This window comes from Pinus tabuliformis, chromosome J (genome assembly GCF_031772625.1).
Source record: "Pinus tabuliformis cultivar Carrire ecotype Pingquan chromosome J, CPIR1, whole genome shotgun sequence".
NCBI lineage: Eukaryota > Viridiplantae > Streptophyta > Pinopsida > Pinales > Pinaceae > Pinus > Pinus tabuliformis.
The window spans coordinates 183,235,545-183,812,260 of record NC_142295.1 but is presented as its reverse complement, the minus strand read 5'-3'; the positions used below and the strand labels follow the sequence as shown (position 1 = coordinate 183,812,260).

Genomic DNA, 576,716 nt, shown 5'->3' with positions numbered 1-576,716 from the left:
TCTTGATTGTTTTTTCAGTTTGGCAAGGTCTTCCACACCCTTATCAACATTCTTCTACCCTGTTCCAACATTTATTTTCCTTAGGACTGCCTCCTGTAGGATTTCTAGGTCATTGTAGTTCCTACAGGATCATCCTGTAGAAAACACAGTCCCTTTGTAAACTAAAGTAAAGGAGTGGAAAAATGACATAATTGGTGAAGGAATGAATGCTAATGAGTGGTAAAATAAAGATTTGAGTGACAGGGGTCTCTTTGTGATCCTCCTTTGCTCTTTGACCTCCCTTCTTGCTGACCTGCAAATGGGAATTTCATGAAAATGGAGAGGATTCTCTCTTTGTTTTTTTTCAAGAATGAAATGGGATGGATTAATGATGAATAGATAGTGAATATGAAGTGGATGGAGGGTTTGGAGTGTTGTAGTGACCTTGACCATTGCAAAAATTTCTTCTTTTAACTGTTGTCCTCATTTCTCGAAATCATCCCCCTTCATAATTTGACTTTTCAACATTGCATGAGTGAAGGAGTGAGCTGCAATCAACTAGTTGAAGGCGGTTGAGACTGCTGACCCATCCTTAGCTTATTAAACCTCATCTTTCATGCATTGACAACAAATTTCTAACTATAATATGCTCAAGAGAAGAGGTCAAGAATATTGCATACTTGTACCTACCTAATGGTTGTTTGAGAGATATGCATGTTGTTGCTAAGTTGATGTTGATGATCCTGACGCTGCTACTAAGCTCTAGAGGAGTTTCTTTGACCTTTGGATCTCCTTTAAAATTGCTAACTACCAATCTTGTAGGTGATGTTCTATATACTGTAGGTTTACAGGACAACGACTTGTTTTGTCCATATCTCCCAAACGGTAAATTAGATTGAGCCGAAATGTTTGGAGCATGTTGCCATCATCATTATGCACCTCCCCATAGAAATATTGACAGTCAATGGATGCACAGATCTCAAGAAAAACTAAAAATGTTTGAAGGTGATGGAGGTCGATTTCTTGGAAATCGCGCACTAAAATTTTCTAAAATTCCTTGGGCATGTTACCATAATCCATATGAATCTCCCCATGAAACATCCTTCTAAATGGATGCATGAATATTAAGAAAATGAAAAAATGGATGAAGGTGATGGAGGCTAATTTCTTGGAAGCCATGCACTGGAATTTGATGAAATTGCTTGAGCATGTTACCATCATCCATATGAATCACCCCTTGAAACAGATTGGCAAATGGATGCACGATTTTCATGTTATTGCAAAAACAAATTTCTGCTCTATGTATTTTTGTATCTTGTAGTAAAACAGAGCATCCTGTAGTTTTTTAGGACAACAAGTAAATTGAATGGTAGAAGCTTGAGAATGATGGATGGATGGTGGAAATAGATGAGGGTGATGGATTTGCATGGCCTTGGCCTTATTGGAGCATTTGAGCGAAGTAGGAGAAAGTCACAATTTGACTTCTTTTGACTAGGCATGACCAATTTTCCTTTTGGTACCAACTTGTTATTTTTGCTTGCAGATGTTGGAGAGTACAGGCATGCATGGAGCAAGGAATTTTTTTTTTCTCTTTTTTTCTTCTAGGCCTACTAGCTACCTCAATGAAGCTTTCAACTAGTAGGTCTGCCTAGGCGCCTCAAACGAGGTTTTCACCGAGGATATTTTATTCTCTCTTTTTTCTTTTTATCCAACCCATTGACTGCCTCACAGAAGTTTTCAATCAATTAGCGAATCTGAGGTGCCCCCAAGGAGGTTCTCACCTTAGATTTTCTTTTTTCCCTCTTATTTTTCATTTTTTTCTTCTACCCTACCCTACTTGAAAAGCAAAATCACTTTCAAGTATAGGAATACTTCCAATGGAGCCATGTGCACATCAGGATGATAGAAAAAAGGATGTGGAGGCTTGAAATGTATGCTTTGACATGTACCTGGATTTGAGAGATCAAATGATTTGACTTTGAAGATCTTAGGCACATTTGAAGAAGAGGGTATTGTTGCAACTTAATGACTGTCTAGAACCATATTTCAATATAGTTTTGATGCCCCTGGTCCACTTGCTAATTTGGATCATCTTGGATGTCTTCTTCTGCCAGGACCTTCAAATATTCCTCTTTTTGTTGATTGTTCTCTTGACCACATGGAGGATTTGATGGTAACCATGAGGGAGATTTCTCAATCTCTAATTTTGTTGTATGCTCTTCATCAAATGCAGCCCATGATCCTTTGGTATTCTCATTCGAATCTTCTTTTTCTGGATGTGGCCCTTCATTAATATCAATATTATCTCTTTTTTGCAATACTCTTCCTAAGGTATGGTGAATACCATTGATCCCAAGAGGAGATGTTTGGAAGTGTTGTACCTCAACATTGTAAGTGGGTTGAGCTACTTGAATGTGTGGGACTGGAAATGGTGGTACAAGTAGATGAGTGGTCCGAGTGTATATTTGAGATGGATGTGAGTGGGGTTGTGGTTGTGGTGGAGGTGAGTGGTAAGGATAACACAGAGTTTGGTATGGAGGATATTGAGGAAAATACGGAGGATATTGTGACTGGATCCCATAAGTTCCTTACCAACCTTGTTGCCAAGATTGGTTTTGGGGTTGAGATGGCCAATGTTCCCAAGGAAAGGGTGTGTTCCAATTACTTTTAGGTGGATGTGCATAAGCTTGAAATTGTGAATTAGGCTCTTGCATCATATCAAGTTGAATAGGCTGCCATTGTCCTCTCGGTGAACTTCCTTCGACCTTGGTAATATGGAGCAACATTTAACATCATGTGATTATGCATGGACAACATAGACATCTTCTTTTTTCTCATTTTTTATTCCTAACATTTCTACTTGTTTGGTTAAATTGCTAAGAATTTTTGCTTTAAAGTCATCAAACAAATTTCCAAGGTTAGCTTGACTTACCAATCTTTATGTTGATTTACCTACTCTTTATTTTCCTCTTGATATGTGTTGACATGTTTCACAAACTTCCTTGAATGATAACTGATATACATCACCTCTACTTATGAGATTAAGGATATCAATCCACTCATCCCTAATTGTTCTATGTAAGAGGGTTTTTAGTGTGTCAGATCCTAAATGATGTAGTTTTTCCATCTTAAGATTATACATGAACCTCTCTATTAGATCCTCTAGACTCTCATCTTCTCTTTGATTCATTCTAAAGATTTCTTATTTAAGATCATGATCTTTATATTTTTCTAAAATATCTTTTGCATATCATTCCATGATCTTATTGAATTATTCCCTAAACTCATGAACCATTTAAGAGCTCTATCCTTCAATGTTGCCGGAAACAATCTCAATTTTTGAGTTTTTAATAAGTAACCATAAGATCTACAAGCAATCTCAAATTCAAAGAGAAAGGTTTCTAGATTTTTTGAACCTAAACCATGAAATTTTGGAAGAAAATATGGAGGGATGTTCTTCATGTGCACACTTCCATCAGTATCTTGAATGGGAAATCTGATAGAATCTTCCTCATTTTCATCATCGCCATCAATTTCTTCTCCATTCTTTGCTATATTCTTCTTCTATCTATAAAAGTTAATGGTGATATGGCTCTTACTGCACCATGTGATCAAATGGGGGGGTGGGTTGGTGTTGGATAATTTTGTTTTTGTTTTTATGATTGAATGAAAACTATAATGCAATTCAATTTTCTAATTTTGAAATTAAATATGCATAATGCAATTATTTTTTTGTTTTTTCAAAAAGTAAAAAGAAATGAATCAGCTAGGGAAGAAAACAATGCATACTTTAACACCTCCCTAGCAACGACACCAAAAAGTGATGGGCCTTGATATTGCAACAAGAATGTTGCAACTCCCAAAGCTACCAACTTTACTTATCAACCTGGGGTTCATACAAACTTAAGAGGTATCGGCACTATATGTGAAGCATAAAATGTGTCCTTCTTTTGTTTTCATAATGTAATGGATTGTATGTACTGAATTCAAATCCTAAACTAATTGAAGAAAATGAAATGCTCGAAATGGAACCTTAACGTATTGCAAGAAATAAAGTACGAGGAAAGAGAATGAAATCAAATGCTAAAACACGCCATTTTCTAACTAACTCCTAAGAGGCTTTGCTTCAAAAGAATGCTACATTAACATGTATTCAATCCTACTATCCTAAGCATGTAGTTTCAAACCATCAAACCGTCTACTTCTGTGCATGTAAATGAATAAAATAAATTTGTTTTTCTTTCTGTGTTTTTCCCATGTGAGAGTGTGAAAGCTAATATCTTTTGGTGATGTGGAAGGCGGCTTGGAGTTGATGGTGAATGGTCATAAGGTTTGGGAGATAAGTGGGGACCCTTTTCTATCTTCTTAGAGGATTTTTCATCAATTTGGCCTCAAAACATGCTTTCCTACAGGATGCTATAGTGATTTCCTACAGGATCCCTTGGTTTTCCTACAGGATGTATAGATTTAATATAATTCATCGAATGTCCAAGAAATTAAAATCCAAATTGGATGGGACATATTTTGGTATTAACTAGGATGTCTTAGGTCCCCATTCCAAGTGGAATCACTCAAAAATACCTCTATTAACTAATACAAAAAAATAAAAAATCATTACTAGTCGAAAATTTAGAAATTCGAGAACTAGTGAGCTAGTAAATCTAAAAAATGCCTAACCAAATCAAGTGAAAATGAAATAGAGTAATTTTTTCTATGAACTATAATGTTTTTATGATCTAATGAAAATGGAATAAATTCAGTTGAATCTCGTTAGCATGCTCTAAAAAATAGCAAAAATTTATTGTTCTTTGCTAAAAAGGAGGTACAACAATCTAGATTTGGGAATAAGAAGACTAATCCAAGAAACTCAATGATTATTATGAAATTCCAAAGCTTTTCCAAGGATGAAATAATGCTTGTGATCTTGAAAAATAAGTTACATCAACCATTTAACTCAATCCTACAACAAGAAATCATTAATACTAAGTGCAGAAATTGAAAGAAATAAAAACTAGAGATGCATGTGAATAAGCAACGAAAAGAAGGAAAGAAAATGATACAAAAGGACTCTGATGCTCTTGGGGTGGCCAAACCCAAGGAAACTCATTACCTATGGATGAGAACAATATTTATAAGCTTAACATGACACCAATCTTCATTATTTTCATCAAAAGAATTACATCCCTGCAAGAAAATGCAATGGAGCTGCAAAAATACAAGCTCTCTCCACAATAACAGTCATGGAAATCTATCCCTAGAGGAAAATTCGACTTCGTACTTATAAAAAATGATTAGGAATCATTTCCCATGAATGTAGGAAGATTTCCCCACCAAAATACCTTAATTAGTGGATGTAGTCCCTAATACTAGGAATTTGCATTAAATGGCAAGGAACACATTCCTAGATTTTCTCAATCATTCCCTAGAGGAAAATTCAACTTGGTACTTATATAAAATTATTAAGAATCATTTCCCATGGATGGAGGAAGCTTTCCCCACAGAAATCCATTGATTAGTGGATATGCTCCCTTTATTGGTCGATCTTCTGCCTTAATTAGTGGAACACATTCCTAGATTTTCTCAATCATTGAAGTTCCACAATTTGTGCCATAATTCCATAATATCTTGTTGACTTATTATTTATTATTGATCCTCCATTAGTAGGGAACACGTCCCCAAATTATCTCCTCCTCCAACTCTTTATAATTTGCCCAATATTGTCATAATATTCCACAAAAAATGAATAATATTAGGCACAAATATTCAATTATTCATAAACCTTCCTAATGAACATATTAAAGCTAAAAATAAATTATCTAATGCAAAAAGAGAGGTTTAATGTGTTGAAAGATGGTCATAGGCGTTAATTTATGTTTTAAATTAGAGGCATGGGCCTTAATTTATGTCTAATTTAGAGGCCCATCAATATTCTACCAAGGTATGGCACTAACAAGTTGATCATGCAAGAGGTCTCATATCACCTCTCCACAGGGTTGTCAACAAGACTACATAGGAAGAAGAAAGTGCCATGCCTCACTCTTCCTTTGTGGATCAGATTGTATGAGATTAAGATCTTGAAGGATGTATATGTGGAGGCTAAGGAGATAGTGGGATTCAAGTTCAGTACCAAAGAATTTAATCATATGATCCCCACGTTATTTGTAAGGACCACTTTGTGAAAGTGTACTTTTCATGGATCCAAGGGACATTTCATTGGGTGAAGGAGGACCCTTGGAGGTATTGTTATGATGCCTCCAAATTCAATGAGCCGGTTAGTATAACAAGATCTTGGAAATCAACTCTGCAGACAACAATATCACAAGAAACAAAAATAACAACAACAATAGGCAATAATCCAGTGTAGGACAATGGAAAGTGGAAGATTGCTTAGAATCAAGATGTAGAGCAAAGCTACAAAATGAAGGCAGATCCTCTCTTGGAGAAAGAAACTTTGGAAGAGGAACCAAAGAGGGAGAAATGAAGAAAGAGAGTAAAGAGAAGGAAGAGAGAAAAGAAGGGGATGTAGGAAGCAGAACTGAAGCTGTAGGAGATGGAGAAGAAGTTGAAGGAAGAACAAGATCTGAGGAGGAGAGAAAGGGAAGAGAAGGAGAAGAAGGAAGAAGAACAAGGGTAAGGCACAATGACAGAGTAAACAACGCCCATACAGGTTGATGAGTCAGAACAACAAACAACTAAAGAAGAGGGTTAACAAATGCAGGATCGGGAGCTTGGTCACTAGATTAAGCAACTAATTGAAGTGACAGACATGGAGTTGGAGCAAGAGACATTGAATGAAGACACTGACCTTATGCCGAGAGCACCAATGGCCATCCCTCAGTCTCCACCACCTCCAGTGTCACAACCAGGCCTAAGCGAGCGAGGACAAGTTGTTCTCCTTGATGATGATCTGGTCATGGACATGTACAATCTATCATTTGATGAGTTGTAGAAGTGGATTGTACAGGCGTGGAGGAAGAATTTTTCAGATGATAACACATCACCTGCAATCATTAAGGAAAGAATTGTAGTGCTAGACATCAGGAAGCATCCAGTTTCCCTTGCCAATGCCAGCTTGGGCTATGCAAGAGAAACAAGCTCAAATGTTAAGTTCCTACTGGCCGAGAATGAAAAACTAGAAAAGAACTTGTAGGTTTCCAGGCAAGAGGAAGAACAATTTCAAGAGAAAAATGAAATTTCCACAATGGGAGAGATGAGTAGAGCAGTACTTGATGAAGTATTAACACTTGAGAGTACCATGTGAAAGCTCTATGACATATTTTTCACCATGCTTAAGCAATTATCCGTGTGCATGGCTTACAACAGTTGAGCAAAGAGTTTGTCCAAACTATAAAGAATGTACATTCTTCCATTGCCCATGTACAGGAGTGCACAATGTGGTACAAAGGTTCCCCACTTCACTTAGAAAAGAAGATCAAGATGTAGGTAGATCTAGATAAAGAAAAGGTCTATATGTTGATCTAGAACTATGAGCAGCTGACCCCATTTTTCAATAGCATACATGCCTCATATGCATGTCTGTACAATAGTTTTGATGTTATGGTGAGAATGCATATGATCCCATCAATCGGTTCCCTCACTGAGGCTAGACCCAAGAACCAAGTCCGATTAGATATCGTTGAGTACATGGAGCAACTAATCCTAAGAGGCCACCAGGGATGACTTAGAGTTGAGTGCACATAACATGAGGAAGTACATTGGTGGTCCTATCATGGTCAAAACCATGTTACACATGCTTCAGAACGAGTTGGACACAAGTTCCAAGACTATATACTTAGATGCCATGGAGGTAAGAGTCCACTATCAAAAATATACCATCAAACAGTTTGGGGACATCATCACACAATACCAAGATTAGCATCAATATGTGACTGAGAATCACCAAGTGGAGGTTGTCAATTTGGTCTTTCCCCAAACTTCAGAATCATAGTGTTTTGTCTTCTTAGGTTGTCTCTAGCCTATTTTTTCTTACATGGGTACATGTGGAAATCGTAATATTATTTTTGAATATGTTGTAATTGAAAGTCCAAGTGTCATTAGTGGAATGTGAAAGGTCATCATGTTATGTAATGAATTATTTGTAAAGAAGTTAAAGAGACATGAATATATCAAAGAGTCACAAAGGGGAATGTCAAGGGTCACACCTTTTGTTATAAATAGAACCTCATAACTCATAGATAGGGCTTTTCGAAGCCAAGCTTTTGGATAGGGTTAGGCTTAGAAAAGGCTTGGGAGTATTGTGAAGAGCCTTGGCTTCTCCATAGCATAGAGCGAGTATACTTCTTTGGAGGAGCAGGAGTTCTTGACTGTAATGTTTCACTATTGGGGCTAGTGGTCGTCAGTGGTGTATGGATGGATGAGACTTTTGTTTATAATAATAATATCAAAGCCAACAAGCCTTCATGCATATATTGTTAATGTAGTTGGACTGTTATGGTTGCTTTAGCTATGTATGTAGTTTAACTTACACATTTTCTTATGAAATACTTTGTATGCAATTGTACAAATCTTATTGAATGCGTGTTTTTGGATTAACTCATCACTTTAATTAGTGGACTATTCAACATTTTATCTTTTGATGTCCTTCTGCTCATGTGTTCCTTTCAAGTTGCGTACTGTTACAGGCTTCTAAGGGGTGCACTTCCTTTCCCCCCTTCATGTGTTAGAACCTTCATGCATTGAACTTGACTCTCCGCAAGGTCACACACTTTCTCTCACCCAAAGTTATCCCTTTCGCACTACCACGGTTAAGGCATTACACTACCACCCACTGCTAGGACTCCTACTCCAAATGGTTTTAGGTATAGTTGGGACTTCATATCGGGGACATCCCCTCAATGTTGGCAGGTCCAACACATCAACAATGTGTTAGCAACTTAAATCAATTCATGATTGAGTTTATAATCATATCCTATGAAATCTTTATATTCAACCATATGTTTATCTTTAATCATCAACAACACAAAATTCTTACTAGAATTTATAAACCTTTTCATCTAACAAACACTTACAAGAGAAAATTTCATCTTCTTGCGATGTGCTCTAAAAATATACTCAACTCCATTTTTAAAAAGATGATATTCATTCTCATGACAATAGAATATGGCTTCTCGATCATACAAGTATGGACTCCCTAAAACAATCCTGTAAATATCAAGTGGTACAACATCAAGCTCTACCTCATCTATAAAATTTGCATTGATGGTGAATTTGAGTTTACACTTTCATGTCACCTGTAATTTGGTATCATCACATACCCAACCCAAAGGGTAAGGTTTAGTATGAGGTGAAGTTTCTAGATTTAGCTTCTTGACAGTTACTTCATAAATAAGATTGACTTGGGATCCACTATCAAACAATGTATCAACTTTTGTATCTTTTGTAATGACCCTGATATGAAAAAGCTCACTTCTTTCTTTATGATTTTGAGATTCAATAGGATTACTAGTAGAACTAGTACTTTCATTAGAAGCTATACATTTCATTTCCATGGCTGTGATTTTGGTTTCATTGCTTGAATTAGATCCTAGATCTTGTTGAGTTGTAGCAATAGTCTTTTGTTTCCCCTTGTTATTGAACTTCTTTGGTCTCATTTCTAGATGTAGTTTCCAACAGTGGTCTTCATAATAGACTTCTATTGTACAATTTTTATAGGTAATTTTCTCTCCTTTCCTAAATTTAGAATTCTTTTTTCCTTTTCCTTTAAACTTCCCCTTCCCTTTGTCTCCAAATTTGAAGGGTGTCTTTCTTGTCTCTTGAGGAACATTCTTAACTCTTGGTTCTAAATAAGTTTCTTGAAAACATAATTCATCTGGATTGGTTGGATTAAACATAAGTATAATATGTATCATATGTAATCCACCTGTGTATCTAAGGAGAGTATATTGTGAAGACAAATCAACACTTAAGATTAAAGCTCTTCTAAACTCTTGTGTGTAACTTTGGACACTCTGACCTTTAGCTTGTCTAAACTTTTGCCAATCCATAATTCATTTTTTCATGTAAGCTTATGGATAAAATTTCCTTCTTAATGCACCTATAAAATAATTCCAAGAAGAGATAATTTTACCAGTTTTCTTCAAATATCCTTGACATATGGCCTCCCATCAAATTAGGGTTTCACTTTCTAAATGGAGAGAAGCAAGCCAGATCTTAGTAACATCATCATCAATATTTTTTTATCATGCAATAACCTTCAATTTGATGAACCCAATTGCTATACAGGATTTAAGATTGTAGATAAAAGTATCTCCCCTAGGTCGGTGGCTAACCTAGAACAACAAAGAGACAAGGAACACAATGCTTTTCCTTAAAGTAAATAGATGAAAAAGTGAGGCCTACCTGGAATCCTTCATGTACTTTGATCCTTATTTAGCTTGGAAGCTCCAATTCCAACTCCGAATTCCAAAATTAGAACCTACACAGTTGAATAACGCAAGCCAAGAAATTGCATGATCTATGCAGTATCATCTAAGTACTTCATTCAATAGATCAACATGGTATTGAAATATACGAAATAACAACATCACATATAGGAAAACAATGAATTCTTTGCATTAGTATAAACGAAAGGAGATTATAACCATAAGTAGTAGTTGATCTTGTAGAAGAGATCGTCCATGTTGTTGACTTGTCCTTTCCATGTCACAATATGCACCTCCAACCACCCTAAATAGATTAGATCATGACGACCACTCAATAAAGTAGCATAAGGGTAGAATCACTCTCTGAAAGCCAACCCCCAACCACATAGAAGTTTGTGAATAAATAGAGAAGTATGGTAAGTTGGGGATTTCTTATCCAATTACCAATATAGTGTAAGAGATCTACCTTTGCTGGAGCGATAGGATCAAAGTATAAGTGGTGAAAACTCCAATATAGGGAAGGATAGGATCTGAATGTTTTATCCAAGGTAAGTAGTTGAAAAAACTTCTGGAAACTCCTAGAAGAGGAAGCTTCTGAGACCTCGATCATTCTTTTGTATTTCTAGAACCAACACATGTGCAAAGGGGAGTAACTTGCTAGTCACCAACACATGACATAGTGGAGCAACCTGCTGATGATGTTATGAAACTAGCTCAAGAAAAGATAGAAAAGATAGATTAACACCTTATAATTCAACCTCTTTGAGGGGGCAACCTCCTTTACATTACATAAATAAACAATTCTTTGATGATACAAATGACAAAACCTCCTTTCTATATATAGGAGTCTAAGGAGTCACAATATAATCGTGCCGACCTAACAATAATAATATAAAGCCACAAAAATAACAATAGAGGGATTCTATGGGACATAGAAATAACAACATGGGGGTAATAGGGGCACAACAATATAAATAAGGGGTATAACTACAATAGTAATAGGGTAATCACTAGTTTTATAGGGACCCAACATGCCCTCTCCTTCAAAAAAGTGTTGTCCTCAACGCTTGAGTAGTTCTGGATACTTCTGCATAAAATTCTCATCCTCCCATGTGGAATCTTCAATGGATAAGTTCTTCCACTTGATAAGATACTCTGAAATTGATCGATTTCGTAGTTGTCGAGTTCTTGTTTCTGTGACTGCTTCCGGTTCCAATATAATTTTTCCTTCCTCATCAAGTTCTGGCAATATTGTTTGAACTGGGAGCTTGTCGCCTACAACCTTCTTTAAATACGAAACATGGAAAACTGGGTGCAATCGAGAAGCTGCAGGAAGCTCTAATTTGTATGCCATAGTACCAATCTTTTGCAACACCTTGTACGGACCATAATACTTTGGTGATAATTTATTATCCTTCTTAGCTTGCTTTAGGGACATTTTCTTATATGGTTGTAGCCGTAGGAATACCCAATCACCTACATCAAAACTTCTTTCACTGCGATGTTGATCTGCCTGTTGTTTCATTCTATTTTGTGCCAACACGAGGTTATCCTTTAAGAGTTGGAGGACTTGTCATTGATGTTCGATGTGATGTTCCACTGCCTGAACCTTAGAATTTTCTCTTAAATATGATGTGATGGATGGTGGTTGATACCCATAAAGTGCCATAAATGGGGTCATTTTTGTTGCTGTATGGGAGGAAGTGTTATACCACCATTCAGCCAGAGGCAACCATTTGACCCATTGAGTCTATTTATCAGAAACAAAGCAACGAAGATATCCTTCCAAACATTTGTTTACTATCTCAGTTTGTCCATCAGATTGAGGATGATAAGATGAGCTATGAGCTAACTGAGTACCAAGACAAGAAAATAGTTCTGTCCAAAAATTTCCAGTGAAAATGGGATCTCTGTCACTTACAATAATCTTTGGGTTTCCATGTAGCTTTTGAATTGTTTCCATAAATGCAGTAGAAACTGTACTGGCTCTAAATGGATGTGATAATGCACAAAAGTGTGCATACTTGGTAAGTCTGTCAACTACCACCATGATTACACTCTTTCTCCCAGACTTGGGTCAACCTGTGATAACATCCATTGAAACCTCCTCCCAACATTGGCTTGGAATGGATAAAGGTTGTAATAGACTCGGTGTCTTAATTGTTTCAAGTTTATTTTGTTGGCAAACCAAACATTCCACCACAAACTTTTGAATATCTGATTTAAGGCCATCCCAAAAAAAATCCTTCTTAACCCTATGGTAAGTTTTTAAAAATCCTGAGTGCCCTCCTAAGGGAGAAGTGTGCAATTCCATAAGAATCTTTTGTTTTAGCTGGGAATTCTTACAGAGGTATAAGCGATCTTTGTACCATAACAAATCATTTTGCCAGCTAAATGTATTAGACGTACTAGAATCTTGTTGTAGCTTTCGAATAAGTGCCCACACTTCTTCATCATTCTTCCATTCCTCCCTTGCTTCATTTATCCAATCTGGTTGGATAATAGAAATGGTGCACAACAATGCTTCCACATCCTCATCCTTTCTTGAGAGTGCATCTGCCACCACATTTTGCTTCCCTTTTTTGTAGATGATTTCAAAGTCATAACCCAACATCTTTGTGACCCACTTTTGTTGCTCTTCAGAGGATAATCTTTGTTCTAAAAAGTATTTAAGGCTATCATGATCTGTTTTTACCTTGAAGTGTCTTCCCATTAGGTAGGGTCGCCATTTCTTAAGTGCATGGAGTATTGCCAACATTTCCTTCTCATAAATAGCTTTGCTTAAAAACTTTCCCTTGATTGGACGACTTTCAAAAGCAATGGGTCTTTCATCTTGCATTAAAACAGCACCAATTCCATTTCCTAAAGCATCACATTCCACAATAAAGGTTTTTGTGAAGTCCGGTGTAGCTAAGACCGGTGCTTGGCACATTGCCTCTTTAAGATGTTAAAAGGCCTTTGTTGCTTCCAGAGTCCATGAAAATGCATCTTTCTTCAATAATGTTGTTAGAGGTGCTGCTATTCTCCCATAATTCTTAACAAACTTGCGATAATACCCTGTCAACCCAAGAAATCCTTGCAGATTCTTTATGGATGTGGGGATTTTCCATTCCTTAATGGCTTTAATTTTGCTAGGGTCTACCTTAACTCCTTCATGAGATACAATATGACCCAAATATTCAACCTCCTGGACTCCAAAGAAACATTTGGATCTTTTTGCATATAATTGTTTCTCCTCCAATAGTTGTAGCACCTTGTCAACATGTTCAACATGATCCTTCCAAGACTTGCTGTAGAATAGTATATCATCAAAAAATACTAACACAAATTTTCTAAGGAATGGTTTGAAAATTGAATTCATCAAACCTTGAAATGTTGAAGGTGCATTGGTAAGGCCAAAAGGCATGACCAAAAATTCATAATGACCCTCATGAGTTCTAAATGCTGTTTTTGGAATGTCTTCAATATTCTTTCTGATTTGATGATATCCTGAACGAAGATCCAACTTGGTGAAGTAAATTGATCCATGCAATGCATCCAGTAATTCATCAATGACAGGAATGGGGAACTTATCTTTAATAGTGAGCTTGTTGAGCTCCCTATAATCCAGACACATACGCCATGATCCATCCTTCTTGTGCACCAATACTACTGGAGCAGAGAAAGAACTTTGACTTGGTTGAATTATACCAGCCTCTAACATTTCTGCAACCATACGTTCAATTTCACTTTTTTGGACATAGGGATATCTGTACGGCTTGATGTTTGGAGGAACACTTCCTGGAATCAGATGAATAGCATGATCATGATCATGCATAGGTGGGAGACCCTTGGGAGTCTCAAATACCTTGGAATGATTGTCCAGGACATTTTGGAGATCTGGAGAAATAGATGATTCCAATGTGGAAACATCTAGCGAGCATAATTGTGCAATTACACCTCTTTGCTCCTTTTTTAGAAGCTTTGTCATACCATGAGAGCTGATTATCTTTCCTGGTTTCCCTGCAATACCCCTTAATTCAACTTCCTTTCCTTCCGTAGAAAATTTGATGAAAAGTTCTTGAAAATTAAAAGCTATTGTACCCAAGGATTGTAGCCATTGGACTCCTAGTACAACATCAGCACCTCCCATTGGAATGGAAAGCATTGGGCTAGTCAATACATATTCTCCCATGGATAGCTTGATATTATGGCACCTTCCAGAGAAATTTATTGTTCCTCCATTTGCAATCATCACTTGACACTCTGGTGCTGGATATAGGAAGCAATTCAATTCTTTTGCTACCCTACAATGAATAAAATTGTGGGTGCTTCCTGAATCAATCAACACTATTACCTTTTTCTTCTTGATTTGTCCTTCTATCTTGATGGTTTGAGGAGTGGTAATTCCCGCCAATGCATTACAAGATATGGTCAGATTTATTTGTTCTTCATCTAGGCTTTGTTCCTGGAGTATATCTTCTTCTTTTGACCTTTTTGCTCCTTTTCTTCTTCCTCTTCATAATCTATGTAGAATAATTTCTTCTCAGCACACTTATGACCTTTAGTGTATTTGCTATCACAACTGTAACAAAGCCCTTTTGCTCTTTTTTCTTCCAATTGTTGTGGTGTCAACCTTATATGTTGTGGAAGACTAGGGGCAACAACACTTCCGTCTTTATAGTTGTGAGTGGTATGCTTCCTGGTTGCCATAATTTTGCTTTCCATTTTTCTTGCTAACCTGAATGCCTTCTCTAATGAATCAGGTTCCCAAAGGCGAACATCATGTTGGATATTATCCTTTAAAGACCCTATGAACACATCAATCCTATGCTCCTCTGGAATATATTTTACCCTTATGTTCAATTTTTGGAACTCCTCAATGTGCTCCATTACTGAACCCTTTTGTTTGAGACTTATCAATTGGCTAAAAAAAGTGTTGCCTTTTGTATCTTCATAATGTGCTATCAATTCTTCCGTAAAAATTGCCCAAGTGATAAATTTTTTACGAGAGCAAAGCCATTGATACCATACAAACTGATTTGGTTCCAAATATACAGTTGCCATACGTACCTTTAGTGCGTTTTGCACATTATTGAGATCGAAGAACTGCTCCATCTTTAATATCCATGTGGCGGGATCCTTGCCATCAAACTTCCTCATATCGATTTTTGGAATATGGTGGGTCTTCGATCCAACATTAGAGTCTATGGAATCATGATTAACATTACTTTTGTTCACATCATGAGTTTCCTTTACAACCTTTTCACCATTAGTAAGTATTTCTTGTAGAAAATTTGTCAAATCTGTCTTCAAATCTGCCATGTCTGTCTTCAAATCTGTCTTCAAATCTGCCATGTCTCTCTTCAAATCTATCTTTGAATCATCCATCTTAGCTTCCATGCCCTTTATCTTAGATTCCATGCCATTTATCTTAGATTCCATGCCATTTATCTTAGATTCCACGCCATTTATCTTAGCTTTTGTTAGCTTTTGTGAGCGTGACATTTGTTGCACTTGTTCTTGTAATTTTGATATATCATGTAGCATTTCTTCCTCTTCTTCATGAGTCATGCTAGAGATTTCAGGTTCCTTACTAGGTGTTTGCATTTTCTTTCGTCAGGGCATTAGTTACTGATAATAATTCTTTACTATGCCCTTTGAATTCCTTCAAACCCAGCTTACACAAAAATTTAAAAAAAACTACACACCTTTTTTCACTTTGTAGAAGCATGATATTGAATCTAATGTATCTCTGTAATTCCAGATCCTCCAATTCTGAAATTGCGACCTATAGTAGCCTTCTGTGTCCTCTTTCCAATGCCACAAGTCTGACCCAATTTGGATTCTCCAAGGAAGAGTTATGCGAAATCTCCCACAGTGACTTGATTAAAGACTAGTTCAGTAGAGCGAACTTGTACAACGTGCCACGAGTCACTGTTTCGACCTATGGATATGAAAAATGCATACATAAAACTATAATCCATGCTCTTTCTGTACCTTCTTATGAAATTTCAATCCGATCCCCAGAGAGAAAGTTATGACAATTTTCCCCAGGTCACATGTTTTGAATGTAATTCAGGAGTCTGCAAAAAGACCAACTTCCTCAGATCATATCTCCGCAAATATCATGCAAAACGCTCTGAAATTTGGACCCAAGGTTTAGTGCAATTTCTTCTCAAATGGGTTTTTTTTTGCGACTTCTGAAACATCACAGAAAAAAAGTTATAGTGAAAATACCACGATGACCTGTTTGGAGCAGCGAAACCCTAGAATCTAAAGCTCTGATACCAAATGTTATGAAACTAGCTCAAGAAAAGATAGAAAAGATAGATTAACACCTTAGAATTCAGCCTCTTCGAGGGGGAAACCTCCTTTACATTACATAAATGAACAATTCTTGGATGATACAAATGACAAAACCTCCTTTCTATATATAGGAGTCTAAGGAGTCACAATATAATCCAACCGACCTAACAATAATAATATAAAGCCACAAAAATAACAATAGAGGGATTCTATGGGGCACAGAAATAACAACATGGGGGTAATAGGGGCACAAAAATATAAATAAGGGGTATAACTACAATAGTAATGGGGTAATCACTAGTATTATAGGGACCGAATAGATGAACACAACCCAATAGGCTTACAAGAAGAATTGCTCCTCAAATTGGCTGAGATGAAGAAGTTTAGGGCTGAAACTCTAGGAAATGAAAGGTACATGCTTAAAGATTTATGCAAGATGGTGACAAGGGAGAATATGATGGTGATTGATCCTATTAGGAGGCTCATTGATTTGATGTGACAAAATGGCCTATAAAATAACTCCCCCTAAAGTGAAAATTCAGAGATGATGTCTGATGACTGAAGTGTTTTACCTTTTGACAAGTAGAGATCAAGGACAATCATCAAGCTTCATTTGTTACAATACATTTACATCAACATATATTTGTTTGCTAAGGGAGGCATACCCATACTCATCTCATAAGCTAACATAACATGTATAATGATCAAAATACACGTCCATAGATAAAATAGGTGGGCCCATGACTGGATGACTATCTATATGATTGTTGCCATCATACATTTTGATCTTTGTATAATCCTAAAATCACAACCCGAATGATGGAAACTAGATTCATGGTCTTCTATCTCATTCACATGACCAAGCAATGTACAAGTCTTACCATGTGAATCAATGAGTTGGAGTCAAAATTTGTAGACATCATTTGATTATCGGCCAATGATGTAAGCCATTAACAGATGTGAGAAAACCCACGGATGATGTTAATGGTTCTCAAGGTACTATGGTACAATACATTTGGTGTGAATGAATGATTTGATGTTGAACACTGCACCGAATCTTTCGGTGGAAGGCCATTAATGTAAATCTATCACCACGAGAGAGAGGAAAATTACAATTGATGTATGCAAGCACTAAGGTACCAAGGGGTGTTTCTAAGTCAACTTCCAGGATGATGTTATGAAACCAGCTCAAGAAAAGATAGAAAAGATAGATCAACGTCTTAGAATTCAGCCTCTTCGAGGGGGCAACCTCCTTTACATTACACAAATGAACAATTCTTGGATGATACAAATGACAAAACCTCCTTTCTATATATAGGAGTCTAAGGAGTCACAATATAATCCAGCCGACCTAACAATATTAATATAAAGCCACAAAAATAGCAATAGAGGGATTTGATGGGGCACAGAAATAACAATATGGGGGTAATAGGGGCACAACAATATAAATAAGGTGTATAACTACAATAGTAATGGGGTAATCACTAGTATTATAGGGACCCATGTTATAGCTCCAAATCTCACTCTTATGGTTTGTGATGCTGCACTTATGGCCTAGGGCAACCCCTCCTTCCAGACCTGGTCCAAAAATTTAAAAAACAGTGTTTTATTCCCTGTACACGACTTTGCCCTGTGTTAAACGCGTGTACACGCGGGTCTGTCATACCCAACCCGCGTGTATCTATTAAAACACTTAAAAAAATATAATTTCCTCTTTTTCGGGCGGTGATCGCGGGTTTACCTGCTGGATCACCTGTTAGTGCCCGTGGCCCAACTGTTCCCAACCAACTCCTAACTAAAAAACTACTTTGGAGAGGGTATAAAAAGACATCAAAGGGAAGGCCAAGGGGAGAGAGAAAGGAGAGCAAGATTATTATGCTGAGATTTTTCCCTTAGACCAGGTCTGAAGTCCTTGGTGCATCCTGCACTTCCCCCATTTTGCATAGGAAACCCTTGTTTCCATGTGTATTGGTGATCATTCATCCTTGACATCATCATTGAGTAAGACTTGGAAGGAGCTCTTGTTGAAGGCTGGAGGCTGGAACGAATCCGGGAGGAAGCTTGCTTGGAGCCTGCTGAAGGTGTTCAGGTGATATCTTTCCGATATATGTACTTTATTTGCCTTTATATATAAAGAAACACGTCTTTGTTCCTGAATAATCTTTCTTTATGCTTATGAGATTCTTGTGTTGAATTCTTATGAAAGTGGTTACTTAAAGATTTTTTTTATAACTAACTTTATAGCATGAAGATGATTTATACATAAACTTCTATACATGTACTGTTGTGTTCTTTGATTTGTTTGTCTTGCAGGTCAGAGAAAGAAGAAGGGAACTCCAAGAAGGGTTTGCACCCTAACGGTCTTCTCGGACGTAGGACCTTAGGTATGTACCCTAAACATTAGAATTTGCTTAAAAGTAAAAAAGATGGCTGTGTGTGTGTGTTTCTTTGTATAAGCAATTTTCAGTCTGGTAGAGTCTCAGCCCAAAGGACTCTAGGGGTACTTTCCCTTCAACCAGAATTGGCGACTCCGCTGGGGACAACACTCTTGTTGTTCCTAGTTTGGGTAGTCCTCAAGCCAATCAAGGCTCAGTCCCTCTGTTTGTTGGTTCTGACTGTCTGATATTTTCTTGAACTCCAAGCTTTTCCAGTTTTTCAGTTTGTGTTTTTTATTTTTCTTGAAACACTTCATATACGCACTTTTTCTGGATTACAGAAGCGTATATACGCAAGTTGCACTAAGTAAACCCGCGTATACGCAGGTTTCCTTAGTTACAGTCGCGTGTACACGCATTCTGCAAATAATTGCAGGTGCGTATATCACATAATTTTCAAGATTTATAATTTTTCTTTTGCTGAATGTCTGTCTGGTGGTTTGGGTCAGTTTAAAGCAGTCAAGTCCCAGTGACAGTTCTCTGTTTAACAGGGGGCATCTTGTTTCGAACTCTCTCTAGGAGTGCTAGTCTTGTTTTTCGTTGATTGCAAGCGTCATTGATTTTTGACACACAAGGTTTCTGTTTAAGAATCTTGATTGCTCTGTTTCGGCAGAGTGGGAAGATTGTCTTAAAATCTTTGTGTCCATTTTGTTTTCATGACATTTGTGTTTGCTTAACGAAATCATTTTTATGACCATTTGCTCCTTCGTTTCGGGAAAGTTGTTTGTTACCATTTCCTTGAAACTTGTCTTTTGATTTCTTGGACTTTCATTGCTGCTTTTGATTGTCAAAAGCGATTTCGAACACATTTTATTTTTGTTGAGTTCTCATCATTTGGAAGGTGTCAATTCACAAAAGTGTTTGGTGGCTTGTTTATCAATCATTAGTGTCAGTTTTTTTTGAGAGTTTTCCTTTGAAAAAGACTTTTTGGTTTGATTGAAAGAAAATCTTTTGAAAGTTTTTGAGTTTCGCTTTCTTAAACTTGCTTCTCATCTGATTTCCTTTTTTGCGAAGTGAAAGTGCTTTGTTTTTTATCTTAAAACTTGTTTTTATTGTTTGGACGAAATGATTAGTAACAAATCATCTTCTATCTAAGCATTTCAGTGGCAAGACAAAATTTGGTAAAGCAGCAACTTTCCTTCTTTGTTTTTAGAGTAGTCTTTGAATCGTGCATCCACATTTAGTTCTTGCATTAGGGAAAGATTTGCATCTCTTTTTAGGCATGTTTAGTTTTGTTAGTTTTTGTGAGTGTGGAGTCTGAAAAGAAAAAGAAAATTTTTTTTGTTTATATTACAAGTGCCTTCTGAACCTCATAGAAATTGCTATTCATCGAAAACAAAAGTGCATGTGCATGTAGCTAGGTTTTATTAATTTCTTTTGCGTCCATAAAACACCACAAGTTTCACCTCCATTACCTTTGACTTAAAGAACAGCCTAATAAAATCAAGCGCTTAATTAAAATCCACTAGAACTTTTTGTTTTAGTTATTACACCAACAAGTTTAGGATTTTAGGGCCTTGGATTAGGCGAGTGGAGAGTTAACTCTCCAAGGCCACACAAAACGTCAAACATAAGAGTCTGATTAAAGAGAGTAAATCCAATAGCGTTAGGGAGACCAGGAAAGCTCCGGATCTGGGAGTTAAGCACGAGGGTCTGTGAAGACAGGGAAGAGAGATACCCCCTCTCCTACTTGTCCGAACTTACCTCACGACTGTTCCGCCTGGCTTCTGCGACGAGTTGGTACCCATAGTTGCCTCTCATAGGGATCTGCATAGGTGGCTGCGGAGGGGAATCCCGTGGCACCTGAGGTCGACGTTGTATCACTCTCGACAGTACTTCCGGAGGGCACCCTTGCGAAGCTTGGGGGCTTGCACCGGCGCAGACTGTTGTTAGGAGGTCAGCGTAACTTCCTCTGATACCTTCGCTGATAGGACTGGGCCCTCATCATCCCAGACTATCCTCGGAAGGCCCTTTGATTCACTTTCTCGTAGTTTGGTGTCCGGTCTCAATCACCCGGAGCGGAAATACTTGAAAGTTGTTTGACTGGCTGTATCTTTAGGAACTTTTTAGTGTGTGCTCTGTGCTCCTAGTTGGCCTAGCTTTTAATTTTTTGAGTCTTTAGATAAGATCATAACAAAAAATTCAAAGTGGCTGACCGGTCTCCAAGACGGTCTCGAAGACTTCGTGGTCTCTCGCCACCTAGTTTAGAGCCTTCTCCTAGAAGGCGCAGAGGGAATACTACCGGTGGGGTCCGTCCCACGCCGGCTGACGCATCGGGGATTGATCCTCCTCTCGGGGATATTAGCGGCCAAGCAAGGCCTGGTACTTTTGAACAAGAGAGGGACGCTCCAGTCTTTTCTCAAGTTCGCTTTCAAGCGGAGGATAACGTAGAGGTAGAAGAACTTTCAGAATCATTAGTGATTCCAAATTCTCCACTACCATCTAGTTACCCAGACGTATTGCAATACGTTGGGCCTCCATTATATAGACCAGCGAGTCTAGGTTACGCTACGCGCTTACCATTTATGATCACTACTGGAAGCATGGCTTCCACGAGTGCTGCGACTATGCAAACCCCAACATCGGTGCAAGGGTGAGGAACCATTTCCATCCCCTCCGCTTCCTTGTTCGGATTGTTTGCTAGCACATCTTTGGTTGGGTCTACCTCCATTCCGTCCACGAGTGGAAATGCCCAAACCAATGCTTTTAGTACTGGTTCCTTCCTTTTTGGCACCCAATCACAGGGTATTCCGTCAGTTCCGTTCAATGCCGCTACGTCCATGATGGGCGGATCGGCTTCATTTCAGGGTTTTCCTTTTGGAAGTGGTCATATTCCACATTCCAACCCAATGGTAGGATCCATGCCTTTTTCTTCAATAGGACAAAGCAGCAATCCTTTCCAAGGTTGGAATAACCCTGGGGCTAGTAACGCAGGAACTGCGAATCCATTCATTGGCCAACAAGGAAGTAGGCCGTACTCCACGGTTAGCATGTTTCAAAGTATTCCTCCCCTCGCTTCGGCTTGGAACCCATATCAGGGGTTATCGACTCCTTACAATTCTTTAGGAGGAAACTTTGCAAGCTATGGAGCTTATACGGCAGGAGTTGGTCAAACTCCGAATTTTGCTGGACCACAAGGCTTGCCCTTTGGTTCAGCTGGTTCTACTGGTCACTTGGGCAGCCTGGTGCCTCTCAAATCCCAGGACAATCTTTTCAGAACTTGGGGAGTTCTGCCCAGTCTGGGTGGAATCCCCTAGGTCCTCCTAGGCTTCCATTTCTGGCAACGTTAAACTTGCCAGATCTCACTAAGCTAACGAACGACCCTATCAGATACAATCCAGCCTGGCCTCCGGTCCCAACCAAACTCCCTTCGGACATCCCAAAATTCGAAGGGAAGAGTGGTGAAGATCCGGGCGATCATGTAACCACATTCCATTTGTGGTGCTCATCTAACTCCCTCATCGAAGATTCGGTTAGGTTGAGACTTTTTCAGCGCACCTTGACTGGTAATGCGGCTAAATGGTACATAGAGTTGCCAGGGGGCAGCTTTACATCGTTCGCAGACTTAGCTAATATCTTCTTGAATCACTTTCAGTTGCCTGTCCGCTATGATGCCGGAACTGAACTTCTGGCTACCTTTCGTCAGGATAAGGCAACCCACATTTCTGATCACATACAGGAATGGAGACGGAGAAAAAGGCTCATTAAAGCCGAAATCCCTCCGGAGTACCGTCTAGAGTGGTTTTTGAAGTCTTTTCAACCTGAGATCTCCAAGGATGTCTCCATGTCTGGGGTCTATTCTGAGGAGCAAGCCATTTTCAGGGCCCAACAGTTAGAACTGATCTACTCTCAGTCTGGGATCCTCCAAAAGTACTTGCCAGATGCTCCTGGATCTAAGGTTGATTTAGCTAAGCCAAAGCCAGGTCCGGATGCGGATGGTATCGTGGGGTCTGTAGACTCGACTACAGTGAACTTGTTGAATCAATTGCAGCAGTTGTCATTACAAACTGCTCCTAACAACCAAGTCACAATGTCTAATCCTCCTGCTTCCCAAAATTCTTCCATTAACGCCGTCCAATCCGATAACCCCAAAGGAAATCAAAATTCCAATGGGAAAAAGAAAGGACGTGGTAAAAAGAAGAACTCGGATGGGAAGCCCGATGCAAATAAATCCGGCAACAACGCTGGTGGTGGTAAGGGTGAGTCGAGAAAGAAAGTCAAGTTTCCTTGCAAGTTATGCAGTGGGGACCATCTAACTCATCTTTGCCCTAGAATCGAAGACGCTCAGCGCTTGTTAGCACAGCAAGGGACTTCTAGTTCGCAAGCTGTGTTGACTAACCCGTTTCCCCAAGGGCAGCAACTTCTTGCTGGCGCAAATTCGAATCCTGGGACCTCCTCGGGGGGCAACCAGGAAGGGGAAAAAGCATCAAATGTTTTTATGATGGGTTCAAACGTTAACGTGACTACTCGGTCACGTGATTATGGTGAAGCCGAAACATCTAAGGATAAAACGGTTCCCGGAAGTAATGACCTTCATATTGAGCGACCTCCTGTTGAGACTGTACCTAGGATACCGAAAGGTTCCGCCAAACGCGCGACAATTAACCCCAATGCTAGAGCTGCTCAAAATTACTCCATTGTGGAGGATTTGGCTCAAAGCCCATGTGCTATGTCCGCTTTGGAAGTTCTCCAGTCGTGTCCGTCTCAGAGAAGTGCTTTACTCTCCGCCATTGGAGCAGTCGATTCAGCTAACTCTCTAGTGCTCTCTTTTGACATGTCAAATGTCAAAAAGAGACTCCCTCATCATATGGCTTTTCAAGTAAAGTCAACATACCGGAAAATCAATATTTTTCGCACCGTTATAGATGAAGGAGCTTCCACATGCGTCATGTCCATGTCTTGTTGGAAGGCTATTGGTTCACCTTCGGCTGTTCCTTCACCAACCGTCTTAACTGCATTTGATGGCCATTCTCACAAGCCGCATGGGATTATCCCGGCCTTTCCTATATGTGTTGGAGGGAAGGTCGTTAATATCGAAGTTGAAGTCGTAGATGCTAACCTAGACTATAATCTCCTATTAGGAAGGAACTGGGTGTACGAGATGGAAGCCGTTGTTTCGACTTTGTTTCGTGTCATTTGCTTTCCTCATGAGGGGAAAATCGTTAAGGTTGATCAATTGGACTATGCTCCAATCGATCCTCAAGCAACCTCCGACTCTACTGTTCCTTTGGTGGATAACCCTCGCCCGCCGACTGAGAATTTAGGAGTAGGGATGTATTCCTCATTGATGGGTACGTTTGATCTTCCCTCTCCTTTTGCAAGAATCAATGCTATTTCATCATCCAAGGAATCTTCTCGAGAGGGGTTCTTCCGAACTCATCATTTTTCCGACCCTTGGACCTTGCCTTCACCTACGACCACATTAGTTGAAGGGCAAGTTAATGGAATGGCGTTTCCTATATCTGCAGCTGAGCTTAGATATCAGGCTATCGTAGACTCTGCAGATAACCATTCTACTCCCTTTTCCGAAGAGGAGCTAGATGGTCATGTGGCCCCCGCTTGGAGCTTTGATTCTAACTCTGCCTTGGACTGCTTAGATTCGGTTCTACCTTCTGAAGAAGCAATCCTCGAAATTATGATGGGTATAGATCGACCTTGGGAAGACTTACACCATCGCTCATATTTTCTTCCTCCATTGCAGGAAGTAGAATCTAGATTCTCCGAGCTCGTTGGTAGTGATGTTTGTACGGTATCGAACCCTTTGGCTCCAACACACACACGTGCTGAAGGTAATATGTCGGTAATCTCAAAAACGATACCTATAAACATCTCTAAAAATCCTAACATCATCGAGAATATCTTCATCGGAAGTGAGTGTTCCCCTGAAGAAATTCAAATTTACACCGACCTATTCAAGGAATATCGTGATGTATTTGCTTGGTCTTATGAGGAAATGCCCGGCATTGATCCTTCTATAGTCCAACATGAGATCAAGACGTACGAAAACGCAAAACCGATTCGTCAAAGGCTTCGGCCGGTTAACCCTAGGAAAGCAGCGGCTATCAAAGCTGAGGTTGAGAAGCTGCTAAGGGCGAGTTTTATATACCCTGTTCCTCTTACGGATTGGGTTTCGAATCCAGTCCCTGTGGACAAAAAGCAAGGAACAATCCGCGTATGCATCGATTTTAGGGACTTAAACAAGGCTTGTCCAAAAGACAATTACCCCACGCCATTTATTGATCAAATTATTGACGAGTGTGCGGGTAATGCGATTTTCTCCTTTATGGATGGTTTCTCAGGTTATAATCAAATCTCTATTCGTCCTGAGGATCAGCATAAGACTGCCTTCATATGTCCCTGGGGTACCTTTGCATATCGAAAGATGCCCTTCGGTCTTAAAAATGCTGGAGCCACCTTTTAGCGGGCCATGTCTTACGCTTTCCACGACATCAAACATATCATCGAGGCATACTTAGATGATCTCGCTGCTCGTTCTCGAAAGAGAACTGATCATCCTAGTCATCTTCGATTAGTCTTTGAGCGATGTCGTTTTTACAAAATCCGGTTGAATCCTAATAAGTGCGTTTTCGCGGTTACATCAGGTCGGTTGTTAGGGTTTATAGTTTCCAATGAAGGGATTCGGGTTGATCCCTTCAAGGTTGAGGCAATAGTTCAGTTGCCTCCCCCGTCTTCAATTCGTCAACTTCAAAGTCTTCAAGGGAAGGCCAATTTCTTAAGAAGGTTTATAGCAAACTATGCCGAGATCACTAAAGGGTTCATGCGTTTGCTACGGAAAGGAGTTCCATTCCTGTGGGACGACTTTGCGCAGCGGTCGTTTGATGCTTTGAAAAAGGCATTAGTCTCTGCCCCGCTTTTGAGTCCACCGGATTACGGTAGAGACTTCCTTTTATATCTCGCTGCAGCAGAATCTACCATTGGTATGGTTCTAGTTCAGGAAGACGATGCTCTTGTCGAGCACGTGATTTATTATTTGAGCCGAGGCTTGATAGGCCCTGAACTCCGCTATTCTCCTGTTGAGAAGTTGGCCTTGGCAGCAGTCCATGCTGTCCAGAGGCTCCGTCATTACATTTTGCTAAGCAAAACTTTTGTCTTAGCGGCGGTCAATCCATTCCAATTTGTCCTCAGTAGGCGAGTGATTGGGGGCAAATATAATAGATGGATAGTCATTTTACAAGAATTCGACCTCGAGTTCTTGTCCGCCAAGTCTAAGAAATCTATGGTCTTCGCGGAGCTAATTTCTGAGCTTCCTTGTGGAGAGGATGTTGTTTATGAGGAAAGTTTACCCGACGAACATATATTCCTCATCTCTTCACAAGACCCTTGGTATGGAGATATCATTGTTTATCTCCAGACTTCGAAGTTTCCCTCTACTTCCTCCAAGGATGAACGTCGCAAGTTACGTCACCTGGCTAAAAACTATGTTATCATTGGTGACACTTTATACCGTCGAGGGGTTGATTCAATTCTTCGACGTTGTTTAACCTTAGAGGAAGCAGAGTCTGTTCTTAATGATTGCCACAGTGGAGCTTGTGGTGGTCATCTATCCGGGCTTGCTACAGCCCAGCGCATCTTACGTGCCGGCTACTTTTGGCCTTCACTCTTTAAGGACTGTGTGGAAGCGGTAAAACGCTGTCACCCGTGTCAAATTTTTACTCGCAAGATGCGCGCGCATCCAGCTCCCCTTTTTCCCGTTGTCACCGTCGGTCCCTTTACTAAGTGGGGTATTGATTTTACGACTTGTAATCCGCCTTCAGCGGCAAATCACAAGTACATTATCGTGGCTGTAGACTACTTCACGAAGTGGGCTGAAGCCATGCCTACTTATAAGAACGACAGTGACACGGCAGCTTTGTTTCTTTTCAATCAAGTTATCTCAAGATTCGGTATCCCAAGAGAGATTGTCACTGACCATGGCAGTCATTTCCAAAATCAGCTAATGTCCGAATTGGCTTTTAAATTAGGTTTCCGTCAAGAGCATTCGTCTCCTTACTATCCTCAGGCCAATGGACAGGTCGAGGCGGTCAATAAAACTCTTAAGACGATACTCCAATGGACAATCGATAAAAATCGGTCCAATTGGCACATTATGTTGTATCCGGCTCTTTGGGCATACCGAACCTCCGTTAAAACGGCTACTGGTTTTACTCCTTTTCAGTTAGTTTACGGGGTGGAATCTATCTTTCCGGTCGAATGTGAAATTCCATCTCTGAAATTGGCTGTCGAGCTTCTTCCTGAGACTTCGAGTCTCGAGGAGCGCCTAGTTCATCTGGAACATCTCGATGAGCAGCGTCGAGATGCCGCCACGACGAATGAGGCCCATAAGAAAAGGGTCAAAACTCAGTATGATAAGTCTGTCAGACCTCGTGTTTTTTCTGAAGGTGACCTTGTCTTGGTCTATGACCAAGATAAGGACGCCTTGGGGGCAGGCAAATTCAAGCCTATGTGGTACGGTCCTTTCATTATCAAACGAGTCTTAGAAAAAGGATCGTATGAGTTAATTGATTTCGAAGGAAACAAGCTGGCGGAGCCCCGAAATGGGCTCTATTTAAAGAAGTATTTTGCTTAGTTTTACCAGGCAATGGCTTCTTTGTATTTTATGTATATTTGTACATATCTTATCGAGCGTTTTTCTGATATCAGCACTTTTGGTCTGCTTTGGCAGGTGTTGATGGATGATTTGGTTTATTTTGGATTCGCCGATGGTGCTAGTCGGCACACTCGGAATCTTGCTTCCGCAGCTTGGGTACTTTATTACCCAACTGGTCAGTTGATGACATCGAGAGGCGTGTGTATCGGTCCTGCTTCAAACAATATGGCCGAGTATACAGCTGTTATCAATTTATTATCCGAGGCAATCTCTCATGGGATCGACTCGTTGGTAGTGTATCTTGATTCTCAATTGATAGTGTCTCAGTTAAATAACATTTATCGGGTTAGAGATCCATCATTATATCGCCAATATTTAAGGGTGAGGTTGTTGCAAAGATCATTTATTTACATTAATTATTTGCACATTCCAAGATCTCAAAATTGGTTAGCTGATTCTATCGCTAATCAAGCATTAGACTGGCATATCAATCATTCATCATCATAAAATCATGCATCAAAAAGTCAAACTGTATATATATATATATCGCAAAGCGTCTCGAGTGTACATATGTGTGTCCAAAAATATACAAAATTGGGACTCAAATGCCCATAATCATGTCAGGCATATCTAATGCCTCGGCTCTGGATGAGCAGCTAAATAACTAACTATAGCATTGGCCACGCGCCGAAAAACGCGAACCCAGTCACGTGGCATCCCAACCACATGACGCTGCATATCTGGAGGAAGGTCCTCTATCTCGGCCATCGGTACTTGATAGCTCAATCTCGCCAAGTGTCGCTGGACGTTGGCGAGGGTCCTTTTCGCATCCGCAGCCGCCTCTTCGGCTCCTCGGCCGCGCCGTCCGTGCCGTGGGAATCCATCTGGTCGCACAGGCCCAATGTCTGGAACATGATCATCATATCAGTCATTTGAATCTCATCAAAAAAAAATATATATTTTTCAAAGTTCATCATTATGCTTGAAAAATCCTAAAAATCCTAAAATCATAAAAATCAAAAAAATCTTACCGATCTCGCCCCATGCTGCATCTGGTGGCAGCACTAGGTCAGGATCTCCTCGGAAATCCAGTCCAGCATAGGGGTAGTCGTCTATGGCGATGATCTGTTGCTCCCACCAAGCAAAAAAGTCGTCGTCGAATGCATTCCTGGGCACTTCCCCACCCCCCAGACGTTTCATCAAGTCAGCCCACCGGCCCATACGTGGATCACGTGGACTACTGATGGGAACAGCTACCCTGGGGCGGAGTGCAGGAACCTTCTCGAAGAAAAACGTGCATAAAATGGTTCCGTACCCAAAGTTCTTGGTCTGTCCCTTCCTGATAGAAGCAAGCTGCTCCTTCATGTTGGCAAGTAGAGGAGTACACCAGTCAAACACCGTGGTGAGACAGTCCACTGCTACGCTCATGTTTACCCGTGATGCCTGATGTAGCGAAGATGACCCGTTCACTCGAGCTATGGTGAACAGGATTATCCGCAGTGACAAACTCGCCACGTGTGGGATCGAGATCTGACTCCCGACCTTCCGATGACCTGGGCAGTAAAGTTGTACATAGTCGTCTACGCTGAGACTATTCCGGGTCCTGCCCCGGGAGTGGACTACCTCTCCCCTTCGGGAAAGGCCCGTGATGAAATATATATCTTCCACTTCTATCCTGAGTGGCATTTGATCAATCATAAAAGCTTCTTCCTCGACATCCCAATAATCAATAAGTCTCTCGAGCAGACGCACATTTGCTTTCATATTCGGCAACTTGAAGAATTTTAACAATCCGCATCCCCGTAAGGCATCTAATGCCTCATCATTGTCCATAACTTCATTATCTACAGCTGAGTGCTCTCTTTCACGCCATGTGAGAGTCATCCTGGAAGAAAAAATCATTTTCATCCATTAGTTTTTTGTATAAAAAATTTTCGCTGCGCACACGCGGTTTACCCTATACATAGTCGCGTGTAGGGCCGTCGTATACACGATTTATATACATCCAACCCGCGTGTACGCCGCAGAGCAATTTTTTGCAAAAATCTAACGGTGAAACATTAATTAAACTTCCTAAAAACTATCACAATTGATTGCAAGACAAGTTTAGTGCTTACCTGGAAGTTTTCGGCAAGTTTGAACGGTTGAATAAGTCACGGGGAAAGTTTGCTCCTTTTGCTCCACAATTTGCTCTCCAAGTCAAACGGTGAAAATGGTAAGTCCAAAATTTCTTTTTATAAGTTTTGAAAATGCAAAATTTTTTCAAAATTTTATTTTGTTTGGTTTCATGTCACTTTTAACTTGGGAGCTTGGAATGTCGAGATTGAGTTGTTTTTCAGGACATTTTGGACATTTTTCGACGGTTCGAGACGGTTCCATGACTGCTGACCCGTCATGGCAGGTATCGTGTTCTCACTGGCATATAGGTTAGGGACACCATTTTTCCGTTGCATTATGCATACTAGCCTCCATTTGACCGATACATCTGCCGTAGGGTCGACCCCATCATGTTATGGTTCGCAAGCCATTTTCACTCGCCGATTCTTTAAATCATGACATGATGGTAGAGCCATCCTTTTACATGGGCATCCTAGTTAGCACCTCACTGACATTTGTTGCCCATGCTGCTTCGTTTTGAGTAGGCTCGGGAGTCCTCTGTAGTCCCGCCATGACTTATGCGTTGAAGACTCATTCTTCTTTGCTTCTTCGCTTCGTTCTGGCCTTATACCCTAGAGGCTCCTATGTGTGTTGAGTTGTACTTCTGCATTGCATGTTGACCATTTGCACCTTTTGGCCTATAGCCGGCCTCACTTGGACTCGTGTTTAAGCCCACTTTTGACCATGACGTCTGCAAAAATCAACCTTGCATACCCTTGACCTCTGCAGCTTGGCATACCCAGATCCGTGGAAGGGACATACCTCTGAGTGTCACTGACCAGTTTTTCACCTCCCTGCATTGAGCATAGGAACGTTCCTTTCCCAGGAACTAGAGCATCTGTTTCACCGACACTCGTTCTTTCCACTGTACCATAGCATTCTTTTATTCTTTTTCCGGCTTATCAGAAAAAGACAAAAAAATTAAATATTCCAAAAAGAGCGGGAACAGGGACATTACTTCCATTTATTGTTGGCAGCTAGAGTCAGTCATGTCGCCCTTGAACAAAGCACTCAAAACAAAGTCTCCTCCGCATGGGTGGGATTTAGTTTGACTTAGGTAAGCCATAACCTTGTTATCGAGTCAGTTCTCCCCCGATTGGTTATCTCTTCCAATCATATGGAGGGTTCGTTCGTGCCTCCTGCATGACGAACTTATACAGATTCATTATATGCTGCCACATAGTCACATTGAGTCGTGCTTTTGTTCAAGGGAAGTTAGCCTGAGTCGGCCTTTCTGCGGTGTCTCTTGACTCATTTTTCAGTCGGCCATCCCTGGTTGTCAGTGTCATGTCTATCATCACATCAGTTATATTGGTCCTTCACTCGTGCCGGTTTGAGAAGGTCCCCATTGACTTCTTGCTGGCGGGTCTTGTCCTTATCGACGACGACACATTGCTCTGAGGGCAGACCTAGAGACCGCACCCTGGCCCTATTTTCATTATTGATAGGTCACCTTGTGCTCAACATCGATCAGTATCATGGGTCTTTGACTGAGTGGTTTCCCTTGTGTTCGACATCAGCATACATTATCACACATTGGGATTCGTGCAGTACCTTGGTTTCCATTTGACCCTATTGGTGGATACCTCGCCTCTGTGTCAGCTTTCATTATTGGTTGGTTCAGAGGGTTTCTGCCGTGCGCTAGCCATATCTTGTGTACGCCGGAAACGTACTTCGGTTGGGTTACTACATCTTTTTCGTCCGATTCCTTCCACATTATTGGCCTACGGGTTACACTCGCGCTAGATTGATGGAGGATGCCTTAATGCCTTCCTTCTAGCGGATCTTTCCCTATCGACTCCGACTCATTGCTCTGGGGCAAAGATCTAGAGTCCATTTGGCAGTACCTTGGGGTTTGCAGTCATTAGTGGCAGATTCCTCGCTATCGACAGTGGGAAACCATCATTGTCTCCTGATTGATAGATTCTTACAGGTGTTCGACTTCAGCTCATCTATTCACACTTGTTAGATTGTACTGGGTACCTTGACGCTCATTATCATTATCGGTGGGTAGTCTCGCGTTTGTTAACGGTATACATCAATGACCGGTAATCAAACGATTTCTCACATGGTCGACTTCAGATCATTTATTCCCATGGTGTAGAAATGTACCACGGCGGTCGGTGAAGACCTCAGGTTGTATCAGCATTCATTGGTTCACTTGACAGTTGCTCCTGTTGCTGCTAGTTGATACCATTCCACCTTATATGTTGCAGTCAGTCATGGCGACATTCTATATGCTGGCACCTGAGTTTGCAGTGTAGTGCCATCCTATTCCATCATGTTCAGTTGGTACCTTATGGGATCAGTCTTTGATTTCAGTGATCCGTTGCATCTTTCAGCATCATTGACAGTTTTATATGTGATATTCAGACATGTACTTACTCATTATGATCAGATGATCCATTATGTATTTTTACAGTCCTTTATACTTGTATACTTAGTGGATCCGCTTGTACTTGATATGCGGACATGCTTTACTTTTCCTGAGCATGGGTATGCCCGCCTCAGACAGTGTTTCTTTCTGATCTCCTTTCGGTGGCTTGGCAGGCTGAATTCTGGTGAAGTCCTCCTCGGTTTTTCGGCAGAGTTCCTTTCCTTGTACTTAATGTATTTCGGCCATCATGTTCCCCTTCTGACCTCATACATTAGGGGGCATCTGTTATAGCTCCAAATCTCACTCTTATGGTTTGTGATGCTGCACTTATGGCCTAGGGCAACCCCTCCTTCCAGACCTGGTCCAAAAATTTAAAAAACAGTGTTTTATTCCCTGTACGCGACTTTGCCCTGTGTTAAACGCGTGTACACGCGGGTCTGTCATACCCAACCCGCGTGTATCTATTAAAACACTTAAAAAAATATAATTTCCTCTTTTTCGGGCAGTGATCGCGGGTTTACCTGCTGGATCACCTGTTAGTGCCCGTGGCCCAACTGTTCCCAACCAACTCCTAACTAAAAAACTACTTTGGAGAGGGTATAAAAAGACATCAAAGGGAAGGCCAAGGGGAGAGAGAAAGGAGAGCAAGATTATTATGCTGATATTTTTCCCTTAGACCAGGTCTGAAGTCCTTGGTGCATCCTGCACTTCCCCATTTTGCATAGGAAACCCTTGTTTCCATGTGTATTGGTGATCATTCATCCTTGACATCATCATTGAGTAAGACTTGGAAGGAGCTCTTGTTGAAGGCTGGAGGCTGGAACGAATCCGGGAGGAAGCTTGCTTGGAGCCTGCTGAAGGTGTTCAGGTGATATCTTTCCGATATATGTACTTTATTTGCCTTTATATATAAAGAAACACGTCTTTGTTCCTGAATAATCTTTCTTTATGCTTATGAGATTCTTGTGTTGAATTCTTATGAAAGTGGTTACTTAAAGATTTTTTTTATAACTAACTTTATAGCATGAAGATGATTTATACATAAACTTCTATACATGTACTGTTGTGTTCTTTGATTTGTTTGTCTTGCAGGTCAGAGAAAGAAGAAGGGAACTCCAAGAAGGGTTTGCACCCTAACGGTCTTCTCGGACGTAGGACCTTAGGTATGTACCCTAAACATTAGAATTTGCTTAAAAGTAAAAAAGATGGCTGTGTGTGTGTGTTTCTTTGTATAAGCAATTTTCAGTCTGGTAGAGTCTCAGCCCAAAGGACTCTAGGGGTACTTTCCCTTCAACCAACCCAACATGCCCGTCTCCTTCAAAAAAGTGTTGTCCTCAACGCTTGAGTAGTTCTAGATACTTCTGCATAAAATTTTCATCCTCCCATGTGGAATCTTCAGCGGATAAGTTCTTCCACTTGATAAGATACTCTGAAATTGATCGATTTCGTAGCTGTCAAGTTCTTGTTTCTGTGACTGCTTCCGGTTCCAATATAATTTTTCCTTCCTCATCAAGTTCTGGCAATATTGTTTGAATTGGGAGCTTGTCACCTATAACCTTCTTTAAACATGAAACATGGAAGACTGGGTGCAATCGAGAAGCTGCAGGAAGCTCCAATTTGTATGCCATAGTACCAATCTTTTGCAACACTTTGTATGGACCATAATACTTTGGTGATAATTTATTATCCTTCCTAGCTTGCTTAAGGGACATTTGCTTATATGGTTGTAGCCGTAGGAATACCCAATCACCTACATCAAAACTTCTTTCACTGCGATGTTGATCTGCCTGTTGTTTCATTCTATTTTGTGCCAACACGAGGTTATCCTTTAAGAGTTGGAGGACTTGTTGTTGATGTTCGATGTGATGTTCCACTGCCTGAACCTTAGAATTTTCTCTTAAATATGATGTGATGGATGGTGGTTGATACCCATAAAGTGCCATAAATGGGGTCATTTTTGTTGCTGTATGGAAGGAAGTGTTATACCACCATTCAGCCAGAGGCAACCATTTGACCCATTGTGTCTGTTTATCAGATACAAAGCAACGAAGATATCCTTCCAAACATTTGTTTACTATCTCAGTTTGTCCATCAGATTGAGGATGATAAGATGAGCTATGAGCTAACTGAGTACCAAGACAAGAAAATAATTATGTCCAAAAATTTCCAGTGAAAATGGGATCTCTGTCACTTACAATAATCTTTGGGTTTCCATGTAGCTTTTGAACTGTTTCCATAAATGCAGTAGAAATTGTACTGGCTTTAAATGGATGTGATAATGCACAAAAGTGTGCATACTTGGTAAGTCTGTCAACTACCACCACGATGACACTCTTTCCCTCAGACTTCGGTAAACCTGTGATAAAATCCATTGAAACCTCCTCCCAACGTTGGCTTGGAATGGATAAAGGTTGTAATAGACCCGGTGTCTTAATTGTTTCAAGTTTATTTTGCTGGCAAACCAAACATTCCGCCACAAACTTTTGAATATCTGATTTAAGGCCATCCCAAAAAAATTCCTTCTTAACCCTGTGGTAAGTTTTTAAAAATCCTGAGTGCCCTCCTAAGGGAGAAGTGTGTAATTCCATAAGAATCTTTTGTTTTAGCTGGGAATTCTTACAGAGGTATAAGCGATCTTTGTACCATAACGAATCATTTTGCCAGCTAAATGTATCAGAAGTACTGGAATCTTGTTGTAGCTTTCGAATAAGTGCCCACACTTCTTCGTCATTCTTCCATTCCTCCCTTGCTTTGTTTATCCAATCTGGTTGGATAATAGAAATGGCACACAACAATGCTTCCACATCCTCATCCTTTCTTGAGAGTGCATCTGCCACCACATTTTGCTTCCCTTTTTTGTAGATGATTTCAAAGTCATAACCCAACATCTTTGTGACCCACTTTTGTTGCTCTTCAGAGGATAATCTTTGTTCTAAAAAGTATTTAAGGCTATCATGATCCGTTTTTACCTTGAAGTGTCTTCCCATTAGGTAGGGTTGCCATTTCTTAAGTGCATGGAGTATTGCCAACATTTCCTTCTCATAAATAGCTTTGCTTAAAAACTTTCCCTTGATTGGACGACTTTCAAAAGCAATGGGTCTTTCATCTTGCATTAGAACAGCACCAATTCCATTTCCTGAAGCATCACATTCCACAATAAAGGTTTTTGTGAAGTCTGGTGTAGCTAAGACCGGTGCTTGGCAAATTGCCTCTTTAAGATGTTCGAAGGCCTTTGTTGCTTTCGGAGTCCATGAAAATGAATCTTTCTTCAATAATGTTGTTAGAGGTGCTGCTATTCTCCCATAATTCTTAACAAACTTGCGATAATACCCTGTCAACCCAAGAAATCCTCGCAGATGCTTTATGGATGTGGGGATTTTCCATTCCTTAATGGCTTTAATTTTGCTAGGGTCTACCTTAACTCCTTCATGAGATACAATATGACCCAAATATTCCACCTCCTGGACTCCAAAGAAATATTTGGATCTTTTTACATATAATTGTTTCTCCTCCAATAGTTGTAGCACCCTGTCAACATGTTCAACATGATCCTTCCAAGACTTGCTGTAGATTAGTATATCATAAAAAAATACTAACACAAATTTTCTAAGGAATGGTTTGAAAATTGAATTCATCAAACCTTGAAATGTTGAAGGTGCATTGGTAAGGCCAAAAGGCATGACCAAAAATTCATAATGACCCTCATGAGTTCTAAATGCCATTTTTGGAATGTCTTCAATCTTCATTCTGATTTGATGATATCCGGAACGAAGATCCAACTTGGTGAAGTAAATTGATCCATGCAATTCATCCAGTAATTCATCAATAACAGGAGTGGGGAACTTATCTTTAATAGTGAGCTTGGTGAGCTCCCTATAATCTGGACACATGCGCCATGATCCATCCTTCTTGTGCACCAATACTACTGAAGCTGAGAAAGAACTTTGACTCAGTTGAATTATACCAGCCTCTAGCATTTCTGCAACCATACTTTCAGTTTCACTTTTTTGGACATAGGGATATCTGTACGGCCTGATGTTTGGAGGAACACTTCCTGGAATCAGATGAATAGCATGATCATGATCACGCATATGTGGGAGACCCTTGGGAGTCTCAAATACCTTGGAATGATTGTCCAAGACTTTTTGGAGATCTAGAGAAATAGATGATTCCAATGTGGAAACATCTAGTGAGCATAATTGTGCAATTACACCTCTTTGCTCCTTTTTTAGAAGCTTTGTCATACCATGAGAGCTGATTATCTTTCCTGGTTTCCCTGCAATACCCCTTAATTCAACTTCCTTTCCTTCCGTAGAAAATTTGATGAAAAGTTCTTGAAAATTAAAAGCTATTGTACCCAAGGATTGTAGCCATTGGACTCCTAGTACAACATCCGCACCTCCCATTGGAATGGAAAGCATTGGGCTAGTCAATACATATTCTCCCATGGATAGCTTGATATTTTGGCACTTTCCAGAGCAATTTATTGTTCCTCCATTTGCAATCATCACTTGACACTCTGGTGCTGGATATAGGAAGCAATTCAATTCTTTTGCTACCCTACAATGAATAAAATTGTGGGTGCTTCCTGAATCAATCAACACTATTACCTTTTTCTTCTTGATTTGTCCTTCTATCTTGATGGTTTGAGGAGTGGTAATTCCCGCCAATGCATTACAAGATATGGTCGGATTTATTTGTTCTTCATCTAGGCTTTGTTCCTGGAGTATATATTCTTCTTTTGACATTTCTTGCTCCTTTTCTTCTTCCTCTTCACAATCTATGTAGAATAATTTCTTCTCAGCACACTTATGACCTTTAGTGTATTTGCTATCACAACTGTAACAAATCCCTTTTGTGCTTTTTTCTTCCAATTTTTGTGGTGTCAACCTTATAGGTTGTGGAAGACTAGGGGCAACAACACTTCCGTCTTTATAGTTGTGAGTGGTATGCTTCCTGGTTGCCATAATTTTGCTTTCCATTTTTCTTGCTAACCTGAATGCCTTCTCTAATGAATCCGGTTCCCAAAGGCGAACATCATGTTGGATATTATCCTTTAAAGACCCTATGAACACATCAATCCTATGCTCCTCTGGAATATCTTTTACCCTTATGTTCAATTTTTGGAACTCCTCAATGTGCTCCATTACTGAACCCTTTTGTTTGAGACTTATCAATTGGCTAAAAAAAGTGTTGCTTTTTGTATCTTCATAATGTGCTATCAATTCTTCCGTAAAAATTGCCCAAGTGATAAATTGTTTACGAGAGCAAAGCCATTGATACCATACAAACTGATTTGGTTCCAAATATACAGTTGCCATACGTACCTTTTGTGCGTTTTGCACATTATTGAGATCAAATAATTGCTCCATCTGTAATATCCATGTAGCGGGATCCTTGCCATCAAACTTCCTCATATCGATTTTTGGAATATGGTGATTCTTCGATCCAACATTAGCGTCTATGGTATCATGATTAACATTTCTTTTGTTCTCATCATGAGTTTCCTTTACTACCTTTTCACCATTAGTGACCCTTTCTTGTAGCAACTTCTTCAATTCTTCCATATCTGTCTTCAAATCTATCTTCAAATCTGCCATGTCTCTCTTCAAATATGTCTTCGAATCATCCATCTTAGCTTCCATGCCCTTTATCTTAGATTCCACTCCACTTATCTTAGCTTCTGTTAGCTTTTGTTAGCTTTTGTTGCACTTGTTCTTGTAATTTTGATATATCATGTAGCATTTCTTCTTCTTCTTCATGAGTCATGCTAGAGCTTTCAGGTTCCTTACTAGGTGTTTGCATTTTCTTTCCTCGGGGCATCAGTTACCGATAATAATGCTTTATTATGCCCTTTCAATTCCGTTAAACCAAGCTTACACAAAAATTTAAAAAAAAAACTACACACCTTTTTTCACTTTATAGAAGCCTAATATTGAATCTGATGTATCTCTGTAATTTCGGATCATCCAGTTCTAAAATTGCTATTTGTAGTAGCCTTCTGCGTCCTCTTTCCAATGCCACAAGTCTGAGCCAAATTGGATTCTCCAAGGAAGAGTTATGTGAAATCTCCCACAGTGACTTTCTTTTCGACTGGTTCAGTAGAGCGAACTTGTACGACGTGCCATGAGTCACTGTTTCAACCTTTAAATCTGAAACACACATACAAGAAACTATAGTCCGTCCTCTTTCTGTACCTTTTTACGAAATTTCAATCTGATCCTCAGAGAGAGAGTTATGACGATTTTCCCCAGGTCACCTGTTTTGAATGTAATTCAGGAGTCTGCAAAAATGCCAACTTCCTCAGATCATATCTCCGAAAATATCATGCAAAAAGCTCTAAAATTCGGACCCAAGGTTCAGTGCCAATTCTTCTCAAATGGGTTTTTTTTGCGACTTCTGAAATGTCACAGAAAAAGGTTATAGCGAAAATGCCACGATGACCTATTTGGAGCAGCGAAACCCTAGAATCCAAAGCTCTGATACCAAATGTTATGAAACTAGCTCAAGAAAAGATAGAAAAGATAGATCAACGCCTTAGAATTCAGCCTCTTCGAGGGGGAAACCTCCTTTACATTACATAAATGAACAATTCTTGGATGATACAAATGACAAAACCTCCTTTCTATATATAGGAGTCTAAGGAGTCACAATATAATCCAGCCGACCTAACAATATTAATATAAAGCCACAAAAATAACAATAGAGGGATTCGATGGGGCACAGAAATAAAAATATGGGGGTAATAGGGGCACAACAATATAAATAAGGGGTATAACTACAATAGTAATGGGGTAATCACTAGTATTATAGGGACCCAACAGATGATGTGTTGATGTTGACAAGAAGTGACCTGTCACAAGAGAACCTTGATGTATCCCCCATCAACGACATGAAATAGGTATGATGATTGAGATGGAATGATTAGAATGATGCTGACATGGAACTGAATCAGGAAAGGTAGACATGAAATGAAGGCTTAAGTGTATTTTAGCAAAGATCAACTAAATGAATTCTCTTGAAGACACTGACAACACTGAATGGAGTTGGAAGCATTGACCCAAAACCAAAATGAAGGCTTTGAAAGATGGTATGATAGCCAAAGACAAGAAAATTACCCAACCCAACAACCATGGAGATGAAGTAAAAGAGTGTCGTGTTCAAGAGTGACTCGTTGCCATTAGCAAAATGGAATCCCTTGTTTTCCCAATTTCACCAACCATAACGGTCAGTACCTCTTTATTTTTTAACAAGATTGAGTAGGATAACCTATGATTAATATGTAATTTCATCCTTTGGATGAATCCCTTCGAGTACGAACCCTGAGAGTTTGGCCTTGTCATGTTCGACAAGTCCATCACTGTTTGATGTTTTAACGAGTCCAGTTAAGGTAAAACTCGACATCTTTTCCATGCTTAGAGAGTTTGAAAGAGAGGAAAAAAATAAAATTCAAAATGTCGCTTTTTGTAAGTAGTCCCTTAGGTCCAAAAATGTGGAAAAAAATACCTAAGAGAGCGTCTTAGCCATTTTCGACTAAGGTATTCCTTTCTCGTAGCTAGTCTATCTCAGTTGGAAAAAGGGTTAAACTTATACAAAGTAGACATATTTTAATTTAATTTTACGAGTTCGAAAATACAAGTGCTCAACAATTTTTTCATATTTTGGGTGTTTGAAAAGAGATGAAAGAGGACTCCTCCTGGAGGAACAAGTGGTATAAAGGGTAGAAACTGGTTCCAGTCATGATGGAATTGCTCAAAAACATGAAAATATTATGAGGCTAGCTAATAATACCACTCATTGCAGTCATTCCTCAGAGGTAAAAACCAAGTGAAAGCGTATGTTCAGCTAAGGAGATGGAATGAGAAAACCAAGGCTCATATGGAAAAAATAGGTTGATAAAAATGGCAGTCATAAGGGATAAAATGGGAATGGTTTCATTTTTACTTAAGCTTGAAACATGGGAAACTATGCTTGAAAGTGATTTCAATTTTACACAATCTTGAAACAGAGAAAAAACTATGCTTGAAAAAAGTTTGCATGCCCCCAGCATAATCACCCAATTCGACGTACATTCCCCCCAAGCTTCATTTCATGCAACTAAGTAAACTACTAGGTACTAACAAGTGGATGGAATGAAGGTTCATTTACTTAATCAAGTGAAAGACTCGACTGGGAATTTACATGATCTAATCAAAGGCTCTAACTGAAAGGGGATTTGTTTCATTTTTTAATGAGCTTGAATTATGTTCGGAGGAACCTATTTCATTTTTAACGAGGTTGACATTGTAAAAAACTGTCCTCATAAGAGGTTGTTTCATTTTTTAACGAGCTTGAAACAAGAAAAGGAACTCTGCTCTGACACCTTGTTTCATTTTTTAAGGAGCTTGACACAAGAAAAGGAACTCTGCTCCAAGGGGTTTGTTTCATTTTTTAAGGAGCTTGACACAAGAAAAACAACTCTACTCTGGGGACCTTGTTTAATTTTTTAAGTAGCTTGACACAAGAAAAGGAATGCTACTCTGAAATAAGATCATGGCCTCCAAGGGACCATGGCTTCCAAGAGGTTCTCATCAGATGCGAGAATAACACTCTGGAAGGGACCAAAGGATACAATGGAAATATCGGGCTGCAATGCCACCAATACATGATGCACTACATCACCAACTAGATCATCAATAGAGGCAAAAATGGAACAAGTTACCAAATAATTAATATGTGGTGGGGGAGATACCGCTTGCATATAAGGACCATTTAGGGAAGTTGGTTGATTGGGAGTCAAATTAGGACCAATGAATGAAAGTTGGTCAATAGTCACGATTCTTCCTTCATGTGGGAAACACATCACACGAAAGAGTGAAGAGACTAGAGCTCCCCTAACATAAACATAGTCATGCCTATTGAGTCCCAAACTTGCATCTTCCCTATACACCTTTTCAGCCTTCTTTTCTAGTTACTTGACCCACCAAGCTGTCAAATCATTGCATATTAGTTTAAAAAGAGCTTATAAAATGGTTTCCTAGCTATGTCTTGTGACTGTTGTTTGATTTAGATTTTTGTTCAATCAGCTGCGGAAACTTGTCACTCTCCGCAGCCAGCTCAAGTTTCCGCAGCCATTTTGTTGAAGTCCATGTTACAGGTGTCCACTGGAGAATCTAGCCACATGGGCAAGCTGCAAATGATGTGTACATGGAGCGTGTCCCCTTGGTTCAGCCGAATCACTCACAAACAGCCATGGTCAAGGATAGTCAAAGCAGTGGTCAACCTAAGAGTTTTGTGGTGGCACGACTTTGTTTTTACCACGTGAAGATTTACGTGGCAAGTTCCTCAATCTCCGGAGGTGTGCTAACACCCGTGGATCAATCCGTGAACCAAATCGAACAACCACCACTCCATAGATTTAATTGTCACGGCGACCATACTGTTAGATCTCAGGACGTGGATATTCACGTGTCTATTTGGCAGCGCAGAAATTAGGAATTAGTTGTAGCATCCTCAGTTATAAATAATGCATTATCATATGCTTGATAGCTAGCTTTTAATATGTAATCTTGACTATTTTTACGAGCCCACTATGCCGTGCTCTATCTTTACCTTATGACTGCATTTTAATATATGAGAAGATAGTGTTCTTAAGTTCAATTCGTGATTGAGTATTGATTGGCTGAGGTTGCAGAGGGCCCCTGTACACCAAGGCTCCGTAAATACTGTATAGTTTCTTGCTTTCTTTCATTATGTTACTGCTTCCATTATCATTTGCTTGTATATATTACACTGTTTTGATATTCATGTTAACTTCTGTCCATATTTTCTTTTATGCTTCCTCATGATTGTTAACTGATCAGTGTTTTTCTTTCAGGTTCTTGTAGACAGCCCGGGAAATTTACATAGTTTTTGATGACTAATGACATGAAATCATCTTGTCCTTCTGCTAATTTATGTTCCGAGTTTTAATTCCAGCATTGTCATTTCTTTCAGTTCTATTTTTCTCATTTACTTTCATGCAATTTAGATATCATATTACTCCATTTGTTTATGATTACCTCCTATAGCCAAGCGACTCAAATAGTGAGGAATCAAAATATTAGTCGATGTAGTATGATTTAGTTTCCTTTTCTACATGTTAGTGATTAGATTACTTATGTCATTTTCAAGGATTGAAATATGAATGCGTAGTTTAATCTTAGTTTCATTTTATGCAATTTCATTTCATGAAATTTAAATATCAGATTACTCAATTTGTTTATGATTACCTCCTATAGCTAGAGCGAGTCGAATGGTGAGGGGTCAGAATATGAGTTGAAGTAGTGTGATTTAGTTTTCTTTGCTTACAGTCTTTGAATTTCTTTGAGTTCAAATTTTTTTCTCTTTTTATACAGCAGCAAGGATACTGGGCTTCATTGTCACTAGCTCACTGTTTTGGTACATTTTTATTTTCTCGTAGGAATTGATTTCATCACAACAAGTTTTAAAACCTTTTTGAGAACTTTAAAGTTTGGAAAATCATTATAGAAGTCACCATTGCCATCCATACTTGACTTTCAATTCTGCCATCTCACATTAGGGAATCAATAGAGGATAAACCCAAAAACAAATCAAAAACTCAAAAACAACAAAGAAATAAGAAATCAGTTATCTTGCATATACAGTGCACTTCACTTCAGCAGTTTACGACTCTCGGATTGACATTTTAAAATAGCAATTTAGGATACACTAAATTGACCAAACAATGCCCAAGGAGTAAATTAAAATCCAAAGGGCCTTGGACTACCATCACATAGATATAGGCATTCTTTCCTCCCAAATTAATAGGCAACTTAGAAATTATCCCTAATGGTTGACTGGTTCCTCTGTTAAAAGCCAACAGATTTTGGGTGATGGGCACAAGCTGTGGCGAACATAAATATTGCCAAGTAGTTGAGGAAAAAATACTAAAAGATGTGCCTTCATCTATGATGGTTCTAGGTACAACCACATTGTAATCCTATATTATGATCTAGAAGGGCATGTAAGGAGGAAGACGATATCCTATCAGTTGACTCCAATCAAAGGAAGTGATCATACTACTTGGAGGGGGGACATAGGAACATGATAAATTCCCCGTTGTGTCATGGGAATGGGAGGATTGCCATCATGTGTCATTGGAATGGGAGGATTTCCCCCGAATTGATTGGAATCTAAAGAAGTGAGAAGAACCTGAGTGGTATGACCCTTACTCTCTAAGGGGAAAGTATGATCGACTAAAGGAGGAATTAGGTCAACAATTTTCTCAATTGATGATTGGTCGAGAATAGACTCATGGGATTCTCGTTCAGAGAGAGCAGGATTGATTGGATTCAGATTCTAATCAATCGCTGCATCATCTAGTGGAGGATTGGGAGAAAGATTTTGGTAACTAGCCGGAAGTTGTGGATGAGAAGTTGTAAGGTTTTCCAACACTTTTGAGGCTTCATCCATATAAGGAAAAAGGTGAATATGATGATTCCCTTCAAATAACATACAGGGAAATTTGACTTTACCCTTTTTCCCATGGACCTTACTATCACTAGTTAAGGGTTTCTCACCAACATGATCTCTAGAAGCTAATGCCAAAGGTCACTATGAGCCTATGGACCACACTTATAATACCTTGGGAATACCAGGAAAATCTCTAAGAAGGTTATCACCCTTACATAACATGCAAGGGAATTTAACTTTAAGAGGTTGATTGGAAGATTTGTCCATACTAGTTGCATTCGTAGCAATGGTTGCTTGGTTGCCCCCTTGCTTATTCTGCTTCTGCTTCTTCATCCTTTTCTTCTTCTTCTTAGCTTCTTGGTTAATAGAATCAAGATTTTCACTAGATGAAGAGGAAGAAAGGGATGAAGAAATAATAGGTGAAGAAGTCAAAGGGTCAACTTTAGGATCAACACTAGGTTGATGTTGTTCAGGTGGAGGAGAACCTGGTTGAGAAACAGTTTGGATATTCAAAACCATAGGGGTTGAAAACAACCAAACTTTCAAACCAATGGTAAATATGGGAAGAGACAATGTTCCCATATAAGGAGCACCAATATTTCCAAAAGGAGGAAAAGGACAGGGATTCTCGTCAAAGGGGTTCCCTTGATTGGTAATTCTGGAACTATTGCCATTAGTCTCATCTTAATATCCACTAAGCATTTTTCCATAAGGAGGATGTTTTTCCGTGGTCAATTATTTGATTATAGAAATTAAAGAAACAAAAAAAACAAAGGAGTAACTAGGCATAAAGGTTTAAAAAGTAACTTTGAACTGCAATATTCATCTTGGAGAACCGAGGACTTAATGTACGTGCAGGCAATCTCCCTAAATGGTGTGTGCAGTTTATCATGGTATACAAGGTGGAAAACACAGTTACCTATGGATGGATAGCAACTTATAGGGGACTCCCAAAATATACTCGACGGTACGTGGGAGTGCAATTCATAGTAATGCTATCTAATGCATAACCATTCGATGAGAGAGATCCCAAATAATTATCATGCATGGAGCGCCATCCGCTATACTTGAAGGTACGTGTAGAACGATCCTATACACTTACATACATGGAACGAGATTTCACCCCCATGATGCAACATTGGAAAACAATGACTTCTCCTACGTTTAATGACGATGGAGCATGTCTCTAGCCTAGACTTCTAAATGCTTGCGTTAGTGTCACAAGTGCTCCTTAGATTAATTGAGATGAATTTTAAAGTTGATCTTGAATTATATTTTAGTTTCAATACTCAAAAATTGATGTCACCTAAAGACACCTCTGATGCAACTAATATGACAAAAATAACTCATTTCAATTTCGATGAAAGTTGTCTAGTGTAGGGAAGAGGTGCAAAAAATGATGCAATAATCAAATATGGATTTAACAAGAGCTTCCTAACTGGATCTTTCAATTTTGCTATTCCAATTCAATTCAAAGGATTAAAAGATGCCAAACCATGCAATATAATCTATGCACAATTCCCTTGAAAACTATGCAAATGTAATCTATGCACAATTTTCTTTCCATCTATGAAAATGAGAATTCTAACTATCAAAATGTGATCTATGCAAGAGAATTCTTCAAAACAAACACAAGAGGAATCCAATGAAATAAAACATAATATGGGATTTCATGAACTCAAATTGAAATTGGGTGAAAATTCAAAAATCAAAAGAGATGACACTCAAAGGCGATTAACACTCATACACAATTGAACCCCCCCTTCCCCGACGATTAAGGGTGGATTCTTTTGGAAAAAATGAAAGAAAAAACATGCAATTTTGCACTAGGGAATTCAAATTTCACACCCTAGATGAAAATAAGAATATTTTTATTTTCACCACACTTAATTTTAGAAATTCAGAAAAATAAGATGTAAATGTTCAATTACTCATTCAATTACACTTTTCAGAATGAGGACTAGAACAACAATTCATCTAAGTGATCAGTGATCAAATGAAATGAGTTTCAAAGCAACCAAATGATAAGAAAAAATAAAAATAAAAACCAATTCTTACCAATGGCAAACAACACAAATGGAAACTAAATGGAGGCTTTAGAGGGACTAAAAGACACTCAAGACTAAGGGAAGTTCAACTGGAAATAGGTTGACCAAAGAGAGGCTCAAGAACCAAGGAAAAATTTGTGAAAAATAGGGACCAATGCTAGGGAAAAAGAGGCACTAGTGTGTTTCAATGCTGGTACAAAGTGAGCCTGGGTGAGATGCAATGCTCTGCCAAAGGCACAGGGGGAGCGTTGGGCCTTGGAAAGAGGATTCCAACACAAAAATTACAAAAAAGGCTCAATGAAATCACTTCCTGGGTCTATTCTTGGTTGGATGATACAAAAAAGCTTCGTCAAGGAGGTAATAAAACACAATGGACAAGGAAATCACCAAGGGAATACTCCATTCCATAGTATGGTCACCAATTTGTTATACGGGATTTACGATTGTGGAAAAAAGTATCTCCCCTAAGTTGGTGGCTAACCTAGAACAATAGAGAGACAAGGAAAAAACATTTTTCCTTAAATTAAAAAGATGACAGAGTGAGGCCTACCTAGAATCCTTCATGCACTTTGTTCCTATTTTAGCTTGGAATCTCCAATTCTAGCTCTAAATGTCAAAACTAGAACCTACACAGTTAGATAACACAATCTAAGGAACTACGAGATCTATGCAGTATCATCTAAGTACTTCATTCAATAGATCAACATGGTATTGAAATATATGAAATAACAACATCACATATAGTAAAACATTGAATTATTTGCATTAATATAAATGGAAGGAGATTACAACCATAAGTAGTAGTTGATCTTGTAGAAAAGCTCCTCCAAGTTGTTGACTTGTCCTTTCCTTGTCACAATATGCACCTCCAATCACCCTAAATGCATGAGATGATGACCACTCACTATAGCAGCATAAGGGCATAATCACTCTCCAAAAGCCAACCCACAACCACATAGAACGTTGGGAATATATAGAGAAGTATGGTAAGTTGGGAGTTCTTATCCAATTACCAATCTAGTGCAAGAGGTCCAGCTTTGGTGGAGGGATAGGATCAAAGGATAAGTGGTGAAAGCTCCAATGTGGGGAAGGATATGATCCAAATGTCTTTTCTAAGGTAAGTAGTTGAAACAACTTTTGGAAACTCCTAGAAGAGGAAGCGTCCAAAATCTCAATGATTCTAGGAACCACCAAAGGAATACTTCATTCCCCAATATGGTCACCATTTTGTTATATGGTATTTACGGTTGCAGACAAAAGTATCTCCCCTAGGTCGATGGCTAACATAGAAAAACAAAGAGACAAGCAACACAAAGCTTTTCCTTAAACTAAATAGATGATGGAGTGAGGCCTACCTAGAATCCTTCACGCACTTTTCTCCTTCTTTAGCTTGGAAGCTCCAATTCCATCTCTGAATGCCAGAATTAGAACCTGTAGAGTTAGATAACAAAAGCCAAGAAACTATGATATCTATGTAGTATCATCCAAGTACTTCATTCAATAGATCAACATGGTATTGAAATATATGAAATAACAACATCACATATAGGAAAACATGAATTCTTTGCATTAATATAAATGGAAGGATGTTACAACCATAAGTCACAGTTGATCTTGTAGAAGAGCTCCTCCAAGTTGTTGAATTTTCCTTTCCTTGTCACAATATGAACCACAAATCACCTTAAATGCATGAGATGATCACCACTCACTACAACAACATAGGGGCATAATCACTCTCCAAAAGCCAACCCCCAACCACATAAATAGCTAGGAATATATAAAGAAGTATGGTAAGTTGGGAGTTCTTATCCATTTACTGATCTAGGGTAAGAGATCCACCTTTGATGGAGGGATAGGAACAAAGGATAAGTGGTGAAAAATCCAATGTAGGCAAGGATAGGATCCAAATGTTTTATCCAAGGTAAGTAGTTGAAACAACTTCTAGAAACTCCTAGAAGAGGAAGCTTTTGGAATCCTTATCATTCTCCCAGATGTCTAGAATCAATGCAGGTGCAAAGGGGAGAAACCTTCTGGTGACCAACGCAGGCCATACTGGAGCAACCTATCGATGAACGCACCCCACTAGGTTGATAGGAATCATTGGTCCTTAAAATAGCTCATATGAAGTAGTTTAGGGCTAAAACTCTGGGAAATCAAAGGTACATGCTTAAGGATTTGTACAAGATGGTGACAAGGGGAAATAGGATGTTGATTGATCCTGTTAGGAGGCTCAATGTTGAGATGTGACAAAATGGTCTATAACACCAATTATCCAACTTTTCAGCATTTGTTTCCCCGTTGTACATAAGCAATTCAAACTTGACATCAAGCTTAATCAAAGGAAACTTAGCATGTATTTTGGAGATGGAGGAGGGGTAGGTCTATGAGATGAAGGAGGTGAATAAGGAGGTGGGGATGGAGGCATGGATGGAGGTGAAGGAGGAGGTGAAGGTGGAGGCTCACTCCCATCACCACCATTACCTCTTGGATGATTTGAACATTCCCCTTGCAACCTTGCTATCCTTTCATTGTACAAAATATTCATCATCTCAGACATATGATAGGAAGCCTTTCTAAAATCTCTCTCATCCTTAGACATCAACTCCTGTCCTTCTTCATGTGCCACCACTCGTGTAGTTTGTGGAGTTTGAGACCTCCTTGAACCAATTTGAGGATTTTGTTCTTCAAGCACTCTTGCTCCTCTTCTCAATTTAGACCTTGTAATCATTCAATAAAGCACTTGAAAAAACTTTCAAAACTTCACAAAAACCATGCTATGGTACCAAACTAATTTTAAATTAAAATTGAAGGTTTTATGTCAAATTTTGCAAGCTAGTTTATGTCTTATGGGAAATGGATTGAAATTGAAAAACAACATAAAATTAGTAACCTTAATTAAGTTTTTCATATTTTAACAATGAAAAATAGACAACATGCAACATCACAAAACAATAATTTGATGAAGGAGTTCACCCCTTCTGGGCTACATCTCCAAGTCCAACTTCCAATGTTGATCCTTTATATTCTATGCTCAAATTTGAAATTGCATCAACATACAATTCTCAAATTGCAAAAATAAGACTACCATTGTGTCTAGAACACCCAAAAGCACCTGTGTAGGTTGTTCTTGGGCTTAAAAAAGATGAACATGGCCAACTTAGGCCTCCTTCTTCATTTCCCTGATAATTCTTCTGCAAAATTGACCCTCTGTCAAAATTGACAATGAATTTGGTCTTTGGTGACCTTGCACAATGATAATTTCACACAAGTTCAGCCACAATTATGCCAATAAAGGTGAAAATTGTCGAATAGTTAACTAACCCCCGCGCCCCAAGTTTCTTCCCTTCAGTGGGTTGTATGGTTCCAATGTGACCAGGGAGCAAGGGTTAGAAGCCATGCGCCTCGTCGACCCTACTCCTGGTCATGTGAGGTGTTAATATGGCTGCGGGCAAGGTGCCAAATTCCTACCCCTCCTGTCTTGTCCATCATCGGTTACGTAGATACCATAGAGCTTGGGTTGGGCGTTACTCCCTGCCCCTTTCGCCAATCACCACAGTTACATGTTATACCATATGAATAGGGATGGGTTGGTTGGGAAAGCCCATCGGCCCAACCCTCCCCCCAATGAGCCATTTGGTACTCATTAAATAAAACTCACCCACTTTATATACTAAGAAACATTGTGTGTCCTAGTGGTAAAGTGGACATCTGTGTTGCGATAGTCACAGGGTCAAATCCCACCAAGGTTGGTCGGTCCATAAACCATAATTTTGGCGCCAAAACTAAATCGGCATGGAGGCCTCCCATAGAGTCACGTGGCGGCCTGTGGTTGGCCCAACCACAATCACCACAACCAATAAAAATGTGTAACTTATCCTCACAAGATTGGCTCATTTGACCACCGTACAACCCAGTTAGTTTGCTGGCGTCAGTGCCACATTAGTGTATGGTTTGCCAAGTCAACCCTGCAAGTTGAGTTTTTTGTTATTTGTCAAAAACTTCAGAAGGTGATAGCTTTCTCATATGATGTCAGATTGAGGCAATTCATATGTCATTGGAATCAGAACAAAGAGATCTACGATTTGGCACTAGCTTTAGGAGAATTTGAGTAGTTTGATTTGAGCATATTTTTGATCCCCTCGATTAATACTACACAAAAAATCAACAAGTCAGGGTTCCCATGAGGTAATAGTACCACATGCATAGACCTATTAGGAATGTAATTGTTAACATTTTAATAAGATAGTTCTAAGGGACATGTTCTCAATAAGTTGGCCCCATTGGCTCTTAAAAGGTGGCACTTGTGTAATGCACATAATTTTGGATGAGTTGTCACTACATCATGCGGGTGGAGTGGTCCCATTGTTTTCAAAATAAGAGGACTCTTGTTTTGAAGTGCCAAATTTTCAACGTATTTGTAGGCTTTCCAGATGTCTTCACACATGTACCTTTGATAATTGTACACCTTGATGACTATACACCTATAAATAAAAACCATTTTGAAACCCTAATAAGTCCACTTATTGCACATATATTTTTCTAGACTTGATAACTCTTTAAAACACACCTTAATTTCAATCCAAACAAGAAAATGAAAATAAATATAACAAGTATTTTACCTTGAGTTTGGAGATCAGAAAAGACATATTCTATGGATTCAAAATCGAGGAGGTATGAACCAAGGGAAAAAATGAATAGTTTAGTGGAAAGAAGAAAGTTGATTTTGCAGCTCATCAACTTCAACGAGATGTGGGATATGATTAGTACACTTCACCCATATGGGCTATCAACCCTCATAGTTCACATACCTTTTGAATATTGAGTTTCCTTCAGATGAGGCCATCTTGGAATTCATGGATATGGTTGAAAAACCATGGAAAAACATGGATCTCTAATAATATTTTCTTCCTAATTTGAAACAATTAGACATTGATTAGAAATGTGTTAATTCAATATAGCGGTATTTTCTACATCATCCAACGAAATGTTAAGTTTTGACTAGATTGAGTCTGGGTTTCCTTTTTCAGAACTTGCTAAGGATAACATAGCTCCTTCATGATATATTTCAAGACTACTCAAGCTATTTTTATAATCAAGGAGAAAAATATCTTGATGATTTCTTTTAGAACTAAATTGAGAAATTCATCTTTGGCATGGATTGAAGAGGACAATTTGGTGGTAAGTTCTGAAAGATATCATAGCTCCTTGATGATATCTTTCAAGACTACTCAGGCTATATTTCCTTAAGTTGTTCTTCATAGTGACTTGGTTCTAGTTCATCACTGGAATCATGATAGTCTAGGAATGTGGAAATTTGAAATCATATCATAGCTCCTAGATGATATCTTTCAAGACTACTCAGGCTATTTTTTCTTGAGTTGTTCTTCATAGTGGCTTGGTTCTAGTTCATGACTGGAATCATGATAGTCTACGAATGTGGAAATTTGAAATTATATCAAGATAGTCTAGGAATGTGTGCAATATGTTCTTGATAGATGCCATGAGTTCATGGATTATGAAAGCAATTTCTAGCCTAATAATTACAACAAGATCTACATGAAAAAGTATTATGCACACGCCATCGAGTGCATACCCCTTTGTATGATATTGTGTTTTACAGTTTTTGTTTCAACATTTTGTATTATAGGTCAATTTGTTATTAGACGCTTATACTAGATTTATTTTCTATCTTAGTATTGTTGATCATGTATAGGGGACTTTGGAGACATTTTGTTTAGTAATTTTATATGGTGGTTGTCATTGAGGTGTGATGTATGTACTCTACACTAGCATATAGAAACACATTTTTCCTTGCATTTTGAATTAGCATTATTAACCAATACTTTTGTTGAGATTAAGCCTTAGTTTTGACCTTACTGAGTTGTAACATTATCCTCTCTTTGTATTTCATGTTGTAACTTCTGTATAGTGACTACCCTTCATGCATTGCCTTAATTATCATTCCCTTTGTTAATTGGCCATGTTATAATTATTTGTAGGCACATGAACCTATATTTAGCCACATCATGAAAAAAATTAGAACCTCATTCTTCTCTCTTAATATTTTTCTAGCCATGTCTTGAAAGGGTCCCTATGATTTCTATTACTTAATGATTGCATAAAGTTATTTCTACTAATGTTAAAGTGCTCATTACTATGCTATTGTTGCTTTTATCTTGCTTACCACTATTACAATCACTCTTGAACGGTCACTATTTGCATCAATTTACCTCCATTTTATGACCTTCACATTTGGAAAAAACCACTGCACATCACTTTGTATATATTTTTTCATTTTTTGTATAAATCTATTGCATACACTTGAATATAGTAACATGCGAGTGAGCCACATTTTTTTTCCAATATAGCCTCATTTGTCTCTTTTTCACCTTCCTTAAAAAAAATTTCAATTGCATTGTTTATTAATACAAAACAATGTATGGAACGACATCATGTCAAATAAAGTTTCAAAAAATACATAAAACTTCCCCTAATGAAAAAGTTTGATGCTGCTGAAGTAGTTTTTCTGATAAGGTAAAGATATTTAGGCATCAATCAAATTGTACAGTACTCAATTTCAATGGAATAACTGCACCTCACATCGTCTCGATAACAGTTTGTTAAATTTCACTCTCAGATTAATGGAACATTCTCCAAGATCTCCATTTACTTGAACAAGTAAATTCCAAACTGTTAGCGTTTGTCGAATCAAAACAAGTCACGAAACCTCAAATTCTTCGCATTCCAACTGAACGGGTTTCTCGTATGGTGAGAAAAACAAAGTAATATTTTTATGCCCATTGTAATATTTTTATGCCCATTGAAAATGGAGCAAAGTCAATGTTTATTGTGATAATGTATGGCATAAGCTACCTAAATTCAATTAATTAGAATAAAACAAAATTATTATATAATGCTAGAATATATAATTTAGATAACTCAAACGAAATCATAAAATGTAAAATATATATTACAAAATATCATTTTTAATATGTTATTATAAAATAATTAAATATTAAATATTTTAATTTAACGATCATATTTTAATTAAATATTAATACATAATATATTTGTACTGTTTAAAGCAATAGATAAATAGGGTTTTTTATTTATATATTAAGGATAAATTACATTAAATGATTCATGCTTTCCAGACCAAACAATTAATAATAATGTGATTAATCAGAGAAATATTTTCAGAAACAATATAGATTAAAAAATTTAAAATAAGAAAATATTTATTTAAAAACGTTTTTTTAATATATATTTAAATGATATAAACTTAACTAAAAATTTAAATTATCTATCATTATTTATTGTGGTAACATGAATTTAAATTATGTTAAAAGTTTAGTGTGTATAATTCGTATCAAATTTATAGAAAAGAGATCGTTTTCTTATAAGAGTAGCTTTTTGTTGAAGTAAATGATAAAAATCTTAGTTCCAAGCAACGTCAAACGATAAAAAGTAGGGAAACAAGAAAACATACTCCACGCTATCAACTAAATTCAAATAGTAATTGAATTCCGTTACTCCAAAGTCACACCAGGTATTGATTGGTATTTGGCTTTGTGAAGGAATCCTACGAAGTAATGATTTATATTTGGGTTCGGGGAGGAACATTCCTACAAGAGCTCTCTTTTGCATGCAGAAAATTGATTTTTCTTCAGGTTTGCTTGATCTTGGAAGTATTTTGAAATCTGAAATTCATATATATCTGAGATTTTTTTTTGAAGTTGCAGACATTGTTGCAGATTTTGATTGCTGAAAATTTAGCAAAAAGAAGAAGAAAAAAAACATAGGATTATTGAAGAAAAACAAGTTTGATTATTGCAGATATTGAATTATTTTTTAAAAAGCTCTGGGTGAAGCCAGAAAGCCTAGAATTGGCTCAATTTGGGCGCCCCTATATAGATTTTGGGGAGTGGGGTCATTGGTATTTTGATAAAGAAGCATCGCAGAAAGTTCTGGTCATGGATGGGATTAATTCGATGATGGGCAGTATTAAAACCATGGTGAATTATCACATGTGCAAGCTCTTTGGGCTTCAGCAGTCTGGAAACATTGAGAACTCTGAGAGGATGGAAGAGTTTAATGAGGAGGATATATGGGGTAGTATTGATGCAGAGACCTCCGAGCATGTTGGTTTTGAGGAAAATGTTTGTAATGATGTTGAAGTATGCAGATCGATGGGAAATGAAGAGCAGTATAACAATATCAGGAGATCAGTAAAGAGTCACAGGATGGAATCATGTCATGATGAGAGTAATAATACGAGGAGATTAGGTCATCAGTCTTCTGCACCTGTCAATATCCCCAACTGGTCTAATATGGTATGGGAGGAGAAGAGGGAGGAGACTGGGTGGGGAAGAGCTCATGAGAAACTTCAAGATGGTAACAGTGATGATGAAGAAGGTGGGGATTTAGAGATCGATATGATGATCCCACCTCACGAGGTCATTGCCAGACAACTTGCCCGGAGCGAAATGGCACCGTTTTCTCTATATGAAGGCACTGGGAGAACTCTCAGAGGCAGAGATGCAATCTGGACAATTACTGGGTTTATTGAATGAAATTCAATTTGTTTCTAACAGGTGTTCGGGAAAGCTGGTTATAAGATATATTTTTTCCATTTGAATTGAAATTCCAAATTCTTGGGTGTCGAATTTCTTAAAGGCGAGAAAATTACATTTGTTTATATGTGTTGTGTAATTATATTTTGCTGCTTGCTTTGATAAGTGCATTTCAAAACTCTTGAAACTTACTATATATGTATATGCATTTTCTTTTAATGGTATGATTATGTTTATGATTTATACACATTTATAGTTTAATTAATAAATAAAATGTGTTTTTTTTTTTAATTATTTTTAAAAATTAAATTTAAGTTGTTTAATTATACAATTTAAGTGTTCCAGGGTTTTTTATTTTGCTAAATTTATTTATGTTTTCAAAAATGTATTTTAAAAAATAAAGAATTCACCATATTGCTTGAATGTGTATCACACCATTTTTTTTATAAGTTAGAGTTGTTATATATATATATATATATATATATATATAATAGGAGATTACTCATAAAAATAATATAAATATAGATCACATTGTATATGATATGGTTGTGTAAATTTATGTATTTAAAATTTATTTTTTACAGTGGAATATGAAAAATTGTAATATCTATTTGGATTGTAATATATGTCTTTTTTATTTTTTTTATTTTTAAAGAAACTGGTAGAGATTTGTATTATTAAAAAAAAATATAGATTAGAAGGCCAAAAACTTTACATATTCCAATATGTTTGGCAAGTTTGAAATTGAGCATAGAGGCTCAATCCAAATCCTCAAGCAAGTTCCCCATTCCACAAAAATTTTAGTTTTTTTCCAACTTTCTTTTTTTTCCATAAAACCTCCAATATCCAAACGGATTTACATTACATTATGCAATATTTTTGTTTTGATTTAGCTAGAATTTTTGTTTTTATCAGATAAATACTTTTTCCTTTTTCTCCAATGGTATTTTATGCAGATTTCCACTGGTCATTCTTCAACAAGTGCACATTGTTCTTCTTGAAGTCTTCTTCATTTGCCTAATTTGCCCAACATTGTTCCTTGTGGTTTTTTGAGGGGGTCCATTTTCAACGAGGGTTGGTTGTTTTTCCACTTTCGCTAAATGTAGAGAATCTTCGATGGCATGTTATTTTTCTTCATTTACTTTTGTTGGGTCTAATTCATCTTGTTTGGTAGTATCAATTTCTGAATTATCTTATGGTTCTTTCTTATTATCGGATTCTTCCCCTTTGTAAATCCTATAATGATTGCCCTGACCTCTTTCCCGCCAATTAAACCTTCTGTCTTTTATCGTTGTTTCTCTAAAACTTAGCATTTATTTTTATGACATACCGCATTTAACCCCATACATATATATAAAATCATATAAAATTATTTATAAAAAAAATTAATCTAAACTATTTTGCATTTTTATATTTTTATTTTAATTTTTTAAAATTAAAATTTTTAATTATTAATATTATATAAATCATAAATCCAACATAGATTAAATCTACAATATATTTTAAAAATATAATTTAATACAAGGAAGGCTGCGATGCAGCGAGTCCCTGCACTAAGTTGAGCCTGCATAATACGTGATGTGTCATAGTTATGCTGGCAAGCTCTTAGTTCAAGCTAAGACAGGAGAAACAAATGCGAAACAAATTAACAATACAGCTCTGTTACTGAAAAGCTACAGCGCTGAAATTGGAACACTGAGATAGCCAATAGCCACTATGCAACACAAAACTGAACTCTAAAATCAGTGGTCGGCACCCTCACTGCACCGGTTTCTTCACCAAGAAGGCCATACCTTTATAATTCCTGAACTGAGCAACGACCACGCAGAAAAGCCAAACCACTGACCAAGATCCCAAAACAGTAATATAGCCATTGGAAATAGCATCGTTGACTATATAACAATGAAACTATATAACAATGAAACAAAGTTAGGTGCATGAACGATGGTAAAAACCGCAAAATCAAGTAATTTAATGGTCAGCCAAACCACTGACCGAGATCCCAAAACAATAATATAGCCATTGGAAATAGCATCGTTACTATATAACAATGAAACAAAGTTAGGTGCATGAACGACGGTAAAAACCGCAAAATCAAGTAATTTAATGGTCACACTGTGCATTAGATTTTTATTGCGGATTCCACAAATGAAAATGTGGAAAGGTAAATACATTTTTAGATGGTCCTGTAAATATCATAAACCGAAAATGAGATTCATCAAGTATATCACAAATATTCGGAACCGCTTTTAAATTCCCCAATTCCCCAGATATGATAGTTTTTACTAATATGAACATGTTTGGATCAGGGATGAGTGAAATTGCCGTAACTTTTCACTCTTATGTAAATAAGTAAACAGTGTCTATACCTTCAATGTTTACGTTATCCTATGGTCAAATGTGTTTTCTTTTAACACCAAAGGGTTTTGGTCATTACAATGAACTTTTTGGTGATCACAACTTCATATTTCCTATGTATGACATATGTTGGAAATATTTACAAGGGCACGTTGTTTTTTTATGTTGTCGGACTATTGGGTAAAGTTTGTATTTTGCATGATATATGTTACAATGTATGCTTAAATGCGTGAGTAGGATATGCATTTAAATGAAATGTTAAAGGTTTGGATGGCAATGTTTATAGTTTATGAGGTTGGTGTAAGCGAGTAAAATTAAATGAAATACGCTTATGTTTTGAATTATTAATATAAAGTGATAACACGATATTTATTATGTATTAGTCATAAGACTGCCTATGAGAACATAATCGAAGACATGGTTTATTACATGCCTACTAATAACAAGAGCTGAGAAGAATAAATAAGCGTGAAATCCAAAGCCATAATTAAAACATGAGAAAAACAGCCAGGCACAACAATAGGTTTTCACGGGCCGATGGGAGGTGTAACTTTCACGACGAGGCGACACGTTACACAGGAGACATGTGATCGACATGCATGCAACGACGTGTTAGTACGCAGAAACGTGTTTGTACGGAACGTGGGAAACAAGGCGAAGTAAAGGATGAACGATTTTGCAAATTGATCTATGAAGGAGGGAGCCGCAACATACTGCGAGAACCACCATGGCTCTCCAGACCTGCAAAACACTGCCAGAACCATGCTACAAATAATAAGAATCTAGTCTTACTACGCTATGCATTGTTGAAATACTAAATTCTGAAGCAAATCGCAAAGAAATGCTTTGGATTTCATTATAGATTCCTACTTTTTCTGGATAATAAAGGTCAAATTTTAGGCAAAAGTCACCTGGAAATTTTATTGAATGGGACAGATCTCTCTGATTTAATTTGCCGGGAAAAGATGTGTAACTGGACACCGGATTATTTAGTCACAGATGAAAACTGGCGGAAATTGTAATGAATCGAGGCAGTTTAAATCACAGCTTGAATGTTAGAGAAATGCGGTCATGGCTTTATGCAGGCAGGGGAGCGAACCTTTGCAGGATTGGACTAATTCATCCGGTGGACCTACATTCAGGTCACATGATTATGGTAACAACATGCAGCAAGGGGAGCTAGGGAATGGTTTCAGCAGAGGCCATGGTAAGTTCAATAGAGGCACAAAGTTGGGTCGCATGGCGAAGAATGGACAATGTTCCGTCGGAGTTTTTCTGGTGCTTTTCTTCGGGTTTGTTGGCTTCACATTACTGGGAGGTCATTACGGTATTAGCGATAAAGGTAGACCTCCTGGATCCCTGGTTAATTAAGAAGTCTGAATTTAATGCATGTGTGAATGTTTGCTTAAAATATGAAGGACTGCAATTTTGTTCTTTCTATTGTTTGTTTAAATATATTTTGAAATAAAATGCTTTCATCTAACTATTAACAGAACAAAATGTACCTGGTATCTTATATCTAGAAAATTTAAATTAAAAAAAGACGGCATTCATTACCAAACAGTCATAGGCTTAAGGCTGATAACATCTGCCAAACCTAAAATTAACAATGTTTACACTAGGGATACAAACAGTAGAGAACCTAAGTTGGGGGCCCAAAATGGAGTTAGCTTCAGTAGAATTTGCATTATCCTTAGCTTCAGTAGAATTTCTCCCTGGAATATTCAGGTGGTAAGCTAGCAGCAACCAACTGTACAAAATATAAATGTAAGAACCTTTGAACAAATAATTGAAAGTAAACTACTTAGCAGATAGAAGCTGATGGAGAATCTGAGAGAGATCATACCTGTTCAACCTTCATAGCTTCTTGGAAGTTCTTTCTGGGCAAGCTTTGCACTTTTCAGTCAGCAGTATCGAATCTTTTAAGCCAAAGGAAAGGGAAATCCCATATTAGAAACTCTTAAGCTAGCCAGTATCAATTTGAACATCTTTATTAAGAAAGCGCTTGCTGTCACTGCCAGATAAGAGATACATTTTTTTTTGATTTCATAATTCACTCTTGGGGAGGGCTATCTTTCCTTTGCATCTATTGGGATAAGTGTCTTATTACGCAAGAAAGCTATTTCCAGTTTTTCTGTACGCTTTTCTGACCTTAAGAATATAAAATAGATTACAGGATTGGATCTATAGTGCCTAAAGCTAGTGATAGTGGATTAGAGAATTCATTTCTTTCTAGTCATGAGTCCTCCCATTTATACTCTTAATAGGATTACCTGGAATGTTGAGCTACCAAACAAGCCAACGAGCGAGTTTGAGTGCTTCTGCCTCTGCTTGTGAGCCTGTCCTAAGATAATAACTTATCCCCGAAAGATAGAGTTCCTTGCCAGAGCTATTGGGAGTTCTCTTGTGAGTTCCCCGCCATCCCGACCAGAGCTATTAAGTTAGATGACTTAATCCAGTACCAGTAAGTAAGGAAGCCCCTTTGAAAGCATTATTCCCTGGCTTCAATCAGAAAGAGACAAAATAAGCACGACTAACTCGAAATTTCTATGGAAATATGTACAGTGTAGATGCATGTAAATTAAGTATTCATAGGTTATTATCTCTAAGCCCTAAAGAAAGCTCATCATACGATCCTTTTGATTTGAATTTTGCAGAAATATTTTCCAAATTTGAAGATGAAAGGGAAAAGCTACTCATTCGATAGGAACAACAGCGTGAGAGCGTCCTTCAGCTTTCTCAGCCCCGCCTGAATTTATTTCGCTCATCCTTGCAGGAAAGAAAGAAAAGGGCGCCCTTGCAGAATTGCAGAAAGCTTAACATTTTGAGGCGACCCGGCTTTGGCAATTCTGGACAGCCTATTTCCCTCTTGGCAAATCATTACAGGGTTCGGTTTCAGAACTTCATGTCAAAGACGTGTCATGTAAACAGAAGAACAGTGCGACACCTAACAGTTGTGGCAGTTGTGGTGGCATCAGTGCGGTGGTGCTTCTCTACCATAAGATGGTTGTCTATTATACGAAACATATTTTGATTAACATAAAATGCCTCAGATTTAATGCTGGCATTAGTCCAGCATTAACATGAGACCGTTGACGGTCAGCCATAATGAACTGGGCCTAAATAGCAATTTAGCCTATGCTCGGGCCTCTTCCGCCTCGGGAAGAGGCCAAATAAGATGGCAAAGCTTCAGCGCAGAATAAAACTTTGGCTATCTGCGCACATCACCGCACAGCACATTTCCGAACTTTATACTAATCACCGAATAACACACTAATAAAACTGCAAACTAATGCTAATTCGAAGCTGTTCGATTACTATAGTCCCTACCGATTGCCAGATGGCAGGGACTAATAAAATAATAAATGTGCGAACAATTACATTTCCTTTTTGTATAGTCATTTGAAAAAAAAACCATATAATATTGATTATATTATGATGAATAACTTACATTGGTCTTGTTTGAAATTCTCAATATAATAACTTTAGATTAGGTTTGAAATTTTGACATTGAATATTTTAATGGTTAACACATTTGGATTAATGGAGAAATTTAGTTTTTTTTGGGATTAATGTCTTTGGTTGTTTGTTGTAGTATTTTAAGATTGAATTTTTTTATTTAGCTTATAGATTTTATTATTTACGAAGTGGGTTAAACTACTTAAGTAATATATGATTTTATAAGTAAAAGATTTTGATGGAATGAAGTGCATTGAATGGTTAAACATTTTCTAAGAGAAAATTAATTTATTTGGAAAGTCTTTTGATTTTATCTTATACTTTGTCTCATTTAATTTTATCTGGGTATGAAAGCATGTGATGAGAGAACTATGTGTTATTTGTCAAGGGAGTGTTCTCCATTGGGTGGAGGTTTTGTGTGGAGTCTATTGAAAAGACTCAGAAGTCAGTGTAGAGGTTTCTGATGTTGGAAATAATTATTCCAACCACTGGTTTAAATGCACTCACAACCATCATGTTTGCCTAGTCAACCACAAACGTACCCACAACCATCATGTTTGCCTAGTAAACCACTACACAGTTGTGATTTTGTTTGTAGGTAGAATGACAGAAGTCAGAATAGAAGTTCAAAGTGGACCATTCTGCAACAGGTCACAGAGGTTAAAGCATTTAATGAAGTTTAATAAATAGATATGGGAAAACATTCATTCTGGGATTGTTGCCCACACTTCACAACACCTACAAGTTCAGAAAATCATTTACTATGTAAAATCGCCCATGTCGCGTATTAAATATTTTCTTTGTCATGTAATTAACGTCAAATTCATATGTTAGGATAAATATTCAAGTAAAAGACATTTGCAATGTTGGGCATGTTGGACAAGTTAAGGTAGTGAGGAGAAGAATGTGGAGGAAGTTTTGGTGGGCGTGTGAAAACCATTTTTATGGAGTTTTATAGAAGTTTACTCCACAACCCAGGAATGTGTAAATGACATTAAGTTTGTTCTGTTTTTCACTTGGAGCTGCAGCCTCCATTTATCATGCAAATGTAATTTCTTTATGTTTTGACATATAATATAAAGTGTGTTCAGTTGCGTTATGGTTTTAATGTTACACAAGTAAATTTCCTCAACCTCTTTTATTTTACTCTATTTTTCCATGAGCGAGCTCTGTGTTTTAATTAAGTCCCTATGTGGTTGCGATATCTTCATTGCACCTAAGATTTACCTTTCTGCAACTGAAGTTGACCTTTCCTACTTTGCTGCAACCGATTTCTGAGTTCTTGTGCCTTTGTAAAATTGTTTTTCTAACATGGTTAAATATTGTTAGTGTAGAAACAAGTGTTTTTACTAGCAATTAAATTTTTTTTGAAGGCAAATTGTTTTTTCCTTTGGAGCGAACTTACTAGCAGGCAGAATTTTTTTTTACACTCAGAAATGGCAACATCAAGCACAAGTTTGACTAATCCTCAAATACTTCATTTTAATGGAAAAAATTATGATTATTGGACTATTACAATGAAGGTCATGCTTTCTTCTCAAAACATTTGGGATTTGGTGAGTAGATGCAGCAGCATACAATGCCTTATCTGAAGTAGAAAGAGATTTTTAAGGGACAACAGGAAGAAGGATTCAAAAGCCATGTTCTATATTTTCCAAGTAGTTCATAAAAGTATTTTCCCAAGGGTTGCAATAGCGACAAAGTCCAAGCAAGCGTGGGACACCCTCTAGACAACTTACCAAGGCATGGCAAAAGTCAAGACAACAAAACTACAAATGTTGAGAAGAGATTTTGAAGCACTTTATATGAAAGAGTATGAGAATGTAGACTCATTTTTTACACATGTAATTGGGTTGGTTACTCAAATCAAGTCTCATGGTGAGACATTTCAAAAAATAAGAATAGTTGAGAAAGTTTTGAAAAGTTTGCTAACAAGGTTTGATGCCATTGTTGTGGCCATAGAAGAGAAAAAAGATCTCTGACAGTTCTCAGTGGATGAGCTTCATGCATCACTGATTTCTCATGAACATAGACTTAATAGAGAAACAAGATCCTCATAGGATCATGCCTTCAAGACATAAGTTTCTTTTGGTCAAGGGCGAGGAAGAGGAAGATCATATGCTAGAGGAAGAGGAAGAAGCCCACACAGAGGTGGAAGAAGCAGCCCTTCAAGCTTAAGTGGAAGGGGCAACAATCAAAATCGAAGTCAAGGCCCAAGCCAGAATCAAGCACAAGGTCAAAGGTATGATAAATCTCAAGTTCAATGTCATTAGTGTAAGAAGTATGGTCATTATGCAAATGAATGTAGAAAGAAGAAATATGACACGAGTAACAAACGCAGTATAAATTTCAAAAAAGAAAATCAGAACCATGATAACATGTTTTTAGCTTGTAATGAAGCACAAGAAAAACAAAGTGATATATGGTATCTAGATTCAGGGTGTAGCAACCACATGTCAGGGAACATAGAAATGTTTTCCAATCTAGACGAAAGTGTGAAATTTGAAGTGATATTAGGGACTGATAGCAAAGCCTCTGTCATGGGAAAAGGAAGAGTTAATATATTAACAAAGAAGGGAGAGAAGAAGTACATCTCAAATTTTTACTTTGTCCCCAGTCTGAAGCATAACCTCATAAGCGTTGGACAACTCATGCAAAAAAGGTACACTGTCTTTTTCAAGAATGATGTATGCACAATTTTGGAAAGGCCTCCAAGTAGACAGTTGATTGCAAAGGTTCAAATAACAAAAAATATAATGTTTCCCCTAAAATTAAGATCAGATTTGAAGGAAGAAGGTGCATAAGCACAACTATCAATGAACTCACAAGAGAATGGAAGAAAAGATGCAGTTTTCACACAAGTGAACTATCAAGCAAAGGTCAAAGATGAAAACTGGTTATGGCATTTGAGGTTTGGACATCTCAACTTTGGAGGTTTGAATATGCTGCATAGGAAAGACATGGTGAAGGGTTTTCCACTCATAGAAAAATTGGACAGCATATGTGTAGGATGTATCTTGGGCAAGCAACATAGAGAGACATTTCCAGCAGGAAAGTCAGTAAGGGTAAAGGCACCTTAGGATATTGTCCACTCATATGTATGTGGACCAATGTAGACACCATTAATTGGTGGCAACCACTATGTATTAACATTCATAGATGACTACACAAGGAAGACATGGGTCTATCTCCTAAAATAGAAAAGTCAAGTGTTTGGGTGCTTTTGCTAATACAAAGCTCTTTTTGAGAAGTAAAGTGGACACAACATCAATGTCCTCAGCACTGATAGATGTGGACAAATACATCTCAAATGACTTCCTTCGATTTTGCAAGGAGCATGGAATTCACAAGCAATTTACAGCAAGATATACACTTCAGCAAAATGGTGTGGCGAAAAGGAAGAATATAACCATTGTGGAAGTGGAAAGGATTATGTTGAAGGCAAAGCATTTGCCAAATGATTATTGGGCTAAAGCTGTCACTTGTGTAACATATATGTTGAATAGATGTCCAACCAAAAGCATTCAGAACATAGTTCCTGAAGAGGCATGGAGTGGAAGAAATCATAGTGTCACTCATATGAGAGTCTTTAATTGTGTGTCATATGCACATGTCCCAGATGAGTTGAGGAAGAAGTTGGACAAAAAGGGGGAGAAATGTATATTTGTTGGATATAGTGATGAATGAAAGGCATACAAGCTCTACAATCCATCAACCAAGAAGGTCATAATCAGCAGAGATGTGCAGTTCATAGAACAAGAAGCATGGGATGGAAGTTTAGAGATGACAATCAATGTGAAAGCATGTATACCACATGAGGACAGAGGAATTAACAACAACGAGCAATTCCTCAATAGTGACTCTCTCTACTCCTATTCAAGTGCAACAAAACAGGCAGCAAACAACACGATCAACAAATAATAGGACAATGTCATGCAATCAAACAAGTGCTTATCCAAGCAAGCCGCAAAGCGCAACACCAAGTGACATATCAAGCCCATCTTCAACAAGCATAAGAAGACCAAAATTCAGAAATTTGAATGAAATATATGAGCAAGATGAAGTTTATAGCAACGCTGGTGTGAATTCATTATTTGCTCTGTTTTGTCATGTGGATGACCCAATTCACTTTGAAGATGCAATCAAAGATGAAAAATGGGTTGTGGAAATGGAGGAAGAAATAGAAGCAATAGAAAGGAACGAAACATGGGAGTTAGTGAACCTTCCGCAAGGAAAAGAAGTCATTTGAGTGAAGTGGGTCTATAAGACCAAGAGCAATGTCGATGGGAAGATTGAAGGCACAAAGCAAGGCTAGTTGTCAAAGGATACAAGCAGCGACATGGAAGAGACTATGAGGAGACGTTCGCACCAGTTGCAAGGATGGAGATGGTGCGTACAGTTGTGGTGATTGTCGCGCAACATAAATGGAAAGTGTATCAAATGGATGTAAAGTTAGCATTCTTGAATGGAGTGCTAAAAGAGGAAGTGTATGTTGCACAGCCGCCTAGTTATGAGGTAGAAGGCAAAGAATACAAAGTGCATCGTTTGAGGAAAGCTCTTTATGGGGTGAAGCAAGCACCGCATGCATGGTACAACAGGATAGATGCCTACTTGTTGGACAATGGTTTCGACAAATGTGACAGTGAGCCTGCTCTCTACATCAAAGAGAATGATGGTAAGATTCCCATTGTTGTCTTATATGTAGATGATTTAATTTTTACAGGTAGTGATGATTTCTTCATTGTGAATTTCAAACAAGTCATGAAGAATGAATTTGAAATGATTGACTTGGGGTTAAGATATTTTTTTTGCATAAAATTAAAGAAAATAGAAAATGGCATTTTTATCTCTATGTAGCAAATATTTTGGAGAGGTTTAAAATGCAGAACAACAAGCCCACACCAACTCCAACTATCATGGGGTTGAAGTTGAGCAAAGAAAATTGTAGCAGCAATGTTAATCCGGCATTATACAAGAGCATGATAGGTAGCTTGATGTATTTGACCACCACTAGGCCGGATATAATGTATGCAGTGAGTTTAGTGTCAAGGTTCATAGAGACACCCAAGGAGACACATTGGCAAGCAACGAAAAGAATTCTAAGGTATGTTAATGGGAAAAAACAATATGGCATTTTGTACACTACAACAGAGGATTTCAGGTTGGTTAGTTACACCGCACTGATTGGACAAGAAGTGTCGATGACAAAAAGAGCACTTTAGGATATGTTTTTCATTTGGGTTCCAGAGCCATTTCATGGGCTTCCAACAAGCAGCGAATAGTGTCATTGTCAACAACAGAAAATGAATATGTGCATCGTGTTAGGCAATTTGGATGAGATGGATGTTGATAGATATTCACCACAACCAAGAGGGAGCGACAACTATTTTATGCGATAACACATTTGCAATTGCATTGTCAAAGAATTCAGTCTTTCACAAGAGGACCAAGCATATTCATGCGAAATATCATTTTATTAGAGAGTTGATTAACAATAATGAAATTGTGTTGCAGCATTGCAGGTCACAGGAACAGTTTGTTGATATTTTCTCAAAGCCATTGGCACGTAAAAAATTTGTTTATCTCAAAGATTGTTTGGGAATCGTCAATGGCGACAGTTGCAATTAAAGTGGAGTGTTTGAAATACTAATCCCAACCACCATCTTAAAGACACTGACAACCATCATGTTTGCCCAGTCACGCACTACGCGGTTGCAATTTTGTTTGCAAGCAGAATAACAGAAGTCAAAACAGAAGTTCAGAGCGGACCATTCTGCAACACATCACACAGGTTAAAGAATTTAATAAAATTTAATAAATAGATATGAGCAAACATTCATTCCGCGACTATTACCCACACTCCACAACACCTACAAGTTCAAAAAATCATTTACTATGTAAAATCGCCCATGTTGGGTATTAAATATGTTCTCTGTCATGCAATTAATGTCAAATTGGTATGTTAGGATAAATATGCAAGTAAAAGTCATTTGTAATGTTGGGCATGTTCAGCAAGTTAGGAAGCAAGAGTTTGTGAGGTAGTGAAGAGAAAATCGTGGAGGAAATTTTTGTGGGCATGTGAAAACCATTTTTAAGGAGTTTTACAGAAGCTTACTCCGCAACCGAGTAGTGCATAAATCACAGGAAGTTTGTTGTGTTTTTCACTTGGAGCTGCAACCTCAATTTATCACGGAACGTAATTTCTTTATATTTTGACATATAATATAATCTTACACAAGTAAATTTGCACAACCTCTTTTATTTTACTCTGTTTTTTCTTTTCTGTGAGTGAACTCTGTGTTTTAATTAATTCCTTGTATGACATATAGTGAGTGAACTCTGTGTTTTAATTAAGTCCTTGTATGATTGCGATATCCTCGCCGCAACGTAACATTTAGTTTCCGCAATTGAAATTGACCTTGCCTACTTTGCCTTAACAATTTCTGAGTTCCTGTGTCCTCGTAAAATTATTTTCTGAGTTCCTCTGCCCTCGTAAAATTATTTTTCTAACATGTGATTCCATGTTGCGTGAATTTGCACCTGAGCATTTGCATGACGCCCACGGTGCCTAAACTCGAGTTAACGTGGAATTATGGGGCAGTAACGTGGAATAATAGGGCAGTGTGCATGATTTGCATAGAGGTCAAGGTTGTTTATTTGGTGGCACCGGGCAGAAACGAAGGTTTTTCTATAACTGCATTCATTTTCTGAGAGAACTGGTTTGTGTGGCCATTGTGTTGAAGATCGAGAGTTGATCTGCCCCCACCTCTTTGCCATTTGGATGCTCCGATCTCGTTGTGTAGAGCCATTGTCTGACAGATTTGGCCAACCCTTATTTCTTATTGATGCACTTCTACATTTGATGCCAAGGAAGCTACCGGAGCAATCAAAGGAAGCTGTCAGAGCGATATGCAGCAAGAAGCCGAAAGCGGGCCTGTAGCTGTAAAGCGACTGCAGATATGCCTGTTCAACTATGAAGATACTAGCAACGTGAACATGTATTGGTGAAGTGAGTTGATCTACCGAACAGTGCAGAAACTAGAGGTGCTGCATTGAACGAGCCCTGAAGCTACGGAGTGGAAGAAAATCCGTGCAGCTAATTTGGTGCACTGGTTGTGGTGGCGTGGTCTGCTGCGAATAGCTAATCTGCAAAGGTGGAGAGTTGCAATGAATTTGACTCGGGTACTGCATTGCTCGGCCAAAGGAGAATACGTTGGATACTGCAATCCTGCCTCGTTTTGTTGCGCTCTACTCGGCACTCAGAAGAGTTTCATTTCATGGAGATCGCTTAGCTAATATGCACAGAGGTCGTACTCTGGGATGAGAGATGTTTTGTTGCCTTCATTGGAGCAAAACCATATTATTTTTTTCAAAAATAGAGAGGAGAGGCCGACGGTGGTTGATTTGGAGCATTCCATTTGAAATCCAATATTCAAAGTTTGTTTAAAAGAGGCTCTCACATTTGTTTTAAGGGGAGCACTAATTCGTGTAGATTCAAAGCGTAACATCGTGACCAGTTAGGGTGGACCTCATTTGTTTTAAGGGGAGCACTAATTTGTGTAGATCCCATGTGTAACCTAGTGACCAGTCAGGTTCGAGCTGTTTTATTTTGTGTTATTGTCTGCCATCATTGCGTCTAAACAAAGTGGGTATGTGTGCTAGCGTGAACGTGGAGGCGAGGAGTTGTAGGACAACTGTGTGAGTTGTGTGGCATATTTTTATTTGAGCAAAATTGATGTCGCATCAGGTGTGTGTGGAGTCTCGAAAAGGAATTTGGAGTGAGATGAGTGGGGTGCTGTCAATATGTCTATAGTTTTAGACGTTTTTGACATTGATTTTTTTTTGGGGATGTGTGTGGAGTCTCGAAAAGGAATTTGGAGTGAGATAAGTGGGTTGTTGTCAATATGTCTATAGTTTTAGACATTTTTGACATTGATTTTTTTATGATATTTTTTTCATGAGTTTATTTCGAAATATTTTTGGTTTGGGTAGTATTTTTGAGTTTGAAGAATTTTTAGATCAACAATGTGGTTTTATTGATGACCTTGCAATATGTTCAACAAGACCTTGCAACAGAAGAGCTATCATTTGTTTATGAGGAAAGGCATAAATACTTGAGTCATGAAGATATTCTTAAATCTACTTGAGTTGTGAAGATATTGTTGAAGATCCAGATGATAATAAGGGAAACATAGAACTAAGAGCACAATAGAGATAGAGAGGAAACATAAGTGCCTTCAATGGAACTAATAATTCTTATGTAAGCCAATCATCATCTCCATCTTTTCCATCTCAAAGCTCCAAAGTGAGCTATGGAGGACAAAATAGATCATATTATATATTCTTGCTAATGAGAATTAACTTTAATGGGGCAATTCACAAGGAGCACATGGAATCAATAAAACCTTGTGTGGGTAGAAAAAATATCAAGCTAACATGATTGATAATGGAAGTATTGCTTCAAGTAAGCTTGCACTCCCTGGAGCGTTATTTGACGTTATCTATCACCAATGATGAAGACAAACCACATCAAGTGGCCTATGTTAAGCCCAGGAAGGAAAAACATGAATTTGGATGAATTTCTCCATTAAGAGGGGAACTTTGATTAATGAGTGTTATCTATCACCAATGATGAAGACAAACCACATCAAGTGGCCTATGTTAAGCCAAGGATGGAAAAACATGAATTTGGATGAATTTAACCATTAAGAGGGGAACTTGGATTAATCAAGAAATCTAGTCTTTTCTAGATTAATGTATTTGGTTGTTTGTTTTTGTACTTTAGGATTGAGATCCACTATTTCTATTCGAGATCCTATTATTTAGGGAGTGGTTCAAACCACCCAACTAATGTATGATTTTATATGTACGAGAGTTTGATTTAATGAAGTGTAATGAATGCTTGGGTATTCTCAAGGTGAAGATTGACTCACTTGAGAGCCTCTTGATTTTATTTCATACTTTGTCTCCATTAATTTTATTCGACACTCCATAATTTTAATATTCAAAAATGTAATTTAAAGATATAAAATTTTGATTTTACACTTTTCCATATAATTCTAAAAGAAAAAAAATAAACATAAAATATAGCCTTTGAGGAAGCTTCTCCAAATAATTTTTTTCCAAAAAAGTTGGCCTCTCTCTATCAGCAAGTGAATTTAAACCTAACTCAATATAATTATAAAAAAAATAAAAGAAAACATAAACATTTGAAGAAGATTCTTGAAATATCTTTTTTTCCAGAAAAGTTTGTCTTTCCCTATCAACAAGTGAAATTTAAAACTAAAACAATTATATTATTATGATTAGCGTAATTTTCACTCGTAAGCTTGGTTTGTAATTAAATATATCAATCTCCTACTAAGGCATACATGCTCTACCTCTTTGAATTTGAACATGTGACATTTTAAGAGAAAGCACATATTCTTAACCATTGAACCCAACACACTCAATTTATAAGACAACAATAATTTATTTTAGTTATTGATTATATCAACTCATTTTGATTAAAATATAGTAGATAAAATTCAAAATTTAACTTTATTCCATAAAAAAACTCTCATAAAATTGCTTTACATTATGAACTTAATGATCTCATTCTTTTTTAGTATAACATGCAAGATTTCTTCTTTTTTCTTATAGTTTTCCCTCAATAAAATTTGCTCTTCTCAAAACTGATAATTATTCTAGAGTGATTAATAATAAGTTTATAAACAATTCTTGTAATACCCCCAGAATATTGTAAATATTTTATTTACCATAGTTAAAAAGAAAAACAAGTTGAAGGATGATGGTTATTATCTGTTGTATATATTAACATTTTCTTATTAGTGAATAAAAATGAAAAATGATTTCCTAGTAATAGGGATATCATGTAATTTCTGAGGAGGGAAGTTAATGTTAAAAAAAAATAGTTGCAAACCCTAACTACCCCACCCAATCGTGGATGGCTTCCAGGAAAAGGAAGGGAAGGGCGGGGGGCGGAACTATGCTGTAGAGGACAGACAGTAAGGAAGGGGAAAGAGCTTACCATGTCTGGTGATGATCAGATGGTAAGGGCGCAGAGCGCGAGCAACTTGTAAAGATTGTTTGTCTTTGAGTAAGCTAGGGGGGAGAGTTGGTCTTGAAGGACAATCTCATGGTCGGGTGGATGGCTAGCTGCAGAAAGCAGAGGTGACTTTTTTCTTGGAGTTACTTATTGGAAGAAAACACAAGTATGAAGCATTAACCAAGACTGCATCAATACCTGAATTGAAATAGAAGAATTTATTTCTATGAGCCTCAATTTTCTTAGGATTATATTCAAAATGGAGACGCAGTGAACCCGATGACTCTATATAATTAGGATCTTTAGACTCTGGAAGGGTAATAGTAGGGGCAAGTCGCTAAGAAGAGGGTTTATCTTAGTGTAGAGTTTAAATATAACTTTCTTTGTTTTCTATACTTATTTTGGATTGGAAAATGTGACTCGCATTAGCCAACATTAGTGTTATCAACAATTGTTAGGAAGCAGGAAGAATGATTCTATGACAAAAGGAGAGTATACAGCTATTTAAAATAGTACCATGCAATGGGAACAAACGAAATAAGACTGTTTGAATTAATAAACTATAATAAAACAATGTTGTAGGAAAACTGTGCACATTACAGACAGACCTGTGAAAATAGAAACTACTCTTGCTTTAAAATTCATTCAATTGTTAATACTAAATGGCACTTGCTGCATTCCATGACTAAACAATTAATAGAAATAAAGCAAACAAAGTTTACTACTAAGCATTCCTTTCTTAATGTTAACAAAAATAGGGATAGAGCCACTACCGTGCACTGTAGCCGTCGACAGAACTGAAGTGCAGTAGGTAGGTTGTCCCATGAGCAGGGTTTGAGCCTCGAATAGGCAAGACTGTAACCCTCGGTTGGGTCCAGACAGAAAACCCTCCCGTATTGCAACCCTCCATTGTTAAAGAAAACAAATAAAGAAATAAATAGAGCCTGAGGGTTGTCGGGAGAAGATTTATGGTTTCATTCTGAGGGCAACGTCACGGACCTTCCCCATCACAATGCATGCGACAGTGGAAACATGTCCAAACCCAAGTGCGAACATGTAGTGTACCCAAACAAAAGACTTTCCATTTATATAAATGGTAAATAAATTACATTACAGAGTCAAGCGCTGGCCGTGACCAAGTCTCCATGGAAGAGAAACTACATATAAATATCCATCACAGGCAAGTCCGTGGAGTGAACAGTCTGAAGACATAAATTAAATAAAATGATTGTTTCTTATTTTACCAGCAAACCCTTAGAGTAGCACATTTCAACAGTAAAGATAGAATGATGTCACAACATAAATAAGCACAGCAGTGCTATAAGATAAACCCACCACAATGGCCGAGAAATGTAATAAGATCTCGGGCTAGACGCCCAAACTCCATTACCATAAATAAATAAAGTTATACATGTAAATCAAAAGAAACTCAGAGCTCATGCCCCCCACTCAAATCTCAACAGAGTACAAAGCCTGGAAGGACTACCCTTCGATGGGTACTGGAGGACCTTCGAATCTATAATTAAAAACTCTTCAGTCGAGGGCCTCGGCCGGAAGACATTCATACCTGGAACCCTTGACCATGCTCCAGGAGGGTTTCCTTAGGTAAGGGATAGGTGCCCAACCTGTATGAAAATCAAGCCAAGAAATGCATAGTTAGGTATCAGTGGTATGAATGCAAACTGCAGTAGAATAGTAGGAGAAAACAACTGCAAATGGATGTAGGTCTTACCTGAAGTGAGTTGAGCCACCAAATGTAAGAACAATTCATTCTCGCGCTGCAAGAAGCTCTAGGATACCAAACCAAACCTATGGGTAGCGTGAAGCCATGAACGAGTCAAGAGTTCACGCAGTGGAAAGGAGTCATGCTCAGTTAAAGAAATCAGAACGAAATCTCGGCAACAATTCCTTACCTGTAGAAATTGTAGACCCAAATACGCTAGCAAATGAGCCAAGAACTGATAGGTCAGCTCTAAGTGCTGCAATGCATGGACTGAACCAGAGCAGGCTCCTCAAGGAGCTGCCCATCCAAATGAGCACCATAACCATAGAACCCAGTAGTATAGGTTGGAAACCGCGAAATTGTTGCCACTGTTGGATGACGAGGGACGATCCTCACTGTAGATTGAAGCAGGATTACCAAGCAAGCGATGGGACGTGGTCAGTCTGCCTGGCCTCATATAGAACAGGCGGACGGTGTTAATGACACCCGTAACCAAGCCATGTGATGACGGAAAATAAAAGGAAAGTTACCATATGTTTCAAATGCCGCATGGACAAAACATGCATGTCACCCAAGCTGCGAATTAAATGAACTTCATAGCTAGTATGTTGGAAACATAAAAATCCAATGCCGCATGAAAATGTGTGCAATTGGTGAATTATTAAGGTTTCCAATCATTGTATATATTGATGTAAATGTATTGTGTAAATTCCAGTAATGTCAATACCATAAAAAAAAATATTTTGGTCTAGAGTCATTACAATTGGTATCAGAGCCAAGTTTCAAAAACTGTGGCCTCTGGAGAAAAAGAAAAGAAAAGACAAATAAAAGTGAAATCATTTTATTCCTGGTTCAATTATCACTTTTCCTTAGGTTAAGTACAGGGAAAATAGAAGACTACCAAATGAGAAGAGCAGACAGTGTCTCACATAGGTTTATGGTGGGTCAGGGACCTGTAACAGGTCCTGAAAATAACCCAGAATTATGGGTACAACTTGGAGAAGAGGCTCGCAATACGAATCTCGCAATACTAGAGACTGTGCAGGAGTTGAAAAATGAAATGGCCCGACTGTGGGAAGATAATGCAAGGTTAACTCTGGAGCAGGAAAGGATTATAAAGAGCCTATCTGACAAGCAAAACCAGCAACCACTGAATCCCAGTGCTGAGCAGCAAAGGGAGTCTGAGGAGCGAAATCACCATACAGGACCCGAGGAGACAGAAGGAAGGGAGGAGGAACAGGAGGAACGATCTGATAATGCTTCCGAGCAGCACACCTCAAAAAGGCAATGGATAGAGTTGCAAGGGGAATTCCGCAAGATCAAACCACCACATTTTGATGGGGAATTGGAGGAAGCCGCTGAGGCATGGTTGATTAATATGAATAAATATTTCCAGCTATATGAGTATGATCACAACCTCAAGGCATGGTTGGCCATTTTCCAATTGCAGGGAAAAGCCACCCTATGGTGGGAAGAAGTTAAAATTGTAAGAGGAGTAAGCGAACAGAACATAACTTGGGAAAAATTTCAGAGGTACTTTAAGGAAAGATACTTGACCGAGCATTTCTATGATGAGAAGGCTAGGGAATTCCATGACTTGCGGTTGGGACAGCAAACCATGGATGAATTTATTACTCATTTTACTTCATTACTGCGTTACGTGCCTTATATTCGAGAGGAAAAGGCAAAAGTACAGAGGTTCGTCAGTAGTTTACCTTTGAGCATGAGGGAAAGAATCGAGTTTGACAATCCAAAGACCATGGATGAAGTAATACGTAAAGCCAGGATTTGTTACCAGCAAAGCAAACAAAAGGGAGAAATTTCGGGTAAAAAATGGAATGATAAGAGAAGTAGCAAAATGACTGTAAACAATAAAGGGAATCATGGTAGTGGTAACAAGAGTTTCACCAAGGGACAGAACAACAGAAATTTACAGAAGAATTCACTCAGATCAAAGCCTACTAATGAGTCCAGAATCAGCGAACAACCGGGAAAGATGGACAGTGAAGGGACAGCAAGACCTCCGGTGCAATGTTGGGGCTGCGGTGGGCCTCATTACGTTAAAAACTACCCTCAACGAAAGGGAACCGAACAGGTTTCCCAGATCCATGAAGCATCTACAGTCGGCGACGTAGGATGGAGTTTACCAAGGATTAATGCTGCTTTGGAAGATCGTTAGGTGGAGTACCAGCCGACCATGGTGGAATTTGAAGGTAAGATCTCAGACCTTGCTGTAACAATTTTAATTGATCCTGGAGCTACATTAAGTTATATTAGTCCTAAGGTTGTGGAGCAATGTGGATTGCAACCCGTTAAATTTAAGGACCCTTGGCTAGTACAGCTGGCTACAGGGGCAAAGAGACGAGTGCTTGCTAAAGTTAATGGTTGCCCTTTAAGGATAGCTGGATAGCCAGTGATGGCAGATTTAAATGTGCTTCCTCTTGGATCATATGATGTACTAATTGGTATGGACTAGTTAGAAAAACACTGGTCCATAGTTAACTGTAAAACAAAAACCATTTGCTTCAGGGATGAGCTTGGGGCAAGGCAGGAGTTGCAAGGAATTAGGCGACCCATATAGATTCGGCCAATAACCACCTCTCAGTTAGCGAAATGCATTAGGAAGGGATGTCAGATTTATGCCATCCAAGTGGGTTATGCTGACTCGAAAAATAAAACAACCCTATTGGAAAACATTCCGGTGATTCAAGAATTTGTTGATGTGTTTTCGGAAGAGATTCTCGGGCTGCCACCTAAAAGGGACATAGACTTCACTATCGAATTAATGTCAGGGGTAGCCCCGTGTTGTGGTAAAAACACAACCCCCCCATTTTTGACTTGGTCAACTCAAATAATGGGGACCCTTCCTATAAAAATTCTAGCTAAACACCTTTTTGGATTTTTATTTAGTTGATTGCCTTACGCTTTTGTTAATTTTTCATTTTCTTTGGATTCTTGTTTGGATTGCTTTGTTAAAATCGATTTTTTATAAGCTTCCTATTGACGCTCGTTTCGCCTCATTTGGTCAACTGTTTTGAAAATAGCACTCCTTTGAAAGTCTGATCATTTATCTAGTCTGGGTTAAAGATGCTATTTTTATTATTTTTATTTTCGCAGTGGCTGTAGTTTAGAGAATAAATAACTAACTTCATTAAAAAAAAAACCAACATAAAAAATTGATGTTCAATATTAAATTTTAAATTAATTAAATTAATTAATATTAAATATAATTAATTTAATTAAATTAAAATTTAAAACATAAAATATATATAAAATAAATAAATAAAATATAACATAAAAAATCATTTTTATCGCATCGGGGGATTGGGTTGGAAGTTTTGATCAGACATAGTTTAAACAACCCCGATACCTACCATACCTCGATGCCGATTACCGACACACCTCGACCACTCAATCCTCCCGATCATTAAATGACATAAAGTATTAAACCAACTTTCGTTATAAGCTTTGATCGCATAAGAGGTTTCATGTGTGACAAGTTTAACGAACCCCTAAGGACCTCCTTTCCCCGATCGCGGATGTGCTGTGGTTAAAAAGGGCTTAAAGCATTAAGCTTAGTTTTCATATGACTTGTTTTTAAGTTTTAAAGCTTTCCATCTGACGTGTGAGTGAAATGAATAAGAATGAGTTAAAATGTAATATGAAGTAAAGTATGAGTGAAGGTAGGGTAGGGGTATTTAATATTAAAATTAATATTTTATAATAATAATAATTTTTATATTAATTAATATTAAAATTTAATTAAGTTAATTAAATTAAAATTTGATTATTATTTAGATTAATTAGTTTATAAATAGTTAATCATATTTTAATTAGTTAGATTTATATTAATTAATGACAGTTTATTAAATAATTAGTTTAGTTTATAATTAACAATAAATTTAGAATTAATTAGAATCCTAATTTAGGATTAGATTTTTAGCCCAGCAACAAAATTTCTAGATTTCTGCCATATTTGACTCATGAACTTTGGAAGCTCATAGATTGAGTTACACTTGGGCAAATGAGGCCTAGGACAGCTCATTGGAAAGATAAAATCAAGGAGAATATTTCTGAAGAGGTTTCACTAACAGACTCAATCATTAATTGGGTCAAAAGTCATGCAGAAGATCAAGCTCTGAATTTCTAAAATAAAATCAATTTTTTGAGTTATTTTCTGCATTTTCATTTGTCCAGAGCCTCTTCTAATTGCAAATCCATTGGTTAATAATATTCTTGGCCAATTAAACCATCTTGAACATCAATAGAGAGCTTATATTTTATTTTCAATTATTTATTTAATTGAATTTGATTTGATTTATTTTATTGCCAGAAATGATACTTTGATTTTATTGCTGCATCTTAATTCATTTTGATTTCTTTTGCAGGAAAACAATAGAAGAAATATGGAGAAAAGGATGTCAATCAATGAGAAGGCTCCAGCAATTAAATATTGGAATTTTGAGCAAATAAAATTGTATTTGACATATTTCTTTTCAACAAACTTTCATCTCAAGAATTCCTTCACAAATATTATGAATAGCAGATTGCAGAATATAAGAAGGGGCTGCTCTCCTCTGCAATTCTAGACTTCTAAAAGCACTATTGTAATAGGAATTTAGAGTTGTAGGAGGGAGGAGAAAAAATCTCAGATCTGGGGATTATTGAGGATTTTTCTTTTGTATCTTGAATTATGTATGAGAGGCAGAGTTTGGACTATTGTGGCTTTAGTTTTGAAAGCAGAAGTTCGAGCAATGTAAAGGATTGTTGGAGACCGAGGTCAGAGAAATGGATGCAATAAATTGGTATTTCTAATACTATTGTTTTAAATATCAGTTTTATTTTTATGATAATAGGATTCTCTCATTTTATTCATGTTTGTGCACTTTTGTCAATATGAGTAATTTGTCTCAATGATGTTATTATGTATCTCTATTCTTATGGATTAAATTATTATTTCTGAGTAACTACTTGCTCATAAATCTGTCTTATAAAACTGATTTATTGAATGGTAATATGTTGTGAACTATTTTCACATACTATTTTTTAATCATTGGATTTACTGATTTAATAATCAATATCATTTTTGTGAACTACTTCCTGAGTGTTGTTGGTTTATTATTTCAGTTAAGAGGTCTCAATAGAATGTGTTTTGATATCCATAATATCAGTTAATTGAACTACTTCATTAACTTGATATTCATTATAAACAAGACATATTTAAATCCCAATACTTTAATTATCTTGCTCTTAGTTGGGTTAGATCTATATCTGCCTAATTAAGATAGGATTTAGATTAGTTTCTTTTACATGCATCATAGAATAAGCTTGCATTTACAGTAAATTCTACATTCTTTTAAGTCCTCTCCTCAAAGAGGCAAAATTTTAGTTGTGGCTTGGCAGAACCCAAATCAGCTTAAGGGTCATTCTCTTGCTTGATCAACAAGAAGAAGTGATCTGATATGCTTGTCTATTGGTAGGTAAAGATACATCATAAACCAATAGTAATAGGGAGAAGGTAACTAGACCTAGTTAAACCAGTCGGAGCCACCACAGCAAATGGAAAAGGAGCTGCTTTAAGGTCCGGACCGAGTGGTTATCCCCCATTATTGTTGCAGCGATTTTCCAGGCATCAACATTTTTGACACTAGAAGGATGGCCTGATATTTTTGTCTATTGGAGTCCTTTAAATTTTAATATTTTATTTAAACATGATGGCTCCTCTTAAACTTCCAATTTGGAGTTGTATCTATGGACATGCATCTTCCAATACTCCACCCAAAGTGGTAAGACTCTTGTCTCAGGCAAAGTTTAATGGTAAGAGAAATTCTTCTGCTTTTAATCATGTCCTTCAATTTATTCAAAATGTTTCAAATTATGATTTTCAAGGAATTGAAGAAGGAATTTTATGCAAGATTTTTACTCTCACATTTGCGGCAAAAGCCAGAAACTGGTGTAGAACTCTTCCAGTTGATTCAACTCACAGCTGGGATCAATTTGTTACAATTTTCATTTCTAAATTTGATGGCTACGATTATGAACAAGTATATGATGAAATTGAATATTTACGAAGATTTGAAAATGAGTCTGTTAAAGATTTTAATATTCGATTTCATTTGAATTGTTTAAGATTTAAAGTTGAAGATAAACCTACGAAAGAAGAATCATTAGATTGGTTTGAATATATTTGTTCTCTTCCACCCATTCCCAATCCATATGAAATTAATTCAAGCTTTGTTCCATCCCCTTACAATATAAATGAGAATTCCAATATGGATGTGCAAATAAATTGTGATAAAGAGGTTTCACGAAGCTTGGAAAATATTTCTAATCAAATACAAGAAGACAATAGCAGCAATTTTGGAGAAGGAGCTACATTGAAATCTGAAAGCTACTTTGAGGTAAATTTAGAAAATCAAATTGGAAATCAGCAAATGCAATCAGCAATCAAAGTAAATAATAAAATGCAAACTGCTGTACAAATTTCTGAATTTTTCCATGATGAGCAAATGCCGAAATCAAAACAGCAAAGCAACCTTCTTTAAGAAAGTATGAGTACACAAAGGAATGATTTAGAATCTGAAATTTAATGAGCATAATGCACAAGAGTTCTCAAACAGAGACAATTTTAAATGCATTGTTTTAGGTTCACATTTTTCCCTTTATCCTGATATTTTTAATGATGGTAATTTTCCCCTCTTAGTATTAATGATATTTCAGAAATTAAAGAGGATGATTTAAATGAATTACCAATAAATTTTTATCAAGATAAAGAAACAATTGTTGATCATTCTTTTACTATTAATGAACATGAAATTCTTGTTCCTCGTTTTGATATATTGGATGAGATCGAAGGGAATTCTAGAGAATCTTGTGAAGTCATTTATGATAATTACTCTGACATCGAGGATGTTGATTTCTATTCTTCTCAAGAGAATCCTCATGATAAAATTCAAATAACATCTGAGAATGAGGAACACTTCAATTTAGAAATTATCCCAACCAATCCTCATTTTAGAGCAGCAAATTATCTTCATGATTTCATTATTCGAGAAAACTTTCCAATTTATGATTCGTATCATGATCAAGCTCTCATTCCTACTCATAATCATAATTCGTTTTCTAATTCACAAGTTGGAATTCAAAATTACTCAAATTCCATAATTCTGGCCAATCCTTGTGAAAAAGAAATTATTTCAAAACGATCCCAATTATGTTGTAACATTAGTTGTAAAAATAGTGATTTCATTTTATTTTGGTTTCCTTACTTCTCTTGTTTGAAATCAGATTTTATTTCTAATGTTATTTTTAAGATTTTTGATACTTTACACTGGCATATTGAACACTTTACTATCAAACATTCAATTGATGCATTGTCCTATTGGAAAATTGAAATTTCATATTATAATCATGAGCATCAAAAGCTATTTCAACTTCAATTTCAATCAATGCTAATGTTTTATCGAAAGCTTCTATCTTCTCAAAGGAACTATCAACAAGAGAATGTATTTTTAGAAATCTGCGAGCAATCCAATTTAATTAATAATTTTCCATTTCATTTGAAAGATTTCCATCCATTTTTCATTAACTCATTTGAAAAATATTTGGAAAGTTTTCCTTCATGGAAGATTGTCGCTAATTTAATATTTGTACATAACATTAACAATTTTTTCCAGGCCTTTGAATTTAAAAGCTCATATCCACAATCTGGCCTGTTATTTCCTCTTTTGAATATTTCCCAATCATTAATAGAAATCTATCCAGATTTTTATGATCCAATTGGTATTCAATTGGAAAGAAAATTTCAAGAGAAGGAAATTTTAATTAAGCTTCTAACAATAATTGTACATTCTGATTTCAGATTTCTTTTCCTCAGTTTATTTAGATTTGTATTACTAACATTTGAACTGTACATATATGCGGAAATAAAAATGAGAGAATGGTTACACTGGAAATATGACTATACCTAGTCATTTTCATGTATATAGTTAGAATAGGAGTAGAATTAAATTAGTTAATTTTTTTTATATAGTTAATTTGTTTTCAACAGTTTTGTAGATGAAAAAATAAAACAAAACAATCAGTCGTTCTCATACATGTTCAGTGAAAACATTTTCTTCCTATCAGAAAATTTTAATTCTTTCTCTCATTTTTAAAATTTCTTACAGCGATATCTTTACTCTACCTATTTTGAATAATGTCTTGATTAAATTCAATTGAGATTGCACTTGGCATCAATCACCTCAAGGCCACTTTTCTTCATTTCGGGATTTCCTTGTAAGATTTTCTTTTGAAATTTATATGATAAAAGTTTTAAGGATATAAAAGCTTCATGATCCCATTATCCCATGAAATGTATGACTGTCTATGATAAACTTAATTCTAATTCAATCATTATAGTCAGTCTAACCTTTCATGGCAATCATATGAAGTTCATATTATCTTCCTTGAAATTTGCTAAGGATGTCCATTCTGCTGTGTGCACACATTTAAATCTGTGTTGATATTTTTCCACAATTAGTGGCTTTATCCCATTTTGATCTTTAGTTTATTATTTGATGCTACAATACGCATCATATTCATTTACTAAAGGAATTATTGAACAGTCACTATAACAATACAGATTCTTCTCAAGTTATTCAGAATAAACAGACGTAATAAATTGTTGTTTCAATTCAAAGGGGAAGCCTATTTTTATATGTATTTCTGGTAAATTTTATATTTCCTGAACATGAATAAATAGATTGTATTTAGGCTGATTGCACATTCTGATTTAGAATAAATGATGAGATGATTTTGAACAAAGTCAAAATTTTGATAAATTCAAGGAAGAATTTGAAGATTCATAAGGTAAAATCTGCAGACAATTTCCTTCCAGGTACGCATTTACAAGTTCGTTCTCATCTATTATTAGTTTCTCTTTTCCTTAGTTTATTTTTTATTTTTGTTCTGTTTTATTTACAGGTTTTCATTTGTTGAAGTAAGCAGCAAACCAACTTCAATTTGCAACAGGTTCAGGGAAATTTTGTTTGTGTTTCATTAGAATTTGAGCATTTTTAACTTTGCTTTCAACCATCAAAAAATCCAATTGAAATTTCAAGCAATATCATAGGATTCAACTTGATTTTCATATTGCTGATACTTCAGTGAAAATATTCACAATACTACCATCCCGCTCATCTTCGTCAATAATTTCATTCCGATATCACATCATCCACTTCACAACCATTTCTAGCGAAATATTTCATCGGAAGTAGCTTTTAGCATTTTTGATAACAAATTATTTATAAAAGATCTCTGATCTATTATTGTGCTTATATGTCATATCGCATTTCGCATATTGGAGGTTTGCAGTTGAATATACTTCCACTATCATGAATCACTGATCTCCGATAAACGACTTGACCAATATTGTGATGACCACATAATTTTGGACCCGATATGAAATTCTAGTCAAGTTTATAAAATATCGCGTCCATTCAATCATAATAAAAGTAGCGCAAAATTTTAAAGGGCCGAGGTCTTAGATTCAATATGTTATTAAAATCCCATCATAAAGTTATCGGGTCCACTCTTCATCGCATATCGGCGTATCAAATATTGTTACATCATGTGCTTAATATTTCCGATTGCCGATTAGCCACGTCATTCATCGCATATCGGCATCGCAAAAATCATATTGTGTTATATCGGGTACCAAAATTTCACCAAACGCCGATTAGAAATCACTGATATCGCAATCGCTTCATTGCATTTTTATTTATGCTCACATCACATCTCTGAATCTACGATGCGCGATGTGCAAAGAACAAATCGCAAGATACGGTGTGCGATGTGAAATTTGTGACATAACTGTCCCCGATCCCTAATACAATATTTCTTTAATAATGCGATCACCTCATTTCATTGCACATGTTCTCATCGCATGTTCTTAATCGGGAATTTGCCATTGCAATCTCTGATACGATAGCTTCCAATGCATGCCCCTAAGCCATTAAGATTTAATCAATATATGGCATAGCAACAAAGGTGAAGTCTTGCAAATTAAACTTGAAGCATGGTGAAGACACATGTGATGCGACTTATCTGATACAGTGATGTTTTATTTTAAAAGAAAGCTTGGGTAACCACTATGGTAGAAAGCAGTTAATGACCAATTCGCAGCATAATTAAATTATTTTGATTTCTCAAATATTTCAGTTTTAAATATATAATTCAATAATTAAAAATGGAATTCAAGACCTCTCTATCTTCATATTTAAATTTTATCATCTTAGATTTGGTCTTAATTCTGGACAATTTATAAAATCATGGAGTTTATATGAAACTTATAATATTTTGAGAAATAATCATTATTGCAAATTCTCATTCTCATTTCTGATGCATTGGTTTTAATTTCAATTCCCTTGAACACAAAGCATTCATTTTTACATTTTACTGCTTTCTTTAGTTTAAATAAAATAAATAATGATTGTGGGTTACAGGATTTTGGTTAGTTTGACTTCTTCATGTTTTTAATTTTAATTAAAATAAGAAGTCAGCGAGTTTGGAGAAATTGATAAATTTCAAGGTAAGATCACAAGCAATTATCCAATGGTAAGATTCATGTACCTACTTTCATTAAATTTCCATTTCATTACTTTAGTTTTAGTTTTGTTTTTCAGATATATAAATCTGTTTTGCAGCGCTTCATAAAATGTTTGAATCTTCTGCCAGATCAGATTTTCAAAGTCCTATACTCTTCTCTTGGCTTTATTTCAAGAAGCAGCGATAATCTTTATTGAAACAGCTACACTAGGAAGTTTCTGAACCTTTAGTTTGTTTCTTCAAGCATTCCTTTCATTAGAAAACAATTAATATGATGATTTGAAACAAGAAGATTGGCATTAGACATAGATTTTTCATTGTGGCTGAATTTTACAATCACTGCTATCTAAAGCCTAAAACGTTCACAAACCTGCAAGGTATGATTTTTCTAAATCTCGACATAAGAAGAAATTATTACATGATTATTTTCCTTTTCTTCATATTGTTGAGACGTTGGTATAAACATTCTTGTTTGAGTTTATCTTTTGAAACTTGGATTTTCCTTTCCACTTTTAAAATTTCTTCATTTTTGTTTTGTTTGTTGATTTCTTTTCTCACTTTAGCATAAGAATTCTTTTCTTTTGGTTTTCAGTTTTGATTTTGGTGACTTTGCCATGATTTATATGGAAGGCCTACTTGTTACATAACAATGGTCAACATTCATGGAGAAAAATTGTTAATAGTCGCCTATTAGCGTTTTCTTAAATCTCTTAGTAAAGTTTGATTTTCTTACTATAAAGGTAGACATAATTAAGGAAGAGATTACCAATGAAGAAAAATTGACAAAGTATCATGCAATCTGGAGGAATTTATTTTTCATCAAAATTGTAATCATTTTGAGATTTCAAAATTTTATTAGGATCTTTCAAAGTTCTATTATCAGTCAAGAAAAGTTATTTTCAACCAAGTAAAGACACTTTACAGCAAAGAAACTTTAACTCTGAAATTGTCATTCTTAACTCTTAAGGAGTCAATGATTCTCTCCATCCCAAAGAGTTTTATTTTTCTAGAGTGTAATCCAAAAATATATTTAAACTTAAAAGATAAGAGGTCTCGTCATGAGCTTGCTTACCATGATCATAGGGGAAAAATAAGCTGACATTACCAACACTGCTAAACAAACCAAGGTAATGGCTTATGATTGCCAAAAATTATAAGACAAGGGGTCTCATCACGAGCCAGCTTGTTCACTCCAATTATAACCAGTGAATGGCATTGTCAATTATCTGGCTACCAAACGAGGACAATGGCTTTTAAGAATAATAAAAAATAAAAATTCAAAGAAAATAGACATATATAAATGGGTTTATCTCTAGGTCAATAATTTTTAATGAGATGGGATTCTAAATCATTCATGATTAAAAGGTAACCCTGTCGAGACTATAGATGTTTACTGGCAGCAGTGACTCTACCTGTGGCAAATGAGTATATTTTAAAAAGCTAAGATCTAAAGTGACCCCTGCTTTATCTCTACAGCTAATTAAGGACTGATATAGAGTTTTGAAATATTTTAATTTATGAGGAATTTTAAAAAGATTACAGTTAGATGATTCTTGCTCTTATTCAGACTAATGAACCTAGTCGAGCATTTCGAACGTAATTTTCTCTTCTTTAATTATTTTTACTTGAATTTTGGAGAGACATGATTCATATTAATAGAGATAACTGGTTCTTCTCCCGTGTGTCGCCATTGTTGTGGTAAAAACACAACCCCCCCATTTTTGACTTGGTCAACTCAAATGATGGGGATCCTTCCTATAAAAATTTTGGCTAAACAACTTTTTGGATTTTTATTTAGTTGATTGCCTTACGCTTTTGTTAATTTTTCATTTTCTTTGGATTCTTGTTTGGATTGCTTTGTTAAAATCGATTTTTTAAAAGCTTCCCATTGACGCTTGTTTTGCCTCATTTGGTCAACTGGTTTGAAAATGGCACTCCTTTGAAGGTCTGATCATTTATCTAGTCTCGGTTAAAAATTCTATTTTTATTATTTTTATTTTCGGAGTGGCTATAGTTTAGATAATAAATAACTAACTTCATTAAAAAAAAACCAACATAAAAAATTGATGTTCAATATTAAATTTTAAATTAATTAAATTAATTAATATTAAATATAATTAATTTAATTAAATTAAAATTTAAAACATAATATATATATATAAAATAAATAAAAAAAATATAATATAAAAATTAATTTTTATCGCATTGTGGGATCGGGTCAGAAGTTTTGATCGGGCATAGTTTAAACAATCCTGATACCTACCATACCCCGATGCCGATTACCGACACACCTCGACCACTCAATCCTCCCAATCATTAAATGATATAAAGTATTAAACCAACTTTCATTATAAGCTTTGATCGCATCAGAGGATTCATGTGTGACAAGTTTAACGAACCCCCGAGGACCTCCTTTCCCCGATCACCGATGTGTGGTGGTTAAAAAGGACTTAAAGCATTAATCTTAGTTTTCATATGACTTGTTTTTAAGTTTTAAAGCTTTCCATCTGACGTGTGAGTGAAATGAATAAGAATGAGTTAAAATGTAATATGAAGTAAAGTAGGAGTGAAGGTAGGGTAGCGGTATTTAATATTAAAATTAATAATTTATAATAATAAATTTTATATTAATTAATTTAATTAATATTAAAATTTAATTAAGTTAATTAAATTAAAATTTATTATTATTTAGATTAATTAGTTTATAAATAGTTAATTATATTTTAATTAGTTAGATTTATATTAATTAATGATAGCTTATTAAATAATTAGTTTAGCTTATAATTAACAATTAATTTAGAATTAATTAGAATCTTAGTTTAGGATTAGATTTTTAACCCAGCGACAGAATTTCCAGATTTATGCCATATTTGACTCATCAACTTTGGAAACTCATAGATTGAGTTATACTTGGCCAAATGAGGCCTAGGACGGCTTATTGTAAAGATAAAATCAAGGAGAATATTTCTGAGGAGGTTTCACTAACATACTTGACCATTAATTGGGTCAAAAATCATGCAAAAGATCAAGCTCCGAATTTCTAAAATAAAATCAAATTTCTGAGTTATTTTCTGCATTTTCATTTGTCTAGAGCCTCTTCTAATTGCAGATCCATTGGTTAATAATATTCTTGGCCAATTAAGCCATCTCAAACATCAATATAGAGCTTGTATTTTATTTTCAATTATTTATTTAATTGAATTTGATTGGATTTATTTTATTTCCAGAAAAGATATTTTGATTTTATTGCTGCATGTTAATTCATTTTGATTTGTTTTGCAGAAAAACAGTAGAAGAAATATGGAGAAAAGGATCTCAATCAATGAGAAGGCTCCAGCAATTAAAGATTGGAATTTTGAGCAAATAAAATTAGATTTGAAAAATTTCTTTTCAACAAACTTTCCTCTCAAGAATTCCTTCACAAATATTATAAATAGCAGATTGCAAAATGTAAGAAGGGGCTTCTCTTCTCTGCAATTCTAGACTTCTAAAAGCACTACTATAATGGGAATTTAGAGTTGTAGGAGGGAGGAGAGAAAATCTCAGATCTGGAGATTATTGAGGATTTTTACTTTGTATCTTGAATTATGTATGAGAGGTAGAGTTTGCACTATTGTGGCTTTCGTTTTGAAAGTAGAAGTTCGAGCAATGTAAAGGACTGTTGGAGACCGAGGTAAGAGAAATGGATGCAATAAATTGATATTTCTAATACTATTGTTTTAAATATCAGTTTTATTTTTATGATAACAGGATTGTCTCATTTTATTCATGTTTGTGCACTTTTGTCAATATGGGTAATTTGTCTCAATGCTGTTATTATGTATCTATGTTCTTATGGATTAAATTCTGATTTCTGAGTAACTACTTGCTCATAAATCTGTCTTATAAAACTGATTTATTGAATGGTAATATGTTGTGAACTATTTTCACATATTATTGTTTAATCATTGGATTTATTGAATTAATAATTAATATCATTTTTGTGAACTACTTCCTGAGTGTTGTTGGTTTATTATTTCAGTTAAGAAGTCTCAATAGAATGTGTTTTGATATCCATAATATCAGTTAATTGAACTACATCATTAACTTGATATTCATTATAAACAAGACAATTTAAATCCCAATACTTTAATTATCTTGCTCTTAGTTGGGTTAGATCTATATTTGCCTAATTAAGATAGGATTTAGATTAGTTTCTTTTACTTGCATCATAGAATAAGCTTGCATTTAGAGTAAATTCTACATTCTTTTAAGTCCTCTCCTCAAAGAGGCAAAATTTTAGTTGTGGCTTGGCTGAACCCAAATCAGCTTAAGGGTCATTCTCTTGCCTGATTAGCAAGAAGAAGTGATATGATATCCCTATCTATTGGTAGGTAAAGATACATCATAAACCAATAGCAATAGGGAGAAGATAACTAGACCTAGTTAAACCAGTCGGAGCCACCACACCAAACAAAAAAGGAGCTGCTTTAAGGTCTGGATTGGGTGGTTATCCCCCATTGTTGTTGCAGCGATTTCACAACCCCCCCATTTTTTACTTTGTCAACTCAAATAATGGGGACTCTTCCTATAAAATTTTTGGCTAAACACCTTTTTGGATTTTTATTTAGTTTATTGCTTTACACTTTTGTTAATTTTTCATTTTCTTTGGATTCTTGTTTGGATTGCTTTGCTAAAATCAATTTTTTATAAGCTTCCCATTGACGCTCGTTTTGCCTCATTTGGTCAACTAGTTTGAAAATGGCACTCCTTTGAAAGTCTGATCATTTATCTAGTCTGGGTTAAAAATGCTATTTTTATTACTTTTATTTTCGGAGTGGTTGTAGTTTAGATAATAAATAACTAACTTCATTAAAAAAAAAACCAACATAAAAAATTGATGTTCAATATTAAATTTTAAATTAATTAAATTAGTTAATATTAAATATAATTAATTTAATTAAATTAAAATTTAAAACATAAAATATATATAAAATAAATAAAAAAAATATAATATAAAAATAATTTTTATCGCATCGGGGGATCGGGTTGGAAGTTTTGATCGAACATAGTTTAAACAACCCCGATACCTACCATACCCCGATGCCGATTACCGACACACCTCGACCACTCAATCCTCCCGATCACTAAATGACATAAGGTATTAGACCAACTTTTGTTATAAGCTTTGATCGCATCGGAGGTTTCATGTGTGACAAGTTTAACGAACCCCCGAGGACCTCCTTTCCCCTATCGCCAATGTGCAGTGGTTAAAAGGGACTTAAAGCATTAAGCTTAGTTTTCATATGACTTGTTTTTAAGTTTTGAAGCCTTCCATCTGACGTGTGAGTGAAATGAATATGAATGAGTTAAAATGTAATATGAAGTAAAGTAGGAGTGAAGGTAGGGTAGGGGTATTTAATATTAAAATTAATATTTTATAATAATAAATTTTATATTAATTAATTTAATTAATATTAAAATTTAATTAAGTTAATTAAATAAAAATTTAATTATTATTTAGATTAATTTGTTTATAAATAGTTAATTATATTTTAATTAGTTAGATTTATATTAATTAATGACAGTTTATTAAATAATTAGTTTAGTTTATAATTAAAAATTAATTTAGAATTAATTAGAATTCTAATTTAGGATTAGATTTTTAACCCAACAATAGAATTTCCAGATTTATGCCATATTTGACTCATCAACTTTGGAAGCTCATAGATTGAGTTATATTTGGCCAAATGAGGCCTAGGATGGCTCATTGGAAAGATAAAATCAAGGAGAATATTTCTGAGGAGGTTTCACTAATAGACTTGATCATTAATTGGGTCAAAAATCATGCAGAATATCTAGCTACGAATTTCTAAAATAAAATCAATTTTCTGAGTTATTTTCTGCATTTTCTTTTGTCCAGAGCCTCTTCTATTTGTAGATCCATTGGTTAATAATATTCTTGGCCAATTAAACCATCTCGAACATCAATAGAGAGCTTATATCTTATTTTCAATTATTTATTTAATTGGATTTGATTGGATTTATTTTATTGCCAGAAATGATATTTTGATTTTATTGCTGCATCTTAATTCATTTTGATTTCTTTTGTAGGAAAACAGTAGAAGAAATATGGAGAAAAGGATCTAAATCAATGAGAAGGCTCCAACAATTAAATATTGGAATTTTGAGCAAATAAAATTGGATTTGATAGATTTCTTTTCAACAAACTTTCCTCTCAAGAATTCCTTCACAGATATTATAAATAGCAGATTGCGAAATGTAATAAGGGGCTGCACTCCTCTGCAATTCTAGACTTCTAAAAGCACTACTGTAATAGGAATTTAGAGTTGTAGGAGGGAGGAGAGAAAATCTCAGATCTAGAGATTATTGAGGATTTTTCCTTTGTATCTTGAATTATGTATGAGAGGCAGAGTTTGCACTATTGTGGCTTTAATTTTGAAAATAGAAGTTCGAGCAATGTAAGGGACTATTGGAGACCGAGGTCAGAGAAATGGATGCAATAAATTGGTATTTCTAATACTATTGTTTTAAATATCAGTTTTATTTTTATGATAACAGGATTATCTCATTTTATTCATGTTTGTGCGCTTTTGTCAATATGAGTAATTTGTCTCAATGCTGTTATTATGTATATCTGTTCTTATGGATTAAATTCTGATTTCTGAGTAACTACTTGCTCATAATCTGTCTTATAAAACTGATTTATTGAATGGTAATATGTTGTGAACTATTTTCTCATATTATTGTTTAATCATTGGATTTACTGATTTAATAATCAATATCATTTTTGTGAACCACTTCCTGAGTGTTGTTGGTTTATTATTTCAGTTAAGAGGTCTCAACAGAATGTGTTTTAATATCCATAATATCAGTTAATTGAAATACTTTATTAACTTGATATTCATTATAAACAAGACATATTTAAATCCCAATACTTTAATTATCTTGCTCTTAGTTGAGTTAGATCTATATCTACCTAATTAAGATAGGATTTAGATTAGTTTCTTTTACTTGCATCATAGAATAAGCTTGCATTTAGAGTAAATTCTACATTCTTTTAAGTCCTCTCCTCAAAGAGACAAAATTTTAGTTGTGGCTTGGCTGAACCCAAATCAGCTTAAGGGTCATTCTCTTGCCTGATCAGCAAGAAGAAGTGATCTGATATCCCTATCTATTGGTAGGTAAAGATACATCATAAACCAATAGCAATAGGGAGAAGGTAACTGGACCTAGTTAAACCAGTCAGAGCCACCACACCAAACGGAAAAGGAGATGCTTTAAGGTTCGAATCGGGTGGTTATCCCCCATTGTTGTTGCAGCGATTTTCGAGGCATCAACACCTCGATATTCTGAGGACCCTACAAAATGAGCACACCAGAATTGATGGATCCAAAGATGCAGTTACAAGAGCTGTTGGACAAAAACTACATTCGCCGCAGTGTGTCTCCCTGGGGAGCCCTGGTATTGTTCGTTAAAAAAAGATAGGACCCTTCGCATGTGTATGGACTATCGTCAATTGAACAAATTGACAATCAAGAATAAGTATCCTCTACCCCATATTGATGAACTTTTTGATCAGGTAAAAGGGGCAGCGGTATTCTCTAAGATTGATTTGCAATTAGGCTATCACCAAATTAGGATCAAAGAAGAAGACATAGCTAAAACTACTTTTAGAACACGATATGGTCATTATGAGTTTGTGGTGTTACCCTTTGGGTTAACTAATGCCCCCGCAACCTTTATGTGTTTAATGAACAACATATTCCATCAGTATCTGGATAAATTTGTGCTAATTTTCATTGATGATATACTGATCTATTCCCGAACTATGGAAGAACATAAGGAGCATCTCAGATTGGTACTGCAAACCCTCTGAGAACACTAGTTATATGCCAAGTTCAGCAAGTGTGAGTTCTTTAAGGAACAAATACAATATTTGGGACATATAATCACTAAAGAAGGGATCACGGTGGATCCTGAAAAGATAAGGACAATAATGGAGTGGCCAGTACCTAAGGATGTGGCGGACATCAGATCATTCATGGGATTAGCCATTACTACAGACAGTTTGTAGAAGGATTCTCGAGAGTAGCTTATCCTATCACAACTTTACAGAAGAAGGGTAGAACTTTTAAATGGACCCCAGAATGCCAAAAGAGTTTTGAGCAACTTAAGCATCTGCTCACCACCGCACCTGTTCTAAGCATAGTTGATCCTAGTAAGGAATATGTGGTGTGCACGGATGCAAGAAAGGAAGGGGTAGGAGGTGTGTTGATGCAAGAAGGGAAGGTAATTGCTTACGAGTCAAGGAAATTAAAAGAACATGAACAGAAATATTCCGCTTACGATCTGGAGTTGGCAGCTGTCATCCACGCCTTAAAAATATGGCGACATTATCTTATGGGAAGAAAATTTTATTGTTGACAGATCACCATAGTCTGACCAACTATTTTAGCTAGCCCACCTTAAACGCTAGGCAAGCACGATGGGTGGATTTCCTAAGTGGTTTTGATTTCGAGATCAAGCATTTGAAAGGGAAAGAGAACCAGGTGGTGGATGCTCTAAGTCGAAAAATACAATGTCTATACGAGATCTCTTGTAGTGAGGGAAAAAGCACCTTCGAAGGTATGATTAAAAAGGCAGCAGAAGAAGACATCACATATCAGCAATTAAAACAGCAAGTACAACAGTCAACTAGCAAGGAAAACCAGCAAGGTTATACTGTGGATGTTGCTGGAATGTTGTATTACAAGAAAAGGCTGTATGTGCCTAACCAAAACAGCATTAAGAATCTGATTTTGGATGAATTTCATAGAAGTCATTATGCTGGGCACCCGGGGTATCAGAAAATGATCACTGCACTTCGAAAAGAATATTACTGGCCGGGTATGAAGAAGGATGTGGCTGAGTATTTGGCACGGTGTTTGGAGTGCCAACAAATTAAGGCAGAACATCAACACCCGGTAGGGTTATTGCAACCATTACCCATTCTGGAATGGAAGTGGGAAACCATTTCTATGGACTTCATAACAGGGTTGCCTAAGACAAGGAAAAATAATGACTCCATCATGGTGGTGGTAGACAAATTGAGTAAAGCAACACATTTTATACCTGTGCAATCCACTTACAGAGCTGTATAGATTGCCCATATTTTTATGCAGAACGTATTTAGATTGCATGGGCTACCAAGGACAATAATTTCAGACCGTGATGTGAAATTCACATCGGTCTTTTGGAAAACATTATTTGCAGAGTTGGGGACACAGCTGAATTTCAGTACAGCGTATCACCCCCAGACTGACGGACAAACAGAACAGGTAAACCAGGTGGTGGAAGACATGTTAAGGGCATATGTAATGCAACAACCAACTAAGTGGGAGGAGTATCTGCACTTGGTTGAGTTTTCATACAATAACGACTATCATACTTCATTGCAAATGAGCCCTTTTGAAGTTTTGTATGGGCGGAAGTGTCGCACACCCTCAAGCTGGGGTGGACCAGAAGACAAATTGATGTTAGGGCCGAAAATGCTTAAGGAAATGGAGGAAATGGTTAAGAAAGTATGGTTTAATTTAAAAGCCGCTCAGGATAGGCAAAAGAACTTTGCTGACCAGAAGAGGAGGTTTAAAGAGTACCAAGTCGGTGATCATGTGTATGTGAGAATTCAAGAAAAAAGGAGCACATTGCAATGGAGCGGGTGCACCAAGTTGGCACCTCAATATTGTGGACCATTCTAGGTCTTAGCAAGAATTGGGCCGGTGGCTTACCAGCTCGCCCTGCCAAGTCACATATGAGTCCACAATGTCTTCCATGTCTCCGTATTAAAAAAATATGTTTATGATCCTAAACATGTAATCAGATGGCAGGATATACAGGTCGAACCGCAAGGAGAAATCTTGGTTGAATCGCTGAACATTCTTGACCGTAGAGAAGTACTGCTATGGAAGTGAGCTATTACCCAAGTTAAAGTGTAGTGGCAGCACTTTGGGCCTGATGAGGCCACTTGGGAGGATGAAGAATTCATGAAACAGGCTTACCCAAGGTTGTTCATAACTAAAGGACATCGGGACGATGTCTAATTTCAGGAGGGGGAGATGTAATACCCCCAGAATATTGTAAATATTTTATTTACCATAGTTAAAAGGAAAAACAAACTGAAGGATGATGGTTATTATCTGTTGTATAAATTAACATTTTGTTATTAGTGAATAAAAATGAGAAATGATTTCCTAGTAATAGGGATATCATGTAACTTCTGAGGAGGGAAGTTAATGTAAAAAAAAAAAAGGTTGCAAACCCTAACTTCCCCCCCCCCCCCCCAAAATTTTCGATGGCTTCTAGGAAAAGGAAGGGAAGGGGGGGGGGGGGGGGGAATCTACGCTATAGAGGATAGACAGTAAGGAAGGGGAAAGAGCTTACCATGTCTGGTGATGATCAGATGGTAAGGGTGCAGAGCACAAGCAACTTGTAAAGACTGATTGTCTTTGAGTAAGCCAGGGGGAGATTTGGTCTCGAAGGACAATCTCATGGTCGGGTGGATGGCTAGCTGCAGAAAGTAGAGGTGAATTTTTTCTTGGAGTTACTTATTGGAAGAAAACACAGGTATGAAGCATTAACCGAGACTGCATCAATACCTGAATTGAAATAGAAGAATTTATTTCTGTGAGCCTCAGTTTTCTTAGGATTATATTCAAATTGGAGACGCAGTGAACCCAATGACTCTATATAATTAGGATATTTAGACTCTGGAAGGGTAATAGTAGGGGAAAGTCGCTAAGAAGAGGGTTTATCTCAGTGTAGAGTTTAAATATAACTTTCTCTGTTTTCTATACTTATTTTGGATTGGAAAACGAGACTCGCATTAGCCAACATTTGTGTTATCAACAATTGTTAGGAAGCAGGCAGAATGATTCTGTGACAAAAGGAGAGTATACAACTATTTAAAATAGTACCATGCAATGGGGAACAAATGAAATAAGACTGTCTGAATTAATAAACTATAATAAAACAATGTTGTAGGAAAACTGTGCACATTACAGACAGACCTGTGAAAATAGAAACTACTCTTGCTTTAAAATTCATTCAATTGCTAATACTGGATGGCACTTGCCACATTCCACGACTAAACAATTAATAGAAATAAAGCAAATAGAGTTTATTGCCAAGCATGCCTTTCTTAATGTTAACAAAAATAGGGATAGAGCCACTACCATGCGCTGTAGCCATTGATAGAACTGAAGTGCAGTAGGTAGGCTGTCCCATGAGTAGGGTTTGAGCCTCGAATAGGCAAGACTGTAACCCTTGGTTGGGTCCAGACCGAAAACCCTCCCGTATTGCAACCCTCCATTGTTAAAAAAAACAAATAAAGAAATAAATAGAGCATCAGGGCTGTCGGGAGAAGATTTAAGGTTGCATTCCGAGGGCAAGGTCATAGACCTTCCCCATCAGAATGCGCGCGACAGTGGAAACAGGTCCAAACCCAAGTGCCGAACACGTAGTGTACCCAAACAAAAGACTGTGCATTTATATAAATGGTAAATAAATTACATTACAGAGTCAAGCGCTGGCCGTGACCAAGGCTCCATGGAAGAGAAACTACATATAAATATCCATCACAGGCAAGTCTGCAGAGCGAACAGTCTAAAGACATAAATTAAATAAAATGATTGTTTCTAATTTTACCACCAAACCCTCACAGTAGCACATTTCAACAGTAAAGAGAGAATGATGCCGCAACATAAATAAGCACAACAGTGCTATAAGATAAACCCACCACAATGGTCGAGCAATGTAATAAGATCTCGGGCTGGATGCCCAAACTCCATTACCATAAATAAATAAAGTTATACATGTAAATCAAAGAAACTTGGAGCTCATGCCCCCCACTCAAATCTCAACAAAGTATAATGCCTGGAAGGACTACCCTTTGATGGGTACTGGAGGACCTTCGAATCTATAATTAAAATCTCTTCAATCGAGGGCCTCGGCCAGAAGGCATTCATACCTGGGACCCTTGACCATGATCCAAGAGGGTTTCCTTAGGTAAGGGATAGGCGCCTAGGCTGTATGAAAACCAAGCCAAGAAATGCATAGTTAGGTATCAGTGGTATGAATGCAAACCGCGATAGAATAGTAGGAGAAAACAACGGCAAATGGACGTAGGTCTTACCTAAAGTGAGTTGAGCCACCAAATGTAAGAACAATTCATTCTGGTGCTACAAGAAGCTCTAGGATACCAAACCAAACCTGCGGGTAGCATGAAGCCATGAACAAGTCAAGAGTTCACGCAGTGGAAAGGAGTCGCGCTCAGTTAAAGAAATCATAACGAAATCTCGACAACGATTGCTTACCTGTAGAAATTGTAGACCCAAATACACCAGCAAATGAGCCAAGAACTGATAGGTCGGCTCTTAGAGCTGCAATGCATGGACCAAACCAGAGCAGGCTCCTCAAGGAGCTGCCCATCCAAATGAGCACCGTCACCCTAGAACCCGGTAGTATAGGTTGGAAACCGCGAAACTGTTGCCACCATTGGATGGCGAGGGACGATCCTCACCGTAGATTGAAGCGGGATTACCAAGCGAGCGATGGGACCTGGTCAGTCTGCTCAGCCTCATACAGAATGGGCGGATGGTGTTAATGACACCCGTAACCAAGCCATGTGATGACGGAAAACAAAAGGAAAGTTACCATATGTTTCAAATGCCGCGTGGACAAAACATGCATGTCACCCAAGCTACGAATTAAATGAACTTCATAGCTAGTACGTTGGAAACATAAAAATCCAATGCCGCATGCAAATGTGTGCAATTGGTGAATTATTAAGGTTTCCAATCATTGTATATATTGATGTAAATGTATCGTGTAAATTTCGTTAATGTCAATACCATAAAAAAAAAGTTATTCGGGTCTGGAGCCATTACAATTCTTTTATTTCATTATTGATACTAAAGCATTAACATCAATGTAAGAGCATTTACATTTAAATATAATGACTCTTAAGAATTTCAATTGAAGGATGAAATGATTTAGAATATGGATGAATTTTCTTTCCACTTATGTCTCGATGAAATATAACATAAAATTGAGGAAATTCCAAAGAGAAATAAATCAAAGAAATTAGTTATAAAACGAATATGTGAACGGAAATGTTAAAATATATATAAAAGAAATTGGATATTGTAGACATTGATATAGCAAGGGAAATGAAAAAAGTTGTATTGCCGATTTAGATTAAAGAGAGTGTATTTGCAGTCAGAAAGGAAAATTAACTTCCATTTTGATCACCAAATTGGTAGGAACTCCAAATTCCAAAAAAGAAGAAGGAAGATATACCTTCTCTTAGCTGAGACGGGTTAATAAAAGTGGTTTTCTTAGTTTAAAGAATAAGGTATTTAGTTTGGACAGGATTTATGAGGGAATCATAAAATAGATAGTCAAGGAATTCGATAGTTTAGTTTAGATAAGATGAATCTCAGTAATAATAATCTGAAAGAAAGAAAGCCCCAAGGGTTAGCCCAACTGGTCAAATCAGTGCCTCGCCGTTCGGGAGGTCACAGGGTCAATTCTCTCCGAAGCCCTTGGGGTCATGTTTGCGACGGCCGAGGGGTAGGATCCTAGAGATCAGCTCAGTTGCGACGGTTGAGGGGCAGGATCCTAGAGATTAGCTAAGTTCATACCGTGGACATAGAGTCAGGATCCTAGAGATCAACTCAGTTGCGATGGTCGAGGGGTAGGATCCTAGACATCAACTCAATTCTTATCGTGGATGTAGTGGCAGGATCCTAGAGATCAGGTTAGTTGTCACAGTCGAGGGGCAGGATCCTAGAGATCAACTCAGTTCTTACCGTGGACATAGTAGCCACCCACTGACCATGGGTGTCTGTGAACCACACAGAAGAAGAAAAAAAAGAAAAGAAGAAAAAGGAAAGAAAGAAAAAAAACAAACAAACTATTCTATATGATAGGGAAGAGCTAGAGGAGAGCATGAAGAAAAAATAGCTAATTAAAGAAAATTAATTCAAAAGAAAAAATAATTATATGAAGAATATCAAAATACAGAAAAAAGAAACTAGAGAAATAAACAAAATAAATTTGGTGGAGCATAAATTTAGGAAGAATAATTTATTAGAGGACATGAATTCATGGATAATAATTCAAGAGACTATAAAGATTCCAACCATCTAAAATTACTTTGTACTAATACCCATGAATCTATCAATTTGATGATTAACAAAATTTTCCTCAATTATTGTTTTTATGCGTAATGAGGTGTTTATATAATAATGTGGGGTGACTTCATATGGTATTATAGGAGGAAAAAAAGAAAAAAAACAATGTTGAGGGGTTAATTTTAGTGTGAAGAGTGATAAATATAGTTCTTAAAGGAAAAAGCATGTTCCAACAAAAAAAAAGTTGAATAGAGTTGAAGAAAGAAATGACTCTAACATGATGATTAGATATATTTTTCAAATATTTTTTTTTTCATACTTTATATATACATTTATTTTTTTTCAAACAACTACTAGCATCCTCATACTCAATGTGATTTTATTTATATCATAAACGTGATCTTCACACTTAAATTATATATTTCAATATCATAACATCATCATGCTCATTATAATTTTCTTTAAACTTTTCACCTTTACAACTACACTATCTAATTTACTATTTGATAACATTCATACTTTTTTTATATGTATTTATATTTCTTATATTTTTTTATTATTGTAAATTAACATTTTTTCATACTTTCTTAAATTCTAATCACTTGTTAAACAATCATACATAAAACTATATTAAATGTTTTTTACATCAAAATTATATTATTTATTTAATTTTCTTTCTCACAATTATACCCAACCCTTCTCCATATCTTATAACAATATAATTTTATAACATTGATATCATAACAATTTTAAATTTATTCAAATTTCTTTCTCACAATTATATCCCAGCCCTACCACTATTTTACATTGTGACGTTGCTGATTTAATATCTTATAACAATATAATTTTATAACATTGATATCATAACAATTTTAAATTTATTCAAATTTCTTTCTCACAATTATATCCCAGCCCTACCACTATTTTACATTGTGACGTTGCTGATTTAATGGAACTCTAATCAGTGTTATTGCATACTAACAAATTCTCACAATTTTGACTTGTGCTTCATTGCATTCATGAAGCATTATCTTAATTTTGATACTATTAAATTGAAAATTCTAAAATTTTTATGGTTCAATTTACATTATCAAAACTTCAAATTATAACTTGTTAAGAATTTAATAATTAAAAAAATGTTATTATAAATTTAGCTGGTTTTGAACACTAAAGAATGATTGTGATTTTTTTTATAATTTTAAAGAAGATGTAGATTGAAAATTTTAAATTTTTTATGATTCCATTTATATTATCAAAAATTTAAATTACAATATTTTATTTTTTAGGAATTTAATAATTGAAAAAATATTATTATAAATTTAGATGGTTTCGAAGAGTAAAGAGGGATTGCAATTTATTTTAGTCTTTAAATGTGGAAAATGAAAGGTAAAGTAAATAATAATGGTTTAAATATTTTTTTCACTATAAATATGTGTCTTATATATACGAGTGGTAATGCTTATTTGTTGTATGGTAATTTTTTGTGATATACAATTGAATTAATGTTTAAGTTTAAAATATAAATATGTAAGTGTGAAAAAGACAATGTTAAATAATTAATTTATTCAAAATGATTAAAAATAAATACAATTCTATGTTTATGGAAGAGATTTGCATAATTTTATGTCTTTGAGAAAAAAATTATATTGGCTAAATTCATAGATCTAACATATAGCTAATACTTTACACAATTGCCTTTCCAAATTAAAGATAACAAAACATTCTCACAAATCCAAACATCACATTTACTTAAAAAAAAACTAAAATCTTTCTTTCAACTCATTTTCACTCTACTTGTGTCATTCTAAAAATGTTAGAAATTAAAAAAAACCATAACTTACGCCCATAAAATTTTACCTTTCCCAAAAAAAAATACAAACATTTTCACAAATCATTTTTTAATTAAATTCTATATATAATTTCTCATTCATATATATATATATATAATTTAAATTTAAATAAACATAAAATTAATTTTTAAGAAAAAAAGTTATGTTCAGGCTATGTTTTCTCCATTGCATAACTCATTTTGTTTTACATGATAACTAACTTTACATTTTTAAAATACACCATCCTTTTATATATATATATATATATATACTTTGAAATTTAATAATATTTAATTCAAAGTTACATAAAATACACCATCCTTTTATATATATATATATATATATATATATATATATATATTATATATAATATATTATTCAAAGTTACATAAATATCAATTACTTATGATCGTTATATTCACTTAAAAACCATATTTAGGGCAAAAGTTTTTTCACATACAATATTCCACCTTCAATATAGTATGCGCACTATTTACACACTGAAATGAAATGTTATGCGTTTTATGTATTTTAAGAAGTGTTTTTAATAAGCCTTTTCTTTAAACCAATCCTCTTAAATTAAGACTTCGCAATATTATAATTAATAAAAAAAAAATCATTAATAAAATCAAAATCAAACCAATAGATGAAGGAATTAATAAAACTTAATTATTTAAAATTAATTTATATAATAATATTTTTAAAATACCTTATATAATTTTAAATTGAATATTACATCACTGTGACCAAGACCATGTCACTTCAGGATTGCAATATAATTTCGAAATCGTTGTTTTGATGAATGTAAAGAGATTTGGACATCAATTAAATATAACAATACTCAATTTCAACGGAGTAACTACATCGTATCGATAACAGTTTGTTAAATTTCATTCTCAAATTAAAATGGAACATTCCCGAACATCTCCATTCACTTGAACAAGTAACTCCCAAATTGTTAGAATGATATTTTTATGAGTTTGGTTGAGGTAGAATTGATTGAAATTCCAAAAAATTTAGATTACGGTGAAACTTTGCTACGTATCAAAATTCCTATAAAATTATTTTCAAATTTATAGAGAAAAAGAAGGTTCTTTTCTTATATGAGTAACTTTCTGTTAAACTAACGAATAAAAACCTTAGCTGCAAGAAACATCAAACGATAAAGAGTTGGGAAAAGGACAAACATACTCCACGCTAGCAACTAAATTCAATTATTATTTGAATTCCGTTAGAAGTATCAAGTATTGGTTTATATTGGGATTCCGGGAGGAACTTTCTCACAGGAATTCTCTTTACAAGTATCAAGTATTGGCATGCAGGTGTAATTACAATTTCTAATACTGCCCCTTAATTACAAGCGTATGACTCAACATAACTCAAACATGACTTGACTTGACTTAACTATGCCTATTATGTTTACAATAGAAATTGATTGTAATTACAATTTCTAATATTGCCTCTTAATTACAACCGTATGACTCAACATAACTCAAACATGACTTGACTTGACTTAACTATGCCTATTATGTTTACAATAGAAATTGATTCAATTATCACTGAGACATGCCTTGTTGGTCTATGTCTCAATTAGGCGTACAATGACTAAAATTTTTGATAATTTTGGATTTTTGTTTTCTCTGCTTCCAGATTCTATATCCTCAAAACTGCTTCATTCTTAGTTGTGTTTTCTTGTTGTAAGCTTCATATTTATTTACTTGTTACTGCTACAATTTTTCTTTGACTTTTATCAAATTTGCACTGAAACACGATCTGATCTTGTGTTCTTCACCTTCTTCTTCAAATATTCATTCAACTATAGAATGCTACCACAACTCTCCATCTTCAAACTATCTTCTTCACTTTGCTTCTTGTGCTTCATATTCTTGACTTTCTTTCTACCATATTTCTTGATAGTAGAATCTTATCTCTTCTTGACTTCATTGCTGAAAAATGGTTTCAATGCATTCATATTTTTCTTCAAAAGCATCCATATCATTCTTTTCACTTTCATCATCAAGTATTGCTTTTGTTTTCTTGTAATCTACACACTCAAGATCATTATTCACCATTTCATTCAATTCTTTTATTCGAAATGTTGTTTTAAGACTCACATTAATTTGTTCTATAGGTTTCTGAATCCATTCTTCAATGAGCTTCAAATCTGCATCAAATTTATTAAGAACTTTGTTTTCAACTTGTGCTCCCATGTTGTTTTGAGCAATTGCATATTAAAAAAAAATGTTAAAAACATATTTATTATGCTCTTTAGTGAGAGCTTTCTACTCTAACTTATTTTCCACTGCATTAAGATTATTTTCCATTATTATGCAATTAGTGGATATTCTCATAAAAAACTCTTCAGTCACTTTATCCTCTTCTTCATCATCAATTGTTGTTAGATCATGTATTGTTTTATGAACAATTCCAACTACTTCATATATTGTTGTTACGAATAAAATTTCAACCTTCAATGCTTCATCAAAAATGGAACTTTCCATATTTCTACAATCAATTCTTGTTTAAAAAAAAAGCCACACATATCATTGACATAATGTTCATCCACCCTATAATGGGGTATCCTAGAATGCATGTGCTCATTGTCAATTTCATTGATAATCTCAACTTCATCAAATCCATCAGTTGTGGCTAGATGCATCAATTCACTTCTCACATTGCAGTCATCATCCACATGTTTTGTCACAATGAGATTCACCATCATTTTCTCCATCCACATTACAGTGGATTCCTTGAGCATTTATATGCTCTTTCTTTGCTTCACATAAAGAGGCTACTGCTTCTCTCTCTACAATATTTGTTTCATCTTCTTCATCCATATACATGCTTTCATAATGCATTTCAATTTTATGGTAAAACAATCATCATCCACTTTTGAGTGGGATTATCCAAGCTCTATTTTCCTCTTAGAGTATTTCTCACATACTCTCGGAGCTACGACTCACTTCTTTGCTTGTGACATAACCTGCTGCTTCACGTCACTCTCCTTTCTGCTAAATTCTTATTCCAAGATTTTCCATGCTTCCTTGGAAGTAGCAAATTTTTCTATCTTACACATAAATTTCTCATCCAATGCTTGTTTTATAAAATTCAATGCTAAAACATTGCATAGTTCATCATATGGGTTATTAGACTTGTACTCAACTAATCTTTAGCTCGAAGAAAAGGTAACAACTTGATAGCCCAATGATCGAAATATTTACCTGTAAACATATGAGGTGGTTGCAGATTAAAGCTACACTAATCACCCTCAATTTCTTCTTTTTCTTCTATTAGACTTCTTAGTTCCTCGGCTACAGCCTGAACCTATCTAACCATGGCAGTGATATTTGCCTTTTCTTTTCGATTTATTTTCTTAATATGCTCCAGTCACGCTCTGCAACCCATGACTATGGTATTTCGTCTGTTTTATAGATTCTTTCCTGATTACATGAGCCTATTTTCCGTATCACCCCAAAAGAAAATATCATTTTCAATATTCGCCCCGCTACAACACAATATTCACCCAAAACACTTTCATTCTTCACAAAAAACCAAATAATTTTGTAGACTAATGGACTTTACAAAGCCCTAAATTCCCTTGCCAATAAAAACCTTGTTTGAAAAAACCTTAAAATTTCACCTTTGTAATAAACCAGAAGTTTTGTTATCTTTTTGATAAAAAAATTTAAAAACTTTTTCAAAAACACTTTCCTTTTATAAGGTTTTCAAAGCCTTTGTAAAAAAAAACTTTTAATAAAAACCCTTTATTTGAATATACTCCCTATTAATAAAAGAGTTGTAATAAATCTCAACTTCGTGTATTTTACAAAATACACTCGATGGATACAAGAGTTGGTGGTCACGAATTCAAACAATCCTCTCTCATTTAAACCTTCACGTTATACAAAAACTTGAATTCGCACCTTTTTAAAAAATATGTTCTTTGCTCTATTAACATGGCTCATCTTATGATGGGCTGCGTGCTAACTCTTAGAGAATAGATGCACAAGAATGAGACTAAATCTTATAGATCAAACTGTTTGGAGAACTAGTACATTATATAGGCACACATAGACAACCTCTAGGACAATCTAGATCCAAATAATTCAGATCACAAACTCACAACACAAACTACGATGACACAATTCATGACAGATAGACTCAAACACTAAATACGAGAACACAACTCAAAAACTCTATCTGGACTCACCATTTCGAAATTATTCCAACATCCCCCTTAATGGAGAAATGGATTTTCAACAATTCCTAGCTGTTATCTACATATTTCAAAGTTCATCTTTCCAAGAGCCTTGATAAAGAAACACAAAAATTAACACACACAAACAATATGAGTTGTTGCTCTTCTCTATTAATAACACAAACTTGATTTGACTTTACTTAGAATAAATCGAGTTAGGGGTATTTAAATATTTTCCAGCTAGCGACTCACCTAAAATAAATTGACATGCACACACACTCTAAATTCGACATTTCCCATACTATAACTTAAATCGAACTCTCTCAACTTGACTCAGTTAACTGACTCTCCTAAATTTAGTTAACTCTGTCATGCGGGAGTAATTAAAATTTCTAACAAAAGCTATGGTGAATTATGATATCTACATGCTCTATAGGCTTTAGCAATCTCGAAGCATTGAGAATCTGAGAGGATGGAAGAGTTTCATGAGGAGGATATATGGAGTAGTATTGATGCAGAGACCTCTAAGCAGGTTGGTTTTCACGATACCAGTTGCAATGGTGTTAAGGTATTCAAATCTATGGGAAATGAAGGGAAGTATAACAACACCACAATATCAACAAAGAGTTATGGAAATGGGAGGAGAATGGGGCATCAATTTTCTGCACCTGTAAATATGTCTGACCGGTCTAAGAGGCTTGGGAGGAGAAGAGAAACAAGAATGAGTGGAGTAGAGGTAAAGGAAAATTGGAGGATGATAACAGTGACAGTGAAGGAGGTGGGGACTTAGAGATGAATATGATGATCCCATCTCATGAGATCATTCCCAGACAACTTGTCCAGAGTGAAATTGCATCTTTTTCTCTATATGAAGGCATTGGGAGGACTCTAAAAGGCGAAGATGCAATCTGGACAATTACTAGTTTCATTGAATGAAATTCAATTTGTTTCTTACATTTGTTCATGTAAAATGGTTATAAGATATTTTTTACATTTGAATTGAAATTCCAAATTCTCCGGTGTCAAAATTGAAGATTCTAGAAACTCACTCAAAATCTTTACACAAAAGATCAATATAATTTCACAACAAATAAAATCACTTAAAATCTTTTTATTATTTCACCATTAAATGCTCCAAAGGAATAATATTCTATTATTATTTCTCTCTTTTCGAATGTTTCTACATGATTTATTCTCTTTACAATTAGCCATTAAAAACTCTTTGGTGGTTAAAAACTCACCTGTGGTTAAAAAAATCAATACAAATTTTATAGCAAACTTTATGTAAACTAAAATTAAATAACAATAAAATAATATTAAAATAATTGTTGTTTTGTACTAAATTTTCATGAATCGATTACCGACATACTCCCCTTTGAGGTTGATAGGGCTCACAATATAATCTCGACATGTTAAAAACTAGGCCTTTGCAGCAACCTTAGTAAATATATCTCGAGGTGTTCTTGAGTTTTGATATATTTCAAATCAAAATGCTTTGTTCTACTATGATGGACTCGATATCCACTTTTGATCATCCAAACTACTTCCCCAATGATAATCATTAAAATAAACAAGTTCAAACCTTTTAGAGGTATAGTGATGAAAAATAATTTGTGTTTATGTTGTTTCAATTTTTAAGTGGTGTCGATCTTACACTTGTGGGTTATTGCCCTCAAAAATCTGATATTTTCTCCATGCTTATGCTCACAATGTGATTACTCTTCATTTAAATTCGCAAATCAATGCTCTATCCTCTGTTCAACCTTATGTTCATTATACATGTCGGCAGATCAACTTCTACAGGCTGCAGATCAAGGTCAAACATGTTGACCTTCCATAGGTGTATTCACATCTTCCATTATGCCGTCAGTCAACTCTTTTGACTACGCTGAATTAACTCCAACATGGACCATTTACATGTCATTCTTCTCCACTTTAGATACTTGGTACCTTCAACACACTCTATTTCACTTCTTATGACACTGATTCTGATAGCAATTCAATGACAACCCTTTGTGCTTCCAACCAGCGAGGAAACATTATCAATTTACAATTATGATCGTAGCTTGCTTACGTCGGCTGACACATGTAGTGTTAACTCCACAATGCAGTCCATACATTACATGCAAGGCCATTAGCATACATTGAATCATAACCAAAACAATTCAATACAGTCAATCTCAAAATACGTAGAGGTAATTTTATTAAAAACACATTATTACATTTTGTTCAAACTCAACTACAAAATGCATGACCTTTACGGTCGTCATGGGCCTGCTCTTCATGTAATGGTCGCTTCTTCTAATTTTTGAAGGCTACATTTATAAAAATAACCACAATGAGGATCAGATGACTGAAATGATCCATTCTAATCCCTAAAATCCCTCATGATATGTAGAAACTAGGAAAAAACAATGCATTTCATTAAACTTTATCCTCATCATCATGTATGCTTTCTATAAATTTATATTTTTGTTGATTTTATGGAGGTGGGTTGACTCTTATGCATCATACTCCCAAGGTACAAAATTTCTGACCTCTAGTTATATGCATCTAGTCTTCTTGTAACAGCTTTAACTCATGATCTACAACACACCTCTATAGTAACAAGTCTCTCTTCTTGCTACATGACACCTCACCAAACATTCTCTTGAGTTTGGATTTTTAGCATATTCCTAGTTCTATTCTCTATAACCCTACAAGGACTCCTGGCTCTAGGCTATTGAAAATCTTCTCACCTTCCTATGCTATCACTGGCACAAAGAAAACAGATCTCTTACTAGATATTCAAACAAATGTACTATATTCTATTGCTTCTCCTCCACACTACGCACATCAATCTTCTGTGCTCGGATACTTCTTGATTAAAATGATTTTGGGGCTCTGTTGTTTTCAATCTTTTACTGGTCTCGGTCTTCGATCAGCGGGTTATTACCGAAAAAAAACTGATATTTTCTCCATTATTGGGCTCACAATGTGGTTACTCTCTATTTAAATTCCCAACCAAATGCTCTATCCTTTGGTCAATGTTCAGGTCATTCTACATGTAAGAAGATCAAATTCTACACACTACATATCAATGTCACACATGTTGACCCTCCATAGGCGTATTGGCATCCTCCACTATGTCATCAATCAACTCCTTTAACTGTGTGAATTAACTCCAATGTGGACCATTTACACGATGTTATGCTCCACTTAAGATGCTTAGTACCTTCAACACACTCTATTTTTCTTCTTATGACAATGATTTCAATTGAAATTTTATCATGACCCTTTGTGCTTCCAAACAACGAGGCAACATTATTAGTTTACAATTACAATCACAATTCACTTATGTCGGTTGTTACATGCAAGGTCATCACTATGCATTGACTCATAACCATGACAATTGAATACACTCCATCTCAAAATACACAGAGGTAATTTTATTAAAAAAGCACTATTACATTTCATTAGAGCTTGGCTACAAAATGCATGGCCTCTATGGACTTGATGGGCTTTCTCTTCATGTAATGGTTGTTTCTTCCCATGAACGAGGGCTACATTTATAAAAATAACCACAATGAGGATTAGATCACTAAAACGATCCGATTTAATCCCTAAAACTGCTCATGATCCCTAGAAACTAGGAAAAATCAATGCATTCGAGGAAACTTTATCCGCATGGTCACATATGCTTTCTAGAAGCTCATCTTTTTTGTTGATTTTCAAGAGGTGGGTCAATTCTCCTACATCATATAGTAATTAATACCAAAATTAATAGTGCCTTTCACATACGTCAATATTGTCGTGGTTTCTTTCATATGAATTTTAGATGGCTAGTCCATATACATTGATACAAGAGAAACTGAATCAACAATATCAAGTCTTGTGTGTAGTGTTAACTAATCCTTGGGGATTGTTATTGTATATTGTATAATATGTAATTAGTTTTACATGCTTTTTTGATGGTTAATAAGTTACTGAGACACAAATGTCTCGTACCTAGATTGCACATGTATAAATAAGTAATACATGTATAAATAAGTAATTTTATCATTAATATGACACTCTTTCATTGTGATCTGTCATTGTGTTCTTTCATTGTGGATTTTATTTGGGCTTGTATAGTGTATTAGAGCCTTGATTAAGTTTTTCATAAACTCCATGTATTTGAAGTCTGTGGCATAAAGGAGACACGGAGCATGAAGACTGTGAAGATTGAGTGCAACACAAGGTTAATCCAGTGGAGCAATGTAGTGGGATGCCCAAACAATTGACTCTCTGTAAGTTTCATATCTTTCAGTCATAATGAAAGATGATTGGAGAAATTGAGTGGCATAATTTTTTTCTTAACATATTCTTAGAAGTTAGAATACAAATTTCCAATACTGAGTCTAGTACCAATAATTGTTGGATTGTTTGCTAAAAGTCTAAGTTCCAAGCATCTAAGGGTCACTTGTTATTTTAATTTTGGGAGCCTTTATTTTCATTTACTACATCAAACGGGAGTTTACTTACAACGAAATTTTTGAAAGATAATATTTTCATTTACAATAGTAAACAAGAGTTTAATCACAGCAAAATTTTTGAAAGATAGTATTTTCATTTACGGCATTAAACAACAGTTTAATCAAATTAAAATTTTTGAAAGATAGTATTTGCATTTACCGCAGTAAACAGGAGTTTACTGAGAGTAAAATTTTTGAAGGATAGTAACAAGATTTGAACCTAGCTTTTTTCTAGACTATTTTTGAAACCTACCACTAAACCACAAAGCTGACTTTGTTAAAAAAGAGGAGAAATGAATGTATATCTTTTCAAAAGTATTGCATATCTTTTGAATTTGAAAGGCTTTGAAGATTACTTGGTTACATAACAATTATGACTTCAATGGTTTCCATAGTTGGAGCTCTTCTTAATGGAAAGGAAAATTATCAAGAGTGGTTTAGAAAGCTTAAAAGTTCCCTTGTTTTTAACGTGGAAATTTTGTCAAGGCAATAAGGATAGTGATGGAAAAGAAATTGCACCAGAGCCACTTGATAATGGGAAGAAATGTGCAATTTGGTAGACAAAAGACAACAAGGCATAAGCATTAATGATTGCATCGGTGACAGAAGAGGTAAGCAGATATACTACTTCCTGTGGTACTTCATTCGAAGCATTAAAGAAGTTGAAAGAATTGTATGATTCACACTCAGAACTCTAAATTATTTAGTTATTTTTAAAGTTGTTTAATTTGGAGATGAAGGACAATGATCCTTTGAAGAGTGCCTCTGAAATAAAAGCCATTTTTCATGATATAGAAGCCGCTAGAAGGAAAGTAGATTTACAACTTACAAATTTTATAAAAGTCCTTCACCCTATCTATTCAAACTATTTGGAATCTCTCCAAGCTAGTGGGCAGCTAAAAGACATTACATTTAGCAAACTAGTAAGAAAAATAATTGAGAGAGAAAAAACCTTTGGGAAGAAAGAGGCTCCACCTAACTCTAATGTATAAACTTTTTTCCTTGCACAGAAGGTTCAGAAGTCTCATGCTGAAACTTCTAGAGGTAATAAAAATAGTAGAGGTCATGGTAGGAGAAATTATAGAGGTAGTGGGGACAAAAATAATCAGGGAGACAGAAAACAAAATGATAGAAAACAAAGCAATTTTAATGATAGACCGACTATCAAATGTTTTAGATGTGGTAAAATTGGTCATACTGCTACTAACTATAAAATCCCTTCGAAGAAAATTAGTTAAAGGAGAGAACAGTTGAATGAAAATAAAGATCAGCCACCACGAGATAAGGGAAAATCATCAGAGTCTGCACACTACGTTTTTTGTCACTGTAATTTTAATATTAATGATGTTTTCAACAGTACATTTTCTTCATGGTGAGATAGTTGGATTTTAGATTCAGGAGCCACTTGTCATATGACATTTAGCCGAGATTTTTTCGAAACATTCGGTCTTGATGGTGTTATTTACTTTGCTAACAAGTCTCAAATTAAACCTTCTGGTATTGGGTATATTCGTTTAAAGATACTAAATTTTAGAGATTATGTTGTACAACATGTACTTTATATTCCACAGTTTCAGAGAAATTTGATGTCTATTATCCATATTCACTAGCAAGGGCATTCTATTCATATATTTGAGGACATCATCGAGATAAGAAGAGAATTTGATCATGCAATTGTTATGACCAGTGTGGAAGAAGGCACTCTTTTAAAATTAAATGGTACTTAATATACTATTTCTCATGAAAATTCAGTTCTTTTGGCACAACAAAGTGATATCATGTCTCCGAGCTTGTTGTGGCATGTTCGATTTGGTCACATCAATTATGGAAACATGAAAATTATGAAAAATAAAGGTATTAAAGGTATTCTAATAGTTCCAAGAAATATTATACCTTGTGATGCTTGTATTATAGGAAAGCATTGTAAACAACCTTTTCATAGTTCCTCTTTCCGATATTCATGAAAATTAGGTCTCATACATTCATATTTATGTGGACCTATGCCTATTGCAACTGCAAATGGAAATAAATATGTGTTGACATTGATTGATGATTACTCGAGAATGTGTTGGGTGTATTTGTTGAAGAATAAGTCACAAGTGTCTGATGTTTTTAAAAATTTTCATCTCATGGTTAAACATGAAACTCAACAGAATATAGGCATTATCAGAATTGCTAATGGTGGTGAGTACACTTCTCATGTTTTTGAACAATATTTGAAGGAAAATGGAATCAAACATCAGATTACCACACCTTATAATCCACAACAGAATGACGTCACAGAACGTATGAATAAAACTTTTCTTAATATGGTTAGATCTATGATGTTTTTAAGAATGTCAAGTTGATGTTTTGGGGAGAAGTAGTGCTTTATGCAACCTATATTCACAATCATTTTCCTTATTATTTCATCAATAATAAATCTCCTTATGGAATGTGGTATAATCGTCTTCCTGTTGTTCAATGTTTTAGAGTCTTTGGTTCTCTATGCTATGCATTAGTTCCTAAACATCAACACAATGAATTGTTTGTTAGGAGTCAGAAATGTATTTTCTTGGGATATTCTGCTACTTCCAAAGCTTATAGATTATATGTTGAGGAGAACAAGAAGTTCATTCTTCCAGTTATGTTATTTTCCCTGAATTAGATAAAAGTAATTCCACTATTGATAAGAAACTGGCTCATTTGGAGAAATTTTCATCTAAGAATTTCTATTTTGAATGTGATAATGTCGTTCCACACATTGAAGGGGAGTTCCCATTCTAGATCAGTTTGTGGTTCTTCCATCTTTGACTCATGAGAATGTTATTGCTAAAGAAAATTTGGATGATAGTAATGTTTCTGCAGGACCATAAATTGTTGTTGAAGAGCCTGTTCTTGAGCCTGATTTTCAAGATGAGCAACCATCACAACCACTTCAGCAACCTTTAGAAAGATCTACACATGCTCGAAAAGTTCCAAGCAAGTCTGATGATTTTGAAACAGGAATGTCTTTTAAAGGTGATTCAAGTAATGTTTCTCATAACTGTGAATTCAATCATTGTATAATTAACGAACCTAATTGTTTTGAAGAAATTGTTAATTGTGATGAATGGAAGGATGCAATGCAAAAGGAATATGATGCACTTACTAAGAATGGAACGTAGAGGATAGTGGATCCTCTTGTAGGTGTCAAACCCATTGGTTGAAAATGGGTGTATAAGATCAAATACAAAGCAGATGGTTCTATTGATAAATACAAAGCAAGACTTGAAGCAAAAGACTACACTTAGAAGGAATGCATTGACTACACAGAGACATTCGCTCCTACAAAAAATGGGCCACCATTAGAATTTTTTTTTCTCTTGCAGCTTAGAATAGCTGGAAGATACACCTTATGGATGTTAAAAAAACTTTTTTGAATGGAAATTTGAAGGAGGATGCTTATATGTTTCAGCCTGAAGGTTTTTCTATTAAAGGAAAGAGACAAACGTATGACAATTGGTTAAGGCTTTGTCTGGACTGAAGCAAGAATCTCTTGCATGGTATGAAAAGTTAACTAAAAACCTTCTCAATTTGAATTATAAGTTATTTGATCTGGATGATGAAACTCTTTTTGTTAAGAAAATTGGAAAGTCAGTTGTATATTTGGTTGTGTATGTAGATGATTTGATGATCACAAGAAACAATGGTGACTATATAGTTCCTGTTAAAAGAGAACCATTGAAAGTTTTTGACATGACATATTTGGGTTTATTACATTATTATTTAGGGATTGAAGTTGATAAAAAACCCAACTATATTTTCATTTCTCAGAAAAATTATATTGGAAAACCATTGGACAAATTTGGGAATCAAGATTGTAATCGTATCACTACTCCTATGGAGAATAATTTGAAGCTTACTTCCATTGAAAGAAGTATGTTTGAAGAACCAACAAAGTACAGGCAACTTGTTGGAAGTTTGAATTTCTAACTACTACTCGACCCGACATAGGTTTTGTTGTAGGGATACTTTCTAGGTTGATGCATAAGCCATGTGAAGGTCATTGCAATGCAGCAAATCGAGTGCTCAAGTATTTGAAAGGCACTCGAACATATGGCATCAAATATTTCAAAGTTGTATATTTCCATCTCACCAACTATTCAAATTTTGATTTTGATGGAGATAAGGAGAATGGAGCCTCTACTTTTGGTTATTCGATGAGTCTTGGATCAGCAACCATCAGTTGGATCTCATGAAAGTGTTATGTTCTTGTTGATTCTACCATTGAAGCTGAATATGTAGCATCAGCACAAGCTACAAAAGAAATCATTCAGATTCACAAAATACTTGAAGAATTGTAGGAGAAATAAAAGGCTTCAACTCCACTACTCGTCGAAAATTCTTCTGCAATTCAATTGGCCAAGAATCCCAAGTTTCATGATCAAAGCAAGCATATTAACACCAAACATCACTTGATTCGACATTATGTATAGGCCAAAGTTATTTATCTGACACATTGTCCTACTTTAGAGCAGATTGAAAACATATTTAGAAAGCTACTCAGATGTGGAAAGTTTGAAAAGTTTAGAACGTTACTTGGCATGTTAGACATCCCTTCGGATTTTGGTGTGAATGTTAACTAATCCTTCTACATTGTTAATGTATATTGTACAATATGTAATCAATTTTACGTTTCATTTTTACGGTTAATAGGTTACTAAGACACAATTGTCTCATACCTATATTGCACATGTATAAATAAGTAATTTTATCATTAATATGACACTCTTTCATTGTGCTCTTTCATTGTGTTATTTCATTGTGGAGTCTATTTGGACTTGTACATGTGGTAGAAACATCAAGCTGCCAACAATGCTTTTATAATTTGTTTCATAATTAGTTTTAGCACCATCATCTTTATACAACACAACTCCATGAGCAATTGGAGTAGAGGTTAGCTTACAATCAACTACATCAAATTTCTTCAGCATATCTTTTGCATAGTTTTGTTGAGAAACGAAAATTTCATCCTTAGCTTGATAAGCTTCCATTCATAAAAAAAATATTGCATGAAACCTAAATCTTTCATGTCAAATTCATTCATCATAGCAATTTGAAATTCATTCTCCATCTTAGAATTGTTACAATTACCATGACATATAATAAACAATCAACATGGCTTGTAAAATAAACACACACAAATTCAAACATACCCATGATATAAGGACAAATGAAATGCATGGATTAAATTCAAAAGGATTACATGTTACGACCTCTCACGCCTGATTGTTGTTTGACCTAATTTACATTGTATTGCTCGTTGTCCTTGACATGCTCACATGATGCCCATATAAAAGAAGACAAAACCCTAACATAATAAGAAAAATCACTTCCTTTGCCACCTCACACCTTCTAAAGACTTGCATATATTACAAAAGTGAGAAGAAATCATGTCCTCCTTTTACAATTACCACATTGCTCCCTCCAAAAACTTCCAGATATCGGATTTGATTTTGGATAGGCATGGGAGATTGTACCCCTACATCACAAAATATTCTCATTAAGTTGTTTCAACTCCTTTTCTCTCCACTTATGTCATTCTAAAAGTGTTTGAAATTAAAAAACACCATAAGTAACATGAGCACAACTACCTCTCCAAATCAAAGATTACAAAAGGATCTCACGAAACAATTTTTAATTAAAATCTATAAATAATTTTTAAAAGATTAAATAAATATAAAATAATAAAATTAAATAAATTTTATATAAATATTAAATATAAACAACTATGTGAAATTTAAATATATAAATAAATGATTTTTTAAAGGGAAAAATAATTATGGTTAGTTTATGTTTTTTACATTTATAATTTATTTTATTTTTACATGGTATCTCAACCTAAATTTTTTAATATACATCATTTTTTATATATAATTGTCAATCCCAAAGAACTTTAATATTTAATTGAGCATTCTACAGCCTAGTATGAGGCCACGTTTGTCCATCTTTTGTTCCCTTTAAAATAAAAGTAAAAATAAAAAATAAAAATTATGTTTTAAATTAAAAATATGCTCATAAATAAAAACAATGTGAGTCAAATGATTAAATCTTATACTTTTCAAAAATATTTCAACAGGATATTTAAATAAACTATTTGAAGATTTATGTTAACTAATTTATGTAGATATCAACTTGATATGTGTCTATATATATATATATATATATATATATATATATATATATATATATATAAAAAATATATCGTAAATATATTCAATATAGGTTATCAATAAAATATTTTAATACAAATTAATATTGACATATATTTAAAAATACATTAATAATAATAAAAACCATTTTAATTTGGATATACATGTTATTTAAAGTATTTAAATATATTTTAATGTCAATTATTATATATTATATATTATTTTTAAAAAATTATATATGATGATAAAAAAAATATTCAATGTAGGTTATCAATAAAATATTTTAATACAAATTAATATTGACATATATTTAAAAATACATTAATAATAATAAAAACCATTTTAATTTGGATATACATGTTATTTAAAGTATTTTAATATATTTTAATGTCAATTATTATTATTATATGTCATTTTAAAAAAATTATATATATGATGAAAAAATTAAGTTTTTATGGTTAAAATGTTTATTCAATCATATATACTTTAATTAACATTTAAAAATATAATTTACATGATGAAAAATAACATTGTTTTTTTGGGTTTAAAAAATTTTACACTAAAAAATTTGATATATTTCTACTCATATTAAGTCAATACTTGAAATAAACCTTTGCTAATAATATCTAACTCAAATTAAAATAGATATATACTAATAATATCTATTAATACCTATATATTTTATATTATAATAATATCTCATCTAACTCAAATTACATAAATATCAATTACTTATAATCATCATATTCGAAGGACAAAGTTTTTTTCACATACAATATTGAAGATCCATTTTCAATATAGTATATACGCTATTTAAACACTATGAAATGAGGCAAGTCCTATAAATTTTGGCAAGGGCTTTTAAGATAAGAAGCTTTTTAAACATAAAAACTCTAAAAACAGATATCCAATATAGTGTATACAATATTTATACACTTTGAAATGAGGTGAGTTTTATGTATTTTAAGAAGTGCTTTTAGTGGGCCTTTTGAATATAAAAACATTCTTTAAACCAATGGACTTTTCAATATTATAATTTTATTTTTATGGTAAATTAATAAAATCAAAATCAAATTAATGGATTAGTTATTCAAAATTAATCGTTTAAAATTTATTTATATAATATTAATATTAATTTAAGATTTTGTTTATTTCAGAAATATTAATCTGTTTTTTTGTTTTTTTTTTTTTTAATCTGATAATTTGAGTGTTTGAATACTGTTTTTATGGTGGTGGAAATAGATTCAGCACCATCAAAAATTCTTAAAACTTGATAACTATAATCTAGATTTCCCAAAAATTTTACAAAATTTTATCAAATTCTTAAAAAAAAAAATTCCATTATTTTCTAAACAAATTTAAAACCTTATTAAACTACACTTTATTTTAAGAATACATTATATAATATTATTTTTAAATTGAATATTACATCAATCTGAGCAAGACCATGTAACTTCAGGAATGCACTAAAATTTTGAAAACATACAGATGACTTCGTAATAAAAATGATGTGGACGTCGAAATCGTTCTTCTTGATGAAAGGAAAACATCAATCAAATAGTACAGTGCTCAATTTCAATGGAATAACTACACCTCACATCGTATTGATAACAGTTTGTTAAATTTCATTCTCAAATTAAAATGGAATATTCCCCAACATCTCCAATCGCTTGAACCGGTTGATGCAGAATTGATTGAAATTCTAAAATAGTTCTCACTATACATCGCATGAATTTATAGAGAAATTAAGGTTATAAAATTGTTTTCAAATTTATAGAGAAATTAAGGTTATTTTCTTATACGAGTAACCTTCTCTAGGACTAACCAATAAAAATCTAACATCAAAAGATAAAAAGTTGGGAAAACCCTAAAAACATCAAACGATAAAAACTTGGGAAAAGAACACACATACTCCTAAGAATTGGTTCATATTGGGAGGTCTCTTTTGCATATCATTGCAGAAAACAAGTTGAGAGCCCATAGATTAATTCACTTTGCTGATGTTTGTCTGATCCTCAAAAACTTTGGAATCTTATGTTTATCTATTGGAACATTGCCAGGCAACTTGCACGGGGAGGAATCTCAGAGGCGAAGATGCAATCTGGACAATTACTGGTTTTATTGAATGAAATTCAATTCGTTTCTCAAAAAAAATATTTTATAACTTAAATATAACAGAGATATAACATTGATATTAAAATTATTAAAATTAAACTTTAATCAATATTGTTTAACTTAATGTCTTCATGAAAGTCAATTTAGAAGCAGCCATATCAATTTAGAAGTCAAGTTGTACATTTGGAAATTTTAAAATGGAATAAGTGTAAGTTGTACATTTGGAAATTTTAAGATGCGAGATGGGATAAAGTATAGATCACAGTTTATATTATATTGTTATATAGATTTATTATGTAATATTTATTTTAATGGTAATATTTTAATTTAATATTAATAAAAAAAATTAAATATATATATATATATATATATATTTATGAAAATTGTGAATAAAAATGTAGATTTATTTAATTTTAAAGCTTTTAAAGATTGACACAAAATCAATTTATCCTAAATGTTTTATATTTCCATTTTTATGGAATAACTTTTAAAGATGAATTTTACTTAAACATTAAGTTGTAATTCAAAAATTGTAAATTTTAATTATCGAGACTGCATATTTCTAATACTCTAGAAATATTTCAAACTCCTTGAAGCAACTATTGGACTCTTTATGAGATATTGTTAAAACTATTAATTTATTATTTTTTTTAGAGTTGTGATATAATGTGAGATATTTTTTCACTTTTGTTGTTTAAATAATAATGATAAAAAAATAAGTGATTGTTGATTTATTCATCTGTAAGATGTAGTCATATATTATCTAATAGACCAAGAAAAACTAATATAATATCAATCTACCTATGACTAGATATATACAAAATATCAGCGAAAATTAATATTGTTTTGTATATAATCACAAAAAAATTGTCATAAAATGTTTGCCATCATAAAGTCATCATTTGTGCATGTATAAAGGTACCCATATATCCAAAAAAAGGAGCAAAAATAAGTCACTCATGAGCTGCATCTGGCTATAGTGGATGGTCAAAAGGACTGTGATAATAATGATAATATTCCTAACAAATTTTTTAAGCTATCTACAGAGTCTCGCGTGCCTGATGCACACCCTCTTTGGATAGTTGATCAGAAAGTGAGTTCATTTCCCTATAACTGTGTTGACAAGAAATATTATCAAACTGAGCTTTTAACATCACAATCTCATCCAATATGTTTTTGAGTGTGTGCATGTGACAAATAGTATGTTGGTTGAACCAATCAATAACCACTCTAGAATCACAAAATACCTATAGTTGTTGACGCCATTTTTCAATTGCAAAGAGAAGAAGTAATTTTAGAGTGAATAGTTTTGCAAAGTAGTTTGAACAAGAGCCCAAACCAGAATTTGATTTGAAGAAATGGTCATTGTTTAAGAAAAGAATATCCCCACAACACCTACCATTTTGTGTCGAATCATCAAAATATGCCCATGGATTTGATTGATCAATGGATTCTGCAATAATGATATGAGGAGTGTTACATTGATCCTCCTACGGAAGGAAGTTATAAATTGCAATCAGTGGGGCACTAATAAGATATCATGAAAACAAAAATTGGTTCCTCCCAATCCAAATACCCCAATAAATGAGCAATGAAATATTCCAAAGTTTTTTTTGATAGGTCTCACTCCCCCATTTCTTCCACACTTCATTAAATGTTTCTCCCTACCATCTGATACAAAAAGCTAGAGCTTGATAAATTAATTTCCAAACCTGTGTAGCTAATAGATAGGATATAAACAAATGATCTATTGTTTCCCTACTTCTTTACATAAAGGACACCATGATGGACCTTGAAAATACCTCTTTTTAACTTGATCTCTAGGAGGTATTTTATTTTCCAGCTAACATCATAATAATACTCTTGTTTTTATAGGTCTCTTCAATTTCCATATGAGCTTCCACCACCATAACAATACCTCTACCTCTTTTCCAGCGTAAACATATAAATATCCTTCTTTTTGTGTCTAAGTCCCCTTCTTTAAATGTACCCACAAAAGTTCATCCTCCTTATCCTATATCTTGACATGTGAGGTTGAAAGGGAGTTGGTGTAGCCATCCCATGTTTGGTACCATTGGGATGGTAAATTTAAAGTCTGTGTCGACAACCAACATTGACCCCATATGGATGAATTATCCTAATCCGCCACTTGATTTAATGTTCTCACTCCATGCTCAGCTAGGAATGTCACCAAATCAAGAGGAAGGACATGTTGATCACCACATCTAGTCCATATCCATACATGTTCATCTGATCCTATTCTCCATGCAAGGCCTAAGCCAATGATATTGAAAGAGTACAGTACGACTTTACAAATTGTCTAAATATTGGTTCTACTCTTATTTTGGATCCAAATCCAGTCTTCCACTCTAAGAAGGTAAATATATTTTTATTGTAACCACCTCTATCCATAGACTTACAATGGTTAATAATATCCATCCCAACTTTTTTGCAATTTCTTGTGAAAAACATAATATATTTTTTAAACCCCATCCTCCCCACTTTTTAAGCAACACTATCCAACCCAATCAAACCCATGCAAACTTTCTACCTTCTTTAGATCTCCGTCACCAAAATCCGCAACAACTTCTTTGGATAAGGTTCAAAATACCCTTCGGTATCCAGGATAAAGACATACGAAAAACGAGAATGCCTTCTAGAAAAAATTTGATGAGAACAAGCCTTCTTACATGTGATAGCAACCTGTGACTCAAAACTTTAAGTCTTTTCTCAATTTTCACCAATCTCAACATCCAATATGCTTTTTTTGTAATTATTCGGTTTTGGATGAAATCCAAAATACTTAAGCCACTTGCCAAAATTTATTAACTGAAACGAGAACTATACTTGAGCAAAAGTCATCTCTTCCTAGAGCATCCAATGGTAGACAGGGTGGATTTTTTATGATTTGTCTCCATGCCAGTAGCTTTGAAAAATAAACTAAGGGCATTTTGAAAGCTACAACATCCCTACATGAAATTTCAAGAAAAATGAGTACATCATCGAGAAATAGTAAATGAGTCAGGTTAATATTAGTTGCCACTAGAGCACTCTTCAATATACCCCTTCACTTTTCCTCATTGAATAGTCTATTTAAACCTTCCAAGATCAATAAGAAGAGTAGAGGGGAAAATGGGCACCCTTGATGAAGCCCCCTTTCGGCATGAAAAACATTTGTCGATGAACCATTGATTAATACAACAAAAGATGTAGACAATATACATCACTTAATCCAATTTATAAAACTAATGTGGCTTAGTCATATGCTTTTGAATGATTGATTTTGAGAATCATACCTTTCAATTTTTTTTTCTTCATACTGTGTTAACCTTCTTACACAACACTAACGGCTTCATGGATTTAACGATCCTCTACAAAGGTGAACTTTTCCTTGGAAATATGTTACGATAAAATAAGCTTTATTTTGTTGGTGATGTTTTTTGCAATAATTTTGTATATATAGTTACAAAGAGATATAGGTTTGTAATCATTAAAATACCTTGGATCATCAAACTTAAGGATGAGTGCAATAAATGTGGAATTTAAGGCCTCATACATCGTCCAAAAGGTTATACATTCCTCTATTACCTTTAGCATATATGTCCCTATAATTTCATAGAAATCAAGAAAAAATTATGTTGGCAATCCATCTAGCCCTGTAATGTTGTCTTTTTTAAACCACCGCAAGATCACCTCCATTTCACCAGTAGATATCGAGGCCATACATCCCTATTACTTTTTTCATCAACAAATATAGGAAATAAATGGGCTACCGAAATAACCTATGCCAAGGAGGCTTCCCCTTAAGCTGAGAAAAGGGATTGAAAGTACTGAGAACCCATCCTAGCCAAATCCCTAAAATTTGTGGCCCTATCTCCAACATCATTTTCCAAAGACCAGATTGTATTGATGGCTCTCCTTTCCTTGACATATTGCTGAAAAAACTTTGTATTGTCATCCCCTTCTTGTAACTAAATAGCTCTACTTTTAATCCTCCATGTTTCTTCTCTTTTCTCCAACAACCTTCTTCTGCCTGACTCTAACTAAATAACATGCATTTTTACTTCAATAGATTCATAAAAAACTCCTTGAGGATTCTCTCTGTTGGGTAAAGAAAAAGGTATGTTTTCTCCTTGGTAATAGCTTTATTTAGCTCTCATCCTCATATGATTGTCTTTGTTTATGAATAAAAGTAGAGGAAATAATAGCTAAAGTTAGGTAAAAGTAATTAGTAACAAATTAGATGAATCTAAGAATGAAAAATGGATTTTTACTATCTTTATGTGCAGAAGAAGTGAATTGGTCGATATTTACTCAATCGACAAAACATTAGCATCTCATAAGGGAAAGAGACAGCGTTAGAGTCAAGGCCGGACAACAAAAGACCAGGCAAACCAATGATTATTTTATGACAGACTCAGATCAAGTATAGTGAAATCCTCAGTATCCCCTAATCCTGAGGATTCGATTTTATATATTTAACTCTAAATGTAATATATAATGTCCAAAGGCAAAACTGCACGGGAGTTCAGAATTTCACAGTTTGTAATTATTCTTTTGGACATATAATACTATTATCTTGGATGTTGTAACTTCCTTACTTATTTTAATGAAGAAAGACTGCGTTTAACTCATACCTATATTCTAAGTATCTCTTAGTGGAGACTTCTGGCGACTCTGGGCCCAGTTAATAGAAGATCTACTGCTTCACATGCGTCATAATCTTTTCTATTTTATTCTTTAGTTCTTGTTAATGTTAAGTTAATATCGCTTTTCATTATCGTAAGGATTGTCGATTCAATTTTCTTTTGTTGTTCATTTGAGATTCAGATGATCCATGTGTTATATATGACTAATGCTTTTGATTGAATTGGTTATGCTAGTTCCAGGTCTGATCACTGTTCATTTCAAGTAATGTTATTATAGATTTTAGAGATAGAATTGATCTCTTCCTATAATATGCTTATACAGTCATTTGCTATTCAGATATCGTTTGTTATTCTAGTATCGTTTGTTGTTCAATTAGGATTTTTTGTTCAATTATCATTGTCATCAATTATTACAGTTATCTTTCATGAGTGAGAGAGTTGGGTTCAATTCCATTCAAGATTGCCAAGCGTGATTCTTTATAAGTTGTATTCAGATCCATTCGCTTTCATGATATGTTAAGTAGAATTGCAAATTATGTTATGAATTTCTTTCAGAATTGTTTGAGTTGAGTTTGAAGAAGATAGTCATTAACAATTGCAACAATTTTTTATTAGTTAACCTCTGAATTCACTGCATATATAGTGCTCACAGTCTTGAAGAAAAAGACTTGCCTTGGGTTGACAATTAATTTAGGAATTGAGATTTCCTGTAATAAGACATTTTAGTGCACCAACATTTTGGCGTTGTTGCTGAGGAGAGTGTTTTAAAGTGATTTCTTTTTTATCTTGCTGCAAAAGAATTGGGTTTTAAAAATGGGAGGTAAGAACCTTCATACCTAGCAAGTAAAGTGCTTGCTTACCAGCCTGCTTGTCAGCAAAATCTTAGAGGTTAAATAGGAATTGGTTTTTATGAATGACTAGGAATAGAAAGATAGAAAAAGAACATAACCCCCCTCCTAAATCCACAAAACCCAAGGGATCGGTGAGAACTTTGTGAACCTGTGGAGAACGACCTTTATAGATGAAATTGTAAGAAAAGCAGAATCTCAAGCATCAGTAGGATTCTGGACTGTATTTGGAAAAATTCCTACTGTAATCTCTCAAGCAGCAGGCTCACCATCTGTAGCTCATGCTGAGATTCAAAGCCAAATTGGAGGATATGAATAGAGTCTTCAAGCTACAACAAGTTTAGATTTTGATCCTCTACAAGAGGGAAAATCATGTAACTTAAGAGAAGGAGAAGGAAAAACCAATGGCACTACTAAGGTAGGACCTCAGTTGTCTAAATAAGGGTCTCCTATGGTCCTAGATCTAGGCAGTGCTGAAAAGCCATCTAGGGTTGCTAATCCTCCACTTACTCGAAAATCACCTGACCAAATGAAAAATCAACCACCTCAAAGTCAAACCTTGACATTGGAATAACCCATAGTCAACCAAGTGGCCAATTCCCACATGAAGGATATTCCTTTATAGAGCATCCCAACTTTTCATGGGATGATCATAGAGGATCCTGATGCCTTCTTGTTTGAATTTGATGTCCTCTACAGAGGGTATGACTACAACACTAACCCCCAAAAGCTAAAACTATTCCCTTCTACTCTGAAAGGAGAAAACTTAAGATGGTTCATGGATCTGGGTGGATGTATTATTAATTCTTGGGATGCTATGAAAACTTCCTTCCTCACAAGATATCAATACTTTTGGAAAGCTAGGGAGCTAAAAGATGAAATCTTTAAAATGTCTACAACGGATAATGAAACTCTAGAAGAATATGTCAAATGGTTTCATTATAACTTGCAGATATCTCCACATACCACCCAAACAAAATAAGTCCTAAGAGGTATCTTAATTAAAGAAATGAAAGAGAAGTGGTTAGAAACACTAAATTTAATGGGGAAAGGAGATATTTCTTCGGAATATTATGATGAGATCGTTGCTTGTGTATCAGGTGTTCACGAGGAAGCACATGCATAAGAGAAACAAACCGAGATCCCATGAACAGGGGAAGCAAACCACACAGTGGAGCAAGGAAACTTTTAAGGATGGAAAATTTCCTTGAAGTGTAAAAACATTGGCGAATCTCACTAATCCCTAATATGCAAACTATAAAATGTTTATTGATATATTTGTAAAATTATTCAAATTTATAATGATTTTATATATAGTCTCTATATAATGTTGGCAATTTTTAAGGTAAAATAATTTTATATTCTAAAATTTGGGCGAATTGTCTTTTATAAAATTGGAAATTGGCTAATGTTTTTTGTGAAAAAATCATGGAAAATTAGCCCCTAAAATTCTCCATGCAGTGCAGGTGTAACACGAATGGAAATTGTTAACCTCTTGGAAGATTTCAAAACAGACATCCTCGACACCCTCACAATGCATCTAGACGTCCTACAAGCTAAACAAAAACAAGATTCAGCAAAACAAAACTTTGTCATCTTCTGCCCACGCTGTTGGAAGAAGCACAACAAATGGGAGTGTCCATCAGACATGGTTTAGACATGCACTATCTGTACCAAGGATCACGCCACTAAACAATTTCCATCACTCCGACGGCTGAAATCAGTGTTCAAGGAAGCAGAAGAAGAGAGAGAGGTAGTATATCTAATGAACCAGCGTCAACAATGGTAGTCCAAACCTATAGGTATGTCACAAGATTCATCCCAGTTCTTTCCCTCTTCACAGTTTAATTAGCAACAGAACCCTGGGATAGCATGGCAAGGCCAATCACACTACTCGAATTGGAAACCTCACCCATTCCCTATGACGCCATGGTCAACTCAATCCTTTCTAGGTAATGGTTGGTCAAATTCTCCTTTTACTCATGTTTAGCAAGGTAATCCCTATTAATCCCAGTGGCCTGCCTCCACTTCTCAAAATCTGAACTTGTTTACAAATTAACAGTGACCTTTAGGAATATCCAACACTCCTATGGGAACAGGTCATCAACCTCAACCTCAATTGTCAGCTCCTTATCCATTACAACAAAATCCTCAGCCTCTTCTACGCCCTCAATTACCAGCCCAACCGAATCCGAATCCCAATAACAGACTGATCAGTTGGTGAAAATTGTAGAAAGCTTAGATTATGAGATTGAGCAAAAAGAATGTAATGATCATAGGTTGAGGTTAGGGCGTATCATAACCCCTGAGGAAAATAGGGATCAACCATTAGTTGAGATTGAAACACCACGTGTACATATACCACCACCTATAATTGATATTGAAATGAAACAAGGAGAAGAGACAGATTAGCATAAAGATCCAGAGGAACTCATAGTCACTTCTCCCCCATTCCTTGAAAGCTTAACGATACCTAAGACGATTTTTTACCTAGATTTTGATCTCGTATGGGAATTAAAAAATATTTGTATATAAATTCCACTCCTCCATGCCATCCAGGACATTCCCATCTATGCTAAAACAATTAAAGAGTTATGTGTAAAGAATCCTGTGAGGAAAGCAAAACTTCACCCCCCATTCATGTTGTAGGAACCTTATATGATTTACTCTTGGGAGGGGAAACACTGGTAAAGTATGAAGTTATTGGGAATCCCATAGTGATAGTTCAGATATATGGCTGAACTTTTCCCAATATGCCAGTTGATCTGGGTGCAGTCATTAACATTTTAACAGCATAAACCTGTCAAGCACTTGGTATTACGGCCTTGGAACCAACCACCACCTTACTAGAACATGTTGATCGTTCGGTAGTACGGCTAGAAGGAATGCTACAACATATTATGGTTTCTGTGGACTCATGGGAATATCGAGTAGATTTTCTTGTTATAAACCCAAAGATTTGATTGGATGGGCATCCTCTGGTACTGGGCCGACCTTGGCTAGCAACAACTGATGCATATATAAGACTGCTAGTAGGGCAACATGACTATTGCGAAGGGGGATGTTGTAAAAAACCTTGTTTTATACCCCCTTGCCAAACAAAGTTTTCCCATTGTAAAAATATGTCAACAACCACCAGCATACCTGGAAGAAACCATCCGTTCACCACTCACAGTAGCAGAGGCACTGGAATTCAAAGATCAAACTGAAGATGACATTATCAATAATTTCATCAATCAGCCAGCTAATGTGAGCAATGTAAAGTGTCAAATGCGGAAAGAAATTCTTGATAATGAAGCCATGGAAGATCCCTTCAAGGATTCCAATGATCAGCACATCCATACGACTAATGGTCATGACAGCCAGCCTGTGGAAATTGAACAAGGAAAAGCCTTAAATATTAATGATAGCTTGGATAGTGATCAGAAGCAAAAGCTCATTCAGGTCCTGCAAAAATATAAAGGGGCTTTTGCCTAGGATTATCTCGATATGAAGGGTATAGATCCACAACTGTGTACACATCACATCTGTACTGAAAAGGATGCTCAACCTATCTGGCAACCTCAGTGGAGATTGAATTTGCACCTTAAGGACATTGTAAAAGAAGGATTACAGAAGCTGTTGGATGTGAATTTCATTTATCCTATTTCAGATAGCAAATGGGTTCCCCATTGGTGGTTGTCCCCAAGAAAAATGGGAAGTTGCGTATCTATGTAGATTACCAAGAATTGAACAAGGCAACACAAAAAAATCACTTCTCTCTCCCATTTATCAATCAAGTCCTTGATACCTTTGCAGGGAAGCTTTTCTTTTCCTTCCTAGACGGCTTCATCAGCTACAATCAGATTGAGATTTCCCCTGAAGACCAAGATAAAACAACCTTCACCTATCCCTCGGGTACATTCACTTACATAGTATTACCATTTGGGTTGTGCAATACCCCAGCCATGTTTCAAAGAGCTATACTCAACATTTTTGTTGACCTGATAAATGAAGGACTTGACATATATATGGATGATTTTAATCCATATGGGGATGACTTTGATCAAGCACTGCAAACATTAGAAAGGTTTTAGAATGATGCATTGCTACCAGGTTATGTTTAGGCAATGTCAAGTGTCACATGATGATGACCGAAGGTGTAATATTGGGACACTATATTTCTGCAGTAGGGACATGGTAGATCCAAGAAAAATACAACTAATTCTTTTACTATTGTTGGCTACTTAGGGCTTGACCCAGGTCCAGTAGTGAGTTTAGCCAAGAAGTATGGGAAGGTGGTAGAAGCAGGTTTCCGCACCCTCAGAATGCTTGGATGAAGTCTGGGAAGTTCACAAAGTGATCCTGCGTGCTTGCGCCGCTTTGACCAGCCATCCATCCTTTGTGACTTGTGCAACTGCTTTCGCATAGCTCTGTAAAGGGCATGAAGAGACGCTATCTAGACCCTTTATCCTTACTTTGCCTTTATTATAGATCTTAACTTAATTATGTGGGCCCAACATTCTTATTAATCATTCAAGCTTTATAACTAGTGCGCACAATCATAAACTATAAAGAGATGCATAAATATCACAGAAACAATGACACATAGTATTCGAGAATCAACTTATTTTTTTTAATCTTCTTTTCTAGTACAATCTCAACTCCGTCCTATGCACTCAGCTGCAGGGGTCTACGCACATAGCTGCATACTCTACCAGGTCTCTGCACACTCAGCTATAGAGCTTCTTACTACCACTACAACCCAAGACTCAGACTTACAGACTGAGAGTGAATTCCTTATTCAAAAACCCATAATACTTCTCGCTCTATTTATACAATCCCATGGTTCGTGGACCAAGGGTAGGCCGACTCATTCTATATTAATTTACATTATTTTAGGGTAGAGAACCCTAGACTCTCGCACCCTGTGCCCGCATTTTGCGGGGTCTTTATATTATATTGACCAAAACTCGGGCTTTAAGCCCCAAAATGTGCTATGGGGGGATCCGCTGCCCAACAGGCCCCAACACAATCATCGTGACTCATCCCGAGTCACTCAGTTGGTGAGTTGATCTTTGCACAGAGTTCATCTAGCAACTTCTGCACTTCGCTCATGTCTGCAACACACTCTTCTACTATCTACTGTATCAGTTGTGCGCGTATCTCCGATGCATTTTTGTCAGGTGCAATTCCCTGCCTAAGTGCATATATGCTTTGCATTTGTGCCAGCTTTCCCTCGATCTTGGTGGTGACTGTGAATGCTTCATCGAGCCAAGGCTGGATGCATGCTTTAAGCACTGCTTCTTTCTGACATGTGGTGTCCACCTATTCGTTTAGAGTCAGGGCCTCCCCCATCATGGCTAGTTGCTGAGTAAGGGCGACCGTCTGTGCGGTCCCCCGAACATTGTCATAGGCCTGTTGCAACTCCTGCGCCTCTATCTCTAAACGTTGTAGCATTGGGTCTTCCTACAGTGTCGTGAGAGTGAAAAGTGACTGACCTAACAAGCCCGTGCGATCCTGTATAATGTGCTCTATTGCTGCCAACTACTCTCTAACTTCTGGGGTGTAGAGGGCTACGCCTTCAGACGCAGTTCTGCAATCTGTAGGTTGAGGTCTAGCTGGATCCTCGTTGCTTCCTCCTTTGCTTCGCAGAATCCACTGGCCAATTTGTGGATCTGTATGCCTACTGGTAAGTCTATTGCAATCTCTAGCTCGGGGACACGGTGACATGCTTCCTCGATGATTTTCTCCAACTGTTGAGTTTGTATTATAGCTTCATCTTGTTGGAGGCTCAAGTGCTTGATGTTGAGCAATGAAATATTCAATATAGTGTATACAATATTTATACACTTTGAAATGAGGTGAGTTTTATGTATTTTAAGAAGTGTTTTTAGTGGGCCTTTTGAATATAAAAATATTCTTTAAACCAATGGACTTTTCAATATTATAATTAATAAAATAATTTTATTTTTATGGCAAATTAATAAAATCAAAATCAAATTAATGGATTAGTTATAAAAATTAATTATTTAAATTTATTTATATAATATTAATTTAAGATTTTGTTTATTCTAGAAATATTAATCACTTTTTTCCTCCTTTTTTTTTTTCTTCTTTTTTTGAATCTCATAATTTGAGTGTTTGAATACTGATTTTGATAGTGGTGGAAATAGATTCAGCGCCATCGAAAATTCTTAAAACTTGATAACTATAATCTAGATTTCCCAAAAATTTTAAGATTTTATCAAATTCTTTAAAAAAAAATTCCATTATTTTCTAAACAAAATTAAAACCTAATTAAACTACACTTTATTTTAAAAATACATTATATAACATTATTTTTAAATTGAATGTTACATCAATCTGAGCAAGACTAAAATTTTGAAAACATACATATAACTTCGTAATAAAAATTATGCGGACGTCGAAATCGTTAAAGGAAAAGAGATTTGGACATCAATTTTTTAAATTGAATATTACATCAATCTGAGCAAGACCATGTAACTTCAGGAATGCACTAAAATTTTGAAAACATACATATAACTTCGTAATAAAAATGATGCGGACGTCGAAATCGTTCCTTTTGATGAAAGGAAAAGAGATTTGGACATCAATCAAATAGTACAGTGCTCAATTTCAATGGAATAACTGCACCTCACATCGTATTGATAACAGTTTGTTAAATTTCGTTCTCAAATTAAAATGGAATATTCCTCAACATCTCCAATCGCTTGAACAAGTAACTCCCAAATTGTTATAATTATTTTAATTATGAGCTCGGTTGATGCAGAATTGATTGAAATTGTACATATACATCGCATGAATTTAGATTACGTTGAAACTTTCCTATGTATCAAATTATTTTCAAATTTATATGTAAAGAAATTAAGGTTCTTTTCTTATACGAGTAACCTTCTCTAGGAGTAACCAATAAAAATCTAACATCAAACGATAAAAAATTGGGAAAACCCTAAAAACATCAAACGCTAAAAACTTGGGAAAAGAACACACATACTCCAAAGTCATACCAGGTATTGATTGACATTTGGCTTTGTGAGGAACACTACTAAGAATTGGTTTATATTGGGAGGTCTCTTTTGCATATCATTGCAGAAAACAAGTTGAGAGCCCATAAATTAATTCACTTTGCTGATGTTTGTCTGATCCTCAAAAATTTTGGAATTTGTACAATCGAGATCATTGCCAGGCAACTTGCACGGGGAGGAATCTCAGAGGCGAAGATGCAATCTGGACAATTACTGGTTTTATTGAATGAAATTCAATTCGTTTCTCAAAAAAAATTATTTTATAACTTAAATATAATAGAGATATAACATTAATATTAAAAATTAAAATTATTAAAATTAAACTTTAAATCAATATTGTTTAACTTAATGTCTTCATGAAAGTCAATTTATAAGCAGCCATATCAATTTAGAAGTCAAGTTGTACATTTGGAAATTTTAAGATGGGAGATGGGATAAAGTATAGATCACAGTTTATATTATATTGTTAATGTAATATTTATTTTAATGCTAATATTTTTATTTAATATTAATAAAAAAGTATATATATATATATATATGAAAATTGTAAATAAAAATTAGATTTATTTAATTTTAAAACTTTTAGAGATTGATAATGAAACAAAATCAATTTATTTTAAATGTTTTATATTTACATTTTTATAGAACAACTTTTATAGATGAGTTTTACTTAAACATTAAGTTGTAATTCCAAAATTGTAAATTTTAATCAGTGAGACTGCATATTTCTAATACTCTAGACATATTTCAAACCCCTTGAAGCAACTATTGGACTCTTTATGAGATATTGTTAAAACTATTCATTTTTCTTTTTGGAGTTGTGATATAATGTGTGTGATATTTTTCCCTTTTGTTTTTTAAATAATAATGATAAAAATATTAAATAATTTGTTTATTATTTTTTTTAGAGTTGTGATATAATATGTGTAATTATTTATTTGAAGTTTACAAAAATTTATAAATAATAAGTTAAAAAAAAAATAAAAAAGTTCTATTAACAAAATAGTGAAAGTTACATGTTGCAGATGTTATAAAGTATATAAAAAAATAAGTGATTGTTGATTTATTTAACAATTATCTATAAGATGTAGTCATATGTTATCTAATAGACCAGGAAAAACTAATATAATATCAATCTACTTATGACTAGATATATACAAAATATCAACCAAAATTAATATTATTTTGTGTATAATCATAAAAAAAATTGTTATAAAATGTTTGCCATCATAAAGTTGTCATTTGTGCATGTATAAAGGTACCCATATATCCAAAAAAGGAGCAAAAAGAAGTCACTTATGAGTTGCATCTGGTTGTAGTGGATCGTGAAAAGCACTGTGATAATACTGATTATATTCTTGACAAATTTGTTAAGTTATCTGCCAAGTCCCGCATGCCTGATGCGCACCCTCTTTGGATAGTTGATCGGAAAGTGAGTTCATTTCCCTATAAATGTGTTGACAAGAAATATTATCAAACTATGCTTTTAACATCACAATCTCATCCAATATGTTTTTGAGTGTGTGCATGTGACAAATAGTATGCTCGTTGAACCAATCAATAACCACTCTAGAATCACAAAAGACCTATAGCTACTGACACCCTTTTTCAATTGCAAAGAGAAGAAGTAATTTTATAGTGAATAGTTTTGCAAAGTAGTTTGAACAAAAGCACAAACTAGAATTTGATTTGAAGAAATGGTCATTGTTTAAGAAACGAATATCTCCCCCACAACACCTACCATTTTGTGTCGAACCATCAAAATATGCCCATGGATTTTACTGATCAATGGATTCTGCAATAATCATACGAGAAATGTTACATTGGTCCTCCTACGGAAGGAAGTTATAAATTGCAATCACTTGTGCACTAATAAGATATCATGAAAACAAAAATTGGTTCCTCCCAATCCAAATACCCCAATAAATGAGAAATGGAATATTCCAAAGTTTTTTTTTGATAGGCCTCACTCCCCCATTTCTTCCACACTTCATTAAATGTTTCTCCTTACCATCTGATACAAATAGCTAGAGCTTGATAGATCAGATTCCAAACCTGTGTAGCTGATATATAAGATATAAACAAATGATCTATTGTTTCCTCTACTTCTTTACATAAAGCACACCATGATGGTCCCTGAAAAGACCTCTTTTTAACTTTATCTCTAGTAGGTATTTTATTTTCTATCTAACATCATTATAATAATCTTGATTTTATAGGTCTCTTCAATTTCCATATGAGCTTCCACCACCATAACAATACCTCTGCCTCTTTTGCAGTGTAAACATATAAGTATCCTTCTTTTGGTGAGTAAGTCCCCTTCTTTGAATGTACCCACAAAAGTTCAACCTCCTTATCCTATATCGTGACATGTGAGGTTGAAAGCGAGTTGGTGTAGCCATCCCATGTTTGTTGCCATTGGGATGGTAAATTTAAAGTCTGTGTCGACAACCAAAGTTGACCCCATATCGATGAATTATGCTAATCCACCACTCGATTTAATGTTCTCACTCCATGCTCAACTAGGAATGTCACCAAATCAAGAGGAAGGACATGTTGATCACCACATCCAATCCATATCCATACATGCTCACCTGATCCTATTCTACATGCAAAGCCTAAGCCAATGATATTGAAAGAGTATAGTACAACTTTCTAAATTGAATAAATATTGGTTCTACTCTTATTTTGGATCCAAATCCAGTCTTCCACTCTAAGAAGGTAAATATATTTTTAATGTAACCACCTCTATCCATAGACTTACAATGGTTAATAATATCCATCCCACCTTTTCTGCAATTGCTTGTGAAAAACATAATAAATTTTTTAAACCCCATCCTTCCCTCTTTTTAGGCAACACTATCCAACCCCATCTAACCCATGCAAACTTTCTACCCTCTTTAGATCTCCGTCACCAAAATCTACAACAACTTCTTTGGATAAGGTTCAAAATACCCTTGGGTATCCAGGATAAAGACATATGAAAAATGAGAATGGCTTCTAGAATAAATTTGATGAGAACAAGCCTTCCTACATGTGATAATCACCTGTGACTCCAAACTTTAATTCTTTTCTCAATTTTCACCAATCTCAACATCAAATATGTTTTTTTTTTGTAATTATTCGGTTTTTGATGAAATCCCAAATACTTAAGCCCCTTGCCAAAATTTATTAACTGAAATGAGAATTATACTTGAGCAAAACTCATCTCTTCCCTAGAGCATCCAATTCTAGATAGGGTGGATTTTTTATGGTTTGTCTCCATGCCAGTAGCTTTGCGAAATAAACTAAGGGCATTTTTTAAATCTACAATATCCGTACATGAAACATCAAGAAAAATGAGTACATAATCCAGAAATAGTAAACGAGTCACATTAATATTAGCTACCACTAGAGCACTCTTCAATATAGCCCTTCACTTTTGCTCGTTAACTAGTCTATTTAAACCTTCCATGATCAGTGGGAAGAGTAGAGGGTGTAATGGGCACACTTGATGAAGCCCCGTTTCGGCATGAAAAACATTGGTCGATGAACCATTGATTAATACAACAAAATATGTAGACGATATACATCACATTATCCGATTTATAAAACTAATGTGCCTCAATCGTATGCTTTTGACTGATTGATTTTGAGAATCATACCTTTCAATTTTTTTTGTCTTCATACTGTGTAAACCTTCTTGCGCTAACTAATGGCTTCATGGATTTAACGATCCTCTAGAAAGGTGAAATTTTCCTTGGAAATATGTTATGATAAAATAGGATTTATTTTGTTGGTGATACTTTTTGCAATAATTTTGTATATATAGTTACAAAGAGATATAGTTTTGTAATAATTAAAATTCCTTGGAGCATCAGACTTAGGGATGAGTGCAATACATGTGGAATTTAAGGCCTCATACATCCTCCAAGAGGTTCTACATTCCTCTATTACCTTTAGCATATATGTCCCTATAAGTTCATAGAAATTGAGAAAAAATTATACTCGTGATCCATCTAGCCTTGTAATGTTGTCTTTTCTAAACCACTGCAAGATCACCTCCATTTCACTAGTAGAGATCGAGGCCATTAAATCCCTATTATTTTATTCAACGACAAATATAGGAAATAAATGGGATATCTTAATAATCTATGCCAAGGAGGCCTCCCCTTAAGTTGAGAAGAGGGATCAAAAGTACTAAGAACCCATCCTAGCCAAATCCGTAAGATTTATGGCCCTGTCTCCAACATCATTTTCTAGGGACTAGATTGTATTGATGGCTCTCCTTTCCTTAACATATTGCTGAAAAAACTTTGTATTGTCATCCCCTGCTTGTAACTAAATAGCTCTACTTTTAATCCTCCATGTTTCTTCTCTTTCCTCCAACAACCTTCTTCTGGCTGTCTCTAACTAAATAACATGAATTTTCACTTCAATAGAGTCATAACACCCTCCTTTAGGATGCTCTCTGTTGGGTCAAGAAAAAGATATGTTTTATCCTTGGTAATAGCTTTATTTAGCACTCATCCTCATATGCTTATCTTTGTTTATGAATACAAGTAGAGGAAATAATAGCTAAAGTAGGGTAAACATAATCACTAACAAATTAGAAGAATATAAGAAGGAAAAAATGTTTTTTACTATCTTTATGAGTAGAAGACGTGAATTGGTTGATAGCTACTCAATCAATAGAACAACAACATCTCATAAGTGAAAGAGACAACGTTAGAGGCAAGGCAGGACAACAGAAGACCGAGGAAACCAATGACTATTTTATGACAGAATCAGATCAAGTATAGCGAAATCCTCAGTATCCCCTAATCTTGAGGATCCGATTTTATCTATTTACTTTCTAAATGTAATATATAATACCGAAAGGAAAAACTGCATGGGAGTTGAGAATTTCATAGTTTGTAATTATTCTCTTGGATGTTGTAACTTGGTTACTTATTTTAATGAAGAAAGACTATGTTTAACTCATACCTAGATTATGAGTATCTCTTAGTGGAGAATTTTGGTGACTTTTGGGCCTAGTCAAGAGAAGATCTACTGCTTCACCTGTGTCATAATCTTTTCTATTTTATTCTTTACTTCTTGTTAATGTTAAGTTAATATTACTTTTGATTATCGTAAGGGTTGTCAATTCAATTTTCTTTTGCTGTTCATTTGAGATTCAGATTGATCCATGTGTTATATATGAGTAATGCTTTTCATTGAATTGGTTATGCTAGTTTTAGGTCAGGTCACTGTTCATTTCAAGTAATTTTATCATAGATTTCAGAGATATAATTGATCGCTTCCCGTAATATGCTTATAAAGTCATTTTCTATCTAGATATCGTTTGTTATTCTAGTATCATTTGTTGTTCAATTATCATTGTTTTCAATTGTTATAGTTCTCTTTCATGAGTGAGTGAGTTAGGTTCAATTCCATTCAATGCTGCAAAGCATGATTCTTTATAACTTGTATTCATATCCGTTCATTTTCATGATAGGTTAAGTAGAATTGCAATGTATGTTATGAATTTATTTCAGAGTTACTTCTTTCAGAATTGTTTGGATTGAGTTTGAAGAAGATATTCATTAGCATTTGCAATGATTTATCATTAGTTAACCTCTGAATTCACTGCATATATAGTGCTGACACTCTTGAAATAAAAAGACTTGCCTTGGGTTGACAATTAATGTAGGACTTAATATTTCTTGTAGAAAGACATCTTAGTGCACCAACATTTTGGTGTTGTTGTCGGGGAGAGTGTTTCAAAGTGATTTCCTTTTTATCTTGTTGCAAAATAATTGGGTTTTAAAAACAGGAGGTAAAAACCTTCAAACCTAGCAAGTAAAGTGCTTGCTTACTAGCTCTCTTTTCAGCAAAATCTTAGAGGTTAAATAGGAATTGGTTTTTATGAATGACTAGAAATAAAAAGATAGAAAAAGAACAGAACCCCCCTCCTAAATCCACAAAACCCAAGGGATCGGTGAACCTTGGGAGAATGACCTTTATAGATGAAATTGTAAGAAAATCACAGTCTCAAGCGTCAGTAGGATTCCATGCTGTATCTTGAAAAATTCCTACTGTAATCCCTCAAGCAGCAGGCTCACCATCTGCAGCTAATGCTGAGATTCAAAGCCAAATTGGAGGTTTTGAACAGAGTCTTCAAGCACAACAAGTTTAGATCTTGATCCTCTACGGGAAGGAAAATCATGTAGCTTAAGAGAAGGAGAAGGAGAAACCAGTGGAACTGCTAAGGAAGGACCTCAACTGTCTAAACAAGGGTCTCCTATGGTCCAAGATCTAGGCAATGTTGCAAAGCCATCTCGGGTTTCTAATCCTCCGCTTACTCGAAAAGCACCCTGTGAAATCCCTGAAGGGTATTGCCACATCTTTGACCAAATGGAAAATAAACCACCTCAAGGTCAAACCCCAACATTGGAACACCCCATATTTAACCAAGTGGCCAATTCCGCCATGAAGCATATTCCTCTGTAGAGCATCCCAACATTTCATGGGATGATCACAAAGGATCCTGATGCCTTCCTGTTTGAATTTGCTGTCCTCTGCAAAGGGTATGACTACACCACTGACCCCAAAAAGCTAAAACTATTCCGTTCTACTCTGAAAGGAGAAAATTTTAGATGGTTCATGGGTCTTGGTGGATCTACTATTAATTCTTGGGACGATATGAAAACTTCCTTCCTCACAAGATACCGGGACTTTTGCAAGACTAGTGAGCTAAAACATGAAATCTTTAAGATGGCTGCAAAGTATAATGAAACTCTAGAAGAATACGTCGAAAGATTTCATTATAACTTGTAGAGATCTCCACATACCACCCTACCAAAATAAGTCCTAAGAGGTATCTTAATTAAAGGAATGAAAGAGGAGTGGTTAGAAATGCTAAATCTAATGAGGAAAGGAGGTATTTGTCAGGAAGATTATGATGAAATCATTCGCTTGTTTATCAGGTGTTCACGAGGAAGCACATGCACTGGAGCAGCAAGCCGAGATCCCATGAGTAGGGGAAGAAAACCACACAGTGGAGCAAGGAAAATTTTAAGGAGGGAAAATTTTCTTGAAGTTTAAAAACATCGGTGAATCTCGCTAATCCCTAATATGCAAACTATAAAATGTTTATTGATATATTTGTAAAATTATTAAAATTTATAATGATTTTATATATAGTCTCTATATAATGTTGGCGATTTTTAAGGTAAAATAATTTTATATTCTAAATTTGGGTGAATTCTTTTATAAAATTGGAAATTGGCTAATGTTTTTTGTGGAAAAATCATGGAAAATTAGCCCATTGGGCGAACATTAGCCCCTAAAATTTTCCATGCAGTGGAGGTGTAACACCAATGGAAATCGGTAACCTCCTGGAAGATTTCAAAATGAACATCCTAGGCACCCTCACAATGCATCTAGACATCCTATAGGCTAAAAAAAAACAAGCTTTAGCAGAACAAAACTTTACTGTTTTCTGCCAACACTATCGGAAGAAGCACAACCAATGGGAGTGTCCATTAGACATGGTTCAGACATGCATTGTTTGTACCAAGGATCACGCCATTGAACAATATCCATCACTCCTGGGGCTGAAAGAAGTGTTCAAGGAAGGAGAAGAAGAGACAGAGCTAGTATATCTAATGAACCAATGTCGACAGTGGTAGTCCAAACCTACAGGTATGTCACAAGATTCATCCTAGTTCCTTCCTTCTTCATAGTTTAATTTGCAATAGAACCCTTGGACAGCATGGCAAGGCCAATCACACTACTCGAATTGGAAACCTCAGCCATTCCCTATGACACCATGGTCAACTCAATCCTTTCTGAGTAACGGCTGGCCAAATTCTCCTTTTACTCCTATTTGGCAAGGTAATCCCTATCAATCCTAGTGGCCTCCCTCCACTTCTCAAAATTCAAACTGGTCTACAAATTGGTAGTGACCTTTGGGAATATCCAACACTCCTATGGAGATAGGTCCTTAACCTCAACCTCCATTGTCATTTCCTTATCCATTACAAGAAAATCCTTAGCCTCTTTTGCGCCCTCAATTACCAGCCTAACTGAATTTGAATCCTAATAACAGACTAATCCAGTTGGTACAAATTGTAGAAAGCTTAGACTATGAGACAGAGAAAAAAGAATGTAATGAGATTAGATTGAGGTCAGGATGTATCATCACCCCTGAGGAAAATAGGGATCAACCATCAATTGAGATTGAAACACCACCTGTACATATGCCGCTAACTGTAATTGATGCTGAAATGAAACAAGGAGAAGAGGCAGATCAGCATAATGATTTGGAGGAACTCATAGTCACTTCTCCCCCATTCCTCAAAAGGTTAATGATACGTAAGCCAATTGTTTACCCAGATTTTGATCTCGTAGGGAAACTAAAAAATCTTTGTATAGAAATTCTGCTCCTCCAGGCCATCCAAGACATTCCCATCTATGCTAAAACAATTAAAGAGTGATGTGTAAAGAAGCATGTGAGGAAAGAAAAAACTTCACCCACCATTCATGTTGTAGGAACCTTATATGATTTACTCTTGGGAGGGGAAACTCTGGTAAAGTATGAAGATCTTGGGAATCCCATAGTGACATTTCAGATATATGGCTGCTCTTTTCCCAATACGCTAGTTGATCTGGGTGCAACCATTAACATTTTAACAACATAAACATGCCAAGCACTTCGTATTACAACCTTGGAACCAACCACCACCTTACCAGAACTTGTTGATCATTCGGTAGTAAGGCTAGAAGGAACACTACAAGATATTACGGTTTCTATTGACTCATGGGAATATCTAATAGATTTTCTTGTTATAAGCGTAAAGAGTTGATTGGATGGGAATCCTCTGATACTGGGCTGACCTTGGCTGGCGACAACTGATGCATATATCAGCTGCCAGGAGGGCAACATGACTATTCCAAAGGAGGATGCTGTAAAAAACCTTGTTTTATACCTCTTTCCAAACCAAGTATGCCCATTGTAAAAACATGTAAACAACCACCAGCATACCTGGAAGAAAGCATCTGTTCACCACTCACAGTAGCATAGGCACTAGAATTCAAAGATCAAACTAAAGATGACGTTTCCAACAATTTCATCAATCATCCAGCTAATGTGAGCAATGTAAAGTGTCAAATGCTGAAAGCAATTATTGATAATGAAGCCTTGGAAGATCCCTTGAAGGATACCGATGATCAACACATCCAGATGACTATTGTTCATAACAGCCAGCCTATGGAAATTGAACCAATAAAAGTCTTAAATATTAATGATAGCTTGGATGGTGATCAAAAGCAAAATCTCATTCTAGTCCTGCAAAAATATAAAGGGGATTTTTCCTGGGATCATCCCGATATGAAGGGTATAGATCCACAACTTTGTACACATCACATCTATACTGAAAAGGATGATCGACCTGAATGTGAATTTCATTTTTGCTATTTTGGATAGCAAATGGATTTCCCCATTGGTGGTCATCCCCAAGGAAAATGGGAAGTGGCATATTTGTGTAGATTACCGGGAATTGAACAAGGCAACATAGAAAAACCACTTCCCTCCCCCATTTATCGATCAAGTCCTTGATACCTTAGTAGGGAAGCAGTTCTTCTCCTTCCTACTTGGCTTCAACAGCTACAATTAGATTCAGATCACCCTGAAGACCAAGACAAAACAACCTTCACGTATCCCTGGGGTATGTTCACTTATAGAGTATTACCATTTGGCTTGTGCAATGCCCTAGCCACATTTCAAAGAGCTATACTCAGCATTTTTACCGACCTGATAAATCAAGGACTTAAGGTATATATGGATGACTTTACTCCATATGGGGATGACTTTGATCAAGCACTGCAAACATTATAAAAGGTTTTAGAATAATGCATTGCTACTAGGTTATGTTTAGGTAATGTCAAGTGCCACATAATGATGAGTGAAGGTTTAATCTTGGGACACTTTATTTATGCAGCAGGGATACAGGTAGATCCAGCAAAAATATAGGTAATTCTCTTACTACCTACACACTGTACTTAGACAAAGGTACCTAGTTTCCTGGAACATGAAGGCTATTATTACATGTTTATTAAAAAAAATCACAAATTTTTGTGCATTTATATGCTTTAACTGGAAATGTTGATTTCAAATGGCCTAACAAATGTGACACGAATTTTACAGGTTTAAAGAAGCTAGTCTCGATGGCACTAGTATTATGTGGACCAAACTAGGAATTTCCTTGTCACATATCCATGGGTGCATCAGATGCAGCTATAGGTGCTGTCCTCATCTAGGAAGAGGACAGGAAGCCTTATGCTATATATTATATCAGCAAAAATCTTACTCCTGTAGAACATAATTATACAGTAACAGAAAAATAATTTTTAGTTGTTATTTATGCAATAAACAAATTTAGACATTACATAACTGACTACTAAGTTTTTCTCTATACTGATCACTCTACCAATTGGTATTTAGCTAACAAACCTATCACAAATGGTCGAATGACTCATTGGCTATTTATTTTGCAGGAATTTGACATTATTATCAAGGATCTTTCAGGGAAGGAAAACCCAATCACTGATTTTCTGTGACGAATCCCAAAGGTAAATGATCCACTGGATGTAGATAAACAATTTCAAGATGAACATTTTTTTGCTGTGACAGTCAAAACGCCATGGTACGTAGATGTGGCAAATTATCTTGCAGTGGGGAAGTTGCATAGGCATTTGACAACAAGGGAGAGGAAATAGATCATTCAGTGCAGCGCCTGATTCTCTTTCATTGGCATATATCTCTTTCACACAGGGTCCAATATGTGTATATGCAGATGCATTCTCAAGGATGAGATTTATGATATCTTGAAAGCTTGCCATGATCAACCCTACAGAGGACACTTTGCATATCAAAGGATAGGGCATAAGGTACTACAAATTCACTATTATTGGTCCATTATTTTTAAAGATGCTAAGAAATATGCCCAGGCTTGTGATAGCTACCAAAGGATACACCGACCCATCCAATCTGATGAAATGTTGTTGCAACCCCAACCAGTCATAGAACCCTTCAAACGATGGGAATTGGACTTTGTTGGCCCATTCCATCTTCCATCGAATCAGAAAGCCTACATATTGGTTGCCATATATTATGTGATGAAATGGGTGGAAACAATAGATTTACCAAGAGCTACAGAGGAAGTCGTGATTAAATTCCTCTTTGGGCTATTCGTGTGGTATGGTTTACCATGGGAAGTGACAACAGATGGGGGAGGGCAATTCGTAGGACATAAGATGTCTACCACTCTTAGAAACCATCACATTACACACAGGATCACTTCCCCGTATCACCCATAGGCGAATGGGTAGGTAGAAAGCACCAATAAGGTCATTGAAATGATTCTGGCCAAAACATACTCAACACGTTGGCAAGACTGGACTGCTAGACTGCTAGAGGCCTTGTGGGCTTATCACATGACTTGGAGGAATACTACTAGATACTCTCCATACCAACTCGTGTTTGGCAAAGAACCTATTTCTCTGATTGAATTCAAAATAAAGACTCTAAGAACAGCTCAGGAAAAGTGGTTGGATTTAATAGAAACCCAAACCAAGCAACTTCAACAAATCAATGAACTAGATGAAGCTCGACTGCTAGCTTTGCAATGGATTGTAGTTATTCAGTAGAAAAGGGCAAAGTGGCACGACAGCCTTATAAAAAAGAATATGTTTCAAAAATGGGATTGGGAACTCCTTTACGACTCTAGATTCTAGGATTTCTGGGAAAGTTGCAAACAAGATGGCTCGGCCCTTATGATATTCGAGAAGTACATAACAACAGAACTCTTACTTTCACTACCATTGATAGGTCTGGGCATTATTTTAAGGTGAATGGGCATTGGGTGTGTCTCTACCACAAACCACTCACCAAGGAGTCTTTTTGCTAGTAGGTACGCAAGGACCCTTCCATGCAAATCTTAGCTGTAGAGAGTGAAGACCCCGCAACTTTTCTTTCAAAAAAATGAGATTTTTTATAAATTGTAAATAATGTACGTATTCTTATCGATTGATTGCAATTCAGTTAGGTATCACCATGTAAATATGAAGATTTTTCTTGTTTTAGGTGCTTGGTAAGTGTTATTCAATCGATTGAACGATTGCTGTTCAATTGATTGAACAACACTTTTGCGCCTTTTATTTTTCAATTTCGATTGTTAAAATGATAGAATGATTGTTCAATCAATTGAACATCACTTTTGTGATTTTATTTTTCAATTTTCACTGTTCAAATGATTGAACGATTGCTGTTCAATCAATTGAACAACACTTTTTCATTTTTCTTTGTTGATAATTATTGTTCAAACGATTGAACGATTGTTTTTCAATCGATTGAACAACACTTTTGCACTTTTTATTTTTCAATTTCGTTGTTCAAACGATTGAAGGATTGTTGTTCAATCAATTGAACAACACTTTTGCCCTTACTTTTTCAATTTTCATTGGTCAAACAATTGAACAATTGTTCTTCAATCGATTGAACAACACTTTTGCAATTATATTTTTCAATTTTTGTTGTTCAAACAATTGAATGATTGTTGTTCAATTGATTTAATGACACTTTTGTGTTTTTCTTTGTTGATATTTGTTGTTGAAATGATTGAACGATTGTTGTTCAATCGACAACACTTTTGTGCTTTTTCAATTTTTGTTGCTCAAATGATTGAAGGATTGTTGTTCGATCGATTGAACAACACTTTTGAGTTTTTATCTTAAATTTTCATTATTCACACGATTGAACGATTGTTGTTCAATCGATTGAACAACACTCTTGCATGATTTTCTTTTCGATTTTACTGTTCAAACGATTGAACGATTTTTGTTCAATTGATTGAACATCACTCTTGTGTGATTTCCTTTTCAATTTTGTTGTTCAATCAATTGAATGATTATTGTTCAATCAATTGAACAACAGTTTTGTTTTCTTTTTGATTTTGTTGTTCAATCGATTGAACGATCGCTGTTCAATCAATTGAACAACAATTTTGTTTTCTTTTCAATTTTTCTGTTCAAATGATTGAATGATCACTGTTCAATCAATTGAACAATACTTTTGTGCTTATTATAGGAAAATCTGTGATTTCTTTTATTGATTCATTGCCAATCATTGTGCCATATTTCTCTTTTTTTCTTTTATGTTTTGAATAAACACCATCTGAGTGGATTTGTGCCTAACATAAAGAAAAATAGTAATGTCAATACCATTATGACCTATGAAGCCTCTTGATGGTTATCTTTATTCAAAAGCTGATATGGTGGATCTCTATAATGACTGGCTAAACATCTTTTCTTTGGACACATCATAAAATGATTTATTATTTTCAAACCATGCTGACTTATTTTCCACACTTTCAAATGGACAAATCCCTTTGATATGATGAGATGGGGGTAAAAGTATAAACTTCCCTTGGCATATTTTTACTTCTTACACCATCCCTAACTCTTAAGGAGCAAATGAGCCTCTCTCTTTTTATAAAAGCATCAAAAGATAAAAAATGAAAATAAAGAAATATGAAAATGAAACAAACATTGTCTTAAAGAGGATAGGGGTTCTCATCATGAGCCAGCCTACCATGATCATAAGGATGTAATAAGTGACACTCCATTTTTGGCCAAAAAATCAAGGTAATGACCTTCTTAATGATTAGAACTTTTAGAAGGACAACGGGTCTCATTACGAGCCAACCTAATCACTTTTTCATGTATTGGTGAATGGAACTATGATCATCTGGTCACCATGCCAACATAGTGGTCTCTCTATGCCAGGAAAAGAAGAATCCTCTACATACTAAAAGGAGGACTCTGGCTCATTTGTGGGGTTAAAACACAATCCTATCGAGGCTATAAACACCTGCTAGGAGCAGTGCCTCTGCTTGTGGTATTGGAGTATTATCTCACACTGCCAAATGCTCTCTATTCTATTACCACCTATGGATTCATTTCTAAGGAAATTTCCCATTGAACAACACTCTTACAAGCCAACATGCATTGTAACCTATGTTATATATTCATTATATTATATTTGTCCAATCACTTTATGAAAGTTATTACTACCTACCACCAATTATGCATTTATTAATAATACCACTCAAGGTGAATTTTTTTTCACATAATGATTTAAATATCTATTTTTATTTTTTTGACCATTTTTACCTCTAATACGTGTATTGCTTTAATTTCTTTGTCATAAATTGTGCCGCTTTTATGGATTGTTTGCCTGCATTTATGAATTATCAATTCATGTACTTGTTTTTCACATGCTTAGCGGACATAGACATCATTTTCCCATTGGAGGGGGGATGGTATACATATGAACAGCATGTGTGACAGTTATGGATAATTTAATGATAATTAGTAAATTGGTTTCTAGGTAAAGACTACATGATGATTATATATGCATAATAATTATCAAGGTATTTCTGATTAGAGAAAAGATGACGACCATTATAGATGGCATGCAGATTGATTATGATCCTATGTCAAATATGGTTGACAAGACAAATGACTTGACTGTATATGTTTTTAGTTCCCAAATCAACGTAATTTTCCTGTTAATTACTCTAACATTCTTTATTGTTGTTCTAAGTTGTGAAAGAGCAGGATAAGTCCATACAAGTGAACTAGTCATAGGAACACAATAACCATGGGAGGTAGAGCTATTCGAAATGAACCCACAGTGCTCATGGTATTGGACCAACCTTGTGAAATTCTCAAGTGTGTTGGTTGGCTGCAATATCTGAATAAATTGCATGGATTTCACAAAGAAATGACATTCAAATTCTTGCAGAATTTAAAGAATGGAAGACCAAAGTAAGGCAGGGCCATAACGGTCTTTGAAATGGTCATAGCTAAAGTAACTGGACTTCTAGTTGAGGGAATAAAGTGGACAGACAAGCACATCCTTCTGCACAATGTGATCGCAGTGTTTCAGGACCTAGGTGAGCAATTAGCATGAACAAGGAAAGGGATTCACCCTTCAGCGTTAAGATAGCCATGGCAAGAATTGGCAGTCATTGTGCAATGGTACATCACATGCGATGGTCACCAGGATGTGGTAAAGCCCCACCAACTCAAATTGTTAGCCATCCTAAAATAGAAAATTTTAGTTAATTTATCATTTTATTTGAATTCTCTATTGCATGATGTCACTCGACAAGTTAGGAAAGCTAAGGACCCATGCACCATCATCAGTCATCATAGATTGATCAAATTGATTATCATGCATGGACTGGCCCAGCAGCAGTTAACTTGCAAAAATATTGTAAATCCTACTCTAGCCCCACCTCTTGAAAACCCAGTAACAGAATAGCGAGGGCCTAGAACCCCAAGTTCGAAAAGGACACTGAAAAGGAAAAATTCTTTTATTCCCTTGAACCTAACAAAATGTAGGCACTTTGTGCAGGTGAAGTCCCACTGACATACCCCAATTCAAACAAATGAGGCTGGGCCATCGCACAAACCACTTCCACTTCCACAGAATACCCCTTTCCAAGGCCATGAGGAAGAGGTGGCCAGGGTATTGGAAAACATGGGGATGTTTGGCCAGGGAAGAGAACAATATGAGAATGTTAAGATCAAACCCTGGTTGTGATCAAACCCTACCATTTACTGATTTCTTGAAAGAACAGAGGGAACTGGTCCTTTCTGTGGAAAAACCCCTTAAAGCCAAGGTGCATGAAGAAGAAGACATTAGAGAAGAAAATCAGACAACAGATATCGGTCCAGTAGACCCAAAGCTGAAGAAAATCCTGCATATGAAACCCATGGAGATGAAAATCAACCAGGCAATATTATTTTTTCTATGTCCCCTGACGATAAGGCCTACCAAGAAGAAAATCCAGAGAATGATAATTGCTCAAGAGACACCATTTTAATGGGGTCTCTTGAGAGAAAAATTCATGACGAAGAAAAATGAGAAGGTGAAGCTCCATCAGGAGATACGGTTCCAGTTGAAATGCTCCCTGATGCTAATGCAATATCACCCAAGCATGAACCTGAGGAAAATGTAGTTGCACCACCGCTGGTTGGAAGTCCTAGAATAAAGAAGTCCTACAAGGACAAGCTCAGAAAAATTCTTAAAAAATATAGAAAACAGAAGCGAATAATTGGGTAGCTAAGAAAGTGGTTAAAAGAGGCAATCAGAGCTAGAAAATTGAAAGTGGAAATGGAGACCACCGGAACACATAGAGAACATTATTTTGGAGAGGATGCTGAAACCCAAGCTGAAATTCTTTTGGTTTGTTCAAAGGAAACTTAGATAGAGTTGTGTCTTGTAGAGGACACTAAAATGCAGACAGTTGACCCTTTTGTTTGTTCACAGGAGACCCAAACATACTACCCTACTGTGAATGTTTCCGTTCAAAGTAATGCTGAAGAAAGCATCCTAATTGATTATTGGATAACTCGAGAAGCGACCGAGTCTACTTTCCAAACTGAGCCTATGGAGACACAACATAATGAAGCCCAAATAGAGCAGACACCTGCTTACATTCCCTTAGTAAGGGAGGAATTTATTAAGAGACTGCAGAATGAACTACTGAAGGTTTAGTAGGAATTAACTCAGCATAAGGAGGAGGTAGTGCCCCTATGTATACATCAAGAATTAAGGAAAACGTTTGAGGCACTCACAGTGACTAAGGATGAGACCTTCACTCAGTACAAGGCTTAACAGAAAAAGGTTGAGAAAGTGCAGGACAAATTACAAAAGGCTAAAGAGCAGTTGGAGACTGTCTACTCTCTTTATTCAGACACCTTGTCATGTAGAGCCCTTGCTACAAATTATGAATTATTCCTCATGGAAAGATACCTCTTGCTGAAAATCAAATCTGCTAAGGCTCGGAAGTCTATGGAAATAAAAGATACCCTGGACTTTTTCAAGTGCTTCAGAGAGTAGAACGAGTAGGTACAACACCTCCTCTGTGAACTTTATATGCACAATTTCTTTTTGGAAGATGACAGAGACAAAAACCCTGGCCCCTTTATAGGGGATGTCCAATTCTAGGCATTCCTCTCTTTTGCTACTAACCAACTCAAGTGGGCCAAAGCTCACAACACTTTTAGAATGCATGAATATGGAATCAACCTATGGGTTAGAGGGAAACCTACAAAACCCCTACATCTCTCTGTCAAGCACAAGAAATTTATGAAGCAAGCTAGTGTTGTGGGCCAATTGGGGCTATTTCACATAGATATTATACAAACTGGAAAGGAGTACTTCTAAGAGATCAAGGAGAAAGCCTTGTATGTAGCCAGACAAAGGTGGGAAGTCTCCAACACTATTATTAGAAACCGATAACGATTTCGATACAAAAACTTTAAATTTGCCTCCTCTTGTTTCCATAAGTACAGTAATGTGGTCTTAACCATGGGGCCTAAACAGGTAGAATGTCGGTATAGAAATCCAATCATACGATATCCTCTAGATAAGTATTGCAGTGACTACAACTTGAAGGATCAAGAAGTTAACCAGGATTTTGTTGTACTTAAGAAGCAAAATGGCTTCAGAATTTATAGGGAGGAGGTATATCATGCCTATTCCCTAACTCAGCTACACCTAAACCATTTAATTGCATGAGGTCATGCAACAAGGTAAGCTGGGAATTATGTTGGGTCAAGAAAAAGGCATGCTTTCTCCTTGGTAATAACTTTATTTAGCACACATCCTCATATCATTATCTTTGTTTATGAATAAAAGAAGAGGAAGTAATAGCTAAAGTCAGGTAATAGTAATCAATAACAAAGTAGACAAATCTAAGAAGGAAAAATTGATTTTTACTATCTTTATGTGTAGAAGACACGAATTGGTTGATAGCTTCTCAATCAACAGAACATCAACATTTCATAAGGGAAAGAGACAGCATCAGAGGCAAGGCAGGACAATGGAAGACTGAGAAAACCAATGACTATTTTATGAGAGAATCAGATCAAGTATAGCGAAATCCTCAGGATCCCATGATCCTAAGGATTTGATTTTATCTATTTACTTTCTAAATGTAATATATAAGGCCGAAAGGCAAAAATGCATGGGAGTTCAGAATTTCATAGTTTGTAATTATTCTTTTGGACATATAATACTGTTATCTTGGATGTTGTAACTTGGTTACTTATTTTAATGAAGAAAGATTGTGTTTAACTCATACTTATATTATAAGTATATCTTAGTGGAGACTTTTGGCGACTCTGGGCCCAGTCTAGAGAAGATCTACTACTTCAACTGTGTCATAATATTTTCTATTTTATTCTTTACTAGTTAATTTTAAGTTAATATTACTTTTGATTATCGTAAGGATTGTTGATTCAATTTGCTTTGGTTGTTCATTTGAGATTTAGATTGATTTGTGTGTTATATATGAGTAATGCTTTTGATTGAATTTTTCATGCTAGTTCTAGGTCAGATCGTTGTTCATCTCAAGTAATGTTATCATAGATTTCAGAGATAGAATTTATCGTTTCCCGTAATATGCTTATATAGTCATTTGATATTCAGATATCATTTGTTGTTCAAGTATCGTTTGTTGTTCAATTATGATTTTTTGTTCAATTGTCATTGCTATCAATTGTTGCAGCTCTCTTTCATGAGTGAGCCTCTAAATTCATTGCATATATAGTGTTGACACTCTTGAAATTAAAAGACTTGCCTTGGGTTGACAATTAATGTAGGAATTAAGATTGCTTGTAAAAAGACATCTTAGTGTGCCAACACTCTCAATGTTCCAATTCACACTATCTTTTCCAATGACTCATCATCTCTCTTCCTTTTTTATTTCACCCATTCAATAGTCTTTCTCTTTAGTCTATTTAAAATTTCTACAAATTGACTTGTAACTGTTTGGTTCTCCTCTAAACTACATGGGTGCCAAATCTCTCAGACCATGGATATGAAATCCTCCTCTTTCATCCATTTCGCATTAAAATTAAAAGCGGATTTTGGTTTTGTGGATTTTCCAACCAATGCCATATAAATAAGATGGTGATTATATGACCCTGCCGAACCCACCCATTGTCTCAAGAGGGAGATTTTATCCAATAGGGAACCATGAATAAAAAATCTGTGCAGTCTTCTACCTACCATGGCATCACCAACTCTTTGCTTCCTCCCTGTAGGCTATTTATCCATGTCAACATCCACTAATTTGTAAGTGTCGAGAAGATGTGAAAACATTTAGACAATGAATCAATGTGGGCATGATCTCTCGAGATTTTTGAAATGCTCAGTGTGAAATTTAAATCACGCCACCAGGATCAAATTGTCCACCGTCATAAAAGATCACATCAACAAATTATTCCAAAAATATAGTCTCCCCTAACATGGACCGTATACATTAATCACCCAAATTTCCATACCAAATTCTTTAACAAAGATGTATGTTGCAATAACCCCTTCACACCCCCAAATATTTAAAATTTTTACAGATCTATAGTTTATGCCCAATGCAAAGCCCCTAGATCTCCTACGAACATCAATTGCATAAAAACCACATCCATTAATAATCCCTTCTAGAATATTTACAACATCATCGCTAGTCCCCAATGTATCCTATAAAAATATGATATCTAGTTTGTCTAATAGAATCAAATTATTTAATGTTAGTTTCTTAAAGGTACTAGCTAACCCTCGATAGTTAAAATAAAAACACCTCATAAGGGACCTGAACCTGAGGTATCCATTTCTTTAAGAACCCCATCCAAAGATAATTGTCTGCCAGCAGCAATGTCTTGACTATCTTGATGAATAGATTTTGAAATGTGAGATTAACGAACACGAGGGACCTTGGGAATCCTAGAAGGGGATAGGGGACCTAAACGTTTCCAATAATCATCCATATAATTTGATTTGCAATATAGCTTTCATAGAGATACAAGTTTATATCTATATCTCCTACTCATATCAAAGGACTCATTGTTCGAGATGAGGAAACAAGGTAAGGGAGTTGGGCATCGTACAAGAATAGATTCAACTGAACAAGGATCAACCCCCAAAACATAATTGGAATCCATAGCCCCAACGCTAGATGTAATCCTAGATGAAGGCATATCCTTAGAGATCAAATATTCACATAGACAAGGAGAGGGTGAAGGAGGGAAAAAGGTACCCGATAGAGAGGCAGTTGCAGTTGGGCTAGACCATGAGACCTTCATGATCAGAGCCTCCTATTGCATCAACAATGTCTCTAGAGTTATGCTCATAGACCTGAACCCTCCTTGTTGATCTATATCTTGCTGAGGAGACAAATTTGCATTTCCCCCATTTTCTACACAACATAGAGATTGTATTCCTTCCCTTGCACTTCCATATCCTTTGATACCCTAAAGAATCAGCGGGTAGTCTCTATATATATGTCTAACTTTGCAAAAATGGAAACATCAAAAAGGCACACCCTCATAATCCAATTTTTGGAGATGTACATAACCCTTATAGCAGAAAACCATACTAGCCACCATAATCTCTCTCATGTCTAGATGAAATAGGACCCTAGCATATGACATTTTTCCTGTCTCCAAATATGACCTGTCGTGATCTAGATATTGTACCAAATCATCTGCAATTCTATGAAAAATATCCTCTGACCATAATTGAAGCAGAAACCCTAATAATCTAAGCCATATTGTCCTTGCACCTAACTCTTCTCTTTCATGATATAAAGGTGGAGACCAATGCTTCAAAAAAAATGGGGTCTGTTCTATGTTCTAGTATCTCGAAAGAGCCCAACCCACATGCTCTTCCTTTCTAAACTTAAAGGAAAACCAACTCCTAAACATTGTACATATCATTGGAAGAACATCTACAACCTAACCCAAAACCTCCTGAACCCAAACTTTTAGACACAAGGGAAGTAATTCCTTCTTCACACCCTCCCAACCAAAACCTTGTTCACGTTTTCCATGATATCATCAAATTTGAGGCCATCCCCAAGTATTAAAGCCCGATCCCTCTCCCTCACCTTCGTACATTTCATCTTCTTTCCATTTTTCTTCAATCCATCACCTTCTAAACTTCCTACAGGCAGGGCTCTGGAAGATGAGGACGGAATTCCAGTCAATACCCCTCCATTTTGCATTCCAATACAACATGGTGTATTCACAGGTACCTCTCCCAAAATAAACCCTAGTAACAGAGAAGGCCCCTCACTCTGAATTGGTTATGTGGCTCCACATGAAAGCCTTACCTCCTATTTCACATCATCCACACCATAATTTCCATTTTTGGGTATGAAAGAGACTGTCAAGCCAAACCTATGATAAGAAGGGAGACCCAAATACCTGACTCCCTCCTATGAGTTCAACCCTGCCAACGAATTCACCAATATATGATATGGGTTGTTAGGGTTTATACAACTATCAACAAGATTTAGATCCTCTAATGAAACCCTAACCACAATGATGTTCATGTCCAAAGACACTAGCCATCCTTACACTGCAACCTCTGATAACCCCACATCACCCAGAATTTTTTTTTCTAGACCAAGCATCTTAAAATCCTGAAATGGATAAAGTTGGACACCTTCAGCTATATTAGAAATATTTGAAAAAATCCCAAAATCCAGAGAGCCAATTTTCAAACCCCTTACCATTCCATTTCTCCACTCTAATGTGGAGACTCCTTCTAGATGGGAAAATTTTTATAGGGGTCTACTAAATAATCAACAATCTCTTCTTCCATCTTAGTGAATATCTACCATGTCAAAAGAAAATACCAAAAGAAAATACTGAAAACACTCTTTGAGATATATGCAAGCCCAGTAAAGGCTACAAACCATCAACTAACCTCTAGGAAAACTAAGAGGGCTCTGTTACCCACGTAATCCATTGGTGATAATGAGAAACCCTAGCCATGTCATGCACCGAAAAAACCCATAGAGTATCAAAAGTGGGATAGGGGAGAAACATTGTGACCTTTGTAGCTGATAAAAAGTTAGAACATACCCCCACCGAAAAACCCTATCTGAAACCCTGCAGTGACTTCAATCATGAAAGTCCCTAAATAATAATAATAAAAGTCTTAATTAATTTTTTTATGAAAGGAATAACACATGTATTATTGTCTTAATAGATAGTGTCTTATATAAACTAAATACATCTACTGCATATTGTATAGAAGTCTTATATTGTCGTTAGTTATGATGTACACTTACAAAGATTTTTAATATCCATAAATTACAAATTCCCAATGGAAAACATTATGGAAGTATTGTGTGTTATTTAGAAGTTGGAGACATTCAACTTGTTGATATGGAATTGTCTAGTTCCCATTACTACTAAATGTATATTTTTGAAATATAAGATAACTTAATAACATTATGTTATTATTGGATTTTGTTAGATCATATACTAATTTATTAATGTTGGCTATTGTATCATATTTCACAATGATTTAAAGGAAAATATGTTCATGTTTTGACATTTTGGGAAAGATTGAAGGCTTGAACATTTTAATTTTAGAAAAGAATTTAATTTCGAAACGATGTTTGATCTCATATTTAATTTTGATGTAGAGTTAATAAAAATAAAAGTCTGGGGAGGGTTGAATGTCAAGTACCTATTTTCCCTTTGATATGTTATAGAATGGAAAAGAAAACAAGAGGGAATAAGAACCCCCTAATTGTATTAATTTTCTATTAAATAGAACAACATAAAAGGTTGTCACTTTTGGTCATGTGATGATAATTCTACTACTTTATGGATCGATGTTTTATTCCCTTCAGATCCTCGACTTCCTTATTGTATTCATTCTCTTAACACCAACTTCACATGTGAACCTTAATCTTTCTAGACCTTAGCTCCTCACACCAAGCGCTCGATTTCAGGTGTCGATGCTTTCTTGGATGTTTTGGAACCGATGCACGATCTTTGATGCACCTGTTTTTCAAAGTTGCTGAGCCAATTTTAGTATAATGACATATATAATGCAAGCTTAGAATTCTTATCAGATATTGATTTTATCAATTGCCTGCCAGATTCGGACCAGGCCAGAACTTTATATAGTTATAGTTCCAATTGATGGTATCCCGATTCGGGTGGTTATCTTTCTCCAAATGAAATAGATTGAGTTCAACAGATAGAGAACTGAATGCTGCTACTGTTGCTGGCCCGAAGGAGGAGCGGCCAGGGGTAAGTAGGTGAGGTGTAGCGCCCATTCCCCAAACTCACACACATTGCAGACAAGGTGCCAACAGATTTTATATAGTGAAATTATATGACTAAGCACTCATGATCGTGCATTACCTTGTAAGGCTTATATATAAATATCATATCAAGGGTTATATAAGAATATCTAACATTATAAACAATAGTTCAACCCACTCGATAGGTGATAGAGGGATGTGGTGTGGGCCCAATAGAATGAATTTTTTTAATTGCAAAGAATCCATTGATTGGAGTCATTTACTAACAGGTGTGGGGTATCAAGTATCAAAAACAAAATGTACTTACAAGGAAGGTTTATATATGATGGTGTCGAATATGATGGCTAGTAATTGTTAGTTGTGTTATGCCCCTATACCATTAGGTGTCATATATCATGATTCACTTGGTTTAGCTTTGAAATATGTCCATACCTTTACTTGTTGCAAAGGTTTTCCACATTTGCAAAAAATAAAAAAAAATAAAAAAAATGTAAAGAGGGTATACCCTAGAAAAAGAATAAAAGGGTAAAAAGAATAAGAAGAGGTCAAAAAAAATGAAAGAAAATGAACCTCGACAAAAATAAAAGACCATAAAGTGTGCAAGTTAAATTCCACTACCATTTACTTTTATGTATAATAAAGATTGTGTGCAACTTGTCACCTATGCCACAATCCATGGTAACCAAATAGCTTAATCTTGGTTATTTCATGTTTTAGATATAGAGAACAAAGATCTGACCAAATAGTTTAATCTTGGCAGGTAAGTAGATAGGTAGAGTGAATAAAATGAGCTCAATAGTTTAATATGAGCCCTTGGATGTAATAAGTGTAGACTTAGATAGGCATCACTATGTAAAAGAAAATAATGTTTGAAAAGGGTTTTCCAGTCTAAGTGCACCCTAATAAAGAAGTGAAAATGCTAGGGTGTAGTAGGTAGGGTAAGTAGATGATGGTTGCAGAATAAATGTGTGGTGAATGTTAAGTTTAAATGCTTAAATCTTTTACTTTCATCACTAGGCAAAGGCATGTATCAAATGGAAAGCACATCAATATTCAAAATCACAATAATTAACCTCCCCATTCATTTCCCCTAAATTTTCACTAATTCCCTAAGTGCTAAAGGTAATTGCCAGAGTTGGAGGGGCTCAGAGCATTTCTTTGACTTTTGGAGGGACCGGACCCTCGGCCCAATAATTGGAAATGCCTAAATTACTTAAGTCCCTTTCATCAACATTACCCCTCCCCACTCCCCCCCATAAGATCACTCATTCCTTTGATAAATTTTTTTGGGAAATTGAAATAAATCTTCGTAAAAACCCTTTTATACACTTTAACCTAAGTCAATATGTGATATGATGAAATACTTTCGGAAAACATTGGACTTAGTGCTTTCCCATTCATTTGGTCATATTAACCATTAATGTTTTATTATATAATTCCCAAATAAAAGAAGATTACCCACACCTATATTATTATATTATTCAAAACCCCAAATTATTACATATCCTACCCTGATGGTTAAATATAACCGTAAAACAAATAATAAATGGTATTAATTAACTAATCTGTAGTTGATTAAGAACTCGACCCTGCCACCATTTAACGAGGATTAATTTAGTCATCCGGACTAATTAATAACTCTCCCAACCAATCAAATCACCCCAATATGATTAAGTCTTTTAATTATTATCAGGCCCACCCTCTGTTATCCATCAATCACCTCAACACCCCGACCACCGTCTGATCAGATCCCTCAGATCTGACGGCCATCGCACATATCATGTAGGCCTTTGGGTCGACCTTTAGTGTGCGATGTGAGTGGTTTCATGAACAATCCTGATGCTACGTGTCGAAAGATTGTACGGAGTCACACTGCTCCCCCAAATACCACTTATCCTCCAAAAGTGGTGCGATGAAATCTACTTACCACCTCCCGTTAACAAAAAAATGTCAAGTTGCCTCCCCGCTAATGCCACCTTTCCATATCACAAAACCCACCAAAAAATTTGACTTCGCATAAAAAACAAAGTTAATCTATTTTCCGTCCTTATTCTAAAAACTCAATGCATGCAACTAGAATGTGAAATTGACCAACTCGTACTCCAACCATCAACTACCCTGAAAATTGCAGTCCGACACTGCTCTAGTCCACCATTTACACCCAATAAACTAGTACTCCATTGCCAACCACTCCATAAATAGGTATTTACCAGTTTCCTTCCAGAAACCCTATAAATACTTAATTTCCTTTGTGATTATGTTGAAAACCCCAAACTTCGGTGTAGTTTAGTTGTGGAACTTAAAATTAAAGACTCTCATGACCCTCTGTTTTCACCAACTTTACTCAAAAACCCCATCCATCTCTGAATCCACAAGATCTAGAAATGGAAACCCCCGTGGCCCTCAACGTAGTTTCAGTTACCACTCCTCACCGAGATTTGGAATACCTTCGCTTAGCTGATAGGGATTTCCAAATCAAATACCTCAAATTTGATGATTCCCCCTTGAGACTGCATTTTAAATATCGAGACCTTTACCTCAATAAGTTGACAATATTGGTTTATGGGAATCAAATCTCCCATAGTACCAATTCCCTTCTATGCACATTTTCCCAGACATTGTTCACCAGTGCCATGCCAATTATAACCCTAGTCTCAGAGCTGTAATGTCCCCCGACTAGCAAGTCCTTTTTACCATTACAACAGACTCCATTAATGAAATATTGCAGTTCCAATGTCAGAACATTACCCCTCTATCTATTGCTGATTTACTTGACAAATCTTCTAAACTATCCAGCTCATAGATCACTAGAGTTTGCCAAATGTTCATGTTAGAACAACACATTTCAGAAAACCCTCCACCCTACATGACAGGTGCTTTTACAAGTTTAGGGAGGGATATTATAACCATGATTGCCTGTATTCTTGGTTTCACAACCAATTAATATGTAGATGAAATGACCTTTGCTTATATGACTATCTTCACCCCTCGCTAGCCTCCTACTACCAAGTATGATTATGCTGCATTCATAGCTGACAAAATCCTTGATTAGTTCATGAGATTGGAAAATGAGAGAGTATTCAAGTATTCCATAGTCCTATATCACCTTTTCCTGCATTACGAAACTAACAAATTCCCATTCTCTGTGAATAATATTGATACCAGAGGTAATCCCAGATCAGTCATTTTCTGGACTTCCATCTTCCACTACTCATACACTTCTCCCTATTCATACAATGAATTCATAAATCAATTTATCTATCCTGTAACCACCATACTGACAGGATATTCTCCCCCAAGAATTAGTGATGATATCAAGAGAATCCTGCAACTATCAAAGTAGTACAATATAGGTGATTGGTACTTGTACCAAAATCACACTAAGATCCAAATCTATGGTTGTGAGCTCCCTCCTTTCAAGCTGCCTAAATATGCACCTATGAGATTGTTTGCCTTGTAATATTATAGGAAAATGATAAACTCTAACCAAATTCATTTTACCAAGGCAAAGAAAAAAGCCCAATTGAGGATCAAAGACCACTTAGGCCCATTTGTGTGCAACAATAGAGAAGCAAGGAAAAGAGAAGAAGAAATCATAGAAACAGTAATGAAACTAAAGAAAATCTTTGCTTGGACATATGATCCTCACAATTTCAATTGTGTCAGGAGAATGAAACATAAATTGTCACCCTATATACATCACAGAATCCCTAAGATAGAACAGTATGGAAATTTGAATGAATGGAAGGAAGGGATGTTGATTGAATAGGATAGTGATCAGGTTGAGGTTGACAATATGATGAAATATTTGGAGAAGAGACTTGACCTAGATTCTTTTGAATAGGTGGTAGTAGAATCTTCCCGAAGGCCAGCCTGGAAACTGGTGCTCCCACAGGAGAGCCTTTGCAGAAGGAAACTCAGGAACCAAGTTCCTCAACAACTAAACAACTAGAAACAATAGAACAAACTGAGAAATTAGAGCAGCCTGAGATATCAGTAGAGTTAGATCCACCACAACCACATCTAACTCATACCAACATGGGAAATCCCCCAGTAGTGTAGACTCCTCTGAATGAGGAAAAGAACTTGAAAAGAGATAGGGAAGTTGCTATCGCTTGTAGCAGACCTATAGATCAAACCTTTGCTAAGAGGCAAAGGTTGAATCCTTATTCAGAGGAAGAGTTCATTGGAAAAACTACAGAGAGCATGCAAAATGAAGGAACAGATAGTTTACACAAAGGTGGGACACCCTCAAGTTCACAGAGGCAAGAAGTAGAAAGACAACAGAGCATAGATATTTAATCCCTGAGGTCTTCTTCTGAGAAGGTTATAGATATAAGGGAAAATTTAAAGAAGTCAAGACAAAGAATGAGAAACTGAAGGCCCAAGCCTATGCTCAGCATTTAAAGATGGCCCCTACAAATCAAACCAGATTGATGTCAGCCTTTGACATCAAAGAGGGAAAAATGAAAATGAGCTTTCTAAATCCCACAATGTTGCAGCCAAAATCTTTGGTAGATTATCTCAAGACTAACTTTGAAGTCATGGCTAAAAACATTGACCCCATAGACCAGATAGAACTGCACAAACAAATACAGAAGATGGTATATTCTACACTAACTAGCAAGGCAATGATGGCACATAGGTTGCAAAATTCACTGAGGAACACTACTGCCCAATTGCAACTAGAAAAGCCCTCCTCACAGGCAAAAGACAATAGAATCAAATCATTGGAGGAGTTTATTATTAAGTTGGGCCATGACCCAAAGGATGTCAAGGTAGAAGAGAGCCTAATAAAAAAGAATAATGAAGATATAGCTACACTTAGGAAACAATTGAAATTGCCACCACTCATTCACCCTCACACTGCTAAAGTGATTGAGAAGAAAAATGAAGAAGAGATTATGGACTTGGTATTTAAGCTAAATGAGCAGTTAAAAGAAATAAAGCAAGAATTAGAGAAAGCAGTACAGTCAAGGTAGAGTGAGTCAACCACACAGCCCCAGACTATAGTACCTATAGTTTCAACAGCAGTCCCTTCTACATTGGCATCAACTTTAGCACCAAATATTCCTTTCGCAATAGCTGCGCCCATGTAAGTAACAGGTACATCACAGACAGGTACACCAACACAGAGTACAGAAGACTTAATCAAATCTATGGAGGAGATGAAACTCCAAGTCATAGAACTGTAGAAAGTGAAAGAGAAATTCATTATTTTGGAGAAGAAATATGATATATCAAAAATCAATTTTGCAGAAGAGATGAGGAAAAACAAAGGCTTGACCGAACAGATTAAAGCACTAGAGAAAGACATTACATTTGAAAAGCCTTTGACAGACATTAGGAAGATATTGTGGACCAATATCATTGATTCCATCAATGATATTTGGTCATCAATTCAAATTATTTTTGAACAAATTGATTTGGTTAAACCTACTCTTGAAGAAGTTCAAAACACCAGACAAGAATTGTGTAGAAAGCCTGAAGAGGCAATACAGTTAATCAATTTTCTAAACAGTAGAAACAGGAAATAGTTGGAGAAATTAAACATTGAGGATAGGACTACTACCATCCTCAAAATAAAGAAAGTGTTGACCAAAAGGAATCTAATTCAAGGCCTAGAATGTAGATGTCAAAGTATGCAAGAAGACATAGATGAGTTCGTAAGGAAGTTTGACATCTTACAAAGTAAAGGGTTCCCAAGTCCTTTGTTCATCAATGATAATCTAATGGTTTAGATTGATTACATCAACAAATTACATCAGCAAGCTCACAATCAGGCCAATTCATTTGTAGTCAAGTCATTGCCCACAGGGAAAGTTCTCTATGATGGTTTGGATAACCTTTTTTACATTGAACATGAAGTGAAGCACTTATTCCTATTGCAACCCAATTTTGTGAAATATACTGAAGCATATGAAATCTACAGGAAGCTGACAAGGACAAGAATACCAAAAGATGATTGGTGGTCGCATGTATAACATCCTATAGATTACCATGACTTAAGTGAGGTAAAGAGAAATAATTACCACAATAAATTTTAGTAAAAAGGGTGAACAATGGTGAACAGGTAAAGAGTATCAGATACAGGTGAAAGAGTATCAGTGAAAAGATAAAATCAGATGTCCAGCACAGAGTTACTAGCACTACAGCAAGATGCACATTCATAGGACCTACCTCTAGCTCCTTCAACAAAAACAGGGACAGCAATAATCAGTTCACATTCTGTTTCTACATTCAAGACCATCTGTATCTATATTCATTTAAAAGATATTTAGTTTTCCTAGAATATATCTCTCTTAGTTAGGAGATATTTTGATGTAAACATTTGTATAAAAAATTCCTCATTCGAAGTATTGAGTGTGGATTCTTAAACATTTATGTAGACAATTTACTTTTGGAATTGAAGTGCTGTTGAACAGATTTTGTATTGCTGGTTGGAACAAAGTAATAAAGCAAAGGACTTTTACAAGATACCTGTGTCAAACGAGAAACAAATAAGTATTCTATATCTTGTGTTTTTATAGTTTTCCTGGTTTAATCCTTATTCATATGTGTTTCATATCTGAACGATAAACAAAAAGTTATATTTCAGAAAGAGCTTTACTGCATTCCATCTTCAAATCGTTTATTTTTCTTAATGTTTTCTTCTAGGCTATTATAAGTAGGGAATTCTTAATTGATCCCTTCTTTCATAGCTTATCACTGTGACCATTTAACAAAGAATACTTAATTGCTTTCTATTAATGAGCACCTCCTTTCCATCATCTTGAACCCTGTTGAAGGATTCTTTGTTTCCCTTCCTCCCTGTTCAGGACTGCTTCACCCATTTAAAACTATCATTCGTCTTTTGTTTAGATATCTTTCCCTATGAATTTCTCCTTTGTTAAATCAACTTGATCTAGTTAAGCCATCTTTAGTTGACTCCATAGCCCAATGGCCTGAAATACCTTGTTCTATCCATCTGCTCCTGAATTCCACCACCAAACAAAATCACAACCCCCCAAGCTGTTATAACTAAGCTAATATCCCAAAAACAAAGTTAAATCATAAAGAGAGAGCCCTCTGTAAGTATAGGTTGGCTAGAACCTGTACTTAAAAGATTGGTTTGTGGTTACCTCGGACCCCTTTCCTTCTTCCAACAACTTCAAGGAAAATCTGAGTGATAACATAGTGGTGACCATTCTAGGGAATGAACAATTCCTTAGTTAAAACAAATCTTTAATAAATTTAAACCTTAACTCCAAAATCATCTTAAAGAATTCATAAAATTTGTTTTGATATCTGTTAAGAAACAAAAACAAAACCTGAAATCTAGCTTCAGAAAGAACTCGCTACATTAGGGCTAATCCTGACCCTAATCCACCCCAAGTGTTTGAGAACCCCAATCTGATCCCCAAAATTCTTAGAAGACAAGAAAGTTCTGTTAGCCCTCAACCCATCTTTAGATCTCAATCTTGTCCTGCTAAGTGGCTTTACCTAGAAGACCTACCCTTTGACAAGTAATTTGAAACCTCTCTATTTCGGACTTCATCTGACTCTGAATTAATAGACCTAGTCCAAGACCCAGAGTTTATCAGAGAACTCGAGATCCAAAGAGATAATTTTTTAATTGACCAACATTTGCAGAACTCACCTCAATCTGATCTTACCACTGAAGAAGCCTCTAATCCTTCCATAGTCACTTCTGTTTTTGCAAGTTCATCATCTTTCCCTCATCCCTCTCAACTTGAAACCACTCCACATTTGATCATTACTTCGAGCCCTCCATCCACAACTCAAACATCCACTATTACCCCAACTCCATCCTTTGTTTCACCACTACCAACAACAATGGCCAACAGATATGCTCCCCTAGTACTACCATCCAATTTAGGTGCAATGCCCCATGACTACCAAAGTAAGATTACTACTTTTGATGGCACCAGAACCTATACAGCCCAGCAACACAACAAGAAGATGACTGATTATTTTGAAATTTATGAAATAGACACTACTGATGTGCAAATGAGGATATTTGTTCAAAGTTTATTCGGGGAAGTTTGAACTTGGTTCAAAGCCTTAACACCAAATAGTATAGGTATCATAAGAACTCTCTATCAGTAATTCTTGAATAGGTGCGAGAAAAGAAAAGACCCCCTTCAAATTTTATCTGAATACGAAAACCTAAGAAGAGGACCTCATGAAACTGTCCAAGACTATTGCACTAGATTTAACAATGTGTATAATGCCATTCCACTAGATCTCAGGCCCCCACCTGGTTTAGCCTTAAACAAATTCCCAGATGGATTTGACTCTGATATGGCTTTCCAGCTGAGAGAACGAAACTCCCTACTTTGGAAGATATGCAAAGCATAGCAGTTAGCGTTGAAGCCAACCTGCTATCCAAAAGAGCCAAGGCCAGGAGTGAAAGGAGGATACCATTAAAAGAAGAAATCTCACCCTTTGAACAAAATCTAGATGCCATAATTAAAGGAATGGATAGACTAGGAGACAAAGTGGAGACAATTGAGAGGAAATCTCCTTGGGATAGCCAGCAAGCTAATGCAGGGAAAAATCCTAATTTTTTGAAAAATCAAAACCAGAACGCTGGAAAGAATGCTCTTGACCAAAAAAATATACCCCCTTTCCAGGAGAACTTTGCAGAAGCTTCTCACTCTGAGGCCCAGAAGAAGATACTCAGATCAATTTGATGGGGCTTGACGATGAAGGAGAAGTTTTCTTATCCCAGGATGATCAAGAGGCCCACATACTTAAACAGTGTTAAACCTGATCAGGAGAATCCTTTGACTTTAGGCAGGGATATGACTCAACCATCTTTGAGGTGCATAAGCAATACAATCTAAGAAGTAGGAGAATTGATGTCCCTAAAACAAACAAGAAAACAGTCTCAAATCAACCCAAAAAAGGTAAGACAGTAACTAAAATTTTGCAAATTCTTTCTAGACCGAACACTAATCCTTCCAACCCCATAACTGAAGATGTCTATAATAATCAACCAAATAATGAACAGATTTCCACTTCCCTTCCTTCCAAGGAAACTGTGGAAGAACCTCGAAAGGCTGACCTAGGAAAATTAGCAAATGATGATTCTGATCCTAAAAAGGAGAAAGACAAAGAAAACACTGCTACTTGAAATCCAAAAGCCCAAATAAAAAACCCTTCAATCTGGAAATAGAAGTGGGCAAGTTAAAAAAATTTGTCACATTATCTGAACTAGTTAAACATGATGCCTACCGAACTCAAATCAATAGATCACTGAAAATTATTGGAACTGAAGACTTAGTTAATCTTTTTGATGATCAACCAGAATTAATCTTTGACCCAGAAGTGAATGGGAAACCATCGGAAGGAGGAATTCCTCCCTTCTATGTTAGCCTAAACATACATGATAAGATTATTCACAATTCCATGTTTGACTCTGGTGCATCTCATAATCTCATGCCCAAGTCTGTCATGGAAAAGCTAGACCTAGACATCACTAGACCATACAAAGATTTGTTTTCTTTTGACTCTATTCAAGTGAGATGTTTAGGATTGATAAAAGACTTGTGTGTTTCATTGGTTCAATACCCTGCAAAAACAATTTTAATGGACATAGTGGTAGCAGATATACCTCCCAAATATGGCATGTTGTTGTCTAGATCCTGGGGTGCTAAGCTTCAGGGATCTCTTCAACTGGATATGTCATATGCCACTATATCGGTTTTTGGACAACCCAAGAAACTATACAGAGAAACATTGATGAAATATGTAGTAAGTAGTCAGGAAAGACCCTAGAATTTCCCCATCTACTCAGTACACTCGGATATGGATTCGTTTATTCTTTACAATGAAGAAACTAGTCCTTCAAATATTTTAGATGTTTTAGTAGCATAACCAAAAGATATTGAAAAAGAAAAATCAACTGTTCATATTCAGGAAATATCAAATAACAAATAAAAATCAAATGACAATGAAAACCCAAATGCTATGGTTAAAAAAGTTCCTACTACCCTAGATACAAATTATGAACATGAAATCCTTTGGCATTTAGAATTTTATGGCTCAGTAAATAAACTGGGAGTAGGAGCAGGAGTGTGGGTGTACAATTTAGAAAATGATCATGCTGAAGGCCATGCCTACAGATTACATTTTAGATTCACCAATAATATGGAAGAATATGAGGTTCTCTTGTTAGGTCTTAAACTTGTTAAAAGATTAGGAGCTATCAGGGTGTCCATCATGGGAGATTCAAAATTAATAATTAAATAGATTAAAGGGACTTACTCAACCAAGGATTCTAGACTATGATATTATAGAGGAACTGTCATAGAAATTCTCAACACTTTTTTGGAAACCCAGCTTGCAACTATTCCTAGAAAACACAACATGCAAGCCCACAGCTTGGCCATGTTTGCCATCACCTGCAAATTAGCTTTTCAACATAATCATTAGTATACTATTGAGATTAGGCATAGGCCAGCCATCCCTAATAATCTTAGGAACTGGCAGGTCTTTGATAGTGACAAGAAGATCAATAATTTTCTAACTTTAGATGAAGAATTTTCTAACATTAACATAGATGTTGATATAGTAACTAGATCTAATCAAATAAATGAGGTAGAAATTAACATTTTAGAGGAAGATTCAATAAATATGCTTCATCCTACCAAATTCACACAAAAAGAAATTCAAAACCTGAAACAAATGGACCCAGATGAAATAATTGAAGAAGAAACAGAGGTTATCAACCTAAAGGACAATCATTTACCCAAAGGATTGACTCCTTAGAAGATTTGTTTGACTCTAATGATATTCCGAACATCAAAGAGTATAACCTAGGGACACAGGACAATCCCAAATTGATAAAATTGTCAAAATCTTTGCCTCCTGATCAGAAGCTAAAGTTTGTTGAAATTATGAGGGAATTCCAAGTTGTCTTTGCCTGGAGTTATGAAGATTTTAAATCCTATTACACCTCTATCATTCAGCATACTATACCTCTGAACAAAAAACAAAAGCCCTTTAAAGAAAAACTCGGAAGAATTAACCCCGTGTTATTACCATCAATTGAGAAAGAAATCAAACGCATGTACGAAGCAAGAATTATTGCCCCTATTAGATTTTTTGAATGGGTGACTAACTTGGTACCTACTAGGAAGAAAACAGGGGAAATAAGGTTATCTGTGGACCTGAGAAATGTAAATAAGGTCTCTCTTAAAGATAACTATCCTTTACCCCAAATGGATCATAATTTGCAAAGGGTAGTGGGTTCTTCTAGAATTTCACTTTTATATGGATTTTCGGGTTATAACCAAATATTGGTTCATCTTGATGACCAAGAGAAAACTACTTTTACAAACCCATGGGGTACTTTCATGTACATTAAAATGCCATTTGGACTAAAAAACACAGGAGCTACTTTTCAAAGGGAAATGGACATTTCCTTTGCAAAAGAAATTCATGACTTTCTTGTCATATATCTTGATGATCTAACTGTTTTTTCCAAATCAGATCAACACTTGGAGCATCTCAGGCAAGTCTTTTTAAAGTGCAGAAAGTATGGCATTTCCTTGAATCCAAAGAAGTCTTTGTTCAGTCTAGAGGAAGGTAAACTATTAGGTCACATCATTTCCAAGGATGGCATTCGAATTGACCCTTCCAGGATTGAAGCTATTTTACAAATACCCCATCCAAGAAATATTAGAGAGATTAAGGCTTTCCTAGGGAAGATTAATTTTTTAAGGAGATTAATTTTTAACTTAGCTGAACTCATCAGATCATTAAATAACATGCTAAAAGAGGATTCAAGTATCAAATTGATAGTAGAGGCCAGAAATCATTTGAAGAAATGAAAATGGCCTTAACCAGAACACCAGTCCCCACGAGCCCATAGTTTGATAGAGACTTCATCATTTTTTCTTTTACATCAGAACACACTATACCTGTAGTTTTACTACAAAAGGATGATTAGGGATGTGAAAAACCTATAGCCTTTTTTAGTAAAGCACTTAGAGATGGATCATTAAAATAAAAAATAATGGAGAAACAAGCCTTTGCACAGGTAAAAGCTATTAAAGATTTCAGAGTCTATATATTATACTCTCATGTAATAGCTTATGTTCCTAATGCAGTAGTCAAAGACATCCTAGCTCAGGATGGAGTTGATGGTAAAAGAGGAAAATGGATAGCTACTATCTTAGAATATGATATAGAGATAAAACCTACCAAGCTAATTAATGGTCAGGGATTGGCTAAACTCATCGCAGAAACTAATTTCCAAGCCCTAGAAATAAACCTTGTTGTAAAGCTGGATAATGAGCAGCAGATGGCAACTCCACAGATCAGTCAGAAATTTTCAGATTCACCCTAGTATGCTGATATAATTTATGTTTTACAAAACTTGCAGGATCCTCCAGGGTTATCCAAAACCAAGAACAAATTTTTGAAAATGAAAGCTTCAAATTTTTTCATCTTAGATAATACTCTTTTTTGGAAAAACCATGAAGAAATTTTGTTAAATTGTTTGTTAAAATATGAAGCTAACAAGGCTCTACAAGAATTTCATGCAGGGGACTATGGTGGACATCTATATTGGAAGTCAACTGCTGATAAAATCCTAAGGGCTGGATTCTATTGGCCAACCTTGTTTGTAGATGTGATGAAATTTGTAACTTCTTGCCATAAATGCCAAATATTTGAAGGCAAAAGAAAATTGTTACCTTTACCCTTGAAGCCTATTTATACAGAGAAGCCTTTTCAACAATGGGGTCTTGACTTCATTGGAGAAATTCATCCACCCTCTTCCAGTCAACATAAATGGATACTCATTGCAACTGATTACTTTACTAAACGGATAAAAGCCATTCCATCTAGACAAGCCACATATAGTACCATTATAGCATTTCTAGAGGCCAATATTTTGTCCAGATTTGGTTATCCCACCAAAATCATTACTGATAATGCTGCAGCCGTTAAATCAAAGAAAATGATTAATTTCTATAATAAGTATAACATTACAATGGGTCAATCCACAACCTACTACCCCCAAGCGAATGAACTGGCAGAATATTTCAACAAGAGTCTAATTAATATCATCAAAAAATTGTTGGAGCAAAATAAGAAAACCTGGAACAAAAAATTGATTAATGCTTTATGGGCAGAGAGGCTTACAACCAAGAAATCCATTGGAACCAATCCCTATGAACTTGTTTATGGGATGGAGGCGGTTTTTCCCTCATATTTAGGAATTCCTGTTATGAAATTACTGCAAGAAGCTCAAGTGGAACCTAATGATATACAAAGAAGGATAAACCAGACCATCAATCTGTAGCAAACCAAGGAAGAGGTGTACCAAAGATCCCAAGTATTACGGCAGAAACTCAAGAAGATATTTGACAGAAGAACCAAGGCAGAAGATTTCTACCTTGGAGATAAAGTGTTGAGATGGGATTCAAGAAGAGAGGACAAAGGGAAACATGGGAAGCTTGACTTCCTATGGAAAGGACCATATATCATATATGCTTTCAGAGGAAACAATGCATATTTTCTTAAAGAGTTAGATGGTACAAAAATTGAAGGAGGACCAATCAATGGTCAAATGTTAAAGCATTACTTTGATCCTAGCTACTAATATTACCATGTTCCTAACTATACATACTATATCCTTTGTAATGTCCAGTGTTGATTTGATGGTAAGATTGTGGAGTTGAAGCCCGAAGAGAAGGCCCTAAGCTTCAGAAGCATTACTGTCATACATATACATAAAGCAGCAGGCAAAAAGAAGAATGCAGAGCATAGTCAAAGTCATTAAAAGGCCACTGATCTACTATTCTTGACTTCCCACTAGGGAAAGCCATCACCAAGTGGAGCCATTGTTATTCCCCAATACCAATAGGTGTCATATATCATGATTGACTTGGTTTAGGTTTGAAATATGTTCATACCTTTACTTTTTGCAAAGGTTTTCCATATTTGAAAAAAATAAAAAATAAAAAAATGTAAAGAGGGTATACCCTAGAAAAAGAATAAAAGGGTAAAAAGAATAAAGAAGAGGTCAAAAAATGAAAGAAAATGAACCCCAACAAAAATAAAAGACCAGAAAGTGTGCAAGTCTAAATGCCACTACCATTTACTTTTATGTATAATAAAGATTGTGTGCAACTTGTCACCTATGCCACAATCCATGGTAACCAAATAGCTTAATCTTGGTTATTCCATGTTTTCAATTTCATGTTTTAGATATAGAGAATAAAGATCTGACCAAACAGTTTAATCTTGGCAGATAAGTAGATAGGTAGAGTGAATAAAAGGAGCTCAACAGTTTAATCTGAGCCCTTGGATGTAATAAGTGTAGACTTAGATAGGCATCACTATGTAAAAGAAAAGAAAGTTTGAAAAGGGTTTGCCAGTCTAAGCGCACCCTAATATAAAAGTGAAAATGCTAGGGTAAAGTAGGTAGGGTATGTAGATGATGGTTGCAGAATAAATGTGTAGTGAATGTTAAGTTTAAATGCTTAAACCTTTTACTTTCATCACTAGGAAAAGGCATGTATCACATGGAAAGCACATCAATATTCAAAGTTACAATAATTAACCTCCCCATTCATTTCCCCTAAATTTTCACTAATTTCCTAAGTGCTAAACGTAATTGCCAGAGTTAGAGGAGCTTAGAGCACTTCTCTAACCTTTGGGGGGACCGGACCCTCGGCCCAATAATTGGAAATGCCTAAAGTACTTAAGTCCCTTTCATCAACATTAACCCCCCCCACCCCCACCATAAGATCATTCATTCCTTTGATAAAAAATTTCCTAAGTAAAATCCTATTTTACTTAGGGAAATTGAAATAAATCTTCATAAAAACCTTTTTATACACATTAGCCTAAGTCAATATGTGATATGATGAAATACCTTTAGAAAACATTGGACTTAGTGCTTTCCCATTCATTTGGTCATATTAACTATTAATGTTTTATTATATAATTCCCAAATAAAAGAAAATTTCCCATGCCTATATTATTATATTAGGAAAAACCCCAAATTATTACATATCCCACCCTGATGGTTAAATATAACCATAAAACAAATAATAAATGGGATTAATTAACTAATTTGTAGTTGATTAAGAACCCGACCCCACCACCATTTAATGAGGATTAATTTAGTCATCCAGACTAATTAATAACTCTCCCACCCAATCAAATCACCCCGATATGATTAACTCCTTTAATTATTATTGGGCTCGCCCTCTGTTATCCATCAGTCACCTCAGCATCACAACCACCATTCGATCGGATCCCTCAGATCTGATGACCATCACACATATCACGTGGGCCTTTGGGTTGACCTTTAGCGAGCGTTGTGAGCGGTTTCATGAGTAGTGCCAATGCTACGTGTCGAAAGATTGTATGGAATCACACTGCCGCCCCCAAATACCACTTACCCTCCAAAAGCGGTGTGATGAAACCTACTTACCACCCCCACTAACGACAAAATGTCAAGTTGCATCCCCCCTGACGCCACGTGTCCATATCATGAAACCCACCAAAAACTTTGACTTCGCATAAAAGAAGAAGTTAATCTATTTTGTCTTCCTTATTCTAAAAACTGATGCATGCAACTAGAACGTGAAATCAACTAGCTAGTACTCCAACCATCAAATACACTGAAAAATGTAGTTCGACGTCGCTCCAGTCAACTATTTACACCCAATGAACCAGTACTACACTGCCAACCACTCCATAAATAGGTATTTACCAATTTCCTTCCAGAAACCCTATAAATACTTAATTTCCTCCATGATTATGTTGAAAACCCCAAAATTTAGTGTAATTCAGCTGCGGAACTTAAAATTAAAGACTCCCAGGATCATCTGTTTTCACCAACTTTACTAAAAAACCCCATTTCCATCTTTGAATCCACAAGAACCATAAATGGAAACCCCCATGGCCCTCAACGTAGTTCCAATTACCACTCCTCATCGGGATTTGGACTACCATCCCTTAGCTGATAGGGATTTCCAAATCAAAGACCTCACATTTGATGATTCCCCCTTGAGACTGCATTGTAAATATTGGGACCTTTACCTCAATAATGTTGACAATATTGGTTTATGGGAATCAAATCTCCCAAAGTACCAATTCCCTTCTCTACACATTTTCCCACACATTGTTCAACAGTGCCATGCCAATTATAACCCTAATCTCAGAGCTGTAATGTCCCCTAAAAAGCAAATCCCTTTTACGATTACAGCAGACTCCATCATTGAAATATTGTAGTTACAACCTAGTCACAACCTTACCCCTCTATCTATTGTTGATTTACTTGAAAAATATTCTAAACTATCCAGCTCAGAGATCACCAAAGTTTGCCAAATGTTCATGTTAGATGAATACAATTTAGAAAACCCTCCACCCTACATGATAGGTTCTTTTACAAGTTTAGGAAGGGATATTGTTATCATGATTGCCTGTATTCTTGGTTTCACAACCAATCAATAAGTAGATGAAATAACCTTTGCTTATATGACTATCTCCACCCCTGGCTAGCCTCCTACTGCCATGTATGATTATGCTTCATTCATAGCTGACAAAATCCATGATCAATTCATGAGATTGGAAAATGAGAGAGTATTCAAGTATCCCACAGTCCTGTGTCACTTTTTCCTGTATTACCAAACTGACAAATTCCCATTCTCTGTGAATGAGCTTGATACCAAAGGTAATCCCAGATCAGTCATTTTCTGGACTTCCATCTTCCACTACTCATACACTTCTCCCTATTCATACAATGAATTCATATATCAATTTATCTATCCTGTAACCACCATGCTGACAGGACATTCTCCCCCAAGAATCAGTGATGATATCAAGAGAATCTTGCAACTATCAAAGCAGTACAAGATAGGTGATTGGTACTTGTACCAGAATCACACTGAGATCTCAATCTATGGTTTTGAGCTCCCTCCTTTCAAGCTTTCTAAATATGTCCCTATGAGATTGTTTGCCTTGGAATATTAAAGGCAAATGATAAACTCTGACCAAATTCATTTCACCGAGGCAAAAAAAAAGCTCAATTGAGGATCAAAGACCACTTAGGCCCATTTGTGTGCAACAATAGAGAAGCAGGGAAAAGAGCAGAAGAAATCATAGAAACAACAGTGAAACTAAAGAAAAGCTTTCCTTGGACATATAATCCTCACAGTTTCATTTGTTACAAGAGAATGAAAAATAAATTGTCACCCTATATCCATCACATAATCCCTGAGATAGAAAAATATGCAAATTTGAATGAATGGAGGGAAGGGACTTTGATAGAACAGGATAGTGATCAGGTTGAGGTTAACAATGTGATGAAAGATGTGGAGAAGAGACTTGACCTAGATTCTCTTGAACAGGTGGCAGTAGAGTCTTCCCAAAGGCTAGCCTAGGAAACCGATGCTCCCATAGCAGAGCCTTCGTAGAAGGAAACTTAGGAACCAAGTTTCTCAATAGCAGAACAGCCAGAAACAACAGAACAACCAGAGAAATTATAGTAGCCTGAGATATCATTAGAGTTAGATCCACCATAGCCACATCTAACTCAGACCAACATGGGAAATCCCCCAGTAGTGCAGACTCCTCTGAATGAGGAAAAGAACTTGAAAAGTGATAGGGAAGTTGCCACCCCTTCTAGCAGACCTACAAATCAAACCTTTGTTAAGAGGCAAAGGCTGAATGCTTATCCAGAGGAAGAGTTCATTGGAGAAATTATAGAGAGAATGAGAAAGGAAGGAACAGATAGTTTACACATAGGTGGGACACCCTTAAGTTCACGAAGGCAAGAACTAGAAAGACAACAGAGCATAGAAGTTTCATCCCTGAGGTCTTCTTCTGAGAAGGTTATAGACATAAAGGGAAAACTTATAGAAATCAAGACAAAGAATGAGCAACTGAAGGTCCAAGCCTATGCTCAGTATTTAAAGATGCCCCCTACAAATCAAACCAGATTGATGCCAGCCTTTGACATCAAAGAGGGAAAAATGCAAATGTGTTTCTGAAGCCCACAATGTTGCAGCCAAAATCTTTGGCAGATTATCTCAAGACTAACTTTGATGTCATGGCTAAAGACATCCACCCCATAGACCAGATATAACTACACAAACAAATAGGGGAGATGGTCTATTCTACACTGACTAACAAGGCAATGATGGCACATAGATTGCAAAATTCACAACACTACTGCCTAATTGCAACTAGAAAAGGCCTCCTCACAGGAAAAAGACAATAGAATCAAATCATTGGAGGAGTTGATTATTCAGTTGGGCCATGACCCCAAGGATGTCAAGGTAGCAGAGAGCCTAATAAAAAAGAAAACTGAAGATATAGCTGCACTTAGGAAACAATTGAAATTGCCACCACTCATTCACCCTCATACTGCTAAAGTGATTGAGAAGAGGAATGAAGAAGAGCTTATGGACTTTGTCCTTAAGCTAAATGAGCAATTAAAAGAAACAAAGCGGGAATTAGAGAAAGCAATACAGTCAAGGCAGAGTGAGTCAACCACACAGCCCCAGACTGTAGTACCTATAGTTTCAACAATAGTCCCTTCTACATTGGCATCAGCTTTAGCACCAAATATTCCTTTTGTAACAGCTACACCCATAGAAGTAATATGTACATCACAGACATGTAGACCAACACAGAGTACATAAGGCTTAATCAAATCCATGGAGGAGATGAAACTCCAAGTCACAGAACTACAGAAAGTGAAGGAGAATTCACTACTTTGGAGCAGAAATATGTTATATCAAAAATCAATTTTGTAGAAGAGATGAGGAAAAACAAAGGCTTGACCCAGTAGATTAAAGCACTGGAGAAAGACATTACTTTTGAAAAGCCTTTGATAGAAATTAGGAAGATATTGTGGACCAATATCATTGATTCCATCAATGATATTTGGTCATATTTTCAAATTATTTTTTAACAAATTGATTTGGTTAAACCTACTCTTGAAGAAGTTAAATTGACTAGATAGGAATTGGGTAGAAAGCCTGAAGAGGCAATCCAGTTAATCAATTTTCTAAACAGTAGAAATAGGCAACAGTTGGAGCAATTAAACATTAAGTATGGGACTGCTACCATCCTCGAAATAAAGAAAGTGTCGACCAAAAGGAATCTAATACAAGGCCTAGAACGTAGATGTCAAAGTATGCAAGAAGACATAGATGAGTTCATGAGGAATTTTGACATCTTACAAAGTAAAGGGCTCCCAAGTCCTTTGGTCATCAATGATAAGCTAATGGTTCATATTGATTACATCAGCAAGCTCACAGTCAAGCCAGTTCATCTGCACTCAAAGCATTGCCCACAGGGAAAGTTCTTTGTGATGTTTTGGAGAACCTTTTTTACATTGAACATGAAGTGAAGCACTTATTCTTAGTGCAACCCAATTTTGTAAAATATACTGAAGCAGATGAAATCTACAGGAAGCTGACAAGGACAAGAATATCAAAATATGATTGGTGGTCCAGCATGACTGACATCTTGTAAATTACCATGACTTAAGTGAGGTAAAAAGAAATAATTACCATAGTAACTTTTGCTAAAAAGGGTGAACAATGGTGAACAGGTAAAGAGTATCAGATACAAGTGAAAGAGTATTAGTGAAAAGATAAAATTAGATGTCTAGCACAGAGTTACTAGCACGACAGCAAGATGCACATTCATAGGACCTGCCTCTAGCTCCTTCAATAATAACAGGGACAACAACAATCAGTTCACATTCTGTTTCTACATTCAAGACGATCTGTCTCTATATTCATGTAAAACATATTTAGTTCTCCTATAATATATCTCTCTTAGTTAGGAGATATTTTTATGTAAAAATTTGTATAAATACTTCCTCATTCGAAGTATTGAGTGTGGATTCTTAGACATTTCTATAGACAATTTACTTTTGGAATTGAAGTGTTGTTGAACAACTTTTGTATGGCTGGCTGGAACAAAGTAATAAAGCAAAGGACTTTTACAGGATACCTGTGTCAAACGAGAAACAAATAAGTATTCTATATCTTTTGTTTTTATAGTTTTTCTGGTTTAGTCCTTATTCATATGTGTTTCATATCTGAACGATAAACGAAAAGTTATATTTCAGAAAGAGCTTTACTGCATTCTGTCTTCAAATCGTTTATTTTTCTTAATGTTTACTTCTAGGCTATTATAAGTAGGGAATTCTTAATTGATCCCTGCTTTCATAGCTTATCATTGTGACCATTTAACAAAGAATACTTAATTGCTTTTTGTTAATGAGCACCCACTTTCCATCATCTTGAACCCTGTTGAACGATTCTCAGTTGCCCTTCCTCCCTGTTCAGGACCACTTCACCCATTTGAAACTATCATTTGTCTTTTGTTTATCTATCTTTCTCTGTGAATTTCTCCTTTGTTAAATCAACTTGATCCAGCTAAGCCATCTTCAGTTGACTCCATAGCCCAATGGCCTAAGATACCTTGTTCTATCCATCTGCTCCTGAATTCCACCACCAAACAAAATCACAACCCCCCAAGTTGTCATAACTAGCCTAATATCCCAAAAAACTAAGCTAAATCATAAAGAGAGAGCCCTCTTTGAGTATAGGTTGGTTAGAACCTGTACTTAAAAGATTGGTTTGTGGTTACGTCGGACACCTTTCCTTCTTCCAACAACTTCAAGGAAACCTTTTTCTCTCATACTTCTTCTCTCCCTTAACTATAGAATTTTTCTCAATTATAGAAGAAAATGCTTTCGTATTAATCATAACAATTGAATCCCAATACTTTTCTAAATTTACAAATATTTCCTATTACATAGCAACCAAATGACACTCATCATCTCCTCCTAACTATATAGATACCTTCTATATATTACAACTTAGGAAGTTTAAATATTAAAAATTAAATGAAAATTAAGGAAACCAACTTCCTTTAGTAAATTTATTGACCTATGAAGGTAAATCATGGGTTTGACTAGTAGATTCTCTTACATAAGACTCCTAGAGAAGAAAATAATTGTTCATAAGCTTTTCAATACTTGTGCCATACTTCGATGTTTTCTTTTTATGTCATCCAAGTGATATTTTGTTGGCTAATTCTTCCACTTAACTAAATATTGGAAATATTCCTTGCCTCTAGTTCTGTTGGCTATCGTTTTGATCCAATATTGCTTCAATCTCTTTCTGAACTAATTTTGGTAGTTGTTGATTCCATCCATTGGTTTAATCTTTATCACTAATAAGTTCATTTTCTAAAATATTTCTCATTTCCTTGAAGGCATACAAATTCACAACATTGAAGATAAAAGATATCTCAATGTCACAAGATAATTGTAATTCATAGGCGTTAGAAGGAAATTATCTTAAAAGCATACATGGACCAATATTTTTAAGTTTTAATTTATTTTATGTACATGTATGAAATATTTCCTTTTATATATGTGTAGTAACTAAGTCACTCATTTAAAATTTTAATTGTATTCTTCTCATATTCTCTCTCTATTTATATTTATTATTGTTTTCATGCAATTATTGTTTGAACCTGTCTTGTAACTCCAACATGCTTGCTACAAAATCTTCACCATCAAAACTCCTCCATTCTTCGTTCCCTAAATTCCTTAATTCATAAATTCCTCTTGCATGCATCCCATACAATATTTCAAATTGATTCATCCCCGTGCTTCTATTAGGTGAATCATTATATGGAAACTCTACCCTGAGCATGTACTTGAACCCATTACTAGGGATTCTCACTTACCCAAACATAGAATATTCCTTAAGCTTATGTTTACCATCTCTATCTTCCCATCAGTATGTGGGTGATATGATAATTTGAAATTCAATTTAGTGCTTAGTTTATTCCACAAAATTTTCAAAAATTGACATATAAATATTCTATCTCCATTAGAAACTATAGTTTTAGATAATCCATGCAACCTTACAATTTATTTAAAGAATAATTTAGTAATATTGGTTGCATCAATAGTTTTTGTGCAAGCTATGAAATTTTCCATTTCTGAAAATAGTTCCACACCAACATAAGATGATTTGTTACCCCTATGTGTTTGAAGTAACCCCCACACAAAATCCATACTTACAAAGGCCCATGGTCTACTTGGAATTGGAAATGGTTGATATATACGTGCATTCTAACTCCTTCCTTTAGAATTCTAAGATATTTACATATTTCAACGAACACTTTCACAACATATTGCATACTTGGCCAAAAGTAGAAAGAATTTAGCTGAGCAAATCCTTTATCTTGTCCAAAATGTATTGAAAATCCTCAACAATGTTTTTCCTTTATTAGATTTTCTTCCATTAAACATTTCAATATTCAAAGTTTACCATCCTCAAACAACATTCCCTTTTGAATCATATAGTTCAATCATTAAGGACTATTTATGCTAACTAGATTTTCATAGGTCACATATGTATCTTTAAAAAAAATATGCATAATCTTTATTCCCATCCCTCATGTCATCAAATCCCAAACTATTAACTATGAATTCATTCAAAATTAAATTAGTTCTACTCAATGCATCAGCTGACTTGTTCAATGTACCACTCGTGTATATTAACTAATGTTAAATTTTGTAAAAATTTCACCCATTTAGCATGTCTTTTGATTTAAGTAAGGTTTATTACTGATAAACTCCAGAGCATGATTATTAGTATACAAAATAAATTCCTTGGGCATAAGATAATGTATCCATTCTTTTAATAGTTGAACAATGACATATAAATCCTCATCATAAGAGGAATATTTCTATTTCATTTCATTCAAATTTTCACTAAAATAGGCAATCGGTCTTCTTTCCTAGGTTAAGACAACTCCAATTACAGTTCCACTTGCATTTGTATCTACTTGGAAAAAAATATTAAAATATGGTAAGGCTAACATAGGATGTTTGATAATATTTTGCATCCACAATATGACATTACTACTAGCTTCTACTCTCCAATTAAATGGTTATTCTCTTTCTTTAACACTCACTACAATAGGAGCACAAATGTTACTAGAGTTTTTAATAAATTTTATATAAAAAATTGCTAAGCCATGAAAGTTTCTTACCTCGAAGAAATTCTTTGGAGCATGATGATTTATGATTTATTTAACCTCTTCCTATATCCATCTTCAAACCATATTTAGAAATCACTATTGGAATTGTGGCATGTTGGCATTGATTTCAACCCGATTATGTCCTGATGTTGTAGGTGTTTTATGATGTGGCTTCCGTTGAATTTTGAGTGTATCAAAAGCTATGTTGATTGTCTTGTAGGTGGTTGCAATCCAAAGTAAATAGTTTTTAGTTTTCCATGTGTTAGGGGACAAAAACTAATTGGCCATTGAAAATCTGTGGAGATAGCGCATATTTGAATTTCATAATCTGTGTCCATAGACCTATAAGTGAAGAATCCATATATGTGGAGTTGAGCAACTAAAAGGAAAAATAACATGGGATTTTCCCATGGAAGTTTCTCAAGGTTTTTGAGGCAATGAAGGTGTTTTCTTTTGTCACGGTTGATTATTTGATTGAATCTCCAAAGGCATAATGTTTGTCATTAATGTTTGATTTGGTCATAAGAAATAGTTTGATTTGGTCAATTCTATTTAACTTGGTTGTGTTGATTTGGTAAATACCACCATTGAGAATGTATGTTATAGGGAGGATTTTTTGTTTTGAGGATCATATGGGGACTCATTAAATGTAACTTGTGATCTATACAATGGTGCATTTTGCATAATATTGAGTTTTATTGTTTAGATTGGAGATCGCTATAATTACTACCAATGAATGAGAGAGATGTAAAGTGAAGGTTTAATCTACAATGTGAAACCAATTTTTCATTTGGAAAAGGCTTCATCGAGTTGTTATTGTAAATTTTCCGCTAAGTTAAGAATGTTTTGAAAAACTTACTTTGCAAATTCTTGTAACATGTCCATGATAACTAATTAGGGTTATAATCTTGCTTATGTGGACCACGTTTTAAGTACTACTATTACACAAGTATGGAGCTACTATAGTTGTTGATGTTTGAAGTATGTTTCTTATTTGATACATTCCTAGGCTGCTAATTGAATCTGTTGATTGTTGAGATCCAATTAGGATTTTAGTATCATTGTTTTTATTGGAGAAGAATTTTTTACACGATTAATTGTTTTTATTGAGTTGTGGATACTTCATTGAGTGAATGATGTTGTATTGATTCATATGTTATTGTAGGGTTTTGGTAGTAAGACATGTGGATGAATTAGAGTTTGTATTGATGCTTTGGCTTGATAGAATAATTGAGGAAATCATATGCTACTATTGAATCATATGATATTAGTGTCGATATCTGAGTATGTATTGATGATGAAGAGTGATGTTGTGTTTTACTGCTGGCTGACTTATTATCCAAAGCTAAGGTTTGTGCTACATGAATATGAAGCCTTAAGAAGGACTATTGTTGTATGTTTTTGAGCCTCACATTGATAATAAATTGCTACTATTGATCATGGTTTGTATTGAAAAGTCATTATTGTGGCTAAAGATGACGGAAATGAATGTTGTACACACTATTACTAAAGTTTGTATGTATACAAGGATGTATTGCTAAGTAGGAGATTGATATGTTGATGACAATATATGGATGGGATAACATGATTGTATATGAAATAGTTGGTGTACTATTAGAATTTTATATATGGGCCTTGTATTTTCATGTTACTACTGTAGTTTCCATTATTTTGTATCATTGTGTCTTTAATAGCAAAGTTGAGTGTGAGTGAATGCATTGGTGGGATGTTTTTGGTAAGATAATATAAGATTACATTGGCATTGACATGAGTTTTCCCCCTCTAAAGTTGAAAGTGAGATCCATTTTGGAGTCGAGAGAGGGAAAGTGTTAACCATGTGTGGAAGATTGATGGTTGAGTATATTGTTGGCATTAATATTAAAAAACAATGGTTTTTGGAGGAAATGTTGGCATGTTTGGTCTAACTCACAGAGTGTTTCCCTTTGCCATTGCTATCAAAGGGGCAGAGAGAAAGATTAGATGGTTTGGTATTTGTAGGAGGTTTCCATCAATGCCAAAGGGGGAGATTGCTGGCATTGATTTCAACTTGAAGTCTTGATGTTGTAGGTGTTTTATGATGTGGCTATCATTGAATGTTGAGTGTGTCAAAATCTATTTTGATGGTGTTGCAGGTGGACGGCATGGTTCTTGAAGATGTGTTTATGTAGGGGTTGTAGATCTGGGAAAATAATTTTAGTTTCCCCCAAATTAACTAATAGACATAGATTACGTATGGGAAATTAATGTTTGCATATTTGGGAGCCTAAATTGTGAGTTGCAAAACTCCGTTGGTATCCCATATTTAGTATGGAGAAACAATGTCTGCGGTCCTGTGCTTAGAGAAAGAAAACTTAGGCTATACCACAGAAAATTCCCTTGGTATTTCTTCTCAAGCAATTTGAATTGGAACTCAGCCAACTAGAACATGATTAATGATTTGATTTGGTCCTTAATGAACTGGAACATGATTAATGTTTGATTTGGGCTAGTGCAAAAGGTCGATCTAGTGGATATACTTCAACTCCAATTGAAATGATTAATTTTTGATTGTTAGATGGAGCATGGAAATGTTGTATTTAATTGATCTAGTTAATTACTGTGTGTTTATCTGGTTAAAGTGAAGTTGAATGTATTAAATGCATAGATCTCACAAATGAACCTTTAATTAGCTATGTTGTGTTCTTGATAGATGTTGGATTGTTATGCAATGAGCATAAATGTTTGGACAAAAGTGAAGCCTATACCAATGCATTGAAGGTTTCAAGTGTAATTGGTGCTTGAATTTTTGGTATAGAAGTTATAATTAATGCATTTTGTAGGGATCTTATCTAAGATGGTTGTAATCACATTGTAAGTTGCTGCAATATAGAAAAATCATTGAATAAAATGGGTGTGGTATGTGTATGGCAGGTTCAAATGTCAATAAGTGTGTGGTTGAGTATGAAAGTTTGAATTGAAGGCTAAGGTTCATCTATTGCAGGCAGTTAATCCTCTATAGTGGACCAGGAAAATGAGGATCTATATAATGTAGTACATTTTTTCTCTAAATTCTATCCACCTATGTTTGGAGTAATGGATCATGTGGAAAACTAGTACATGGATTTAATCTAATGTTGTATGTGAAAGTCTTAGTAATGCATTTTGTTAATGCTTTAATCAATAAAATGTTTATCTTGTGCCATGTTGAATGCATGAGGAATTGTTATGAGGCAATGTTGGTGGATCAATGCGTGGATGTACACGAGTGAAAAATTCTTGTGCATTGATATGATTGGGATCGAAAATGATTACTATGCGAGTTATCAATCATATCATGTTGAGTAGAGACTCTAGTTTATGCGGGGTTGAGATCATAGGCAAAGCACTGACACATTCAAATTATTGTTATTGATTATATTGCTGAGTACACATAGTCTTTTACTTATATACTATATTGTTGGCAATGTATGCTGATTTTATATGTTGTATTGTTGAAAGGCCCTTATATATGAATTTTGTTGGAGGGCATGATATCAAAACATGTTTATGCTGAGACGGAAAAAGTATTTAGGGTTTATGACTGTATATTGTTGGTCATTTCATGTGAGCCCATTAGAGCATTATTTTTGTTGTTATAGATGTTAGAGGCTTTGTCATGTTTTTTTGTTAAAATCATGTATGCTACTGGGGTATGGCTGAGTGAGTTTCATATCGTTGATTTAAAATATATGATGGTGTTGCTTATAGTGTTCACTTTGTTGATGAGTTTGTATGAAACCTAAATTGGTTGTGATAATTTTATGTTGATGTTGTGTTTGGTCCCATTGTGAAAATGAATGCAATGTTGGTCCATAGTTTTTATGGAGGTTGGGGACTTCGGCAAATGGTGGCTTTCCGAAACAGGGAGTTGGGGCTTCCTAGCTAGTAGAGGCCAACAAACTGATGTAGAGGTAGCTTGGGCTTCCTGGTTAGTGTGATCCAACAAACCAATGTAATATATTGAAGAATAAATAATTATAGAAAGAATCAAAGTAGGATAATGGGTTTTCTCCTAGAAATGTTTCCATATTAGAATCAGTGTCTCATGTGTATGATTGTCAGGTGAATTTATATTTCTTTATTTTGTTTCTTTCATGAACTGATGATGTGTGTTTAAAGGAGTTTAAATTGGTAAAATTGTGTAATAGGCCTCAATATTGATTCACGCCACTCCCCCTCTTAATAGTGATCTCATTACCAACAAACACAAATCCCAAGTATACATATTCCTTCTTCATAAAACTACATTACTTCAAATTAATTAATATTTTTTCTCTCTACAAAGTATTCAAGACAAACATAATATGTCTCAAACTTTTCTTCCTTGTTTGACTATATATCAATACGTTTTCTAGATGTACTTAAACAAATTTTCCAATAATATTTTTCAAAACCTCATTCATAAGTCTCATGAAAGTGCTAGGGTATTTTGTGAGACAAAAAGGCATCACAAACCATTCATATAATCCATGGTTTGCTTTTAAAGCTATTTTACATTCATCTCACTCTTTAATTTTATTTTGATGGTATCCACTCTTCAACTCAATTTTGGAGAAATACTTGGCATCACTCAAATAGGCTATCAAACCATCAATGGGTGGAAGTGGGAATATATACCTGATTTTAATTTTATTGATGGCTCTCGAATCAATACACATTGACCATCCCCCATTTTTATTTCGGATGAGAACTATAGGAACAACACATGGACTCAAAATCTCCATAACGAAAATATTATCCAACAATTTTGGCACTTGACTTTTTACTTCTTCATTCTCTTATGGATTCATCTTGTACATTGCTTTATTTGGAAGACTTACTCTTGGAATCAAGTCTACATTGTGACTAATGCTCCTAATAGGATGTAATCTACTTGGTATATCATCAACGATAATGTCATCAAGCTCATATATTAACATACCTTTATCTTTTGCAGGTAAATCATCAAAAATTTTACTACTAAGTATTAGCTATGGATTACTAATAAAAGAAAAGTGTACATATTCCTTATTAAGTTCTTTTAGCAACTCCTTTCCACTCATTATCAGTAAAATAAAACCATCTTTTTCCTTTAATCCCTCATGTTCCAAGCGTATAAATACATCTATTTGACCATTCTTTTCAATTGTATAAGTGTTTATTATATCATCATATATAGCTTTTTTGTTATACTGCCATTGTCTTGCCAGCAAAATATGGAAAACATCCGTGGGAATTATGTCACATAATACCTCATCCTTATAGTCACCAATTTGAAATTACATCTTGCACTATTCATTTACCACAATTTGATGTCCTTTTTGCAAGCATGGTACTTTCTAAAGTGTATGGTGTGTTATTATTTTCAATTCTAATTTTTGTACCATCCTAGTAGAAACCAAATTATTTGTACTGCCACTATTAGTCACAACTTTACAACACTTACCCTTTGACTTGCATATAGTTCTAAATAAGCTTTTCCTCTTGGATGTCTCCTTAGCTTCCTTCTCTGATTTCAATGAAAATGTATTTCATTAACAATTATTCTCCTTATTTAGGAGTCTCTTCTATTGCTATTGAATTCACACTCTCTTCTTTTTCCTCCACCACATGTGCACTTCTTTAACTTGTGGGATGGTTCTCTAGACATTCCCATGACGTATGTCCCAACTGATCACATTTGTAACATCTGGTTTGATAATCTCTACCTCTACATCTTCCTTTTGAAAAAAACTTCTCCCTCTAATTCATCTCCTCTTAATGAATGACTACTTAATCTTCCACCTTCTTTTCTTGAGGATTGAAATCTTCCTCTACCATTTTGTTGTAATTTTCCTCTTAAAAGATTTCTTCCTCTACTTTTCTATTTTTATTTGTCTTCTCTTATACTTTCAAATCATATTGATATGCATATTTTAGTGTCCTCAGGGACAAGATACTAATATCATCCCGAATTTCATACCTCGCCCATTGATGTACCTAGAAACCTTTTTAGCATTCTCTTCAATATGACCAATTCTAATGTTTAATTTATAAAATTCCTCAGTGCACTCCCTCACTGACATATATTTCTACCTAATATTATAAAATTTCTTAAAAATATTTAAATATTAATCTTTAGGCATGAATTTACCTTTGAACTTAGCAGCCATTCTTCCCCAACTCTTAATCTTGGACCTTTTTTTTTTTTTTTCTGCTTACATGATCTTTCAACATTTTCATTGCATATTTCATTGTCTTATGTTCATCCACATATTCATAATCAAAATATTTATCCATGGATTGATCTAATCCATCAATTCCTTAGCATTTACATTACCATCATACAAGAGTACCTTCATCTTTGCTTTGGAACTCACCCTAGAAGTCATCTTCATCATTTTCTCCTCTATTGATACTTCACCTTCTTGTTCACTAGAAGATTCTTATTCTTCTCTTTGATTGACATATCTTGCCTCATCTCCTCATCTTTGTGCAGTCTCCATGGCCTCCAACCTCACCTGCATATGCCTCATTGAACTTGCAAAGCAACATTTGGTACATGTCTTCCTCAAACTTCTCTTGATCCTCTTTCTCTCTTTACCATTTCTTTAAAGAGAACACATCATTATAATACTAATATGATGATGATAATACTAATTTGTGGATTGGTCCTATGTTCCTTTTAGATCCTCAGGTTCTTGATCATACTTGGCCACTTAACACCAACTTCACATCGAAGCATAATTTTTTTTAACCCTTAGCTCTCGTCACCAAGATGCATCAAATAATATGACCAAGCACTTGTGACCATGTGATACCTAGTAATTCTTATACTGACATATTAGATCAAGGTTTATACTAGGATACTAGACATGAAGTTTATTGGGCTATTGAGCATGGAGTGTATCGGGATATCGGGCATTACAAAAAGTAGTCTAACCCACCCAATAGGTGATAGAGTGATATGGTGTGGGACTGATACATTGATGTTTATTTATGGGAATGAATCCGTTGATCAAAGCCATTAAATGATTGGAGTTGGTAGTTTGGTGTTGCAAGTTTTAAATAGAAAGTACTTGCAAGGGAGGACGATATGATGATGTCTGATATGATGGTTGGAAAGTGTCAATTGAACATCCATTTATATAAATTTATAAAACTCCCTTAGCTTGTTGTATTATTACTTATTAATTGGATTTCTCTAATACAAAATATTTCCTCTCTTACAAGGAAATTCTCTACATCAAACGGATTTCTCCCCTTAAACCTTGAATCACATCTCAACCCAGTAACCACAAATGGTTCTCCTATAATTCAACTACTTCTAATGCAATGAAATGTATAGAAAGACGATATGGTTCAAAATCAATCAATACAACTATTACATAGTTAAAATGAACATAGAGGAATTCAACTATGATGCATTAAATAAATGAGGTATGATTACAAAATATGAATTAATGGATGCATAATCATCCTCTTGGTATTATTAGACTTATTCACTCTCTCTCTCCCTCTCTTGTTCTCACCCTTATTCTCTCTCTTAACTATCCAATTTTTCTCTATTGCATAAGAAAATAATTTTCTATCAATCCTAACAACTCAATCCAAATAATTTTCCAAATTTAAAAAAAATCCCTATTATATAACAACCAAATGACACTCATAACAACCTTCGAACTATATAAATACATTCTAGATATTACAACTTCGGAAATTTAAATATTACATGTTGTAACATGTTTTATTTTTGATAAGTTAGTTTTTATTTATAAAAGCAGGTATGAAAAAATAAAGAATAAAAAAGAAATATGAAAAAAATAGAAAATAAAAAAAAGAGACGAAATAAAACCCCATCAGATGAAAATCTAAATTTGTATAAGTGTGCATGTTTAAATGCCACTTCATAGAAATAAATTGCATTTTAATAAATCAAGGTTTTGTGTGTAGCTTGTTTACATGCCACAACCTTTTCTTCTCATTTGAATCATACAGTTTAATCTTTATCAAATTATTTAAATTTGTGTTTTAGATTAGATAATAAGTTCACCAAATTGTTTAATCTTGGTTGAACACTAGAAGATAGGATAGAATAGGATCAATTGATGGCCTAATATACTCAAAGATTGGCCAAAGTTGTATTAGAATAGGATTACAACTAAATTAGGAAAATAATGGTTGCTAGTCTAAAAGCGTCAAAGCTTGATTAAGTTTTAATTAGGATTAATTTTGTGTAAATAAACATTGATATTTGTTTAGTCAATGTCAATAAATGACAAAAGTGATTTGTCGTGAAGCGCTAAACTTCAAGCACAAATCAACGATGATCTGCTTTCTCGCTTAGATCAATGATGAGGAATCCATTTCACACCCCCTCGATGTGATATGTGATAAAGGAAGGGGGTGCAAAAAGACGTTTTATCTACGCAGGCCACCCACTAGGTGTGATCACCTCCATGCTTCACACCCCCTCACCCATTACAACTTACCTGCAGCCCCCCACGAAATCTTCCTAACTGGTTTCCCGCGCCTCCGGATACCCCATCAATGGAAACATCTTCCCGCGCATTCTACTTCCAACCATTGCATGCCACATGTCCCTATCTGTTGCCACTGATCCATTGTTGCTATCCATTTCCTCCCATTATTGTTCCTCTACATTAAATGCCCATTTTCCTGATTAGTAACAGCTTTCCCGTAATAGTAAAATCAGTCCCGACTATAAATAATCCCTTCGCCCCATTACACCTTTTTTTCGTAAGTTTCTCTTTTCACTGTTTGATTGAGTTCATTGTTCTTGTTTTAAGTTCTACGCCACTAGAAAACTTACAACTAGTATGTGTCATCTTAAGGTATTTGTGCTCCTTTTTCTGTTATCCTTCATTACAATTCTGTAATCATGGCTCCTAAGAGAAAAGATAAGCCATCTACCAGTTCTTCTTCATTACAGGAAAACCTAAAAGCCTCTAATGCCTTAGACCTAGATCACATTCCCTTGGCTGACTAGTTTTTCAAAATCACAGACACAGTGTGAATTCGACATGTTCGAATTAAAAAATTAGCTTAAATAGACCTATCTTGACTCTGAAGATGAAATAAATCTACGGGAATCCCTTTTTCCCATGTACATGTTTCCTTAAACCCATTCTTTTCTTGATCTAGTCATGTGGTGCCAAGATAAGTATAACCCTTTTCAGAGAACCATGGTAGCTCATAACGGAGACATTTTGATATCTATCACCCCATAGATTATCGACAAAATGCTTATGATCCCTGAAAATGATTCCCTTACGTCTTTCTCCACTTCAGTATTAATGGATGTATATCATAAGCTCACCGTCCCTCAAAGAGCTTAGATTTTTGAGATCTTTCTCCCAGAAGATGTTGAACTCCCTAAAAAGGATCCTCCTTATCTAGCATCCATGTTCCCTGAGAGAGATAAGCACATCATTTCCCTAGTTTCTTGATTGTTAGGCTACCAAACATATTAATGGGTAGATGAAGCTATCCTAGGTTATCTATCCATTTTCTCTAAAGAAAACAAACCTGCCTTCATGTATAATTACAGTCAATCCTTGGCCGAAACTATGTATGAGAAATTGATGAATATTACTATTGAAGGAGTGTTTAAGTACTCCTATGTGCTAGTACATATAATTATTTTTCAGCAGGGAGACAAGTTACCTATTGTTCTATACAAGAAGGATGATCAACAAGTGAATCAAGCATTCACGCAGTGGACCTCATTGGTTAGGAAGAACTCAATTGAGTTCAAATTTTCAGAGTTCATTGATTGTTCCATTCCCCTAGTTGCACAACTTCTCAATAGCCAGAGTGAACCTAGGATCAGTAAAGAAATCAAAAGGATCCTTCATCTCAGTGGTCAAGCTAGAGCAGGAGATTGGTATATTTACGAGAACTATATAGAAATTAGACTATATGGCTACAAATTGGCTCCATATAAATTGCGCAAATATTTTCCAATGAGAATTTTCTCTTTGCAATATATTAGAAAAATGATTAATATGGATGAACTTCATTTTATTTCAGGGAAGAAGAAATCTTAGTTTAATATAAAGTCATAAGTAGGATCATTCATTTGTAATACTAGATCAATAGTTTTAGAAGGAGATGCAATCCTCAAATAAATGGGTTTTCAACCAAGATTCACCTAGTCCTATGACCCATTGAGTATTATTTCAAACTTAAGGGTGGAACTCAAAACCACACCTTACAATCATACACTAAGACCAGAGATTAAGAAGTACAGAAATCAATAATAGTGGGAGGATAATGCACTTCAATAAGTAGAAGAACAGGTTTTACCTCCTTCTACTCTTCAGACTCCTACTTCTCATACCAAGAAGGATAAGAGGCCCAAAGAAGGATCTTCGTCATCAGTAGTTGGAGAAAAGGAATTTGTTCATTATCAAAAGAAATCAATGATTGATTCCAAAGTCCCTACTACTACTCAAGGTCAGAAGGAGCCTATAATCATCAATTTGGATGATTCACAGGTTTCTATAGGGACAAAAGAAGTTGTAATCACTACTCCATCTTCTTCTTTAGCTTCACAGAATTTGTTAGAAATCACCCAATTTGCAGGAGCAAGTGAAACAAAGGAGCCAAACATCTTCACTAATTTCCTTGAAATTAAGTTGAAGAATGAAGCTTTAAAGGCAAATGTTTATGCACAGTTTTGGAATTAGATTTCTACTTCACAACATACGTTGTTGACAACTTTTGATAGCGAAAAGGTTAGAATGCAAATGGCATTTCTATAGGCTCAAGTGCCTTTTCCCAAGGCTTCTTCTGATTACAAGAAGACTATATTTAATTTTGATGCTAATTAGATACACCCAATTGATCAAATGGACATGCACAGGTAGGCTGGTGAGATTATTTTCTCTACCATGACCAATACTACTATGGAATTGTCAAAACTCATAACTGCTCTGTCAAGTGTTAAGTCACAATTAAATATTGAAAAGATATCATCTTTAGCAAAGGATAACAGGGTCAAGTCACTACAAGACTTAGTGATTAAAATTGGATATGACCCTACTAATGTTAAAGTTGTAGAAGATATTATCAAAAAGGAAAATGTAGATATTACAGCATTGAGGAAGCAACTCAAACTACCTTATACAGAGGACCCTCAGACCAAGGGGATAGCAGAAAGTGAACAACACAAAGAAGAAATACTGAAGATGATCATTGAGAAGAATTTATAGATAAATACCATGGAAGTGAAAATTGATAAATTGCTTAACGAAAAGGAACAAGATTCTCAGTTAGCTATAGTTCCCATTATAGCTATTCCTATTATAGTGTCCAAAACAATAGGGGAATTGAAACTAGCCATAGCAGAACCTACATCAACAACAAGAGATTTGAATAAAGTCTTATAGGAGCTGACTCACCGGAAACAAGAAAATGAAAGGCTTCACAACAAATTTAAGAATATGGAGGTTCAAAAGCTAAAAAATGACACTTTGTATGTTGAAGAAATGCAGAAGACGCACATGTTGACCAGAAGGATAGAAGAGTTGTAAAGTAAGGCATTAATGGCTCAAACATTGGCCCAAGCCAAGAAAAGTATTTGGGAAGACATTAGTCAGGCCATAACTGAAGTATGGCCCTCTATTTAGATCATTTTTTAGCAAGAGGAAGCTATAAACAGATGTCAGATAGTTATTGATGAAGTTAAAGAACTTCTTGAGAACAAACCAAGTGAAGCTATAGGCATGATCAAAGCTCTTAATTAAAAAACCAAGGCCGAGTTGGAGCTGATTGAGATTTTGAATAGAATAAAGACCATTTTGGAGATCAATAAGGTTTTACAAAAAAAGAACTTTATGAGTGAGCTAGAAACTAAGTGCCAAACCTTGAAGACTTTTGTTCAAAGCTTTCATTTTAAGTTTAATTTAATCAATCAAAGAGGACTGTAAGGATTAGTGGCCCCAAATGACAGGTTGATCAGTTTGGAGGATTGTTGCCAAAAGCTTTATATGATAGCAACTCATAAACAATTTTTGTAGTTATAAAGGGTCATATTATAGGAAAACAAATGTTAGAGGCATTAGATTTTGACTTAAAAATTAAGCATGAGATTAAACACAATTTTCTAAATAAGCTCACTTTTGAAAAGTACACCGATGTTGATGAAGTTTACAAGAAATTGGTAAATATTTTTATACCAATGCAGACAGATGGGATCACTTGTGTGAAGTTATTGAGTAACTTCCATCAACAACTGATAGAGAGTTGGGCAACACTTTTTGGGGACCACATCATCAACAAATTCCTAAATGATAGTGCCAGCACTTAGAAGTTTTAAAATTCCTATAGTTTTGTACTATTTTTGTATAATTGTTTTAAAAAATATCTTGAAGAACTTTTATTTGGTATAAATAACTCCTCCTTCGAGTTATTAATGGTTGAACCCTTGGATGGGATTTCAAAACATAATTGTAACCAAGCTGGAGATTTGCTTCAAGTTAATGAAAGGATTCTGAATTTTCCTTCTATAGTTTGTCTCCTAGTAAGTTTTTCTTATGTGCTTATTTCATTATGTCTTTTCTCATGTATTTAAGTCTTTATGCAGAGATCTGGGTAAGATCATACTGAGTGTCAGTCAGTCTTAAATCCTTAATGAAGTTATAAACAATAATTAGGGACTAGTTTATAAGACTATCTATTATTATAAACTCATCTATATCAGTTAATTGTCACACCCATCTGCATTCGATTAAATATATTTTGTTCTACAAGAAACATTGTTTTCGTGTATTCTTTTCTAATATCCATTCAAATATTATGTCTGAATATTTAGCAAGTTATATTTCATCAATACTCTACTATTCACCCATTTTAAATCAATTAACTATTTTTAGACAAATAACAACCCTTTCATCCAATCTAGAAATTATTAAGGCTTAAGCACCTATTTTCAAATTGTTTATAACATTGGTCATCCAAAAGCTTTAAAAACAAACAAAATATTTTAGATGCTCTGGAATGAATAATTGACCTAGAGTTATCTGAGAGGACAACATTACAAATTAAATGAAAATTAAGGAAACCAAATTACTTTAGTAAAATTATTGGCTATGAAGGTCAATAAATGAATGAAGGTTTGTAATGCAAATAAGCTACTGATCATGCGGGGATGATGGGTAGAATGAGAATGTGGGAATATAATTTTTATATAAAAAAATACATAATAAAAATAATACGTCTGAGGGGATGGGTAAACATAATAATGAGAAAGAAGACTAAGGTGAATTATCTAATATGCAAATGATCATAATCTCCTCATGGAGGATGAAGAGTTAATTTTACACTCCTCTATGTTGTTTCAATTACTTTAGCCCAATTCAATTCCTCAATTAGCAATCTTTCAGTAGAAATTAATTATTCTCATCAACAATAGTAATTGAAGATAGAATAATAATGCAATGACAATAGGAGACAATCAACACATCAACAAGAGACACCATATTTGATCAATGACTAGGGAAAACCCCCACAATGGGGAAACCCTTTGTAATTCTTCTTTTATTAAATTGTCATAATGTTCAATAAAGAGTACAATGAGCCAATACAAAACTATCCATCAAAAAATACATCAAACAATATTCAGAAATATGATCCCAACAATAATATTGATTAGAGTTAACTTTCCCAATTTGTGGTCAACTATGGTCAATTGCGATCACCAATAAAAATGAAACCTTAAGTTCCAACCACATAGAGGTAGATTTATGTGTTTGATAGAGATGCTCTAACCACATGGATGAGCATGCATGCTTGTGGTTATAACAAAATATTCCTTGAGACAACCATACAGCTAGAAACCAAAAGTGATAATCACCTATGCAAGCTTCAGAGCCTACAATTTTGGACTTGTACGAACCAAATTCCATAAAATCACTTCAAACCTATGTGAACCAATCCAAAGGAGAGAGAAGAAGAAGATTCTTGATTATGATGTCCAAATGTGGTTCACTTGACTTGTATTTATAGGCTTCCAACGATGTCCAATTTCACTTTAGGGTCGACCTGATAAAATGTGACATTTTGGGATTTTCTTCATAAATACACTTTCCCTTGTCTAAATCCAGTGCTTCAAAGGTAAAAATTGGTCCTCTCAAAAAGAGGAATCTAGTCCCATCATCAGAATTTGTCATTGAGCTTCCAAATTAACACTCCCTCTAAGCTAGGGAGAAATTCCAATTGCATCATGTAATTATCATAGGTATCCCCTCATCATATAATGTCCAATCTCTGCTCAACTCTATCTGCTGAAACATTCTTGAATCTAAAGAAGAAGAATCATAGGAGAGCTTCAACTACCACCCTCTCAGGACAATGAGGAAGGTCTTATGGGATAGTCTCACCTAATCTCATCGAGAAATAGCCAATATATAACTTACCAAGCAAGGATCACAACCATCCCAATATGAAATCAATGGGAAAGGTACAACTTACTATGCATAACCAGTAAGGATCACATCAATATTATTTCCTGTCGACCTTCCCAGCAACGACCCTCATGAATTGTGTGGTAGAGCACCTACATCATAATCAATCTTGGGTGAGATACCTGACTTACCAAAGGTAAGGATCACATACCCCCAAGTCTCCTCAACTTATTGTCTAGACGGTTAGGGACAATCCCAACAAGCCCGGCTTGTGGGTGTAATCCCAACTGGGGTATACTTTGCTAGACCAAGATAGGGGGGGATACTCAACTTGTAAAAATTAATAAGGAACACACACACCTTATGGGTGACAATAGAGGAGATACTCAACCTACTACAATATTAGGGATCATGCACACCTATTTTCAAGAGTTCCCTCAACCCCGGGAGCCCTTAATGCTCCATTTCCTCCTTGAGGAACTTAAACAAGGGGGAAGAGCTATGCTCATTGTTCTCGATTAGCGACGCCCCTTATCACGAGGGGTCACATCCATCAGTCCAAGTTCTTCATTTAATACCAAGAACTTCCCTTTCGGTACATCCTTGGTAAGAATATATGCAATCTTCTCATCTATAGATATGTGATGGAGTCTAACCACTCCTCTCTACACCATGTCTCAAATTTAATTATATCGAATATCTATCTGCTTGGACTTGTCATGAAACATGAGATTCTATGCCAATCAGATCCCACTCTTGTTGTCACAATATATCATTGTATTTTCTAGAACATGATTAAAAAACTCTCCAAATAGCTTTATCAACGAAATGCTTCGTAGTTAGCCATGACAACTGAAATTTATTCTACCTTAGTGCTATTCAATGCTGCAGACTTTTGTTTGCTACTCATCCAAGATATCATGGTAGATCCAATGTTAAAACAACATGCATATGTGTTTTTCTTATCAACAACATTTCCTGCCTAGTTAGCATCAGTATATCCATGTAGTCGAATGTCTCTGGTAGAATATATCAGACCAAGGGTGATCATCCAATGCAAATATCTCAAATTGTGTTTGGCATCAACCCAATTTGCATGGCTTGGTCATGAATTAAATTAACATGTTCACTGCATAGCATATTTTTGGACAAGTATTCACTAAGAACATCAAAGCCCTAATCAACTATCTGTACTTTGATTGATTTTCCAAATAAGGTCTTGCAGCTTCTCCATGTAGCATCTTGAAATTCATTTCCATCAGTGTGGCTAAGGACTTTCATTCTTTCATTCCAAATCTCTTCAATAGCTTCACGACATAATTTTCTTGTGAAAGGAAGACCTCATCGAGCCTTTGCCACACCTCAAGGCCTAGGAAGTAGTGCGTGAGTCCAAGGTCCTTCATCTCAAATTAAGAAGCTAGCTCCCTCTTACACTCGATCATCAGGGGTTCACTACTTGTCATAAATAGATAGTTAATGTATAAAACCAAAATAAATGTATACCTTGGACTACCTTGAAGTAGAGGTTATGATCACCATTTCTTCTTTTGAATCCAAGCTTCATCAAGTAACTATCTATGCAGGTGTCCCATGCTCTGGGGGCTTGCTTCAAACCATACAATGCCTTCTTTAACCTACAAACATGTGTCTTTTCATCCTCTACTTCAAATCCATGTGTCTACTCAACATACACTTTGTTTTGTAACATGCCATGAAGGAATTTTGTTTTCACGCCCATCTGATGAAGGGTCCATCCTTGACTTGTAGTAAGAGAAACTATTGAACAAATTGTGGTGTATTGAGCCATAGGATAAGATATATCATTGTAATCTTCTCCCTCTTTCTAGGAGAATCCTCGGGCCATGAACCTTGCCTTATATTTCTCAATATTTCCATCAACTCCATGTTTTATCTTGAATAGCCATTTTGAAGTCATGACAGATTTCCCCTTCGGTCTCGGCACAACATCCCATATGTCATTCTTCAAAACTGATTCATATCCTTCGGCCATAATATCCTTCCATAGTTGTTCTTTCATGGATTTTTCAACGGTGTGAGGCTCAACTTGAATCATATTTCTCATAGCTACAACATATCCCTAATATCTGCATGCATTCTTTCTTTCTCTAAATGATCTTCTGACAGGAATGTGTCTCTCAACATCATGTAATGTTTCATGAAGCCAAAAATCACCTCTTCATGGAAAGGGGATCACATGGAGGAAGATCCAAGGGGCTCATGGGTTGCATGGTATCATCAACAATGTCTCTATTAGATTAAGACATAGAAGGACCTTATAAAATATCCATATCATCATTCTCTTTTTCAGGAGGAGGAGGCGGAGAAAGGTCCCTTTCTTTCCAAAGGGAAACATCCTCATCAAACATTACACCACTGTTAATGTCAGCCTTCCTTTAACTAGGAATATATATTCTAAATGTTTTATAATATTCACAATATCCAACAAACATACCTTTTCTTCCCATGGCTACAAGCTTGTTTCTCTTGTCCTTTGGAACATGGAAATATATAGGGCAACCAAATATATGGAGTTGACCAACGTTGGGCTTGGCACCTGTGAATACTTCTTCAAGAGTCTTTTTGTCTAATAATTGATGAGGAACCCTCTTATGAACATATACAACTACTTTAAGAGCTTCTCCCCAAATAAACTTAGAAAATTTTTGATCATGGAGCATGGCACAGGAAGCTTCCATAATAGACCTATTTTGCTACTACATTTTGCTAGGGAATATAGGGAAAAATCATCTCCTTCTTGATACCTTCCTTCTTTCAAAAGTCAATGAACTTATTTGAAATGTACTCTCCACCATTTTTGGACCTAAAGATCTTAATTTTATTTCCACTTTATTTTCGACCAAAGCCTCGAAGTCCTTGAACAAATCGAAGGCCTCCTTATGCTTTAAGTAATATATCCAAGCCTTCCTTGATAAATCATCAATCAAGGTTATGTGGTAGAGACGGCCATCGAGTGAATTTATGGGCATCAAACCACGTATATCGAAATGAATGATATGGAGTATGTATTTTTTTGTGTTCTTACTAGAGGGGAATCATCCCCTTGTCTTCTTTCCACAGGCACATCAAGGACATACTCCATCATGTTGGGCTTGAACATTGAGAATTTTAGAGACCAATTTCTTCAATTTTGGAAGAGAATCATAATGTAGATGAGCAAATATTTGGTGCCATTTCTCACTTTGATGATTAGTATCATGGACCAATCGTAGAAGAGGTATTCTAGTGACTCTATAGAGTCCTTTGAATCTATATACCAATGTGAATGCATCTCTCATAGGGGATCCAACTAGCCAAGTAAGTAATTTTTCCTTGATGAAGGAAACCCTCATCCATTTGTCTTCCAAACTAAATATATATACCAAATTCTTATTCAACCCAAGCACATAAATCACATCATTAAGCAAAACAATTCCCTAGAGTCCAAATAAAATTTAACTGGCCCAAAACCTTTAACAGGATGAGTGGAGTTGTCTCCAAGAATAATTTTCAAAAATTGACTCTCTCTCTACCAAATTATATAAGACTTCCTTATACCCAGAGAAATTATGAGAGGCCCCACTATCAACCAACGAAATATCTGAAGTATCTAGAGGAGAGGGACTAGAAAGTGCAGAAACGTGAATATATTCAGATTGATTTGCAACATTACTTTCATACCTAGTATTTATTGACTTCTTTGAGGATGGTGGTCTTCTTCTTGATCACCCAGATCATCCCTTATTCTTATTTCATCTCTTCCATTATTATCATTTCTTTGATCCTTCTCATTTCTTCAATTATTAAACCTATTATTCTTGCTTCTAGTGTTGTAATGAGGACCATTATTCTTCTCAGAGAAATCTCGAGCATAGTGACCTTTCTTGTGACAATTGTAGATTCAATGTACGATGATTCCTTCACTCTTCCAAACCTTCTATCTGAATTTTGAGGATTAGGCTTTCTTGAACTTGATGGAGCTCCTTTTTCTTTCTTCTTCTTGTTATGAGTGATGAAAGAAGTGGGCTCTCCTTCATGCTTTTGGATCATGCCTCTTGAAATTATACTTGATTCTTCTTGAGTGATCTTTCCAACAATCTCATCAAATGAAGGAAATATATTTGTATTACTTATAGTTGAAATTAATATTACCCAAATATAAGGGAGACTTTTGAGGGTTATAATTATAAATTCCTTGTTAGGCACTATTTCCCCAACTCTCTACAATTGATCTCTAGGACGAGATATCCTCGTAATATAGGATTACACAAACTCTCCCTTGTTCATCTTCATATATTTGAGTTGATCTTTCAAGGATATGATCTGATTCAAATTGTTTACTTCATACATTCCATCCAACTTATCATACATATCCTTAGACTTATTCAAATTCCCAACGTAAGTAAATTCACGTTATGTTATTATCATAATGTGAAGGTATTATAATAATGTGAAAATACCTTGGATTTTACATGTTCTTCATCTTATCATATTTCATTGTAAGAGAATGGGCCTTGGATATATTGAATCTCCCCATATGAATGATCATATTTTTCTCATGAATAGGTGAATCTATGAAGTCATCCGTAAAAGGAATATTCCAAACTTTCCCATATAAAGTGTAGTAGTGTTGAAAGAAGAAACGAAAATTGAATACTTAGGTCCTAACTTTGAAAGAAGTAAGATGATGAAATAATCCTCCTTTCTATCAATGCTGCTAGCTTTAGCTTGTTGAAGTAAAGTATTAACCATATACAATTTTTTTTGTAAGGCTTTGAATTTTCTTGGGCTCAAATATATGATCTCATTCTCCATTTTTTTTCCTCTGAACACATCCGACTTGTTATCTCTCGAATTTAGTTCATAGTTCATGGGGAGTTGTAAAGAATCAAGATGACATGAAAGTATATAGAAATGGACAAGCATAGAATCCCATAAGCCTCATTCATTTTGTTAAAGTACCATTCCTTGTCTGCAACTAGATTGGGATATACTTCATTCCCCATAGTGATTATATAGACTTCCTTACTATGCAATAGAAGTTTAATCTTGGGATTCCACTAAAAGTAGTTTAATGGAGTAAAAATCACACTAATAGTGATATCATCCATCCTCTTTTAGATTTTCAATCACATATGACCTAAAATAATATGAACATATTCCTCACAAACTCCTCATATTCTATGATCCCATGTAGGATTTTAAGCACAAGCACAATATCTGATTATGATAAAATACTACACTAGTAATTGCAAGACAGAGATAGAGGAGTGAAATAACACTAAAATAGACCTAGTATATGAAGGAACAATTCGAATTCACTTGTATTAAATTACTTGACATGAGTAAAATTAAATAACACTCCCATAGAGAGGACTAATGTGGACTTACTATGGTTCCTTATGCATGCACAATGAATAGAAACACATCTCTCCCTTAAATGTAGTTTTATGGTCTAAAATAGAGTTAGAGTCAATAATAGAGCTTACTAAGACTAGGATGAGAAAAAATAAGTAATAATTGAAGAAATAACTCACAGATTCCACTCCTTACTCCAAAAATAGGACTAGAAAACAAAGGATAACGTTTCCTAAATAAAGGGATAAGAAAATATGATTTTGGATAAGGTTTGTCTCTAGAAGTAGGAGGGAAGTGTGCACCTGTGTATAAGGAGGATATTGAAGAGGAAGTGTGAGTTAGTGGATAATAAATATCAATTTCGTGGCACTATTAACACCTAGTCATTGCTACATGCGATCCTAAATGGAATCCTCTACTAAAAATAAATATATTATCAATGGTAACTACTAAAAATATTTGGATTGTCTGAGGGTAGGAAATGTAGGGAGGGTAATGTTCATGTAAACCAACACTCCAGACACTTATGTTAGGCCTTAGAAGTGTTATTTGGGTGTTGAAGGGTGACCTATTGTTTTCAATTTTTGATGAAGTGTGCGATTTTGTAAGTGAGGAGGGTAAAAATTGTTTCAAATTAGGTTTTCTAAATCAAAGAACTAGAACTAGAACTAAAAAATAAGTGAATTAGAGTTAACCACCCTATATGAATATTTTTCAATTTATATATGAAATTTTTTGATTAGGTAATTTTTTTTTTATAATGATATGTGAAAAAAATACAAGAGCCTCATATCCTATTAGACCTCAAGTCCTTTGACTCAAAAATTAACTAGGCATTCCAAGAGAATTAAACAATGAGGAATGAATTCACTAATAGAAAGCTAGTGGAGGTTGACCTTTGGATGATTATTTGTTGTTGCTTGGAGTAAACACAGTCCTCAAGGGATGCCACTCTCCCACTGTTATAGTTTGTGATTTCAACTTCAAAGCTAATTGGTGTGTACCATATCAACTATTGTTATTAGTGTGGCTAGGTTAGGAGTACAAAACTTACCATCATGATTACTTCCTCCTTATAATATTATCTTCTCTAGTTTCTAGAGTGCCTCAAATTGATCTTTCCTATTTCACTCTTCTTCTTTCTAAGGGGTGTCTTCCCATTCTTTTTTCCCTTTTTCTTCTCCAACCATTTACCAAACTATTTCTTCTTTCTTCTTCTTCTCCTTAGACTTCATTTTATTTTCTTCATTTGTTACCTTGGCCTAATCAGTGGCCACAACTTCTTCTCTCTTCTTTTATTCCATTTTAGCTTGGGCCCTTTAGTGTTCATCTTATTCTTGAGCTTTCTATTCATGCTCTAGTCTTATGTGTTCAACAAATTTCTCTTTACTTCATTCACTATCATTTGTATCTTAGCTTTCAAGGTTTCATTATTGATGTTGTTGACATTCTAGAGTGTGGTATATTCTCTCTATATTCTCTCCTTAATTTACTTGATGGATTAGGTTCCTTTACAAAAATATTTCTCCAACAATGCTTCATGACGATAAGACCAATTAACCTTGATGTCAATGAAGTGACCCTTGACTATATCCTTGGGATCATATCTCTAGATCCTTTGTTCAAAGAGATAAAATTACTCAATTTGATAAGATTATTTCTTAGCATGTTGGTGGTTTTACTACAGATAGACCCTCAACATTGGGTACAACAATTAAGAATGCTTGCTTCCAAGGGAAGCATTGATACTAGGCATGATAATTTGATAAGAAATTTCTTAGATTACAACCTTATCCAGGTTGAATTTTAGTAGTAGATGGTGAGGTTTGGTGATCCCATAGATGTGGATGTAAGTATGTTTCTCTTCTATGAAATTATAGCCAATGGGCCTAATTTCTTCCTAGTATACTTCTAAAATTCAAGGAGCATGATTGTTAAGAATCAATTGGTATAGTGGGCCCATAAAGTCAATACATATATTAAGAAAGTGTCACCATAATTTATTGACCTAAACATCAATACAATAAATGTAGACTAAGATTTCAACATGAGTCCACCTCCAATCCATGAGTGTAACCTAAAACACACATTATCGACTATGTAGGGTGACATGTAAAATACATATTTGTGTGAGTTCCCCTTTGATGTAGTGAATGGACCTATTGTAGTTCTTAGATAGGATTGCTACCAAATTAAACATCATGTGTTTAACTATCATTTTTATATTAGTGTCAACCATTCCAGCTTGATGTGAGTGGTATCCCTTTCTCCATAAAGCCAAATAACTAGTGCTGCAATGATTCTATAAGTTCAACATGCCTACATTGTCAGATAATCTCTTGAGCCCTTTTTGGTGAACTCCCTTGGATCACTCTAGAATTATTCGAGTACATCTTCTATAGAGGGATTCTCTTTAATATATGCATATAGGAATTCCTTGTCTAGTAGTTGTTGCAGTAGGTAGAGTTCATATATTTTGAAGATTTCAAGAAATTTATAGTTACCTAGTTCCTACTTTCTTTTGCTAATAATGGTGCAGGTTTTAGTCTATGAGTGCTTGAGTTTCCAATTAAACATTTCTTTGAATGGGAGGATTCTTGGTCTAGTATCTAGGCACTTGATCATTGACCTTCTGACTTTCTCGTAGGCCTCATCATTTACTTCACACTTTGAGATGTTTTGTTTTTTTGATTCACCTTCTAAGTTATTGATTTTGTTGACTTCCCTTTTCTTTAGATACTTAACTCTTTAGAGCATATAGTCAATTGAAGACCAAAGTAGGAAATGTGTATCTTTATTGGTTTGAGATGTATATAAAAGCATTTGGACATTTGGCTTCTTATTCTCTTTTGACATTATGCCTTATAAGTTATGATGATGCTTTTTTTGGAGCTTTTCCTTTCTTGGAAGGAGATTTAGGCATGTGTCTTATGAATTCCCGAACACCGTGCAAATACAAGCAATTAGGGTAAATACATCATAATGATGTTAAGTGGTTAAATCTAGTAAAGGCATAAGTGAACAAATTCAATAGGGATGATTTAAAGTCCAATACAAATGACTAAACCTACAATACTTTCCTCCACTTAGCTTTGCACAAAATATTAGAGAAATTTTGAGGTCTAAAAATGGGCCTCAGAACAAAAATGTAGAACCAAAATAAAATTTATAAGAACCAATATGATTCAATATGATGTCAACCATGAGAGATGATTCACCATTTTTGGAGTAAAAAAGTAAAAATATTAAAAAGTAAAAAAGTAAAACTACTTTTTGAACTCATATTTTCAATTTATCTCTCCACGGTTTTACTCGAATTTTGAGCAAGAGCACTCGTTGGATGAAAAAATTAATTCCTCGCCTAAGGAGTACCCATGTTGTATACGTTCGATGGACCCTCTATAGGAAAAATGAGAAATACATGAAAAAAATGATTGCAATCACCTTTTTTCATGTGTCTCTAATTGTTTATGTAGAAGGGTCCCTCGAAAGTATGTAACATGAGTACTCCTTGGATGAGGAATTAAATTCTACATTCAACAAGTTCTCCCACTTGAAATTTGAGTAAAACTGTAGGGAGATAAGTTGAAATAAGAGTTGAAAAAGTAGTTTTTTCTTTTTTGCCTCTAAAATTTTATGATGTAATCTAATCTTATTTTTCTTATTTCCACAATTATTTTATAATAGTCCTTAGAAATTCCATGTTAGACCTCAAAATTTCTCTGATGAGGATGAATTTTCTACTTTAAAATGCTTAGGGACGATATTTAAATGGTTTAGGAATGGGAAGTGCTTCAAAAGTGTTTCTCATTCATGCTTTGTTACTAAAGTTAGATCAGAGAAGAAGTCCCAATTTAATTTTGCTTTCGCGGTGTGGTAATGGCATGTGCGAGAAGATTAAGTTCATTATTTAGTACGATTAAATGACATTTCTCTACATGAATAAAAACCTTATAATTTTTTAGTAGCATAATCTACATGTAGACCATTTGGTTATGACTACAAGCACGCAGGGCAATGGAATAATGCTCAGCTTGTGATTAACACTTATCACATATGAAGTAGAGCAAGACAATGAGGTATTAGGATATTGGGGAGCCATTTATCCTTAATAGTGCCTATATCACCTTTGATCTCACACATTTATGCATATGTCAAGAAATGTGAGGGGTGATGTATATCAATTGCTCATGGCATCAAAACACAATATTAATTAGGTAAAGATCATTATGAAATGACTAGACATGGGTAGGATGTTGGTCAATCATACGTGTTGTACACTTATCACATCAATCATAGTAATTAGAAAATATATCGCATGTAAGCGGTTAGTGACATTTCTTATGTTATACAACCCATCAAGGAGATATGTCCAAACAACACACATTTCCATATCGGTGAGTCTAGGATTGGGTAATTGACAAGGGGATGATTATGATAATGGGATCGTACTCAATGTTGGAACCTTGTAGGACCCACATGTGGATGGTCAACATGATAGAAAGAGGGCATGGGCTTTAGTAGCTAATGGGAAATAATTGTGAGGGGTTGATAGTAGAGGGAATGACAATGTTCCACCTACCAAGGACACCTATCAATATGATGATGAATCATGAGTTAGGGTATTGGGATGAAATAATGTGTGCTCTATTGAAAATTCTTGATAATTAGGAGGCTACGAACCATACACATGGACAATTGGCGGAGATTTGGAGAAAAAATTGTTGGAAAAACTTAATTGGGGAAGCAACAAACCACTGAATAGCAAAATTCAAATAACCATACACATGGACAATTAGTGGAGAGTCATAGAAATGAGTCTTGGATGATAATCACTAGGGACAATAGTGGACTACTCGATAATGGAATTCCAATGACCATACATGTGGATGACCAACAAAAAGTCAAGGAAATGCATAGCAAAACATTGAATCTAAGAGTTATAAAAAAACCTAACATTGGGAACCCACTAGCCATACATGTGGATGACCAATGAAGAGCATATTGTCGTGGCATCACGATGAAGTTTGTTGAAAGTTTCTGGAGTAGGCTCAATAATAGAGTTCCACCACTACACATGGACAAATATTAAATAGGTGGGGAAGTGTGGTGTAAAGAGACTGACAAGCCGTAATATTTTATTGTTGAAGTATTGAAAACCAAGGTTAGGAGAAAATAAAGGAGTTGATAACATTTTAGGGAGTTTAAATAACAAAAAAATGCTTGCAATTATGATTCAACAAACAAACAATGAGCAAGTGGTACCTGAGAATATTAGAAATGCTGGAAAATTTCCTTGGGCCTATTGAAGCTTCAACAAAACATTAAGCTAATACTCTAATAAAACTTAAAGCAAAAGAGTAATTGGTTTCCTATGTGCTAGTCACCCAATAACTCTATACATATATTTATCCTCTTATTGATATATATATATATATATATATATATATATATATATATATATATATATATATTAAAATTAAAATTAAAATTATTTAGAAACAATATCCATTTTTAATTTAAAAACAAATGTCGTATCTAAAAAAATGAGAAAATTGAAAAGCTGTAGTTTAAATTTTCTACATTTTCACTCTTGGTTAGACATATTTTCGAATAAATTTTACAAAAAACTTTCTCAAACTTTGTTAAAATTAAATTAGAAAATCTATATAATCTGAGTACTTAAATATTTTTCATGAAATTAAATCTATTTAAACATTCAAAACTACCAACCGAAAAAACCACAATTTCACTCTAAATTATATTACCAAATATTTAATAAAAAATAAATAAAAATGGTTCCCATTGAAAACAAAACACAAAAAGTAATTGTATCCCCAATTACTTGTTGGAAACGCCATGGTATATTGGACGACCGGGGGTGTCATGTGCCGCCCTTATTCATGCGAATGCAACGCTGCCCGCCAAAGATTCATTATACGGAATTTTGAATCTGTTTTTGGGAGTGTGGTTTCATATATATATATGAGGGCGTGTGGAGAAAAATTTCTAAACTCTCAAATACTTTCCATCCCAACACTACTATTATTTGAATAATTTAGGTTTAAAAAAAACAAATATTATTATTTTTACAACATATTTATTAAAAAAAAATAACAAATATATTTTAATTCTTAAATTTCTTTTTCTCTAATAAATTTTAAATGTTTTCACAGCTTTAATATTGGAAAAATGGTTACATCTCATTATTAATAATTATTTAATTTTTTTTTTTAATTATTAGAATTAAAAATATTTAAAAAATAAAAATAACATTAAAGGATGACAATCATTTTAAATATGCCATTATAAAAAGTAAAGGTTTTAGCTTTAATTATTTTTATTATTTTGTATTAAAATTTTATAAAAATCTTGTATTTTAGATTAGTGATAATTAGTGTAATTATATAGATTAAATGGCTGGTAAACATTTATAGGTATCAATTCGTGATAAAAATCAAAATACTTACTACATCTTATATTGCTAAAATTAGAAAAATCATTAAGAAAACTAAATTATATCTTTATTTTAAATGATTATTATTATTAATTATAAAAAGAAGTTATATATATATATATAAAACAAGATTACTAACTATGGAGATTCATCTCTACTTTTCCATGGAGATTTTTAATTTGTAAATAGACTTTGTTACAATACCATAACTTATCAATACCATATCCCCAAAAAACCATAACTCATTACATATGACACTTGTTCATATAACATTTTTTTAGTTGAATTGAGGCTTCTATGATCCATAATATTTATAAGTAGAACTTCGGCGTAAATCACATAAAGAGAGACATTTTTCGACGCGTTTCGAACCAACCAGTGTGGCTCATCGTCAGGACAAGTTGACCATTGGTAGTCCGACATATCTTTTGGCTAAGTTCCTTGCCCTTAAACTTAAGCCCCTGGTTGGCCGCACTGAGTCCTTCATGAAAGACTCTGCTTCCTACATTAAGGAGCTTAAAGATATTAAGCTTAGCCCCGAGGACATTCTTGTCAACTTTGATGTGGTCTCCCTTTATGCTTGCATCCCTATAAAGGAGGCCTTGGAAGTGATCTTTCGCCTAACAGATCCCGATACCGCGCATCTGGTGGAGATCTGTCTCACTTCCACTTTCTTCTGTTTCGAGGGTGAGTTCTATGAGCAGACATGTGGTGTTGCCATGGGTTCCCCTCTTTCCCCTATTGTTGCGAATCTTTTTATGGAAGATTTCGAAGCCAAAGCTTTAGCATCATCTCGTCTCCTTCCCAAGCTTTGGAAAAGGTATGTAGATGACACTAATGTCATCTGGCCCCATGGTCCAGAGGAGCTGGATCACTTCTTTAATCACCTCAATAGCCAGTCCTCGGCCATCAAGTTCACCATGGAAAAAGAGGTCAACGGTTGCCTCCCTTTCCTGGACATTCTTTTATCCAAGAATAAGGATGGCTATCTCTCTCACTCTGTGTTCCGAAAGAAAACGCACACTGAGCAGTATCTTCATGCCGATTCCCATCATTTCCCTGCTCAGAAGATGGGTATTCTTAACACCCTCGCTACTCGTGCCCTTAGGATTTCTGATAGTGAGAGCTTTGATAAGGAAAGATCCCATCTCCTTGATGTCTTTGTGGAAAACGGATATAGTAGGCGCCTAGGTCAGAAGGCTTTCCGTAAAGCCTCTAAAAATGAGTTAATTAAGAAAGAGCCTAAAGAGCGCCGTCTAGGTGTCCATCTTCCCTTCGTCTAGGGGACCATGGACAAGATTGCTCGGATCCTTAAGAGGTATGTGATTCCCTCAACCTTTAGGCACCTCAACACCATTTGCAATTCCCTTCGATCGGTGAAAGATCCCATTAACCCTAAGGACATGAAGGGTGTCTACTTGATCCCTTGTTCTTGTGGGAGCCCCTATATTGGGGAAACAGGGCGGTCCATCCATCAGAGGATTAGCGAACATGCTGCCGACCTAAGACATGGGAGATCCAAGTCCTCAGCATTGGCGGAGCATGTGGAAAATACCAAGCATCAGGTATGTATTGAGGAGGCCAAGGTTGTTGCCAAAGTTGCTCAGTTCCATCATCGAAAATTCAGGGAAGCTATTGAGATTGAAAGAAGGCCAAACAATCTCAATAGAGATGACAGTTAGAAGATCAGTAGATGTTGGATCCCTGCCCTTTCATCCTAGTCTTCCTCCTTTTTCCCCCCCTCCCCCCTTGTCGTCTTCTTTGCTTTCATTAGGGTTGTGTCCTTGTTTTTTACTTTCTCGGGTCCTTCTCCTTCTTTGTCGTTAGGCATTCTTTCCTTTAGTTCTTCCTGCTGGTTATTAATGAATATAATCGTAACTATTATTATTATTTTTATTATTATTTATTTATTTATTGATTATTATTATTATTTTATTATTATTATTATTATTATTATTATTATTATTATTTTAACTGGTATTAATATTTAATTACTATAACCATAATGTTACCTTATATACATAAATATATTTATCTTTTATATAACTAATGTCCTTTGAATTTATATTTTTATTAGTAATCACCATATAAAATTAGTTCATTTTAACTAACTAACCTACTTTATATATTTTTATATATATTAGTCTTTAATTCCCTCTTTATTGAATTTTTAGATTATACCTTTCCCTAACTTGTATTATTTTTATTTTTATATATATTTTTTAATCTATTTAAGTTGATCTTTCTAGGAATATATAGTTATTATAACTACTATTTTCTTGAAATTACCTCACAATTTTATATATATAGATGTCAGGTCCTTAAATTAAGTAATTCCCATATAAGTTACGGTCTCTAATAAACTATTAACGTAGTAAACTTCTAGAATTATTTCTTTTATATTATCTATAACTAACTCCCATTAAATGATCTTTTTGCCTTTTTGACTACCGTCCCTTAGTCAAAATTAGCCATTAATGAAGATAGCCGTCGGAGGCTTTGCTAAGACTATTTAACATGCATAGCTGGATCTGTTTCTTCAACTTGCCCTGACGATGAGCCACACTGATTGGTTCAAAACGCGTCGAAAAATATCTCTCTTTATGTGATTTACGTCGAAGTTCTACTTATAAACATTTTTTTAATTAATCAATTTAATTAAAATGGAAAAAAGGGTATAACTATTTTGGATATAAATTTCAACTTTGTTTTGTGAATACTACGAAGAATATTCTAGAGTATTACATGGAGGTTAAATTCCTACCATCTTCCTTATAATTGTTCATTATTAAATTAAAATTCTGTAATCCCTATTCAAAAATAGACATGTCTATTAGTGTAATTAATATGGTGTACCATGGTTTGAGAGTGCAGTATTTATATATAATCATGGAGAAAGATAGAACAAATCCAAAAACAATTTATAACTTATGATCTCATAATTAATGGAAATACACCCTATCCTATCCTCTCCATGCTAGCAAAAGTTTCCCCATTGAGAGAATGACTATCACTAGGTATTTAATATATAAGAAGAGGTTGAAAAAATGGAAGACAAGAGGCTTGCTACAATTCGTTCAAACTCTATACAAAACCACCTTTGGGTCAAGTGGAGATGGCATAAGGATGCCTGATTTTGGATCAACCATTGGGGGACAAAGTAAGAGATCATTTTGTAGAATAAGGATACTATTAAAAATATTATTACCTCAAAGTTTAAGGAGAAATTGTGGTGTGAAACTTGGAATTAGAGGGAAAAGGAAATTAAGATATTATAAGAGGTGATCAACACAAATATCAAAATAAAAAGTATTTCTCTATCTTAACTAGTGTAAAGAAGAAAATAAGCATTGCTAAAATAACAACAACTTCTCATGAGCTCCACAATGAAACTAGGCATTGGTCAATTCCCAAAACCCCATTAGGAGGAAAGAGTCTCATCACCTTCATGACACTAAGAAGGTTGAAGACGGAAAGTCTATCAGTCTATTATGTTCTTTGCTAAAATCATGGGATAGTCGAATCATGGATATTGTGAGTAATATGACCAGACTAACACTTGATGATATGGTGGAAAATCTATTTTTATAGGAGATTAGGCAAAGGAACATGGAAGGATAAGCCAAACAAGGTTTCTTGGTGATAAGTAGACTAATGGACAAAGGTAAAGGTAAATTCCCCAAAGGAAGATCTACATCAAAAGGAAGATTTAAGTCTCCTACTAAGTCGACAAGAAGATGTTGGAAATGTCATAAAGCATGAATTTATAAAATATATTTAAATTCAACACTTTATAAACAAATAAAATTATTTGATGAGCAATTAAGTAAGGGAAAACTTCTTCAGATGAAGGAGGAAATGTGTATTTATCTTCAACAAGTGCACAATCAAATCATGAGGCATGGTTGATCAAGTTAGGCGAATCCTTTCATATGACACCCCAGAGGAAGTGGTTTTGTGAGTATGAAGAATATGATGGACGGGATGTATATATTGGGTATGACTAGAAAATCAAGATATTCAATTGAGGTTGATTTTGACTAGTGTTGAAGGACAATCATAGCATAATTTTTTTTGAGGTACTACATATTCCACGTTTGGTGAGAAACTTGATATCTATCAGTTGAATGGGTGATGCAAGTGTGCATAGTATATTTGAGAAGGAATTGTGAAAAATGGTTTGTGGATTGATGGTATTAATGAGAAGAATTTGGAATGGGACATTATAAAACTTGTTGGGGTATATCAACCCAAGTGGATGTAGTGGTGTAGTCTTCTCTAAAACTGATGGATTAATCTCTTGTCGAGTTGATGAAACCATGTTTTGGCATCAAATGTTGTGACACATTGGAGGGAAATGAATTTAAGCTATTTAAAGCAAAGGTATTATTGAAGTTCTACATGATAACTCTTTGGAAGTATATTTCTTTGAACATTGTATTTATGGGAAATCAAATAACATTGGATTCCCTTCAAGTTTTAGAAAGGAAAAACAAATTTTGGGGCTAATTGAAAGTGATGTACTTGGGGAAATTTCAATATAGTCACCAGGTGACTACATATATTATATATATCATTCATACATGATTTCTCTAGGATGACATGGATATATTTTCTAAATAAAAAAATTATTGTTTTTTTAGAAGTTTCAAGAGTTCAAATTTGTTTTGGAGAACTAGATAGATAGGAAGATAGGGTGTTGATAACTGAAAATGGAGGTGAATTCCATGGATAAGAGTTTGAGCAATTCTATAAACATTAAGAGATAGTATATCAAGTGACTACTCCATACTCTCCTCAGCAAAATATCGTTTTAAAAAGGATTAACATGACATTGATGGGCAAGATGAGGAGTAGAATCAACCATGTTGAATTGCTACAAAAGTTTTCGGTAAGTAGTTAACAGTTCATGTTACACACTAAATAGGTCTCCATTACTAACGTGTTGGGAATCAATAATTATTGGGGGAAATATGGAATTAACAATTTCTTTTTCTTAATGTTAAACACATAAACTTTCAATTGCATACAATCAAACAACACATAAGACACCAACATTCACATACATTCAAACACAATGATTTATGTGGAAAATCTTTGGGGAGAAAAATCACCAAAGGTTGTTTTATTATTATGATGATAATCAAGGGACCAACTCTCATTGCATGATATGTTTGTGGGAACCTACTCACGAGAGGTCTCAACACCCTTCAAATTAGTAGGCCACAACCTGCCTAGAGGATACAACCTCTTACAATTGCAGACCCCTACCTAGTTCACTCAAGTGTTGTACTTTTCATACAATTTTGAAACTGAGGCTCTTATTTGTGACTCATAAATTAAATTGTGACTGTTATTTGTTATCTCTCTGTAGGTCCTTCTCCTTTCCTGTGCACATATACTTACTATCTCTTCCTCAACTACTTTTGTTCTACTACACTCTCCACACTTCACTCAACATACACAATATTGGTACATATCCATACAAATTATTCTATGTAGCTTACTCTATTGTTCCACTTTGTTTCAACTCAAAAATTACTTGCTCATGCACACAACACATAGACACATGCTATTCTCTTTTCGCCTTATTGAGTTTTCTTACTATGACATTATACATAGAGTTTCCTCCCACTCTGTCATGTAGTTCGAGAACCAAATTAAATGAATTAGATCTTGCAGGAAAGTAAACAATGGAGCACAAAACCAATAATCATAATTATACACATTATTTTTCTTGCATGATACAATTGATCCTTAAATTCTTAGTATCGCTTTCATTTCCAATTAAATGACCACAATACCTGATAAAAGTTTTTATACATAAAATGTATTCTTAATCTAAATTGTTTGAAACTTGTCCTCCAATATCATCTTTCAAAGAACATAGGAATACCATTACTGAAACAAATGTGCTTCACTAATGGCATTAATTGAGATATGTTTCCTTCAATTAATGCAACTCAATTGGATGTCATGTTTTTTGTTGTGGCATCGAAATCTAATAATCCTGCTTAGTTTATCAATTCAAGTGTATCACAAGTTTTTAGCAGTGTCTGTAGCTATATATCCAAAATTGTCTAACAGTAAGATTCAACAAATGTACCAAACATGCCATTCTACACTACTTAAAGACTTGGCGTCATACACCTACAGGGATAAAACTAACAGCCTAATCCCAAAGTGCTTAAAAACACAACTCGCAGGTCAAGAGATCTCTTAGAGGGTAGATAGTCTAATTTCCATATCATAGACTGACCAACTTAACACACATTTTGAGTCTTTCTGTACTGGGTCATACATAGGTGGGGAGGTCGAGGAGTTAACACTAACAATTTTTCCCTTGACTAGCTCAAAAGCCTCGACTACTCTGAACTGCTCGACTATGAGCCTTTTCTTTTATTTTCAAGCACACAACTTGTTGAACATTGAAGCTCAAGGAAATAAAATACAAATGGAAAACTTCAATAGAAAGACCTATTGGCATGATATTCATGGTATCTATCATATCATTATGTTGATGTCATATATGCAATTTGTCCCTTGTTGGTAGTGCCATTTGTCACCCGAAAATAGGCCACTTTGGCACCTGAAAGATTAAAATATACATTCCACATGTCCCAATCGTTGGGTGTCACATCATTCTATGCTGACATCATCTTGCCATTGTGGCTTCCACATCATCGACCAATCAAAGTGCTCCATGTATCCTACTATAGTCCCTTGTTGGTAGTGCCATTTGTCACCCGAAAATAGGCCACTTTGGCACCTGAAAGATTAAAATATACATTTCACATGTCCCAATCGTTGGGTGTCACATCATTCTATGCTGACATCATCTTGCCATTGTGGCTTCCACATCATCGACCAATCAAAGTGCTCCATGTATCCTACTATATTTGGTCCATGTTGTCTTGCACCATGTTCTGGCACTTCCCTCTCGAAATGACTATCTCCCCACTCAACCATCTTATCAACTAGGCCAAAGTCCTCACTAGCTTGACTTCTTCAAGAATCCACCTAAGTCCAAAATTTCTTTAACAAAGAAATTTATTATCATAACATCTTCAGGAAGAAATCACATAAGAGAGATTCTCGTCGACGCGTTTCATACCAGCCAGTGTGGTTCATATTCAGGACAAGTTGAGGAATTTGATCTAGGCATTTAGATAAATAGATGTAGGGAGTTGCTAACTAGCCATTAGGGATAAAAACTAGTTTGCCTGAGGGTAGGAAATAGAAAAGGTTAATGACCAAAAAGGAAGGGAAAGAAATAAAATGGTTATTATTATTATTTTTTGGATAAATTAATGATGTAAAAAGTTATAATTTAGGAAAATAATAACACTTTACAACTAAATTAATTAATATATATTAAAAATAATTTTAAGAGTCATAAATTGGGTACTATCAATCAATGATATTCTAAAAGGAATTAATATTTTAATCTTATTCATATAATTATTAATTAATATTCGATAGTCAACCTTATAAAACTATATAATATAATCATATTGAATAGGGAAAAATAGAAATGTGTTTATCATTTTTATATATTAAAATAAATTTAAACTCTTTTTTTTTTTTTGTTAACCTCTTTTTTATATGGTAATTTATTCTCCTTAATTAGTTTCCCTTAACCTTGTGGTAATATCCCTTTCTATTTTTTCCCTATTCAATATGATTATATTATATAGTTTTATAAGGTTGACTATCGAATATTAATTAATAATTATATGAATAAGATTAAAATATTAATTCCTTTTAGAATATCATTTATTGATAGTACCCAATTTATGACTCTTAAAATTATTTTTAATATATATTAATTAATTTAGTTATAAAGGGTTATTATTTTTCTAAATTATAACTTTTTACATCATTAATTTATCCAAAAAATAATAATAATAACCATTTTATTTCTTTCCCTTCCTTTTTGGTCATTAACCTTTTCTATTTCCTACCCTCAGTCAAACTAGCTGTTATCCCTAATGGCTAGTTAGCAGCTCTCTACATCTATTTATCTAAATGCCTAGATCAGATTCCTCATCTTGTCTTGAAGATGATCCAGACTGGCTGGTTTGAAACACATTGACGAGAATCTCTCTTATGCGATTTCTTCCAAAATACGTTATGATAATTATTATGGATCACAGAAGTCTAAGTTCAAAAAAGAAATTTATTGTGAAACATAAGGTCTATGACATGGAACCTTGAGGCCTATAACACTTTTAAACTTCAATTAACCATAACTCTATCATCCTTTGTATTTTTTCATGTTTCCTTATACCATTGGAAAGGTATTTCCAATATTTATCCATCTGACCACATTGTAAAGGGAATTGAGCATGTCTCCTTAGACATAAGAAAGACTAGGCCACCAACCCAGAATAGTTAGAATATTTTTAGCTTCCTTAACTTGCTACTATGATGGTTCTCTACTAAAAGTTGCAACCATGAACTATCCAACTTACATATGTTCTTCGGGAACATCTCCCCCTTTGTATTTTGTCATCTCATAATTTTTGGGCAACAACACCAAACAATTTATCTCTCCCTTTGACATCAATGGTAATGGGTAGTACCATATCCCCCTTAAGCCATGCCCAAATCTATTTGCCTTATCTTGCAACCTACTTATTAAATTAATCACTATTATAAGTTGTTGCATACCATTTATTGAGTTGAGTTTCTTCCTGAGATATTCAAATCGCTCCCATGATAGAGGCTTAGTAAATAAATTTACAAGCTACTCATTAGTGGCCACATAATCAAGATGAACAACATTAGTAGCAACATGTTCTCTCAAGGAATGATATTTGATTGGAATAGGTTTTTCCTTTGAATGCGTAACATGATTCTTGGAGATTCCTTTATAACTAGCATTGTCACAAAATATTGGGATAGGTTCATTTAAGTCAACCTTGATGTCTTTGAGGGTCTTATTCATCCATAGAATTTGAGTGTAGTAAGTGGCTGCAACTATATATTCACCTTCAGCTATAGATAGAGAGATCGAGTCCTACGTTTTTCTCACCCATGATACAAGATAGTCCCCTAAGAAAAATGTTGCTCCAAAAGTGCATTTCTTGTCATGAATTCTACCGTCTCAATCAACATCAATATAATATTTTAAATTGAAATCTTTTCCTCTAGCATACCACACGTCAAAGTATATTGTGCCTTGCAAATATTTGAAATTTATCTTAACTTAATTTACATGCCTTTCATTGGGATTTAATTTTAATCTGGCCACAGAGCTCATTGCTTGCATTATATTTGGTTGTTAAGTGATTAGATGTAGAAATCATCCAATCGTTGATCTCTAGGTTGTCTGATTCACAGGAAGAGATCCATACGCTTTACTTACCTTACACCTAGTCACCATGGTGGTGCAAAATGGTTTGCAATCTTCCATCCCAAATTCCTTCAATGTTTACTTTAGATACCTGGATTGAGAAATGAAGATGCCCCATTATAATTGGGTAATTTTCAATCCGAGGAAGAGGGACAACTCCCTTATCATTAACATTTCAAATTCTCTTTGCATTACCTCAACAAATTGTTGTCCCATTTGTTCCAAATCACTTCTAAAGATAATATCATCTACATAAACCACTATAATTAGCAAGTGATCATCTTTAGATTTAATGTACAAATTACTATAAATGGTCCCTCATTTAAAACCTTGGAACTGGAGAGATTTTCCTAGTTTGGCATACCATGATCTTGGAGCTTATTTAAGCCCATACATAGCATTTCTCAATATGAAAACATAATCTTGATTCTTTGAGAGTAAGAAACCACAAATTTTTTCTATATACACTTCTTATTCTAAATATCCATTAAGGAAGGATGATTTTACATCTTTTTGATATACTTTAATGTTCTCATGACCGGAAAAAGCTAGAAACATTATAATGGCTTCTAGTCTTGTTACTGGTGTAAATGTCTCCTCAAAGTCTATTCCCTCTATTTGTGCATATCCTTTGCAGACTAGTATTTCTTTGTTTCTTACAACTTGTCCTTTCGCATCCGTCATATTCTTGAAAACCCATTTGGTACCAATAAATTGTTTATCTATTGGCCTAAGGACAAGCTCCCAAGTGTCATTTTTCTCAGTTTGGTCCAACTCTTCATTTATTTCTTTCATCCAAAACTTGTATTTACTAGCCTGACTGAGATTTTTGGGCTCAATTTATGAGAGCAAGGAAAGAGTTGCATGGCTAGAACCTCCAATGAATTTCCTTCTTGTTTGTACACCAAGTATTCAATCACCAAGTATTTTACTTTATGGGTGTTTCTTTTTTACATACATGGATGGAGTCTTATGCCTTTGTATCATATCTTCTTCTTCATCTTCTTCCTCTACTTATTCTTCTTCTTGATCTTCATACATGAGGGTCAAATCCTCCTCATCATTTGACTTATCATTTTATTTAGAATTCACTAGATGAGGAAACATTTCATCAATGACAACATCAACGCAATATTGAACCCTCTTTGTCCTCTTGTTGAAACCTTTGTATCCTTTTCTCTTGATTGAATATCCAAGAAATATACCCTCATATGCTCAAGAGTCAAAACTTTCCAAGGTATTTATTATTATCTTGATATAATATTTACTCTTGAATACCTTGAAGTGTTTTACATATCTTGGTCTTCCTTTGCATAGCTCATAAGGGGTCTTATCAATATTAGGCCTTAGTTGTGTTCTGTTTGCTAAGAAAACAATTACTTTAGGTGATTCTCTTGAAAAGGTTCGTGCAACCTTCCCTTCATCCATTCTTTCTCTCTACATCTTCTTAATGTTTATGTTTTTCATTTCAACCACTCCATTACATTGTGGTGTTCTTACTACTGAGTATTGTCTCATGCCATGTTTTTCATGGAAATATTTGAACTCTTTTTATATGAATTCTCCTCTCCTTTCAAATATCAAGCATTTAATATTAAGTTCCTTCTCATTCTCAGCCTGAGCCTTGAATATTTTAAACTTGGTTAGGGCTTCTGACTTTTCTTTCAACAACATTATCCATGTAGCCTTAGTAAAATCATCAATCAATAAATAAAAACTACCTTTATCCTCTTGGGCTATTAGTTCTTGTGGGACCACAAATATTAGTGTGGATCAAACCCATATGTTCAAAAGATGAGAACTCCTTAGTTTTGAACTGTGTCCTTATCTGTTTTCCAAATTGACAAGACTTGCATATTGGACTGTCAGGATTTGATAGTCTTGGTAAGCCTCTAACTACTACCTTTATTTACTAATCTTGACTAAATTGTTGAAATTTACATGCCACAACCACATTTGATTTGTTTCTCTCAAGTAGCAATTCATTCTAGAATCATCAAACACATACACATTGTTTTTTTTTTCTTTCCTACCAACTTTCCATTCTCAAATTTTTGTATCTCATAGTCCTTAGAGTGAAAGGTCACATCATAAATGTTGTCACACATTTGAGTTACACTCAATAGGTTTTTCTTGAGAGCATCCACATATAGAAATTTTGTGCCTTAGCCTTTTCATCCATACTGACTATACCCATTCATTTAATTTGTGATATTGCCTTTGCTATTATCTTTTAGAAACAGGAAAATCATTTTATTCCTAGTGATGTGCTTGGAGAAACCACTCTCTACATACTATTTTCCTTCCTGATCATCTGAAGATAAAGAAAGTCCACACTCCTAAGTCTTCTGCTTACAGCTCTTCATGTCTCTTAGATGTAGTGTCTGTTCAAACATATTCTGTTTAGATGGAAAGCAAAAATTTCTTCTTTCGCTTTAAACACTCAATTTCATTCAATAATGGAGAGAAATAATTTATATTCCCTGAAAACGCTTTTCTAGACCTAGGATTATGATATTATATGGATATGAAATTTTCATCTCTTTTAACTTTGAAATTTCTATAGCTAATGGATTATGTACGAAAATATGACATGAATAATAATGTCCATAGAAAATTGTTGGGTACTTTATATTTGAGATTTGATAGGCTTGACTAGATTGATCATACATAGATTGCTTTATTGGCGGATTCAGATATCTGTGTGGGGGAGTATTCGAAAATTTAACAAACTTGTTCCATTGTTGAGTGTTTTCTTTACTTTTCTTTCATTTATCATAACTACCTCTTCCTTGAAATGCCTTTTCATATCTTTGTATACCTACGAGTCGTATGGATTTGATACTTTCCTTTCATTTAAAAGGATTTTGTGGCTAAAAGTATCGCAAAACTACCTTGTTTGTTGGAGATATTTCACTACTCAGAATAGGGTTTAGTTTTTTTATTCCTTCAGAATTTTTTTTGCCAACTCTATATAATGTTTGGATTACCCAAGGTTTGGTCTCAGAGATACTATATTTTCTTCTAAATTGTGGTAGTATTTTTCCCATTCAGTGATTAATTCATTCAAAACCTCTTCTTTCCTTTTTTCTTCCTCGAGCTTGAGTTTTAGAGACAATTTTTCCTCTTTATATGTTTCTGGAATCGTTTCTTTTATTTCTTGGTCATGTATTGTTTCAAAAGTTTATTCTCATCCTCTAACTTATTACAATTATTTTCTTTTCATCTAAACAATGTGCTAGCCATGTCCTTGTTCTTAATATCTTCTTCTAGTTTTTCATTTTGATCAACAAACTCTTCATTATAAAAGTTGTACATAGATTCATAAGCTTGCAACAGTTTCTCTTTTAGATACTTATTCTTCCTTATCGACTTCTTTAGTTTATCAAGAGAACTAATAAATATCTACTTCAATATGTTCTACGCCTTCTTCTTCTTCCTCGAGGTATGAATAGTTCTTCGACCTAGATTCAGATTCAAATTCCATGAGTAAACATTCATCATGCTCATATTTCAAATAATCTTCATTATTTAATTTTGAAGCACAACCATCCTCTTTGGAGCAGAGCCCCCTTTTGAAGGATTTTTCTTCTAATATTTTTGATGTTTATCTCTAGGATTTTTATCCTTTTTCTTTTCTAGCTTCTCTTTATATGTGAATTTGGAGAAAAAGTGCCCAACTCTTTCACAGTCAAAGCATTTGAAGGGTAATTTATCCTTATACTTACCTAAACCGCATTTTAGCTTTCTAAAAAATTGAGCCAACTACTAATCAAATTCAAAACTGGAACATTTTTGGTGATCTTTACTTTCCTTAGTCTTCTTTGACACTTTAAATGTTACCTCCTTTGGCTCAACCTTCTCTTTTCCTATTCTCATATCATAAGAGATGGTTATGGTTCTGTGTAGCTACTCCATTTTAAAGAGACTTCAAATTTGGCATCTCTTCTATGGCTGGTATTTTAGCATTGAATCTCATAAGCAGGGATCTCAATAACTTCTAGACAACTAATTCATTTTTTAGGTCTTCGCCAAGTCCTCTAATCATATATGCTACCTCGTCAACTCTAAGAAAATATTAAGCTATATTTTCTTCTTCATTCATTCTTAAGCTCTCAAACCTCATTTTGAAGGCTTAAATCTTGTCTTGCTTAAATTTTTCATCTCCTTCATAACAATTCTTAAGCTTGTTCCATACTTCCTTGGTAGAGTGACATTGCATTACATTTACTAGTTCAGAGAGATTAAGACCAAAGAGAATGGAATTCCTAGCCTTTTCATTATTTCCACAAATATTTTTACCATCTACATCTATAGGAGGGGTTTCTGGGACAATATAGTCAACTAATATAGAGCTCCAAACATCTACACCTAGGGACATGAGATAAGATTCCATTCTGACTTTTGAGAATACATCATTTGTGCAACTAAATAATGGTATCTTACTTGAATAAGCATCCTAAATTTCTTGTCTAGACATGATTCCCTATCAATCTACCTTCCAATGGTTAAGTTTTTCCTAAGGGAACTTGACTTTGATACCAGTTGTTGCGAATAAATAATTATTGGGGGGTTGCATCAACAATTAATTTTTCTTTCTTTCTTTGATGCCCAACAATTAAATTTTCAATTTCATAAAATATACAAAAAACACAAGAGAGAACAACATTTAGATACATTTGAAAATTATCTCTACTCCAATGTTCAAATGTAAAATCTCAAGGAAATAAAATATAAAGGGAAAAAATCAATGAAATGATCTCTTATCACTATCTTCAAGGTCTCTTCTACATCATCATGTTGATGTCATCTGTCCAACGTGTCCCCTGCTGACAGTGCCACGTGTTGCCTGAAATAAGGCCACTTTGACACCCAAAAGATCCAAATCTGCATGTCATGTGTCTCAATCCTTGGGTGTCACACTAGCATGTGCTGACATCATCTTGCCATTGTGGCTGCCACATAATCGACCAATCGAGGTGCACCATGTGTCCTGCTATCTTTGGTCCACACTATCTTGTGCATGTTCTAGCACCTTCCCCCCAATGTGACTACCTCCCCACTAAACCATCATATTGACTACACCAAAGTCTCAACTATGCCAACTTCTTCATGAATTAGCCTAAGTCTGAAATTTTTTTAACAAAAAAAAATCAATTAGAAGATAACGTCTATGCGGATCCTTGAGACCTAGAATGCTGCTAAAATTCAACTGACCATAAATCCATGGTCCTTCGGAGTTTTTCATGTTTCCTTATACCATTGAAAAGGCATTTTCAAGATCTATCATGATGAGCACATTGTAAAGGAAAATGAGCATATCTAGTAAGACATAAGTTCCTTTAAATACTGGGCCACCCAACCATCATAGTTATAATATTTTTAGATTCCTTACTTGACCTGCTACTGTCATGGTTTTCTACTAAAAGTTGCAACTACCAAAGGACTCCCCCTCAATTTAACATTCCTTGGATAGCTCCGTGGAACCCACATATTTGACATTAAGGAAAACATTTTGACATCAACGACAATAACTTTTCCAACATGACATTTATCAACAAAAATCTATATGAAGTATGGCTTGCTATGAAGCGATTACTCGCACATCTTGGAGCATTTCCTTGTAAGGATTTTGTACATATCCCAAACAAAAGGGTATTGTTGGATAACAACAGAGTCAAGTGTATTTTCATTGGATACAAGGAACAAATAAAAGGATATAAGTTACGGGATCTAGTTGTAGAAGTTCTCTAATTCTCTACAAATCTCGCTCTCAGACCATATAGAAAATCTGACTCTAGGTTAACACGATAATGCAATATAAATCAAATTAGAATACTATAACCTAATTCTAATATCAATTTTCAGAAGCTTAAGGATCGAGCTGAACAATATAACCAGAAGAAGAAGAATCAGTGCATAATACACATGAAAATACTTTGGGGAAATCCTCAGCTAAAAACCCCACTATTTGTATTATCATACAAGGTGGAAATACATAGAGATTATACAAAGCCTTAGCTCTCAGAGCTAGCCAACTCTCAGTACAATCCTAACAGATGCTCACAGGAAATATTGGCTGCTCTCTAGCCTTCGTCTCTGCCCTCCAATCTCCTATTTCCTTGTGTAGTTCCTCTGGGATGATCTCCTCTTACCAAGTGGAAAACTGATCTCACACACTCATCTCACACCCTGTCAGAACTACACAATCCTCAAGGAATTATTCCTTCTGCATGCATGAGTTTTATTTATATGAAAAAACATGCAACTGATAGTACACTATCCTTGACATTTAACTTAACTGTGTCTTTCTCAGAATAGACATGCATGAGTTTCTAATGAGGGAATCTTGAGTTAACTGGAGTACTCTAGTTCAGTGCATGCATGCATCAACTGATTATTAACTCTCTATTATTTCCTCAAACAGTTTGGAACTAATTTAACTGGACTTACCTCAGTAAACTAAGCTAACTAATTACAACTCAAATATAACTCAATCTTATCTCCTTAATTAAAGGGATAACTCTTGCATGACTTCAGAAAGACTTCTAACTTGAATTTCTCCAACTAATTAAGTCAAAAATAACTTAATTAATTATTTCCAAGTAGTTGTTAAGACTAAATTTGATTTTTATTCACAATTTAATTCAAGGACAAATTAAATTGGAATATTCTTGTTGCCACATTTCAACACTCCCTCTCAACAAGAAAGGGATTATCTTCCACCCTGATCATGTCTCTATGGAACTCGAATTTACACTTTGATGATGCCTTTGTCAAAATGTCAACATCTTGCTCCTATGTTGAAATATATTTGTGGAGCGATAAAAAGGTGTCTTGTGAACTCCTAATTACCTCACATTAATTATCAACCCAGGGACGACTTTTTATTTCAAGAGTGTACTCTGTCTGAGGCGGCTATTTACTAAGAGTAATGTTTCGCAGTATAGTGCTTAAAACCCACAAGTAAATGAATGCTTGAAACAAAATCTAATTGGAACAGCAAGAAACTAAATCATTCGTTCAAACAACCATCAATCGAGGATATAGTAGCAATAACTCAGTCCTCTAGAAATTGATGAAGGAAAAGGAATTAGAGTATGGATCATGGTTCTGGGAGCATAATAGCGTCTGCTGTGTCTCACGACAGCCTTGATCCTCCTCCCACACCAAAGCAACAAAGACAAGTAAATAAATCAGCAGAAAGTAAAATGGAACAGCGAAATGCAAATAGAACAGCAGCAAATGAAACAGCAATCAAAAGAACTAAATCTCGCGAGTCAAAAGTAAACTTGAACCAAACTCACATTTTGCAATGAAATAACAATCTTCAAAAGAAATTTACTTTATGAGGCGATATTCACAAATGAATTATGGAACAACAGTTATCATATATACAAAACACACTAATAGAACAACAATCATCAACCGTATGTACACGTTCTACAGCAATATGAGAGTAATGGATGATATGACTATGTTTCTGAACGAAGTAATATTGCTTTCAAGTCTTACAAATATTATTTCACATAGATCTGATAATAATAGCATTCATACCAACATTCCGCTACAAAAATAGTTGAAAGATGCAATTCGAATAAATGCAGAGACATGAGACAAGGAACTCGTTCAGATTCAGATATCAATTATGAAGCATAGCATATCACATAAAAGATATATCATATTACTATGTAAGAAAGATAAACAATCCACACGCAATTTACCATATAACAATACAACGGCAAGTGTCCGTCGGAGCTGGGCCCTTGGCTACCGATGGTACACTGCCGTAAGTTACTCCAGATGCAACAACAGAATGAACGCTAAGTCTTTATATTAATCGCATCAGCAAAAGTATAACAAAGTCAGGTCTTCAGTAAGACTCTACGATCACCATTGGTTCTGAAACTAGAATTATAAAAACAGTCGTTCTCCATCTCCCGTCTCTGATCTTGGGTTTCATTTAAATATAGAAGATCAGAGCATGGATAATTACAATCATGATTTCTCTTACAAATTTAGGTTGATTCTAACCCATTGATCAACAAGAACAAGGCGGATTTAGGTTTGCAGCTAAGATTTGGAGGGCGGCCGCAACAACAAATCTCAGAAAATCGTGCTCAAAGAACCCTGCGTTTCTCCCTGTACAAGCCGAATTTGGGCAAACTGTTCTACATGGAGATAATTGGGCTCGTTATGGACAAAACCCATGTTCCGGATTTTCCAAATTCGTCTTCATTTGCTCAGAATCGTAACCGCAAAACTGTCACTCCTTAAACCAGCGAATTTCTGAGTTGGCTGATTTAAAAATCAAATCTTCAATCTGGAAGTTACTTTGGAGGCTAAGAATGGCGAATGATATTACAACCAACTTATTATAACTATCATTGATAAATTAATGCATAATAATCAATTTATTAAAAATAAAAGAGAATAAATAACATTCATCCATGAGAGCATAAATTATTTATCAAATGGATTTAAATGATAAATTATAATAAATGACATGATGAAGAATGGTGGAAATGGGTGGAATAAACGTTCACAAATGACAATAATCATGGCATATTAACGACTCTACACACCCCCACACTCAATATGTTGCATGTCCTCATGCAACGAAAACTGAATATATTGCATGTCCTCATGCAACCCAAAGACAAAAACCATGTGTTAACCAAACAATAAGAATTTGAGAATAACTGAATGCTTCCTTAATTAATAAATATTCAATTTTAGCAATCTCGATGAAGGCATAACAATTTTTACATTGACATTCAACTATATGTATGAAGTTGCAGCAAAATATGATATAGATAACAGCAAACTTCATTAAGCATTTTCTCAAAACTACAAACCAGATTGTGTTGAAATGTTGCAAGTAAAGTTACAATACATGAATGTCTCTATGATCCAAAAATCAGATCGTTTTGATGCATGGATCATGAGATATAAATAAAATGGTTGTAGGTGAGAGTACATGATTTCCGAAATTGTATGAACCAATTTAACTTGAAATGATCTAGGTTTGTATATTTTAATAGTATGTCTGTGTTTCCTAGAGATCACAAGAATTGAGTTCATAGTTTTAAAAATATTATGGAAATCAATTTCTACACTGAAATTGTATGACTGAAATTGCATGCCTTAAATGAGAAAGAAAATAGGAAACATCCATCATGCGTAGCGATTCCTCCCCCTCTCTGAAAAATTAGCATGTCCTCATGCGATGCTAGAAAACAAATAGAGGTGGTTGCTACCAGCTGTTGAATTGTACGCTTGGTGTAAAACAACATGAAATAAGGGAGGTGTTGAGAATGAATAATAATAGAAATGGATGATAAATAATATGAATGATGTGGTTAAAAGAAAGAAATGAAGGAACACTCCCCCACACTCGAAAATGACATGCTACTGAAAAAGGGGAAGTGGTAAAGATGTGGAATGAAGGATGACAAATAATGCTCAAAATGGATTTGCATTAGATTCTCCTAAATTTATAATAAATTAGAAAACTATGCAATTTTACCTCAAGTTTTACCTCCAAAAATGTGGAATGACATATATGGACTGGCAGTTGTTGAAGCTGATGTAGGCAAAGTTGGTGCTGAAAGCGATGCAAAAAGGTAGAATCCAGGGAAGCACATCATGTCTGAAGAATTGTTCACGTTCACGAGCCTCTACTGTGAAGTGCAATAGTGTGGTCATGCTACGAATAGAATTCTGCCCATACTTGTTGTTCTCCTGTAAACAAAGCACTATTTTGCATACAATGTTCTTGAATCCATAGTGTTAGCTTTGAATAGCAACAGAGAAAATGCATGCAAAATTGCAATTAGAAAAACTTATGTATACATGCAATACTACTATGTTGTCAAATCAACAAGGTATGGCAAAGTGTAGTAATCATATCGCATGCAATCCCATAATGCATACATTCCCCCCTCCAATTGGAAAATGGGTTCCATAACCATAAAGCTTATGAAAGGGGTGGTGCTGACGGCAAGGCAATGGAGTGAACAATATATCAGTAAGTAAAGCAGAGTACACTTATCAATGATAGGACGGTGAAAATTATGGTTATGTTGAGAGCAAAGTGTGTAAAGATAGTTATGAATAAGAGATAGGATGCTTTGGATTGATGATAGTTTATACAAAACGAAAAAGGACAACAATATGCTAAAAAGATGCTTTGCTGACGGTATTCTAGCTGAAAATGATGTGATTGATCATAAAACACTTTCTCATGCATAAAGGTTCAAACAGGGAAAAAGTTAAGGAAATAACTTCTCTGATAAAAAGAAAATAAGAAAAGGGTATTATAATAATAATTGACGATAAGATATAACTTCAATACCATAAGCAGAGCCGCTGCTGCCAGCAGGCGTCCATAGCCTCGGCAGGGTTGCTTTTTAACCCATATGAGCCAGGATCCTCAATTTATAAATGGAGAGTTTTAGTGTTGTTCTACAGAAGAGATCAGTGTGTTGGCGTGGTAACCAGATAACCACACTGCCATTCACTAGGATGTAGCAAAAGTGATCAGGCCGGCTCGTGATGAGACCTCCTGTTCCAAGGATAATTTGGCTATCCAATGGATCATAACCCTGGTGTGGTGGCCATAATGGGAATGTCACTTTGTTACAGCCTTATGAACATGGTAGGCTGGCTCGTAATGAGACCCCCTATCCTCCATCTGCGAACAAAATTTTGTTATTATTACACATTTTTATGATAAAAAGAGGGAGGCTCAGTACTCCTTAAGAGCAGGGATGGCGGAAGAAGTTGAACATGTCAATATAAAAAATATACTCATAATCTCATTTATTACAGACAGAGAAGATTATAACCAGGAAGGGTGGAACCAGCATGGTATTAAGATGATCAATCAGTATCATGTACAACAGAGAACAATGCAGTAAAGGAATACATAAATAATTGTGTCCCTTTTTAAAAAGAATCTATCATCAAGGAGCTGTCCTTTTAAAGATCATAATATGAATAATATTAACTTCGCTTCAAAAGAATCCATAATTCCTGTCCTCATAAAAGTAGTGTACTTCATGTCATGAAAGAGAATCAGGAGAATGTGATTGAGCTGAACTATGAATAATCCCACAAGAGAGAGGAAAGGGTTGCCCTCAAAAATATTCCCAAAGTGTTGCTCTTTTGAATGAACAGCAAAAACACTCAAAAAGTGGTGTTCCGTGTAGGGAACATCAAAGAAAATGCACACCAAAAAACAAAAATACACACAGAAAACGCGAAAATGCAAATGTCGTTCCTTTTGAAAGAGAAGAATCCATGCAAGAAAAAACTCGAACAACAAAAACTCAAACTGCTGTTCCTTTTGAAAAAGGAACAGCAAAAAACTCAAACTGCTGTTCCTTTTGAAAAAGGAACAGCAAAAAACCTCAAGCTGCTGTTCCTTTTGAAAAATGAACAGCAAAAAACTCAAACTGCTGTTCCTTTTGAAAAAGGAATAGCAAAAATACTCAAACTATTGTTCCTTTTAAAAAAGGAACAGCAAAAACACGCACTACTATTCCTTTTGAAAAAGGAACAGCAAAAACTCAAACTGTTGTTCCTTTTGAAGAAGGAACAGCAGAAACACACCAAATGTTGTTCCTTTTGAAAAAGGAACAGCAAAAACACACCCAACGTGAAAGTGTAGAAGTGCTGTTCCATTTCGAAAAGGAACAGCAAAATATAAAAGTGCAAAAAGTGCTGTTCCATTTCGAAAAGGAACAGCAAAAATGTGAAAGTGCCAAAAAGTGCTGTTCCATTTCGAAAAGGAACAGCAAAATGGAAAAGTGCCAAAAAGTGCTGTTCCATTTCGAAAAGGAACAGCAAAATGGAAAAATGCAAAAAGTGTTGTTCCATTTCGAAAAGAAACAGCAAAATGGAAAAGTGCAAAAAGTGCTGTTCCATTTCGAAAAGAAACAGCAAAATGTGAAAGTGCAAAAAGTGTTGTTCCATTTCAAAAAGGAACAGCAAAATGAACTGTGAAAAAGGAACAGCAAAATGAATGGTTGAACCAAAAAGTGCTATTCCTTTAGAAAATAAATAGCAAAACGAAAATGATGTCCCTTTGAAAGAGGAACAGCAGGAACGATAAAAATGCACACAAATGCTGTTCCTTCAGAAAAGGAACAGCAAAATATACAACCATAAAATGCAAGCATGCAAAGAATGAATTAGCTGTTCACTGCAGTGATGCTGAGGATGAGTTGCACTTCGAATGAAGCAACACCTGAAACACAAAGTATAAGAAAAATTTAGAAAAGAAACAACAAAAAGCAGTATGTAAATAAATAAATTGAGTTGCAACAGCTATGATGTTATGTCAAAAAAATGATCTATTTGAAAAATGTTTTGGCAGCAGTGACAAGACATGAATCTTGAAATTGAAATCAATTCTTCATTTGTTCTATTATGAATCCGTTGGGTAATGATTTGGATAAAATTCCTTTGTTCTATAAAAATTTCTTTGAAAAATCACTCGTCCATAAGTTGACCTTCTTTATTTTCCCAGGACCTGCAAAAAAACGAGTGTCTACCTGCAATAAAACATTCAATCGTGGAGAAAGAGAGGTGCGCGGGCTCCCCTAATCCAAGAATTATGCAAAAAACAATAAGTAGTTACTCTGTATAACAAATCCATAGAGAAAATAACAAAGTAAAATTTATTTGTTACCTGCGGGAGAGCAGTGGTCGACCATACTAACCAGCAGTGTTTTAATCACAACTTCTTTGTTTTTCATCCAAATTGAGTGATTCCAAAGCCAAATGAGAGCTAATTCAAAGGTGTATCTCCAATAGAAACAGGTTTTAAAAACGCAATGATATGATATGTCAAATTTGTTTAGAACAACCTGCATAATAGACTCATTTCCGATTACCCGGCTTAGACCAACAGTTGATATTTCAAGCATAACCTTTTCGTTTGATGTCGGATTCAAATGATTCAAATTGGAAATGAAAGTAGATTCATTTATTTATCTCCAATAGAAACAGGTTTTTAAGACAAGAAGAATTGATAGGTCAAATATTGTAAGGAACAGCCGGAAAAACATAGTTTTAAGGGTGCTGATTTACGATAGACAGTCAGTATTTTGATCATAACTTCCCCATACGATATCGAAAATGAGTGATTCAAATTACATTGTAAACTAGATTCATAGGGGAATCTACCATAGAAACAGGTTTTAAAAATTCATCCATTTAGGCCTCCAAAAAGTGACTGTCCCAACTCTGTTCCTGAGCTGCCCGCTAGACATCCGGTCAATGTTTTGGCTCTAACTTTTTCGTTTCAAATCCAAATTGAGTGATTCAAATTGGATTGGAAAGTAGACATCAAGGGATACCTAGGGTAGAAACAGGTTTTAAAAATATTTATTTTTGGTCCCTCAAAACATGACTGTCCCGACTGTTTTTTCAGAAATCTCATCAAGCCCGCAAGCCAAAAAAATGAAATTCAAGCATTTTTTCAAATTGGTGATAAAAATGAAAATGAGTGTTTGTAGCACTTATTATTTCCATTATGATTCATCTACATACACAAATTATAAAAAGAATTATCACCGATGTTAATTTGCATAGCATGTTGCAACAAAAACCCTAGTTTTACAAAAGAGCAAAATGCACTTATTTATGTCTTTATTTTATTTTATTTTCTACACTAACCTATTTTGATTTGAAAAATGAATATAACTACGTGTATGAATACTTCCAGTGAAGCCATTTTCGAAATACGGCTTCACGTATGCACATACCCAAATTTGAAAAATGCATGTTAATGGATATTAGGGTATGAGAAGGTGGCTTCCCTTGAAAAAATGATATCAAAAATTGTTGAAGCATGGAGTGATGTTGCAAATAAATGATGGAGTGAAACCAATCTTCAATGTATGCGTTACTTTTTTGATCTTGCATAGCCATCATATCATGAAGTCCTTGGTCTTTTAAAATAACTTGTTGATGCATCCTACAAGAAACCCTAGCTTCTACAATTTTTGCATTTGAAACATTCTGACTCTCATTGTAAGTTTTCTCCATTGGTGCATGTGAGATAGAATGGGTGGGAAGGGTGGGTAAATTTTCCAGCTCAACATTGTAAGCATGTTGTACTGGTTTATTATGGTGGGGGTGTGGAATTAGTTGAGCAGGAAAATGTGTAAAGAATGGAGCATTGTGATGATGTGGTTGGTTGGGTTGAGTGAATGAATTTGGTAGGCAAGCAAGGTGTTGTGAAAGAGCTGGAGGAGAATATGGAGAATGTGCTTGTGCTACAAGATGAGGGAGAGTAGTCATGCCATCATAAGATGAACCATGCCCAACTTGTAAACAAGATAGGTGGTTATATTGAAATTGACATGGCTGCCCTAACACATTAGCATTCCATAATGGATTATGCAAGTATGACAATGAAGAAAGAGTGTTTTGAACCATACCTATGGGCCTTGTTGCAGCTTTCTTACCTCTTTGATATGCTACTTCCATCCTAGATAAGGAAGAGTGAATATCTATAAGATGCTCCTTTCGGTCATGAGAACAAAACATTTCATCACATTCTTCATTTTTATGAACCTGCAAAACATCCAATTTTTCTTTTAAAGAGCTAATAAAATCCAATTTAAAATTTTCAAATAAAGCATTGATTTCAGCTCTTATGTCTCCTATTCTTGTAGCAGATTTGGAAAACAAAGAAAAAACATCTCTAGGATTCTTACCAGCCTTGGAGATTCCTCTTGAATACCTTATGCACAACTCACAAACATCATCATATGATAACTGAAAAACATCACCTTTTCCTATCAGATTTAAAAGTTCTAAAAATTCATCTTTGATTCCTTTAAGAAGGCGTGTTTTTAAGATCTCTTTTTCCAAATGCTTATATTTTGATTTTTGAAGGTTATAATGAAATCGATCTACATAATCCTCCAAACTTTCATCTTCCCCTTGTATCATATCGAAAATATCTTCATTGGCTTTGCAATAGTCTTGGTACATTTTCAAGAATATGTTCTTCGTGTCCTCCCATGATTGGATGCAATTCCCACCTAGGCTCATGAACCATCGGAGAGCTGCTCCTTTTAGAGTAAGAGGAAACACTTTCAATCTTTGATCGTCAGTACAATAATCATATCCTCTACAAAGTATTTCAAACTCAAATAAAAATGTATCTGGATCTTCATTTGCTAAACCATGAAAATTTGGTAAAGATGGGGGAATTATGTGCATTGTGTCACTCCTCCTAGATCTTTGATAGGAAATTCAAAAGTAGAAACGTGAGCCATTTCTTACCATAGTTTAAGATGTTCTTCATGTGTTTCTTCGAGGCTCCTTCTTCAAATGTTCCTGTCAATCGGTTAGTGGAATGGGTGGTGCTTACATCACCATTTGTGTGAGATCATGTGATTCATTTTTTAAAAATTTCTATCTTTTTCCTAATCATTCACACAAAAGTTCAAACATCTATTTCCACTCTAGGTTCTTTAACAGTCCTGCTGGAAAGCGGACGGGGGAGCAGGGCTTTTACATGCTCCGTACGCAGGTTCTTACCTTCCGTTTTTAAGATCCAACTCTTCCCTAGCAGGCAATCATCAAATTCACACTACTCTTTAGAAATGGCTACACTCTCCCCGGCAACGGCGCCAAAATGTGGAGCGATAAAAAGGTGTCTTGTGAACTCCTAATTACCTCACATTAATTATCAACCCAGGGACGACTTTTTATTTCAAGAGTGTACTCTGTCTGAGGCGGCTATTTACTAAGAGTAATGTTTCGCAGTATAGTGCTTAAAACCCACAAGTAAATGAATGCTTGAAACAAAATCTAATTGGAACAGCAAGAAACTAAATCATTCGTTCAAACAACCATCAATCGAGGATATAGTAGCAATAACTCAGTCCTCTAGAAATTGATGAAGGAAAAGGAATTAGAGTATGGATCATGGTTCTGGGAGCATAATAGCGTCTGCTGTGTCTCACGACAGCCTTGATCCTCCTCCCACACCAAAGCAACAAAGGCAAGTAAATAAATCAGCAGAAAGTAAAATGGAACAGCGAAATGCAAATAGAACAGCAGCAAATGAAACAGCAATCAAAAGAACTAAATCTCGCGAGTCAAAAGTAAACTTGAACCAAACTCACATTTTGCAATGAAATAACAATCTTCAAAAGCAATTTACTTTATGAGGCGATATTCACAAATGAATTATGGAACAGCAGTTATCATATATACAAAACACACTAATAGAACAACAATCATCAACCGTATGTACACGTTCTACAGCAATATGAGAGTAATGGATGATATGACTATGTTTCTGAACGAAGTAATATTGCTTTCAAGTCTTACAAATATTATTTCACATAGATCTAATAACAATAGCATTCATACCAACATTCCGCTACAAAAAATAGTTGAAAGATGCAATTCGAATAAATGCAGAGACATGAGACAAGGAACTCGTTCAGATTCAGATATCAATTATGAAGCATAGCATATCACATAAAAGATATATCAGATTACTATGTAAGAAAGATAAACAATCCACACGCAATTTACCATATAACAATACAACGGCAAGTGTCCGTCGGAGCTGGGCCCTTGGCTACCGATGGTACACTGCCGTAAGTTACTCCAGATGCAACAACGGAATGAACGCTAAGTCTTTATATTAATCGCATCAGCAAAAGTATAACAAAGTCAGGTCTTCAGCAAGACTCTACGATCACCATTGGTTCTGAAACTAGAATTATAAAAACAGTCGTTCTCCATCTCCCGTCTCTGATCTTGGGTTTCATTTAAATAAAGAAGATCAGAGCATGGATAATTACAATCATGATTTCTCTTACAAATTTAGGTTGATTCTAACCCATTGATCAACAAGAACAAGGCGGATTTAGGTTTGCAGCTAAGATTTGGAGGGCGGCCGCAACAGCAAATCTCAGAAAATCGTGCTCAAAGAACCCTGCGTTTCTCCCTATACAAGCCGAATTTGGGCAAACTGTTCTTTGGGAAGATAATTGGGCTCGTTCTGGACAAAACCCATGTTCCAGATTTTCCAAATTCGTCTTCATTTGCTCAGAATCTTAACCGTAAAATTGTCACTCCTTAAACCAGCGAATTTCTGAGTTGGCTGATTTAAAAATCAAATCTTCAATCTGGAAGTTACTTTGGAGGATAAGAATGGCGAATGATGTTACAACCAACTTATTATAACTATCATTGATAAATTAATGCATAATAATCAATTTATTAAAAATAAAAGAGAATAAATAACATTCATCCATGACAGCATAAATTATTTATCAAATGGATTTAAATGATAAATTATAATAAATGACATGATGAAGAATGGTGGAAATGGGTGGAATAAACGTTCACAAATGACAATAATCATGGCATATTAACGACTCTACAATATTGTAGCAACATGATCCTCCCATCATCAACAGCTTGCTTTACCTTGTAAAGCCAATGGGAACTCACAACTGATTTGTTCTCCAGTCTTAGAACCTCATCCCAAACACCGTTACAAACTATGGAGTCATACTCCTCCACCATATCATCAACCCAAATTGGATGTTGCACTGCTTCCTCAGAGGAATATGGCTCGGTCTCAACACAGTCCCTAGCAAGGGCCATGTATCCAGTGTACCTCTCAGGTGACCTCCTCTGTTTGCGCTAAGAAAACGGTGCTCCCACATTCTTTCTCGCATCCTCCAACAATTTGTCAGCTTCTCTTGTATGCTTTTGTCCATCTCTAGAAGACTCTTCTTGAGTGGATGTCTCCACTCCTTGAACCTCTACATGCGACTTCTTCGCATCAGTCTGAGGCTCCTCCTCCGTAGGAACCAACAGTTCCTCCACAGCCTGTAGTTGGAGCTCCCTCTCAAGGGAAACTTGCATGGCCTTATACTCATTAAACTTGAGATCTATGCGAACCACTATCCTCTGACTGGTAGGCAAATACACCCGATAGTTGTGAGGTGTATTAGTGTACCCCATAAGTATTCCCAACTTTGTTGTTAGCTCAAGCTTCTTTTGCACATCCTTTGTCACATGGGAATATACCGATGAACCAAAGATCCTGAAGTGATCCACATCTAGTCTCTTATTGGAGAAAGCTTCCTTTGGTGTCTTTATCCCAAGTATGCGATGTAGGCCTCTATTATGCAAATAGACCGTTGTGTTGCATGCTTCAGCCCACAAGTGAAGTGGTAGGCCTTGGTCATGCAGCATTGCCCATGTTTTACCTATAATAGTTCTATTCTTCCTCTCGGCCACCCCATTCTGTTGTGGTTTATAAGGTGCCATCAAGTCTCGTTTAATATCTTCCACTGTATATAAGTCCTTAATCTCTTGGGAGACATATTCTCCACCATTGTCACTTCTCAAGGCCTTGATCTTCCTCCCTAACAATTTCTCGACCAAAGCTTTGAACTCACAAAACTTTGAGAAGGTTTGGTCCTTTTTCTGCATGAAATAAATCTAGCATTTACGAGAATAATCATCAATGAAAATCACACAATACCTTTGCTTCACAGTGGATTCTGTTGAGAATGGTCCACAAACATCAATATGAACTCGCTCTAAGAGAGCCTTTGCTCGACTGTCTCGATCATGAAAGGAAGACTTGGTGTACTTTCCCAAGGTACAACCTTTGCATGTGTCAACTTGCTCAAGTTTACCTTTGGGAAGTCCTGTAGATATCTGCTGCATTATCTTCAAAGCCCCATGATGCAAATGGCCCAACCTCCTATGTCACAAGTTGCCAATACCTTGGCTTTGCACCAATTCTACTTTCGTACTCAATGCTACACAATCATCTAGCTTTAGTTTATAGATATTCTTCACCCGAATCCCTATCCTCTTGGTCTAACCGATGGCTATGTGTCTTAGGAACACCTTTCTTTTACTGAAGACAACATTGTAGCCTTTGTCCTCCAACATCACGACCGATACCAAGTTCTTCTTCAGTCCAGGCACATACACCACATCTTTCAAGGTGATAGGAGGTCCATGGTCCCTCTTAAAAGCATCCGTTCCCACTCCTGAAACACTATACCTTCCATCATCACCCATCTTGAGGTTTTTCTCCTCAAAGGCACTGAATAAACTTTCATCATCGGTCATGTGGAATGAGGCTCCACTATCAAGATACCAAACACAACCCATCATCGATGACACCATGCATGCGATGAGGGTAAAGTCCATATTGAACTGAGAGGCTAATGCCTCACCTTCCAATCCTTCTGAGGATCCCTTCTTAGACTTCTTCGATGGGCAATTAGTCACATAATGTCCCATCTCGTGACAATTAAGGCATCTCACTTTAGACTTTTCACCCTTCTTCCCTCCATGAGAAGAATTTGATTTGGAATGGGAAGCCTCCCCCTCTCCTTTCCTTGCCTTACTCGCTAAGGCCAGATTTTCTTCATTATCATTCTTTGATGAAGAACAATCTCGTGTGCTCCTCCTGATCTCCTCCTGCATTAGATCTGACCACAGTCGTTCCCAATCTAGTAGTTTCTCCCTTCCATTCACAAATTACTAGTAGTTATTCCAGCTCTTAGGAAGGCCAAGGAAAGCGAGGCTCACAATATCATCATCGAAAATAGTTATTCTCACACTACTAAGCTCATCTCTACAAGTGGTGAGCTTGTTTAGATATGTGGAAATAGTATCACCCTTCTCCATCTTGATTCTTCGAAGCTTATCCTTGAGTACCAATTTCCTCTGGTCGATACTATTTTGGTAGAGGTCATTCAATGTCTTCCACATTGAAAATGGAGTATCCTTCGCATGGAGACTCGAGACAATATGGTCTCGAACTCCCTCAGGGATGATCTATCTCGCCTTCGCTACACACTTCTTCCACTCATCCAACTCTTGTGTATTTGTTGAAGTTGGCTTTTGGATTTCTTGATCAATGAATTCCTTCAAGCCATTGTCTTCTAATACAACCTCCATTCTATCCTTCCAATCTATGTAATTCGAGCTACCTTCCAAGGCATACTCGAGTCTCAAGCCATAGAATGCCATTGGCCAACCTTGAAGTATGATATGAATTTGATTTGAACCTGCAACCCCAAACTTTAGACATTGAATTCTCTTCTCAGTACACTGTTCACAGCTCCGATAAACTTGCCTCTGATAACATGTAGAAATTTTGCAAATTCTCTACAAATCTCGCTCTGATACCATGTAGAAATTCTAGAAATGTCGCTCTGATACCATGTAGAAAATATGTTATCTAGGTTAACCCGATAATGCAATACAAATCAAAGCAGAATACTATAACCTACTCCTACTATCAATTTGCGAAAGCTTAAGGATCGAGTTGAACAATATATCCAGAAGAAGAAGAATCAGTGGACAATACACATGAAAAGACTTTGGGGAAAGCCTCAGCTAAAAACCCCACTATCTATATTATCATACAAGGTGGAAATACATAAAGATCATACAAAGCCTTATCTCTCACAACTAGCTAGCTCTCAATACAATCCTCACAGATTCTCATAGGAAATCTTGGCTGCTCTCTAGCCTTCCTCTCTACCCTCCAAGCTCATATTTCCTTGTGTAATTCCTCTGGGATGATCTCCTCTTACCAAGTGGAAAAATGATCTCACACACTAATCTCACACCCTGTTAGAACTATGCAATCCTTAAGGAATTATTCCTTCTGCATAAATGAGTTTTCTTTATAGGAGAACACATGCAACTGATAGTAGACTATCCTTGACATTTAACTTAACTGGGTCTTTCTCAGAATACACATGCATGAGTTTCTGATGAGGGAATCTTCAGTTAACTAGAGTACACTAGTTGAGTGCATGCATGCATCAACTGACCCTTAACTCTCTATTAGTTCCTCAAACAGTTTGGAACTAATTTAACTGGACTAAACTTAGTAAACTGAACTAACTAATTAGAACTCAAATATAACTCAATATTATCTCCTTAACTTAAGGCTTAACTCCTTAATTTAAGGGATAACTCTTGCATGACTTCAGAAAGACTTCTATCTTGAATTTCTCCAACTAATTAAGTCAAAATAACTTAATTAATTATTTCCAAGCAGTTGTTAAGACTAAACTGGATTTTAATTCACAATTTAATTCAAGGACAAATTAAATTGGAGTATTCTTGTTGTCACATTTCAACACTAGTGATAAGGAAAATAGTTTATAGTTGAGATGTAATCTTCAAGTAAGTTAGGTGTACTTCTAAGAGTAAAGAGAGTCTAGAAAAGGAGAAAGGGAAACAAAAGTTGGTGTTCCACTTGAAAATGGAAGAGAGTGACTCAGATGAGTAGACTGGGTTGAATGAAGAGTTGGAATAATAGACTCTGGTTTTGAGGAGGTCTATTCAAGTAAGAAAATAACCTAAAAGGTATACTCCACCTAAACTTTAGTTTTCCTTTGTACTGTCTACTATTAAAAATGAACCTAGGTTAGTTGATGAGGAAGCCATTCATAAAGGCTAAACTATGGTTGAAATCCATGAGGGAATAAATGGATTGTTGTAAGCTTGAAAATATATTAAAATATTTGAAAAAATAAATCTAAGAGAAATCCAATAATAACATAGAATGCTTCCTCTTTGTTAATATAAAACCTTTGAGGTATGGTATGACCATACAACTACTCCTCAAGGAAGGAGAACACTCGATAAGCCATGTGTTTGTCAATACAAAACAATACTTGACAAATCTCCAATGGAGAGTCTCTAGCCTCTATATAGGATTTATACATACAATACCATGGGTAATACCATTTGTAATACCATGAGCCCTCAATACCATACATTCAATAACATGGGCTTATCACATTATTCCCTAACTACTTGTGGTCTCTTGAATAACATGGGTTAACCACTTTATTTATTAACTACGGTCCATTTATTCATCAACCTTAACTAAACTAACTAATTGTGGTCTCGTTTTATAATGAGCGTCAACCACTTATAATAATCATTAATGTAGGTAACCAATTACGAGCTTTATTTGCTACACTAACTAATAATGGTCCCCTTTTACATCACATTATCTCCTTGGGTACACCCCTAGGTGCCGCATATTATGCACCCATAGGTATACTACATTTGATCTCCCTTATAGCATGTTTTGTCCCTAAAACATGAGAATAACACAAATAATAAGATCTGCTCAAAATAGTAGTTCATTGGTACCAGGCACATGCATAACATAGTTATCGATCAAACGTGAACTGTACCAAGCACCTTTTTTTGAGGTAGCAAAAAATCATCCGATTTTGAAAAGTTTTGATTTGTAATCCACCATTTTTTTACTGTATTTTTGGCACTTTAAATTTTCTTATGTATCAAGTATGAACATGTTTTTAAAATGTTAGTAATTTTCATGCCGATTTTGAAAATTGTTGATGCAATATCAACCCCCTTTTTTAGAACGCTTATTTTTAACACTTTAAATTTTCTAATGTATTAAGAATGGAGATATTTTTTTAAATGTCAAAGATTTTCATGCGGATTTTGAAAAACGTCAACATTTTTTTAAGGCATATATTTGACACTTTAAATATTCTTATGGCCTAAGTATGCACATTTTTTTAAAATGTTGATTATTTAACCATTTTTCAAGTTGTCTTATTCCTCTTATTATTTTTCATCCTAAGATGTTTGATTTTTAAGGGTTTTCCAAACATGTGTTTTTGTTTTTCCTTGCAATGTTTTTTTATAATGATTTTTTATTTTTAAAGTTTAAAACAAATAATAACATTAATATTTTGAGATTAGGATTTTCCATATATTTATATATCGTTAATTAATATTTCAATACACATAAAATAAGTGTCACAAAAAAATAATAATTTTAAGAACTTGACAAAAGTACACATTTTGCATAAAACAAATATGTATTTTAGGACCTTTTTACTAAAAATGACCTTTCAAATAAAAGAATTTTATGAATAAATTGAATAAAAAAGGTTGAAATTTTTTTTTTTTTTTATGATTTTTTTATGAATTTTGTATTAAAACATGATGATATTTTAAGTTTTTTTTTTTTTTTCCAAAAATAAAGTTTCAGATAAGACTTAAATTAAAAATCACAAAAAAAATGTTAAAAAAATAAAACATACAATTTAAAAAAAACATAATTTTTTTTTTTTAAATAAAAAATAAAAATAAAAAAAATAAAAAGCATTAAAATAAATAATAATAATAATAATAATAATAATAATAATAAATAAAACATTTAAAAATTGAATTAAAAATAATAAATAAAAACCCGACACCCCTCGGGACTTTGGCGAGGCAATGCTCATTCCAAAAATTAGACTTACCCGCTATAGGCCCTTGGGACCTCGGGTCGGGGCGGGTTGGGGTGGGGAGATGCAGGTAGCTCCTCTCCTACCCAAGCCTAAGGCCTCGTGGGCCCTCGATGAGCAACGCCAAGCCATCGAGGGCCTACGAGGGCTTGGGCCTAAATAAGCAGGGAGCTGCATCTAACGCTAAGGATCGAGGGGCTTCAGAGTTTAATTTTCTTATGATTTTAATTTATTTATTTTATTTTCGTTTATTATTTTCGTTATTTCTTTTAATTTTTCTAAATGCTTTTCCTGTGTTTTTTTAATGTTTTTTTTCCTTTTATATATATATATATATATATATATATATATATATATATTTATATAAAATATATATATATATATATTTATATATTAATAATTTTTTATGTTTTAATGTTTTTATTTTTATTTTAATGTTTTATGTTTTAATGTTTTTAATTTTATTTTAATGTATTATTTTTCTATTTTAATCATTTCTTTTTAACTATCCAATCCATATTATTTATTTATTTTTTTTTTTTCTGTTTTTTGTTAAATTTTTTAATTTTTTTTCTTAAATTATGTTTTTTTTTGAAATATTTTCTTGTTTATTAATTTTGTTTAAACTTTCGTGTTTTTTTTCAATATTTTAATTTTTTTTCTTTTGTAGTTTATTTATTTATATCTTGTTTTTTTTCATGGTATGTGTCAATCATCGACTAGCAATCCGATCTCATTACGTGTCAATTTAATAGTTGATTTTAAAATTTTTGTTATAATGGATTGGGTCTGCCCCCACAATATGTCAATTCCATGGTTGGTCTATAAGTTTTCATTACAATGGGTCAAGTTCACCTACAGTTCATGTCAATTTGATGGTTGATTTTTATTTTTTTTACAATGTGTCAAGTTGTCTTAGGCTAAGATTTTATAATCAATATACTTTTAACATTTAAAAAATAAATTACTCTTGCTATAATGACTCTTTCATTTAGTTGTTCATTTTAAAGTTTTTTTTGTCATAAAATTTTGTCATAATGTCATAGCTGAAATATGTTGAAAACTTAAGGTTTTTTGTAGTCATGACCTTGGGTTTTAATTCCCATAGCTGAAAAATTGTCAAAATTTTGAGGTTTTTCTAAGTCATGATATTTCTCCTTTAATGTTATGGTTGAAAATAATTATAAGCATTTTTTCTTTAATACAATGGCTAAAAATTTTTGGAATTTTAAAGATTTTTAGCGATGTGATATTTTATCTTTAATGTAATGTTTGAAAATCATTAGAATTTTTAGGTTTTCCAGAGACATGATATTTTATCTTTAATGTGATATATGAAAATTGATGGAATTTTAAAGATTTTCATGACGTAATATTTTATTTTTAATGTCATACCTAAAAATCGTAGAAATTTTAAGGTTTTTTAGAGTCATGATATTTTATTTTTAACATCATCATTAAAAATTGTTGAAAATTTACACCTAAAAAAGTACGTTATTCCAGCATCAACATTTTTCGTTTTCAGGGTGTTTTTTACACAATTTCTTTTGGATTTTATTGGCTTTTACTGTGTTTTTAAAAAAATGTTGAAAACTTTACCCTAATTATATATATATCCAACATCATTGTTAATTGAAGTGGCTCCTGAAACACTCGATGGTTAAAGAAAGCTCAGGAAAGGCTATTTTTTTTAATTGGCATCAATATAGGGTGAGAACAAGAGCTCATCACAAGCATTTCAACGGTGCAAATGACACCTCAATTTGACATCGTATGTAAACATTATGGCCAGTGAAAGTTTTGGTGAACTAAGGCCCTTGGCTAAAGTTAGTGGAGCGATATCTAAATTTGGAAGTCCGACTAAATTTGGTAGAGCCACTAGATTTGGCAAAAATTAACAAGGTAACAATTTAGTATTTTGCAACGCTAGTTTCTGGTGGCTAGAACTGGTGAAATTGTTGCCTACTTAATTTTTCCTGTGACCCTAAAATTTCAACTAATAAATTTTATCCATATTTTTTAAAATTAAAAAAAAAAATAAAAACCAAAAAATTTAAATTGGTTAATGACCCAACAAATTAATGCTGCCAACCATTCTGCCGAGAGACAACCTTAAAAATTAACACCAATTTTTTATTTAAACTCATAATTACCACAAGGGAACAAGGGCATGACACCGAATGCAAAGGTGGGACCCTGAGTGAAAACCGAGGAGCAGAACCCCGACGAAAGGGAAATATGCAAGGAATCTAAATTATGTTTTTTCTTAAACATTTTCTTGTTTATATATATATTCTTAATCCTTTATAAGTAATTATTTTTTATTATATATATATATATATATATATATATATATATATATATATATATATATTATTGGTCATGTTTTTTAGTTTTAGTTTTATATTTCATTATATATTTTTATTTATTTCTTATTTTTTAAACTTTTGTGTTTTTTTTTATATTTTAATTTTTATTTTCTTTTGTATTTTTCATTTTATTTATTTATATGTTGTACTTTTATTATTATTAATTTTTTTTCTTGCAGAATCTAATCATCAACTAGCAACCTGATTTCATTATGTGTCAATTTGGTAGTTGATTTTTAATTTTTTCTTGAGATGTGTCAAGTTGTATTATGCTAAGATTTGAAAATCATTATACTTTTAACATTCAAAAAATAAATTACTTTTGGTATAATGAGTCTTTCATTTAGCATTTCATTTTTTAAGTTTTTTTAATCATAATTTTTTTTCATAATTTAATAACTGAAATATTTTGAAAACTTAAGGTTTTTTTGTAGTCATGACCATTGGTTTTAATTCCATAGTTGAAAAATTGTCAAAATTTAAGGTTTTTCTAAGTCATGATATTTCTTTTTTAATGTTACGGTTGAAAACAATTACAAGTAATTTTTCTTTAACATCGTGGCTAAAAATTGTTGGAATTTTAAGCATTTTCGGCGATGTGATATTTTATATTTAATGCAATACTCAAAATCATTAGAATTTTAAGGCTTTTCAGAGACATGATATTTTATCTTTAAAGTCATATCTGAAAATTGTTGGAATTTAAGGCTTTTCAGAGACGTAATATTTTATGTTTAATGTCATACCTAAAAATCGTTGGAATTTTAAGGTTTTTCATAGTCTTGATATTTTATTTTTAATATTATTATTAAAAATTATTGAAAATTTACCCCACAAAAACAAGACGTTATTCTAGCATCAACAATTTTCATTCTTAGTGTGTTTTTTGCACATATATATATATATATATATATATATATATATATATATATATATATATATATATATATATCCGCCCTCATTATTAATCCAGGTGGCTTATGGAATACTTAGTGATTAAAGAGGGCTCAAGAAAGGCTCAAAATTAAAAAAGATTTGATTGCATCAATTTAGGGTCAGATAGAAGAGTTTGTCACAAGATTTTTTATGGTGAAAACAACACCTCAATCCGACATCATATGCAAAAGTTATGTCCGGTTAAATTTTTTGTCAACTAAGGCCTTTGGCTAAAGTTAGTGGAGTGACACTAAATTTGGAAGTTCAGCTAAATTTGGTGAAAATTAATGAGGTAACATTTTATCACTTTGCGGCAACAGTTTCCGGTGGCCAGAATTGACAAAATTGCTACCTACTTAATTTTTTCAGTGACTCCAAAATTTTGGCCAACAAATCTGGTCCATATTTTTTAAAAATAAAATAAATAAAATTGCCCAACTACCCAACAAATTAACAGTGTCAACCATTCTTTGAGGGAGGCGAACTTAAAAATTAAAGCCAATGTGTTTTATTTAAACAAATATTTTCCACAAGGGAAGAGGGGGCATGAAACCTAATGCAAAAGTGGAAATTTGAGCAAACACAAAAACCAAGGAAAAGAACCTTGATGTAGGGGGAATATGTAAGGAATCTAAATTATGTTTTTTTTAATATTATCTTGTTTATTAATTTATTTATTTTTGTATCTTTTTTGTTTTTGTTGATTTTTAATCTTTTATAGGTTAATTTTGTTTTTATTTTTATTTTTTTGTTATATATATATATATATATATATATATATATTATTTATTTATTTATTTTTATTAGTCATGTTTTTTATCTTTAGTTTTATATTTTTATATATATTTTTATTTACTTCTTATATTTTTAAGCTTCGGTGTTTTTTTTTTTTTTTTTTCAATATTTTAAATTTTGTTTTCTTTTGTATTTTTCATTTTTATTTATTTATATGTGCAGGGTCTGTGTCAATCATCGACTAGCAACTTGTTCCCATTATATGTCAATTTGATAGTTGATTTTAAAGTTTTCATTATAATGGATCGAGTCCGCCCCCACAATGTGTCAATTTCATGGTTGGTCAATAAGTTTTCATTACAATGGGTTGAGTTTGCCTACACTACGTGTCAATTTGATGGTTCATTTTAAAAAATTTCTTGCAATGTGTCAAGTTGTCTTAGGCTAAGATTTTAAAACCGCTATACTTTTAACATTTAAAAAATACATTACTCCTGGTATAATGACTATTTCATTTAGTTGTTCATTTTTAAAGTTTTTTTAGTCATGAATTTTTTTCATAATGTGAGCGCTGAAATATGTTGGAAACTTAAGATTTTTTTGTAGTCATGACCTTTGGTTTTAATTCCATATTTGAAAAATTGTCAAAATTTTAAGGTTTTTCTAAGCCATGAATTTCTTATTTAATGCTACGTTTGAAAACAATTATAAATACTTTTTCTTCAACGACATGGCTGAAAATTGTTGGAATTTTAAGGATTTTCAGTGGTGTGATATTTTATCTTTAATGCAATGCCTCAAAATCATTATAATTTTAAAGTTTTTAAGAGACATGATATTTTATCATTAATGTCATAGCTAAAAATTGTTGGAATTTTAAGGCTTTTCAGAGAAATAATATTTTACCTTGAATTTCATACCTAAAAATCATTGGAATTTTAATGTTTTTCACGGTCATCATATTTTATTTTTAATATCATTATTAAAAACTGTTCAAAATTTACCCCGAAAAAAAATACGTTATTCCAGCATCAATAATTTTCAATTTTAGAGTATGTTTTGCACAAAAAAATTAGCTTTTATTGACTTTTATTATCATTTAAAAAAAATGTAAAATTTAACCCGAAATGTATATATATCTTTCATTACTAATCCAAGTGTCTCTTGAAATTCTCAATGATTAAAGAGGGCTAAGGAAAGGCTCAAAAATAAAACTTTTTGGATTAGCATGAATCTAGGGTCAGATTAAAGAGCTAGTCACAAGTTTTCTGAAGGCACAATCGATACCTCAATCGAACATCGTATGCAAAAGTTATGGCTAGTTAAAATTTTGGTCAACTAAGGCACTTGGCTAAAGTTAGTGGAGTAGCAAGTAAATTTGCAAGTCTGGAAAAATCTAGCGAAGCTGCTAAATTTGGTAGAAATTAACGAGGTAACAATTTGACACTTAGTAGCGACAATTTTTTTTCGGTCAGAATTGGTGAATTGTTGGTTACTTAAGTTTTTTGGTGGCCCAAAAATTTTGGCCAACATTTCATATTAAAAAAAAAAAAAAAAATCTAAGCAAAAGAAATTAAAATTGGCTAACGACCCAACATATTAACATTGTCAACCATTTTGCTAGGGAGGCATGCTTAAAAATTAACGCCAAGTTTTTTATATAAACTCATATTTTCCACAAGGGAACAGGGGCATGGAATCTAGTTCAAAGATGGAACCTTGAGCAGACAGGAAAACTGAGAAGCAGAACTCTTACGCAGGGGGAATGTGTAAGGAATCTAAAAGATTCCCTAAGGGCCAAATTTTGACAGTTTCATAAGCAGGCCGAATTTATACTCATTTTACTCAATTTTTCACAGGGATTATAGTGGTGAAGTCACGTTTTTCGTATGAGTAGAAAATATTTAGTCAACTTGTAGAGAGGAATCTTTGTGGAATCATGAGGAATTTAAAAGATTCCTAAGCGCCAAATTTTGACAGTTTTAGAACCAAGTTGAATTTATAGTCATTTTACTCAGTTTTTTTGAAGGAGCATAGTAGTGAAGTCAGATTTGTCAGTTGAGCAACAGATCTACAATCAACTTGCATTGAAAAATCTTTTTGGAATCATGAGGAATCTAAAAGATTCCCTAAGGGCAAAATTTTGATAGTTTCAGGACGAGACCAACTTTATACCCATTTTACTTAGTTTTTCGCAATGAACATATTGGGGAAATTAAATTTTTCATCTGAATAGTTGTTATTCAGTAAAATTGTAGAGAGGAATCTTTGTGGAATCATGAAGAATCTAAAAGATTCCCTAAAAGGGAAAATTTTGACAGTTTCAGAACCAAACCAAATTTATACTCATTTTACTTGGTTTTTGGTAAGGAGTGCAGTGGTGAAGTCATATTTGTCATCTGAGTAGAAAAATTCCAATCAACCATTGGTAAACAATCTTTAGGGAATCTTTGAGATTCCTGAGGGTCCAAATTTTGATAGTGTCAGAAATGGGTTGAGTTTATAGTCATTTGACACAATTTCATGCTACAAATTCAACGGTGTAGTCCATTTCTTAAGAAGTGTTGTGCGTTTTCAGGTCATCCCCAGAAGTTGAGATATATGATACATTGATGCCATGTCTTTCTTTTGATTTTTTGAGATGATGATTTTGATGTTGAGATCCACGTTTACCATTCTTTTGGAGGATACTTGTATGCCAATTCATGTGACAATTTGATATCTTTTCATGCTAAGGAGAACATTGAAAATTCCTCAATGAGAACGTCCCGTGGAGAAACATGTCACTCTAGTTGAGGGAGTTTATTATTGTAATGAAAAATACTACATCCTGTACTCATCATCATCTTACAAAATTTAATGAAGTGACCTCTGCACTCTTGACATCGGACCCAAAGATGTAACCCACTCTAGGTGAACTTCGTTATCACATTATGTGTGTTCTTTGATTTGATGGTTGTCATTATGTTTCATCTTCTTTAAAATATGCACATGTGGTTTATCATACTCTTTCACATGCAATTCTACTAACATCTCCTCAGTAAAAGATCCTGGTTGATTTCACTAGCTAAGAGAATCTAGTTCAATTACCTTTCATTTTTAGACTATTTTCTTCATGTTTTTTTGGGGTCTTTTGGTTACAGTTCTCGTTTTGAGGTGATAGTTCTTATTTCATTGGTAACTTTGTTACATCCATCCATCGAAGAGAAGGTGAACACTTGGTCTGGAAGTTGTGTCACTTGCTTGAGATGGAAACTAGTTCTCATGGTTCCCATATGTTGAAGTGTTGTGGCTCGATTGCCATGCCTCTTTGTGTGTCCTCCAGGTGCCTCCATCCTTATTGCTAATCCAGTGCCATCTTATTGGTTATTAACTTGCCAATTGGAGTCTTTCTAGGTGATGTGGGTGGTGATATGTCAAAGCCCTAATTGGTGGTGTTTCCTTCTTCAGTTCTTGAACTAATGGTGCTTGAGTGGTGTATGGTTCCTTTTATGGTGTTAGCTTGTCTTCCATTATTGCTTCTGCCAAGGACTCATCATCTGATGTGTTAGTTTCTATATAACTTTATGTTGGTGCCTCCTTGGTCTCTTCTTGTTTACTAATGGAAATATCATGCATGGTAATTTCATTCTTTTTGTACCATAGCTTCAGAAATTTCTTTTGTACATTAATATTGACAATGCCAACTTAGTCCATCCAAGGATATCCCAAAAGAACATCCTCCTCATCCATATCTAAAGCATAATGTTAAAGTGTAATACATGTTTATCCATGGTAACCTTCAAGTCTTGAAATATTTGAATTTGTGTACCATCAACCTATGTGTTGTCAATATGTTGAGTTGGAACTTGAAATATTTTGGCCAATTTGAGGTTGACGAGATTATGCTTGCAACTAGGGTTAATAAAAAAAATGGCCTTCTCCTTTGTGAATACATCCATGAACATCTAACATGGAGAAATCAGAAAATAGGTCTTTATTGGCTCTTTTTTTGCTTCTTTCTAGCATGAGATCACTTGTCCAAAATGAATTTTTTGAATTCTTCGTCAGAAAGTGCCCACATCTTGTCATGGATAAGTGATATACACATATGTCAGCCTCATCATTGAAACCAATCCCTAGTTCATATCTCCATGTTACTGGGCATAATGACTTATTATATTTTAGCTATTCTTCAATGGTAGGATCATCATCTTTTCCTGTAAAAAATCATCTTCCTAAAACCCCTAAACTAGAATGAGGGTTTTGAAGAAAATCACATACCTTGGGGCGCAAAATTCGAAATGGTCACAACTTGGCCAATATAGCTCAAAATTCTTGTTATAACCTTATTTTGGAAATATAATGGCCACTATGCACCTTCCCCTATGACTAGAATCACAAAATGGGCACTTTGTGAACTATGATTTTCACTGCAACTTTCCTTTCATCAAAATTTTTTATGAAAGAATGATTGATTTTAAATCAACGAGATCTCCTTCAGAGGATTTGTTTTTTGAATTTCGGTTTTTTCTTTGGAGAAATTCAAATTTGCAATTCGTTTCTAAAAATTATACACCAAAAAATTCAGATTTGCTTTGCAAACTTGTGTGCCATCACAAAAAATCCTGAAAAATAACTGATTTTAAAGTACCCAGATCTACTCTATCGGACTCCTATTTAGACAATTTTTTGCTTTTGAAATTGGTTATTTTCTTGTGAGGAATTTAGATCTGCAATTATTTTCTAAAAATTTTTCATTAAAATTTTTAGAAATTGACTTGAAAGTCGTTGCCCACTATTTTTACCCAAAAAAAAATTTGTAAAAAGAAAAAAATTCTCCCCGCTTTGCTGAAGAAAGAGATTTGATACAAATTTTCATAAACTTGCAAATATATTAAAATATTTGATAAAATAAATTCATGAGCCAATACAAGAATAAGATATAAATTCTTCTCTTTATTACTATAAAACCCTTGAGGTAGGGCAACATCATACAACTACTCCTTATGGAAGGTGTTAGCACTTCGTAATTCATCTAGGTTGAGGACAGGAACTTGGAGGTAACCACAAACCTATTTGGGTTGAGAGACTAGTCTTTTTCAATGGACGGGGCTCTCTCACTAAGAAAACTTAGAGCTAAAACTTTGGAATATAATCTTTAACAAAGGCTAGTTCTGAAAATGTTCAATTTTTGGTATGGGGATGCTAGAGGATTTTAGGAAAACTAGTGTAGGTGAACATGACCTCCCTGGTCCCTCATGAAGCATTTTGCAAATAGTTTCATGTACAGAGTTTCAACTAGTACAACTTAGGAATGAAAAAACAATTTGTAGTATAGTGGAAATAGGGGTATGAAGACATTCATCTAAAATAACAAAATAAATGACATTTCATTACTGCAATTTCGATAAATGTTTATCAAGAAGAAAAAGACAAAACATTCAAAGGTAGAAATATTCCATTTGCAACTGAAATATCTTGGCACAACTACACAAGAGCATGTAAAATGAATTCAAGCATAATTGTTCCATACACCTTCAAATCAGTTTAACAAGATAACACTAAGAGGATAACATATAAACTAAAGAAGAAACATTTTTTTAAACATTCATACCACAAATATCTCTGCAACTCAACTAGAATCTCTTCATCATCCAAGCAAATTCATTAACATAGATCACAACAACAAACTCCAATAGTATCCCACCAATAATGAAACCAACAACAACCATTTCACATTGTATTAACTGGTTTAAATAGACTAAAAGATAATATGATAAAGTTCTAGATTTGCTACATGGTTGATCCAACAGTGGATCAAAATAAAACTTAAAAAGAGGAAAGCTTTTTGTTGTTCCAAGTATTTTTCCTCCTTTGATAAAAAACAAAAAACATAAAGCATGATGACTTCAACTAAATATAAAAAGCTAAATTTTTAAATAAAACAAGTTTAAATTCCGAAGATCATATCTTCATGAACCAAATGAAAATAGCAAAAGCTCAAAATCTGAATGTTGACTATGCTAAGGTTGCGTAGCAGCTACGCAGAGATTGGTTCTTTTTTATTTGAAAACTGGTAGGCGGCTGATAGCTGAAGGCTTGATCTAGCTGCCACATCTACTCCATGTTGACCCCTTTAAACCCTGACAAGTGGCTTCCTTTCAAGATACGTGTAAGAGTGTGAGCATGGTATGCGCAGCAGTTGTGCAGCGCCTGCGTAGCAAATTCTCAAAACTGCTTCTTGAATGTTGTCCAGCCTTAACAAAATGCCACTGTGCTACTGAATTCCACTGTAAAACACCAAATTCATACTACTTTTCTGAATAAAACAACATCAAAAACCTTTGAAATTAAAAGTAAATTTTAAACTTGTAGTGACGCCTGATTACCTCCTCTTCCTTTTGCTTGAAGTATTGCTACTGGAGACTTATGTCTTTGAGGTTGGAATATTGGGGTCATTATGTTAAATGGGTGATGACAAAATAGGTATAACTTCATTCATAATCTTAGACCTCAGTTTAGGCACCCTTTCAGGAGAAGATGTTCTAGCTTCTTCTTTATACTTATTTACTAATCCCCATGCCTTATGTAAACTTTGCTTCATGCTCCTTAACTTTGCATCCAACACAAAATTCCTGACATACATATTTTTACACTGCCTCCTCATTGGAATGGACCATTTTACAAAATTCTTACCTCTGTCAAGGGCCTTGGATGCCTCACAAACTTCATTGTCACAATTCTCAAGAATATGTTGCACAAACCTCTTGTAACTCTGATTTGCTTGTCTGAACCTCTTGACCTATTCTTGACTCTCCTCCAGCTCTTCTAGGCATCTCTAATATTCTTTCCACTGATCGAAAGGTGGCTTGCCAGGTTCTTGAGCCACCTTTTCAACTATTGTAAATAGCTGAATTTTGATTTGGATGCTCTTGTTGAGGGTCCACTGGATTCCATTACAATCTCCTTGGCTTGTTCAACAAATGAGACATGTTTCCCTTTGTATTTATTAAGATATTTAGGAGGTGTTTCAATATTTCCAACTGTTGGTTGACCTGTTTGCTTCAAATCTCTATTTTTCTTTTCAAGAAATGTTATCATCATTTGGTATTTTTAAAGGGCTTCTTTCATTATGACCATCTTGGGGTCCTTTTCTTCATATTGTATAACAACTTGTTCAGATTGCGCTATATCTTCCTTTTGCTCTGGCTACAATATTTCAGCTCCTTTTACTTCTTCCTCTTTGATATCTTCTTGCTTATCTCCCTTTCTATCTTCAAAGATTTCTACCACTACTTGAGGGGTTGCCTCTTCCTCACTATTTTTTGCCCTTGACCTTGTCCTAGTTCTCATTACAAACTCCTCCTGGATTGTATCTTCAACCTTCACCTTAAGCTTGGTAGGCTGTGCTGATGTCATCTGCACTTTTGCTTCTTCAATTGTCTTCTTACCCTTTATGCCTTGTTTCTTAGCATTCTCACCAAGTTTTCTTATGAGTTTCATGCTTGGATTTTCATCCTCCTTTTTAACTGATTTTGTCTCCTTGACTAGGTGGATAACTTCATTCTTAGGTTTTTCTTGCACTTTATGTCAATCCTCATGCATTTTCACTAATGAGGACCCAACTTAAGGCAACAAATCAATACTGGAAAGGAAATTTGACCAATGCATTTTCTTCTTTTCAACTGCAAACTTGACTAAATTTCTGATAAAAGACAAATGAAATAAATTGTAAACATGATTATCCTTCTGATTCTGAACACTGGCTGGCATTATCTCTAAGATTTTGAGTAAGAAATAGAGTAAATTCATGGGTTTTCTCTCTGTAAGATGCCACAACAGCCTCAAATGATACTGATATACCATACTAAATCTGCCATCATAGGTGAAGTACTGCTGAATGACTTTCAAAAGTTCAATATACTACACCTAAAGGTATATAGTGTGAAAATCTGTAGAAAACTTATCCAAGAATCCTGGCTTAACAAACTGTTTGAAAGCTAGGATGTCCATTTCATTCCTTTAAAACCATTCTAGCCCCCCTATTGTAGGGAGATTGGTGGCATCAATAATGAACTTTTCAATCATGAAAATTTCTAGGTTTCCTAGCTTAACTTTTCCATCATGACAATTCAAGGAAAACATACTGGTGAGCCTTGTATTGTGACCTACCTTTTGGATCTTCTAGCAAAAAGGGATACAACCTGCATTTTCAAAAGATACCCTAATAGCAGGTGAGGAATTTATTAGGTTAAGGGTGTTGGGCACAGTGCGCACTAGATCCCCACCTTTCTTGCTAACAACAAGAGCCATTTAATCTTGATACTTGGCAGGTCAAACTCAAATTTGAAAGAGGCTACGTATATAGGTCAAGGGGGTACAAGAATAGGCAATGGAGACAACACAATTTCACTTAAATAGTTGTATTAGGAAACGATGACAGAGCATGTTTCTAATGTTGAAGGTGAGCAGGAAAAATTCAAATCCACTTTACAGTTTAGTTCAACCTTTTAGCATCATAAAATGACTACAATTCCCATTTATGAAACACGACAGAAAAGTTGCAAATGTGACTAAAGGCTTTATGAACAAACAGAGTGTGCGTAGCGATTTTTCCTTTAATAGAGAATGTCACAAAGCATGATAGAATTGGATCAGAATATAAAATAGTGAATACACAGGAAAGTCCACTGAGTCCTACCTATCACAACACTGAGAATGAACTGCGCGCTGCTGAGAACTCTGCTCAACACTGCATGACCTTAGTATTCTCTATGCAGAAAGTGTGCAACACAATGTCTGTATTTTTCTACAACCTCCTTCAATACATGACCAATTCTCAAATTCCTTGCATGAAGAACCAATTCATTTGCCTATGATCAGTGGTAATGGAAATGGTGGCCTTCTATAATGATTTTGAAAATGATTCAAAATTCTACTGACGCAATTGAACTTGATGTTTAATCAGCGCTCCATATGGATAGAAGTAGCATTCAAAATAAATGAAACAGTCAAAAAACACATTAAAACACAATAGATGGATACCCCGAAAGGTAATCCAACTATGTTACTGCCTATCCATGTTCAATGAAAGTTCTTCCATCAATCCTCTCACGAAGCACACCTTTGTTGTTAGCCTCCATTGCCCTAAATCCAATCAGTTGTTGTCAACCTCCATTACTCCACTTCTTGAAGAACCCATCGACAGCATAAAGACAAATCCCTAATCCTTTACCTTTTTTACTAGAACCTTGTATTGAAAAATTTAAGACAAAATTAAATTTCAACACACAAGATTTATTTTCTCTTAGAAAATTGTGTTAAAATCCGCCTCTATGTAGTAGTTCTGAATGGAATGACAGATAAGTTGTCTCTAATTGTATCAGCAGAGATTGAAGGGAAAGGAGAGGAATTGATGTCTGAAAAATCTTGGCAGGAAAAGTTGTCATGCTCTTAAGAGTCGGCTACCTCCACAAAATGAAGAGCCCAACAAATCGTGATCTTTATATAAGATAACGTGAATGGTAAGTGAAATAGAAGTCTCAGTGTAGGAACAAGACAATAGTAGCCTGCAAGCTAGTGGACTTAGGGTGCACTGTCAGAGTCAATTTTGCAGTTGTTAGATAGTATTGTCTTAAATTGATATGAATTTTCTTGATTGTTAGTTGTCTTAAATGTCTTTCGTGTTAAGTGGCCATTGCCTTAAATATAAAGTTTTGTCTTAAATATAAGGTTTTGTCTTAAAATATTTTTGTCTCAAATTGTTTTTGTCTTGAATATAAAGTCGCGTCTTAAAACATTTTTGTCAAAAAATGTTTTTGTCTTAAATATAAAGTTTTGTCTTAAAATATTTTTGTCCTAAACTATTTTTGTCCTAAATATAAAGTTTTGTCTTAAAATATTTTTGTCTCAAACTGTTTTTGTCTTAAATTTGGAGTTTTGTCTTAAGATATTTTTGCCTTAAATATAAAGTTTTGTCTTAAAATATTTTTGTCTCAAAGTGTTTTTGTCCTAAATTTCATATTTAAGAGAATTGAATTGATATTAAATTTTAATGTAAAAGACTAAAACAAAAAGTGACTTTTTAATACCAAAGATTTCTTTTGTCTTAATAAAATGTCTTAAAAGTGCCGTTGGTGTAGTAATGACACAAGCAAAAAAATCAATTTTAATAATAATGACATCACTTGTATGAAATTAATGTAAACCTTTCCATTAAAGAAGTCAGTATATATTTTTACGGCGATAGTATGAACTTACCTAGAAATGATGATCGAAACGAATTTTCTTTTTATATTTACTTCCTTGTGCGATGATGAGACATTGACTCCTATGTATTAATAAAATTTGTGCACACTCAACTGTTGGCATTATGACACAGGTTTGGCACTATGACACAGGTGTTTTCCTTGATGGCAACTCACTCAGATGGAAAATCATTATTCAGGATCTTATAATGAAAGAAAAAGAGGTATACGCAGGTTCCCTTTGACGAAGTCGTGTATACACGTGGGATTGCCGACCAAAAGTCGCGTATGCATATGCACGCACTCTCATGGACGAAAAAGCGCGTACGTGTGGGAAAACTTATTTTTGGTCGATGGTATTTAGTCCTTGGTAGTTGAACCTATGATTTTGGACTATGGTATCTTGTTTGAAGTGTTGAACCCAAGTATTTGGTCCAAGGTACTGATTCTTTATGGTTTTGGACCATGGTATTGTGTAAGGCCTAAGACTATAAAAGGGGAAGGAGATCATTAGGCAAAGGCATTGACTCAAGCATTGAATATCTTATGAAGAACTGGATCTAGAATACTGGTCATTGGGTTATGGTGCATAGCTGGATCTGAATCAAGGAGGAACCTGAGCGCAAGAAGAAGGATAAGTACTATTGATGGATTAAGATCTTAAGGCTTGAATAGTAGCATCCTTGTGTGATTTTGATCTGTTATTTTGGCACATGAATTGATCTATAAATCTGATAATGTGGGTATAACTAATGTCTGAATAAATGAAAAGGATAAATTATATTTTATAGATCTGTATACAGGTTCAACGAAGAGAAGGTGCGTATACACGCTGGTTCTGTAATGCAGAATAGCATATATGGTGGTTGGCCTTAATTCATAAGCGTATGCATGTAGGTTGTACACATTGAAGTAGCATACATCTCTTGAAATATGTTTTAGCTACTTCTGTTTATTGCTGTAGTATTCTGGGTTCAGAATTGGTGTTTGGTTACTATTACTGTTTTCTGGGTACAACATTTAGAGAAGTGACTATTTGAATCAGTTTTGTTTGGTGCAAAGGAGATTGGTTGATGAAGATATACTTGATGTTTGATTAATGTTATTCATGGATCCAGTCTAAAAATTCATGAAACGTGGTCCCTGAAATGAAAGAGAAGGTTGTAGCCCTCTGTAGGTCAGCACCTACGTACTAGTACCTCAGCTAGTACAAGAGCTAAGGGGGTTGTATCTCCCTTCCAGAAGAAGCTGGAGAACAAGAGAAGGCTATAGCCTTCTATAGGTAGTAGCCTGCGTACTGGTATAAGACTACACCAGTACAAAATCATTGTAAAAAGAAGTTTCTAATTAAAAGAAGATAGAGACGAATTGCAGTAGGTGGTTTTCACCCACATTGGGTTTCCCCCTTATATCTTTGTGACCATGTGTGTGATGATCTGTTATGTATTACTACTCCTGTTTACTGTTCTTATGATTAATGAAGTTCTGATGCACTGATTAAAGATCAACAATTAATGAATCTTAAGTTTTCTAATATACGCTAGTTACTTTAGACACAGTAGTGTATATACACAGTTTCCCATAGCTGAAGTAGCATATACAAATCTGATTGTGAAATGAAAAATAATTGATTTAATAATAATGATTCACCCCCCCTCTCAGTATTATTTCCAACAATTGAAATCAAATCAGGTCCTTTAGAAGAGGCTTGATCACTTGAAGGAACATCTATCATCATGAGCAACTACGAAAAGGAGGCATCTATTAGGCCACCAATCTTTGATGGAAGCAACTTCGTCTATTGGAAGGTAAGAATCACAGCCTATCTTCAATCTCTTGGTACAAAAGTTTTGGATATCATGGAAAAAAGATACACATTTCCATCAGCAATTCCTATAGATACGGCTGGTAAGAAGTAGTATGAAACAAATGCAAAGGTTGTCAATACTCTATTAGGGAGTTTATCTCAATCAGAATTCGTCAAGGTTATGTTTCTCAAAACCACAAAAGAAATATGGGACAAGATCATTCTGAGCTATGAAGGAGATGATCATGTAAAACGTGCAAAACTACAGACTCTCAGAATCCAATATGAAAATCTTAGAATGCACAACAATGAAAGTGTGGCTAATCACTTCTTACGTATAGATGAGATTGTTAATTGTATGAAAAAACTTGGGTGAAGAGATAAAAGAAGCTACTTTGGTTGAAAAGGTTCTAAGATCCTTGTCTTCTAAGTTTGAACCAAAATTTCCGGCCATAGAAGAAAAGTAGAATCTTCAAAGCATTACCATGTCACAGCTGCACGGAATCCTAACTACTTTTGAAATGAGAAAAGGGGGACCATCACACATGAGAGAATCTACATTCAAAGCCTTAAGAAAAGGAGAATACAATGAGTCAAGACATATGTCAGAAGGGGAGGAAGAATCAAACTCTGTCAAGAACCTTCAACGGGGTTCTAGAAGATTCAGATGTAAGCTACCTTTTAAATGCTTTTCTTGTGGAAGAGTCGGTCACTATGTAGCAAAATGTCCTCATAAAGATAAGATTGACGAAGGTAAGGAACCAGTTAGATGGAACATAAAACAGAATGTAAGTAATAAGAGTTATTATACACATGAAGACAGTGATGGATTTTCAAATAGTGATGACGATGAACAAGGTAATGATTATAGACTTTTGATGGCTTTTGAAGATGATGATTGCTTGGATGCTATAGATGAAGAAGGTCTTTATGAAGAAATTTCTAAACTTAAAATTTGTTTAGAAGAAAAGAATATGATTATAGATACTCTGACATTCCAACTTGGTGAAAGGGAAAAACACAATTAAAAGTTAGAATGTGAAATTGTGGGACTTAGAAAAGATATTGAGAAAACAAAGGCTCTTAATCTTAGATTTGCTAAATGATCTGAAACTTTAGATGAGATTATCAAAGTGCAGTGTTCTCCTCTAATTAAGACAGGTCTTGGGTATATTGAAGAAGCACCTCAAGCACAGAAGCCATCTACCTCCAAAAGTTATCTTGAAGCAGCAAGGAGAAGTGAACAAGTTGACAATCGACAGCAAAGGCACAATGTAGATCATCAGGTCAAACAGGGACAATTTACTTCAAAGATGAATAGAGATCACCAAGTAAATCAAGGGAAATCTACTTCAAGGATGAACAGAATCTACAACCAACCACAGGTAAATCATTCTCAATTTGCCTTAAGAATGAATGGCTATGGAAATTACAATCACTTGGACGGAAGGTTTGATAATTGCAGGAATTTCTTCAATGGCCAATGTTTCTCTTGTCATAACTTTGGACACAAAGCAGCTCAATGTGTTGCCTACAAGACCATCATGACTAGAGAAGCACAAAATCAAGGGAGTGTGACTGGAATCATGAAAAGGACCTATAATAGCTTTTCTGCTTTTGAAAATGAAATAGAATGTTATATTTGTAACAAATTCAGTCATGAAGATTCTGAATGTAGGAGTAGGTTTCGACAAACAACTCAGAAGGAGCAAGCTTCATTGAGTCCCAAAATATGGAGAAAGAAAGAACCGCAACTAGAAAGATGTGGTATAGCCTTATATGTGGAAGGAGAAGAAAATTAGTGGTACATTGACAGTGGATGCTCAAAACATATGACAAGTGATAAAGAAAAACTTCAGTCATATAGTTCCTTAGAAAAGGAAAAGAAGGTCTCATTTGGAAATGACACCCATGCATTCATAAAAGGTAAAGGTTCTGTTCTTTTGAAAGAAAAGGCCAAAGCTGGAAATGTTATGTATGTTGATGGCTTAAAGCATAATCTATTGAGTGTCAGTCAAATGTGTGATCAAGGAAATGAGGTAATATTTCGATCAAATGGATGTATTGTTCATGAGCTTGATACAGGAGAAATAGTGATCAAAGGCATAAGAACTCCAAATAATTTATACATACTCAAGGGAGGATAACAACAGTGCCATCTAAGAAAGAATGATGAACATTGGCTATGGCATAGAAGGTTGGGGCATCTAAGCTTCTCTCAGATAAGGAAAGCATGCAAATATCAGGCGGTTCGTGAGCTCCCTGACATCAGAATTCCAGACAATACAATATGCAAATCATGTCAGTTTGGTAAGCAAACTAGAACTAATCTCCCTAAGAAGGAAGGATCAGCTAGTAGGCCACTTGAACTTTTCCATACTGATGTATGTGGTCCAACTAGGAAAAGGTCACCTCGAGGAGAATACTTCATATTGTTCATTGACGACTTTTCCAGGATGTGTTGGATAGGACTTCTAAAGCATAAAGATGAAGCTTTCGAAAAGTTCAAAGCATTCAAAGCCTTGGTGGAAAACGAATCAGATCGTAGAATAAAATGCCTCAGTTCTGATTGAGGAGGGGAATTTACCTCGGATGCATTTTTTGATTTTTGTGAAGAACATGGAATAAGAAGGGAATTCTCTACTGCAAGGACTCCTAAGCAAAATGGAGTAGTAGAAATGATGAACAGAATGATTCAACAAATGGCTTGTGCTATTATTGATGAGTTTGGAACTCCCGCAACCTTCTGGGGTGAAGCTACATTTGCTGCCATTACTATTCTCAATAAGACAAATGTTCAGGTAAATAGCACTTAGACTCCTCATGAACTTTGGTATGGTAAGAATCCTATGGTAAAATACTTCAAAACTTTTGGAAGAAAATGTTATATCAAAAGGACTAATGAAAACCTTGGCAAGTTTGAACCTAGAGCAGATGAAGGCATCCTCCTTGGTTACTCTCCCTATAGCAAAGGATATAAGTGTTACAATAAAATACTTGGAAAAATTGTTGAAAGTATTGATGTAGTGATTGATGAAGAAGGAAACATTCCTAGGCAGGTAAAATCTGAAGATTTCGTAGATGATGATGACTATCCTTCAACTTCAAATCAGACTTATGATGAAGAAGAGACCCATGAGGCACCAGAAGAATAGATAACGATAGAAGAAAAGACTCCATCCAGGTACGTTCAGAAGAATCATCCAGAAACTCAAATTTTGGGGCAGAAAGAGGTGGGTGTACAAACAAGAAGAACTTTTTCAGAAGTCTCAAGCTATCTAGCATTACTCTCCTCCACTGAACCACAAAATGTAAGAGAAGCATGCAAAGATGAATGCTGGGTTAAGGCCATGAATGAAGAACTTGAGCAGATTGAAAAAAATAACACTTGGGAGTTGGTTCCTAGACCAAACGATAAGAATGTCATAGGGAAACAATGGATATTCAAAAACAAGCTGAATGAAAATGGAGATGTTATTAGAAACAAGGCCAGACTTGTTTGTAAAGGGTATGCTCAACAAGAAGGTATAGAATTTGAAGAAACATTTGCACTGGTTGCTAGAATTGAAGCCATAAGAATGTTCCTTCCTCTTTCTAGCTTTCAAAAGTTCAAAGTTTTTCAAATGGATGTGAAATCTGCTTTTTAAATGGAGACTTGGAAGAAGAAGTGTATATTGAGCAACCAGATGGATTCATCATTGGAAATGATCCAAAATTTGCATGCAGACTTAAGAAGGCACTCTATGGTCTTAAGCAGGTCCAAGGGCTTGGTATTATTTTATGGACAAATACCTCCATCATCAAGGTTTTTCAAAAGGATTAGCAGATCGCAATCTATATGTAAAAATTGATAATGATAAATTGCTAATACTTGTCGTGTACATTGATGATATCATCTTTGGTAGCAATGAAGAAGCCATGAGTCAAAACATTGCTTTGGTGATGCAGAAAGAATTTGAAATGTCCTTGCTTGGTGAGGTGACATATTTTCTTGGTTTACAAGTCCAACAAAATAAAGACAGTATCTTTTTATCACAAACCAAGTCCCTCAAGGGGATATTGAAGAAATATGGCACGGAAGATTCAAAACTAGTATGTACCCATATTGTAACAGGATGCATCCTCAGCGCAAATGATCATTCAACAGCAGTTCATCAACCAACCTATAGGTCCATGATTGGTAGTCTGCCCTACCTGACTGGTACCCGACCAAACATCATGCATGCAGTGGGAATAGTTGGAAGATTCCAGGCAAATCCAAAAGAAGCACATCTTCAGGCGGTTAAAAGAACTTTCAAATATCTTCAAGGGACACAAAACTATGGCCTATGGTATCCTAGAGATACAAATCTCACACTTCATGAATATACAAATGCAGATTGGGCAGGAAGCGTGGATGACAGAAAAATCACTAGTGGTGGTGCATTCTTTATGGGTTTCAGATTAGTATCTTGGTTCAACAAGAAACAAAGTTCATTTGCTTTATCTACAGCTGAAGTGGAATATGTGGCTGCTACATCTTGTTGCACACAACTCCTTTGGATGATGCAAATTTTGCAAGATTTTCAAATCACTTGTACTCTATATATCTCCATTTTATGTGATAATACAAGAGCAATCAGTATTTCAAAAAATCCAGTCATGCATTCAAAGACCAAGCACATACCTATCAAGTATCATTTTCTCTGTGAACAAGTGCTTGAACAAAAGGTCAAATTGGAGTATGTTCCCTCCAAGGAATAGGTTGCTGATATACTCACCAAACCACTGCCCAGGGAGACATTTGAATACCTCAAACAGAGGCTGGGATTAGTTGATGCATCATCTTACTGTTGAAACTTGTTTGTTTCAGAGAAAAGTGGTTGTACGCGAGTTTAATGAGGAGAATCCACGTACACACATCGGTTTATGTAGATACAGTCGTGTATATGTTGGTTTGAAGATAAACAGTGGGCTAGGCTCAGGATGAAAGGAGTCTGATATGGGTCTAACAGAGACCATCTAGCTCAAGTTCAGGGGGAGCATACATATTTTTCTAATAATGCATTGTTGGCATTATCCTAGAAGATCTTGGTTCAAGTTCACAGTGTTTTGGTTTCAGGGGGAACAAGTGCAGAAGGAGAACATGGTTGCTGGTCTGAATGATAATTGACAAATGCTGCTGATGATAGTTGTTGATCACTATCATAGTCTGGTTGTAGATATTTCATCTCTATGTCATGTATTTCTTTTCTTATCAAGGTAATGTAGTGGCCTACTTTGATTTCCCCACTATGCCTGGGATGGTTAATGTAATGTTCTTGTTTTATCTTGTGTAAACTTTTGGTGTATCCCCACTTGGTTGGGTGGATGAGTCAATCCCCATTTGGTTGGTAGATGGATGTATGTATGAGTCTTTGATGGTTGGAAGGTCATTTATGATGTACAAAGTTATGTGTCTTCTTGTAGAACATCTTCTTGCAGACCTTGCCTATAGTCAGGGGGAGCATGGACAACACAGCAGAGCAGGGATTTCAGCATGAACTTAGGGGGAGCATAACCGTTTTCCCTTGATGTCAAAGGGGGAGAATGACTTTGAGTGACTTGGGGTTGCCATCAAGTCCAAAGGGGGAGATTGTTGGCATTATGACACAGGTTTGGCACTTTGACACAGGTGTTGTCCTTGATGGCAACTCACTTAGATGGCAGATCACTGTTCAGGCTCTCAGAATGAAAGAAAAAGAGGTATACGTAGGTTCCCTTTGACGAGGTCACGTATAAACGTGGGATTACCGACCAAAAGTCGCATATGCGTATGCACGCACTTTCATGGACGAAAAAGCGCGTACGTGTGGGAAAACTTATTTTTGGTCTATGGTATTTAGTCCTTGGTATTTGGACCTATGGTTTTGGACCATGGTATCTCGTCTGAAGTGTTGAACCTAGGTATTTGGTCCAAGGTATTGATTCTTTATGGTTTTGGACCATGGTATTGTTTAAGGCCTAAGACTATAAAAGGGGAAGGAGATCATTAGGCAAAGTCATTAACTCAAGCATTGAATATCTTATGAAGAACTAGATCTGGAATACTGGTCATTGTGTTATGGTGCATAGCTGGATCTAAATCAAGGAGGAACCTGAGCGCAAGAAGAAGGATAAGTACTATTGATGGATTAAGATCTTAAGGCTTGAATAGTAGTATCTTTGTGTGATTTTGATTTGTTATTTTGGTGCATGAATTGATCTATAAATCTGATAATCTTGGTATAACTGATGTCTAAATAAGTGAAAAGGATAAATTATCTTTTATAGATCTGTACTTAGGTTCAGCGAGGAAAAGGTGCGTATACATGCTGGTTCTGTAATGCAGAATAGCGTATACACTGGTTGGCCTTAATTCATAAGCGTATGCACACAGGTTGTACACATTGAAGTAGCGTATGTCTCTTGAAATATGTTTTAGCTACTTTTGTTTATTGCTATAGTATTCTAAGTTAAGAATTGGTGTCTGGTTACTGTTACTATTTTCTAGGTACAACATTCAGAGAAGTGACTGTTTGAATCAGTTTTGTTTGGTGCAAAGGAGATTGGTTGATGAAGATATACTTGATGTTTGATTTATGTTACTCATGGATCCAGTCTGAAAATTCATGAAATGTGGTCCCTGAAAGAAAAGAGAAGGTTGTAGCCTTCTGTAGGTCAGCACCTACGTACTAGTACCTCAGCTAGTATAAGAGCTAAGGGGGTTGTAGCTCCCTTCCAAAAGAAGCTGGAGAATGAGACAAGGTTGTAGCCTTCTGCAGGTAACAGCCTGCGTACTCGTATAAGACTGCACGAGTACAAAATCATTGTAAAAAGAAGTTTCTAATTAAAAGAAGATAGAGACGAATTGCAGCAGGTGGTTTTCACCCACATTGGGTTTCCACCTTATATATTTGTGTCCATGTGTGTGATGATCTATTCTGTATTACTGCTCCTGTTTATTGTTCTTATGATTAATGAAGTCTTCATGCATTGATTAAAGATCAACAATTAATGAATCTTAAGTTTTCCGATATACGCTGGTTTCTTTAGACATAGTAGCGTATATACATAGTTTCCCATAGCTGAAGTAGCATATACAAATCTGGTTGTGAAATGAAAAATAGTTTATTTAATAATACCGATTCACCCCTCCTCTCAGTATTATTTCCAACATCAACACCTTTTGTTTAGAGGGTAGTGGCATAGTTTGTATCAATAAAATTCCTACACTCTCAAAACTTTTTATTTAGATAGTGTTTAAATACCAAAATCATAATTGACTATTCAATATAAAACACTAAGCTCAAGCTTTGTAATGGTAGCTTCTTTGATAGATATACATGTACAAACATATAAAACTATTACCACACCAAAATAAACATAGTTAAATTGTGCATTTATGAGCTTTAACAAACAATGACTTCAAAAAGATCTTTCTATCAATGGAGTAAGCAAGATTGTGTATAAGGAGTGGTGGTGTGGGAAGGAGTTTTCAATACTTTGAATATCATTCTAGTTGGACATAATCAATGTTTAAGGTCTTGTATTCTTTCTTGGTTCAAATCTCATAAAAGATTTAGAACCCTCAAATTATACATCATGTGGTTTATCTGACACAGTAGAAATGCATTTATTTTTAATAAAAAAGGAGTGGTGATATGGGAAAATGTTATTAATACTCTTGCATATTATAATGAAATAGGATAGACGAAGAAGAATTTCAGCAATAGATTATGCAAGTACAAAGACATATGGCAAAAATTCCCTGTGGATTTTTTTGATGGTGCATGTTCTAGGAGAGAGTGTGGGTGCAGTGCTTTCATTGTCATTGAACTAGGAAAAATCTTCCATTTCTGGTGTGAAGGTGGACAAACTACAAACCTCAAAGCATAGGTCATCGCTTTATGGGGTGTTCTTATAGCGGAAAAATGGCTTAGGCTCGAGAGATTATAGGTATATGGAGGTGCTAAGGGCATCATAGATAGAGTGAAGGACTACACTCGTGTCAACCTACCCATTCTATCGAACTGGATGAAGCGCATTCAAAACATGGTAAGCACCTTCCAGAACAATCAGTTTGACCACATATACATGAAACAAAATATGATTGCAAATCTACTTTCCAAGAGAGGTGTCGTTAAGGAACATGGTCAGTTCTATTTTTTAGCTTTTGAATAAGATATTTTAGTTAATGCTAGCAACATTAACTACTCATAGGAGATATATTTTGGATTCACTTCGTGAGTACTTTGTTATAATTTTCAGAGCATATGTAAAATAAACTTTGATGTAAGGATGCAATGCTAAAACTGAATAGTTGTTAGAAAATATGAAAGTAGGCTTCTATTTGCAGATATTATTAGGTCTAACTTAATATGTGATAACATCTTAGATACTTTTGAAAAAGATGAGATGTTAAAAAAAAGCGATTATAAGCATATCTGCTATCTTTTTTATTTTAATATAAAGAAGAAGCATTTTTTTCCTTTGAAAAAAAGAGAGTAAGATTATGTATATTTATTCAACGCTTTGATAGATCGTTTGGGAAAAAGGTACATTGCAGTGGAAATTTCGGTGATTTTTCGGAGCTAACGAGTTTCCAAGCTATGTTGCTATAGGGATCTAAGGCTTTCGAGTATTTACACATTCATAATGCCTTTGAAGAAAATAGAATGATCGTTAATGGTAGTAATAGTTTGGAATTTAGATCTATAAAACACCAAGCAAAGTCAAGATGTATGCTTTCTCTTGCAAACACTTTGAATCTTTCTTGTTGCTATGTTTTCAGATTCATCAGTGCAATATACCTTCTCTCAATAAGTTTCTATTCCATTTGTGTTTTGAAGCAATTCTTTTGCTGATATTGTATCTATTTTTCATCAAAACAGTCATGCAAAATTTGTAGCAGATAAAACCGCGGATGATACTAAACTGATAATTTTAGATCTTTAATTTTTTGAACTAATCACGTATACAATTGTATTATTGGTGACTCTGTTGTGCACTTTCTAATATCACTACACATAGAGTTTCCTCATATTCAATTATACCAACTGTATTAAAGCATATTCTTCGAGAGCGTTCAACAAGACATTCCAACATATATCTAAAATAGTACATGGTTACTTTTGTAATAAAGCACATAAATGGTTTGACACTCACTAAGTTAACTTCTTAATATGAATATCGGTGACATTTTTAAGGAGTAGACGCATTAAAATAATAACTATATCTTTGAAAAGTGTGATTGCAATCATGTTTTTGATGTATTTCTCATTTTTTGTGTAACAGGGTCCATCGAAAGTATGCAACATGGGTACTCCTCGGATGAGGAATTAAATTTTGCATCCAACAAGAACTCCCGCTCGAAATTTGAGTAAAAACTTAGGGAGATAAGTTGAAAATAAAAATTGAAAAAGTAGTTTTATTATTTGATTATTTTTTAATCTTTTTTATTTTTACTCCAAAAATGGTGAATCATCCCCCATGATTGACATCATCATCTTGAATCCTATTGGTTCTTATAAAGTTTATTTTGGTTCTACAATTTTCTTGGGGGGGGGGCATTTTAGACCTCAAAATTCCCCTAATGTGACGTCGACACATTATTTACACAATTAATTTTTATTTACTCTTTCATTATATTGATTTATAGCAAACATATTTTAGAAAAGAAAAAAAACTCCGCAAATGCAATATAAATTTGAGCACGCAATGTATGAATGTTTCACACACCCCCCCCCCCCCCCCCCCCCAACCCCTCACAATTGCTTTTTATTTACTACTTTCTTTATCTTAATTTATAGAAAACATAGTTCAGAAAAAAAAAAAAAAACTTTTAGCATGCAATGTATCAACGTTTTGGCCCCCCTCACCCAGATAAGGGACCAAAGAGTAGTAGTAGTGTCAAGCACAATAGTGTCAGTGTCAGAGCACTCACACGGAATAACCACTCAGAAAATTATTTTTTATTTTATTTTATTTTATTTTTATTTTAAAAAGAAGTGACTAACCAATGCCAAAAAGAAAATACCCTCACTAAGAGAATTATGTCCCATGAAACCTCTCTTAGCCAATGGAAAATAAGAAATAAGATTTTTAGGAAATTGAAAAATTAATTTATAATTTATAGAAAATAAAAATATTTAACATTTTCATGAAATTTTGATTAAAATTGCAAAAAAATAACAAAATATTGCAGAGTCAATGTATTTTTAAGCAATAATTAATAACCAGACATAGACTAATAACTAATTTAATGATAACCAATCATAAACCAATAATTGATTTAATGATAATAATGTGGAAATTAATTTGATGACACTAATATGGAAAGTTATCATTTAAGTTTGAAAGTATCAACATTCTTTAAGCAATGTTTTAAATTTGATATAGCAATATTCTTTAAGCTTATGCAGAGTGAGTTTTTCTTTAAGAGGTAAATTATCTATAATACTATAGTGATAAGACTTTTCTATTCTTGTTTTTTCATTATTATTTTTTATTTCACTAATAAAATTGAACTTAATGAAATCTATATTATAGATAAATCCTAATTATTTGTTTTTATTTTTTATTACATTATTGAAATTGGCCTTTTTGGATGTATACTCCTTGATGTTTCGAGATTCTAAAATTTGAAATTCCTTAATACGGATTATTCAGGATCATTGTGTAATGTTATTCTATATTTGATTTTACTAGTTCTCTAATAAACGACCCAACTCTATCCTATATTTATCTAAGTTATAAATTTATTTTCAAAAAATTCATATTTAAAATTTAGGGGTTAATTTATAAAGCCCTTTGAAAGTAAAGAAAAACGAAAAGACCTCATTCCCCTCTATAATACTAGCAGGAACTTGTATCAACCATTTTAGCTTGAACTTTCCGAAGCTTCTCTTCCTTGTTACAATGGTTGGGGATGTAAAATTTTCATAATTGATATAAGAAAAACGAAAAGACTCCATTCCCCTCTAGCATGAACTTGTAACAACCATTTTAGCTTAAACTTTCCTAAGCTTCTCTTCCTTGTGACAATGGTTAGGGATGTAAAATTTTAATAATTGGTATTCTATTTTTTAGTTTCAAAATGGATGGTTTAGATTTATCTTATAGTCTTATCTCGTTTTCATTTTATGATGTTAGTTATGGAAATGAAAAGACCTCATTCCCATCTCTAATCTCTAAAGGAATTTGTATCAATTAATCTAGTTTCAATTTTTGAAAGCATCTCTTTTTATGAAGTTAGTTATGGAAATGAAAAGACCTCATTTCCATCTCTAAAGGAATTTGTATCAATTATTCTAGTTTTAATTTTTCCAAACATCTCCTTTTTATTGTAATGGTTAGGATGTAAAACTTTAATAATTGATATTTTCTTTTTAGTTTCAAAATGGATTGTTTAAATCTATTTTCATATGTTCATTTTTATTTTTAGTATTAGTTGTAGTTTCCCATTTTCTTTAATTTAATGTTTTAGTTAATGTAATGTTTTAGTTACTTTTAAAGAATTGTTACATTATGTTGTTATGCTTATCATTATATTATATTTATCATGTGTATCTTATAAATGTAAGAGGTGTAGATCAATTAATTTGTATGGGGTTTAATTTCCATCAGGTCTCAGGTTCAAATCTCATAAAGAGGGGTTGAGGGTGAGAGTCAATTGTAGGAGTTACTTTATCCCAAGGGATGTCCAAGTATGTGAGAAAATCTTAGGGATGTCCAAGTATGTGAGAAAATCTTATGGGGAGGGGTTGAGGGTAGGTTCAAATCTCATAAAGAGCAGTTGAGGGTGAAAGTCAATTGTAGGAGTTACTTTGTCCCAAGGGATTTCCAAGTATGTGAGGAAATCTTATGGGGAGGGGTTGAGGGTGGGAGCTAAACATGGGGGTTATACTGTCACAAGATGCATCTAGGTATGCAAGAAATCTACCTAGATTTGCATTGATACACTTTTTATTTCCCACAATTGGCTTCTACCGAGATACCCCTTGACACAATTTTTATTCCCTATAATTGGCTCTCACCTTTAACCTCTCCCCATAAAATTTAAACATGAGATCTCATAGAGACTAAACCGCACACAAACCCAATATACTACATGTCATAAGTACTCCATGAATGAATACCTACCGTCAACCCGTCCCCATGAAGTTTGAACCTAAGATCTCGTGAAGACTAAACCCATACAATCCTAATAGTCTAGGCCTCATATGTATCCCACAAATAAATACCCACCGAGAACCTTGCCCCATAAAGTTTGCCCAATCTCATGAAGACTAAACCCCACACAATTCCAGTAGTCTACACCAAATAAGTATGTTATGAATAAAAATATCCAAATTTTGTGTTATGATTTTGTAGCTTCGAGATTATACTATAATTTTCTTAGGAGACATTAAGAAGTGTAATCCATTTCCCAAAATAAAGATTGTTGTTTCTTTATTCTACTTTAAGTTTTGGCCTTTTTAATTGAAATCCCTAAATATTGTAATTTTCAAAGACTTAAATACGATTGCGATAATTTCAGGATCCAATTCCTTTAGAGATTGATATTTTCAGCTAGTTAAATTGCATTTTTGAATGCATAAGTGAATCCAGAACCTTCAAAAACACCCAAATTTATTATATTCAAATTTTCTATTAAGATTTTGTAGCTTTCATATTATACTATAATTTCCTTAAAAAAATATTAAAAAGTGCCATCATTTTTGCAAAATACAAAAAGTCATTGTCTAACTATTTTACTTTAGATTTTGCCCTTTTAAACAAAATAAAAAAATATTGTAATTTTTAACATAAATAGTTCCAAGCCTTAAAAAGTCCCGAAAAACTCATGATATAGACTAAACAACTCAAATCTGAAAATCCCAACAAAAAAAAAGAAAACGAAAAAGAAAAAGAAAGAGTAGAGTGAGATTACGCCAATTTAAAAATAACTTCCCAAATTTAGCATGGCAGTGCTCATGAGAGACTTGAATATTCAGATACTTGAGTATATTTAATTACGTCAGCGAACCCCAGGCGGCGTATTTTCCGAAGCATGATTGGAATCCAGGTTCTCCACAGTACCACGTGGGGCCACTGGTAAATGATCTTAATTGCACACGTCTATGGACAAACCACAGACGGTACTACAGATGGCAGTGATTGATTATTTCAAATTTATTTTTCTAGTCATCAGCTTCACTAAAAAGATCGCACAAATCGCACTCAATATTGTGTTTGGCCGTGTATAATCAATCTTGAATAATGAGGCTATCATATTTTTAATACTTATTTAGATTGGAGTAGTTTACTAAAGTGGATGGAATCTAAAAAATCGTACAAATCGCATTCAATATTGTGTTTGGCCATGTATAATCAATCTTGAATAAGGAGACTATAATTTTTTTATATTCATTCAGATTGGAGTAACCTACAAAAGTGGTTGGAATATGATAAAGATTGTTTGAATCAATGGAAATAGATTCAGCACTATCAAAAACTTTTAAGGCACTTAAAATTATAATTTTTTACAGTTTTTACTTAGATTTACAAAAGGGAGGCCTCGTTAAAGGAATTACCTGGATGGCCAAAAGTGGCTGAAATCCGGGCAAAAAAAATTCAAAAAATCTTGTAAAGGCAGTGTTTGAATCATGTTTTTGATAGTGGAAATGGATTCAGCACCATCAAAAAAGTCTAAGACACCTAAAATTTTGAAGTTTAATAACTATAACTTAGATTTACAAAAATACTTACCGGATTTTCTCTAAAAATAAATGGAATAAAATCCTTACCAGATTTTCTCTAAAAATAATAGAATTTCCATAACTTTCTGAACAACTTTTCCTCTACGTTTACAAAAATCACTATCAATTTCTTTTTAAAAGATGACAAGAATTTCGATAACTTTAAAAACAAAAAACATAATCATGAGACTACAACCACAATCATTAGACTAAGGCATTCAAATAAGTGTCCACAATAGAATCCTCTATTTTCGCAAACGTATTGTTAAAGGCCTAATTTTTTTATTTTTATTTTTATCTTAAATACGGTTGGTTTTTATTACATAGATTTCAACATCAAGAAGGTGGATGAATCGTCTCGCCCACTATTTATTACATGTCTTTAAAGTTGGCGTCCAAATCTTTCTCTATCAGCGGTTTCATTTTTTTCAATGCCCAACTTGATAATAAAGAATTACTTGCACGTCTCGGAAATTTTCTTCCCATTCACAATTGGTGCACAGAGTCCAAAATATGCATTCTCTTCAGAGACTAGTCACAGATTTTAAAATTTGTGCAGCCATGCTGATTGGTCCAACAAATCGAAATTCCAAACGAAACGTCACCAGAATTTCATCTGATTGATTATTTTTTTGGGATTTTTAAAAGCTTCAGGTAGATTCAAATTCAATTCACCTTTTAATTCGTCAAAATTTTAGTCTAAAATATATATTTTTAAGAAAAATACAAATGTTTGCTGTGAACTTTATCCACATCATTGTATCTAGAAATTAAAAAAGTAGAGTGGATAACGTGACATATACAAAAAGCATCTTACAGATAACCGAATGAAATCATAATGATAATGAAAGATGGTATAAAATAAAAGATTAAGCGCAGTGTATGTGATATTCTTTTTTATCTACATATATTGTGATTATTTGCAATGGTAAGTTTGAGTATGTAATTTATATAATTTTAGTATATTATATGTTAATAGAGTGTTGAATTTTTTTATATGAGGAATTGTCTTGGAAGTTATGGAAATTCAGGTTATTCAGGTTATATTAAGAGAAAATCCGACAAGGATTTTTGTAAATTCAAGTTATAGTTGTTAAACTTCAAAATTTTAGGTGTCTTAGTAGTTTTTGATGGTGCTGAATCCATTTCGATCATCAAAAACACGATTCAAACACTGCTTCTATAAGATTTTTTGAATTTTTTTTGCTTGGCCACTTTTCGTTGTCTAGGCAATTCCTCAACTTTTGTAGACTATCCCTATTTATATATTATAAAATATATTTTACATTGTTATATTAATTTTTTTATTTTTCAAATCTAAACCATAGATAAAAATTTCTCGTAATAATAACTACAAAATTTGTGTTGTATAATTTACACAATTCTAACACTTCAAAAATTTATAGAGTATTGAATCTATGTATGTATTCTAAAACATATTTTTACCATTTTAATAGAAAATCTTCACTCTTACAAAGTTCTTGTTAAAAGATAAAAACATCTAATAATTAATTTATTGAAAGATAACGTTATGCAATAATATGCTATGTTGATGCCTTTGTCTGGCATTTTCCTTTGATACGACAACTTCCACGCGTGGGGTTTGAATTTTAACCACTGAAATGGACGTGCAAAAAAGAAACCAATATTGACAGATAGGTTATCTTGCAGTGTTGAATTTAACTTCAGTTTTTTGGTAAACAATTGTGAGGATGATCCCTCGAACCTATAAAAGGGGAGGGGCTGCTGGTGTTGGACAGGGAGTAGTGGATAAGGCAATATTGAAATTAGATTAATCTGAGGAGTTTGGGTCGGCTCATATCCTGTGATTAGGAGTTGGGTTCTTGTATTGTTTATGTGGAGGCCAGAAAGAACTTTCAATTGGTTCAATCTTAGTAGCTGTATATAGGATCCGAGTGGGATTATTGGGAATCGAAGAAAAACATTGCAGAAAGCTCTTGGGTGGGGAGAAAATCCATGCTGAGGAGGCCTAAATCTGAGAATCATCATATGTACCAGCTCTTTGGGATTCAGCAAACCGGAAGGGTTGAGAAATCTGAGAGGATGGAAGAGTTTAATGAGGAGGATATATGGGGTAGTATTGATGTAGAGACCTCCGAGCAGGTTGGTTTTGAAGAAAATGTTTGTAATGGTGTTTCCGTGTGCAGATCCATGGGAAAGGAGGGGAATACTAACAATAGCACAAGATCAGTGAAGATTCATAGGAAGGAATCATACCAGGAAGAGAATGACAAGAGGAGAATGAGGTACCGCTCCTCTGCACCTGTGAATATCCCGGATTGGTCTCAGATGTCATGGGAGGAGAAGAAAAATGAGAATTTCTGGAGCAGAAGTCATGGGTTAGTTGACGATGATAGCAGTGATGATGATGGAGGGTGGGATTGTGAGAGAAATATGATCCCACCTCATGAGCTCATTGCCAGACAGCTTGCCCGGACCGAAATGTCTTCGTTCTCTGTAAATGAAGGCGTTGGTAGGACTCTCAAAGGCAGAAATGCGGTCTGGACGATAACTGGTTTTATTGACTAAATTATCTTCAATCAACCTCAGTCAAGAAGGGTTTTGATCTATGATGTATGGTGACAGGAAATTTCTGAAACTTGGAATCAAATTCCAAGTTTTTAGATGTTACAATTGCAGATCACTGTGCAATTGACATCAGTAAAAGTTTCATTTTTCGTAATGGTTTTGTAAGATATCAATTCTGTGGGTTTGAAAATCTCATTGTAATGAGCAAAATAGCTATCTCCTCTCATTTTTCCTCTTTAACGTGCATGTTAAACAAACTGATACAGAAAATCTTTGTACATCATAACTGTCCAAAAATGTATCTGAACAGGCAAAATATGAAGTAATTGTTGGAGTGCACTGCTCCAGAGTATTGATTTCTACAAATATTTCACAAAAGGATAATCCCAATCAATGCTGAATCTGATTCTTAATTGAATTGGAGTGTGCTAAATCTGATACTTCTTTGAATTATAAAGCTTTAATAAATATACAAATCAAAATGTTCAGGGGTTTCAATCTCAGATGTTAATTTTTTAAATTTAGACCATGTGAATCATTTTAAAATGGCCAAAGCACACATTTTTTTGAGAAAGAGATTGAGTTTATCCATATTAAGTTGGTCAATCAATTTTATGTATTTTTGAAAAGGTGATCCCCATAATCTAAAATTTAGGAAAACGCCTGCATGAAAAAATTTTGAAAGAAGCAAATTTTTTCCTTACAAACCACTGATACCCATCCTGAAATTTGGGGAGAAGCAGACTCGCACAGTATGAATTTCTGTAAACAGGCAACTTCCGAGTGTACATATTTTGCTTTCTGTGTCCAGGTTCAATTTGACAGTTTTAGGAAGAATGACTCCGGCAACATTTGAAACTACATTGGTAGATCTTTAGAAAATTTTCAAAAAGTTAAACGTATAAATTGAATCATCTATATCTATATTTGCAATTTTTTTTACAATGCAATAAGCAAGAAAATGGTGATTTAATTACAATGAAACCAGCCATAAAAAAAAATTGACTCGTATATTAATTTTTTATTTTTTTTCTAAGGATTCTTCTGATGTAATAACAATACTGAAATGAAATCCATTATTGTTAATTTTTTGTTTTTGTTTTTAAGGATTCTTCTGATTTAATAACAATACTCAAATCCATTACAACAAGAACTTGGGAGCATATCGCTTTTGTTGTTAGAGTTCTTAAATTATTCATATTTTATATGTAGTATTAAAGAAAAGAATTGTTGTAATCCTTTGGGATTTGTTTGTATATAGTTATAGATTAGTTATTTTTCAGTTATGGAGACATAAGTGTATTTTTCAAGTATAAATGTAACTTTCATTGAATTAATAAGAAATATAGATCATAGCATTCATATTATGGAATTTTCCAGACTTTATAACAGAGGTATCGGGGCCTTGATCAAACTCCATTGACCCTGATAAGACTCAGTGTACGGGTTGAACAAGATCGAGGCATCAAAGCGTGAAGGGTTGAACGTAGTGTGAGGGACTGGTGACTGTGTGGAGGTTTGTGTTTTTCTTTAAATCATCGTGGAGTAATTTGAATGTCGAGCGTTTGATTGCGGTGAACTGTTGTGTCTGCGGTGTTGTCTTTGTGCTGCGTTTGGAATGGAGAACCCCTGCTACATTCGGAACATTTGATTCCAGTGAGTTGCTGCGTCTGCGGTGCAGAGGTGAAGACCCTTGGTGTGATCGACGAGGAGGCCGGTGCAGTGCCGCAGTGTTGTGTTGTAGAGGTAACTGCCTACATCTGTGGTGGAGAGGTGAAGCCCACGGTAAGGCGAGACAAAAGATGAATTCCTTGGTATCTTTGATTGGGATTATTTTTTCTAGAAAGGAAAATTAGCACGAATGATTCAAGAAGGTTAAAAATATGTTATTTTTAATCATATGTGGGATGGAGTCTTTTTAGGAAAAGAAGGGAATGCACCAGATCAACCTGATGAGGAAAAACAATTAGTGGTCTGGAACATTACCAAGAATGGTTTAAGAAGGCTAAAAATACACTTATTTTTAATGATGTGTGGGATGGAGTTTTTTCAAAAAAAGAAGGGAATGCATGAGTTTAACTTGATGAAGAGAAACAATTAGCGGTCTCAAAAGGTAAGGATAAGAAAGCCTATCCCTTAAATTTCACTTCTCAGAAGATGTAAGAATATATATTGTTCAAAGTAAAACAACATATGATGCCATAACAAAATTAAAAGATCTTTATTATTCACATTATGAATTGGATATGAGGAGAAACAATTAGCAGTCTCAAAAAGTAACGATAAGAAATCCTATGCCTTAATTTCCACTTCAATGTCAGAGGATGTAAGAAGATAAAAGTAAGGATAAGCAAGCATATGTCTTAATTTCCACTTCAGTCTCAAAAGAAAAGATGTAAGAAGATAATTGTTCAAAGTAAGGATAAGCAAGCATATGTCTTAATTTCCACTTCAGTCTCAAAAGATGTAAGAAGATAATTGTTCAAAGTAAAACAAAGTATGATGCCATAACAAAATTAAAAGAGATTTATGATTCACATTATGAATTGGAGATAATACAGTTATTGTTGCCGTTATTTAATCTAGAAGATAATTGTTCAAAGTAAAACAAAGTATGATGCCATAACAAAATTAAAAGAGATTTATGATTCACATTATGAATTGGAGATAATACAGTTATTGTTGCGGTTATTTAATCTAGAAATGAAAGATGATGATCCATTAAAAATTGCTTCTAAAATTAAATCGATCAATCATGAAAATGAATCTACTAGAGTTAAAGTTGATCTACATCTTACTGCCTTTATAAAATATCTTTACCCTAGTTATTCACACTACTTGGAATCTCTCCAAGCCACCAGGCAATTAAAAGATTTAGATTTTGACAAATTAGTAGGGAAAATTGCAGAAGGAGAGAAGACTTTTGGCAAGAAAGGAAAATTACATTATTCTAATACTGAAACGTTATGTCTTGCACAAAAAGACCATAATACTAAAAACCTTATGTCTTGGTGGAAAAGACCAAAAACCAATACTGAAACCTTATGTCTTGCTCAAAAAGTCCATAATACTGAAATCTTATGTCTTGCTGAAAAGGACCAAAAACCTTCAGAAGAATCTATCAGAAATTCTAAGGGTAATAGAGGATGAGTTAGGAAGAATTATAGAGAAGGGGGCAGAAATATTCAGGGAGATAAACAACATATTTGTTGGGTTGCATTATATTCTTTCCATGACTAGCTCCCATAGTTCAATCGGGGGTTAGAGGGGAGGCAGAGACCCCCCCTTCATTGCGCCGATGCGTAGCGGGGTGTTTGAGGGTGGTGGTTAGCCCCCTTCTATGGGGTCCATCGCAGTGCCCTCGGGAAAATTTTTTGGACCCTATATTAGGTGGGCAAACCTACCTATGGTTTTGTGCACAGTTTTCACACATGGTTTTGGACGCAATGGTTTTTGGTCTATGCTATTGGATGCTTCGGCATGTATATATGTATTGTAACATTAAAATGAACATAATGAAAAATCAAGTTAGTAGTCCCAGTTTTGAGATCCACGGGAAAATCTTTGTGTCTATGTATTTTACGTTTTGAGATCCACGGGAAAATCTTTGTGTCTATTTGTTTTATGTGTTATGCTCTCGCATTGCTTATTTTTTGTGTTTTAGAATTCATATGTAGGTAATTTCTATATGGGGTTAAAACCTACAATAATGATCTGATAAAAAAAGAGATTTTTTCTTATGAAACAAATGTGAAATGTTTTAGATGTGGTTAAATTGGATATATTGTTGTAAATTGTAGAATTCCCTCGAAGATTCCAGAAAAAGGACAAACAATGTTTTGAGAATTCACATTATGTTGTTTCTCATTGTAATTTTCATGTGGAAGATATATTTAGTACCTATTTTTCTTCATATAGATACAGGTGTCACTTGTTAGAAAAGATTTGTTTGAACAATTCAGTGATAATATTGATGGAATCAAACCATTGGAGATTGGTTCTATTCAATTAAAAATTCTCGGATTTTCTAATTATACTTTGAATGATGTTATTTACATTCCTCGATTCCAAAGGAATTTATTATCTCTTCTACAAATAAGACAAGAGGGGCATTCCATTCACATATTTGATGGTAAAGTAGAAACTTGAAGAGAAACTCACAATAAAACTATAATGACCAGTGTGGAAGAAGATAAATTGTTGAATTTGAAAGGTATGTTGTGTGCTGCATTGAACACTAATTATTTCGTTCAACAAAATGATACTATGTCATCATCTTTATTCATGGAAAATTTTAGGGGCGAATATTCACCCTTTGGCCCTTTGGCGAAATTAAGGGGTTTTAAATTTTTAGTGGGCGAATATTTTGTATCATAGTATATTTTTACAAAACACCTCAAATAGCCCACCTTATTTTAAGGGAGAGGGTAAAAAAAGTAAATTTAGCCCTTGAAATTAGAAGTTACAACCTTCCATTCTCCCTAATTTTCAAGAATAGGTTTTATTTAAGTGAATCCTATGAGCCAAATACCATATTTATAAAAGAGGTATGGTAAATTAATAAAAATATAAATAAATGAGAGGTATGGTAAATAAATAAACCATTTTTTATATTTACTCCATAAGTCACCTTATATACATGCAAGGGTGTAAACAAATAAAAATATAAATAAAGTGGAGGTATGGTAAATAAATAAAACCTCTTTTTATATTTAGTCCATAACCCTCTTTCTATTTATTAAGGCTCAAAAAAGAGGTTTTATTTAAGTGAATCCTATGGGCCAAATACCATATTTGTAAAAGAGGTATGGTAAATTAATAAAAATATAAATAAACGAGAGGTATAATAAACAAATAAAACATTTCTTATATTTACTCCATAAGTCACCTTATATTTATGAACACTCAAAAAATGTGTTATATTTAGGTGAAACCTATGGGCAAAATACTATGAGCCAAATACCATGGGCTAGATTATTATTAATACCATGCAAAAAAACATTATTAACCCTAATATTAGTATTAATAAAAATAAAAATGGCACATGGTATTGACCCATGGTATTCACATGGAATGTAGCCTATTTAAATGGGGAATTAAACCAACATAGATCCATATTTATGGATCTACTAAGCCTCGAGAATGATCAAATATCGTGATATGCAAACTAGCATAGAGTGAAAAAATATTTGATCCCTCTCGGGGCTTGGTGGATCAAGATTAAAAATGGATGTTGTAATTTAATATATGTTAAACATTAACTTGTTTAAAATAAAAATCAATTATTAATTTTATTAATTTTTATAAATTACTAATAATAACTTTTAAGCTTCACGTTTATGATAACCCATGGTAATACCATGGTATTCATGTGAGCATAGACTATTTAAAGGAGAAATTCTATCATCTTAGATCCATCTTAATTCTGGGTCTACCAAGTGCTCAGACGGATAAATAGATTTCATCCCCCTAAGAGTCGTAGATGTGCAGTTAAGATGGATATAGGTTGGTTTTTATGATAATGAAGATATTAAATAGTCTTAGGAAATTATATTATAAAAACATCTTAAGGTGAATGGTTAAAGCTACATTTAGTCACTTCACAAAATTCAATAAAAAATACCAATATCACCATTAATATTGGTTTTTAACTCTTTCTAATTTAACAAAAAAATTCAAAACAATGAAACCTTATCACTCTTTCAGCATCACCCTCGTAGAATATTTCTCACCATTTTTCAAACATTCTCAACATGATATCTTCATGAAACAGTTTAGGTAAGCTCGTTTGTACAACCTTTTATTTATTGTGCTATTCTTAGTTTGTCATAATGATCTGTAGCAGTTGGAGCCACTACACCATATTTTCCTAAAAGGTGGAGATTGTTCACCAAAAAGGAAATTAATCTACATGTTACGACCTGTTAAAAAATGCGAGACCTATGAGGGTACTGAATTATGCGAATAAGCAATTTATATTGGGAGAGGTGTAATTAAATTTTATTATTTAATTGAAGATTTCTAATTAAAATAATAATAAATCTACATTTATATATTCATATATTGATTGGAAGGATTCTCACAATGGTCACTTCTTTCAATTAGATCCCCTTCAAGCCTTTGGGATACCTAATACTTTCTTATATAATATAGTTGGGTCTTGCTACTTGTTGGTGTCTTGGGGTAAGAAAACTTGATGTGTTTTTTTTATCTCGCAATTTGTGTCTATGGATTAAGAAAGAAATTTGATAACTTGAAAAAAGTGGTAGCTTGAAAAAAATTATAGAGAAAAGATTAATCTCTCCTTCCTTGATAGAACTCGTTGTCAATATCAAGAGCTACAAGAACTTTGTTGTGGAATATTATCAAAACTAATAGAAGCATATGAAAGAGTGTATTGTAAGAACCTTGACAAACACAGCCATTGAAACTTGGAACATTTTTAGTAGGAAGAGAAAATTATGTTTCTTTTTTCCAAACATGTATGTTGTCAATATTAACACCTATAAGAATTTTGTTGTGGAATATTATCAAAACTAATAGAAGCATATGAAAGAGTGTATTGTAAGAACCTTGACAAACACGACCACTGAAACTTGGAACATTATTTGCAGGAAGAGAAAATTATGTTTATTTTTTCCAAACATGTATGTTAGTATATTATAGTTTAATGAATATGTTTTCTTATTATCATATATGGTTTCATACTTTAACAAAACATTCGGCAAAACTTCATAATGTTTTATTATTCAATAAAAGATTTGCCAAGTTCTTACAGGATTTTATAATTTAGTGAAAGGTTCTCCATCATTGTACAAGATAATATAATCTCGTGAGAGATTCACCAAAAAAATTATATATACATATTATATTATTGATAAAATCACCTCCCATTTTTCCTATGTATCATGGGGATTAGCCCATTTATTATACATATAAATTTAGGGTGGTTCTTAAAATTTTCCCTGTCTTTATTGTGGCGTACATGCTTCGGTCATATTAATTATGAAAGTATTAGAATTATGAGACAACAAAGGATTAAAGGACTTCCAACAGTTCCAAGAAAATTCACCACATCTAATGCCTGTATATTGGGAAAGTGTCACAAACAATCTTTTCAGAATTCTACTTCTAGAGCTACAAGGAAATTAAGTCTCATACACTCTCATTTATGTGGACCTATTTCTGTACCAACTGCGAATGGAAATAAATACATACTAACTTTATTGATGATTATTCGAGGATTTGTTGAGTTTACCTACTTAAAGAAAAATCACAAGCTTTTGATGTCTTTAAACAATTTCATCTCTTGATTACAAACGAAGCTCAACTTAATATTGGTACTATAAGAACTGCTAATGGGGGACAATATACTTCACATGTTTTGAAAAATATTTGCAAGAGAATGGAATCAAACACCAGACCACAATACCATATAATGCGGAACAAACCAGTGTTGCAGAACTAATGGACATAACATTGCTTAATATGATAAGGTCAACGATGTTTTCTAAGAATGTAAAATTGATGTTTTGGGGAGAGGCAGTGCTCTGTGCATCATATATTAGAATCAATTTCTTTCTTCTGTGATAAACAACATATCTCCATATGAAATGTGATATAATTGTCTTCCTGCTGTTAACATTTTATAATTTTTGGTTCTCAATGTTATGCTTTGATTATGCTTTGATTGCTAAACAACAAAGAAATAAGTTGAGTGAAATAAGTAGAGAAGGTATATTTTTGGGGTACTCTATGACTTTTAAGGAATACCGAATGCATGATGAAGAGAACAAGAAGTTTATTTTGTCAGGAGAAATATTTGATAAAGATTCCCTCACTGTTCATAGACAACTTAATCAGATAGAAAAGTTTGTGCATCAATAGTTTTATTATGTATCAGATAATATTCTTCCACAACCTAAAGGGGGGATTCCTATATTAGATCAGTCTGTGGATTTTCCTTCTCTCAATAATGATAATTTTTCTTCTGAAGAGAAATTGGTTGATGCAAGTGTTTCAACAGAGATGACATGGATAGAGATGGCAAGAACTGAGATAGATGAAGAAGATGAGAACTTCATACACAAACATTGTGAAGATCAACTCATATTCGAACATTTCCAAAGAAATATGATGAGTTTAAGACATGAAGTTCCTCAGGTAACTATTTGCATTGTGAATTTTTGTGGATTGTGAACCCACTTCTTTTGAAGAAGCTGCTAGTTATGACTAGTGGAAAGATGGAATGCAAAAGGAATGTGATGCTCTCATAAAAAACGGCACATGGAGGCTGGTGTATCCTCCTGTTGGAATCAAACCTATTGGTTACAAATGGATTTATAAAACTAATTAAAAAACTAATGGTTGACTTGATAAGCACAAGGCAAGACTTGTAGCAAAGGGATACACACAAAAAGAGGGTATTGGCTATCTAGAGACATTTTCTCCTACAACTAAATCTGGCACTATTAGATCTATGTTTGCTATTGTAGCTCAGAAAGAATGGAAAATTTATCATATGAATGTCAAAACTGCCTTTTTAAAGGGAGATTTGAAAGAAGATGTTTACATGTTTTAGCCAGAAAGTTTCTCCATTAAAGGGAAAGAACAAAATGTTTTAAAACTAATAAAGTCTTTGTATGACTTGAAACAAGTTCCACGAGCATGGTATGAGAAACTAACAAAACATCTTCTTAAGTTAAATTATAAACATTTTGACCTAGATGATGAAATTCTTTTCGTTAAGAAAGTTGGAAGATCAGTTCTATATCTATTTGTATATGTTGGTGATTTGATTATCACGAGAAACAATGATGAATATATATCATCTATTAAGAAGGAATTGAAAAAGGTTTTTGATATGACAAATTTAGGCCAGGGAAAATTTTAGGGGCTAATATTCATAGGCGGGCTAAGTTTCCATGTTTTTTCCAAAAAACAAATTCTCCAATTTCCATTTTTTCTAAAAATTATTCACCCTAATTTTACAGTACAAAATTATTTTACCTTAAAAATCACCAATATTTTATATAAAATAATATAAAATCATTATATATATATATATAAATATTTCTACAAAAATATCACTAAACATTTTACATTTGCATATTAGGGAACAGTAAGATTCGCCAAGGTTTCTAAACGTTAAGATAAACTTCCATCCTTAAAATTTTCCTTGATTTAGGTTTACTTCATTATTATCTTGCGATTGAAGTTGATAAACAAACCACAACATATTTTCATCTCTCAGAATAAAGATTCCGGTAAGTTATTGAACAGATATCGTATGATGGATTGTAATATTTTTTCTACACCAATGTAGTAAAATTTGAAATTCACTTAAGAAGAAGGAAAACTGCTTGAAGATCCAACAAAGTACAGACAACTTGTTGGAAGTTTGATTTATTTATCTATTACTTGTCCTGATATAACCTTTGCTGGCAGAATACTTTCTAGATTTATGCATCATCCTTGTGAGGGGCATTGGGTAGCAGCGAAAAGAGTACTAAAATATTTAAAAGGAACCCAAACTTACGACATCAAATATACCAAAGTTTTAGACTTCCATCTTGTTGGTTATTCATATTCCGATTTTGATGGAGATAAAGAGAATAGAGTCTCTACTTATGGTTATTTGATGAATCTTGGATCAACAACCATGAGCTGGAGATCACACAAGCAATCTATTCTTGTTGATTCTACCACCAAACACAAATATGTTGCAGTAGCTCAAGCCACTAAGGAAATCATTTAGCTTGAGAAAATTCTTTAAGATTTGTAGGAGAAACGAAAAGCTTCAACTCCTCTATTTGTCGACAACTCTTCTGGAGTACAATTGGACAAGAATACAAAGTTTTATGATTGAACCAAACATATCAACACCAAGTATCTTTCATTCGACATCATATATATGTAGAAATAATTCATTTAACACATTTTCCAACTTCAGAACAAATTGAAAATATCTTTACCAAATCATTGGGGCATGAAAAGTTTGAAAAATTTAGATCTTTAATTGGGATGTCAGATGTCTCTTTGGATTAAGGTTGGAAATGTTGTAATCCTTCGGGATTATTTTGTATATATTTAGGAATATAGTTATAGATTAGGTATTTCTCAGTTATGGAGACATAAGTGTATTTTTCAATTATAAATGTAGCCTTCGTTGAATTAATAAGACATATAGATCACAACATTCGTATCATGGAATTCTCGAGACTCTATAATAAGAATTAGTTTTAAAAGGTGTTTAAATATTATATTTGTTTTTTAATGAAGTGATAATTTTAATTAGATTACAATATTTAAAGGAAAAACTTATTTATAATTTTTATTATATACATTTATAAAAAAATTATAAATTAAATACAAAACTAACTTAATATTCGAGTTTTAAGAAAAAAACACAATGATGAAGAAGAATGGTATGGACACAATTTACTATGTTATTAGCGAGAATGTTTTCTTTGAGTTATGTTTTTGTGGTTCAATCCTATGCAGAACTATTTACGTCTGAGAAGTTGCTCTAAGCACGATTTCTTTAGTTGAAAAGAAAGTAAATACAAATCAATAACAATATTTCAAATTAAAGTAGTTCAATGAATTGAAGATGGGAGCTTCAAAGGGTATGGGTAAAACATGTATATTGTTTTGTATTGGAAGGATAATTGGCTTTTAGGAACATTATTTTTCTTAGTAAGGAGATTTTTTTTATATAGTTAAAGTAATATTTTAAAAAATGATGTTGGAATTTTAAGTGATTTTGAATGATAATTTTGTTTTCCTTAAGTGTTTCTAATAGTATTTTATAATAGTGATAAGGGATGATATGAAAAATCAAACTAGTAGAATCATTGGAAATTAGATTTTAAGAATGAGAAATCCAAATGAATAATAAAAAGGTCAATGTTTTTACGATTGAGAAAATGACTTATCACACCAAAATGTATAAAATTTGTTACTAAATTAGTGAAGATAACCATCTCAATGTAATTCCTTTTTATATGGATTTAGATAACACTATAACAATAATTTTTCTTGTGGATGTTCATACTTGTATTTCGGTGAAAGTAAATATTAAAGTAAGAGAGAGTGAGAGGCGCTTGTGGGATATTTATTTTTACACTTATTTGTATCATTCTATGGGTGAAAATATGAAGATGAGTTACAGTTTTGGGCCAAATGTGGCTAAGAAATTTCAAGTTTTTCATCTTTAATTGAATTGAAGCCCTCAAAATTCATATAAGTACTGTGAATTTTGATTCTGAGTAAAAATACAAATTGTGAAGAATTATGTTGTTGTCCTAATGATAATTTTTGCAAAAATATTTAGTGTTGTATAATATGTTAGTTTTCCATTAAATGAAATGCTTGTCCTTGCAAATTTTCACACACCTTAAGAGGTATGCATGTGTTCAAATTAAATGGCATGCGTGTGTATTTAAATTTTTTTTTTATGCAAAAAGATATTTTTTATTATTTTTTAAAGTTGGCGAAGTAATATTTCAATTCCATTTTAGAAATACATGTGTTCACCTAAGGTTTTTTCAACTATTTAAATAAAGTGAAAAAAAAAGTACCCTTTCGAAGATGACTCGTAAACGATGACAGTGGTATTTTTTCAATTTCTTTCATCTTGTATATTTATGATAATCATTTTTTATTCAACCTCTTTAAAACAATTCAAAAAAATTTCAAACATTACAATTAAAAGAAATTAGATGGAAAATATCTTACGAATTCAAAAATGTCAAACTCATATTCCATTGGATAGAATATTCCTTCATGAATCCAACATGATAAAATCTGCCACCTAAGGACAAATTTAGCCATAAGTCTGCTAGGGTACAAAATAGAATTGCAATTTTTTTTTGCAGAAGGCATGCTGAAATTGTTGATTTTATGACTGAAGAGACTCGATCGAGTGCCTAAAGATCTCGACCAATGATTTAAATTTAAAATTTAAATAGCTTGATCGAGTGTTTCGTAAACCCTAGATCAAGCCATATTCATGGTTAACGGAGGCTTGATTGAGCGTTATGGCTCGATCGAGCCTCTATAATTTTTTTTGAATGATCTAAACATAAACTTTTACCTCATTTTAAAATTCCAAATGTTATTAGAATATTAGAATTTTTGTTATAATGTGACATAAAAACCTTATTAAATTTAATATTAACATTAAAAGATTATTATTATTATTATTATTATTATCAAATTAAATGATGAAATGATATTAATACAAAAAAATTAATATTAATATATTTTTATGTTAATATTAAATTTATTAATTTTGGATTAATATGATATTATTAACTTCAATATAATATAAAATTTCTTATATTATAATATATACTAGCAACCCTACATTAATAAATGTGGTTGATATAAACTATAGGCTTCAACAAAAGAGTGATTAACACAAAAATATTCATACAAGCTGAATCAATATATGTTAATTTTATTTAACCTAATTTTATTATAAATCTAACATAATAAAATATATAATATTTTTAAAATATCGAAGTAATCATAAGCTAAAGCTACATTTAAAGAAATAAAACCTAAACAATTTCAATTAGAAGACATAAAGCACTCTATGTATCCTTCATGGAGGTAGCTAGAACATTAATATTTTGGAAAAAATTAGATAATATTTCCATGGAAAATTATCGTTTTCCTTCCAAGTGATTGTATAACACACGTTTGAAATCTTGCATTTTAAATATGTTGTATATATATATAAAAAAATGTTGTGCGACATAAAAATAAAAATAAAATTGTCAAAGTATTTTTTTTTTTTGAAATATGTTTTTTGGGGAGATCTCTAAAAACGCACAGAACTAGGGTTTGTTGTAGGACTTCAGAGTTGGGCACCATGGAGGGGTGAGAAGGGGGGAGCTCCACTCTCTCCTACAGTCATGTTGTATAAAACCACTTTAATAAGCCCATGGAAGCGGAAACAGGGGGTACAGACAGAGGAAAACAAGAAAACAGTAGAGCACAGAGGCAAGCAAAAATGCAGGAGGAAGCCAGAAGAGAGAAGCATACAAGAGTTGATAGTCAAAAGGTTGAACCTAGTAGGAGGACAAGACCATGTAAACCTAAGGCATCCATCACACCCCGTGTGGTGTTAAGTGATCTAGCACTATAGGCGCATAGGGAGCACATGGCGACTTATGCAGTGATATGTAAATTCATGGGGTTCTGGCCAATGGAGAAGGAACTACATGCATGGATAAAGAACCATTGGAAACCTAAGGGAGAAATAGAGCTACACCTTGGATCCAAGGATTTCTTCACAGTTGCATTTACGAACTTAGTGGATAAAGATAGGGTGTTTGAAGGAGGTCCATACTTCTATGCAGCTGCAGGCCCCTATAAGAGGCCATGAGTAATGAGCTTTCTTCCGGAGCGAGAAACATTTACATCGATGCCGGTGTGGGTAAGACTATATTCCCTACCTCTAGATTACTAGCTGCCAGAATCGTTAAAAGCCATAGATAATAAACTAGGGCATTTTTAAAAAATATCAGAAGCCACTATGCGAGGAGAATATACCTCCTTTGCCAGAATATGCGTGGAAATGGATCTTTCTGGGGCTTTGCTGGATGAAATAATTTTAGAAGTATATGATGAATAATAGGTATAGGTGGTGGACTATGAGCATGTACCCTTCAGATGTCGCTAATGCTGTGAACACGGGCACCTCTTCAGAGACTGCCCTTTAAGTGAAATGGAGTGCAACATCAAAGCAACCTTAGGTAAAGAGACTGAAAGCTTTACCAAAGTCGGTGGCAGAGGAAAAGGAGGGAGAAAAAATAAAATAAAAAAGCTATGAGGAAAAAAAGGCCTAGTCATAACAGGTTCAAGATATTAGAAGAAGAAGAGGGCGATGAAAGAACGAATCAAGAAATTAAGGACAATTCGGTAGAGAAGGAAAAGGATGAGAGCATGGAGGATAGACCTAGTGATAAAAGCCATTAAAGGGAGGATCAACCAAACAATATGGAACTTGATAGGGACCAAGAGATGACCCCAAGCAAAATGGGTACAGAGGATCATGAACTGCAGGACATATTGGAAAGCGAGCATCTCGATCTAGAAAAGTTCTTAGAGGAAGGAACAACCAAAGGAGTGGATTCTCTACCTCAAGATGAATTTAACAGAGTACAACAACTCTTCGTCTGGAGAACGTAGGTGAAGGGAGCCGGGATCAAAAGAAACTATGATAGTCAGGACAATGAAGGGGTTAAAACTATGGAGGCAACATGGGGACAAGCTCCCAAGAATCCAGGAAGGAAAAGAGGAAGGAAAAAAAGAATGAGCTACTGATTGAATGTGGAAAACTCATGATCAACTCAGGTAAGATGAAATACCTAACTAGTTACACATTTACAAATCTTTCTTAATGAAGCTTACAACATGGAATATTAGGGGTCTAGGAAGCAAAAGGAAGCAAATAAATCTCAACAATAGAATGAAAGTAGAAAAACCAAATATGATATTTATTCATGAAACAATAAGAGAAATACACAACAAATGACTGATTAAATATGAATATCTAGAAGTTAAAGCAGATAAAACAACAGAAGGAATTCTCACACTTTCGAACCCTCAAAAAATAGGAATCCTAGATGCTGAAGCATCCAGGAACTATCTATCAATGGTCATCCAACCTTTGGGGGACAAGGAAGTTTATTTGATTACAAATGGTTATGGTCCACAAAAGCCTGAAGTCAAACTCGGGCTTCTTAACTCACTGGAGGAATTAAGAAACAGGCATTCAAGTATCCCCTGGATTCTGGGAGGGGACTTTAACATGATCAGGTCCCTATCAGAAAGAAAAGGTGGAACGAGATCACTAGGGAGAGATTCCATAGTAGTTCAGAATTTCATAAATAACATGAGGCTAGTAGATACAGAGACAAGTAATGGTATCCTCACCTCGAGTAATAAAAGGGGAGGAGAGTCTCAAGTGGCCTCAAAAGTAGACAGATTTATTATCTCAGAGGAACTTATCCTTACAAGCCCTGACTTGTTAGCTACGATAGTCGCTTTTGGTGGCTCGGATCACTAGCCTATTCAACATGAAGTGTCCATTATAGGAACTGCAAGAAACAAACCTTTAAAGTTTGAAAACGTTTGGCATACCCATCCTGACTTTATCAGCGACATTGAAAAATGGCAGATAGAGGATATGCAAGTTCAGGGCACAAAGATGTTCCTCCTACATAAAAGATTGAAACACATCAAACTCAGGCATAAATATTGGAATAAGAATGAGTTTGGCAACATTTTTGAAGCCAAAAAAATAGTTGAATGGATGCTACAAGAAATTAACTGGATCCCCGTCATAGATGGCTTCAACAAGGAGAGAAAGGAATAAGTTGACCATCATCAACAAGAATGGGAAGGTTTATGCAAGCAAGAGGAGATATTCTAGAAACAGAGATCAAGGGTACTACAGTTAAAAGAAGGAGAAAATAATACTCGGTTTTTTCAAAAATCTACCATCGATCACAGGGATCATAACAGGATTTCAAAAATAAAAGATTCTCAAGGAAATCAACTCAATACCCACAAGTAAATAGAAGTTGTTCTGGTTCAACATTTCCAAGGCATAGCTGAGCCTCTTTTAGACAGATCTCAATTCATCAATGAATTTACAAAGCACATTCCTAAGCTTGTGACAAGAGAAGATAATTATAATCTAAATAGACCACTGGATGAAGAGGAGGTCAGCGGAGTCATTAAAAAGATGAATAAAGGAAAAGCACTAGGTCCAGATGGCTTCAATGTTGACTTCTTTAAAGCATGTTGGGGAATAGTCAAGCACGATATCATTGATGTGGTGGAGGACTCAAGGAAAAACAAAACTGTTTTGAAGGCGCTCAATACCTCTTTCATATCATTGATTCCAAAGCAGGTTAATGCTATGACACCAGACAGATTTAGACCAATAGCATTATGCAATGTTGTGTACAAATTTATTCCCAAAATAATTACCAACAGGTTTAAGCCCCTTCTTCCAACTCTCGTGTCTCAGGAGAAAATTAGATATGTGGAAGGCAAGCAAATTCTCAACAATATCATTCAAGCTCATGAGATGGTTCACTCACTTAAGAACAATAGGCAGGCAGGAATGTTTTTACAACTTGACCTAGAAAAGGCTTATGATAAGCTAAGCTGGGCTTACATCTGGGAAGTTCTAATAGCTTATGGCTTTGACCATAACTAGATAAGATGGGTAATGGCCCTTGTAACTACCTCCAGTTTTTCATTCCTATTAAATGGTTCACCATCCACAACCTTCAAACCTTCGAGAGGTCTCAGACAAGGAGATCCACTCTCACCCTTTGTCTTTATTCTCATGATGGAAGGGCTTGGCAATGCAATAAAATTTGCCAAAGCAGAAGGCCAAATCCAGGGTCTCAAACTTACCATGAATGGAGAGGCGTTGACCCATCAACAATTTGTGGATGATACCATGCTGCAGGGTACGCCCACGGTCAAGGAAGCTATAGCCTACGAACAAATCTTGAACGACTTTGCAAGGGCTATGGGTACAGAGGTAAGCCTTTCCAAATCAAAGATATTCTTTTTTAATACTGACATTGCTATTCAGAGACATATTTCTAGAATTCTAGGCTTTTAGAGAGATATGCTACCCTCCAAATATTTGGGAGTACGTTTAACAGACAAACCTCTGAGAAACGAAGTTTGGGAGCATGTGGCCAATAAGCTCCAGGACAAAATATGGAAATGGACAAATAGGTCTTTGAATTTAGTAGGACAACTAGTGCTCACAAAAGATGTCCTTCAAATAGTTCACATATTTATGTTTTTAACCTTTCCAGCTCCTAAAGGAGTGATGCAATAATGCCGAAATATCCAAAGAGATTTTCTCCCGAGAACATCATGGCTCAGATTTTAAGACAACTCACTGAGATAGTAGGAAGCTTGATTAAAAACCCCCCTGAGGACCAACCAAAAGATTTGGATGTTCAGATACTACTGCATTTGGGTCTTCATAGGCTTGTCCCACAGGGAAAAAGCATGAATGTAAGTCATATAGTAACTGATAAGGATTTCTAGCAACCTCCCCCTCAGGGTTTTAATAAATGCAATATAGATGGGGCCTCAAAAGGGAACCTGGGTATGGCAGGGTATGGAGGAGAAATAAGAGATGAAAAGGGTTTCATAAAAGCCATCTTTCATAGTCATTTCGGAAAAGCCACTAACAATATGGCAGAGCTCGTGGCCCTTGAGCAATGCCTTGAAATCTTGAGGGACTCAAATCTTCATAATACCATGATTGAAGTTGATTCCAAATCGATTATTAATTCGGTCAAGAAAATTTTCTATGACTTAGCTCCAGGTAAAGTCTCGAGACATTGGCAGCTTCTGCAAGTTTATCAATAGATTCAATCCCACCTACAAAACATGAGAACCCTTAGTTTTACTCATGTGTTCCGAACAACCAACAAATTAGCAAAGATATTAGCTAATGAAGGTGTACTTTGTGCTAAGAGCAATAAAATATATGACTGGAAACAGACCCCTGAAGGCAGATTGAGGGAAGAGTGTCTTAGACAGGCGAACACTGACAGGGGATTCTATCAAATCAAGGGAAACTAGAAGGATGTAGACTAAAGGAAACATGGGAATTTTGATCTTTATCTTGAAGAAGTGTATGGAAATATGCGGACAAGATATTTGGTCTTCGGGCGAGAATCTATTCCCAGAACTCTGCAAACCAAAAGTTATCGGACGGGAGTCAATATAAAGAACAAGTATTTTTATGAAAATGAAATTCTCTAAAATTCACCTTTGAATTAGCTTTGCTGGGTGCTTGGTTAACGTGCTGGCAGTTAGGGAAAATTGAGGCAATCTTAGGGATTTTGCATGGCAAATTGGAAGGAGGTTACTAGGCCAGGCAGACCTGAATTTAACTTAAACGATGGCTTTATTTGACTTCGGGTCCGGGTGCATTGTTAATTGCCATGCATGTTAATCAACAAGGTTAGGATTGGTGTATTTCGGGTGGAGTGCATGCTTGAGGGTTATCCCCCCAAGCGGACCCAAAATCATTGTAGTGTGGTATCTATTTCCTCATCGGGTCCGATCCAAAGCTTAAAGACTTTGCTTGCTTGCTTTCTGAAATAGTTCCTCATCCGTCAAATCTCTGGAGGTGGATCGAATGGCCTTGGTGAAAGATTGAATTTTGGAGGTCACTATGTTATGTTTTGTGGGTCCGTGGCCCGGAGTGTGGGCCTTTGGCTCCGATCCCAAGGCTTTGTGAGGCTCGTTGACTTTATAACCCACATCTCCTTTGGGGTTGTATGTACTTTATGCAATTTTTTTTTACGATATAATGAAAAAGAAGACCGACTCTTGCATTAGCAAAAAAAAAATATAAAATTGAAATATAGAGTGAGAGAGATTGGGAGAGAAGGGTAAGAGAGAGAGACAGGGGTACACAAAGATGGACAAAGGGAGAGGAGGATAGAGTCTCCGAGACAGAGAGGTAGTTCGAGAGATGGAGTTGGAGGAAAAAATAGGGAAGGAAGAAGTTCAAGACATATAGAGAGAGAAAGGTGAGAGACAGACAAAGAGAGTATGTGTGTTTAGGGGTGAGATAGAAAGACAAAAAATGAGATATGGAGAGAAGGGGGAGAGATAATGAGATTGGGAGGGAGATAGTCAACAAATTTTCAAGATGAAGAGAGAGATAGAGAGAGACAAAGAGAGAGAGAGAGAGAGAGAGAGAGAGAGAGAGAGAGAGAGAGAGAGAGAGATGTGGGGGAGAGACAAAGGGAGGTGGGAGAGAAATTAAGAGAGAGAGGAGTTGAGAGGGAAGGAGGGAGAGAGAGATGGAGCTGGAGGCGGGGAGAGAGGTAGGTAAGAAGAAATACGTATAGAGAGAGAAAGTTGGAGAGAGAGAGATAGGGAGTTCGAAGGGAGATGGAGAGAGAGAGGGAGTGACAAGTGAGATGGGGAGAGAGGGAGAGAGGAGAGTAGGAGGGAAGAGAGACAAAAGGGGAGACAAAGGGCTCGATAAGGGGAAGAGAGAGAGAGAGGGAGAGGGAGAGGAAGAGGGAGGTAGATATAGATAGATATGGAGAAACAATGTGTATGTTTGTGGTGTGATATAAAGAGATGAATAAGGAGATACATAGGGAGATAGAGATGTAGATGGAATGGGGAGAGAGGGAAGAAGAGAAAGATAGATGGAGGGAGGGAAATAAGATGGATATGGAGAGAGAGAGGAAGTGTGTGTTTCTTCGAGAGAATGAGTGATGGATGTTTATTTCTTCACAGTTGCCCTTTCATCCTTACCCTCTTGTTGTTGTCGAGACAACCTTTGTTCAATATCTGTAAATTTACTTTCAAAAAATAAATTGGCCTCCAATTTCCTTTGTACTTTATTCCCTCAAATACATCACTTTGTTGTTCATCAGTTCCAACATATTTTCCTTCTTCTTCCTTGACATCCCTCAGTAATTGTCCTTCACTTTCTTGATTGATTCTAACAATCAATTTAACTTCTTCAAGCATAGTATCTTCATTCTTTTCTTTTTCCTCATCAACATGTCTGTCCTGGGAACTTCAAGTCTTCTTCAGTTCTAAAACTGACTCCTCAATTTGAAACATGTCTATCTCATTTTCAACAAATCCTGTAATCATAAAACAATGATCAGAATTAAAAATATAAGGCCTCATTACCTTTTCCTTCTCTGTCAACATCTCAGTATGCTGCTCTAAGTTTTCCTGCAATTCCTTTGTCAACACATTAGTATGTTGATTTAAAATCTCCTTCGTATCATTTGTTTCAATGATATGTCTCTACTCTGGTTCACAATAATGAGCTCCTCCTTCTGTAATGTCAATTTGCTGAACTTTCATTACCATCTCCTTTTCCTTATGATTCTCATTCATGAAAATTCCTTTGTCTTCTTTTTTCAACAATCTATCTATGAGTATATATCCTCTACTTTTCCAACTCCCTTTATTGGACTCTGTCTTCTTCCTCTCTTGCATATCCTTTGCAATGTTCATCAGGTTCTCTCTTCCCTACAGGTGCTTTCAACCATTTCTCCAGTAGCTCCAATTTTGTCTCCCATTCATTGATCCTTTGATGAGAGTTTAGCCCTTCTTCATTATTGACTACCTCAATAGTTTCCCTAGTTATCTCCACTATGCCTATCATCATGATGGAATGATCATCCTTTACTATGTTTTCAGCTAACATAGTCTCTTCTTTAAATTTGCCTTTAATCTTCTGCTAGCTACCTTCACTTTGAAGTTGATGGTTCCTCTATAACCCTTCTTCCTGAGCTATCCTTGTCTCATCATCTGCATTAATATTCTCCTGCATTTGTTCTTCATCAATAAAATTAATAAAATTCATTAGATTACCTCTCTGAGACAATATTCCTTCATTCTTCATCAGAATAAGATCCTGATCTTTCATCTCTATGACAACTTTAAATGACTGTCTTCTCTCATTGAGTAACTCATCCATAGACTCTTCTTGTTGTATCCAGTCAAATTCTTCCTCTTCTGAGAAATTCTATTTGTCACCTTTTATTTCTAGATCTTCATCTATTTTGAAGACATCTTCAAAAGGTTTCTTTTCTCCTGCAATACCTGTATAATTTCACAAGCAGTCTCAATCCACTCTTGACATTCGAGCGAATCTCCATTTTCTTTATGAAAACAAACATCACTGTGTTTTCCTTATGCTTCCGCAATCTCTTCTTATGAGTATCACTTACTCTTATCTTATCTCATGCCTTCTACTTATCAAATTCAAATAACCTAATTGTCTCTTTCTTTTGCAATCACACTTGTATTTTGCACAATTCTACTTTAATTAAAAAGAGCTTTTACTAGCTTTGATACCACTCTGATGCAGGAAAAACTCGCGATACCCACAGTATGCATATAAAAATGCATAGTCTCATTCGTCCAAGGAGTTTGAATGACCTTCTTGGTCAAACCATCATATGATTAACGTGAAGGCCCCTTAACTAAATCTAATGCGGAAACATTTAATTAGACTTTCTATAGTCTAACCCTTCATTAATCTTCTATTGGGACTTTATAACTCAACCCTTCATCCTTTAGGGAAACTTCAATTAATTCTATAACCACGCATGTTAACCAAACCCCACTATACGTGCTAGCTCATCCTTTATCACAGAACCTTTCAACTCAATAGATCATGCCTTCAGGATTCCTAACTTGCGATATGTGATTGCTCTTCCCCACCATTGATTTCGTCCACCAGATCAACGGTTGTCGCAATCTCACATCACACAGAACCAGACTTCAAATAGAATGAAATGGTGCCTATAACCTCCTCGGGTCCACTCTCCACATTCCTTTTTGCTTTAATCTCCATCGTCGATCTTACCTTCAATCCAATGGTTGATATATTTCCCTCATCCACAAACTAACCTGACACTTTATAACTGTTGATCAAGACCCGCTTGATTCGACAGTCCACAACGATATTCGGTGGATCACTTGCATGACATTTAATGCATTTACGGAGCCGATGAGAATTATAAGCACTCGATCTATAGAAGTTCAGGTCCGCCCTTGTAGTTAACGTTCGATCTCTTTATGGCCCGATATCCATTGGATGACGAAGCCATCAAATCCTACGATCTGCGGGCCTTCAACTAGCACGCGGGTTATCAACCAACTTAACCCCGCAGTTGACTATGACGTGAGCATTGACTTTTGTGATCGACGGCTAAGATCAATTTCAAGAATTCAACGGCAATCAGAGCTTCTGTACACTCTCTACCCCCGCTGCGGTTACTAATTACCATTGCTCATTTCTTTTACCTATGTGGCATGACTTAATCCTTGCCGTCTATCTCCTTCGCTTTCATTCATTGATCTGATTTATCCAACGACAACTGTGCTCCCCTGCTACAGCCGTTTGTTTCTTACTATGTAACAGCCCATTCGGCCTTCTCCCTGTGTATTCGCTTCTGCCTTCTAGACTTCCATTGTTCTGATTCTGATCTTCAACTCTGTTATTTCACTCCTTCGCACCTTCACTGGAATATTGAAGGATCTCTCCAATACAGATTGTGTGTACAAATCCGTACACCTCTTTGTTACTCTTCTTTGTATTTCGTCTCTCTTCTGGATCTGCGCCTAAAACATAAGTTACATAGAATTACTCTAGCCACAAACAGATTATAATTCAGTTACACAGTACACATTATACAAACTCTAAATTGAGTTTTTTGTATTAATAAACAAGTATTTACACAAGAGTCTCTCTCTCTGGACTGATTTTTTTATTAGTGGCCTTTCTTCTCCTGCCCATAGGCTTACAGTCTGACTAACAGACTCCTCTAACTACTTGAATCTTTATGCCTTCTAGGTTTACATTTATATAAAAGGTTCTGTTGATCTAATTCTAGTTCAGATCCTTAATCTGTTGAACTATATCCTCAATATCCTCTAAGTCCACTTTTAACTCCTACTTATCCCTAAGAATCCTCTCTACCTCCTCGAATCATGAAACCACTTTCTATTCTAAGACTTACAATTGACTTCTAACTCTCTCATCATCATTAATCACCCATGTTTTCCTTCATTTGAGAGCATTTACATATATCATCACAATATCTAATTAATTCCTATTCTAATCACTTAAAACATTAATAATTACATACATAGAAATCCAACTTCCTTAAAAACACAAGACCCCTAAGTTAACTAGACTATGATGAAATTGTTGAGCTGAATGCTCTTGCATCATACTTGTTTATTAATACAAACAACTCGATTCAGAGTTTGTATAATGTGTACTATGTAACTAAATTATAATCTGTGTGTGGCTAGAGTAATTATGCGTAACTTATGTTGTAGGTGTAGATCTAGAAGAGAGATAAAATACAGAGAAGACTAACAGAGAAGTGTACGACTTTATACACACAGTCAGTATTGTAGAGATCCTTCAATATTCTAATGAAGGTGCGAAGGAGTGAAATAACGAAGTTGAATATCAGAATTAGAACAAGTGAAGTCCACAAGGCAGAAGTGAATACACAGGGAGAAGGTCATATGGGCTTTCACACAGTACACATTATACAAACCTTGAATAGAGTTGTTTGTATTAATAAACAAGTATTTACACAAGAGTATCTTTCTCTGGCCTAATTTTCTAATCAGGGGACTTTCTTCTCCTGCCCATAGGCTTACAGTCTGACTGACTGACTCCTTTAACTACTCCTCTAACTACTTGAATCTTTATGCCTTTTAGGGTTACATCTATACAAAAAGGTTATGTTGAACTAATTCTAGTTTAGATCCTTAATCTGTTGAACTAACTCCTCAATATCCTCTAAGTCCACTATTAACTCCTACTTATCCCTAAGAATCCTCTATATCTCCTCGAATCATGAAGCCACTTTCTAGTCGAAGACTTACAATTCACTTCTAATTCTCTCATCATCATTAATTAGCCATGTTTTCCTACATTCGAGAGAATTTAAAAATATCCTCATAATATCTAATTAATTCCTATTCTAATCACTTAAAACATTAATAATTAAATACATAGGAATCCAGCTTCCTTGAAAACACAAGACCCCTAAGTTTACTAGACTATGATGAAATTGTTGAGTTGAATGCTCCTGCATCATACTTGTTTATTAATACATACAACTCGATTCAGAGTTTGTATAATGTGTACTCTGTAACTGAATTATAATCTGTGTGTGGCTAGAGTAAGTTTGCGTAACTTATGTTGCAGGCGCAGATCTAGAAGAGAGATGAAATACAGAGAAGAGTAAGAGAGAGGTGTACAACTTTGTACACACACTCAGTATTGGAGATATCCTTCAATATTCTATCAAAGGTGCAAAGGAGTGAAATAACGGAGTTGAAGATTAGAATCAGAACAAGTGAAGTCCATAAGGCATAAGTGAATATATAGGGAGAAGGCTGAATGGGCTTGATCCGGATTTAAACAGGAACGCAGAAAATTACAGAGATAACCATATACACACAGATGCAGCGGAAATAATACTTCATTTCATTAATGGAAAATACTAAAATATGCTTACAAACAGAAATGGAAATAAACTAGCTAGGGCGATGGTAGCTTATCTCTGAGAAGAGATGTGATGGCTACATGCCTCTGAACTGTGTTACAATGAGGCTCGAAGGCCTATTTATTGTTGAGAAACAATGGAAAAACCCTTAACATTCCAAAACCTAACCCTAGGAGATGAAACGCCAAACTGTGGGCCCCGTTTGGGGGTAAGTTGGAACATCAACTTCCCGGGGTCGTAACTTTGGCATATGATCTCCGTTTGACGCGTACAATAGCTCATTAGAAAGATCTATCCGAGCACTATCATTGTTGGAATGGGCAACACCAGTCCACTCCATGGACTCGTGTTGCCCCTGGATTCCCCAAAAAACGTCGTTTAGGGCCTCAAAACAGCTCCGGAAGTTCAGGACCCGAAAAACTGCTAAAAATAGTAAGTTGTGCTACAATTAAGGAAACTGAAAATGCTGAGAAAGACAATGGTGGGGGTCCAGGTGGACTTGGCAGGTGGCCACCAATATCCACCTGGATCATTCCTCCCCCCTTAGGAAGCAATGGTCCCCATTGCGTTGAGCTCCTCCATGAGATGAGGAAACTTCTGCTGAACTTGTTCCCTGGTGAGCCACTTGCCCTGCTGAAGGAGTTGGCCCGCTTTGACAACTCGATATAGTTGGATATTCTGTTGGCGAGTGTTCTTGATCTGTGTGTCCATGATCCGATCAGTTGCAGCTTGTTCCATGCAATCTGGATTTAAGTCTGTGGGTTTGAGCTGTTCTGCAATGTCGGATGTGTCTAGCAATGGTGGAAAGTATGGCCGAAGGCGGTCCACATTGAATACTGGGTGCAGGCCAAGGAATGGGGGAATGCTAAGCTCAAATGCATTGTCTCCCATAGCCTTAGTAATGGTGTAAGGACCATATCGGAGTGGTCTCAATTTCCGATACGCTCCAGTAAGGCGTTCCTTTTGCAAATGCAACCAGACTTTGTCGCCCACCTGAAACTTGTGTGGCACCCGATGTTGATCATGTCGCTGCTTGTACTTGGCATTTGATTTCTCAAGAATGTCATGGACCTGCTGGCGAATATGTTGGATGCGCTCAATGAAGCTGGTGGCCTTATCTGTTTCGGACTGGACATGAGCTGAATTCATGTGAGTAGCTGCAAGTGGCATGGCCACAACAATGGGGCATAGTGGCTGGAATCCCAAACCCACCTGAAAAGGGCTATGGCCAGTGGAGCTGTGAAGAGCTCGGTTGTAGCTGTGCTGAACATAGGGGAGGCTCTCATCCCATGTGCGTGGATGCTTTGAGTTATACATGCGCAGAATGTGCACAATCATCCTATTGACAACCTCTGTCTGGCCATCAGTTTGAGGATGGAAGGCTGTGGACTTCGTGAGTTTGGTGTCCAGCATTGACCAGAGACTGGACCAAAAGGTGCTGAGAAACCGACTGTCCCGATCTGAGATGATAGACTGTGGGATCCCAAAGTGCACCCACACTCGTTCAAAGAAGAGTTTAGCAGTGGCTTCTGCTGTGATATTCTTCTTGCAGGCCATCATAATGGCCATCTTTGAGAACCTGTCGACGACCACAAAAACACAGTCATTTCCATGCTTAGTGGAAGGAAGGCCTGACATGTAATCCATGGAGATGGATTCCCAAGGTCGACTAGGGGTAGGCAACGGGGTATAGAGGCCTTGCTTCTTAATGGTCGGTTTGGCAATGGCACAGGCAGTACATGATCGGATGTACTTCCCAACATCCTGTCGAAGATTCGGCCAATAGAAATAGTTTTGCAGTACTGCCACTGTTTTCTCGACCCCGAAATGCCCAGCAGCCCGACTGTAGTGTGCTTCCCAAATCATCTTGGCACGCTCGCTTGAAGGAACACAAAGGTGACCGAGGTGGCATAATAGGGCATCTTGGAGGTGAAAATCTGCAAACTGCCGACCCTCCAAGAGTGTCTGGTATGTGTGGCCGAGTTCTGTGTCGCTTTTGTAGAGAAGTGGCCAATCAGAAGTCTCGTGCCCGCAAGAGTTGAGCACGGTGGTTAGCGCCATGATCGGTGGTCGACCGAGGCAATCTGCAACATTATTGGTGCTGCCCTTTTTATACTTGATATTCAAGTGAAACTGTTGCAGGTATGTAGACCACTTCTGATGGCGATCATTCTGCAATTTCCCTTGGGTCTGTATGAACTGCAGAGGTCGGTGGTCTGTGTGGATGACCGTTTCCTTCCCCAAAATGTAATGCTTCCATTATCGGCAGGCCTGTACAATGGAATACATCTCTTTATCATAAGTGGGGTACTTCTGGACTGTGTCTGAAAGTGTTTCACTGTGATATGCCACTGGATGTCCATGTTGAGTAAGGACTGCCCCAATAGCATAGTCAGAGGCATCTGTCTCGACCTCAAATGGTTGTTGTAAATCTGGTAATGCGAGCACTGGTGCCGTGCAGAGGCGATCCTTCAACTCCCTGAATGCCTTCTGTTGAGATTCAGACCAAAAGAATTTTGCTTTCATCCCGCCCTTGGTGACTTGACTCAAGGGCCAAGAAATATGAGAAAATCCCAGCACAAACCTGCGGTAGAAGTTGGCAAGACCTAGAAAGCTGCAGAGCTCTGTTAGAGTGGTTGGAGAGGGCCAATCCCAAATGACTTGGACCTTGGCTGGATCGACATGCACCCCCTGTTCATCAATGATGTATCCCAGATACTGAACCTCGGTCATGCCAAAAGTGCATTTCTCCAAATTGGCACATAGCTTGTGTTGCCGCAGTGTTTGGAGAACCTGTCGGATGTGTTGGAGGTGCTCTTCCCAACTCTGGCTGAAGATCAGAATGTCATCCAAGTATACTACTACAAAGGAGTTGGTGAATGGCTGCAAGATGTCATCCATTAGCCTCATAAAGGTTGCAGGAGCATTCGTCAATCCGAAAGGCATGACCAACCATTCGAAGAGGCCCTCCTTGGATTTGAAGGCAGTCTTCCACACATCTGAGGGTTCAATTGGTACCTGGTGATATCCTGACTTCAGATCGATCTTGCTGAAATATTTCGCCCCCTTTAGTTGGTCTAGGAGGTCATCAATCCGCGGGATCAGGTACCTATTACGGACAGTGATCTTTTTCAGCGCCCGATAGTCAATACAGAGTCTCCACGTCCCATCCTTCTTCTGTACCAACACTATCGGGCTCCCACAGGGCGAAGAACTCGGACGGATGTGACCTTTCTGCAGGAGCTCCTGAATCTGCCTCTTGATTTCATTGTTCTCCAGAACGGAGCGCCGATAAATTGGTCCATTGGGTAGCGGCGCACCTGGGGTCAGATCGATGGAGTGCTTGACTTGACAGTGCAGAGGAACCCCTTCCGGGGAGGTGAAGATGTCTTCGTACTCCTCCACAATCTTGTCCATCTGTAGCTGCCGTGCAGAGGGACCCCGTTTGGAGGCCGCAGCCACTGTCTTCTTCTTCCCTTGAGGGCGTATCATCAGGAAAACAAATTTCCTGGTTTTGGAAATGATCTTACTGCATTGTTTTGCAGTAATCAAAGAGATGGCAGCAGGTGGTGCTACCTCTGGTATCCTGAACAAATTATTTCCCAATGTAATAATAACAGCACGGGGCCTTGATTCATACACAGCATGTCGCTTCCACAAGTATGGTTGTCCTAGTAATACATCACAAACTTCAAGGGGAGCAATGTCACACAATACCTCATCCGTGAAGGGCTTGATGTTGTATGGAAGGCGACACTGCTGGCTCATGCGAAGATCTCGCCCTTGGTGAAGCCACCCAATGGTGTATGGTTGTGGATGTGCTGTGGTCGGTAAGCCCAACCGCTTCACGACCTCTGCCGAAATGAGGTTCTTTTGACTCCCGCTATCAACAATGAACTGTATCGTGGAGCCCTTTACCCACATCTGGGAGTGGAAGAGACGCTCCTCCTCCTCTGGATCTTCGGGTTCATTTTTCTGGATCTTTGCGGTAGCAACAGTGGCGCTGGGATCCGCATCAATGATCTGCTTCCCTTTTTCATACCCCTTATCGGGTTCTGACTCAGAGTCGGAACATGCATCTGATTCTGAAACCTTTAGCTCAGCCACCAGTGACTGCTTGGCCCGACATTCACTTGTGTTGTGAGTGGATCTCTTATGGAACTCACACCATTTTCCAGTGTCCTTTCTCGGCTTCGCGGCGTTGCTCTTTGCTTGCAGCTTCGGCTGGTTGTCTTGGGCTGTCTCGCCTTGGCTTTGTCCTTTGTTCTGTGGTTTAGGGGCACCTTTCCCCTGCTTTGGATTCGCAGATCCAAAGTCTCGCTTCTTTTGTTTAAACTTCTGCTCGACCTTGACGGCATACCGGTATGCTGCGCCGAGCGAGGGGATGTTTAGGAACTGTATTTCTTCCTGGATGTACTTGTGCAGGCAGCCACGGTATTTGAGTATCAAATGTTGCTCCGAATCCTTGATACCCAACTTTGTGCGAAGGGTATGGAAAAGATTGGTGAACTCCGGCACATCTTGGTCCCTTCCCTGCCGCAGCGTGGTCCACTTTATGTATTCATCCTCATAGCTTCCGACAGGGTAGTACTGCTCCTTGATGGCATCCCGGAACGAATCCCAGGTGGGTGCGGCTGAAAATAGTGAGCCAGTACTTTCATCCTTCTGCTCGCAGTAGGTTTCCCACCAGTCCTTGACGTGGGGGGCTGCTTTGAGAAGAGCAAAAACAATCTTTTCCCGACTCGAAAATTCATGAACAGAAAAATAACCCTCTAGTAGATTTAACCATTTATCTACGGCATCGGCGTCTATCTGACCCTCGAATATGGGGATTTCAAAATTAACTTGTACCTTAAAGGGTGTGGCGTTTCCAGAGGAGCTGCTGGAAGCCGATGCGCCGCTTCTAGGTAGCCGCTGAAGGATCTGCGCAAAGCTGTCCATCATCGCGTTCCGTTGTCGCTCGAGCGCTTCTTCGAGCAAGATTTTGATGGGATCTCCTGCCCCCTCGTCTTTCTTCTCGTCCGCCATTGGAGGCCGTCGGGATTTGCGAGGCTGGTCTTGCAAAGGTTCAACCAGTTCAAGCCCTAACTCCCTATATCCCGACCTTGTTGGGGACATGCAAAGAAAAACAGAGAAAAAGCAGACCGCTCTGATACCACTGATCCGGATTTAAACAGGAACACAACAAATTACAGAGATAACCATATACACACAGATGCAGCGGAAATAATACTTCATTTCATTAATGGAAAATACTGAAATATGCTTACAAACAGAAATGGAAATAAACTAGCTAGGGCGATGGTAGCTTATCTCTGAGAAGAGATGTGATGGCTACATGCCTCTGAACTATGTTACAATGAGGCTCGAAGGCCTATTTATTGTTGAGAAACAATGGAAAAACCCTTAACATTCCAAAACCTAACCCTAGGAGATGAAACGCCAAACTGTGGGCCCCGTTTGGGGGTAAGTTGGTACATCAACTTCCCGGGGTCGTAACTTTGGCATATGATCTCCGTTTGACGCGTACAATAGCTCATTAGAAAGATCTATCCGAGCACTATCATTGTTGGAACAGGCAACACCAGTCCATTCCATGGACTCGTGTTGCCCCCGGATTCCCCAAAAAACGTCGTTTAGGGTCTCAAAACGGCTCCGGAAGTTCAGGACCCGAAAAACTGCTAAAAATAGTAAGTTGTGCTACAATTAAGGAAACTAAAAATGCTGAGAAAGACAATGGTGGGGGTCCAGGTGGACTTGGTAGGTGGCCACCAATATCCACCTGGATCAGGGCTGCTACACAGTACACATTATACAAGCTCTGAATCGAGTTGTTTGTATTAATAAACAAGTATTTACACAAGAGTCTCTCTCTCTGACCTGATATTCTGATCAGTGGCCTTTCATCTCCTACCCGTAGGCTTACAGTCTGACTGACTGACTCCTTTAACTACTTGTCTAACTACTCCTCTAACTACTTGACTCTTTATGCCTTTTAGGCTTACATTTATACAAAAAGGTTCTGTTGAACTAATTCTAGTTTAGATCCTTAATCTTCTAAACTAACTCCTCAATATCCTCTAAGTCCACTTTTAAGTCCTACTTATCCCTAAGAATCCTCTCTACCTCCTCGTATCATGCAACCACTTTCTAGTCCAAGACTTATAATTGACTTCTAACTCTCTCATCATCATTAATCACCCATATTTTCCTACATTCGAGAGCATTTACAAATATCCTCACAATATCTAATTAATTCCTATTCTAATAACTTGAAACATTAATAATTACATACATAGGAATCCAACTTCCTTGAAAACCCAAGACCCCTAAGTTAACTAGACTATGATGAATTTTTTGAGCTGAATGCTCCTGCATCATACTTGTTTATTAATACAAACAACTCGATTCCGAGTTTGTATAATGTGTACTATGTAACTGTATTATAATATGTGTGTGACTAGAGTAATTCTGCGTAACTTATGTTGTAGGTGCAAATCCATAAGAGAGATGAAATATAGAGAAGATTAACAGAGAGGTGTACGGCTTTGTACACACAGTTAGTATTGGAGATATCCTTTCATATTCCAGCGAATGTGTGAAGGAGTGAAATAACAGAGTTGAAGATCAGAATCAGAATAAGTGAAGTCCATAAGGCGGAAGTGAATACACAGGGAGAAGGCTGAATGTGTTGTTACCTGGTACACATTATAAAAACTCTGAATCGAGTTGTTTGTATTAATAAACAAGTATTTACACAAGAGTCTCTCTCTGTGGCTTGATTTTATGATTAGTGGCCTTTCTTCTCCTGCCCATAGGCTTACAATTTGACAAGATAGAAAAGATAGATCAACGCCTTAGAATTCAGCCTCTTCGAGGGGGCAACCTCCTTTACATTACATAAATGAACAATTCTTGGATGATACAAATGACAAAACCTCCTTTCTATATATAGGAGTCTAAGGAGTCACAATATAATCCAGCCTACCTAACAATAATAATATAAAGCCACAAAAATAACAATAGAGGGATTCTATGGGGCACATAAATAACAATATGGGGGTAATAGGGGCACAACAATATAAATAAGGGGTATAACTACAATATTAATGGGTTAATCACTAGTATTATAGGGACCCAACATGCCCCTCTCCTTTAAAAAAGTGTTGTCCTCAATGCTTGAGTAGTTCTGGATACTTCTGCATAAAATTCTCATCCTCCCATGTGGAATCTTCAGCAGATAAGTTCTTCCACTTGATAAGATACTCTGAAATTGATCGATTTCGTAGCTGTCGAGTTCTTGTTTCTGTGACTGCTTCCGGTTCTAATATAGTTTTTCCTTCCTCATCAAGTTCTGGCAATAGTGTTTGAATCGGGAGCTTATCACCTATAACCTTCTTTAAACATGAAACATGGAAAACTGGGTGCAATCGAGAAGCTGCAGGAAGCTCCAATTTGTATGCCATAGTACCAATCTTTTGCAACACCTTGTACGGACCATAATACTTTGGTGATAATTTATTATCCTTCTTAGCTTGCTTTAGGGGCATTTGCTTATATGGTTGTAGCCGTAGGAATACCCAATCACCTACATCAAAACTTCTTTCACTGCGATGTTGATCTGCCTGTTGTTTCATTCTATTTTGTGCCAACACGAGGTTATCCTTTAATAGTTGGAGGACTTGTTGTTGATGTTCGATGTGATGTTCCACTGCCTGAACCTTAGAATTTTCTCTTAAATATGATGTGACGGATGGTGGTTGATACCCATAAAGTTCCATAAATGGGGTCATTTTTGTTGCTGTATGGAAGGAAGTGTTATACCACCATTCAGGCAGAGGCAACCATTTGACCCATTGTGTCTATTTATCAGATACAAAGCAACGAAGATATCCTTCCAAACATTTGTTTACTATCTCAGTTTGCCCATTAGATTGAGGATGATAAGATGAGCTATGAGCTAACTGAGTACCAAGACAAGAAAATAATTCTGTCCAAAAATTTCCAGTGAAAATGGGATCTCTGTCACTTACAATAATCTTTGGGTTTCCATGTAGCTTTTGAATTGTTTCCATAAATGCAGTAGAAACTGTACTGGCTTTAAATGGATGTGATAATGCACAAAAATGTGCATACTTGGTAAGTCTGTCAACTACCACCATGATGACACTCTTTCCCTTAGACTTGGGTAAACTTGTGATAAAATCCATTGAAACCTCCTCCCAACGTTGGCTTGGAATGGATAAAGGTTGTAATAGACCCAGTGTCTTAATTGTTTCAACTTTATTTTGTTGGCAAATCAAACATTCCGCCACAAACTTTTGAATATCTGATTTAAGGCCATCCCAAAAAAATTCCTTCTTAACCCTGTGGTAAGTTTTTAAAAATCTCGAGTGCCCTCCTAAGGGAGAAGTGTGCAATTCCATAAGAATCTTTTGTTTTAGCTGGGAATTCTTACAGAGGTATAAGCGATCTTTGTACCATAATGAATCATTTTGCCAGCTAAATGTATCAGATGTACTAGAATCTTGTTGTAGCTTTCGAATAAGTGCCCACACTTCTTCATCATTCTTCCATTCCTCCCTTGCTTCGTTTATCCAATCTGGTTGGATAATAGAAATGGCGCACAACAATGCTTCCACATCCTCATCCTTTCTTGAGATTGCATCTGCCACCACATTTTGCTTCCCTTTTTTGTATATTATTTCAAAGTCATAACCCAACATCTTTGTGACCCACTTTTGTTGCTCTTCAGAGGATAGTCTTTGTTCTAAAAAGTATTTAAGGCTATAATGATCCGTTTTTACCTTGAAGTGTCTTCCAATTAGGTAGGTTCGCCATTTCTTAAGTGCATGGAGTATTGCCAACATTTCCTTCTCATAAATAGCTTTTCTTAAAAACTTTCCCTTGATTGGACGACTTTCAAAAGCAATGGGTCTTTCATCTTGCATTAGAACAGCACCAATTCCATTTCCTGAAGCATCACATTCCACAATAAAGGTTTTTGTGAAGTCTGGTGTAGCTAAGACCGGTGCTTGGCACATTGCCTCTTTAAGATGTTCAAAGGCCTTTGTTGCTTTCGGAGTCCATGAAAATGCATCTTTCTTCAATAATGTTGTTAGAGGTGCTGCTATTCTCCCATAATTCTTAACAAACTTGCGATAATACCCTGTCAACCCAAGAAATCCTCGCAGATGCTTTATGGATGTGGGGATTTTTCATTCCTTAATGGCTTTAAGTTTGCTAGGGTCTACCTTAACTCCTTCATGAGATACAATATGACCCAAATATTCCACCTCCTGGACTCCAAAGAAACATTTGGATCTTTTTGCATATAATTGTTTCTCCTCCAATAGTTGTAGCACCCTGTCAACATGTTCAACATGATCCTTCCAAGACTTGCTGTATATTAGTATATCATCAAAAAATACTAACACAAATTTTCTAAGGAATGGTTTGAAAATTGAATTCATCAAACCTTGAAATGTTGAAGGTGCATTAGTAAGGCCAAAAGGCATGACCAAAAATTCATAATGACCCTCATGAGTTCTAAATGACGTTTTCAGAATGTCTTCAATCTTCATTCTGATTTGATGATATCCCGAATGAAGATCCAACTTGGTGAAGTAAATTGATCCATGCAATTCATCCAGTAATTCATCAATGATAGGAATGGGGAACTTATCTTTAATAGTGAGCTTGTTGAGCTCCCTATAATCCAAACAGATGTGCCATGATCCATCCTTCTTGTGCACCAATACTACTAGAGCAGAGAAAGAACTTTGACTTGGTTGAATTATACCAGCCTCTAGCATTTCTGCAACCATACGTTCAATTTCACTTTTTTGGACATAGGGATATCTGTACAGCCTGATGTTTGGAGGAACACTTCCTGGAATTAGATGAATAGCATGATCATGATCACGTATAGGTGGGAGACCTTTGGGAGTCTCAAATACCTTGGAACGATTGTCCAGGACTTTTTGGAGATCTGGAGAAATAGATGATTCCAATGTGGAAACATCTAGCGAACATAATTGTGCAATTACACATCTTTGCTCCTTTTTTAAAAGCTTTGTCATACCATTAGATGTGATTATCTTTCCTGGTTTCCCTACAATACCCCTTAATTCAACTTCCTTTCCTTCCGTAGAAAATTTGATGAAAAGTTCTTGAAAATTAAAAGCTATTGTACCCAAGGATTGTAGCCATTAGACTCCTAGTACAACATCAGCACCTCCCATTGGAATGGAAGCATTGGGCTAGTCAATACATATTCTCCCATGCATAGCTTGATATTATGGCACCTTCCAGAGCAATTTATTGTTCCTCCATTTGCAATCATCACTTGACACTCTGGTGCTGGATATAGGAAGCAATTCAATTCTTTTGCTACCCTACAATGAATAAAATTGTGGGTGCTTCCTGAATCAATCAACACTATTACCTTTGTCTTCTTGATTTGTCCTTCTATCTTGTGGGTTTGAGGAGTGGTAATTCCCGCCAATGCATTACAAGATATGGTCGGATTTATTTGTTCTTCATCTAGGCTTTGTTCCTGGAGTGTATTTGCTATCACAACTGTAACAAAGCCCTTGTGCTCTTTTTTCTTGCAATTGTTGTGGTGTCAACCTTATAGGTTGTGGAAGACTAGGGGCAACAACACTTCCATCTTTATAGTTGTGAGTGGTATTCTTCCTGGTTGCCATAATTTTGCTTTCCATTTTTCTTGCTAACCTGAATGCCTTCTCTAATGAATCAGGTCCCCAAAGGCGAACATCATGTTGGATATTATCCTTTAAAGACCCTATGAACACATCAATCCTATGCTCCTCTGGAATATCTTTTACCCTTATGTTCAATTTTTGGAACTCCTCAATGTGCTCCATTACTAAACCCTTTTGTTTGAGACTTATCAATTGGCTAAAAAAGGTGTTGCTTTTTGTATCTTCATAATGTGCTATCAATTCTTCCGTAAAAATTGCCCAATTGATAAATTTTTTATGAGAGCAAAGCCATTGATACCATACAAACTGATTTGGTTCCAAATATACAGTTGCCATACGTACCTTTTGTGTGTTTTGCACATTATTGAGATCGAAGAACTGCTCCATCTGTAATGTCCATGTGGCGGAATCCTTGCCATCAAACTTCCTCATATCGATTTTTGGAATATGGTGGGTCTTCGATCTAACATTATTGTTTTTGGAATCATGATTAACATTACTTTTGTTCACATCATGAGTTTCCTTTACAATCTTTTCACCATTAGTAAGTATTTCTTGTAGAAAATGTGTCAAATCTGTCTTCAAATCATCCATCTTAGCTTCCATGCCATTTATCTTAAATTCCAAACCATTTATCTTAGATTCCACGCCATTTATCTTAGATTCCATGCCACTTATCTTAGCTTCTGTTAGCTTTTGTGAGCGTGACATTTGTTGCACTTGTTCTTGTAATTTTGATATATCATGTAGCATTTCTTCCTCTTCTTCATGAGTCATGCTCGAGCTTTTAGGTTTCTTACTAGGTGTTTGCATTTTCTTTCCTCGGAGCATCAGTTACCGATAATAATGCTTTACTATGCCCTTTGAATTCCGTTAAACCAAGCTTACACAAAAATTTAAAAAAAAAACTACACACCTTTTTTCACTTTATATAAGCCTGATATTGAATTTGATGTATCTCTATAATTTCAGATCATCCAGTTCTAAAATTGTGACTTGTAGTAGCCTTCTGCGTCCTCTTTCCAATGCCACAAGTCTGACCGAAATTGGATTCTCCAAGGAAGAGTCATGTGAAATCTCCCACAATGACTTGCTTTTAGACTAGTTCAGTAGAGCGAACTTGTACGACATGCCACGCGTCACAGTTTCAACCTTTGAATCTAAACCACACATACAAGAAACTACAGTCCATCCTCTTTTTGTACCTTCTTACAAAATTCAAATCCGATCCCCAGAGAGAAGGTTATGACGATTTTCCCCAGGTCACCTGTTTTGAATGTAATTCAGGAGTCTACAAAAAGACCAACTTCCTTAGATCATATCTCTGCAAATATCGCTAGAAAAGCTCTGAAATTTGGACCAAAGGTTCAACGCGATTTCTTCTCAAATGGGTTTTTTTTGTGACTTCTGAAACATCACAGAAAAAAAGTTATACTGAAAATTCCACGATGACCTGTTTGAAGCAGTGAAACCCTAGAATCCAAAGCTCTGATACCAAATGTTATGAAACCAGCTCAAGAAAAGATAGAAAAGATAGATCAATGCCTTAGAATTCAGCCTCTTCGAGGGGGAAACCTCCTTTACATTACATAAATGAACAATTCTTTGATGATACAAATGAAAAAACCTCCTTTCTATAAATAGGAGTCTAAGGAGTCACAATATAATCCAGCCGACCTAACAATAATAATATAAAGCCACAAAAGTAGCAATAGAGGGATTCTATGGGGCACAGAAATAACAACATGGGCGTAATAGGGGCACAACAATATAAATAAGGGGTATAACTACAATAGTAATGGGGTAATCACTAGTATTATAGGGACCCAACACATTATGGGATTCCTTTACACAACTTTAGATCCATATAAAATTGTTTGAAATGGGGATTTTCGGGAAGCGGAATAAGGACCTACATTCCTCTACTAGTGATTTGGGAGATTTGGAAATCCTACAACCATGTTATTTTTTGTGACAGGTATCACAACACTCACTAGACCATCTCAAATATATTGGCATGGCTTGAATTCATGGCACTTGCCCCATCCAAAGAACAGGATTTGTCGGGGTGCCTCATTCACAATCAAATATTGTTGCCTACCAGTTTTTGTGATGGGGTGAAGAAGAATGGGAGATGTGGTTATGGAGTTGTTTTATACATTGATGAAATTGTTTCCTATAGGATACATTGGTATGAGGCTATGGGCAGTAATACCCATGCCACATCAGTGCCTCTTTGGGGACTCCTTTGGTTCGCTGCTGAGAAACAACTTTTGGTCATTCACATCTACAAGGATTCGAAAACCATTGTTGATGGGTTTTCTGGAAAATCACATTTCAACCTTTTTGAATTAATTTATTGGAGGACGTGTATTGCTAAGTTATTTAAAATATTCCAACATTATAGCATACAACGCATATTCTGCAAATCAACTCTATGGTTGATCTCTTATCAAAGGGAGGGTTGCTGGATGAGGAGGGATATATGTTTGTTTCTTCTTTTCTTCATGGTGCTGCACAAAGGGAGGACATATTTTCTCTTCCTTAAATGAATATTTTTTCTATGCTCAACTCATATTGTCATCTTCTCGTTTCTGTTCCTTTTTGGTACTATTTGGTCACTTTTGGTTGTTAAAAGGTTTATGGTATATCTTTCGATATCTAGCTCTTTTTGTAGTATGCTTTTGTACTCAATATGTCTAATTGTAACAAGATGACCGTCTCATTACAGTTATATTATGAAATATTGAATACGTCATGCACAATGTAATCTGAATTATCTCTAATAAAATCCAGTTCTGGTTTTTTCTTCTGAAAAATGACAAAAACTACAACGAAATTTGGAATTTTAATGTGGTAAAAGCTTTTGCGGAAGGTAAATTTATGATCCAATCACATTCAAGTTATTTGATCAGGTATATTTTGAACATGGATAAACATATTTACACATTCCCCCATAATAGGCTATAGAATGCACATGTCGGTTCAATAATATAACAATTTTCTAATATTGTTCATAAGTTAGATCCAATTGAATTTTAATTTTTAGTAAAATAATGTCATAGCAAATTGGGTGAATTATTAAAGGAGTAAATTTAAATATTTATTGAATCTAAAATCTAAATCATGGGATCACAATCTTTTTTTATCAAGGCTTGATCGAGCCATATAGGTAACCACCTAAATAGCTCGATCAAGGGTTTAGGAAACTATCAAAGAAGCTATTTGAATTTCTGGATTAGGTACTCGATCGAGCATTTTAAGTTCTTGATCAAATTTCTAAAGTTGTAGAAACCACAATTTCAACACCGTTTCTGTACAATTTCAACACCCTTTCTATACCCTAATGGACTTAGGGAAAAAATTGTCATTAGGTGATCATGTTGTTTTCTTGAAGGAATCCTCTATCCGATCACATATGAGTTTGGAATTTTGAAATTCATATGGTATTTTACATCCAATTTATTTTAAACATAATTCTTGAATTTTTTTTCCACAATTTCAAAGAGGCTAAATAAAAAATCAATAACATAAAATATACAAAATGCAAAAATTTCAAAAAATGCCACCATGTTTGTTTGCGAGTCCTGTCCAAAAGGGTACTCTTGGTTTTTCGATTTATTTAAATAGTTGAAAAAAATCTTATGTAAACACATGTGTCTACAAAATGCAGTTGAAATGTTATTTCACCAACTTCGAAAAACAATAAAAAATCTATATTTGCATTAAAAATATTTTTTTAATATAGAAAATTTAGTTCTATCAATGTAGATCATGTTGATATATATATATATATATATTAAATACGCATTTTAGATTAAGTTATGCTACATGAACACACACATACCTCTTAAGATGTGTGAAAATTTGCAAGAACAAGCATTTAATTTAATGGAAAATTGACATACTATATGTCATTAAAAATTTCTACAAAAAATATCCTTCGGGCAACAACATAATTCTCTAAAAACTATCCTTTTACTATGAATCGAAATTCACAAAATTCAAATTGCTAATATGAATTTTGATGGCTTCAATTTGATAAAAGAGTAAAATTTTGAAATTTCATCACCACATTTGGTCGAAAAGTGTAACTCATCTTCATGCATTCACCCAAATCCAATTTATAAAGTAATATTTATCTTAATTGAGAAAGATATATATGGCACTAAACTTCATGAGGACTTGAAATATCTATTGCATATCAAACATAATGAATTAGAAGTTAGGCAAGTATATTCCACCTCCTATCCAAGATTGACAATGGGTGTCAATTTTCAATCGGTGGTTTACTTAAAACCATTAAATGCAATGTATATCTTATAGTAGTTTTGGATTGAATTGTAAATATTAAATGTGTCATACCATTTATGAAAATAGTATTTGTTAGTTCCCTAATTTGCATCCTTTTTGACCATTTTTCCCTTCCCAAATCATAACTACCTACCCCTGTTTTACTTATATTATGCACCCTCATCTTGCACTAGTGCGAGAATGATGAAACATTTCGCATTAACTTCATATTTTATATTTTTTTGATTTAACTTAGCATTTATTAACTATTTATTACGTGATTTCCTACTTAGAATTACTTTTGTAACTTATCGTTACCTCCTATGTTATTTAATAGTTAAATGCTCATCTTGACCACTGATTCTAAGTGTAAACTAGATCTCGCACCAGTGCCAACACCTGAATCTTGGCAGCAAATCCGGATCTCTTAGGTTTCCGCCCAATTTTGCACCACCTTAGCCATGAACAACAGAACATATCTGAAGGTAGCCGAGTCCTTGTTATAACAGCAAGTCAATCTTGAGTAGCTGAGATTGGACTTAGGTGGAACGAACAGCTAGAGATAAGCACGACCTATTCTATTAAAATATCTAATTGTCGAGGCCGAGAGATTATTTTGCAATCGGTTATGTAATCTGGCATAACGAGAGCTTATTTTGCAATCAATTATGTATTTTGTTGTAATGAAAGCTTATTCTGCAATCAACAATGTAATGAGTTAAATGATCCTTTTGGCCTTCAGCCAAGGATCTATATAAGAAGAAATGTAAATAGGACGAAATTCTTAATGGTTGATACAATTGTATAGAACAGAGAATAGAAGCAAGAAGGTAGTAACAGGCCTGTCTTTTGTTATCGCCCAAATATGGGCTGGATATGTAATCACACATGTACTTGCTTTGATGATTTAATAAGAAGAGCTCTGCTTTATGCTTCATGAATTTTATTCCTTATGTTTAATAGTTGATGAATCGATTCAGTACTGAGTAGCATATTTGAAAGGGAGATGCGCTGGTTGGCTAGGGCTCAGCTAACCCAACACATTTTCCCTCTTTTTTTTATCTTGTAATCTATGTTTTTGAACTGTCAAGCGTGATTTACTTTACAACATTTGAATTTCTGTCTAAGTGGAAGCAAATCTACAGCTTGAAGTATTTAAATTTCCTTTTATGCATCTGATTTTGAGTTGGTTTTCCCACCTTGTTCGAGCAGGAGAAATTACCTGCACCAGTGCACGTTGGTGTGCTATTCACTTTCTACACAGTTGGTTTGGTTTTCCCCTCCTGGTTTGAGCAGGAGAAATTACCTGCACTAGTGCACGTTGGTGTGCTATTCACTTTCTGCACGATTGGTTTGGTTTTCCCCTGGTCCGAGCAGGAGAACTGTTCTTGCACCAGTGCTGGATAGTGTGATGTAGTAAGCCTCTTTAGTTTACTTCTAACAACTTTCTTTTTTCCATTAATATTTCATAATAGGATAGCTTCAAAATATTATTTCTTCACTTCTACGGACATTCATCTTTTTGATATGCAATTTTGTTTCATAATACTTGTAGTAATTAAGCATTGATTTCAAGAATTAAAAAGTTAAAGTGTAAGAAGCTCTGATCAAGTACAAGAACAAGTTTCTTAGTACTAGATCTGAGTGCTTCAGACTTGACAAAGTTCAAAGCCCTTGCACGAAGAAAAGCACTTTTAGTACAAGACATTACTTTACACCTTCTGCATAAATTGTTGTTCCTGCACTAGTGCAAGATCGATTCCTGCGAAAAGGACATATTTTCATAAGTAGGTTTGAAGGGGCCCATCTATTGAAGATTGGTAAGGTTTCTTTGCTAAAGAAAACCATTCTCAGTAGTTAATCAATAGCCAGCTAGAGTAATTACCTTAGTTTATTTCTGAATCTCTTTTGCAAGTACGTTTCTTCTTGTTCCAGCCTTGGATTATTTTGATAGTTCGATTTACCTTTTTCCTCTTTAGTTTGATTCTGCAATTTTTTCCTTTAAAGAAAGTAGGATTTGATATTAGAAATATTCATACCATCTCTGGCATTGCCTGTGCTTTGTCTCTAAGTTTACGAATCCCCTGGGTTGACAATTTAAGTGTTGAGGAGTTTACTCAAGTGTAATTCCTGCACCCAACATTTTTGCGCCGTTGCTGGGGAGGAGATTTGATTTGGTAAGAATTTTCTAATTATACAATAGAGGTAATTTTTTTTCTTTCGACATTGTTTGGGAAGGATTCTTCTTTTGAAGGAATTTTATTGGTGTTAATTGATTTCTTTCAGCATCTTTTTATTAGAAATTACTTGTTGTTTTTCTTTCTTTGAAATGAATTCCTAGGAAAGGTAAGGGTTCAAAGCCCACTAAGGGCCAAAATAATTTTGAAAAAAATTCTCATATTGGGTCTCCTTCTATGAGCAGGAAGCCCAATCAAACCCATCACGCAGGAACAATCCACCTGGATTCTGGTGACAACAACTCAAGCGTGGTTCAGCCTATTGAGAGTAAGAAAGAGACAATGGCAGATCATGAAATTTATGTGGAAGGGTCTGGCGAAAACTAGGATCAAGTAAGCGAAGAATAATCCGCTTTTGTGTTTCATATTGTGGATCCTGATACTGTGGCGCAGATCAAGAATATTCCACCATTAGCTCTCCCTGATTTTCATGGTAAAGTTCATGAAGACCTTGACTCTCTTCTATTCGAGTTTGATATTTTGTGTAGACGTTATGATTATGCAACTTATGCTCAGAAGTTAAGATTATTTCCTACTACCCTCAAGGACTCAGCCTTGCGCTGTTTCATGGGGCAAAGAGGAAACTCTATAGCCTCTTGGGAATAGATGAAGAGAGTGTTTTTGTCTAAATATCAGGAATATTGCAAAACTAGGGACATACAAGATGAAATTTTTACGATCATACAGGATGATGATGAAACTCTTGAAGATTATTTCGAAAGATTTCTGTATAAACTACAAAGGTCAAAACTTAAGCTTGATTCCAGCACTATTATAACCTTTTTCTTAAGAGAACTTGCAGATAATGCTAGAAATAATCTAAATTTGTTGGGACGAGGTGACATCTCATAGCAAACTTTTGATCAAATTTGTGAATTATGTAGGAAATTTTTAACAAATCATTATAGATCTGGTAGAGGAACTCGAAATAGAAATAGAAAAACTAAATCTACCGATTCTATGATTATTGGACTAGAAAATATAATGGAAAATATTAAAATTGATATAATGAATGTTGTTTCTAAACAGTTGGACTCTTTAAAATTTCAGCAAAAACTTATAAAATAACAAGAGTCACTATGTATTTTTCGTCCTAAATGTAGAGATAAGCATCCGCGTAAAGAGTGTCCTCTTAATTTAAAAGAAACTAATAAGTGTGCTATTTGTGCAAAGGACCATACCACCGAAAAATGTCCCTCCATACCAGGACTTAAAGCTGTATTTAGAAGAGGGCAGTCTGAAGCTGAATACTTGAATGTTATGGGAGCAACAAGAAATTGGCCTCAGGTAGGTGCAGGTATGGCTCCTGAATTTTCTACACACAATTTTGGTTATAATTTACATGCATATTCTTATCCTAACACTAATCAGCAGTGGCAGTATGGAAATCAATATCAGCATGGACAACCTTCTCAGCCATGGCATCCAGGTTGGAGAGGGTCAACTCATTCCCCATATTGCTACCAGCCACATATGCAGTCATATCGTTATACACAAAATTCAATGCCACAACTGCTGAGTCATTCTAATCCACCATTGCCTTTACACCCTTTCTACCTCTTCAATTGCCTACTCAACCTATGCCTAATCCTAACAATAATAAAGCAGTGCAAGTGATTTATGTAACAAACCCACCTTTACCATTTGAGTACCAGTCTATTCCAGTTGGGGTTCATGATATCCAATTAATATCAGGAAGGACCGTAACATCAGAAAATCAGAACCGACCCACAGTGATTGTTGAAGAGAAAGGGGAATAGGAAACTCCTACCCATTCTCTTAAAGTAGTCACCAAATAGCCCTTACTGTTTGGATCCTTGCCACCTTATTCCAACCAGCCTCTCTTCCCAGAGAGGCTAGTTATGGAAAGAAGTGAGCCTATTTCTGAGACTAGCTTGGCATCAGAGCTTTAGAATCTTCTCATTAAGATACCTTTGCTCCAAGCCATCAAAGATATCCCTATTTGTACTAAGATTATTAAGGAACTCTGTCTCAAGAAACCCGGGAGGAAGAAATTGGAACCCCAAACCATTCAATTTGTTCGTAGGGCACCAAAGTTAATGACATGATGTGTATCTATGGAAAAAAATACTGATCCTAGAAACCCTGTTGTCTCATTTTAGATTGGTAATGTCCTTGTATCTAATGTTCTTATAGACCTAGGGGTAGCCATTAATGTCATGACTAAGCAAACCATGGATCAACTTTAGTTAACCCACCTTCGCCCTACTCCCACTATTCTTGAATTAGCAGATATATCTAAAATTAAGCCAGAAGGAGTATTGGATGATGTGATAATTTCATTAGATTCTTGGGAATATCCTATTGATTTCATAGTGCTTCAGCCAGAGAACCCAGTAAGGGGACACCCTTTGATCTTGGGTCGATCATGGCTTGCTACCGCTGATGCATATATTGGATGTCGTTCTGGTGATATGTATATTTCAAACAGAGACACTAGGAAGAAATTTACCCTATATCTCCCTGCCAGATCCATTCAAGACCTTTGAGATACTTTGTGGTTGGATGAAAGTAGCGATGATGAGACTCATATCATCTCCCATATACATCATTATATTAGGTCCTCACAAGAAGATGGGATTCAAGACTTCCTGAATAATCTAGACACTATGCCTAATTTTGAGCCCTTGAGCCAAATTTTCAACCTATATTTTCAAGAAGATCATGATCCTCATTCTTCTACACCACTGCATTTGACCACTCCCTTGAGTACTCCGGAGCCTAATACTACTCTTGTTGAGATTAGCCCTAGTAAATCCTTGTATATTAGTTCAAATTTGGACAAATCTCAGCAAGAGCAGCTTGTGAATTTGTTGCTAAACCATCTTAGTTCCTTTGCATGGGGTTATGAAGATATGAAGGGAACCCCTCCTAAGACCTGCACACATCATATCTATATTCAGGAAGGAGCCGAACCTGTCCGACAACCCTAAAGGCGAATGAATCCAGCTCTAAGAGATATTGTGAAAGAAGAAGTACAAAAACTCTTGGATGTTGGTTTTATCTATCCTATTTCTGACAGTCAGTGAGTCTCTCCAGTAGTGCTATTAACTATGAAGGATGGAAGATGGCATATTTGTATTGATTATCAAGAATTAAACAAAGCCACTCTCAAAGATTATTTCCCTCTCCCATTCATTAACCATGTGCTTGATACCCTTATCGTAAAGAAAAAACTTTTCTTTTCTGGATGGCTTCAGTGGTTATAACTAGATACAGATTGCACCCGAAGATCAGGATAAAACTACTTTTACATGTCCATGGGGTACATTTGCTTATAGAGTGCTTCCCTTTGGCTTATGTAATGCCCCAGCTACCTTTCAAAGGGCAACCTTGGCTATTTTTGCTGATATGAATTTGTGGAAATTTATATGGATGAATTTTCTACGTTTCGTGATTCTTTTTAGGGAGCTCTTGAAAATTTGGAAAAAGTACTTCTTCGGTGCGAGGAAGCCCATCTTTCGTTGAGTGACAAGAAATGTAGGTTGATGTGCCAATCAGGGGTGGTACTTTGCCATTTGATTTCCAGTAAAGGTATCCAGGTTAATCCAACAAAGATTGAAATCATTCTGCATCTTCCTGCACCCAAAACTCAAAGGGAAGTAAGAGGTTTTTTAGGACATGCTGGTTACTATAGAAGATTCATTGAAATTTTTTCTAAGATAGCTGCTCCTCTTTTTAGAATTCTAGCTAAGGATAGTGAATTTTCTTGGACTACAGCTTGCCAATAGTCTTTTGAAACATTGAAGGAAAAGTTAGTGTAGGCACCAGTTCTGAGAGGTCCTAACTGGTCTTTGCCTTTTCATATTTCCTCTAATGCTTTAGATTTGGCTATTGGCATAGCTCTAGGACAAAAGGAAAATAAGAAATCTTATGCTATTTATTATATTAGTAAAAATTTATCTTTTGCTGAGTTAAATTATACAGTTACAGAGAAAGAGTTTTTAGCTGTGATTTTTGTAATTAATAAGTTCAGACACTATATTATAGGATATGAAGTATTTGTACACACTGATCATTCCACAATTAAATATTTGATGAATAAACCTTTAACTAGTGGTAGAGTGACTAGGTGGTTACTATTGTTGTAGGAGTTCAATATTACTATTGTTGATAGACGAGGAAAATCTAATGTTGTAGCAGATTTTCTTTCTAGATTAGATAATCCTGGTGAAACAACTCTTGTTAATGATGATTTTCTAGAAGAACATCTTTTTTCTCTGTCAACAGATTCTCTGTGGTTTGTTGGCATTGCTAATTACTTAGTTACTGGGAAAACACCACCCCACTTGTACACTCGTGAAAAGTGGAATATTATTCAGAAAAGTGTTGCATACTCCTGGATTCAAGGAGATCTCTTTTACACAGGTCCAGATTCGATTATCCGTAGATGTGTAAGAGAGGAGGAAGTGTTTGACATTTTGAAATCTGCTCATGATGAACCTTGTGGAGGCCACTTCACTAATAAGCGAACTGCATATAAAGTATTTCGCATTGGTTACTTTTGGCATTCCTTGTTTAAGGATGCCAAACAATATGTCAAGTGCTGAGATAGTTGTCAGCGAATGGGCCAGCCTAATCAAACCAATGAAATGCTTTTATGCCCTCAAGTTATGATTGAGCCATTTGAAAAATGGGCTATTGATTTTATAGGGCCAATAAATCCAACATCATTAAGTAAAAAACATATTTTGGTTTGTACAGATTTCATTACAAAATGGGTGGAAGCTAAAACTATTTCTTTTGCAATAGAAAATGTTGTTGTTGATTTTCTTTTTACTAAAACCTTTACTAGATTTGGAGTGCCTAGAGAAATTGTTTCTGACAATAGTTTATTTCTAATTTGGTACAGGGTGTAATGGAGCAATACAATATCTCGCATAGGAAGTCCATACCGTATCACCTACAAGAAAATGGCCAGGTGGAATCTACAAACAAAGTGATCGAGTCCATTCTTAGAAAGACAGTCAATATGCATCGAAAATACATGGCTGAAAGATTACCAGAAGCTTTGTGGGCATATAGAACCACTTGGATAAATAGCACGAGACATACTTCATATGAGCTGGTATATGGAAAACATGTTCTATTACCAATTGAACTCTAGATCAAAACTTTCAGGACGATAGTCTAGTTAGGACTGGATCTCTCTGAGGCACAGCAACAATGTCTTCTTCAATTAAATGAGCTAGATGAATTTTGAAGGGATGTTGTTCAGCAAAACATACTAATTCAATAGCAACATAAGAGATGGAATGACAGGTTTATTCAGAAAAATCAGTTCCAACGGGGTGATTGAGTGCTCCTTTATGATTCTAGATTTAAATTTTTTAAAGGGAAATTCCATACACGGTGGATGGGACCTTATGAAGTGATCTGAGTATTCGAGAATGGAGCAGTTGAAGTTAAACCTATTCATGGACAAGATTCAATATTCTTGGTAAATGGACACAGATTAAAGAAGTACTTTTAGCCACTTACTAAGAAATATTTTTCACAATAAGTCCAACAACAATTTGGGACGGTAGTGGAAAATGGTAATACCAACTTGTTGGAGACATGAATTTTTCTTCTTCTCAAAAAAAAAAAATATAATAAGAAAGAAATAATATATATATAAAGAAAAAATCATTTCCTGTAATTATGAAAATCAGTTTGCTGACATGATTATAGAAGGATCAACTTGAAAACTAGCTTGTTGGCAGGAAGATCAAAAATTGCTAATAAAAGGAAAATTTTTCGTGATCTTTGGATGTGCTAAGCTACCACCAAGTAGAAGCAGGTTCATCAGAACCAACCTTTATACAGTTGGGGTAATTAGGATGGATATTTTTATTCAAGTAACACTTAATTTTCACTGCAGTTATTTTTCTTGCACTAGTGCAGACAGATTTTCCAAAAAATGTTCTGTATTTCTTCATATTCCACTTTTGTAATACTCCCTCAGTTTTCTTCTTTGATCCCAGAGTAGTGACCTTCCCACATTCTTCTAAATTTACCCTGTCTACTTTGAGGAAATCCCACTTTAACCTTGAATATTTTTCCCTATCCCACTTCTATTTATTCACTCTTTTGGTACTTTCCTAGAATCCCTGTAATAGAATTCCTTCCCATTCCAAAAATTCCCCTTTCCCACTCCTTTATTCCCTCATGAGTTTATTGCAGGATCTTGCATACGAAGAGCAAAAAGATGTGCTTTGAAACATCAGAAAGGGCAAAGAAAAATTCAGTACAAAGTTGAGGAAATCATGTGAAATCCAACCTATATTTTAATTCTCTATCTTAATATTATGCTTGCACTATTGCAAGCATGTTGTCCTATGCGATAAGATGAGTGGAAAAGTACCATCAGAATGATATGATTTAAGCAGTACAAAGATTAGGACGAGCATGCACTTCGTTGACAGCATAGTACAAGTTATCATATGACATAAGAAAATGGTCATTATGGAAAATTATGTGATGTCTTTTCATGTCATCAATGAGTATTTATGCTATTATCCTACCTAGGAGGAAATTAGTTAAAAGTACAAAGTTTTTAAGTAGAAATCATGATCTTTTTCTAATGAATGCTTAGTCTTTTTTGTAATTATGAAAAAATGTAAGAAGTGTGCTAATTGTTGCTTGCATATAATCTACCGTACTCCACCATGATTTGAAACATCTTTCACTCATAATTCCCCCACTCCTCCATTTATCCTAAACGTCCCTTCACTGTGATTATCATTGCAGTTAACCGTTAAACCGCCGCCGTGGGTACCAATTGGGCCTGACCATAAAATGATGAGTATCTACAACAAGGAAATCAGAGATACGGTGGATGAACAGTTAGATTTTTATTTATGAAGGCCGATCCCGCGATATTGCATGCAAAGTATCAGAGCTCAGCTATTCACAGCCACTAGAAACAATGCTACTTGTCCAAAATGAACCCCTACCTCTCAGCAAAGTTGAGAAAACTGCCGAATATCGCAACAGTATTGCACTGTTGCGAGAGTCGGGATTTCTACAGTTCCTGCAGAAGTTCGACGGGTATGACAGAGAGGTCGCCCTACAATTTGAAAAAAGTTTTAAGAACGGATGAGGGAGAATTGGGCCACTAAAATTTAAAGTCACGAGGAAATTTGTAGCAGCAACAATGGGTTTGGAGAATATGGGAGAAAAGTAGTTCAAAAACCAGAAGTTGGAAAGCAAACATTGGCAATGTTTTTTCAAGGATAAAAAGATAGAGGTGAACTGGAAATGTTGACTCCCGCGCAAAGCCCTAATGTGTCAATGGCAGTACCTCCTGTTTATTTTACAGAAATTCGTGACCTGCAAAGGGAGATACACTTGCACCCTAGTGTATCACTTTAGAATGCTGCAACACGTTGAAGCAGGCTGACATATTCGTTGGAGGATGAACTTCCCACACTTCTTGGTCAAAATCCTGGAGAAAATGGCTACAAGTGTACAGGATTGAGGAGAATACCAGGCCGATACATGGTTATACCATCACGACTTGATCAAGATCTTGGTCCTAAAACAACTGCAGAACAAATGTATGTCGTGGGAAGAGCTGTTGAAATAGCTGCATGAAGAGTCAGCCAAGGAAAAGAAGACAAATGCCCCTATTAGTACAAGCAAGGGACCAAACAGAAGTGAAAAGAGAAGTCCTTCTCACACTAGTGCAAAAAGGAAGTGGTCGGAGAAATTGATAGAAGAGAAGACCTCGTCTGCCACTAAGGAAACAACGGCACAACTTCTGAAGAAACCCCTTCTAGACAGGCACATGCCATGGAGCACGACAATCTATCATCCTTACAGATGCGGTGAATATTGCAGAAGTCGGGGACAATATTCTGCTGGCAGATTTTATCAAAAGGTCCCATAAGAGGAGTAAACTCTCTGATGTAGGTAAAGAACCACAACCCCCACAGGGTATGGAACCCCATCCTGCACTAGTATAAGAAGAAGCACCGGCTTCAGATGAAGAACAGAAGACAGAAGGAGCAACTGAAGAAAAAGAAGACACAGGAGAAGGAGAGATAGGAGAGGAAGAACCAGAGGAAGAAGAAGAACTGGAAGAAGAAGAACTGGAGGAAGAAGAAAAACCAGAGGAAGAAGAAGAGGCAGAAGAAGTTGAAAAAGAAAAGGCAAAATCAGAAGAAGAGCAGAAGGAAGGAGACCCGGAAAAAGAGAGACCATAGGAAGAAGAATTCCTTGATATGACCATGGTAGATATGGATGTCCCTGAAAAGGTGACAGCCCCTACTGAGATAGAGGGAGGAAAAGAATTGGTGATTCCTGCTGCTCGAATAGCTGAGTTAGAACTCCAAGTGCAAAACTTGGAGCCACTTGTGACCAAAGCAAAGGAGGAGAAAGAACAAAGAAGAGAATAATTAATGGCAGAGCTCAAACAAAAGAAAAAGGAGGTAAGAGTTTCGAAATATAAGGCTAGATGTTGTTTCAGGCGGTTGAAAAAAGTAGCAAAGAAGTTAAGGCACATCAAGAAGAAGAAGGATAAAAAAGTGCAGCCTAAGGACAACATACCAGAACAGGACTGAGTTGGAGTGCTCAGAATTTTGAAGTTTTTTTGTAGAGGTAAAGAGTTGTGTGAGGACATACAACAGCTTAGGGATGGGAGGATGTTAGTTCCCTAATTTGCATCCTTTTTGACCATTTTTCCCTTCCCAAACCATAACTATTTACCCCTATTTTACTTATATTACGCACCCTCATCTTGCACTAGTGCGAGAACGATGCCACATTCTACATTAACTTCATATTTTAGATTTTTTTAATTTAACTTAGCATTTATTAACTATTTATTACACGATTTCCTACTTAGAATTACTTTTGTAACTTATCGTTACCTCCTATGTTATTTAATAGTTAAATGCTCACCCTGACCACTAATTTTATGTGCAGACCAGATCTCGCACCAGTGTCAGTGCCGCAAATCTTGGTAGAAAATCCGGATCTCTTAGATTGCTGCCCAATTTTGCACCGCCTTAGCCACGAACAACAGAACATAATTGCAGGCAGCCGAGTCCCACTTATAATAGCAAGTCAATCTGGAGTAGTTGAGATCGGACTTAGGTGGAACGAATAGCTGGAGATAGCCATGACCTGTTCTACTAAAACATCTAATTATGGAGGTTGAGAGCTTATTTTGGAATCAGTTATGTAATCTGGTGTAACGAGAGCTTATTTTGTAATCAGTTATGTATTTTGTTGTAACGAAAGCTTATTCTGCAATCGGTTATGTAACGAGTTAAACGATCCTTTTGGCCTTCAGCCAAGGATCTATATAAGAAGAAATGTAAATAGGGGGTAAAAGCATGTTTATTTGTCTCATTATATGGCAAAAGCAAAAAGTACTCAAATGAAGAAAGATAAAAAAAAAAAAATATAAAAATATCAATTAAATGAGTTGAGTTTCATACTTGTTAATTATAAAAAATAAATGCTAAATTTGTAACAAAGCTAACTTACAATAAATTTTGGTAAAAGCTATAGTGAACCTATTTATTGGGTTTAGAAAATATAAATAATGTTATAAAAAGTAAATACTAAATTTGCAAATAAGTCAACAGATAGTAAATATTGAAAGCTATGGTTAATCACTCACAAAATATAAATAACTTTATGTAAAGTTAAATGAAATGCTAAAACTCTTAAAAATATATATATATGTAAAAATAGAAGTAGAATTTATAAAAAAATAATTTTCTATATTATATTTTGAATAATATAAAATACGTTATTATAATCATAATTAAAAGTTTTATTATAAAAAAATATAAAATATATTTTAAAAATTTTCAAAAAATAATTTTAACATTTTGTTATATGTTATTTTCAAATTTCTATTAAAAAAAATTGATTTTATAAACTTGAAAGGGTAGTTTCTTGGGTCGCGGTTTTATATATACGAAAATATGATCATTTTTACTAGTATTTTAATAATAATTAAAAAATATGCTTATTTTTTATTTTTAAATTTGTTTAGCAATCTTTAGAATGTTTACAACATATCTCTTAAAGAAATTGGAATTAAAAAACATAAATCAATAGAGAAATGGTGGGTCGCTGTTTTTTCACTATTTAAAAATTTATGTAAAATATTAATGATACCTTTTAAAGAAAATGAATAAATTAGATAAAAATTATATATTAAATTTTAGAAAAAATATGACATGAAATTGAATTTAAATTGACATGTTTTGTCTTCTTTTACCACCACCTAGTTTTTGATGATTTTGTAATTTTAAGAGTAAACATTCCAACTCCATTTATTTTTATAAAACTTCTTTGCCACAAAAAGGGAAAAAGTGATACACATTAACATGCTTTTACCCTAGGACGAAATGCTTAATGGTTGATAGAATTGTATAGAATAGAGAATAGAACCAGGAAGGCGGTAACAGGCCTGTCTTTTGTTATCACCCAAATCTGGGCTGGATATGTAATCATGCATGTACTTGCTTTGATGATTTAATAAGAAGAGCTTTGCCTTACGCTTCATGAATTTCATTCTTTATGTTTAATAGTTGATGAATCCATTCAGTACTGAGTAGCATTTCCATTTGAAAGGGAAACGCGTTGGTTGGCTAGGGCCTAGCCAACCCAGCATGTTTTCCCTCTTTTCCTGATCTTGTAATCTATTTTTTTGAACAGTGATGTGTGATTTACTTTATAGCATTTGAATTTCTATCTGAGTGGAAGCAAATATGCAGCTTGAAGTAGTTAAATTTCCTTTTTTACATCTAATTTTGAGTTGGTTTTCCCACCCGGTTCGAGCAAGAGAAATTAACTGCACCAGTGCATGTTGGCGCGCTATTCGCTTTCTGCATAGTTGGTTTGGTTTTCCCCACATGGTTTGAGCAGGAGAAATTACCTGCACTAGTGCACATTGCTGTGCTATTCACTTTTTGCACAATTGGTTTGGTTTTCCCCTGGTTCGAGCAGGAGAACTATTCTTGCACCAGTGCTAGATAGTGTGATGCAGTAAGCCTCTTTAGTTTACTTCTAATGGCTTTCTTGTTTTCGTTAATATTTCATAACAGGATAGGTTTAAAATATTGTTTCTTCACTTCTGCAGACATTCATCTTTTTGATATGCAATCTGGTTTCATAAATTAAAAATTTAAATTGTAAGAAGCTCTGATCAGGTACAAGAACCAATTTCTTAATACTAGATCTGAGTGCTTTGGACCTGAGAAAGTTCAAAACCCTTGCACGAAGAAAAACACTTTTAGTACAAGACATTACTTTACACCTTCTCCATAAATTGTTGTCCCTGCACTAGTGCAAGCAGACTGCACTAGTGCAAGAACGATTCCTGCAAGAAGGACATCTTTACATAAGCAGGTTTGAAGGGGCCCATCTGTTGAAGACTACTAAGGTGTCTTTGCTAAAGAAAACCATTCTCAGTAGTTAATCAATAGTCAGCTAGAGTAATTGCCTTCTTTTATTTATAAATCTCTTTTGCAAGTATGTTTCTTCTTGTTCCAGCCTTATTTTGATTGTTCGAGTTGCCTTTCTCCTCTTTAGTTTGATTCTGCAATTTTTTCCTTTAAAGAAAGTAGGAGTTGATATTAGAAATATTCATACCATCTCTGGCATTGCCTGTGCTTCGTCTCTAAGTTTACAAATCCTCCGGGTTGACAATTTAAGTGTTGAGGAGTTTACTTAAGTGTAATTCCTGTACCCCAACAGTATCACACGATAATCATTCTTTGAGAAGGCATTGATGCATTTTGGATTACATCATTGAATATTTTCAGTCGTGATAACCAATTATTAATATACATTTGGAACGTGTTTATGAAGAATAATGGATGTGAAGATGAAGAGGACCACTACCTTCCATCATAAAAAGGATGGCCATGTAGAAGTAGTACACCCCACACTTCTCTAGTTGTTGGGAACTTTTAATCATAACCGTCCAAAAGATTGGGATCACCCTAACCCAAATTTCCATGGGAGTGACAGTAATGCACTGCATAAAAACAGTGACACTCCACCTATTAATACATACCTTCGGTATTTGTCGAAGGGTCTATTAGCATTTACAGCTCTAAAACCTAAGGAAAAGTGATGAAGGAGGTTGTAACAGAGGTGCAAGAATAAGTTTTGTAAACCACATGAAAAGAAAACATGAACAATTTTTTTATGCAAACCATCAATGCCTTGAGGAGGATAGTACAAACTATATATTTACCTTTAAAATGAATTTTCCAAAACCACTGGAAACGAATATCTACCCACTAATATATGGTACATACACTATCGTTAAGGAGATCCAAGAGAATGCCATTAAGTTAGATCTACAGACATACATGGGTACTTGTCTAATCTTTAATGTAGATAACATGAAACTCTATGAACACTTCATTTTTTATGATGATGACGAATAAACATCCATCACTCATTCTCTCGAAGAGTTCTTTGTATAGGTTATCACAAAACTTGATAACCATGCTATTCTTTAGTGGAAGACAAAAACTTTTGAAGAAGGGACCCTTGGATTTGATTATATTAAGCTAAAAAATTAATTTCCTCAAACTAGTAAGTGGTACACCTTAAATAAGATCCAAATCAAGTTTTCTTAATTAGTATAGAAATTGTTTGGAACCAATAACTCTTGGGTAGGGAGGTTTGGTCCATCATTAAGAGAAAGATGTACCACACGGTAGACCGTTGGGTCTTCACCTTGTTGACCAATATCTTACCATGTTCATTGATAATACGTATTTAAAAATTGTAAAAAATAGAATTAATATATTATAGATATTATAAAGATGTGGAGTAGGGAAGGAGAGATTTATGCATATTATGGAGTATAAAAATATAAAGTTTTATAAAATTATAAGATATCTAATTTTTAATATACCATAAAGATAAACTAGATTATGATGGCGTACAAAAAAAATTATTAGTCTTAATTATATCGATTCGTAAACAATAATAAAAATCGTGCTTTATATAAAAATAATAACTATGTACAAAAGCCTACAAAGTTCACCGTTAAAAAACCTTTATTTAAGTCCATTGATATGCCACTTAATGAAAAAGCGAATGATATATGCTTGAAAACCAAATATGACAACTATTCATCAGCCTTATAAATCACAAATGAACACAATAAGTGAAAAAAAAATCGCTCATTCTATTTCCTTCCATTAAAATATTATAAACAATCCTTCAATATATTGGAAATTGATTGTTTCCTAGACTCGTTCATTAAGCTAGGTTGCTTCACATTGGTAATCTTGACATTAAAGTTTTCTTGGCAAATGTTATACCTATTTTGTAATGTATTAATTTTCTTTTATTAGTTTATCATCATAAACATTCATAATCAATTGGTTGTTTATGAATCAAATTCCTTTTCCTATATAGTTATTATATATAGACTTTGGTTTATATCAAAACTTCTGATATTCATACACATGGCATTCGTTATAACAAACATCAAAGTCTAAACAACCTAGTGCATCAAGGTTAATATAATAGTCCAAGTCTGTTTACCTAATTCTGTGGGCAAAGATGACATCAAACACCTAAAAAATAAACTCCTCGGTTTTGACAGTGAACTCCTAATTCAATTAGGATTTGAACACCTCTTTAAACAAGCCGGGATTGTGTTACATCACAGGCGGTTAATCAAACAAAACTTGCAGCCTTTAGTCATTGTTGCCTCCGTGTTCGCTACATGAAAACCAGATGCAATCTCACGTAACACATCCCACGCTTTTCATAAATCAGACATCATCAATACCGAGAATGCGCTGTCAAACCTCAACATTCTCCATTCTCCAAGAAAGCCTCAACTTTCTTGAGTACTATTCCTAAGGTTTCTTGAATACTATTCCTACTATTCCTAATAAGGTCCAAAAAAAATTTAGAAGCCCCATGTTTTTTGAAAACTCAACAGCTTTCACTATCGAGCTGAATCAGCTCCCCCTAATTACGTGCCATTAAAGTTGGTTCATTTTCTGCAATGCAATACGTGCTTGCAAATAAATTAGTATCACCTCAATGGAGGTGTCGTGCAATTTCATTTTATTCACACAGGAATGGAACAAAGTCCAACCTATTCGTTCGCTTTAAACACGCAAGTTCCAAAATTTTAGACCTATTGCTCCATAGATGCTCGGAATCTCAGCAATTATTCCAGTTGAACGTGAATGTGAGTCATCACCATTGACCTCTGGAACCGAAATCGCAGAAATAGACTCACTGTACGGGGATAACTGGACATAATTGCAGATAAAGCAATCACATCAACCCACCAAAAGTGAAGAACGCCCCCCAACAAATCTCTTGTTATCCTCAACTTCATCCTTATCATCTTTGAATAGAGTGAATTTTTTTGGATGTTTGTTTAGGTAGAAATAGATGTTTCTATACTTTGTGTGAATAAAGGCTTGGAAAATAATTGGAAATAATTGGAAACATCGTTTTTTCGGATAAAATATTTGTAAATCTAGCGCAGATTGAGTAAAATCGATGAAACTAAGATGAGATAAAAAATCTATTTCGTCAAATTTTTGTTTGAAACAATTACTATTTCTACGAAGTTAGGTTAACCTATCCGCTTTGGCTGAGATGGATGCAATCGATTCCCGGAATATGAAGCATCTGGTGAAGTTATTAGTGGTAGTTTGAGGGAGAAACCACTAATCATGAACTATAAATATCTCCGAGCTTCAGGCTCTCGTACATGGCTGTGTTTCTTCTCTATTGCAGATATAGATTTCTGGACGTTGTCAAGAAGAACAAGAACAGAAAAAACTTGATGTTTATGAGGATTTTGATCAGGGTGCTTTAGAATTTTTATCAGGGTGCTTGAGGTCTTTTATCAGGATTTTGATCATTTCGAATTGGCACAATGTAGGTCGTGTCATATAGATGTTTAAAAGTGGGATCTTGAAGAAAAATATTAAAAGAAAGATCTTGGGTGCGCCTGGATAGAAGTAATTTTATGTTTGGCAGTTTCATATTGAAGAAGCACTATCATATTTACATGCTGTTTAGTGAGGCCATGGAAGAGTTTAGTGAAGAGGATATATGGGGTGGTTTTAATGATGCCGAAACCAAGGAGCTTGGCTTAGGGGAAAACCGCTATAGCGTCGTTGCAGTATGCAGATCGAGGGGATCAAAGCTGGAAGGGAATAGTAATACTAGCAAGAGATCAGTGAGAATTCCTAGGAGGGAGCCTTGCCATGAAGAGAACAGTAAAAGGATATTGAGGTATCGGTCTACACCTGTGAATATCCCCGACTGTTCTCAAATGGTATGGAAAGAAAGGAAGAATGAGATCAATGGTTGGAGAAGAAGTCATGAGAGAGTTGATGATTATGGAAATGAAGACGGTGATGGTAGGGATTTTGAATGGATCCCACCTCATGAGCTCGTTGCCAGGCAGCTTGCCCAGAGCGAAATACCTGAAATGTCAGTGTATGAAGGCATCGGAAGAACACTCAAAGGCAGAGATCTCAGCCAGGTTCGAACTGCTGTCTTGACGAGGACTGGTTTTATCGAATGAAATTCATTCTGAGAGAGAACAAGATCTATGTATTCCGAATTCCAAAACATAGATCTAAATTCCTGGTTCATGGATTTGTTATCGATCACTTTGCAATTCAAATCAATAAATGTTTTATTTTACTTGGTGCTTTCCGACAGTTCCACGCATCGAAAAGTTTGCCACTGGCTCTATCTTCATGTTGTCGAAAACATAGCAGAGAATGTAAATATTAATTTGTTCTTTTATCCTCTATACAAGGTGTCAAGAGTAATGGATCACTTGGCAATTGAAATCAATGAAAGTTTCATTTTCACATGGTGCGTTGTCAAAGGTCCACTCACGATCGGAAAATCTAATTTCATTAGCTCTCTGTTCTCGAAAATATAGCAGAGTTTGTACCAACTATTCTTTCTTTTATAAGTATAATACGGCTTGCACGAAAACTGTCACACGGTAAGAAATTGAAGAAGCATCGCAAACATCGCATCTATTCAGTTATGAAAGTTATCGTTGAAGGTATGATTTATGAACCAAAATGTGAAGTATTTGGGGACATTGGGGGATATTTATATATTTATTAGATTTGAAATATTTGTTTTACTAATTAATTTTTTTATCTAAATTTATAATTAAATACGTTATATATGGTATAGTTTTAAGTTTTTTTTCATAAATTTTAATATTAATTAATAAGTTTGTCAAATTAAATTAAATTTGAAATTTGTTTTATAACTTTAATTATAATTATCAAATTAGTTGACAATTGTTTTATTTTATTTTTAAGAAACATCGCAAAACTATGAAAACTAAATTTATTAGTAAATTGTGCTTTTTGGAACTAAAAATACTATAAAATCTCTATTTTTATTCATTAGTGTGTCTCAAGTTCTCATCTTAAAGTTCCCATCTTGTCCAAAAGTCTATAATATTTGGTAAGAATAGCTTTATTTACCTAAGGATTACCTAATGCCCCAAATCTTATTAACCAAAACTATCTCCACTTAAAAATGTTTCACATTCATCCTAATAGTAACCAATATCCACCATATTTTAGAACATCATCAATTTTTGGCAAGCCAAAAATATATGAGGAAAAACAATTGAAATACCAAGAAATGAAAACTAGACCACTAAAATGATTATTGTAACCAATTTGGATACAACCATAGAATCATAGAATATATCTACTCTTTTGCAATATACACATATTCTATTATACCATAATAAATGAAAATTGGACCACTAAAATGATTATTGTAGCAAATCTAGACACAACATTAGAATCATAGAATGTATTTACTTTTTTGCAATATACACATATTTTACTATAGCATAATAACATATATAAATTTGATGTAGAGGATATTTCAAATCAAACAAGTATTTAATGGAATAGAAAAACTTTGTTATGAGGATAAACCACATTAGTTGGTTGGAAATGTCAATGAAATCTTAAGAATGTGATTAATCCGAAAGACATTTATCTACATTATGAATCATAAAAATCTCAAATCTAACATTGCAATAACTAATAAAATTCTAATTTATATCTATTAACTACATCAAAATTTTATTAATTTATGAATGGAAAGAATAAAGAAACATTACATACTTCAAGAAAAATCGTCATAGACCAATGTCTAATATTATTAATTTAGTTGTTTAAAAAAAACTATTAAAATATATAATATACATATTTGGTTGAAATGAAAAACGTCGTCTTACCCAATATAATATTGATTTTTATATAACCACCATGAAACAAGTTATTATGAGTAGAATGAATAAGCTATGAAATAATTTGATATTCAAAACACTATGTCTTTAACATATTCATAATATTTGAACGTAGTAAAATAATGATTCAAAATCTTAATATATGTATTACTAATGTAAATTTGAATAAAGTTTTAATAAAATCAATCAAGTACTTAATTAAATGTAAATATCATATTATAAAAAATAAAATAATATTTCACACGTATTAATTATTTGGCAACATAACATTATTGGCGGTTTAAAATATATATATATATATATATATAATTGATTTTAAAATAAATAATTTTGAATAAAAAAATGTTTAAAAGTAATTACAAATTTTATCCCGAAAGAAAAAAAACTAGTTAGTTTTCTTTTCCTTTATCCACCATGTAAAAATATGTTTTTAAAAGTGAATTGAAAAACTACAGAACATTATAAAATTAATAAAACATAGATTTCAATAAATTAACAATAATATTATTAATATTGATGAGCCTCATAAATGAGTGATTATATGGGCTCATTTTACCTCCTAACATAGTCAAGTCAGCCATTCTCTTAGCTTATTCTATGATTTTCTGATTATATTTATGCTTATAGAGTGAGTTGAGTTAGTTATAATGCCATGTGGTCTAATATGTGTTTAATGCAGATTATTATTGAATTTTGAGGTCAAAGTCAAGGATCCAGTGGACAAATCGCATCAATAACTCGAAGTGGACAAAGGAGAGGACTTATAGGAGGGAATCCCCCTCATTTATTACTCCTCACTTCGAATTCCCCTTCATTAAGCTCGGAGTACAAGCATCCAAGTCATGCACTAGAAGGCAGTCGAGCAAGTGGAGGATGACTGATAATTATCTGTTTTGGGAGCTAAGCCTCCCTGATTTTAAGGAAGCTATTGATAGCATCATTTGTATAATTAGAGAGGCCTAGGGCCTCACTAGCGTCGGATTTTTGTTGGATTTTTGTTCTACTTTTGCTTATGTAAACTTTGCTCAACTTCAAGCTTATTATTTTGACAGTTTCATGTAATCTTGTTATTGTTTTGGAAATAAAGATGGAATCATTTTTGAGTTGGCACTGAGTTACCTCAGAGGGCTGAAGCTCTTGGGTTAGGGCCCAATCTAAGTAGCCAAGCCCCTCTTTACTTGTATTTTTATGTTTTATTTCATTTGTAGATTAGATTGATGTTAGATCTAATTCTTTTATGGTTAAGAATAGGTTGATTTTGATGATTCAGTAGTTTGCTTCCATTTGTGCTTCCTATGGCAGGTTAAGAAGTGATAAAGAAAAAATTCAAAAGGCTAGCAACAATGCCTTGGCCTCTCTTCCTCCCTTTGGGACCATGATCTGAGACAAAGACCCTCTTGCTGCCCCAAAAACACAGATTTTCCTCATTCATAGCACTTCTAGTGTTTGCACTCTTTTTAGTTGGTTAATAGCCTAGTTTGCTTTGCTTCAGAACTTCTTTTTCATGCTCACTTCTTTATTTACCATAGTCTTCTTCCATGCTTTCCTTTCTTGCAATAATTATCAAGATTTCCTTTCATAGATCACAATTTAGATTAGTTTGATGCAAAACTCTGTTTTTCTATATGCACTTGTTTCATTGCTTGGTTAACCTCACTAGTTGACTGTCAATTGTTCATGCGGCAGATATCTTCTAGCAGTAGGCTAGCCTATCAGTGATCCTATCCTCCATCTGATCCATGCCCTATAGGTCGCCCAAGTCTCCTCTCAATTCTGCCTTAGTTTCCTGCATTTTCCATAGAATTCCTTCCTCTCTCCCAGAGCAAATGCAATCATCTTTCTCTCTCCCAATGATTCTTCATAGACCCTAGGTGCCCTAACACTTCATTCCAACCCTCATCCACATTTTCCACCCACTCTCACACCCTCAAAACAGCCAAAACTACTCTCGGCCTCCTGTAGAACGTTGTTTTTCCTCCTGTAGATTTCCTTTGTCCTCCTGTAGATTTTCTTGTAGGCTTTCTTTTGAAGGCCGAGTGTGAGAAAAGCCTCTAGAAGGCTACTTGAGACCTCCTAAGACCCATCCACACCATCGAACATGCTCTCAAGTCCCAAAACCGCTCTTCAACACCACCTATTCATTGCCACATTCACAAACAATAAATGACATACATGTCAAATTCACATAAAAATACAGAAAAATCCAAAAAGATTTTTTTTGCTCATTTACTTCCAGAAATAGCTTAGTTAGATGTTGTTTACTTCTTTAAATAGATAGATGGAATTCTTTTCATGGTTTTCATAGTGCTTTCTACAAAAGTAGGATTAGTTGGTTAAGTAGGATTTACTTGGTTTGCTTTACATTTTAGTCTTTCTCATTTCTGCAGTTAGAGTCGTATCTGTAGAGTAGTCTTTCTTTCCTTTCATCACATATAGAACTTCTTCTGGAATACATAGAAGTTGGCTGGAGCTCCTAGTGATCTTTTACTAGCTAACCAAGTGACAACTTGCAATAAGAACTAGTGCTTGTGCATATAGCACTATTGCTTCCAAGTTTGTTACGAACTACCGGGTTGATAAGAGTAAAGAAGGAAGCCCAGGAGTTGCAGCATTATTGTTGCAATACTGGCACTCACCATCTTTTTGGCTCCATTGCCAAGGAAGCACCAGAGTATTATGTGATTACTGCTTTCTTCTATTTTCTTCTTGCAACATTCTACTAATAGTTTATTTCAACAAAAGTAGACTAGTCCTTTCTTTTCCTTCATTTATAAGTTTCCTTGCTTTCCTTTTCAATTCTGCAAATTTCATTTAAGCAAGAGTAGACTAGTCATTCCTCTCCTTCAAGCTCTACATTTCCTTGCTTTCCTCTTCAGTTCTGCAAATTTTGTTTTAGCAAGTTCACTTCAGCTAGTTGCAATTTGTTTTGCTCAATCAATTTCAGTTTTGCAAGTACTATAAGTGTGGGGAAAAAGAAACAAAAACAAGCCAAAAAAATTTCCTTTCATGCCTCGTAGAAATAGAGATAACTCAAGAAAATTTTTGTCCAACACCCCCACTTCCTCACACAGCCAACCTTCTATCTTCTTCGGTGGTTGCAATCAATAAGAACCCTTAGGTGAACAACCAGACATATTTGAAGAACCTATAGGGGAAGAAGAAGAAGAAAACATTTCTTTAGAGCCAATGGATGAACACATAAATGCTAGGGGGAATGGAGAAAGAATAGAGGGTACCTTTTCCATTCGGGAGACCAATGGGGACGCCAAAATGAAGAATATAAGCCCTTCTGCCCTACCTCATTTCCATGGTCTAACTACAGAAGATACTGACACCTTTTTGTTTGAGTTTGTTGTTATCTGTTGAACCTATGACTATGCAGAAGATGAGCAAATGTTGAAATTGTTCCCTTCTACTCTCAAGGACGTATGATTACGCTGATTCATGGGATTACTTGGAAATAGTATGACAACTTGGTCTTAGATGCAACAATCCTTTAACAACAAGTATCGAGACTATTGTAGGTCAAAAGATACTAAAGAAGAAATTTTTCGAATGACCATAAGAAGTGATGAGTCCCTGGAGGACTATGTAGAGAGGTTACAACTCAGTTACAAAAGGGCCGAGTGTACAATCAACCCTGAGTCTCTGAAGCTGGTCCTGCTCAGGGGAATTCGGGAAGATATTTTAGACACCCTCCATTTACTAGCCGGGGGAGACATCTACCAACTATCCTATGAGGACATAAAGACTATTTTTGGAAACCATTCTAGAGCAGCCAGAAAGAAAGGAAGGGCAGTCAATCCATAGCCAGTACCTCTTCCTCTAGCTCATCCATTAAAGAAGAAATTGGAAACATGGTGGAAGACTTTAAGAGTGAGATGTTGCAGACTCTTGCCATGCAAGTGGACACCTTGCATATTAGAAGGAAACAAGAGGAAGCGGAGAGGGCTTTGGCCATTTTTTGCCCTAGGTGCACCAGGAGGCATCCTAGGAATGAATACCCATTGAAATATATAGAAGTTTGTTCAGTCTGTGAAGAAAATCATTCTACGGACAAGTGTCCTTCCTTACCCTGACTTAAAGCTATATATTAAGGGGATGAGGGAGTCATTGAACAGCTCTATTACATAAACCAAAGGAGGCCGCATGGACCTAGACCATATCAGCAGGGGATGTAAGAGACATCTCAGGCATACTACAACCCCAACCAAGTGACATCCATACCTTCTTGGGCCCCCCCTGCTCATCCTTCTTGGTCCACACCTCCTCCTTGGTCCTTCACATCTCCATACCATGCCCAACTAGCACCCATTCATTTCAATCTTATTCTCAACCGCAACCTTAGTGGAAAGCATCTCATTAGGGGTGGAGGCCCCAATACAACTCTCCTCCTGCTCTTTTGCATCCACGACCTGGCCAACCACAACTGTTACCTCCTGCTTCACCAAAGAAACCCCAGATGCTTGCCCAGCCAAATCCGAACCCAAACAACAGACAGGCTCAGAAAGTGTATAGTGGGGAACCATCATGCCCAACTTATGTTATGGAGATTCAGGAAATTAACTTGTGATCTGGGAAAGTTCTCCTGGATAGCAAACCTCCACCTAGGGAGGTTGAGGAAGATAAAGAGGAAAGTGAACCTAAAGCAATTCCACCCTTTCTTGAGAGACTATCTATGACAGTACAGCCTACCCCAGAAGAAACTAAACTCCTAGGGGAATTAAAACACTTATGTGTGAAAACACCACTTCTCCAAGCCATAAAGGATGTGCCTATCTACAATAGGTTGATCAAAGACAAATGATTTAGGCATCTAGGAAGGCACAAGAGAGATGTCCCAACCATCAATGTCATAGGGAAACTGTCCGACTTGACATTGGGGCAGGTAATCTGTCCAAAGTATCTGGACCCTGGAAGCCCTGTAGTTAATGTCCACATCAATGGCACCATGATCCCACACACTCTGATTAATCTGGGAGCTGCCATTAATGTGATGACAAATGACACATTGCTCAAACTCAACCTCCAGTGCTCCTTGAGGAAGACCACGACCGTGCTACAGTTAGCAGACCACTCCACTGTGAGACCTAAGGGGATTGTTGAAGATGTGATGGTCTCCATTGATTCTTGGGAGTACCCTATTGATTTCTTTGTTCTCCAGCCAAAGACAAATCTCACTGGGTATCCTCTCATTCTGGGAAGACCCTGGTTGGCTACTGCTGATACCTATATCAGCTATTGAGCTGGGAACATGACCATAAACAATGGGCGTATGTCCAAGCTGTTGATCCTATATCCTCCTACCCAACCCTTGCTAGAACATGATTTACCACTCTGGTTGGAGGAGGAAGATGAGGATGAAGTCTATTCTGTACCGCTTTGTGCATTATAAATTGCCATGGGGGAAATCACCAGATGAGGACGATATGATTGAAAATATAATTCAGAATCCACTTCCCATTGTATCACCATTAGAGGACATAGTAAGAGAAACCCAAAACAACCCCTCAACTGATCCCTGTGCAGCTGAATCCACCTCTCTCCATGTTAAGAATATAGAGTTCGACCCAGAAATAACCTTGAAAATGAACCCATCCCTATCCACTTCCCAGGAGAAGGAATTGTGTAACCTGTTGAGGAAACACCTAGATGCCTTTGCCTGGAGTTATAAGGAGATGAAGGGAGTGCACCCTTCAGTATGTAGTCATCAGGAAACCTCAAAGGAGGATGAATCCAGCACTTAAAGATATTGTTAAGGAAGAACTACAGAAATTGCTTGATGCAGGATTCATCTATCCCATCTATAATAGTGAATGGGTCTCTCCTTTTGTGCTAGTGCCAAATAAAAATGGTACGTGGAGAATTTGTGTCGACTATCGGGAATTGAACAAAGCCACTAAAAAGGACCATTTTCCTTTACCTTTCATAGATCAAGTGCTAGACGGTCTGGCGAAGAAAAAGTTTTTCTCTGTCCCAGATGGGTTTAGCAGGTACAATCAGATTTAGATCAGCCCGAAAGACCAAGATCAGACCACTTTCACTTACCTTTGGAGTACCTTTGCATATCGGGTCCTTCCTTTTGGTTTGTGTAACACTCCCACCACTTTCCAAAGAGCGGTATTTAGTATATTCTTTGAATTAGTTCATGATGCAGTAGAGATGTACATGGATGACTTTACCTCTTATGGCTCTGACTTTCAGGAAGCCTTATCTAATCTAGGAAAAGTTCTAGACAGGTGTATTGAGATGAACCTGTCCCTCAGTCCGGAAAAATGTGAATTTTTTATGACTCAAGTGACTGTGCTAGGTCATGCAATATATGAACAAGGACTGCAAGTGGACCGCAACAAAATTACCATCATCCAAAAGGTCCCACCTCCTCAAAAAGTGAGGAATGTCAGAAGTTTCCTAGGCTTATCCGGGTATTAACAGAGATTCATTAAATATTTCAGCAAGCTAGCATCTCCTTTGTTTGGCCTCTTAGGTAAAGATGTGGAGTTTATATGATCAGAAAACTATCAAGAAGCCCTAGATACCTTGAAGAGCAAGCTCGTGACTGCCCCAATTCTGAGAGGCCCAATCTAGGCCCTACCTTTCCAAATTCACACAGATGCCTCAAACAAAGCAATAGGAGTAGCCTTGGGACAAATTGATGAAAAGTTTCCTTTTTCTATATACTTTTTAAGCAAAACTTGTCAAAGGTCGAGTTAAACTATACGGTGACTGAGAGGGAACTCCTAGCTCTCATGCGTTCTTTAAACAAATTCAGACATTATCTCATAGGCTATCAAATCTTTGTGCACATTTATCATTCTGCAATTAGAAGTTTAATGAACAAACTGGATGTGAATGCTCGCATTATTAGATGGTTTCTTTTACTGCAGCAATTTGATTTGACCAATATTGATAAGCTTGGTAAAGAAAATGTTGTTGCTGGCTTTTTGTCTAGAGTAAATTTGTTTGCATGTGAAGAAGGAATGGTGGATGACCAAATTCCAGATGAACACATGTTTTCTATCTCAGTACTCTATCCATGGTTTGATGATATAGCAAACTACTTGGTTTTAGCACAGTTTCCACCACACTTGTCCTCAAAAGAGAAGAGCAAGATCATAAGGAAAAGCGCCCTTTTCACATGGATTGGGGGAAATTTCTTCAAAATTGGCCTAGATCAGATCTTAAGAAGATGTGTTAGGGAGGAGGAAGTCCTTGACATCCTCTTGACCTGTCATGATGGACCTTGTGGAGGTCATTTTGTAGCAAAAAGAACCGCCTCCAAGATACTACAAGCAAGATATTACTGGCCCACTCTTCATCAGGATGTGAGGAGATATACCAGCTAATGTAATCAGTGTTAGAGGATGGTGAAACATACTCCAAAGAATGAGATGCCCATGCAACCTCAAGTGACCTTTGAGCCATTTGAGAAGTGGGGCATGGACTTTGAGGGGCCTATCGGCCCTCCTTCAAAGAAGAATCAATACATCATTGTGTGCACCGATTACCTGACAAAGTGGGTAGAGACAAAAGCAATCAAAGTAGCGACAGGGGAAAAAGTAGCTGAATTTCTTAGAGAGAACATATTCTACAGGTTCGGGTATCTAAGAGAATTGGTCACAGATCAAGGCAGTCAATTTACTTCGAATCTAATTGAAGACCTACTCACACATCATAGAATCAAGCACAGGACTTCAACCCATTACCATCCACAAGGCAATGGGTAGGTGGAGGTCACTAACAAAACATTGGAAGAGATCTTGACAAACGTAGTGAGCAGTAGCACAAAAGACTGGGTGGACAGATTAGTTGAGGCCACTTGGGCCTACAACACAACATGGAAGACCACTACGAGGTTCACACCCTATGAGTTGGTCTATGGGAAGAAGGATTTGTTGTCAATAGAATTTGAATTCAATACCTTATGGACGGTAGCTTAGCTATACCTAGACCTCAGCCATGCACAGAAAGAAAGATTACTTCAGCTCAGTGGATTGGATGAACATAGAATGCAGGCCCTTCTCCATACAGAGGTAGTTTAGCTTCAGAGAAAGATATGGCATGACAAAAGCATCAAGGAGAGGTAATTCCAAGAGGGAGATTGGGCAATACCCTATGATTCAAGATACAAAGATTTCATGGGCAATCTAAGGACAAGATGGTTGGGACCCTACACTATGGAGAAATGCAATGACAATGGTTCAGTTCTGATCAAAACCATTGATGATGAAGCCATCCCCATGCCTGTCAATGGACATCGGTTGAAAGTCTACAAGAAGCCCCTCTCCAAACGAGAGTTCATTGAAGATTTGAGTAAGACAGTGATGATAGTGGAGCATGTATTAGCCTCCACTTCATCCACTCACTGAAGAAAAAGAAAAGATAAAAAAATAAGGACTGAAGTGAAAACCTCCATTAGGTGCTTCAGCCACATCGTTGGGTTGAAAACATATTTTGATGTGGCCCAATTTTGTCAAAAAAAAGAAGAAGAGAAAAATAAGATCCCTAGGTGAAAACCTCCCTTGGAGGCACCCAAGGCAAGCCATTAGGGTGAAAACCTCCCTCAAGCACCATAGTTGTTTTCAAAAAAAAAAAAGAGAGGGAAAAAGAAAAATGAATTTCCAGTTGCATTGTAGGTTTGCAAGAGGACTACAGGAAGTAGCATAAGGTGCCAAGGGAGCCCTGAAACCAACACCAACATCTATCCTACCTTCCCATACCTTTCTCCATCGTTCTTGGAATTTTTTTCACCTCACTGTGCTTATTTTTCAAAAATTGTGTTTTCTACAACAGGCTCTGTGTTTTCTACAAGAGGCTCCTGTGGGAATTAGAGAGAACTAGAAATGGATATAAAAGGCAGTTTGAGGGATAGGGAAGCTTCATAAGAAATCTATAAATCCTCCTACAACCTTCAAACCTCCTTTCCATCATGTCTAAGCCTACATCACACCCCAAGCATCGTCCTTCTTCCTGTCCAAGAAAAACACAAAAAGAAAAATAGTTCTTCAGGAAAAGAAAAAAAAAACTAAAAAATAAGAAAGGGAATAGCACCATCAACCTGACCTGAAGCCCACCTATTACCTCTCCATATCTATCTACATCTTTGGCATCATCCTCACATCCCTAAGCATAGAAAGAAGCTGAAGCTTCAAAGGGAGAAGCAGCTACAGGAGCTCCTGTGGAAATTCCTGTAGCTGTTGATCCCATTAAAATCCAGCATCAGCAGTAAGAGGATGAAAATATGAAAGTTGAACAAGACACCTGAAGATTAGATCTATCTAGAGAAGAACCTACACAAGGCACAACCACACATCAGCAAGAAGACATCATGCATTAAAATAAACAAAGGCATGCAGCAGAGAGAAAGAGCCACAACCTTAACAACAAATGCATTCGGATCTCAAGTAAGTAACTAATCCGTGCCTCTGTTTTCATTTGTGTAATTAGAAGGCATGCAATAGAAACGAGATGGTTGAGGTTGAATGAGGGAAAGGTGGCCAGTTAACTTGGCCACCTTCATCTAGTTGACTCCACTCATCTGAAGATGTCACCCACATGTGCGCACAGTCAACTCAAGAAAGATGTCAAGGACAGGTAGTGGAGGAAGTGTGTACTCCGATGCAATCACGAGGGATGATTACGAGGAGAGGGCCACGATGACAAGGTAGGTGGGGAACAGTGGTCTAAATATGGCCAATGTACACTTGGCCAGCTCACCCTCCATCACCAGAAATATCCATAAAAAGCAATAAGTACTCCTTGCCGAACACTCTCACCACCTTTTCCTTCATTCTCTCCTCGAAACTCCACTCCTGCAATCTCCTCATGCCCCCAAAACCTCGTAACCGTCGTTCTCCATTGATCTCTCCCATATTCTTGCTCTCAGCATTTTCTACAGGGGCACTTACAAGTTCTACAAGAGAACCTACAACAATTCTATAGGAGGAACAATGGTCTTCTACAGGAGGGCCAGTGAGTTGTTTTGAAGGGAGAAAACATGAGTTTGAGCATGATTCTCGGGCTGAGGAGGTAGGTTCTATGGATACCCCCATTGAATATCAAGATATGCAAGTAGTGGTTTAATTTTGAGGAGGAAATAAAGCCTTTTAGGTGGAGTAAATACATAAAAAATCTCTGCTTATTTCTTAAAAAAACACAGTCTCTCTGTTTCTCTGTTTTTCTTCAAAAATTCTTGTCTCCTTCTCCACATTTGCTTTCCCAAAGAGGCATAAACAAAATTATAGGAGGTTTTATGAGGAAGGAGCCCACCAATTCCTCCAGCCTCCATGCACATCCCCAAGTAGTGGACATATTCACAAGAGCAAATTGGATGAACTTTTTTGAGAAATTCCGAGGGTTTGATGATGATATTTCTCAAGAATTTTCCCACTCTTTGGTCCCTCACACCAAAACAAATGTCACTCTCACCTTTAGAGGCCTTTCCATGGAGATAACCCCTGAATTTACTAGTAGGGTCACTACCCTTCCTCTTGGATTGCCTTGGAGTAAGGATGAGAAACCAATTGGCCATGCTGCTAAGAAATTTTTTTCCAAAACAATGAAACCCCTCTAGAGGATAAAAATGGAATTAGAAGGGCTAGCATGCCATATCCTTGGGATTAGGTTAGCCACCAAATAATCAAGTATATTTCCTGTGAGGGGAGGTACAGTATTATCTATGGTTACCACTTTAGAATCCTTCATGAATTAAGGTATGCCGTGGACACTCTAGCCCCTCAGAAGCTCATCATCCACTACTTTCTCCTATAGTTCCCCATTGACTCCAGTACTAAAGTAAAAACAGGAAATCCAGAGCAGCTAGCTCACCATGGGTTAATCAAAATTTTAGTGGAAGAAGCCCTCCATACATTTACAGTCCCTATAGCATGGGAAATCTTCCGAAACATGATAGCTGAAGATGACATAAAGACCCTAACATATGATATCAATACTACTGGTAGTGAGGAGGAAGAAAAACAAGGGGGAGAAGGTGAAGCAACTGGTGATTTAGAAGAAAAAGATGGGAAGAAGGAAGAAACCAAGATAGAGGGGGAGAAAGCTGAAGAAAAAAAGCAGGGAGAAACAGAGCAAACAAAGACAGAGAAAGAAACAGAAGGAGGAGAAAAAGGGGCAAAAAAGTTAGAAGTGTCCCCTAAGACTCTAGAAAGAGAGGCAACGGCTGCTCTCACTACCCTCAGCACACCAATTAAGATAAGACAGAAGAGGAAGAGGCAGACCTCAAAGTATTTCAAGGCTAGGAAGAGCACAAGAATCAAAATAGGGAAACACCAACCTTCTTCAAAAGTGCCAATTATTATTGAAGATTCACCCTCTGCCCAAGGAAAAGAATCCCCTTCCAAGGCACCTATCACATATGAAAGGGGGACTCCTAGATCCCCCACATAGAATCCCCTTCCAAGGAACCTATCACATATGAAACAGAGACTCCTAGATCCCCCACATGGAAAGAAAAGGCAGAACTACACGACCCAAAAATAGTCCTACAGGAGGCACAAACAGTTCTACACGAGACCCTGTCAAAACTACCAGAGACCCAAAAGCTTGAGAAAAGGTTAGAAGGACAACCATAGGGAAAGGGGGCAGAGACAAAGCTACAAGAACCTGATCCCCAGCCCAGTCTTGGTTCCTACTACAATCTTCTTGAGGGAGGAAGATTAATTCCACAAAAATTTGCAATTCCATTATTCTTTGAATTAGAGAAAGAGAGAATAAGAACACGCAGGTGGATGCAAATAGCCAAATCCAAGGGTTTTGAGGATACTGGCCATATGGAGAGAAAAATCAGAGAAATGGGTAGAGAGTTGAGTGCTATCAGACATAGAGAACCAATTACAAGAAACCAACTTGAAACAGAAAATGAATTGCTAAGAAGGGAACTGCAAGAGATAGAGAACCAACTGGCATTCATGGCTAGCTGGTCCATGGAGGCATTGCAATGTGGAACACCATCAAAATCCTATGGCCTGTATCTCGAGGACCAATGGTTGTAATTTCAAATAAAGACTTTGGCACAAAGAGGCACAATGCCTTTCCAAGATCACAGATGGTTTATGGACCTGTGTGACCAAAGGACATCAGAAGATAAGGCAAAGATGGCATAATTCTAGCTACATAACATGGCCCTCAGAGACATAAATGTGTGGGACCCCAATGCCAGGCTAGGGGATCTACAACTAGTGGACATGGCCTCATGGAAGAACCATGAAGAGTTAAGGGCAGCAAAAATAAGAAGGTTGATGATAAACGAGAAGAATGAGCCATTAATGATCAAAGTTGAGCCATCAGACCCCATGGCACTCATTAGCACACATAACCTACTTGCCAATAATCCTCATATTTCCCCTAGATATATAAGTGACTAGGCACAAGCCATAGCACACTTTGAGGATATGGAAAGGTTACTTGGGGATGACTGTGTGCATGCATGTATGAGGAGATGGAACACCTTACCACACAGTCTGCAGATCAGAGACTATCGTTCCCCAATGAGGATGGAGGGGGCATTAAGGAGAGTGCCCATGTATAAGTGCTCCATGCAAAGGCTGAAGGTCAATTGGATTGGCCTCAAATTGAGTCCCCCACTACTGTTAGGCATTCTGGAAGGTATAAGAGAAGAAGAGCAGCAAGAATAATGGGAAGAGATAGATAGGAAGGCAAGATTCTATGGCAATGAAGAGGAGACCACATCAGAAGCATGGGATGCTAGGGAGGCCACTCTAAGTTGCTCAGAGGATGAGCAACACTTTCAGTAGGGGGGTGATGATGAGCCTCATAAATGGGTAATTGTATGGGCTCATTTTACCTCATAACCTAGTCAAATCAACCATTATCTTAGTTTATCGTATGATTTTCTGATTATATTTATGCTTATAGAGTGGGTTCAATTCGTTATGATGCCATGTAGTCTAATATGTGTTTAATGCATATTATTATTGAATTTTGAGGTCAAAGTCAAGGATCTAGTAGACAAATGGCATAAATAACTCGAAGTGGACAAAGGAGAGGACTTATAGGGGGGAATCCCCCTCATTTTTTACTCCTCACTTTGAATTCCCCTTCATTCAGCTCGGAGTACAAGCATCCAAGTCATGCACTAGAAGGCAGTCGAGCAAGTGGAGGATGACTCATAATTATCTTCAGTTTTGGGAGCCAAGCCTCCCTGATTTTAACGAAGCTATTGGTAGCTTCATTTGTATAAGTAGAGAGGCCTAGGGCCTCACTAGGGTTAGAATTTTTTTGGATTTTTGTTGTACTTTTGCTTATGTAAACTCTGCTCAACTTCGAGCTTATTATTTTGATAGTTTCTTGTAATCTTGTTATTGTTTTGGAAATAAAGATGGAATCCTTTTTGAGTTAGCACTAAGTTACCTCAGAGGGCTAAAGCTCTTGGGTTAGGGCCCAACGTAAGTAGCCAAGCTCCTTTCTACTTGTATTTGTATGTTTTATTTCAGTTGTAGATTAGATTGATGTTAGATGTATTTCTTTTATGGTTAAGAATAGGTTGCTTTTGATGATTAAGTAGTTTGCTTCCATTTGTGTTTTTTATAGCAGGTTAAGCAGTGATAAAGAAAAGATTTAGAACGATAGAAACAGTGCCTTGGCCTCTCTTCCTCCGTTTGGGACCATGATCTGAGGCAAAGACCCTCTTGCTGCCCCAAAAACACAGATTTTCCTCATTCATAGGAATTCTAGTGTTTGCAGTCTTTTTAGTTAGTTGATTGCCTAGTTTGCTTTGCTTCAGAACTTCTTCATCATGCTCACTTCTTTATTTACCATAGTCTTCTTCCATTCTTTCCTTTCTTTCAGCAGTTATCAACATTTCCTTTCATAAATCATACTTTAGATTAGTTTGATGCAAAACTCTGTTTTTTTAGATGCACTTGTTTCATTGCTTGCTTAATCACACTGGTTGACTGTCAGTTGCTCATGCAACATATATCTTCTAGCAGTAGGCCAGCCTATTAGCCATCCCATCCTCCATATGATCCATGCCCTACAGGTTGCCCAAGTCTCCCCTCAATTCTGCCTTAGTTTCCTACATTTTCAATAGAATTCCTTCCTCTCTCCTTGAGAAAATCCAATAATCTTTCTCTCTCCTAATGATTCTTCGTAGACCCTATGTGCCCTAACACTTCATTCCAACCCTCATCCACCTTTTCCATGCACTCTCGTACCCTCAAAAATCCAAAATTGCTCTCGGTCTCCTCGTGTAGGCCTTCTGTAGAATGTTGTTTTTCCTCTTGTAGATTTCCTGTGTCCTCTTCTAGATTTTCCTATATGCTTTATTTTGAAGGCTGAGTGTGGGAAAATCCTCCAGAAGGCCACCTGAGACCTCCTAGGACCCATCCACACCATCCTACATCCGCTCAAGTCCCAAAACTGTTCTTCAACACCACCTATTTGCTGCCACATTCACAAACAATAAATCACATACATGTCAAATTTACATAAAAATATAGAAAAATCCAAAAATATGTTTTTCTCTCATTTACTTCTAGAAATAGCTTAGTTCAATGTTTCTTACTTCTTTGAATAGGTAGATGGAATTGTTTTCATGGTTTTCATAGTGCTTTCTGCAAATGTAGGATTAGTTGGTTAAGTAGGATTTACCTGGTTTGCTTTACATTTCACTGTTTCTCCTTTATGCAGTTAGAGTAGTATCTGTAGAGTAGTATTTCTCTCCTTTCATCACATATAGAGTTTCTTCTAGAATCCATAGAAGTTGGCTTGAGCTCCTAGTGATCTTGTGCCGGCTGACCAAGTGACAACCTGCAGTAAGAACTAGTACTTGTACATACAGCACCCTCGCTTCCAAGTTTGTTACGAATTACCGGGTTGATAAGAGTAAAGAAGGCAGCCCAGAATTGCAGCATTATTGTTGCAATACTGGTGCTCAATAAATATCATTATAGAAAAATTCATATTGAAAGTCTAAATGTAAATACGGTGCAAACTAGTATAAAACCTTCCACTTAGACAGAAGGCTTATAAAAAGAATTAAAAGACAATAATATATAAAATTAATAACAAAAATAGCCTCATGAAGGATAATGGAGAATTACAATCAGGTCAGATTTATTTTTATGATTTTCCATAAATATCATGAAGGATGAAGGAGAATTACAATCAGGTGACATTTATTTTTATGATTTTCCATAAAAATCAAGAATGAAGATGCTCTACTCCTCAAAAAAAAAATAATGAAGAAAGATGTGGGGATTGTCCAAAAATATTTTCATACTGCGTGAAGGAAGTAAGATTTCTATTTTAAGCATGTCAGTACATATTTTCTTTACTTAATATTTGGAAAAGGTTAAAGAGAATGGTTTCTTTGTAAACTTAATGAAGTTAATGATTAATAATTTCTATTGGATTATTATGGTATTTAATATTTATCTTGATTTTTTAAACAGAAAATTTTGGAGGAAATAGTTTATTGGGTCATTTTATGATTGACATTCATTGGAGAAATGAAGTCCTAAATTTTTTGAAGCCATTTTGAGTCATCAAATTATGTACTTTGGGATAAAAAAAATATCTTATGTAGGACTTTTTGGAACTTCTCTACACTTAGTCACCTTCCCAACAATCTAAGAATTGCATCAAACAAATTTCATATGAAAAAGTTACACATGTGAATGTGATGTCAACCCTTATTGATCGTACACATGTGATCTAGATCGGATGATCATATATTTTGTCATCCATCTTGTGTTTTCAAATTGGAAAATGAAAGAATCAACTTTTAAACGCATTTTTATTAGTAGGAGCCAGTTTGGAGAATTGGGATCTCAAGCCTTTTGGGGTCATGTTGAGGTCTTAAATCACATATAGATAAAAATTTCCCACTTAAGTGAATGATTTGGTGATGCCAATCTATAGGTGAAAACCTTTCTAACAATGTAATACTATCAATTGGAGTTCGAGTGTAAAAGTTATGCCTTCTAAAATTTGACCTATCCGAATTGACCACCAATATTTGAAACGATGCCATATTAGCCCCCATCATTTATGCAAAAGGGGATATCCATGTAGAAAATATGAAGAATACCATATAAGTATTAAAGTTGAAACTTTAGATATAGGTTAAAGGAGTCAAAATTAACCCCTAGTTAGATATAAGACCATGTCATAATCAAGCCACTAGGGGAAAAATAGGCTTCATTGTATTCGAATCTATTTCACTCCATATCATTGTACAATATTTGAGAGTGGATAGAGAGGTAGGGAGAGAAAATAGGGTGTCTATTTTATGTAGTAGCGTATGGGCCATAGGTCTCAATTAAATTCATAAAGAATTCCTTATCTTTTTCATTTGCATTACTTCCATTCAAGACAAAAGAGAGTAGAGAAACCTCTCCTTCCAATTGGATATTCTTTGGAAGGGTTCCTTAGTACGTATTTTGGTTTTCATTATGATTGATGTGTGTTTTCATTTCACTACAATATTGTCTATTTTCTACATTTCATATATTGCTTGCATAAAAAACAAAATAAGTAATAACAAAACAAATATATAAAGGAATTAACCCTTGATATTTTATATTCTTGTTTATTTAGTAGATATATTTTGAAAACTTATCTAGTGGAATATCCATGATAGTTTATAGATCACATTGGTATTAGTGAAGGTTTATTTCAGTATTTTATGTGAATTTTTAGGGGATAAAATCATTTTAATAAAAAATTCAAGAAACCTAGCCATGGTAGATGAATCAGTTTACGATAACCCTTCAGATCCAACAGAGGATAGGTTTGCAAGTCAAAATATAAAACATATTTTGGACCTCCTCATGGTATCCCTAATCGATGACCTTGGAATGACTAGGGAGACTGGGGTTCCAAATTAGAGGTCAGATTCGACAGAAAATCAAAGGGTGATGAAGAGCCAGAGAATGAGTCTAGGAAACCAGAAAAAGAGTAGTTGTGTATGAGCAAAGTGAATTATTCATAATATCTCTTCAACATATAAGTGAAGGTCAATATCAAGCTATATCGAGGTGAGATATATGCTTTGGAATCAAATAATTGGTTCTCACAACTAGAGGTTTATTTTAGTCTTCACAATACAAAGGAGGAAACAAATATCATTTCTTTCATTTGAAACTATAGGGCCATGCCTTCACTAGGTTATAAATCCATACAAAAACCCTTAGGGTGGAGGGGTATCCTTTGGTATTTGGGGGGTTGTAGCTTCTGTATAGGTACCATCCTAGGAAACATAGGCTAACAAAAGGAAATTCAAGGCGTTCAAAGTAGAAGAAACACCAGGATTCTTCCATGGAAGAAAAAAAGAGGTGAAAAGGTGGGAAGGACAAGAAGAAGAAAACTATTTCACACCAATGAAAATATCCTGTCAACCATTGTAACCACTATGAAATTGATGGTAAAATCAAGGAGAAGTTCTAGAAATTAAATCTAGAGCTCAACCCAAGGTATTTGAAAAGGATGGGAAGAAAAATAATCTTAACACCATATATTTAATTAATGATTTGGAAAGAAACCCCTATATGGATGAAAATATTATCAACCAATGTAGAAAGAGGTGAACCTTAGCATCCTTCAACAATAGGAAGAGAAGGAGATGAAAAAACTCTTGCACATAAAGCTACAAGTTAAGAACATAAATTTCTATGCTTTGATCTACTCAAATTCACAAGAAAATATCATAGTAGTGGATTTGGTCAACAAAACTGGATTAGAACTTCATAAGCATCCTAGGCCATACCCAATTGGATGGATCAAGAAGCAGGAAGGCATAAAGGTAAACAAATAATGTAAATTTAATTTTTCTATCAATGTTGAATTTATTGACAAAGTAGAATTGGATGTAGTTCTACTTGACATATATGAAGTTGTGTTTGAGAGTCCCTATATATATACAAATTATGAAATCTTCACGTATGGATCCAACCAATACCTCATAATTAAGTGTTGAAAATAACAACAAGAAATGATAAAATAGAATCCAGAATATTCCAATTTTAATTGTCCTTGAATTAAAATTGTGAATTAAATTCGAATTTAGTCTCACCAACTCCTTGAAAAATAGTTAATTAATTCATTATGGATTAATTAGTTTGAGAAATTCAAGCTAGAAGTCTTTCTAAAGTCATGCAAAAGTTATCCCTTGAATTAAAGAGATTATCCCTTAATTAAGGAGATAAGGTTGAGTTGTATTTGAGTTGTAATTATTTCGCTCATTTTACTGAGTTAAGTCCAGTTAGATTTGTTCCAAACTATTTGAAGAACTAATTGTGAGTGTCGTCAATTTATGCATGTAGGCATCCAACTAGTGTACTCCAGATAACTCAAGATTCTCTCATTATTAACTCATACACGTCTATTATGAGAAATACCCAGTTGAGATTAAAAATAGGGAAATTGTACTATCAGTTACATGCGTTTTCCTATAAAGGAAACTCATCCATTCAGTCAAGGGATGGTTCCTTGAGGATTTCACAGTTCTGACAGGGTGTAGGATCAATGTGAGTGATCAGTATTCCACTTGGTAATGGGAGGATCACCCAAAGAATCTGCACAAGGAAATAAGAGGTTGGAGGGCAAAGGAGAAGGCTTGTGAAAAGCTTTGAGTGCCTGTGAGCATCCAGGAGGATCGTACATAGAGCTGGCTAGTTGTGAGAGCTAAAGCTTTGTATGATTCTGATGTATTTTCACCTTGTATGATAATACAGATAGTGGGGTTTTTAGCTGAGGCTTTCCCCTGAGTAGTCCTCTGTGTTTCATGTTCATTGATTCTTCTTCGGGTTATATGTGTTACGCTTGATCTTGCTCAAATCTATTAAGCTTCTGCAAGTTTGATTGTAGAATTAGATTAAAGTATTTTGCTTTAGTTATATTGCATTATTAGGTTATTCTACAGTCAAAATTTCTACATGGTATCAAAGCTAGCTTATCTATAGAGAAATTTCTACATGGTATCAGAGCTGTGAACAATATACTAAGAAGAGAATTTGTAATTTGAGGTTCGGTGTTGCAGGTGCAAATCAAATTCATATCATACTTCAAGGTTGGTCAATGGTGTTCTATGGCTTGAGACTCGAGTATGCCTTGGATGGCAGCTCGAATTACATAGCATGGAAAGATCACATGGAGGCTATATTAGAAGACAACGGCTTGAAGGATTTCATTGATTAAGAAATCCAAAAGCAAGCTTCAACTAATGCACAAGAGTTGGCTGAGTGGAAGAAGTGTGTGTTGAGGGCGAGATGGATCATCCTTGAGGGAGTTCGAGATGATATTGTCTCGAGTCTCCATGTGAAGGATACTCCACATTCAATGTGGAAGACATTGAAGGACCTCTACCAGAATAGTAGGAACCAGAGGAAATTGGCACTCAAGGATAAGCTTCGAAGAATCAAGATGTTGAACAACGATACTATTTCCACAAATTTGAACAAGCTCACCACATGCAGAGATGAGCTTAGCGGTGTGGGAATAACTGCTATTGATGATGATATGGTCAGCCTCACTCTCCTCGACCTTCCAAAGAGTTGGAATAACTACTAGGACTCTATGAATGGAAGGGAGAAACTTCCAAATTGGGAACGACTGTTGTCAGATCTCATTCAAGAGGAGATCAGGAGGAGCACACAAGATGTTTCTTCATCCAAGGATGATGATGAAGAAAATATGGCCTTAGCAAGTAAGGCAAGGAAAGGGAAGTGAAAGGCATCCCATTCCAAATTGAATTCTTCTCATGGAGGGAGGAAGGTTGACAATTCTAAAGTGAGATGCTTTAATTGTCATGAGATGGGTCATTATGTGACTAATTACCCATCAAAGAAGTCCAAGAAGGGATCCTCGATAGGATTGGAAGGTCATGCATTAGCCTCTCAGTTTGAAATGGACATTACTCTCATTACATGCATGGGGTCATCGATGATGGGTAGTGGTTGGTTTCTTGACATGGGAGCCTCATTCCACATGACCGATGATAGAAGTTTATTTAGTACCTTGGAGGAGAAAGACCTCAATATGCACATAGAGATGGGTGATGATCAAAGGTATAGTGTTTCAAGAGTGGGCACGGTTTCTTTTCAGATGGAGCATGGAGCTCTTATGACCTTGAAAGATGTGAAGTATGTGCCTGGACCGAAGAAGAATTTGGTATCGGTTGTGATGTTGGAGGAGAAATGGTATGATGTTGTCTTTAATAAGGGAAAGTTCTTCCTTAGACACATCACCATGAGACAGGTGAAATAGATCAGTTCACGAGTTAAGAACCTGTATAGTCTTGAGGTTCAAGATGCATGTAAAGCCTTGAGGAGCAAGCAAAATGTTAGAGACTTGGCGGTTGAGAGGGAGAGTAAATTACCTCTGAACATGGAGACCCAGAAGAAGTCTCAAACAATTATGGAGTGGCCACAATTGGAGATGCTAAGAGGAGACCAAGTGGAGGCATCCACTCATGTAGAGACGTCCAAAAGGGGGGATTTCGAGCCAAGTGCGTAGAGGGATCACATGTAGCCATACCTCCATGTTCGAGGTGGGGTGATGTGAAGTGATAGTCTTAAGAAGTCTAAAATTGGGTAGGGTCCATTGAGAGGTTTTATCTCATGGATCATACCTTGCTTCGGTATCCTCGAGTACATAGTAGCATGAGGAATTAGTTGGATTGATACAGTCAGGTATCAAGGTGACAAAAGATAGAGTAGTCAGATACTGAAGAGTGTAGAGGAGGATTGGAAACAGTGCAAAAAGGCAGAGTCAGCCGAAGCGCAAAGCTTTCAATTGACAGAGGCAATAGCAGTCAAAGGCTTTGATGACAGATGCATCATACTGATTCAGGTTGGATGTTTTTTTTTGTTTCTAAAGATAGATGGAGCAACAACACTTGAGAGAAGTGTTGCATGCAAAACATTCCAAAGGTTCAAGATCGGGATCGAGTTGAATTCCTTTCTTGTTGAGAGGGAGTGTTGAAAATAGAAACAAGAAATGATAAAAATAGAATCTGGAATATTCAAATTTTAATTGTCCTTGAATTAAAATTGTGAATTAAATTCGAATTTAGCCTCACCAACTCCTTGAAAAATAATTAATTAATTCATTATGGATTAATTAGTTGGAGAAATTCAAGTTTGAAGTCTTTTTGAAGTCATGCAACAGTTATCTCTTAAATTAAGGAGATTATCACTTAATTAAGGAGATAAGGTTGAGTTGTATTTGAGTTGTATTTAGTTAGCTCAATTTACTGAGTTAAGTCTAGCTAGATTAGTTCCAAACTGTTTGAGGAACGAATTGTGAGTTCAGTTAGTTAATGCATGCATGCATCCAACTAGTGTACTCCAGATAACTGAATATTATCATTAACTCATGCATGTCTATTATGATAAGGACCCAGTTGAGATTAAATATAGGGACATTGTACTATCAGTTGCATGTGTTTTCATATAAAAGAAACTCATCCATGTAGTCAAGGGAAGGTTCCTTGAGGATTGTGCAGTTTTGACAGGGTGTAGGATCAATATGAGTGATCAGTCTTCCACTTGGTAACAAGACGATCACCTAGAGAAACTGCGCAAGGAAATAGGAGCTTGGAGGGCAGAGGAGAAGGCTTGTGAGAAGGCTTGTGAGAAGATTTGGTTGCCTATGAGCATCCAGGAGGATTGTACTAAGAGTTGGCTAGCTATGATAGCTAAAGCTTTGTATGGTTCTAATGTATTTCCACCTTGTATGATAATACAGATAGTGGGGCTTTTAGCTGAGGCTTTTCCTTGAGTACTCTTTTGTGTTTCATGTGAATTTATTCTTCTTCTGGATAGATGTGTTCCACTTGAGCTTGCTCATATCTATTAAGCTTCCACAAGTTTGATTGTAGAAGTAGATTAGATTATTTTGCTTTAGTTATATTGCATTATCAGGTTAATCTACAGCCAGAATTTCTACATTAAGTACAAAAAGTTCTTCACCATTTATGCACACAAGAGCAAGTGTAAAATTTCACTAGAAGTTCCAACTAAGCTATGAAATTGAGTAGCTCTAATAAGAACCATGCTTTAGTATTATTAATATAAAATAAGTCTATAAAAGAGTCATTAAGATATAAGGAACCCTTCGAGGGGTGCACTAAGAAGTAGAGACAACAATTAGAAGAGTTGTTCCAAAAATACATGAAAGTGTTCCAAGAGCCTAAATGCATACCACCTTTAAATATGGAAGTGGAGCACAAGATCCATTTTTGTCGAACTCTCCATTTACAAACATTGGGCTATACCAACAATTCATTCTAGGAGAAAGGGAATTGAGGAATTAATAAGATTGTAGAAACTATTAGTTGACTAAGCACATCACCATGTGGGTCAGCCATCATAATTGTGCCAAAGAAGGATGTGGCTTAGCGGATGCACATTGGTTACAAGTCATTAAAAGAAACTATGCTTAAGGAAAAGTAACCCCTGCTTATGATTAATGAACTATTGGACCATTCATAAAAATTAAATACTTTACGAAGATTGATTTAAAATTATGGTATCACTGAGTTCAAGTGAAAAGAAGAAGATACCTAGAAGGTCTCCTTAAAAAACCAAAAGGGTTTATATTAGTGGTTAGTCATCCATTTGGTATATGTAATGCATCAACTACACTCATGAGATTAATTAATGGTGTAGTGCACCCTTATCAAGATTCATTTGTTATATTTTATTTTGATTATTTACTACTTGATGCTACTACCTACGAGTAACACATCTCATAGTTTGTGTAAGTGAAAGAGACTGAGAAAGCACTAGCTATTGGAAAATATAAAGAAATGTGATTTTTCACTATAGTTTTGGGTTTATGTAGGTTATGAGATTGGTGGAGAAAAGCTTAAGATATATCTAACCAAAATGGAGGCCAAATGAAGTGGCCAATGCTTAAAAATGTTTTTGAGGTAAAGAGTTTCACTGGAGTATCATAATACCTATGGAAATTCATAGCCTAATTTTCAACAATAGTTGAACCACAACATGCCATAATAGTGAGTGGAAAGAGTTTCTAGTGGAGGAAGGTTTAGAATAAGCCCTTTGAAGAGTTAAGGAAGAAAATTATTCTAGAATAAGTTATTTCATTCCCAGACTTTAAGCATCCCTTCAAAGCAGAGACAAATGCAATCAGTTATGCTATGGGATTGGCCTTGATGTAGGAAATAAGTCCTATGTGCTACAAATTTGGAGTATCTCATGGGGTGGTCAACTTCCCTACTTACAACAAGGATCTATATGACCAACGCAAGCCATTAAAAAGTGAACACATTATTTAATGGTTAAAAAGAGCATCATCCACATAGATCACTGACCACTACATTACGTGCAAGCTTAAAGTAATTTAAAACAATCTAGGAATTACAATTGGATGGGGCTTTTACAATAGCCACATTAGTGATAAATTTCAATAAGGGAAGCAAAAACAAGTTGGTTATCATACTTTGAAGGAGACCAACATCAAAAATCACATATTTGTGAACTTTTATAGACAAAGATACTTTCACCCATGTATAAAGAGGCATATACACAAGATGTGAACTTTAGGGAGGTATCACAACAACTATAGAGGCAAAGTCATGTTGATAATGGTAATAACACAATTGATCATATTCTCCATAATGGGTCACTTTAAAAGTTGTAAAAGTTATGTGTTCATAAATATTAGTGACTATAGTTGATTAGAGAGGCTCACACCTCCATGTTTTGAAGGTATTATTCTATTTTAAAGACAATTTGTAATTTGTAGAGGTAAGTAAACTAGACCTTGGTGCAAGAAGATATAAGAAGTTTCCTTAGAGAATGTATACTTTGCTAAACCAATAGTCTCAGTAATATGAAACAAAGTCTATAACATCTCTTTCATGTAACCACCAACACCTAGGAAATAATTTTGATGTACTTTATGTGGGTGTTAACCTTGTACATAAATTACTTGTAAATGAATTCCTAAAAACAAAAAATACAATGGTAAGAACATGAAAATATATAGAGATATTTTCTCCTAGAACAAAAACAGGGAAGAAAAGATTGATTTTTCATTATATTCCTTTCAATGTTATAGTACATTATATACATGCCAAAGAATTCATAAACCCCAATCCATTAAACTTTGACTGGAACATAACCATAGTTCCCTTTATCCAATCTACAGAAAAACCATGCGCAGAACCATCGATGGATTAGTCTAGCATCCTTGGGTTTGTCCTCCATCCTTTGGCTCCCCTAACAATTATTAGGTCCACCTATTAAAAAATATTAGGGTGATGCGAGAGGCCTTGTGCAGGCTGGCTACTACCCCCCTGCAAACCCCTTAGTATAGGGAGATTCTACCCCTCGTGTGAGCCCCCCACTCAGCCTAACCAAATGTAACAATGCATGAAACTTGTCATGGATTGAGTATAACACACACAAAATTCTCCAACTTATTTTTTTATTTCCACATGGGGGGAATGAAGGAATGCACAATTGTTGTTCTAGGGCTACAATGACCATTCTTTCTCTACACCAAAAAAACTTCTCAGTGCTCACAAACTTTGTCAATGCATCTATAACATTCTTCAAAGTGTGCACCTTTACCATTAACACCTTTTTGTCTTCTACGATATCCCTCAAGAAGTGATGCTAAACATCAATATGCTTTATTTTTGAATGATAAGTAGGGTTCTTTGCCAAGAAAATTTCAATTTGATTGTCACAATATTTCCTTATAGCTCATTATACTAACCCCATACCTAAACAAAATATATGTAGCTAAACTGCTTCCTTGATTGCATGATTGAATGCCATGTATTTGGCCTTTGTAGTTGAATCTGCCACTACAAATTTTAGCTTTCTCATCTAACAGACTACTCCTCCAAATAGGTTAAACATACACCCATTTGTAGATCATCTTTGACCCCAATCTCTTGCCTAGTCTGCAACAACAGAGCCACGTATGTCTAACACTTTATCCAATCCTAGTATTCCTTGGTAGAACAAACCATAATCACTAGTGCCATGCAGATACTTGAAAATCCATTTCACTGACGACCAATGATGCTTCCCTAGTTTTGACATAAACCTGCTCAGTACTCCCATTGTAAGTCCAATGTTTTGTCTGGTAGAACCCATTGTATACATTATGCTACCAACTATACTCTCATATGGAACATGTGACTTGTCCTCTTCCTCTTCTTGTGTCTTGGGACATTGTTCAACAAATAACTTTTCACCTATAGGATAGGAACCTTCACCATTTTATTGTCCATCATATTAAACATATGCAATATTTTCTTAACATACTTCCTTTGGTTTAATGACAACTTAGTATTTTCTAAATATTTTTTAATTTCCATTCCCAGAATATATTTTTCCGAATCAATAACCTTCATCTCAAATTTATAGGAAAATTATGTCTTCACATCATGGATAATCTATTTTCCATTTCCAATCAAGAACATACCATCCACATACAATACCAAATAAATAACATGGTAAGTAACTAATTTAAATTACACACATTGATCCACTTTCCTCGTTGTGAAGCCAAGTCCCCGTCGTATCAAATTTTGATACCACATCCTTGGTGACTTCTTTAACTCATACATAGAATTTTTTAACATGCATACTAGTTCTTTATTTCCCCTCACCATAAGCCTTCTGGTTTCTTAATGTTTATCTTCACTTATAGATCCCCATGAAACAATGTTGTCTTCACATCTATTTTCTCTACATCAAAATCAAAAGAAACAACAATAGATAAAAGTAATATGATAGATGCTAACTTGGCAATAGGAGAAAAATATCACAAAAATCAATTCATAGCATGAGGGAATAATGTTTTACTAGAAATTGAGATTTGTATTTCTCTATGTTTCCTTCTTCATTCATATTCCTCTTAAACACCCATTTGTTGCTAATGGCTTTCCATCGAGCTAGCAACTCCACTATATCCCAAGAATCATTTTTACGCAAGGCTTCCATTTCTTTGACCATGGATTTTTCCATATTTTGTCATCCTATGAATCTATTGAATTCCTAAAAATTATGGTTTCATCATGAGTAATAGAAACAGAAAAATTGGATGGAAATCAGATGGAGTATACCTCTCTAGTTTCCTTATTTCTGTTGTGACCATCAACAACCCCCCTTTCATTAGTGTTAGCAATAACATTAATAAATGGGGACCCTTCCAAAAAATCAAATCTTAGCATTTGATGTTGCCTTTTTGTTTTTAGAATAAAACAAGATATCAATGTGGAACTTGTTAAAACATGTAAATTTACCTTTTCCATACTCCAAACACATAAAACATCACAAACTATGTTCTTCTTTATTAAAAAGCACTATATGACCACAAGACCTAAGAAAATATTTATAAGCGGAAAGTCTCGAATATTGAGAGAAGCATTAAAAAACCCACTTTTAAATGATATTATTGCATCGAAAAAGGTCAGAGCGGGCATCTCTTATAAAAGTAACTCCTCGAAAATGCGATCCGCGAGAAGGGGAGATCACAAAGTCTTATAGTCTCATCACATCGCAAATTCCAAATTCTGCAGTGCCACTTAACGTAACACACCCAAATATCGTGAAATGTGATAACCTCTCACAAATAACATATCACAACCACCTGACGAAACAATGGTTTTTAACGATAATAGCTTTTGGTATATTGCGATCTATGATATTGTGAAGAAAATTGCAAAATTGCTTTATCGTAGATCTAAGGGCTCAGAGTTCTATGACAGTACTTTCCGTTGTTCGATATAAAGTTATGAACATTAAATTTTAACTTAACAGTCCATTAGTGGTCATTTATTAAAAAACGATTCGGATCAGGGTAAAGGACCATTTGATGCAAGGTGATATCTTTGATATGATTTATGAATTAAAGCTTTCTCGTCACCTTATTTTTGTCTTTGTATTGATATTTCCCATATTCACTAGCATCTTGATCATATCCTTGCTCTATGCTTGTAATTTTCAGGAAGAATACACAAAATGTAATACACGACGAAATGGGGAAGAAAGGCAAGGCACCTGCATCTGAGAAAATAGAAATGACTCCATTATTCACAGGCACCGCATGTACTAGGGACGCAGGGATATCTACCTAGGATGCTATGTACCAATTGTTAGAAGAGGAAAACCCGATGATTATGAAGGTCACAGTTACAGCAGATGGACACAACTCTTTTGAAGCATCATTAATTGAACTTGCATGCTTGTTTCTACACCGTATTGCTACGAGGCTGAAGATAATCCCCTACACTGATATGGTGAAATGGGTTATAGATCACACAGATATATCTGATAGAGAGTTCGAGATGGCCAGTAAACAAATAGTGGGGTCATTTACCCCAAGCAATTTGAGATGCATGTATCACTTGCCAAAACCCCAGGCTACCTACAACAAGTAGTTTGTAGAAAAGTTTGTCAAGGAGAATGAAGACTTGGCAGTTTGCACAAAGCACTGGTCAAACAACGAGGAAAGGTTGAAGAAGGATAAAAATGGTATGTACACCACTAGCTCTCTTTCTTCTCCTTATTGTTTTGCCACTACAATGTTGTGTAGATTTTTTGGGAGACCAAACATCAATAAGTTTTCATCAGAGCGGTTACCTCTATTGGATGTGACCACCAATGCCACCATAATGGATTGGGCCCAAATTTTATCAGATAATTTAGCCTTTACTATTCTAGGATATCGAACTAAAAGAAGTTTTACATCAAAGGTTTACCCCCTATTCTTTTTAAGTGCCTAAGTCATGGATGCCATTTGTTTTGTCTCTGATTTTCCTATCATGGGATGGAAGTGGAAAGTGGAAAATCCTCTTACCATTCAAGTTTTTCACTAAATATTGTGGGAATGAAATTTCATCCCACATTTTTACAAGATTTGTCATGGAGTTATGCTCCCTATCCATAGAATGCTCTACAACAAAGACGCCCCAAGATTTTCCCTAGAAGCTGAAGTTGACATTCTCCCTGTGGGAAGGTGGTTTGGGGAGGAGTTTTTCACATACATCAGGGTGTTTGGAAGAATTTCTTCACCCCACATCCTTCCTTTTTATGTCCCTGACAAACTAATGGCTAGGGAAATAGCTTACCAAACCTCTGGTGTTGGGGGAATGAGTAAAGTAATGAAAGATTCTAAGAAGTACATTCGGCCTCAATTTCCTATAGTATGCAGAGCTTTTTCATTATTTGACTTAGGTCATGCTCTTAAATAGGTTGATAATATGCTATGTTTACAACTACCAAAGTTCCCGGGGAGGCAGTATGATCCCTTTAGTGTTGTAAGTAATTTTACCACAACAGTTAAAATAAAAGTGTTTATCAATGAAGAAGATACCTTTGACGATTTCTTTCTGTAGAAGAACACTTTCAGAGAGGTTCTACATATGGCACGAATTTAGTTTGACCAATAAAAACTCCAAAAGTTTGACAATAATAGAAAGCAGAGGTTCACAAAGGTCCCGTTAGACCAATTGCTCATTGAATCAATAAGGGAGCCTACTCTCGGTGTTAGCATAAGTGGTAGTTCAAAAGAAGAGAAATCTAAATCAAATTTCGAAGAAGAATCAGTTGAAAAGTCTGATGATCAATCCAAGAGTGAACATAACAGAAGTGAGGGGTCAATTAGAGACACAGTTTAATCTACAGGCAAGCCGGACCAGCAGGTTTTGTCCGCGAAACAAGTTGAAATTGCCACACCGCTTACAAAGCCAACAAAGCCACTTGTAGTGGATCTAGAAGGTGAATGGGAGAATTTTAAAAAGTTAATCAACACTAAGGAACAGAGTGCATACCCATTGACAAACCTAGGAGAGACAGCCACTAAAATGGTGGTAGAAGGGACTATCAATACTCAGGAAACGGAGCATATTCCTGATGCTTCGTCATCTAAAATTGTACTAAAGATAGAGGAGATTCCTCATATATATGTATTTTATAGCCCTCAACATAAGGCTGTTGTCAGGAGACAAAGGGAGAAATGAAAACTAAATGCCGTGCTCACTCCTGAGGATGAACCTCAGTATGTTCTTTGGAAGGACCCAACCATAGACCCATCGGAAAATCTAACTAGGCTCTCTCAGATCATAGGAGCATACGCTTCGGCAACAATTGACAAAGTAACAAAAGTTCAATGCTACTAAAAGAGAAAGAGGATAAGATTTTGTTTTTATAACAACAACTACAACAGCTCAGCATTAGCCAAGAAGCAGAGATACAATTGGCAAAACTCAAGCAGGACTTCTAGCAGATGCAATTGGATCATCAAAGCAGAATGGACAATAAAGAAGAATAGTTACAAGCTATGATAGAACTACATAAGAATGATCCTAAGATTGGAGAGTTTATCACAAAAGCACTCACTCTTAATTCCTAGCTCTTGCAGCAGGAAGAATTACTCTGTTAAAAGATCTCACAATGGAATTCCCATTGTGAAATAAGTGATAATATTATGAATCAAGTCATAGATATACGACTTGATTATGATTCAATTCTTAAGAAGATTTCAGACTTCTTTAACTGGCAGAGATCAGAATAAGGGAAAAGCACGGAATTGCCTAGAATCGACGAATCGCACAAAGAAATGTTATTTGCAAAATGGGATTCTCAGCTTAAAGAAGCAGGACAAGCGATGCAAGAGGCAGCGACAACAACAAACATTGTCATTGAGTGCATAAATGAAAACCTGCACAAGGCCAATTTGATATCAAAGACTACTCTGGGATTCCTTCCAAAGGCACAACAACTTCAGACAAAGTGCAAACAAACAGCAGAAGAAAAGACAGAGTTGATTAAACAGGTAAACAGGTTAAATTGGGACACATACTTGCAGTACCTGGTAAAGCCATATAGCCAATGGATGACCCTGAAATGCCTCATAACCTCTACCGAGAAGATAGTGACAGCTCTTGCCAACACCGTATTTGCAAGACAGTTAAAAGCTGAAGTCGTCCAACTGACGCTTTTGAAACCAATGCTGGATATTTGCAATTTGAAGGAGCAGATGCAGGATTTATCATAAATACAGTTTAGTTTTATTTTTAGTTCATTTTTGCTTAAAATGAGGTAGGTTGTTTAAACCTCCTCATCTATTTTTGTAATATTTATTTTTAGATTTCATAGAGTAGTATTTAACCCTTCTCATTGCATTCAGAGAGGGGTCTAGAGTTTTATAAAAAACAATTCTTCAGAACATGTAGTTTGCCCCCCACTGAGGAGGTTTTGATAAAATGAATGGAACAAGATTTATTTTTATGTGAGTTTGATGTCTGTTACTGAAATGTACTTTTGTACTCTTAGTGGATGTTGAGTGATCTGACGATAAATCTATATTGCTGAAGCTCATGAGTAGAACTTATTGCCAATGGTATTTTTATCTCCTAGTACTTTTCACCTATGTGCCAAGTCATAAATTATTTTCAGTTATTGATATATGAAAGTCTGAATGTTTAGTTGTCATTATTGCACTTATGTATGGTGATAACTTACTTTTATTGCTGAGTATATGAATAACGCTTATGCGATATGTTTCTCATAATTGTTTCGGCTAACTTTTTATACGAAACAATAATTTTTAGTGGATTCTTTTCTTTTAGTGATTGAATGATTTTCATTATCAATTGTTGTTAGAAATTATTTTAGATTGCATAAGCGAAACATTACTCCCGGGATAGTTTAAAGTTAGATGTTTTCTTTAATTAGAATAGATTGCATATGTTATTTAAAAGATAGACTAGATTTAGAATAAGAATTCACCCCGTAAACCCAAAAAAGAAAAACATCATCACGTTATTACACCCATCATAAATATATTGGGAAATTGGTCCCATCATCCCCAGTCGGAGCCACTATTCCAAAAAGAAAAGGAGATGCTTTAAGGTTTGGACCAAGTGGTTATCCCCCTTGTTGTAGACTAGATTTTCAAGCCTTCAACATATTTGGCGCTAGAAGGAGGGCATGACTGTGAATGGCAAGTAAATCTACATCTTCACACCATTCTAAGAGTAAAACTCCCTCACCATCACCTTCAACTTCTCGCTCGCATTCCGAATCTTCCATCACTAAACCAGAAGTTGAAAAGAAAGATACAGAGCACATTATTGAAATCCCAAACAAGCCAGATCATTCCTCTTCAGATCCCCCTGAGTTACAAACTTTAATTCATAAGTTATATTGATTTTCTTTATCTAAAGAGGAGTCTGAGTTTTCCTAAGGTAGTGTCACTTCTCATTTGACCCTGACTCAACGACTGACTAGAGCACAAAGCAAAAAGTTAGGAATCCCACCGGTTGATTTTCCTTTACCGAGTCGTAAGAAAGCTAGAAAAACACCAGTAGAATCTGAGAGTGAGGTTTTATCATCATCTACCATCCCATCCATATCATCACAAGTTCATTCATCTACTCGTCAACTCCAGATAGTGGTTCACACTGGTACAGGAGCGACATCCTCCTCTACCCAACCATCTTCATTTACTGCAACATCTCCTCCTACTCATACCCCAATGATGGCAGGAAATCCTCCACCAAGGCCATGGGCCAATCCAGGAACTATGAGAATGTCGGTGCCCTTATCACAATTACCAGATCATCTTGAAAAATGGCCCCACAAGTTCAACCCTTACAATGGCCTATTAGCTGAAGAGCATATAAATAATTTCATGCTATCCATTAATTTAAATGGAGTAACAGAGGACGATGCAGTTGTACAATTATTGCCTTATACTTTAAAAGGAGCAGCAGGATCATGGTATTTTTCATTACCATCAGGCTTTATTAATAACTGAGATACATTTCAAGATCAATTTTTAACTAAATCTGGAGATGGCCGATCTACAACAACTTTAATCAATGACCTCTCCAATTTGAAAGCCGAACAAAGAGAACCAATTAAGGATTTCAATTCCCTCTTCAATAATTATTAAATAAAATACCAGTAGAAGCGAAGTCCAAAATGAATGGTACATTTCCGCTTTTCCTTCAAATTTAGCCATCTTTGTAGATAGGGCTGCCAAGCCAACAATGGCTGAAAATATGAAAGAGGCGATAGCTATGGAAAAACCTATCCTAGCCGTAGAAAAGAAAAATTCTTTAGACGAAATAAAGTCTAAAAAGGTCACTTTTAGAGATGATCCTAAGAAAAAACAATCAAAGGACCCATTCGACTTGGAAGGGTTACAAAAAGTTTTAAAAACCATGTCCAACGAAATGGTTTATATTAAGAAACATGTAGCAGAAACCTCTTCTAAGAAACCTTTTAAACCCTTCAGGAGGAATCCTTCAACTGATCTGAAACCTCCAAACGCTATAACAAATGCAAAATCGGAAGGGGAAGAAGAGGAGGTTTCGAATGAGGAACATACTGATGATGATGAAGTTGTAGAACTACAAGGAATGTGGGACTTCATTCTTCTGGATGAAGAAGATCAAGATGCATTACCAGTTACTACCAGAAGTAGAAATCAACTTGATCCTCCACAATCCAGTTCTAAATAGAAAAACCCAAGCCTAGCTCCTAAGGATAAAATCGCAGGTAAGAAATCCTCACCAAAAGCTACTCAGACAAACCCAGTCCAATCTGATTCAACAACTCCATCTAAAATGCTTATCATCTCCAATGAAATGGAGTATAACATTGTTGAAGACATGAAGAAGACTAGGGCTAATATTACTTTTCATGAGCTAAGCAAATTAAAGCATCAACAGAAACTGCTCTTGAAAGAGTTGCATGCAGTACCTATTGCGCCTCTACCTGCCACTGTAATCTCACAAGCTACTCATGAAATGGGAAGACCTCTGACTAGTATGTCAAATAAAGTCGATCCAAATGACATTGCTTTAATTGGAGGAAGGTTAAAATCCCATACTCCTCCCTTTCTCCTTACCTTCGAAGTTTTCAATAAAAATTTGCATAACTATCTGGTAGATTCTGGTGCTTCATCTAATATTTTGCCTCAGACAGTTTGGGAAAAGTTAAATGTCCAACCTTAGAAATCTGCAGTACACATAGTACAGCTAGATCGGTCTCAAGTCGAGGTTATCGATGAGCTTAATCAAGTGACCGTAAGGTTTTCATCAAATCCAAAGGTATGTCAAGTTATTGATATACTTTTTGCAGATATTCCTGAATTTTATGGACTAATTCTTAGCAGGGATTGGTCAGAGAAGCTCCACAGTTACTTTGCAACTGACTGGTCTCATATGTGGCTCCCTTATAACGGTAAACCAAATCAGATAAAGGTTGAGTGAGAAAGACACCAAAAGTATATAGTAACAGAGTTAGAAGGAGAAAACGAACCTATAGTGTACAACAATAATATAATTGGAAGCTATTCTATTGATTCATTCTTAGGGAATTTCAATGCTCATACTTCACCTTTTTTAGAAAATTTAGTTTCATCTCAGATAGAAATTTTTTCTCAAACAGATACTTTTAGATGCATTAATTTCGTAGATAGGCCTGCAAATAAATCTTGTTTTGGAAATTATTTTTTGATGGTTATAATTCTAATGATGGAGCAGGAGCAGGTTGTATATTAATTAGTCCAAAAGGATAGAAAACCATGGTAACTTATAGACTCGTGTTCGATTGCACAAACAATACTGCTGAATATGAAGCATTAGTTCAAGGGTTATACAAGGCAATCGGGCTTGATATCAAATATCTACAAGTCTTTGGAGATTCTGAGATTGTTATCAAGCAGGTAAGAAATACTATACATTGTCTATCAGGACACTTGAAGCATTATCAATCGTTAGTACAAGACTTGGCTTCACACTTTACAACATTTAATATTTCATCTATTCCCAGACTCCAAAATGCTAGCGCTGATCTCCTCGCTAATGTAGCTTCCAAGCTCATTCCATCAGAAGACTATAGTCCAAACAAATTCTCAATTGAATTAATCTTTATACCCTCCATCCCTGATAATGTTACCAACTGGAGATTTTTCAACGATGACCATGATATTGTAAGTTTTCTAACTTCAGAAGGCTCTTACAATAATCAGATAATTGACAAAGACCAACATGAAAAGCAACTGGAACAAGGAAGTAGCAATAATGCTATACCCAAATCCATAGTCAAGTTGGAAGACATATATGATTTAAAGGATAGATTCAAAAGGTCCACCAATTCAAAACTTCATTGTTCAACTTTGAGATATGAATTAGTGAATCTAGGAAAGGACATAAAACCACAGAATATCAACTTAGGCCTTGGTCTAACTCCCGAGGAAAAATCAGCTTTCATTTGACTGTTGAAACAATACAAAAATGTCTTTGCCTGGAATTACGATGACCTCAAAACTTACGACACTTCAATCATACAACATACAATTCCGATGATCATTGATGAAAATCTGGTCCAGCAGAAATTGAGGAAAATCCATCATAATTTGGAAAACCAGATTAATTCTGAGTTGAACAAATTACTGAAAGCCAAAATTATTTTTCCTGTTAGACATTTTAGATGAGTTTCCAACTTGGCACCAGTCAGAAAGAAAAATAGAGATATCTGGATTTGTATTGACTTTTGAAATATCAATAAAGTTGCCGAAAGGATAATTTTTCACTACCCCCTATGGAACAGATATTACGATTGGCTACAGGATCTGAATTGATGTCCTTTTTAGATGGCTTCTCTGGGTATAACCAAATCTTAGTCCACCCGGATGATCAATTGAGGACTACATTTAGAACGAAATGGGGCACTTATGCATCTCAAAAGATGCCATTTGGGCTGATTAATGTCAGTGCCACGTTTCAAAGGGCCATGGACATTGCGTTTAAAGGATTAGTGAATAGGTTAGTGGTGATTTAATTAGATGATATAACAATGTATTCTAAAAAATGTAGTAGTCACCTCAGAGACTTAAAACAGATCTTCCAGCAATGTCAAAAATATGGGATCTCACTTAATCCAAAAAAAGTATTTTTTTGCATTAAGTGAAAGAAAGATTCTCAAATTCATAGTGTCTAAATCCGGAATCCATATTGATCCAGATAGGATTAAGGATACTGAGATATCCTTACCCCATAGAAAAAAAGCGATGCAATCCTTCCTTGGTCCGATCAATTTGGTTAAAATATTTGTCCCCGACTTCTCAACAATCGTGTCACCTCTCCAAGCCATGATAAAGAAAAAATCTCTCTTCAAATGGGGTCAGGTAGAACATGAAGCGTTCAGCCTAATAAAACTAGCAATTATAAATTCCCCATCTCCAGTAACTCCAAAATTTTCTGATCGTTTCATTTTCTATACATTTGCCTCTGAGAAATCGTATGCTGCAATACTCACATAGGCCAATCAAGATAAAGTCGAAGCCCCAATTGCCTTCTTCAGTTCAAACTTGCAAGGAGTCGAATTAAATTACTCTGATGTTGAGAAATAGGCTTATGTTGTATTCAAAGCAATCAAACACTTTAGACCCTTCCTTCTCAAGACTCATATGAAAATAATCGTACCATTTCAAATGGTCATAGCCCTGCAAGAATATGACTCTGAAATCAAACCAACAAATATTGTAAAAGGTCAAGGTTTTTTTAGGATGTTGGTTGGAGCTTCAAACATATCAGAAAAGCAGTCTCCAGAGAGTGAGGTACAAATGTATGAGGTAAGTGTAAATGACACTGAATCAAGATATGTTGATATCATGTTTTACTTAAAAAATGGATACGCTCCTTCACATTTGAATCATACAAAGAGAAGAACCCTGAGACTAAAATCTAAACAATATCAAATTGTAAATGATGTACTCTTTAGGATGAATTATGATTCTATTCTTCTTAGATGCCTTGAGAAATCTGAAGCTGAAAAGGTATCGCAGGAACTTCTCAATGGACCAGCGGGTGGACATTACGCAGGAGATGCGACAACACACAAAATCTTGCACATGGGCTACTATTGGACAACCTTATTTAATAATGCACATAGCTATGTAAGAAGACATTAGATTTGTCAAACTACTGCTGGAAGGTAGAGGAAACCATCATTGCCATTACAGTTGGTCAACATCGATCAACCATTTGAAAAATGGGGATTAGATATAATAGGTGAGACCGTTTCTCACTCTTGTAAACAAGATAAGTACATCCTTACTACTACTGATTACTTTACCAAATGGGTAGAAGTAGTTCCACTCAAGTCGGCCAGCTCTGAGAGTATCATCAAATTTATAGATCAATTCATAATTACTAGGTTTGGCTTACCTTCTGCTTTAATGTTCGATAATGCATCCTATTTCTCAGGTAATGCTATGACTGAATTTACACTCAAAAGAGGTTTTAAGCTTAAGTATTCTGCTAATTTTTATCTGCAAGGAAACGGGTTGTCTAAATCAACAAACAAAAACCTTATTAGAATCATTAAATGGACTATTGATCAAAATAATAGAAATTGGCATAAGTCTTTAACGTACGCTTTTTGGGTAGATCGAATAACTCAAAAAAAATCTATTGACACTTCTCCTTTTAATTTAGTTTATGGGAAAGAAGTGGTCCTCCCAACTAATCTAGCTATTCCTTCTTTAGCCTTAGTTCAATTCACTGAAGACACCCCTTCCTCATCCTTTCAATTAGACAATTGTAGATCCTTAAGCTTGAAGAGGAACAATAAAAGGCCAGAATTACTGATGCACATCATCAACAATTAGTAAAGGCTTCTTTTGATTGAAACTTGGTATCTAGAAAAGATTTTCAGCTTGGAGACTTAGTATTGAAATGGGATAAAGCCCATGAAGAGAAAGGCAAGCAAACTAAATTCCAACGGATGTGGCTTGGACAATTCCAAATTGTTGAAATCATAGGTCCATCGACTTTCATGTTACAAAATTTACCAGGAAAAAGAGAGTCTTTACCTGCTAATGCACAGATCCTTAAAAAATATTTCCCAAAGAAGATGATCTCTTCTATTTATTTATTTTTCTGTAGATTATTGTTTTTAGTTTAGTTTTATTTTTGATAATAAAACAGGTTGAAAATGTTTACTTTTGGTTTCCACAAAAAGAATAGTGTCTCTTGTTAATTTTGTTTTTTTGCTTGTATAAGTGGAAGTGGTTAGGAAAATTAATATTTATTTTTGAACCATACGGTCAAGTGTTATTATTCTAAAAATTTACTTGTTCTTTTGTTTCAGTTATACAAGTTTTGGTTAAAATCAACCTTAAGAAGAAGTTTTCCTCACATCAGTCATAAAACGTATCAATAACAAGACAAAGATTCTCTACAGAAAAGATATTTTTAAAATCTACAATTTTCATCTAGAAGAATCCTTAAGGAACCGATGACTTCCTCCCCACTTTAGGAAATTGCAAGATTCAAAGAGTAATCCAACTATGCACTTTAAACTTAAATAATAAGAGGTCTCATCAAGAGCCATATTATCATGATCATAAAGATTTAACTAACTGACATTGCCAAACTACATACCAAAACAGGGTAATGGCTTGAGATTATTTCAATCAAAAGACAAGGGGTCTCATCAAGAGCTAGCTTGTTCAGTTAAGTTATAAATCAAGTGAATGGAACTGTCAATTTTGGCCACCAAACTAAGACATTGTTCTCTAAGAATTAAAAGAAAAATAGGAAAAGAAAAGGAAATAAGTTTATATAAGGATTTATATTTGAAAATTACATGTCTCTTAAGTAGGATACTAGATCATTGTTGCATAATAGGTAACCTTGTCGAGGCTATGGATGCCTGCTGGCAGTAGAGGCTCTACCTAGGACAAATGATTACACCTAAACTGATCTAGAAAGATATTTTTACCAAGTAATGACTGATGTAAGTACAATGACTAACTTTGGGAAGAAGATAATAAGAATAAGGATAGTTGGAACAAGATGTTGTTATTAGTAAATAGCACTATTTACCTTATATTTCTACAATAAAGTTTAATTTTCAAAAACATTTCTATTTTAAAAGTTTTAGAAAATTCAAAAAACCATCAGAGATAACTGGTTCTTTCAAATGAATCGCCAATTTTTGTGACCATCAACAACCCCCCTTTTATTAGTGTTAGCAATAACATTAATAAATGGGGACCCTTCCAAAAAATAAAATCTTAGCATTTGATGTTGCCTTTTTGTTTTTAGAATAAAACAAGATATCAAAGTGGAACATGCTAAAACATGTAAATTTAACTTTTCCATACTCCAAACACATAAAACATCACAAACTATGTGTTTCTTTATTAAAAAGCACTATATGACCACAAGACCTAAGAAAAGCTTTATAAGTAGAAAGTCTTGAATATTAAGAGAAGCCTTAAAAAACCCACTTTTAAATGATATTAGCGCATTGCAAAAGGTCAAAGCAAGCATCTCTTATAAAAGTAACTCCTCGAGAATGTGATCTGTGAGAATGCGAGATCACAAAGTCTTATAGTCTAATTGCATCGCAAATTCCAAATTTCGCAGTGCCACTTAACGTAACACACCCAAATATCACGAAATGTGATAGCCTCTCGCAAATCACATATCGTAGCCACCCGACGAAACAATGGTTTTCAACGATAATAGGCTTTGCGATATTGTGATCTACGATATTGCGAAGAAAATCGCAAAATCACTTTATCACAGATCTAAGGGCTCAGAGTTCTATGATAGTACTTTCCATCATTCGATGCAAGGTTATGAACATTAAATTTTAACTTAACAGTCCATTAGTGGTCATTTATTAAAAAACGATTCAGATCATGGTAAAGGACTATTTGATGCAAGGTGATATCTTTGATATGATTTAAGAATTAAGCTTTCCCATCAACTTATTTTTGTCTCTCTATTGATATTTCATGTATTCACTAGCATCTTGATCATATCTTTGCCCTTTGCTTGCAATTTTCAGGAAGAATACGCAAAACATAATACATGATGAAATGGGGAAGAAATGCAAGGCACCCTCATCTGAGAAAACAGAAATGACTACATTATTCACAGACACCACTTGTACTAGGGACGTAGGGATATCTACTTGGGAAGCTATGTACCAATTGTTAGAAGAGGAAAACCCACGGATTATGAAGGTTACAGTTACAGTAGATGGACGCGACTCTTCTGAAGTGTCCTTATCTAATCTTGCATGCTCGTTTCTACACCGCATTGTTGCGAGGCTGAGGATACTCCCCTACATTGATATGGTGAAATGGGTTATAGATCACGCAGATATATCTGGTAGAGAGTTCAAGACGGCTAATCAACAAGTCATGGGGTCATTTATCCCAAGCAATTTGACACTCATGTATCACTTGCCGGAACCCTAGGCTACCTACAACAAGAAGTTTGTAGAAAGCTTTGTCAAGGAGAATGAAGACTTAGCAGATTGCACAAAGCATTGGTCAAACAACAAGGAAAAATTGAAGAAGGATAAAAATGGTATGTATGCTAGTAGCTCTCTTTCTTCTCCTTATTGTTTTGCCACTACAATTTTGTGTATATTGGGAGACCAAACATCAATAAGTTCTCTTCATAGTGGTTACCTCTATTGGATGCAGCCACCAATGCCACCATAATGGATTGGGCCCAAATTTTATCAAATAATTTACCCTCTACTATTTTAGGATATCAAACTAAAAGAAGTTTTACTTCAAGGGTTTACCCCCCATTCTTTTTAAGTGCCTAAGTCATGCACGCCATTTGTTTTGTCTCAGATTTTCCTATCATGGGATGGAAGTGGACAATGGAAAATCCACTTCCCATTCAGGTTTATCAAAAATTATTGTGGGAATCCAATTTCATCCCACATTTTTACAAGATTTGTCATGGAGTTATGCTCCCTATCCATAGAATGCTCTACAACAGAGATGCTCCAAGATTTTCCCCAGAAGCTGAAGTTGACATTCTCACTATGGGAAGGTGGTTTGGGGAGGAGTTGTGCACATACATCAGGGTGTTTGGAAGCATTGCCTCACCCCATGTACTTCCTTTTTATGTCCCTGATAAACTAATGGCCAAGGAAATAGCTTACTAGATCTGTGGTGTTGGGGGAATGAGCAAAGTACTGAAATATTCTAAGAATGCCATTTGGCCTCAATTTCCTATAGTATGTGGAGCTTTTGCATTATTTTACTTAGATCATTCTTTTAAACGGGTTGATAATATGCTATTTTTATAACTACCAAAGTTTCTGGGGAGGCAGTATGATCCCTTTGGTGTTGTAAGTAATTTTAGTACAACAGCTAAAATAAAAGTGTTTACCAATGAAGAAGATCCCTTTGACGATGTCTTTCTGCAAAAGAACACTTTCATAGAGGCTCTACATATTGCAAGAATTTTGTTTGACCAAGAAAAACTCCAAAAGTTTGAAAATTATAGAAAGCAGAGGTTATCAAAGGTCTCATTGGACCAATTGCTCATTGAACCAATAAGGGAGCCTACTCCCAGTGTTAGCATAACTGGTAATTCAAAAGAAGAGAAGTCTAATTAAATTCCAAAAAAGCATCTGCTGAAAATTCTGATGATCAGTCCAAGATTGAAGATAGCAGAAGTGAGGGGTCAATTAGAGACACAACTCAATCTACAGACAAGCCTGACTAGCAAGTTTTGTCCCCGAAACAAGCTGAAATTCCCACTCCCCTTACAAAGCCAAAAAAGCCACTTATGGTGGATCTAGAAGGTGAATGGCAGAATTTTAATAAATTAATCAACACTGAGGAACAAAGTGCACATCCACTGACAAACCCAAGAGAGACAACCATAGAAATGGTGGTAGAAGGGACTATCAATACTCAGGAAACGAAGCATATTCCTATTGCTTCGTCATCTGAAATTGTACTAAAGATAGAGGAAATTCCTCCTCTAGATGTATTTTATAGCCCTCAACATAAGGCTATTGTCAGGAGACAAAGGAATAAACAAAAAATAGATTCTGTGCTCACTCCAGAGGATGAACCTCTGGATGTTCTTTGGAAGGACCCAACCACAAACCCATCGAAAAATCTAACTGGGCTCTCTCAGATTGCAAGAGTGTACGATTCGGCAACAATTGATGAAGTAACAGAAGTTCAAATGATACTAAAAGAGAAATAGGATAAGATTTTTTTTTTAGAACAACAATTACAACAGCTCAGCATAAGCCAAGAATTAGAGATACAATTGGCAAAACTCCAGTAGGACTTCTAGCAGATGCAATTGGATCATCAAAGCAGAATGGCCAATAAAGAAGAACTGTTACAAGCTATGATAGAACTACATAAGAATGATCATAAGATTGGAGAGTTTATCACAGAAGCACTCGCTCTTAATTCCCAGCTCTTGCAGCAGGAAGAATTATTCTGTCAAAAAATGTCATAATGGAATTCCCATTATGAAATAAGTGATAATATTATGAATCAAGTCGTAGGTTTACAACTTGATTATGATTCAATTCTTAAGAAGATTTCAGACTTCTTGAACTAGTAGAGAGCAGTGGAAGGGAAAAGAGCGGAATTTCCCAGAATCGATGAATCACACAATGAAATGTTATTTGTGAAATGGGGTTCTCAGCTTAAAGAAGCAGAACAAGAGATGGAAGAGGCAGTGACAGCAGCAAACAGTGTCACTGAGTGCATAAATGAAAACCTGCACAAGGCCAATTTGATATCAAAGACTACTCTGGGCTTCCTTCCAAAGCCACAACAGCTTCAAAAAAAGTGGAAACAAACAGCTCAAGAAAGGTAGAGTTGATTAAACACGTAAACAGGTTAAACTGGGACACATATTGGCAGTACCTGGTAAAGCAACATAGCCAATGGATGACCCTGAAAAGCCTCGTAACCTTTGCTGAGAAGATAGTGCCAACTCTTGCCAACGTCGTATTTGCAGGATAGTTAAAATCTAAAGTTGGCCAACCGATGCTTTTGAAACCGATGCTGGATATCTACAATTTAAAGGAGAAGATGCAGGATTTATGATAGATATAGTTTAGTTTTATTTTTAGTTCATTTTTTCTTAAAATGAGGCTGGTCATTTAAACCTCCTCATCTATTTTTGTAATATTTATTTTTAGATTTCATAGAGTAGTATTTAACCCCTCTCATTGCATTTGAAGAGGGATCCAGAGTTTTATCAAAAACAATTCTTCAGAATGTGCAGTTTGCCCTCGACTAAGGAGGTTTTGATAAAATGAATGGAACAAGATTTATTTTTATATGAGTTTGATGTCCACTACTAAAATGCACTTTTGTACTCTTAGTGGATCTTGAGTGATTTGAAGATAAATCCATATTGATAAAGCTCATGAGTAGAACTTATTACCAATGGTATTTTTATGTCCTAATACTTTTTACTTATGTGCCAAGTGATAAATTATTTTTAGTTCTTGATATATGAAAGTTTGAATGTTCAGTTTTCATTATTGCACTTCTGTTTGGTGATAACTTACTTTTTATGCTAAGTATATGAATAACTCTTATGCGATATGTTTCTCATAATTGTTGCAGCTAACTTTTTATATGAAACAATCATTTTTAATGGATTCTTTTCTTGTAGTGATTGAATGATTTTCATTATCAATTACTATTAGAAATTATTTTAGATCGCATAAGCAAAATGTTACTACCGGGATAGTTTAAAGTTAAATTTTTTCTTTAATTAGAATAGATTGCATATGTTAGTTGAAAGATAGACTAGATTTAGAATAAGCATTCACCCCATAAACCCAAAAAAGAAAAGCATCATCCCATTATTACACCCATCATAAACATATTGGGAACTGGTCCCATCATCCCCAGTCAGAGCCACTATTCCAAATGGAAAAGGAGCTAATTTAATGTCTAGACCGGGTGGTTATCCCCTTGATGTAGACCCAATTTTTCAGCCTTCAACACTTTCTTAAACTAATCACCTCAAAACTAGATTGAGTGGTTCCACTTCTTCTAGTTCCTATTCTTTTTTGAAGTTTGATTCTTCCTCCTTCAATTCAAAATATATCTTCTTCAGTTCCTTTTCCTTTAGTAGAACTTTCTATTTCAAAACACCCTTTGCTTATCTAAATAACACATCTCTACTATACATAACCTTGTTTGTTTCTGGGTTCCAAATCTTCTAACCTTTGGAAACATATAACACCTAATAAAGATTCACCTTTCAAATTTACTATCCAACTTGGTTCTTTTCTCCTTTGGAACATGTACATATGCATCACAACCAAATACCCTGAGATGTGAAAGAAAGGGTTTCTTACCAGTCCATACTTCATGTAGAGTCTTGTCCTCCAGTACTAATGAAGGTGTTATGTTAAAAAGGTAATGTGCACTATCCATTGCCTCTTCTCAAAATTCTTGTCCTAACCTAACACCAATGAACATGCACCTTGCCTTTTCCAACAATGTCCAATTCATTCTTTTTGTAACTCCTTTCTATTGAGGTGTGTATGGAGTAGTATTCTATCATGGTACACCACAGTTCATACACAAATCTTCAAATTCCTTCTTGGAAAACTTTGCACCATTATTTTTCCTCAAATCCTTGATCATATTCTCTGTGATATTTTCCTCTAGATACTTAAATTCTTTAAACTTGACAATTTCTTACTAAGGAAATATATCCATGTATTCCTAGAGAATTCATCTATAAATTAAAAATAGCACATACATTTACTCATTCATCGAACCAAAACAAGTCCAAAGACATCATTGTTCATCAGCTATAATATCCCTTCTACGCTCTTAGCACCAAAAGAGAAACTCACCCAATTTTTCTTCCCATATAAACAATGCTCATAGAAATAAAAATCTGGAGATAAATTAGACATGCCTTCTACCATACCATTATCATGTAGTATTTGAAGTCCCTTTTCTCTAATGTGTCCCAATATTTGAAGCCATAACATAGTCTTTTCACCAGAGAATACAATATTTTATGCTCCGCTTTCATGAACCATAGAACTATTTCACTCATCAATACCAGTACTACCCAACAAATTGTATGGAGTTCCGATCTGAACTCCCCTCATCAATACTAGTGCTCCTTGAACCATCTTGAAGGATTTTTCTCAAGCATTGTTTTTACCCCTACATCATCCATCTTGCTTACATAAATTATATTTTTATCCAATCCAAGAATGTTTAGAACAACATGAAGTGTTATAATCCTTCCACCATGCAACTCTAGCTTGAATTCCCCATGTCCTATGATTTTGGTCTTCCTGTCATCACCTAGGAAGACATTGCCGCCATCATATTTCTCATACTTGCAAAACCACTCCCTGTGGGGAGTCATGTGAAAATATGCACCTGATTCAATCAATCATGCCTTATTATCTACATGTGTACTAGAAGAAGCCATACACAAATGGCCACATTCATCTATCGTACTTCTTTCCTCTATAGAAGAAGCATCATCAAATCCATTTCCTTTCTTAGAATTTTTAGATCTACAGTCCTTTTTGTAGTTCCCTTCTTTCCTGCATTTCCATCACACCTTTGCATATTTTCCTAGAGATTTATATCTCCCTCTAGATTTGTATCTCCCACTTGATGACTTATTTTTATTTCTATTATGGTATTTTCCTCTTACAAACAAGGAATCTTCATTATTGCTCTCTATATTTTCTATCTCATCTGCTCTAATAACAAGGATACGACTATTTCATCAAATTTCAAGTTAGTTGTATTACTACCTATGGCAACAACGAAACTATCCCATGAGTCTAGTAGAATACACACCAGACTGATACACTTATTTTCATTTGGAAATTTAATATCAAAAAATAACAATTGAATTACCATAATATTGAGGGCATTTAGATTCTTTGTCACTGAGGCTCCGTCCTTCATCCTTAGGTTATAGAAATGTTTCCATAATAACAGTTTTTTCATTGGGGACTTAGATTGATACAAAGTCATTAAATTGTCCAACAAATCCTTTGTCATAGCTCCCCCCAATACATTCAACAATACTGAAAATCAGAGACACAATCATCAAATTTAAATTCGCACAATTTTTTCTCGACATTCCTTTTGTTGTTGTGCTTGGAACTATAATAATCCACTAATTTCTTTCCACCAACAGATCCTCCATGATGAGATTTCAAAACTGAAATATTTGTCCATTGAATTTATTGATCTCTACCTTTTCAATGTTCGGCATCTCCTTTCACCTGAATAATCAATCCTCAAAATCTCCCACTATAGCACGGTTTACCATAGGACCAAGAAACAAACCCCTTAGTTGCAAAGGTGTCACCTTGAAGCTGAAACTACTTTGATACCAAATGTTGGCTTTAACCCCATACATAAATTACCTAAAAATGAATTCTTAAGAAAAAATAGGCAATGGTGAGACTATAAAAATATATAGAGATATTTTCTCTTGGAACCCAAAAGTGGGAAAACTAGATTGATTTTCCTTATATCCCTTTCAATTTTAAAATACATTATGTACATGTTGAATAAGTCATAAACCCCAATCCATTAATCCTAGATCATAACACAATCATAGTTCCCTTGACTGGATCTACAATAAACCATGTGAAAGTCATGGGTGTTTCCGTCCACCTTCCTTGGGTTTGCCCCCCATCCTTGGGTCCATCGAACAATTTTTGGGTCTGCCTAATTTTTCTTTTTCTTTTTTTTGTTCGGGGCACAACATAACAACTCGCCCATTTAGTCATGGAAAGAATACAACTCATTCCCAACATCCTTTGGTAGGTTTACCAACAAACAAGAAAGTACATACTACAAGTTTGTGGTAGATGATAGATTCAACAAAATGTGCATTCTCATGCACTATTGAAATACCATCAGGGGGAGAGGACATAGAAAAATTGTTCTTTGAACAAGTGAGGGTACATTTTCAAAAACCAAGGACCATAATATTAGATAGGGACACTAGGTTTCTCAGTTAATTTTGGACCATGTCATGGGAGAATATAGACACAAAATTGAAGAGGCCTACAACATTACATCCAAAAAAAAAAATCAGAAAACATAAGTAGTCAATAAGACTTTGGTACAACTTTTGAGGGGTTACAACTAGAAAAAATTGAGTACATGGGATGAAAGTACGGTTTGTACATAACTCTCATATAATATATCATTCCATTCCTCAAATATCAAGTTACCATCAGAGACTCTTTTTGGATATTTTCCACCTTCACCTTTGGATGTAGTATATGGACATCGTGGAGGCATGGCATGATCTCAAAGGGGATGATTTAAGAGTATAAAATATGTTGAGAATATTAATAAAATCCACTTACAAGCACAAGAGTAACTTAATAAGTCACAAGAGAAATACAAGGCTATGCATGATCAACATAGGAAAAATGAGTCATTTAGAGTGGGACACAAAATATGGTTACAGTTGAATAAGCTGATGATATAGGGTCCTTGTAAGAAAATAAAGGATATATGATATATTCCTTTCAAAATATTGGGAAAGTTTGGAGATAATTCCTATAGAATCATCATTCCCCCATAAATGTGTAGTTACTTAGTGGTGAGTTTTGAAAAAAAATGAAACTTTAAGAACCGTCCATGTTGGATTAGGAAAATGAGAATCCCTACAATGCATAAAGAAATTACCTCTAATGATTAGGTACAATTAATAGAGGATGAATTTTTTTATCATATGTCTATAACCACAATACAAGGGTAGCAGGACCTTTCAAATATTGGGTTGAAAGAACAACTTTCAGGAAAGGCTAATCAATACTTGGGAGAAGGTAGAGGAAAATTTTCCTTAGATAGTTCAATAAAAGTTTTTAGGGACCAAAAGCATGTAGGTATCATCTATATTGGATCATTATATATTTTTCTTATCCATATAAATGTTTTTATTGTGGAAAAATTAAAGGAATCCACTTATATGAGTAGTTTTACTAATAGGACCTAGTTTGAAGAATTAGTGTATGAAGCCTTCTATGAATAGTTTGAGGACATAAGTGAATTTTTTGGGGTAATAATTTACATATTAATCAGTAGACTGATGATTCTCATCATTGTGTAATTACATGGGTCTTAATTGGCCTTAATTCACCTCCTAGCTTAGTCAAACCAACTATTCTCACAACTTATTTCATACTTTTGATTATATTTTGCTTATGAGATGAGTTAGAGTTGGATATTTTGCTTTGTTGTATAATGTGTATGTAATGCAGGAATAAAGGATAAAAGCGAGCGAAATGCAAGGATAAAAGGTAAAAGCAAGGAACTATGGTAAAATACCTTGGTAAAAACTTAGATGGGACAAGGGAGAGGAAATATAGGAGGTAAATCCTCCTCATTTACTGCCCATCCATTTGTGTATCCCTCCATCAGCTAAAAGTACAAAAAGTCAAATCAAGAGTACTAAAAGACAGCCAAGCAAGTGGAAGTACAAGCAGCCTCCCTACTAGAAGGTAGCCAAGCTAGTGAAAGTGAAAGGACAAGTTACCATTATGTTGGGAGCTGTACCTCCCTAATTTTGAGGGAAGTTGTTGAGACTTCAGATGTATAAATAGAGAGGCTTCGGACCTTGTTTTTTTTAGTCAATTAGCCAGTAGTCAGTCAGCTATACATGATTCAAACTTTTACTATGGAACTCTTCTTTGTAACAGTTTGACGTAATACAGTTCTTTTATAATGAAGACGAGTTTTGGTTTGAGCCGACACTGAGTTAACTTAGAGTGCTGAAGCTCTTGGGTTAGGGCCCAACCCTAGTAGCCAAATCTTGTCTTTATTTTATTGTTATCCTAGCTTAGATTCCTGTTTTCTATTCATTTACTTAAGCAATTCATTTCCATTGCAGCAGTAGTGTAGATGCATGGTTTGATTATTCATTTGGTTAAATAGATTCATTTTCATTACAATGATTTAGCACAGATTTATGGTTTTCATATTCATGTGCTTAAGAAACTTAATGTTTTCTGTTCATTTTCTTGAATAGTTGCAGTCTCATTACTGAAGTGAAGAACAGATTAGTTGTGATTTAGTTTGCTTCATTTATGCTTTCTATTAGACTAGTAGCAAAGAAAATATCCACAAGGTTTCTCACAGGTGTCTCGGCCTCACATCCTCCCTCTAGGGCCATGATGTGAGGAAGAAACCCTACAACAACCCCAAAAACACAGGGTTTGGTTTTCACAAAGGGTTTGTTGTTTAAACATAGCCACTAAGCTCATTGTCACTCTACCCTTTTAATATTCATTAGCTCTATTCACTCTCTTTTTGTCATTCAAACCTCACTCATATTCCCATGTCATTCCCCTTCAGCACAAAATTCCTGAGTAGAAGTTGTTAAATTCATGTTTAAACGGTTTTTGTTGGTAAATCACTTTACACAGAAAAACTAACCAATCACCACTCAAATTCCTTTTTGTGTTTCACTTTTCACCCTTTAAATCCCCGTTGTCGATCTTCCTTAGTTGATCTGATGGCTATCGCACACTTGCTCAACAACTTTCTTGGTCCATTCCCCACTGTAGATCTACCTTGCAAGATCCGATGGCCTTCGCGCGATATCACGTGGATCTCCTCTCTAACCATTATTCGACCGAGGGCATGCAATGTGAGCGGTTTCCCCATGCTACGTGTCGACTGGGGAGGCTAATCGCATTAAATTCTACAAAATTACTTACAGCTTTGAGGGTGCACGATATTCCACTTACCACCCTCTAAACCCGCTCTACCATTTTTGCACGTTCCTTTTGCTCAAAATATCCATTATCCGTTTGCCAATTAATTCCATGATATAATCTCAGTCATCCATCCCGTTGGTTGACCATGTTTGGCCATTTGTCTACATACCCTCCTATGATCTGTTATCAGCCATTCATTCACTTTCCACCCGCCTGATCCAACGATTCTTATGCATGCATTGTTGCTCATTACATCGCCTTTCCATCATTTTGATCTCCCACCATTCTTTCTCTTAGACACATACCTAGCCTAGTTTCCATTGATTAACCCTTAGTCTAAGTTTTGATTTTTTTACTTCTGCAACATAGGAAATTAGCATTACATGATTTCTTTCTTCATTTCTATGGTAGAATAGCTTTCACCTAGTTTGAAAAAGGATCAGTCAACACTACAGATCTATTAGAAGTCTTACGAAGCTTTGAGACTTTAGAGCAGTGAGGACAATCCCACGTAAAGTGCTCATTGTTACAAATTAAACATGGGTAACGAGGTTTCCTACCAAAAGGAGAGGAATTAGAATATTTGTCTTAAGGGGGATTATTTTGTTTATTCTTGTTTTTCCCCTTCTTCTTGATTCCTAGTTTCTTTTCATTCTTGCCTTTGTCAGATGACACGACATTAATTTTGCAAGCAAGAGTGTTATCAGATGATTTTGAAGTTTTATTGGAAATGGAAAGTGTTTGAACAGATGGTCTACCTACCATTTGTGTGCTCGAAGAACCAATCACGTCGTCAACGCCATGAGAGTCCTTACTCGATGGTTGTGGAGGAACAGTGAAAGCTGGTCTGGGCACATTTGGGATCTTTTCATAGAGTGTGCCAGACTATGTATAAATCAAATCCAAATATTGGGCACGGGTAATTATTTTGATCTTTAGTGACAACTACACCTTTAGCCACATCCTCGGTGATAGATGAAAACAAGGATTTTATAAACCGCTCAGCTAAAAGCTGATCAGGAACATAATTTTTGACCATTCAACGATGATGACGCCACTCATGAATATGATTAGAGATATGAGTAGTAGTAATCTTTTTAAAGTTGGCCAATTGTTCCATTCCAATTTCATATCATATGGGTGACTGGAAGTGGGTTAAAAACATGGTAGCTAAAGATATAAAGTTATCAAAGGAAGCTCGTGGTAACTCAATGTACCACTTCGCAGCCGGACCAGTAAGAGTTCTATGGAAAAGACGTAGTCTAATTGAATCATCATTCATGGAGTTTGATGAACACCATAAATGAAATGTAATGACATGGTTGGACAGGTCCTCTCCAGGGTTTCCATTGAATTTCGGAATATCGGAAGGTAATTTATGAGGAATCACAAACCACCAAGATGCATAAAGAATTGGGTCATCGGTGAGCCGATTTAGATCTGGAAATTCAATTGTTGCAACAAAATGCAACTATCTATTGACGTTAGGTTGAGCATAGCCAGGGTAAGATGGGATTTCCTAGGGAATAGGCCTTTGCATACCAGCATAAGGCATCTACTACTAGTAACCCTGATATGGGTAAGTTTTGCTGATCAAATTCGGCATAAGGTGGTTGTTGGACACCAGGATACATTTGTTGCTATCCAAACCCTACATAGGCTTGATGACAAAGACCTGGGTAAACTTGTTGTTGACCAAACCCAGCATATTCTTGTGACTAAGTCCAGGATGAGGTTGGTATTGCTAGAATTGCTGTTATTGATATTGGGGTTGCGAAGGCTGTTCAAGCAACTGTTGTTGTTGTTGATACAAAGGTTGTTGATTTAACGGTATTTTCCCACCAATGTAGGCTTGACCAAGTTATGAATACACTAAACCAGTCTAAGTATGAATCATTCTATAAAAGGTAAATTGGCCTGAGGTTGTTGGACTCTAGGCACAAGTGAATGTTGTAAAACTGCCTGGGAAGGCTGAATCTGTAAGCCTAAAACATGGGGGTCTGAGGTTGAAGGACAAACTTGCATAGGTTGAGATACAAATAACTGAGCTTGTGACTACGGAAAATCTATAACAACAGGCGTGGTAGGTATGGATGAGACAGGTTGCATAGGTTGTGATGGATACACAAGCCTAGGTTGAACGGGCATTGTTGGCTGCCACTGACAGACAGTCATTCCAGGCTAACCTAAAAACGATGACATAACCACATACGGTTTTCCCCTAGAAAATGGAGGATAAGGAGATTCTACATATTGTTCTCCATATGAGGGTAGTCCAGCGTAAAGCAGATACATAGGATGGTAACCAGATGAGCCAGCTTGGTATTGACTTGATGTGTCTAGTTTTTCAGTATCTCTTAATGAAGAACCAAATAAAATTCCTATAGAGGACATTTGTGAGGACCAAGGTCTATAAGAACACCTGAGTGGGTTCCAAATAAATATTGGTAACCCGATGGGATGGACGGAACACCATACAAATGTGACTCAGGTTTCGTAGTAAACATTGAAGAGGTTGCGATAGAAGATTCTACCATAGCTATAAGAGATGGTACAGTCTGGGATGTTGTCTCTACCATAGTCAAATGTCAAAATAAATTTCTTAACTAATCAATGAGTGTATGAAGGTAATCAAGATCAAAAGGAGTAATAAAATAAGGAGTATGAGGATAAAGAGAAAGTCCAGTTCCAAAATGGAATGGAGTTCTAGGAGTTTCTTCCTTAGGTTCCTTTTCTATCGAAATCAAACCAAGTGGAAGGATTTCACCGTTAGGTCCGTAATATATTTCTAGTATTTGTTCCTGAGCTAAAGGGGAAGTCTCGACAGTTATGAATGTCTGAGGATGTACTGGTCGATCGTCTTTCTGTAAGAAAACTACTTCTCATTGCTCAACTTCAAGGTCCAAGTGTTTTAGTAAAACAACAAGAAGTTCAGGTTGGACTTCTTGAACAACTTTTGATTCAAAAGTAACTTTTCATTGAACGGTGATAGGTTCAGGATCAACTTTTGGTTGAACAGATTTAGGTTCAGAAGTAATTTCTTGTTCAATAACTTCAGGTTGAGAATCAACTTCTGGTTGAACAACTTGGGTTACTATTTCACTAGATTCAGTTCTAGTGTCCTCAGGTAATTGAGGAGATTCCACTTAAGTAACAGATGTACCAGTAACTGTAGGAGTAACTGGGGTCACAGTACTTACCAGTATATCTTTTTCTGGTATTTTAGATGAAGAACGAGAAGTTTCGAATGTTAGCTTCGGGCGGTAAAGGCAGTTTACTCACTATCTCTGTGAATAACGGGGTAAGGGTTGATGTTCCTCCACGATTGTTGATTGATTTTATTAAAAAAAAGAAATAAACAAAAAGGGGTAAGCTAAGAAAAAGGATTACCAAGAAACTGTGAACTGTAGAATACCTCCGGGCAAACCAAGAAGTACGGGAATGCAATCTCCCCGAATGTTGTGTTCAATGTATAAGGCAGTCGAATTAGTTATCTAAGGATGGATAGAAACCTAATGTAGTCCTCCCATATATATATCTGAAAGTACGTGGAGGCCCAATCCATGTTAGCATTGTCTCATGCGCAACTGCACAGTGAGAGCATTCCTTTATACTTTACGTATTGTAACACGGCCCTATATACTTGAAGGTACGTGGACGAGCTACGGTATGATCACATACGTGAAATGAGGTATCACACTCAAAATGTATCATAGACAAGTTAGAAGCAACTGCTATGTTTTACAACATCGAAATATGTCTCTAGCATATAACTCTAAATGTTTTGCGTTAGGTGACAATGCTCCATTAGGTTAATTGAGATTATTTTTAAGTTGTTCTTGATTAAGAATTTGCCTTTCAAGGTTCACCATGTGATGTCTTTGAAATTCCTAGAATACAACTAATATGATAAGCATTCTCTTCATTCAATTTGAACAATGAGAACCTTAGCTAGTAGGGATAGAGCAATCAGATTCTTTTAATTAAAGAATAGAGAGCACATCTAATGCAATTTCCCTAAACTATTCCTATAAGCACACTCAAACCTTTTCAATGCACGATGCAATTTTTTCTTTTCAATTCCATTAATGTTAAGATGAACGAAAGGAAACTAATGAACATACAATCAATCATTTTTTTTGCAAGAACGAAGACTTTACAACAGTTCCTTTTCGAAAGAAATGAAGACTTTTACAACACTTTCTTTTGAGCAAAGATTAATCGACTATAAACTAACTTTGACAATGAATTGATTGATAAAGAAATCATTTAAGAAAAACTAAACAATCAAGGTTGAAGTAGGTCTAGGAAGGGAAACACAAATTGATTTTAGAGATACAACAATCATTGATCTCTTAGCAAGCAAAAACAGAATGAAATTTGAAAAAAACTACGTCAAAAGTGGTATTTTTGACCTAAGGAGGATCAGCGCAACCCTAAATGGGAAATAGTGCACTTAAGAGAATTTTCCTCAAGCTAAGGGTGCTCTATAGCACTCTGTGTCCTGACCAAGCCTGCACTGGTGCCAGAGAGGGCATCCAAGGGACTTTCAAGCACAATTTTTTTACCAAAAAACACTTCAAAATGGCTGAAATAAGATCAACGGAAGCAAGTAAATTCTACTAGGGTGTACTAGGATAAAGATAAACTACCCAAAATGATGATCGCTCCCTAGTGGAGTCGCCAATTTGTTATGGGGAATTTTTCATCTACGGATAAACACAACTTCCGTAGGTGGGTAGCTACACCTAGAACAATAGATTTAATGAGTGTAACCTTTTTCTATAGAAGATAAATAAGACAAGGGACCTACTTGATATCTTTCACTTCACTTTGTCTCCTTTGAGTAGCTCTCAACGCTCCTTCTCGAACTAAATCCTCGAGATAAGTACCTGCAATCATAAACAGAGGACAAAAACCAATCAAAGCAAGAGATCTATCTACAATGAGCAAATGGAATTGAAAGCATTTACACATATAATCATCATACATAAATACAAGAATATGGGAAAAGGTGTAAACAATTTTATTAAGTATAAGGAAGAGTTACAACCAAAGAAGTCCGATCCCATGTCACTCATCTAGCTTGAGTTCTATCCTTCATCACACCAAAATCACAACACTTCAGCAACATAACAATACTTGCTATAATATCAAACCTCAAACCAACAGTATCTTCTTACAAATTCTCAAGGTCTAGCCCGTGATCACTATGATGAGTGCTCAATTTATAGGGAAATGAAGGTGGTTTTGTCATAAATTGAGCATTGAATGGATTTCCAATTTTGGAGTTAGTTTCCATGGAGGAAGGGATGAGAGGATAGGAGGTTATTTGATTCATTCCCTATCCAATTTGGAGCTCATAGGAGAGGATAAGAGGTGGGAATCTTCTATAATGGTCTAGAATGAAGGAATATTCCCAGAACCCTATGAATATTTCTCTCAATCTCGCCCAACACAAGTCAAAGTGGGCCTAGGTGCTCTGCAGAGCAGGCTTGAATGGGCCTAAGTGCTCTGCAGTGCATTTACCCCTGACCAAGGCTATGTTTGTCCATCAAGGAGTCATTTCAAAATTTCTTCAGGCCAAGAAACTCTCATGAATGATGGCATTCAATGTGATGACTTGTCTAGGGCATGTAGTAATTGAATTAGGGTTTGATGAGCCCTAAAAGTATTGGTCTGAATGATGAGAGTGATGTGACCAAAGAGACCTGTAACAAATATTAATTGACATCTAACTTAAGCATGTGAAAATAATACATGTAACCTATGAGAAGCGTATAAAATAATATGAAAATATTAAATTAATAGATCATATGCACATAATCACATAGATACACTTGATTTTTGGGTGAAAATTTGATCCAAACTTAAACAGTAGCACAAAAAATTACAGATATAACCATAAATATAGAGATTCACTAGAAATAAAACTTAATTTCATTAATATCAAATACTGAAATAAGCTTACAAACAGAATGGAAATAAACTAGCTTGGGCGATGGTAACTTATCTCTCAGAAGAGATGTGGTGGATACATGCCTCTGAACTATGTTACAATGAGGCTCAAGGACCTATTTACTATTAAACAGCACAGGAAAACCATAAACAACCAAAACCATAACCCCAAGAGATGGAATGCCAAGATTATGTGGGCCCCGTATGGGTTAGTTGCACAACAAAATTCTTGGGGTCGTAACCTGGTGTTATTATCTCAGTTTGGTGCATACGATACCTTGTTGGAAAGGTCTCTCCAACTACTATAGGATTTATGGGTGGCAACTAACTTGTTGTGGACCTAAAAAAAAACATTATTTAGGGAGTCAAAACTGCTTCGCAAGTTTAGGACCCGTAAAAATACTAAAAATAGTAAATGTTTCCATACAGAAGGAAATAGATGAAATTGGTTGGAGGTCTAGGTGGAATAGGAATGTGGCCACTGATATCCACCTCGATGTTTCCTCCCTCCTTAGGAAGAAATGGTCTCCATTACATGTGGAACCTCCAGGAGGTCAGGAAATTTATGGTGAACTTGCTCCCTGGTGAACTACTTTCCCTGGGGAAGTAGTTGGCCTACTTTGACAACTTGATATAGTTATATCCTTTGTTCATGAGTGTTCTTGATTTATGTGTCCATGATCTGATAAGTTGTGGCATGTTCCATGGAGTCTAGGTTTAGCTCTATTGGTGTGTGTTGTTATGCAATTTCGGATGTATCTAGTAATGGTGGAAAGTATGGCCAAATGTAATCTACATTCAACACTCGATGCATACCAAGGAACTGTGGAATGCTCAGGTCAACGAAATTGTCCCGTACATCATTAGTGATGGTGTATGGCCCATATCAAAGCAAGTGAATCTTCTCATGGGGTCAAATGAGGATCTCCTTTCATAAATGTAGCCAAAATTTGTCGCCCAACTAGAACTTGTGTGACACTCTAGGGTAATCATAACATTGCTTGTACTTAGCACTCACTTTGTCCAATATATCATGGACCTACTAGTGGATGTGATAAATGCATTGAATGAATTTGTTAGCCCTATTTGCTTCAGACTGGAGGTGAGCCACTGCAAATGGTATGGCCACATCAATGGGACATAATGGCTCAAACTTGAGCCCTACCAAAAAGGGGTTGTGGTCCATTGAGCTATGGAGAGATTTGTTGTAGTTTTTTGGACATAGGGGAGGCTTTCATCCCAGGTGTGTGAATGATTCAAGTTGTACATGAACATAATGTGTATGATCATCCTGTATACAAGATTTGTTTGACCATCAGTTTGGGGTGGAAAGTTGTGGACTTAGTAAGTTTGGTATCCAACATCGACTAGAGACTTCACCAAAATGCACTTAAGAATATGATGTCCCAATCCGAGACATTGGACTTTGGGATCCCAAAGTGTAGCCACACTTCGTCAAGTAAGAGCTTAGTAGTGGCCTCTACTGTGATACTCTTCTTGTAGGCTACCATAATTTCCCTATTATAGAATCTGTCAACAAATACAAAAACATAATTATTGTTGTGCTTAGCATAAGGAAGGCCCAACATGTAATCCATGGAGATGGACTCCGAAGGTCATCTAGGAGTAGGTACAGGAGTATATAGGCCTTTCTTCATAATGGTTGGTTTGGAAATGACACAGACAGTGCAGGATCCAATGTATTCCCAACATCCCGATGAAGGTTTGGCCCATAGAAGTACGTTTTCAGTGTTCGAACTATTTTCTATATACAAAATGTCCAGCGAACTGAGTGGAGTGCGCCTCCCAACTCATCTTGGAATGCTCACTTGAAGGTACATAGATGTGTCCCAGGTGGCATAAGAGTGCATCCTTGAGGTGAAATTTTGGAACTTTCTTACCTTCAAGGAGTATTTAGTATGTGTTGTCGAATTTTGGATCACTATTGTAAAGATGTGGCCACCCCAAAGTCTCATGCCCGCAGGAGTCGAGCATAGTGATCAGTGCCATGTCTAGCGGTAAGCTAAGTAAATCTACAACATTATTGGTGCTTCTCTTCTCGTACTTAATGGTAAAAGGAACTATAGGAGGTATCTGGACCATTTCTAATGGCAATCATTCTGCAACTCCCTTTGTGTTTTTATGAACTGCGGGGGTTGGTGGTCTGTGTGAATAACCATCTCCTTCTCCATAATGTAATGCTTCAATTGATGGGAGGCCTGCATAATAGACTATATTTCTTTTTCATATGTGGGATAGTTTTGGAATGTGTCTAAAAGTGTCTCACTGTGGTAAGCCACTGAATGCCCTTGTTGAGTTAGAACTACACCAATAGCATAGTGAGAGGCATATGTATCAATCTCAAATGGTTGTTGCAGGTATGATAAAGTGATCACTGGTGCAAAGTAGAGATGAAGCTTCAACTTGTAAAACACCTTCTATTAAGTTTCAAAACAAAAATGATTTTCTTTCGCTTTGCCCTTGGTGACTAAACTTAAAGACCAAGTGATATGAGAGAACCCCAACATAAACTTGCAATAGAAATTAGCGATGTTGCGGAGCTATGTTTGAGTGGTTGGGGCTAGCCAATCTTGAATGACTTGTATCTTGGTTGGGTCCACATTCACACCCTACTCATCAATGATATACCCCAAATATTGAACCTAGGTCATCCCAAAAGAGAATTTCTCCAAATTGGCACACAACTTATGTTGCCACAGGATTTGGAGGACCAATCGAATATGGTGGAGGTGCTCTCCAACATTAGATGAATATCAAGATGTCATCCAAATACACCACCATGAATGCAATGATAAAGGGTCACAAGATTTCATCCATAAATATCATGACAGTTGTGGGGCATTCGTCAACCCGAAAGGCATGACCAACCATTTGAAAAGCCCCTCCTTGGATTTGAAGGCAATCTTCAACACATTGGAGGGTTCGATAGGCACCTGTTGATACACAGACTTCAAGTCAATCTTGCTAAAATATGTGGCCCCATTGAGCTAGTCCAGAAGGTCATCAATTTGTGGGATTCGGTACCTATTCCAAAAACTGATCTTATTTACCACCCAATAGTATACAGAGTCTCCAGGTCCCATCCTTCTTATGTACCAATACAATTGGGCTCGCACAGTGTGATGAGCTTTACCTTATGTGCCCTTTCTACAATAGCTCTTGAATCTACCTCTTGACCTCATCATCCTCTAGAACAGAGCATCAATAGATTGGTCCATTGGGTAGCAGTGCATCTAGGGTCATATAGATGGAGTTCATGACCTAAAAGTGAAGAGGTAACCCCATAGGTGAAGTGAAAATGTCCCTGTACTCCTCCATGACCTTGTCCATCTGTTGCTACTCTGCAGAGGAGCCCTGTCTAGAAGACATGGCCACAATATTCTTCTTTCTCTAAGCATGAATCATAAGGAAAATAAATTTCCTGGTCTGTGAAATGATCTTACTACATTTCTTTATAGTGATCAAAGAGATGGCAATAAGCGGGGCTACCTCCAGTATGTTGTACAACTTATTGCCCAAAGTAATAATCATAAAGCGAGGTATAGACTCATGTACATAATATCGCTTCTCTATGTATGGTTGTCCTAATAACACGTCACAAAGTTCAAGAGGAGAAGCATCACAAAGTACCTCATCTGTGAAGGGCTTGATGCTATAGGGAAGGAGGCACTATTGGCTGAGTCGAAGATCTTTTCCCTAGTGAAGAAAATCGATGGTGTATGACTGTGGATGTGTTGTAGTTGGTAGTTCTAGTCACTTCATGACCTCTGCTAATATCATGTTCTTTTGTCTCCCACTGTCAAAAATGAACTGCAACAGAGAAACCTTCACCCACATATGTGAGTGGAAGAGGTGTCCCCCCTCCATGGATATTTAAGCTCATTCTTATGGATTTTGGTGGTGGCCAAAGTGGCACTGGGCTCTGCATCCATGATTTGATTCCATTTGTCATTCCCCTTGTGAGGTTCTGAATTAGAGTCAAAATGCGTATGATTCAGAAGCCTTTAGCTTTGCCACTAGTGACTGCTTCACCTGACACTCACTTGTGTTGTGAGTAGAGCTCTTATGGAACTCACACCCCTTTCCCGTGTCTTTCTTTTTCTTCATGGTTTTGTTCTTGCCTTGCAGCTTTGGTGGGTTGTCCTTGATCACCCCATCTTGTCTTTTTCATTTACTCTATGGTTTGGGGGTTCCTGTCCCTTCCTTCGGATTCGTAGATCCGAAGTCTCACTTCCTCTATTTTAACCTTTTCTCAATCTTGACAGTGTATCATTACATTGTGTGAGCTAGGAGATGTCTAGGAACTCCATATCATCTTATATGTACATATGTAGATAAGTAGAGTACTTGAGTACCAAATGTCACACAGAAACCTTGATACCTAAATTTGTACGAAGGGTATGAAAACAATTGGTAAACTCTGGCATGTCTTGGTCCCTTCCCTGCCGAAGCATGGCCCACTTTATGTATTTATCCTCATAGCTTCCAACAGGGTAGTTCTTATCCTTGATGGAATCCTAGAATTAATTCCAAGTGGGTGTGGCTGAAAGTAGTGAGGGTGTACTTTCTTCCTTTTTCTCATAGTAGGTTTTCCATTAGTCCTTGACATCGAGGCTGGCTTTAAGAAGTCCAAAATTAATATTTTCCCGACTAGAAAAATCATGAACATAAAACTATCCTTCTAGCAGATTTAACCATTTATCTATGATTTCCGCATCTATCTGACCTTGAAATATGGGTATGTCAAATTTAACTAGTACCTTGAAGGGTGTGGCATTTCTAGAGTGGATGCTGGAAGGAGATGTGTCTCCTTTGGGTAACAATTAAAGGATATGAGAAAAGTTGTCCATCATCACATTACTCTATCACTCGAGGGCTTCTTCGGGCAAGATTTTGAAAGGATCTCCTGCCCTGTCATCTTTCTTCTCATTCACCATGAGAGGTTGTCGAGATTTTTGAGGTTATTTTTGTAAAGGTTCGACCAGTTCAAACCGTAACTCCTTATATCCCAACCTCGTTGGGGACATGCAATGAAAAACAGAGAAAGCGCAGACTGCTCTGCTAAAACTGATGAAAACTTAAACATGAATGCAACATATTAAAGATATAACTATAAATATAGAGATATAGTAGAAATACAACTTCATCTCATTAATATCAAATATTTAAATAAGCTTACAAACAAAAAGTAGATAAACTAGCTCGGGCGATGGTAGCTTATCTCTTAGTAGAGATATGGAAGCTACGTGCCTATGAACTATGTTACAATGAGGCTCAAGGGCCTATTTATTATTAAAAGACAAGGGAAAACACTAAACAACAAAAACCCTAACCCCAGGACATGGAACGCCAAGATTTTTTGGGCCCCGTTAGGGCTAGTTAGGTAGCCAGTGTTGGGTGTGGGAATTGCTATTCAAAAAGCTCCTTTCAACACTTAGTTTGTCAACCCAGGGTTTTGTACACTTTGAGGCATAGCACATGAAATGCGAAGAAATCATATGAACCTTCTCTAATTGTATTCCTACTTATTTGATTACAAATTATAGACACGAAAGGAAAGATCACACGACAATGAATACCAAGAAAAATCTGGTGCTCAATGAAAAGAACGTGCTTTGCAGAAACTGAAATAAAGGAAACTCTGAATTCATCATGAACAATCTAAATCGATAAAATAAATATTTTAGATTCTCTTCAGTATGGTTGTAAGACAAAGGAATGATCCAACTAATCAGGATGTCTATCTTCCTCAATATTTTGCTTCTTGTACCGAGTTGTCATTCCTATACCGCAACAAGGTTCATGTACTAGAATGTTGTTCCTGTACTAAAGTGAAACTTTTATAGTGGAAGTATATATATTGGGACCTTATTCAAGATCTTGACCTGCATACAAGAGCTCTGAGCCTTTGTACTAAAGCACTCTGTTCCTATACTTGGAATGTCAAATCCTGTACTTGGTTTCCAAATCGATTGCAAGAAATAAAAGCATGTTAACTAAAAAAATAAATTCAAGGTGAAAACACAACTGTAAAGTGAACCTTTATAAGAAAAATGAATCATTAACTAATCACATGCTCAGAAATGAAAGGTGATTTCACAGCCAAAGGGAATTTCTATTGAGATAAGAAACCATTTTACCTAGAAAATACTTTGACCCAAACATCAACAGGCTCGTTCCTGACATGAGTGTTCATTGACTAAATTAGGTTTGCACCCTTATACAAATAATAATTTTAACTCGGCGAATCCTTCTAATAAATTCAGTATTAATTCCACCAACGAGTGCAGGTACAAATCCAAGTAATGCAACAGTGTTTTAGTGAAAGCTTATTGCTATTAATCAAATCTAAATCTGAGCTTGAATATTGGAATATGCTTCACTAAAAATCCAAACACTATTTGCAGAAGAATAATAGACCTTCAAGAATTAGAATGACTGGCTGAAATGAGTAAAGAAAAATTTCAACTTGCTGAAATGAAAACACACCAGTGTATGAAGCTAGATGTACATTTACTTTGTAAAGAAAGGGCAGGACACATTTGCAGGAAAGAATGGAAGGAAATAAAAGTAAATGCAAATGAACCACACAAACACCTAGATCCAAATCATACAACTTGCAAGAAATTAAAGTCCATGAGCTATGAAAGAATCTAAACATGATATTCTTCATTAACCTTGCATGAAAATAAATCTAACACACATTCAACGAAGGGAGAATGAGTTGGGTTGGCTGGTCCCTAGCCAACTAGCTCATTTCCCTGTAACAAAATAGAAAACTTCAAGAGCTCAGATGGAGCATCATAACGATATTGAGATGAAGTACTTCACAACTAGCATGTTCCCTTGTATTAAGTTTCAAAAAGAGAAAATACATATCGTGGATCCCCGATCTAGCCCAAAAATGGCGATACTTAGAAATTATAGTTGGTAGAAAACGTTTAACACAACATCACTCCCTAACATCTACGGAGAAACCTTATTAAATACATTCTTCGGCTCTTGTTTCCCAAAAAAATATAACAACATGATATACTAAGTCTTTCGACTGTTCAAAAAAGGTCTAAACAAGGGTTTTGCAGCAAAATTCTAGCCTTCATATCTCACCTTCTTCTCTAAGCATCGATCCTAGCAAAGAAACTGATCTCTTAGACAAGAAATCTGCGCAGTCAACTAAGTTGTCCAGTCCATAAGTAGTGAGTCAAACAAAAATTGATAGCTACCTTGAAAGTGCAGGAATGCTGACCGATACAAGCACGATTCCTGCACCAACCTAATCTCTCACATAGATTAACACTTTGGTTCCACCAAATTACTTAGGAAAGGAATATATTAGTTGCAAGGACATTTTAAGATATAAAACATGTAAATTTAATGAGTAAGTACACATATAACATTTGAATATGAAGAACATAAGACAAGTGCAGGAATGTGTTCAATTAGGAAAAAGTGTAGGAATAGATAGGCCTTAAGGGTTAAAACAGGGGTTAAGTTTGTGTGTTTGGAATAGGATAGAGACGAAAATGTAGGACAATTCTAGCCACCAACATCCTCCCATCCCTATCCTTTTGTGTGTCCTCACACAACCTTACCCTTACCTCTGTAAAAAAATACATGGAGACCTTCCTTTAATCATGTATCTGTATCGTAATTCATGTCTTCATCATCCTTTGCTTCTTAGTTTAAGCCTTCTTGACCCGTTTGACCAATTTCCTGAGTCAACCATAGCATTTCGAAGGTCAGAATGTCCACACTCTTTCTTGTTGTTTTCGTTCTTGCACTTCCCCTACCAATTCAACATTCTTATTCTACAACACTACACCATGTTCTTTAATGGCCTAATTTAAAACTTCGAGACCATAAATGTGTTGCTTCATCTCCTCGACCTGTCTATTAAAATTGAGAGTGTAATCCTCAATGAATTCCTCCTGCACCAGAATATTCTAAGCAGTTGACTCAAAGCAAGTGTTGGTGTTGTCAATAAAAATATCATCCTTTATATCAATATCCGGCATTTTGACATCACAGGGTGTCTCATCATCCTACACTTTGTCATCACATTGTATTTCATCTCCCTGTACTTCAGCATTACATTGAGCTTTATCACCCTGACCCTTTGCTGGACCATTCTCTGCACTGACATTTGGTGTCTTAGAGGTCTTCCTCCTCTTGATTCTTCCAACTAACACCGACAGAGGAGTAACATCTTCCTCTTCAAGGTATCCTACACTAAACATGGTGTGAACCGTAGCATCTGCAAGGAGTGAGAGATTGTTCTCATTCGGTGAACTAGACTCGGAATCATCTACATTTATCGAAGAGGTTGAATGAGTATGGCCGTCTCTCGAGGAGGCAAACCTCTTCTTAAGAGAACTTCTAGTTATTGTCTTCAAAGGGCGAGGGGTTTCAGTTAGAGGTGCTTGTTTCTCTTCCTGTGCTGGTTCCTTGGGTAGGGTACTTTTATTCTTACTAGTTTGCGGCATGAGGGTTTTATCGTCTATTTAGATTCTTCCTTCCTACTCTTACCTTCTTCCCGAGTGACTCCACTATTTTTTCTCCTTGTAATTCCTTCTAGAATCCCCCCCCCAACTCACATTTTTGCTCTCTAATTCCTTCCTAAGTAGAATTGAGATCAATCCTAATGACATAGCTTGAACCCAACCTGACCCTCTTAACGTTTCTGAACACCCTTCGACATTTTTTCAAAACATTTAAGCAAGAAGTAAGGAAGATTAATCAACTTATCTAACTAAAAGTGTAACAGCAAGCGGATGTGATATATGAAATTTGGGCAATGTTGTCCCTCACAACTGAGGAAATTCTGCAAAATGTACAATAGGTGTTTCCATTTCTCAATCATAGCACTTCATTGCAACTCATTTTTCCAGTCCACTTCCTACTTCTTATTGACTACAAATCTACGTAAAGCCCCTTTTTCGATCTCTCCATTCTTGAACCACTGCTCGCATGTGGCCGCTAGCCCTATAGCCACTGAAATAGTCTACTCTATCACTTCAAACTCTAGAGACCACACCTTGGCTTTGCATCCATCAAAGGCTCAGGAAAATTCTAAGACCACAGCGGAATCAAAACCATCAAACTTAACCAATAATGGGAGGTGTTGGTATCTAAATTTGACTGTCCATTCCATTCCAAATTCATATCTTAACTATCATTCTTGGCCATTTAACCTTTATTATTCAACAATAATCCTTAGAAACTAAGTCATATGTTGTCATTTCCATTATTTTGAGCTTGGGATTAATATTTGAAATTGTTATATTTAAATGACACTTTTCAAAAAAATCATAAGAAGTTGTAACAACCTTTGATTTCTTTATTGTTTGATATGTTGCATCACAGGTGGGAAAATTCGAAGATATTGGGCATAAAGTACAATGTACAAGGATGGTGAAAAAACTATTCACTTTCAGTTTTGGAGAAAACAAGTGACCAGTCAAAGCTGGTCAAACCCATCCACTTCATTCCTTTTTCCTGATTTTTTTGCACAAGATATTTTCCAGTTTTAAAATTTTTGCATAAATGGAGGAACAGATGTAAATTTGACCTCCTTTGGATGTAATTAATAGAATATTGTTAGTATTATATGGAGAAAAAATAGTTGCTTTTGTTAGAGGATTCACGATAAATAACCCATATGGGAAAACTATGTGTTAGAATGGTTTTTGTGAACATATGAGAAGACAACTTGTGTATATCTGATTCTAGACTTAATAAAAACTTCTTCAGCAATTTTATGTCTCAAGATTTAGTAGCTAAACTCTTCTAAATCATCTCATAGTGTGCTTGTGGAGTGTTGAAGGGCCCTCACCACTTTGCTGGTACACTTTATCTTTACTCTGTTTTTCTTACAAGCTGCAAATTCGAATTTAGCAATTAATCATTTCATGTTCAGAGTTAAAAGCTATGTTAGTAGAGTTATCAATTAAGAGAGCTTGAATTAGTTGTGAAGAGAGAGCCTTGTAACAGGACTCAACCAATATTGATCTTGAAATTGATATTTACATGTTGTTGTCATACAACTTCCATATTTGTTTGCAAGGTTTAGTTTTCAAGGATAGTTCTAGTTTTATTTCCAATGTGATTTAAGATTGGAGTTTAAAAATTCAATTTTCAGTTTGGTAAATGATTCTTGTAAGAGATCTAACTGATATTGGTTTATAACACTGCTCATCTTACTCACTGTGTGATTTGAAAATACTTTGGATTGTTATGATTGTAAAAATTCTTTGAAGCAATATTCTTGCAAGGGAATGTAGGATTACGGTCAATCATCAACACTATAATTTTGTTATTCTGGAACTATAATTTCATAGGATTTGTTTCTCTTAGATTGATGTTTGAATGATTTAAAAGGATAATAAAGGATCTTTCGTAGAAAGCACTATTAATTTAGTCCATCAGGTAGCCATTAGAATCTTAGAGCCTTCTAGATCTATATATTTTAGGTAACAACCTCTAAGTGTACTTTCCTGGCTTGATAAAAGAATTAAGAGCTTAACTTGCCTTGGTAAGTTGGGATCAAACATTTTGGTGCCGTTTCCGGGGACTAAACATATTCCATCCATTTCATTAGCAACAATTTGACCCCTGCAGAATTTAATTACATAGTTACAGAAAAGGAAATTCTCGCAATAATACATGCAATGAACAATTTCGCCACTACATAACTGGATGTGAGGTCATAGTTCACACTGATCACTCTGCCATTTGATATTTAATGAACAAACATATTACTAATGGCAGGATCACTAGGTGGTTACTCTTATTGCATGAATTCAATATCACCATACTAGATAGACCCAGGAAAGAAAACCAGGTAGCAGACTACTTTTCCAGACCTCAAAATCTAGGTGAAGTTGTCCAAATTGAAGATTCATTTCTTGATGAACATTTGTTTGAAATTTTAGTTTCAATGCCATGGTATGCTGATTTAGCTAACTACTTGTCCACAGGAAAAGTTCCACCATCATTCAGCTCAAAGGAAAAGAAAAGGCTGATCAAACAAAGTGCAAGATAGTCATGTATTAATGGCGATTTATTTTACACTGGTTATGACATGATTATTAGGAGATGCATTAGAGAGGATGAAATAATTGATGTACTAACCTCTTGCCATGATCAACCTTATGGTGGCCATTTTGCAGCAAAGAGGACAATGTACAAAATTCTTAGCCTTGGCTATTATTGGCCATCAATTTTTAAGGACACAAAGAAGTATGTAAGAAGTTGTGACAACTGGTAGCGCATGGGACGACCAACTACCTCTGATGAAATGCCACTCCAGTAGCAAGTGCATCTAGAGCCATTTGAAAAATGGGCTCTTGATTTTATCAGACCCATTAATCCACCATCCAAAGGTAAGAATTACATTCTTGTATGTACCGACTATGTCACTAAATGGGTTGAAGCAAAGCCACTTGTAAGGGAAACTGAACAAACAATGGTCAATTTCCTATTTGAAGAAATTTTTGTTAGATATGGAGTGCCTAGAGAGATATTCATAGACCAAGGGATTCAATTCACATCAAGACTGGTTCAAGAAATAACAAAGAAGTACCAAATCAAGCATAGAAGAAGCACACTCTATCATCCACAGGCCAACGGCCAAGTGGAGTCTACAAACAAAACATTAGAAGGCATCATGACAAAAACTGTGGCCACAAATAGGAAGAATTAGGCAGACAAAGTCAATGAAGCACTTTGGGCATATAGGATTACTTGGAAAAATACAATAGTGTTCTCACCCTACCAGCTAGTGTATGGTAAAGAGGTCATGCTGCCAATAGAATTCCAAATACATACATATAAATTGGTAGCAGACCTAGGGATGGACCTTTCAAAAGCTCAGCAAGAAAGGATCATGCAGTTAAACCAGCTTGATGAAATGAGACAAGAGGCTGTGCAAAGAACAACAATGATTCAATAGCAAAGAAGACAATGGCATGACGAGATGATTAAGAAGAAGGAATTTGAAATTGGCGACTGGGCATTGCTTTTCGATTCCAAAATCAAGGATCATAAGGATAAATTCACTACTCACTAGATGGGGCCTTATGAAATCCTTGAAACCTTCGAAAATGGATCAGTCAAAGTAACTTCAATAGACCAAGAAGGACAAACATTTCTTGTCAATGGACACAGGCTTTGAATCTACCAAAAGCCTATTGATAGAGAAGATTTTATGAGAAGTGTTTCACAGGAAAAGGAGGTACAACTACTACAGCAGTCAACTATAATATCCAAACCTTAATTTTTTTTTATTTTAGAATAAAAAAACAATTAAAAAAACATTAAAAAAACATAGAAAAAAAACACAAAAAATATAATTAAAAAAAAAACAAAAAAAACAAAATAATGTTTAGCTATGAAAACCAGATATGGCATAGACTAAACACGAATGCTTGTGAGAAAACCAAGAAGTTGGCTTGCAAGAATTCTTAGTTTTTCAATTTTTTTTTACAAAAATCATAAAAGAAAAAGTCATTTCAAATTGAATCTTAAGACCACAACATCATGACTTGAGGACAAGTCAAAACATCAGTTAGGGAGAAGGAAGCCTGAACTTGCTCATGCTTTCCTTTTTTCCTACAAAGTTTTTTTATCTCCAGCAAAGAAAAAGGTTTGTCTTCATTTTTAGCAAGTCTTAAGAAAACGATTATCAGAACATATATCAGAAGGGACCTGTATCATTCATTTTTTTCAAGGGACCTGTATCATTAATTTTTCAGAAGGGACCTGTTATCATTCATTTTCAATAGGTACTTGTTATCATTCATTTTCAGTAGGTACCTGTTATCATTCATCTGTCAGAAGGGACCTGTTATCAGAAGGAACCTATTCTATTAGAAGGGACCTGCTATTATTTATTTTTCAGAAGGGGACTGTTATCAATCATTTCTCAGCAAGGGACCTGTAATCACAACTTCTCAGCAAGGACCTGTTTAGAAGAAGCTTGTTATCATTTTAAGGTAAAGGATCTGTTTAGAGGACATTTGGTAAAGGATTTGTTTTGAGTACATTTTTACAATGGGATTTGTTCAAAGGAAAACTACATCAGCAATAAGAAATCTTACATTCAAGATGAAGAAGATTAAAGAATGGAACATAAAGATGGGCACCATTACATTCTACCTACAGATATCAAGCAACAACAACCAGCTCCAGCACAAAGAAATATTGAAGGGCTGTAAGAATTGTCATTTTAAGTATTTCAATTTATTTTATTAATTTCAAATTTTAGATGATCAATTGTGATAATTATTGATTTTAGTTTCTAAATGCCTAGCCTATCCTATATCATTCATTCTTTTATCCTAAGTCCTACCTTTTACCTATATCCTGTAACTATAACCATTTCCTATTTTTGTCCTATTTCTGAACATACAATTCTATCTTGTATATATCCATATTTTACCTTGTATATATTCCTTAATCCTGTATAAACAATTCTAATCGACCCATAGTCATGGATACCAACATACCTATCCAAACTAAGACTAATTGCATACTTAAGGATTGAATTTTCAAAGGGCTTAAGTCATAAAATAGAGGATTTATCAGCCACAATGCAGGTCATGAAGAATTTACAAAATTTGTATGGTTTTCAACCTACAAATTTCATTTTTGAAGCATGAAATGACTAAGGGTAAGTGATAAAAGTTTTAACAGTCCCATCAGCAAGTCATCATAATTAATACTCTTATAATCTGAAGGCTATATAATCGACCATAAAACAGGACACCAAAGGTTATCATTAACATTTGAATATGAGCCATTATAGCCATTTACGCTGCCAGGACTCCATAGACATCATATCAACTTATGTTGCCAGGACTACATGTCTATCATAGCCATTTATGTTGTCAAAACTCCATAGCCATCATACCAATTTACGCTGCCAAGACTTTGGAAACATCATAAACACCTACATGCAAGTCATTTCACCACTGCCAGGAGTCTGAAAACATCACTAAAAATCCCTCAGAAGGATGCATGGAGAAATTGAGGGTTTTAGTGCACGAACAGGTCGTGAATGGAGTGAGAAAACACATTCCCTGTAGAAATTGTTGGACTAGGGAAAATTTATTTTGCAAAAAAATAGCGTTTTATGCGTAAGTTGACAATAACACTGTCAACATACGAGTAAGAGGACATGACATCCACCAGAATTAAATTGAGGGAGATTTCGGCTTTATTAGCAACATCCTCCAAGAGTTACGCATACAAATGAGGCCCAGGAAGTTGACTTACCATAAACTCTGGTAATTTTTTTTTTTTACAGCAAGAAGGACTGTTGTAATTTTTTCTTACAGTATGCTAAAATTCTTTACAAACTATAAATTCCTTTCAAATACAAGATAGCAGGACATAGTTTTTCTTTTCCTCTTATGGTAAATCGGGCAAAACCATTACAGATTGACCCTTCCATATATCATAAAGACTGTGTAGAGATACTTAGGGCAAAATGTTGGCTGTCATTTTTAGAAAAGCACATTGGGCATAACAAGCAAACAAAAAAAGAATTTTCTTCTTCATTTAATGGGGAGAGGGCAACTATAGGCAACCTATCATTTAGGGTCTTGGAGGATACCATTGCTCAAGCAATTGTTATAAGCCCAGAAGGAGAAAAATACTTTAAAACCAAACAGTTTAAAGAGAAAACATGGGCACCTTTTATATCCAGGTCAAGATTATTAGCAGTTGATTGGAAATGAGGGATTCCTAGAAGCTGGTTAATCCATCCACGAGATGAGATGGTTTATATAATTAAAAAATTTAGAACTTGTGAAGGTAGATTCTGTGTTGTATTCCTCTATCATAATAAGTTGTTTATGCATCTGAGAGGAGATTGTACTATAAGTCTGCCCTATTTACTTTTACAAAGCCTGACAAAAATGTCTAAGACTATGTAGAAGCAAAGGAAGAATAATGATACAAGTTTACATCATTTTGGATTGATAAAAATTCGGATTGAAGCTGAATTACAAAAGATAGGTATAACATGGGAAAAAATCTTGATTACTAATGAATTTTTCATTTATGAGGAATAGAAAGAGTCACAAGAGGGACAACAGAATTTACAGGAGTAGCAAAATGCAGAACTAGTGATTGATGTAGATTCCATAGCGGAAATTTTTTTAGAATTTAGACAAAGAAATTCTATTCCATCCACCAGTAGTGTCAGGAGAAGAAGAATGGCGAGCGAAGATGTTGAAAGAGCCAACCAAGACAAAATTTTCACTGTTTACACAAGAAAATCCAAGAAAAGAAAGTTTGGCTAGTACCAGAAAGTTTTGGAAGAAGATGATGTCCTACAACAAGCACAATATGACTATGTACAGGGACTAGAAGATAAGGACAAGGAAAAAGAGCAACATGAACAATAGGTTTCAGGTAAAAAGAGAAGAAGATTGGAGAAAAAGGTTGAGAAGTTACAACAAGAGCTTAAGGAATCAGAAGTGTTAGAAAGAGTAATAAAACCAGAAAATGAGACACTTAAAATACAAAGCAAAAATCTTCAAGTAGAGAATGAAAAATTGAAGAAGAAAATTAAGAAACTCTCAACCTATAAAATACAAATTTGTAGGAGTGCCTACAAACTTTACAAACAAATGAAAGAAATTAAGACCAAATATCAAATCCTGAAAATAGAATATGAAGCACAAATGAAGATAGATGCTTTAATTGAAGTAGTAGAGCCAGAGTCAGTGGCAGAAGACACCACCTAGCAGGTTAGGACTTGATTGCATGAGGACATGAAAATTATTAGGTTCGGGAGGATGTTGGTATCTAAATTTGATTCTCCATTCCATTCCAAATTCATCATTTAACTATCATTCTTGCCCATTTAAACTTTATTATTCACCAATAATCCTTAGAAACTAAGTCACATGTTGTCATTTTGGTTATTTTGAGTTTGGGATTAATATTTGAAATTTTTATATTTAAATGACACTTTTTAGAAAAATCGCAGGAAGTTGTAACAACTTGTGATTACTTTATTGTTTGACATGTTGCAGCACAGGTGAGAAAATTCGAAGATTATGGGCATAAAGTACAATGTCCAAGGATGGTGAAACAACTATTCACTTTCATTTTTGGAGAAAATAAGTGTCCAGTAAAAGTTGGTCCAACCCAGCCACTTAATCACTTTTTCCTGATTTTTGTGCTCAAGATATTTTCCAGTTTTAGAATTTTTGCACAAATGGAGGAATAGGCCTAAATTCAACCTCCTTGGGATGTAATTAATAGAATATTTTTAGTATTAGATGGAGAAACAATAGTTGCTTTTGTTAGAGGATTCATGATAAATAACCCATATGGGAAAACTATGTGTTAGAATGGTTTTTGTGAACATATGAGAAGACAACTTGTGTGTCTCTGATTCCAGACTTAATATAAACCTCTTCAGCAATTTTATGTCTCAAGATTTAGCAGCTACACTCTTCTGAATCATCTCATAGTGTTCTTGTGGAGTGTTGAAGGGCCCTCACCACTTTGCTGGTACACTTTGTCTTTACTCTGTTTTTCTTACCAGCTGCAAATTCGAATTTAGCAATTAGTCATTTCATGTTCAAAGTTAAAAGCTATGTTAGAAAAGTTATCAGTTAAGAGAGCTTGAATTTGTTGTGAAGAGAGAGCCTTGTAAGAGGACTCAACTAATCTTGATCTTGAAATTGATATTTACATGCTGCTGTCATACAACTTCCAGATTTGTTTGCAAGGTTTAGTTTTGAAGGATAGTTCTAGTTTTATTTCCAATGTGATTTAATATTGGAGTTTAAAAATTCAATTTTCAGTTTGGTAAATTATTCTTGTAAGAGATCTAACTGATATTGGTTTATAACACTGCTCATCTTACTCACTGTGTGATTTGAAATGCTTTGGGTTGTTGTGATTGTAAAACTTCTTTGAAGCAATATTCTTGTAAGGGAATGTAAGATTACAATCAATCATTGACTCTCTGCTTTTATTATTCTGCAACTAGAATTTCATAGGATTTGTTTCTCTTAGATTGATGTTTTAATGATTTAAAAGGATAATAAAGGATATTTTGTAGAAAGCACTGTTAATTTAGTCCATTAGGTCAGCATTAGAATATTAGAGCCTTCTAGATCTATATATTTTAGGTAAGCACCGCTAAGTGTACTTTCTTGGGTTGATAAAAGAATTAAGAGCTTAACTTGCCTTGCTAAGTTGGGACCAAATAGGAGGAATCCTGCATCCTACATTATGGACAGACTATTCTTGTACTCTATCATTTTCTATACTTCCTTCATAGACCATGGTTCAATTCAAACACATGCCATTGCTTGTTTGAATTTGCTCAACTACTCTGAATTTCAGGGAGTTAATTAGCAGGGGGTTCAGGACTGAGAAATTCGAAATCACTGAATGAACTAGACATTGTTATATTTTTTTTTTCTTTAACGATCTCACTCATGAAAATATCAGTTCTTTGAAAAGGATGTGATACAACCTAATATAATTGTGCATGCAGTAATAATTATTCATGGTCGGTGGTCGTAATGGAGGAATTTATGTGAGAGAATGTGAGGTGTTATATATGAGAGGGTCATCATTTAATTATCAGTAGGTTTTTCAAAAATGAACGTCGGATTCCGAAAGATTTCCGCACACATCCTTTGATCAACTCATGATTTCATACAAGGCACACATGTTAACTTAAATAGAGATAGGTTTTCATAATTAAATGTCCATGCACTTAAAAAATATTTCCTAATTAGTAATGATGACCAAAGTCTAATCATTTATGAAAGAAAATAATTGCATGACATCATTTTAAAGCAGTGCAGTCAGTTGTGCCTGAGTGTGATTTTTGAAACAAACATAAAAATAAATCCCCTTTTATCCTTGGACTGAACTTTGGCCTCAAGAGTGCATTCCTGCACTGGACATTATTGTACCATAAGATACATTCTTGCATGAAGGAATTTTTGATTACTGCACTTGAAGATACATTCTTGCAATGAAGACTACTATTTTTCCTACATTGGGCACATGATCGTGTGCTCACGACACATAGCAGTGCGTGTTACTGCACCTAATATTTAATGATCTTACACCGGAACATACATTCTTGTACCAAGGGAAATCACTGTTCTTTCACGGGTTTCTAAAAAAAATACAATCTATGGGCTTAATCTTGAAATATTTGTGACATTTCCAAAGGACGTTTTATTCACCAATTTCCTAGTAATGATACATGGCTTCCGATCTAATCCATGAATTTTAATCAGATTCCAAAATACAGTCCATGAGGGAGAAAAGAAGTGGGAAGGGAGTAAATTATAGAATGGGAAGGATGTTCAACAAGGAATTCAAGTGTGTAATCACCAAGAGGGCATATGGAAAAAGGGAAAGGGAAATTAAATTTAGGGGAAAAGAGGGAAAAACGAAATTGGATAGGGGATGTTTCTTTAGAAGAAAGGGAAGGTTCATTTCCATAAGATGGAGAAGAAAAAATTGAAGGGAATTTATGAAAAGGAAATAGAGGAAGGATAGAATTTCACCTCAAAAATATGCCTGAATAGTGTGGAACCAAAAGAAAACGCAACGAGAATTTTGTGTTGCTTGCATAAAACTTTCTGTGTCAGTCATCCCAAACTTGGATACGGGCTTCATTGTTGCACTTAAAGCCCTACTTCTTCTTGGTGACATTTAGCACATATAAACATCAAGAAACATTCCCCTTTTATTAGAATTTTGATCTTCCTGCGAGCATGTTAATTTTTAGTCTAATCCTTCTGTGACCATGTCAGTAAATGGATTTTGACATCGCAGGAAAATATTATTTTCTTATTTTATTTTTAGTTTCTGTCATTATTTTCTTTTATTTTTTTATTTTTGGAAAGAAAGAATTAGATCTATAATAGGTTGGCATAGGAATCTACCATCTCTAGCTTAGATTGTTGTTGCACTTGCTGCATGAGTCTTCCTTTGTGAGGGGTGGAATATATACCTTGAGTCTATGCATGTTCAGAAGGAATACTGAATCTTGCCAATCAATAGTTTTGATTTGTACAACCCCATTCTCGAAAATTTTGACTACTTCATAAGGTCCCATCTAGTGTGTATGGAATTTTCCTTTGAAATGTTTAAATCTAAAGTGATAAAGATGTACCCAATCACCTGGTTGGAACTGCTTCTTCCTGATAGACTTGTCATGCTACTTAAGTCATAAAGATATGCCCAATCACCTGGTTGGAACTGCTTCTTCCTGATAGACTTGTCATGCTACCTTTTGCATTACTGTTGTACTAAGACATTTTGTTGAACAACATCTCTTTGAAATTAATCTAACTCATTTAACTGTAATAGACATTTTTGCTGTGCTTTTGAGATATCTAATCCCAACTGAATTGTTGTTTGAAAAGTTTTTATTTGGAACTTTATCGGCACAAGAACTTGTTTCCCTTATCTAAGCTCATATGGTGTATGTCCTGTGTTGTTCCACCAAGTGGTTCAATAAGCCCATAAGGCTTCAGGTAACTAGTTGGATCAATCCTTCCTATGCAGATTTACTATTTTGATGAGGATGGATTTGATCACCTTGTTGGTAGACTCCGTTTGGTCGTTTTCTTGTGGGTGATATGGAGTGGACTTCCTATGCTGAATTTTGTATTGATCCATGGCTTTCTATAACATATTAGAAAGAAAATGTGGCATGTTGTCAATAACATTCTCCCCCTAAACACCAAATCTAGTAAAAATTCCACTAAACAAAAAATCGACAACAAATATTTTTGTAGCAAAAGAAACAACTTTAGCCTCTAACCATTTTGTAACAAAATCGATGCAAACCAATATATGCTTTTTATTCATGGATGTTGGATTTACTGGTCCTACAAAGTCAATAGCCCATTTTTCAAAGGGCTCAAGCATAATCTGAGGACATAAAGGCATTTCGTTGACTTGAATAGATTGATCCATTTGTTGATAGCTATTGCATCGCTTGACATACTGTTTGGCATCCTTAAACAATGAAGGCCAAAAGTATGCAATAAGTAATATTTTATATTCAATTCTCTTATCAATGAAGTGACCACCACAAGGTTCATCGTGGGCAAATTCCAGTATATCAAACACTTATTCCTCTCTTACATATCTACGAATGATAAAATTTGTTCTAGTGTAAAAGAGGTCTCCTTGGATCCAAGAATATGTAACACTTTTTAATATGATATTCCATTTTTCACAAGAGGATAAGTGAGGTGGTGCTTCTCCGATGACTAAATAGTTGGCTATGTCAACAAGCCATGGAGACTTTGTTGACATAGCAAAAATATGTTCATCAGGGAAATCATCATCAATAGGAATTACTTCACGAGGATTATTCAATCTAGAAAGATAGTCAGCTACAACATTAGATTTTTCTGGTCTATCAACAATAGTAACATTAAATTCCTACAACAAAAGTAACCACCTAGTCACTCTACCACTAGTTAATGGTTTATTCATTAAATATTTTATCGCAAAATGATCGGTATGCACGAAGACTTCATATCCTATGATGTAGTGTCTGAATTTATTGATAGCAAATTTTACGGCTAAAAACTCTTTCTCAGTCACTGTATAGTTCAATTTGGCGGGTGACAAATTTTTTTGATGAAGTAAATAGAATAGGATTGTTTGTTCTCTTCCTTTCCTAAATATGCACCAGTGGCAGTATCTCAATGAACCTCATGTAATAGCCTGCATGTCCCATGAACCCTCTTACTTCCCTTTTTGTTTTGGGTGAAAAAAAATGCCAAATAACTTCTATTTTTCGGGGTCTACTTGGATTCCTTTTTCAAAAGCTAGATGTCCAAGGACTACTCATGCTTTTCACATTAATCTACACTTTTTATCATTCAAATCAAGGCGAGCCTCTTGGCAACATAAAAGCACTTTTTCTAAATTTTTGAGGGCTTCTTGGAATGAGTTACCAAACACTGAAAAATCATCCATATAGATCTCAACACACTTGAGATCATCAAACATAGCCATCACAACCCTTTGAAAGGTGGTTGGGCCATTAGATAGTCCAAAGGGAAGACCTCGTTAAGAAAATGTACCCCATGGACATGTAAATGTGGTCTTATCTTGATCTGTGGGTGGAATGTGAATTTGGTTGTACTCATTGAAGCCATGTAAAAATTGAAAGTACTTTTTACCAGAAAGGGTATCTGGCACCTGATCGATAAAATGAATGGGAAAGTAATCCTTGAGAGTGGATTTATTATGTTCTCGATACTCAATGTACATGCACCATCTCCCATCCTTTTTTGGGATTATTACTAATGGGGATACCCACTGGCTATCAGATATAGGATATATAAAATTAATATCCAGGAGTTTTTGTAATTATTCTTCCACAGTATCCCTTAGCAAAAGGTTCATGCGCCTTTGGGGTTGACGAATAGGTTGGGCTACCTCGTGAATATAAATATGGTGAATATAGGTTCCAAAAGGTATGCCTTTCATGTCCTCGAAATCCATGCAAAGGAATCAAGGTGATCACACAACAAATAAATAAGCTTCTCTCATTGAGATGAGTCTAGCTCTGAACTGATATGTAAGGCATTTCCTGGACTATTTTCAACAATATTAGCCTTGGGCTCAAGAATGCAGGAAGATGCTACTAAGACCAGTGATGAGGAGGGTTAAGAATCAAAATTTCCTTGAAAATCTAGACTAAATATTTGACAAAACATATCAAAATTAAGCATTGTGTTCAGGTTATTCAAGAAATCTCATAATTCACCCTCCTAGGTAGAATCAACATGATGGTGGATCAAAGAAATAGGTTGAGTCTCCTCATCACTATTGTCGTAATCTAACCACAAATTTTCCTTGGGCTCTTGGATAGATCTAGCAGGTGAGTATAAGGTGACTTTCTTCCTAGAGTCTCCATGTGAAATATACATATCACTAGAGTGACATCCAACATAAGCATCGGCTGTGGCAAGCCATGGTCATCCCAGAATCAAGGGATTTCCACCCACAGGATTTTTTGGTTGAAGCACGATAAAGTTCGAGGGGTATTCCCAAGAATCTGTGGAGACAACGACATCATCCAACACACATTCTAGCTTGATTTTTGATCTATCTCCAAGTTCAAGAATAGTAGGGGTAGGAGGAATATGGACCAACCCAAGTTGATCCATGGTCTTCCTAGTCATGACATTGATGGTCACACCTAGGTCTATTAACACATTGGGGACAAGGATATCGCCTATCTGAACATACATAATTGGGTTTCCAAGATCAGTGTACTTTTCAATGTGTGCACATCCTGTCATTAACTTGGCTGCTCTGCTAACAAATTGAATGCTCTGAGGTTCTATACTCTTCCTCCCACAGTTTTTGAGATAGAGTTCCCTAATGATTTTCGTGCATATCGGGATCTCTCTAATAACCTAAAGTAAAGGGAATTTTATCAAAGATTCCGCAGCTGAGAATCCAAATTGGAATCAGGGTCACTCCTCTGCATAACTAGCCTCTCTAGATAGGGAGGTTGGCTTGAAGAAGATGGTAACATTGATGGTGTAGGAATGGGCTAAATGGTGACATTGTTTTTCGAATGACCAGGGGTTTCCTCCTCATTTTTCTCCTCAATGATCACCATGGGATAATTTTGTTTTTCTCGTTTGACTACCCTTCCCGATCTCAGTTGAAGCTCATGTATCCCAACCGACAAGGTTTGGTAAATAAGAGAAGGGGGTGGTTCAATAGAATGGATCAATTACAACACCTTATTATTAGGATTTGGTACTGATTTAGCATCTAGCTGGGATGGTTGAAAAGGTGGTGGTAAAGGTAATGATGGCATCAACTGACTTTGTTGAGGTAGGGGAGGAAAGAATGGTTGTGACATATGGTGAGGTGCATACATAGGAGGATATGACAACATCTATGTAGGATAGGACTGATGTGAATGGTTTGACCCTCTCCATCCTTGTTGCCAGGATTGAGGGGGTTGCCCATACTGATAATGGTTCCCATGCTACCAAGGTTGAGAGTGATTAGTGTTATAATAGGAATATGATGTGCATTATGACCCCAAAAATGTGGAGAAGGTTTAGGAACCATACCTACACCTACCTGAGGCTAATTTCTTTGTTCTCCCATAGCATGTAATGGTTCATGTTCAGAATGTTCTCCTTCAAGTACATGTTTTAATCCTAGTATGGAGGGGCATTTCTCAGTTGTATGGTTTTCTGCACAAATCACACATTTTAAATTAGTAGGACATTCTCTTAAATGACGCTTTTTCCTAGATTTAGGAAAAAAAGATAGATAAAGACACTTGTTCATCTACCAATTTCTGTTGAATTTTTAAAGAGTCTATTTTCCTTCTAATAGTATTCATTAATTCAATTTTCATATTGTCCATTTTATTCTCCAAACCAATAATCATAGCATCTGTAGATCCAAGTTTACTAGTTCTACTTTGATTTCCTCTACTGGATCAAGATTGATTCCTTGAAAATTTCCTGCAAAAGTCACAAATTTGGTCAAATGTTTTTTGAGGAATATCCCCTTGTCATAATAAATTCCAATTATGCCTAGAATCTTCAGTAAGTCCACGTAAGAACAAGGTCCTGATAGTACTTATGTGAAATTTATGTTTTTAGCTCTTGAGGATGTATAAAAATCTCTCTAAGTAATCATGCAAGGTATCATCATCACCTTGCATAATGGTAAAGATCTCATCCTGCATTTCTCTAGTTTTGTAATATTCCTGGTATTTAGTCAAAAACACTCTCTTCATTTGGTCCCAAGAAATTATAGTTTTCCTTTCGAGTCCCATGAACCAGTGCAAGGGTAAGTCCTTGACAGCTGCAGGGAATAAATTTAATCTCTAGGCATCTGAAGAGTAATCATAGCCTCTACATAGGATGTCAAACTCAAAAAGGAAAGAATCATTATCTTCATGTATCTTACCATAAAAATGAGGGAGAGACGATGCTAGAATATACTTCATTTGAGTAGTTTTTTTGGAATCCACTATTGGAAATCAAAAGGTGGATTGTTCCTCAATTACTTGATTATCACTAGTCCCCTCAGCATGATCCTCGTGCTCTGCCATTTTTTTTCCCTTGATCAAACCACTCCCGCTAAAGTGAGAAGGTTTACCATGGCTCAAATTTTCTCAAATTGGTCTTTGGAGCACCACTAGTTTCCTTCTTCGCCTTCTTGGGTTGTGTCACACCTGAACTATTGTCTCCAGATTCCAAGTGGATAGTTCCTACGTGATGAGTTTGTGTCTGTTTGGACTTTCCGCCTACAAAAGAAGGTCCAATATGAGAAAAAATTTCAAATTTATCAGTGTTCCCTCGACCATTATTGGTGTTGGAAATAATACTGAGAGGGGGGATGAATCAGTATTATCATAAAAACTTTTTCATTTTATGCTCAGAAACATATACGCTACTTCAGTTAAGTGAAACAGCATGTACACGCAACTTTGTCTAAAGCAACCAGCGTATAACAATAAAACTTATGATTCAGTAGCTTATCTTCAGTAAATGCATCAGGACATTATTAACCATGATAGTAAAATAGGTGCAGTATAATAGAACAGATCATCACACAGAAAACACACACATGAACACCATGCTATAAGGTGGAAACCCAATGTGGGTGAAAACCACCTGCTGCAAGTCATCTCTATCTTTCTTTAATATGAAACTTCAGTTTACAATCTTTTGTACTGGTGCAGCCTTATACCAGTACGCAGGCTACAACCTGCTGAAGGCTTCAACCTTCTCTCATTCTCCAAACTTTCTTGGAAGGGAGCTCCAACCCCCTTTGCTCTTGTACTAGCTAAGATACTAGTACGTAGGTGCTGGCCTACAATCTTCTTTCCTTCAGGTACCACCTTTCATGCATTTTCAGACTGGATATTCCTGAAGCACAACATTACAATCTAAAGACCACAATTCATTCAACTTTCATAGCAGATTACAAAACAACCAACAATCACTGAACCACTGAAACCCTGTCAAACCCAGTCACCAGAACACAGAGCAGACTACAGAACTCTGCAATAACAGTCAGACCCAGCTGCAACCCAAAAATCAAGCTCCAAAAGATATACGCTACTTCAATAAAGGAAACCCACGTATACCCGCGGTTTTACCGAAGACAACCTGCGTACAGATCTAAAAATAATTTTTCATAACTTGCAGCTGTACCTGACATCAGTTATACCCAGAACATAACATTGCGTCAGTATGCAGATCTAGAAATACGCATAAAGATAGTTTATTTCAAACCATTTGATCCCGATCTCTCCTTAGATCTTGTTCTCCATCAACCGATGAGATCTCTCCTTAGCTCAGATCAAGCAATACATCATCAACCAAATAACCTGCATACTGGATCTAATATTTCATCAGATATTCAAGACCTTTTTGATACCCTTGCCTAATGATTTCCTTCTCCTTATATAGCCTTAGGCCTTGTTCAATACCAAGTGCCAAAACCATAGAAATCCAATACCATCAACTTCAAAACTAGGGATCAACATGTCCGTCGAGACATCAAGGTCCAAAACCATAGGCACAACTTCCAAGGAATAACTGCCGTGGACCAAAGATAAGTTTTCCACATACACGCACTTTTATTGAAGCCAACCAGCGTGTACACGTGACTTGGTATATAGCGAACCTGCGTATACGCGACTTGGTATATAGTGAACCTGCTTGTATACGCGACTTGGTATATAGTGAACCAGTGTGTATATATTTTTCTTCATACTTGTAGACTGATCATCAATTTCTTGCTGCTATCCTTCTGCACTATGATTTGTTATCAGTGTGATTTGCCATCAAGGACAATACTTGTCTCATAATGCCAATACACGCGCTTTTATTGAAGCCAACCAGCGTGTACAGGTGACTTGGTATATAGCGAACCTGCGTATACGCAACTTGGTATATAGTGAACCTGCTTGTATACGTGACTTGGTATATAGTGAACCAGCGTCTATATATTTTTCTTCATACTTGTAGACTGATCATCAATTCCTTGCTACTATCCTTCTGCACTATGATTTGTTATCAGTGTGATTTGCCATCAAGGACAATACTTGTCTCATAATGCCAACAATCTCCCCCTTTGGACTTGATGGCAACAACACCAAATCAAATCACTCTCCCCCTTTGTCATCAAGGGCAAAGGGCTGTGCTCCCCCTGAGTACATGCTGATATCTTTGCTTGGCTGTGCTGAAACATGCTCCCCCTGACTGTAGGCAAGATCTGCAAAAGATGTTCTTCAAAAGGACCAAGACTTATACAGCATAAGGGACCTTCCTATCACCAAAAGACTCAATCCATACTCCCAACCAAGAGGTGATACATCAAAAACAACCAATTATATTACATCATTCATCCCAGGCATAGTGGGGAAACCAACATAGGCCGTTACATGACCTTGACACCATAAAAGAGATATCACAAAAAAAATACATGACATAGAGACAACAGATCTAGACCAAGACTTATGAAGGTCACAAGCAGCATCTGATAAACATCTTTTTAGATCAGCAACCAAGATTTCTTTCTGAGCTCCTCCTCCTGAAACCAACAACAGTTGTGTACTAGAACCAAAAGCATCTAAATGCCAACAATGCTTTATGAGACTTTAAGCTGCTCCCCCTGAAACTGTGCCTGAAGAATTCTGACATACCCATCTCAAACCTTCTCCAACCAGAGTCTGCCCTTGCTGTTCAGAACTCCATATACGCGACTTCTCCTGCATAAAACAGCGTATGCACGCGGATATGTTTTCTGCAATACGCGTACACCATACACGCGACTTTCCCATCATAAATCGGCGTATATACGCGGATATCCCTTACATAACTAGCGTATACCAACTTTTCTGTAGAACAGACAAGCTTCAACAGCAGGATGAAGCATCAACTACTCCCAGCTTTTGTCTGAGATATTCAAAAGTTTCCTTGGGCAGTGGTTTTGTGAGAATATCAGCAACTTGTTCCTTAGAGGGAACATACTCCAGCTTGACCTTCTGCTCAAGCACTTGTTCCCGAAGAAAATGGTACTTGATTGGTATGTGCTTGGTCTTTGAGTGCATGACTGGATTCTTTGAAATGCTGATTGCGCTTGTATTATCACATAAGATAGAGACTGGTGGAGTGCAAGTGATTTGAAAATCCTGCAAGGTCTGCATCATCCAAAGAAGTTGTGTGCAACAAGATGCCGCAGCCACATATTCTGCTTCAGCTGTAGATAAGGCAATCAAACTCTGTTTCTTGCTGAACCAAGATACTAATATGGAACCCATGAAGAAAGCACCACCACTTGTGCTTTTCCTATCATCCACACTTCCGGCCCAATCTGCATCTGTGTAAGCATGAAGAGTGAGATCTGTATCTCTAGGATACCATAATCCATAGTTTTGTGTCCCTTGAAGATATTTGAAAATTCTCTTCACTGCCTGAAGATGAGTCTCCTTTGGATTTGCCTGAAATCTCCCAACTATTCCGACTGCATGCATGATGTCTGGTCGGGTACCTGTCAAATAAAGAAAACTCCCAATCATGGATCTATAAGTTGGTTGATGAACTGCTGCTGATTCATCATTTGCACTGAGACTGCATCCTGTAACCATGGGTGTACACACTGGCTTTGATTCTTCCATGCCATACTTCTTCAAGATCTGCTTCAGGTACTTGGTTTGAGACAAGAAGATGCCTCCTTCATTTTGTTGGATTTGCAATCCAAGAAAGTATGTCAATTCTCCAAGTAGTGACATTTCGAATTCTTTCTGCATAACCAAGGCAAAGTTTTGACTCATAGTCTCTTCATTGCTGCCAAAGATAATATCATCTACATAAACAAAAAGTATTAGCAATTTGTTATTTTCAACTTTTATATAGAGATTACTATCTGCTAATCCTTTTGAAAAGCCTTGTTGGTGAAGATATTTGTCCAATCGATAGTACCAAGCCCTTGGAGCTTGTTTGAGACCATAGAGAGCCTTTTTCAATTTGCATACAAGGTTTGGATCATTCCCACGAATGAAACCATCTGGCTGCTCAATATATACTTCTTCTTCTAAGTCTCCATTTAGAAAGGCTGATTTCACGTCCATTTGAAATACCTTGAAGTTTTGAAAGCTTGAGAGAGCAAGGAACATTCGGATGGCCTCAAGTCTTGCAACAGGAGCAAAGGTCTCTTCAAAATATATTCCTTCTTGCTGCGCATACCCTTTACAAACAAGTCTGGCCTTGTTTCTAATAACTTCTCCATTTTCATTCAATTTATTTTTGAAGACCCATTTTGTCCCTATGACATTTTTATCTTTTGGTCTAGGAACCAATTCCCAAGTGTTGTTCTTTTCGATCTGCTCAAGTTCTTCATACATTGCTTTGACCCAGCATTCATCTTTGCATGCCTCTTTCACACTTTGTGGTTCAGTGGAAGAGAGTAATGCCAAATAGCTTGAAGCTTCTGCAATTCTTCTTCTTGTTTGTATTCCTGCTTCTTTCTGCCCCACAATCTCAGATTCTGGATGATTCTTTTGAACATATCTGGATGGAGTCTTGTCTTCTATTCTTGTCTGCTCCTCTGGTTCTTCTTGAGGTTCTTCTTCTTCTTGAGGTTCTTCTTCTTCATCATTCTGCCTTTGAGAATAGCCTTCATCTTCTTCAATGTCTTCATGATGAACTTGCCTAGGAATATATCCCTTCTCATCAACCACTACATCAATGCTGTCAACAATTCTGCCAAGTCTTTTATTGTAGCACTTGTATGCTTTGCTATGTGGAGAATAACCAAGAAGAATGCCTTCATCTGCTCTTGGTTCAAGCTTGCCAAGTTGCTCATCAGTATTCTTAATATAACATTTGCTCCCAAAGATTTTGAAGTGGTTCACCGAAGGAGTCTTTCCACACTAGAGCTCATGAGGAGTTTGAGTGCTATTTACTCGGACATTTGTTTTGTTGATAATAATAACCGCAGCATGTGCAGCTTCACTCCAGAAAGTTGCAGGAGTACCTGACTCATCAAGCATAGCACGAGCCATTTGTTGGATTGTTCTGTTCATTCTTTCCACAACTCCATTTTGGTGAGGAGTTCTAGCTGTAGAGAATTCTCTTCTTATCCCATGTTCTTCATAGAAATCGAAGAATTCATTTGAGGTAAACTCCCCACCTCTGTCAGATCTGAGGCACTTAATTTTGTGTCCTGATTCATTTTCTGCGAAGGCTTTGAAGGATTTGAATTTTTCGAATGCTTCATCTTTGTGCTTCATAAGCCCTAACCAGACAAACCTGGAGAAATCGTCAATGAATAATATCAAATATTCTTCTCCTCGAGGTGTCCTTTTCCTAAATGGACCACATACATCTGTATGGACTAGCTCAAGAGGTGTGCTGGCTGATCCTTCCTTCTCTGGAAAGTTAGTTCTGGTTTGCTTTCCAAACTGACAAGATTTGCATATAGTGTTGTCTGGAATTTTGATATCTGGAAGACCGCGAACTGCCTGATATTTGCATGCTTTCCTTATTTGTGAAAATCTTAGATGCCCCAACCTCCTATGCCATAGCCAGTGTTCATCATCCTTGCTCAAATAGCATTGTTGTGGTCTTTCTTCAAATATGTATAGATTATTTGGAGTCCTTCTTCCTTTGATCACTGTTTTACCTGTATCAAGATCACGAACACAACATCCATTTGATCTAAATATTACCTCTGTTCCTTGATCACACATCTGACTGACACTCAGAAGATTATTCTTCAATCCATCAACATACAAAACATTTCCAACTTTGACCTTCTCTTTCAATGGAGCAACACCTTTTCCTTTTATGGCTGCAGAGATATCGTTTCCAAAAGAAACTTTCTTCCCCTTTTCTAATGCGGTATATGACTCAAGCTTTTCTTTGTCCCCTGTCATATGCTTCGAACATCCGCTGTCAATGTACCATAGACTTTCTTGACCTTCTGCATAAAAGGCTATCCCACATCTTTCTGGTTGTGGTTCCTTTATTCTTCATGTTCTGACATTTGAGGTTTGTTCCTTCTGAGTTGTCTTCCGAAACCTGCTCCTGCATTCAGAATCTTCATGACCAAAGTTATTACAAATAGAGCATTCAACTTCATTTTCAAGAACCGAAAAGTTGTTATAAGTCCTTTTTATGGTTCCAGTCATTCTCCCTTGCTTTTGAGCTTCTCTAGTCATGATTGTCTTGTAGGCAACACATTGAGCTGCTTTGTGACCGAAGTTATGGCAAGAAAAGCATTGGCCATTAAAGAAACTTCTGCGATAATCAGATCTATCATCCAACCGATTGTAGCTTCTATTCACATTCATTCTTGGAGCAAGTTGGGAAGATTTTACCTGTGGCTGATTGTAGCTTCTATTTGTCCTTAAGGCAGTTTGTCCCCAAATTTCTTGATGGTCTTTATTTGTTCTTGAGGTAAACTGTCCCTGATTCACCTGATGACTTTTATTTGGCCTTTGCTCGCTTCTCCTTGCTGCATCAAGATAACTTTTAGAGGTAGAGGCTTGAGATGTTTCTCCATTATATCCCAGACCTGTCTTGATCAGAGGAGATCGCTGCACATTGATAATCTCATCCAAGGTTTCAGATCCTTTGGGAAATTTGAGATTAATCGCTTTTGTTTTCTCAATCTCCTTTCTAAGACAAACAATCTCACATTCCAATTTTTCAAGATGTTTTTCCTTTTCAGTCAGTTGACATTGTAGAGAATCAATAATAGCACTTTTCTCTTCTAAGCAAACTTTGAGATTATTCATTTCTTCATAAAAGCCTTCTACATCTATAGCATCCATGTAATCATCATCTTCAAAAACCATTAAAAGTTTATATCTATAACCTTGTTCATCTTCGTCACTATTTGAAAGACCATCACTATCTTCATGAGTGTAATAGCTTTTCTTCTTTTCATTCTGTTTCTTGTTCCATTTAACAGGTTCCTTTCCCTTGTCATTCTTATCTTTGTGAGGACATTTGGCAGCATAATGACCTACTCTTCCACAAGCAAAGCATTTAAAAGGTAACTTACCTCTGAACCTTCCAGAACCCCTTTGAAGATTTCTGACAAAATTTGATTCTTCTTCTTCATCTTCTGGCACGTGACTTGCTTCATAATAATCTTCTTTGCCCGAAGCCTTGAAAGCAGCTTCTCTTCTGTCTGATGGACCTCCTTTTCTCATTTCATAAGCAGTTAGAATTCCGTGAAGCTGAGACATAGTAAGAATTCGTAGATTTTCCTTTTCTTCTATTGCAGACACTTTAGATTCAAATTTGGGGGACAATGATCTTAGAACGTTTTCAACCACAATAGCCTCTTTTATTTCTTCACCCAAGTTTTTCATGCAATTAACAATCTCATCTACCCTAAGGAAATAGTTAGCCACACTTTCATCATTATACATTCTGAGAGTCTCATACTTAATCCTGAGAGTTTGAAGTTTAGCATGCTTTACCTGTTCATCTCCTTCATAGCTCGTGACAATTTTGTCCCATATTTCTTTTGCGGATTTATAGTGCATTACCTTCATGAATTCTGATTGGGATATACATCCTAGAAGGGTACTGACTGCTTTTGCATTTGTTTCATACTTCTTTTTCTCGGCTGCATCTGTAGGAGTAGCTGAAGGAAAAGCGTAGCCTGTCTCTACAATGTCCCAAACTTATGTACCAAGAGATTGAAGATAGGCAGTAACTCTTACCTTCCAATAATTGAAGTTTGTCCCATCAAAAACCGGTGGCCTGATTGATGCTTCTCTCTCGTAGTTGCTCATGATGAACGATCTACCTTCAAGCGATCAAGCTTCTCTGAAGGACCTTCTCTGATACCAATTGTTGGAAATAATACTGAGAGGGGGGGTGAATCAGTATTATCAGAAAAACTTTTTCATTTTATGCTCAGAAACATATACGCTACTTCAGTTAAGTGAAACAGCGTGTACACGCAACTTTGTCTAAAGCAACCAACGTATAACAATAAAACTTATGATTCAGTAGCTTATCTTCAGTAAATGCATCAGGACATTATTAAACATGATAGTAAAATAGGTGCAGTATAACAGAACAGATCATCACACAGAAAACACACACATGAACACCATGATATAAGGTGGAAACCCAATGTGGGTGAAAACCACCCGCTGCAAGTTGTCTCTATCTTTCTTTAATATGAAACTTCAGTTTACAATCTTTTGTACTGGTGCAGCCTTATACCAGTACGCAGGCTACAACCTGCTGAAGGCTTCAACCTTCTCTCATTCTCCAAACTTTCTTGGAAGGGAGCTCCAACCCCCTTTGCTCTTGTACTAGCTAAGATACTAGTACGTAGGTGCTAGCCTACAATCTTCTTTCCTTCAGGTACCACCTTTCATGCATTTTCAGACTGGATATTCCTGAAGCACAACATTACAATCTGAAGACCACAATTCATTCAACTTTCATAGCAGATTACAAAACAACCAACAATCACTGAACCACTGAAACCCTGTCAAACCCAGTCACCAGAACACAGAGCAGACTACAGAACTCTGCAATAACAGTCAGACCCAACTGCAACCCAAAAATCAAGCTCCAAAAGATATACGCTACTTCAATAAAGGCAACCCACGTATACACGCGGTTTTACCGAAGACAACCTGCGTACAGATCTAAAAATAATTTTTCATAACTTGCAGCTGTACCCGACATCAGTTATACCCAGAACATAACATTACGTCAGTATGCAGATCTAGAAATACGCATAAAGATAGTTTATTTCAAACCATTTGATCCCGATCTCTCCTTAGATCTTGTTCTCCATCAATCGATGAGATCTCTCCTTAGCTCAGATCAAGCAATACATCATCAACCAAATAACCTGCATACTGGATCTAATATTTCATCAGATATTCAAGACCTTTTTGATACCCTTGCCTAATGATTTCCTTCTCCTTATATAGCCTTAGGCCTTGTTCAATACCAAGGGCCAAAACCATAGAAATCCAATACCATCAACTTCAAAACTAGGGATCAACACGTCCGTCGAGACACCAAGGTCCAAAACCATAGGCACAACTTCCAAGGAATAACCGCTGTGGACCAAAGATAAGTTTTCCACATACACGCGCTTTTATTGAAGCCAACCAGCGTGTACACGTGACTTGGTATATAGCGAACCTGCGTATACGCGACTTGGTATATAGTGAACTTGCTTGTATACGCGACTTGGTATATAGTGAACCAGTGTGTATATATTTTTCTTCATACTTGTAGACTGATCATCAATTTCTTGCTACTATCCTTCTGCACTATGATTTGTTATCAGTGTGATTTGCCATCAAGGACAATACTTGTCTCATAATGCCAATACACGCGCTTTTATTGAAGCCAACCAGCGTGTACAGGTGACTTGGTATATAGCGAACCTGCGTATACGCGACTTGGTATATAGTGAACCTGCTTGTATACGCGACTTGGTATATAGTGAACCAGTGTGTATATATTTTTCTTCATACTTGTAGACTGATCATCAATTCCTTGCTACTATCCTTCTGCACTATGATTTGTTATCAGTGTGATTTGCCATCAAGGACAATACTTGTCTCATAATGCCAACAATTGGGCTTCGTACCCTTACCCATTTTAGCAATTCATCTTAAAATAAAATCCAAAATAATGAAAAAAGTTTTAAATTTACAAAAAAGAAATCTTAAATCAAATATTGCAAATGAATAAATAAATCATCATTATGAAATCCTTAAACAATAGAAGCACATGGTAGAAAAATAGAAGTAGACTTATCTCTACTGCAAAGGAAAGAAAACAAGAAAGTTCTTAGCAATCTTTACAAATGCCTCCTCGACAACGACGCCAAAATGTTGGGTGCAATAATTGCAGTTAAACGAACTCCTTTCAACACTTAATTGTCAACCTAGGGTTTCATATAGTTTGAGGTGTATCACGGGAAATGTCAAGAAATGATATGAACCTTCTCTACTTGCATTCCTACTTCTTTGGTTACAAATTGCAGACTCGAAGGAAAGATCACATGGTAATGAATACTAAGAAAAATATAGTGTTGAATGAAAGGAATGTGCTTTGCAGAAACTCAAATAAGGGAAATTATCAACTCCTCATGAACAATCTGAATCAAAACAATACCTATTTGAGATTCTCATCAGTATGGTTGTAAGATAGAAGAATGATCCAACTAATCAGGATGTCTCTCTTCCTCAAGATTTTCCTTCCTGTATCGAGCTGTCATTCTTGTACCACAACAAGGTTGCTGTACTAGAATGTTGTTCCTATACTAAAGCAAAGATTCTATTATGGAAATATATATATTGGTCCCTTACTGAAGATATTAACCTACATACAAGAGCTCTGACCCTTTGTACTATAGCACTCTATTCATCTACTCGAAATGTCAATTCCTGTATTAGAACAAAGGTTCCTATACTAGGAAACCAGAATTCCTGTACTTTGTTTCCAAATTGGTTGCAATAAATAAAAGCATGTTAACTAGGAAAATAAATGTAATGTGAAAACAGAGTTGTAAAGTGAACCTATATAAGAAAAATGAATCGTTAACTAATCACATGCTTGGAAATGAAAGGTCCTTTCACACCCAAAGGGAATTTCGATTGAAATAAGACACATTTTTACTTGGAAACTACTTTGACCCAAACATCAGCAAGCTCTTTCCTTATATGATTGTTAATTGAGTAAATTAGATCTGCACCCTTACTGAAATAATCCTTTTAACTCAAGGAATCCTTCTGATAAATTTAGTATTAATTCCAACAATGAGTGCAGGTACAAATACAAGTAATGCAACATTGTTTTAGTGAAAGCTTATTAGCATTAATCAAATCTAAGTCTGAACTTGAATATTGGAATATGCTTCACTAAATAGCCAAACACTATTTGCAGAAGAATAATAGATCTGCAGAAATAAGAATGATTGGCTGTAATGAGTAAGGAAAACTTTCTACTTGCTGAAATGAAAACACACCGGTGCAGGAACCTAGATGTACATTTACTTTGTAAAGAAAATGGAAGCATGCATTTGTAGGAAATAATGGAAGGAAATAAAAGTAAATTCAAATGAACCACACGAACACTTGGATCTAGATCACACAACTCGCAAAAAATTAAATACTATCAGCTATGAAAGAATCCAAACATGATATGCTTCACTAACCTTCCATGAAAATAAATCTAACACACCTTTAACGAAGCGAGAATGAGATGGGTTAGATGGACCCTAGCCAACCATCTCGTTTCCCTGTAACGAAATAGAAAACTTCAAACACTCAAATGGTGCATCACAATGATATCGACATAAAGAACTTCACAACTAGCATGTTCCTTTCTATTAAGTTTCAAAAAGAGAAAATACACATCATGGATCCCTGATCTAGCCCAGAAATGGTGATACTCAGAAATTACAGTTGTTAGAAAAAGTTTAACACAACATCGCTCCCTAAAATCTACGGAGAAACCCTATTAAATACATGCTTCGACTCTTCGCCGAAACAAAAATATAACAACATGATATATTAAGCCTTTTGGTTGTTTGCAAAAGATATAAAAAAAGGTTCCACAGCCAAAGTCTAGCCTTCATATCCCACCTTCTTCTCTAAGCACTGAGCCTAGCAAGAAAATTGATCTCTTAGACAAGAAATCTACGTAGTATATTGAGTTGTCCCATCCATAAGTGGTGAGTCAAACAAAAATTGGCAGTTGCCTCGAAAGTGTAGGAACGTTGACCGGTACAAGCACGATTCCTGCACCAATCTAATATCTCACTTATATTAACACTTTGGTTCCATCAAATTACTTAGGAAAGGAATATATTAGTTGCAAAGACATTTTAAGATATAAAACCTGTAAATTTAATGATTAAGTACATATATAACCTTTGAATATGAAAAACATAAGATGAGTGCAGGAATGTGTGCAATTGGTAAAAGGTAAGGGAATAGATAGGCCTTACGGGTTAAAACAAGGGTTAAGGTGGTGCATATGGGATAGGATATAGATAAAAAAAGTAGGACAATTCTAGCCACCAACAACCAACTTCCTGAGGTCATAACTTTGACATATTATCTCCATTTGGTGCATACGATACCTTGTTGGAAAGGCCTCTTTGAGTACTACAAGATTTGTAGCAAGGAACTACCTATGGCAATAGGCCTACTATGAACCTAAAAAAAGTTTCATTTAGGGGTCAAAATTTCTACGAAAGTTCAGGACTTGAAAAGATGATAAAAGAAATAACTGTTTCCGTAAAAAAAGAAATGGATAAAACTGACGAAAGGTTTATGTGGAATAGGCGGGTGGTGACCAATATCCACCTAGATAAAGAACCCAAATGGGAAAAACCATTTTTGTTGTTGTTTGCTTCATCTTCTATTATTATTAAAATTATTTATTTTACATCTCGCACTGGTGCAAAATTATACCATTGCACAAACTCCTACCTCCTAGAGGCCACTACTTCCAATAAATTATCAAACTACTATGGGAAGGAACCCACTACTCCTTTAATGAAGGCTGCAACCCTGAGACATATGATCCCCATTTTAAAATCTTTTATATTGGGACCACCTGTAGTAATCTCAAATCTACTAGGCGATGTTTCATCAAAATGTTTCAGAATAGACCAAAATACACATTCTGATCGAGATCTCTTTAGTTATCGAAATTAGCCAAGATATTTTACTTCTATGATGTTATCAGAATTTCATGTGAAGGAGTATGATAGACCACATCCGCATACTTTAATGATAAGAGGAAAAATAATTAAAACCATCAAATCAAAGAATACAAAACACATTGATAATGAAGTTCACCCTTTGTGGATGACATCTTCGGGCCCGATCTAAAGAGTGGGGAAGTCACTTCATTAAATGTTGCAAGATGATTATGAGTACATGGCACATTCTTTGTCATTACAAGGATAAACTACCTCAACTAGAGTGACATGCCTCTCCATGATAGATTCTCCTATAGGAACTCTCACTCATCTAGTCCCTCCTTCAGCATGAAAAAATAATGAATTCTCACATTACATGGAATAGACGTATCCTTCAACATAATGGTAATAAGGATCTCAAGAAAAAAATCATCAACTCAGAAAATCAAAAGAAAGGCTTGGAATCACTGCATCATATACCTCCACTTCCAAGAATGGAGTTTATGTACCTGTACCATATACATTGATGACATATTTCACCTAGTCTAGCATCATTCCGTCTCATGATTCTATAAAGATTCGTCACTGTTGATTGCGTGAAATTCAACTGCTTAGGTGAGGGAGCTAATCACACCATAAAACACCTCTAAAATTTTGGTTTGTTTGAGTATAAATTTGACATGATTCTGTCACTGTGAATTTTCACCCTCCACGGAATCTTTTAGATTCCTCACCGATTATGCATGGAGTATTTTATGGAATATTCTAGGGAATATTCCTTTAGAATATTCTCGTATCAAAAATCATGGCCTGTCAGGTGGAAAGAGTCGATAGTGCGGACACAAATCAACCTCCCTAGGAGCCTAACACTCTCTAGTGACAAACAAGACAAACAAGAGCAATCCTTCTCTAAACATGCATTTACTATATGGGAAATCAAGTGTTTAGATCCTACCTGTAATCCAACGCTGTTGTAGCAGTCCAGCTCCGCTAATCCGGATGAGCTCCTCCTTCACTTTGAAACCTGCATACACTAACAATCAAATGATTAAATAGCACTTGATAATCTCATAGAATAAACATATTTAACACATAGACCAAGGAGTACATGAAACAACTCATAAATAACAAGTTATTGAGAAGAATGGACTCATTTGCATTAATAGGTAACAAAAGGAACAAATACAACCTAAACCTTGGTGTTGTGCAAGTCCCTCCCAGGGTCCATCAAGAGTTCTCCTTTACTTTGATAAAGCTCACCCACTTCCAAATAGAACAAGCAAAGATGGCAATCTCTCCTCACAAGCTTCTAAATGGGAGTCCTAATTCATGCAGCATTTACCCTTAGAAATGTATAGCTTCCAACCTCTCCTCCTTCTGACCCAATGCCTGTATTTATAGTGCTCAAGAGGAGGTTAATCAGGTCCACCATCAATGGGATAATCCCCTCTTTGGATGGGATAGCTCCCTTATTGATGGGATAAGTTCCTCTTTGGTAGGGGTGCATGAACCATCTGGAGGCGCTCAATACACGTCGAACAACCTTCTAGAATGCTCTAAAAATGACCACAAGTAACTTTTTAAAGATGAAACTTGCGCATTTTAACCTTTACAGGGGGACGCACCTGCCCCTTTACATACAAAGCGTCCAAAGACGCAGCTTTTGTGAACATTGGGTGCGTCCCCGCAGGTAAGGTTGAGAGAACCTGCGTACCCAGAGATAAATACATTTATAAAGACTTTCTCTCTTTTTTGGAGTTTGACATGGAGAGCAGAGGTATAAGACTTGCCTAAGAGGATAGCATGACTGTTGATAGAGCCATACTAACTGTAAATAGTCATGGTGACATTTTTTAGTGTAACAGATTGCCCCCTAAAGTGCGAAGCCTGTAATAGATAGGGTTTTGTATTATCTAGGAAGGGTGAAGCGCTTTATCATTTCAAGGATTATCTCGCGGAGAGCCTGGTTAGAACCTGCAATTTTCAACACAAAATACATGTATAAGATTATATCATCACTGAGGTAGGCATTCCCATACTCAGATTAAAACTTTAACTAATAGACTAACTACTCTAATACAGGAATGATCTTGCAGTACATCATAATCATAGACTTTTGTAGACACAGTATGGGCGCAGCCATCTGTTTATGATTAGTCTACTTAGATAATGAATACAAAACTCCTCGCAACCTGGATGGTGGAAACTAGATCCAGGGTCTTCATTTCTACTTCCCGAATTGGTACGATTCTAGCCATGCGAATAAATGAGTTGATGTCGAACATGGTAGAAACCACTTGATTACCAGTCGATGATGTAAACTATTAACAAGCATGAGAGAGACCACCAGTAATGTCAATGGTTCTCAAAGTACCCAGTACAATCCATGAGATGTGAATGAATGAGTTGATGTCGAACATTTCATGGAATCCTTCGATCGAAAGTCAATGATGTAAACTGATGTCAAAGGCGAGAAACCTGCCATTGATGCATGCAGACTTCAAGGTACTGACGATTTCTAAGTCATCTCTCTAGATAATGTGCTGATGTCGATAGAAAGCGACTCGTTGCAGGCAAACCCGCAACATGAAATCATTGTTCAAGTTGAAGAAATGTTGATGTAAGGACTGACTCGGGGATGGTTAAATGGATGATAAGTATTTTGCAGATGAAAGTTTTGTTTGCAAACCTCTTGAACACATAACGACACAACAGATGGCTTGGTGATAAACGACTCAAAGTTAATCTCCGGAACCCGGCTGAAGACTTTCAAAGTGGTTTGATCAACTGTGAGGTAAAGGATTTCCCAACCCTGGTGAATGGAAAGTGTCGTGTTCAAGAGTGGTAATAAAGTTTCTTCTAAGACAAAAGGTAACAAATGGGCTCATTCTTCTCTCTTTTCCCCCACCATTTCTAGCAAGTACCTCTTTATTTTTAACAAGCTTGAGGAGGATAACATATGCTTGATTATAAGCTCATCCTTTGGATGAGTCCAACCTAGTTTTGATTCGAACCCTAGGAAGGAGTGGTTCGTTCCCGTTTGTAATTGAACAGGTCCTTTACTGTGAAATGTTTAACGAGTCCAGTATAGGAGAAACTCGGCGTTTTTCAATTTTAGAGAGTCTGAAAAACTTAAGAAGACTCCAAGTTGAACTTTTTCGTAGATTTGTGTCCCTCAAGCCCGAAAAAGTATAAAATAATACCTGGGGGAACCGCTTGATCTCGCGACCAAGGAGTACTTTCATAATTAGTGCCATTGTCCTGAAAAGTAAAAAGCGATCAAGGACACGTCGTTTTATTTCCGTATCGAGTTTGAAACGACAGAAACCCGGCAATCTTTTCCTGATTTTACGGTCAGAAAAGAGCTATAAGGGGACCGTCTTTTAATTCCGTTTTAACGAGTGTGAAAGAAACGCTCGGCAATCTTTTCATTTTTTAGGAGTCAGAAAAGGGCTTAAAAGATGACTCTGATATTTTGGTTTGTGAAAAATGACAATTTTCCCTCTAAGTCCCTTTGTCCTGCACAAAAACAACACATTACTCATACCTGTTTAAGATAGGCAAAAATACATCGAAAAACATCCTTCCATGGTGAAAAATGAACAAATTCATCCAAAAAACCTATAAAAAGACTTTTTACCATGTCATTTTTACCATTTTACTGTTGAGGTTGAAAAAAGGGCTTTTGGCAAGAAACTTCCCGTGGTCGCTGCGGAAAATCCGACCGTCAGAATCGAACGCCGTCTCTTCCAGGTATTTTACAACATCCTACTCTTCAATTTCATCCGATTAAAATTGTATTTTAGGTTTTAGTTTTGTTTTTTGGGGGGGTTTAGGTTTCAAAATGCGCTCTGCGGTGGACGCAGGTGCCCTTCGGGTGACCTACGTCCCCCGACTTTTTCCTATACAGGAAAATGGTCAGGGGACGCAGCCCACCTTCAGGCCAGCTGCGTCCAGACGCCCTGTGTTCTAAACGCGGGGTGCATCCTCCGTGGAATGCGGAATTTGAAACCCCAATCCTCACAAACAACCATTCAAATTTCCCCAAATTAATTCTAATCATTGTTTCTTGGTGTGTAGGGCACTCACCATGTTGGATTGGAGAGAAAGAGAGCACGAGGACGTTGATTTAGCTGCAATTGAACATCAACCTTCCATTGATGCCCTAAAAGCATGCGGGCTATATAAATACTGGGCCATACCTGGCATGAGGGCTCAGGTGAGATTCTTAGAATGGCTGGTTGAGAGATGGAACGTTCAAGAGCAATGCTTTTACATAGGAGGGCACCAGCTTGAGATAGAGCCCTCTGATGTATACTTTCTCACTGGCTTGCCAAATAGAGGCGAGCAACTCAATCTAGCCGGGACTAGGCCGGGTGGCCAATCCCTTGCTAGTCTCCCGGCGGATTGGTGCACACCCAATGCACACCATGCGAAAGGCGTGGAAGTCAAACACATCTCTCTGCGTGAACTCAAAGTTATAGCTTTCACGGTTACCAGAATTTGCGGCGCGGTCGCTTTACATATTGCCTCCGGGTCCCAAATGCGGATGGCGATTGACTGTTACCAAGGCACCATTTTCAACTGGTGTGTTGCTGTGTCGGCTAATATGAAGAGCCAACTGACTAGGGCAAAGGACGGACGACTGAAGACCTTTGGATATGGGCCTCTAGTTGTGAGCTTTGCCTTAGAGAGAGTTCCGATGCTGATCCCTCAGCAACTCACTGTTGATATCTGGGGTCCTCGGGAGCCAAAGCTGATACGATGGGTTACGGTGATGGCCCGGCATCCTGACGAGGGCGCGGCGGTTGTTCGATTCTCTGATAGTTATTTTCACTGGTTAGAGGACCAGGTTTTTTCGATCCAGGACTTTCCGTATGCTGGAGTAGATTTTCGAGGTGATCCGGACATGGTTCTTCCACAGGGAGAACAATGGGATGACAGAGGTACTTTATTTTTCACAAGTTTTCAAATTATGTATTTTTTTTTTTGTTTTCTATATATATCGTCTCAAAACTGACAGTAAAAATTTTTAAAATGCAGATGTTGGTCCACAGCGCCCAGCCAACCTCCGGCCTTTTGAGAGGAGACATCCAGTTGCACCGGTACCAGCCCCACGGGACGCGGCTGCAGAGTCACTAGCTGAGTTGGAGCAGGATCTAGAGCGTCTGACGGTGGATATACCTGAGACTACCATAGATTATATTCCTATCAGACTTCAGCGCTATGTAGTCGCAGTCCCTGGACCGTTTAGGAGATTTTTGTGTAAGGTAGCCCGTGCAGTGGTGTCGTATAGGGAGCACCACCAGTGATTGGCTAGTCACTTTGTAGATACATGTGACATTTTTGACTTTTTGTACTTTATCATTTTGCCGATCATAAGGTGTTTTTCAACCTATGAAGGAAGACGATGTATATTTTTTGACACACTCTTATCTATATATATATCACTATTACCGGCTTATCTTGTTTAACATATGTGATGAAATGTTTTTAAATTTACTTGCATGATTATTGTAAATGTCTGTCCAACATTCGAGAAGCAATTGCATCTGCTAATGTATTTAAAGACCTTGGAATATGCTGATATTCAATGTAATCAAATTCACGTTCCAAGAGACGCACTCTCAAAAACAACCTTAATAACACAGGATTTCTAATGGCATAAACTCTATTAAGCTGTAATACAACAAGTTCAAAATCTAACCTCACTATCAAATGTCGAATTCCAAATGAAATAGATTCGGATAATAATTCAACCACTGCACTGTATTCTGCAATGTTGTTCATTGTTTGACCGAGGCTTACCCCATGCATAGAAACTAACTCGTCAGAGGGTGAATAGATAACCCAAGCTGCGGAAGAGATATTCCGTGTACTACGACAAGCACCATCAGCAAATCCAATGTATGTTTGGAGAGGCGTCGACATCTGCAATATCAAGAGTAAAACCAAGATAAGCCAGAATAACGACGAAAAACACACTCTCTAAGCTAAGCACACTAACTAAACTAACAAACATACTAGCTAGAAAGAAAACCTAACCTAACTAAAAATTCTCCATACCCACCACTTAAGCATAATACCTCTTTAGGTAAAGTCCATTTCTGGGTTTACCCAAAGAGTCCCCATCAAAATCTACCAGCTCATAAGCCCCTTTTGCTAGCTTTCGCTTTACAATGTAGGGTCCATGCCACATAGGAACGAATTTTCCAGCACCTAGCTTATCATTAGCTTGACCATATAATAACACTAGGTCTCCCTCCGAAAAACTTCGAGGGGTCACATTTCTATCATACTGAGCTTTCATTCGTTTCACGTGAGTCTCGATTGCCAATGCAGCGTCACGTCGAGTCTCATCTAATTTAGCTAAGTACAATAAACGTTTCTCCTCTTCGGAAGTAGCTGGAAGTAATTCAACAGCCATTTGAAGTGATGGGATTTCGCATTCAATGGGTAACACAGCTTCCAAGCCATAAACTAGCTGGAAAGGAGTGAACCCTGTTGAAGTTTTCACTGAGGTTCGATATGCCCATAGCGCTGAAAATAACATGTTGTGCCAATTCGACCAATGAATACTAATGGTTCGTCGGATCATGATAACCAGAACTTTGTTGATAGACTCAACCAAACCATTGGCTTGCGGATAATAAGGAGTAGAGCTATCGTGGCGCAAACCAAGCTGGCTTGTAAGCTCAGTCATCATGATGTTTCGAAAATGGCTCCCATGGTCAGTAATGATTGCTTGTGGGACACCAAACCTAGTTATAATATGATTGAATATGAAAACTGCAGCTGTTTTGCCGCTTGCGTCGAATGTAGGCATCGCTTCGGCCCATTTAGTGAAATAATCAACCGCGAGGATGATATACGCATGCCCCCCGGCTGAGTGAGGGTTACAAGTAATAAAGTCGATACCCCATTTGGCGAATGGACCAACGGCAATTATAGGGTGGAGAGGAGCAGGTGGTGCGCGCAACTTGCGATCAAACACTTGACAGTTGTGGCACTTCTGGACTGCAATGATACAATCTTTAAACATAGACGGCCAGAAATAGCCAGCGCGCAACACCTTCTGAGCTGTGGCATACCCAGACATATGACCGCCACATGCTCCAGAGTGACAATCATTCAAAACGCTCTCAGCCTCTTCGTGAGTTAAACAACGTCGAAAAACTAAGTCTGCCCCCCGGCGATAAAGTGTATCTCCAATAATTTTGTATTGCTGGGATTGAAACCTAATTTTTCGACGTTCCGCCTTTGAAGCTTCAGGCCGAAAGGTTTGGGTTTGGAGATAGATGATTATATCCCCGTACCACGGATCTAAAGTACTGATAAGAAACAAAGATTCGTCCGCAATGGACTCCTCTGCCACAGTCTCTATGTCAGCACGAGGGAAATCACACATCAATTCCGCAAAAACCAAAGATTTCTTAGACTTGGACTTCTGGAATTCCAAGTCGAACTCTTGCAGGATAACGATCCATTTAGAGTACTTGCCCCCTAGCAATTGTTTTGTCAAAATGTAAATCATAGGGTTGCAATCCGAAATAACTGTAGTTTTACGGAGAAGAATGTAGTGACGAAAACGCTGGACAGCTTGAACGGCTGCCAGGGCCAATTTCTCCACATGCGAATATTTTAGCTCAGTGGGATTTAAGGTCCGACTGAGATAATATATCACATGTTCCGCTCCGAATTCATCTTCTTGAACTAACACCATTCCAATGGTGGAATGCGAAGCTGCGAGGTATAAGAAGTAGTCCTGGTTGTAGTTGGGAGGATGCAACAACGGTGCATGGGTTAACGCGTGTTTAAGTGCATCAAAAGATTGTTGGGCAATCTCGTCCCAAAAGAATTGAGCGTTCTATTTCAACAACCGTGTAAAACCTTTAGTGGCCTCGGCGTAGTTTGGGATGAATCGGCGTAAAAAGTTCGCTTTCCCTTGCAAACTTTGGAGTTGGCGCAAACTCGAAGGAGGAGGCAATTTGATGATAGCTTCGACCTTTGAGGGATTGACGTGAATGCCGGCTTTTGAAACAACAAAGCCTAGCAATCGACCTGTTTCTATACAGAAAACACACTTGTGGGGATTCAACCGAATTCGATAATGTCTACACCTCATAAAGATTGCTCGTAAGTGGACAAGGTGATCAGCTTGATGTAAAGAATGAGCAGGCAAATCATCGAGATACGGTTGCACAATGTGCTTGATCTCATGAAATGCGTAAGACATCGCCCGTTGAAAAGTGGCCCCGGCATTCTTAAGCCCAAAAGGTAATTTGCAATAAGCAAATGTCCCCCATGGACAAATGAATGCCGTTTTTGGTTGGTCGGCAGGTAGAATATTGATTTGATTATAGCCCGAAAAACCATCCATAAAGGAAAACATTTCACTTCCGGCACAATCATCAATAATTTGATCGATATAAGGCATAGGATAGTTGTCTTTTGGACAAGCTCGATTTATATCCCTATAGTCGATACAGATTCTTATTGTTCCTTGTTTCTTGTTGACCGGAACAATATTCGATACCCAATCCGTTAACGGGATCGGATAAATGAAACCTGCTTTCAACAGCTTTTCGACTTCTGCTTTAATCGCAGCCGCTTTTCGAGGGTGAATCTGACGCAACCATTGCCGGATGGGTTTAGCATCCGGGTAGGTTTTTATTTCATGAACAACAATGGCAGGATCGATTCCCGGCATTTCCTCGTAAGACCAGGCAAACACGTCGCGGAATTCTTGGAATAGGGCCTTGTAAGTTTGGATTTCATCTTCTGTACATGCGGCACCTATATGAATGTTCTCCTCAATTCTGGGCTTCACTGATATATCAATGGGAATAGTACGAGAAATACTCCCTAAATTCAACTCTGAATCAGGATGTTTCATTGGATTCTGAGCGTCTTTGACATATTCAGCGGTAAAGATAGATGAAAAATCATTTTCAAGAACATCATCTTCAGGTAAAAACGAAGATCTGTGATGGAGATCTTCCCATGGTAGATCGTCTACACTTAGGATTTCGCGAAGTTGTTCGTCAGATGACACGACTTCGGGAAACGCTATCCATTCTAAGGATGATGTGAAAAGTGATTCTTCACTGACCACATTCATTTGGTCGATTTGGGTTGAACGTGAGTCGGTAAAAGACACGACAGCTTCATAAGCAATCTCATATGGACTCAAAGGCATAGCATCACCGAATGAGTCTATCTCAGATTCAGATGGGACGATCCAAGGATCATCATAAATAATGTTTTCTGATGTAATCATATGAATTGATGCAAATGAAGGGTCTGCGTTGATTGGAGGGAAAGGAAAAGTTCCCAGTAAACCGGAATCTTTAACTAAACCTACGCCAACGTCCCTATAAGGGATTGTCGTCTTACCGACATGCTGGATACTCTCTGAAGAGGCTGGGTCGGATGAAAAGTATGTCAGCTGATCAATAGTCACGATCTTACCGTTATATGGAAACTTAATTACTCTGAAGACCGATGAAACGACCGCCGTCATAGCATATGACCAACTTCGACCCAAAAGAAGGTTGTAGTCTAGAGGGGCATCAACCACTTCCACATCCAGACTAACGGTTTTACCTTCTACCCCTATAGGTAATTCCTGTAGAATACCAAACGGACGGAACCCACGGCCATCAAAGGCCTTAAGGATGGTGGGGGATTGGTTCAACGAAGGAGAACCAAGAGATCTCCAACATTGAATCGACATAATACACGTAGAAGCTCCCTCATCAATCACAGTCCGATGAATAGGCCTGTTTTTGACTATCACTGGGATTTGGAAAGCCATTTGATGGGGTAGACGTGGTGTACTATTTTCTAGATCGAAGATTATCAGGTTCGGGTCCTGAACATCAATAGCTCCGATAGCCGACAAAAGTAATTTTCGTTGTGCTGGGCATGATTGCAGCACTTCTAACGCCGACATTGCTGAGGGTGAAACAGCTAAGTCCTCAACAATGTTGTAATTCTGGGCTGCTCTCGCATGTGGATTGAAAGCAGACCTTCGAAGTACACCCTTGGCGGGCGGTTTGATTACTAAGTCTGGGTTAGGTTTCTCGATTTGTAGTGGATCGGAACCAGGAGCTGAGGTTGATGGGTTAGAGTGAGAAGATTCTGCTTCCTTACCATCAACAGGATTCTTACTACCATAATCTTGCGATCGAGTCGCAATCCTCACATGAGACATCATCAAAATGGGTTCTTCACTGGCAGTCGAGGAAGAACCTATCATCTTACTTTCCTGCTTTGGAAATGGATCTTTCAACACAGCAGGAGGGGGAGAACCTTTGACTATTTTCACAACCTTGGCCCGATGAGGGCAATCTCTTGTAAAATGATCCTCTTCACAAATAAGACAAGGATATCGAGGTTTGCGCTTTTCGTCATTGGTTTCCAACTTTTCTGTTTTCTCTTTCGGAGCCTTGTCTGCTTTAGCCTTCTTCTTTCCTTTCTTCTTTCCACCGTTTTTTGATTTGGCCGTAGATGACTCTACAGCGTGAATATCGGCGGAAAGTTCAGGAGAAGACTCTCCTGTCGGGGAATCAGGCAAGGTGATTATAGGAGTAGTAGAACTCTTGGAAGACTTCTTCGTGCTCTTTGTGTTCACTGTACCAATCATACCATCAGCGGCATGAGATCCCGAAGGAGCAGCAGCGATTTGATTCGATTTTGGAAGATCCAGAATCTTCTCGTGTAACGTACCCGACTGAGTATAAACTAAGTCAAGGTACTGCGCCTGAGCAATGACTTGCTCCTCAGTAACTACTCCGGCCTTAGCTACATCTTCAATAATCTTCGGTAATAATGATTTAACAAACCATTCAGCTAAGATTTGGTCCGGAATAAAAACTTTCACTAACCTTCTTCGACGTCTCCACTCATGAATGTGATCGGAAATATACGTGGACGTCGATTGTTTTAGTGAAGTTAATAACTCCGTGCCATTATCGTATCTGACCGGCAACTGAAAGTGAGTTAAGAACGAGGTAGCTAACTGGCTAAAATTGTAAAAAGAGGCCCGTGGTAACTCAATGTACCACTTGGCCGCGAGACCAATGAGTGTACGCTGAAAAAGACGTAAGCGGATCGAATCATCCGAGATAGAATTTGAAGCACACCAGAGGTGGTAAGTCATCACATGATTGGACGGATCCTCTCCAGGCTTACCTTCGAACTTGGGTATATCACTGGGCAACTTATTTGGCATTGGCGGCCAGAACTGAAGATATTGAATTGGATCATTCGTTAGGCGCGTCAAATCTGGTAAATCGAAAGTTGCGATAAACGGTAACTGCCGATTAGGATCTCTAAAACTTTGAGTCATGACACCAGCCCCAGGAGGAGGATATCCAGGATAACTAGGAACAGGAATTGCATTAGGGATATTATATCCGCCTGGAAAACCAGGATTAACCGGACCGTACTGGGGTTGTTGAGGTTGTTGATAAGTGTACCCAGGATACGGTTGATACTGGTAAACTGGCTGCTGGACAGCTTGCCTTTATTGGTACTGTCCCTGGTACGGTTGTTGAACAAATTGAGGTTGAGAAGTGACAACCGTACTTATACCAGGCTGACCCATAGGCATCTGGATCATGGTTTGAATCGTACGTCCAGACAACGGTAAAGATGCCTGAGGAGTGGTTGCAGAGACAGTAGAAACCGGAGCTGTTGATACTCCAGAAGTAAGTGCGGTAGATGCAGCGGTAGTTGCCGCAGCCGTTTGAGATGGAGTACTAGGTGCAATTGGCGGCTGAGTAACTACCGAAGTTACAGAAGTTTGAACATTTGACTAGGCACGTTGCGGTTGCTGGGGTGAACCAGAAACTACGGGTTGTCCAGCTTGAGGTACCAACTGTATACTTGGCTGCAACACATGTTGACCCTGTGATGGATCCCACACTAACATTCCAGGGTATTGACCCATAACAGGTTGAGAATACTGAGGTCCATAACCCGATTGAGGATAAGATTGATAATTGAAAGGTGCAGTTCCCACACCTTGCCCATATGACTGACCTTGAGGTGGTTGATAACCTTAACTCGAGTATTGACCTTGAGGTTGATAACCTTGGGGTAAATACTGATACTGGGGTTGACCTTGACCTTGAGGTTGGTACCCTTGAGGTTGATACCCTTGGGGTTGATACCCTTGGGGTTGCCAGCCTTGAGGTTGTCATCCTTGAGGTTGCCATCCTTGAGGTTGATATTGATACTGAGGTTGACCCTGGGGTACATATTGAGGCTGGGGTTGACCTTGAGGCATGTATTGTACCATAGGTGCATACTGACCTTGAGGTTGCCCCCCAGACACGATTTGTGTACCTTGAGGTTGCCCCCCAGGCGTTAACTGAGGCTGCCCCCCAGGCGGTAATTGGCCACCTTGAGGTTGGGAAACGGGAACTGAACCTGACATCATGTAAATGTCTCCTACACCCAATGGTATATTACCACTGTTTCTAGTTAATAACCCATGATCAACGGGTTGAGGAGATGCCCCCGCAAAGGTACCAGAAAGTGCTTGATACCCAGTGGGAACATAAGGACCACCGTGTAAGAAAGATTCAGGACTTTGAGTAAACACGGATGACTGACCAGACATTTTTACAGGAGTATGAATACCTCCAGGTGGAAAAGGAGTACGAGGTGGAGAAAAACCTATCCCTGAGTTGTCTAAATAATTAGTTAACGAAAGGTACCAAGTAGTACTTCTAGGAGGACTGTAAAAGATAGATTCACGCTCCCTGAGCTCAATAGTAAGTTGATCTTCAAGGTGAGAAACGCCTATTTCTTCCTCTGGAGCAAGTTCTTCGATAGCAATCAAACCAGTAGGAAGATTTTCGGTGATAATTCGTTCTATTCTTGGTGAATCTGGAACACTAGAAGTTGGAGTAACAGGTTCAGATATTTCAGGTTCTTCGCCTGTATCACTAGCAGACGAAAAACTACCAACAAGCTCAGACACTGTAACAGCTTCAGGATTATAACCTGTCTCTAGACTTTGGTAATCTGGATGGACTACCAAGGAAGATTCTCCTTCTTCAGGTGAACCTACTTTACTGCCACTAGGAGGAGTTACAAGGACCTTCAACCCTTGGTACTGACCCGGGACGTCTTCAGGGGATCCACCCCGTGATATACGAAGTTTCCTCAACAAATCAGTTCCGGTAACAATCTCAGGTGACTTGCCCCGAAGTCTACGGGACTGTCTCGGTAATTCCGCCACAGCTAAAAACTTTTAACTACTACACACGAAAACAAAATAAAATTTCAAATCAAACCACCTAAAGTCTCTAAAGAACCAAACAAATTTGAATCACACGCCTAAATAATCTAGAGCGTCAAATGAAGCACAAACAGTAGCCTTCCAGACCGAAAGCGCTAGTTGGTGATGAAGCCCAACATCGCTGGATTTAGTACAGAAGTGGCGGGTGGAACAGTTACCCCGGCAACCTGCTTAATGAATAGACTGGACCAAGTTCCTCCACTTTAACCGTCTCGAGTGAAGCGAACCCCCCAGAAAATACAAGTGAGTCTAGCCGATGTCTACTCCAGGTACAGTGGGATCTTTCCTCCACCGTCACCTCGGTAGAATCCTAAAGATAATGGTCACTAAGGTTACCAACCGCAACAAATGCACCTGGGGGAACAGTCTAAACTCCGACAGCACGCAAGGGCAGAGTATCAAGCTCAATCCCCTTGCCGGCTCCTTGACAATAATCCAAGGTTTACCGACAAGTGACCCCTGGCTCCTCGACAATGGTTAATCCGAGGTTTACCGTTTGTAATACGTGCGTGTCTGGCGTCGTTCCCAATAAGGGGGGATTGATCCCCTCACTGGTTCGGACACGAGCTCGTGCTTCTCCTTTAAGAGGAGCTTTCCCAGAGTACAAATGAGACAATTGGATTTATTCTATCACAAGATAAGCTACTTGTTTGGTTTTGTTGTCTTGGAGAGTTAATTACTGACCTACTCCAAGACACTAGCCTGATCTAAATTGGTGTTTCAGAGCCCTAGAAAATAAAAGTTACTACGTCGATTTTACTTTAAGCGTTAATTTTATGGTTTTCCTTAAAGACAAAAGGTAGCGGAAGTGAAACCAATGGTGTGTAGACTCGACTCAAACCACTACAAAGATGCACCTAAGATGATTTACGCTACTTTCCTTTTTCAATGAAATTCTTAACTAAGAGAGTTGAGAGATGCAAATTTTATAGAAAACAACTTTCTTAATAAAGACAATCAAAGAAACAATTCTCTTTATCTTTTCAAGCATACAAACATGACCACTCTTTACGTGCACGAAAAACTCTTTTTCTTTCAAAACTTTTCAAAGCTACTTGAAACAAAACTTTCCAAAGGAGATGTTTTTGTATTTTCTCTTTTTAATAAAGCATATAAATCTATTTTAACGAAAATCAATCTCAAAAACTATAAAATCTATGAAAACTTGACTCACAAGCAAATGAAAAAAGGAAATTACTCTAAGCAAACCTAACAAGGTAAAAGCTCACAAAGATGATTCTAGGTTGTTTTACTTGACCAAAATCAAATCAAGGACCAGCTAATGCAGAATCAAAAGACTAGTCAAAACAAAACTCAAATCTTTTTGTTCTTTTGTAAAATGGAATTCAAGACTCAATCAACAAGCACTTCGAAATTTGCCCAAAGAAACAACTCAATGGTAAGGTGCTCTCACAGGTAGACTTTATGACAGGTCTGACTTCTAAGAATGCTGACAAAACCAGAGATATCTAAGGCTTGACAACTTCTACCGCCAAAGTCACTACAAGACCTACTCAAAAATCAAACCCTAGGGCTTAAACTTCTATGAAATCCACTAAAACACTCAATGCTATCGAAACAAGTTCAGGTGAAGATCTTTGACAAGAGACTAATGAATCTGGGTAGTAAAAACTAAGAAAAAGAAAAATCTAAGAGAAAAAATGCAAAAAATGGAATTTTTTCAAATTTTAGCAGGGGACGCAGGCAACCCGTTAAGACAGGTGCGGGCCCGCTCTGTGCACACAGAGACAGTGCGTCCAGGGACGCACTGTGCAATACTCAGAGGGTGCGTCCTACTAGAAAATTCAATAAAAACCAAAATGAATCTAACCCTAAGCTAACCCACCCAGAGACAAAGTCACAGAGCCAAAAACCAGAAAAAATAAACCAATTTTCTCAGAGCAAAGTTCATACAAGGGAAAAGACTTTCACATCAATGGATTCCCCAGTGGAGTCGCCAATTTGTCAGGCGGAAAGAGTCGATAGTGCGAACACAAATCAACCTCCCTAGGAGCCTAAGACTCTCTAGTGACAAACAAGACAAACAAGAGCAATCCTTCTCTAAACATGCATTTACTATATGGGAAATCAAGTGTTTAGATCCTACCTGTAATCCAACGCTGTTGTAGCAGTCCAGCTCCGCTGATCCGGATGAGCTCCTCCTTCACTTTGAAACCTGCATACACTAACAATCAAACGATTAAATAGCACTTGATAATCTCATAGAATAAAACATATTTAACACATAGACCAAGGAGTACATGAAACAACTCATAAATAACAAGTTATTGAGAAGAATGGACTCATTTGCATTAATAGGTAACAAAAGGAACAAATACAACCTGAGCCTTGGTGTTGTGCAAGTCCCTCCCAGGGTCCATCAAGAGTTCCCCTTTACTTTGACAAAGCTCACCCACTTCCAAATAGAACAAGCAAAGATGGCAATCTCTCCTCACAAGCTTCTAAATGGGAGTCCTAATTCCTGCAGCATTTACCCTTAGAAATGTATAGCTTCCAACCTCTCCTCCTTCTGACCCAATGCCTGTATTTATAGTGCTCAAGAGGAGGTTAATCAGGTCCACCATCAATGGGATAATCCCCTCTTTGGATGGGATAGCTCCCTTATTGATGGGATAAGTTCCTCTTTGGTAGGGGTGCATGAACCATCTGGAGGCGCTCAATACACGTCGAACAACCTTCTAGAATGCTCTAGAAATGACCACAAGTAACTTTTTAAAGATGAAACTTGCGCATTTGAACCTTTACAGGGGGACGCACCTGCCCCTTTACATACAGAGCGTCCAAAGACGCAGCTTTTGTGAACATTGGGTGCGTCCCCGCAGGTAAGGTTGAGAGAACCTGCGTACCCAGAGATAAATACATTTATAAAGACTCTCTCTCTTTTTTGGAGTTTGACATGGAGAGCAGAGGTATAAGACTTGCCTAAGAGGATAGCATGACTGTTGATAGAGCCATAATAACTGTAAATAGTCATGGTGACATTTTTTAGTGTAACATGGCCCACCTGGGCTAGGTTCTATGCACACTATTCTACTTTGCCTCCCTTTGTCCTGTCAAATGGAAGAAAGTGGGCTTATATAAAATATTAGGTAAATTAACCAATGGTTATCAGTTGGTGTATTCGTAAAATAAGTAAATCAGTTGGGAGTGGGCTGAATTCCAGCAAATGACCCACCCATTTCCAATGGTGCGTGGTATATTTGGTTGTATTTTATTGGTGATGATTTTTGGAATTGGCACACATTCCTTGGAGGGTGTTGAAGTGGGGCCTCCCATGGGTAGGTCGATCAGCAGGTCAGGCGGCTTCAAATTCCCCTGGCCCCATCACATGTTATATGGTGTTGTTTTTTGGTGCCCAGCCATAGAAAATTGGGTGGAAGGTCTGCTAGTGGTATCCCGCCCTTGTATTAATACATAATAAGAACAATGGATCTGGTTGGGTGGTGGGATTGGCAGCCCGCCCCACCATTTTAATATATACAGACACACACACACACACACACACACACACACATATAAAAACTATAAAATAATTTTCGACCATATTTTTGGTCTCACTTATGAAATAAAGAGGCTAGAAATTCACATGTTCTAGTGGCCAGAATCTGTGTGCCAGAAAATTCCAAATTGTTGCCTCGTTAGTGGATACCACTAGGCCTAGTTTGATCAAAACTTAGACCATGAATTTCTTGATATTACGAACTCATATTTGAGTGTCATTCATGCCATTGGAAATAAGATGACAAACACTATGATTTGTTCCTAGGTGGGGTGAAAACCGAGAACTTTTAATTTTGATTCTTTTCTAAGCCACTTATGAATTCTAAGCATTTTTGGAGCCACCAGGATGATTCCTCCCCACCGAGGAGATTTTGTTCCTCCAAAAGCATGAACATAATCTACAATTGTTATGTTACATTGTCTACACAACAAGTTTCCTGATAGGTCACACTTCCTTCTCCTTCACCCTTGCTTGTTGGAGCCATAAGTGATGAACCAACACCTGCATCCTTTGCAAACCTGCAGTACAATATTTGTAAATAACATGCTCAATTACAAGACCAATCATGACCCTAGATTCCCCATACTTTCCAAGAATTTATAACATAGACTCTTTGGTCAATTGTACTTCATAATAGAGACCAATACCCCACCTATCAATAAAAGGGAAAACACATCATCGTTGCTTTAATAAGCAATGGAAAAACATCATGACTTTTACAATTATATCACAACACATGATTTACAAAATGTAACCATGAAAAGGTACCATATCTCGTAAAACCATCTCTCACTCATCCAAGTGAATGGGCCATCATCCTAGAGTTGATTTGCTTGTTGAAGAACTTTTTCAACTAGTTCCTGCATGGGTGCTTTTCCCTTGAGGAACTTCTCTAGATGGGGCCAACAACATGTGGCTCTCTGATGTCCACCTTTGTTGCAATGATTGAAAAATGTCTTCTTACTCTATACCTTCTTAATCTTCTTACTTGATGTGGAGAAGGCCTTCCACATCTCATCCTCTTTCTTGCTATCAATCTCTTCGAGCACTCAAAAACCACATGGTTATGAAAATCACAAAAACTACATGGTATTATACGCCATGATGTTTTCTCATTATTAACAATATTCTTGTAATAAAAATGAACTTTAGAATACTACGACTTTTTATAACTCTCTTGACTGCCTCTAGTGCAACCCTGGTGATGGGAGCTTTTCTTACCTCTTCCTCTGCAATGTGCACTGTCATGGCAGGATTTTGATGTGTCCCAATCATCCTCTTTCTCTGATGGTTTCAAAAATGCCTTGGAATATTCTTCAATCTTTGATAACACTCGTTCATTATATGTCATCTTGGTAAGGAGTATCAGGCTGGTTCTTGAAATGGGTACGTCAAGGCTTCCAATAGAAATAACGTCATGTGGAAATGAAACTAAAGAACGATGATAAATGTTTAACTCAGTTGTCGGTTTTGAAGGAGGTGATGATGGCATCGCTAAACCTTTGTTAAGCTTCAATGCTTCCAAGTCCTCTTTTGTGGCTTGTAACTAAAGCTGCAATCTCTGCTTCTTCTCTTTTCATTCTCATAGAAGCTTCCTTAATTCAACATTCTCTGCTTCAATACCCTGACTGATCTCCTCATTTGCATGATGAGAAGATGATGAAGAAGAATAATGTTCACTCAAGAGGGTAGATGGAGCATCATCCATTGATATTTATTTCTCTCATTCCTCTCTTTCAATCTTCTTCTCATAATCTACATACATTAAATCTACCAGGTTTTCCATCTTGTAGAAGGCCTCATAAAGATCTCTGGAAACCTCCATTCTCTTTCTAGTGGCACATTCAATCTTTGGTTATCATTCACACTTGAAATTCACATAAGTGAGAAGGTCACTATGATACCAAACTTGATCTGGATCTCTTCAGTTACCAGAATTAACCAAGATCTTTTACTTTTGTGATGTTAGCAAAATTACATGTGAAAGACTATGAAAGATGACATGTGCACTGATCCAGGAATCTTTTGCTTATAGATGTATTAAAAGAATCACATGTGAAAATTGCAACTTAACCACATAAATTTAATGTGCACATGAAAGAAGAAGAAGAAACACATAAGGCATGAAAAGAAGACAACAAGAATTGATAACGGAGTTCATCCAACTTGGATTATGTCTCCAGGCCCTGCTCGATCAAATGGGAGGCCTTCATTCATTAAATGGAATGAAACGAAGAGAATACCATCATTAGTTACATAAAAGGAGTCTTATACCTCCCTTCTGTAAAATGGTTGAGAAATGGAGAACTCAGATGGAGAAATGGATAGCACCTCTGCATCTATGGCATCAAGATAGGCTAAAAACATACAATATTTTCCCAATTTAGACCAAATACACTTTCGCCCCTCCTGCACTACTTCTACCTGAAACTGCGTGCCTAAAAATCCTCTCTCCAGTACTTTCTTCATTCATCGGGACTTATAATCATTTTTTTGTTACAATGCCACTAAAATCGGAGTCTACTGGATTATAATAGAATGTTTTTCTAATGGAGGATTAGTTGGGCACGATGAATCCGCCATTCCTTCACAACAAACCCCGAAATAGCATTTTTTTAAAACAAACAATACATGCAAAACACTGAAAAATCCGAAAAACCGGACTTCAAAATATATGAAATCGAGTCTATAAACCCATTGAGTTCAACTCCTTTATCAGTGTCAGCATATCACACTGTTCAATGGCCCTTGTTGCAGGGATCTGCCGATCGTCGATCACCAATTGCCGATATGCCAATCTACTAATATGTCGATTCGCCGATCACCGATATCACCGATTAAATCTAGATTGTTGTTCTACCTTCCGATCCGATGGTGGAGATCGCATATTGCTATCAGCATATCGTATCACTATGGCCCAAGGGTTCTTCCATATACCTTGGCATATGCTAATGCCGATCGCCGATTCTGATGCTGATCACCGATGTCAATTGTCGATGCTGATCACCGATACTGATCGCCAATATTGATTGCTGATGCCGATTGCCAAAGTCAATCATCGATATCGCAATCACAAGTCGGCTCTACCCAGTTCCTGACATTGTGTGTCTGCCTTCCTCTGACCTAATATATCGGGGGTTCTGAGAGCCTTGCCTTAAGTCCACCCTTCTGACTCCTCCGATTGCAATTTTCCCTTTTAAGGCTTTAAGCCTACTTTTTGCAAAAATGCCTCCTTTTTCAAAGGAACAAAGGCTGAATCTTTTCGCGATAACTTCATCATCTGGACTCGGATTGGAGTGTCATTCATGCCATTAGAATGAGGGTGATGAGAACTTTAATTTGATGTCAAGATAGTTGCCTTTATGCCACTTTGAATTTTGAGTTTTTCCATGCCATTGTATCTAAAGATCCACCTGGATCAATCCTCCCCACTAAAGAGCTTTTGGACCCCAAAAGCATTAGCATGCTGTCTCAATCCACACTTTCAATCACCTACACGTGAAACCGGTACATTCTTGCAATCATGCACACCACACATGACTCAACAACCCCTCCGTGCCAAGTTTTCATAACACACACTCATTGGCTAAGGATTACATAAAAAGTAATCAATGCCTCAAATACTAAAAAGGAAAGGCCAAAATATCATTGTTGCATCTTTGAAGTGATGGGAAACACACCATCATTTTTTACATTTACCTGCAACATATGATTTACAATGGTGGCCATAACAAGCTACTACCCCCAAAAAACCCAACTTAATAAAGCAAACCACTGTGAATGGAGTGGATTTACATGTTGAACATGTTCACCTTTCAGCTCTTCTAGCGATGTTTCCAGAGTGTGGAGTATCTAACACGAGGTTTGTTGGTGCCCTTCTTAGTTGCAATGACTACATTGATTCTTTCTCCTCAAGACTTTTGAGGCTGCCTTGGGGCGCTTTCCCCTGGTGTTCCTTCGATAAGTGTTCCTGTAGCCTTCGCTATCACTAGAATCTGAGGAAGGAGTTTCATCATCTGTCATTGGTTGGTTACTGGCTATATTAGAGCTTTCCCCCAGCTCCTTTCTGGTGTATTTAAGTCCTGCATGGCATGAAAATTCCTAGACATTGATGGGGTTTATGATGCCTTGGCCTTTGATGTTGAGGCCCTTTCCTTAATACCCCATTTCCTTCATTAGTTTGGATCCAATCCCTGTAGTATGTTTTTCAAAGGCAGAAAACTCATCATCATGAAAATCATATGAAATCGGAGCATTGATTTTTACCTACAGATGCCTACGTTGCAGCTTTTCCAAGGCCACATCCTTGGTTTGCAACTGGCGTAATAATCTTTGGTTTTCTTCCCTTGCCTCCTGTAGAAGCCTCCTTAGCTTAGCATTCTCTGTTTGTGTGTGGTGGTTGATCTCCTCGGGTTCTTGGCATCCTACTGTGGGGATTTCCCTGTCGGTTGAAATCATAGATTCATTGCTGGAATCAGACCCAAAATTTAAAGCTCCTCCTGCCACGATCCCAAAGGCTGCGAACTTCATCTCAACGCTGGAGTTAGACCCCAAGTCAATGGACCTAACCCATGCAAATCTTGTAGCTATGACCTTGTCGTCTTCCTCTGACTCAGAATTTGGGCTTTGCTGCACGGTGGCGATGACCTTCTACTTCCCCATTCGGTCATTCCTCTCAGGTCTCAGCTTAGGGTGCAACTTCCAGTAATTCTCTTCATCATTCCCCTCTTTCTGAAAATGTGTTCAAGAGGGCTTTACTCCCCTTCTCTTGGCTGCTGTGGTTCTTTTTCAGTGGTCATATTTTCCATGTGTTCCCTTGTTTTCTAGATGGATTGCCTTTACACTGGCCGAGTTAATGGTAGTAGGTTTAAAAAATAATAAGGAATGTCTAATGTAGCTATATAATGACCCAATATACTTGGTTACTACTTCAGGTGAGTCAAGTGCAATGCCTAAATTAAGTGCTTGCTTTCTAAACTCCTTTGTAAAACTTTAAACATCCTAACCTTTGCCTTGCCTTAAATATTGCCAATTCATTAACGCTTTCTTCTTGTAACCCAAGGGATAAAATTGTTCCTTTAATGTAGAAATGAAATCAGGCCATGAGCAAAGATGGTTACCCACATTCTTACTACTTTGCAATCTACTCTCCCACTAGATGAGAGCGGTGCTGCTCAGCCGTAGAGAGGCCAACTGAATCTTTTCCTCATCCTCCATGATCTGCTGAATCTTGCAGTAGATCTCAATCTTCCTAATGCAATTATTAAGCTTCTCTGCGTTACTTTCACCATTAAACATGGGAAGATCAAATTTAACATCTAATTTAAAGAAGGGTTTCTTAGATGCATCCCTGGGATTCCTGTAATTATGGTGGTGAGAGGAAGAAGAACTTTCACTCATGGAATGAAAAGGAGATGGATCTCCTCCATCATCTCGATGTACTGAACCTTGTCCTTTTGGATTTATTTTCTCTTCACTTTCAAGTTTTTCAAGTCTTGAGAATATCTTCTCAAGAATATCTGCCACTGTATAGAAGGTCTTGCGGAAGTTTACTTCCTCTTCAAGATGAGGCTCATCTTCTGCCATGTCTCTCCTTCGTTGTGCACCCTACTTCAGGATCGAAAGGCTCTAGTTCCCCTTTGCCTCTTCAGATCCTATTTCTTGTTAGCGTATAAACATGCAATTCACATCTAAAAAGACCTGCTCTGATACCACTTGATCCAGGAATATTTTTCTTATAGATGTATTAAAAGAATCACGTGTGAAAATTGCAACTTAACCACAGAAATTTAATGTGCACATGAAAGAAGAAGAAGAAACACATAAGGCATGAAAAGAAGACAACAAGACTTGATAACGGAGTTCATCCAACTTGGACTATGTCTCTGGGCTTGGCTCAATCAATGGGGAGGCCTTCATTCATTAAATGGCATGAAATGAAGAGAATACCATCATCAGTTACATAAAAGGAGTCTTATACCTCCCTTCTGGAAAACAACTGAGAAATGGAGAACTCAGATGGAGAAATAGATAGCACCTGTATGTCCGTAGCATTGAGAGGGGCAGAAAACATATAATATTTGTCCAATTTATACCAAATGCACTTTCACCCCTCCTGCACTGCTTCTACCTTGAGCTGTGTGCCCAAAAATCCTCTCTCTCATACTTTCTTCATTCAACGGGCTTTATAATCATTGTTTTGTTACAATGCCGCTGAAATTGGAGTTTGTCAGACTATGATAGAATGATTTTCTAATGGAGGATTAGTCTAGCATGATGAATCTGCCCTTCCTTCACAACAAAACCTAAAATAACCCTCTTTTGTTTAAACAAACAGTACATGCAAAACACTAAAAAATAAAAAAAACCGGACTTCAAAATATATGAAATCGGGTCTATAAACCCATCGGGTCCATCTCCTATATTTCTATCGACATATCGCACTGTTCAATGGCCCTTCTCGGGGGGATCTACCAATCGTTGATCATCGATCGCTGATATGCCGATCCATTGATCATCGATATGCCGATCCGCTGCTCGTCGATATCGCTGATTAAATCTGGACCGTTGATCTGCCTTCCGATCTGATGATGGAGATCGCACATCGCTATCATCATATCACATCACTACAGCCGAGGGGTTCTTCCATATACCTTGGCATACGCCGACACAGATCACTGATGCCGATGCCAATCGCGGATGCCGATCGCCGATGCTGATTGCCAATTCCAATCGCCAATACCGATCGCCAATGCCGATCACCGATATCACAATCGAAAGTTGGCTCTGCCCGTATCCTGATATCGTGTGCCTACCTTCCTCTGACCCAACATATCAGGGAACACTAATCGATGCTTCTAAGGGGCTTTCCTTAGGTCCACCCTTTTGATTCCTCCAATTGTGATTTCCCTTTTAAGGCTTTAAGCCTATTTTTTGAAGAAATGCCTCCTTTTTCAAAGGAACAAAGGAAAACTCTGTTCGCAATAACTTCATCAGTCGGACTCGAATTGGGGTTTCATTTTCACCGTTCGAATCAAGGTGACGAGCACTTCGATATGATGTCAAGGTACTTGCTTTTCTACCACTTTTAATATTCAGTTTTTGCATGCCATTGTGTCTGAAGATCCACCTGGATCATTCATACTTTAACGAGAAGAGGAAACATCATGACAACTATGAAATCAAATAACACAAAACACATTGATAATGGAGTTCACCCAGTGTACATTACATCTTCGGGCCTAGTGTCAAGAGTGGGGAGGTCACTTCATTAAATGTTGCAAGATGATGATGAGTACATGGTACATTTTGTTTCATTACAAGGATACACTTCCTCACCTAGAGTGGGATGTCTCTCCAAGAGACGTTCTCTTATAGGAACTCTCACTTATATCAGCCCTCCACTAGCATGAAAGGATAAAAAATTCCCACATGACGTGGCATAGAAGTATCCTTCAACATAATGGTAACAAGGATCTTAATAAAAAAATCATCATCTCAACAAATTAAGAGAAAGACATGGCATCACTAGATGATATACCTCCACTTTTGGGGACAACTTGAAAATGAAAATCTCTCTTGAGAAAATGAACATCACCATTGAATTTTTGGTGTGAAATTGTGTCAAACGGCTATAATCTTGACCCTGTTATGACATCATCAAAATCTAGACCCTCAGGAATCTCCAAGATTTCCCCAAAGATTCCTTCCTTGAGATGGTTGAAGAATCCTTTGCTCAAATGGAAATTATGAGCACATTACTAGAATTTTTTAGTGAATATTCTCATGGAATATTCTCATTTTGAAAAGCATGCCCTTCTTGGGCTAGGCTATGTGCGCATTATTTTTCTCATCCTACCTTTGTCCTGTCGAATGACAGAAAGTGGATTTATATAAAATATTGGGTGCATTCAACAATGGTCATTGATTGGCATATTGGTGAAAGTGGTAAATTGGTTGGGACTGGGTTAGGCTCCAACCCGAAACCCACCTGCTTCGATTGACGTGTTGGATATTTGCTTGCATTTTTTGGTGGCTTATTTTGGAATTTCCACATGTTGTTTGGAGGGTGGTCAAGTGGGGCTGCCCATGCCTAGGCGTCCAACAGGTTGGGAATATTTAAATCCCATCGGCCCCATCACAAGTTATATGACACCATTTTTGGGTGCCCATTTCTAGGCTGTTGGTTGGCGGGTCTACCACTGGCAGCCTGCCCTCGTATTAATATATAATAAAAAACAATGAATCCGCTAGGGTGGCGAGGTTGGCAACTCCTCCCCGCCCCCCTTTTAATATTATTTATTTTTTTTATAAACAAATTACACAAATAACTTCCACTCAATTTTTAGGGTCATCATCAAAATTAAAGAGGCGACAAATTCCCCTGTTCCAGTGGCTAGAATCGGTGAGCTCGAAAATTCCAAATTGTTGCCTCATTAGTGGTTTCTACTAGGCCTAGTTTGACCAAAAAATTGACTTTGAATACCTTGAAAAAGATAGGGAGCACTATGATCTGGTCCTAGCTTGGATGAAATCCGAGAATTTTGATTTTTGAGTCTTTTCTAAGCCACTTATGAATTTTGAGCAACTAAAAGCTTGACTTCAATAACTCTGCAAAACGTTATGGATAGAATATGCATATACATTACCAAATATTTAACCTCCCTTTCTCTATGGAGAATCTAACAAATCATTACACATTGAAGACTCATAAGAAAAAAATTAATATAATACATCTTTTAGCTAACATGTAGAAGATATTATTCAATGGTAACACTAAACAATGTCTAGGGAAGCCTTTCTCTAGTGAACAAGCTGTTGATATATGCATAAAACAATCTCTTATTGAAAACAATATTATGCATTCACTGATGACTCTCAAACCCTTGCAACAACTACAGTAGCATGAAAATATTTCCATACCTCTTTCAATACAAGGATTTGTCCATTATAATAGCAACAAATCAAATAATCAAGCTTACAAGGTCATAGAGACAGATCACTAGCATCGATGTATATAAACATGAAGATCAATAAACAATTGTTTCTAATCCCTACAAAAATCCTCATGACAGTCTCTTCAGAACAAGATAAGGCACATTTGTTATACTATTTTCTACCATAAACCTCTACTAACCATACCAAAATGGACACTAGTCTCAACCTGATGCTTAAGCTCTTATAGTTTCACTAGATAAATGTAAGGTGTGTTAATTGTATGATAGAATAGATAAGAACCATTATCACTATTATATGGTGCACATTCACTAACAAATCTAAGAGAACCTTCAACAATTAAAATTCTTTCAAATGTTTGACCAATCAGAACTGTAAAGGGTTCGATAATATTCAATTTCTCTAGAACTATAATGATATTCCAAAGAATTCTTATTTCTAACATGTAAAAAGATGACTTTTATACCAAAACCAAACCATGATATCTCTAAACGGTTTTCCTTGAGTTCACTGAATGCTCAATTACATCTGGGCCCTTGCACACTCGTGAAATCAATCCTGCAATAATTTGGCACTTATGGATACAACACTAACACTTTGGATTAGAACATGTTATCTCCATGCATGTTCTCATCACCACCCATCCCAAAAGTCAGGTTTTCTCAAAATCCTCTTCTCACGAACTTTAAAGATCTCCGCCCCCCAATCTCTCTCAGCTGAAAATTCCCATCTTGTCAAGTCTTTCAAAGCCAATGGCTATTCTTATGGTCAGACATCCAAAGCACTCTACTCTGTTACTCACCCTAAACCTAGAAAACCGGACCCCTCTCCCTCTTGTGGCCAAGTTACCCTCCTTTACATTAAACGGACCATCGATATTTTGGCTAAGAAAACCATAAAAGCCATGTTCAAACCCAACAAAACTCTCAAGAAATTGTTCTCTTCACCCAAAGAATTATCTAATCCAATGCTAGGAACAGGGGTTTATAAAATCCAGTGTTGTTTCGGTAAACATTATATTGGTTAAATGGGTCATCCATTCAAATCTCTCCTCAAGGAACATATGCTGACAACAACCATAACCATCTGTCAAAGTCTGTCATCATAGAGAACTCATTTAAATCCAAGCACTTAATTTGTTTCAATCAATAAAAAATTATTGCTCCTACCCTTTTTACCACTCTCACATTATATGAGAAGCCGTCAAAATAGAGAAAAATCCTGATAATTTTAATAGGGAAGATGGTTACAGGCTCAACCAATCCTGCAAACCTTTCATCTACCATCTCACCCATGACTCTTGACCCTAATACCTATCCCCCTTCCATTGTACCTCCCCTTTTTTTCTCCCTCTTGTTGGCCAATTTAATTAAATGATGTTATCTTTATCTCTTGAATAAATTTCTATTCATCTTCAAAGTTTCTTTTTCCTCTTAACCCTGTAAAAATTTATTATTACCTCTCTTCCTTAATTCTTAACTTCTTCAATTTTCCAGCTCTAATTTCTATCCATCAAATATGAAATTCTTTATTGAACTATTAATAGTTGTCATCTTGTTGAATTTAAGCTTTTGTGATCCATATCAATCTTTTGAGAAGATTTTTCACTGGAAATCACATTATAATCTTAAAATAGCATTAATTTATCCACGTTCCAATCTTAAAAAATTATTTAAGTAATTTCAATCCTCTAATTAATTTTAAATAACTATATCTCACTAATTATTTTTAACATAATTCTCCGAGTCCTGCGTATTCAAATCATGTTCCTTAATTACTCAATTTCTATCATTTTTATTTATATGAACGAAGGAACTGGTCAAAAAATTTCAACAAAATCTCCATTCTTAGATATTATATTTTTTCTTTAATTTTAATTATTTATTGAAAGTTTTAACTATCTATTAATTGTTAATCTACTATCCTAAATTTAACATAGATTTCAACTATCTCCTCCTTCCTCCTTTAGTCAAAATTCTAACTTCCTTATCCTTTTTATTCAACTCTTGGCCCATAATTAACTAATCAAATATTATTTCTAATATTATCTCAACCTCTTAACTGTTACTCAACGAATACATAATCCAGATAGGTTCCTATATAAAGGCACTCCAACACTCGTTTACTCTCAAGGTTGTCTTTGGTCCTTGATCATGGATGGAGTTCGCATCCGAAACATTGTATAGATCACTTATATCACACAGTTCCCTTCCAGAAATATATAACAATATGAATCATTGTGGAAGTCTTGGATTACTGACATGTTAAATCCTCTACTCGACTATAGTAAATGATTGCAGAACTAGTTGGTTCAAGGCAAATGGTCATTTTCACTTTCTTAAACCTGTTTTAGAACAAACGATAACATTTATAAAAGAATATGAATATCACTAATTCTAGAGTCAAGAAACAAATCTTCCCAGTGTGCACCATCAAACATGTCTCCTTGGGTATATATAGTCTCTCCACCTTATGATTACCATAGGAAAAATCGTTGATGTTTTGATGGATTTTGTTGACTGGATTAAATAGACTTTGATTGCCCTTGATCACAGTAGTTTCTTGGTAAATTTGATGGTCTTTCCCATGGTACTTTAATTTTCTTGACCTATAGGCATCATCGCGGGGATAAGTCTAGCTCGCTAGGATGATAACCACATGGACAAAATCAGCACCAAGCAAATATGTTGAATCATCACTCTGTGCTAGTTAACTCTCTTGTGAAAATGTGCTAATTTAAGGAAAATCATAGGTGCTCTGCCAAAAAATATGCCACATTTCTACATCACCTTGCCATGCACCTCCAAATCTTGTCCAACCTCTGCATCCTCTTGCAACTCCTCTATAAACAGAAGACCATCATCACAAGCTTTTATACAACACCTCTGCAACCACCTGATCATAATGCATAAGCATGGTGACTTTTTAACAGCAATTCCAACCTAACTAGCACCATGCTAGCAACAAGCTTGTCTTGAAAGGTTCCATATGGGTAATTTGAAGGTATAAATGGTATCATCATAACCATCTAGCTTTTCCGAAAATTTTGGGTTCTTTCAAATTTACTTCAAGAACTGACTATCCTTCAATAAGTTTTCCTAACTATGAAGTGTCTACTGATGGTTTTTTTATTTTCCTACAACACTCCCTAATTCTGGAATAAAATTATCAAGGGGATACTAATTTTCATACTTGGGTCTCAGTCCTCCAAATAATGTCCATCTCTACCCCCATACTCTTCAGGAAAGTCTTGGTATTCACCTTCTACTAATGCAAATGGTTCAAATATCCTCAGACTTTCTTATGAGATAGAGGTTTCATGGAATTACATCTCACCCAATATTCCATCCTTTCAGAAATTGTTCTGAAAGTGGATTATTTATGTGATACTATTTTCTGAGATTTCACCCTTGGAGTAGATGATTCTACTTCTACTTTTGAAATTATTTCCTAGTAAATTTTACCCATCCTATGTATTTATTTATCATTCCTCCACATCCCCTTCTTCCCACACAATTAGCATTTTTTGGATCACTGCATTTCTCTTCTTCTTTATTCATGAATTCTACATATCTTAATTTGCATAAGAAAACAATGCCAACTGTGTTTTCTTCTAGTTTAATAACCTCCTCGATAATAGTGCTAAAACGTTGGGAAATTTCATTATCCTATTAAAAACTATACAACCAGTTAACATAAATTATTGACCAAGATAGGTCTTCTTATTTCAAGCCTATTGTGCATAGTATGTTGAGGAAGCAATCATTAACTAATATTAACTAATTCCTAATGTACTTTCTTCTATCATGATTCCACAAAATCAGACACATCCCACAATCAAATTCTAGTGCTTAGTGTAAATTGTTCCACAATTGTAGAAATTAAAAGAACACTTCTTTCCATTTTGGAATTAAAACCTCAATGTTGAAAATCACACTTGCATGAAAAGGAAAGCACTCTGCGCTCAGTTCTAGGAATGTAAATTACTCTTTACAGGATGGAAACAATATTCCATCACTATTGACAGAAAGGAATTGAGACTCAGTTAGTGAGCACAATCAGATGTTCACTTACATAAATGAAATACACAATCAATTAGAAATCGTTCACCAATTCCAAGTGACATAACCAATTAGAAAATTGAGATGTTACTATTGTAACTACATCAATAATGTTGGGCTTGAAACAGTAAAGGAAATCATTACTAAACAATATTAGCTACATGTAATAACACTACATAATAGTAACCTATAACAATAATTAGCAACATGAATCAAGTAAGAGTAAGAAATAGTAATCAATATGTAACAACAACTTAATCAACACTCTACAATAGTAATAAACCATAGCAATCTGTAGCAAAAGGAAGTAACAATAGTAACAATACAATTGATTAAAGACTTATGATGGCTAAAATTAAGTAAGAATGACATATATTCAAGAACTCCTGCAAAATGTCATGAGTAATAACAATACGTTAATCACACAAAAAATTAATAACAAATATTGATTTCAATTCCAAAAATCTAACTCATAATCCACAAGTTAATGAAACAAATAGTTATGTTATTTTGTATATTCACAACAAGCCTTGCTAAATAGGAGGGCTCTTCTTGCTTAGTAGGGAGCTGGAGGAAAACTCACAACCTACAAATTACACAGTAATTCATAAAATGATCCATGAACTTATTGAGCCTTGCATTAATGGTAAAGGAAAATAACATATTCATAGTTAGATAGTGATCCAAGATCATTTACTTATAGATGCATCAGAACTACATGAGATATATTTTATTAACCATGGAACTTAAAAGCACATAAAACAATGTGGACATAAAAAAATAATCATGAAACCATGACACAAAGATTTGATGATGGAGTTCATCCAATTTGGACTACGTCTCCAGGCCCTTCTCAATAGTCAGGATGCCTTCTTTCATTAAGTGGTATAAAAAGAGATAAAATAGTACAAGAAACATTCATTTACAATCCTTATACCTCCAAGATAGAACATGGACAAATAATGGAGAGCCCAACTTCAGAAATAGAAAGTACCACTGAAATCCTGGTGAAAAATCATGTAGAATCGCTTATCTGAACACCTAAATAGGAGAAATGAAGCTTATGCACCCTTTCAAAACGTCCTTGTTACTCAAGGAGAGGTTCTGGCCTACTACCAGGTGAGGTTACTATTGTTCAATGGTTTTTGAACTATGCCAGTCTCTACATTTTTCTGATGTGAACAGTCCCTTATATAAGATGGTGGCTAACTTCTCAGCCCTTAGGCAGTTCCTGAATAAACAACAAGTTTAGCAAGAAGTTGTTCGTACACAAAGGTTTTCGAGCCTAAGATAGCATATAGGTGACAAACCTTTCATATATGGAAAAACCTCCAGAACCTCTTAACCATCAGTGGCTCTTAACATTGACACTTGAATCAATGTTTTCAACTAGCAATTATTATCGGTGGATAGACCCATGCCTTTACAACAAGCGCCTTATGATAAAGGCGTGCCTGACGGGCTGTTAGACCAGAGTACATAATATATCAAGACAGGAAGAATGATTGCAAATCACAATCTGTGGGACTAGGGTGGCACTTTATGCAACTGCTTCAATTTGTGAACTTTGATTGTGATATCATAAATTGCAACCTGAATTTGCGATTGCGATACATAGCATCGTAACCTAGCTTGATTCGGGGCCAATTCATTAACTCTTACCTTCTTGCGATCTACGATTGTGATTTATCGCATCGCAACACTGACTTGTTTGGGGTTGATTTTCTTGAGCCATGGTCACTTCCTTCTGTGATCTGCAATATGCAGGGCCAGTGGGAGCCTGCCACTTGACGCTTCCTCATTCGCTGAGAGTTCTGCCACGTCATCCTCTCCTGCCACTTGTCCAAGTCAAACATGAACTTTGACTTGTTTTAACTTCTTCATATGAGCTCGAGTTTGAGTGACGTTCACACTGTTGGAGTCAGGATGATGAGCACTTTGATCCGATGCTAAGTTTACACAGATTATACCACTTTGATTTTTTATCCTTCTTAACATGCCACTGGTACATTTTTATAGATCCCCTTGGATCAATCCTCCCCACTAGAGCTTTTGGACCACCAAAATATCTTTTAGCCAACTGGAAAATGAGGAAATTTCTCCCTCACTTTTTCTTTCTCCATCTGTCTAGATTTACTTAGATGCATTCCTTTGAATCCCACACGAATGTACTTCACATCTCCTCGTCCTGAAGTTCTGGTTTTCCTTTCGAATATGATATCTTCGAGAAACTTGTCTAGATACTCTGGTGTAAAATCATCCACTCTAGGAATTTATGCAACCTCTTTGGTATCCATAACCAATGGAGGTTCATAAAGCTTCATGATTTCAACATTCACTACTGAGTCCATTTCCATATAAGCGAGCAAGTCAAGATGAAAAACATTGTCTCCAATCTTTGCAAATATAGTGAAGGGAACATATTGAATGGGTCTCAATTTCTTCCATTCTCCCATCATTCTATCCTTGCTGATGTGGATCCATACCTTGTCCCCAACTTGAAACTAGTGGTCAACTCGGTGCTTATCATGTGTAGCTTTATACCAAGCCCAACTCTTCTCCAACTACTCTTGTTCTGCTTGATGAATCACCAGTATCCGCTGAATAAAATTCTGTGATTTTCCCCTATCATCTCGTCCATTTCCATCCTCATCTTTCCCAAAGAACATATCTAAGGGATTCCTTGGTAGATAACCAAAACATGTCTTGAACGATGATCTTTGTGTGGATGAATGTGTTTCTTGATTGTATACATGTTGCACATAAGGAAGTGTTTCATCCCACAACTTGGTATGTTTTCCACAATAGCCTCGTAACACATGTACCACGTTGTGGTTTATGACCTCTATCTACCCATCGGTCTATGCATGAGATTTCGTACTTCTTTTCAGCGTAGTGTCCATCATTCTCCACAAGTTGGTCCAGAACTCTCCAAGAAAGTGAGAGTCTCGATTTGACACAATAGATGTGGGAAACCAAAAATGGAACTAACCATGCTGAAATGAAGGATAAGAAGTCTTCTCAACAGTGACCTATCTTTTATAAGGCATTAAAATACACATTTTACTAAAACGATCCACAACGACATAAGAATAGTCGTGACCTTTCCTAGACATAGGAAAACCACCTACAAAATCCATGGACATGCCTTCCCATGGTCGAATCAGAATAGGGAGTGGTGTGTGGAGCTCAATTTTTCTATTAGAGGGCTTTTAAACATAACACAAGACACAACCCTTTAAAAAAAAGGGTTACAATGTTTTTCATATGAGGCAAAAAACAAAACCTCTATAAATGACATAAAGTTTTTTCAACCCCAAAATGACCAAGCACAAGAGAGGTATAAGCCTCTCATATTACATGTACCCTTTCATTAATGGGTATGCACAGTTTTCCAAGGTGATACAATAGTTTTCCCTGCAAATAATAATTTTCCACCTGCGATCCACGAGTTAGTTTTGCATAAATCTCTTTAAAATCATCATCATTAGCATATTGTTCCCGATAACTTTCTAAGGATAAAGAAGCATTTTGCAAAAATACAGATGAAGAAATAGAAGGGTGAGAAAGTGTATTTGCTACTTTGTTTTTGGCGCCCTTCTTGAATTTTATTACCACATGAAACTCTTGGAGGAATCCCATCCATCTGAAATGACAGGCTTGTTAAAGCTTAGTCTCTGATTGAAGGTATTGCAAGGACTGTTGATTCATATGGATGGTGGTCTCCTTGCCAATTAGGTAGTGTTCCCACTTCTTTACACTCTGAACCAAGGCGTACAACTCCCTATCATACGTGGGATAATTCACAACAGCCTGGGAGAAAGTATTTGAATGGTAACATACAGGCTTCCTTTGTTGCATCAATACAACACCTATGGCATATCCACTGGCACCTGTTTCAATATCAAAAGGTTGTTGAAGGTCTGGTAAGGCTAGCACTGGTGCTGTGGTGATCTTCTCTTTCAGCATGTTGAAGGATTTCAGCCACTTTCCTCCCCACTGAAAGGATCTCTTCACACTTGTCAATGCGTGTAAGGGGGATGTGATAATAGAGAAGTTCACAATGAACCTTTTCCAATACTGTACCACACCCAAAAAGCTTCAGACCTCTGTAACATTTGTGGGCTCGGGTCACTTCATAATCACATCTACTTTAGAGGGATCTATTTTCAATTTCCCATTACCCACTCTCTGACCTAAATAAATGAGAGAGGTATTCCCAAACTCACACTTTGATAGTTTTACATAAAATTTTACATTTTTCAGAACATCAAGCACTTTCCTCACATGACATACATGTTCCTCCCATGTCCTACTCTAAACAAGAATATCGTCTAGATATAAAAGCACAAAATTATCAAGAAAAGCCCTAAACAGATCATTCATTACTCTCATAAACATGGTCAGAGCATTGGTTAGTCTGAATGGCATCAACATCCATTCAAACAACCCCTGATCGGTTTTGAATGCAGTCTTCCAAATGTCTTTTTCTGCAACTCTAACCTAGTGATTTCCACTATGCAAATCCAGTTTTGTAAGATAGATAAAAATTTTCAACTGATCTAATAATTCATCAATACCAGGGAGAGGGTATTGATTCTTCACCGTAATTTTTTTAGCACCCTTATTCTACGCACATTCTCCATGTTCTATCTTTCTGTAGAACCAACACGATCGGTGAGCCGCACTGAGAAGAACTCGGTCTGATGACCCCTTGATTTAGCAACTCCTACACCTATTTCTTGGTCTCCTCCATCGCGATAGAAGACATCGTGTACATGACAATATTTGGTAAATGAGGATCCTATTTTAAATATATCTCATGTTGAATTTCCCGTTTTTGGGGCAATCCTCTCGGTTCCCGAAACAATCCATCATAGTCACAAATAATTTCAAACAATTCTTCCTTATGATGAGGATCAAAACCTTTTAAAGCGTTAATCATCTTGACCTCTTTCACTCTCACTACCATGAGAATGCACCCTTTGCTAGAATTAACTAGTCGTTTAATTTTTCTTGCACTTACAAGGCTAGTAGTGAGTTTTGTATGATGAGCTCTGACTATATATTCTACCCCATCCTTCATGAGGTGGTATTTATTTTCATTCCCAAAGAAAATTTCCTTTTTTTCATTATCAATATAGACTTCCCAAGATAATTCCATAGATATCCAAAGGCACAACATCTAACTCTACCTCATCAACTAATTTGGAAGCAATAACAAATCTGGCCCTACACTACTTGGTTACTTGCAATTTTTCTTTATCGCTTACCCAACCAAGTGGGTATGGACTCAGATGAGGCTTAGTTTCGAGGCCTAACTTTTTCACTAAGGACTCTGAGATTAAATTTTCTTGGGAACCTAAATCGAGCAAAGTTTCCACCTTTATGTATTTTGTAATAACCATAATGTGGAATAATTCTACTCTCTTTCGCTCATTACTTATAGGATCATTCAAATAAATAGTACTTTCATTTTAATCATAATTCTTACTGACATAAAGGTTATGTCTTTCACCCATGGTTGTGATCAATTTCTCGTTGCTAGAATCTGATCCAAGGTCATGTTGTATTGTTTCCACTATCTTTTGCTTTCCCTTTCTGCTGAATCTCTTTGACCTTAGCTCTGGATGTAGCTTCCAACAATGGTCCTCTTCATGAAATTATCTCTCGTAATGAGTGTAAGATGGCATTTCTCCTTCCCCTTTCTTGGCTACGATGGTCTTCTTATCATTCCCCTCGCCTTTCTTCTGGAATTTGCCATGCTGAGGGTTGAACGATGTTATCTTGGCTTGATCATCTCTATCATTCTTGCCTTGGATATCAAGATGAATGGCCTTTACGCTGGCCGCATCAATCATAGTAGGCTACAATAATAACAATGTGTGTCTTATGTAACTATGTAGCACACCAACATACTTAGTTACAGTCTTAGGCGAATCTAATGAGATGCGCAAATTCCATGGTTGCTTCTGAAATTCTTCAGTGAAGCTTTGCAAATTTTGACCTTTACCTTGACTTAGATATTTCCATTCCATTAGTGCCTTTTGTTTATAACCCAAAGGGTAAAATTGGTCTTTTAATGCAGAAATAAAATTGGACCAAGAGGAAAGAAGGTTACCTGACCTTTTTCTCTCCCACCAAACGAGTGCAGTTACACTCAGCCGAAGAGATGATAACTATAAATTTGCCTCATATTTTTCGATATGCTAAATATGGGAGTAAACCTCTATCTGTCTTATCCAATTATTATGTTTTTCTGCACTACACTCTCCATTGTACATGGGTAGGTCAAACTTTACATCTAGCTTGAAGAATGGTTTCTTAGATGTATGCTTGAAATTATGATTAGAGTGATGAGAAATATCGCTTGAAGAAGGAGAGGGAGGAGGATCTTCTCCACCATCTTCATGATTTGTTGATCCATTGTCATTGACATCTTTCTTCTCGTGCCCAAGTGCCTTCTCATACTCTAAAAACAATTTGTCCACTTTCTCTACCATATTGTAGAATACCTTGTGCAAATTTTGTTCCTCTTCCCAAGGAGCTTCTTCATTTGCAATGTTTCTTCTTCGTTGTGCACATCCTTCTTTGGGATCAGAGGACTTAAGCATTCCTTTGCCTTTTCACAACTTATTTTGAGTTATCATATACTGATGCAATTCACATCACAAAGATGGGCTCTGATACCAAACTTGATCTAAGATCTTTTACTTATAGATGCATCATAATTACATGAGATAGAACTTATTAACCATGCAACTTAAAAGAACATAAAACAATGCGGAAATAACAAAATAAGCATGAAACCATGAAACAAAGATTTGATTATGGACTTCATCCAATTTGGACTATGTCTTTGGGCCCTGCTCAATAGTGGGTAGGCCTTCTTTCATTAAGTGGCATAAAAATGGAGAAAGTACAAGAAACATTCATTTACAATCCTTATACCTCCAAGCTAGAAGATGGATGAAGAATGGAGAGCCCGCTTCAGAAACAGACAGTACCACTAAAATTTGAACACCCAATTTAGAGAAATGAATCTTATGCACCCCCTCGGAACCTCCTTGATGTTTACGTCAAGGTTCCAGCCTGCTACCAGGTCAGGTTATTGTTGTTCAATGGTTTTTGAACTATGCTAGTCTCTGACTTTTTCTGATGCAAACAGTCCCTTCTATAAGCTAGTGGCTAACTCCTCAATCCTCTGGCAGTTCTTGAACAAATGACAAGTTTAGAAAGTGGTGGTTCCAACACCAAGATTCAGGGGCCTGGGATAGCATGTAGGTGACAAACATTTCATATATGGAAAAACCTCTAGAACCTCTTAACCACATATTAATCTCGGTGGGTTTTAACATCGACATTTGAATCCCCATTTTCAATTGGCGGTTTATATTAGCGGACCAAATTATGCGTTTACAACAAGCGGTCTATGATAAAGGTGGACTCGATGGGCTATTAGACCACAATACATAATCTATCGGGTCTAGAAGAATCATCGCAAATCGAAATCTATGAGACCAGGGTGGTACTCTATGCGACTGCTTCCCTTTGCGAATTTTGATTGCGATATCGCAAATCGCAACTTGACTTTGTCATTGTGATATATCGCATCGTAGCCTAGCTTGCTCCAGGGCAGATTCTTGAACTTTTCCCTCGCGATCCATGATTGCAATTTATCGCATGAGAACCGTGAGTTTCTTGTGGCCAATTTTCTTAAGCCACAATGACCTCTTCCTTCTGCGATCTACAATATGCAAGGCCAATGCCGGCCTTCCACTTGTTGCTTCCCCATTCACTAAGAGTTCTACCACGTCATCTTCTCCTGCCACCTATCCAAGTCAAACATGAACTTTGAATTGCTCTAACTTCTTCGTATGAGCTCAAATTTGAGTGTCGTTCACATTGTTGGAATCAAGATGATGAGCAATTTGATCTGACGCTAATTTTACCCAGATTCTACCACTTTGATTTTTGAGCCTTCTTACCATGCCACTGGTACTTTTTTAGAGACCCACCTAGATGAAATAGAAAATAATGCTAGCTCCCTTCTTGAGGCAAGGAGAACCCATTTTATATGATTTTCCCTTACATCTAATCCTAGCAATCAATCGAAATAGGGTCAGCCTTGAGAATCTTTTGATTCTCAAGCTATCCAAATAAATTTAATTGAGATTTCTTTAATAACAATTACATAAAAAATAGATATAAAGTTATTTATAGACTAACAACTTGATTATCAAATGACTAAAAACATTGAGACTGTAACAACCATGGCCAAGTTGGCCACATCGTTTAGGAGAATTGGATCCCCATTAACACAACAAACCATGTTGACCACATTAGGTAATAATGTACAATACAACTACCCAAAAATAATATCGAGGATTCGAAAATAACAATGTGGAAAAATAATGTCACTTGGATATGTTTGAGTAACAACAAAGTGGAATACTAGAGTAACAATGATCATGTCAGCCTGGAGTAATAACATCATGAAAATTTGGAGTAACAACATCTTTCCATCTTGAAGTAACAACATCATATCAACCTGGAGTAACATCATTATGAAGATAGTGGAGTAACAACATCCTAGCCTAGTTGGGTAATCCTGTAAGCATTTTTTGCAACGTATTGTTAGTTATAACACCCAAAAGAGCCATTCTTCTTTCAAATGCAAGCAACACTTAGTTGGGAGTGACAAAAAGATTTGGTGTGCCTAAATCAAAAGATAAGATATTGGATAAAAAAAAATTTAGCTATTAAAGATAAAATAGATAAAAAGTAAGAAAAAGAGGAGTAAAGATAAACCAATTGCTAAATCCAACAAATTGTTACATCACTTCAAAGAAAAACCCATCTGCAAAGAAATACTATTACATAGAACAATATTTAACCCAAAAGTTCATTTAATCCAACAAGTTTTTAAATTAAGCTTACATGATTATCCTATCCACTTCAATTACTTGAAAGCCAAAAATCCTTTTTAAAGAATACAATATTTTTATTTATAAAATCAAACTAGTTTAATTATTAAATAAAACAGAAATAACTATAAAAAAATCAATGTAATATGCATATTCAATAAACTCTAAAATAATAATAAAATGGCTATGTAATAACCACACATCTTGTTAATTGAAAGCTTCAATTCATGCATGCTTATGAATAATAACAAAAGGGCTATGTAATAACCACATATCTAGCCAATTGAAAGCTTCAATTCATGCATGCTCATCTTCATAGATTGTTCCTTTATTTACTAGTCCATCGCATACATTGTAATACTGAAACACTTTTGTTTTTAGCAATTCTAACATAGGTTATCCTATATGAAACTTTCAATCTTCAGGTATCAAATAGTTCTAAATATGGCTACATGTGAAGGAAGAAATTTCTTCATTTAGATTGCATGTATTTTCCTTCCTTTCCTACCTTTCTTAACACACGTCCTTAATTACTGGGAGATGTAATCATCGTTCTCGTAAGTTAAATAACTTAATAGAACTTGTTATTATCAATAAAATTGAAGATGTAATCTTAAGTTTTCTTCCACGGTGTATGACATTGGTCTTTCAGATATATTTTTTTAATTTTAAAATAAATGAAGGAAGATATATAGCATGAAAGTTGTTAATTTTGATGATAAATTTCTAATAATATAAGGAACTCCCAAATATGTAAAAATTTAATAATGGAATTTTTTATTAAAGTGTAGAAACTTTAGTGATTATTATTCATACTTAATATTAAAAATATTAAATGTTTAGAAGTTTAAATTTTTAGTAATTTTACATAGTTTTTATCAAGTTTTTGGTGATTTTGAAGGTTAAAAAAAGCATCTATTAGAATTTCGGTGAATAAAATATTAGAAATTGTTGGTTTTTTTTTTAGAAAAATCATGAAAATGGGCTTTTAGAAGAGATTTAGCACATAAATTTTTCATACTCTTAAAATGTGGATTGGAAGCAAAAGTAATCTTAAAAATACTACGAATTTTTCTATAACATAATTTTGTTTCAAAATTATGAAAGAAATGATATCAAGTCAATGAAAACATATAGCTACAATGTTTTGGAACTTGATGAGATTTAAAAAAATAGATAATATGTGCAACCCCATAAGAATTTTGGGGTGCTCATCCAAACAACCATATGGGCACCATGTTGAGACCACATGGGTGCCACATGGTAGGCCAAGAGGTCATGACCAAGTTTGAGAGGGTAGATGTTAAATGGTCATAACTCTCAATCTAGGAAGTGGATTGAGGCTAATTTTATATCATTGGAAAGGCCTTGACCAAACAAACGTAAGGGTATCATTGGTTTTGAGTTTGGAAAAACTTGGAAAAGAGAAAAAAAAATTAGACCCCATCTCCATAATTGTACCTTGGAGGTTGGATCATCTTAGTAACAAGCCTCCCTTTCACCCTTAGTGAGGTCTATGGGTGGTGAGGGGGTGTGTCACATTGCCACTCCATTTGAAATGCTAACCATTTGATCCATAAACTATATAGTTAATGCTAGTATGCAAGAGGAAGGGGATTTGAAAAGAGACTTTCTTATTGCTCAATTCATTTTTTGAATGGGCTTGTAATGAAGCTTTAATAAATGTAATTAATGCTAACAATGAAGAGGACATAGCCATGTTACATTTCTCCATCTAGAGGAGCCATTGATGTTCGTCTCAGCCATTTTTAATAGGCACGCAATATTTGCTTGGTTATAAACTGCAATATATTTTAGATCTTAGGTTATGAAAAAAAATCCTAAGGTGAAAATGTTTTAAGGCACCCTAACTTTTGTAAAAAAATTGTTTAAGTTCATTGTCCTTTAAAAAACAACCACTATATAAATTTTGAATTGTGAGGAAAGAGTCCCACAATATCACAATCTTAAGGATTTCCATCTCTTTAACCAAGTTTAGCGCCAACAAGAAATCTACATTGATTGTTAATTTACTTAACTAACCTTCGAAAATGCTTAAACACTTGTTTTCCTTAAAAATTAAAAATAACATCGCCAACTCACACAGCCGTGGCAATAAAATATAATTTACTATACAACCTTATCATCAAATCTTATCCTAATTCATAACGTATTTTTTCTAATCTGCTTAATGAAACGCAAAATTCTCATACCTCATCCTTCAAAATGTAAATCGATTGTAGAATCTTGTTACGCGAAAACACCTAATGCTTCCAAATATAACTGGATTGTAGATTCTTGTTATGCGAGAGCTTAATGACAAAACAAATAGTTAACTTTACAAATGGTTGAATCATAACATATTTTATCCCAACCTTTGATTTCTGCTCTTCATCGCCATAAAATTCCTGCTATTTGAATGGTCCTAGTTGATTTCCACATTTCTTCTATAAAAAGAACTCGAACAATCTTGGCAGTGGCACGGTGAATTATGCCAGGACTAACTGGAAGTTTAAAGCTAACTGTACCTTTAAATACTATAAATAAAAATTCAAAACCTCGCACACTTAGCACCCTGTAGCTAGATCTTTGAATATTAACATACACATTTTATATTTGACCTGTTAAAACCTCAAAAGCCCAACACGGTATAGCTATCGTTTGCGATTTTCAGACTTATAGAATTGAAGTATTTCAGTAACACAAGGAAGAAGAAAATTTTATGCCGTAGTTTATCTTTTATCTTTTTAAGAGTGTTTTCAGTATATTTTTCTGTAGAATTTGTTTTATGTTTTTAAGAGTGCTTTCAGTATATTTTTCTGTAGAATTTGTTAGGTTTTCTTGAAATCACAAGTTTATGGGTTTTGAATTTTTTTTTAATCCAGCATATCTGAATATTCCACAAGTTAAAAGTGCATTTTTAAAAGTCAAACATAAATTTTTTTACTAAAAATTGTTTTGTCAAATTCTTAACAAAATGTCCAAAACCCAAATTCCTACCAAAATCTCAAACAACTTATAATAATGAGAAAACTCAATTTTTATTGATATCAGTTGCAGAGTGATTTACAATTCTAACACCCAAGAATCTGGAATTTCAATCCAAGTTTCATCCAAGTTTCATAAATTTATTGCAACCATATATAGTATATCAAAACCCTTTTGTCTGAGAATGATTGAAGATACTTCATTCAATAAAACCAGTAATAGTCCAGACCGCATCTCTTGCTTTGAGTGTCCTCCCAACGCCTTCATATACAGAGGACGAAGTTACTCCACTCCGATCACGTTGCCTGGCAATGAGTTCATGAGGTGGGATCATCTGTCTCTCGCCATCCCCTCCTCCATCATCATCTCTGCTATCATCATCATCAACTAACCCAGGAATTGTACTCCACCGATTCTGATTGTTCTTTTCCTCCCATGACATCTGAGACCACTCCGGGATATTCACAGGTGTAGAAGACTGGTACCTCATTCTCCTCTTATTATTCTCTTTATTATTTGATTCCTTCCTGTGAATCTTTACTGATCTCCTGCTATTGTCATCATTTACATCCTTTCCCATGGATCTACCCACTGCAACACTAATACAACCATTTTCCTTAAAACCAACCTGCTCGGAGGTCTCTGCATCAATACTTCCCCATATATCATCCTCATTAAACTCTTCCATTCTTTCAGATTTCTCCATCCCCACAGATGGTTGAAACTCAAAGAACTTGTAAATATGATTATCTTCCTTAAGCGTCCCCAACATCGATTTTCTCCCTTCCACGACAACCCAAGAGCTTTCTGCTATGGTTTTCTTCAAGATCCCAACAATCTGATTCGTAAGATAAGATCAGATTGACCCAATTCTAAGATTTCTAGCTACACACAAAATTTTACCAAAATTGCACTGACCCAACTCCTAAAATTGATTTAATTTCAACAATACAATATCGGTTACTCCCCATTCAATACCAACAGCGCCCCTCTTATATGTCCTAGAGATCATACTCCTAATTGATTACCAATAAAATAAAATAAAATGAATTCAAAATTCAAGTTTAATTATTGATGATATTGGTTTTTTATGCAATAAAATGAAAATGAATTCAAAAACTAAGATTAACTGTAATTAATGTTAATTTTTTTAAGGTTGGAAGTTGTTGAAGCTGGTTGACTGGAATATTTTTGAAAGATATTCCAAAATATTCTTAAAATAAAAAATTTAAATCCCAGTAGTCGTAGAAATCGCCACACCTAGGCATTGGAAAGATACATTATTGACTCTAAGGCGCGTTTTGTCACGTTATTTATTCTGTAAGGATTTTGATTATCTGGACAAGGACACTCACGTTGCTTGTATTTTTTATAAGCTTCCGATGTAAATTCGACTGAAATTTTGACAACGGAATATACGCAAAATATTATAATCCATCAGATGAATGACATGAAACAATCCAAAATGCTATAACCCGTTACGATCCCTACATAATCGAACTCCGTTTTGGATAAATTCTGAGCCTTATGAGTAAAATAGACGTTTCATCGGTCCTGATGTGAAATGCTTATTCATTTCTTGATAATTTTTTATTTAAATTATATTTTTAAATATAAAATGAATTCCATGCTCTGCAAAATTTGGACACATTTAAATTATGTAAATTTGAGAATTTATAATTTACTTTATTTTTATTGAATTTTAAATAATATTTTATCTAAAAAGAATTATTCAATCATTCGGATAAATTTTGTTATTTTGAATTTATTATTTTTATATATATAGATATATAATATTTTATCTAAAAAGAATTATTCAATCATTTAGATAATTTTTGTTAGAATTTTAATTATTCAATCATTTAGATAATTCTTGTTAGAATTATATATATATATATATATATATATATATATAATTTAAAATATTTATTTATTTTTGTGAAACTAAATTTTTGGTAATAAACATGTTTAAATAAATTTAATGATTAAGAAAATGTGTTTAATAAATAGTTGGCAAAATCATCATTGACGTTTGTAGAAATAGACGATTCCACATGTGGACACGTATGAGGTTCTCTATATACACAATAGAGTATTGTATGAGATTGATGAAACTTGAAGAGATCACAAGAAGTGAGATTTCTTTCGCTATTCTCATAAAATGAACTACCGGTACCTGTATAACCATCCGAGGTTTGTGAGAAGCCGTGTGCATTAAAGGATGAGCCACAACTAAGACAAGACATCTCCTCCAAATGGTAGTGTGGAAACATGGGTTCCAATGATCTTTGGGAAACACACACTTCATGGTAACATAGGTATATGTGCATACGGCACTGTAGAGCGGTTGTACAGCGCTTATGTGAGTTAGAATAAAAATTATTAGATAGAATAAATAAATTATAATGAGAGAATAAGGGATGTATATCAATAAAACATTTCTCATGACAAATAACTTAGACACTAACTACAAGGATAAAACTCATCAACATTATCTAGACTCATCGTTTTGACATTATTTTGACATCTTTGTGTAATAGAGAAATGGATTTTCAATCATGCCTAGTTGTTGTCTACATATTTCAAAGTTCGTCTTTCTAAGACGCTTGGTAAAGATGTGAGCTACATTCTAACTTGTATTTTAATAGACTAAATGAATCTCATTTGATTGTATCTTTTCCCTTACAAAATGATCTTGGACTTCAATAGGTTTTATTCTGGCATGATAAACTCGATTATTTGTCAAGTTAATGGAACTCTCGTTGTCACGTTTGATACTTGTTGGTCCTCTTTGTTTTTCTCCAATGTCTTCAAGAATCCTTCTTAACCAAATAGCTTCACTTGTTGCATTGGTCAAGGCTGTGTATTCAACTTTTGTGGATGACAAAGGAACATTTGGTTGTTTTGTGTTGCTCCATGATAGGATCCCGGGTCCTAAATTGAATGCATATGCAAAGGTTGATCCTTTGTCATCAAGATTTCCAGCCCAATCTTAATCTGAAAACACTCCCAACTCAACATCAGATTCATCAGTCTACAAAATACCAAAATAAAGTGTTTCCTTCAAATATTGAAGGACTTTCTTTGTTGTTTTTCAATGACTTTCACAAGCTTTAGCCATAAGCTGACTAAGGATGATGACATAATTTGTTATATCTAGGTTGGTAGTGGTTCTGTAGTTCAAATATCCTATCAATTGATGATACAAATCCATCATCACTGTACAACTTAGCATTATGTTTCAAAGAAGTAGACACTGTCTTGCATTCAAACATATGAAATCTTTTAGTGATTTTCCTTACATCTTTGCTTTGTGTGATGACTGTCTTACTATATTCCCTCCAAATTTCAAGACCCAAACAATAATGGAACTCACCAAGATCCTTCATTTCAAATACATGTGACAACTACATTTTAATTTCTTCAATCAACCTAAATGCACAGTCTCTTATGATAAAATCATCAACATATAAAGATATGAAGGCAAGGTTCCCATCTTCATCTTTCTTGATGTACATGTTAGGATCACGTTTGCTTCTCACAAAACCTTTTTCATAAAAGAATGAATCAATTTGCACATACCAAGATGTTGGTGCTTGTTTCAAACCATAAAAAGGTTTCTTTAACCTACAAACACGATGCTCCTATCCATTCTTTACAAATCCTTCAGGATTAAGCAAACAAACTTCTTCTTTTAATTCACCATTCAAGAAAAAAAAATTAAGATCTAACTGATGTGTATTCCAATTCTGTTTTGTAGTTAATGTAATCATGAGTCTAATTGTATTAAGTTTAGCTATAGGTGCAAAAGTATCTTCATAATCAATGCCTTCATTTTTTGAATAGTCTTTTGCAACCAATCTAGCTTTATATATGTCAATATTTCCATCAGCATTAAATTTTGGTTTGAACAACCATTTGGATCCTATGGGAACTTTATTTCTAGGAAATTCTATTAATTCCAATGTGTCATTCTTCATTATGGAGTTATATTCTTTATTCATTGCATCTTTCCATTCTTTATATTCTTTAGCTTCTTTATAACTTGAGGGTTCTACAACATTCATCACATCAGACATAAATGCATAATCTTTATACCTTATAGGTGGTTGAATTTGGTGTGATGTCCTCCTTGGAGTTTTACTACTTTCATCATTATTTCTACTTTATGGAGTTTTTTTTCCTCTTCTTGGAGTGTCATGAATGCTAGATTCCTCGTACTCTTGAACCTTACCTATTCCTATTCCTATTGAAAACTTATTTCTATTTTCACATAATCGTTAGTTTGGCATGCACTAATATTATTGCCTTCATCTACATTCTCATGAAACACCACATCCCTACTTGCATGTAATTTATGTGAACTTGAATCAAACAACTTGTATGTTTTCTATCATCACAATAACCAATGAATGTGCACCTAATTGATTTTGCATCAACTTTTCTTCCTTCATCGTTTGGAATATGAGCAAATGCCTTGCATCCAAAAACTCTTAAATGATTCACTTTTGGCTTATATCCATAAAATCCTTCAAAAGGTGTCTTTAGATCTAAACTTTTTTGTTGTACTCATATTTTTTAAATAAACAACAATATTAATGGCTTCAACCCAAAAAAAAATGAGAGATATTTTTACCTTGAAGCGTGCTCGGTGCACATTCCACTAATGTTCTATTTTTCCTCTCAGCAACTCCATTTTGCTGAGGTGTATCAAGCACTGTATATTGTTGTAGAATCCCTTGACTTTTACAATATTGATTAAATGCTCTTGATTTGTATTCCCCCTCCAATCAGATCTAAGAATTTGATCTATTTTCCAATTTGTTTTTCCACCATGTTTTTGAATTCCTTAAGGTACTCAAAAGCATTACTTTTCTTTCTTATGAAATAGACCGAAGTATATCTGGATCTATCATTAACAAAAATAAGAATGTAGAATGCTCGTTAAAGATATCTAGTTTTCATAGTTCCACATACATCAATTTAAATTAATTCAAGTATTTCTATTTGTCCTTTTTATTCATGTACATGGAATTTCTCTCTATGTTTTTTGCCAATTGAACATGCTTTACATTCAACATGATTATTCTTCATAACAGGAAGACCTTCAACCATTTTTTATTGTTTTTCTGTGAAGTATCATTAAATCATTGTGATTTACATGGCCATACCTTTGATGTCATAACTCTTTTGTTGGCATTCTTGTAGATGTCAATTCTTGATGCCATGTCATGGTCACATTTAGCTTATACAAGCCTCCAACTCTGTTACCTATCACAATAACCATGTAGAGATCCTAGATTTCTTTAACCACACACTTTGATTTGACAAGTTCCACCTTTATATCTTGATTAGAAATAGTAGAAATATAAATTAAATTATTTTTTATACCATGAACATACATCACATCTTGGATCTGTCTCCCTTGTCCATTAGGCAACAACACACCTATTATTCCATAACGTTGAACTTTAAGTGATTTGTTATCTCCTGTAGAAACACATGTTCCATCAATATTCTCATGATATTCATCAAACCAATATTTATTACAAGACACATGGAGTGATGCATCAGAATCAATGAACCAAGCATTCACATCATTAGTCTCAATAGACAATGTAGCATTAGAAACAAATAATCTAACATTTTTAAATCCATCATTGATTGAGGTTTCTTTGTCCAAAAAATTCCCATTATGCCTTATGTTTCTCTGTTTATACTGATTATATTTTATTTTATAACAACCTTTCACATGATGCTCAGGTTTTCCACAATAATAACAATCATCATTTCTCTTTTAATGAGTTGGAAATTTAGATTATGCCATACCTTTCTGCTTTGCTTGAAACATGCCTCATTTGTTTTTGTTGCATGGCTTGCCTTTGTATGGTTGTTTACCCTTAGCTACCAATGCCAGATTTGAGCTACTAGAGCCCAAATTGAATGTATTCATCCTCTCCTCCTCTTGTAGAAGAATGCTTATTAATTCATCAAAAGTAGGAAGCTTCTCTATGGCTGAAAGACTTGAAACAAAAATTTTATAATCTTGCACTAAGCCATTAAATGTGATGCTGACTAAGTTAGTATTGGACACCTTTTCACCATTCTCCTAACTTATCACTTAGCTCTTTGACACAAGAAATGAAATTTCGTCTACTTTCATTTGTCCCTATTTTCATTGTCAAAATCTTAATGTTTAAGAACAAAATCTAGTTGGTATTAGATGTTTCATACAAGCTTTTGAGAGAATCCCATGTTTCTTTGGATGTTTTACAGTCCCTAATATGAGGAGTGAAGTTGTCCTTAATGGACATTCATAAAAACACCTTTGCTTTTGTTTCCCATTTTTCCCAATCTCGAATGGTCGTAGTAGCAGTGGGTTTGGGCTCCAGCCCACTCACTATGGGCCACAAATTATTTCCCTCTAATATTGCTAATATCTGATTTCCAATTTGGATAATTTCCTCCATCTTGTTTGGTGGATTCATTCAAATTAGTTTCAACGAAAAAATTGACATGATGAAAAAATATATTTCTTAAATCAACAAAACGCAACCAAATAAAATCCTCAAAAAGCACTCCTTACCTCTCCTTTTTTCCAAATCTCTATTTCCTAAACTTTATTTTTCCTTTTTTAATAAACACACTTTTTTATTAGCAATTTTTAACTTTCACGATCAAAAAAGGATATTTAACTCCTTATACCTCACAAATTATTTTCACCATGAAAAAACTAATCCCTCACGGCTCCTTTAATCTATGTGTACTATACTCTTCATAAGAAAACAAATTCACTTTAGGGATTGGCTTGGTTTTGGAAACACAAAACTGAGCCTTTGACTCATCATTATGGAAATAATAAGAGTTGAATGAATATCCAAGTACTTCTCACACCTTCTACAATGTATGTGGAGGTTTACAAATAGTTTCCACAAATTTAACGCGACCTATGCTTCAACGAAATGAATGAAACTGTCACAATTTTATGCTACAAAGGATCATGAGACTGATAACACCTTTGCAACGACAACCTTGATCTTGTAAAATGTAATAGGCTCGGGTTAAAAATTCATGTAATAAATGTTAATGAAGGAAAGATAAGATGACGGTCAAGGGAGACTTATTCAAAGTTGAATGTTGGGAAAAATATACTAGTGGGCATTAATTGATGTGTTTATGGCTAAAGGGAAATTGGCAAAGGCAATGGAAAAGGAGTTAAAAAGGAAAAAGGACACTTTTGGCACTTTATTTATGAAAATAAAGGAAATTAGGAGAAAAGGGAGGTCAAATGTCACAGGTTGCATGTGAGGAGGCAAATGAAGGAAAATAATGGGAAAATGAAGAAAATAGAGACATCAATGATAGAAATAATGTTGTGGATTAGTTCACAAACTTTAGTTCAGTTTTGGAATTAGTCTCATAGAGGAGAAGAGTAACAAGAGGAGAAGGAAAGCAAGAAAGAAAAGGAAGGACAAGGAAAGAAAAAGAAAGAAAGGATGAAGCAAGGAAAAGTTGGATCAAACAGCTTTAGCTGGAATACTTGCAGGTAATAGGTTGTACATATGATTTCCTAGTTGGTTTTGACATGCATGGTATGTGCATGTTGGTATTTTTTTAGTTTGTTGTCATTAGCATGGATTTTTTTCGGTTTTTCGACAGTGTATTTTAGCCTTGTCTTGCAATTTCTAGATAGCCATGGTGTCATGGTACTTTCCTCGACTTGAGCTTTCGATTGTTGGAAGATTTTGGATATGGTTGAACTGGTCTTAGGAAAATTCCCAAAGCACTAGGAATCCTTTGACCGGTAATAGAGGGATACACGGTAAAACTGGAGGGCGGAGGCAAGAAAATTCCTCAAGGATTTGGAGAAGAAATTTTGAGGAATCTAAGCTCGATTTGGTTTGAGGATCTCGACAGCAGTTTAGGTGAGATCATGGTATGGTGAGGGTGGAGGTGGTTCAAACTATGGATTCCCTTGGTTGTTTATTGATTGGTTTATCCCATCAGATCCCACATTCAGGCTTCGAAATGGCATGGGGGTGATTGGATGAAAGATAGATTTGGTTCATCCCATGTATGGTTGGGTGGTAAGTGGAAGTCCCGAACCTGGTTGGATTTTGCCTATGTTTAATAAGAGTTAAGTTTCTATTTCTTTTGATGACTAAATGTACTTGTTCTATCATTGTTAGTTATCTGGTTATATGCTGCTTAGAAGCATGGTGATATGGCAGTTATTAGTGATGAGTCTTTCGATGTTTTTACTTGTAACTGAATGAATAATGAATGCAAGACCTAATTGATGTTTTGACAGCTAATGTGAGAAGGGAGTGACCCTTCTTGTTAAACCTAAGATAAGATTTTAGATCCTTATGTTTCGACATGAATTCATGACCTATAGGTTGCATGTTCATCATGTGGTTGACGAAATTACTGTCATGGTTGGGCTTGGTTAGTTCAAGCCCTTGATCAAGTTTTGTGTTAGAGGATTTTTTTTGGTGTCATTTATTGTCTTGGAAAGTCTCATCAAGTTCCAGGTAATGATTTGGAGACTATCATTGAAAAAGTGGCATAAATCTTGTAGTGTGTGGCACAAAACTAGCTAAAACAAATGTAGTATCTTTATTGCATGCATTGTGGGAGTGAATGGAGGATTCCAATCACATGGATTCCTATTCATGGGAGAAATTGAGGGTTTCATTCATTGAAAGGCTAGGTTAACTCAAGGGTTGGGCACGAGGAGTGGTGGATTAGCTCTTGGGGGTCTTGTAGCACCTGAGGGAGGTATATAAGGTCTTGTTTTGTCAACTCCATTTTCATAAGGTCATATAGTAGGTTGAGTCTTATCATAGTGTCCCTCAGCTCACGTTTATCCCAAGTAAGCCGGTGAAAGTGGGTACTTGTGGGAGGAGGTGGTTACAGGGTGGTATCAAATCATGGTTCAACAATTTAACCAGATGGAATAGATGCATGTTTTTATGCATGAATTTTCATGGTTAAGGGTTTTCTGTATGAGGTCATTCCATGTAGTTTATGTCATAATAATTCCATTGGTATGTTATGAGGTTGAAATCTTGCTGAGATAGAGGAGGAGATGCAGATCATCATAGCCAGGTTGCATCACTAGAACTTGAGGTAAGAGTATATCATCATACATGTATTTTATGTTTAGCATGCACGTATGTTGGTTCATGATTGTCATAAGAATTAGGGTTGTGTACATGTATGTCAATCTATGGTTGTTGCAGTTACATGTATGAGAGATTTTAGTTAATATGTGTGATCATATGTGTTATAGACATTTTTGGGAACTGCAACCCCAATCATAAATGTCCATAAACTAAGGGCTCCTAAGTCCCTAAAGGTGTTGTTACAACCCCTAAAAGAACAAGGTCAACTGATTACAGCATCTCCCAGAAGTTCTCCATGAAAAGCTACTCAGAACTGGTCAAAACTGGACCATTTCACCTTATCCATAGTCAAAGTGCGTTGCATCCCACCTGGATACACACAGTAGGTGTGATGCATGTTGAAAATCCCTTCTATGGGGTGCGATGGGTGAGAAGGGACAAATGGCAGGGTCAATTCGCAAGGTGGAGGAGCATGGAATCTTCTAGAAACTTCTCCTGTGACACTTGCCTCTCTACATTCGACCAGGGATGAGTAAGAGACCACCAATCCTCAAGTGGAATCAAGAACTATCAGAGAGAATACACTAATCAAATCTCAAAAGCTGACTCACCTCCCTTGCAGACATCTATATATGGATCCCTCATCCCAGAGATCCGGAGGCTGGAATTTTGTATCTTGTAAGGAAGTGTTGTTGGTTTCTTGGTGCAATATCATAGTGTTGGGTGATCTAAGCTTTTCATGAGGTGAAGAAGGGCTTTCTTACTGAGAGGATGATGCTGGGTCAGAACAATTGGTTGTAATCCTCTTTTCTCTTTCTTGATTATCAATAAAGCTATTCAAGTTTTCCTCCACATTCTTGTATGATTGATGATTTACGCATTTGTGTGGTCAATGTACATCTCGTCCTATATTGTTTATGATAATGGATCTATGTTCTTGGATAGTGTTATGTTGCTTTGATTCTACAGGTAGTCTTTGAAGCTGGGTAGACAAGGAAGCGGGTGGCAAAGACCTATCAGAAGAGAGAGGAAACGAGCAAGGAACCAAGCGCAGGACAGAGGTTGGTCTCCTTATTCTTCTCTCATCTATTTCTCATAAAGTAAAACGAAAGTAGTTTTTAGTGTGTTTGTTTCTAAGGTAGCTACCAGCCTTAGTGGGACTAGCAGCTCTGTATAGACACTAGTTTTCCTGATAACAAAATGGTGACTCCACTGGGGACCTTCCGCCCACAGGACGAGTCAAAGACTGCATTTATTTGTCCGTGGGGCACATTCACATATCACAAATTACCCTTTGGTTTAAAGAACTCAAGGGCAACATTTCGGAGGGAAATTAATTATGCCTTCCATGACATCAAAAACATCGTTCAACCATATCTCGACGACCTTCCGGCTCACTCGCGAAAGCGGACCGATCATCTGCAGCATTTGAGAGCGATATTTCTACGTTGCCGACACTACAAAATACGACTCAATCCACACAAATGTGTGTTCTGTGTCAGTTCTGGTCATTTACTTGGCTTTGTAGTCCCAAAGGACGGGATTCGTCTCAACCCATGTAAGGTTCAGGCAATCATAAATTTGCCTCCACCTTCAAATTTGCCTCAAATTCAAAAACCCAAGGGAAAGCAAACTTTCTGAGGAGGTTCATTCCAAATTACGCCGAACTTGCGAAACGTTATACACGTCTATTGAAAAAGGAAGTGCCCTTCGTCCAGGATCAGGTCACGCAAGCCTCCTTTGATGCTTTAAAAGAATCGCTAATGAAAGCATCATTAATGTACGCTCCTGATTATCAAAAAGACTTTAACCTGTATCTGGCTGCAACGGATACAACCATCGCAATGGTTTTAGTTAAAGAAGACAACGGAATTGAACATCCTATATATTATTTAAGTAGGAACTTAAATGATACATAAAGCAAATATTCCTATGTTAAAAAGCTGGTGCTCGCAGCTGTTCAAGCGATACAGAGATTTCGACACTATGTCCTTTTTCGAAAAACTACCATTCTGTCAGAGTGCAACCCCATGACTTATATATTGTCGCGACAGTTGCTGGGGGGCAAATATTCGAAATGTATAACAATTCTACAAGAGTTTGATTTGGAATTTGTAAAATCCAAATCAAAGAAAGCCCTGGTTTTCGTGGAATTACTATGTGATCTCCCATCATCGTCCAACAATGAAACATCAGATGAAACAATCGTGGATGAATCTTTTTTTCTGATATCTTCAAGAAATCTGTGGTATGGAGATATAATCATCTATCTCCAAACCAAAAAATATAGGCCTAATACCTCCCGTGCCAAACAAAAGTGTATTCGATACCAATCGAAAGACTACATGATCGTCGGTGATACGCTTTACCGTCGTGCCGTCGATACAGTTCTGAGGAGGTGCCTCACCCATGAGGAAGCCGAAAAAGTCCTAAATGATTGCCATTCAGGCGTGTGTGGGGGGCATCAATCTGGTTACGCTACAGTGCAAAAATTTTTACGAGTAGGATAATTCTAGCCAACAATGTTCAAAGATTGCATTTAACCGCAGTCAGAAGTTGCAATGCCTATCAAATTTTCGATAGCAAAACAAGAAGACCACCCACACCTCTGCAGCCAATAGTTGTTGTTGGGCCATTCGCCAAATGGGTCATTGATTTCATGACATGTAATCCCACCTCGACCGGGGGGCATGGGTATATCATAGTCGCAGTGGACTATTTTACCAAATGGGCCAAGGCGATGCCTACATTAGATAACACTGGTGAAATAGCTGCCCTTTTCTTTTTCAATCATGTAGTCGTCATATTCCGTGTTCCACAGGCTATAGTCACAGATCATGGATCGCATTTTCGCAATCACATGATGGCCGAATTAGCTGCCAAATTAGGGTTGTCTCACGACAGCTCTACTCCATACTACCCGCAGGCCAACAGACAAGTTGAAGCAATCAACAAAGTCCTGAAGCGCATGCTACAAAGGATGATTGGAGTCCACAAAAGGAGTTGGCACCTGATCCTGTACTCGGCCTTGTCGGCATACCGAACATTGGTAAGGAATGCAACCAGGTTTACACCCTTCCAACTGGTGTATGGCCTAGAAGCAATCTTACCAGTTCAGTGTGAAATCTCATCCCTCAAACTCGCAATCGACCTTCTCCCCAAAACTTCAGAAGAGGAGGCTCGTTTCTTAGAACTAATCCAATTGGATGAAACTCGTCGTGATGCCGCTTTGGCTAACGAAGCCCATAAGAAATGAGTCAAGGCGCAGTTCGACAAGAATTTCAAGCCCCGTGTCTTCTCAGAAGGTGACCTGGTCTTACTTTACGACCAAGAATCTGATAAATTGGGAATAGGTAAATTCAAGTCTTTATGGATGGGCCCCTATATTGTTAAATGTGTACTAGCAAAAGGAGCCACTTTTGGTCAAGTAAATCCACTTTTTACATTTGTTGCGGATGTCGAACCTATTGGAATCTTTTGTTGGATATGCCGACGGAGCAAGTCGTAGTTCGCAGAACCTATCTTCTGCAGCCTAGGCCATTTTTTATCCAAGCGGCGAGTTAGTAAGTTTCAAAGGGGTATGTATTGGTCGATCAACGAATAACATCGCTGAATATAGCACGTTGATAGAAATTCTCCCTAATGCCATCAGACATGGCATACGCCGACTTGTCGTCAGGCTAGACTCATAGCTCATCATACTACAACTCACTGGTATCTACTCCGTCCGAAATCTAGCTATCTATCGCATGTTCCTAAGGGTCAAGATTTTGGAAAGGAAATTTGATTTTATTCAATATCAGCATATTTCCGGAAGCTTAAACACATTAATTGACTCATTGGCAAATTATGTGTTAGATAAACATTTGCAACATTTATAAAAAGAAGCATTTCATCAATATTTGCATTCGGATCATGTAACTTAACCAAAATAAAACTCTGAAAATCAAATATATATATATATATATATAACTATTTATGGTTTACACATAATGTTCTATAAGCAAGACAAAATTTGTCAAATGACCCAAAACTCAAAATGCTAGGGGGCACCCTAGTCTAATGATGTTGGTGATAAGAAGTCACCGCCTGTGCAATCATGCGTAAAAGCCTAGTCCATCGACTTGGCATGCCAGTAGTATGTTGCTGCAACCTTAGAGGTAGCTCGTCAATCCTCACATCTAGAATACCGAGAGTGAGGCCCTCGACCTAATCCTGTAATGCTAAAAGAGTCTCTACCACATCAAGGTTGCGAAGGATAGCCCTTCCCACAGCCTCTCCTGCTGGAGCGGCAGTTGGCACTCTCACGCGTACTATTGGCCGAACGGGACCAACATCTGCATGAGCACATGAGTTCTGATTAGTCTTGATAGAATAAAGCACAAGGACATTATAAAGAGAAATGATAAATAGAAATATGGTCAAAGAATTTTCCAATGACCAAGGATAATTTTAGGGCGAATGTTCGCCCTTTGGCGAAATTAAGGGTTTTTAAATTTTTAGTGGGCGAATATTTTGTATCATAGTACATTTTTACAAATCACCTCAAATAGCCCACCTTATTTTAAGGGAGAGGGTAAAAAAGGTAAATTTAGCCCTTGAAATTAGGAGTTACAACCTTCCTTTCGCCCATTTTCAAGAATAAGTTTTATTTAAGTGAATCCTATGGGCCAAATACCATATTTATAAAAGAGGTATGGTAAATTAATAAAAATATAAATAAATGAGAGGTATGGTAAATAAATAAAACATTTTTTATATTTACTCCATAAGTCACCTGGTGTAAACAAATAAAAATATAAGTAAAGTGGAGGTACAGTAAATAAATAAAACGTCTTTTTATACTTACTCAAAAGGTATGGTAAATAAATAAAAATATAAATAAACTAGACGTATGGTAAATAAATAAAACCTCTTTTTATATTTAGTCCATAACCCTCGTTCTATTTATGAAGGCTCAAGAAAGAGGTTTTATTTAAGTGAATCCTATGGGCCAAATACCATATTTGTAACAGAGGTATGGTAAATTAATAAAAATATAAATAAACTAGAGGTATGGTAAACAAATAAAACATTTTTTTATATTTACTCCATAATTCACCTTATATTTACGAACACTCAAGAAATGGGTTATATTTAGGTGAAACCTATGGGAAAAATACTATGGGACAAATACCATGGACTAGATTGCTATTAATACCATGCAAAAAAACCATTATTAACCCTAATATTAGAATTAATAAAAATAAAAATGGCACATGGTATTGACCCATGGTATTCACCAAAATGGCACATGGTATTGACCCATGGTATTCACCTGGAATGTGGCCTATTTAAATGGGGGAATTAAACCAGCATAGATCCATTTTTACTCTTCTCTAAGAGTTCACAATGCTAAGATTCACTAGGACTTTACAAAGTTTTATTATTTAGTGAAAGACTCGCCAAGATCTTACAAGATTTTATAATTGAGTAAAATATTCGCCATGCCTGGTGAGAGATTCGCCAAAAAATTATATATTCATATTATATTATTGATAAAATCGCCTTCCATTTTTCCTATATACCATGGAGATTCGCCCATTTATTATATTTATAAATTTAGGGGGGGTTCTTAAAATTTTCCCTGCCAATGACACCCCACTGCTCGCCAGCCAGCAGTACCAAATCCGGGTCACCCCGGAAGTCCATACTAGCATATGGATACTTGGAAAAAATCATCTCCTGACGATCGAACCACTCGAAGAAAGTATCAAAAAAGGAAACCTGAGATTGACCAGCATGTCTGGACATATGGTCGACCCATCTCTGCATCTGTGGCTCAGTCGGTGGAGGTAAACCAAGTGAAATATATTGCGACTGCATCAGCAGGATATTTTCCAAGGAAAAGGTGGTCAAAATAGAACCATATCCAAAGTTCTTCAATCTTCCGTTTTTCACCTTGGTCAATTGTTCTTTCATCCCAAAGAGTACTGCATCACACCAGTTGAACACCTTCAGTTTGAGGCATTCTAAGGCATACTACATATAAGACCGGTTGGCCACATGAAGACCCACACTACCAGCCATCCTACCAAAGGTGAACAGAATGGTCCTCAGGGACCTGTCAGTGACATCTCGTATGATGATCTTGTCGTCTTTACTCAGCTGAGATCCCTCTCTGCAATACCTATGAATGTAATCTCTCACAGATTCACCCCCACGGGCTGAACCTGATAATGAGATAGGGGCACCCCGCCTTGACAAGCCGGTCAAAAAATAGATGTCCATGATAGTCAAGGGGATGGATTTTGCCCTCATCTGGAACACCTGGCTGGTAGAATCCCAGGCATCGAGCAAATACTGCAACAAGTTGATTTGTTGCCTCATGCTAGAGATGCGGAAAAACTTGAACAGGCCATAGTTCTGCAGTGCATTAACCATAACCGGATCATGTAAAGCAAGCATTTCCTATTCTTCATGCTCATGTTCTCGCCATGTAATAGGCGTTTTTCTCCAAGAAATCTCTGAAAACAAACAAGAGAAGAGTTAGATCCTGATTTGGTGAGAAACAGGCAAAAATTTCCATTGAAAACTGTGTACAAATTTCCCTCCTTGCACCCATCGCACCCCCTAGCAGTGTTCTGGGTGCATTGCATACCAACTGTCCAGTGGGTAGGCCAACATGCAACGCACCTTTCGATATAGAAAGGGTGCGATGGAGCCAGAGCGAGTTTTTCAAACCCCAGAGGCTCAGAAAAACCATAAATCAGGCTCATAATGCAAAATGGAAAGGATGAAATGAAAGATCTCGGGTTTAGCTCCTACCTGGTCCAGATGGCACCAAAAATCATCCACAGAATCTCCTGAAATCAGCTGGTGAAAATCAAGGGGGAAAGCACCTCCAAGGCTCCAATAGACCAAAGTTCAAATGAAATGGTAAAATGAGGGGTAAAATCACTTTTAAATTACTTTTTATGTAATTCAAGTAAAATATTAGTGTCTTAACTCATTTTCCAAACATATATTGTTCATTTATAACTTCTTTGATGAAGCAATTGAGCATGCAGCATAATCTTTGAAGGAACAAAGTTATTAATGGTAAAGTCAAGAAATGACCGTTATATCGAGTAGTTTTAACGTGGAATTCAAGCTCGTTAAAAAATAAACATAAGCAATGAGCAATTGTTTTCCCCAGCATTTAAGCTCATTAAAAATGAACCAATTTCTGGTAAATAACCGTCGTGAATGTATTACTTCAGCCTTTGAAGCCTTGGTCGTGTTCTCATCATCACCTCCACTCTGTATTGGGCGATCATTCACCTCCACTTGATTGTTTACCACTCTTGAGGAACAGCTGCGAAGAGTGATCCTGTTAGCCATCCTTGTGACACTGCCGTGATTGGAAAATTCCAAACCTTACCTGGAAACAGCTGCTACCTGAATCTATCACTCGTTCCTCAAAAATGAGTTTCCTTTAAGCTGTTTTCAACTAACTCGTAAAATATGAAAAGATTATCGAGCCATTGGCCTCTCCAGCTCGTTAAAGTGACCGGAAGTGCTATCCCTCCTTTAGATTTTAATCTTTTTGGACCTGAGGGATTATTACACAAAAAGATCGAGTGCTTGTTTTGTTTGGCTCGTTAAAATTACCAAAAATTCATCCCTTTTGTATTATTTTATACTTTTTCAGACTTAAGGGATTAGATGATGAAAAAGGATTTTTTGAAGTTTCCTTTACGTCCCTTTTCAGACTCTCTAAAATTGAAAAGGACTGAGTTATCTTTGTCATTAAACTCATTAAAACCTAATAGCGACAAACTTGTCCATAACAGACAAGAACGAGTTTCACTATCGCTAGGCTCGTTAAAACATAGCGATGGGTTTGCCCGAAGGGAAAATTATAGAACAAGCATATGTTATCCTCCTCAAACTTGACAAAAATAAAGAGGTACTGGTCAGCAATGACTGGGGAAAAATTGGAAAGAAAACTTGAAGAAACTTTGTTGGCAGCAAGTCGCTCTTGAACAAGACACTTTCTCTCCGCATCCAAGTCAGGTTGGGTTGTTCCATTCACTGGTCCACATCACCATGGTTCCATCACACCATCCACATCTGGGGTTAATGCTACCAATCCATCCCGTCAGTGTCTCCGATATGTTCAAGAGAAGTCGCTCAGAGAATTCACCTGTGTCTCACCCATTATAATACATTTTCGCTCCATTCTTTCATGACCGCCACCCTGAACCTTATATCACGAGATCGTTTTCACCTCCATTAAAATCATTTGCTCCATTCTGTGTCATTGATGTGGGATTTACTAAGGCCCTCCTATGACAGATCGCTTCTTGTCGACATCAGCTCATTATCCAAGAAGTCGATCTAGGAACAACCCTTTTAGTACTTTGAAGCTTGCATGCCTCAATGGCAAGTTTCTCACTTCCGGCGAGAGGTTTTCATCAATGACCTTCGACCGAAAGATTTTGCATGGTGTTTGACGCCAAGTCCCTTATTCACACCACGGGAATTGTACTGCTGTAGCTTGAGGGTCATCATCATTATCGGTGATTCCTCTCGTGCCTGTTAATAGCTTACATCATTGGCTGGTAATCAGGCGATGTCTTTCCATGTTTGACTCCAGAACATCTCTCACATGGATCGACTTGTACTTTGAGTGAAGATCGAAAGAGATTGAAGACCCTAGATCTAGTTTCATCCATCTAGGCTGCGATATATATTCAGGAAAATAAAGACATCAAATGTACATCATTGCTGTACAGATAATCATCCAATCTAAGGGATGATGACTCTACCAGAATCATCAGTCTACACTCAGACGATTGTCTGTCCTATGTACATGAAAATGAAAATGAATTTATAAAGCTGAGCATGGGAATGCCCGCCTCAGCTAGATCATGAAAATATTATGAAGATAATGTATTGTATTGTATCTTATTACAGGTCGCCTTCCAGCTTGAAAAAACTTCGGATCCTCATGATAAAGCATTTCACCCGACATCAAAAGATTAATGACCTCATGCTTTAGGGGGCAACTGTTATAGACATTTTTGGGCACTGCAAACCAAATTATAAATGTCCATAAACTAAGGGCTCCTAAGTCCCTAAAGGTGTTGTTCCAACCCCTAAAAGAACAAGGTCAACTGATTACAGCATCTCCCAGAAGTTCTCCATGAAAAACTACTCAGAACTGGTCAAAACTGGACCATTTCACCTGCTCCATAGTCAAAGTGCATTGCATCCCACCTGGATACACACATTAGGTGTGATACATGTTGAAAAGCCCTTCTATGGGGTGCGATGGGCGAGAAGGGACAAATGGAAGGGTCAATCCGCAAGGTGGAGGAGCACGGAATCTTCCAGAAACTTCTCCTGTGACACTTGCCTCTCTGCATTCGACCAGGGATGAGTAAGAGATCACCAATCTCTAAGTGGAATCAAGAACTATTAGAGAGAAGACACTAATCAAATCTCAAAATCTGACTCACCTCCCTTGCAGACATCTATATATGGATCGCCCATCCCAGAGATCTGGAGGCTGGAATTTTGTATCTTTTAAGGAAGTGTTGTTGGTTTCTTGGTGCAATATCATAGTGTTGGGTGATCTAAGCTTTTCATGAGGTGAAGAAGGGCTTTCTTGCTGAGAGGATGATGCTGGGTCAGAACAATTGGTTGTAATCCTCTTTGCTCTTTCTTGATTATCAATAAAGCTATTCAAGTTTTCCTCCACATTCTTGTATGATTGATGATTTATGCATTTGTGTGGTCAATGTACATCTGGTCCTATATTGTTTATGATAATAGATTTATGTTCTTGGATAGTGTTATGATGCTTTGATTCTATAGGTACTCTTTGAAGCTGGGTAGACAAGGAAGCGAGTGGTAAAGACCTATCAGAAGAGAGAGGAAACGAGCAAGGAACCAAGCACAAGACAAAGGTTGGTCTCCTTATTCTTCTCTCATCTATTTCTCATAAAGGAAAACAAAAGTAGTTTTTAGTGTGTTTGTTTCTAAGGTAGCTACCAGCCTTAGTGGGACTAGCAGCTCTGCATAGACACTAGTTTTCCCGATAACAATATGTACCTATGTCGATTAGTCATGAAGGATAGTAACTTGTTATATTCATTATGGTTGTATGCATGATGGTTGTGGCCATTGTAGTTAGGATATTAATTTTATATATATCATGCTAGTTTGAATTGGCCTATGTGAATGGTTAGGGTTATGAAATTCACGTATGAGCTGATATGCTTGTGATATTGTGTCATAATAATCTAAACTTATTGTGCATCTATGATTGTTATGCATGAACGAAAAATATTTATTAGTTCATGATGTAAACATGTTAGCATGTCACTGTTATGGATATCATGACCTTAGTTATGTTTGGGTTGATATGTTGTGAAGTTATATCATGTTATTATAGATTGATTGTGCATACATGATAGCCTCCCCTGAGATACATTCAGGTATGAGTTTGATTATGTCATCTATTTGGTGTTTCAGTGTTTGATTATGTCACCTATTTGGTATGATTTTTATTATTTTGTCTACTTGGTGCTTGAATGCTTGATTATGTCATCTATTTGGAGTTTGAGTGTTTGGTGTTTATTATGTCATCTATTTGTTGGTTGAATGTATCACTAGTTGCATCATATGAGTTTGTATCTCTAAGATTGAATGAAGGAATGAACTTGTTCGAGATGTTTGCACTAACACATATGTGTTGAGAGCAACTCATATGTACTTGAGTGTAAGTAGGTGATAGTTGCAGCATCATGTATTATGATTGATGAACGTGAGTTGATTGTGGATTATGAGATGGTTGTTAGACTTAGTAGAGGTTGATTTCAAATTAATAAATATGATGTCTTGATCTTTGGAACATGTGGATTACATGCGTGTTCAGTTACAAAGTAGCGTGCTTAGCACAATAAGGTAAGATAGCTGGTATGTTGTTATATTTATTTATACACTCACAGTTATGTCTTTATGGAAGTATGATATAGGGAATTGAATGGCAAAGAGACTGCGATGAATTCTTGGAGAAGGCTCAGGTTGAGTTTTCTTTTGGAAGTATTGGGAAGCCATGGGGATTGACTCATGGTGTTTGTTTCTAGTCTTTTGTTTTTGGTCTTTTGTGGTTTGTTTAGATTGATGGTGGCTTTGTTTTATGTCTAGTGTATGGTCATACCACTTTGTTTATGGTGTCATATTGCTATTGGTTTTCCTAGGTTTCTTGTTTCTTTCTTTTTACTTTTTCCTTTTATGTTTCGAGGGTCTTGGGGATTGGTTGGGGAAAGAGACATGTTAGTGGAGCTAGGGGAGAGACGAATGAAGTCCAACAGGTAATATAAGACCTACATGAAGTAAGGTGCATGTACAAGGGAAGCTGAAGAAAGAGTATGACAACTGGTTGGCTTGGTGGGGTCCATTGGGGTGAATGGACGGTGGCAGGGCAATCATGATAAAGGTAATAGGAAAGGTAAGGTAAATGGATTTGAGGTGTCAAATTCCTTGGCTATGTTGGGAACTATTGTTCTCAATGTTGTGCATGTGTTGCACAAATAAAGGGAGTTCTCTTAACCTAGACCTTATGAAATGTTGTAATTGTGTGGTGATCAGGGTCGTTAGGGATCATGATTTATTTATTCTAATGATTATATATATGTATTTGTGTATGCCATTTTTCTGATAGGGTCATCACAAATCATGATTGTTTTATGATGATGTTTATATGTGTACATATATGTATGTATGGCATTGTCTCACAAAGTCGTCAAGGGTAACCCTTATGGAGGAATGATTGTTTATGCAAGTGAATGGAATAAAGAAGTTCGTAGAATCAAGTGGACATAGTAGCCTTGAAAAATCTATGAGGTTAGTATCATGTGGATATGAATTGATACTACGTGTTTATACTATGAATATGTTTATTTTATAATAGCTAATGCTGACGGATACATTAGCAGAATGAAAGAAGTCTGATATGCAACATGTTGGGACAACCATGGATAGTGGAAACACACTAGAGGTAAGGTTTCTTGGTAGAGATAGTGTGGCTTCTGACTATGCAATACTATTGTTGTGTATTTGTTCTATGTGATGTACCTATGGTGTTATGTGCATATTGCATATATAGTGTTGTGTTCTTGTTTTATATGTGGTACTCTGTACATAAAGTGTTGCATGCATGTTGCATATATCGTACTGTGTACATATGGTGTTGTATATGCGGTGCTATATATATATGGTGTTTTGTACATGTTGTATATGCAATGTTATCCACATATGGTATTGTTTGCATGTTGGATATGTGGTCTTATGTATATACGGTGCGATGGCCATGTGAATATGCAGTGCTATGTACATATGGTGTTGCTTGCATGTTGTATATGTGGTGTTCTGTGCATGTGGTGATGTGTACATGTTGTACATGTGGCACTATGTGCATGTGGTGTTGTGTACACATTGTACTGGTGGTGTTGTGTACATTGGTTGGTGTGTACACATTGTGCAGGTGGAGTTGTGTACATGTGGTATTGTATATACGTCATACATGTTGTATTGTGTATATTTGGTATGGTGCTATGGGTATTGTGCAATTGCTGTATTGCAACATGTGTATTCATGGAATTGTAAAGTGGGTACATATATGTATTGTGTTGTACACAAGGTATATGTGTATGTGTCATGTTGTACATCAGGTGTAGGTGTATGTGTGGTGTTTTACATTGGGTGTAGGTGTATGTGTCGTGTTGTACACTAGGTGTAAGTTTATGTGTCGTGTTGTACACAAGGTGTAGGTGTATGTGTTGTGTTGTGTACAGTGTATGTGTATATGTTGTACAGTGTGATGGGACAAACATGTATGGTATTATCTAGCCCTTGTTGTTTCTATTGAGGGTTCAGGCAGTTTAGTCTCTGTATGCCCTTATTGTTGCTATTCAGGGTTGAGGTGGTTAGTCTCGGGATACCATTGTTGTTGATATTGACGGAGGAGGAAGTGTAGTCTCTGGATTCCCTTGTTTCTTAAAGATAAGGCACTAGGTGCTTGTCAGGTTTCTAAACTAATTCAATGTGTGTATGGAAAGGACAAAGAACAATGGTAGAAGAAAAATAATCATTTCAAAGATAAGTATCAATATTTTATTTTAGTTTTATATTTTCATGTCATCTACGAGTTTTATTTATGATGGTTAGATGTGATCTACGAGTTTTATTTATGATGGTTAGATGTGATCTATGATTTTGATTTATGATGGTTGTGTTTTGAGCTAACTAGATATGTTTATACATGATGATTTGATCAAAGAGATAGTTTGAATTCTAGTGACAAGAAGTAAAAAGAATTGCAAGTGTACCATACTGATGGGCCACCAATAAGATATTATTTAAATTTATTTCAATTCCTTTTTAGTTTAATGGAAATTATGTTCTTGGTATAGGAAGCAGGGAAATTCCCAGTTGGGGTGGTTGGAAATCACTGTGATAATTAGTAGTAGCAACAAAAGTAATTGGAGCAGGAAGAAGTATGTTGGTAAAGCACTTTAGGAGCAAGCCCATTGTGGGACATTGGTAGCTAATAGTTTCCATTACTTTCCATGAGCATGCTTTAACCAGTATGATGGTTTTGAGGGGAGCATATGCCTTGGTTTTTGGACCTTTTGATGTGAGGAAACCTTCCCATTAGATGGATCAACCAGGATAGGGGATGTCGGGAAACTTGGAAGGTGAGGGACTACATGGAAGGGAGTGGCCAAATTTCCCAAGGGATTGTGTAGTAGAGGAGGAAAGTTTGGGGATATATTTGTTATGGTCATTACCATTTCCAGATGGAATCAGATGGGCATTGGTACTGTGCCCTCGAACAATGAATCAGTAACTATTCACTGAGAGGAAAAGTGGTGAAGGATTGTAGCGCTAGATAATAGATGCAGGCTTGACTTTGGAAATGGATTTTATACTTCCTAGGAAGGGGGTGAATCCTAGCATTACTTTGAGGGTGTAGGTGTCAGCCTTTAGACTCCCTTATTGCTATTGTAGACATTGTATGCTTTTATTTGTTGGTTGAGAAAAATGTGCACACAAACACACACACACACACACACAGATATATATATATCTATATATATATATATATATATATATATATATATATATATATATATATATATATATATATATATATATATATATATATATATATATATATATATATATATATAGATATATATGTATATTAATGTAAATATAATATCGAGATGGACTTATAAAGCTCCATAGATAGTATGCTTATTTGTTGGTTGAAGCAAAAGTGCATAAGTATATAAGATTGTTATTGTAAATATTGTACTAAGTTGTGATTATAACAATATAGTAAGTTTTATGGTTGCCATGTGTGTGATGATGATTGTTGAGCCCTGGTATTCCACCAAGGTTGTTGCAACTCCCAAGGGCTCCTTAGATCAGATTATCAACCCAAGGTTCGTACCAACTTACAGGTGACAATGCTATATGCACAACAGATTGGATTCCACGCATGCCACCCTTAGTGATGACATCAGATAAAAGTGCTCAGAGACCATTCCTCCTACTAAATTAAACTGAAATCTTGCTAATGAAGGTACAATTGAAAATTAATTCTAGCTACGGAAGTGGAAATTCCATTTACTCAACTTCTTTATGCCAACTAATCAATTCATGAAAGGACAAGGGATAATCTAATTGCTAAATGAAAGCTATTTTATCTTGCAAAATTCATCAAACTACAAAATCTTCTTGCAGAAAGGAGGTTATTTTACCTTGCATAATTCAGCAAAATACCAATAATAATTGCATCTATCATCTACCTAGTTCACACTTGCTTCAAAATCAGTAGCTTACTTGCGTCATACTTGTGATAAAAAACTAATTCTACTCTGCTTTGTATTGATGAAAAGGAATGGTTGGAGTGGACTAGGAGCTTCCCTTGATCATCAAATCATAGCTAGGGTTTATTATTCATCTTGACTAAGCTAAATTTGAAGTGCAAATCAAAACTGATGAAGGAAAGTGGTGTTACAAGCATGATAGAGGTGGCTACTACATGAGGCCTTGTATTGCTACAAGAGAGCCTGTAATCTACAGGAAGGGTTTTGATTTCCTTTTGAGGGTGAGAATGATGTATTGAGGGTATGCAGAGGTGGATGGAGGTTGAATCGAATGAAGGGATGTTGGGTTGATCCCCCAGCCAATCTCACAACCTCTCATCGGTCTCTCTTGCACTAGGATGAATGCTCACGGTATACTAGGCAAAATGACTTATGGAAATAGAGTATTGGGACAAAAATGAAGGAGGGAAGAGAAGATGAAGGAGTTCAAGATGGAACTCATGAAGGTGAACTTCCCTATAGATCAACAGAACCCTACAATCAATCACATATATACATCCATTGATCATTAACAAAATGAGACAACCTATGATGGAAAAGATGAGTTGAATTCAAATAACACATATTTTATGCCATAACACTATTCTAATCACTAAATTGACTTCTATGTTATAGAAATAAAATGTAAAGAAGAACAACTAATATTCATCTATTTCCAAGAAATCATAAACATGAGAGAGGTGAGGAATAGGCTTGCAACCATAGGGTTTTATACCTTAATCTCTACTCAAATGAAAGAAACTATGAACTAGTTATAATCAAGAACAAAACATAAGTATAGAAAGAGGTATCAAAGCCTTTGGGTTGGGCTGAAACCCAAGGGTCTAAACCCTTTAAAATTAACTAAGATGTAGCTTAAAATCCAACTTCTCAATATCAAAAAGTAAAGGTCTCATACATGACATAAAATTTCAAAGTAACAATGTCAAGCTTCAAGCTCAATAGTTACACTTAGCTGAATAAAAAATTTGAATCGTAATGAGGTTTTATTCTTGTTTATTTATACAAAAGGGTAGTTGATAGAAGCTCCCTTGAAGGTAGGAGTCATTTCCTCTTTGTTCTCAGAAATGGTGCATCTTGTAGAAATTTTCTCTACAAATCAGCTAGCTCACTCATATCATGTAGAAATTTCACTTGCAGATCCAACTGATATATGCAATGTACTAAAGCGTAATACTAGATCTACATCTACCATAAACTTACCAGAAGCTTAATTGAACATGAGAAAAATAAAGCATGAACATATATAATTGAGAATGAGAAGTGATCAACCATAACATAGAAGATATAACCTAGGGAAAGCACGAGCCTAAAACCCCATCTCTGTATTATCAATCAGGTGGTAATCCTCAACAACGTACAAAAAGAATCAGTTCAAAAGCTATCCTGCTCTCTCTGTACTCTGATGATGTAGCTCATGGACTACCTAGGCCTGTATATATAGGCTGCACAAGTCCTCTAAGCTCCTATTTCCTTGCGTAGTTTTGATTAGGGTCCAATGACATAACATATGTGAATTGGCCACATCATACCTGCTGTAACCTCAGGTCCAACTACACAATCCGTAAGGAATAATATTCCTTCTGCATGCAAGGAATATTCACGAAGGAATATCCTAGCAACTGATAATAAACTATCCCTCCATCCGATCTCAACTGGGTCTTTGTCTGAACTAAAATGCATGAGTTATCCATGAGTAAATACTCAGTTATCTGAAATACAGTAGTTACATGCATGCAAGCATTAACTAACTGAACTCTCATTAATTTAACAACTTGTTAGATTAATCTAATTGGACTTGACTCAGTTAACTAAGCCAACTAATTAGAACTCGTAATTACAACTCATCCTCATCCTTTAACTGATGGTTAAATCCCTCAATCAAAGGAGAAATTGTTTCATGTCCTCACATAGACTTCAAGTTCATAATTCCTTAACTAATTAAATCAAACTGAATTAATTAATTAATTTACAAACTACTGTTAATATCAAGTTCGAATTTTACTTCCTATTTCTAGTCCAGGGACTGACTAAAATAGGAATCCACACTGAACTACTAAAAATAGAACTTCTATTTTTAGCACTTCCATTTTTCATTCCCTGTTGCCCAATCCAGCACCGATACCCAAACTGCTATTTTTAGCATGGTTATTCTTAGCATTTCTATTTTTAGCAAATTCTTGTTGCCATTTTCAACACTCCCTCTCAACAGGAAAGGCTTCCTCCCGAACCTGATCCTGTACCTTCGGAATGTTTTGCATGCAACACTTCTACCAAGTGTGGTTGCTCCAGCAACTCTCAGAACAAAAAAAACTCCCAACTGACATCTCTGTCGGGCTAGAAACATACTCTAATGCTAAAGCTCTACCTGCTGCTGACAAGTGCTCCCTCTTTGTCCTCTGTACTACTGCAACATCTCCTTGCATCTCGCACCATTGCACACCTCTCTATGCTACCATGCACTGTGCAACACACTTGTGCCTCTCGCATTGCTACAGCCTACTAGCTCTACGTTGTCCTGGGATTCCCTGCACTGTAGCTCTCTCTACCGCTCCATCCACAACTATCTCTACCCAATCAGTCAGTTCTACTACTCCTCATCGGGGCTCCTGTAGCAAAGTCGAATCAAAGAGGTTGCGTACCTCAAGGATCTTACCCCTCCTCCTTGGGATGATCACTCCACATCACCCCACCTCCTACCTAGAGGTATGGCTGCATGTGATCACTCTGCCCACCTGGCTTGAAGTTTCCCCCTACTCGAGGTCTCTGCATGAGTAGATGTCTCTACTCGATATCCACTTAGCTTCCCCTATTGTGGCTGCTCCACAACCTCCAGAAGCTACTACACCAATCGTGGCTCCTCCACAATCATCTGAGACTTCTTCTAGCGCTACATGTTGAGAGGTAATATCCCTCCCTCTCAACCAGCAAGCCTCCATCAGTTGTCATGCTGCTGAATGCTTTACATGCATCTTGAACCCCAAGAGCATACAAGTTCTTGACCCGTGAACCAATCTACTTCACCTGTTTAGTGATGATGTGTCTAAGGAAAACCTTTCCCTTACTGAAGACTACATCATAGCCTCTATCTTCCAGCATCGCGATCAACACCAAGTTTCTCTTCAGTCCTAGTACATACCTGACATCGGTCAAGGTAAGGTGAGCTCCATGCTCCCTTTGAAAAATAATCATACCTACACCTGAGACACTATACTTTTCATCATTACCCATCGCTATGAGTTTGTGGAGATATTTCTCCTCTAAATTACTAAACAAACTCTTGTCACCGATCATGTGGAAAGAAGCTCTACTGTCAAGAAACTAACCACTTCCCACCATGGATGAATCCATGGATGCGAAGAGTGTGAAATCCAACTCGAACTGTGAAGCAAGTGCCTCACGTTTAGATCCTTCCTGGGATCCCTTCTTGGATTTTCTCTGTGGACAATTTGTAACAAAATGGCCCACCTCATGACAGCGAAAGCATCACACTTTCAATTTGTCAACCTTCTTCCCACCATGGGAAGAACTGAAGTCGGTAAGAGAAACCTTCTCCTTCCCCTTCTTCACCTTACTCGCTGAGGCACAGTTCTCTTCATTTTCCATGGATGAAGAACCATCTCTGGTGCTCCATCTAATCTCATCCTGCGTCAAATCCGACCATAGTCGTTCCCAATCTGGCAGTTTCTCCCTTCCATTAACCAAGTCCTGGTAGCTATGCCAGCTCTTAGGAAGGCCAAGGAGTGTTAGACTCACCATGTCATCATCAGATGTCACAACCCCTACACTTGCAAGCTCATCCCTGCGTGAGGTGAGCTTGTTCAGATACATAGAGACCGTGTCATCCTTTTCACACTTGATCTTTCGAAGTTTGTCCTTCAGTGCCAGCTTCCTCTGATCACTGCTGTTCTGATAATGATATTGCAACATTTTCCACATCAAAAAAAGAGTCTCCTTCCCATGGAGGCTCGAGACTATGTGATCTCGAACTCCCTCCAGGATGATTCTCCTAGCTCTAGCCACACACTTCTTCCATTCTGCCGGTTGAGTAGCATCAATCGGCTTCTGGACTTGTTGATCAATGAAGTCCTTTAGACCATTATCTTCTAATACTGCCTCCATGCAATCCTTCTAGGCTATATAATTCAAGCTTCCATCAAGGGAATATTCGAGTCTCAAAAGTGAAATAGATGTGATAAGAGCTCAATTCAGTATTCGAAAGCTACAAACATCTTCCTTCTTGTATACTATTCTTCCTTGATCACCTGTGCTCTGATACCATGTAGAAATTTTCTCTACAAATCAGCTAGGTCACTCATATCATGCAGAAATTTGACTTGTAGATCCAACTGATATATGCAGCGTACTAAAGCATAATACTAGATCTACATCTACCATAAACTTAGCGGAAGCTTAATAGAACATGAGCAACATCAAGCATGAACATATATAACTGAGAATGATAAGTAATCAACCATAACATAGAATATATAACCTGGGGAAAGCACCAACCTAAAACCCCATCTCTCTATTATCAATCAAGTGGAAATTCTCAACAACATACAAAAAGAATTAGCTCAAAAGCTATCCTGCTCTCTCTGTACTCTGATGATGTAGCTCATGGACTACCTAGGCCTATATATATAGGCTGCACAAGTCCTCCAAGCTCCTATTTCCTTGCGTAGTTTTGATTGGGGTACAATGAAATAACATATGTCAATTGGCCACATCATACCTGTTGTAACCTCAGGTCCAACTACGCAATCCATAAGGAATAATATTCCTTCTACATGCAAGGAATATTCACCAAGGAACATCCTAGCAACTGATAATACACTGTCCCTCCATCTGATCTCAACTGGGTCTCTGTCTAAACTGACATGCATGAGTTATGCATGAGTAAATAGTCAATTATCTGAAATACAATAGTTACATGCATGCAAGCATTAACTAACTAAACTCTCATTAATTTAACAACTTGTTAAATTAATCTAACTGGACTTGACTTAGTTAACTGAGCCAACTAATTACAACTCAGCCTAATCCTTTAATTGATGGTTAAATGCCTCAATCAAGGGAGAAATTGTTGCATGTCCTCACATAGACTTCAAGTTCATAATTCCTTAACTAATTAACTCAAACTGAATTAATTAATTAATTTACAAACTGCTATTAATATCAAATTAGAATTTTACTTCCTATTTCTAGTCCAAGGGCTAACTAAAATAGGAATCCACACTAAACTACTAAAAATAGAACTTCTATTTTTAGCACTTCCATTTTTCATTCCCTATTGCACAATCCAGCACTGATACCCAAACTGCTATTTTTAGCAGTGTTATTTTTAGCACTTCTATTTTTAGAAATTTCTTGTTGCCATTTTCAACACATCTTGTCCCTCTTGAGCTTCACTTTGACTAGGAGTCACTTAGTTGCCAATGAATTCAAACTAGTGGGACAGGATATTGTGATCCCAAGCTGAGGTAGGGAGTTAAGGAGGAGGGAAAACCCCCTATATTATCTCCTAGTTGTCTCCATTAATCTTCTAGATAGTAATTTCCTAAAAAATTCTTATTTTTCCTACAATTAAACCACATTAGGCGACATAATATGAAAAACACCTTTTACTCCTCTTACTAAGCATAATATAACAAAAAATGTGAATTAATGTGAGATAAGGATAGTTTTAGGGCTAGAGGATGGCATAATAATCTTCAACATATACCTATTAATGGGACTCATCATCACCTGCCTACTCAAGTTTTTAGTCATCCTTTGAGAAACTTGGTCATCCATGTGAATCTCTTTCATGGCCGTGGTGGCCTTCCTAATATCCCGAGTCTCCTCAGATGGTGTGCCCTCTTATGGGTAAAAACATGCATTCCTTTCTACCTTTTTCCACTCCCTCTGCTCTTGTTCTTCATTTCTTCCTTCTTGTAATCATAGTAGCAAGGGTGGACTGAGTTTGAGTCCTATCCACCTGATTTTTATCCTTTGTATGATTATATTGCAAAATGTTATTCTCTCTAAGGCATTACTTAGCCTTTCAGGTGAGCGATATTCTCTGATTTGTAGCCTGTGGGGTAAGCTGTGCCATCTTCTCTGGAAAGCTTGCAAAATTTATGTTCCCAACATTCTAAATGTGTCTTGAAAGTTTAGAATGGCTTCCTCCTGGGTAGTGATGTATTTGGGTGCTACAGCTACATCATTGGAGATGAGGCTATGACTGATGATGATGACCTTAGGATCAGTAGCTATGCTATAATATATAAGGGTTCCTTCTCCTCCTTTTCCGTTACCTTTTTCATTGACTTAGCCGTCGTCTCCTCATGAGTCAACCAAGATACAAAGCCATTAGCTGCATGTCTCCCAATCTTGAATTGAAATCCAAAAAATTCAAATTTGTCAGAGTGAGATTGCACATATAGAATTCAGCTAATTTTTCCCTATCTTCCATGTTAGTTTGGTTGCAAAACTCAATAAAACGCATGTAGTCATAGAAATGATTAGATCCATATTGTGTTAGAGTTTTGGTTTGGAACTACAACCATTTTTCTTTAAGGATGAGAGCATAATAATTTCATGGCTTCCTGCATTGCAGGGCTTCCATAAAGAGATGTGACATGGTGGAAAATTGTGTTTTTCTCTCTTGTATCCTCTCTCTTAACCTTGTGTTTTCTTCCTGTAGCTACTTCTTCATAATAGAATCCTTCAGCCTCAAATCACTTAACTCCTTACCTATTTCAATGAATTTCTCCTCCATGAGGCCCACATATTCCACATTCTTGGATTTGGAATTTTGCATCCACCCATGGGTTATGCCTCTCTCTATATCCAACTCATGGAGTAGTGGGATTGCAATTTTTTTAGGGACAATCCTTCCTCCTTCAACAAATTTGTAGTAGGACCCAAATCTAGGTTGTGGGTCAAGCTCTTAGGGCTCTTGTAGGTCTTTCCCAATTGACTTTGAGGTGGTGGATTCCTTTTGTAGCCCTTTCTTGTGATCCTATAGCTTCCCCTGCTCTTCCTATAGTAGACTCTACCCCTCCTTTAGATAACCCCATCTCTCCTATACAAAACCCTAATCCTCTTGTAGCTTCTCTTTTTCTCCTTTATCAAAGGTAGATTGTGTCCTTAGCTTATTGAAGGTGTTTGACATAGTGGTATGCCTACTCACAGTTGTTATATGTGACTTGATTTTTGTTTTAGAAGGAGTGACCTCCAGAATCTTACCTTCACTGGGTCCTATTTCTTCCTCTTTACTCATAAATCATTAACAATGATAGGGACCTTTTTAGGAGCTTTTGGTTTCCCTTGTCTAATTTCGGTGCTATTCCTAGTTCTGAAATACAGGGGCCCTTGTCTTGATTTATTTCTCTTGCGCTTGATAGGAGTGCCCAATGTAGCTAATGCTGCAGCTACTCCCCATTCAATATCCTCTAGAGATAGACTTGCTTGATGTGGTTGTTCCTCTGCTCCTTGGGGTTGAGAAGTCTTCTCAGGGCTTACTCTTTCTTCTACTTCCTTCTCCCCCTCTTCTCATTTGATTTATGCTTCTCTTTTCTCTGTCTCTAGAGCCTCTTTTCCTTTGTTTTTCTCGCTTCTTCTTCTGTTTTTCTACCTATTCCTCCTTTTTTTCTCCTTTAAATTCCTCCTTTTTTTCCTTCTCTACCACCATTGATAGAGGTCGTTGTCTCTCCAGGTGTGATGGCTTGGGTCACTATGAAAGTCTCCCTATCCATGTCCATGAATTTATTCCATAAGATAGGGATCCTAAAATGGTTCAAAGCATCCATCACTATTAACTTGATGATGCCATGGTGAGCTAAGTGTTGGTGTTTTCCTTCCCTCACCTTCTAACTCATCTCCATGATTGTCTGTAGGACTAAGTGGGGGACACTAAGTCATTTAGGGAGAGACAAGTTTGCCTTGAATCTCAACTCATCCAACAATCTGAAGTGGTAGGCATAAACCACATTTAATATTCCTTCATGAGATATATACCTAAGGATATGGTACGTTACCTCATCCTAAGGGTAAGGGAGACTTTATCTTCTCACTCCATTCTTATCTTATACAAGCTTCTCTTTTGAAAGGAATAAGTTTTTCCTAGCTATGACACTCACTTGTTTGTCTTCTTTACTCCACTTAATTCCTAGAGGTGAGGTGGTCACTCTTCTTATGGTTTTAGGACTGAGAGAGATAGGTAACCCTTTGATAACATTAGTGGCATTCTCTTCCTCTTGAGAATGTAATTCCATGGAAAATTCATGAGCATGATCATCGTACCCCTTTAGCAACTCAAAGAAACCCAACCACTGGTGTCAACTCAATATTTCCACTACATGAGGGTGTTGGTGAATTCTCTTGGTATCTAAGGGTTCTCTTCTATTAAATTCTCCCCCAATTTCTTCTACCATTCCTCCTTGACTTTATGTAGGTCTGGAACTCAAAAAATTTCAAACAGTCTCAATGGTTAGCCCTGGTATTGCACCAATAATGTTGCAACTCCCAGGGGATCCTCAACTCAAATTATCAACCTAGGCTTCATACAAACTTAGAGGTGACAATGCTATATGAACAACAAATTGGATTACACTCATGCCAACCTCAGTCATGACATTGGATCAAAGTGCTCAAAGACCATTCCTCATACTAAATTAAAATCAAAGTTTGTTGTTGAAGGTACAATTGAAAACTGATTCTAGCTATGAAAGTGGAAATGTCATTTGATCATCTTGTAGATGCTAACTAATCAATTCATCAAAGGAAACCGGATAATATACTTGTCGAAAGAAAGTTATTGTATCTTGCAAAATTCATCAAATTACCAAATCTACTTGCAGAAAGGAAGTTATTTTACCTTGCATAACTCATCAAAATACCAATCATAATTGCATGTATCATCCACCCAGTCCACACTTTCTTGAAAATGAGTAGCCTACTTGCATCATACTTGTGATAAAAAACTAATTCTACTCTATTTTGTAGTGAAGAAAAGGAATGGTTTGAGTGGCTTAAGAGCTTCCCCTGATCATCAAATCATAGCTGGGGGTCATTATTCATCTTGGCTTAGATAAGTTAAAGTGCAGATCAAAACCGATGAAGCAAAGTGGTAAGACATTGTTAAATTTCTTGGTACTAGTGAGGGAGAAGGGTGCTCTAATTTACACCAGTCAAACTATTTTTCTCTTCTTTTAACCACAAAAAATTTTAAAATTGCCTCCTACTGATCAATTGATTATTATAGGCTCTTAATTTTAAGCAGAATTCTCATGAAAATGGATGTAGAAATGAGGAAGGAGGGTGTCACTTACTTATTGTCAAAACAATTTTGTGTTTTCATGAGGTTCTGAGATAATATTGAGCCACTGTGACTCCTTCTTAACCTAAAAATTCCTCTCGTAGATCTTCTTGGCCCTCCTATAACACTTTCAAGGGTGCATATAGCTTTCTCCCGTATCACTTGTAGACAAGGTTTGAAACTCCTTGGTGGCATCCTATGTTGTATGATACAATAGCTCATCTTTCCTCTACCTATTTTTGGACTGAGCAATGGTCCAAAAGAAGTTTATCCCATCACAAAATATCCTCTCTTGGTTAAAAGCTTGGAGCTCTCTAGTGACATGGAATTAACATGAGTTTCCTCTTATGGACCATTGTCCCCACTTACTATAATCATTTCTCTATCCTCGTGATTACCATCACACTCTTCAAGGATGCCACTACATTTTGAGTTGACATTTCCATGTTCCATGGGTGACTTAAATCAAAATTAAGTTTACCAGCCAAGGGTGGCCAAGTTCATTAGCCATGTCCAGCCTATTAAAACACCTTTCTTGCTGAAAACAAATTTTAGTCATTTTGTGCATAGGGAGGAGGTGAGGGTTACTATACTTGATCGTGGATGGAATTGTTGTAGAGGGTTGCATGTTGCAATTGGGCCATATATCATTATGATCAAGGGAGTTGACTGTTTGACTTATTTCGTGTGCATGTATTCATTCTTGATGATACCTTGACTATTGATTTTACTGTGTGCTCAAGTTCCTCTCTGATGTCTAAGCTATTTTTGCTGGTTGAAATCCTCCCTGAAGATGATGTGTATCTTCATAGTTCTAGACAAGCCTCCGTCATCCCTTATGGTCGTGGGAAAAAACAAATATCAATGACTTTTATCGCAGTTGCACATGCTGCTACAGGAGAAATTTTCTTCCTATATCAGTCTTTTGATCCTCCATTGGATTCCTCAGTTTACGAGATGGTTATCAGGAAGATGATGGAAGTCCATGAGGATAGGGTCAAAGTCATGAGGGAATAGTGCATACATTGTAGAAATAGAAAGTAGTGGATTATGTTCAATTTTAGAGGTAGGACAGAGTGGAAAATTTGAGCAAATGTTTGGTGAAATGGAGTGGACAGGTGATGGATGGATCATGGGAAAATCATTAGAGGACCCTATCTATCATTTCCTAGAGTCATAATGGTACTTTGGGTTGTTAAAATAATTGGATCCCTCTCATATAGCTTCACATGCTCCTCATGTAGCATTACAACACCTCTTGTTGAAGTATAGGTCCTTGCTATGACATCACAAAGAGAAGGTGAAATTCAAATTTCTTGTTGATGGGATGGTGGAGAGAGATGATAATATGAGTAGAGAGGATGCAGATGAGGTGTATGGATGGAAGGATGGATGAGAGATTGTAGGATTTTTCATAAAGCCATGAGATGTGCCACTCTATGCAATCTTGGAAAATAAGAGAAAGGTTAGCAGGCATGGTATAAGCTTCTTCCTTCTGTTCTTATTTTCCCATTTTTTTTATTTTTCATTCTTTTTAAGACATACATGATTCCTGTGAGGAGGATTTCATCATTGCATGCCTACACTAGGTGCCTCAGGAGAGGTTTTCACCTAGGGATATTTATTATTTTTTCTCCTATTTTCTTTCTCCCGGGCTACCTCAGAGAAGTTTTCAACCCCAGAGTTGGCATTTTTTTTCAAATTTGTAAGAATCTTGTGGACTGGAAGCTATGGAACTCATAATCAAATTTGATTCTTTTCTAAATGAACTGATAAATTCTTCTTTGTATAGAATTATTTTATATATCTTCAACCTAAAACCATTTACAACTAAGGGAATGCCTTCGTCATTAATGGTTTTGATCTGGATAGATCGATTTTCATGACACTTTTCTACTAGGTATGGACCCAACCATCTTTTCATTAGATTCTCTTTGAATTATTTGAACCTAGAATCATATAACAAGGACAATCCCCTTATTGGAAAATCTTTTGCTTGATATCACTAGTAGAAAATGAGAAACCAATGACTAGGTGACTAAAAACGTTAGTTACCATAGATTTTCCAGGTGAAATACTACCAAAAATGAGAAATATTAAGTGACCCAACTAAAAAAAACTAAATTAAATGAATAATTTAGTTCTGGGTTGAAACATACAACTAAATAATAAGTAATACAACTAAAAATGACTAACGTGAATGACTAATTTTGTCTAGGAATGAAAATATGACTACCTAACAAGTACTACAATAATATAAATCAATTGTTTATGTTAGTAATTTCAATATGAATCAATAGCCTTATTTTACTTCCCCTAAAATTGTTACATAAGGAATAAGGTGTGAAAAGTCAAGCTATTTTAACCATTATCCTATATTGGGCTTTCCTTCTTTCTCTTTGACCTTACCTCTATAATGAGGAGCCTACCCTTTCTCTGGCCTTTCACAATTATGTGGGTGCAATTCCTGCCATTGACTGAAACATTTCAAGATTATATATATATATATATATATATATATATATATATATATATAGGAATTCTTGGGGTGTTCAAACAATGACCTAAGTACCATTGCGGCCGTTCTTAGAGTTGAATTTTATCTTGGATTTCACAAAATTCACTAGTACATATGGGTGGAAAATCTAACGTTGTGTTGTGACAGTTCGTTCGTGTTGTTGGATTTTACTTGAATTTTTTTTTAAAAGCCCCAACTTTCCTCAAATATCCAATGGACACAATTCTTATCATAGATTATGTAATACGTTAGTCAGATATCTCACACTAATTATATTCTATGGACAATTGAATGTTTACCTGATATCTGGTAAACATTCACTTTTTTTCAGAAATACGACATTTGGCCATATCAATTATCAAATAAACTTAACATAATACATATAACACTTTATAAATCACTATTTTAAACATGAATTGAATTCATTTTCATTTACACCACTATCGATTTTTTCTTTGCCCTCATGTAATTTGTGAGCTTAATGATCCAAATATTTGAATTCCCTACCAAAACTCCAACAATAAAAGAGAAGGCACTAGCTAGAAGAAGCTTTGTGAACCATCAATCATGGGAACCATCGGCTCAACACTGGAAAAGGCGCTGCAAAATCAGTTTCCATAGGGTGAAAGCTATGCTTCCCTTGAAATTTTCAGTAAAATCTACTACTCCAAAGGCATTCTTCAAGTATGTGTTAGGTCGAAGGTTTTGACATTGAAGCCTTTAAATTATTGAACATCTAGAAGCCCAGTTGCAAATTTCGGTTGGGTTTCAATTTTGTGTGTGTTCAATCTTAGGAAAAATGAAGCTCGTTGAATTTCGTACACCTAATCATGAAATGATCTCCTTGTCGATTTCAATAAACTCAAGGACACAAGCGTGAGAAATTACATATTGTTATTAGGGTTTAAATTATATATGTTTTATACTATTGACATTGAGTTGGAATTGGCACTCCATAATTGGAAGATCAAACCCAATTCTTTGATCGGATTTTCTTAAGAAATTTTGTCTTATATGAGAGGTATTGCTTGATCTCCATAGTATCCTTCATTTTGACTGAAAGAAATTGTGTGTACATTGTATAATATTCCAATGATATTGAAACATTATGAAATTTAATTATGCAATGATTAATTAGCATGTTTACATCTAGTTTTTATTTCTCCATGACCTTAAGCTTGTACTAACCATAGGCATACACATGTCTAGCTATGGGATGTTGGTTTCATTCTTAAGTTTGCATTCACTTATCATGATGGTGTATTTTTCTATAGGCATAATTGAATGAAGCGGATTCTCACCAATAACTTTCATGACAATTCTGCATGTTGATTTGGTTGGTTTCATTTTGAGGCCTTAATTTAATCATTAACATAATGTCAATTTTGATATTTACTACATTTTTCCAATGATAATGATACTTCTATTGATTGAAAATGTTTCCTATGCACACCATCAATATCTCTCCCTTCTTCTTTGATAGAGACAAAGACAATCACATAGTAATGCGAGGGAGGCAACCTAGAATTTAATGAACCACTAATAGATATCCAACCATCGGAGGTTTGTGTGAAGCCGTGTGCATTTAAGGATGAGTTGCATGTCACTTAAGGAAAGAAATCTCCTTCGAATGGTAGTGTGGAAAATTGGGTTCCAAATATATTTGAGAAACATCTCATTCATGGTGAAATAAGTATATGTATATATAGGATTGTTTAGCGACAAATTTGTGAGAGTTAGGATAAAAAATAATTAATTATTTTACAAATTCTAATGTTTCTATAAGAGTGATAGAAAAATTATAATGGAAATTTTAGATGGTATTTATAATAAAATATATCAAAGTAACATAAAATATTATAGGGGAAAATTTACATGACATTTATAATAAAGAAAAACAAAGTGATATACAAAATTATAATGGAAAATTTACATGATTTCTGAATTCAGGCTTCTGTGATCCATAATGAATTAAGAAAAGTCTTTTGGTAGAAATCACATAAAATAAATTTTTGGCCGACGCCTTTAGAACCAACTAGTGTGGTTCATCATCAGGACTAGATGAAGAGATGAAGAGGCAAACCATGGCAAAGGCTTAAATAGATAGAAATGTAGAGAAAAGACTAGATGAAGTATTTGCATCTACATTTATCTCTCCTTTGTCATGGTCTTCCTCTTCATCTGGTTCTCATGATGAACACACTACTTGATTCAAATCACGTCAGCCAAAAATTTCTCTTATGTGATTTCTACTGAAAAACTTTTCTTAATTTATATGATATTAACAAAACTGTTATAGAGATTTTTTTATTATTTTCCATTAAACTTTATATCAGTATAGATTCATCTTAATCATGGATTTAACATCAGAAAAGAGATAAAATTTGTTAATTGTAAACTTATTTTAGATTCAAAAAACAATGTGTAAATTTTTATTGCTTAAATTGTATTTTTGAATGTTATAGAGATTATATAACATGAGCAGTGAGCTATTTCATCAGCACACATTAAACTAGTTTTTTTCTTATTAATATATTTTTAAGTATACATATATATTAATTCATATTAAAATATTTTATTTATACCCACGTTTGATATTTTATTCTATACAACATTAAAATATTTGATATTTTTTTAAACTTTGAATTACATTACATGAAATTATATTATGTCAGCTGCACAATTAATTAAATATGCATAGCATGTTTTTTTTTTCATCTTTATTATAGCTCACATTGTTTTTCTATTTAGGAATTGTTTTATTTTTATTTTAAAAGGGACAAAAATACTTACCCATTGTATTCAAAAGGAGCGGTAGAATGGGCTCCTAACTCTAGATGTGAGGAGTTGCAGTAGAATGAGCTTCTAACACTAGATGTGAGGAGTTCCTAACACGAAATCAAAGCTTGTTACCTAAGTCTTTGACTTTGAATTCCTATTTGGGATTAAGGTTAATAATACGATTAATTTAAAGAACCATGGTCACATATTTGTTAAATTACATATGCCATTCCCCTTTTTCATTGTTTCTAAGGCTTTATGTATAAAATGTGTTTCTTGAATGAATAGTTATATAGTTGGTTTCTCCTCATCATCATTTCCCCTTTTTTCTTTCTGCTCATAGTTTTGTTTTGACTTCTAGAGTCTCCTTTATTTAAATTTATTCTTTCAAGTGACACCACTGGTTTTTATATATAAGTTTAACTCTTCTTTTACCTACTACCATTGTTGGTTTTCCAAATTATTGGAATTCAAGAAATCATTGTCTATGATGGTGGTTTATCTTGCACTAAGTTTTCCTTTACATATATTCTTCTTAATGACATATCATTTGTCTCTATTTAGTTTAATACTTCTCATTGTGTCAGTTCAACGAGATTAATTGCATATTTTGTCTTTTGTATCTTTCAAGTCTAGTATGGTCTCATTGAATATGTTAATCATTTTCCAACCACATACATTTTGTTCTAACCCTTCCCCTCAAACAATTTTGATGACCATTATTCTAGTGAAAAAATATTTAATCATATAAATAATATATCAGAAGGCCTTTAAGCGCTTCTCCCTGTTAATTTAACTCTTGAGATTTGTAAGAAATAAAACTATTATGTAATTTCTATGTTGTCATGCCAGGATGAAACTCCATGAATCTGAATTGTATTTTGAATTCATATGTAACATGAATATATAGATTGAGAGGGATATTATTGGGTTTCATGTCCCAATGTCTCTTCGGCTTCCAATTCTCATTCTTTTCCTATTTACAATATTTACATAGATTTACCTAATCCTAGAGATTAGGTGGCAACATTTCCCCCTTAATATTAAGGGATGTTGGTGAGTCAAACAATCATTCTGAATCTTTCAAACTTTTAACTTCCGAGTGCTTTGGTGAAGATGTCTCTAATCTACCCATTTGTGGAACAATGGCGTAGGTGGATTGAGTTGACCTCAACATGATGTCAAATCAGATGGTATTTTGTATTGATGTGATTAGTCCAATCAAGGAACTTTTTGTTCTTGGCCAAGTTTATTCTAGAAGTGTTTTTAATCAAGAGAAGAGTTCAACGCACTTGTTTCTCCTACAAATCTTTTAAAATTTTCCTGACCCACACATATTATACCTTAGTGGTGGAATCTGTTGGAACTGATTGTTTGCATGACCTCTAGGAGAAAGAGCCTGATCTAAGACACATAACATAACCTTTAGCAGATACCGCAGTTTCTTTATGTCCATCGAGTTCTCAATTAGATGATCCAATCAAGCTGAAGTCATCCGCCTGTGTATACTTAAGTCCAAAGTCTTGAATTCGATTAAAGTACTTTATAAATATTTTTTCCATGGACTAATGAGCCCCACAAGGCATTCTCATAAACATGGAGAGGATTCCAATAGAAAATGAAATGTTGGGTCTTGTAGTAGTCACGTAGCTGAGACTTCCTACGAGTTGTCTATACTTCGTTGCATCCTCAATTTTTTTTTTCCTTTGGTGGATGTGAGCTTTAAGTTCCGTTCCATTAGGGTAGTTAAAGGATTTCACTCAATCATGCCAAACCTTTTCAACATATCTCCAATGTACTTCTTCTAAGAGAGGAATATAAACTTTGGATGTTGAGTTACTTCAATACCAAGATAGTAGTGAACATAGCCCAAATCTGTCATTTCAAAAAATTTCCTCAACTCCTTCTTTATTGATGCAATGTAGCTCTCATTGCTCCTTATCATCATAATATCATCTACATACACCATAAGATATACAATTATTTTTCAAACTTTCTTAAAAAACAAAGCTGCATCATCAATATCATAATATTTGAAGTTGAGTTTCAGAAGATGCCTAGTTAGCTTCTTGTACCAGATTGTCATGCTTGCTTGAGTCCATACAAGGATTTTACAAGCTTGCATACTTTATGTTCCTTACCCTTGACAAAAAATCCTTCTAGTTGGGACATAAAAAAATTCTCTTTCAGATCTCCATTCAAGAAAGCACTTTTTACATCCATTTGATAGACTTTCCAACTATTCTGTGTTCCTAAGGAAAAGAGTGTCCAGATGATAGCCCATTTTTCTATGGGTTCAAAAGTCTCTTCATTGTCAACCCATTATTTTTATGCAAAACCTTTTGCCACAAGCCTATATTTATGCTTGTCAAGTGCAGCATCTGCTTTATACTTGTTCTTGAAGACCCACTTGAAGCTTATTTGTTTGGTTCCCAATGGAGGATCAACCATCTTCCAGATGCCATTCTTTATCAAGTCATCATATTCTTTCTACATTGCTTCTTTCCATTCATCATGAGAAGTGGTTTCTTTGAAGGAAGTTGGTTAGTAAACTATAGACAAATTCAGTTCACAATCATATGACACATCCAGATCAAACGTGAATCAAGATGGTCTACATCACCTCCATTTTCTTTGGTTGAGCTTCTTGTTCCTATCTTTCCAACCTCATAACGATGAACTCTTTCAAGAGTTTTTGTCAGCCATTTTTGAGGACTTTTTTGAGATGGCCCAGGCTGCTTAGTTGACTAAGTTGGGGCTGAGTCAAGATTTAATCTCCCAATTTTGTCAATCAAATCACTCAAAGTGTCATCAATGGTTGGATCTTCATGAGAGGGAGAGAGTCCTTCAGGAGAATATTCCAAAGATTGATCCCATATAGGAATCCCCCTTTCAAGATGTAGACCTCATTATCAAATTGTTGAAAATAATTTTCATGTCCAAATCTATCCAAGCGATTAAGTGTTCACTCAACAACATTGTGAGTCTTGGAAGATTCAAGAAAGATCACATCTCTAGATATTATAAACTTCTTGTTTACTTTGTCATAGAGACGGTATGATTTGGAGGTGTTTGAGTACCGCAAGAAGATACATTTGTGACTCCTTGCACCAAGTTTATTTCTCTATTCCTTGGGTATTAAGGCATAAAAGGTGGAACCAAAATCCTTGAGATGTGTCTCTGAAGGAATGTGGTCATACCACATTTCATAGGGAGTCTTTTTTTCTATATCATTAGATGGACATCTATTATTTATATACACATCACATAGAACTACACCATCCCAAAACATTAGCTTAAGATTCTTGAAAAACATCATGGAACGTAACATATTTAAGATTTTCTTGTTCATTCTTTCAGCTACTTCATTCTGTTGGGGATTATAAGGCACGGTTGTTTAATTTTTGATCCCATGTCGACAAATATAGTTTTCAAAATTATTTGAAGTGTATTATTTTCCATTATTAGTGTGAATAGTGCCACTATGGAGTTGTGCATCATTTTCAAGCTATGCATGAAAGTTCTCGACTATTTCCAAAGCATGAGACGTGTTCTTCGATAAATAATTCCAACACATTTTTGTGTAGCGATTAATAAATGTCATCATATATTCATTACCATTTCTAGAAGGAATGGGAATTGGGCCACATAAATAAGAATAAATGAGTTCAAGTTTTCAATGTCCTCTGGAATGAGAATCATGAAAAGAATGTTTATTGTGCTTTCCTAGAATACAAGCATCACATTGCTTAAGTTTCCTAGGAATTGTAGGCAAACCAATAACACCATTTTTCTTCAACAAACAAAGGTTTTCACTGTTCAAGTGTCCAAATCCAGCATGCCATAAAAGACTTGAAGAAAATGTACCTTTATCATAGTGAGAACTGTATGGGAAGTTATGTACATGAGAAAAGGTTCCTTGTACCTTCATAATTATTTCTTCTTCTATCCTCGTCATGACAAGTGAGTGATCTGATTCTTTTCTGACCTGAATCTTGCCATCAAATATATGAATGGAGTGTCCTTCCTAGCGGATGTGGACTAAAGATAGCAAGTTTCTCCTCAGCTCTGAGAGATATAGAACATCATGTAGAAGAAAGTCTGGAAGACTGGGAAGTTTGAGCTTGATGGTTCCAAGCCATGATGGCTTGAGTTAATATTTGTCTGCAAAGTATACTTTAGATCAACATTGTCCGTAAATTATTCAAAGAGATCTCTCCTGAAATTCATGTGGCAAGTTGCTCCTGAATCAAGCAACCAATCATCTTTCCATGAAGCAAGTGAAGCATTTAACAAGTCTTCAGTTACTCCAATGTTGCAATGTGATACAACATAATGAGTGGAATTGGGTGCCTTTCCTTTCCCTTTGTCATTATTTTTTCCTTTCCCTTGATTTATTTCCTACTCATTTTAGTCCCAAGGAAACTTACAAGTGGAAGCATCATGTCCATCTCTATTGCATCATATCTAATGAAAATCGCATATTTCTCCTTGGAGCTATCTGCCCCCTCTGCCTCTAAAATTACTCCTTCCTCTTCCTCTTCAGCCACCTCTTCCTTTATAATAATCTTGTGCATGATTCTTCTCCTTTTGTACAAGGCAGATAGATTTTTCAGTAGACTGAGGAGTTATATTCTTCCCAAAATCCTTCTCTCTCTCACCAAACTTCTTCTCAAGGCAGTCAAAGGTAATCTCCTTAAGGTTTCCACTTTCTTGTAATGACTCAAGATAATTTGAATAGGTGGGATATAATTCTTTGACATAATCTATCATAGTAATATCTACCTCAGCACTTGTGGATTTTATATCATGCATAATGGGTCTTACTTCTGATGCTAAGGTAAGAGGGTCATAATTTTTCAACTCAAGATTAAACACCCTAATCATCAATTGAACAACTTCAACTTCAAAGTGTGAGTCATACAATTCCTTTAATTTCTTTAATTCTTCAAGGCCATTTGAAAATGGCGAAATATGTTGACTCACCTCTTCATTTACTGACACCGCAATCAAGGCATAGGACTTGCTATTTTTATTTTCCCAAATGACAAACTCCTTATCTGATGTGGGCTTTTCAGGTGCATTTTCTCCTTCTCCTTCACAAACCCCTTTCCAAAACTCACTAAAAATGAGGATTTTTTTAATCTTCCAGGACCACTCAAGATAGTTCTCTTTAACAGAGAGAACCACTCCCACAATGGAAATTAGTGAATGCATCATAAAAACTGATTTGTGCCCAAAATAATTATAGTAATTGCAAGTCTTTGTAAAATAATTAGTTGTCTTCAAAAAAAACTTCAACTAAGAGTGTAGGATCTCAATATACTTCCAACATATACCTTCCATAGACCATATATGTAATTTCATTATATGAAGCATAACCAACAACATATACTTATTTGAAAATAATTCTTTCATAAACTTCTTGAGCCATACCATATATGTCTTATTTAAAAAAAAACAATGCATTTATAAAAGGGCCAATGCACTTTCAAATAGGAATTCAATATGTGTGGACTTCATATCATAGATATGGAGTATTAATTATGTATCACTGCAATTGAACATATGGTCATATGACCTCACTGTATATACCTCGATTGGTCAACAACACCACAAGACTGCACTAAGGCTGCACCACAGTTACATTGTACCATGTTCTGTTGTTCTTCATTATTGTGCAAAGGCATCATGGTTTATCATCGCACTCACTTCATTTTGAACTTGAATCAACTCAAAGCTCTAGTTACCAGTTAGTAAAAAACTAAAATTAGGGGTTGGATCTGATACCATGCAAGACCAAGAGGTAACTCCACGAATCTGAATATTTGTTATGAACCATCTCAAGAAAAAGATAGAAAAGGTAGATCCACACCTTAGAATTCAGCCTCTTCGAGGGGGCAACCTCCTTTACATTACATAAATGAAAAATTCTTTGATGATTCAAATGACAAAACCTCCTTTCTATATATAGGAGTCTAAGGAGTCACAATATAACCCAGCCGACCCAACAATAATAATATGAAGCCACAAAAATGACAATAGAGGGATTCTATGGGGCATAGTAATAACAATATGGGGATAATAGGGGCACAACAATATTAATAAGGGATACAACTACAATAGTAATGGGGTAATCACTAGTATTATAGGGACCCAACATGCCCCTCTACTTCAAAAAAGTGTTGTCCTCAATGCTTGAGTAGTTGTGGATGGTTCTATATAAAATTCTCATCCTCCCATGTGAAATCTTCAGCGAATAAGTTCTTCCACTTGATAAGCTACCTCGAAATTGATCGATTTTGTAGATGTCGAGTTCTTGTTTCTGTGACCAGTTCTGGTTCCAATATAACTTTTCCTCCCTCGTCAAGTTCTGGAAATATTGTTTGAACTAGGAGCTTGTTGCCTATAACCTTCTTTAAACATGAAACATGGAAAAATGGGTGTAATCGAGAAGCTGCAGGAAGCTCCAATTTGTATGCCATAGTACCAATCTTTTGCAACACGTACGGACCATAATACTTTGGTGATAATTTATTATCCTTCTTAGCTTGCTTGAGGGACATTTGCTTATATGGTTGTAGCCGTAGGAATACCCAATCACCTACATCAAAATTTCTTTTGCTGCGATGTTGATATGCTTGTTGTTTCATTCTATTTTGTGCCAACACGAGGTTATCCTTTAAAAGTTGGAGGACTTATTGTTGATTTTCGATGTGATGTTCCATTGCTTGAACCTTAGAATTTTCTCTTAAATATGATGTGATGGATGGTGGCTAATATCCATAAATTGCCATAAATGGGGTAATTTTTGTTGTTGTATGGAAGGAAGTGTTATACCACCATTCAACCGGAGGAAACCATTTGACCCATTGTGTCTGTTTATCATATACAAAGCAACGAAGATATCCTTCCAAACATTTGTTTACTATCTCAGCTTTCCCATCAGATTGAGGATGATAAGATGAGCTATGAGCTAACTGATTACCAAGACAAGAAAATAATTCTGTCCAAAAATTTCCAATGAAAATGGGATCTCTGTCACTTGCAATAATCTTTGGGTTTCCATGTAACTTTTGAGTTGTCTCCATAAATGCAGAAGAAACTGTACTGGCTTTAAATGAATGTGATAATGCACAAAAATGTGCATACTTGGTAAGTCTGTCAACTACAACTATGATGACACTCTTTCCCTCAGACTTGGGTAAACCTGTGATAAAATCCACTGAAACCTCCTCCCAACATTGACTTGGAATGGATAAAGGTTGTAATAGACTCGGTGTCTTAATTGTTTCAACTTTATTTTGTTGGCAAACCAAACATTCCGCCACCAACTTTTGAATATCTGATTTAAGGCCATCCCAAAAAAATTCCTTCTTAACCCTGTGGTAAGTTTTTAAAAATCCTGAGTGCCCTCCTATGGTAGAAGTGTGCAATTCCATTAGAATATTTTGTTTTAGCAGGGAATTCTTACAGAGGTATAAGCCATCTTTGTACCATAACGAATCATTTTGCCAGCTAAATGTATTAGACGTACTGGAATCTTGTTGTAACTATCGAATAAGTGCCCACACTTCTTCGTCATTCTTCCATTCCTCCCTTGCTTCATTTATCCAATCTGGTTGGATAATAGAAATGGAGCACAACAATGCTTCCACATCCTCATCCTTTCTTGAGAGTGCATCTACCACCACATTTTGCTTCCCTTTTTTGTAGATGATTTCAAAGTCATAACCCAACATCTTTGTGACCCGCTTTTGTTGATCTTCAGAGGATAATCTTTGTTCTAAAAAGTATTTAAGGATATCATGATCCGTTTTTACCTTAAAGTGTCTTCCAATTAGGTAGAGTCACCATTTCTTAAGTGCATGGAGTATTGCCAACATTTCCTTCTCATAAATAGCTTTGTGTAAAAACTTTCCCTCGATCGGATGACTTTCAAAAGCAATGGGTCTTTCATCTTGCATTAAAACAACACCAATTCGATTTCCTGAAGCATCACATTCCACAATAAAGGTTTTTGTGAAGTCTGGTGTAGCTAAGACCAGTGCTTGGCACATTGCCTCTTTAAGATGTTCGAAGGCCTTTGTTGCTACTGGAGTCCAAGAAAATGAATCTTTCTTCAATAATGTTGTTAGAGGTGCTTCTATTCTCCCATAATTCTTAACAAACTTGCGATAATACCTTGTCAACCTGAGAAATCCTCACTAATGCTTTATCAATGTGGGGGTTTTCCATTCCATAATAGCTTTAATTTTTCTAGGGTCTACCTTAACTCCTTCATGAGATACAATATGACCCAGATATTCCATCTCTTGTACTCCAAAGAAACATTTGGGTCTTTTTGCATATAATTGTTTCTCTTCCAATAGTTGTAGCACCCTGTCAACATGTTCAACATTATCCTTCCAAGACTTGCTGTAGATTAGTATATCATAAAAAAATACTAACACAAATTTTCTAAGGAATGGTTTGAAAATGGAATTCATCAAACCTTGAAATGTTCAAGGTGCATTGGTAAGGCCAAAAGGCATGACCAAAAATTTGTAATGACCCTCATGAGTTCTAAATGTTGTTTTCAAAATGTCTTCAGTCTTCGTTCTGATTTGATGATATCCTGAACGAAGATCAAACTTGGTGAAGTAAATTGATCCATGCAATTCATCCAGTAATTCATCAATGACAGGAATGGGAAACTTATCTTTAATTGTGAGCTTGTTGAGCTCCCTATAATCCGGACACATGCGCCATGATCCATCCTTCTTGTGCACCAATACTACTGGAGTAAAGAAAGAACTTTGACTCAGTTGAATTATACCAGCCTCTAGCATTTCTGCAACCATACGTTCAATTTCACTCTTTTGGGAATAGGGATATCTGTACGGCGTGATGTTTGGAGGAACACTTCCTGGAATCAGATGAATAGCATGATCATGATCACGAATAGGTGGGAGACCTTTGGGAGTCTCAAATACATTAGAATGATTGTCCAAGACTTTTTGGAGATCTGGAGAAATAGATGATTCCAATGTGGAAACATCTAGCGAACATAATTGTGCAATTACACCTCTTTGTTCCTTTTTTAGAAGCTTTATCATACCATTAGAGCTAATTATCTTTCCTGGTTTCCCTGCAATACCCCTTAATTCAACTTCCTTTCCTTCCATAGAAAATTTCATGAAAATTTCTTGAAAATTAAAAGCTATTGTACCCAAGGATTGTATCCATTGGACTCCTAGTACAACATCAACACCTACCATTGGAATGGAAAGCATTGGGCTATTCAATACATATTCTCCCATGGATAGCTTGATATTATGGCACTTTCCTGAGCAATTTATTATTCCTCCATTTGCAACCATCACTTGACACTCTGGTGCTGGATATAAGAAGCAATTCAATTCTTTTGCTACCTTACAATGAATAAAATTGTGGGTACTTCCCGAATCAATCAACACTATTACCTTTTTCTTCTTGATTTGTCCTTCTATCTTGATGGTTTGTGGAGTGGTAATTCCAGCCAATGCATTACAAGATATGGTTGGATTCATTTCTTCTTTATCTAGGCTTTGTTCCTGGAGTATATCCTCTTCTTTTGACCTTTCTTTCTCCTTTTCTTCTTCCTCTTCACAATCTATGTAGAATAATTTCTTCTCAACACACTTATGACCTTTGGTGTATTTCTATCACAACTGTAACAAAGCCCTTTTGCTATTTTTTCTTCCAATTGTTGTGGTGTCAACCTTATAGGTTGTGGAAGACTAGGGCCAACAAAACTTCCATCTTTATAGTTGTGAGTGGTATGCTTCCTGGTTGACATAATTTTGCTTTCCATTTTTCTTGCTACCCTGAATTCCTTCTCTAATGAATCAGGTTCCCAAAGGCGAATATCATGTTGGATATTATCCTTTAAAGTCCCTATGAACACATCAATCCTATGCTCCTCTTTAATATTTTTTACCCTTATGTTCAATTTTTGGAACTCCTCAATGTGCTCCATTATTGAAGCCTTTTGTTTGAGACTTATCAATTGGCTAAAAAAAGTGTTGCTTTTTGTATCCTCATAATGTCCTGTCAATTATTCCATAAAGATTGCCCAAGTGATAATTTGTTTATGAGAGCAAAGCCATTGATACCATACAAACTGATTTGGTTCCAAATATAAAGTTGCAATAGGTACCTTTTGTGTGTTTTGCACATTATTGAGATCGAAAAATTGCTCCATCTGTAATATCCATGTTGCAGGATCCTTGCCATCAAACTTCCTCATATCAATTTTTGGAAGGTGGTGGGTCTTTGATCCCATATTAGAGTCTATGAAATCATTATTAACATTTCTTTGGTTAGCATCATGAATTTCCTTTACTACCTTTTCACCATTAGTAAGTATTTCTTGTAGAAAATTTGTTAAATATGCCATGTCTCTCTTCAAATATGTCTTCAAATCATCAATATTAGCTTCCATGCCCTTTATGTTAGATTCCACACCATTTATCTTAGCTTATGTTAGCTTTTGTGAGAGTGAAATTTGTTGCTCTTGGTCTTGTAATTTTGATATATCATGTAGCATTTCTTCCTCTTCTTCATGAGTCATGCTAGGGCTTTCAAGTTGCTTACTAGGCGTTTGCATTTTCTTTCCTCGAGGCATCAGTTACAGATAACAATGCTCTACTATTCCCTTTGAATTCCTTCAAAATAATTTTTCAAACCAAGCGTAAGAAAAAATTTAAAAAAATCTACACACCTTTTTTCACTTTGTAGGAGCTCAATATTGCCTCTGATGTCTCTCTGTAATTTCGGATCATCCAACTCTGCAATTGCAACCTGTATTAACCCTCTATCTCCTCTTTCCAATGCTACCAGTCTGATCCCAATTGGGTTCTCCAAAGAAGAGTTATGTTAAATCTCCCACAATGGCCTGATTATAGACTAGTTCAGTAGAGTGAGCTTGTATGACGTTCCTCATGTCCCTATTTCGACCTTTGGCTCTGAAAAAGATATACAAGAAACTACAATCTGTCCTCTTTCTACACCTTCTTATGAAATTTCAATCCGATGCTCAGAGAGAAAGTTATGATGATTTTCCCCAGGTCACCTGTTTGGAATGTAATTCAGGAGTCTACAAAAAGAACAACTTCCTCAGATCATATCTCCGCAAATATAATGCAAAAAGATTTGAAATTCAGACCCAAGATTCAGTGTGATGTCTTCTCAAACAGTTTTTTTTTAGCTTCTGAAACTTTGCAGAAAAAAATTATAGCGAAAATGCCATGATGGCCTGTTTGGAGTAGCGTAACCCTAGAATCCAAAGCTCCGATTCCAAATGTTATGAACCAACTAAAGAAAAAGATAAAAAAGATAGATCGACGCATCAGAATTCAGCTTCTTCGAGGGGGAAACCTCCTTTACATTACATAAATGAACAATTCCTTGATGATTCAAATGACAAAACCTTCTTTCTATATATAGGAGTCTAAGGAGTCACAATATAACCCAGCCGACCTAACAATAATAATATAAAGCCACAAAAATAACAATAGAGGGATTCTATGAGGCACAGTAATAACAATATGGGGACAATAGGGGCACAACAATATTAATAAGTGATACAACTACAATAATAATGGGGTAATCACTAGTATTATAGGGACCCAACAATTGTATTTTGCATTAAGATGGAACACGAATATATAGATGGAGAGGGACACTATTGGGTTTCATCTCCCAATGTCTCTTTGTCTTCCAATTCTATTTATTTTCCTATTTACAATATTTACATGGATTTACCTAATCCCAAAGATTAAGTGTCAACATATGGGAGGTGTGATCCTTATTTGAAAACAATTTTAGAACAATTATAATAAACTAACAATCAAGCCTACACGTTTTTTATTCTATCTAGGTACTTAAAGGAAAGTACAATTTTCTTCACTTTAAATTAATGAAATTATAAACAATTTAAAATATCTCACATGTACCATTGACAATACTAATCATACCAATTGACACCACTATTGTAACAAATGTATTAAGGATTGGATGAAACTATAACTAGATGTTGCGAAATAGATTGATGAGGGATGTTCTGCCCATTTGTATTTGATCGATAAGCCAAAAATATTTATCAAGACTCCCCAAGCCTGGGTTGTGATTTTATAGAGACGAAGTCCTCCTGTCTATTATTAACTTTGCAGATTTCACTTCCAAGGAGTAGATGACATAATTAACAGATACAACCTCAGCCTAACATATTCCAGTGCTCTTGTGGCTTAAGACTCCATCATTTTCCTTAGGTTCTTCTGCACTCAACCTTCACCCCTCCTAGCCTCATAGCATGGAAAAAACTTCCCACTAACAATTATTTATTTCCTAGGACTTATTACACAATCAGGCTATATCACCTTTATGTTAGGTGGCCCCTTAAATTCTACTGTTTATCCCCAACCAAATTTCCCTTTATTAAAGCCAAAAAAAGACAATATTAAAGCCAAAGGAAGACGATATTTTTATTTATAAGATCAAACTAGTTTAATTATTAAATAAAACTCAAATAACTATACAAAAATCCATGTAACATGCATATTCAATAAACTATAAAATAATAATAAAATGGCTATGTGATAACCACGTTAATTGAAAGCTTCAATTCATGCATGCTTATCTTCATAAATTGTTCCTTTATTTACTAATCCATCGCATACATTGTCATATTGAAACACTTGTTGTTTTTAGCAATTCTAACATAGGTTATCCTATATGAAACTTTTCATTTAAAATTTCTATTCTAGACAAATATAATTCACTTGAGTTATCTTTCAATCTTCAGGGATCAAATAGTTCTAAATATGGCTACATATGAAGGAAGAAATTTCTTGATTTAGATTGCATGTATTTTCCTTCCTTTCCTACGTTTCTTCCAACACGTCCTTAATTATTGGGAGATGTAGTCATCCTAAGTTAGATAACTTAATAAAACTTGTTATTATCAATAAAAGTGAAGATGTAATCTTAAGTTTTCTACCATGGTGTATGACATTGGTATTTCATATATATATTTTTTAGTTTTAAAATAAATGAATGAAGATATATAACATGAAAGCGGTTACTTTTGGTGATAAATTTCTAATAATATAAGGAACTCCCAAATATGTAAAAATTTAATAATGGAATTTTTTTTAGTAAAGTGTAGAAACTTTAGTGACTATTATTCATGCTCAATATTAAAAATGTAAAATGTTTGGAAATTCAAATTTTCGGGAATTTTATATAGCTTTTATCAAGTTTGGGTGAATTTTAAAGTTAAAAAAAATAACTATTAGAATTTCGGTGAATAAAAAATTAGAAATTGTTGTATTTTTTTTTTAGGAAAAGGCATGGAAGAAAGCTTTTAGAAGAGATTTAGCACATAAATTTTTCATACTCCTAAAATGAGGATTGGAACCAAAAGTAATCTTAAAATTACAATTTTTTTTTCTATAACATAATTTTTTTTCAAAATTATGAAACAAATGATATCAAGTCAATGAAAACATATAGCTACAAAGTTTTGGAACTTGATGAGATTTAAAAAAAATATAATATGTGCACCAAATGCATTTTCAAATAAAAATTTATTGAGAAAATAGAAAAAAAGTTTTTCATTGATCATCCATCTCCTTAATTTTGAGTGCCCAAAAAATGTTTGCATGGGAACTCTAAAAAAATTTATTATGTCATCCAAAAACATTTGCATCAACAAACTAAAAATATTTGTTTCCAATACCTGCGTAGTTTTCCTTAAGTTTCTTTAATGGTCCCAAAAAGAAAAAATTCAACATCTTTTCCTTTTCCTTTTCCTATTGGTAAAATTTCATTGCTTTTAACCTTTTAATAAACTTTAAAAATTATCCTTTGGAATGCCTAAAAAATTTAGTATCAACTTCATATTGTGCATAAGTCAGGCTAACTCTCGACGAATTGAAGGGATGGCCCCAAGGAGCATATTATATATATATATATATATATATATATATATATATATAGACACACGGAGAGAGAGAGAGATAGAGGGAGAGAGAGAGAGAGAGAGAGAGAGAGATGAGTTACGTCAGATTAGGACTCTTACACGCGCACACACAAACACACACACACAGACAGATATATATATATATGAGTTATGTGAGTTAAAGACTCTTAAGGTTCCCAAGGTAATAAGGCTCAAGCCTCGACTGTTATGATCATGTGCCAAGTTAAAGTCGCCCATTATAACTATGCATATAAATCAAAGCGATTAGGCTTAAGTTGTGGCGTCATATGATTAAATTTTACAAGAAAGCATCGAACGGGGAAAAGTACTAAGGCTCGGAAAAGGATTAAATCGAATCTATGCCACCAATTGCACGGAGGCAACAATGCCCTATGATGAACCAAAACCATGTATATTGAAGGAATTTGTTCTATGGGAAGTAGGGTCATCGGTGGGACCTTAAGGCCATGTAGGTTAGTGACATGGATAGGGGTGACGTAGTACTCACTTGGTGTGACACATGGCACCCTGATTTAGACGTTTGGTAAGTCGAAACAGGCCAAAAGTAAGCGATATGTGGCATTCCTGAAAGATGCCACATGGATTGCGCCATGTCATCATAATGTACTGGGGCCTCAAAATTTTGGCAGTAGATGAGATCTTAAAAATATAACATTTTACGACATTTGTCGAGAAATCATTGGGCACCTGGCCATAGGGTGTGTGGTGTTGGAAGAAATTCCAAATCAACGATAGATGAAAGCTTGGATGGAGATTATGTCTTACAACCATTGGTAAGGTTTATGTCCTAGAGCACCAAACCACCAGCAGAAACCACGACAGGGTGCAAAGTGTTGGCCAACGTTGATGGAGCTTGACAGATCGGAGCATTGGAAGTAGACGACGAGATTTCGTTAGATTGGCAGCCTTTGGGTAGATTCGAAGTTGTGTCAAGGTGGAAAGGTTGAGTGTTCAGGTCGTGGCAACTCTAATAGATGAAAACTCTCTCGTCTTTTGATGTAAAATAATATTTTTTCCCACATCCTAACCATCAGAGGAATTGCCTGGAGGCACTAACAGGGATGTCTAAGGATTAAGGTGTGGTTACATGGCAACCCATGGCGTAAACCTCATAAGAATTATGGGGTTCTCATCTAAACAACCATGTGGGCACCATGTTGAGACCACATGGGTGCCAGATGGTAGGCCAAGAGGTCATGACCAAGTTTGAGAGGGTAGATTTTAAATGGTTATAACTCTCAATCTAGGAAGTGGATTGAGGCAAATTTTATATCATTGGAAAGGGCTTAATGAGACAAACATAATGGTATCATTGGTTTTGAGTTTTGAGAAACTTGCAAAAGAGAAAATAAAAAGTAGACCCCGTCTCCATAATTGTACCTTTGAGGTTGGATCATATTAGTAACATGCCTCCCTTTCAACCTTACTAAGGTCTATGGGTGGTGAGGAGATGTGTCACATTTTCACTCCATTTGAAATGCTAACCATTTGATCCATAAACTATATAGTTAATGCTAGTATGCAAGAGGAAGGGGATTTGAAAAGAGACTTTCTTATGACTCAATTCATTTTCTGAATGGGCTTGTAATGAAGCTCTAATAAGTGTAATTAATGCTAAGAACGAGATGATATAGACATGTTACATTTCTCCATCTAGATGAGCCACTAATGTCGGTCTCAGCCATTTTTAATAGGCATGCAATATCTACTTGGTTATCAACTACAATATTTTTGAGATCTTAGATTATGAGAGAACATCTTAAGGTGAAAATGTTTTAAGGCACCGTAATTTTTGTGAAAAAATTATTTAAGTTGGTTGTCCTTTAAGAAACAACCTCTATATAAATTTTGAATTGTGAGGAAAGTGTCCCACAATATCACAATCTTGGGGATATCCATCTCTTTTACCAAATTTAGCACCAACAAAAAGTCATACATTTCAGCTTAATTATTCATTTACTTACTTGGCTCCTAAAAGTGCTTAAACACTTGTTTTCTTTAAAAATTAAAAATAACCTCACCAATTCACACACCGTGGCAATAAATATAATTTACCATACAACGTTATCATCAAATCTTATACTAATTCATAACATATTTTTTCTAAAGTGCTAAATGAATAGCAGAATTCTCATACCTCATCCTTCAAAATGTAAATGGATTGTAGAATCTTGTCATGCGAGAACACCTCATCCTTCCAAATATAACTGGATTGTAGATTCTTGTTATGCAAGAGCTTAATGAAAAAACAAATAGTTAACTTTACAAATGGTTGAATCATAACATATTTTCCCATACCTTTTATTTCTGCATCTTCATCGTCCTAAAATTTCAGGTATTCCAAACCTCCTCGTTGATTTCCACATTTCTATTAAAGCACCGGAACAATCTTGGCAGCGACGTTGTAAATTATGCTAGAAATTCTCGTTATGCAAGACCTCAATGACAAAGTCAATAGTAAACTTTCCAAACAGTTGAATCATAACATATTTTATCCCATACCTTTTATTTCTGCACCTTCATCACCATAAAATTTCAGTTATTCGAAGGGTCCTCGTTGATTTCCTCATTTCTTCTATAAACGCATTGGAACAATCTTGGCAGTGGCATGGTGAATTATGCCCGAAGTAACTGGAAGTTTAAAGGTAACTATACCTTTAAATATTATAAATAATAATTAAAAAACCTACCACGCTTAACACCCTATAGCTAGATCTTTGAATATTAACATACATTGATGCAAGAGCATCTAGCTAGCGGAGATCAAGGCTAGAGTATATGTCTCAGTAGACTTGAAAGGTTCACAACTAGTTTTCTAAGTCTCATTTAATTCTTTTAGTTAATCGAATTTAGGATCTTGTGGGAAGTTTAAGGCTGTCTCAGCTTACTATTTTTATTTTCATTACATTTTCTTTTAAATTTACTGTTGTAGGTTAATTTTAAAATCTAGATAAAAAGAAATGAAGAGTTATCATCAATAACCATATGTAACTGCTGAGAGTTTTAAGTAACTGTACAGTAATCCTTTAAAAAAAAGAAAAAATAAAAAACTATAACGATGCCATCATAGCTGAAAAGAATAGAAACATACAAGCATTTTTTAAGAGAGAATTTGAATCCATTTCCATTGCAACAACATATTAATTTGTTCCTAATTAAGAACTGAGTGTGTTCCATAATAAACATAGAAAACTAGTAATTTAGTTTTCCTTAATAGCCACCGAGAAAGTCAAATTTAGTGAAACAACAAAGGGCCTCATGGAAGAATCAACCACAGATACAAGGGTCAAATAACGAGCAGAGGAATCAAATACACTTACAACCAACATCTACAGTTCATGAGTATATAAAGAACCTGGAAAAGACTACAATCACACATCGACGGAGGGTTTCATTGAACCAATAAACACAGCGACAGCAAGGATGCTGCATACATCTACAAGTACCAAAATATATAAATATATTTTCTTTTTCCTTTCAAAATCTTTGCATAAACATATACACAAAAGTATAAAAAATATTTACAGTCCAAGTTAAGGACGAGATTGTAAACTGTAAAGACCAAACGGTGAGACCATGGTTCGAAACTCCAACTAATAACTTAAACAACATTTAGACATAAGTTACAAAATTTTTTAAGGCCCGAAGGCATTCAGACAGAAAGCTAGTAACAGAGACGCCGAAGCCCTCGACCACAGACTAGAGACAACCAACAGGCAGCAAGAGTTCCAAGACAAGAAAACAAACAAAGAAACATGGAATGACCCTACTTGTTCCAATGTGTGGGCAACACAACCTGAGACCGGCAACCAGGACGGCTCAACGTCCAGCTGCAACCACCAAGAGCCAACCATCAGCAAACAAAAGTTATATTTCGAAACTGAAGAAGAAAGATAGGAGTAAGGGTTTATAGAGTTGGAAGTTACGAAAGGAGCCGAGCTCGCGCAGGAGAAGGAGAGCTTTCGACCAGGTCACAACCACGAGAGTGGACCCTGCTCACAAGGAGCGAAAACCCTCAGTACTAACAGAAAATCAGAGCAGTGTCGTGAATCAAAGATAGAGGGCTTACCTATGCAAACTTGTCGAGCAAAAGCTGAGCACTGGGTCACCCTATGACCGTGGCCTGAAACAATTGACAAATTGACAGTTATACATTGAAATAATTGCAGAGAAAATCGAAAGCTTCAATAGAACTATAACCACAAGCACAATCTTAAAATCAAAGCCACCATGAAGTGAAACAACACCCAGAGAGCCCTGAAAGAGGTAGCCAATGCCACCGTCTGAATGGAGAAAGCAACTTGTAGAACCCTGAGACTTGCCATCAATAGAGCTGAGCTTCAAAACCCCTGAGAGAACCGGCGAATAGAGGACTGCAACCAGAGCTAACATATAACTAGAAACCTTGGCTACAAGAGCGAGATTCATGACCAAGGTGTGCAGATAGAGAGCCATCGAACCCTCACCAACTGCAAAACGAAACCAAAGCAGAGCCCAGGGTCGGGACACATGCCCCCCTCACAATTAAGAGCTGGTACCAAACAATTAATCACACAATAACGCAAATCAACCGCCGGATATTATCACAAATCACACGTTTAATAATTGACGGGGTACAATAGGGCTGGTCCCATCATACATTTTATATTTGACCTGTTAAAGCTTAAAACCTCAAAAACCCAACACAGTGTAGCTATCGTTTTGAGGGATACATTGGGATTTTCACACATATAGAATTGAAGTATTTTAGTAACACAAGGAAGAAGAAAATTTTATGCCGTAGTTTATCTTTTATCTTTTTAAGAGTGTTTTCAGTATATTTTTCTATAAAATTTGTTTATAATTTGTTAGGATTTTTTGAAATCACAAATATGAGTTGTGATTTTTTTTTAATCTGGCGCATCTGAATATTTCATAAGTTAAAAGGTTAACAATAATTTTTTTACTAAAAATTGTCTTGCCACATTATTATTAAAATCTTCAAAACCCAAATTCCTAACAAAATCTCCAATACTTATAATAATGAGAAAACTCAATTTTTATTAATATGATTTGCGGAGGATTTACAATTATAACACCCAAGAATTTGGAATTTCAATCCATGTTTCATTAATTTATTGCAACAATATATACTAAACACATTTGTTTGAGAATGATGGAAGATACTTCATTCAATAAAACATAGAATTTTACCAAGATTGTATTGACCCAACTCTTGATCCCAACTCGCCATTCAAAAATACCTCATCGGTTACTCGCTATTCAACACCAACAGCCCCCCTCTTATAAGTCCTAGAGATCATACTCCTAATTGATTATCAATAAAATAAATTAAATTAAAAATTCAAGTTTAACTATTGATGATGTAATAAAATGAAAATGATGTAATTCAAAATTAAAATTAATTGTAATTAATGTTAATATTTTTAAGGTGGGAGGTTGTTGAATTTGGTCTAGACTAAAATATTTTGAAAGATATTTCAAAATATTCTTAAAATAAAAAATTTAAATCCTACTAGAACCGCCACACCTAGGCATTGGCAAAATAGATTATTGAAGAATTTGTCTCTAATACGCGTTTTGTCACGTTATTTATTCTGTAAGGATTTTGATTATCTGGACAAGGTCACTATTTTTTATAAGCTTCGAATGTAAATTCGACTGAAATTTTGACAATGGAATATACCCAAAATATTATAGTCCATCAAATGAATGAGATGAAACTGTGCAAACATAATCAAGCAGTTTGAATCCCTAATCAAGCAGTTTGAATCCCTATCAAACTCCGTTTGGGATAGACGTTTCATCGGTCGTGATGTGAAATGCTCATCCATTTCCTGATAATTTTTATTTAATTTTTATTTTTAAATATAAAATGAATTCTATGCTATCCAAAATTTTGACACATTTAAATTATGTAAATTTGAGAATTTATAATTTACTTTATTTTTATTTTTATTGAATTTTAAATAACATTTTATCCAAAAAAATATTCAATTATTTAGATAAATTTGGTTATTGTGATTCTATCAATTTTATATTTATATATATATATATATATATATATATATAATTTTATAGATTTATCTTCATTTTTCTGAAATTAAATTTTAGGTATCGAAGATGCTTGAGTAAATCTAAAGACATTTTCAACCTCTAGAATTCAAATATTGTCATTTTATTGAGAAATTTAATATTTACTGAATTAATAAAAAATTTAAATTTTGAAGCCTAGTCTAAAAAAAGTATGAGAGTCGAGAAATTCAGCTAAATATGTGTATTATTTACTGCTAAAATAGTCAATAGAAATACTTCACTGGAATAATTAGATTTTTTTGGTTAAAAAAATGTATAGAATTTTATAGTTTAAAATACATTTTTAAATAATATATTTAATATTAATCTCCTGAAAAACCCTAGAAAACTTGGATTATGCTATCAAACTTATTATTCTTCCAGCTATAATTTAGCAAGAGGGATGACAGTGGCCAGAAAATGACATAAGCGTCTATAAGTGAATAGTTAGAGTACACTATGTGGATGCCAACTTCCATGACAGGTAAGAAATAGTGTACGAAAGCATTCGTGTCATAAAAATATAATGATAGGCATTGAAGAAAATGAAACAAATGATAGAGAAAGATGTATACGCCAACTTAATGACATGTTATAAGTAGTTAACGACAGGATTCATCCACCTTCTCCAAGTTGAAACCTCTGCAATGACGTAATAAATAGTTGACGAAATCATTCATTGACCTTCTTGAAGCATAAATCTATGTAAGAAAACAGTGTTTAACCAATGGAATTGAGGCCTTTGAGAATACGTTTGTGGAAGGACACGATTCTACTGTGGACAAATATTATGTTCTCTATGTACACAATAGTATGAGATTCATGAAACTTGAAGAGATCACAGGATGTGAGATTTCTTTTGAAACTTGAACTACTCATACGTGTATAACCATCCCAGGTTTGTGAGAAGCCGTGTTCATTGAAGGATGAGCCAGAGCTAAGACCAGAAATCTCCTCCAAATGGGGTTCCGATGATCTTTGAGAAAAGCCGTGTGCATTGAAGGATGAGCTACAGCTAAGACAAGAAATCTCCTGCAAATGTTAGATAGAATAAAAAATTTATAATTAGAGAAGGTATATGTGGGCTTATGTGAGTTAGAATAAAAATTATTAGATAGAATAGGGCTCATGTGAGTTAAATAAAAATGATTAGATAGAATAAAAGAATTATAATTAGAGAATTCGAGATGAGTATGAATAAAATATTTCTCATTAATTAAAATGTTTGGACAATCAATATATTATATAGGTACATATAGACAACCTCTAGGACAATTTAGGAGTGTCTAAATAATTCAAATTATCAACTCACAACACAAACTACGAAGACACAACTCATGACAGATAGACTCAAACACTAACTACAAGGACAAGCTCATCAACTCTATCTAGACTCATCATTTTGACGTTATTCCAACATACCACGAAATTAATGATAGATACAAGGATTTTCATCATGGATGGTGAGACCACAAAGCGAGGACTCCAACTTGTATGGGTAATGCGAACTATCATCAATGACTTGGAGAGGAAATATATTACGTGGGAAGATTAAAAATGGCATGTTATGTCAGAATCAAAACAATTGTGAAGGATGTCAAATCAAAGGATTATGTCATGAAGAAAATTACATTATAAACATTACATAAAACCTTGGATCAGTGTCAGCTTCTGGTCACATCAAGTGGGAGAGTGGAAAGAAGTTGAAGTTTGGGAAACTAAGATAATGAGTTGGTTTTGTTTTCAAATGGAGAGCAATGGAAAATTAAATGAATATTATGTTGTCTCGGAAAAAGGAGGAAAATACAAATAATAACATTTAAGATGAGTATTATTAGGGGATTACAAGACGAATGGTCATTATGAGCACTATAAATAATCAAATGTGTATGTCATGTAAGTGAGAACTTGTGAAAAGTACAACATACACCCTCAATAGAACCTACTACAACTCTATCAAAATGACCTTCAGATCTTCGCAAAGGTACTTAATTCTACTTATCATGTAGAAAGATTACATATCTACTAGTTTGATAGAGTAAATGTGTACTCTGAAGCCCTTATGGCCTAGATCTTCTGTCGCGTAGATCGACCCTTTCCGGGTAGCTAATCACAATAGGTCTATCTAACGAGTTCATGATCTTTGCGAAAGGGGTTAACTATACTTATTATGCATAAATAATACAAATCTATCTGTTTCGTGCATAAACTAAGCTTTAATTCACATAAAACAAATAACATAGAGAAGATACATAAACTTAAACAAAATTAAATAACAAGGCAAAGATGCATCAAAATTTCTTCCCAAACAGTCTTTATTATCAATAAGCATTCAATTTACACACTTCTTCCCCCTACGCACTTAGCTGCAGGGGCTTGCGCACTCAGCTGCAGGAGGCTTCCCCTTTTGCCTAAGTACAAGAAACAAATCTTTCCCGCCTTAGCACCTTACCCTTACAATGATTCTTCACGAAAGGTTAATTTCTAAGACTCCCTATAACTCAACTACTTATATCATTTTATTTACAATACCATGCTCTGAGGACCATGGGTAAGTCTCAAAATAGCTCTATCGCTTACCCACCTAAGGGACTAAAGCCCTTTTGAATCTACTTAGCTCCGCGCTTCGCTTCCACATTTCATGGAGACTTTACATTATTTAACAAAAATTATTAGAAAAATTCACTTAACTGACAAAATTTGACCGCAGGGACCCCATCCCAACAAGTCATCAAATCAAAGAATACAAAACACATTGATAACGAAGTCCACCTAATGTGGGTTACATCTTTGGGTCTAGTGTCAAGAGTAGAGAGGCTGCTTCTTTAAATTTTGCAAAATGATTATGAGTACATGGTACATTCTTTGTCATTACAAGGGTAAACTCCCTCAACTAGACTGGCATGTCTCTCCACGAGACATTCTCCTATAGGAGCTCTCACTCATATGGGCCCTCCATTAGCATGACAAAATAATAAATTCTCACATGACATGATATACAAGTATCCTTCAACATGATGGTAATAAGGATATCAAAAACAAAGTCATCATCTCTGCAAATCAAAAGAAACACATGGCATCGCTGCATCATTTTACTCGACTTCTAGGAATTGGGTGCATCTACCTGCATCATATACATTGATAACATATTTCACCTAGTGTGGCATCATTCCGTCTCTATAAAATATTAGCCTCCAAGGGAAACTTTCAGATTCCTTAAGATTCTATAAAGATTCCTCACTATTGACTTCCTGAAATTCTACTACTTAGATGAGAGAACTAATCACACCACTAGACTCTTGTGGAAATTATGGTTCGTTTGAGTATAAAGTTGACACAATTCTGTCACTGTGAATTTGCACCCTCCACAAAATCTTTTAGATTCCTCACAGATTCTACGTGGAATATTCTAGGGAATATCTCCCAATAAGATTCTAGGTAATATTCCCCTAGAATATTCTCATCTCAAAAATCATACCCTGCCTGGGCTTGGTTTTATGTGCACTATTCCGCTCAGTCTCCCTTTGTCATGTCAAATAGAAAAATATTTGTTTATATAAAATATTGGGCATATTTACCAATGGTGGTGAGTTGGCATATTGGTAAAAGAAGTAAATCAGTTGGGAGTGACACGGGTTCTAACCCGCGACCGACATGTTTCCCATGGTGCGTTATATATTTGGTTGTGTTTTTCTGGAGATTCATTTTGGAACTAACGCATGTTGTTTGGACAGTGGTCAAGTGGAGCCTCTCGTGGGCAGGTCAGCCAGTGGGTCGGGTAGGTTCGAATCTTGTCTGCCCCATCACATGTTATACGACATCGTTTTTGGTGTCCATCCATAGACCAGTGAGTGGCAATTCCACCATTAGTAGCCTGCCCTCATATTAATATATAATAAAAACAATGGATCCATTGGGGTGGTAGGGTTGGCAGCGCGCTCCCCTTTTTTAATATTTCTTTTTTTTTGTTTATAAACAAATTAGACAATAATTGTCCTCCATATTTTTAGTGTCACTGAAAAAATAATGAGGCAACAAATTCACGTGTTCTAGTGGGTGGAATCCATATGCTGAAAAATTCCAAATTCTTGCCTCTTTAGTGGATTCCACTAGGCCTAGTTTCACCAAAAATTTGAGCATGAATATCTTGAGCATACAAAATCAAATTTGAGTTTCATTCACATCATTGGAATCAAGATGACGAGCACTATCATTTGGTCCTCATTCAGGTGAAATCTGATAACTTTTAATTTTAAGTCTTTTCGAAGCCACTTCTGAATTCTGAGCATTTTTGGAGCCACCTAGATCATTCCTCCCCACTGAGGAGATTTTTGTCCTCCAAAATTATGAACATAATCTACAATTGTTATGTTGTATTGTCTACACAACAAATGTCCTGATAGGCTACACTTCCTTCTCTTTCACGCTTGTTCATCTGAGCCATAAGTGATGAATTGACGCCTGCATCCTCTACAAATGTGTTGTACAATATTTGTTAAATACATGCTCAACTAAATGACCAATCATGACCCAAGGATCCCCATACTTTCCAATAGTTTATAACACACACTCTTTGGTTAATTTTACATCATAATAGAAACCAATACCCCACCTATCAATAAAGGGCTAAAAAAATCATCGTTTCTTTAATAAGTGATGGAAAACATGTCATCACTTTTGCAATTATATCACAACACAAGATTTACTAAATGCAGCCATGAAAGGGTACCATATCTCATAAAACCATCTCTCCCTCATCAAAGTGAATGGGTCATCATCCTGGAGCTAATTCTCTTGTTGAAGAACATTTTTAACTAGCTCCTTCACATGCAATTTTCCATTAAGACGATGCTCTAGATGGAGTCTCCAACATGTGGATCTTTGATGTCCACCTCTGTTGCAATGATTGAAAAAAGTTTTCTTCCTCTAGTCCTGCTTAGCCTTCTTCCTTCCTTGATGTGGAGAAGGCCTTTCACATCTTGTCCTCTTTCTTGCTACCATTCTATTCGAGCACTTGACAACCACATGGTTATGTAAATCATAGAAATTACATTGTATTATACACCATCAATTTTTCTCATTATTAACAATATGCTTGTAATTAAAATGAACTTTAGAATACTGTGACTTTTTATACATCTCTTGACTGGCTCTGGTGCAACCCTCGTGATGGGAGCTTGCCTTAGCTCTTCCTCTGCAATGTGCACTGTCATGGGATGATTGTGATGTGTCCCAATCATCCTCTTTCTCTGATGGTTTCAAAAATTCCTTGGAATATTCTTCTACCTTCAAACACTCTCCTTCAATGTATCCCATCTTGGTAAGGAGTCTCAAGATGGTTCCTGAAATGGGTACCTCAAGGCTTTCAACAGAAATAATGTCATGTAAAAATGAAATTAAAGAATTATCAAAATTGTTTAACTCAGTTGTTGGTTCTGAAAAAGGTGATGATGGATTTGCTAAACCATCGTTGCACTTCAACTCTTCCAAGGCCTCTTTTGTGGAACATAACTAAAGCTGCAATCTCTACTTCTCCTCTTTTTCTTCACGTAGAAGTCTCCTTAATTTAAAATTCTTTGCTTGAAGGCTCTGATTGATCTCCTAATTTGAATGATGAGAAGATGATGAAGAATAAGAATGTTCACTCGGGAGGGTAGATGGAGCATTGTCCTCTACTCTTGCTTTCTCTTGTTCCTCTCTTGCCATCTTCTTCTCATAATATGTATACATTAAATCTACCATGGTGACAATCTTGTAGAAGGCCTGATAGAGATCTTTGGCATCCTCCATTTTCCATCTCGCTGCATGTTCAATCTCTAGTTATCATTCCCATTTGAAATTCAAATAAGTGAGAAGACTGCTACGATACCAAACTTGATCTAGATCTCTCGAGTTACTGGAATTTAACAAGATCTTTTATTTTTGTCATGTTAGTAGAATAGTATGCAAGACTGCATCCACGTAATTTAATAAGAAGAGGATACATAATGACAACCATCAAATCAAAGAACACAAAACACATTAATAACGTAGTTCACCCAGTGTGGGTTACATCTCGAGGCCTGGTGTCAATAGTGGGGAGGTCACTTCATTAAATACTGCAGGATGATGATGACTACATGGTACATTCTTTATCATTACAGGGATAAACTTCCTCAACTAGACTGCCATGTCTCTGCATGAAAAATTCTCCTATATGAACTTTCACTCATATTGAAACTCCTTCAGCATGCCAAGATAATAAATTCTCAAATGACGTGGCATACAAGTATCCTTCAACATAATGGTAAGAAGGATCTCAATAAAAAAATCATCATCTAAGCCAATCAAAAGAAAGACATGACATCATTGCATCATATACCTCCACTTCTAGAGATAGCCTTAAAATGCAAAGCTTTGCTGACGAAATGGACATCACCATTGAGTTTGTGGTGTGAAATTGTGTCAAACGACTATAAACTTGACCTCGTTCTGACACCATCAAAATTTGGACCCTCGGAAATCTTGACGGTTCCCACAAAGATTCCTTCCTGGAGATGGGTGAAGAATCCACTGCTCAAATGGAAATTCATAGCACACCACTGGAATACTTTAGGGAATATTCTCATCTCAAAAAATGTGCCCTTCTTTGGTTGGGTTCCATGTGCATTGTTCTGATCCACCTACCTTTGTCGTGTCGAATCGCAGAAAATGGGTTTATATAAAATATTGGGTGGATTCACGAATGGTTGTCAATTGGTGTATTTCTAAAAGAGGTAAATTAGTCGGGAGTGGGTTGGGTTCCAACCGGCATCCCACCCATTTCCAATGGCGTGTTGTATATTTGGTTTTCTTTTGTTGGTGGTTTGTTTTGGAATTTCCACGTGTTGTTTGGGGGTTGGTCAAGTGGGGTCACCCATGCGTGGGCAGTCAGTAGGTCGAGCAGATTCGAATCCTGCCAACCCGATCACAGGTTATGCGATGCCATTTTTTGGTGCCCAGTTGTAGGCCTTTGGATGGCGCATTTGTCATTGGCATCCTGCCCCCATATTCATATATAATAAAAACAATGAATCGCGTTGGGTGGCAAGGTTGGAAGCCTGCCTCCTCTCTTTGATATTTTTTCTTTTTTTTTTTTATAAGCAAATAAAACAAAATATTTCCACTGGATTTTTAGGGTCACCATCAAAATTAAAGAGTCAACATATTCCCCCATTCCTATGGTAGGAATCAGTGTGTCAAAAAAATTCAAATTGTTGCCTCGTTAGTGGCTGCCACTAGGCCTAGTTTGATTAAAACTTTGACCGCGAATATCTTGATCATACAAACTGTGATTTTAGTTTCGTTTATGTTGTTAAAATCAATATGGCGAGCACTATGATATACTCCTAGTTGGGGTGAAATCTGAGAATTTTAGTTTTTGAGTCATTTCTAAGCTACTTCTGAATTCTGATCATTTCTATAACCACCTGGATCAAATTCACACAAAAAATAATAATTTCTTCAATGACAAATACTTCACAGAGATTATAGATGAACTAAAAGTTTGACTTCAATAGCTTTGCAAAACCCTATGGGTAGTATACTCATATATAGGCCAAATATTTAACCACCCTTTTTCCGTGGAGAAACTAAAAACTCATAACACATTGAAGACTCATAAGAAAAAAATAAGTATAATGCAAGTCTTAGCTAACATGTAGAAGATAAAATTCAATGGTATAACTAAACAATGTCTAGTATAGACTTTCTCTTATGAACAAGGTATTGATATATGAATACAACACTCTTATTACAAACAATATTATGCATTCACTGTTGACTCTCAAACCCCTACAACAAGTACACAAACATGCAAATATTTCCATACCTCTTTCAATACAAGGCTTTCTCCATTATAATATCAACAAATCAAATAATCAATCTTACAAGGTCATAGAGTCATATCACTAACATTAATGTCTATAAACATGAAGATCAATAAACAATTGTTGCTAATCCCCACAAAGATCCTCATGATAGTCTCTTCAGAACAAGATAAGGCACTTGGTTATACAAGGTTCAACAATAAACCTCTGCCAACCATACTAAAATGGACATGAGTCTCAACCTAATGCTTCAGATCTTGTAGTTTCACTAGACAAATATAAGAAGTGTTGATCGTACAACATAATATATAACAACCATTACCACTATTATATGGTTCGAATTCACAGAAAAATCTAAGGGAACCTCCAACAATTAAAATTCTTAGAAAAGTATGATCAATGATAACTATAAAGGGTTCGATAATATTCAATTTCTCTAGAACTATAATGATATTCCAAAAATTTCTTATTCATAACATGTCAAAAGATGACCTTTATACCAAAACCAAACCATGACATCTCTGAACACTTTTCCTTGAGACCATTGAATGCTCAATTACATCTGGGCCCTTGCACACTGGTGAAATCAATCCTATAGTAATTTGGCACTTATGGACACAACACTAACACTTTGGATTAGAACACGTTAAATCTTCAACTCAACTATAAAGAATAATTGCAGAACTAGTTGGTTCAAAGCAAATGGTCATCTACACTTCCCTAAACCTGTTTCAAAACAAATTATAGCATTTATCAAAGAATATGAATGTCACTAATGCTAGAGTCAAGAAACAAATATTCCTAGTTTGCAACATCTAACATATGTCCTTGGGTATTTATAGTCTCTGCACCTTATGATTACCATAGGAAAAATCATTGATTTTTTGATGGATTTTGTTAACTAGATGAAATAGACTTTGATTACCCTTGATCACATCAATTTACTGGGAAATTTGATGGTTTGGCCCATTTTCCTTTAATTTTCTTCACCTATAGGCATCATCACGAGGATAAGTCTAGCTCCTTGGGATGATAACCACATGGAAAGAATGAGCACCAAGAAAAGATGTTGAATCATCTCTCTATGCTAGTTAGCTCTGCTGTGAAGATGTGCTAATTTAAGGAAAATCATGGGTGCTCTACCCAAAACTCTGCCACATTTCTACATCACCTTGCCATGCACCTCTAGATCTTGTCCAACCTTTGATCCTCTCCCAACTCCTCTACAAACACCAAACCATCATCACGAGCTCTTTTACAACACGTCTGCAACCACCTGATCATAACACATAAGCATGGTGACTTGTTGACATCAATGCCAACCTAACTAGCACCATGCTAGCAACAAGCTTGCCTTAAAAGGTTCTGGATGGAGAAATTGAAGGTAGTAATGGTATCATCTACCATCCGGGCTTTCCATAAAATTTTGGGTTCTTTCATAGATACTTCAAGAACTCACTATCCTCCAATACGTTTTCCTAGCTATGACGTGTATACTGATGGTTTTTGAAGTTTCATTATGACAATTCCTAACTATGGAATAAAATTATCAAGGGGATACTCATTTTTCTTACTTGGGTCTCATTCTTCTAAATAATCTCCATCGTTATCCCCCTACCCTTCTGGAAAGTCCTGGTATTCACCTTATACTAATACAAATGATTCAAACATCCTTGGACTTTCTTATGAGATAGATGATTCATGGAATTACATCTCTAAAAGAATTTCCCCTAAGAAAAATGACCCAATATTCCATCCTCTGAGAAATTTCTCTTTAAGTGGATTATTTATTAAATACTATTTTCTCAAAGTTCATCCTCGACGTAGATGATTCTACTTCTACATTCAAAATTATTTCCCAATAAATTTCACACATCGTATGTCTTTATTTCTAATTCCTCCATGTCCCCTTCTTCGTGCACAATTAGCATCTTTTGGATCACGACACTTCACTTCTTCTTTATTTGTGCATTCTACATATCTTAATTTGCATAAGAAAACAATGCCAACTATGTTTTCTTCTAGTTTAATAACCTGCTTGATAATAGAGCTAAAATGTTGGGAAATTTCATTATCCTATTAAAAACAATACAACCAGTTAACATAAATTATTGACCAAGATAGGTCTTCTTATTTCAAGGATATTGTGCCTAGTATGTTAAGGAATCAATGATTCACTAACATTAACTAATTCCTAATGTAATTTCTTCTATCATGATTCGATAAAAAGGACACATCCCATAATCAAATCTTACTGCTTGGTGTAAATTATTCCACAATAGTAGGAATTAAAAGCACACTTCCTTCCATTTCGGAATTAAAACCTCAATGTTGAAAACAACACTTGCATTAAAAGGAAAACACTCTCCGTTAAGTTCTAGGAATGTAAATTACTCTTTGCAGGATGGAAACAATATTTAATCACTATTTATAGAACGGAAATGAGACTTAGTTAGTCAGCACAATAAGATGCTCACTTGCATAAATGAAATATTTTAACACCACGATTAATTAAAAATCATTCACCAATTCCAGCTGACATGACCAATTATAAAATTGAGAGGCTACTATTGTAACTACATCAATAATGTCAGGCTTGAAACAATAAAGGATATCATTACTAAACAATATTAGCTACATGTAACAACAATACATAATAGTAACCTATGACAATAGTTGGTAACATGAATCAAGTAAGAGCAAGCAATAATCATCAATGTGTAATAGTAACCTAATCAACACTCTATAATAGTAATCAACCATAGAAATCTGTAGCAGAAGGAAGTAATAATAGTAACAATATAATTCATTAAAGTCCTATGATGGCTACAATTATGTAAGAAAGACCTATATTCAAGAAATCCTACAAAATATAATGAGTAATCACAATATGCTAATCACATAAAACATTAATAACAACAATTGATTTGAATTCCAAAAATCTAACTCACAACCCACAAGCTAATGAAACAAATAGTTATGTTATTTTGTATAGTCACAACAACCCTTCCTAAACAGGAGGGCACTTCCTGCTTAGGAGGGAGTTAGAGGAAAACTCATGGCCTACAAATTACACAGTAATTCATAAAATGAGCCATGACCTTTTTGAGCCTTGCATTAATGGTAAAAGAAAAGAACATAGTCATAGTCATAGAGAAAATAATGCTATCCCCCTTCTCGGGGCAAGGAGAACCGCTTTTCTATGATTTTCCCTTACATCCAATCCTATCAATCAATCAAAATAGGATGAGCCATGAGAATATTTTGATTCTCAAGATATCTAAATAAATTTAACTAAGATTTCTTTAATAACAAATACAAAAAAAATAATAGAAATAGATTTATTTCCAGAACAACAACTAGACTATCATATGACTAAAAACATTGAGACTGTAACAACCATGGCCATGTTGGCCACATTGTTTAGGAGAATTGGATCCCCACTTGTTATAGACATTTTTGGGCGCTGCAACCCCAAGCATAAAATGTCCATAAACCAAGGGCTCCTAAGTCCCTAAAAGTGTTGTTATAACCCCTAAAGGAACAAGGTCAACTAATTACAGCTTCTCCCAAAAGTTCTCCATGAAAAGCAACTCAGAACTGGTCAAAACAGGATCATTTCACCTGCTCCATAGGCAAAGTGCATTGCATCTCACCTAAGTACACTCTGTGGGTGCGTTGCATTTCAAAAATCCCTTCTAGGGGGTGCGATGGGCGAGAAGTGACAAATGACATTGTCAATCCACGAGGTGGAGAGGCATGGAATCTTCCAGAAACTTCTCCTGTGACACTTGCCTCTCTGAATTCGGCCAAGGATGAGTAAGAGATCATCAATCTCCAAGTGGAAGTAAGAACTATCAGAGGGAAGACACTAATCAAATCACAAGCTAACTCATCTCCCTTACAGATATCTATATATGGATCCATCATCCCAGAGATCCAGAGGTTGGAATTTTGCATCTTGTAAGGAATTGCTGTTGGTTTCTTGAGACAACATCATAGTGTTGGGTGATCTAAGCTTTATATGAGGTGAAGAAGGGCTTACTTGCTGAGAGGATGATGTTGGGTCAGAACAACTGGTTGTAACTCCCTTGGCTCTTTCTTGATTATCAATAAAATCTATTCAAGTTTTCCTCCATACTCTTGTGTCATTTATGTTTTATGGATTTGTATGGTCAATTTACATCTGATCCTAGATTGTTTATGATTATAGATCCATGTTCTTGTATAGTGTTATGCTACTCTGATTCTACAGGTACTCTGTGAAGCTGGGCGTACAAGGAAGCAAGTAGCAAAGGACTATCAGAAGAGAGAGGAATCGACCTAGGAGCCAAGCGCAAGACAAAGGTTGGTCTCCTCTATTCTTCTCTCATCTATCTTTCATAAAGGAAAAACGAAAGTAGCTTTACTTTGTTTGTTTATAAGGTAGCTACCACACCTTAGTGGGATAAGCAGTTTTGTATAGACACTTTTCCCTGTCACAAAATGGCGACGCCACTGGGGACCGATTAGGTTGTTTGTTTATCTTCCTTGTTGTTTATTTTATAAACTTATAGACGGAGCCTGAAGTTGAGCCAGGTAGCTTTCGAATTGCATTTTCTATGCAAATGCAAAGTAGATAAATGCCACTTTAGTCAATCTCTGGGTTTTGTTTATGAATTAAACAACCGATTTACGAACTCTCTGATTACCCTTGTGGTAGCTCTAGTAACCTCCTTAGATCTACCCCTAATTGTTGATTTACTAATTACCATTTGCTCAGCCAAAACCCTTGAACTGAACTGCAAACTGTGACCTGGAACCTAAGAAAAGTCTCGTCTCTAGCCCAGCACAGGCTCTGTTCTGTGAATCTGAAATTCAGCGCACTTCCCGAGTGTAGTAGGTGCGCTGCATTTCAAATTCACTGTGTTACAGGTGCGCTGATCAGACTAGGCATTGTTCCTGAATGTTGGTTTCTGTTCACTCTTTTCAGATCTATTCAAGAATTTTGTTGCATGTCGTCAGTACACCTTTGTTTGAAACCCCTTTCCTTGCTGACATTCCACCTCCATTGTGCAAACAACTGTAAATGTTTTTGTGTATTTGTTGAGTCATTTTCAGTTCTCCTTTGCAAAAAAGTAACGTAGTTGTACTGTCGTTTCTCGATTTGAAAGTGTCGTAAGTGTCATTTTCAGTCGTAGAAGAGAGTCTAATTGCTCTTGATAGTCGATTACCCTGTTAGTATCGTATTTGATTTGAATTTATAGTTTTTCTAGTGTTGAAAACAAGTATTCATTTCCGAATCGTAAAGTGTTGTGATTGTCTTCATTTTTATTTTGAAAAGAAACTTGTTAGTAATGTCGCTAGAAAGGTAACTCAGATTTGCGCATTAGCTTTCTTTTTTATCATTCACATATTAAGAAGGCTGAAAACAAATACATGCATGTGCATTTGCATTTAGACTATTTGATTGGTTTGATTTAGGACAGTGCATATAGTGTGTGCTCTTTGCTCTTTGTTGAAAGAATTCTGTATTTCTTTCCTTAGTAGCTAGGATTTTCATTGCACAAAGAAGATAAAAGATTGTTTATCATCTTAGATTGCATTTTAGGAATTGTACATCTACATCATGTGGTGAACCTGAAAGGAACATTTCTTAAGCAAGATCAACTATAAAATAAATTTAATGAATCTAACAACACTTTGGAACCTAACGCACAATATCTTGAAGTCTAGGCTAGAGACGTATTCGGGCGTCGTAAAGCCTGGTAACTGTTGTTCTCACTGTTGGTTGGGTGATTCCTCCACTTTGAGATGATAAGTGCCAGTACGAACTTATGCTCCCACGTACCGTCGAGTATATTTTGGGAGACCACAATAGGCTTAATCCTTTATCCATAGGAAGCCGTGTCTGCCGCCCTATCGATCGCAATGCACTGAACACAACATTAGAGAAGATTGACTGTCGTACCTTAAAAAGTATTCTGCAGTTTTGCGATTGATTTGGTAATCCCTCTGCCTATATTTCCAGAGCAGTCCCTTTCGTTCCTTTTCAGACTCCTTAATGGAAAAGGTCCATCTGAGCACTTGTCACTTTAGGCTCATTAAAAGTCGAAGGTGACTAGAGTCATCTTTTGTTTTTTCTTGACTCTTTAAAATTGAAAAAACAAGTTGTGTCAAAGCATCTAAAATTCATCTAATTCAGAAACATATTCCCCTTGATTTTTAGTTAATCGAGTAATCCACAATCGTGGAAGAAAGTCAATTGAAACCCCGTCGTTCGCGGAGGCTTACGAGTCAACCGTCTTTGTCTCCGGAATCGAAACTATTACGGACAAAGCGAACTCGCTTAACTAGTTCCAAATCTCCTGGTAAAGTTAGAACAAGTGTTCCAACAACATCAGAGACTCTGGTTACTCCAAACATTTCTGGTATCCCTGCCTTTACAGAAGAAGTTCAGCAGCCACCGAAGGATAGTAGTACTGATCCTAGTCTGAGGGTAAACACTTGTGTTACTGAACCAGTTTCACCTATAACTGGCTCGGAGAGTGTTGTTCCCCAAACATTTGTCGCTGCAGATTCCATACCTTCTTCAACACTAGAAATATTTTACTGACCTGACGGTCTACCTCTTCCACCTGGTCTGATTGCTATAGAAGAGATTATGGAGGATCCTCCATCTAGTACTCCATCGCAATTTGGAGACGGGGTCACTCTGTATCCTTCTTCATCAGAAATTAGTCTACCGCCAGCGGAAGCTCCTGTAGAATCACTAGGTAATCTTCTGGATAGACTAGAAATGTCTGAACAACCGTCAACATCTAGGAGTGTGTCGTCTAACACAGCGACGACAGAACTTCCTGCTATCACTCCAACAATGTTCGCCGGTATACCATCCATCCCAACTAGCTCTCAATCGCTAGAAGGAGCCCACTCAGGGGCTATTTCGACAGTATGGTCCGTTCCTGTTTGTTCATCCGAAATAGTATCCGGAAACTCTTATGTTGAGTCTCAACAAATTGATCCTTTGGGATGTCAATTTGGGCAGTCCGGTCCTCATGGGCAAACCATTCCTTTAAGTACCAGATTACCGCCGTATGGGGGCCAGTATACCCTTTCATTGTCCCCTCCAAGAGGACATCCATACGGGAGTTCACAACAAAATTTAGGTTATGCTGGAATTACATCCAGCAGTTGGGTACCGATACTACCTCAACAACCAAGAGTTGTATATTCAATGCAACAATGTTTACCTATGTCAAATATACCAACTACTCCAGCTATTGTGACGGTGTCGCAAGTACAAGCGCTGCCTGTTGTATGCCGACCTTAGGTTTCTCAGGTTGTAATGCAACAGCCTCTTGACCCTGTGACTCAACCACAATTGCCAACTGGTGGAATGGCACAGGTCCAAACGGGTACAATTACCCCTCATCTTTGTCAAACAGTTAGTATCGAGCAACAACACATGGCTTCACAACCATGGCTGGTGTAATACCAACAACCGCAATTCCAACAAGTATACCAAGGATCTGAGCAACAAATCTTTGCAAATAGTGGACAGCCGTATATTCAAAATGGTCCAAATCAACCATTCTACAATGGTTATGCCCACCAACCTTACCAAAGTTACCAGCATCAAATGCATTATGCTGGTATGCAAAGACCAACTGCTCAGGCGATTCCATCTTATCCTGGGTATGCTCCACCTAACCTTAATCAACAATTACCCTTCGTGGCAACTTTAGAGTTACCTGATTTAAATCGGTTAACAAACGATCCAATCGCTTATGCCCCTTGGTGGCTTGTGATTCTGCATAAACTTCCATTAGATATTCCTAAATTTAATGGAAATCTGGGTGAAGATCTGTCGAATCACGTGATGACCTTTCATCTGTGGTGTTCATCAAACACCCTAAACGATGATTCGATTAGACTTCGCCTTTTCCAGAGGATGTTAACTAGTCTGGCAGCAAAATGGTATATAGAATTGCCCAGAGCTTTGTTTGACAACTTCAGTACCCTAGCCACAACCTTTTTAACCCATTTTCAATTACCGATAAGGTACGAAACATGAACGAAACTTCTTACCAATTTCAAGCAAACAACGGCCACTCACATATCCGATCATATACATGAGTGGCGACGTCGTCGTAGAATGGTAAAAACGTATGTTCCTAATCGGCTTTTAGCTGAATGGTTTATTAAGTCATTATTGCCTTCTATCACACAAGATGTGGCAAAAGGGGGAGTCGTCACCGAAGAGAAAGTTATCGCCCGAGCACAATATTTAGATTTGATTTAGACTCAGTCTGGCACGCTCTACGATAAAATACCTGACGCTCCTAGACCGGAATTCTCGGTCCCTCCTACTCCTAAATCAAACAATGACTCTCATGGCGGTGACGACGTGATTGGCACAACAGACACGAAATCGACAAAGGCTACATCTAGAAAGGCCCGTAACATTATCAGTCAAAATGCAAAAGAATAACTTCTTTCCTCGGAAGTAAATGTCGTCTCGACAGATAAAGGCAAAGAAACCAAGAAACTAGGAGGCAAGAAGAAAACCAAAGGGAAGAAGAAGAAACAGGAAGAATCATCACCTGAAAAATCTTCTACAAACCCTTCTGGAAATGGGAAACCAAATCATCCATGCTTTATATGCGATGAGGATCATTGGACATCAGATTGTCTGTATAAAGCTGATCTTAAAAAATTCTTCAAGAATACAAAAACCTCAGCAGTATTGACTGATCTGTTTCCAAACCCGGGAACCAAACTAGTTGCTAATCAAAATGCTTCCCGATCCCAAGTGCTTATGTTGTCTATCTCAGAGCAGCAAAATAATGCTTTGACAAGGAATAAAGATTACCAAAATCCACAGCTGTCGAATAACAAGGCTAATGAACAACCTAGTAGTTCGACAACAACTTTGACCGAAGTTATGCCACCCATCATTCCTAAACCAATGATAAAGCCGCCAAAGGGAGAAGTACACAAATCGACATTTAATCCTCGTGCCAAAATAGCACAGAATTATAATATAGTAGAGGACCCGGCCCAATCGCCGTCCGCTATGTCGACACTTGAGGTACCGCAAAATTACCCCTCCCAAAAGCAGGCTCTATTATCAGTAATAGGTGGGATTGACCCAATGGATTCCAATCTTGTATCCTTTAATCACAAAGGATATGACCCTCAGTTACCATCTCAACTAGCTTTCCTTATTCAAGTGAAAGTCCTCAACAAAACTGTTCATCGAACAATTATTGATGAGGGGGCATATACATGTATTATGTCGATGAGTTGCTGGAAAAATTTAGGCTCACCACCCTTGTCACGATCGTCAACAATGTTAAAAGCATTTGATGGACGATCATACACTCTGTATGGGATTTTAAGTAACTTGCAAGTTGAACTTGGGGGCAAAACAGTAGAAATTGATGTTGAAGTAATCGACGGAAACCTCGATTACAACATCCTACTGGGAAGGCCCTGGATATATGCCATGGCCGCAGTTGTGTCGACCTACTTTAGGAAGATTGCATTTCCCTTCCAAGGAATAATTACAATCACCGACCAACAAACATTTCTCCCCAACAGTTCACAAGTTACGGGAAGCATTCCAATGATCCATGGAAGCAATCATTCACTTCGAAATATTGGAGTAGGCCTCCTAAAAGACCCTGCCTTAATCGGTACTTTTTCCCTACGGCCAACGAGTAATCTAGCGGAAGTGGCCACAGTGGAAACCTGCAATATGAAATCTTCTATATCTCATGGATTCGAAAGATTCCTAAACATTTTGTCAGCATGGATCATCGCCATTTTAGAAATATTGTAGCAATCAAATTTCTTGGCTTGGGGGACAAACCCAAATCAACGCTCATCGAGTGTTTGGATAGATAGGTCTAAGGAATATGGCACCGCTTCAGATCCTTGGTCGCATGTACATTCTAAAGATGAAGGAATCATTCAATCAATGATGATAGGAGAGGCACCATGGGAAGATTACCACCATCGCTCCCATCTTCCAGATTACCACGAAGATTATTCCAGCAACCTTAACCATCCATCAGCTTTTGATTTTCTATCAAATACTGTAAATACGGTGGATTTCCAGGATGGTTCTTATCTCATGTCGACCTCGTTAAAAAATGAAACAAGCAGTCATGAGGATAGTTCTTTTACTATGTCAACCTCATTAAAAAATGAAACAAATCCCCTTTCCAAATCTCAAAGGTAAACCTTCATTCCAACCACTGAGTTGAATGCAATGAAGCTTGGGGGGGCATGCACCTCGATTTGTGTTATTATGCTGGGGGCATGCAAACTTATCACAAGCAGTGTCACTGCAGGGTTCAAGCTCGTTAAAAAATAAACCCGCATCGAGCAATTTTAGCACATACTTCAAGCTCGTTAAAAAATAAACATAAGTCATGAGCAAATGTTTCTCCCCGCATTTAAGCTCATTAAAAAATGAAATATTTCCTGGTAAATAACCATCGTGAATGTAGTACTTCAGCCTTTAAAGCCTTGGTCATGTTCTCATCATCACCTCCACTCTGCATTGGCCGATCATTCACCTCCATTTGATTGTTTACCCCTTTTGAGGAACAACTGCGAAGAGTGATCCCGCTAGCCATCCTTCTAACACTGTCGTGATTGGAAAATTCCAAACCTTACCTGGAATCAGCTGCTACCCAATTTTATCGCTTGTTCCTCAAAGACGAGTCTCATTTAAGCTCTTTTCAACTGACTCGTAAAATATGAAAAGATTGCCTAGCCATTGGCCTCTCCAGCTCGTTAAAGGGACCAGAAGTGTTATCCCTCCTTTAGATTTCAATCTTTTTGGACCTGAGGGATTACTACACAAAAAGATCGAGTGCTTGTTTTGTTTGGCTCGTGAAAAGTATCGAAAATTCATCCCTTCTGTATTGTTTTATACTTTTTCGGACTTAAGGGATTAGATGACGAAAAAGGAATTTTGGAGTTTCTTTATGTCCCTCTTCAGACTCTCTAAAATTGAAAAGTATCAAGTTATCTTTGTCGTTAAACTCGTTAAAACCTAATAGTGACAAACTTGTCCATAGCAGACAAGAACAAGTTTCACTATCGCTAGGCTTGTTAAAACATAGCGATGGATTTGCTCGAAGGGCATAGAACAAGCATATGTTATCCTCCTCAAGCTTGACAAAAATAAAGAGGTACTGGTCAGCAATGACTGGGGAAAAATTGGGAGGAAAACTTGAAGAAACTATGTTGGTAGCAAGTTGCTCTTGAACATGACACTTTCACTACGCATCCAAGTTGAGTTGGGTTGTTTCATTCACCGGTCACATCACCATGGTCCCATCACACCATCCACATTTGGGGTTAATGCTACCAATCCATCAAGTCAGTGTCGCCGATATGTTCAAGAGAAGTCATTCAGAAAATTCACCTCTGTCTCACCCGCTATAATACATTTCCGCTCCATTCTTTCATGACCACCACCCTGAACCTTATATCACCAGATCGTTTTCACCTCCATTGAAATCATTTGCTCCATTCTGTGTCATTGATGTGGGATTCATTAAGGCCCTCCTATGACGGATCGCTTCTTGTCGACATCAGCTCATTATCCAAGAAGTCGATCTAGGAACACCCCGTTTAGTACTTTGAAGCTTGCATGCCTCAATGGCAAGTTTCTCACTTCCGGCGACAGGTTTACATCAATGGCCTTCGACCGAAAGATTTTGCGTGGTGTTCGACGCCAAGTCCTTTATTCACACCATGTGAATTGTACTGCAGTACCTTGAGGGTCATTGTCATTATCGATGATTCCTCTCACGCCTGTTAACAACTTACATCATTGGCTAGTAATCAGGCGATGTCTTTCCATGTTCGACTCCAGAACATCTCTCACATGGATATACTTGTACTTCGAGTGAAGATAGAACGATATTGAAGTCCCCGGATCTAGTTTCATCCATCTGAGTTGCGATATATATTCAGGGAAATAAAGACATCAAATGTACATCATTGCTCCACAGATAATCATCCAATCAAAGGGATGATGGCTCTACCAGAATCATCAGTCTACAATCAGATGATTTTCTGTCCTATGTACATGAAAATGAATTTATAAAGCTAAGTATGGGAATGCCCGCCTCAGCTAGATCATGAAAATATTATCAAGATAATGTATTGTATTGTATCTTATTACAGGTCTCCTCCTAGCTTGAAAGAACTTCAGATCCTCATAATAAAGCATTTCACCAGACATAAAAAAAAAAATATTAAAGACCTCATGCTTTAGGGGGAAACTGTTATAGACATTTTTGGGCACTGCAACCCCAAGCATAAAATATCCATAAACCAAGGGCTCCTAAGTCCCTAAAAGTGTTGTTCTAACCCCTAAAGGAACAAGGTCAACTGATTACAGCTTCTCCCAGAAGTTCTCCATGAAAAACCACTCATAACTGGTCAAAACAAGATCATTTCACCTGCTCCATAGGCAAAGTGTGTTGCATCTCACCTAAGTACACTCTATGGGTGCGTTGCATTTCAAAAAGCTCTTCTATGGGGTGCGATGGGCGAGAAGTGACAAATGGCAGTGTTAATCCGCGAGGTGGAGAGGCATGGAATCTTCCAGAAACTTCTCCTGTGACACGTGCCACTCTAAATTCGACCAAGGATGAGTAAGAGATCATCAATCTCCAAGTGGAAGAAATAACTATTAGAGGGAAGACACTAATCAAATCACAAGCTGACTCATCTCCCTTACAGATATCTATATATGGATCCCTCATCCCAGAGATCCAGAGGCTGGAATTTTGCATCTTGTAAGGAATTGTTGTTGGTTTCTTGAGACAACATCATAGTGTTGGGTGATCTAGGCTTTATATGAGGTGAAGAAGGGCTTACCTGCTGAGAGGATGATGGTGGGACAGAACAACTAGTTGTAACTCCCTTGGCTCTTTCTTGATTGTCAATAAAAGCTATTAAAGTTTTCCTCCATACTCTTGTGTCATTTATGTTTTATGCATTTGTATGGTCAATTTACATCTGATCCTAGATTGTTTATGATTATAGATCCATGTTCTTGTATAGTGTTATGCTACTCTGATTCTACAGGTACTCTGTGAAGCTGGGCGTACAAGGAAGCAAGTAGAAAAGGACTATGAGAAGAGAGAGGAATCGACCTAGGAGCCAAGCGCAAGACAAAGGTTGGTCTCCTCTATTCTTCTTTCATCTATCTTTCATAAAGGAAAAAAGGAGGTAGCTTTACTTTGTTTGTTTCTAAGGTAGCTACCACACCTTAGTGGGATAAGCAGTTCTGTATAGACACTTTTCCCTGTAACACCACTAACACAACAAACCATGTTGACCACATTAGGTAACAATGTACAATAAAACTACCCAAAAATAATAACAAGGATTTGAGAATAACAACATGGAAAAATAATGTCACTTGGATATATTTTAGTAGCCACAAAGTGGAATACTAGATGAACAACGATCATGTATGCCTAGAGTGGTAACATCATCAAAATTTGGAGTAACAACATCTTTCCATCTTGAAGTAAAAACATCTTGCCATCTTGAAGTAACAACATCATGACAATACAAGGTAACAACATCATGTCAGCTTGGAGTAACATAACTATGAGGATATTGGAGCAACAACATCGTAGCCTAGTTGGGTCATCCTATAAGCATTTTTCTCAATGTCTTGTCAGTAATAACACCCAAAATAGCCATTCTTCTTTCAAATGCAAGAAACTCTTAGTTGGGAGTGACAAAAAGATTTGGCATGCCTAAATCAAAAGATAAGATATTGGACAAAAAATATCTATCCATTGATGGTAAAATAGAGAAAAGGTGATAAGGATAAGCCGATTCCTAAACCCAACAATTTATTACATCAATTCAAAGGAACAACAATCTGCAAAGAAATACTATTACATGAAACAATATTTAGCCAAAATGTTCATTTAATCCAAAGATTTTCTAAATTAAGCTTACTTAATTATCATCTACAATCCTTCTTTAATTACTTGAAAGCCAAAAGACCTTTTTATAGAACTCACATATTTCTATTTATAAAATAAAACTAGTTTAATTATTAAATAAAACAAAATTAACTATACAAAAATCTATGTAATATATATATATTCAATAAACTATAAATCATAAGAAAATGGCTATGTAATAACCACCACATAACTAGTTAATTGAAAGCTTCAATTCATTCATGCTCATCTTCATAAATTGTTCCTGGATTAAGGAGTCCATCCCATACATTGTAATATTGAAACACTTGTTTTTAGCAATTCTGACATAGGTTCTGCTCTATGAAACTTTTTATTTAAAATTTCTATTCTAGACAAATAGAATTCACTTGAGGCATCTTTCAATCTTCAGGGATCAAATAGTTCTAAATATGGTTACATGTGAAGGAAGAAATTTCTTCATTTAGATTGCTTGTCTTTTTCTTCCTTTCGTATGTTTCTTCCAACATGTCCATAATTACTGGAGATGTAATCATCATAACTTAGAATAAAACTTGTTATTGTCAATAAAAGTGAAGATGTAATCTTAAGTTTTCTTTAATGATTTATGACATTGGTCATTCATATCTTTTTCTTTTTGAAATTTTAAAATAAATAAATGTATATATATAACATGAAAGCTGTTAATTTTGGTGATAAATTTCCAATAATAATAAAAATATAATAATGGAAAATTTTATTAAAGTGTAGAAATTTTAGTGAATATTATTTATATTCAATATTAAAAATGTAAAATGTTTGGAAATATTTCTATGAAAAGATTTAAATTTTTAGGAATTTTATATAGCTTTCATAAAGCTTTGGTGATTTTTAAGGTTAAAAAATGTATCCTTCTGAATTTTGGTGAATAAAAAATTAGAAATTGTTGTATCACTTTCAGGAAAAAGCATGGAAAAAGACGCTTAGGAGAGATTTAGCTCATAAATTTTTCATGCTCCTAAAATGAGCATTGGAATGAAAATTCATCTTAAAAATACTAAGAGTTTTTCCATAACGCAATTTTATTTCATAATTATGAAAAAATGATATCAAGTCAATGAAAACATATATCTACAACATTCCGGAACTTGATGAGATTTAAAAAGGAAAATTGTGCACCAAATAGATTTAAAAGTCAAAATTTATCAAGAAAATAGATAAAAAGTTTTTCATTGATCATCCATCTTCTTAATTTTTAGTGCCCAATTTTTCTTTGCATAGGAGCTCTAAAAAACTTTATTTATGTCACCCCAAAAACATTTTCATCAACACACTAAAAATATTTGTTTCCCATCTTGGCCTACTTTTCCTTTAGTTTCTATAGTGATCCCAAAAGGAAAAATTCGACATCTTTTCCTTTTCCTATCGGTAAAATTTCCTTCATTTTAAGCTTTTAATAAACTTTAAAAATTATCTTTTTGCAGGCCTAAAAACTTTAGTAACAACCTCATATGTGTGCACAACTCAGGCAAGTCTTGATGACTTGAAGGCATGAACTGAAGGATCACTATATATATATATATATATATATATATATATATATATATCTATATATATATATATATATATATATATATATATATATATTGAGTTACGTGAGATCGGGACTCTTAAGGTTCCAAAGGTAATAAGGCTCAAGCCTCGACTCACCATATGGGCAAGCGTTATTACCAAGTGCCAAGGTAAAGGCGACCCATTATAATTATGCATATAAACCAAAGGGGTTAGGCTTAAGTTGTGGCGCCATACGATTAAATGTTATAACAAACCATCAAATGGGGAAATGACTAAGGTTGGGAAAAGGATTGAATTGAATCTGTGCCACCAATTGGATGGAGGCAGCACAACATTAAGATGAACCAAAACCATGTATATTCAAGGAATTCATTCTACGGGGAAGTAGGGCCATTGGTGGGACCTTAAGGCCATGTAGGTCAATGACATGGACTGGGTTGATGTGGAACTCACTTGGTGTGACACAAGGCACCCTGATTCAGACTTTTGGCAAGACCAAAGGGGCCAAAAGTAAGTGATATGTGGCATTCCTGACGGAGGCCACATGGATTGGGTGATGACATAATAACGTATCGAGGCCTCAAAATTCTGGCAATAGATGAGATCATAAAAACATAAGCTTTTAAGACATTTTTCGAGAAATCATTGGGCACCTAGCCATAGGGTGTGTGGCATTGGAAGCAATTTCAAATCAATGATAGATGAAATCTTGGATGGATATTGTCTCTCACAGTCGTTGGTAAGGTTTATGTTGTAGAGCACCAAACCACCAACAGAAACCATGAAAGTGTGCAAAGTGTTGGCCAATCTTGATGGACGCTGGCAGATAGGAGCATTGGTAGAAGACAACGAGAATTTGTTAGATTTTTTACCTTTGTACATATTCAAAGTTGTGTTAAGGTGAAAAGGCTAAGAATTCAAGGAGTGAGAAAATTTTATAGATGAAAACTCTATCATTTTTTGATGTAAAATAGTTTTTTTCCTGCCTCCTCACCATTAGAGGAATTGCATGAAGGCACTAAGAGGGATGTCTGAGGTTTAAGGCGAGGTTACATGGCAACCCATGGTGGCAACCACATAAGAATTATGGGGTGCTCATCTAAACAACCATGTGGGCACCATGCCGGGCCAAGAGGTCGTGACCAAGCTTGAGAGGCTAGATTTTAAATGTTCATAACTCTCAGGAAGCGTTTTGAGGCAAATTTTATATCATTGGAAAGGGATTGACGAGACAAACATAATGGCATCATTGGTTTTGAGTTTTGAGAAACTTGGAAAAGAGAAAAAAAATTATACCCGATCTCTGTAATTGTACCTTGGAGGTTGGATCTTCTTAGTAACATGCCTCCCTTTAACCCTTAGTGAGGTCTATGGGTGGTGAGGTGGTGTGTCACATTGTCACTCCAATTGAAATGCAAACCATTTGATCCATAAACTATATAGTTGATGCCAGTACGCAAGAGGAGGGTGATTTAAAAGGAAACTTTCTTATTACTCAATTCATTTTTTGAATGGGCTTGCAATGAGCCTCTAATAAACTTAATTGATGCTAAGAATGAAGAGGATATAGCCATGTTATGTTTCTCCATCTAGAGGAGCCATTGATGTCGCTCTCGCCCATTTTTAATAGGCATGCAATATTTGCTTGGTTATCAACTACAATATTTTTGAGATCTTAGGTTATGAAAAAAAGACTCAAGGTGAAAATGTTCTAAGGCACCCTAATTTTCGTGAAAAAATTGTTTAAGTTGGTTGTCCTTTAAGAAACAATTTCATATAAATTTTCAATTGTGAGGAAAAAGTCCCACAATATCACAATCTTGGAGATTTCTATTTCTTTAGCCAAATTTAGTGCCAACAAAAAACCATACATTTTAGTCTAATAGTTGGTTTACCTCCCTAGCCCCTAAAAATACTTAAATACTTATTTTCCTTAGAAATTGAGAATAACCTCTCCAACTCACACACAAGTGCCAATAAAACATAATTTACCATACAACCTTATCATCAAATCTTATCCTAATCCATAACATGTTTTTTCCAAACTGCTTAATGAAACGCAAAATTCTCATACCTCATCCTTCAAAATGTAAATGGATTGCAGAATCTTGTTATCCGAGAACAACTAATCCTTCCAAATATAACTAGATTGTAGATTCTTGTTATGCGAAAGTTTAATGACAAAACAAATAGTTAACTTTACAAATGGTTGAACCATAACTTATTTTATCCCAACCTTTTATTTCTACATCTTCATCGCCATAAAATTTCAGCGATTCCAAAGGTCCTCGTTGATTTCCACATTTCTTCTATAAAGGAACTGGAGACATTTTATTTCTGCTTCTTCATCGCCATAAAAGTTATTCCAAAAGTCCCCTTTGATTTCCACATTTCTTCTATAAAGGAACTGGAATCAATCTTGGCAGTGGCATGGTGAATTATACCAGAAATAACTGGGCGCTTAAAGCTAACTGTACCTTTAAATACTATAAATAAGAATTCCAAATCCTAACACCCTGTAGCTAGATCTTTGAATATTAGCATACATTTTATATTTGACCTATTAAAACCTCAAAAACCCAACACAGTGTAGCTATCGTTCGGACATATAGAGTAGAGTTGAAGTATTTCAGCAGCACAAGGAAGAGTTCTCTTTTATGCCGTAGTTTATCTTTTATTTTTATATTTTTATGAGTGTTTTCAAATATTTTTCCTGTAAAATTTGCTTAAAATTTGTGAGAGATTTTTTGAAATCACAAATTTGAGATGTGAATTTTTTTTAATCATTCTGAATATTTCATAAATGAAAAATACGTTTTTAAAAATCAAAAATAAAAATTTTACCAAAAATTATTCAAAAGTATAGAGAAATATGTATATGCCAACTTTAATGACGTGTAATAAGTAGTTAACAACAGGATTCATCCACCTTCTCCAAGGTGAAATGTCTGCAATGACGTAATAAATAGTTAACGAAATCATTCATTGACCTTCTTGAAGCAAGAAATCTCTATAAGAAAACACTGCTTAATACGTTTGTAGAAATAGACGATTGCAATGTGGAGACATTATGTTCTGTATATACACAATATAATATCGTATGAGATTGATGAAACTTTTGAAGTGATCACACGAGGTGAGCTTTCTTTCGCTATTCTTATAAAATGAACTAGTGAGAGGGATGAGCCACATCTCAAAACTAGAAATCTCCTCCAAATGGTAGTGTGGAAACATGGGTTCCAATGATATTGAAACACACCATTCATGGTAACATAGGTATATCTGTATACGAGACTTTACAACTATAAATATGTGACTTAGAATAAAAATTAGGAGATACAACAAAAAAAAATTATAATTAGAGAATCAGATAGATGTAAATGAATAAAATATTTTTCAAAGATTAAAATGTTTGGACAACTAGTATATTATATAGTTATACATAGACAATTTCTAGGGAAATCTAGATCCAAACAATTCGATCACCAACTTACAACACAAATTACCAAGACACAACTCATGACAAATAGACTCAAACATTAACTACTAGGACACAACTCATCAACTCTATCAAGACTCATCATTTTGACATTATTCCAACATCCCCTCTTAATGGCAAAATGGATTTTGAACAATGCCTAGTTGTTGTCTACATATTTCAAATTCTGTTTTCCAAGAGGGTTGGTAAAGATGTCATCTACATTCTCACTTGTATTATAATAGAGTAAATGAATCTCATTTGATTGTATCTTCTCCCTTACAAAATGATGTTGGACTTCAATATGTTTTGTTCTGGCATGATAAACTGGATTATTTCTCAACTTAATGGAACTCTCGTTGTCACATTTGATACTTGTTGGTCCTCTTTGTTTTTCTCCAACATCTTCAAGAATCCTTCTTAACCAAATAACTTCACAAGTTTCATTGGTGAAGCCTTTGTATTCAAATTCTGTGGATAAGGAAGAAACAATTGGTTGTTTCTTGCTGCTCCATGGTATGATTTGCGATCCTAAATTGAATGCATATCTAGATGCTAGTCTTTTGTCATCAAGATTTCAAGCAAAATCTGAATCAGAAAATCCTGGCAACTCAACATCATATTCATTAGCCTACAAAATACCAAAATAAAGTGTTCTCTGCAGATATTAAAGGACTTCCTTGTTTTTCTCCAATGGCTTTCACAAGGCTTAGCCATAAGCTAACTAAGGATGATGACAGAATATGTTATATCTGGCATGGCATGGTAGTGGTGAGGTAATTCAAAATTCCTACCAATTGATGATACAACGTTCCATTCACCTATTTAGATCCATCATCACTATACAACTTGGCACTATGTTCCAAAGGTGTAGACATTGGCTTGCATTTAAACATATAAAATATTTCAAGGATTGTCATTACATATTTGCTTTGTGTGATGATTGTCTTTCCAAATTCCCTTCAAATTTCAAGACCAAAAAAATAATGCAATTCACTAAGATTCTTCATTTCAAATACTTGTGACAATTGAATTTTAATTTCTTCAATCAACGTAAATGCATTGTATCTTATGATAAGATCATCAACATATAAAGGTATCAAGGCAATATTCCCATATGCATCTTTGTTGATGTACATGTTAGGATCACTTTTTCTTCTCACAAAACCTTTTTCATAAAAGAATGAATCAATTTTCACATAGCATGATCTTGGTGCTTATTTCAAACTGATCCAAACTTTCTTTAATCTGCAAACAAGATGTTCATGTCCTTGCTTTACAAATCATTCAGGCTGAACCAAATAAAATTCTTCTTTTAATTCACCATTCAAGAAATCAAATTTGACATCTAACTGATGCATTTTCCAATTCTCTTTTGTAGCTAATGCAATCTTGATTCTAATCTTATTATGTTTAGATATAGGTGCAAAAGTATCTCGATAATCAATACCTTCCTTTTGTGAATAGCCTTTTGCAAAAAATCTACCTTTATACTTATCAATATTGCCATTAGCATTAAACTTTAGTTTGAACAACCGCTTGGATCTTATGGGAACTTTATTTTAGGCAATTTTGTTAATTCTCATGTGTCGTTCTTCATTATGGAGTTATATTCTTTATTCATTGCATATCTCCATTCTTTATATTCTTGAGATTCTTTATAATTTGAGGGTTCTACAACATTCATTACATGAGACATCAATGCACAATCTTTATACCAAATAGGTGGCTAAATTTGGCATGATTTCCTCATTGGCGTTTTACTACTTTCCTCCTTCGTTCTACTTTGTGGAATCCTTTGTCCTCTTCTTAGAGTCTCGTGACTACTAGATGCTTGCTACTTTTGAGCCTATACTTGTTCTTGCACCCATTGTTGTACCTATTCTTGTTCCTATTCAAAACTTATTTCTATTTTGACATAATCATTAGTTTGTCATGCACTAATATGGTTGTCTTCATCTACATTCTCATGAAACACCACATCCCTACTTGCAAGTAATTTATGCTAACTTGAATCAAACAACTTGTATGTTTTCTTATCATCACAATAACCAATGAATGTGCACTTAATTGATTTTTCATCAAGTTTTCTTATTTTATTTTTTGGAATATGAGCAAGTGCCTCACATCCAAATTCTCTTAAATGACTCACTTTTGGTTTATATCCATAAAATGCTTCAAAAGGTATTTTTAGATTTAAACCTTTTGTTGGACTCATATTTTTCAAATAAACAACATTATTAATGGCTTCAGCCCAAAATACATTAGAGATATTTTTACCTTGAAACATGATCCGTGCACATTTCACTAGTGTTCAATTTTCCCTCTCAACAACTCCATTTTCCTTAGGTGTATGAGGCACCATAAATTGTTGTAGAATCCCATTACTTTTACAATATTGATTAAATTCTCTTTATTTGTATTATACCCCCTAATTAGATCTAAGAGTTTGATGTATTTTCCAATTTGTTTTTCCACCGTGTTTTTGAATTCCTTAAAGTACTCAAAGTACTCAGAAACATCAATTTTCCTTTTTATGAAATAGACCCAAGTATATCTAAATCTATCATCAACAACAATAATAAAGTACAATGCTCCTCCAGGAGATCTAGTTTGCATAGGTCCACATACATTAGTAGAAAATAATTCAAGTATTTCTCTTTGTCTTTGTTCTTCATATATAGGAGGTTCCTCTCTATGTTATTTGTCAAGTGCACAAGCTCCACATTCAACATGATTATTCTTCATAACAGGAATACCTTCAACAATTTTTCATTGTTTTTCTTTGATGTAACATTAAATCATTGCGATAAATCTTTTGTTGAAATTGTTGTAGATGTCAATGCTTGATGTCATGTCCTAGTCACACTCGGCATATACAAGCCTCCAACTCTGGTGCCTATAATGATAACCTTGTAGAAATCTTGGATGTATTTAAAAACCTAATATGATTTTATAAATTCCACCTTTATATCTTGATTAGAAATAGTAGAAACATTAATTAAATTCGTTTTGATACTGGGAACACACATCACATCAAGGATTTCTCTCTCTTGTCCATTAGGAAACATCACACCTATCATTCCATAAACTTGAACTTTAAGGGATATGTTATCTCCTATATAAACACATGTTCCATCAGCATTCTTATGATATTCATCAAACCAATATTTATTACAGTACATATGGAGTGATGCACCAGAATCAATGAAACAGTCATGTCATCAGTCTCAGAAGACAATGCAACATTAGAAACAAACAATCTAAGATTTTTAAACCCATCATTAATTGAGCTTTATTTGTTTACAAAATTGACATTATGCCTTATGTTTCTCTATTTAGACTCATTATATTTTCTTTTATAACAACCTTTAGCATGATTCCCAAGTTTTCCACAATAATAACATTGATCATTTCTCTTATCATGACTTTAAAATTTAGATTGTTACATACCTTTCTGCTTTTCTTGAAACATGCCTCCTTTTCTTTTGTTCCATGGCTTTCCTTTTTATGACTTCTTACCCTTGTCTACGAATTTCATATCTGAGCTACTAGAGCCCAAATTCAAGTTCTTCATCCTATTGCGCACTTGTAGAAGAGTACTTGTCAATTCATCAAAAGTAGTGGGCTTATCTCTAGTTGAAAGACTTGAAACAAAATTTTTATAATCTTGTACTAAGTCATTCAATGTGATGGTAACTAAGTTAGTACTGGGCACCTTTCACCAGTCTCTTAATTTATCACTTAGCTCTTTGACATAGGAAATGAAATTTCTTATACTTTCATTGGCCTCCAAATTAATTGACAAAAGATTGGTCTTTAAGAACAAAATCCGGTTGGTATTAGATGTTCCATAAAACCTTTTGAGAACATCCCATGTTTATTTGGATGTTTTACAGTCCCTAATATGAGGCATAATGTTGTCACTAATAGACATTCATAGCAACACCTTCGCTTTTGTTTCTCGTTTTTACCAATCTAGAATGGTTGTAGTAGTAGTCGGTTAGGGATCCACCCCACATACTAGGGGACACAAATTATTTCCGTCTAATATTGTTAATACCTTAAGTTTCAAATATGGATAATTTCCTCCACCAAGTCTTTTGGACTCATTGAAATAATTTTCGGTCAAAGAATTTGACACGATGACAAAAAATCTTTCTTAAATCAATAAAATGCAAACAAATAAATCTTCTAGAAACACTCCTTTTTTCTCCTTTTTACCAAAACTCTATTTACAAAACTTTATTTTCCTTTCTTTTAATAAATAAACCTTTTTATTAGAAATTTTTAACTTTCACCATTAAAAGAGGATATATATATCTATCTATCTATATATATGTATGTGTTTGTTTGTTTTTTTTTTTTTTTTGGGTAAAGACTAATTCTATTAGAAGGAAAGAAGAATAAAATTACAAAGAGGCAGAAGCCTCAGCCGAGAGCAACTGGGTGCCTTCAGGACACCAAAATTGGGAAAACCAGTTATAAAGAACAAAAACCTTACATAGGAGCTAGAATACATCGACAGAACCAAAATTACAGAAATGTTGTACACACCAACAAAAGAAACCATAGAATTCCAATCCACAAAAAATTTAACCAGAACCATCAAACCAAGAACAGCCGAACCTAACCAGTGAGCAGTGAAACAAAGCACTCTGAGAAGTCGCGAGGGGGTCCAGGTGGCATCACATGGGGATGTCCGGGTCCAGAGGCTCCTCAACGACAAGGCAAGCATTACCATACCAGATTTCACCATCCCGCACCACGTCACCAGCTTCGTTGCCTCCTGGAGTAACCATCGTAGGGCGGGTGCCGCTTGAGCTGCCTGCAATGTCCACCGCAACAGTGGCACCATGAGAACTACCACCAGGTGGCCACGTGTCATACCGAAAATCACCCTCCTCGTGCTAACTCCCACACTCACCCGCCTTACCTTCTTCAGCCAGGTTTTGCACCGAGCCATGCTTGCCTATAATTCTACGAGCGCCCTGAGAGAGTTCTGCCGAGATACACGCAGGAGCATGAGGCTGGGCCTCTTCTTCAGAGAAAATCATGGTGATATTGGCCATGATAATGGGCCTGTTCAGGTTACTCTGAAACTTAAAATGAGTTGAATGGAAAGAATTGTCTAGGAAGGGTCTGTGAGACGGACTGGACGGGGGAGAATTGGCACGAGATGGAGGTGGAGAAGAAGGGAGGGGAGGCTGCTCAATGGACTGAGGAGCTTGTGAATGCACGCGGCCACCATGACTCCTACCATGGTAGCTTCTCATACGATGCCGAACCATGGCAAGGCTGCGTAGGGGATGCTCAGTGAAATGGGATTCTTTAACGGGAAGATGCGAGAGCATAGAGGGAGCCTGATCAGGCTTCAATGAGCAAGGCTGGGGAGGGGAAGAAGGAGACCCAATTTCACATTCCAGAGCCAACAAGAGCGAACAGTGGGTGCCAAAAACCGTTCTGCTACAAGGGATTCTGGTAAAGGGAAGACAAAGGCTAGAGGATAGGGTGCGAACATTGGAGTTAAGGGCTGAATGCGCCATGCTTAAACCAGTAGTAGCCTTGTCTCGGCTAGAGTGTGCATTTAATTCAATCTGTAGGCAGACCTACTCTCACCTAAGATGAGCCATCAAGTGCCGAGTTGTGACATTGAAATAAGCGCAGGCCAGTAGCTGGTAGGGGCGAGCGCCACCATTCCCAATTGACACCATTCATGAACTCGATAGTCACCCGCATCCGGGTGTGCTTCTCCGTCCTGTTTCATTTCATTCTTCACACTGTTTTGTATTCCATGAGTTGAATTTTAGAGGCTAGTCTGGAAATTAATCCTGTGTGAAGATCCAAACCACAATCAACACCAATATTAGCTAGTAGGTTAGCCAATTTATTCCCTTCTCTGTAGATGTACTTGAGAGTCATCGCACTATGAGAAGAGAGCAATGTTTCAATGAGTTCAAGCTACTTCGCCATTCTCCAACTGTTGCCCACTTTGATAGAAGGAGTACCATGCAAAATTTTGATGAGCATATTTATTATGATTTGAGAGTCACCTTCTATTATGAGCGGAAAGGATCCCTTGTTTTGAGCTAGCAGAAGACCCTGCCAAAGACCTTCCATTTTGGCCAATTTATTGGTATCCCATCCTTTTGATCCTAAGAAGGTCAGAAGAGGAGTGCCCTTAAAATCTATCGATATCCCTCCAAAGCCTGAATTACCTAGATTACCTTTTGAGGCTCCATCAAAATTTAACTTGAACATATGCTTGGGAGGAGGGAGCCACTTTTCAGGCGAATTGCCACTTGGATGAGTCGATCCTTTGGATATTGGTTCTTGATTCCATTGAAGGTTCCAATTATTCCATATATTTTGTTCATGGGGGAGAGAGGGAAAGTTCTCCTCATACCAGGTATGGAGAAGTAAGGCTTCCTTGATGTTTTGGAAGATAATTTTTCAAAGATTCTCCAGGAGCGCAAACTGATCTTTGAAGATTCTCCGATTTCTCTCCTTCAAGATAGTCCACATGAGGAAACCCGGAATTTGCTTCCATAAGAATTTTAATATTTTGCATTGATATGGGTTCCTCTGCCAGTTGTGAATAGTGGCTATGATGTCTCCATGTATTCTTCCTTCCTTTTGGCATCGAAAACTGACTTTTTCCCAGAGCTTGTGCACTAGATGACAAGAGTGCATAAGATGCTTTATGGATTCTTCTTCTTGTCTACAATTGGGGCACAATGAGGGCCCATGAGATTGTCCCATGTGAGGACTTTGTTGTGACATAAAAGCCAGAGAAAGGTTGAGATTTTCGGCCAGATGGTAGGTTCCTAGACTTTGCTCCAGAGAGGGTCTTTGACCATATGTTCTTTGATAATGATATTATAAGCCTCCTTGGGAGTGAAGGTACCTTTCTCTTCATAATCCCATCTAAGGATATCCCTTTCATCTGAGTGTTGTATCTTCCTTTTCATTAGTTCTGTATCAAGAACTTGTTGAACTTGTTTTGTACCATGTCTTAAGATTTGATCCACCTTAATCCATTGCCTGTATCCTTGAGTTGTAGAGGGATTCAAAAAAGTTTTAACCTTGTCATAGGTCTGTAAATCCTGCTCCTGAAGTTGCATGGGAGAGAATAGGTCCTTTCGCTTGGGCTGCTGCTGCTAGGAATCTTCCAAAAATCTAGCTGTGTTTCCATCCTTAATTTCCCAAAAACTATGCTACTGAATTAGGCTTCTATGTTGCTTGGCTAAATTCCAAATTAAGGAGCCCATGCTAACATCATACATTCGTATTAGTTCTTTTGTTCGGTGATTTCCAGTATATTTTGTTGTCCATAAAGTGGCCCAGGGGGAGTTTGGCATGGTAAGCTATTTCCACCAGATTCGAGCACCCATGACCTCGTTACTATGATGGGGATCCCCCAATCCAGTTCCACCTGTGCATTTTGGAAGGCAAACTATGTCCCATTTGACAAGAGCCCATTTGCGTATTTGACCTATATTGCCCCATAAGAAGGAACGCTGGAGATGCTTAATTTCTTTGAGAACCCATCGGGGAGCCGCAAGGATTGAGAATAGGTACAACAACAAATATTGAAGAACAACTTTTATAAGAACTAACCGACTCGCCATATTGAGGGCCCTGTGAGTCCAGGAGGAAAGGAAAGCTTCCTGCTTTTCTAGGAGGATCTTCCATGAGGAATGCTTCAAGGCCGAGGCCATCATGGGAGCTCCTAAATATTTGGAAGGGACAATAGCAATAGGGAATTCAAGAATGCAAGCAATGGCTGCTTGGGTAGTGACGGGGGTATGAAAAAAGAAGATTTGGGATTTGGCTTTATTGATAGAAGCTTCGGAGGCAATCAAGAAATCTGTCAGTAACATTTTGATCTGACGAGCTTCCTGGATAGAAGGATAATAAAAAAGCATGTTTTCATCCACAAATTGCTGGTGAGTAAAGGTTGGGGAGTGATGAAAAAATAGACATCTTAGGAGCTATGATTTCTGAGCTTTCTTAATGCTCCGACCAAAGCCTTCTGCCATGATAACGAAACGGAAGGGGGAGAGAGGGTCTCCCTATCTAATTCCCCAACAAGGATGAAAGGGGGAGGAGGGAATACCATTGATCAATACAGAAAATAAGGCAGAGGATATAAGGCTCATTACCCACCTTACCCAGGGAGGAGCAAAAGCAAAAGCAAGAAGAGTTTTTTTTATATATTGCCAACTTAAGATATCAAATGCTTTTGAAAGTTCTATTTTAAGGAGCATACCTGGCTTTTTTTCATGCTTCAGGGAATGAATAATTTCATGAGTCAGGATGATGTCGTCCATAATCTGCCTTCCTTCAACATATCCAAATTTCTCAGGCGAAATTATGAGAGGGAGGAGCAATTTGAGCCTAGAGGCAATGATTTTGGAGATAATCTTGTAGATTAAGTTGCAAAGGGCAATAGGCCGAAAATTGTCAGGGGTATTTGGTTGGGCTTCCTTGGGAATAAGGGCAATGAATGTAGCATTCATTCCTGGAAGCATCCATCTCAAGGTTCTCGATTCCTCAACTACCTGCCAAACTTTGATTTTTATCATCTCCCAGAAGTTGTGGAAAAAATTGGAGGTGAATCTGTCCGGACCAGGCGCCTTCCCATCTTTCAGTTGATGAACTGCCATTTCTACCTCCTGTAAGTCGACAAGCATAAGGAGTTGGTTATGCTCCTATGTTATAACTTTTGGAATATTCCTTGTAAGTTTTTCTATGGCGTGCAATCAGTCTATTTGTGGCTCATGATGAGCTTGCTTGAAATAGCTTAGAAGTTTGCTTTCAATTTCTTCATGTGTTTCCTTATTTTCACCCTACTCATTTTGAATACGAGTGATGTTGTTAATCATTCTATGTTGGATGGTGGTTCTGTGAAAAAATTTAGTGTTTTTTTCTCTGTCCCTAAGCCATCTTATTCTTGATTTTTTCCTCCATAGCGTTTCTTCCTGTTTTTCCCTTTTTACGATTTGTGATTCAATAAGCTTTTCCTGTTCTAACAGGTCCTCTGATCGGCCTTCTATTATAATCCTCTACTGCAGTCGCTTCCTATCCTGATCGAGAGCACTCTAAGCGTGGAAAATATTGCCAAAAGAAGTACAATTCCATTGCTTAATCTTAACTTTGAGGTGCTTAAGCTTCTGTTGAAATTGAAACATGTTTGTGCCATTTGGAGGAGAAAAATTGTTCCATTCTGAGTTGATTAAGTTATTGAAATCTATATGAGACATCCAGAAAGCTTTGAAGTGAAATGCTCTTCAGATTGTGTTACCAGGGCGGGTCCATTGTAGACAAATTGGCCAGTGATCTGACCCTGAGAGTGGCAAGATAGAAGCAGTTAGGTCTCCATCTAAATGTATAACATTGTCTGAAAGCAGGAATCTATCCAGACGAGAGGCAATCTGATGCGGCCCTGCTCTTTTGTTGTTCCAGGTAAAAATTCCATTGTTAAATGGCATGTCAATAAGCCAGTTGTTATGAATAAACTCTTTTAAGTGGATCCCTTCCTTGTCCTCTCTGTTCCTGCCTCCCCTTTTTTCTTCCATCTTGGTTATCATGTTGAAATCACACCCAGTGATCCATAGTGGATGCAGCCTGCCAGTGTTGATTGCTGAGAGGGAATTCAAGATTTCTATCTTGTGCATGGCCTCCTAGGGAAAATACACATTGTTTAGATGCCTGTGTATGTTGGTCCCTATGATGTGAAAAGTTGCTTGAATAAAATTCTTGTTAGCATGGATGTTATTGAGCACAATGGAACGAGCATCCCATATGATTGCTAAGCCTCCAGATGCCCCAGCGACATCCACTGTAGCTATGAGACCTACAGACCAGGATTTTGCTACAATTCTTTCTAACGTGATTGAATTACATTTGGTTTCCTGCAAGAACAGGATTTGTGTTTTTTCTTGCATTATCATGTTTTTGAGTAATCTACCTTTCCCTCAGCCATTGAGCCCTCTAATATAACATGATATTAACTTCATTGAGAGGTGTTTTGGAGGGAGTTGAAGTATTTAGTAAGCTTGGAGTACCTGCCTGACTCCATTAGCATTTCTACTATTCGAATTGTTCGCTGGAGATCTGATTTGCTTCTGTGTTTTTTGTTATCTTTGGTAATAAGTCTCCCATCCCATAGGCTACCAGTCTGAATACCTAGTGATTTTTTCCTTTGTGCCCTTGAGAGATCACCTCCAGATTCTCTAGCTGTTGAGCTGGAATCTTGTCATAAGTTTTTGCTTTACATGCCTACTCTAGGCCTAGAATGTCTAGCTGCCCGATGTCTATACTTTCTGGTTCCTCTTCCATGTTCTCAGATTCATTTAGTTCTACAATTGTCTCTCTTGATATTCTGGAATTAGATTGTATGTTGTCTACCTCCATTCCTTGAAAATTCCATGCTGGGGCCTTATGCGTGGTATAGGGAAAAGGGTCTTGGGGTAGGGGATCTTCCTGGAGTGACTTGGAGTCTTCATGAATAGGTTGCTTGTCCTTCTTTGCCTCCTACTCTTGGGAAGCAGGATCTTTAGGGTTAAGCTCATTTTGTTGGGCTAATGCTTCAAAGCTATTGCTCATGGAAGGCTTGGAAGAGCTGGCTTGAGGCTTCTTAGGATTTGAAGCTGGTTTCTCGTGGCTTTTCCTGTGACTGGCTACCTTGGTGAAGCCATATGATTTAGGCTTATCAGGTACAGATGGGGATGAGGATTTTGTATTTAAAGGACATTCCCTAAATAGGTGACCGAGGGTATGACATCTTCTACATCTAAACGACACATGTTCATAGTCAACTAACTGAATCCATTCAACATTGTCATGGGAAATACTTACCACATCTGGAAGTGCCTTGCTAAGGTGTATGTAGACACAGATTCGTGCGTAAGAGGTGTATCTATGGAGTTTTGTTTCCTCTGCAACTTTGATAAATTCTCCCAGAACATTTCCAATTTCTTGAAGAGATTCTTCTTCCCAGTATTCCATGGGAAGACAGTACAGTCATATCTAGACTGGAGCCTAGCTATAGTCCTCTTTTTCAGGGTTGAAGTGTTCTACCCAGCCCCTGAGATACAGGCCGACAACATTGAAGAAATACGAACCTCCATCCAAAACCCTATTCTGGTCCTCTAAGCAGTTAAAAATGGTTGTAAAGAACCCCTTAGGACCCAACTGCAGGGTGATGTGTCCTTTTGGGTTCCATTTAGCTACAATCTAACCCCTTAGTGCTCTCTCAGTCAGCCAAAGTCCTATGAACTTGCCTATCAGTGCATGGTCCCTCATAAACTGTATCTGAGCATTGATTTTGTGACTTGGAAGTACTATCTTCGAACGTTCGGTTGCCACTAGCTTACATGTGGTCCAGGTGACTTTGGGTTGTTCTTTGTCATCTTTTTTAGCTTATTGAGAATCCAGATCCGTGTTGTCCTCAGTTTGATCCGCTGGTTTGTCGGCTTCCACATTCCTTTGCCGCTCTTCATTTTCCTGTGGGGGAGGCGCTGAGTCCTCCCCCTGGGGGGGTGGGGGGGTTCATGATGATTGAATATGCTCTGTTGGATTCGAATGATCGTATTGTTGATGTCACAGGCAGGTTTGCAGATGTATGAAACAAATTGCCGTTGCAAGGGATGCAGAACCCCTAGAACACTATATGCAGAGCGCTCTACCCAAAATAATCATTATTAAAAAAGGATATTTAACTCCTTATATCTCATAAATTATTTTCATCATGAAAAAACTAATCACTCATGACTCCCTTAATATATCTGCACTATACTCTTCAAAAAAAAAACATTCACTTCATGAATTGCCTTGGTTTTGGAAACACAAAATGAAACCTTTGACACACCATTATGGAGAGAATAAGAGTTTAATGAAATATCCAACTACTTCTCACACCTTCTATAGCGTATGTGAAGTTTTACAAATAGTTTCCACAAATTTCACACCACCTATGGTTCAACGAAATGGATCAAACTGTCCATAATTTTATGCCGCAAAGGATCATGAGACTAATCACACCTTTGTGACCACAACCCTGATCTTGAGAGATCTAAGAACCTCAGGTCAAAATTTCATGTAATAAAGGTTAACTATGGACAAGGGTCACTTATTCCAAGTTGAATGTTGGGAAAAATATCCTAGTGGGCATTAATTGATGTGTTTATGGCTAAAGGGAAATTGGCAAAGGAAATTGAAAAGGATTTAAAAGAGAAAAAAAACATTTCTCACACTTTATTTTTTAAAATAAAGCAAATTACAAGAAAAGGGAGGTGAAATGTCAAAGGTTGCACGTGAGGAGGAAAATGAAGGAAAATAATGGAAAATTAAAGAAAATAGAGGCATCAATGATAAAAAGAATTCTAAGTATCAATTCACATCCTTTTTTTAGTTTAGTTTTCGAATTATTTTCAGAGAGGAGAAGGAAAGCAAGCAAGTAAAGGAAGGACAAGGAAATAAAATGAAGGACAAGGAAAGTGAAGGAAGGAAAAGGAAAGCAAGGGAAAGTAAGGATCAAGCAAGCAAATTTTGGATCAAACAATGTTAGTAGTAATACTTGTAGGTAATAGGTTGCATGTATGACTTACTAGCTAGTTTTGACATGCATGGTATGTGCATGTTGGTATTTTGTTCATTTGTTGTCATTGGCATGGATTTTTTTGGGTTTTTGACAGTGGATTTTAGCCTTGCCTTGCCATTTCTAGATATCCATGGTGTGATGGGACTTTTCTTGGTTTCAGCTTTGGATTTTCAAAATATTTTGGATCTGGGTGAGGTGGTCTCAAGAAAATTCCCAATGGCCTAGAAATCCATTTACTGGTAATGGAGGGATACATGGTAAAGCTTGAGGGTGTAGAGAAACAAATTCCTCAAGCTATTGGAGAATAAATTTGAGGCATCCAAGCTCAGTTTGATTTGTGATCTGTGCACCAGTTTAGGTGAGATCACGGTATGGTGAGGGTGGAGGTGGTTTAACCTTTAGATTCTCATGGTTGTTTTCTTGTTGGTTTATCCCATGATATCCCACATTCATGTTTTGAAATGGCATGGGGGTGATTGGTTGAATGAAATATTTGGTTCAGCTAATATATGATCGGGTGGTACGTGGAAGTCCCGACCCTAGTTGGATTTTTCCTATGTTTAATAATATCTAAATTTCTCTTTCTTTTGATCATTAAATGTACTTGTTATGATGTCACTTTAATGGTTGTTCTATCATTGTTATTTATCTGGTTATATGTTCGTCATAAGCATGGTTATATGACACCTATTAGTCATGGCTCTTTTCATCTTTTTACTTCTCACTAAATGAATAAGAAATGCAAGAACTAATTGGTGTTATGACAACTAATGTGAGAAGGAAATGACCCTTCTTGTTAAACCTAATATAAGTTTTCATATCCTTATGTTCAGACTTGCATTCATGACCTGCAGGTTGCATGTTTATCATGTGTTTAACAAAATGACTATCATGGTTGGGCTTGGTCAGGTAAATTTCTTGATCAAGTTTTGTTTTAAAGGCTTTGTCAATGTGTCATTTATTGTCTTGGAAAGTCTCATTAAGATTCGGGTAGTGTTTTAGAGACTAGCTCTCAAAATGTGGCTTAAATCTCGTAGTCTCTAGCATAGAATTGGCTGAAAAAGACTATAGTATCTCCCTTGTAGGAATTGTGGGAGCGACTAGAGGGTTCCATTCGCATGCATGCCTTATTGTGGGAGGGACTGGGGGGTTTAATTCATTGAAAGGCTAGGTTAACTTAGGGGTTGGGCACCTAGAGTGGTGGATTAGCTCATGGGGCTCCTGTAGCACCTCACAAAGGTCTGTAAGGCCTTGTTTTGTCAAGTCCATTTCCTTAAGGTAATATAGGAGGTTGATTGTTCTCATAGTGTTTGGTAATTTAGTTAACCTTAAATTACTTGCATAAATTATTGTCCAGGGATAGTAAGTTGATGAAGTGTAAGTGTATCTTATATACTAGAAGACTTTGATTGTTCACACCAGTTATAAATTAAGCTGATCTATTGAGATATAAATTCTAAATTAAGTTATTGAAATGCACATGAGAAAAGAAATTATTCCTAAAAAATAAAATGATCACACTCTTTTACTGAAGACTACTTCTGGAAAATCTCACAACTTTGCATATAAATAAATCAACCCCACACTTATTGTAAACAAAAATTAATTGCACCTTTATAAAAATCATATCTAATTAGGAAATCCACACAATCAATGAAAATCTCAAATTTACAAATCAATCTCATAGTTGTAAAATAAAATTGAATTCATAAAATAGACACACTCTGCTATATATCTGAAATATTCTTTGTAAGAATCAACTCGTTTATCAATATAATACACTCTTGCATGAAAAACAAAAATAAATTAAATTTTTGGTTAAATATGTTCACACTTGCTCATTACTTATAAATCACTCATGTTTGAAATGAAACATCTATTTTTACCTGCAAATAAATCCTCTATTCTGTAAGGAAAATATAGTATTGTCTAAGTATGAATCATATCGTTGCTATCACTACTTTTAAGCTTAATTCATGTGCATCTATAAAACAAAAGAAATTATTAGTAAAAAAATCATAATGTGAATCTGAAAGAAATTAAAAATGCATCTACTCAGAAAACTTATGAAATTATATGGAAATTCGATCTACTAAAGACGAATAAAAATCCTTATTTCTCGAGGGGGACTCGAAGAGAAGTAAGTAATTCACGCTATGAATCAAACAGTTAACCATGCATGGAAATGAAAAGGTTCTTCCTAATCTAAATTAAAAACAGAGTTTTAAGTCTTCATTGTGCAAATATAAATCACTATGTTTATGTGTCTTGCAACGTCCTTTTATAATTATCCTTTATCATTGGATGTTCAAAGCTCTATGCCTAACCTTACTAACAAAATGCTAAAATTAACTATGAAAAGATAACATAACAAAATTCACTCATGATTTTCTATTAACAAAGCAAGTCCTGAGGTGTATATCTCATTCCTCGCTCACCTATTATAGCTAACAGAGTTGACTTTATTCTTCACCACATAACTGGAAGCTTCTTTAATAAATATGGTTCATGAAGGTAGGAGGGTACCATTGAGTGCATTTATTGCCACCTTTCCATATGTTTCGCTCTCCAGTTGGCACCTTGGAACCTATCAAACCATGGACTTGGCTGTATAATTAAACATTAGCTGCAGAATCATCCTAATTCAGTAGCTAAAGAAAATATCAGACTAAAAATAAAGAACATTATCAACTTATGAAATACAAGACAATTATATACCTTCCATGCCATAAATCCTATGATTTGATGCCCATTGAGTGATTATGATGGTTAAACAAGAATAAGATAGGTGAAAAAGGGTGTAAAAAAGAATTAATCATGAGGCTGAACTCCTCCACACAAAGGTAACTCCATATCCCGATGTAAAAATTCAAAATGGATAGCCTTTCTCTATCACTGCACTCCTTCAAAAAGTTGAGCTACAATATCTAAGCTTATTTTCATTACCTTCTTCTTAACAACTCCCATCTTGGGCTTCCTCATCTTTCTATTTTGAACTTATGGCCTTCCGATTGAAAGACTTGTTCTTTTCCTTTATATTTTTATTATTATCATACCACAGAGAAGGATATAAGAAAATGTTGTTGTTTTGAGTCCTTTGTATTTCATTCTTCACATTCAATGTTTCATGTTCCTACTTTAAGTGTTTTTTTAGTGTATCCAATCAAAATTGTCTTGTTTGAGATTCTTCACAATTGGAGGTTCTTGGTCTATCAGACTGAATTCCTTGATTTGAGGATGTAGTGGCCTTTTCTATAGATTTATTCTCCAGAGACTCAATGCAGTCATATATCTCCTATTTGACTAGGTCAATCTCTAGTGTTCTTCTCATTGTATTAGTAATTGGTGATAAAACTGGTGACAAAGTTGGTAATGGAACTATAGGCGATGGAATCTTCAGTTCTTCATCTTCCTCGAATTTGACAAAATCTGCAAATTCCCAAGATGATTCCTTTGTTTATTTGTTGAGTCTGGCACTTCTCCTAACAATAGATGAAGTTTTTGTAAGAGGAGTTTTCATTTTTAACTTTTTCAATGAATTGTATTTTTCTTTGAGTATTGCTAGACATGTTCCTCAGGATATTATGTAGAAAATAGGGTAAATTGATTTCATTTGTTTCAAGAAATTAAATCATTAAACAAACATGGTAGAAAAACATGCTACTAAATCTACCCTCACAATCAATGAACTTCTGAATAACAATTAGTAAATTTCTCCATTTACGTTTAGAAATTCCTCCCACTCATTCCCTCCAATTCCCCTGTTTTAGAACCATCACTCACCAACCCTGGGTAGTCCAGTTACCTTGGCCATGAAGGGTTTTGTCACCACTATTTTGATCTCTTTGATTTTTGCTTCAGTTTCATCAAAGGCTCAAGAAAAATACTTGGTTACCTATCTGTCATAGCCATCAAAGTTTTCTATAAAATCAAACCACTGCACTTGTTGTAGCATTTGCTTTAATTGGCGGCACCCTTCCATAAAATTCATTCCATTTGGCTCTGTTCTAACAATGACTCCCATGTTGGTGAAGTTTTACTTCACAATTTCTTCTTTGATAGGGTTTTGGAATGATATCAATTTTGGAAATATGAGTATTGATGAGAGCGAAATGGTAAATGGAAAGGAGTAGAACTGATCTTGAGAAAACATAGTATGAATGAATCTGAGTGAGTAGAATTATCAATGAAATAGGGTTTTAAAAATGAAGTGTTTGTGTAATGATGAATGGAAAATGGGCTTTTTCGGCTAACTTTATTTATATGACATGACATTTATAACTCATTCTTAAGTTAGTACAGTAATAATTATTTCGAATGGTGGTACAACATCTATATTATTTCATAACCTAATGCTTTTACTTTTATTATTAGATTTAATATTTACATACATTTAATCTTTGTATTCTAATACTTGATTGTTGTTTTTAAGTTTTCCTCAAGTGCTTTCAATTGTAGGCTTGATCATTCCCTTCTGTTAGAATCTTCAATTATCATAGTCAATGATTCCTGTCAATATCAACTGCAGAATTTTATCAAAGCTACAAATTAAAAACAATTCTGTAGCTACTTATATTAAAAAGTAAATGAGGGATATAAAAAGAATGAGGATTAGAATAGGATTGAAAAAGAAAATTTAGGGTGCCAAGAATCCTTGGTTTTCATCCTAAATTTTATGTATAAATGTGCCAACAAAGTTGGTTTTCACGTATGTACAATTTTAGTATTTGTTTTTATTATTTTTATTTTAAGAAAACAAAAAGCTTTACAAATAAATTTGGAGAGGAAGGAAAATCCTTCCTAATCATCTTCAAATCAATATTTTCTCGCATGTTTTTAACAAATTCTTCCTTTGTCAATGGCTTGTGATAAATCATCAATCGATGACCATTTACAAGGAAGGTCACTCTTTCTTCATCAATGGTTCTAATCCTAACTCCACCATTATCAAAGACAGTTTCAATCTCATAAGGCCCAAGCAAATGAGTTTCAATTTTTCCTTGAAAACCTTTAAACTTTGATTAACAAAGTAATTCTCAATCTCCTGGCTGAAATTTTCTTTACTTTATGTACTTGTCATGTCACCTGGATCTTTATTGTTGAACTATGTTGGTTCTTTGAATAGAATCTTGTCTTATCTAATCTAGTACATTCATTTGCTCCATTTTTTGTTTTTGTGGTTAAGACAAGTCAATACCTAATTTAACTATTGTCTTGAAGATCTTTACCTAGAACTCAATAGGAAATAAGAGTTGATTCACATAAACAAGTTGATAGGAAGTATGTTCTATAGTGTTTCTCCATGTGGTATGGTATGCCCATAAAGATTTTGGAAGAATTTCCACCCAGTCTCTTCTATGCAAATGGACAATCTTGGTAAGAATTGCTTCAATTACTTTATTGGTGGATTCCACTTGCCCTTTTTCCTATGCATGATATGTAGTGGACTTCCAACGTTTGATTTTATATTCCTCCATTATATTTTGTACCAAATTGGATGTAAATTGAGATCCTTGACCTGTCACAATTTCCCTCGGGACACCAAAACGAGTAAAAAAATCCTCGAAAAGAAATGAAACTACAACATTTTCAGTAGCAAAAGAAAGTTCTTTAGCTTCTATCCATTTTGTAACATAATCAGTGTAAACAAGAATGTACCTTTTTTGTTTGGATGGTGGATCAATTGGACCACAAAAATCTAGAGCCCATTTCTCAAAAGGTTTAATGAGTACCTGAGGTTGTAAAGGAATTTCACCTAAAGGAACAGGTTCCCCAGTATTTGAAAAATATGACATCTATTTACATATTCTTTGGCATCCTTGAAAAGGGAAGGCCAATAATATCCTAATAGAATAATTTTTTAAGTGATTATTTTATCAGCGAAGTGTTCTCCAGATGGTTCATCATGACAATCCTTTAATATCTCTTGTACTTCATCTACTCTAACACGTCTTCGAATAATTAGATATGGGCCTATTTTGTACAATTCTTCATTTATCCATGAGTAAGATGAACTAATTTGAATTACATTTCTTTTCTCTTGAGGAGACAAATATAAAGGTAACTTCCCTATAGCCAAATAGTTAGCAATATCTGTAAACCAAGGAGATTTAATAGATACTGCAAAAACATATTCATTAGGAAAATTATCTTATACAGGTACATCATTACTATCATGTTGAATCCTAGATAGAAAGTCAGCAAATGTATTTTGTTTCCTAGGTCAATCCGAAATAGTAATATTAAATTCTTGTAACAACAATAATCATCTTGTAATTCTTCCATTAGTAATTGGTTTATTCATTAAGTACGTAATTATAGAATGATCTATATGTACAAAGGTTTCATAATCAGTGACGTAGTGTCTAAATTTATTGATGGCATGGAGAATAGCTAAAAACTCCTTTTCAATTACATTATAATTTAACTTTGCATGAGTCAAACTTTTACTGGTATAGTAAATGGCATAAGGAGTTAAATATTTTTGTACTAGTACAAATCCTAATGTTGTATCTAAAGCATTGGTTGAAACACAAAAAGGTAATTTCCAACTTGTCCCTTTTAAAATGGGTGCTTCATAAATTTTTTCTTTCAATGTTTCAAAAGCTTTTTGGCAATCAGAATTCCAATTGAATTCACAATATTTTGACGGAAATTTGAAAAGTGAAGAAGTAATTTTTGCAAAGTTTTCTATGAATCTTCTATAGTAACCAGTAAAACCAAGAAAACTTATGACATCTATTTGACAAGTTGGAATGGATAATTTGGAAATAACTTCTACTTTAGATGTGTCCACTCTCATTCCATTTCCTGAAATATGGTGTCCTAAAACAATCCCCTTAGTAAACATCATAAAAAAAATTCATGGCTTAATGAGAGATTTTCTTCCTTAGATATAATGAGATTTGCTTTCCAAATTTTTAAGAGCTTCTCCAAAATAATTTCCATAGACAATAAAATCATCCATGTAAACTTCCACATAATCATGAACTAGATCATATATATATCTTATCATAAAACTTCCCCTTGGAATGTTGCTGGTGCATTACACAACCCAAAAGGAAGTACTTGGTAGGCATAGGTTCACCATGGACAGGTGAAAGTGGTTTTATATTGATCTTCTAGAGCTACCTGGATCTGTTTATATCCACTAAAACTATATAGAAATGAAAAATATTTCTTTCATGCCATTGTGTCTAAAATGTTATCTATGAAAGGATGTGGAAATTGATATTTTAAGGTACCTTTATTCAATTCCCTATAGTCAATGCATACTCTCCAATTTCCATTCTTTTTAGGAACAATTACCAATGGTGGAACCCACTAGCTATCTGATATTGGATAAATGAAATTCACATTTAACAATTTTTGTAATTCCTCTTTAACAATTTCTCTCAAATTTGGATTCATTCTTCTCTGAGGCTATCACATTGGTTTAGCATTTTAATCAACGTAAATATGATGTATACAAGTATTAGGACCTTTCATGTCAGTGTATTCCCATGCATAAGCAGAGGAATTTTCTTGTAACATCTTTATTAAATCTTTCTTTCGAAATTATTACAGATTCTTATTGATATTCAAGGTATTTTGGGGAAGATTTATATTGGAGAATTGCCATATTTTCCATAGAATGTAAAGATAAATGACGAGATGATAAAAATTCAATATTGCATTGTTCCTGAAAAAAATTATTAGATTCACAATATGAGGAAGAATCATTATTTTCCATTAAATTCAAAATATGATCTTCTTTATCTATTTGTGAAGTAACAAACATTGCTCGTATATCAATACCATCATCTATCCATTCTTCACTTTCTACTTGTTGTTTTTGCAGGAGGAAATAATGTGAATTTCTATGTTGAACTTCCTTAAAAAATAAACATATCACTAGATCCACAACTTATAAAAGAAATTTATTAATGGAAAAGAAGGGGAATTTACATAAACTTCTCTCATGAATGATCACCTTCCAAATGACACTCCATGCTCTTTAAATAGGTATCATGGACCAATTGATTGTTAAGCCACAAATCAAGTGTCGACAATACCAAGGAGAGAATGAACTGTCGGATCACTTCATGTCTAGAACATATCATGATCATCAGATTGTAAGTTACAAAAGTACATAGTAAAGAAACACACTTTACCTAGCTCTATACTAGACCAAGTTAAACTTTACTATTTCCTATGTGTCGTAATATCCTAATATCCCACATTAAGAACAACTTTGGATAGGATTGAAGGATGTACAAATATGACACAATAGGAGAAGGAAGGAGGCATTAGAGCCTATCCCCCCTTAATGACAACTTCCTAAACTCCAAGCATCAATCAAAGTTTAGTAAAATGCGCCTCTCTGTGATCCTTTGTAAAGATGTCTACAACTTGAACATCAGTTGAACAATATTGCACTTCAAGAACATGGTCATGAATGAGCTTTCTGATGAAGTGCATGTGTATTTCAATGTGTTTGTTGTGATAATTTTGGAATGTATATTTGCATAGTTGAATGGCACTTTAATTATCACAACAAAGTGTTATCGGATGGTGCTACTAAAATCCAAGCTCTGATAGGAGCTAACGAAGCCACAGGGCTTCCTTACTAGCTTCTACAGCGCCACAATACTCTACCTCTATTGAAGAAAGATAAATGGCACTTTTTTTCTTTCAAGCCTGTGTAATAGGTCTAGAACCAAGAGTGAAGATATAACCTGCAGTAGAATTCTGATCATCAGGGTCACCAACCCAATCAGAATCAGTGAAACCAACCAATAGAGGAGATGCTTCTACAAAAGTGCATCCTAAATTGAACTACACCTCGAACATAATGAAGTATTATTTTAGCTTCTTTCCAATGACTTTCATGTGGTTTTTTCATAAATTGAGAAATAAGGCCAACATCAAAGGAAAGGGCAGACAGGTATGGCTCAGATACAAAAGTTTTCCTACAAGATGATGGTATAAGGTAGCATCAACTTCATGGGAGGTACAAGTGACTGGAAGTTTGGCAGTAGAATAAACGGGAGAACTGGTTGGATTACATTCTTCCATGTTAAAGTGGCATAGAAGATCATAGGCATACTTGGATTGGGAAAGGGAAATACCTTCCTTCCATTGCAAGACTTGAAGACAAAGAAAATATTTCAAGTATAATAAGTGTGTCATTTCAAGATATTATTTAGGGTTGGCCTTCACATGGTTTATAAGGTTGGGATCACTACGAGTAAGGATAAGATCATCAACATAAAGAACAAGAATGATAAGAAACTTACCCATTCTCTTGGTGTAGATAGTATTGTCAGAAAGACACCTAAAAAAGCTAGTATCTAAAAGAAAGTTATCCATTTTTCCATACCAAGCCCAAGGGGCTTACTTGAGACCATAAAGGGATGTCTTAAGATGACATAAAAGGCTTGAGTTTGTTCATATAAAGTGAGGATGTTGTTCCATATGGATTTCTTCATGCAAGTCCCCATGCAATAATGCAGATTTAACATCCATCTGATGGACTTCCCATTTAAAAGACAGATCAAGGGAAATGACAAGGCAGAGGGAGTTCATTTTGGAAATAGGGGAGAATGTTTTAGTACATTAAATTCCTTCAAATTGTGAAAAAAACTTATCAATAATATGAGCTTTATGCTTATAAACTTTTCCATTTGGTCCAAACTTGGTTCTGTAAACCCATTTGCATCTAACAAGTTTTCATCCCTTTGGAAGAGGAACACGATCCCATGTATCATTTGCCAATAATGAATGATATTTTTCATTCATAGCTACATAACAATCTGTATGGCCTGAGGTTTCTGCAAAGGTGTCAGGATCATAATTCGCTGAAGCTTGAGCCAGTAAACAAGAGGATCTATTCAACTGAGAATGTGTACATCACTGATCTGTAGGATCACCTGCAAGAGAACCTGTTGCATCCTAAGTAGCACATGCCCATTTTAGAATATGAGGATCTAAAGGAGGATTCCAGTAAGGTCGGGGTGGATTTTCATCCTCACTATCATCATCTGAGGAAGAAATATTTTTAGAAGTAGAAGTGATAGAGAGAGGTGGCACATCCACTAAACTAGGCTCGAAGCCGATATATTTTCACCAAACTTTACATATCTTCTAATGATAAAATTTTTGTATTTAGGTAGAAGAAGTCTATATCCTTTGACACCTTCAGAATATGCAAAAAAAAATACATTTTTCACTCTTAGGTTCTAGACTTTATGTTTCTCATCTAGAATATGGGCCCATGTGTCACTTCCAAAAACACAAAACTGACTTACATTTGGTTTAATTGAGCTCCATGCTTCTTGTGGAGTGATATTATTTAAAACCTTAGTAGGATTACAATTTACTATGTAATTTGCAGAGTTAATTACTTATGCCCAAAAATTAAGACTAAGTCTTTTATATTTAAGCATAGAATTATCCATTTCCTTTATGGTGCGATTCTTCCTTTCATCTACACCATTTCCTTGTGGAGTATACGAAACAATATGTTGCATTTGAATTCCATGTTCAATACAAAAGTTGATGAATTTTTTGTTAACATATTCTTTCCCATTATCAGGTCTTAGCTTAAGAATTTGATTTCTGGATTGTTTCTCAAGAAAGGCTTTAAATGGCAAGAACATGTTAAATACTTCACTCTTGATTTTTAAGAAGTATACCCAAGTGTGTCTCGAGAAATCGTCAATGAAGGTTAAGAAATACTTGTAGCTAGAGAATGAAACAACTGGAAGTGAACCACATAAATCACTATGCACAAGTTGTAAAGGGGTTGAGGCATGTCAAGAGGCACGTTTCCTAAAGAAATCCCGATGATGTTTTCCGAGAACACATTTGGAACAAACACCATCTGTACAAGATACCATAGGAAGACGTGTCACCATATTTTCTTTACATAGATTTTGAAGAGACTGACAGTTTAAGTGACCAAATTGATCATGCCAAAGTTTGCTCACTTGAACATTATGAGCAACAAATACCAAGGGAAGAGTTGATGACCCAAAGTTTCTAAACTTATACAACCTTTTAGAATCATCAGCAATTCCAGTAGCTAAAATATTTCTAGGATCTCTTAGGTCCTTAATTACAACATCGTGAACTGAAAATTCAATGGTTTTACCTTCACCAGAATGAGTTATCTGATATATAGGTAGAAGGTTGCAGGATAAGGTTGGAACACACAATACATCATTAAATTGACCATTGTCTAGATGAATAGTTCTAGTCCCTACAACACTAAGAGATCTATCATCACAAACATATATATTTTTAGTGTTACTATCATTTAAAGAAGAAAACATGGCTTTTTTTTTGGCCATGTGATAAGAAGCTCCAAAATCAATGATCCACTCATGAGAATGAGAAGAGGAAGATACATTTAGTGCATAGCAGACCAAGATGCTTGAAAACCACATGTAGAAAGTGTTATTCCTGAAGATGAAGTTGAAGTTGAAGAGTGCTCCAAATGGATTTTATGCTTCATCATTACTGCTTCCAATGCTTCCATCTTCTTAAAGCATTTGGATTCTAAGTGGAAATCTCGATTACAAAAGTTGCAATGTCTATCAGTCTTGTTCCCTTTGTTTTTATTTGCCTTATCATTTTGGTGAATTGATTTTTCATTTTGTTGAGATTGAAAGTTCTTAGGACACTTGTTTGGTTTAAGATCATTCTTTTTAGGATAGAGCGTCTTAGGATTCTTTGAATTTGGTTGCTGATGGGCACCTAAGGCTCTCTTAGAAGGGTTTCCATTAATAGGAAGACCAAGATGTAAGAGTTTTTCTTGTTCTCTTATTAAAGAATCACAAAAGCCATCCAAAGAGAAATAAAGGCTTGTCCTTGAGAAATAAAGGCTTTTCTAGTAGAATGGAAGGTGGAAACAAACACAGAGTTGGCTAGTCCTGACTTAGTAAGAATGGAATAGATAAGGCTACCATCTTCTTTCTTAACCTTAACACCTTCCAAGAGAAGCCTAAGGGTCTTGAACTTGGACAAAAAATCTTCAATTGAAGAAAAATTATTACGGTCAAACATAAGCAACTTATTTTTGAGTTAGTGGGCTCTAATTTCATTTTTTATTCCAAAAAAATTAATGAGCTATTTCATTGCTTCATCAGGGGTATTAAGTTCAGTGATATGAAATCTAAGGTCTGGAGAAATAGACATCCCTATCAACCCATGTGCTTTATCTTGCTTATTTCCCCATTTTACTACCTTATCTTCATCTTTAGGTTTTGATTCTTGGTCTGAGGCTATTCTATAAAGACCTTTACCTCTAAGTAAATCCTCCATGTAGGACACCCCTTGGAAGTAGTTGGTGATGTCAAGAATAACTTGGCATGGAATTTCCATTTTATTAGAAATTGAAGTTGTAGATGTTGAAACTAAGTGTTCCAATGGAAAAATCTCGAAAAATTAGGCCGATTAAAAAAAAACAGCGCTGAAAATGGCTTCCAAATGAAGGAGTTATGAATTTTTGAACAAACGTTGTTGAGGATGCCGATGAAGTACGTGAATGTGTAGAAGTTAATGATAATGTTATATTTAAAAACAAATCACCGCTCTTTCCAAACATAATCTAATTATCTCACTTTTAAAAAAAAATTATGTGACCCACTTTTATAAATAAGTGAAAGCCACTTTTACAATGGTACTTTATGAGCTACCCACTAAATTGTAAATTAAATAAAAGATGAAGAGAATTTAGAATTATAAGTGACTGACTTTTTATAATGGGTGAGAACAATTTTACATAAAGTAACCTTAAAACATAAGCTACATGTGATTTTTGAAAAAGTAACTCAACAAAAAGAAAGACTTGAACCCAAGACCTCTATTCTCATAAAGTAACATTGGAGTGCGTGCTTACATGAGAAACCCCTTTTTGCCTACAAAACAAAAAAACACACAACCCAAAACAGACATGAAAAAAGAACCAAACCTTATAGCTTGAAGTTAGATTTCACCGGAAACTAAACATTTTCCTCGATGTTTCTGATTTTCCAAGATCACACTAAGGCACAGTGGAAAAGAGCATATGCATGAGAAAAAACCTTCCTTTTTGTTTCTAATTTGCCCAGATCTCATAGAGTCGCAGGGCAAAGAGCATACATATAAATGAAAGGTATAGATCTGGTAATAAAAAAAGAGAGATAAATAAACCGAAATAAATAGAGAGATAAATAACTAAAACTACAAACAAAGGTTGTATTTCTCTAGATCTTAAAAACGATGTAGCTAGGGCTACCGAAAACATTTTCACGTGAAATGAAAGGGTTTTCTCACTGAGACATATGCTCCTAACATAATAGAGAAGTTTTCTTGGCTTGAAAGTAGTGAGAAACAATAGATGTAGGAAACGACAATCGGATGCAGTTGTACCGACTTCAGATTTGGATCACCAACAGATGCGGCCCTCAAATAGCTCTGATACCATGTAGGGATTTAGAGGGTAAGTTCCTCACATAGAACACCGAAGGATACCACTCACAAATAGATCACAGATCAATACACCAGTGTTCTTGACATGGTTAAAACCATCAAAGAGGTAAATAGTCCATGGCCTCAGCCAACACGGCCACTTCAGGAAATTTATTAATGTAAAAGAAACAAAATTTACATAAGCGTATCTCATGAACAGTCACCTTTCAAATTACCCTCCATTCTCTTTAAATAGAGATCATGGAAATTTCGGGTCTTAAGCCATGGATCAAGTTTCGGTAATATGGAGGAGAGAATGATTCGCCGGATCACCTCATGTCTAGAACATATCGTGACTATCAGATTGTAAGTTACAAAAGTACATAGTAAATAAACACACTTTCCCTAACTCTACACTATACCAAGTTATAGTTAAATATTTCGTATGTGTCAGAATATCCTAACAATCCAATTGTTTTTATATGGTTATGCAAATTCTTGAGTGTTAAATCCTTGAGTCATATTTGGTTGTGTATTTTTCCATGGTCTCTTAGCAATAAAACAGAGGGGATCTACCTTATTTGGTATTATTTCCTCTTAATAAACAACTTTGAGACCTAGTATTGAAGGACATCCTTTTGTATCATTATTTTCTAGACATATAACACAGGTTTCTACATGTTTTAAGTCAATAGGGCATTCTCTCAGATCATGTTTCTTTCTATATTTGGGACAAAATATTGCCAATGAAACATTTTCATCATATTTCTTCTTTTTCACTTTAAGAGCATCTATTTTTTCACATTAACTTCCCAAAATTTCCATTTTAAAGTTGTTAAGCAAATTACCTAATTCAGCCGTACTTACTGTCCCAACTGCAGATTTATTAATCCTAGACATGAGAGGATCTCTTTGATTTTTCCTAGTTCTTGCCTTACCTCTTGAAATGTGTATGAATAACTCACAAATTTCTCCAAATGATAACTGAGAAATATCTCCCTTACACATCAATTTGAGAAGATCAATCCACTCATCTCTGATGGATTTTAATAAGAGAGCTTTCAAAGTTTCATCATCTAGTTCATGCATTTTAGCCCTTTTGACATTATAAGAAAAATTTTCAATGAAATCTTCAAGATTTTCATCTTCTTTATGCATCATTTTAAAAAAATCATCCTTAATATTATGGGGCATACGATAATCCATATATTTCTTTAATAATGTAGTTTTCATTTCTTCCCATGTTCTTATAGAACCTGCTCCAAAGGCCATGAACCATTTTAATGTTGCATCCTTAAGAGTTGCTGGAAACAATTTCAACTTTTGGGGGTCAAGAAAATAATCATAAGATCTACACAAAACTTCAAACTCAAAGAGAAATATTTCAGGATCCTCACTTCTTAATCCATGAAAATTTTGAAGGATTTTGGGTGAGGTTTTTTTCATTGTAGTTGTTGTATTTCCATCAAGAGGAAATCCAAAGGGTTTTGTATCTCCTCTACCTCCTGTAGAGCTATAAAAGGGTCTCTTTCACCTCTAATTACCTCACATTAATATGTCAATCGGAGAGCGTTTTGTTATTTCAAAGAGTGTCTCAGCCTGAGGCTATCATTTGCCAGAGTAATGCTAGTAGTACAGTGTTCATAAATACAAGAGTAAATGGATGCTTGTCTATAGCTTAACTACTTCAAAAGAGTAAATCACACACTCAAAAGACTAAGTAACTTATTATTCAAGGGTTCAGTAGCAATAACCCACAATAACCCATCCCTTTGGAAACTGATGGAAAAGGAAATCAGAGAACAGATTGTGGATCTGGGAGCCAGACAGTAAATTCCAATGCTCACTATAGCCTTAGATTGTCTCCCACACCAAAATAACAAATGCCAAGAAATGGAATGGCAGATAAGAAAATGGAACAAAAAATAAGAAACCGAACAGGAAGCCTATAATGGAACAATAATTCTTAAATGGAACAACAACTAAGAAATAGAACAACAACTAAGTCTCACAAGCAGAAACAAACTTAATCTATCAAATCAAATGCATTAATCGTAATCAAACGACAATCTTTCGCTCTTAAGGCAGATCGAACAACACACACCAATGGAACAACACTAATTACTGATAAGTTATGGAACAGTGCCTGAAAGCCATATACACACACAACACACTTAAATAGTAATCTAATCCAAGTATCAATCTCAATTAGAAGGAATACGATTGCGTTTCAAAATAGAACAGCATTGTTTAAAAATCCAACAATTGTAAAGAACATAACTCCCAAGATGAATCCCGTAACATGAGTGAACAGGTGCACAACACAAAAGCTCTGTAATTGAATAGTAACAGTATTCTATTAAGACTAGTAATATTAGATCAACTCTAAAAAGAACAGTAATATGATGCAGAGTCAATACAATAGTTCTGTCTGTGGAAACCTTAATGAATTAAACATAACAGAGCATGTGATGTAAACTTATAAAACACATTAGATTACCAAATAACGTCGATAAGAAAACCACGCATAAACCAACGTAATAATACAGGAGCAAGTGTCCTCCACGGCCGAGCCCTTGGCCTCCAGGGGTACACCGCTTGAAGTTAATCCAAACTCAGAGATGAAGTAATCACCAAGTTTGTATTAATGCATAAAGCAAAATTACAATAAACCAGTTCTTATCGAGACTCGATGATCAAAGTTTTGATCTTAAAAGAAATTACATAAAAGCATAATCATGTCTCTCTTTTTTTACGAGCTAACAGTGTTGTCCCTTTTATAAGGGTGATGACAGAGATGTCTAAGTGCAAAAATAGATAAAACAACGATCCCTCAAGATCAAGGATCCTGAGGGATTCGTCGAACTGTTAATCCTTAATCATTTCTTTTCTCTCCTGTGCCGAGCTGATATCTCCAACTCCTTTTCTGGGCTGATTCGCTTTGATTTGCTTTGCCTTGTTTGCCTTCGGTCTCCCGTCAAAGGGACAGTGGTTAACCCATCCTTGTCCTTTCCTTTGCAACAGCAACTTCTCGTTTTCACTCCTTCTTGCATAAGGAAATGATAGTTGTCAGCATTTTAGTCTTGCATATTAATTTCATATGTTTTTTTATATTTCTTTATCACTTTCTGAGTTCATGATGCAAAAATGTTTGCAAGTTCTACTGAAAAGATACTGAAATAATCATCAAAAACATACCTTTTTTAGTACTCCACACACCCCCCTGCTTACCATGTTCCATGCCCTCGTGAAAACATTGTAGTTGATATGCAAGGTAGTGAGAGAATAGGCTGAAGATGGAATCTCATGTGGAGGCCTACAACCATGATGAGTAACTAGGTAGTGAAAGAAATGGCCTATCTGACCCTCGGGCATCTCATACAGGGCTTGGTATCCGGGTGCAGGGTGCTAAATAATTGGACTCCGGAACCTATATCCTAACCAGGATGGCCCTTTCGTCAAAATGATTTCGCCATAGAGGTTCAAGCAATTGGCAGCTAATTTAAAATTCTCATACTTAAACGGTTCCCTGAGCTCGATATTCGGATTAGAGATTTGATACTGAAATTTAGCTGAATCAATGGCAAGGCCTTTGATAGAAAGAAAGTATTCTAATCCCTGTCAAATGAGTGTCTCATGCATGGGTACTAATGTTTCAATTACACCTGGAGTCTTCATGAGGTTTCTATGTGCTTTCCACAACTGAACTGGGTTCCTAGGCTCAGCCCTTACCCACAAATCTAAGCCGCTTTCTTGCCTCTGGAAAGTATTATAGGCTTTAAGCTATTTAATTTGATTAACCCCAAATGAGATGAACACCTGCAATTGGATGTCTCCAACAAAAGGGCCAGGGTTCAGCTTGGTCTCCTTGTCTAATACAAGGTTATGTAAATAGAACTCACACAGCAGTCTCTGGACTTTTACCCCGTAGTGCTTACAGCAATCTATAAAATCATTGACAGTGTTATTTTGTATCGGAGCACCTGCTTTAACAACTTTTATTTTTAATTGCAAATACCGTTCTAGTAGAAATAGAGTATAATTCTTAGCAGGGTCTCTACATGTTAAGACGTCACTGTATAAAGAACATAAGGTATCCATCTGCTTGATAACGATATCTAGCCTACGAGTTACCTTTGCAACTTTCTCTTGTTCCTTTTGCCAACCTTCAAAAGCCTGGCTTTCAGATTGATTGACGTTCCTAAGCTGATGTTGTAGCTCTTCATACTTTTCGCGAGGGACCGTTTGCTCTCTAAGCTTTTCTGCTTCTTGCTGAGCTTGCTTCAGCCACTTTCGTAGGGTTGCTATTTTTGGATCTCTTCTCCATGCAGCAGTGGAGGTCGGGAGTTTTACCTGAACTTTCCTATTGCGTTTCTTTGATTTCAGAACCCTTATCACTCCTGAAAGTGGTGCCTCCGTATGAATTTCCTTATCACAGGTCATCATGTCATCCATTTCTATTTTAACGTGAATATCAGTCTATTTATGTTCCTTTTTAATTGGAACAACAGTCCATTCCTCAGCATCATTTGGAACAATAGCTTGGTTTTTGATAGGGTCTTGAACAGCAGGATGAATTCTGGTCCTCCGCCCCTTTGCTTTGTGGGGTTTTGCTAGAGTGGTAACCTTTTTCCTTCCTAAAGTCCTTTTTACCCTTTGCATTGCTTTCAGGATCCTAATCTACTGGTGGAACTGGACTATTATATTCAATAATCTCTGTTGTTCCTTTCGCAGTTCTTTGATTTCCAAAATTTCCTTAGAAGGAACAACAGGCTGTTCACTGTGGCCTGGACTGTGACTAGTCCCCGGATCTTCCTTCTGGGGTGTTTCTTCATTGTTCTTCTCTGGCTGTTCTGGGGCAGGAACCCTAACTGGTTCTGTCATTTCTTGGGCGACTTCTCTTTCTACCCCTGCTTCCTCCGAAATTTCTTCTGGTGTCTTTTGGTTAGGAACAGATTGTTCCTGTTCAGTATCTCCTATCGTCTCTTTATCATAAATAGGAAGATTCTCTTCTTCTACCTCCTTTGCATGTGGTTCTTCAGGTGCATTTTCCTCCTGGGGTTTCTTTTCATCATGGAGGTCTGATGGACTGGAAGATTGGCCATATTAGCCCATATTGGCCAAGACTTCGGCCAATTCGTCTTCTCCCACTGGGTCCTGCAATGGGCTACCTTCCTGCTATTCTATTTCCTCCTCCTACTTGGATTGCTTGGCCTATGTTTCAGAATGCTCGACTCCTTCTTCATTTTCTTCTTCAGATTGCTCGGCCTCTTCTTTCTCTTCCTCTTTAGATTGCTCAGCCTCTTCTTTCTCTTCTTCTTTAGATTGCTCAGCCTCTTCTTCTGGCCGTGAGGGTTGCTCATCTTCAATTTCTACCGGCTGGCTGGTGTTTTCATGGAGTTTCTCCACCCTCCCTTGTATCTGTGCTAGCTGGACCAACTTCCTATGTTCTTCTAGCCATTCGGGTGTATCGGTGGCATGCTTACGCATTTCCAATTCCTTGCATTTTTCTGGGTGCTCGGATGTACTGGTGGCATGTTTCTGTTTTGCTAATTCTTTGCGTTTTTCTGGATGCTCTGGTGTACTGGTGGCATGCTTACGTTTTGGGGATGGTGCTGTCAACCCCCCATCTATCATGGCAATTATCTCTTCCCAGCTACTCTGCTGCTGGGTGAGGCTATGACTAAAAATTAACCGAATCAACCCATGATGACTAACAACTGACTCTACATCCTGTGCCTTTTTTATGCTCCGTGCAATGTCATGAAGTAACGAATTCAAAAATGTAGGTAAATTTACAGAGCATTTCTGCTTTAGTACAGCTAAGAGTTTAAGATGTCGTGGTCTTACCACGTCTTTTTTGCCATCATAGGTGATGTAGCTTTGAACAGTCCTTGCCAATTCTGCCCAGGGCTCTCCTAGCATTGCTGGCAGAACTCCCTTTCCTTTAATTGCCAGGCTTTGGCCTTTGTCCTAGAAGATTTCTATAATCTTCTGCAACCTCTCCTTTTTTAACATCCATACAGGTCCAGTGGCTGGTAGTCCCGAGACTTCTGTGATTATGTCATCGGTGACTGCTATATGTCTCCCCCTCACTGTGGAGTAATCCTCTAGCAAATTCTACAGGAATTCAATTGCCACCATCTCGTTAGACTCCTACAAGCGGTTGAGGTAAGTCACCCACCCTACTCTTGCCAGGATTTCTCGGGCACTAGCGGAGACTGTCAACACCTGTGGTTCCCTTTGGATTGATCTTCCTCCCATGGTTTCACTATAAACTCTCAATGGAACGGCAGTTGTTCGTGCTGTTAAAACACAGAGAGGCTAATAGATGCAAGACTTGTTCAAAAAAATAGAGTATACCATAGAAATGGCTTATGAACAGCAATTCGTGCAGAAAAAATAAAAATAGTATGCCGTTGAGCCATGCCATACCCTAGTACACAACTTTCCCTAATAGTGAGCTGACACGTAATCCTAGGAATAATGAGGTTAACCTCCCCCCCCGCAATGTGATAGGCTGTCCCAGCCATCAAATAAAGGAGCAGTGCCCGCTCTGAAACAGAGTCATAAAGGAACAATGTATGGAAATATGCCATGTTTACAAAAACAGCGAATTACCGAAATCGAGGCATAGAGTTAGATCGCTTATTACGTAAGAGGCTGCTGTGATATGATGTGAAGTTGGGAGGATAGGACATCTGTCGTACTTTCCAAATCTCTTGTGGTCATTGTCAATTACTCTGCCATGTTTGGTGATAATAAATTTAGATGCGTTATATAATTCGGGGAATGACATATGATTAATTACTAAGGTATAAGAAACAGAAGGGTGTTAATAACTCACCTATTGGTGTAAATAATGTGACTTCGATACCATTAACAGTGCTCTGCTGCCGACAGGTGTCCATAACCTTGGCAGAGTTTTTTATTTCACCCATGGAACCATGATCCTTTGTGTATACTTAGGGAATGTTGTGTGATGTCAAAATGTAGGCCATTATGCTGGCTCGGTGACCAATTAACCATAATGCCATTCACGAGGAAGGAGCGAAAAGTGGGCAGGCTAGCTTGTGATGAGACCTCCTGTTCCAAGGGTTGTTTATTTGATATACCTTTTGGACCATATCCCTTGTGTGGTGGCCATAGTGGGAATGCCACTTCACTTTCGTCCTCATGATCATGGTAGGCTGGCTCTTGATGAGACCCCCTATCCTACATTTGACAACTTATAAGTAATGCTTACTTTTTTCTTTATTTTTCATAAAGTACTTTCCCTTATTTATACACAAGGGGTGGTTCAACACTCCTTAAGAGTAGGAATGGTGGAAGAAGTCTTAACATCTCAATAGGAAGATATAAACCCTTTTCTCTTATTCCTAAATGATAATAAAAGAGGATTAAAAAGGGGTTGTCATGATGAAGATGAACAATCATAGCAGAATTAGTAGAACAACGATAGCAAAAGATGATAAATAAGTGTGTCCTTCCTTTTGTCCTCTTACCAATGCAGAACCTTATAAAGATAGCGATTTATGATTGGCTGATTTTAGTATGTTGTGATTTTGTATCCATTGCATAAGTGCATAGTTGTATTCTAAAAGACTTGAAAGAACGGGAGAAATAAGCATCCTTAATTTAGATCAGCAAAAGGAACAAGCTGTTTCACAGGGAGAGCAAAAGCATACAAGTGGTGTTCCTTTTGGAAAAATGAACAACAAAAGACCACAAATAGTAGAAAATGCCGTTCCTTTGAAAAAGGAACAGTAGAACACATAGATGTTGTTCCTTTGGAAAAGGAACAGCGGAACATTCCAATGTTGTTCCTTTGAAAAAGGAACAACAGAAATAAAAAAAATGTTGTTCCTTTGGAAAAGGAACAACAAACACACGGAAATGTCGTTCCTTTTGAAAAAGG

General features: G+C 36.0%; 5 protein-coding genes across 10 annotated transcripts; 3 read left to right on the top strand and 2 right to left on the bottom strand.

The window, feature by feature from the left end:
• The first annotated feature begins 53,558 nt into the window (after positions 1 to 53,558).
• LOC149226292 (uncharacterized) lies at positions 53,559 to 54,401 on the top strand. The gene has a single exon (XM_089375272.1). It carries the CDS (start codon positions 53,702 to 53,704, stop codon positions 54,299 to 54,301), a length of 600 nt encoding a protein of 199 aa, XP_089231398.1. The 5' UTR covers positions 53,559 to 53,701; the 3' UTR covers positions 54,302 to 54,401.
• A 210,284-nt stretch (positions 54,402 to 264,685) lies between these two features.
• LOC149226291 (uncharacterized) lies at positions 264,686 to 265,986 on the top strand. Its single transcript, XM_089375271.1, has one exon. The coding sequence runs from the start codon at positions 264,916 to 264,918 to the stop codon at positions 265,486 to 265,488; it is 573 nt and encodes a 190-aa protein (XP_089231397.1). The 5' UTR covers positions 264,686 to 264,915; the 3' UTR covers positions 265,489 to 265,986.
• A 55,435-nt stretch (positions 265,987 to 321,421) lies between these two features.
• LOC149226290 (protein S40-1-like) lies at positions 321,422 to 322,693 on the top strand. Its single transcript, XM_089375270.1, has one exon. It carries the CDS (start codon positions 321,833 to 321,835, stop codon positions 322,394 to 322,396), a length of 564 nt encoding a protein of 187 aa, XP_089231396.1. The 5' UTR covers positions 321,422 to 321,832; the 3' UTR covers positions 322,397 to 322,693.
• Positions 322,694 to 457,275: 134,582 nt separating this feature from the next.
• On the bottom strand, positions 457,276 to 458,046 carry LOC149226289 (protein S40-1-like). The gene has a single exon (XM_089375269.1). It carries the CDS (start codon positions 457,907 to 457,909, stop codon positions 457,337 to 457,339), a length of 573 nt encoding a protein of 190 aa, XP_089231395.1. The 5' UTR covers positions 457,910 to 458,046; the 3' UTR covers positions 457,276 to 457,336.
• Positions 458,047 to 513,404: 55,358 nt separating this feature from the next.
• On the bottom strand, positions 513,405 to 514,354 carry LOC149226288 (uncharacterized). Of its 6 annotated transcripts, none has more exons than XM_089375265.1 (4): positions 514,054 to 514,354; positions 513,894 to 513,947; positions 513,751 to 513,816; positions 513,405 to 513,654 (listed from the first exon to the last, which is right to left on the bottom strand). In XM_089375265.1, the coding sequence occupies exons 1-4, from the start codon at positions 514,277 to 514,279 to the stop codon at positions 513,644 to 513,646; spliced, it is 357 nt and encodes a 118-aa protein (XP_089231391.1). In that variant the 5' UTR covers positions 514,280 to 514,354; the 3' UTR covers positions 513,405 to 513,643. The 6 variants fall into 6 exon arrangements, with proteins under 6 accessions (XP_089231391.1, XP_089231392.1, XP_089231389.1 ...); XM_089375266.1 differs by having other exon boundaries at positions 514,072 to 514,354; XM_089375263.1 differs by having other exon boundaries at positions 513,751 to 513,947.
• Between the last annotated feature and the right edge of the window lie 62,362 nt (positions 514,355 to 576,716).

Bases quoted from the DNA above. Each gene is read 5' to 3' on its own strand.
- LOC149226292 (XM_089375272.1), top strand. From the start codon at position 53,702: ATGGATGGGATTAATTCGATGATGGGCAGTATTAAAACCATGGTGAAT.
- LOC149226289 (XM_089375269.1), bottom strand. From the start codon at position 457,909: ATGTTGGGGACGCTTAAGGAAGATAATCATATTTACAAGTTCTTTGAG.
- LOC149226288 (XM_089375263.1), bottom strand. From the start codon at position 514,279: ATGGCTCTCTATCTGCACACCTTGGTCATGAATCTCGCTCTTGTAGCC. The intron at 513,948-514,053 runs GTGGCTTTGATT...CAATTGTTTCAG, and splicing joins GGGTGTTGTTTCACTTCATG to GCCACGGTCATAGGGTGACC.
- LOC149226290 (XM_089375270.1), top strand. From the start codon at position 321,833: ATGTTTGGCAGTTTCATATTGAAGAAGCACTATCATATTTACATGCTG.
- LOC149226291 (XM_089375271.1), top strand. From the start codon at position 264,916: ATGCTGAGGAGGCCTAAATCTGAGAATCATCATATGTACCAGCTCTTT.